Here is a 576,716-nt window from a genome sequence, read left to right as displayed (position 1 = left end):
TCAATCGGCTTCACCATGTCTCTGCAATGCAAACTGGTCTAAGTATTGTTTCTCAGGTTAATCCTTTTGTTGTGGAATTTGCTTTTAAATGCATTTCTTTGTTGTTGCAGTATAAGTTCTTATTAACAGAAACACGAACACATACTGTAAACTATCCACACACATCTAATATAATACACATGTAGGTAAACAAATACCAGTATAATTATTATCAATAAATGTGCCTGTTCTCTATTTTCATTTATGATCTAAAGCCCTATCTCTCCACAGATCTAAAGCAAATACACTCTCCACACAAACAAACACATGCACACAAACACCCACACACACTAACACTTACACACAACTCAAAAGGGCCCTTCGTCCCCTCCTCTCCCTCACTATGGGGTTCACCTTCAGAGAGTCTCTCTCTGCTGGCTGCAGCTGGGTAGACTAAGCCCTCTACTGCTGCTTTGGCTTACACTGAAATAAATGGGTGTGTCTCGGTGTGTGTGTTTGTGTGTGTGGGTTTGTGTGTGTGTGGGTGTGTGTGTGTGTGTGTGTGTGTGTGTGTGTGTGTGTGTGTGTGTGTGTGTGTGTGTGTGTGTGTGTGTGTGTGTGTGTGTGTGTGTGTGTGTGTGTGTGTGTGTGTGTGTGTGTGTGTGTGTGTGTGTGTGTGCTCGTGTACACTCAGTGTGTGTCTGACTGTGACAGAGAGAAGGAGATGTAGAGAGTGATTGAGAAGGAGGAGTGGGGGTGGTGCTTTATCAGGAGGAAAAGCCAAATTAAAAATGTGGAATGATCCCCCCTCCTGGGAGGGGTTCAATTAGCAGGCTAGAAGGCTGGGAGAGAGGCTGGGAGACTGGGAGGCTGGGCTAAAAGCCACAGACTGGCCACATCCATTTTGAACCAGCATCACCCTATACACACGCACGCATGCATGCACATACACACATGCATTTCGCACTCATACACACGAACACACACTAGGGCCGGGACGATACCAGTATCGTTCAATTTTTTCCATGTCAACAATGAAAACACCAAGGAGACCAAACTCTTTGGGTCTTTAAAAACCTGCAGTATGTAAAATATTTTGTGCTATAGGTTGGAAAATAAATAAATGTGACTCTGGATGACAACATAATGATGTTTGTTTCCAACATTAGGGCTGTTTTCTTAAAGAAGTTAAATCCACTTTGTGTTTTGTTTACTTGCCACGATACTAACAAGTATCGCAATACTGGTATTGTCCCGGTCCTAACACACACATACACATACACAAGCGTGCGCGCACACACACCCACACATAACATCACAGATCACACCCCATACTGCATGGTTGCAGTTTCATTAGGTCTGGCTAATAACTTAAGAACCAGAAAGTGCGTAGGCAAGGAAGGGCGAATAGGGGAGTGAGAGAGTGGGGTGCGGGGAGAGGGAGGGAGGAGGATTAAGTGACAAAGGGGTAAAAAGGGAGGGAGAGAGGGAGGGAGGGAGGGAGGGAGGGAGGGAGGGAGTGCATGGGCTCTGATCCAGAGCATCTGGAGAACAGAGGTGAGTGAGAACACAGGTGGTGAGAGGAAAGGAGGAGAGGAATAGATGGAGGGGAGGAGGGAGGAACATTAATGGAAGAGATTTGCTCCTCTCCTCTCTACCCCCCCATTAATTTCTTCTATTCCCCCTCCTCTAACCTGCTGTATTCTCTTCTCATAATCTCAGCTCTTCTCTCCCTCTCTCTTTCCCTCTTTATCCTCCTCTCTTGTTCCTACATCACCCTCTCCTCATCTTTCCCCTTATCCTCTCCCCTCCACTCCTCTCTCTTAATGGCCTTCGTTCTGTTATGATGGTTAGGTGCAGCTGAGGGCTTTGACTTCCCCTGAATCTGAATCTTGAATCCCAACAGCTGTAACTTTGACTGGCACTGCCACAACAGGATGAGAATGAGATGGAAGAGGACTGGGGGGAATAACATGCTGTATACAATATATCCATCCTGTGGCCTGAATGAGGGTGAATGGGCTTTTCCTATCCTAAACTAGCCTGACAGGGAGGTGTGAGTATAGTGAGTGGAAAATATTTAACTGCATAGTGTGAGGCTCACTGAATGAAATACCAGACGTGCCGCAAGAGCCTGGATTCACTTCCTCTCTACGTGGACTGAGAGGTTTACTGTGAGTTGTCACACACCAAACTGTAGAAATGCTGCAGTTGCACACGAAAACACTCCTGCAGCTCCATGGTTGGCCCTGTGTGTGTGTGTCTGTGTGTGTGTGTGTGTGTGCCATCTCGGCCGGTGGCACCAGAGTGTGACAGGTGAGGAGTGACAGGTAAGGGACGCTTTACTGCACGCACTCAGCAGCGTACCAGCAGGCCTGGCTGTCTCGTTATCAGACAGGCACCCGGCAGAACAGCCAAATCCCCTCTCTAAGCCCCCGAGGCGGGGGAACGCTCCCTTTACCTCAGCTCTGAGGGGCCGATGGGGGGAGGAGAGGGAGGAGAAGAGGGGGAGGAGAGGACGGGGAGGAGGAGGGGGAGGAGGAGGGAGAGGAGAAGAAGGTGAGGAGGAGGGAGAGGAGAAGAGGGGTAGGAGGAGGGGGTGATGGATTCTCGCCTGCAGCCTGAACCCCAAGCGCACACGCACGTCACACACACATCGCACACACACTGCCACATAAATCTATGCATACGCGATGCACACACAAATGCTGCCACATACTGTATATGCAGACACATATGCCAGGGTCCAAACACACACACACAGTATACACACACACAGCACAATTACAGGCAGGTCCTGGCTGAGGCTGTTTGGCTGCGATGACAGACGGCTCTGCACATTAAGGCAAATATAAGGAGAAGCAGAGGTAGAGAGAGGAGGAGAGGAGGAAGCATGAGTGTGTCCAAGACAAGCAGGGAATGAGGCTTCAGCCTGCCAAAGAGCTCCTGATCCACCCACTCCTACTCTCCACACTGTTCAGTCCATGTCAGAGTCACTCCCCTCCCTCTCGCACTGAGCCCACAGCACGGGGATCGGCTACAATGGCTGATATACATCTAAAGGAGAGAGAAAGGTCAGATGGACTTCCTTGTTGTGTGGTACACTGCTAGTACACTGTTCTGAACTGCTTTTCCCCTAAAGCTTCTGATGCTGAACTGAGATTGGCCCTTCTAGCCTGTGTTTCACCCCTGGTTCAGTGTATCGTTGTCATATTATCTGTACCTGATGATGCTAACTGAGCTAGTCAGACTATTCAATCCCACATGGTTGCACTGTGATCTTATATAACTAGAGGATCAGGAGTTGTTCCTGTTCAGATCACACCTGACCATACTGTACCCATGAGGCTCTGTGTTTATACAAACAGTCTCCATGTGCCAAGTTGTTTCTAAAACCGTTTCTCTCAAACCGTTCTTCCTCCTTTACAGATGAATTCAAGGGAAAACATAAGGGGCAAGTGATCATTACCAGTGTAAATCAAATGATGAAGCTTATGTAAATAGTCATTTGATTTAGTTCTGCAGTCAACAGTGACATAGTAAGTCTATAGGAGAAAGCATCTCCACACACACACACACACACACACAGAGAGAGAGAGCGAGAGAGCGAGAGAGCGAGAGGAATACCTTACTCTCATCAGGAGTGAATATCATATCAAATGCCTGTACTGTTATATTTATTCAGCTGGATTGAAAATAAAAATACATCTGATGAAATGTTGATGATCACAGCATTTAGCTTTTTATGTGTATGAGAGAACAACTTGTCTCCTCTTTAGTCCCCTCCAGCAACAGCAAAAAAGTCAATATTTCAAGAGATCAGCAGCATTCATTAAATATTTCAAACAAAGAAAACTGACATTGCTACTGTATATATTTCTTCCTCTCTGTCTGTTTCTCATTCTCTCTCTATTTTTCTCCCTCTCTCTCTCTCTTTTTTCTCCCTCTTCCTCTCTCTCTTTTTCTCCCTCCCTCCATGTCTGTGATGTGTAACATTCCCGTCCAGCCCAAAGCACACAGACACAGAGTCTCACCACACCGCCAAAGTCACTGCCGCTTTGTAGCCCAGCCACTGGCCCGCACTCACCACAAGGAGTGTGAGAGAGAGAGCGAGAGAGACAGAGAAACCGAGAAATAGACTGACTAGAACCACATAGATCTACAGTAGAGCTCTCCATAGAGAAACAAACACAGATACATACCTTTTAGCTCAGGTGCTCAGGAGTGTTCAATCAAGTATCCAGGGGGAGATGTGGTCTTTGAGTAACACACTGGGTTAAAAGGCTGAAGGTACCAAGGATTATTGGAGATGACAGACACAGACAAACAGATATGAGGGAGACTCTCTCAAAGTAATCTGCACTACTTTAGAGTAAGGAGAGAGAGAGACAGAGAAAGAGAGGAATAAACTCCCTTCGTTAAAATGAGCCCTTTACAAAACATGCAGAAAGGAGAGAAAAGCCAGAGCTAAATTAGATTCAAGTGCAGAAGTGACAGAGTGTGGAAAGATGGGTAGGGATGGAGGGATGGGGGAGGAAGAGAGAGAGATGGGCTGTACGGGATTTCAGGTGTAAAGAGACAGTATCCTCTTTTGTTCCGCTGGTCACTATTAGGAAAAATCCTCTGAACAGGCAACTGGAAATGTGAACTAAATATGATTACTTTTACTTAAAATTGACACTCTAGCACAAGCACACAACTGGCTTTTCAGATAACTGTAGTGAGAAAGGTTGGGAATCTCCAACTGAAAAAGGACCACTTTCTCACACTTTCCAACTGAAAAACACCACTAGGCAAACATTTATCTATAACTCCACTACAGCAACACTGACCAGTTCACTCACACAAACACAACCACACTGACAAACACTCTTCTTCCAAACTACTGTTCAAATAACAGACACATGATAAACACACCCCAATAACAACCACTATAGCACTGGGAAATAAAGGAAAGGAATGTCATACCTTTGTACTCTCTCTGTCTGTGTGTTCCTGGTACTGTAGCACTCCTAGGTCCGTGTCTCTCTGTCTGTGACAGGTGCCATGGTGGAGCAGTAGAGTCCAGAGTAAGGAAAGGTAGTCTATCTTGCTCTCTCTCTCTCTCTCTCTGGGCTATAGGGAAGGGGAGGACAGTCAGGGAGTAGGACAGCACATAGAGGTTCTCTCACACTCTTTTTTTCTCCCTCTCCCTCTCTCCCTCTCAGCCTTTTCGTTCTTTCTTTGACTGATATACTCTTTCACTCTCCCACTACTCAACGGCTCTCTCTCTCTTTCTCTCTTTCTCTCACACACACACCCTCCTCCTTCTTTCGAAGCCACGCCCTCTGCAACGGTCCAAAGGTAAAGTCCTTCCCTCCCTCTCCTCTCTCTCTCATTCCATCTCTCTGCCTCCCTCTCTCTCCTTTCCTCCCTCTTTCACCCTCCCCGAGTCCCACATGTTTTGTTATTACATATGGCACTTTGACATCTCTCTGTGTCTGCTCAGTCATGTGTGTGACTGAATGCTGTGATCTCTACGTGGTTCTATGTCTGTTGTATCTTCACTTTGATTTGACTGGTTCCGGGTGTTCAAGAGTGGTAACAATTTTGGCTAGCTATGGCTCTTGGGTTGGGCTGATGCTGAGGGTCAGGGTAAGGGTTAGGTAAGTGGCTGGCACTGGGTTGGAGTCTACAGTAGGTTGAGAGTCTGGATCTGGGTCTCTGTCTCACTTAAAGTATTTAAAGAGGTTAATCATTAACCCTGTTGTTCACAAAAGACTTGGAGCCACAGCGACATATTAACTACACACACACACACACACACACACACACACACACACACACACACACACACACACACACACACACACACACACACACACACACACACACACACACAGAGAGAGAGAGAGAAAATAACATGCACACATATCAAATGCAAATAGCTCAAAACAAACAGTGATACCATATTGTTTAGAACACTTGCACACACACACACACTATACTCTCATTTACCATATCCTAGACATAGGGGTGTGGCACAGCATCAATTGCAAGCCAATCCGACACATACACACACATCTGCTGCAAGGACGTACACACACTGTGGACAGGCTGGCATCTCGCTGGCACCGTGCAGAAGTCCATCTCTAGAGGGTGTGGAAGGGAACTAGTCAGAAATGCCAGTCAGCAGCACTCATTATCAAATCAAATCAAATCAAATGTTATTTGTCACATACACATGTTTAGCAGATGTTATGGCGGGTGTAGCGAAATGCTTGTGCTTCTAGCTCCGACAGTGCAGTAATATCTAACAAGTAATATCTAACAATTTCACAACATATACCTAATACACACACAACTAGTAAGGAATGGAATTTAAGAAAATACACATATATGGAAGAGCGGCATGGACTAAGATACAGTAGAATATTATAGAATAGAATGCAGTACATACATATGAGATGAGTAGTGCAAGATATGTACACATTATTAAAGTGACTGTAAACATTATTAAAGTGACTAGTGTTCTATTTCTTAAAGTGGCCAGTGATTTCAATAGGCAGCAGCAGCCTCTAATGTGCTAGTGATGGCTATTTAACAGTCTGATGGCCTTGAGATAGAAGCTGTTTTTAATTCTCTCTGTCCCACCTGTACTGACCTCGCCTTCTGGATGATAGCGGGGTGAACAGGCAGTGGCTCGGGTGGTTGATGTCCTTGATGATCTTGTTGGCCTTCCTGTGACATCGGGTGCTGTATGTGTCTTGGAGGGTGGGTAGTTTGCCCCCGATAATGTGTTCGGCAGACCGCACCACCCTCTGAAGAGCCCTGCGGTTGCGGGCGGTGCAGTTGCTGTACCAGGTGGTGATACAGCCTCACAGAGCCTTCTTCACCACACTGTCTGCGTGGGTGGACGACACACACACACACGCACAAATACAGGGTCCTTGGAACATTTACGTTTACATCATTTAGCAGACGCTCTTATCCAGAGCGACTTACAAATTGGTGCATTCAACTTATGATAGCCAGTGGGACAACCACCTTTTTTTTATGGGGGGTGGGGGAAGAAGGATGACTTTATACTATTCCAGGTATTCCTTAAAGAGGTAGGGTTTCAAGTGTCTCCGGAAGGTGGTCAGTGACTCCGCTGTCCTGGCGTCGTGGGGGAGCTTGTTCCACCATTGGGGTGCCAGAGCAGCGAATAGCTTTGACTGGGCTGAGCGGGAACTGTGCTTCCGTAGAGGTAGGGGAGCTAGCAGGCCAGAGGTGAATGAACGTAGTGCCCTCGTTTGTAGGATCAGAGCCTGGGGCGTAGTGCCCTCGGGTGTAGGATCAGAGCCTGAAGGTAAGGAGGTGCCGTTCCCCTCACAGCTCCGTAGGCAAGCACCATGGTCTTGTAGTAGATGCGAGCCTCAACTGGAAGCCAGTGGAGTGTGCGGAGGAGCGGGGTGACATGAGAGAACTGAAGGTTGAACACCAGGCTACACTGATGCTGATGACCTAAACTTGAGTCCCGCAGCTCTGGATCTCTTATAGTCATATAGCTGCTCTTGCCCATAAGCAGAGTTACAGTAACCAAGCTTCATTACCACATTAAGAATGCTGTGCCAAGGATCTATTTTCAAACACAATATCTAATGTTAATTATAGAATGTTGAACAAGGAAAAACAGTGGCCTTGAACATGAGACACAATCAATGATCACACTCATGTATTGACGTCAGTCTCTCTGCCATCTAGCAGATGCTTGGCCCAGCAGGTGTTTGTGTGTGTGTGTGTGTGTGTTTGTGTGTGTGTGTGTTTGTGTGTGCCTGCGTGCCTGCGTGTGTGTTCAAATTAGGTCTATGATATCTGACACCAAACTCGGGGCAGATAAACTGTCAGGATTACTCTGATGTCATAACCCGGACGTATGCGTGTGAAAAGGTCATGGTACTGTTGTCATCAACACAATCACAGCTATAACATAAGCACAACCACAGCAGCTGCCCCACATTTTCCATTGTGACCACACACACAAACACAGCCATCATTGCCTACATTGTTCTTTAGTACAGCTAATTGTAGTGTGGGATTCATATTCTACTTTTTGGATTTGAATGCTTTTCCACACAGATTTAGTCGATTATCCTTAATTTATCTGAATTGATTTGTGAGGTATTTTGTGTATGCCATGCCGTGACTGTTAATTGTTGTTAATTGTTGATTTAGTCCTAATATGGTCTGTGTTCCAGATGCAGACATGGCTCCCCACACCATGGCTCCCCACACCAGAAACAAGCCGTATGTCTTTACCCAGTCCGACCACACCCCCATGCCCCCTCACTACTCCATCACACTATGACCTTTGAACAAAGGAGCCAGTCTCAACCGACTCCCTCCCTCCTTCTATCTCACTTAACCACCTTTCTCTCCCTCTCTCCCTCCCTCTCTCCCTCCCTCTCTCTCTCCCTCCCTACCTCTCTATTTGCACATGGCCTCTATAACCAGAAACTCTCCACCCAGCATGCCATTGTCAACTCTAACGTCTGTCTGCCTGCCTGCCTGTCTGACACACTGCTACTCCTAGAAAGACATTAGCTTTCTGTCCTCAATTCTGCATCTCAATGGCTTACCCTACCCTCTCTCTATGCCTCTTACACACACTATACATGGACACGTACAGACAGATTTGCGTGCATGAGTGTGTGCACACACACACACACACACACACACACACACACACACACACAAAGACAGTGGTTCATTCAAGAACACCACATTTTCACACACTGGTACATTAGACAAATATACAGTGCCTTCGGAAAATATTCAGACCCCTTGACTTTATCCACATTTTGTTACGTTACAGCCTTATTCTAAAATTGATTACATAAATAAAAATCCTCAGCAATCTACACACAATACCCCATAATGTGCAAATATATTAAACATTAAAATACCTTATTTACATAAGTATTCAGACCCTTTGCTATGAGACTAGAAATTGAGCTCAGGTGCATCCTGTTTCCATTGATCATCCTTAAGATGTTTCTACATCTTGATTGAAGTCCACCTGTGGTAAATTCAATTGATTGGACATGATTTGGAAAGGCACACACCTGTCTATATAAGGTCCCACAGTTGACAGTGCATGTCAGAGCAAAAAGCAAGCCATGAGCTCAAAGGAATTGTCTGTAGAGCTCCGAGACAGGGTTGAGTCATTCTTAAATGGAAGAACTTTGGAACCACCAAGACTCTTCCTAGAGCTGGCCGCCTGGCCAAACTGAGCAATCGGGTGAGAAGGACCTTGGTCAGGGAGGTGACCAAGAACCCGATGGTCACTCTGACAGAGCTCTAGAGTTCCTCTGTGGAGATGGGAGAACCTTCCAGAAGGACAACCATCTCTGCAGCACTCCACCAATCAGGCCTTTATGGTAGAGTGGCCAGACGGAAGCCACTCCTCAGTAAAAGGCACATGACAGCCCGCTTCGAGTTTGCCAAAAGGCACCTAAAGACTCTCAGACCATGAGAAACAAGATTCTCTGGTCTGATGAAACCAAGATTAAACTATGTGGCCTGAATGTCAAGCGTCACGTCTGGAGGCACCATCCCTATGGTTCTCCTGAGTGGCGCAGTGGTCTAAGGCACTGCATCGCAGTGCTAGCTGTGCCACTAGAGATCCTGGTTCGAATCCAGGCTCTGTCGTAGCCGGCCGCGACCGGGAGACCCATGGGTCACAATTGGCCCAGCGTCGTCCAGGGTAGGGGAGGGAATGGCCGGCAGGGATGTAGCTCAGTTGGTAGAGCATGGCGTTTGCAACGCCAGGGTTGTGGGTTCGATTCCCACGGGGGGTATGAAAAAAATAATAATAATGTATGCACTAAATGTAAGTCGCTCTGGATAAGAGCGTCTGCTAAATGACTTAAATGTAAAAAATGTGAAGCATGGTGCATCATGCTGTGGGGATGTTTTTCAGTGGCAGGGACTGGGAGATTAGTCAGGATCGAGGCAAACATGAACGGAGCAAAGTAGAGAAATCCTTGATGAAAACCTGCTCCAGAGCGCTCAGGACCTCCGACTGGGGCAACGACAACGCAGGACAACGCAGGAGTGGCTTCGGGACAAGTCTCTGAATGTTCTTGAGTGGCCCAGCCAGAGCCCAGACTTAAACCCGATCTAACATCTCTGGAGAGACCTGAAAATAGCTGTGCAGCAACGCTCCCCATCCAACCTGACATCGCTTGAGTAGATCTGCAGAGAAGAATGGGAGAAACTCCCCAAGTACAGGTGTGCCAAGCTAGTAGTGTCATACCCATGAGGACTCAATGCTGTAATCGCTGCCAAAGGTGCTTCAACAAAGTACTGAGTAAAGGGTCTGAATACTTATGTAAATGTAATATTTCATGGATTTTGTATTTATAAATTAGCAAACATTTCTAAAAACCAGTTTTTGCTTTGTCATTATGGTGTATTGTGTGTAGATTGATGAGGGTAAAAAACAATTTAATCAATTTTAGAATAAGGCTGTAACCTAACAAAATGTGGAAAAAGTCAAGGGGTCTGAATACTTTCCAAAGGCACTGTATGCATACAGATTAAATACACAAATGTCCCAGATAAACTTGCCCTCTTTCTGCCACTGAATTCATTTAGTGAGGGTGTATTGAAAGAGGTACAGAGAGGAAAGTCTCACGCTGGATATCTGCCCCATACCATCCCACTTCCCAAGCAGTTTAGGAAAATTACATAGCTATTATCCCTATTCAATTCTGTTTACATGTTTATGCCTAACATCTACCCTCTTTCCCCCCACACATACTACCAAGGGCGCATCTATCCAAAGTACCTTTCTCTAAACTAAAGGAACACACTCTCCTCATCTCCAGGACCCATGTTTTCCTCCTATATATGAATATTTAACATCTGAACATAAAAAGGCTTGTATTTTACACTTCAAAGACTACCCTGGGTGTGTCTCCCCGTCTCTCCCTTACAGGCCTAGGACTGGCCAGTGAGAAGCAGAGAGAGGAGCTGCATAAGAATCTCAGATACAACTCTGCATTAAAGATTAATGTGGTGACCATGGAGAGGATAGGCAGATGTACTCTCTACAACTCACCTTTGGGCTCTGTTTCCCTCCAAAACATTCACAGTGATAATATCGCTATTACACCAACAGAATGCTACAGAACTAACAATAACCTTGTAGCTATAGTATAAACGTTTTGGGAGACATGTCTGCGGTTGCTGTGAGAAGAAAGTTGTGTCCTAAATGGCACCAAAAAAATCACAGGAAAAACTTGTGTGAGGTTGTCCAGCTGTGACCTTGTGGTCCAGGCTGACGTGTGATCGTAGTATCCCAGACGCAGCACTATGTTACAGGTTCATATTCCCACCTTAAGCCCCTTTGTAGCCAGATTGTGTTTACCGGGTTAGTAGTGTGTTAGTGCCATCAAAGACCCTCCAGGCTTTTAAAGCTTTGGCCCTACAGCTTTTGAAACCATGCAGGCGGTCAACAGCTTCCTCCTGAACTGAATGTGTGTGTCCTCACTGTGTATGTGTGTGTGTGTGTGTGAGACAGGTGGCAGCATACACAGAGTGTATAAACGGGTGGCTGGGAAACCCTTGACATTCCGACATTTGAGACCACCACGGACCAAGCCAGGCAGTCCAGATCACTCTCTGGGAGATGGAAAACACAATGTTCTGGGAAGGGGGGGGGGGGGGGGGGACGAGGCTGGGGGGCTGTCCAAGAGGCGGATCCAGGTATGACAGGCAGGCACCCAGACCAGGAATCAGCCAGATCAGGGTTTATCACTCCAACTCCCTCCATCCCTCCCTCCCTTGCCCTGTGGAGCTGCTATACTGATATACTCCTCCTCTCCACTCCTCCGATCTGTTTACGATCTTATCTTCCTCCACGTATTGCTACCATCTCACCATACACCTCTACTCACCCTGTGCACTGCCAGTTACAGTTCTCTACTCAACTTACATAGTTCCCCCCTCCCACCACCACCACCACCACCACCACCACCACCCTGACTCACAGCCCTCTTCATAAGCTTCTGACAGTAGCTTCCAGTTGGGTAAGCCCACACTCCTCTCTCAAACATCTATCTTTCCTCTCCTCTAATCAGACCTGTCCAGTTTATCTCTAACTATGTCTACTCCTACACTGATGTTGACCTGTCACTGGGAGTGGAGGATGGAGAGAGGACTGACTACCCATCTCTCTGCACTTATATATTTCACTACCTCTCTCATCTTCATACCTCCCTCTACCTTTTCCCATCTCTCTCTCTCTCGCTCTCTCTCTCCCTCCCTCCCTCCCTCCCTCCCTGTAGTGCTGAGCGATTAGTTCTTTTTGACCATTAAAATAATAATCAAATCTAATTTTATTTGTCACTTGCTTCGTAAACAACAGGTGTAGACTAACAGTGAAATGCTTACTTACGGGCCCTTCCCAACAATGCAGAGAGAAAATAAAATAGAGAAATCATAGAAAAGTAAACAAAGAATAATAAAAGTTATAATAAATATGCAATGAGTAACGATAACTTGGCTATATACACTGGGTACCAGTACCGAGTCGATGTGCAGGGGTACGAATTAATTGAGGTAGAAATGTACATATAACTAGGAATAAAGTGACAGATAAACAGTAGCAGCAGCGTATGTGATGAGTCAAAAAAGTTAGTGCAAAAAGGGTCAATGCGGGTAACAATTTAATTTACTATTTAGCAGTCTTATGGCTTGGGGGTGGAAGCTGATCAAGGCCCTGTTGGTTCCAGACTTGGTGCATCGGTACCTCTTGCTGTGCGGTAGCAGAGAGAACAGTCTATGACTTGGGTGGCTGGAGTCTTTTACCATTTTTAGGGCCTTCCTCTGACACCAACTGGTATAGAGGTCCTGGATAGCAGGGGGCTCGGCCACTGTGATGTACTGGGCCGTACGCATTACCCTCTGTAGCGCTTTGTGGTCGGATGCCAAGCAGTTGCCATACCAAGTGGTGATGCAGCCAGTCAAGATTTTCTCAATGGTGCAGTTGTAGAACTTTTTGAGGATCTGAGGGCCCATGCCAAATATTTTCAGCCTCCTGAGGGGGAAGAGGAGTTATTGTGCCTTCTTCACGACTGTGTTGGTGTGGCCCATGATAGATCTTTAGTGATGTGGACACCCGTAGCGCACGACTCGCTCCACTACAGTCCCGTCGATGTGAATGGGGGCGTGCTCGGCCCACCGTTTCCTGTAGTCCACGATCAGCTCCTTTGTCTTGCTGATGTTGAGGGAGAGGTTGTTGTTCTGGCACCACATTGCCAGGTCTCTGACCTCCTCCCAATAGGCTGTATCATCGTCGTCGGTGATCAGGCCTACCACCGTCATGTCATTGGCAAATGTAATGATGGTGTTGGAGTTGTGCACGGCCACACAGTCGTGGGTGAACAGGGAGTAAAGGAGGGGACTAAGCACGCAACCCTGAGGGGCCCCCGTGTTGAAGGTCAGTGTGGCGGATGTGTTGTTGCATACTCTCACCACCTGGAGGCAACCCTTCAGGAAGTACAGGATCCAGTTGCAAAGGGAGATGTTCTGTCCCAGGGTCCTTTGCTTAGTGATGAGCTTGGAGGGCACTATGGTGTTGAACGCTGAGCTGTAGTCAATGAACAGCATTCTCACGTAGGTGTTCCTTTAGTCCAGGTGGGAAAGGGCAGTGTGGAGTGCAATAGAGATTGCGTAATCTGTGGATCTGTTGGGGCGGTATGCGAATTGGAGTGGGTCCAGGGTGTCTGGGATGATGGTGTTGATGTAAACCATGACCAGCCTTCCAAAGCATTTTATGGCTACAGATGTTATTGCTACGGGGCGTCATTTAGACAGGTTACCTTGGCATTCTTGGGCACAGGGACTATGTTGGTCTGCTTAAAACATGTATGTATTACAGACTGGGTCAGGGAGAGCTTGAAAATGTCAGTGAAGACACTTGCCAGCTGGTCAGTGCATGCTCCGAGTACGCGCCTGGTAATCGGTCTGAATGTTAACCTGTTTAAAAGTCTTCCTCACATCAGCATGATCCCACATTAGTCCGGAACAGCTGATGCTCTCATGCATGGTTCAGTGTTGCTTGCCTTGAAGCGAGCATAGAAGGCATTTAGCTCATCTGGTAGGCTCGCGTCACTGGGCAGCTCGCGGCTGGGTTTCCCTTTGTAATCTGTGAAAGTTTGCAAGCCCTGCCACATCCGACGAGCGTCAGAGCCGGTATAGTAGGATTCAATCTTAGTCCTCTATTGACGCTTTGCCTGTTTAATGGTTCATCGGAGGGCGTAGCGGGATTTCTTACAAGCGTCCGGATTAATGTCCCACTCCTTGAAAGCAGCAGCTCTAGCCTTTAGCTCAGTGTGGATGTTGCCTGTAATCCATGGTTTCTGGTTGGGATATGTGCGTACGGTCACTGTGGGGACGAAGTCGTCGATGCACTTATTAATGAAGCCTGTGACTGATGTGGTAAACTCTCAAGGACATCGGATGATTCCCGGAACATATTCAAGTCTGCACTAGCGACACAGTCCTGTAGCTTAGCATCCACTTCATCTGACCATTTCCGTATTGAGCGCGTCACTGGTACTTCCTGTTTGAGTTTTTGCTTGTAAGCAGGAATCAGGAGGATAGAGTTATAGTCAGATTTGCCAAATGGAGGGCAAGGGAGGGCTTTGTATGTGTTTCTGTGTGTGGAGTGAAGGTGATCTAGAGTTTTTTTGCCTCAAGTTGCACATTGAATTAGGTAAAACGTATTTCAGTTTTCCTGCATTAAAGTCAACGGCCACCAGGAGCGACACCTCTGGATGAGCATTTTCTTGTTAGCTTATGGTCCTATACAGCTTGTTGAGTGCGGTAGTGCTGAGTGATTAACCAACATTTTTGTTATTTTAATTCCATTCTGTTTTTTTTTCTTTCTGTGAGCTCAATGCTCACATTGCACAGTTTCTCTAGACAAAGTTTCGTCCAGGTTCCCTCACGTCAGCCTTTCTTACGTCGCATTTTTCTTTTCCGTGTCTCTGGGATTAGGGTCTGGTCTGGGGTCAGCAGTATGTCCTGCGCTTCAGACTCGTTGAAGTAGAAATCTTCCTCCAAATCGAGGTTAGTGATCACTGTTCTGATGTCCAGAAGCTCTTTTTGGTCATAGGAAACAATGGGGGAATCATTATGTAGCAGACTTGGTCAGGAGCCTGTAAAATGGCTGCTATCCAATGCAGCAGCATTTCTATCATCACGTTTTTGATTTCGGTTTCGTTTTATATATATATTAAATGCACTATGCATTTTATGGGTTGAATGCTGTAACAACACAGAATATTTTTTTTTATAAAAGCCCCATGACGGTAGTGACTGCCTCGCTTATTAACCATCATTTATTCACATTACTTTACTTTAATAAAATATTTCAGTTGTTGTGTGTATTACATTTGTTTTATTTGATGACTTTATTATTTCATTCCAAGTCAACATTTCATCTCTATAGAGCTGCTGCCTCTGCTGTCTGACAAAATCACTATTTTAGTAGTTCTTCAAAGTAAATAAGGCATACTTTTATGACTGCTGAATACCAACAATCAATCACTTAGATCATGATACCTCACCAAGCAACTGCTCTCTTTCCCTCTCGAACGCGCATTCGGACAAGTAGGCGCACAATGGATTATGGTCACTGTAGTTAATTACCAATTTTCCTGTGCTAAACTATGTAGAATATTGGCCTGTTGGAAAATACAACTCCCTACTACATCGCACAGTTCGGGCTTGATCTGATTTATCTCTAGAGAAACTGTGCAATGGGCACATTGAGCTCACAGAAAAAAAAACTGAATGAAATGGAATTCAAATAATGGAACTGTCATTGGTCAATTAGTTGTTTAAAAAACAAGAAATAACCAACATTTTGGTTAATCACTCAGCGCTACCGAAATGGCACCCTAATCCCTACATAGTACATTACTTTTGACCAGAGCCCTATACCCCCTGGTCAAAAGTGGTGCACTATATAGGGAATAGGGTGCCATTTCAGACGTAGCCTCAAAGAAACACTACACACTACCATTGTGTTCTGTCAGACTGCTATCTGAATAATGCCTCAAAAGGCAGCGGAAGTGACTCCTACCCCTGATCTCCAGGGAAGAGATGAAGAGATAGGAGCACTATTACTGTAACAGCACCATTGCCTTTATGGTTTGCACGTAGAAGTGTGTGTGGCATCTCTTCTGCATATTCTCTCTCTGACATTGTTGCCTGTGGTGTGGCTGTATTGTGTGAGTGCTGCAGTGTTGACCTTTGCTCCCGTGGCCCCCTGGCCCTTGCCCTGCCTGGCCCTGCCCCAGTGGCAAAGTGGCCATGTTGCCCTACAGGCTGCAAATCCCCTCCAACACAAACGGGGCTGTTGTGACACGACAGAGATAAGCCCTGCCGCTCCCAGACCAAACACACTCACAGGGCTGTGGGAAAAGAGAGGCCAGCTGCAATGTAGGAGAGTGTGTGGGTATAACATTGTGTGTGTAGGCTCTGTGTCTGTGAGTGTGTGTGTAGGCTCTGTGTCTGTGAGTGTGTGTGTGTGTGTGTGTGTGTGTGTGTGTGTGTGTGTGTGTGTGTGTGTGTGTGTGTGTGTGTGTGTGTGTGTGTGCGTCTGTGTGTGCATGCGTGTGTTTTTTTCTGACTGCGTTCAAGGTTCCTCTGGGCGTGGGCACTGTAAGGTTGTTTTGTCCCGTCACTTATCAGTGTTTGAGTGTCCTTGACCAACACTTTTACACACTGACTACTTCCTATCAATCAGAGGACCACTTCTACAAACTGACTACTCCCTATCCATCAGAGCTGGCCTTCATACGGTGACAGTGACTGGGCTGGATATGAAGACGGAGGAGAAAATAGACTAGAACAGGAACAGGAAAAGAGGATCAGAAATAGAGGAATGTGGAACATTGACAAAGAGGAAAGGAAGATATATATACTGCATCATACCTGGGGGCAAAGGAATACAGACACATCTCAATGCACAGAGATTCATTGAATCCTAGGGAAGAGGGATTAATGTATTGGGGATGAATGGGTGTGTTGAAGGGAGGGAGGGAGACAGGGAGGAAAAAGTGTGTTATGAGGACAAGGAACCCTCCTAAGGGGGATAGGGAGGTGTGCCAGAGGGACAGAACAGAGCAGCCAGTCACGGAGGGTTACATCTGTTGAAATGAGCACAGAGACAGCAGTGATGCTGACCAACATCCCCGACAAGTCCCCTGAGTCTACACACACACACACTAATACACATACACATTCAGAGACACCGACACACACAGACACACTCAGAGACACAAATACACACACAGTTGAATACTTCATTTGGATCCACAATGAAACACACAAATAAAGAAACAAACTTCCATGCCCCAGAACCACTTTCTCATCCTTCACACAGGTCCCTCAGATCCTGACCAGACCAGAGGAGAGGAGAGTTAGTGATACACCCTCACACACACCTCATCTGTCATAAAACACAAACACCTGGTGAAGCAGCACATGAGGAGAGGGGAACAGGTGCACTCATAAGAGCAGCTTTAACAAGAGGAAAACCCCCTCATCACATGATGAGGTTCTCTTACCCAGATAGGTTCACTCACAGGAATACATTCTGAGAGCCTCAAGAAACCATTCACTTCATTTACTTTTCCCTCACCATAAGCCATAGCAGATCCAATCAGATCAGAAAGCACAGCCCTCACTCCTCCCCCCGTTAAAACCCAATATTACCCCAATCATATCCCAACCCAACTACCTCTAAACTACACCCCACCATCATACCCCAGTCCTGAAGATCAGTGCTCTATCATGATTATTAATGTTGTCTAAATCCAAAACACACACACCACGCACGCACACACACACACACACACTCCCATACTGCCCCCCAAACACACTTGGATTGCTGCACTCACACAGAGTGGCCACAAAAGCCAGAACGGGAGTGGATGACATCATTCCATTCATGTAGAGGGGGAGAGGAGAGAAGAGAAGGACTGGGAATGATTAGAGAAGGTAAAGACTACCATGTGCTGTGTATGAGAAGGCAGTACGGTGCAAGTTGCCAGTCACACAGCTATTCACATCAGCCCTGATACAGATGCAACAAAGACACAGAGAGGAGATGGACCATCAGATACCCACAGAGGCATCATCCTGGGTGCGTGAGGGGGAGAATGGGTATTTTGTCCACATGTTTGTGTGTAATGGTGTCATGCCATGAGAGAGAAAGAGAGAGAGAGAGAGAGAGAGAGAGAGAGAGAGAGAGAGAGAGAGAGAGAGAGAGAGAGAGAGAGAGAGAGAGAGAGAGAGAGAGAGAGAGAGAGAGAGAGAGAGAGAGAGAGAGTGAGTGAGTGAGTGAGTGAGTGTATGTGTGCATGTGTGCAGGGACATCATCATCCCGATCTTTATTTTACACACTCAGTCTTCTACAGCTAACCTTGTGGGGACACACAATTCAGTCCCATTCAAAATCCTATTTTCCCTAACCCCTAACCCGTACTCTTACCCTAACCCTAACCAAAAAACCTTAACCCTATCCCTAAACCTAACCCTAGCTCCTAAACCTAACCCTAAAACTAACCCTAGCTCCTAACCCTAAACATAATTCTAACCCTAACACTATTTCTAACCTTAACCCTAAACCCCCTAGAAATAATCCAGATTCTGTCGTAGCCGGCCGCGACCGGGAGACCCATGGGGCGGCGCACAATTAGCCAGCGTCGTCCAGGGTAGGGGAGGGAATGGCCGGCAGGGATGTAGCTCAGTTGGTAGAGCATGGCGTTTGCAACACCAGGGTTGTGGGTTCGATTCCCACGGGGGGCCAGTATGAAAATGTATGCACTCACTTAACTGTAAGTAGCTCTGGATAAGAGCGTCTGCTAAATGACTAAAATGTAAATAGCATTTGACCTTGTGGGGACCAACAAAATGTCCCCAGTTGGTCAAATGTTTGTTTGTTTACTGTTCCTGTGGGGACTTCTGGTCCCCACAAGAATAGTTAAACACGTCCACACATGCACACACACACACACACACACACACACACACAGGTGGTCTGTCTGTTCTGTGGACTCTTTGTGACAGTGTCCATCCTGAGTCACCCAGTAGTATGGCCTTCTCCCTTGAGGAACACTACTGTCACCTCCTCCTACTGTCCTATCACCCCTCAGAGAACACAGCGTCTGTCTGCATGGCTTCAACCATGGACCGTAACACCCACTCAACTGGACCACAACTAGACCACACTGTAACTTGCCCTGTGGTTTATAGTACACACACACACACACACACACATACACACAAACACACACACACACACGCACACTGGTGAGCTCATCGCTTATTAAATGAAACCCAACGTGTTTAACGAGTGACTCTGATGTAAGAGGGTGACACATTGTGAAACCACCAATAGCAAGACAAAACAAAAGAGTCAGACAAGGAACAGCGAAAGACACATGATGCTTTAATGTGGTTTCAACCACAATCAATGAAAACTCACTTCATTGATAATATCTGAGCAATCAGCGCCAACCATATAGTACATGTACCGTATTCACCACATTACTGTTAAATAAACAATGATTCATTTAACTACATTATATTCCTCTCTTTTTTTGGACCTGTTTCCCCTGCTTCTACGCTTAATCTCTTATACCAATGTTTCCCAACACCAGTCCTCCAGTACCCTGAACAGTACACATTTTTATTGTAGACCCAGACAAGCACACCTGATTCAACTTGTCAACTAATCATCAGGCCCTCAAAGAGTTGAATAAGGTGTGCTTGTCTGGGGCTACAACAAAAATGTGTGCTGTTGGGGGTACTGGAGGACTGGAGTTGGGAAACACTGTCTTATAAGATCTTCTCTCATTACTTCAAGGTTTCTTTTACCCTCTGAACCCCTCTGAACCAGTGCTGGTGTGTGTTTTAATGTGCTGCATTTAAAGATTAAAGCTGCTTTTATTTCTCAACCTCAAATCCAGACTTCAGACATTGGAATGCCTAGAAAGCATATCCCTGACCCCTCTCCCCTTTACTCTCCCCTCCCCTCCCCTCCCCTCCTCTCTCCTCCCATCCCCATGGTTACCTCCCTCCCTTCCTTCCTTATTTGAAGTGGCGCCAGAGAAGATGGCTGCCGTTTTACAGCCTTTTAACCAATTGTACTATTATGTGTGTTCTTTCGCGTTATTTGTAATTTATTCTGTACATAATGTTTCTGCCACCGGCTCTTATGACCAAAAAGAGCTTCTGGATATCAGGACAGCGATTACTCACCTCGTATTGGACAAAGATTTTTTCTTCAACGAGCCGGACGCGAAGGATATCCTACAGATACCCGACAAGGCCCAAATCCCCGTCATTCGCATGAGAAAGAGACAGAGATATCGTGGACGTAGGTCGGGGTGCCTTGTAAGGATCCGATGGTGAGCGAGTAAACTGCCTCTTCCATCAAACCTATTAGCCAATGTTCAATCATTTGAGAACAAATTGGACGACCTAAGATTACGTTTTTCCTACCAACGGGACATTAAAAACGGTAATATCTTATGTTTCACAGAGTCGTGGCTGAACGACGACATGGACAACATACAGCTGACGGGATATACGCTACATCAGCAGGATAGAACGGCTGACTCCGGTGAGACAAGGGGTGGTGGTCTGTGTATATTTGTAAACAACAGCTGGTGCACAAAATCTAATACTAATGAAGTCTCTAGGTTTTGCTCGCCTGAGGTAGAGTATTTCATGAAAGCTGTAGACCATACTATTTACCAAGAGACTTTTCATCTATATTTTTCGTAGCTGTCTATTTACCATCACAAACCAATGCTGGCATTAAGATTGCACTGAATGAGCTGTATAAGGCCATAAATCAACAGGAAAAGGCTCATCCAGATGCAGCGCTCCTAGTGGCCGGGGACTTTAATGCAGGGAAACTTAAATCCGTTCTACCTAATTTCTACCAGCATGTTAAATGTGCAACCAGAGGAAAAAAAACTCTAGACCACTTTTACTCCACACACAGAGACGCATACAAAGCTCTCCCTCGCCCTCCATTTGGCAAATCTGACCATAACTCTATCCTCCTGATTCCTGCTTATAAGCAAAAACTAAAGCAGGAAGCATCAGTGACTCGATTAATAAAAAAGTGGTCAGATGATGCAGATGCTAAGCTACAGGACTGTTTTACTAGCACAGACTGGAATATGTTCCGGGATTCTTCAGAAAGCATTGAGGAGTGCGCCACATCAGTCAATGGCTTCATCAATAAGTGCATCGATGAAGTCGTCCCCACAGTGACCGTACGTACATACCCCAACCAGAAGCCATGGATTACAGGCAACATCCGCACTGAGCTAAAGGGTAGAGGTGCCGCTTCCAAGGAGCGGGACACTAACCCGGATGCTTATAAGAAACACCACTATGCCCTCCGACGAACCATCAAACAGGCATAGAGTCAATAGCGGACTCAGAATGAATCGCACTACACCGGCTCTGACACTCGTCGGAAGTGGCAGGGCTTGAAAACTATTACAGACTACAAAAGGAAGCACAGCCGCGAGCTGCCCAGTGACACAAGCCTACCAGATGAGCTAAATCACTTCAATGCTCGCTTCGAGGCAAGCAACACTGAAGCATGCATGAGAGCACCAGCTGTTCCGGATGACTATGTGATCACGCTCTCCGTAGCCGATGTGAGAAAGACTTTTAAGCAGGTCAACATTCACAAGGCCACAGGGCCATACGGATTACCATGACGTGTACACCGAGCATGTGCTGACCAACTGGCAAGTGTCTTCACTGACATTTTCAACATGTCCCTGACTGAGTCTGTAATACCAACATGTTTCAAGCAGACCACCATAGTCCCTGTGCCCAAGGACACTAAGATAACCTGCCTAAATGACTACCAACCCGTAGCACTCACGTCTGTAGCCATGAAGGGCTTTGAAAGGCTGGTCATGGCTCACATTAAAACCATTATCCCAGAAACCCTAGACCCACTCCAATTTGCATACTGCCCCAACAGATCCACAGATTATGCAATCTCTATTGCACTCCACACTGCCCTTTCCCACCTGGACAAGAGGAACACCTACATGAGAATGCTGTTCATTGACTACAGTTCAGCGTTCAACACCATAGTGCCCTCAAAGCTCATCACTAAGCTAACGATCCTGGGACTAAACACCTCCCTCTGCAACTGGATCCTGTACTTCCTGACGGGCCGCCCCCAGGTGGTAAGGGTAGGTAACAACACATCTGCCATGCTGATCCTCAACATGGGAGCCCCACAGGGGTGCATGCTCAGTCCCCTCCTGTACTCCCTGTTCACCCATGACTGCATGGCCAGGCATGACCCCAACACCATCATTACGTTTTCTGACGACACAACAGTGGTAGGCCTGATCACCGACAACGATGAGACAGCCTATAGGGAGGAGGTCCCTCAATGTGATCAAGACAAAGGAGATGATTGTGGACTACAGGAAAAAAAAGAGGACTGAGCACGCCCCCAGTCTCATCGACGGGGCTGTAGTGGAACAGGTTGAGAGGGAAACTTAAATCACCAACGAACTATCATGGTCCAAACACACCAAGGCAGTTGTGAAGAGGGCACGACAAAGCCTATTCCCCCTCAGGAAACTGAAAAGATTTGGCATGTGTCCTCAGATCCTCAAAAAGTTATACAGCTGCACCATCAAGAGCATCCTGACTGGTTGCATCACCGCCTGGTATGGCAACTGCTCGGCCTCCGACTGCAAGGCACTACAGAGGGTAGTGTGTACGGCCCAGTACATCACTGTGGCCAAGCTTCCTGCCATCCAGGACCTCTATACCAGGCGGTGTCAGAGGAAGGCCCTCAAAGTTGTCAAAGACTCCAGTCACCCTAGTCATAGACTGTTCTCTCTGCTACCACATGGCAAGCGGTACCGGAGCACCAAGTCTAGGTCCAAAAGGCTTCTCAACAGCTTCTACCCTCAAGCCATAAGACTCCTGAACAGCTAATCATTGCTACCCAGACTATTTGCACTGCCCCCCCACCACCCCCACCCCCCTCTTTTACGCTGCTGCTACTCTGTTTATTATTTATGCCCCAGTCACTTTAACTCTACCCACATGTACATATTACCTCAATTACCTCGACTAGCCGGTGCCCCCGCACATTGTCTCTGCACCGGTACCCCCCTGTATATAGCCTCCCTACTGTTATTTTATTTTACTGCTGCTCTTTAGTTATTTGCTTTTATTTTTTATACTTAACACTTTTTTTAAAAAGTGCATTGTTGGTTAAGGGCTTGTAAGTAAGCATTTTACTGTAATGTCTACACCTGTTGTATTCGGCGCATGTGGCAAATACAATTTGATTTGATTTGAATTGACTTACTTACACATTACCTGCATCATGACAGCAGGGGGAAAGGGCCAATGATATCAAACGCCTCAAATCCATTCCTCTATCTATTTGTCCCCATCCCCATTTTCTCTCACTTCATCCCCTCTCCCCACCCGCTTTCCTTTCCTCATCATTCTCTTTCTTTCTCTCCCTCCCTCCCATCTTTTTCCATCACAATGTATGATCTTTTCTTCACTGCTCTTTGATCTGTTTTCCTGACCTGTTCCTGTTCCTCATCCTAACCTGGTGCTGTTTCTCTACTAACACACACCACTCAGCACCTTCTGCCTCACACAAACAACCTCACACAATGCCTAAGCATCAGCCTTACTCTCAGTCCAAGCCCCAGCCTCAGTCTCAGCCCCAACCCCAGCCTTAGCCCTTAGCCCCAGTCCCAGCTTTATCCCCAACCCCAACCCCAAACGTATCCCCAGCCCCAGCCTTAGCCCCAGCCTAATCCCCAGCCTTATCCCCAGCCCCAGCCTTATCCACAGCCTTAGCCCCAGCCTTAGTCCCAGCCTTATCCCCAGCCCCAGCCCCAGCCTTAGCCCCAGCCTTAGCCCCAGACCCTAGCCCCAGCCCCAGGCTTAGCCCCAGCCTTAGCCTCAACCCCTGCCTTAGCCCCAGCCTTATCCCCAGTCTTAGCCCAGTCTTAGCCCCACATATCCCCAGCCTTAGCCCCACATAGCCCCAGCCCAGCCCTAGGCTTTTCCCCAGCCACAGTCTTATCCCCAGCCTTAGCCCCAGCCCCAGCCTTATCCCCAGCCTTAGCCCCAGCCCCAGAGTTAGCCCCAGCCTAATCCCCAGCCCCAGCCTTATCCCCAGCCTTAGCCCCAGCCCCAGCCTTATCCCCAGCTCCAGCCCCAGCCTTATCCCCAGCCTTATCCCCAGCCCCAGCCTTAGCCCCAGGCCCAGCCTTATCCCCAGCCTTAGCCCCAGCCCCAGTCTTAGCCCCAGCCCCAGCCTTAGACCCAGCCACAGCCTTATCCCAGCCTTAGCCCCTGTCCCAGCCTTAGCCCAGTCTTATCCCCAGCCCCAGCCTTAGCCCCAGCCCCAGCCTTATCCCCAGCCTTATCCCCAGCCTTAGCCCTAGCCCCAGCCTTATTCCCAGCCTTAGCCCCAGCCTCAGCCCCAGCCTTATCCCCTAGCCCCAGCCTAAGCCCCAGCCCCAGCCTTAGCCCCAGCACCCAACCATCACCTTACCACCACTCTACCCCCCTGATCTCCTTTAGATTACTGGGGAGCCTCCTGTTTATGGGTCCATCTGGACCTGTCAGCACTCCAAACACTCTAACACAAACCACATCAACACATCCCCACCTGACACACACACACACGCACAAAAAGCCACACACACAGTAAACACACACCTGGGAAGGCTCACTGAGCTTCATCCACAGTTTATGCCTAGTGCTTCCTGGCAGACCAGCCTCCATTACTCCATAATAATAACTCAATAACTGTAGCACTGAACACTGAGCACCTGGTCTCCATCCTCCAACCAGACACATTCCTCTGCTACACTGCCTGCCTGTCAACCAATCAGAGGCCAGGGATACATGTCTGCTCCTATCAGGAGGAAGACCATGCCCCTGTCTGGCTAATACTGCCCACCAGATGGCCAGCAAGGTGAAACCAATGATTCACAAATGACTAGAGCATCACATGTCCTCCACATTGTTAGGAATTTGCATCATAGCTTGAACATTTGGTGTATTTCATATTCTTTCTTTGTTTTTATTATTGATTTTTTTGGACCGTTCCATAACCTTAGTCCTTTCCCTCATCTTGGCCACTTTTTCTTTGTTTTTTTGCAATCGTACTCCACTTCTCCTCCCTTCCCATCTCTCTCCGGCTCCACCTCCTTCCCTTCTCTCCCTCTTTCATTTTAGTCATTTAGCAGACGCTCTTATCCAGAGCGACTTACAGTTAGTGAGTGCATACATTATTTCATACTGGCCCCCCATGGGAAATCGAACCCACAACCCTGGCATTGCAAGCGCCATGCACTGAGCTAAACGGGACCCTTCCTCTTCCTCCTTCCCCTCCCTCCTTCCCTCCCATTTCCCTTCCCCTCTCTCCTCTCCTTCCCTCCGTAGTTAGCTGTGATGGGTGTGTATGGTGTCTCTCTGTGTTGAAGCAGTTCAACTCTTTCTCTGTCTGACCCTCATTGGAAAAGCAGATGTGTGCCTGGACCCTCCATTAACAGCAGGGACCAGTCTTAACACTCTCCATATTTCTCTCCTTCCTTCCCTGTGTGTGTGTGTGTGTGTGTGTGTGTGTGTGTGTGTGTGTGTGTGTGTGTGTGTATGTGTGAAGACTCTCTGTGTGTGTGTGTGTGTGTGTGTGTGTGTGTGTGTGAAGACTGTGTGTGTGTGTGTGTGTAATTGAAAATGGAGGGTTATTGGCCTGTGTTGAGAGAGTGGAATTGGCAGACACAGGAGCGAGAGATGGATGTAAGCGCAGTCCTGTCACAGATCATTCTGAAATATTTGAAGTGCCTTCAGAAAGTATTCACACCCCTTGACTTGTTCCACATTTTGTTGTGTTACAGCCTGAATTTAAAATGTATTAAATTGAGACTGTGTGTCACTGGCCTACACACAATACCCCATAAAGTCAAAGTGGAATTATGTTTGTAGACATTTTTACAAATTAATAAAAAATGGAAAGCTGAAATGTCTTGATTCAATAAGTAAATAAATAAGTTCAGGAGTATAAATGTGCTTGACAAGTCACATAATGAGTTGCATGGACTCTATGTGCAATAATATTGTTTACCATGATTTTTGAATGACTATCTCATCTCTGTACCCCACACATACAATTATCTTTAAGGTCCCTCAGTTGAGCAGTGAATTTCAAACACATACAGTGGCTTGCGAAAGTATTTATCCCCCTTTGTCATTTTTCCCTTAAACCACTTGAGTGTTGCTTTAGCAGTATGCTTAGGGTCATTGTCCTGCTGGAAGGTGAAGCTCCGTCCCAGTCTCAAATCTCTGGAAGACTGAAACAGGTTTCCCTCAAGAATTTCCCTGTATTTAGCGCCATCCATCATTCCTTCAATTCTGACCAGTTTCCCAGTCCCTGCCAATGAAAATCATCCCCACAGCATAATGCTGCCACCACCATGCTTCACTGTGGGGATGGTGTTCTCGGGGTGATGAGAGGTGTTGGGTTTGCGCCAGACATAGCGTTTTCCTTGATGGCCAAAAAGCTCAATTTTAGTCTCATCTGACCAGAGTACTTTCTTCCATATGTTTGGGGAGACTCTCACATGCCTTTTGGCGAACACCAAACGCATATGCCAATTTTTTTCTTCAAGCAATGGCTTTTTTCTGGCCACTGTTCCGTAAAACCCAGCTCTGTGGAGTGTACGGCTTAAAGTGGTCCTATGGACAGATACTCCAATCTCCACTGTGGAGCTTTGCAGCTCCTTCAGGGTTATCTTTGGTTTCTTTGTTGCCTTTCTGATTAATGCCCCTCTTGCCTGGTCCGTGAGTTTTGGTGGGCGGCCCTCTCTTGGCAGGTTTGTTGTGGTGCCATAATTTTCCAATTTTTAATAATGGATTTAATGGTGCTCCATGGTATGTTCAAAGTTTCAGATATTTTTTTATAACCCAACCCTGATCTGTACTTCTCCACAATGTTACGCCCTGACTCTGGGGACTCGTATTTGTTGAGTCAGGGTGTGTATTTTCTGTGTGATTTTCTATGTTGCTTTTTCTATGTTTAGTTCTAGTATTTCTAGATCTATGTTGGCCGGTGTGGTTCCCAATCAGAGGCAGCTGTCGCTCGTTGTCTCTGATTGGGGATCATACTTAGGCAGCCTATTGGCACTAGTTAGTTGTGGGATCTTGTTCCGTGTTAAGGTATGTTGTGTTGTGCTGCCTTGGACTTCACGTATTGTTTGTTTATTGTTTTGTCGTTGTGTTTATTCCTTAATAAACATGTGTGCTTATCACGCTGCGCCTTGGTCCGTCCCGTTCGTAAACGATCGTGACAGAAGATCCCACCTTACGAGGACCAAGCAGCGTGTCCAGGAGCAGACAGCCTGGACCTGGGAGGAGATCCTGGACGGGAAGGGATCCTGGACTTGGGAGGAGATTCAGGCCGGGAAGGATCGCCGTCCTTGGGAGGAGACAGTGGAGGCGTGATATAGAGAGGAGCAGCAGTAACGCGGAAGGCGCCGGCCGAGGAAGAAGCCCGAGAGACAGCCCCAATAAAATGTTGGGGGGAGGCTAAAAGGGTGGTTGGCGGAGCCTAGAGGTAGAGCAGAGCCACCTCCCCGTACTCACGCGAAGAGGAGTGTGACTGGGCAGGCTCCGTGTTATGCGGAGCTACGTACTGTGTCGCCAGTGTTCCGGCACAGTCCTGTACGTCCTGTGCTAGCACCACGCACGTGTCGTGCGAAGATGGGCATTCAGCCAGGACGGGGTGTGCCGGCTCAACGCTCCTGGTCTCCAGTACGCCTCCTCGGTCCCGCATATCCTGCGCCTGTTCTACGAGCTGTATCGCCAGTGCGCGTGCACAGCCCAGTGCGTCCTGTGCCAGCGCCCCGCATGTGTAGTAGCGCAAAAGTGGGAAGCCAGCCAGGACGGGTTGTGCCAGCTCTCCGCTCCAGACCTCCAGTCCGCCTTCGCAGTCCAGTCTGGCCCGTTCCTGCTCCTCGCATCAAGCCAGTGGTGCGCGTCGCCAGCCCGGCCCGGCCTGTTCCTGTCCCTCGCACCAAGCCAGTGGTGCGCGTCGCCAGCCCGGCCCGGCCAGTTCCTGCCCCTCGCACCAAGCCAGTGGTGCGTGTGTCCAGTCCGGCACGGCCCGTGCCTGCTCCACTCCGGAGCCAGAGCAGTCCGCTCCACCGGTGCCCAGTTCAGCTCCGGTCAGCTGCTCCACTCCGGAGCCAGAGCAATCCGCTTCACCGGGGTCCAGTCCAGCTCCGGTCAGCGGCTCCACTCCGGAGCCAGAGCAGTCCGCTCCGCCGGTGCCTGATCCAGCTCCGGTCAGCTGCTCCACTCCGGAGCCAGAGCAATCCGCTCCACCAGGGTCCAGTCCAGCTCCGGTCAGCGGCTCCACTCCGGAGCCAGAGCAGTTCGATCCACCGTCGTCGGGTCCAGCTCCAGTCAGCGGTTCCAGTCCAGACCCAGACGTCAGCCCCTCTCCAGGTTCGGGGTCTCCCACACCAGGGTCCAGACAGGGCTTGGTACTTCGTGGGAGGAAGGAGAGGGGAAGCAGCGCGCCGAGGTCCAGACCAGACCAGGGGCGCAACAGGGAGGTGGAGAGTAAGTGGTGGTCACGCCCGGAGCCGGATCCGCCTCCGAGGTGGAATGCCCACCCGGCCCCTACCCTGTTATGTTTATGTGGCGCGGTCGGAGTCTGCACCTTTAGGGGGGGGGTACTGTCACGCCCTGACTCTGGGGACTCGTATTTGTTGAGTCAGGGTGTGTATTTTCTGTGTGATTTTCTATGTTGCTTTTTCTATGTTTAGTTCTAGTATTTCTAGATCTATGTTGGCCAGTGTGGTTCCCAATCAGAGGCAGCTGTCGCTCGTTGTCTCTGATTGGGGATCATACTTAGGCAGCCTATTGGCACTAGTTAGTTGTGGGATCTTGTTCCGTGTTAAGGTATGTTGTGTTGTGCTGCCTTGGACTTCACGTATCGTTTGTTTATTGTTTTGTTGTTGTGTTTATTCGTAAATAAACATGTATGCATATCACGCTGCGCCTTGGTCCGTCCCGTCTATAAACGATCGTGACACACAACTTTGTCTCTGACCTGTTTGGAGAGCTCCTTGGTCTTCATGGTGCCGTTTGCTTGGTGGTGCCCCTTGCTTAGTGGTGTTGCAAACTCTGGGGCCTTTCAGAACAGGTGTATATATACTGAGATCATGTGACACTTAGATTGCACACAGGTGGACTTTATTTAACTAATTATGTGACTTCTGAAGGTAATTGGTTGCACCAGATCTTATTTAGGTGCTTCATAGCAAAGGGGGTGAATACATATGCACGCACCACTTTTCCATTATTTATTTTTTAGAATTCTTTGAAATAAGTTATTTTTTAAATTTCACTTCACCAATTTAGACTATTTTGTGTATGTCCATTACATGAAATCCAAATAAAAATCCATTTAAATTAAAAACGCCAAGGGGGATGAATACTTTTGCAAGGCACTGTATATATTCATACATTCTCGATTTGAAGTGGACGTCAATGCAGCATTGCAGCATATGGCAGCAACATTTTCATCTCATTTGGCATAGTGTCATTAAACACACATACACTGATTTGCCTTTCCTTATAGTCAATTTGTCCTTAAACAGACGCAGTCCTGTCACTGCTACAGTCTGGGTTCTGAGAGTCTGAGGCCCAGATACGAGGTGACACCTCGCTGAAGCACTATGTTCTGCTGAAGCACTATATTTTGCTGGATGTGCTCTGATGGTAAATGCATCTTTTAGGGGGAGCAGAGTGAATCACTTCCGTGCTGTAGCCTCTGTGCTAACCCCATTTCAATTCCTCTCTGCCCCTCTTGACTACACAGTAAACGGGAGCATAGTGACTGCCACCACAGCAGAACTATAGTACACTGGCTAAAAGGCCACCCTGTCCCTGTCCCCAGTGTCCTCTCATCAGAGTGATGACTGACTGTATGTCCCTATAGCTCTGTCTCTGTATGTCCCTAGCTGTGTCTGTGGGCCCCATCTGTTGAGTATTAGAAGGGTGGCTCATCTGTGACCAATCAGGCCAAACAAACAGCAGGATATTACATTTCCGTGGGCCTCGCGTGGCCGGAATAAAGAGCCTGCCATCTAACCCCAAGGCTATACACTACAGTCACACAGTCACAAACACACACATATTTTCTCTCCACAAGAGTGTGTTGTTCAGCCCGAAGGTATGAAGCCAAGTATAAGGTACATTACAAATATACACTCACTCAAATCCACACACTGTCACGATCGTCTATGAAGTAGGACCAAAGCGCAGCGTTGGTAGCGAACATATTGACTTTAATGCAATACACGAGAATACAAAACAAAACACGATCATGAAGTCCTCAGTGACAACGACTGAACATAGAACAAAAACCCACAACCCCAAGGTGAACAATGACAGTTTAAATATGGCTCCCAATCAGAGATAACGAGCCGACAGCTGACACTCGTTACCACTGATTGGGAGTCACTGGACCAAACAATGAAACAACCAATAACAACCCAACTAATCCCCAAACACAACAAAAATGAACACACCCTGGCTCAATAATACAAAGTCCCGGAGCCAGAGCGTGACAGTACCCCCCCCTAAAGGCGCGGACTGCGACCGCGCCTCAAAGAACCCAAATAGGGGAGGGCTGGGTGGGTGTTGCTCCTCGGAGGCGGCTCCGGCTCTGGCTCCGGGCTTGACCACCATCCTACATCCATCCCCCCGTAATGGCCCCGGTCCGATCCCACCCAGCTGGCTGGATCCGGACTGATGACGCGCACCCCTAGCTTGGCGCGTGAGGCAGGGACGGACCGGACCTGGCTGACGATACGCATCCTCGGCTTGGTGCGTGGAGCCGGAACGGACCTCCTCAGGCTGACGACTCGCCTCCCTGGCTTGGTGCGCGTAGCAGGAATAGGCTGAACCAGGTTGACGACTCGCCCCCTTGGTTTGGTGCGAGTAGCCGGAACGAGCTGACCCAGGTTGACGACTCGCACCCTTAGCCTGGTGCGAGTGGCAGGAACAGTCCGGGTTGGGCCGGCGACGCACACCGTAGTTTTGATGCGTGGAGCAGGAACCGGCCGGGCTGGGCTGGCGACGCACCCCTTTGGCTTGGTGCGTAGAGCAGGGACAGGCCGGGCTGGGCTGGCGACGCGCACCATTGGCTTGGTGCGGGGAGCAGGGACGGGCCGGACAGGGCTGACGAAACGCACCACAGACTTGGTGCGGGGAGCAGGAACAGGTCGAGCTGGCCTAGCGACGCACACCGTTGGCTTGGTGTGGGGAGCAGGCACGGGCCGGACAGGGCCGACGAAACGCACCACAGACTTGGTGCAGGGAGCAGGAACAGACCGAGTCGGGCTGGCGGCGCGCACCACAGGCTCCATGCGAGGAACAGGAACAGACAGGACCGCACTGAGGACACACACCCCTGGCCCTACACGGGGATCAGGAACGGGCCGGACCGGACTGGTAACACACCCCAGTACCCTTCGCCGTGCCTCCACACCTTCCTTCCCCTTCGTGACCAGTGGCCCCCTTAACCTGGCGGCCTTTTCTGCCAACCTACTGCACTCCTCTAACCCGTACTCCTGCTGCCCCGACGTCGTGAGCCCCCCCCTAAAAATTTTCTGGGGGTCTCTCCTCTCCGTGGACCAGGCCTCTATAGTCCTCTCCCAACCTTCGCTCTTCTGTCTCCACCACTCATCATCCAACTCCTGGAAACGCTGCTTGGTCTCGTTGTGGTGGGTTTTTCTGTCACGATCGTCTATGAAGTAGGACCAAAGCGCAGCGTTGGTAGCGAACATATTGACTTTAATGCAATACACGAGAATACAAAACAAAACACGATCATGAAGTCCTCAGTGACAACGACTGAACATAGAACAAAAACCCACAACCCCAAGGTGAACAATGACAGTTTAAATATGGCTCCCAATCAGAGATAACGAGCCGACAGCTGACACTCGTTACCACTGATTGGGAGTCACTGGACCAAACAATGAAACAACCAATAACAACCCAACTAATCCCCAAACACAACAAAAATGAACACACCCTGGCTCAATAATACAAAGTCCCGGAGCCAGAGCGTGACACACACATACACACACAGAGAGAGCCTGGACAAACTATGATTCTTATCACTGTGTCATGGACCATGAGTAATTGTCTGAACTGACTGGCTGCGGTGCCCAGTGGAGGTGGTGAATCAGGAATATGAGCTCCACATGTTCTACTACACACATCACACGCATGGTAAACGATCCCAAAGTCAGACATACAGTGCCTTCCGAAAGTATTCAGAACCCTTAACTTCTTCCACATTTTGTTAAGTTACAGCCTTATTCTAAAATGGATTAAATAAATACAAATCCTCAGAAATCTACACACAATACCCCATAATGACAAAGTGAAAACAGGTTTTTTAATTTTATTGCAAATGTATTAAATATAAAAAAACAGAAATACCTTATTTACATAAGTATTCAGACCCTTTGCTATGAGATTCGAAAATTGAGCTCAGGTGCATCCTGTTTCCATTGATCACCCTTGAGATGTTTCTACAACTTGATTGGAGTCCACCTGTGGTAAATTCAATTGATTGGACATGATTTGGAAAGGCAAACACCTGTCTATATAAGGTCCCACAGTTGACAGTGCATGTCAGAGCAAAAACCAAGCCATGAGGAATTGTCCGTAGAGCTCCGAGACAGCGTTGTGTCGAGGCACAGATCTGGGGAAGGGTACCAAAAAATCTCTGCAGCATTGAAGGTCCCCAAGAACACAGTAGCCTCCATCAGGCTTCGAGACAAGTCTCTGAATATCCTTGAGTGGCCCAGCCAGAGCCCGGACTTGAACCTGATCAAACATCTCTGGAGAGACCTGAAAATAGCTGTGCAGCAACGCTCCCCATCCAACCTGACAGAGCTTGAGAGGATCTGCAGAGCAGAATGGGAGAAACTCCCATTGTGTGCCAAGCTTGTAGTGTCATACACAAGAAGAATCGAGTCTGTAATTGCTGCCAAAGGTTCTTCAACAAAGTACTGAGTAAAGGGTCTGAATACTTATGTAAATGTAATATTTCTAAAAACCTGTTTTTGCTTTGTCATTATGGGGTATTGTGTGTAGATTGATGAGGGAAAAAAACAATTTAATCAATTTTAGAATAAGGCAGCTACGTAACAAAATGTGGGAAAAGTCAAGGAGTCTGAATACTTTAAGAAGGCACTGTAATACAGTCCCTCTGCATGATCATAGCTATTTTAAATAATAGCTATCTTGATAGCTAATATTTATCTTATTATTATTCATCATCTGTTTATGTCAAAACCATCATTGCAGTTAGTCAAGCTAAAGCAGAGCAGGTAAACTGGGGAGGGAGTAGGGAGTGCTGGTCTAGGCTTGAGAATAAACGATGTGAACCTCCATTGAAGCCCCCCCCCCTCCCCCCATCCTCCCCATGCTCATTTATAATCCATATAGTGTATGTGCATTTGACACATGCTCCATCTGACTGGCCTTGATATGTGCATCAGCTCCACAGTGTTTGGGTTCATGGCCCTTTGGGGCAAACCCTTGATGAACCGAAACAGGCAATCTAACAAGTAAATAAATAAAGGCATCTAGACCTTAGAGAGAGAAAATAACAAGCTACTGTTGTCTAGTCATTTAGCAGACGCTCTTATCCAGAGCGACTTACAGTTAGTGAGTGCATACATTTTTTTTTTTTCTTTCATACTGGCCCCCCGTGGGAATCGAACCCACAACCCTGGCGTTGCAAGCACCATGCTCTACCAACTGAGCTACACGGGAAAGGGGGGTATGGCAGGAGGGTGTGTGCGCACGAATGTGTGTGTGTTTGGGTAATCATAAGAAGATTCAGACCAAATCTCTCATACAGCCATCTCTTATTTCTCTTTGATCCTTTATTCAATCCACACCTCTCGACTTTGTTCACTACCATTCACCATTCTTTCCTTCACTATGTACTCCTCTTTCACTATGTACTTCTCTTTCACTATGTACTCCTCTTTCACTAAGTACTTCTCTTTCACACATTTCATCTATCTCTGCATCGCCTGGATTAAGAAGGCAAGGGCCTTGAACCAGTCCAGTAGAAACATGTAGAACACACATAAATAAATTATGGTTTTTACATGAATACATGAGGCATGACTACATGTCTCTTAATCCTTAATACATTAATGAGTTAATCACCATACTCTCTCTCGCATTCTCTCTACATTTCATCACGCAACCATTGAACGTGAACACACACACATCCAATGTTAACTGGCCATTAAGTGTATAAGTAACATGTGCAGGTGTAGAGATATGGCTAACCTGACCACACACACCTGACCACACACACCTGACCACACACACACTCACACACCTGACCACACACACCTGACCACACACACCTGACCGCACACACACTCACACACCTGACCACACACACTCACACACCTGACCACACACACCTGACCACACACACACACTCACACACCTGACCACACACACACACTCACACACCTGACCACACACACCTGACCACACACACACACTCACACACCTGACCACACACACACACTCACACACCTGACCACACACACGCACACACCTGACCACACACACCTGACCACACACACACACGCACACACCTGACAACACACACCTGACCACACACACACACTCACACACCTGACCACACACACTCACACACCTGACCAAACACACTCACACACACGTGGTGTGTCTGGAGCTAGGCAGGAATCCAATAGACAGTTGATTGATGCTCCTTTTCCATCCAACAGAAGTTCAGGCCCAGTTCAGTGTGACAGCGCAATGATCCTTAGTAGTGAGAGCTACATGGCATTCAGCTACTGTTCAGATACAGGTGAGGTCTTGCCATCACTCACTTCTATGGAGAAGACTATATAGAGGCTGAAATGCAACTGAAATTGAATGGACATTTTGCTGACCTAAACAAGTCTATGTTTCCCTTATGCGTAACGGAAGTGTCTCTGGTGTGTCAATAGATATACTGTCTATATGTGCACGCATGTCTACGGCATTAGTGTAAACCTAGTGGACTGTGTCTCTGTATCCAGTTGGATTCCAGGCCAACACATTCCGACAGCATTCCCATAGCCAATCCCATTTCAGGCATTTCGAGCCTTTCAGTGGCCCGGAATAGACTGGAGTGAATGAGCTGGGTCTAAACCCCTTCCCCCTCCTGTCTCGCCCCTCTCACCCCTAAAGCACACATCTCAAACCCCACCTTTGTCACAACCTGTTTTACTTTCTTTTCCATTCCATCCCTCCTTTCTCCCCTACACTCTTTTCTTGTCCTCTTTCTCCTGGGGTTCTGTCCTGATTCTCTGCCTTTCCAAACAAACACGGTGGGTCTCCTTTCTCCTTTTCAGACATTTTGTTGAGGATAACCTTTTTCTCAGGGGTCCATGGCCTTACTGACTGTGTATGTGCACTGAACCGCAGACGGCTCACAATATCTCAAATTAGCAAAGGCAGTAGCACGGCAGCCATCACACCTGCCCAGGGAAGGGAAGAGAAGAGAAGAGAAGGGAAGGGGTGGGGTTGGGTCTTTCCATGTGGCCCCTGATTGTGACATGTGAAAGGGATAGTGAGTGGGTACTGGGGGGCCAAACACAGGGGCCCTTTGTGTCCCTCACTGCCTGTATGTTTACCGGTTACCCTGCGCGCCCCCTACCAGAGACCAAGTTTATTAAGCAAGGCCCACAGGAGTGCCTGTGTGTGTGTGTTTGGGGCAGAGATGACAACTGTCTGAAACGTGCATTCGCTGGCTGATTAAAGGGAGAGGGAGTGTGTGTGTGTGTGTGTGTATGTGTGTCACTGTCCTACTGAGCTGTTCCTCCACAGCCCTCCCTCTACTAAGTGCACCTATCTGCAGCCTGCCTTGCTGGATGAGCTGTTTAAGATATAGAACTCTATGGATCTACAAATAGGTCAGACTTTTCCAGCAGCGTCAGCTATAAGCAGCTAGTGACATCGCTGGAGTGCCCGAGGAAACTTTTGTCTGATGAAGATGAAGGATTGCACCAGATGAATAGACTACTGTCAAAAATACAGGCAGAGATGATTCAGAGCTGATTTCACAATTTCTCTCTCTCTCTCTCTCTCTCTCTCTCTCTCTCTCTCTCTCTCTCTCTCTCTCTCTCTCTCTCTCTCTCTCTCTCTCTCTCTCTCTCTCTCTCTCTCTCTCTCTCTCTCTCTCTCTCTCTCTCTCTCTCTCTCTCTCTCTCTCTCTCTCTCTCTCTCTCTCTCTCTCTCTCTCTCTCTCGCAATATAATGCGGCACATGCAGTAAGTTCTGACTCTGTTTGGATATGGTGACCTTCCAGCCCACATCAGTCGCTCTGTAAGCAGTTCTTTAAATGGGCACTGCGAGGAGTCACAGCAGGCACGGAAACTGGAAGGCTGGCAAAGGACTCGGCAGAGGAGAGAAAGTACTGCCACTACAGACCAAGGGCATCTTAGGTCAGGACCTAAGAAAAGATGAGCATCAGTGGTGTGTGTGTGTGTGTGTTTGTGTGTGTGTGTGTGTGTGTGTGCAGGCATACTTACAGTTCTCCCACTTAAAAAGATGAGAGAGGCCTGTAATTTTCATCATAGGTACACGTCAACTATGACAGACAAATTGAGAAAAGAAAATCCAGAAAATCACATTGTAGGATTTTTAATGAATTTATTTGCAAATTATGGTGGAAAATAAGTATTTGGTCACCTACAAACAAGCAAGATTTCTGGCTCTCACAGACCTGTAACTTCTTCTTTAAGAGGCTCCTCTGTCCTCCACTCGTTACCTGTATTAATGGCACCTGTTTGAACTTGTTATCAGTATAAAAGACACCTGTCCACAACCTCAAACGGTCACACTCCAAACTCCACTATGGCCAAGACCAAAGAGCTGTCAAAGGACACCAGAAACAAAATTGTAGACCTGCACCAGGCTGGGAAGACTGAATCTGCAATAGGTAAGCAGCTTGGTTTGAAGAAATCAACTGTGGGAGCAATTATTAGGAAATGGAAGACATAGAAGACCACTGATAATCTCCCTCGATCTGGGGCTCCACGCAAGATCTCACCCCGTGGGGTCAAAATGATCACAAGAACGGTGAGCAAAAATCCCAGAACCACACGGGGGGACCTAGTGAATGACCTGAAGAGAGCTGGGACCAAAGTAACAAAGCCTACCATCAGTAACACACTACGCCGCCAGGGACTCAAATCCTGCAGTGACAGACGTGTCCCCCTGCTTAAGCCAGTACATGTCCAGGCCCGTCTGAAGTTTGCTAGAGTGCATTTGGATGATCCAGAAGAGGATTGGGAGAATGTCATATGGTCAGATTAAACCAAAATATAACTTTTTGGTAAAAACTCAACTCGTCGTGTTTGGAGGACAAAGAATGCTGAGTTGCATCCAAAGAACACCATACCTACTGTGAAGCATGGGGGTGGAAACATCATGCTTTGGGGCTGTTTTTCTGCAAAGGGACCAGGACGACTGATCCGTGTAAAGGAAAGAATGAATGGGGCCATGTATCGTGAGATTTTGAGTGAAAACCTCCTTCCATCAGCAAGGGCATTGAAGATGAAACATGGCTGTGTCTTTCAGCATGACAATGATCCCAAACACACCGCCCGGGCAACGAAGGAGTGGCTTCGTAAGAAGCATTTCAAGGTCCTGGAGTGGCCTAGACAGTCTCCAGATCTCAACCCCATAGAAAATCTTTGGAGGGAGTTGAAAGTCCGTGTTGCCCAGCGACAGCCCCAAAACATCACTGCTCTAGAGGAGATCTGCATGGAGGAATGGGCCAAAATACCAGCAACAGTGTGTGAAAACCTTGTGAAGACTTACAGAAAACGTTTTACCTGTGTCATTGCCAACAAAGGGTATATAACAAAGTATTGAGAAACTTTTGTTATTGACCAAATACTTATTTTCCACCATAATTTGCAAATAAATTCATTAAAAATCCTACAATGTGATTTTCTGGAGAAAAAAAATCTCATTTTGTCTGTCATAGTTGACGTGTACCTATGATGAAAATTACAGGCCTCTCTCATCTTTTTAAGTGGGAGAACTTGCACAATTGGTGGCTGACTAAATACTTTTTTCCCCCACTGTATGTGGAAGAATTAGGATGAGGAGTGTTCACTGTGTTTCTTGGCAGAGAGATAGGAAGAGAAACAAATATGTATTCTACAAGGGAAAAGAGAAAGAGAGAGAGATGGACAAAGGACAAGAGAGAGGGGAGACTGAGACAGATGGATATGACAAGGATAAGGAGAGACAGAGACAGAGAGAGAGAGTGAGTATCTGGCTGTCTCCACTCCCTCCTGTTAGTAAATCCTGGGCCTTCCCACCTCCCTCACTCCTCACTCCCTCTCTCCTTCTTTCCCTCCCTCCCTCAATCTCTCCTTCCCTCCCTCCCTGCGGCCCGGGGCAGATTACAGGCAGTCTTGGCAGCTTCCGCAGGCTCAGAAATGTAGAGTATTCCCTGTCTCCTCTGGCCCCAGGCTAGCAGCCCATACCACGCAATGAGATAGAGAGAGAGACGAGCGGGAAGAGGGGAGGAAGAGAAGGAGAGTTAGAGATACAGAGGGGGATGGAGAACGAGGATTGAGATGAAGAGTGAGAGAGGGTGAAAGGAGGCGAGAGAAAAAGAGTGAGAGAGATGGTAGAGTGTGAGAGTAGAAAAGAGGTGGGGTAGGGATAGAGCTTGAGAGAGCTTCAGTTTGTGTATCTGTTTAAGTTGGCCTTAACATGGTTGACAGTTCTTTATTCACCCTGGTAGCCCATTATGCCAGTTCCAGCATGCACGGCTTGTCAGACCTCTCTAATATATACAGTAAACAGGCTGCCAGGATTGATGGATGAGACACTCACTGCACCACTCTCACAGTTATGTTCCTCCTCTGCCGCTGTCCTTCTCCCAACCTCAACCCAATGCCCTGCCCCAGCAGCTCAAAGGCCAATGTGCAAGCTTAGCAGTCACACACACACACACGTACATGGGCAAGCATACACACTCACACCAATTACTGAATATCAATGTGGACAGAGTCTTAACGCTCTCTCAAGTCTTAGGCATCATAATCATATTGCCATAAGCATTACACAGGTTTAAGTGTGTAGTACCATGGTACAGCAGCAATACATTAAAGAGATTATCCGGTACTTTTGTATACCTTTTAGCCACTAGTTCTGAAAGTAGCGCTCATGAGCCAAAAGTGGTCGCCGGAAATTGCGCAATACGTCACATATGTGCAGATACTGTATGTGCACCACGCCATTGCTCTCTCTCGCTCTGCTGTGTTTGCATGATGTGCCACTTGTTAGCTGTCAATCATATGGGGAGGGGCTGAGGCTCATTGGTTGAACTCGATTGCTAGGGGGCTGGTCCACGTGGGGGGAAATGTAGGGAAAATGGCGCAGCACAGCTTCCAAGAAAACAGTTGCTTTCAAACTTTCTTAGTTACATTATTTTACTTTTAGATTTGTGTGCATTGTTGTGTAGTGTTAGATATTACTGCACTGTTGGAGCTAGGAACACAAGCATTTCGCTACACCCGCAATAACATCCACTAAATACTGTATGTATATGCGACCAATAACATTTTATTATATTTCATTTGATTTTAGGGATTTTGTGGCTAATTGAGGTAAGACAGTAATTCTGCTCATAGATTATGCATGTATGAACTACACATTGACACATCCAGCCCAAAGCAGGACATTTTAAAAATACTTTGTAGTCACCAAAGTTCCGGAGCATGTCTTTAAGCCATGGAGGCTCAGTAACATGATATCCTACTGGTATGTAACCTATGTATGCTCCTTTGCCTACAGTCCCTTCACCACTCTGTGTTTTCCCTCTGTTTCTCTGCAGCCCATATATTAAACCACTCCTGTTATTCAACTAGCTCACTTCATCAGGGGGAAGAGGATACCAACCTGTCCTCCTTTACGACCAGTCCCACGTGGCCCTATCCATCAGTACTGACAGGGCTATCAATCTCAGTGTGGAGGAAAATACTGATAGATAACCACCACCTCCACCCCATCCCTCCGCCTCAATTTTCCCCTCCCCTGAGGCTTTTGCTGGGGGAAGAGCAGCAGGCTCACCTGGGCAGGTATGGGCTTGTTGTTTGACGGACAGGCACTGGGGAGGGTGGTGTTTACGTGAGCTTATCCAGCTTGGGGCGGCCCGGCTGCACCTTTTTTCCTGCGGACCTGCAGAGGGGGATGGAGTGGAGTAGGGGGTGAAGAGAGAGAATGGGTAAGAGGGGGGTGAAGGGAGAGAATGGGTAAGAGGAGGGTGGGGGAATGGTGGCTGGTGCTGACCTGGTTGTAGTAAGTTATTGTACTGTCCGACTCCTTTTGCATCATGTAGGCTAACTTAAGCATTGTATCACATAAAAACACCAGTGGACAAACACGATTGTATCCCAGCTAGCATATAACGTTCTGAGAACCATATGTTTCTTATAGCTTGGTGAGAGCGAGGTTGTTCTATAGTTATTTTGCACACAACCTTTCCACAACTTTCTGGGAATGGTGCAGGATAGTTGCTTGGCTTTGGAACATTCACAGCACATTTAAGGAACTTGACAATATAAATGTTAATTTCTTGGTATTTCATTACTTTAACAGAACATTTCCTAAAAGTTCAAACATGGTAACATTTTATTTAAATTTTGGTAATGTTCTAGGAACGTTCTCCAACTGGTTTGGCATTGGGAATGTTCTCAAATAGTTCAGAGAACGTTAAGAAACAACATTCTTCTGTGGGAATTTCAGTACTTCAGCATAACGTTTCCTACAAGCTTCCTTATGGTTCTATTTAAAGTCATGCTCTCAAATTGTTCCAAGAACGAGGGAAATATTCACTTCTGTTCTCAGAATGTTTAAAAAACTATGTGAAACCAAAAACATAAGTTCCCACAACTTCCAAGGAACCAAATGTTCTAGATATGTCAGAGTTACATAGAAAATCTCCATACAAAAGATTCCATACAGAAATAAACAAATAAATAAATAAATATGCATTCACTGTATACATGAACAAATACGCACACAGACAATTTTCTATGTATTTTTATTTTTACGGCGCTTAACCTAGCGGCGCTTAACCTAGCGCCTAACTGGCGTCCATACTCTAAGAGGGGAGGGGTCAGGGGTGAGAGGTCAGAGTGTGCTCAGCTTGCACTAAACATGGACAGATCCATGCAGGCCTGTAGTATGCCTCGGGGTGTGTTCAGAAGGTTTGTTTTCTTAACACACACACTCAGCTCTGACTAGAACACACTACTCTCCAATACAGTAATCTAAATTACACCATTGAGAGGTGGGAGGAATTATCTCTCTCTCTCCTTCTCTCTTTCATCACACTCATCCCTCATTACACCTTCTTCCGCTCCCTGGCTTCTTCATCCTTTACCCTCCGTATCTTTCAACCCACCTTGGTTTTATGACTCACCTGAGGTCTAGGGAAGAGGGGGGGAGAGCTGGCGAGAGAGAGAGGAGAGAGGAGAGGGGAGAGGGAGAGAGCGGGAGAGAGAGGAGAGAGAGAGAGAGAGAGAGAGAGAGAGAGAGAGAGAGAGAGAGAGAGAGAGAGAGAGAGAGAGAGAGAGAGAGAGAGAGAGAGAGAGAGAGAGAGAGAGAGATGAACGGTGGCCTGGGAGTGTGCCTGCGGCTTCATGTTATTAGGACCTACCTGCAAGTAGTCATGGCCAAGCTATGCCCTGAATATCTGACTGACACATGAATAAACATGCTAACAAAAACCTGCTGACACATGCAGTATATTAAACACATTTGTCACACAGAACACACACTCAGGTACACTAAGAAAGACATGTACAGCTGCTACAATATACGCATATGTACCATATCTCTGTAAAACCTAGACGGACAGATGGGCAGACGGACGGACAGACAGATACACGTGCACACGCACACGCACGTAAGTCTTTTGGAGAGTGTCAGAACGCATGAGAGGTGGTTGACCTTGTGCCTAGTGGTGGGTCTAAAAACACTTAGAAAGAGATCATCATATCTAAATAAACAGAGCTGAGTGACAGACAGGTGAAGGTGTCGCTGGGAAACTGACAGGCAATGACAGACACACAATGGGGAATGTGTGAACGGACTGAACCATGGAAAGAGCAGAGAGGGGGAGATGAACATGATTAACAGAGTCAGATTCAACACTTAAACCACAATCACCCCTTCTGCCTTATAGCTGTTGCATTTGTAGGTCAGAGACTTCTAGTGAACTTCTGCACAACCTGGCACTGCTCCTTTTTTGACACCTGGCGGCAGTGTGTGTGCGTGCTAAAACAGGTGAGCCTGTTTTCAAAGGGTGTGACTGAAATCCCAAGTCCCACTCTATGATAAGGACCACCCCAAAAACACACAAGCTATAACCTGGCTCATCTACACAATACCGATGCTCCTGACAAAACTAACCTGACACACCGAACTTAAGCATGTCTGACACACTCTGCTATCCTTCCTCTGACTCCACTCTCCCTCTCTCCCCCTCACCCTCCTTCCCTCTTTCCCTCTCTAATTCCGTCTTTCCTTTCTGCTGAGGGAGAGGAATAATGTCCACAGAAAATAAAGCATTATTTGTTGGTGAAAATCCTTCACGTCTAAACTAATCCAGAGCATTTAAGTTGTACTAAACCCCCCAAAAGACTGGAGAGAATGAGAGGAATGGCTTCGGGGAAGGGTGGTTGCCACAACAGGCCACTCAGTGGAGCGCCAGTAGTGGCTTCATACCTTGTGGCTGGAGCTGACCAATGGGACGAAAGGTCATGACCTTTTTCTGTGTATGCCCACCTTTGGTCCACAGGGAAGGGGTGGGACTGCAGAGTATGGGCTGATCCAATGAGCAGGAGGGGTGAGAGGGTGAAGGAGGGTGAGGACGGGGGCATAAAAACCTAGACAAACTGTATGACGGAGAAGTAAGCGGATTCAGTGGAGCTTAGGGGAATTTGCTCAGCGAAATTGTCTTATTATATTATTATTATGTCTTTGTTAAACAGATGCCCTTATCCCCAGCGATTTAGGGGGATTACTCCACATTCATTTCGTAGGGGTGGAAACTTCTCTAGGGTAATTTAGGTTAAATGGCCTTTTCCATGCTATGGCTACATCCAAAATGGCACCATATTCGATATACAAATCAAATCAAAGATTACTGGTCGTGTTTACAGATTTTCAGTTGTTATAGCAGGTGCAGCTAAATGCTTATGTTTCTAGCTCCAACAGAGCAGTAATATCTAGCAATTCAATAACAATACACACATAATCCACAAAAAAAATTACAAAAATTAGCTGAAATATCAGAACGAGCAATATCAGAGTCCGGAATATAAATATATATATTTAAATCAACTAGCTCTCACAGTCTCACGTCAGTTCATCCATGTTTCTCCAATGTAAAATTTTGAAGTTCTTCCTAACGTCACATCTCGAAGTGTTTAAGGTTAAGTTTAGGCATTAACTCCAAATGTTTAAGCTTAGGGATAAGTTTAGACATTAACTATGAAATCCTAAGGTTAGGCATTAACTCTGAATGGTTAAGGTAAGGGTTAAGGTTTGGGATAGGCTTAAAACAAATATCTCTGGATTCGAACATGCAACTTTTGATGCCATCCCCGTCCACAACGCCCTAGCAAAACCGAAGCCTACTTGAAGGTAACAGCGCTCACTGTTGCCTCTAATGGCTGGTTTCCATGTTATCTCCTGACAACCTCAGACATGGATGGACGTCGAATACTGACTTGTATCATGGGTGACCTGGCTGATATAAATGGTGTGTATAGACAGTAACAGAGGTGGGACCAAATCACTATGATTCGAGTCACAAGCAACTCTCAAGTCACAAGGTCCAAGTCTCAAGTCGAGTCCCAAGTAGAACGGGTCAAGACTTGAGTCAAGTCCAAGTCGTGCATTCTAAGAGCAAGTCAAGTCGAGTCCCTAGTTTTCAAGTCGTCTCAAGTCAAGTCAAAATATACAGTATCTATACATGGTACGACTTGTTCAACTACAAATCTTGGTCTATTTATTGAGGAACCAGACAGCCCTTTTCATTATTTTGTATACAACACATTTTGATTAGCCTATGTAATTGTAAAATATGGACCTTGTGGCAGTGGTAAGTGCATGATATCAGCAGAAGGCAAGGCAGATTGATGTGCTCAGAGTGTAGATGTATTTACAGGTCTTCTGGTCCAATGGTGAAAGCGCCATATCATACAAAATATACAAGTAGATTTACCAAATATACACAGGCAATAGCCCAAAAGAAATAGCCTCGCTATAAGGCTTAACCTGTCGTATCTGAACAGACACCGGTAGAGGGCAAGACTGTACACCCTCCCCTTGAGAAACCAAATCGAATCTGTCTAACAGGAGCTCAAACAGGTAGGCCTACATAATATAAGCACTTGGCCCCCAGGACCATACAATTACCTAATTGGCAATTACAACCAATAAACTGGTTCTACAATGTAAAAGGCAATTTCTACATCCATTGTTACATCGTCTTAATCAGACACCATGCATACATGGAACAATAATTGTATCTTATTCAACATTCTGACTCCAAAGCGTGGAGTGCAGGCCTATGCGTTCTGAGGAGCGCGCTCCTATTAGGCACAACCAGAATGACAGACACACAGGACACAGACACACGGAACTCCGACATACCCCGGGAAATATGAACAAAGGAAATCATACATTTAATTAAATAAACAGAACTTCTACCTCATGAGTCTTGTGAACGTTCATTTGCACAATAAATATCGCGGCCACTCAGAGGGTAAAACATGGTTGGCTATATTAAAATGTATCATAGGCCTATCAAACATGAAACAGAAATGTCTACTTGTTGCAATAAATGGATAGGGGGATGGAATTCTGAAACGCTAGCAATTACTGTAGTATTAGATGGAATATAGATTTACCACATAGGGCCTATGCATTTAAATGTGTGAAAGCAAGAGCCAACATTTCAACAAGAGAAAAAAAGCACCCTCCACTGGCGGGAGTTTGGAGAGCACAAGTGAAGAGCCGCGCCTATGGTGCGTCTTCGCCACAGTAATAATTCATTTAAAACTAATTCCAAATGCAAGCTTCATAAGTAAATGATTAATTTCAAACAATTGTTACATACCAAAATACCAGTAGGCCTATGCTAGTAATTGTTGCCCCATTGGTAGAATTTGATGTTTGTGCTGCACCCGATCCTTTAGCTGTACAGCAAATCAGCAATCTGTTGGCTAGCTCACCACCCAACCTGTATTGATTGACAGTTTTCTAGTCCAATCAGAGTGCAGAGTGTGCGTTTCACTAACCAATCTGTTGCAGGTATTTTTGCAAGGGCAATGCTGCGGCTACTGTCTCTGGCTGCCTGTAGAGTAATCCACGTAGACTCTGTGCCACAAAATGAGTGACAAAACATTACAAAACCTGGCCAGATAAGCTCAAGTCATCAGTCTCAAGTCAAAGTCGAGTTCCGAGTCTTGAGGCTCCAAGTCCAAGTCAAGTCTCAAGTTATTTTATTTTCTATCAAGTCGAGTCTCAAGTCATCAAATGTGACTTGTCAGACTTGAGTCCAAGTCATGTGATTCGAGTCCACTACTCTAGACAGTATGGACAGTATATGAATAGAAAGGGTGTGTTCAGCAGTAGTTATATTGGATGAGCCATGACTAGAATACAGTATATACCTATAAAGTGGGTAAAACAGTATGTAAACATTATTAAAGTGACCAGTGTTCAATTATTCTATGCACATAGGGTAGCAGTCTCTAAGGTGCAGGGCAGAGTACCGGGTGGTAGCCGGCTAGTGACAGTGTCTAAGGTTCAGGGCAGGGTACCGGGCGGAAGCCAGCTAGTGATGACAGTGTACCAGTCTGATGGCCTGGAGATAGAAGTTGTTTTTCAGTCTCTCAGTCCCAGCATTGATGCACCTGATCGTCTTGGCCTTCCTGTGACACCGGGTGCTGTAGATGTCCTGGAGGGCAGGTAGTGTGCCCCCACTGATGCGTTGGGCTGACTGCACCACCCTCTGGAGAACCCTGGAGTTGCGGGCATTGCTGTTGCCATACCAGGCGGTGATACAGCCATACAGATTGCTCTCAATGGTGCATCTGTAGAAGTACCTGAGGGTCTTAGGGTCCAAACCGAATTTCTTCAGCTTCCTGAGGTTGAAGAGGTGCTGTTGCACCTTCTTCACCATGCTGTCCGTGTGGAAGGACCATTTCAGGTCCTTAGTGTTGTGCACTCGAGGACCTTGAAGCTTTTGATCCTCTCCACTACAGCCCCATCGATGTGGATGGGGCCGTGCTCTCTCTGCTGTCTCCTGTAGTCCACGATCAGCTCCTTTGTTTTGTTGATGTTGAGTGAGATGTTATTTTCCTGGAACCACTCTGCCAGGGCTCTCACCTCCTCCCTTTCATCGTTGTTGGTAATCAGGCCTACCACTGTTGTGCCGTCAGCAAACATGATGACTGATTTGGAGACGTGCATAGCCACGCAGTCATGGGTGAACAGGAAGTATAGAAGAGGGCTGAGCACGCACCCCTGTGGGGCCCCTGTGGGGCCCCTGTGTTGAGGATCAGCGTGGCGGAGGTGTTGTTACCTACCTTCACCACCTGGGGTCGGCCCGTCAGGAAGTCTAGGACCCAGTTGCACAGGGAGGGGTTCAGACCCAGTGCCCTGAGCTTAGTGATGAGCTGGAGGGCACTATGGTGTTGAAGGCTGAGCTGTAGTCGATGAACAGCATTCTTACATAGGTATTCCTCTTGTCCAGGTGGGATAGGGCAGTGTGCAGTGTAACTGCAATTGCATCATCCATGGATCTGTTGGAACGGTATGCAAATTATAGTGGGTCTAGGGTGTCGGGTAATGCGGAGGTAATATGATCTTTAACTAGCCTCTCAAAGCACTTCATGATGACAGAAGTGATTGCTACGGGGCAATAGTAATTTAGATCAGTTACCTTCGCTTTCTTGGGTACAGGAACAATGGTAGACATCTTGACAGACTGGGATAGGGAGAGATTGAATATATACGTAAACACTCCAGCTAGCTGGTCTGCACATGCTCTGAGGACGAGGCTTGGGATGCCATCTGGGCAGGCAGCCTTGCGAGGGTTAATGCGCTTGAATGTCTTACTCACGATGGCCACAGAGATTGGGAGCACACAGTCCTCGTGAGTGGCAGCTCGGTGTTGTTTTCCTCTAAGCGGGCTAAGAATGTTTTAACTTGTTCTGGAGTGAGGCATCAGTGTCCACGACATGGCTGGCTTTCCCTTTATAATTTGAGATGTTCTGGAGTCCCTGCAACATGCGATTCGTGTCTGAGCCGTTGAATTGCGACTCCACTTTGTCCCTGTACATTTACATTTACATCATTTAGCAGACACTCTTATCCCGAGCGACTTACAAATTGGTGCATTCAACTTATGATAGCCAGTGGGACAACCATCTTTTTTTTTATGGGGGGTGGGGGAAGAAGGATTACTTTATACTATTCCAGGTATTCCTTAAAGAGGTAGGGTTTCAAGTGTCTCCGGAAGGTGGTCAGTGACTCCGCTGTCCTGGCGTCGTCGGGGAACTTGTTCCACCATTGGGGTGCCAGAGCAGCGAATAGCTTTGACTGGGCTGAGCGGGAACTGTGCTTCCGTAGAGGTAGGGGAGCTAGCAGGCCAGAGGTGGATGAACGTAGTACCCTCGTTTGGGTGTAGGGTCCGATCAGAGCCTGAAGGTAAGGAGGTGCCGTTCCCCTCACAGCTCCGTAGGCAAGCACCATGGTCTTGTAGTAGATGCGAGCCTCAACTGGAAGCCAGTGGAGTGTGCGAAGGAGCGAGGTGACATGAGAGAACTTGGGAAGGTTGAACACCAGACGGGCTGCAGCGATCTGGATAAGTTGAAGGGGTTTAATGGCACAGGCAGGGAGCCCAGCCAACAGCGAGTTGCAGTAATCCAGACGGGATATGACAAGTGCCTGGATTAGGACCTGTGCCGCTTTCTGTGTAAGGTAGTACTGTCATTTTGTCTCTTTGATTGCCTTACGGAGGTCATAGCTGGTCTGTTTGTACACGTCCAGGTTCCCAGTCACCTTGTCGTGGTTAAATGCGGTGGTTCGCGCTTTCAGTTTTGCGCGAATGCTGCCATCTATCCACGATTTTTGGTTTGGATAAGTTCTAATCGTCAGAGTAGGAACAACATCCTCTATGCACTTCCTGATGAGTCAGTGTATACATCGATACTATACTATTCCTAGAGACGACCCGGAACATTTCCCAGTCCGTGTGATCAAACAGTCTTAATGCATAAATTCCGACTGGTCAGACCAATGTTGAACAGTCCTTACCACGGGTGCTTCCTGTTTAAGTTTCTGTCTATCGGCAGGGAGGAGCAGGATGGAGGTGTGATCTGATTTGCCGAGGGGAGGGCCTTGTAGCCATCCTGGAAGGGAGAGTAAGAATGGTAAAGCGTGTTCTCTCTGCGGTCCCTAGGGCTTGGGTCAGAAGTAGTGTACTATACAGTGCCTTGCAAAAGTATTCATCCCCCTTGGTGTTTTTCCTATTTTGTTGCATTACAATCTGTAATTTAAATGGATTTTTATTTGGATTTCATGTAATGGACATACACAAAATAGTGAAATGAAAAAAATAACTTATTTCAAAAAATTCAAAAATATTAATAATGGAAAAGTGGTGCGTGCATATGTATTAACCCCCTTTGCTATGAAGCCCCTAAATAAGATCTGGTGCAACCAATTACCTTCAGAAGCCACATAATTAGTTAAATAAAGTCCACCTGTGTGTCACATGATCTGTCACATGATCTCAGTATATATACACCTGTTCTGAAAGGCCCAAGAGTCTGCAACACCACTAAGCAAGGGGCACCACCAAGCAAGCGGCACCATGAAGACCAAGGAGCTCTCCAAACAGGTCAGGGACAAAGTTGTGGAAAAGTACAGATCAGGGTTGGGTTATAAAAAAATATCAGAAACTTTGAACATCCCACGGAGCACCATTAAATCCATTATTAAAAAATGGAAAGAATATGGCACCACAACAAACCTGCCAAGAGAGGGCCGCCTACCAAAACTCACGGACCAGGCAAGGAGGGCATTAATCAGAGAGGCAACAAAGAGACCAAAGATGACCCTGAAGGAGCTGCAAAGCTGCACAGCGGAGATTGGAGTATCTGTCCATAGGACCACTTTAAGCCGTACACTCCACAGAGCTGGGCTTTACGGAAGAGTGGCCAGAAAAAAGCAATTTCTTGAAGAAAAAATAAGCAAACACGTTTGGTGTTCGCCAAAAGGTATGTGGGAGACACCCCAAGCATATGGAAGAAGGTACTCTGGTCAGAGGAGACTAAAATTGAGCTTTTTGGCCATCAAGGAAAACGCTATGTCTAGCGCAGACCCAACACCTCTCATCACCCTGAGAACACCAACCCCACAGTGAAGCATGGTGGTGGCAGCATCATGCTGTGGGGATGTTTTTCATCGGCAGGGACTGGGAAACTGGTCAGAATTGAAGGAATGATGGATGGCGCTAAATACAGGGAAATTCTCTTCCAGAGATTTGAGACTGGGACGAAGGTTCACCTTCCAGCAGGACAATGACCCTAAGCATACTGCTAAAGCAACACTTGAGTGGTTTAAGGGGAAACATTGAAATGTCTTGGAATGGCCTAGTCAAAGCCCAGACCTCAATCCAATTGAGAATATGTGGTATGACTTAAAGATTGCTGTACACCAGCGGAACTCATCCAACTTGAAGGAGCTGGAGCAGTTTTACGTTGAAGAATGGGCAAAAATCCCAGTGGCTAGATGTGCCAAGCTTATAGAGACATACCCCAAGAGACTTGAGTGGCTCTACAAAGTATTGACTTTAGGGTGGTGAATAGTTATGCACGCTCAAATTCTGTTTTTTTGTCTTATTTGTTTCACAATAACAAATATTTTGCATCTTTAAAGTGGTAGGCATGTTGTGTAAATCAAATGATACAAACCCCCATTTTAATTTCAGGTTGTACGGCAACAAAATAGGGAAAATGCCAAGGGGGTGAATACTTTCGCAAGCCAGGGTGCATGGGGTCTGGATAAAAGTAGTGCACTACATAGGGAATAGGATGCCATTTAGGATACATGGTCACAAAGAACTGGTATAACTGAAACACAGACCTGATAGACCCAGGAGCGTTGTGCTCATGCATCCACCCTACTAACACTGACACCACATACAGAGTCCATGCCTCCTCTTATGTTTCAAAAAGGCATTAAGTAGATTTAGAGTAGCATAGCTTTTCAAAGTTAGTTTCCTCTATGGTTTGATCCTCCACCACCATGAGGAAGTGGTATCTGTCTGCCACCCTGCTGCGGGCACAGAGCCCCCAGACACACACACACACACCACAGGAGGTTGGTGGCACCTTAATTGGGGAGGACGGGCTTGTGGTAAAGGTTGGAGCGGAGTCAGTGGCATGGTATCAAATACATCAAACACATGGTTTCCAAACACATGTGTTTGATGCCATTCCATTCGCTCCGTTCTGGCCATTATTATGAGCTGTCCTCCCCTTAGCAGCCTCCTGTGACACACACACACAAACCCACACACAAAGACACAGCCCCCAGGCAACACATACAGACATGAGGCACTAACACTCTACTGCATAGGTACTGACTACTGAGTAATATGGGAACTATACTATGAGCTACGCAGGAAGAGCACAGTCATACATATAGGCAGCTGTGAGGCTCAAGTACACAAACACACATACTCAAACCTCACATTCCATCAGATATTAGATCCAGAGATAATAATTAAAAAATTTAACCACAAGGAAGAAATCCCATTATCCACTGGGGGATAATAGAGAGACAATGAGGCCCAGCCAACCAATAGCAGGAGCTCTGGGTGGTAAACAAGACAAGGGCAGTCATAAGCTCCTCAAGGACATTGTCATTTAGGATGAAAACAGATGCTGTCATAGACCCAGTCTGCCCCATTCACCTTCACCACTTAACAACCTGCATATCCATTTGTCTTCAGATGGGTTTCAGGACAAATCTGTCCAGGCTAGTAGAACAGATCCAGGCCAGGTAAACACGTATTTAAACAGCTGTTCCTCCCTCCTTCTCACACACTCTCTCCATCTATCCATGTGTCATTGTAACTCATATCTCAAGTATTTTATTCTTTCTTGGTCGCTTGTTTCACTGAATGCCTGGCCGGACTTGTAGTGTGCACACACGGACGCACACACACACACACACACACACACACACACACACACACACACACACACACACACACACACACACACACACACACACACACACACACACACACACACACACACACACACACACACACACACACACACACACACACACACACACACACACAACACACACACACACAGAAAACCAAGCACAACATAAACACAGTCCATGATATGCAACAAATACTGAACATAAAGTAGGGGAACTGATGATGGCAAATCCTTTCCATCCACTGCAGGTACACAGCCTTTGAACAAAGGTAATATTTTATTTAGTCCGGATAGGAAACTCATTCAAAATGACTCTATACATTTCCCTGCTGTGGCACCTTACGCAACACATACACACATGCATGCACACACACACACACACACACACACACATAGAATGTAATGAGACGCATGCCTCTTTAATCAACCCTAGTGCATCTGTCACCAGTGCTGTGAACACAAGGCTCCCCAAACACAGAGGCCTCTATGGCGGTCTGTGAACATGACCAAGCAGCACCGCCATCCATCACTTAGATAGGACAAATAAAGTGGAACCTTTTAAAGATGCTATTTAACTAGAGGACGCCTCCATCGGCTCGCAGCAGCACCTGGCTGGGAGAGCCTGCACTACAAGGTACTACAATAATGACCCTACAGGACTGAGTGGAAATTAGGACAACGCAGAGACAGGATACTATACACTGTTACATACGGACACACACAGACTGTACATGCAGGTATTGTATATGTAAAAGTAAGCACAGAGGTGCGAACACACACACACAATTATTTGGCAAACACATACACATACCAACAGACCTGCAGACAAGCTTTGATGTTCGAGTTCGAAACTAAATATTATGAAAACTTGTACACGGCAATGAAAGGATAAAGTACCATGTTATGTTTGAGACATAATTCATTAGTTTTGCTCTGAGCAGAGGAATGAGTTGGCTAACAGAAAGAGAGGGAATAAAGAGAGGGAGGAAAGAAGGAAGGATAGGTTGAAGGAGGAGAAGCTGCCATGCTGAAGACAGGCTTTGTTATTTGTGATCAGTAACTGGGTCAAAGTCTTGATTTCAGTCCAGGAACACTCTCCGTAACAGTGAGATTTGAGCTGTGATTATATGGGCAAGTTAGCTTGAGGTGTGTGTGTGTTTTGACACGTGCATGTCTGTGTGTGCAGCAGGTCTGTATCCCCCTCTGAGGTAAGTAATGATGTGGGACTTGTAGATGCTAGATGTGGGATAGAGGATTACCTGCATTACCTGTGACAGATCCCTATCAGCATATGTTGCTGTGGAGGTCTTGGCTACACTACCATCTCACTCTCCCTACATACATCTCCTCTGCATTGCAGTAAGCCACCAGGACTTAACTCACACAGATACACACAGAAACAAGTGTTGTGTCTCAAATGGAACCCTAGCTATTCCCTATATACTTCACTACTTTTGATCAGGGCTCATAGGGTATAGGGTGCCATTTGGGAAGCGTCCAAGGTGATTTAACAACAGCCAATTCGATCTCTACATGAGTCAAGTGTTCCTATGGGGTCACCCTGGCTCAGTCTACTGATGATAAGTCTAGCTCTGCCCATAATGGGGGTGATATCTCAGTGTTATTATGGTGTTATGGTTCACAGCAATCTCATGTTGCTGGTCTACTGGTCTGCTGTCATTGCAAGACCACAGGGGAAGAGAGAGATAGGGATGGGATAGAGAGGTAGAGGGAGAGAGAAAAGCAGTGGGTTGAGAGAGAGAGAAAATATTTTCATTAAATACATGCACCGGTACTTTGGTGACTAGTAAGTACTTTTCAAACCTACCGCATTGGGCTGGATGTGTCAATGTGTAGTTTATACATGCATAATCCATGAGCAGAATTACTGTCTTACCTCAATAAGCCACGAAATCCCTAGTTTGAAAGCGACTGTTTTCTGTAAGCTGTGCGGTGCCATTTTCCCTACATATACCCCCACGTGGGCCAGCCCCCTAGCAATTCAAGTTTCAGCCAATGAGCTTCAGCGCCTCACCATTTGAGTGACAATAGAGCGAGAGAGAGCAATGACGTGGTGCACATATCTGCACATTTGTGAACTAGTATGCAATTTTCAGGGACCACTTTTGCCTCGTGGGCACTACTTTCAGAACTACTGGCTAAAAAGTATAAAAAAGTACCAGAGAATATCTTTAATCTGTCCTCACATTTAATCTGTCCTCACATGGAATGGGCTACTTCCTGTCCTCTCTCTCTCTCTCTCTCTCTCTCTCTCTCTCTCTCTCTCTCTCTCTCTCTCTCTCTCTCTCTCTCTCTCTCTCTCTCTCTCTCTCTCTCTCTCTCTCTCTCTCTCTCTCTCTCTCTCTCTCTCTCTCTCTCTCTCTCTCTCTCTCTCTGTCTCTCTCTCTCTCTCAGCCTGTGTGTATTTATTTATTTTCTGTGATTTGTGATGGATAGTGAGAAGTAGGAATGGGGAGGTAAAACTCCTCACAAACACCAGAGGAGAGGAGCTGACTGCAGGCATGGAAAAACATGGGATTCCTGAGATTTTGTTGCTAGGAAAAGACAGACAGTTTTGAAAAACGCCTGGAATTTAAACGTCACTAAAGAATTGCTCAGTATGGTTGATATTGCTCGATAGAGGGTTGGTATAAACAGTTTGTAAGGATGTCGAGTGCTTTAAGTTCAAAATCCTCTAGTACATAGGTTGGGGTATATGAGTATGTTTGTATGCGTTACACATAGCCACATAGCCAGCCGGTCGGTCGGTCGGTCGGTCGGTCGGTCGGTCGGTCGGTCTGTCTGTCTGTCTGTCTGTCTGTCTGTCTGTCTGTCTGTCTGTCTGTCTGTCTGTCTGTCTGTCTGTCTGTCTGTCTGTCTGTCTGTCTGTCTGTCTGTCTGTCTGTCTGTCTGTCTGTCTGTCTGTCTGTCTGTCTGTCTGTCTGTCTGTCTGTCTGTCTGTCTGTCTCTGTGTGTGTGTGTGTGTGTGTGTGTGTGTGTGTGTGTGTGTGTGTGTGTGTGTGTGTGTGAAGCTTACACATTCTCAAGACACCTCAGCACCTCATCAGTGCTGACTGTGCACTGGCAGAGGCACAGATCCATGGCAGGCACACAATCCTCATACTACTCTCTCAGGGGTAGAGGGGAGGGGACTGGGAGAGGACGGGACTAGGAGAGGAGAGGAAGGAAGGGAGGAGAGGGGAGAGGAGAGGAGAGGATGAGGTGGGGGAGGAGAGTAGAGGAAGAGAGCAGAGATGGATGACAAAAGGATGGAGTTCTGTAATTTCCCAGTAACTTCTGGGGGTTTGACCACCTCCATTTGTTGTGGTTCTTCTGACTGTAATCAGACCCTCTACTGGTTGACTGGCTTGGCTAGCCATGAGTGCTGGAAGGTCCCTAAAAGCACGCAAGCACACACACTCAACCGTTTAGCCTCTCAGGGCCGGCAACTGCACTTAGTCTTACACATGCAAACTTATAGAAAACCGTCACACACAAAAAAACTGTCACAGACAGACACACACACACACACACACTCCTCAGACACATATTCTCCCTCTCTGCTCCATCTTGTGACCACAAAAAAGCATCCCAGTCTAGCACAGTTAATTCAAAACACTTCCCCCATTATCATGAACTCAGAGGATGCTCTGCAATTTACAATTTACAATCATTACTCCTAACGCATAGCAGAAAGAGAGAGCTGTGTGTGGTGTGTGTGGCTGCTGTGTCTTTTGTATATTGGCTTACTCAGAACTGTACAGTGCATGTGTTTGCAATTGAAAATGACTATCGGTGTCCATAAATATGTGAACCCATCTTGATTTGAATAATACTAGTGTGTGTTTAGCACATACAGCATCACTGAGGAGATCATAGCAAAATAACACAATGGAGACCGTTTAGATCTCAGATAGCTGGCAGATGACTGGAACATCCACTGGTTGACCCACATCTGACAACTGAGGAGGTTTTGTCTGACAACCGACTTCCTAATATGGATGCCGTATCACTCTCTGTATCCAGTTCCTGAATCACAGAGCACATTTGAAAGCAGACAGGAGCAGCAAGCCAGTCAGGCAGCCAGGACAGCCAGGGCTCTGGGCCTGAGGAATGTACCAGAACATGGGCCACTGGTCCTGATAGGATAGGAAGTAGAACTCATCATCTCAGTTTATAAATGCCAATGAGTACGAGGAGGAACACAGCTCACCACAGGCCACTGTTCTAATGGTAAGTAAAACTATTGGTCTGGTCAGAGCTAGTGGGGTTTATACCCATAGAAATATAATTCCTAGAAGGGCATCCCCATTCAGGTTAATGGGTGGGTGATGGGTAAACCGTTCTAGAAATACTATTTATATGATTTTAGCATTTCACAGACTACAGAGCTGAAGGTGTTAGAGAAAGGGAGGAGAGATGAAGGGATACTCTGTAACCAAGAGGAGGAGAGGAGAGAAACATAGGATTGGGAAAACAATTAAATGTAATTTGGTTAATGGAGAAAGGAAGAGAGCAGAAGGGTAATTTGAAGTTCTAGAGAGTGAAAAAGACGAAAGTGATACAAACAGACGAGATTAAAATGTCAGTCCCAATGAGAAATTCTGTATTTCATATAAACTGGGGGGGGGGGGGGAATATTGCTTTACTGTAATTGGAAACATCTAAACATCTAACGTCTTGCAGGGGAAGTGGGAAAAAGGAGCATGCATCTGGAAATAAATCAAATGATCATAAAATCGGACCATATGGTGACTTTAGCCATACCAGTTATCCTGACGCCTGAATGGAGGGTAATGGTGTGTGTGTGTGCGTGCGTGCGTGCATGTCAGTGTGTATATGTTTGTATGTGTGTACATGCTTATGTGCATGTGTGCCTGTGTGTGTGAATCTATGGTACGTGTCTTTGTCAGCGTTTGTGTGCTTGCTCACCATGACGGCACCTTTATGAAATGTCTGCTGACTGATGATACAGGTCCTCCCTCCACAGATGCCAGAGTCTGGCTGTGACCTCTGGGGCTTCAAGGGCCATCTATCAGAACTACAACATCCAGCAACCTGCAGGTAGAGTCTCACCCTTAGGAGAAACGAGGGCAGGTGGAGGGAAGGGGACGTGGGAAGTGGGGAGGGCAGATAGCAGGGAAGTACTAGGCACGAATCAGAGACCTTCTCATACACCAAGATCATTCTGTCTTCATTGAGGTTACTTCAGAATCTCTTCCTGAAATATCTGCGACATCTGAAATCGTTCATCCTCTGCCACTAATTTCCTTCTCTGTGAAAAAAATTGTATAATGCCATTTGCTTATAAACTTGAATATACACTGTACTTCTAGGTTGTTTTTCCTAATATGAAAATAATGAACACTTGGATTGGATTAAATAATGATAGTAGTAGAGCCGCTTGGCACAGCGTGTGTTATGGTACAAATCGTCCCTGCCAACCAGAAGTACATATAAGTAGCGAAGCCAAATGAACATTGTGGACATGGTTTGTTTTCATTCAGGATTTTGCCTTGTGGGGTAAAGACTCATGAAATGTGAGATAGTGAGATCCTTATTACAACCTTTCAGCCTAGCTGACACACACCACGCACACACACACACACACACACACACACACACACACACACACACACACACACACACACACACAGACACACACACACACAGACACACACACAGACACACAGACACATTCACACACACACACACACACACACACAGAGACACACAGACAGACACACACACATACACAGCTGCTCTCCAATCCCAACATCAACAGTGTGTCTGAGGCAGTTGCAGAAACACAACCCAGAGTGTGCCTGAAACAGAAGCCGTGAGTGAGCCTCCATTTCCCCAAGCAGGGAAAACCAAACAAAAAGAGAACCCAAAATCCACAGGAGCCCTGCAAGTTCAGACACACAGTGGGGAGGGTGAGCCCCACAGAGAGAGGTTTGGTTTAGTCCCCTAATTCTGTTGCTCTGGCCTGTTGAACTGCTCTGCTAGTGTTGTCAGCTTTTTAATGAAGCGCCCACACGTGCTCGCATGCTAGCATGCACACACATCAGGGTTGTGTCTGAGAGAGCAAGAGAGAGAGAGAGAGAGCAGCTCTGAGGTCAGATCTATTAGGATGACCTTGCAGACAGACGCTGAGGCATCCTCCACAGGAGCTCACCCTGGACCAGGTCTGCCTACCTCGCTGACACCTGTCTGGCTTCCTCTGTCTGGGTGTCAAACAGAGAGAGAGAGAGAGAGCAAGAGAGTGAGAGAAAGAGAGAGAGAAGTGTCTGGAGGTGAGTGGTAGACGACTCGTGTAGCAGGCAGATCAAGTGGTGGGAGACGCTATATGTATTGTAGGGTTCCTTGATAATGTCAGGGGTTGTGGTTAGAGGCCTGGGCATGTTGTTGTGCTGTGGGACCCCAGGACTATGCCTATACTCAGTGGAAGCAGGAATGTTCAGTGGAGGAGCCACTCTAGGGTGGAGAGTAAAGGAGGTCTCACGCGCGCACGCACGCACACAAACATATGCGCGCACACACACACACTGACTCGCACAAACACACACACATACATTGACGCATAAATGTTTTTATGAATTCAGAACATACCCCATTAGCTGAGGGCAGCAGCTCAGAGGATGCTTCGAGTGCAGAAAAGTATCCGCTGGGCTGCCTGCCTGCCTGGGTATCAGAACTCTCTTCTGACTGCAGCTTCCTCCAAGTCTCTGGGGCTCAGTGATGAGATGCATCCCAACTAAAGACAGCACACACAGGGTACTGATTAGGAGAGGGAGATAGATGGATCATGGATGATGATACAGCATGACAACAAATTGGTATAACACTGTTTTACAATCTTATTCCAGTCCTTCTCCAGTTTATATTTACCTGGTATTTACTTGGAATTTACTTTGTAACAATGTAGTTATACTATAATATCAGTGCCTTGGTATGACTTGTGTACATTTAGGAAAATTACAATGATATCCAATCAAAAAGCAGTGGAGGTCCGTTTGGGGATGTGATTGGCTGAGCCAGGAATGAGCTGGGGCAGGTGAGGTTGACTGGTACAGGTGAGGTGTGGCTTGACTGAGGAGAAAGTTGAATGGTTCTGGGGCATTGCTTGGGCATTCCCTGGACTGGTGTGACCCCTTCATGGTAATGTGAGTACAGTGTGTGCCTCTGTCCCTGCCCCCTATCACAGCCCACTAAAGAGAAGCAGGACAGCAGGGAACCAGCGAAGGAGAAATACAGAGGAAGGAAGAGAAAGATGTCCTCCTCTTTACAGTTGCATAATGCAGATAAGATGAGGAGGTTACTAAAGGCGGAGGTGTGTTGAGCGGAGAGCTTTTCATTGCTCAACAGTTCTGACTGATGTGGAGATCTGAGAGCACAGAGGGGACACAAAGTAACGCGGCGCAGTTTCAAGAGCTCATGAATAAACAGAGATAGGTATGCATATAGGCATCCGACGCATCGGATAAACTGTCCCCCAAAATACCTATGACACGCATACTGAATCGACTTATTTAAGATACACTTTGAAGAGGTAGGGCTTCAGACGTTTTTGAAAGATGGGCAGGGACTTTACATTTACATTTACATTTTAGTCATTTAGCAGACGCTCTTATCCAGAGCGACTCACAAATTGGTGCATTCACCCTATAGCCAGTGGGATAACCACTTTACAATTGTTTGGGGGGGGGGGGGGGGGGTAGAAGGATTACTTTGCTGTCCTAGCTTCAGGGGGAAGCTAGTTTCAGCATTGGGGTGCCAGGACAGAGAATATCTTTGACACACACACAGTTATGGTGTTTCCTGCAGCTCAGCTCCTGTGTGTTTGTCTTTGGGCTGAGAAGGGCACTGGGGTAATCCTGCATTTATTTATTTTAACCTTTATTTAACTAGGCAAGTCAGTTAAGAAGAAATTCTTATTAACAATGACGGCCTACCCAGGCCAAACCCGGACGACGCTGGGCCAATTGTGCACCGCCCTATGGGACTCCCAATCACGGCCGGATTGTGATACAGCCTGGAATCAAACCAGGGTCTGTAATGACGCCTCTAGCACTGAGATGCAGTGCCTTAGACCGCTGCTCCACTCGGGAGCCCTACATTTATGAAAGGCACACAGGGCCATCCTCACACACCCTCGTTGTCCAAACACCCCCTAGTCCACACACACACTCCCCGCTCAATCCCAACAGGGTGGGAATGAATGGGGGCCATTTACAAACAGTACAGCTAAAGAGTCAGAGAGAGAGTCAGTAGAGAGAGAGACAGATAGATAGAGAGAGAGAGAGAGAGAGAGAGAGAGAGAGAGAGAGAGAGAGAGAGAGAGAGAGAGAGAGAGAGAGAGAGAGAGAGAGAGAGAGAGAGAGAGAGGGCATCTTCCCCAATATTTGGAACCAAGGACTGATCACCCCAATCCACAAAAGTGGAGACAAATTTGACTCCAATAACTACCGTGGGATATGCGTCAACAGCAACTTTGGGAAAAAATCCTCTGCATTATCATTAACAGCAGACTAGTTCATTTCCTCAGTGAAAACAATGTACTGAGCAAATGTGAAATTGGCTTTTTACCAAATTTCCGTACGACAGACCACGTATTCACCCTGCACACCCTAATTGACAAACAAACAAACCAAAACAAAGGCAAAGTCTTCTCATGCTTTGTTGATTTCAAAAAAGCTTTTGACTCAATTTGGCATGAGGATCTGCTATACAAATTGATGGAAAGTGGGGTTGGGGGAAAAACATACGACATTATAAAATCCATGTACACAAACAACAAGTGTGCGGTTAAAATTGGCAAAAAACACACACATTTCGTTCCACAGGGCCGTGGGGTGAGACAGGGATGCAGTTTAAGCCCCACCCGCTTCAACATATATATCAACGAATTGGCGAGGGCACTATAACAGTCTGCAGCACCCGGCCTCACCCTACTAGAATCTGAAGTCAAATGTCTACTGTTTGCTGATGATCTGGTGCTTCTGTCACCAACCAAGGAGGGCCTACAGCAGCACCTAGATCTTCTGCACTGATTCTGTCAGACCTGGGCCCTGACAGTAAATCTCAGTAAGACTAAAATAATGGTGTTCCAAAAAGGTCCAGTTGCCAGGACCACACATACAAATTCCATCTAGACACCGTTGCCCTAGAGCACACAAAAAACTATACATACATCGGCCTAAACATCAGCGCCACAGGTAACTTCCACAAAGCTGTGAACGATCTGAGAGACAAGGCAAGAAGGGCCTTCTATGCCATCAAAAGGAACATAAAATTTGACATACCAATTAGGATCTGGCTAAAAATACTTGAATCAGTTATAGAACCCCATTGCCCTTTATGGTTGTGAGGTCTGGGGTCCGCTCACCAACCAAGAATTCACAAAATGGGACAAACACCAAATTGAGACTCTGCATGCAGAATTCTGCAAAGACATCCTCCGTGTACAACGTAAAACACCAAATAATGCATGCAGAGCAGAATTAGGCCAATACCCGCTAATTATCAAAATCCAGAAAAGAGCCGTTAAATTCTATAACCACTTAAAAGGAAGCGATTCCCAAACCTTCCATAACAAAGCCATCACCTACAGAGAGATGAACTTGGAGAAGAGTCCCCTAAGTAAGCTGGTCCTGGGGCTCTGTTCACAAACACAAACAGACCCCACAGAGCCCCAGGACAACAACAACAACAACAACACAATTAGACCCAACCAAATCATGAGAAAACTAAAAGAGAATTACTTGACACATTGGAAAGAACAAACAAAAAAACAGAGCAAACTAGAATGCTATTTGGCCCTAAACAGAGAGTACACAGTGGCAGAATACCTGACCACTGTGACTGACCCAAACTTAAGGAAAGCTTTGACTATGTACAGACTCAGTGAGCATAGCCTTGCTATTGAGAAAGGCCGCCGTAGGCAGACCTGGCTCTCAAGAGAAGACAGGCTATGTGCACACTGCCCGCTGCACTTCCTAACCTCCTGCCAAATGTATGACCATATTAGAGACACATATTTCCCTCAGATTACAGCGATCCACAAAGAATTAGAAAACAAACCCAATTTTGATAAACTCCCTTATCTACCGGGTGAAACACCACAGTGTGTCATCACAGCTGCAAGATTTGTGACCTGTTGCCACAAGAAAAGGGCAACCAGTGAAGAACAAACACCATTGTAAATACAACCCATATTTATGTTTATTTATTTTCCCATTTGTACTTTAACTATTTGCACATTGTTACAACACTGTATATATACATAATATGACATTTGAAATGTCTTTATTCTTTTGAAACTTCTGAGTGTAATGTTTACTGTTACAGTTTTTCTCGATTGCTAAGACACATTTCTTGAAAGCTGCTCTCCTTTTCTCTTAACTGTGAACACAAAACCCAATTTTCAAGCTACATTCACAAAACCTCAGACTCTTCTTGCAAAACCAAACTTTCACCTCAAAACAGTTCAATCTGTGCTCAAAACTGAACTATGTTGTCAAATCGTGCCCCGAGTCAATCAAAATAAAAAACACTACTGAACAGTCACTAAACACTACGTAGAAAAATAGAAAACACAATGCTCAGGACATGAAGCTGGAGAAATAAATGTTTATTGTTCACTGTAGGCTAAATGCATGTTGCAAAACAAAAAAAAACTGTGCATTTAGCACTTGTACAAAAAGACAAAACAGAAATATTGTGCATTTACATGTAGCACTTGTAAAAACAAACAGAAATCTTATGCGTTTGCCACTTGTGTACAGTAAGCCCATGTAAAAATAAAGTACAAAAATATACAAATAAGTGCATTACTCAGCCACAGCATCATGTCTCCGTACTGGGTCAGGCCACAGGACTTCATCCACATCACAGGCCACATTTTGTCTGGCCAGGCAACGGGGGAAAAAACCCCTGGCATGCCGTATCCAGGCTTGGCATGCCTCCACACCTATGTCACCACAGGCAAGTCCCATGGCTTGCAGGAGATTTACCCTGGTGTAAGGTTGGCGTTCATATACCTTCCACCGCCATGAGGAGAAGAATTCCTCAATGGGGTTTAGGAAAGGGGAGTACGGTGGAAGGCAAAGATTGATAAAACTCTGTGAAAACTCACATTGTCCCAAACAACAACATAGATGGGATGCTCATCCTGCTGCCCTAACAAAGCATCTCGCATGTGATTGAGGAAAATGAGGAGCTGGTGAGTGTTGTAGGGCCCCAGGTTGGCATGATGGTGGACAACCCCATGATTGCTGATGGCAGCACATAATGTGACATTGCCACCACGCTGCCCAGGAACACCAACAATGGCCCGATGGCCAATCACATTACGGCCTCTCCTTCTCCTTTTGGTGAGATTAAACCCAGCTTCATCCATGTAGATGTATTGATGGGGTCTTTCCATTGCATCCAGTTGAAAAACCCTCTGTAGAAATAGATATAGTTTTGTAAGTGATACGGAAAAAGTGATTTAGGCCACTACAGTAAATCACTACTTAGAGCAATCAACATTGAATGTGTCTGGATATATGCCAACCTGTACATACTGGAATCTTTGCTCTTTGACTCTGTCTGAGTTGCGATCAAAGGGCACTCTGTATAGCTGTTTCATGCGCAGTCTGTTGCGCTTGAGGACACGATCAACAGTAGAGAGGCTGACACTGTTGATACCCTCAAAATGTAAATGGTCCTCAATGATCTTCTGCTGAATTTCGCTCAGTTTAATGGCATTTTTCTTACGGACCATATCAACAATTAGGGTCTCTTGGTGTGGGGAGAACATACCTGTCCTCCCACCCCCATGTGGCAGTCTTTCAATTCTACAAAAAGAGAACATGGAGTTACAAAAAATATACATGGAATACTAGGCCTACAAACAGTTAGACCAACCCTCCATTACAATACTACAGTACATTGGTACAGTGATGTACTGAAACATATATTCACTTACAGTATACTGTGGTACAGTATATAGTATGTCATACAGTAATTGCTGTCAACATTTACATACTGTACTATAATGTCAAAAAAAGGTAATTACCTGTTCTCTTCTCTAAATCTTCGGATTATGGTGGACACAGTGAATCTACTGATGTTTGGTTGTACCCTTTGTCCAGCCTCCCTCATGCTCATACCATGGACAAGAACATGGTCAATCACAGTAGCTCTGATTTCATCAGATATTACTGTTCTTTGTCTTCGCTGACCACCTCGACCACCTCGACCTCCTCTCACACGAACTCTTCCTCTCAGATTTCTATCCATTGTAGGGCCTCACAAACCAGTGCTCTCTGAACTGGCTTACTGTATATGTTCCCTCACATCATTAGCCACAAGTGTGATCAATTTTGAGTTGTTGTGTTCAAGTGGTGATACCTGTGCTCTAATTGTGTTTGACTTTTGTCACATGTGCTCACCATTATGCAGCACGGGTGCATCACAATGAAAATGTGTTGGCAAGTTGTGTCTAAACAGGTGAAAAGTGCTTATGGTTTTGCCAAAAGAGTGATTGATTCAATCAGTGGGTTCAGGCAACTGAGCATTTGGTTCAGACAATAGGGTTTAGTGTTTTAGCAATTGAGAAAAACTGTAATATTTATTGTTTATTTCACTTTTGTTTACTATCTACTTCACTTGCTTTGGCAATGTTAACATACGTTTCCCATGCCAATAAAGACCTTAAATTGAAATTGAATTGAATTGAGAGAGAGAGAGAGAGAGAGAGAGAGAGAGAGAGAGAGAGAGAGAGAGAGAGAGAGAGAGAGAGAGAGAGAGAGAGAGAGAGAGAGAGAGAGAGAGAGAGAGAGAGAGTGTGACAGAGATAAAGAGAGAGAGAGAGTGACAGAGATAAGAGAGAGAGAGAGAGAGAGAGAGAGAGAGAGAGAGAGAGAGAGAGAGAGAGAGAGACAGAGACAGAGACAGAGACAGAGACAGAGACAGAGACAGAGACAGAGACAGAGACAGAGACAGAGACAGAGATTAGACTGATGTATATGTTAAAGAACAGAAAGATGTGCCCTCTGGGACAAAGTCATTAACTGTTCTATGCACTTTCTATATATAACATAAATTAGATACAGATTATAAAAAAGTGTCTTTAAAAACATGCTTTTTAATCAGAGTGAGAGTGTTCAGGCCAAGGACACCATATGGTACCTAACCATAACAGTACTGTACATCAATCACATTTGAGAAGGGGGTGGGAAACAGGGGATGGGCATGGATGCCATCACTCTTCAGATTGGTTGACTAATCTCTTAGCAATTAATTATGTATTTATGAAATGCCCCATCATATGTTATACTGTAATGCACACACATGCATGATGCATGCAGTCTTGCACACCTGCTTCAGTAGGGACCCGTTTCTCTCTGTCTTACACACCTGCACACACTCGCACAGGTATGCACACACACACACGCACGGATGCAGGTACACGCACGCACAAACATAGACACACATGCAAGCATGCGCACACACAGGAAGTAAGATAGGCAGCAGAGATGAAAGGTGCCTGTAGTGATTGATAACTCTGTTCTTTCCTCTCACTCCTTCAATCACACAGATAGGTACTCTGTAGTGTGTACCATACAGAGGGGCACAGTGCTGTCCCATGGGAACAACAGAGCCAATTCTACCTCCTATATTTATCCTCTGACAGAAGCGCCTTCAGACTCTCTTCTCCCTCCTCTCCTCTCCTCCCCCTCCCTCTCCTCTCCCTCCTCTCCTCCCCTCCTCTCCTCCTCAACAGAAACTCCTTGCCTGTTTCAAGTGGTTGAAGTGTTTACATCCGGTATGTTTAGAGCAGGCAGATTTGAGGACACTCTGCATACCTTGGTACCACACAAACGTCAAGTACATTTTCTTACTGGGTAGAGGCAGAGCTGTCCCCTTACCTAATCGTTAACACTAAACTTGACTGTTCCCAGGACCAGATGCCTATCAGACATCTCCATGTCAGGTTTCACAGTAGCTTAACTGCTCTTTACTTACCAAATCTGTTCACTCTATTTTCCATGGCCAACAAAATCCTAAATAAAACCTCTCCACCGAGCTATGCCCTTCCTCCATCCCTATTACAGCACAGATCAATGCATCACCTGCCACTGTGCAAACGGCCGGCGGTAACCCTGGCAACCGGAAATGTGGCTGCTCAATTATTCATTTGATCAGAGAAGTGGAAGTCATAAGAGCCCTGGTCTGTAGACAGACAGACAGACAGACAGACAGACAGACAGACAGACAGACAGACACGCCAGGCATGGTCAGTGATAGCCCTGTAGCATGCCGTTTACACACTAACACACTCAACACCCTCACAGAGCTCAACACAGTTGAACGCAGTTCAAAGCCCTGAACCCTCAGGCCCTATGGCCGACATGGGAGTGCTATATGAATATCTGTCTTCCAGACTCACAGAGTTCACATTTTACAGCCCAGTACCACAACAGACTGACACCAGTAGGGTGAAGGGCATGGCGGGGCATTGTGGCGGTGGTGGCGGCATTCCCTCAGAGGACTTTGAACCTGCTGTACAAAAGACTGCCTCCCTGACCTGTACGGCACAGGACATCCATTATGCCATAACACCGTAACACCATAACACAGGTATGACACCTGGAGCTGACACACAGGGAAAGGCTCTATGTCTCAGAGATACCTGAGGTTATGGATGGTGAGAGGTTATGGATGGTGAGAGGTTATGGCAGATGAGTTATGTTAGAGCCATTGTGTCACAAACAGACTGAGAGTGAGAGGAGGTGACTTCATCCATGTGATTTTTAAGGGAGGGTGAAGAGGTTTCAAGTTTTAATGTCACATGCACAAGTATGGTAAAATGTATTTCTTGCTAGCTCTACATGTTGTTGACCTCCAGTAACTACCTAATCTCTGAAGACAGACAGACAGCCTCTGGTTGTAACATACCTCTTCAATACCATGCCCACTGACCCTAAATATTCCCCCTTATCAACAACCCATTAGCACCCTTAACATGAAGTAACCCAGGGGATGTCATGCCCTCATGTACAATCAGCACAGGTCAATTCAACAGCAGGAATGCAGTGTAAACACTGTAACCATTGATGATCTCTGGAACACCTCCAATCAACAGGTGTGTGATACTTAACTACAGAGGTGCATAATGGCAACCGGGACAAACATAAATTGTAAATTGTCAACACAGGACGTTTTACAGCTAGGCAGAAAGAGACCCAAAAGGGGCCAAGACATACCAACCCAATATGGCACTGGTACAACTGGAACCCAAGCCACAGCTTGGGAGAGGGGTAATCAACATGACAAAACAAAGATGCCTTGCCAATTGGACTGAGAAAGGGGAACAACATGTGTGAAAGATGAAACCGTAGTACTATGCAGGGTTGAACTGTGACGTGGGACAGGGTTCAGAACGCTCTCACAGGGAGTGAGAGAACAAAGACGTTTCAGATCATTCCCATGGTCTTCTGCTGAATCTTCAGTACAAGATGCTCTTCTGAAGAATGCCCCCACAACTCCTCTTGTCTTGTCTAATAAATGGATAATACACACACCCCCACACACATACAAAAACACAATCCCAACCCATCCCTACGTTCCTTCCTTCCTCCTTCTTTTCTTCTCCCCACCCACCGTTTCTAGGAAGTATTAAATTATTCATCCATTCTTTTACAGTACTGTATTATTCCACTGACGACAACAGATCCACCTGTTTTCAGCCACAAAGACGTAAGCAGTCCCCCTGGAATCTATTGGTACTCATTCATAGAATGGACTACAGAGACAATCCCACTGTCCTGATGTTGTAATGCATCATCCCAGGACAAAAAGGTGGGGGCAGAGAGAGCAGCACTGTGAAAGGTCATACTACAGAGAGCTTTCTTTACACAAACAAAGTTTGTTCAAACAACCTTTAAAAGTGAAAGAATTAATCAAAAGAGAGCTGGTAAAAATTGTCTGTGTTGTTAGCTTTTTGTTCATAGGCTCATGAACAGCACTGTGCACACACATAATGTTATCTCTGGGGGAAGACAAAGACAACTATAAATGGGATAGAATAAAAGACAGGAAGAGCACAGGGGGACGGGACAGAATGAGCAGGATGCTGTAGTTTAAGCCTCGGCTTTATAGAAATGCCCACAATAACTCCACCCCCCTCCCCACCATAGGCCATTCACCATACCCTCCCCCTCCACATGCCATTCACCATCTCTGAAAGAATCACCATACACCCCCCCCCCCCCCCCCCCCCCCCCTCCACACACACACACACACACACACACACACACACACACACACACACACACATACACACAAACACTCTTCCTCTGTCCACCCCTCCCATTCTCATCCACTGTCTTTAAGAGTTCTGGCACTGGAACAGTGGCGGGGGGTAGGAGGAGAGGGCTGCCAAGCAGGCAGGGGTCCAGGGGTGGAAGAAACTCAACAGCTCAGAGGCTGCTGCTTTTCTGGGTATAAAAGCAGTTAAAGGCCTCTAAATTCCTCACAAGTATTACCCAATGTTTTCCACCCAAGTCCTAAGTAACCCAATGGGAGCTCTGCGCACAATATAAGGGCCTCCGATGAGCTGCATGGGCTCCAATGGGCTACATTGGTAAAGGTTTGATATTGATGGTGTAAGTATCACGGTATTGACCACGGCACATTACCACAATCACTGGGGGCCTACTTGAGATGCACAAGTCACACTACACAGCCAGGGCTGTAGCCCAGCGGATACTCTGTGTAGATCTACAGTACCAGTCAAAAGTTTGGACGCACCTACTCATTCAAGGGTTTTTCTTTATTTTTACTGTTTTCTACATTGTAGAATAATAGTGAAGACATCAAAACAATGGAATAACACATATGGAATCATGTAGTAATAAAAAAAGTGTTAAACAAATCAAAATATATTTTATATTTGAGATTCTTCAAATAGCCACCCTTTGCCTTGATGACAGCTTTGCACACTCTTGGCATTCTCTCAACCAGCTTCACCTGGAATGCTTTTCCAACAGTCTTGAAGAAGTTCCCACATATGCTTAGCACTTGTTGGCTGCTTTTCCTTCACTCTGCGGTCCGACTCATTCCAAACCATCTCAATTGGGTTGAGGTCGGCGGATTGTGGAGGCCAGGTCATCTGATGCAGCACTCCATCACTCTCCTTCTTGGTAAAATAGCACTTACACAGCCTGGAGGTGTGTTGGGTCATTGTCCTGTTGATAAACCAATGATAGTCCCACTAAGCCCAAACCAGATGGGATGGTGTATCGCTGCAGAATGCTGTGGTAGCCATGCTGGTTAAGTGTGCCTTGAATTCTAAATAAATTACAGACAGTGTCACCAGCAAAGCACCCCCAAACCATAACGCCTCCTCCTCCATGCTTTACGGTAGGAACTACACATGCAGAGATCATCCGTTCACCCACACCGCGTCTCACAAAGACACGGCGGTTAGAACCAAAAATCTCAAATTTGGACTCCAGACCAAAGGACAAATTTCCATCGGTCTAATGTCCATTGCTCGTGTTTCTTGGCCCAAGCAGGTCTCTTATTATTATTTGTGTCCTTTAGTAGTGCTTTCTTTGCAGCAATTTAACCATGAAGAACTGATTCACACAGTCTCCTCTGAACAGTTGATGTTGAGATGTGTCTGTTACTTGAACTCTGTGAAGCATTTATTTGGGCTGCAATTTCTGAGGCTGGTAACTCTAATGAACTTATCCTCTGCAGCAGAGGTAACTCTGGGTCTTCATGAGAGGCAGTTTCATCATAGCGCTTGATGGTTTTTGCGACTGCACTTGAAGAAACTTTCAAAGTTCTTGAAATGTTCCGCATTGACTGACCTTCATGTCTTAAAGGAATGATGGACTGTCGTTTTTCTTTGCTTATTTGAGCTGTTCTTGCCATAATATGGACTTGGTCTTTTACCAAATAGGGCTATCTTCTGTATACCACTCCTACCTTGTCACAACACAACTGTTTGGCTCAAACGCATTAAGAAGGAAAGAAATTCCACAAATTAACTTTTAAGAAGGCACGCCTGTTAATTGATATACATTCCAGGTGACTACCTCATGAAGCTGGTTGAGAGAATGCCAAGAGTGTGTAAAGCTGTCATCAAGGCAAAGGGTGGCTATTTGAAGAATCTCAAATATAACATATATTTGTTTAACACTTTTTTGGTTATTACATGATTCCATATGTGTTATTTCATAGTTTTGATGTCTTCACTATTATTCTACAATGAAGGAAATAGTAAAAAGAAAGAAAAATCTTTGAATGAGTAGGTGTGTCCAAACTTTTGATTGGTAGTGTATGTGGACAGAGAGGAGCAGGCCTAGGCTCCATATAATAGAGGAGGGCCCAGCCCTGTGTGAGGCCAGAGAGGGGAAGTAGAAGAACAAACCCACTTCAATGGCTCTTTGTGCGCCTGATAGAAAACACCCAGTGTCCCCCTGCTCACGTACAACATTACTAGGACAGAGAAGATCAATCAATCAAATGTATTTATAAAGCCCTTTTTACATGAGCAGATGTCACAAAGTGCTATACAGAAACCCAGCATAAAACCCCAAACAGCAAGCAACGCAGATGTAGAAGCACGGTGGCTAGGAAAAACTCCCTAGAAAGGCTGAAACCTAGGAAGAAACCTAGAGAGGAACCAGGCTCTGAGGGGTGGCCAGTCCTCTTCTGGCTGTGCCAGGTGGCGATTATAAGCGTACATGGCCATTAAGGCCAGATTGTTCATCAAGATGTTCAAACGTTCATAGATGACCAGCAGGGTTGTAGAGGGTGCAACAGGTCAGTACCTCAGGAGTAAATGTCTGTTGGCTTTTCATAGCCGAGCATTCAGAGGTCGAGACAGCAGGTGCAGTAGAGAGAGCGAGAGAGAGAGTCGAAATCAGCAGGTCCGAGACAACGTAGTATGTCCGGTGAACAAGTCAGGGTTCCATAGCCGCAGGCATAACAGTTGAAACTGGAGCAGTAGCACGACCAGGTGGACTGGGGACAGCCAGGAGTCATCAGGCCAGGTAGTCCTGAGGCATGGTCCTAGGGCTCAGGTCCTCCGGGAGGGGAGGGAGAGAGAGAGAGAGAATTAGAGGGAGCATAATTAAATTCACACAGGACAACAGATAAGACAAGAGAACTACACCAGATATAACAGACTGACCCTAGCCCCCCGGCACATAGACTATTGCAGCATAGATACTGGTTTCCCCCACACTTGGCTCTTCCATTGTCTCTGACACCCTGCGCTCTGTGATGACCTCACACGACACCCACTTCACCAGTCAGTAGCTGCACTGGCCCGAATGTGTTTCATGGGGGCTTATCATAGTGGGGAAAAACTGTATTTTCTACCCTGCTGGTGCCTAAATGGAAGTGTGTCATTCTATCGCTTTCTTTGGCCTTCTCATTCCCTGAATTCCCTCACTTTCTTTTTCTACAAATGAGTCCCAAACAGAATTGCACAATTAGCCGAGCACAATGATGGTGTCTGTTTGTGGAAATAAGAAGACATCAACTCATAGAGATAGCGTGGGTTGACTTTTGTGTGAGAGGAGGAAGAGAATGAGAAAGTGTGTAATGATGTGAATCTCTTGGAAGATTGAACAGGCACCAAAGTTCAATAGAATGGTAATAATGATAATACTAATATCACCTATATCTAAGTAAAACATGGATTTATATAGTGGCTGTCTACCTGCAGAAGAGACATTTTTCCATCGCTAAGCAGCCACTTGACTCTACAGTGGGTAACATAGGGAGGACCATTGATAGTTTAAAAAAAACTATAGGCATGGACTGCCATCTGCTGGGCATTGACTGCTTTCAATACATTCATAGGATACTTCACCAAATGGGTATAGGAATGTGAGAAACATTCAACCCTTTTTAAATTATAATAAGAAAGCCTTTGTTGACATTGTTTTAAAAAGCCTATTTTAACATCCACAACCTTTTGTGCAAATACAAATGTCTCACCTGTAAGTAGGTGAATTGTAACAACAGTGTAACAAGCAATGACGGGAATATGGTAACAAGTAACTTCAAACGTGAGTTAGAAGGTAGGCCTATTCAGATTCAGAAAAAGTATCATATATTCAGAAAACGTATCTATGATGTATAGATCATGCCTAATCATTGCCTGACAATCAGACTGTGATACCTCTGGTTCAAAGTCTGAGATCAATGCTATACATACAGTACCAGTCAAAAGTTTGGACACACCTACTCATTCAAGGGTTTTTCTTTATGTTTTACTATTTCCTTCATTGTAGAATAATAGTGAAGACATCAAAACTATAAAATAACACATATGGAATCATGTAATAACCAAATGAGTGTTAAACAAATCAAAATATATTTTATACTTGAGATTCTTCAAATAGCCACCCTTTGCCTTGATGACAGCTTTGCACACTCTTGGCATTTTCAGAACCAGCTTCATGAGGTAGTCACCTGGAATGCATTTAAATTAACAGGTGTGCCTTCTTAAAAGTTCATTTGTGGAATTTATGTCCTACTTAATACGTTTGAGCCCATCAGTTGTGTTGTGACAAGGTAGGGAGGGTATACAGAAGATAGCCCTATTTGGTCAAAGACCAAGTCCATATTATGGCAAGAACAGCTCAAATAAGCAAAGAGAAATGACAGTCCATCATTACTTTAAGACATAAAGGTCAGTCAATACGGAACATTTCAAGAACTTTGAACGTTTCTTCAAGTGCAGTCGCAAAAACCATCAAGCGCTATGATGAAACTGGCTCTCATGAGGACCGCCACAGGAATGGAAGACCCAGAGTTACCTCTACTGCAGAGGATAAGTTCATTAGAGTTACCAGCCTCAGAAATTGCAGCCCAAATAAATGCTTCACAGAGTTCAAGTCACAGACACATCTCAACATCAACTGTTCAGAGGGGACTGTGTGAACCACTACTAAGAGAACTGTTTGGGCCAAGAAACACGAGCAATGGACATTAGACCGATGGAAATGTGTCCTTTGGTCTGGAGTCCAAATTGGAGATTTTTGGTTCCAACTGCCGTGTCTTTGTGAGACGCGGTGTGGGTGAACAGATGATCTCCGCATGTGTAGTTCCCACCGTAAAGCATGGAGGAGGAGGTGTTATGGTGTAGGGGTGCTTTGCTGGTGACACTGTCTGTGATTTATTTAGAATTCAAGGCACACTTAACCAGCATGGCCACCACAGCATTCTGCAGCGATATGCCATCCCATCAGGTTTGGGCTTAATGGGACTATCATTTGTTTGTTAACAGGACAATGACCCAACACACCTCCAGGCTGTTTAAGGGCTATTTTACCAATAAGGAGAGTGATGGAGTGCTGCATCAGATGACCTGGCCTCCACAATCCCCCGACCTCAACTCAATTGAGATGGTTTGGGATGAGTCGGATGGCAGAGTGAGGGAAAAGCAGCCAACAAGTGCTCAGCATATGTGGGAACTCCTTCAAGACTGTTGGAAAAGCATTCCAGGTGAAGCTAGTTGAGAGAATGCCAAGAGTGTGAATAGCTGTCATCAAGGCAATGGGTGGCTATTTGAAGAATCTCAAATATAAAATATATTTTGATTTGTTTAAAACTTTTTTGGTTAGTACATGATTCCATATGTGTTATTTCATAGTTTTGATGTCTTCACTATTATTCTACAATGTAGAAAATAGTAAAAAATTAAGAAAAACCCTTGAATGAGTAGGTGTGTCCAAACTTTTGATTGGTGCTGTATATTTGGAAAAATTCCTCTCACAAGCTATAGAAGCCAAAATGTTGAACAAAATAATATTTTAACTTACTTTACCGGGTGTCCGTGTGGTTAGTCCTTTTGCAGGTAGGAATATGAGACAATATATCCACAGGAAAGTATAATTACATAAACTTTCCAAAGTGCTGGTAGTGCTTTCAGATTTCTATCACCTGAAGCATGAGCAGACAGCTACCTGGTGGGTAATGGTACACCGCAGGAGAGCGTGATTAGTTCTCTGTTGTTCTCAATCGTGATCAATGATGTTTACTCTCAGGTACGGCCGGATATTGGGAGGTCGTTATTTGCAGATGATGGGGCCTTATGGAAGAGGGGAAGAAATGTGCCTTACATAGTCAGGAAGGTACAGGAAGCAATTGAGGTAGAGCGGTGGGCATTCATGTGGGGATTCAGGATCTCTGTAGAGAAAACTCAGACAGTGTTCTTTACCAGGAGGAAGGTGGGAGAGGAGGTACGCTTGAGGTTATATGGATAAAACCTGGAGAGGGTGGGGGCCTTCAGGTTCCTTGGGGTATACTTTGACACTAGGCTGACCTGGGCAGAACACATTGAGAGAGTGGTGGGAAAGTTGGTAGAGCATGGCGTTTGCAACGTCAGGGTTGTGGGTTCGATTCCCACGGGGGGGGGCAGTATGAAAAAAAAAAAATATATATATATAAATATAATGTATGCACTCACTAACTGTAAGTCGCTCTGGATAAGAGCGTCTGCTAAATGACTGAAATGTAAATGAAATGTAAAGTGTAAGAAGGTGCTGCACTGTGATACGCTGTCTGACGTGGAAGGAGTGGGGGACTGGGCGTTCCTCATTGAGGACCATGTATGTTGCATTGATCCAATCTGCAATAGACTATGGCAGTATAGCGTATGGTTTCCGCAGCCCGGACCTCATTGGAAAGGCTAGATGTCATACAGGGGCAAGGACTCAGAATATGTAGTGGGCTTTTTGGACCTCCCCAGTGGCTGCACTACAGGTGGAGATGGGGGATATGCCATTGCAGATTAGGAGACAGCAGCTGGCAATTAATTATTGGGTCAACCTACAGGGACATGGGGTGTCTCTTCCTGCAAAAGGGATTTTACAGGCATGCTGGGAACATGAGCGAGGACAGAACACAAGCTTTGGGTGGGTGGGTGGGTGGGTAATAGCCAGGCGAGGGAGATGGGATTGTATGGAAGGGAGTTTAGTCCAACGGTAGCTATTCCTGTAAACCCACCATGGCTACTCCCACCTCCAGTAGTTGATCTAGAAGTGTTGGAGAGACTATGGAAAGACAGGGAGGGTGTTGATCCATCTGATTTGTTTATTAGACATTTGGATACTGTGTATGTCATGCTGGAGAAGACACACTAACAGTGATGAAGGTGGAATGCGTTGTGTTTATAGTGCAAGTGATCAATTGCACTACTCAAACTAATAAAACAATCAAAGAAGCTAGATATAATTGTGAAGGCGGCAAATATATTTCTGGATCTCCAGGACTTTACAGCCGAAATATTACAGGGAGTACTGAATTAAGAGGTTCTCCCCTCCCAGGTTCCTGAGCATGTGTAGGGATCTGAATAGACATTTAAATCCGACTGAAGGAATACCGTTTTTTAAATTTTATTATTCTTGGTAGTAGAGTTAATTTTGGTTAGTGTTTTTTGTTTTTGGTAGTTAGTATGATTTTGTTAATCCAAAAACGTTATGAGAATTACTACCTTTTACAGCTGGTGGCGGCAATAAACCTCAAAGAAGAAGAAGTGCACCGGATGCGGCACTGCATCAGTAAACAAAGCAGTGGAAGCTGCAAAAATGGTGTACGTGTCGAATGGTAAGTGGTGTATTTATCTAACTGTTAATCTTTTACAACTGTATGTGTTTGTATTCGTTTATTGTTTAATTACAGTCGCTAATTGCCATACAAATCGTAGCAATTCATCGCTGCGGTCTCACTATGTCTTCACCTTTCGCCAGAAATGCGAAATGATGCTAGCTAGTTACGATAGACAGCAATGACTGTTATTAAATATTAGGGTGGTTGGAAGTTATTTTAGTCTGTGTTGGTTCTCTATGTGCTGTAGAGTGGATAATTCAATTGAGCCTGACTATGTAGCTAGCTATGTTTATTGTGTGTGTTTGTCTCTCCAGTCGATATTTGGGAGGTAACTAATGTAATGCAAGTGAAACAGCCTCTGTGTTCCTCAATGCAAGGCTTGAAATTAGCACCTGTCAAATGCTGTTTAGAAAAAGTGGGAGGGTTCATGCACCAGTTAGTCACACTGGCTGATGGACCAAGATGTTAGTTCCAGGCGCTGTAGTGTGGGTGAAATCATCACTAACAAGTGTTCCCACTCTTTCAGGTCAGGTTCTGGACAACAGGACCCAGTCTCCATGGCGATTGTCATTCTTCACTCATCTCTTCTGGGGTACTGTGGCGTTCATTGGCTTGTTGTAAGTCAGCAGTCAGAGGCCTCGGTGCATTCTGCTTTGGCATGGTACTAGCATTGCTTGTTGCTGTGAGGTATATAATTAGAAAGTCCATTTTAAGCCTTGTATAGAAATCTAATACTCTTCCTTGATTTTTTCAGTTTCCAAACCCTGGTCCAGCCAGATCTGACAGAGGGTTAACTCTGGCTCATCCTCTGCAGGCCCCAGTGATGGCAGAGGATAAGTCCCTACCTAGCCCAAGATGTACTGTTAAGGAGCCTACCATTACTCCTTAAGGTCCAAGGAGGTATCTTCAGAGGTAGACTGACTCTGGCAGCCAAAACAGCCAAATACTCCATCTAAACGTGAATCAATTCTAAATTGCGATATGGTTCTAGAAACACTTTCATATCACATCAAAATGACTTCAAATGCAAAATATACACTCACTGTTTTAACCGTCTTTATCACAGTTGCAGCCGACAGTATTTTTCAGTAACAACATGTTTCTGGCGGCCTTCCGTTACACACAGGTGTTCGGCGCATGCTGGATGGCTAATTAGCACAGGTGGTCCCTCAGTCTTCCATAAACACGTGGGGTAACATGGAGATATGGCTGTGTGGGATCACTAACCCTATAAAAGGTGTGTATCAATTTAACCTAGAGTTCCTTGAAAATAATGTATCACTGTCCTTATGCTTCCAAAACCGTACCGCAAGTGATGGGAGTTAATGTTCAGACCGAGCGTCGGGGCTGTTAACAAAACTCCCCCATACAGAAAATGCCTTCATCCAATGACTTATGTGTAATTTAATGGAACTGAGTCATGATAAAGGGCTAGTCCCTACCTAGTCCCTTGGGTCGAAACAGAGAGTTAGCTTACTTCCCCTCATGTCAGGATGACGTGGCAGTCTCAAAACACTCCTAGTGCAAGCCCAGAGTGGTATCCTACGAAGCAGGGTTGAAGAGTTAGCAAGGTAACTTTGGTAAACGGAGTTCAACTCAGGATAATCGGTCATACGATAGTGGCTCACCTTTTAGCCAGGTACATTTCTATGGCAACAAATCCTTCAGAACTAACCTGCTCTGGGGCAGGCTAACTCACGGGCAACTCCCCTTCCCTGAATGAAATGACTGAGCCGCAAGTTGAGGATCAATCAGATTCCCTCCCTCTTGCAAAGATTGTGTCATCCCCTTCATTTGAGGAAGATGATTAATTAAATATTTTAATCAATTGTTTGTTAAACGTTAAAATATCACATTACACATTTAGTAATGACAGAATGCATTTTAAACTTCACACAATAACACTTTAATGACAAAAAGGAGTGGGTAAAACGGTGCTTGTGCATTTAAAAAGGTGCTTGTGCATTGACAAGCTCAAAGACAGCATTAACGATAAGTAATGAAAAAAGACGGCACTTCTAAAAGCCTATTTCACACCATAACCTGCTGAATTTGTTGATGTTTCAGCATTGTCTCAATGAAGCGTTCCACTAGCCACGTGCGACATGCACACGCAGTTACAAGCCTGCTAGAGTTAGTGGCAGGCGGACGAGCAATATCCATGGTTGTAGTACAGCCTGAGCTGGAATGTGAAGCTAACCGAAGCTGGTTAGCTTTAGAAAACCCTGAGTATATCTAGCTTGCTTCATAGGATACCCTAGTCCTCTGTAGCTCAATTGGTAGAGCATGGCGCTTGTAACGCCAGGGTAGTGTGTTCGATCCCTGGGACCACCCATACGTAAAAATGTATGCACACATGACTGTAAGTCGCTTTGGATAAAAGCATCTGCTAAATGGCATATTATGTTATATTATTATACCCCTCAGGGCTTTGTAGTGGTTAAGATTAATGACTTTATAAAGAAGGGTGGCCAGACTTGTCATGTTGATGCAGAGCAAGGTTTGACTGACTTCATGACAGTGGACAACTGTTCCAATGTTCTAACACTCCCATGGCTGTCTGTCTCCCATCAGCCCCCCTGGACCCCCTGGTAGCCGGAGGCAGATGGGGAGGATAAACCACGGTGGGGGCCCCTCCCATGGGGGGAGGATGAGGAAGGTGAGGTGCATCAGACTTCCGATTCCATGCCACAGTTAGATCTTATAATTCTACTGTGACTCATGTTAATCTGTGGTGGTGTAGAACATAACTACATTGTCTCGTCTTCTGTTCCTCTCCATAGGTAAACGACTACACCTTTTGTGTAGGCATGGGGTGTGGCAAACTGGCTGCAGATGTTTAGCCTAATTTAGGCTGCAATGATATCCATGTGTGCCAGCCCCCTCCTTTTCGGCTGCCTCTGCTCACCAGACTCCTGACGCTGCTCTGGGAATTCCTACACGTAGGGGCCAGGGCGGCCGATACAGCAGCTTCCCGTTTCTGACCCCTCTTCCTTTCCCATTGTTATAATTTCACATCACTCTCCTGCCTCCTCTCAAAATCTGTAATTTTTTGTATCCCATTGTTCAATAAACTCCTGTGCTGTATACATGCCCTTTTTAAAGAGTGTTCAGTGCAATGATACACTGTATATACAAAATTATGTGGACACCTTCAAATTACTGGATTCGGCTATTTCAGCCACACCCGTTGCTGACAGGTGTATCAAATTGAGCACAGCCATGCAATCTCCACAGACAAACATTGGCAGTAGAATGTCCATTATAAAGAGCTCAGTGACTTAATGTGGCACCGTCATATGATGCCACCTTTCCAACAAGTCAGTCCATCACATTTCTGCCCTGCTAGAGCTGCCCCAGTCAACTGTAAGTGCTGTTATTGTGAAGTGGAAACGTCTAGGAGCAACAACTGCTCAGCCGCAAAGTGGTAGGCCACACAAGCTCACAGAACGGGACTGCTGAAGCGCGTAAAAATCGTCTGTCCTCGGTTGCAACACTCCCTACCAAGTTCCAAACTGCCTCGGGAAGAAACATCAGCACAATAACTGTTCTTCGGGAGCTTCATGAAATGGGTTTCCATGGCCGAGCAGCCACACACAAGGCTCAGATCACCATGCGCAATACCAAGTGTCGGCTGGAGTGGTGTAAAGCTCGCCGCCATTGGACTCTGGAGCAGTGGAAACGCGTTCTCTGGACTGATGAATCACGCTTCACCACCTGGCAGTCCGACGGACGAATCTGGGTTTACGGAAGCCAGGAGAACGCTACCTGCCCCAATGCATAGTGCTAACTGTAAAGTTGGGTGGAGGAGGAATAATGGTCTGGGGCTGATTTTCATAATAATATGCCATTTAGCAGACGCTTTTATCCAAAGCGACTTACAGCCATGTGTGCATACATTTTTACATATGGGTGGTCCCGGGGATCGAACCCACTACCCTGGCGTTACAAGCGCCATGCTCTACCAATTGAGCTACAGAGGTTCATGGTTCGGACTAGGCCCCTTTAGTTCCAGTGAAGGGAAATCTTAACGCTACAGCATACAATTACATTCTAGACGATTCTGTGCTTCCAATTTTGTGGCAACAGTTTAGGGAAGGCCCTTTCCTGTTTCAGCATGACAATGCCCTAGTGCACAAAGCGAGGTCCATACAGAAATGGTTTGTCGAGATCGGTGGGATGAATTGGAACGCAGACTGCGAGCCAGGCCTAATCACCCAACATCAGTGCCCAACCTCACTAATGCTCTTGTGGCTGAATGGAAGCAAGTCCCCGCTGCAATGTTCCAACATCTAGTGGAAATTCTTCCTAGAAGAGAGGGGACCAACTCCATATTAATGCCCATGATTTTGGAATGAGATGTTCGACGAGCAGGTGTCCACATAATTTTGGTCATGTAGTGTATGTTGAAATTAAAATTGATTTACTAGGGGTATGATGAATGACACGACAGGAGTTAGTCATATCATTTTACTGTGACAGGCGTCAATGATCGTTTAAGTATTAGAGTCCTTACTGGTACTCGATCTCAGATCCTCTGCTTAGCACACACAACCACAAACTTGACGTCTTTGCGAATTGTGCTGTAGGAAAGGTACCAGTTCATAACATTTTACCCCGTTAAATATGCCTCGTATCAAATTTCTTCCCACCTACAGTGGGGAAAAAAAGTATTTAGTCAGCCACCAATTGTGCAAGTTCTCCCACTTAAAAAGATGAGAGAGGCCTGTAATTTTCATCATAGGTACACGTCAACTATGACAGACCAATTGAGAAAAATAAATCCAGAAAATCACATTGTAGGATTTTTAATGAATTTATTTGCAAATTATGGTGGAAAATAAGTATTTGGTCACCTACAAACAAGCAAGATTTCTGGCTCTCACAGACCTGTAACTTCTTCTTTAAGAGGCTCCTCTGTCCTCCACTCGTTACCTGTATTAATGGCACCTGTTTGAACTTGTTATCAGTATAAAAGACACCTGTCCACAACCTCAAACAGTCACACTCCAAACTCCACTATGGCCAAGACCAAAGAGCTGTCAAAGGACACTAGAAACAAAATTGTAGACCTGCACCAGGCTGGGAAGACTGAATCTGCAATAGGTAAGCAGCTTGGTTTGAAGAAATCAACTGTGGGAGCAATTATTAGGAAATGGAAGACATACAAGACCACTGATAATCTCCCTCGATCTGGGGCTCCACGCAAGATCTCACCCCGTGGGGTCAAAATGATCACAAGAACGGTGAGCAAAAATCCCAGAACCACACGGGGGGACCTAGTGAATGACCTGCAGAGAGCTGGGACCAAAGTAACGAAGCCTACCATCAGTAACACACTACGCCGCCAGGGACTCAAATCCTGCAGTGCCAGACGTGTCCCCCTGCTTAAGCCAGTACATGTCCAGGCCCGTCTGAAGTTTGCTAGAGTGCATTTGGATGATCCAGAAGAGGATTGGGAGAATGTCATATGGTCAGATGAAACCAAAACAGAACTTTTTGGTAAAAACTCAACTCGTCATGTTTGGAGGACAAAGAATGCTGAGTTGCATCCAAAGAACACCATACCTACTGTGAAGCATGGGGGTGGAAACATCATGCTTTGGGGCTGTTTTTCTGCAAAGGGACCAGGACGACTGATCCATGTAAAGGAAATAATGAATGGGGCCATGTATCGTGAGATTTTGAGTGAAAACCTCCTTCCATCAGCAAGGGCATTGAAGATGAAACGTGGTTGGGTCTTTCAGCATGACAATGATCCCAAACACACCACCCGGGCAACGAAGGAGTGGCTTCGTAAGAAGCATTTCAAGGTCCTGGAGTGGCCTAGCCAGTCTCCAGATCTCAACCCCATAGAAAATCTTTGGAGGGAGTTGAAAGTCCGTGTTGCCCAGCGACAGACCCAAAACATCACTGCTCTAGAGGAGATCTGCATGGAGGAATGGGCCAAAATACCAGCAACAGTGTGTGAAAACCTTGTGAAGACATACAGAAAACGTTTGACCTGTGTCATTGCCAACAAAGGGTATATAACAAAGTATTGAGAAACTTTTGTTATTGACCAAATACTTATTTTCCACCATAATTTGCAAATAAATTCATTAAAAATCCTACAAAAAATTCTCATTTTGTCTGTCATAGTTGACGTGTACCTATGATGAAAATTACAGGCCTCTCTCATCTTTTTAAGTGGGAGAACTTGCACAATTGGTGGCTGACTAAATACTTTTTTTCCCCACTGTATATATGGTTTATAAGAAATGTCAAAACAATAAGTAATTTTTTCAAGAAATATGTAGGGCTTTAATAAAAATAAAAATCCACAATGCCAGAAGAAACTGGGAACAAAACAACAGATTTAATCCTTCTCTACCACATAGGCACCAGTTAAACTGTCAAAAAGACATGCTGTACACTTTACACTACACAATATAAGGTACCAAGGGAGAGATGTTTGAAGCCTACGAGGGTCATTTCCCAGGTTAAGTATTTGCCTTATCTTGTGTGTCTGGCAATGTCTTTCTCTGTGAGTGTTACATGTGCCAGTGTTCTACTGTCTAAGATAATGGGCTTCTCCCTCTGTGCTCCCTTGGTTCCAGTGGGGTGTAGTCTCTGGGGTGGTTCACCAGACAAACGCAGCCCTCTCCCTCAGCATGCGCACCCCAAAGCGCTGCCACTCCCTCTGGTGGATCCACATCTCCTGGGTGGTGTCCAGGCAGGCAAGCACCGCTCCCCCCTTCCACGAGATCAGGCGAGGGTCCATGTCCTGGAAAACACAGCCATTAAACACCTCTGCTTAGAGCGACACACAAACTCCTGCAAGATGCATTTTATACCCACTGTGTTAGACTAGATATAAAACCTGGCTCTTCTGCATGCCTCAAGACCATGTTAGTCCACTGTGCTAAAACCAGTATACGTAGAAGCCAGTGTACCTTGGGTCGTGTGATGACCTCCACGCTCTCCACCACCCTGCGGAAGGAGGGGGGCATCTTGTTGAGGATGCGGTGCTGCAGGAACTCCTGGGCCCTGTGGAACAGCAGGCCTCCCCCCACCACCAGGATGGAGCTGTACATCTTCCTCTTGGTCTCGTCAGATGCTGGGCACAAACAAATACACACAAAACCTAACACATTCCCCTATCAAAACGTCCAACATTTGGAATCCACTGCTTAAGAATTCACCATTTACCCTCACTTCATAACAAAATAATGAATATCATGACCAATAATGTTGTCTATATCTTATGTTTATTATTTAGTGTATGTTACCTCATGTTTATGGCAGAATAAAACAAGATCCTGTATTATAGTACAGAGTTTTGAAGCAGGGTGTTTTGCTTACCACAGCAGTCGATGCTGTGCAGGATGGCTTTATCCAAGCCCAGCGCTTTGCCCTCAAACTGGGTCATGGCAGTCTTCCTGGAGAGGAGTGCTGAGGGAGGCTCCTCCATCTCTGCTCCTCCCATCAGGCAGTCGTTCTGAGAGTGTCCCAGCTCCACATCCTGGCCATGGGCACCACCTCCACGTTCTGAGGGGTCCCCACCCTGGCTGCTAAACTCCCCCTCGAACCCAGGCGGCTTGGGAAGGGACTTACGCTCTGCTGAGGCTTTAGAGGACTGAGCACAATAAGGGAGAGAGGAGGATGAGATGGAGGGAGGGAGGGAGGGAGGGAGGGAGAGAGGAGGATGGGAGGGAGGGAGGGAGAGAGAGGAGGATGGGAGGGAGGGAGGGAGAGAGAGGAGGATGAGATGGAGGGAGGGAGAAAGAGGAGGATGAGATGGAGGGAGGCAGAGAGAGGAGGATGAGAGGGAGGGAGGGAGAGAGAGGAGGATGGGAGGGAGGGAGGGAGAGAGGAGGATGGGAGGGAGGGAGAGAGAGGAGGATGGGAGGGAGGGAGGCAGAGAGAGGAGGATGAGATGGAGGGAGGGAGAGAGAGGAGGATGAGATGGAGGGAGGGAGAGAGAGGAGGATGAGATGGAGGGAGGGAGAGAGAGGAGGATGAGATGGAGGGAGGGAGAGAGAGGAGGATGAGATGGAGGGAGGGAGAGAGAGGAGGATGAGATGGAGGGAGGGAGAGAGAGGAGGATGAGATGGAGGGAGGGAGAGAGAGGAGGATGAGATGGAGGGAGGGAGAGAGAGGAGGATGAGATGGAGGGAGGGAGAGAGAGGAGGATGAGATGGAGGGAGGGAGAGAGGAGGATGAGATGGAGGGAGCGAGGAGGAAAATAAAGGGAGAGGTGGAAACAGAGAGGGGGAGTATCAGCCAATCAGATAGTAGTACCAATCAGATAGTTCTAGTATGATGGAGTTAGGTGTTCTTATCTTACCTGGTCCTGCTTGCTCTGGGTTCCCAGTAGGTAGTGTTCATCGTGTGGGTCCTCTGGGTCACCCTGAGATCTGTGCTGCAAGGTCGTCATCTTCTGGCCCACTATCCCAAACGTGGTGGGGTAGAACAGGGCCATAGGAGCCTGGCGTACACAAACAACACATTGTGACAGCATTTATAATGTCATCTTTATTATAGTCATCTTCAATATCAAAATTGGGCTTCATAACCACCATCATCATCCGCTTTCCCACTGACAGCCCTTCCCTGACTAGGTGTGTATGCATACCTGCAGTTTCTCATCACCAAGTCGAATCTGGTAAAGAAGTGCAGGGGACTCTGGGAAACGGGTGCGGAACTCGTGGTCTTGTAGCCCAGAGATGTCCTGGAGAAAAAGGTGAATGAAAAATCCATCCAAATGAGCTGAGCATGTAGAAAAGGGGTATCCATCTCCTTTCATTCCTACGTTCCCCTTCCTCAGTAACACACCTTATTCAGCTACAGCCTTACAGCCCAGATGGAAGATAATGATTAATTAGTTGGCTATTTGAAACTGGCATGTTAATGATGGGCTGAAATAAAAGCCTGGACCATACAGTTAGCACTTCAAGACCAGGGTTGGAGACTGCTTACGTTGAAGAGTGCACCAGGGTCTTAGTTATTAGGGCACACCATAGCAGAAACTAAAATAACGGTTTCTTATTGGAAAAGTTACGGAAGCTCCTCCCTATTTCAGGCTGTTTTCTTCCGTTTGATGCCTTATAAATATGACCCAGATGTCAGGTGCTGTTTCAGTACCTGGTCCAGATGGCAGAAGGTCTCTTTGAGCTGCTGCAGCAGGATGCAGTCCACCCTGTTGGAGAGCTGACACTCCCTGTAGGGGAAGCCCGCCCTCTGCAGGAGCCAGAAGAAACAGCGGGTGACATCAGCGCCCCCGTATGCCAGACACAGCCTGCAGGAGGACAGACACACGTACACAGAGCATCTTTATTACCACACTAATAAAGTTACCGATACATTTTTATTTCCGGATAAGCCCCTACTGTGCACCGTTCAATTCCTCAGTGGGAAGTTCAAACCTAGTGTGTACACTTCAGTTCAAAACCTTCACAGACAACCAGGGAGGGGTTGCACACTTCTACACACCTGGAGTTGCGGTGAGACACTCCGTCCTCCACACAGCATAGACTGGTCTTCTGGTCGCCCACATCCACCACACAGGCACTGCTCAAGCCACTGCCGAAGGTAGCACACACAGACTCCTGGTGGACTACGATCGCTGCAGACCAAGGAGAGAGAATCAGTTTGTGTTTCAAGTTTCAATGTCACATGCACAAATACAGCTAAATGCATTTCTTGCTAGCTCTAAGCCCAACAATGCAGTAATCAATAACAATGTAATACAAAAAATAACAAGGTAGAACTAAAACAAGAAATATAAATAAAAAGAACACGAAAAAGTAAGCAAGCATACTATATACAGGGTCAGTTCCAGTACCATATTTACTAGGGGTGTGCCAAATAGTCAGAGGAAATGAGTATCGTAACGGATATGGGCAATTTTCTGGATAAAATTAAGGTCCAAGTATTTGTGTAATTATCCGTGATGGGGAAAAAAGTTATTTTCCGGTGCCAGCACGCAGCTTTCTCATGTCAGTCAGTCATGTTCGAGGTTCTACATGGTCTAAATAACTCCACTGGCTGTCTTTAAAGAGAAGGGCGGGCTGTACGTTGATCCTGCTGCTCTGATTGGATAGAGTGAAGCCGTATTCCTCCGTCCACTCGCTTCATAATTTCACCCTCTATGATTTCACCCGATCAGTTTTCGGTCTGATCATTTAGACTGCTGCTGCCTGGCTGCTACTATGATAAATCACATGGTGAGGACGTTTGCTATAAAGCTATCAATGTGCATAATATCTAACAAGCGGGCAAGAGTACGGAAAGAAGAAGAAACGCTGATGAGCATTCTGACTGAGTGACAGCAAACGTGGCTGCCTGCTGCAAGTTGAGGACACACAGACATCTCCTCCCGCTGCTCCTAATCTGCAGCTTTTTTTTGCAGTGAGAACATGAAGGGAGGTATATTGCCAACATCTACTTAGGCATATTAAAGCACCTTTTTTCAGATCACGAGTATCATCCAATCCGACTATTAAAAATGTCAACTTACGGATACGAGTATGTGCTAGATATGTATAGGGGTAAGGTGACTAGGCATCAGGATATATGATAAAGAGAGTAACAGCAGCGTATATGATGATTGTATTTGAGTGTGTGTGCGTGTGTAGAGTCAGTATAAATGTACAGTGGGGAGAACAAGTATTTGATACACTGCCGATTTTGCAGGTTTTTCTACTTACAAAGCATGTAGAGGTCTGTAATTTTTATCATAGGTACACTTCAACTGTGAGAGATGGAATCTAAAACAAAAATCCAGAAAATCACATTGTATGATTTTTAAGTAATTAATTTGCATTTTATTGCATGACATAAGTATTTGATCACCTACCAACCAGTAACAATTCCGGCTCTCACAGACCTGTTAGTTTTTCTTTAAGAAGCCCTCCTGTTCTCCACTCATTACCTGTATTAACTGCACCTGTTTGAACTCGTTACCTGTATAAAAGACACCTGTCCACACACTCAATCAAACAGACTCCAACCTCTCCACAATGGCCAAGACCAGAGAGCTGTGTAAGGACATCAGGGATAAAATTGTAGACCTGCACAAGGCTGGGATGGCCTACAGGACAATAGGCAAGCAGCTTGGTGAGAGGGCAACAACTGTTGGCGCAATTATTAGAAAATGGAAGAAGTTCAAGATGACGGTCAATCACCCTCGGTCTGGGGCTCCATGCAAGATCTCACCTCGTGGGGCATCAATGATCATGAGGAAGGTGAGGGATCAGCCCAGAACTACACGGCAGGACCTGGTCAATGACCTGAAGAGAGCTGGGACCACAGTCTCAAAGAAAACCATTAGTAACACACTACGCCGTCATGGATTAAAATCCTGCAGTGCACGCAAGGTCCCCCTGCTCAAGCCAGCGCATGTCCAGGCCCGTCTGAAGTTTGCCAATGACCATCTGGATGATCCAGAGGAGGAATGGGAGATGGTCATGTGGTCTGATGAGACAAAAATAGAGCTTTTTGGTCTAAACTCCACTCGCCGTGTTTGGAGGTTGAAGAAGGATGAGTACAACCCCAAGAACACCATCCCAACCGTGTAGCATGGAGGTGGAAACATCATTATTTGGGGATGCTTTTCTGCAAAGGGGACAGGACGACTGCACCGTATTGAGGGGAGGATGTATGGGGCCATGTATCGCGAGATCTTGGCCAACAACCTCATTCCCTCAGTAAGAGCATTGAAGATGGGTCGTGGCTGGGTCTTCCAGCATGACAACGACCCGAAACACACAGCCAGGGCAACTAAGGAGTGGCTCCGTAAGAAGCATCTCAAGGTCCTGGAGTGGCCTAGCCAGTCTCCAGACCTGAACCCAATAGAAAATCTTTGGAGGGAGCTGAAAGTCCGTATTGCCCAGCGACAGCCCCGAAACCTGAAGGATCTGGAGAAGGTCTGTATGGAGGAGTGGGCCAAAATCCCTGCTGCAGTGTGTGCAAACCTGGTCAAGACCTACAGGAAACGTATGATCTCTGTAATTGCAAACAAAGGTTTCTGTACCAAATATTAAGTTCTGCTTTTCTGATGTATCAAATACTTATGTCATGCAATAAAATGCAAATTCATTACTTAAAAATCATACAATGTGATTTTCTGGATTTTTGTTTTAGATTCCGTCTCTTACAGTTGAAGTGTACCTATGATAAAAATTACAGACCTCTACATGCTTTGTAAGTAGGAAAACCTGCAAAATCGGCAGTGTATCAAATACTTGTTCTCCCCACTGTATGTGCATATTATGTGTGTGAGCAAATGATGAAGTGAGTGTTTGTGTGTGTTGGAATGTGAAGGGCCCTGTGAGTGTGTAAAGAGACAGTTCAAAAAATGTAATACAAAAGGTCAACTCAGGTAGTCCATGTAGCCATTTAGTTAGCTATTTAGTGTGTATTGTACCTGAAAAGCCCATGTCGAGCAGCAGCATGTTGACTAGTTCCTTGACGTGATGCCTGTTATAGATGTCAGGGACTAAAAGGATACACCTGTAATACTGCCAAACAAACAAAGAAACAAAGAAACAAGAGGAGATAAGATCAGAGTACAAAATAAAACTGACAGCTTACCACAAAATATTTCCGCTAAAAAAAAATCAGGCACTGTGAAGTGAGCCCATTGTCTGTCCTGTACCTTGAGGTCTTTTAGGGGTATTTCCAGTTGTTTCTGGATAACGTGGCTCCAGATGGCCTCCAGATCGGCCAGGACAGCAGTCAGAGAACCCCCTGCACCGCCGTGCACGTTGAGCTGCCCCCTGCTGATGGGCCAGTGCACGTTGTAACAGTCAGTGGGGTTTACATACAATGCCTGCCATTAGGACAGAGGGGAGAGAAAACAGAGCAGGAGAGGAGGGAGAAATTAACAATTGACAAATCCACAAAGGATTAATATACTAAAAACGTAATTTCTGAAAGTAACCTGCTCTTTAACATGCATGCATTGTGTCCAGGTGTGCTGTAGTCCCTCACCTCCTCTCCCACCAGGTGCTCTGGATGGTGTGCTGTGTTGGTCCACTTCATCCTGGAGCTAGTGTCCAGACCTGCTGGTCGAATCAGTCTGTTATAAGACCTGGCCTGCAAGACAACACCCAAACAGACAATCAAACCACTGTTTAGGGTGGTCAATCATGAGTTGCAGATAGGGTGACCACTTTTAAAATACCCAAACGCGGGACATTCGTGGGCCAGTGTAGCCTACATGAATACAAAAAGGTTGTCATAAATTCTAAAAATTTGTACTGACAGATGTAGCTTATTGAATATCATTACAGAATATGCATCCTCCAATTGCAATGTTTGCCCACACATATTGTCTCAAGAAAATGTTATATTTTAAATACCCGTCAAACACCAAGTTAGGCATACATACTTTCAAAATAGGCCATCACTACTGTCAATCGTGAATGATGATAATTCTTCAGGTTTTTCCTGTGAAACGTCCAAACTGCATCTGCATGCAAATCATTTGATCTCAATCAGTTTCATGGGAATATGCATTTAGAGCTTCTTCCATTACTTTTCCGTGAGTAAATTAGAGCACATAGTGTTAAACTATTTAGCCTTCCTGTATTTTGTTTCAATCCAAGCAAATTCTGCCTAGTGGCACGCACTGTTAAGTTTTGGCCGTATAAGAAAAACTATGTGAATATTCAGCTAACCATCCTAAAAAGAAATGACTACGGTGGTTTTTTGATGTAACAGTAATGTTACACCAACATATTTTGTTATGTCATGTAGAATACTAATGAATCATTATGTGATCTTCCAAGGCATTGATTTAGCTTTGGTCTAACTTTGCTAAACAAGTACCATTGTGAGAAGTGGCGGAGCGATACTCTGGCACCACTACACCCCTGCACCGAACGAGCTAATTGAAGCACACTTATGCTACTTTTTTGCCTTGAGCAAAATTTGGTGACGCAGAAACAGCGCAATGTGACTGTAAGAGACAGGTTGGAATGTCTGGCTGAAATACGGGACAAATCTACCTCTTTTTGTAAATTTGTGGTGTTTTAATTTGTTGATAATATGCGGGACATGATTGTTTCGTTGCGGGACAAATGGCCAAAATCTGGCACTGTCCCGCACAATCAGGGACATGGGATCACCTTACCTGCAGAACAGACATACACACAGGCTACATAGGTAAATATATGTAGAGCCCTGCACATACAACTACACACCTACCTGTTCAGCAGACACTGGCGTCCTTCGTACTCCATTGGACATCTTCTTTGACCAGATCGCCTGGTCAACCATTTTGAGACCATTCTGCCTCTGTTCATTACTCTCTGGTTTCTTTGTTGAGTGAACAAGTACAGAGAGATAGAGTAGACATTTGAGGATTATAAGGGTTACAGTGTGTGTGTATGTGTGTGTTCGGGTCATTTTTGACTCACATTCAGGCCTTCTCTCACCAGCCATGCATCCTCATATCGGGGCTGGCATGTTTGTTTATGTCTGCGGGCTATGACGTGTGGGACAGTCGCAGGAAGAGTGTCCGTTGCTCTACCAATTCTCAACGTTTTCGATCCAGGGTGTAACACAACGATAAAGTTGCTCTGAATTTGCTGTGAAGGGAGTTGTTTGTTTAGACATAATGACCTTACAAGGAAGCAAACAGTACGGGGACTTAAGACAGCGTAACCTTAACGACATAGTGTGTAATTGTGGGCTATTCTTTGGGTGCTGAAATCAGTAGTTTTTGATAAAAATTATAATAATTTTATGTGACGTTGGAATTCCAGTCCGCCAACACTAGTAGTGTCCACTCAACTCCTTCTAAATCGTTGTCGGCTAGCTGCTAGCTAGCTAACGTTAGCCAACGTGTAGCTGCCATAGCAGTCTATGTGCAAACTAAACAACATTATTCCCATATAATTATTTAATAGGATCGTATTCCAATCTCAAATATCAATCCTTGGCCCTTTGAACGTAGCTTTGCAACTTACTTCTTGAAGAGGCTCTGGGATAACCGGTGGAGCGATTGGTCTTTTGACACCACGCTGTTCCTTTTCCTTCTCCTTCTCTCTCTCCTTTTCCTTCTCTTTGCCGTTTTCTTGTTCTCTCTCCGCTTGTGTCATTGTGGAAGTGTTGTGGGCAACAAAACTAAGACCAAATCTGTAGCACAGTATCTACATTAGTAGCTACTAAAATAACATCAGCTTGCTAGCAGCAACTAAACACACAGAGCTGCTGAATGCTGGACAACCATGACTATTCCCATGGTTATTGGGTGGCCGACCATAAACCGTAAAAGGAAAATATACAGGGCAATATCCACACTTAGCACACCACAGAATGAAGCAATGTATTCTAAATGGTATATTAATACAAGTGTGGGTATTTGCCTATGAGTTCCAGGCCCCCAGTGTCCGGTCTGGAGCTTGAAGTTACTAGCTACTCTGCTAGGCAGCTACTGCACAATGCGCAGCAACCTACCGGTGCCTAAAGCTCTGTGGTCTGCTGTAGAAAGCCTATGTAAATTAAGATCGGCAGAACGGCCAAACAAACTTAATTGATGGCCGTTTTGGGCTGTAAAATTAGTTTATTATGATCAAGTTCGATCCCCAGAGTGAATCGAAATATTTAGTGTGCGTTCGTAAATTCACTATCTACACCGATTTCAGGGCATTCTTGCCTGTGTGCCATAGTGCAAGTTAACAAACATGCTACACAAGCTGAAAATGACCGGTGTCAGTAAATCTCGGCAAAAAGTAATCAAATTGTTGTTCTCAGTGTGTCTTCCCTGTTAAAATAACCTATAGCTTAAATAAAAAATAAAATAAAAAAATGGATATAGTAACTTCTTATGGACCCTTTAATGCAACAATACTTATTATATTACCAAATAAATGTTCCTCTTCTGCTAATGATAAGAATTCACACAGTAGCTCATCCTTCTCAGTATTAAAGTCCAGAATATCTAACCTAGAATATACTGTAAATAGTTCAGACTCTGCAAGTACAATGCAATGCTCTTTTCATTGAACATTGGGATCGATGTTGTTGGTTGGTAGTCCAGAGAGGGCTTTTTTCCCTACAAGTTACAGTGGGGAGAACAAGTATTTGATACACTGCCGATTTTGCAGGTTTTCCTACTTACAAAGCATGTAGAGGTCTGTAATTTTTATCATAGGTACACTTCAACTGTGAGAGACGGAATCTAAAACAAAAATCCAGAAAATCACATTGTATGATTTTTAAGTAATTAATTTGCATTTTATTGCATGACATAAGTATTTGATAAATCAGAAAAGCAAAATGTAATATTTGGTACATAAACCTTTGTTTGCAATTACAGAGATCATACGTTTCCTGTAGGTCTTGACCAGGTTTGCACACACTGCAGCAATGATTTTGGCCCACTCCTCCATACAGACCTTCTCCAGATCCTTCAGGTTTCGGGGCTGTCGCTGGGCAATACGGACTTTCAGCTCCTTCCAAAGATTTTTTATTGGGTTCAGGTCTGGAGACTGGCTAGGCCACTCCAGGACCTTGAGATGCTTCTTACGGAGCCACTCCTTAGTTGCCCTGGCTGTGTGTTTCGGGTCGTTGTCATGCTGGAAGACCCAGCCACGACCCATCTTCAATGCTCTTACTGAGGGAAGGAGGTTGTTGGCCAAGATCTCGCGATACATGGCCCCATACATCCTCCCCTCAATACGGTGCAGTCGTCCTGTCCCCTTTGCAGAAAAGCATCCCCAAAGAATGATGTTTCCACCTCCATGCTTCACGGTTGGGATGGTGTTCTTGGGGTTGTACTCATCCTTCTTCATCCTCCAAACACGGTGAGTGGAGTTTAGACCAAAAACCTCTATTTTTGTCTCATCAGACCACATGACCATCTCCCATCCTCCTCTGGATCATCCAGATGGTCATTGGCAAACTTCAGACGGGCCTGGACATGCGCTGGCTTGAGCAGGGGGACCTTGCGTGCACTGCAGGATTTTAATCCATGACGATGTAGTGTGTTACTAATGGTTTTCTTTGAGACTGTGGTCCCAGCTCTCTTCAGGTCATTGACCAGGTCCTGCCGTGTAGTTCTGGGCTGATCCCTCACCTTCCTCATGATCATTGATGCCCCACGAGGTGAGATCTTGCATGGAGCCCCAGACAGAGGGTGATTTACCGTCATCTTGAACTTCTTCCATTTTCTAATAATTGCGCCAACAGTTGTTGCCCTCTCACCAAGCTGCTTGCCTATTGTCCTGTAGGCCATCCCAGCCTTGTGCAGGTCTACAATTTTATCCCTGATGTCCTTACACAGCTCTCTGGTCTTGGCCATTGTGGAGAGGTTGGAGTCTGTTTGATTGAGTGTGTGGACAGGTGTCTTTTATACAGGTAACGAATTCAAACAGGTGCAGTTAATACAGGTAATGAGTGGAGAACAGGAGGGCTTCTTAAAGAAAAACTAACAGGTCTGTGAGAGCCGGAATTGTTACTGGTTGGTAGGTGATCAAATACTTATGTCATGCAATAAAATGCAAATTAATTACTTAAAAATCATACAATGTGATTTTCTGGATTTTAGTTTTAGATTCCGTCTCTCACAGTTGAAGTGTACCTATGATAAAAATTACAGACCTCTACATGCTTTGTAAGTAGGAAAACCTGCAAAATCAGCAGTGTATCAAATACTTGTTCTCCCCACTGTATGATCCTCCTCTTCATTCCCACCTTGGGTCACTTTGGGTCCACTATTTAACAGTTATGCTCAGTTCTGACACTCTCCCTACATATTAATCACAATATTTGCCACTACTTTATCATTAATGTACAGTTGAAGTCGGAAGTTTACATACACTTACGTTGGAGTCATTAAAACTCGTTTTTCAACCACTCCACATATTTCTTGTTATCAAACTATAGTTTTGGCAAGTCGGTTAGGACATCTACTTTGTGCGTGACACAAGTAATTTTTCCAACAATTGTTTACAGACAGATTATTTCACTTATAATTCACTGTATCACAATTCCAGTGGGTCAAAAGTTTACATACACTAAGTTGACTGTGCCTTTAAACAGCTTGGAAAATTCCAGAAAATGATATAATGGCTTTAGAAGCTTCTGATAGGCTAATTGACATAATTTGAGTCAATTGGAGGTGTACCTGTGGATGTATTTCAAGGCCTACCTTCAAACTCTGTGCTTCTTTGCTTGACATCATGGGAAAATCAAAATAAATCAGCCAAGACCTCAGAATTTTTTTTGTAGACCTCCACAAGTCTGGTTCATCCTTGGGAGCTATTTCCAAACGCCTGAAGGTACCACGTTCATCTGTACAAACAATAGTACGCAAGTATAAACACCATGGGACAACGCAGCCGTCATACCGCTCAGGAAGGAGACGCGTTCTGTCTCCTAGAGATGAACGTGCTTTGGTGCGAAAAGTGCAAATCAATCCCAGAACAACAGCAAAGGACCTTGTGAAGATGCTGGAGGAAACAGGTACAAAAGCATCTATATCCACAGTAAAACAAGTCCTATATCGACATAACCTGAAAGGCCGCTCAGCTCAGGAAGAAGCCACTGCTCCAAAACCACCATAAAAAAGCCAGACTACGGTTTGCAACTGCACATGGGGACAAAGATCGTATTTTTTTTAAATGTGGATATATTGAAGCAACATCTCAAGACATCAGTCAGGAAGTTAAAGCTTGGTCGCAAATGGGTCTTCCAAATGGACAATGACCCCAAGCATACTTCCAAAGTTGTGGAAAAATGGCTTAAGGAAAACAAAGTCAAGGTATTGGAGTGGCCATCACAAAGCCCTGACCTCAATCCTATAGAAAATGTGTGGGCAGAACTGAAAAAGCGTGTGTGAGCAAGGAGGCCTACAAACCTGACTCAGTTACACCAGTTCTGTCAGGAGGATTGGGCCAGAATTCACCCAACTTATTGTGGGAAGCTTGTGGAAGGCTACCCGAAACGTTTGACCCAAGTTAAACAATTGAAAGGCAATGCTACCAAATATTAATTGAGTGTATGTAAACTTCTGACACACTGGGAATGTGATGAAATAAATAAAAGCTGAAATAAATCATTCTCTCTACTATTATTCTGACATTTCACATTCTTAAAATAAAGTGGTGATCCTAACTGACCTAAGACAGGGAATTTTTACTAGGACTAAATGTCAGGAATTGTGAAAAACTGAGTTTAAATGTATTTGGCTAAGGTGTATGTAAACTTCCGACTTCAACTGTACTTTTTATATTATGTGTATCCTAATATGCACTTTTATCTTATCGTATCTGAAGATTATGCCTTTGTTAAATGTTTTTCATGACGAAATGGAATGTTGGTTATGTTAGTATAATGTAACATATAATAGACAGGAAGTGTATTGTAAACTGGCCAGAAGAGGGAGCCCATCTTGTTGCATTGGTTATAAATAGGGGTACACGAAGAAGATAGGACAGAGCAGACATTAGAATTGGAGGACACTGCTCTCCGGACCACGCGTGTCTGTAAACTCATGCTGAAGCTTGTGGTCTGAATAAACCTTATGATCAATGTTCAGTATGAGCAGACTCCTTTTGTTGACAGCAATAATGACCACCATTCATCATATACGACAGAATGGCGAGCTTGCCAGGAGGGATGATGCAATCCTTCTTTGCTGCATTTGGAGTCGACAAGCTAACTCAAGCTGACTTTGATTTGGAGTCATGACCCGACTAAACACAGCTAAGTTGTTGGTTTGTTACTGCTTATGTACACTGGAGGAGTGTACCCTTACGACCGTGTTTCGGGTGGCGTTATGGCTGTTAACTGGGAGTCTGAACGAAAATATTTTAAATTTGGTTGATGTGTAAACGCTGTTTACAACAATGGATTGTACAAATGGATTGGTAGAGAATAATGTTGGGAAGATATCTGCATAGTTAGAGCACCGTGAATCTGGACAAGACCTCTTGATCGAGGCGATTCTTTAGGAATGGGCTACAAATCCGGACTTAGTTAGATGGGTCAGGTTGATTCCTTAAGCGGGAATTATGAAGTGAATGGTTGTATTTATGTTATACTCCTCCTCTGGCCGACGGGAAATTGGCTGGGGATAACCGCTTGATATGAGATTCATCTTTCAAGGCAGCATAAAGTTAGACGGGGAGATATTATTGATAATCATGGACAATGATTGGGCCGCGGTGCGGGGTGTTCATTTGTATAGCTGGTAGGCCGCAGTTAGCTAGAGGCTAAAGCTCATTCTTGATTGGTTCAGGTCACGTGGTACTTCAGGCTAAGGCTAACGGCTAATTGTGTTTTGTGCCACGGTGTACCTTAGGCTAAGCTAAATGCTAAGGTTGAAGGCTAATTGTGTTGCGTGCTACATGCTAACGGATATCCTTAGAGATTCCATTGCGATGGATTAAAGTCTCTTAAACTTGTCACTGTCTGTAAGTCAGGTTGTATGTTTTGTGAGCGCTGTTAAATGTTGTTTGACTATAAGGGGGAAATGGGAAATTACAGCTGGCTGTTATTCTTTCTGGTTGGGGAGAGAGAGTAGAGAATCATTCTTTCACGGTGAAAAGGTATTTTTGAATGGATGTGCGCATGCGTTTAATTTTGCGACACTACACTACAGAAAGGGGAGTTTATGGCACGAGATTAGGGAACGTTTTGTTTTACGGCACTAAACGACACCACGAGGGGATGCTAAAACTCAAGCATGAGGTTAAAATGATATTTGCGCATGCGTGGAATTCTGTAAAACAACACATTGGTTAAACTGCAGGGGGAGACAGAGGAACACAGACGACGGAACAAATACGCATAAAGAGATTTTAACACGAATCTTATAAGTTTAAACGGCGGTGGGTTAAGATGAAACTTGTTTTGGGACCTATTGAATTTATAAATTAGATATATGGTAGCGGATTATAATACATTTAATTAAATAATTAAATAACGGATTAAAATAAAAATAAAGGTTTTTGAGCGATCTATTTAGTTCTGAGTTTAGTCTTAGAGTGAATAATGTAGAACGAATGAATATTGAATGGTTGGAAATACTCAGTGATGGCATTAACTACTAATAGCTGTTCTTGTGTCTTTGTCCCTTGTCATGAGAGACAGGAGAGAGGGGGAGCGAGGAGATACAGGAAGTGATCACGTGACGTGGCAGAGGATCAAGTCAAAAAGGTTTTGGTACTGATTATGGTTACAAAATCTTTCCCTAACAGGATATGTGATGTTATGACAATTTTACATGGGCTTGGCAAATACTATTTCATTAAAAATTGCATTTTGGAAGCTGTGTATCACGGGGGTTTAATTACAGTTGGGTTGGGAATCAAGGACTGACATTATTCTTTAAATTTAAGATAAATTAGGTGCTTATAGTGCAAGGGCCTATAGAGCAAGGGGGTTTATGGGGATTGTAGTATTGAAGGGTTAGAGGCTTTGTTTTTGGGATTGCTTGGGAGTTGACTAATTTACTTGCATTTGATGGGTTGTGGTAAGATAGCCAACACTAATGGATAAATTGGGGACATAGGATATAGGAATAAAAATTGGTTTTAATTATTCATGATTTTTTAATGGACTTATCTGGATTTATTTGGAGTTGTTAGGTTTATATTAATAATTTAAGGGGGGGAAGCCTACATAGGCTATATAGTTTAAAATAAGATAGTTCACAATAAAGGAATATAAAAGGGTGTTACAATGGGGAAAAAGATATCAGGACTATGAAAGTCATTACACAGGTTGAAATAGGGGTAATCCTTTAATTAAAGTGTTGCTAGGTTATCCGGCAAGTGAAACAAAAGTTGCCCTTCATTCTCAAACAGAAATTGATCAAATATGTCAGCGATAAGATAGGTTTAAAAAGTAGAGCTTAGGGATGTTTATTCTCAGCGTACAATGATCATCCAGGAGTGATTATTGCATCAGAAATATAGATAATAGATAGGGTACCCGCAGAAACAACGATGAAGATGAATCCAGAAGACGGAAGAAAATGAGATGTCTGGAACGTGAAGGAGAAGAGGATGATGTTGATGAGAGGTCATGGGTGGAGGTGACTCTGTGATTAAAGGTGCTTTATTTTCAAGAGGAGTTTGTCCTACAAGGACTGGCACAGAAGAAAAGTAAGAAGATGATAGAAGATGATATTTCGAGGACAGAACTTAGAACTAAGGTTGAAGAATACTGATATGTCAACGACGAGAAGGAACAGGACTAAGAAAACTGCTGAGAGGATCCCAAGAATTGGAGAAGAAGAAACTCTGAAAACTCAATCATACAATGGGTGGAGAAGATAAGTTTTGGTTATGAAGAATCAGAGTGAACCAAATCAACAATCACTGTTACAGCTTTAACTGAACAATATCCAATGCAATTGTACCAGCCAAGGGGGTATCAGTTGATTCATATCCAAAGCCAGTTTTTGGACAGACACATAATGGCACCTGTTAGTGTCTAGAGGAGATCCGGAAGGGGGGTGCATTGCTGAGAGCATCGATTAGAGAAGAAGAGGAAATAGCTAACAGTTGAAACAACTGACAATTAGAAGGGATAGTGAATAGGGGAAAACTTATCTGGGTTCAGCCTAAAGAGGTTAAACATCTCACTAATTGATAACGAATTAGGATAGGGATTTGAGGTAGTAAAATAGTTAATTACTCTTAAGATACTAATATTAGAAGAAACTGTTATGGCAGTGTTGGGAAGAGATGCATTGTTTAAAGTGAATTGTACAATAAGATGTACACTAGACGACTGACTGTCTGGTAGAATATTTTAAGAAGTAGGGTTTTTTGGGAATCATTTGCTTAAAAGATAATATCATAGGAAGGATGATAATGTATTAGATTACCTGTTAGACAATCTGTCTGGGAAAATAAACTTAATAGAGTGACTGTTATTCTGGGTTACATCCTGACACAAAGAGATTTGAGGTTAGGCTAAAGGTGTTTAGTCGGTTTTGCCAAGTCTGTGTGTAATGAGTCAGAAGCAGGTGGGGAACTTTCCCAATCACATATTCCAAAAATTTGGTGGTAAGAGATTTTGTCAATAAATCAGGGGAAAAGGTTTTAAATGTTATGAGAGAAAAGATTAGATTAAAATAAGTTAGGAGTAGATTAGGGTTGGAAGAACTCTGAGACAGTAAGCTAAGTTTCAAAGTTAGTAGTAAGACAGAGAGAGAACAGTGAGGAAGGACATTTTAAAGTTTAGTGGGAAGATATGGTAAGAGTTTAAATCGGTTAGGGGCAGATGCATTGAGAAAGTATGTGTTGCTGAATAATTTGAGGGTGATTGAGTATCTATATTTACAGTTTCCAGCAGGGAGATCAAGGTCATTATAGGTGTATTTTGTGTAATCAAAAGTTTGAAAGTCAGGGATTTAGAGATAGGACTGAGATTTGGGGAAAAAGTGACACTAGTGGTGATGGATGGAAGTACAAGGAAAGAGTTCAAAGTCTTAGGGGAAAACTGGGGGAAAACTAGGAGTAAATAAGGACATTAACACTTCAGTCTATTAGAACAACAGGGAGAAGCAATTTAACTCTTTCAATATTGATAGGTATTAAAGTCATAAATATATTGCATTTGATTATAAGGGAACCAATACAGCACCAATTTTAGGGGGAAAAATACTTATTAGGGTTTAGGATGGGGACGTTTCTCCCATATGGAGAGATAATTATGGAGAATAAGTATTGTTATCAGGACCAGGAGTAAAAGGAGGTATAGTTTAGAAGAGGGTTAGGAGGGACTGTTCACTTATGTTGCGTAATGTTACAGAGAAAGGTCAGGGAGAATATGTGTACTTATCTAGTGCAAGCATTAGAATTTGTTCCGGTTCAGAATTATTGGGTAAAGGGCTATGTAATTCATAAAGTAATGCTTATAATGGAAGAGTTGAGGTCTGTTCAAGCTTCCGCAGTCACCGAAGGAGTTCAGGAAGAGTAGATTACAGTCACTCCAACAGTAGATAAGACACAGAGGATAATGGGAATGGGAACTTTTGCACTAGAAGTAATTAGGGTTGATACAGCAGCTAAATCAACTACTTTAAGGGTAACTTTGGAAGGGATTAATGATACGATGTAGGGAGTATGACATCGACAACAACTTTTCTGAAATTAAGGACTCAGGAGTTTATGTTACGGATGGAGAGGGCTGTCAATGATAGTACGAATAGGATTAAAATAGGAGAGCAGATAGAAACAATATAGATTAATCTGAAATGGAGAATAGAGATTCATCATGGAAGCTGCAGGATGGGGTCTTTTGATTTTGATGACAGAGGGGGGGGGCATCTGATCAGTGCTGCTCGTTCCTCTGTTGTGAAAATTAGAGATAGATTAACTCATTCTGTAAGAATCAGTGAGGAATCTTGAGGGTTGATGTCTGTTGGGGATGCCAGCCCAGGACGTGTTAGACGGTCGCGCGGCCTCTGGCAGGTGTGGGTCAGGGTTATGCTTTGTCATGGCTGTGGTATCGGCAACAGTCATTGACAGATAAAATAATGTAGTTGTCAGAACAGTAGGGTTTAAGGGTTCTTGGGTAAATGGATTACCCTATGGGAATTGTTAGATGGAAAGTAAAGTCAGGTAACAGTGGAAACCTGAAGTATTCAGGTGAAATATTGAGGGATAAAAGTTGTTTTTGTTCTAATAAAACATATGAGGTAAGGGGTATGTTTATGGGAATATCAGAGTGTGATGAGTATAGGATAACCTTGGATAAGTATGACCTTAAGGGTAGTAATGACAAATAATAGGTTACTTTTTATATATCAGGTAGTAAGAAGAGCAGGACTTTGATGGTTAAAAGATTAGCTTTTGACTGACAATGTGACTATGGGAATTTTAGAGATATTTGGTGGGTTTGTGATGATAGAGTATATTCTTACCCTATGGGGGATAGGATGTTGTTACAGGTCAACGTTTAAGCTTCCATATGAGGTTTTTACCATTAAAAGAGGAGTGGTACCAACACAGAAATCTGACTCTAGGGTTAAAAGGGTGACATGGCGACATGTCATAGTCTTCAAGCCTATCATTGAAGAATAAGTCTAAGGGAGAAGGGGGACTTTATTCATGGTATGGTGTAACATTTGGGAAGATAATATTGATAAATATTAGTTATACTTTGAGTCCAGATAGTTCAGATAATATCACTAGGGTTATAGATGCATTATAAGGGATGTGTTTGGGAGATCTGAGAGGATGCAAGATCAATTAGGCCAGTAGGGGCAGTGATGGGTCAGATTTTAGTTTAAGCTTGGATAACACTGTGTGATGTTTGTACTGACTTTTGAGAAAGTTATGAGATTGAGATAGGTTGGAGAAGTGGTGCCTGGAGACAACACTCAGATGCCGGTGTTGACTGTTCCGGATCTGGACGAAGACGGACGAGGGGGTCTAGATGGACTACTGAATGGATAAATATCCTTTTTGATTATTTGATCATTTTATTTTTATTGTTTCAAGGAAAACATTTTTTTAGTATGATTTTAGTATGATTTATGAATCAAGGGGGGATAGGTTAATGTGATTCATACATCATTTATAGGTCATTTTTATATTCTTAAATTGATGTTGAGGTTTAATTTGAAAATGTTGTTTTGCAAAAGATACTGTTTGGTCGTTTATTTTCTTGTCATTTCAGAAGCATTTGGGAGAACATGTGGAGATTGGAATACTCAAACAAAGACAATATGAAGGGACAATATGACTGGAGGAGATGAAACAAGGAGGGTGTGGCTGATTCCATCATCAACAAGTCCATTGGAAGAGGACACTACAGGGAGAGGAAGTGTAGTGGACTACATTCCAGTGTTGGCAATGAAATATAGACATATTTGATGTGTAATACATAATTGTGTCATATTCTTAGGTATTGATTTTAGTAGAATGATGTTTGATGTTATTGAATGCAGATGAGGATCTTAGATGCTTTTGTTTATTTCGGTGAATGTTTAGGGACAGAGAGGCTAGGAAGGGAGAGATTCATTGTACGATTCGATGGGTTGACCAGCCGTACAATGGATATTTATGGATAGGATTTTGTTTACATGTGTATTTAATTACATCATACTTTCAAATGCATTTACATGAGTTATGAGGTTATCTGGAGTACCGACGGTGGTTGCCTGGGGCAGAGGGACCGTGAGAGAATTTTACTGTCTTGATTGATATGGATGGATGGCTGCCGGACAGTTTTTCGCTCTTACACTCCATAGAGATTTCTTCATATGTCATAGTAATGGATTCACACTTCATAAACAGGTATTTCATAGGAAGGTATTTACACTCTAGAGGAGAATGTGTTTGGTTTAATGTTAAAGATACTCAAGGAGATAAATGGTTAATAGTCATAATCTTATTCTGTTTGTTTTCGAGACGTTTATTTCGTCTCGAAAGGGGGGAATATCGTATCTGAAGATTATGCCTTTGTTAAATGTTTTTCATGACGAAATGGAATGTTGGTTATGTTAGTATAATGTAACATATAATAGACAGGAAGTGTATTGTAAACTGGCCAGAAGAGGGAGCCCATCTTGTTGCATTGGTTATAAATAGGGGTACACGAAGAAGATAGGACAGAGCAGACATTAGAATTGGAGGACACTGCTCTCCGGACCACGCGTGTCTGTAAACTCATGCTGAAGCTTGTGGTCTGAATAAACCTTATGATCAATGTTCAGTATGAGCAGACTCCTTTTGTTGACAGCAATAATGACCACCATTCATCATATACGACAATCTCCCTTCCAGAAAACACAAACCTTCCTACCTACCACAACCATCCTACAGGACTTGAAACTCCAACTACTAAGCTTACATTCAAACCCCTCATGTGCCTCTGTGTTCCTGTTTTATCAGTGTAATAAATATCCAATACTGGAACCCTTTTGACTTCATTGCATTCTCACCGATGTGCCATGGTTGCAGTACTAACCTGAACCAATTAAATAAAACGAACTGTACTGAAGTTGTTGCTATACTGCTAAAACGGTTTAGTCATAATTACCAGTGCTACTTTGTTTGCTGCCACTAGTCATAGGTGAATAATGTATTCCGTCAAAAATAATTACAATACAGTAATGCACTTGCTCTTCAGTAAAGTTCTGGCAATCTTATGTTGGAAACCATATTCAAGGACACCTAGCTGCACATTACTTATGTACATTTTAACCTGTTTCTTGAACACCAGTAATTTTTTAGGACAAGAATGATTGTGTAAGCTTTAGACAATGTCTCTGTCACAGGTCCCCGGGTTACAATATCACCTGTGATGGTTAAATGTTCAGAATAATTGGTATGGTATGGGCATGACAAATCAATGAACTAATGATATCAACATTGTTATTTACTTTATACCTCACATAACCTTTTCCTGTTGATGGTGGCAAGGAAAAACTCAATACAGATTGAATGTAGGATTTTCACCCTTGTGAAGTAAGGTGTATCTTTAAACGTATTGAGTCAAGCAAATATGGTGTACATAGTGTAACAGTACTGGAGGGGCAGAGCAAGCAGGTTGACTTCATCCATCTGTGGAGATCACTGCGTGGACATACTCTGATTGGTGCAAACTGTGTGGAAGAGATGATGACTAATTGTAAGCAAGAAGACTTTAGTGGACAAGCTATATACTCAACTCCTTTTGACAAAGATACATCACTTGTTGATCAAGCTAAATTATACAGTAAAACGGGTTGCTAGCCAGTTAGCAGAACAAACTGTTCACCTTACTAGCTAGCTACATATCATATTGCTAGCTTTCGATTCAGCACCGTGCTTGCCCGATCTGTCTCCCCTTTTCCCGGGAACGAAGGTTACGTATGTAACCACGGTTTTGTGAGCTATTGGATCACTCAAATATGGTATCCTTCCGCTCAGCAAGATACTTTCAGAGGAAGAATTTCAGATTAGTCCCATGTACCGGGAAACATTGAGCGCTCACTGAAAGAGCATGAAGTTCACTAACCCTCTTAGTAGAGGTAATAGCCAACAGGAATGCCACCTTCATGGATAGGTGCTTCAAAGACGCTAACCCCAGGGGCTCCAAGGGTGGCCTAGCAAGTGCTGACAGCACCACGTCAAGATCCCAGTTTGGCACCGAATGGGTCTTCGCTGGACGCAGACGTCTAACTCCCTTCATAAACTTGGAGAGCAATGGGTGGCCACCCATGGGTCCCTCCGGGCCATCGTCATGGCCCGAAATTGCGGCTAAATACACTCACAAAGTAGATGCCGCTCGGCCCGCATCAAGCAGTGATTGTAAAAAGTGTAATTGTTTTGTACATTACACAACTCTGATGCTACATTATGACCCTCACACCAAGTACAGAATATGCCCCACCGCATTTGATATGACACGTTGGTGGAGGAAGCCCTGGCGTTCTGCCACGTGTTCACCACATTGTCCTGAATGCCTAGACTTGCCCATTTACGCATCTCAGGGACCAAGCCCAAAGCTGGAGGCGGCGTGGGTCCGGATGCCACAGCATCCCCCGAGCCTGAGAGAGCCGGTCGGGTCTCAGCGGCAGCTGCCATGGGGTCCCAGAGAGGAGGGACAACAGGAGGCTGAACCATGGTCATCTCGGCCAGTATGGGGCTATCAGGAGCAGCCAGTGGCCCTTCAAACTGACCCTGTCTAGCGTAGCTGCCCAGCAGAGCTCGTAACTTCAAGCTCCAGACCGGACACTGGGGGCCTGGAACTCATAGGCAAATATCCACACTTGTATTAATCAGGGGAAATGGTGGGAACGCATAAAGTGCTGGCCAATCGTGAGCAAGGGCGTCCAAATCCAGAGGGCCTGGAGGGTCCAACTTCGAGAACCAGCTGGGACAATGAGTGTTCTCCTGAGATGCAAACAGGTCCACCTGCGCTCTCCAGAACCTTTCACACAGCTGTAACAACACCTGAGGGTGTAGACTCCAGTCCCCCTCTGGCGGGCCATTTCTCAAAAGCATGTCCGCTGCCCGGTTCAAGACCCCGGGGTTGTGCGCTGCCTGCAGTGACGCCAAGCGGGTCTGAGCCCACAGTAAGAGCTCCCGAGCCATTTCGTGGCAGTGCCGTGATCTCAGTCCCCCCTGGTGATTGATATACGCCACTACCCTGGTGTTGTCTGATTTGACCAGGACATGCTTCCCCTCCAAGTAGGGCAGGAACTGTTGGAGTGCCAGGTGAACCACCCTGAGCTCCAGCACATTGATGTGCTTGCCACTCCATGGGGGGCTCCAGTGTCCACTCGCTGCCATGCCTCTGAACACTGCCCCCCAACCCGCTAGCGAGACATCGGTGCACACTAGCTCCCTGCGGTGGACTCCCTCCAACAGAAAGGAGTGAGAGTGCCATTTCAACGGAGTCCTCACACATGCATTTTTACCGATAGCTGACGATGTCTGTGTCATCTCTGGTGTAGATGGTGAGAGTTGAACCATCGCTGGAGTGGCCTGAGGTGAAGAAGGCCCAGCGGAATCAACAGAGAAGCCGACGTTAGTAGGCTGTGTAACTTCTGACACTCTAATACGGACACGGCTCGTCCAAGCCGGAAACGGTCTAGCTAGGCCTGTATCTTCTCCAATCTCACCTGAGGGAGACGTGCTCTCATAAGAGTTGAGTCAATCAACATCCCCAGGAAGATCACCGTCTGTGAGGGAGTCAGGTTGCTCTTCTCCCTGTTTAGGGTGAGGGCAAGGTCTTAAATGTGCTTCAAGATTATCCTTGTGTCTGCTGTAGCTTGCTCTCTTGATTGAGCACACACCAGCCAGTCATCCAGATAGTTCAGCACTAGAATGCCCTGGGACATGATAGGCTCTAGGACAGCGTCCATGCACTTTGTGAATGTACGCAGCACCAGTGAGAGGCCGAACTGGAGGACTTTGAATTCGTAAGCCACTCCTTCGAAGGCAAACCGGAGGTACTTCCATTGATCTCGATGAACAGGAACGTGGAAGTACGCATCCTTCAGGTCGAGCGTGGTGAACCATTGGCCGCTTGAGACTGCTTGCAACACCCGTGCTGGCGAGAGCATCTTGAACTTGAGCTCCGAAAGCTGCCGTCCTTTTTCGGAATTATGAAATTCGTGGTGTAGAATCCACTTAGCAGTTCTAGCGGATCTACCTTCCTGATTACGTCCTTGCTCAGGAGTGAGGCTATCTCCAACCGGATCGCCTCCTTCCTCACCCCATCTGCCATCTGCCACCGAGGTGACCCAGATGCCCCTGTAGGACGATGGTCGGCATCGGAACTGGAGTTTGCATCCCTCCAGGACTGTGCCCTGTACCCCCGGAGACTCCACCTGCCTCTCCCAGTTTTCCCTTTGAGCCTGGGAGAGACGGCCGAGGCCGACCACCAGTACCTCAAGAGGACTGCCGGGGCCCATCCTTCTTAACCGCGTGCCGCTGCTTGTAAGGGTGGTCATGATGCCTGTCCCTGTGTTGTCGGGGTGCAAAAATGCTGGTTCCCATTTCCCTGCCTCTGCTGTCTCGGAGGGGGAGGAGGGGGGCCAAGATGTTGCTGGAGCACTCTCGAGACATCCTGCCCTGTCTTCCAGCTCCTCCGAGGGGTGGCGGTAGGCCGCGCAGTTGCCAAGAACTCCTGAAAAGTCTCTCTGTGTTTGTGCAGTTTTGTAGTCTGCTGTATGATATTGTCGACCCCTGGCCCAAAGGTGGAACCTGGCGTAAAGGGGAGCTCCAATAATGTTTTCTGAACTAGCGTTGGTAGTTTAGACTTTGCCAGCCAAAGATTGCGGCGTGAAGTCACCACTGAAGCCAAAGCCTTGCCGTTGGCATGTACCATGTTCGTCTGGAGCATAGTGAGCAACCTTGACACCTCTGTGGCCTCCTTAAGAAGCTCGTCACCACCCCCTGTGAGGCGAGGGATCAGCAGGGCGAGGTAGGATTGCAGCATCGTAGCTGCGTTTACGAAGCGCGCCATGATGGAGAGGGTTACGAAAGTGCTTTGCAGCCGTTCATCGCTTACTCTTTCAGGTCCTGGTTTGAGGCGAGGCACCTTGCCAATGATCTCCTTGTCAGGGAGGATCATGGCAGCCACCATGTCATCCATCACCGAATAGTGGTCTAGCCCCAAGGACTCTGCATCCATTAGGAGAGTCCACTGCCTGGTCTGGTTGTCGCAATGGAAGCGCCCTTCCATCTTGCGCCAGTATTCGCGGAGAGCCAAAGCGAACTTGTGGCAGATGGGGATAAGGAGCTGCTCAGATGGTGCTTCTTCCAGCTTGATATCAAGGGTGGTAGCCACTCTTGCTAAAAGCTCCCGTGTTGCTTCCATCACCACAGGGGGTGCCTCCGTAGCGGTGCTCCCAGCTACAGATTGTGCTGTGGATCGATTCCTGATGTGCTCGGAACATTGAAGCACTGTCACCCAACTCCAACTCGTCTCCAGTGTGGAGAGGGCGTAGTTGCCGTCATCATCCCCCTGTAAAGTGTACACTTCCTCCCGTAGGCTTTCCGCCTGACGTTTGAGGCAGATCAACTCCTTAGCCATACTGAGTTTGGAGGGGGGGCCCCCAAAGCGGCCGAAGGGGTGCTGCCGCGACGACGCATTATCCCAGAAGGGGGAATACGGTCATCAGATGGGGAGGACTGTACTGTGGCCCTCATCCCCTCCAGGTGTGCTAAGAGCATGCATTATCCAAAGGTGTCGCAGGCCAAACAACTATTGGGTTCTCTAAACGCTGTCCATGCGTGATCTAACCCAATACAGGTCATGCAGGCAGAGTGTGCATCCCCCGTAGGCAGGGGTACCCCGCATCTCTCACAATGAAACACCATAATAGTTATGTAGTTTCTCTGTGAAGCCAACAGTGTGATATTACTATGTCTATAGTATACACTGCGCAATACCGTAATAATCAGATACTACAGACCTACAGTACCAGCCTTAGTCTCATACACTATCTGAAGGAGAGGAGACGTGAACGGGGTGTGAACTGTCTGATCGTGGGGGTAGGGGCAGAGCACACAAACTCAAAATTTTACTATACGTGTTGGCAGGATGTAAGGAGTGTGCTTAGTCCTGCAGTGGTCTGCTCTTGTTAAGCTAGCTACTGCATAGCTCGTTCACCGTGGAACACACAAGAGTCTAGGCAAGATGGCTGCGCCCTGTGAGAGATAAGCGTGGTGCGCCTAGCGACACGTCACTCACTCCGCGCGGAGAACTGCAAGCCCACCAGAGCGAAACATACACAGACTCTCGATCTTGCTGGGTTAGGCGCGGTCCCTGAGCCCGAAGGCTAACCGGGAGGGTTCCGATGGACAGACAAGACACAGACAACTAGGACAAACTTTCGCAATACTGGTCGACCAGGTTGGTACACTGTCACAAGTAATTAAATACAAGGACAAAACCCAAACGTGATGGCACAAGCTAAACCAAGTGGGGGGACAGCAGAGCACCCTGGTAGAGAGGCTAGCTAGCTGCTCCAAGCTATTGAATAGCTGTGGGTATACTTCTGCGCTTATACATTCTAAGATAGAGCTCTTACCAAGCGAATCCTCTCTGGAATGATCCAAGAAAAGGAAGAGGTGGGAGTAGTGCAGCAGCAGCTATTTAAGGGGGTCAGCCGCAGCACTACGCGGTACACAGGACTAATCTGAAATTCTTACTTGGAATGTATCCTGCCGTCTTATGCAACATGTCAGGAACCCTCTGTTGACAAGGAACATCATCTTGTGTCTCTCTACTCCAACTACCATTGCTTCCTCAACTTCACTCCTTTCTTCCACTCTTCTCAATGCCTCCAGATAGGCGACATTCTGGACAGTCCTTATTCTTGCCACCTCCGTCTCCTTTACCCTAATGTTCACTACCACAATTGCAGCATTTAGGCTCAGCTGGCATATAATACTCCTCCTGTCTACATACACTTGACACATTACCAAATAATTTACATTTATCACACTACATGGGTGTGGGCACGAAGTTTCTCACAGGGAATCTCATATAACCCAAATACACGTGAAAAGGGAGAGACTCTTCATGGGCTTCCGCACTCCATCTACGATGCGGGTCAGTCGTTGTGCACCATCCAGTTGATCCAATTCTTAATGTGTATCCTTTGCATTTCAATCAATCAATCAATTTTATTTTATATAGCCCTTCTTACATCAGCTAATATCTCGAAGTGCTGTACAGAAACCCAGCCTAAAACCCCAAACAGCTAGTAATGCAGGTGTAGAAGCACGGTGGCTAGGAAAAACTCCCTAGAAAGGCGAAAACCTAGGAAGAAACCTAGAGAGGAACCAGGCTATGAGGGGTGGCCAGTCCTCTTCTGGCTGTGCCGGGTGGAGATTATAACAGAACCATGCCAAGATGTTCAAAAATGTTCATAAGTGACAAGCATGGTCAAATAATAATCAGGAATAAATCTCAGTTGGCTTTTCATAGCCGATCATTAAGAGTTTGAAAACAGCAGGTCTGGGACAGGTAGGGGTTCCATAACCGCAGGCAGAACAGTTTAAACTGGAATAGCAGCAAGGCCAGGCGGACTGGGGACAGCAAGGAGTCACCACGGCCGGTAGTCCCGACGTATGGTCCTAGGGCTCAGGTCTCTCAGTTGGCTTTTCATAGCCGATCATTAAGAGTTGAAAACAGCAGGTCTGGGACAGGTAGGGGTTTCGTAGCCGCAGGCAGAACAGTTGAAACTGGAATAGCAGCAAGGCCAGGCGGACTGGGGACAGCAAGGTGTCATCATGCCCGGTAGTCCTGACGTATGGTCCTAGGGCTCAGGTTCTCAGAGAGAAAGAGAGAACGAGAGAATTAGAGAGAGCATACTTAAATTCACACAGGACACTGGATAAGACAGGAGAAGTACTCCAGGTATAACCAACTAACCCCAGCCCCCCGACACATAAACTACTGCAGCATAAATACTGGAGGCTGAGACAGGAGCGGTCCGGAGACACTGTGGCCCCATCCGAAGAAACCCCCGGACAGGGCCAAACAGGAAGGATATAACCCCACCCACTCCGCCAAAGCACAGCCCCCGCACCACTAGAGGGATATCCCCAACCACCAACTTACAATCCTGAGACAAGGCCGAGTATAGCCCACAGAGGTCTCCACCACAGCACAAACCAAGGGGGGGGCGCCAACCCAGACAGGAAGATCACGTCAGTAACTCAACCCACTCAAGTGACGCACCCCTCCCAGGGACGGCATGAAAGAGCACCAGCAAGCCAGTGACTCAGCCCCTGCAACAGGGTTAGAGGCAGAGAACCCCAGTGGAGAGGGGAACCGGCCTGGCAGAGACAGCAAGGGCTGTTCGTTGCTCCAGCCTTTCCGTTCACCTTCACACTCCTGGGCCAGACTACACTCAATCATATGACCTACTGAAGAGATAAGTCTTCAGTATAGACTTAAAGGTTGAGACTGAGTCTGCGTCTCTCACATGGGTAGGCAGACTGTTCCATAAAAATGGAGATCTATAGGAGAAAGCCCTGCCTCCCGCTGTTTGCTTAGAAATTCTAGGGACAATTAGGAGGCCTGCGTCTTGTGACCGTAGCGTACGTATTGGTATGTACGGCAGGACCAACTCGGAAAGATAGGTAGGAGCAAGCCCATGTAACGCTTTATAGGTTAACAGTAAAACCTTGAAATCAGCCCTTGCCTTAACAGGAAGCCAGTGTAGGGAAGCTAGCACTGGAGTAATATGATCAAATTTCTTGGTTCTAGTCAGGATTCTAGCAGCCGTATTTAGCACTAACTGAAGTTTATTTAGTGCTTTATCCGGGTAGCCGGAAAATAGAGCATTGCAGTAGTCTAACCTAGAAGTAACAAATGCATGGATTAATTTTTCTGCATCATTTTTGGACAGAAAATTTCTGATTTTTGCAATGTTACGTAGATGGAAAAAAGCTGTCCTTGAAACAGTCTTGATATGTTCGTCAAAAGAGAGATCAGGGTCAAGAGTAACGCCTAGGTCCTTCACAGTTTTATTTGAGACGACTTTACAACCATCAAGATGAATTGTCAGATTTAACAGAAGATCTCTTTGTTTCTTGGGACCTAGAACAAGCATCTCTGTTTTGTCCGAGTTTAAAAGTAAAAAGTTTTCAGCCATCCACTTCCTTATGTCTGAAACACAGGCTTCTAGCGAGGGCAATTTTGGGGCTTCACCATGCTTCATTGAAATGTACAGCTGTGTGTCATCCGCATAGCAGTGAAAGTTAACATTATGTTTTCGAATAACATCCCCAAGAGGTAAAATATATAGTGAAAACAATAGTGGTCCTAAAACGGAACCTTGAGGAACACCGAAATGTACAGTTGATTTGTCGGAGGACAGACCATTCACAGAGACAAACTGATATCTTTCCGACAGGTAGGATCTAAACCAGGCCAGAACTTGTCCGTGTAGACCAATTTGGGTTTCCAGTCTCTCCAAAAGAATGTGGTGATCGATGGTGTCAAAGGCAGCACTAAGGTCTAGTAGCACGAGGACAGATGCAGAGCCTCGGTCTGACGCCATTAAAAGGTCATTTACCACCTTCACAAGTGCAGTCTCAGTGCTATGATGGGGTCTAAAACCAGACTGAAGCATTTCGTATACATTGTTTGTCTTCAGAAAGGCAGTGAGTTGCTGCGCAACAGCTTTTTCTAAAATTTTTGAGAGGAATGGAAGATTCGATATAGGCCGATAGTTTTTTATATTTTCCGGGTCAAGGTTTGGCTTTTTCAAGAGAGGCTTTATCACTGCCACTTTTAGTGAGTTTGGTACACATCCGGTGGATAGAGAGCTGTTTATTATGTTCAACATAGGAGGGCCAAGCACAGGAAGCAGCTCCTTCAGCAGTTTAGTAGGAATAGGATCCAGTATGCAGCTTGAAGGTTTAGAGGCCATGATTATTTTCATCATTGTGTCAAGAGATATAGTACTAAAACACTTAAGTGTCTCTCCCGATCCCAGGCCCTCGCAGAGCTGTGCAGATCCAGGACAGCTAAGCCCTGGAGGAATACGCAGATTCAAAGAGGAGTCCGTAATTTGCTTTCTAATGGTCATGATCTTTTCCTCAAAGAAGTTCATGAATTTATCACTGCTGAAGTGAAAGCCATCCTCTCTTGGGGAATGCTGCTTTTTAGTTAGCTTTGCAACAGTATCAAAAAGAAATTTTGGATTGTTCTTATTTTCCTCGATTAAGTTGGAAAAGTAGGATGATCGAGCAGCAGTGAGGGCTCTTCGGTACTGCACGGTACTGTCTTTCCAAGCTAGTCGGAAGACTTCCAGTTTGGTGTGGCGCCATTTCCGTTCCAATTTCCTGGAAGCTTGCTTCAAAGCTCGGGTATTTTCTGTATACCAGGGAGCTAGTTTCTTATGACAAATGTTTTTCGTTTTTAGGGGTGCAACTGCATCTAGGGTATTGCGCAAGGTTAAATTGAGTTCCTCAGTTAAGTGGATAACTGATTTTTGTCCTCTGACGTCCTTGGGTAGGCAGAAGGAGTCTGGAAGGGCATCAATGAATTTTTGTGTTGTCTGAGAATTTATAGCACGACTTTTGATGCTCCTTGGTTGGGGTCTGAGCAGATTATTTGTTGCGATTGCAAACGTAATAAAATGGTGGTCCGATAGTCCAGGATTTTGTGGAAAAACATTAAGATCTACAACATTTATTCCATGGGACAAAACTAGGTCCAGAGTATGACTGTGGCAGTGAGTAGGTCCAGAGACATGTTGGACAAAACCCACTGAGTCGATAATGGCTCCGAAAGACTTTTGGAGTGGGTCTGTGGACTTCTCCATGTGAATATTAAAATCACCAAAAATTAGAATATGATCTGCTATGACTACAAGGTCTGATAGGAATTCAGGAAACTCAGAGAGGAACGCTGTATATGGCCCAGGAGGCCTGTAAACAGTAGCTATAAAAAGTGATTGAGTAGGCTGCATAGATTTCATGACTAGAAGCTCAAAAGATGAAAACGCCATTTTTTTTTTTGTAAATTGAAATTTGCTATCGTAAATGTTAGCAACACCTCCGCCTTTGCGGGATGCACGGGGAATATGGTCACTAGTGTAACCAGGAGGTGAGGCCTCATTTAACACAGCAAATTCATCAGGCTTAAGCCATGTTTCAGTCAGGCCAATCACATCAAGATTATGATCAGTGATTAGTTCATTGACTATGACTGCCTTTGAAGTGAGGGATCTAACATTAAGTAACCCTATTTTGAGATGTGAGGTATCACAATCTCTTTCAATAATGGCAGGAATGGAGGAGGTCTTTATCCTAATAAGATTGCTAGGGTGAACACCGCCATGTTTAGTTTTGCCCAACCTAGGTCGAGGCACAGATACAGTCTCAATGGGTATGGCTGAGCTGACTACACTGACTGTGCTATTGGCAGACTCCACTAAGCTGGCAGGTTGGCTAACAGCCTGCTGCCTGGCCTGCACCCTATTTCACTGTGGGGCTAGAGGAGTTAGAGCCCTATCTATGTTGGTAGATAAGAGGAGAGCACCCCTCCAGCTAGGATGGAGTCCGTCACTCCTCAGCAGGTCAGGCTTGATCCTGTTTGTGGGTGAGTCCCAGAAAGAGGGCCAATTATCCACAAATGTTATCTTTTGGGAGGGGCAGAAAACAGTTTTCAACCAGCGATTAAGTGCTGAGACTCTGCTGTAGAGCTCGTCACTTCCCCTAACTGGGAGGGGGCCAGAGACAATTACTCGATGCCGACACATCTTTCTAGCTGATTTACACGCTGAAGCTATGTTGCACTTGGTGACCTCTGACTGTTTCATCCTAACATCGTTGGTGCCGACGTGGATAACAATATCTCTATACTCTCTACACTCGCCAGTTTTAGCTTTAGCCAGCACCATCTTTAGATTAGCCTTAACGTCGGTAGCCCTGCCCCCTGGTAAACAGTGTATGATCGCATTTACTTCTAGCACCACCCCAGAGATAACACCCTTGATAGGCTCCCTGCTTTGAAAATCCACACACGACACATTCCAATCCAACATCTTCTTGAGGCGCAAAGCATGCTCCTTCTGTTCCATAGAAACACCAAAAAACACTCCCCAGTGGTGTATTGGTCTAAGGCACTGCATCTCAGTGTTGCGGCGTCACTACAGCCTTGGGTTTGATCCCAGGCTACGTCACAACCGGCTGTGACCGGGAGTCCCATAGGGCGGCGCACAATTGGCCCAGCGTCGTCCGGGTTAGGGGAGGGTTTGGCCGGAGGGGCTTTACTTGGCTCATCATGCTCTAGCGACTCCTTGTGGCGGGCCAGGCGCCTGCAGGCTGACTTCGGTCGTCAGTTGAACGGTGTTTCCTTCGACATATTGGTGCGGCTGGCTTCCGGGTTAAGCGAGTGGGTGTTAAGAAGCGCTGTTTGGCGGGTCATGTTTCGGAGGACGCATGACTCGACCTTCGCCTCTCCCGAGCCCGTTGAGGAGTTACAGCGATGAGACAATATCGGAATTGGATTGCAATTGGATATCACGAAATTGGGGAGAAAAGGGGTAAAAATTACATTTTAATAAATAAGAAACACAAAAAAACAAAATAAGCTCACTTCTCGTTATTCTCATCGACGCCACCTCATCCAACGCATCCACAATTTTAATAGACTTCAAACGGATCTCCCAGGTAACAACATCGATCCAAAACCCTAATTCCAACCAAAAAAAGACTCAGAACTAGGTTTGGATTTACTAGTTTCCATTACCACTTTACTTCTCTTATTTCCTTTTGCATTCGCCACTGTAATCCAATTCTTCTCACTCTTATCTCCACCTGACACGCCATCTGATTCAAACAGAGCATCCGCTTCCGCCATTTCCTCTGGATATTGAACTCACCTCTCCCTCCGCCATTGTGGTCTGGTCAGTTCTTTCAGTTTTGCCCAAAGGATTATAAAGTATTGTTAGTGTCTGTCTACCTTTCAAAAAAGCCCGCCTTGGGGATGGGACGCGGCCAGAGCACGAAGCAACGCCCCACATGAGTTGTTAATCTTTCAGAGACTGGAAAAAATTTGTCAGCTTGTATATTTAGCAATGAATCCGCTGATATGAACATTGCTGAAAGATGTCCAATGGCTCTATCGATCAAGGACAACCATATCTACACGTACAAAAACGTATAGTGCGATCAGTATCACATAGAGCCTTTGCGAAATGCCACAAAGCAGAACTACATTTATTTTCAGATCTCTAGCAACAACTGGGACCAAAAAGATACCCACCATTCTCATGAACAGTACATACTGGTAATTTGGTCTACTTAACGATCCCGCCCCTTTTTGGGGGAAAACAAACGCAAGATGTCATATGTCAATGTAATTACACATATTTTACACACTGTTATTTTAGTAGCCCAAACACATAAATATATTATTGTATGTGCAACAGACATGTCGAGCAAATACTTTGCAATGCTGCCTGCCCTCGAACGTTCACGTTACATAGAAAAGTTAAGATTGACCCATCTTCCCTCATGCCCCTTCAGTCTCCCTCACTCAAACTGGAGCAAAGACCCTAAACAGTGGCCAGACATTTCCTATCCAGACATCTATTCCTACTTGATAGAATCTCCAGTCAAGTTATGAGCTATAAATGCCCATTCCTGGCTCTATATTAAAAAAAACTTCCCTTTTTCCACATTTTGTTACAGCCTTATTCTAAAATTGATTTAATTTTTTTTTTCCTCATCAATCTACACACAATATCCCATAATGACAAAGCAAAAAAAGTTTTTAAAAAATGTTAGCAAATTGATTAAAAATAAAAAACTGAAATACCTTATTTACATACGAATTCAGACCCTTTGCTATGAGACTCGAAATTGAGCTCAGGTGCATACTGTTTCTATTGATCATCCTTGAGATGTTTCTACAACTTGATTGGAGTCCACCTGTGGTAAATTCAATTGATTGGAAATGATTTGGAAATGCACACACCTGTCTATATAAGTGTCACGACTTCCTCCGAAGTTGACTCCTCTCCTTGTTCGGACAGGCTTCGGCGTTCGTCGTCACCGGCCTTCTAGCCACTGCCGCTCCTCATCTCCTCATTCCATTTGTTTTGTCTTGTTTATTACACACGCCTGGTTCATATCCCCTCATCAGTACCTGTATAAGTGTTCCCTCTGCCCCCTTGTCTTTGTGTGTGATTGTTTATTGTGGAGGATAGTGAAGCTCGGTGGAGCTCCTTGTATTTTGTATCACTGGGATATTTCCCAGTGTGCCTTGTATTTTTCCAGTGCGCCTGTTTTGCGCACTGGATTGTTTTGACGTGTTACTGCATAACTCTGTGGTTGCGGAATAAAGCATGATATTCTGTGATTATCCTCCTGCGCCTGACTCCTTCGACATCAAGGGCACAGCTGTATGGAGATATGAAAAGAACAGAGGCTAGCTTGAGCAACAGCATCAATTCTATCAGCAGAAAGGAGTAACAAAACTGGCATTAGCACTTGTTTGTACAATATGTTCCCATCATTATCTCACACACCTGCTAAGCTGCCACGTAGACAAAGGTTACAAAAGCTGAGACCCAACTCTTGTTCGTTGGGCTCTTAACTTTGCACTTTTTGAGTGATTTTTTCCAGATTTGCAAATCTTATAATAAAAAGTTGTTTGTTTCTGGTTAGAATTTCCACAAGAGTAGATCCGGACGGCCGGCCAGATAGGTAGGTCCAGCCAGGTAGGTAGGTCAGGCTGTCCCGATAGGCAGGTCCGGCCGACTGGATAGGTAGGTCCGGCAGACCGAACAGCCAGCTAGATAGATCTGGCCGGCCAGCCAGGTAGGTAGATAGGTCCGGCCAGCCAGGTAGGTAGATATTTTGGTCTGGCCAGCCGGCCGGCCAGGTAGCTTGGTCCAGCCAGACAGATCGGTAGGTCATGACGGCCGTCCAGGCAGGTAGATAATTCCGGCCATCTAGGTAGGTAGATAGGTCCGGTCGGCCAGGTAGGAAGGTCCGGCCAGCCTGCTGGCCAGATAGGTAGGTTCTACCATGTAGGTATGTCGGTCCGGCCGTCCAGGTAGGTAGGTAGGTCCGACCAGCCGGCCGGCCAGGTAGCTTGGTCCCAGCCGGCGGGCCAGATAGGTCCGGCTGGCAAGCCAGATAGGTAGGTCCGGCTGGACGGCCAGATAGGTAGGTGGTACGTCTTGCCATCTGGCCAGATCTGTCTGGCCGGTTGGTAGGTAGGTAGATCATTCTGGCCAACCAGGTAGGTAGATATGTCCGGCAGGTCGGCCAGGTAGGCCCAGCCAGATAGGTAGGTCAGGCTTTCCCGATAGGCAGGTCCGGCCGGCTGGGTAGGTAGGTCCGGCCGGATAGGTAGGTACAGGTAGGTAGGTCTGGCCGGCCAGGTAGGTAGATAGGTCCGGTCGGCCAGGTAGGTCCGGCCGGCCGGCCAGGTAGGTAGGTCCTGCCGGCCAGGTAGGTAGGTCCGGCCAGCCAGGTAGGTAGGTCCAGCCGGATAGGTAGGTACAGGTAGGTAGGTAGGTTTGGCCGGCCAGGTAGGTAGATGTCCGGCCTGCCAGGTACAGTGGGGAGAACAAGTATTTGATACACTGCTGATTTTGCAGGTTTTCCTACTTACAAAGCATGTAGAGGTCTGTAATTTTTATCATAGGTACACTTCAACTGTGAGAGACGGAATCTAAAACAAAAATCCAGAAAATCACATTGTATGATTTTTAAGTAATTCATTTGCATTTTATTGCATGACATAAGTATTTGATACATCAGAAAAGCAGAACTTAATATTTGGTACAGAAACCTTTTTTTGCAATTACAGAGGTCATACGTTTCCTGTAGGTCTTGACCAGGTTTGCACACACTGCAGCAGGGATTTTGGCCCACTCCTCCATACAGATCTTCTCCAGATCCTTCAGGTTTCGGGGCTGTCGCTGGGCAATACGGACTTTCAGTTCCCTCCAAAGATTTTCTATTGGGTTCAGGTCTGGAGACTGGCTAGGCCACGCCAGGACCTTGAGATGCTTCTTATGGAGCCACTCCTTAGTTGCCCTGGCTGTGTGTTTCGGGTCGTTGTCATGCTGGAAGACCCAGCCACGACCCATCTTCAATGCTCTTACTGAGGGAAGGAGGTTGTTGGCCAAGATCTCGCGATACATGGCCCCATCCATCCTCCCCTCAATACGGTGCAGTCGTCCTGTCCCCTTTGCAGAAAAGCATCCCCAAAGAATGATGTTTCCACCTCCATGCTTCACGGTTGGGATGGTGTTCTTGGGGTTGTACTCATCCTTCTTCTTCCTCCAAACACGGCGAGTGGAGTTTAGACCAAAAAGCTCTATTTTTGTCTCATCAGACCACATGACCTTCTCCCATTCCTCCTCTGGATCATCCAGATGGTCATTGGCAAACTTCAGACGGGCTTGGACATGCGCTGGCTTGAGCAGGGGGACCTTGCGTGCGCTGCAGGATTTTAATCCATGACGGCGTAGTGTGTTACTAATGGATTTCTTTGAGACTGTGGTCCCAGCTCTCTTCAGGTCATTGACCAGGTCCTGCCACGTATGATCTCTGTAATTGCAAACAAAGGTTTCTGTACCAAATATTAAGTTCTGCTTTTATGATGTATCAAATACTTATGTCATGCAATAAAATGCAAATTAATTACTTAGAAATCATACAATGTGATTTTCTGGATTTTTGTTTTAGATTCCGTCTCTCACAGTTGAAGTGTACCTATGATAAAAATTACAGACCTCTACATGCTTTGTAAGTAGGAAAACCTGCAAAATCGGCAGTGTATCAAATACTTGTTCTCCCCACTGTAGGTAGATAGTTAGGTCCGGCCGGCTGGGTAGGTAGGTAGGTCCGGCCGTCCAGGTAGGTAGATAGGTCCGGTCGGCCAGATAGGTAGGTCCGACCAGGTAGGTAGCGTGGTCCCGGCCGGCCAGGTACGTAGGCATTGAGGGGCCTATTTGATATCACTAGAAGATGCATCTAAATCAAATAAAATTTTATTTGTCACTTACACACTTTGCAGCATGAATAAAGTGTGCATCGAAATGCTTGTGTTCAACCACGCTAATAGGTTGTCCATTCTGTTCATCTGTAACTCTGTGTCAACTTGAGATACTGTGAAATTAGGCTTGTGATAATTGGTAATTCCCACATTGGGTCAAAAATATTGTTAGCGGCACAAGTATAGAAAACCGTCAGAGAGGAGACGTGTGAGAAGCGATCATGTCTTGGCAGGCATCTCAACATGGCGGATTTTGCTCTTGGTATCCTTCCCTCTTTTGTCTTTACTAATCTGAATACAGGCAAGGTGATCTAATGTGGTGGAATTTACTTTCAACGGTCTCCTTCGGTCAGTTCAGATGAACCATTTTGGACCATTGAGACGCAGCCGTAGCTTGGTAACATCAGGTGTACTCTGGGAACTCTATTCCTCTTATTTCAGAAAAGCAGAAATGTATCAGATCTGATCACACCAAATAAAAAAGACAATGGTTTATCAGACTTTGGAGTGCCAGTGCATCAGTAGATACATGTATGAAATGTTGCTTTTCATTTGCACTAAAATGGTTTGAGATGTGTCCTCTGCCTTCCAATAAATGAACATTTTGTCTTTCTGCCATTTTAAATATATTTTATACATTTATTCTTAAAAAATGTATGGGTTGATCACATCAGAGCCAAAGCAAAGTAGCAGTTACTGGAATTCCCACTAGAGGATAAAGTGACAGAAATTAAGCATGGGAAATGTACAAGACATGAAATAATATACTATTTTCATTCAAACCAACTGACATAACTGTAACTCTTCCGATTGCCATATCAACGGAGCTGATTGGAGTTTGTTTCAGTGCACCTCATACAAACAAGACAGTAAAAACAGTTTCACAAAATAAAATACAAAACATCCACAAAAGCATTCATATTTTATCAATACTCTAGATCTTGAGGGTCTCTGTACATACTAGTGACAAGTGTTAACCAGAATAGTATTGTCCTCTCTAAAATGTATGTGAAAGGAAGCTACTAGACTATTGAGACACAGACGCAGCCACAGTGTGTGTCCTTAAGGTGAGGAAGTGTTGAAGGTGCCCCCCGGGGGTCGGCGGGAGGCAAAGAAGTCCTCCTGTCTGAACATGATGACGTCGCTTGGTTTTCATAGTAACAGGAACTGCAAGTCGCCCATCATGGCGTAGAGCTCTGGGTGCTGCCGCTGGTACGAGGCATGCTCCATCTTCAACTCCTCCTGTAACACACACACGCACACACGTCAGGTCATGTTGGAAACTTAGTGGTTTGTGTGGGTGTACCTGTGTATGTGTGTACCTGTCAGAGGAAGGCCCTCAAAATTGTCAAAGACTCCAGCCACCCTAGTCATAGACTGTTCTCTCTGCTACCGCACGGCAAGCGGTACCGGAGTGCCAAGTCTAGGTCCAAAAGACTTCTCAACAGCTTCTACCCCCAAGCCATAAGACTCCTGAACAGCTAATCATGGCTATCCGGACTATTTGCACTGCCCCCCCACCCCATCCTTTTTACGCAGCTGCTACTCTGTTAATTATTTATGCATAGTCACTTTAACTCTACCCACATGTACATATTACTTCAACTACCTCAACTAGCCGGTGCCCCCGCACATTGACTCTGCACCGGTACCCCCCTGTATATATAGCCTCCCTACTGTTATTTTATTTTACTTCTGCTCTTTTTTTCTCAACACTTTTTTTGTTGTTGTTTTATTTTTACTTTTTTTGTTAAAAATAAATGCACTGTTGGTTAAGGGCTGTAAGTAAGCTTTTCACTGTAATGTCTGCACCTGTTGTATTCGGCGCATGTGACCAATACAATTTGATTTGATTTGATTTGACTTGGGGTGGGACCAGCAAGAGCCTCATGTTGACGGAGAGCCCACCTGCACTCAACTGGCCTGGTGCCTAAACAGGAACACCATATGACATCACAAAGGGAGAAAGAGATGACTGGAGCAGTGGTGTCCTGTATGTATACTGAACAAAAATATAAACGCAACATGTAAAGTGTTGGTCCCATTTTTCATGAGCTGAAATAAAAGATCCCAGAAATTTTCCATACACACAAAAAGCTTATTTCTCTCAAATTTTGTGCACAAATTTGTTTACATCCCTGTTAGTGAGCATTTCTCATTTTCTAAGATAATCCATCCACCTGACAGGCGTGGCATATCAATAAGCTGATTAAACACCATGATCATTACACAGGTGCATCTTGTGCTGGGGACAATAAAAGGCCACTCTAAAATGTGCAGTTTTGTCACACAACATAATGCCACAGATGTCTCAAGTTTTGAGGGAGCGTGCAATTGGCATGCTGACTGCAGGAATATACACCAGAGCTGTTGCCAGAGAATTGAATGTTCATTTCTCTACCATAAGCTGCCTCCAATATTGTTTTAGAGAATTTGACAGTACGTCCAACTGGCCTCACAACCGCAGACCATGTGTATGGCGTCGTGTGGGCGAGCAGTTTTCTGATGTCAACGTTGTGAACAGAGTGCCCCATGGTGGCGGTGGGGTTATGGTATGGGCAGGCATAAGCTACGGACAATGAACACAATTGCATTTTATCGATGGCAATTTGAATGCACAAAAATACCGTGAGAAAATCCTGAGGCCCATTTTTTTAAAGGTATCTGTGACCAACAGATGCATATCTGTATTCCCAGTCATGAAATCCATAGATTATAGTCTAATTAATTTATTTCAATTGACTGATTTCCTCATATGAACTGTAACTCTTTGAAATCGTTGAATGTTGTGTTTATATTTTTGTTCAGTAGAAATCAGGGGAAAAGTAATTCCATAGTAAGCAAGTATAGACACATATTTATAAGCATGTGAAACCCATATGTTGTTTTTGTAGAACCATGATAACCATGGTCTTTGATCTGATTTTCTATTTAATTCAGTGTGTGAAAATGTGCATCTTATACAATATATGGTACTGCAAAGCTTTATAAAGAAAAAATACATAGTGTAATATTGTATACTCATTAAAGTTAGTCAATAATCCAATAATATTGGAACAATCAAATATTTGTTTCAACAATCAAATATTTGTTTCATTTCCAAAACAGAAACATTTGATGAAAAATAACATATTGAACTACAGTGGGGAGAACAAGTATTTGATACACTGCCGATTTTGCAGGTTTTCCTACTTACAAAGCATGTAGAGGTCTGTCATTTTTATCATAGGTACACTTCAAATGTGAGAGACGGAATCTAAAACAAAAATCCAGAAAATCCCATTGTATGATATTTAAGTAATTAATTTGCATTTTATTGCATGACATAAGTATTTGATCACCTACCAACCAGTAAGAATTCCGGCTCTCACAGACCTGTTAGTTTTTCTTTAAGAAGCCCTCCTGTTCTCCACTCATTACCTGTATTAACTGCACCTGTTTGAACTCGTTACCTGTATAAAAGACACCTGTCCACACACTCAATCAAACAGACTCCAACCTCTCCACAATGACCAAGACCAGAGAGCTGTGTAAGGACATCAGGGATAAAATTGTAGACCTGCACAAGGCTGGGATGGGCTACAGTGTACCTATGATATGCACTGGCTTGAGCAGGGGGACCTTGCGAGCGCTGCAGGATTTTAATCCATGACGGCGTAGTGTGTTACTAATGGTTTTCTTTGAGACTGTGGTCCCAGCTCTCTTCAGGTCATTGACCAGGTCCTGCCGTGTAGTTCTGGGCTGATCCCTCACCTTCCTCATGATCATTGATGCCCCACAAGGTGAGATCTTGCATGGAGCCCCAGACCGAGGGTGATTGACCGTCATCTTGAACTTCTTCCATTTTCTAATAATTGCGCCAACAGTTCTTGCCTTCTCAACAAGCTGCTTGCCTATTGTCCTGTAGCCCATCCCAGCCTTGTGCAGGTCTACAATTTTATCCCTGATGTCCTTACACAGCTCTCTGGTCTTGGTCATTGTGGAGAGGTTGGAGTCTGTTTGATTGAGTGTGTGGACAGGTGTCTTTTATACAGGTAACGAGTTCAAACAGGTGCAGTTAATACAGGTAATGAGTGGAGAACAGGAGGGCTTCTTAAAGAAAAACTAACAGGTCTGTGAGAGCCGGAATTCTTACTGGTTGGTAGGTGATCAAATACTTATGTCATGCAATAAAATGCAAATTAATTACTTAAATATCATACAATGTGATTTTCTGGATTTATGTTTTAGATTCCGTCTCTCACAGTTGAAGTGTACCTATGATAAAAATTACAGACCTCTACATGCTTTGTAAGTAGGAAAACCTGCAAAATCGGCAGTGTATCAAATACTTGATCTCCCCACTGTATTTAAAAAGTAATCTTAAAGCTATGTGAGAAAAGTTAGCTTGCCCTCATTTTTGCAGACCCATTGTTCTATGAGTGGTCAAAGAGAGTTTTTACTTAGATTATTTTAATATTACTATCTAAGCTATGGGTTTGTCATCACACCAGCATCATCAGGTTCTTAAAGTCTAGCCATCAATTTGGTCAAAAGAGCTGCCTCTACTGCAACTCCGGGCTGAGAGCATTACCATGCCTCTAACTGCTGCACAGCCTCCATCAGCTTCCCTGTCGCCTTCTCCCCATAGGCCAACCCTGGTCTTTTGGTGCCCTGCTGATGCAAGTGTCTGCAGAGTTTCTCCAAGTCCCTCATCAGACTAAATTCCCTACAGGACGTCAATTCCACAGGTAGGCCGCTCCTCTCCGGGGCCTTGCCCAGGTGCACCAACCAGAACTTGGCCAGCTCGTTGGGGCTCGGAGCGTGGCCTGCCACCATGTTGAGCACCAGAGGGAACAGGTCGTGAGCTGCGGCTGGTACGGCGTGTTCCCCTGGGCCAGTGTGGCAGTGGTTGGGCTGCGGGCTTATTACCATCACCCTGGCTGCGGATTTGGCCTGTTCTGCTAGCCAACGCATCGGGCCCTGCTCTGCCAGCCTGCCACGCTGCCACATGTCGATAGCCACCTGGCAGCCACCATGCCACTGGAGGAACTCAGCAAAAGCTAGCACAGCTCTCTGGAAGACAGGGTTTTCTGCAGGGTACACCACCAGCACTGACACAGGGACCTCAGGGGCCTTCAGCAGCTCAGTGAAGTGGGAGTTTGAGTGCATTCCATAAATTTGATCTGGAAAGGAAATGAGAGAGGTGATAGGTTAGTTACTTAAAAACAACGAGTTTGTTCAATGTTGATTCCTGAACTTGAAGAGATCCTGTTTAGCTTACACAGAATGAGAGAGCAGGCCACCAGTGCCACGAGCCCAGTTAGGCATCCAAGATAGACTATTAGAAGGCTTGCTGGTTTCCCCTCATCATCATTACGGGTGGTAACTGTAATGCAAGAAATTCCAGGAGACCCATACATTTTACCCCAGGAGACCCATTATGGGTGGTAACTGTAATAAGACTATATTTTACCCCAGGAGACCCATTATGGGTGGTACGTGTAAATGACAAGGTAGCTTTATTCACGTCAGGGGAATTTAGCGAGAGCAAAGGACTTTCAGTGAAGCTCTATATGCCGTATGATATGTAGCTACTGTATGTTCATGTCAGGGGAACTTAGCCTATGATTCGTGCTCTGTTCAGATAGCATATGAACATGTCATAAGCCATGAACACACTGGCAGTCTTACCATTAGGTAGAAGAACTTACCATTAATGTGGCTATGTTCACGTCAGGGGAACTCCACATGATTCATGAGACAATGCTATGTTCATGTCATGAGAACTGAGTAGTGAAAGTGTATGTCTTATTTTACATTTATTTAGTTCTGTCCTTGAGCTGTTCTTGACTACTAATGTTCTGTATTCTTTTATGTTTTGTGTGGACCCCAGGAAGAATGGCTACTGCTTTAGCAGCAGCTAATGGAGATCCTAATAAAATACTAATCAATCTCATGGACATACTCTCCCTATGTATCCACTTGGAAAGGCACATTAAAAGGGAACACAGTTCATGTCAAATAAATTATGATAAATCATAGAAATTGTATTTGTATAGACATAGCCATTTTGCTAATACATTTGTCACAAAGTGTTAACAGAAACCCAGGCCTAAAGGTGCAAAGAGCAAGCAGAAGCAGTAGCAAGGAAAAGCTTCCAAGGTAGGCCTGGGAGGAACCTGACTGTCTGGCAGGGAGTACATTCTAATGACAATCTAAGCAGTTGGTCAAGGGCAGACCCTCAAAGCTGGTCCAACCAGGCATATTGTGGCCATCACAGAGTGGTGGGAGGCACCAGCATGTCGAACAGATCACAGATGTTTAGACACTCAAAAGACTAAAATAACTTACCAGAGTTGGGTATCACAGTGGGGATTGAAGTAGGCCTACTCAACTCAGCTTAAAAGAAAAATAAACAAATACCACTTGTCAAATACATGGGAATCCCTGCACTTGAAATCAGATGTGTCAAATGAATCAGATTGCTGTCAAGAGTTGCTGTAGGTAGGTGTGGTGTGGAATCAGGCGCAGGACGCAGAAGTAAAGTCCAACAAAATACTTTAGTAGATCACACAAAATAATCCAAAACCAGCCCGGAGGCGAGAAAAGCGCGCACAGGCGTACACAAACGGGCGCACTAAACAAGTGCGTAATCTTCTCCTAAATACAAACAAGGAGGTAAGCTACAAAATAGCGCACCAAATACAGGTAGCGCAGCAACACGACAAGGAACAATTACACACAACACCTAACTAACAACAAGGAACTAAATAGGGTGCTTAATGAGACATAACACAAAACAGGTGTGACAAACAGACAAAACCAATCAAACAAGAAACATAGAACGGTGGCAGCTAGTACTCCGGAGACGACGACCGCCGAAACCTGCCTGAACAAGGAGGAGGGGCCGCCTCGGCCGAAACCGTGACAATTGCTCACCTGTGTGGTTATTTGATGTCGCTGGCATAAAATAGAATGGAAATGGTTAAACAAAGCCCAGCCACTTTAATAAAAAAATATAGAAATGATTGAACATGAGTAGATAACTATAAAGAAAAAAAAACTCAGCACCAATATCTCTGTTTAAACTAGAGATGTATTTTTGTTTTTGTTTGTTTGTTGTCATTCCACCGCATCCGTCGTCACTAGTTACTACAGCCACAAGGTTATAATTATGTCTAAATCCCGTCTATTTCTACAATTTATCTACTTAAAATCTGATTTTAAACCTAACCCTAACCATAACCCTAACCACACTGCTAACTTTATTCATAACCCTAACCAAAAAGACCAAAAAGCTCATTTTTGTTTTCATGACTTTTTATGATAGACAATTTGGACTTTGTGGCTGTGGTAACTAGTGACAACGGTGGAAGGTGGCAACAGCTGTGTTTGTCAGACCAGCCGACATCCTGAAAATCTGTGTTCTCACGAAAACGGCTGTAGCGTCCGAACGGTTTCTGCTACACACTAATATGACCCCTCTATGGATTGATTAGACTCATGAACACGTTGGTGTTCTCCGTTTTGCTCTAGGACCCCCCACAAGTTTCACTTGACTCGTCTGAATGTAACCTGATAGGGGCCGAAAAATATATTGATGTGAATAGGGCATTTCCACATAAAAGGTATATGGGTAATTCCATGACCATTTAAATTTATTCAGACCCCTTTCCTTTTTCCACATTTTGTTCCGTGACAGCCTTATTCGAAAATTTATTAAATTATTTATTTTTCTCACACAATACCCCATAATGACAAATCGAAAAAGTCCACCTGTGGTAAATTCAATTGATTGGACATGATTTGGAAAGGCACACACACCTGTCTATATAAAGGTCCCACAGTTGACAGTGTATGTCAGAGCAAAAACCAAGCCATGAGGTCGAAGGAATTGTCCATAGAGCTCAGAGACAAGATTGTCCATTCTTAAATGGAAAAAGTTTGGAACCACCAAGACTCTTCCTAGAGCTGGCCGCCCGGCAAAACTGAGCAATCGGGGGAGAAGGGCCTTGGTCAGGGAGGTGACCAAGAACCCATTGGTCACTCTGACAGAGCTCCAGAGCTCCTCTGTGGAGATTAGAGAACCTTCCAGAAGGACAACCATCTCTGCAGCACTCCACCAATCAGGCCTTTATGGTAGAGTGGCCAGATGGAAGCCACTCCTCAGTAAAAAGCACATGACAGCCCGCTTGGAGTTTGCCAAAAGGCCCCTAAAGGACTCTCAGACCATGAGAAACAAGATTTTCTGGTCTGATGAAACCAAGATTGAACTCTTTGGCCTGAATGCCAAGCGTGACGTCCGGAGGAAACCTGGCACCATCCCTACGGTGAAGCATGGTGGTGGCAGCATCATGCTATGGGGATGTTTTTCAGCGGCAGGGACTTAGATTCTAGTCAGGATCTAGGGAAAGATGAACAGAGCACAGTACAGAGAGATCCTTGATGAAAACCTGCTCCAGAGCACTCAGGACATCAGACTGGGGCGAAGGTTCACCTTCCAACAGGACAAAGATCCTAAACATACAGCCAAGACAACGTGGCTTCGGGACAAGTGGCTTCGGGACAAGTCTCTGAATGTCCTTGAGTGGCCCAGCCAGAGCCCAGAATTGGACCCGATCTAACATCTCTGGAGATACCTGAAAATAGCTGTCACGCGTGCTGTAGGTGGGTGTAGTGGTGGAATCAAACGCAGAACACCGAAGGATAGTCCAAACAACTTTAGTAAATCTCCAAACAGGAAAAATGACAACACTTGCCCGAAGGCAAAAATACGCACAAAGGCGAAATAGCAAAAAGCGCACTAACAGGTGCGTAACGCTCCAACGCAGTGGAGGAAAGCTCAACCGAGCGAAAGGGCGAAAATAAGCCCTACACACGACAGACCAAAATCAATAACACACAACACTAGACAAACACAACGAGAAACTTATAGGACACTAATTACGCTAAACGAGAACAGGTGTGACAACAAACAGACAAAAGCAAACGAACATGAAACATACAACGGTGGCAGCTAGTATTCCGGAGACAACGAACGCCGAAGCCTGCCCGAACAAGGGAGAGAGGCAGCCTCGGCCGAAACCGTGACAGTACCCCCCCCTTGACGCGCGGCTCCAGACGTGCGCCGACTCCGGCCTCGGGGACGACCCGGAGGACGCGGAGCAGGGTGCGTCGGGTGCCCACGATGGAATTCCGTCAGGAGAGACGGGTCCAGAATGTCTCTCCTCGGCACCCAGCACCGCTCCTCCGGACCGTACCCCTCCCACTCCACTAGATACTGGAGACCCCCCATCCGACGTCTCGAATCCAAGATGGACCTCACGGAGTACGCCGGTGCCCCCTCGATGTCCAATGGGGGCGGAGGAGTCTCCCTGATCTCACTTTCTTGGAGTGGGCCAGCTACCACCGGCCTGAGAAGGGACACATGGAACGAGGGGTTAATACTTTTATATTCAACAGGTAGTTGTAATTTATAACACACCTCGTTCAACCTTCCCAGGACTTTAAATGGCCCTACAAACCGCCGACCCAGTTTCCGACAGGGCAGGCGGAGGGGCAGGTTTCTGGTAGAGAGCCAGACTCGATCACCAGGTGCGTACACCGGTCCCTCACTGCGGTGGAGATCGGCGCTCGCCTTATGACGTCGGAGGGCCCGCTGCAGGTGGACGTGTGCAGCGTTCCATGTCTCCTCCGAGCGCCGCGCCCACTCATCCACCGCAGGAGCCTCGATCTGGCTCTGCTGCCAAGGTGCCAGAACCGGCTGGTACCCTAACACACATTGGAAAGGGGTTAGGTTAGTGGAGGAATGGCGTAGGGAATTCTGGGCCATTTCGGCCCAGGGAACGTACCTTGCCCACTCCTCCGGCCGGTCCTGGCAGTATGTTCTAAGAAACCTACCCACATCCTGGTTCACACGTTCCACCTGCCCATTACTCTCCGGGTGGTAACCCGAGGTGAGGCTCACCGAGACCCCCAACCGCTCCATAAAAGCTTTCCAGACTCTGGAGGTAAATTGGGGACCTCGATCAGACACAATATCCTCGGGTACCCCGTAGTGCCGGAACACATGGGTGAATAGGGCTTCGGCAGTTTGCAGGGCAGTAGGAAGGCCCGGCATGGGGAGCAAACGACAGGCCTTAGAAAACCGGTCCACAACGACCAGTATAGTGGTATTCCCCTGTGAAGGAGGAAGGTCAGTAAGGAAATCCACCGAGAGGTGGGACCATGGTCGCTGTGGAACGGGCAGGGGTAGTAACTTACCCCTAGGCAGATGTCTAGGTGCCTTACACTGGGCGCACACCGAGCAGGAGGAAACATAAACCCTCACATCCCTTGCCAACGTGGGCCACCAGTACTTGGCACTAAGACAGTGCACTGTCCGGCCGATACCCGGGTGTCCAGAGGAGGGTGACGTGTGAGCCCAATAGATCAATCGATCCCGAACCTCGAGCGGAACATACCTCCGACCCTCCGGGCATTGTGGTGGACTAGGGTCGGTGCGTAACGCCCGCTCGAGCTCAGCATCGACCTCCCACACTACCGGTGCCACCAGACACGACTCCGGCAGTATGGGAGTGGGCTCCACGGACCTCTCCTCCGTGTCATACCGCCGAGACAGCGCATCTGCCTTACCGTTCTGTGACCCAGGGATGTACGTGATCTTAAATGTAAACCGGGTCAAGAACATATTCCATCTAGCCTGCCGAGGGTTTAGCCTCCTCGCTGCCCGGATGTACTCCAGGTTACGGTGGTCCGTCAAAATGAGGAAAGGGTGTTGAGCCCCCTCAAGCCAGTGCCTCCACACCTTTAGGGCCTGTACCACGGCTAACAGCTCCCTGTCCCCTACGTCATAGTTTCGCTCCGCCGGACTGAGCTTCTTGGAATAGAAGGCACAGGGGCGGAGTTTAGGTGGCGCGCCTGACCGTTGTGAAAGCACGGCTCCAATACCGGCCTCAGACGCGTCCACCTCTACCTGAAATGGTAAAGAGGGATCCGGATGCGCCAGCACTGGAGCCGAGGTAAACAGGTCCTTCAGCCTCCCAAATGCCCTGTCCGCCTCGGCAGACCACTGCAGACGCACCGGGCCCCCCTTCAAGAGAGACGTGATGGGAGCTGCCACCTGTCCAAAACCCCGGATAAACCTCCGGTAGTAATTCGCAAACCCCAAAAACTGCTGCACCTCCTTCACAGTGGTTGGTGTTTGCCAATTACGCACGGCTGACACCCGGTCTACCTCCATCTTCACCCCTGACGCAGACAACTTATACCCCAAAAAGGAGACCGACTCCTGGAAAAACAGACACTTCTCTGCCTTAACATACAGGTCGTGCTCCACCAGCCTCCGCAACACTCTGCGCACCAGGGCCACATGCTCGACACGGGTAGGCGAGTACACGAGAATGTCATCTATGTACACCACGACCCCCTGCCCCTGCATGTCCCTGAAGATCTCATCCACGAATGATTGGAAAACTGACGGAGCGTTCATCAACCCGTATGGCATGACAAGATACTCGTAATGGCCCGAGGTGGTACTAAAGGCTGTCTTCCATTCATCGCCCTCCCTGATGCGCACCAAGTTGTACGCGCTCCTGAGATCTAATTTAGTGAAGAAACGCGCCCCATGCAAGGACTCAGTCATGGTCGCAATCAGCGGGAGTGGATAACTGTACTTCACCGTGATCTGATTGAGACCACGGTAATCGATGCACGGGCGCAAACCACCATCCTTCTTCTTCACAAAAAAGAAACTCGAGGACGCAGGGGAAGTGGAAGGCCGTATGTATCCTTGTCTCAGAGATTCGTCTATGTAAGTCTCCATAGCTTTCTTCTCCTCCTGAGACAGAGGATACACATGGCTCCGTGGGAGCGCAGCTCCTGCCTGGAGGTCTATCGCACAATCTCCCTGCCTATGGGGCGGCAACTGCGTCACCCTCGACTTACTAAACGCAATAGCCAAATTCCCATACTCAGGGGGAACGTGCAATGCGGGCACCTGGTTTGGACTCTCCACCGAGGTAGCCCCTACGGAAACGCCTAAACATCTACCCACACACTGGGCAGACCACTCCATCAGAGCCCTCTCCTGCCACGAAATAGATGGGTTATGGGTACTCAACCAGGGCATGCCCAGCACCACCGGATACGCAGGAGAGTCAATCAGAAATAGCTGAATCATCTCCTGATGACCCCCCTGCGCACACATCCTAAGTGGCGCAGTGACCTCCCTGATCAAGCCCGCACCCAACGGACGGCTATCTAGGGCATGAACGGGGAAAGGGACATCAACAGGAAGAAGGGGAATCCCTAAAGCTAAACAAAACTTCTTATCAATAAAATTCCCAGCCGCGCCTGAATCTACCAGCGCCTTATGCTGGGAATGAGGTGCTACCTGTGGAAAACTCACAGGCATACAGAAATGTGCAACAGAGAGCTCTGGGTGAGTGGGGCGCCTACTCACCTGGAAGGAATCCCCAGTGCGGGACCTGTCGTCCTCTCCCCTAGGAGGCCATCCCCAGCACCTAGCCGCGGTGTGTCCTCCCCGACCACAGTTGGTGCAGGGGATGGACCCCCTAGTAAGCCGACCCCTCCTCTCTCTAGCGCCAGCGCCCCCAAGCTCCATGGGACACGGCTCGGAGGCGCTGGAGGGTGAAATGGACGGACCCTCCTCGGGACGTCCGCGGGTAGCTAGTAGGTTATCCAGCCTGATGGACATGTCGACCAACTGGTCGAACGAGAGGCTGGTGTCCCTACAAGCCAGCTCCCGACGGACGTCCTCTCGTAGACTACATCTGTAGTGATCGACGAGAGCCCGATCATTCCACCCTGCATCTGCCGCTAGAGTACGGAATTCGAGGGCGAACTCTTGGGCACTCCTCCTCCCCTGCCGGAGGAAGACCAGACGCTCCCCCACCGCTTTCCCCTCCGGGGGATGGTCAAACACCGCCCTGAAGCGGCGGGAGAACTCGTCGTACGTGATGGTGTCCGCGTCGATCCTCCTCCACTCCGCGTTGGCCCATTCCAATGCCTTCCCGGAAAGGCAGGAGATCAGGGCGGACACGCTCTCATGTCCCGAGGGCGCCGGGTGCACGGTGGCCAGGCACAGCTCCACCTGGAGAAGGAATCCCTGACACCCGGCCGCGGTTCCATCGTAGGCCCTCGGGAGCGAGAGTCGGACTCCTCGAGGTTCCGGTGCGGGAATGGGCGGACTGGCCGATGGAGCTGGCAGGGAGGGTGGCGGTGGAGGCGTTCCCCAGCCTCGGATGGTGGTGATCACCTCCTGCAGTGCGGTCCCCATCTGCAGGATCTGGTCCCGTTGTTCCCGGACCTGGTCCTCCAGCGTCGTCTGGGCTGCTGCGGCTCCTGCTGATTCCATTATTGGTGTGTTATTCTGTCACGCGTGCTGTAGGTGGGTGTAGTGGTGGAATCAAACGCAGAACACCGAAGGATAGTCCAAACAACTTTAGTAAATCTCCAAACAGGAAAAATGACAACACTTGCCCGAATGCAAAAATACGCACAAAGGCGAAATAGCAAAAAGCGCACTAACAGGTGCGTAACGCTCCAACGCAGTGGAGGAAAGCTCAACCGAGCGAAAGGGCGAAAATAAGCCCTACACACGACAGATCAAAATCAATAACACACAACACTAGACAAACACAACGAGAAACTTATAGGACACTAATTACGCTAAACGAGAACAGGTGTGACAACAAACAGACAAAAGCAAACGAACATGAAACATACAACGGTGGCAGCTAGTATTCCGGTGACAACGAACGCCGAAGCCTGCCCGAACAAGGGAGAGAGGCAGCCTCGGCCGAAACCGTGACAATAGCTGTGCAGCGACACTCCCCATCCAACCTGACATAGCTTGAGAGGATCTGCAGAGAAGAATGGGAGAAACTCCCCAAATACAGGTGTGACAAGCTTGTAGTGTCATACCCAAGAAGACTTGAGGCTGCAATCGCTGCCAAAGGTGCTTCAACAAAGTACTGAGTAAAGGGTCTGAATACTTATGTACATGTGACATTTCAGTTTTTTATTTTTAATACATTAGCCAAAATTTCTAGAAACCTGTTGTTTTTGTTGCCTGTTTTGCATGTTATTTTGGCATTAATACGTGTCACATATCAGTTTGCAATGTAAAAAAAAAATCCTTAAGTTAATAAAGCCGTATACAAACATGTTCTCTTTTTTGCTTTCTTGAGTAAGGCAGCTACAAAATTCCGGTGTTTCAGCCTAGCTCAGTGCTTTCTGTGGTGGTGGGGCAGCCAGCGGAAAATACGGAGCGTAGGGGTTGGTAATGTTCTCTAGTTGCGCCGTGATTGGCTCAGTGTTCTGCCACTCATCGGGACACTACGTCACCACAACATCTACGGGAGAGCTCAAAAATTCAAGCCCCTTGGGTGCTGCCATAGAGTTACATTAGAAGTGCCCATCCAAGAAGGCTCAAGGTCATTGGCCACAGATAAAATGACGTCAAATCACATTATATCTACCGTAGCTTTGATTGGACTGATCATGTCAACATCATACTTTCAAAATCTTAGCTAGCAAGCTAGACAAGCAGTCATCATCATGAATCAAGTCGACAATCTACTGGCAAATCCTTTTCAATCCTTGTCATATGAAGAGAAATTATAGATAAAAAGTATCGGTAAAATAAGTTTTGAACGGTCATCTAACTTGGAATTCTAAATCGGGAACTCAAGCCTCTTTCTAGAGCTCCGACCTGAAGATCACTGACGTCATGATTCGACCTTGTTTTTTTCTGAGTTCCCAGTTGTCTTGAAAGCAGAATAAATCCAGAGAATGCCAGACTTTGATGACAAAGTTTGATGACAAAATCCTGTTCAAGTGAGCACAGCACAACAAGGTGAGTCCAAAAATGTATTGTATGCTGCTGCATAAATGATGTAATATGCCAGGGAGATATGTATACTGTAGCTAAGAAAGTAATACTAAGTTGTGTAGTAAGCTGTTAGTAGCCCATGTGCCTCACCCTAATAATTTGGTCCCTTTCCCCCTCATAACTTAGCCTACTGTTCTGACTTGGAGGTGCACATGTAGCCTATGGCCTGTTTTAGAGAAATATTGTAAAAGCTTTAATTGTCTGCTTATATGCCCCCTTTATTTATCCTACGGTTCTGACTTGGTGTACAGGGAGAATACTGTAAGAACGGCCCATGTTCTGAATTCTGTCACTGTACAAATAGTTATATTGACTACGTAAATCCTAGCTCGCTCATTAATATCTTAATCGAAATTATGGATTGCCTCTAATCCAGTCGTCGTCCCCTTATGCCATAATTTGTACATCTCAATTGTCAGTAGAAACCGCATTTGTTTAAGCAAGTCAGTCATATCAGCTATGTTTTTTTAAAAGACAGTAAATGAGGGTGACTTAACTGTTTCGCTGCCAGACAAGGCTCCGCTGATAGCCAGGTGTAGCTGTGGTAAGGATTCACTCCATGGTGCTGAAAAGAAAGCTCTGCTGTTGGGACAGCTTTATGTAGGCCCTTGTTACAGGAGTGGCTCACAGTCCTAATCAGTGTCTGATCACGGGACGTACAGTGGGGAGAACAAGTATTTGATACACTGCCGATTTAGTAGGTTTTCCTACTTACAAAGCATGTAGAGGTCTGTCATTTTTATCATAGGTACACTTCAACTGTGAGAGGCGGAATCTAAAACAAAAATCCATAAAATCACATTGTATGATTTTTAAGTAATTAATTTGCATTTTATTGCATGACATAAGTATTTGATCACCTACCAACCAGTAAGAATTCCGGCTCTCACAGACCTGTTAGTTTTTCTTTAAGAAGCCCTCCTGTTCTCCACTCATTACCTGTATTAACTGCACCTGTTTGAACTCGTTACCTGTATAAAAGACACCTGTCCACACACTCAATCAAACAGACTCCAACCTCTCCACAATGGCCAAGACCAGAGAGCTGTGTAAGGACATCAGGGATAAAATTGTAGACCTGCACAAGGCTGGGATGGGCTACAGGACAATAGGCAAGCAGCTTGGTGAGAAGGCAACAACTGTTGGCGCAATTATTAGAAAATGGAAGAAGTTCAAGATGACGGTCAATCACCCTCGGTCTGGGGCTCCATGCAAGATCTCACCTCGTGGGGCATCAATGATCATGAGGAAGGTGAGGGATCAGCCCAGAACTACACAGCAGTACCTGGTCAATGACCTGAAGAGAGCTGGGACCACAGTCTCAAAGAAAACCATTAGTAACACAGTACGCCGTCATGGATTAAAATCCTGCAGCGCACGCAAGGTCCCCCTGCTCAAGCCAGCGCATGTCCAGGCCCGTCTGAAGTTTGCCAGTGACCATCTGGATGATCCAGAGGAGGAATGGGAGAAGGTCATGTGGTCTGATGTGACAAAAATAGAGCTTTTTGGTCTAAACTCCACTCACTGTGTTTGGAGGAAGAAGAAGGATGAGTACAACCCCAAGAACACCATCCCAACCGTGAAGCATGGAGGTGGAAACATCATTCTTTGGGGATGCTTTTCTGCAAAGGGGACAGGACGACTGCTCCGTATTGAGGGGAGGATGGATGGGGCCATGTATCGCGAGATCTTGGCCAACAACCTCCTTCCCTCAGTAAGAGCATTGAAGATGGGTCGTGGCTGGGTCTTCCAGCATGACAACGACCCGAAACACACAGCCAGGGCAACTAAGGAGTGGCTCCATAAGAAGCATCTCAAGGTCCTGGAGTGGCCTAGCCAGTCTCCAGACCTGAACCCAATAGAACATCTTTGGAGGGAGCTGAAAGTCCGTATTGCCCAGCGACAGCCCCGAAACCTGAAGGATCTGGAGAAGGTCTGTATGTAGGAGTGGGCCAAAATCCCTGCTGCAGTGTGTGCAAACCTGGTCAAGACCTACAGGAAACGTATGATCTCTGTAATTGCAAACAAAGGTTTCTGTACCAAATATTAAGTTCTGCTTTTCTGATGTATCAAATACTTATGTCATGCAATAAAATGCAAATTAATTACTTAGAAATCATACAATGTGATTTTCTGGATTTTTGTTTTAGATTCCGTCTCTCACAGTTGAAGTGTACCTATGATAAAAATTACAGACCTCTACATGCTTTGTAAGTAGGAAAACCTGCAAAATCGGCAGTGTATCAAATACTTGTTCTCCCCACTGTATGGACAGGTACGTGAGAAGTGTTCTCCCTGTTTATTTATTATTTCAGTCATAGTTAGTATTTCGTATTTTTGGTTGTCTGCCTGTTTTTTGGAGTCTTATTTGCTCCGCATTTTCTTTTTCGTGTAAAGTCCGTTATTTTGTATCCTGGCTTCGGAACCATCAGTAAAGTTCCTTGTTTCACCATCTCTGCCTACTGACTACTGTCTAACCAGCACCGCAACTTGGTCACACCTCACACCAACCCTTACAGGCCCTACATTGACATTTACATTTTAGTCATTTAGCAGACGCTCTTATCCAGAGCGACTTAACTGTTTGTGGGCACTGTTTGTCACTGTTATATTGCAATTAATGTATTGTTTAGTGTTGTGTTTTGTTGTGTAGTGGCTTTGCTGGCATGCATCTAAAAGAAATTGGGGGAGTTTGCGCCAACAAGATTTACATGCTAAAATCAACACTGGTCCTGAGATTTGGTCAACTGGTCTGTCAAAAATATATATTATAATTTTTTAAAAATATTAAGACAAATATTTGTGGAAAATCAGTTGAGATTGCTCTGTCTTTCAAGAATCCCTGAGCTCTAAAACAGTAAAATTTTCTCTCAGCTTAACGTCAAAATGTGTAAATTAGCATGAGATTAGCTATAAAACTGTCTCTGCCCCATGGGTTGGGGGGTCCTTGCTCTGACCTTGCGGGGGCCTCGCAAAACTGCGCTACGCCACTGCAGGTATAGTCTTATATACTAGAGTATAAATTCCTGCAAAATATGCTAATTATTAATATTATTCTTATTTTTTATATAACTAATATCACTATAAAAAAATACATCAATTCATTTATTTATTTTTTACTTACGGTTCGGTACATTATATGTCGTAAACTCTGAATATTGACCAATTGGCGGACTCGGAAGATTGAAAGCAGTGATGATCTGATGGAGCCCTGGCTTTGCAGGTGCAAGGTAATAGAACCACAGCTGTATGAAAAATAGATATTATATCAATGAGCCTTACCTGAATAACACAAAGAGTTAGACATTAGCAAATATACCTTTTTTAACTATGGCGATTATCAGCAATATAGCCACTGATTGTGATATGAAGTTTGTTGTAAACGAATAGAGTACATTAGGCCCACCTGTTCGAGACCACTGAGGTCAACTTCTCCCAAAGGTGGTTCATACCGACAGCGGTATGTATCACCCCCTATATCGATCCAAGTTCCTTTGAGATTGTGAAAGCTTTCTGCAAAATATATGATGTGTTGGTATTATAGGCATCACTGTTACTTTTCCAAATCTATGGATATTAACATGCAATTCATTCAGATAAAGCTTCCCCTACTGTCGATGTTGATGGCCCAACTTATGTTCAGCCAAATAGCCCCCATGTCTTCAGGCAGAACATTCACTTTGAGTGCACGCAGACGAGAAGGACTGGCCTGAGGAATCTCTGTCCATTCCGGTGGTATCCCTTGGGGAAAAAAATACCCCATCGTTAATTGACAGTATCCCACTCCTGACACCAATGTAGCGAACAGCGGCAGGTCTAGAAAATGCAAACTCACTAACCACTGCTTTAATAGGAATAAGGTAACCTTCTCAAGGAAGATTGCAATGAGCATACCTTGGCTCAGGTCGTTAAAATATTATTTCCTTACCCTGAAAGCAGTCTATGGACTAGGAGACTGATTTGACAGATTGTGGATTACAGTCTATCCTTGTCCACCATAATTCAAGGTAAGAAAACGAATAAATCATTTTGTAATCTGAGTGAACCATCCCTGGGCTAACTCACCATCTTCTGATTTCTCACAGGTAACACTCTGTGGATGACATAATGAACAATTAAAATGATTAATCTCGCATCAAAACTATTTTTATAGGATAAATAAAAACTTACAATTGAGGGTGATGGCTGAGCAGTAAGCCATTTAAAGAATATAATCAATATCAAGGTCCTCATGATTGAAAAAAAATGATAACGTAGTCATCTGTAGTTGCAAAATATCCCGTGAAAGAGTTTGCCCTATAATAAACTGTTGAGAACACCAAATCCGTCCGCCTATTGACGATCACTCTGTGAACACGTTGGTTATATAGGTAGGAATGCAGGGTGCCATGGTAGGACAGATCATTGTAGGACTGCTCACACAAGCTAAATCCAGTGGCATGCGGACCATAAACTCCGCCCTCCTTGTCTGCACGAGTGTGTGACAGTGTTCAAAGATTGGTCTATGCGATCAAGAATAACCGTGAGTAAAGCCGTTTTTTTCTCCATTTAAAACCACATCATCTGACCGAAGTTTAATGTTTCGAAATGTGCACTGTGTGTCAACCACAGTTCGCAGACTTCTTCGCCATTTTCTGCATTGTATGCTGTGACCCCACTCCAAAGTTGTGTATCGTATTATTGCCTGCATTAAAAAATAATAATCGTCAAACACATTATCTGTGTTTTCATAGACACATGTAAACTTAAAAGTAAAAAAAAATATATCACAAAAAATATAGATGATGTTGCAAACATTTCTCTCTTTTTTAAAAGGTTGAAGTTGTTTGATATGTTTAAACTGAAACTCGAGAAAGAAAGCGTTGACAGTTGACTCCCCCTATAGCCGCCTCCCAGTATAGTGCATAAAGTCCATATAGGCCACATGATTCTCCTAGACTAGAAATGCATGATAGGCTACTATATTTATTTACCTTTATTTCAACAGGGAAGTCATATTGAGACTAGTCTCTTTTGCAAATGAGCCCTGCACAATACAAAAACGAAAACATCAATATATAGTATAGATAAACATAAATATACACATGAAATACACATTAAGATACAAAACACTATCAATTAAAACAAACACATTCTTCATTATAAAAATCCTCTGTCAGCTGTCTGAATTGCCCTAGGGACACCAAAGCATCCAATAGAAACGTATTTTGGAGATTATTCCAAACATAGGGTGCAAGGAAGTTAAAACCTCTTAAATGTAAAGTCCCCATAGATGGGCACCCTATTATTTTTTTATTCTTCAATTCAGTCTGGTATGAGAAACGTGGCCCCTATCTGCAAAAGCTGGGTGTCTGCAGAAAGCTGAGTATCTTGGCTATTGATCGGTGCCTTCAAAATCTTTGGTGTGACTTACTACCATATATGGGCATACGGATATATAAGGGCAGGCCGAGCCGATGACCTCGTTTCAAGGTCGTCAGATTTTGGAACTATGGTGCAAACTTAGACACTGGCATGGTTGGAACGTTTGCCAAACAAGGAAGCAATCCCACAGCTAGCTAGCTATGAAGCCCCTAAATAATATCTGGTGCAACCAATTACCTTCAGAAGTCACATAATTAGTTAAATAAAGTCCACCTATGTGCAATCTAAGTGTCACATGATCTGTCACATGATCTCAGTATATATACACCTGTTCTGAAAGGCCCCAGTCTTCAACACCACTAAGCAAGGGGCACCACCAAGCAAGCGACACCATGAAGACCAAAGAGCTCTCCAAACAGGTCAAGGACAAAGTTGTGGAGAAGTACAGATCAGGGTTGGGTTATAAAAAAATATCAGAAACTTTGAACATCCCACGGAGCACCATTAAATCCATTATTAAAAAATGGAAAGAATATGGCACCACAAAATCTAATCAAATTGTATTTGTCACATGCGCCAAATACAACAGTGAAATGCTTACTTACAAGCCCTTAACCAACAATGCAGTTTTAAGAAAGAATACCCCCCAAAAATCACAAAAAAATACAATATAAAATAATACAAAATAAAAGTTACAAATAATTAAAGAGCAGCAGTAAAAATAACAATAGTGAGGCTATATACAGGGGGTACCGGTACCGAGTCAATGTGCGGGGACACCGGTTAGTCGAGGTAATTGGGGTAATATGTACATGTAGGTAGAGTTATTAAAGTGACTATGTATACATAATAAACAGAGAGTAGCAGCAGCGTAAAAGAGGGGTGAATAGTCTGGGTAGCCATTTGACAACAAACCTGCCAAGAGAGGGCCGCCCACCAAAACTCACGGACCAGGCAAGGAGGGCATTAATCAGAGAGGCAACAAAGAGACCAAAGATAACCCTGAAGGAGCTGCAAAGCTCCACAGCGGAGATTGGAGTATCTGTCCATAGGACCACTTTAAGCCGTACACTCCACAGAGCTGGGCTTTACGGAAGAGTGGCCAGAAAAAAGCCATTGCTTATAGAAAAAAATAAGCAAACACGTTTGGTGTTCGCCAAAAGGCATGTGGGAGACTCCCCAAACATATGGAAAAAGGTACTCTGGTCAGATGAGACTAAAATTGAGCTTTTTGGCCATCAAGGAAAACGCTATGTCTGGCGCAAACCCAACACCTCTCATCACCCCGAGAACACCATCCCCACAGTGAAGCATGGTGGTGGCAGCATCATGCTGTGAGGATGTTTATCATCAGCAGGGACTGGGAAACTGGTCAGAATTGAAGGAATGATGGATGGCGCTAAATACAGGGAGATTCTTGAGGGAAACCTGTTTCAGTCTTCCAGAGATTTGAGACTGGGACGAAGGTTCACCTTCCAGCAGAACAATGACCCTAAGCATACTGCTAAAGCAAAACTCAAGTGGTTTAAGGGGAAACATTTAAATGTCTTGGAATGGCCTAGTCAAAGCCCAGACCTCAATCCAATTGAGAATCTGTAGTATGACTTAAAGATTGCTGTACACCAGTGGAACCCATCCAACTTGAAGGAGCTGGAGCAGTTTTGCCTTGAAGAATGGGCAAAAATCCCAGTGGCTAGATGTGCCAAGCTTATAGAGACAAACTCCAAGAGACTTGCAGCTGTAATTGCTGCAAAAGGTGGCTCTTTGTGGGGGTGAATAGTTATGCACGCTCAAGTTTTCTGTTTTTTTGTCTTATTTCTTGTTTATTTCACAATAAAAAATATTTTGCATCTTCAAAGTGGTAGGCATGTTGTGTAAATCAAATGATACAAACCCCCCAAAAATCAAATTGAATTACAGGTTGTAAGGCAACAAAATGCCTGAATGATGGCAGAGGGACCAGGATTGATGTAGCCACAGGGAAAGAGTCTGCCTTGGACCTCACTCTGGTATCTAGTGCGATGGCAGGAATCTGTGAGTGGGAGGTATGGGAGGAGTCGACAGTAGGGAGTGATCATTACCCCATTCTATGCACAGTAGGCCGGAGGGAGGAGGAGGTGTTAGTGGATGGAGTAGGCAGGTGGGTGTTTGGAAGGGCAAAGTGGGATCAGTTTCAGGAGCTGAGTGAGCAGGTGATGGCTCGGGTGGATATGAGAGGGGATGTGGATAGTATGAATAACTGGGTGAGAACAGCGTTAGTGGGGGCAGCTACTGAGGCTATACCTAAGAGTTCAGGGAGGAGGAGGAGGAAAGCAGTCCCATGGTGGATGGAGGAGTGTGGGGCAATGGTGAGGAGTAAGAACAGGGCATTTTAGAGTACTGAAAAGGACGCATAATTTCCAACATCTGATTCAGTATAAGCAGGCCCAGGCCCTGGTGAGGAGAACTATCCGTCAGGCAAAGAGGTCATGTTGGCATCGGTTCTGTGACACCATTGGAAGGGCGACACCTGTGGGAGAAGTGTGGGGGATGATTAAGAGGATGAGTGGGGTCAGAAGGGAGTGGGATTATCCAGTGTTGACGAGTGGGGACGATATGGCAGTAACAGATGAGAAGAAGGCAGAGATGATGGCCAAAGCATTTGTCCAAGTGCATAGCTCAGCAAATCTGTCAGAGGATGGGCAGAGGGGGAGAGAGAGCACGAGGGAGGAGCATCCTGGAGTGCTGGATAGGAGGGAGTATGTAAATGATGCGTTGAATGCACCATTTACTAGGGCAGAGGTGAAAAGAGCAATAGGTAAGGGTGGGTTAACTTCACCTGGGAAAGATGAGGTGTGCTACAGTGGGGGAAAAAAAGTATTTAGTCAGCCACCAATTGTGCAAGTTCTCCCACTTAAAAAGATGAGAGAGGCCTGTAATTTTCATCATAGGTACACGTCAACTATGACAGACAAAATGAGAAAAGAAAATCCAGAAAATCACATTGTAGAATTTATTTGCAAATTATGGTGGAAAATAAGTATTTGGTCAATAACAAAAGTTTCTCAATACTACGTTATATACCCTTTGTTGGCAATGACACAGGTCAAACGTTTTCTGTAAGTCTTCACAAGGTTTTCACACACTGTTGCTGGTATTTTGGCCCATTCCTCCATGCAGATCTCCTCTAGAGCAGTGATGTTTTGGGGCTGTTGCTGGGCAACACGGACTTTCAACTCCCTCCAAAGATTTTCTATGGGGTTGAGATCTGGAGACTGGCTAGGCCACTCCAGGACCTTGAAATGCTTCTTACGAAGTCAGTCCTTCGTTGCCCGGGCGGTGTGTTTGGGATCATTGTCATGCTAAAAGACCCAGCCACGTTTAATCTTCAATGCCCTTGCTGATGGAAGGAAGTTTTCACTCAAAATCTCACGATACATGGCCCCATTCATTCTTTCCTTTACACGGATCAGTCGTCCTGGTCCCTTTGCAGAAAAACAGCCCCAAAGCATGATGTTTCCATCCCCATGCTTCACAGTAGGTATGGTGTTCTTTGGTTGCAACTCAGCATTCTTTGTCCTCCAAACACGACGAGTTGAGTTTTTACCAAAAAGTTCTATTTTGGTTTCATCTGACCATATGACATTCTCCCAATCCTCTTCTGGATCATCCCAAATGCACTCTAGCAAACTTCAGACGGGCCTGGACATGTACTGGCTTAAGCAGGGGGACACGTCTGGCACTGCAGGATTTGAGTGCCATACATAGTCAGGAAGGTACAGGAAGCAATTGATGAGGTAGAGCGGTGGGCATTAACCTCTACTGGATGGGTGTCCCGAAATTGGGACAGTTGTTGCTCAATACGGATAATGTGACTATTTTCACGGACATATACATGTCTTATATGGGCAGAAAGCTTAAATTATTGTTAATATAAATGCAGTGTCTAATTTACAGTAGGTATTACAGTGAAAAAATACCATGCTATTGTTTGAAGGTAGTGCACAACAACAAAACACTTTTATCACGGTGGCAGGTTTGATACATTCACATCTGAAGGTAAATAATGCACTTACATTAAGTCATCTTGCTCTGATTTGTCATCCTGAGGGTCCCAGAGATAAAATCCAGCGTAGTTTTGTTTGATAAAATCAATTGTTGTATCCTAACACGATCCCATGTTGTATACAGCGTTCCGTCTGAATTCCGACTCGTTCGACTTGCAACAAAGCATTTCAACGTAATATAAACCCTACACCTTGTTTCACCCGGTCAAGTTTTTCTGCGATCCTCAGATACTCAAGAAGGCAACCAAACATTTTTCAGCATTCTGCATGACGTACAGTGAGGGAAAAAAGTATTTGATCCCCTGCTGATTTTGTACGTTTGCCCACTGACAAAGAAATGATCAGTCTATAATTTTAATGGTAGGTTTATTTGAACAATGAGAGACAGAATAACAACAAAAAAATCCAGAAAAACGCATGTCAAAAATGTTATAAATTGATTTGCATTTTAATGAGGGAAATAAGTATTTGATCCCCTCTCAATCAGAAAGATTTCTGGCTCCCTGGTGTCTTTTTATATATGCTGAAATAGAAATAAGGCCATACTCATAAGAAAAATAAATCACCCTCCCTAATCTTAAACGCCATGCTCTGATTCTTCCAATGGTCTTCATATCTACCATCTTGTTGTGAAAGACGTTTCCCACTCACACCTGCACACACCTGTCCATTCTCAGTTATGCATTCACTCACTGACTCACTATTTTACCTAGAACATGTTAACACTTGTGGTAGCAGTTGAAGCGTGTGCACTTACATTTTACCTAACCTTTTCTATGTGCCTTTTTACCTAATCCAATCCATTGTTTTGAATGGGGGTAACAACACGTTGTTTGCATATCTCAATTCCTTCTAAATCTGTATCCATTGTTCCTATTACGATTTCTATGGAAATGTTGGTTCTTTATCAACAGCTGCCAGCTAGCCAACCGTCATAATGGGCAATGTTCCAGTCACATTTATGACGTTTCTAGAGAAATTCACTGTAGCTGTACATCTAAGCCTAGATAAGACATAATGATCCCACAAAAATGTACCATCTAGTTTCTACACGTTCACATGTACAGTGCATTCGGAAAGTATTCAGACCCCTTGACCTTTTCCACATTTTGTTACGTTACAGCCTTATTCTAAAATGTATTAAATTGTTTTTTTCCCTCATCAATCTACACACAATACCCCATAATGACAAAGCAAAAACAGATATATAGAAGTTGTTGCAAATTTATAAAAAGAAAAAAACTGAAATATCACATTTACATAAGTATTCAGACCCTTTACTCAGTACTTTGTTGAAGCACCTTTGGTAGCAATTACAGCCTCGAGTCTTCTTGGGTGTGATGCTACAAGCTTGGTACACCTGTATTTGAGGAGCTTCTCCCATTCTTCTCTTCAGATCCTCTCAAGCTCTGTCAGGTTGGATGGGGAGTGTCGCAGCACAGCTATTTCCAGGTCTCTCCAGAGATGTTTGATCGGGTTCATGTTCGGGCTCTGGCTGGGCCACTCAAGGACATTCAGAGACTTGTCCCGAAGCCACTCCTGCGTTGTCTTGGCTGTGTACTTAGGGTCAATTTCCTGTTGGAAGGTGAACCTTCGCCCCAGTCTGAGGTCCTGAGCGCTCTGGAGCAGGTTTTCATCAAGGATCTCTCTGTACTTTGCTCCGTTCATCTTTCCCTCGATCCTGACTTGTCTCCCAGACCCTACCGCTGAAAAACATCCCCACAGCATGATGCTGCCACCACCATGCTTCACCGTAGGGATGGTGCCAGGTTTCCTCCAGACGTGACGCTTGGCATTCAGGGCAAAGAGTTCAATCTTGGTTTCATCAGACCAGAGAATCTTGTTTGTCATGGTCTGAGAGTCCTTTAGGTGCCTTTTGGCAAACTCCAAGCGGGCTGCCATGTGCCTTTTACTGAGGAGTGGCTTCCGTCTGGCTACTCTACCATAAAGGCCTGAATGGTGGAGTGCTGCAGAGATGGTTGTCCTTCTGGAATGTCCTCCCATCTCCACAGGCAAACTCTGGAGCTCTGTCAGAGTGACCATCGGGTGCTTGGTCACCTCCCTGACCAATGCCCTTCTCCCCCGATTGCTCAGTTTGGCCGGGGGGCCAGCTCTAGTCTTGGTGGTTCCAAACTTCTTCCATTTGAGAATGATGAAGGCCACTGTGTTCTTGGGGACCTTCAATGCTGCAGAAATGTTTTCAAATAAAATACAATTAAATATTATTTGCCACATGCGCCGAATACAACAGGTGTAGACCTTACAGTGAAATGCTTACTTACAAGCCCTTAACCAACAATGCAGTTTTAAGAAAAAAAGTGTTAAGTAAAAAATAGATAAGTAAAAAAATTATAATAACAGATCTGTGCCTCGACACAATCCTTTCTCGGAGCTCTAGGGACAATTCCTTCGACCTCATGGCTTGGTTTTTGCTCTGACATGCACTGTGGGACCATATATAGACAGGTGTGCCTTTCCAAATCATGCCCAACCAATTTAATTCACCACAGGTGGACTCCAATCAAGTTGCTGAAACATCTCAAGGATGATCAATGGAAACAGGATGCACCTAAGCTCAATTTCGAGTCTCATAGCAAAGGGTCTGAATACTTACGTAAATAAGGTATTTTTGTTTTTAATACATTTGCAAAAATTTCTAAAAATCTGTTTTCGCTTTGTCGTTATAGGGTATTGTGTATAGATTGATGAGGACATTTTATTTATTTAATCAAATTTAGAATAAGGCTGTAACGTAACAAAATGTGCCAAAAGTGAAGGGGTCTGAATACTTTCTGAGTGCACTTTAGGATTTCCCCACGAAGTAGCAATGAACCATCATAATTTGTTAGCAGATCAGCTTGTGACTTTATCAAAGTCATAATGTTCGTTTTCATGGCTAACCTGTCACGTCTCTAAAATATTAATTATTGTTGATACTGAAACTGATTGTTCCGTTTTGATGTTTGACAGGTTAACGTGGGACCAATGAGAAGGACTAGTATTGGATGGTTAAAGCTGAAGAGCACCAGCCCTCTAGATCACCCAATCCTCTAGCCCAACCACCTATTAACAGGTAAGCTCTGCCTCTGCCGAGACCACTGGCTCCAGGTCATACCTAACACAATTCTCTGAATGGCGGGATTTCCCGGACCCAGATTAGGCCTACAGTACACCTAAACTAATAATCATGCTCACTCAAGAATCTCAATTGAAAATACCTCTGCTTTTTAGTCTAGGTGTTTGCTTAATCTGGGTCTGGGAAACTGGCCCTGTGTGGTTGTTGACTTGTCTCTCCTCTTTGCCTCAGACATAGATGTATGGGAGTTCAGGGAGAGTGTCAAGCTCCTTCGGGAGATCTTCGCCCAGAAGGCCTTCGACCCATTCCGGGGGCCCGAGGTACAGCCGGGACCTGAGTTTTAGTCAGACGCAGAGATCGATGTGTTTGTGCGTCGCAAGGCTGACAGCGCATACCATCCATCTTACACGTGTAAGATGGGCTCGCCATCTGACCCCATGGCAGTGGTGGACCCAGAGACACACGTGCTAGGCCTCGAGGGGCTCCGTGTGGTTGACGCTTCCATCATGCCCAGTGTCGTCAGCGGCAACCTCAACGTCCCCACCATTATGATCACCGAAAAGCCTGCTGACATCATCAGAGAGCGACCGGCACTCAGAGACCCCGGGGGTGCCTGTGTACCAGCCTGCATCTCTAGAAACCTGGCGATGAGCCTCAGACCTGTGGACCTGCATTGTTACCATCCCCTAAGGGCCTGTACAGACAGAAGCGATGCTAATTATTCATGTACACATGGGTCCGTCTCACCCCATCTTAAATTAATCCCAAAACACACAACTTCAAAAAAAACATTAAAGTCTTCAGGGACCACGGTGTCAGCTGGTTTTCATCCATACTTAATGATGAGCATCTGATTAGACCGCGGGAAAAAACCGTGTAGTAGACTCTGTTGGAAGTCAGTGACTATAACTTATATTATTGAAGTACCAATACAAGCTAACTGGCAGAAACTGAAACACTGAGACCCTGAGTTCCTCTGTTTTAAAACATCCCTGTTGATTCGTTTTCCCTAGTCTTGGTTACCGTCCTGATAATGCTGGTATTCTATCTAATCCGTATGTTCATTTACAATGAGAGAGACAACTAAGAGCTAGAGATGGTAAGTCCATTTACAGCACTATTACATTATCTCTTCAGTTGACAACCAGAGGTTGGATAAGGGGCACTAGTACAAAACAATTATTAATAATTAAATAAGTAATAAATATCACTAAATAATTTGATATGATTTGATCAACTCCTCTGGGTTTTTCTTTTTACATAAATGTTTACAATTATAAGAGATTGATTTTATATGAAGGATTTAGCTTTTGAATCGCCTTGCCAGTCATGAAAGTGTCTTGATGAAGTATGATGTCTTGATTGAAGTTTGCCATTGAACCTGGCATACACTGCCTTAAATTAAGTATGTTTTGTATGAAGCTTTAATCTATTGATTATTTCAGCAGAGCTGCAGTATTGTGGTATAGTAGTATTAACCCCCATGTTAGTGTTAGCTTTTGACTACTTTTTAAATGAAGAATATTACCGAAGTCGTACGTCATCGCTTTGCACCCTGTGTTTTACACACTCACTAACAGCTGTGATGGTAATTTTTTAAATAATATGTAGAGTCCATATTTTTGGTTTGCAAATTCCTGCCGCTGAGTACATATAGCACAGATATTGTCATCTGGAGCCATTGAGTGACTCGGAGAGAGTTTATTCAGTTGTGATCATTACAAAATCATCAGCATTCCAGGCAAATATTCAAGAGAATAAAGGAAATGTAAAAAAAAAAAAAAAAAGGTTACAACAGTATAAAATCTGAAGGTAAAACTAATCTGCTACAAAGTGGAATCAGCTGTAACGTTAGCGGGTAGAAAGCAGGACTCTTCAAGTACAGTGAATCACTTTAACCTTCACATTCTGTACAGGATTTTACACAACAGAAGTAGTACAAAAAATTAAGCTGTGAATTGCAGTTGTATAACAAACCTTTTGTGTTTCAATGTAGTTTTAGTTTTTCTCACTTGCAAACAGTATAAATAAAGATGATTTAATTTAGTGGAATATACCGTCACATATCACTTGGCAGATCTGACTCAAAGATCTCTGTAACCACATACACATTTGAAATGTTCTTGAACCAGTGAAATAACCTCTAGTGCAGTAGGTATTATTACGGGTCCTGGAAGGCATGCATGCATACCGTTATGTCAGGATTTGAACCCCACTGAGTCTAAACACTCACTGAGTGGTCATTTCTAGATGGGATACAGCTTTTGTCAAATTGATGTCAAAAGTTTTTTGGGGGGGCATTTTAGCTAACCCTAATGCTTTTCCTAACCTTAACCTAATTCTCCTAACCTGCTACATTACATCTCATAACCTGCTGCGTAAGTTCTAACCTGCTATACGAAAAGTAAATTTTGACTAAAGCTGTATTATCCCTTCTAGATAAAACCCCACTGAGTGACCGTCACTATTGGCGGCCATCTTTCATGCCTTCCATCATTCATGTTTTGAACTGAGAGCATTGTTCTGTATCGAGAGAAAGCTGGTAGTTATGCCGAGGAAACCCTAGTAGTTGTAAACACTATATTCCATTAGTAAGGAATTTACATTTCGTGACACAAAGAGACATGACATGGGTTTATGTTGAACTTGACTTAACACGTTTGGAAAATGCATATTAATCATATAGCTTTATTGGCCACAGCTATGTGTCTTCAAAGCATATATTTTCCCTTTCAGTGTTTTTTGAAGGAGCCCTTTCATTGCACATAATGTAAAGGTTGACAGGACATGAACACATTTCCATGACAGTACCCAGTTGAAGAAGGACAGTAACACAGTAAACAGTTAAAATGCTCTCGTGCTGTACAATACACAATGAAACACAGTTGTCCTCAATGTAACCTGAAACTATTTTTTTCTGTTGGCAGTGAGCTAAGCTGGTAAATGGTAAATGGCAAACCCTACTTCTGTAGAACCATACTGTACGTACACTTCAGAGAAATAAGCTCTTTTTGACATCATAGTCATTCTAAATCAACATTATCCTCCTCAAACTGCTATGCTTAAACAATGCATTCTAGCGGAAAAAAGGCGACAACATTATAAAATATAATTTCATATTAATTCACAAATAAAACCAATACATATCTATTTCATAGGCATAGGGACGATATTGCTATACCTGTAACAATTCATAATTAACCAAATATAAAGCATCTCTTTCATATAGTTTCTTTTTCTTACAGGGTTAAAAAATATCTACAACTTAATAGCTTTTTCCTTTCACTAAAACAACATGGCTGCTAGTGTCTTTACCTGTACATGTGTCTATCTATCGGAACCCTGTCATCCCTGAAGATTGATTGGTTGGGCAGGAGTGAGTGTGTGATATTAGAGTACACTGTTTTCTTGTGTGTTGGTTCACAGTTTCAAAAAGTGGTCTGTAAAATGGCCACCACTACACCTATGACTCACTATTCTCAGTATCTCTGTGCAGAGGGTAAGGCAAATGGAAGGCAGGGGGGATATGCCTGAGGATTGGAACGTGATGTCACTGATATGTGATTCTGTATGAAGTCGTTGAGGGGGTGACACTACTCCTACTCATCCTGAGTTCACTGCAAACCCAGCATTACTGCATCCCCTACGGGACAACCCTTTACTTATATCTCACTCTCTGTTTCACTGTTGCCAGACAGAGAGAAAGGAAGGGGTGGAACTCCTCTGTAGTTGGATCCTTAGCGTGTCCCTCCATGCCTCTACTCCTCTGTAGTTGGATCCTTAGCGTGTCCTTCCATCCCTCCACTCCTCTGTAGTTGGATCCTTAGCGTGTCCCTCCATCCCTCCCCTCCTCTGTAGTTGGATCCTTAGCGTGTCCCTCCATCCCTCCCCTCCTCTGTTGTTGGATCCTTAGCGTATCCCTCCACTCCTCTGTAGTTGGATCCTTAGCGTGTCCCTCCATCCCTCCCCTCCTCTGTAGTTGGATCCTTAGCATGTCCCTCCATCCCTCCACTCCTCTGTAGTTGGATCCTTAGCGTGTCCCTCCATCCCTCCCCTCCTCTGTAGTTGGATCCTTAGCATGTCCCTCCATCCCTCCACTCCTCTGTAGTTGGATCCTTAGCGTGTCCCTCCATCCCTCCCCTCCTCTGTAGTTGGATCCTTAGCGTGTCCCTCCATCCCTCCCCTCCTCTGTTGTTGGATCCTTAGCGTATCCCTCCACTCCTCTGTAGTTGGATCCTTAGCGTGTCCCTCCATCCCTCCCCTCCTCTGTTGTTGGATCCTTAGCGTATCCCTCCACTCCTCTGTAGTTGGATCCTTAGCGTATCCCTCCACTCCTCTGTAGTTGGATCCTTAGCGTGTCCCTCCATCCCTCCACTCCTCTGTAGTTGGATCCTTAGCGTGTTCCTCCATCCTTCCACTCCTCTGTAGTTGGATCCTTAGCGTGTCCCTCCACTCCTCTGTAGTTGGATCCTTAGTGTGTCTCTCCATCACTCCACTCCTCTGTAGTTGGATACTTAGCATGTCCTCCATTCTTCCATTCCTCTGTAGTTGGATCCTTAGTGTGTCCCTCCATCCCTCTGTAGCTGGATCCTTAGCGTGTCCCTCCATCCCTCTACTCCTCTGTAGCTGGATCCTTAGCGTGTCCCTCCATCCCTCCACTCCTCTGTAGTTGGATCCTTAGCGTGTCCCTCCATCCCTCCACTCCTCTGTAGTTGGATCCTTAGCATGTCCCTCCATCCCTCCACTCCTCTGTAGTTGGATCCTTAGCGTGTCCCTCCATCCCTCCACTCCTCTGTAGTTGGATCCTTAGCATGTCCCTCCATCCCTCCACTCCTCTGTAGTTGGATCCTTAGCGTGTCCCTCCATCACTCCACTCCTCTGTAGCTGGATCCTTAGCGTGTCCCTCCATCCCTCTACTCCTCTGTAGCTGGATCCTTAGCGTGTCCCTCCATCCCTCTACTCCTCTGTAGCTGGATCCTTAGCGTGTCCCTCCATCACTCCACTCCTCTCCAGCTGGCAGTGTTTCCATCCATTCATTCCACAGAAAGGCACTTTGTTCTCTTGCTTGTTTGTTTGTTGGATTGCCGTGGCTGCATCCAAAAAGGCACATCTCTCCCTATATAGTGCACAAGTGCATTTCATCAGGTATAGGGTGCCATGTCAGACGCAGCCTGTGTCTAGTGTGAGTGACTGCTATAGGGTGCTGATGCACATCATCTCATCAGTCAGATCCTCTTCACATTTCACACTCGTGTCCGGCTCCTCATCACTGTAGTCATGGAGATTACGGTCCCCGAGGCTCGTGGCCGTCACTGTGTCCGTGGCCCCGGTTGCTCCCGCCCCATTACCCATACTGCCATTCAGCAGGTTACTGGCGGCACTCTCCATCTCGTCGATGGTCATCTCGCAGGCGTCCGCGATCTCATGCTTCGTCACAGCCACAAATTTGGGGTCCTTGGCGTATTTCCCCAGTCCTTCTGAAATCAACACCTGAAACAGGAAAGAGGGGGAAATCATTAAATCAATCAATCTAAGTGTGTGTGTGTGTGTGTGTGTCAGGGCTACTCACGGCCTCCACTAGGCTGTTGGCGCTGCCTATCTTCTGGTGGTTCTGCCTGCGGTACTCTGGGGGGATCTGGAGCTGTGAGGGGGAGTAGGTGCGGCTCAAAGGGGCTTCAGGAGCGTCAGTGTACCAGGAGCTTCTTCTCACAGAGCCAGGGGTGCTGCTCACACTGCCCAGACCACGCCAGTCCACCTGGATACACACAAATACATTTACATTTGACATTTTAGTCATTTAGCAGACGCTCTTATCCAGAGCGACTTACAGTTAGTGAGTGCACACAATTATTTTTTTCATACTGGTCCCCCGTGGTAAACGAACCCACAACCCTGGCGTTGCAAACGCCATGCTCTACCAACTGAGCTACATGGGACTACGTGGAACTACACACACAAAAATGTATCCACACATTTACATTCCTAAATGTACACACACACATACCTGGATGAGGGGTGTGTAGTAGGGGGAGTGGTCCCTGCTGATGGGGGAGGTGGGGGGTGTGGCCCAGGAACGTAGAGAGCGTGACGGAGAGAGACGCTGGACTCTGCTGGAGTCCAGGCCTGCCACTGCCATCACCTAGGCAACAGAAGAAGAGGGGTCAAGGAGGTCAAACCACATACACATACCTTTAATTCATTGCCTAAATTAAGACTCACACATCGTTTGTGTGTATGTGCAGTGAGTTGTGTCAATCTTTTGTAAGCTAATTGTGTGAGAGTAAGTCTTTCAGTGCATATGGGTAGCCATCAGTTTGGTTCAGTGGTCCCCACCTGTTGCTGCATCAGATGCAGAGGTAGAGCTGTTCGATGGGGAATGGAAGGGGTCAAGGGGATGTCATCATCCTGACTGCTTTGTCTCCGCAGACACTCAAAGTTGAACGAGGGTCTGTGGGGTGCTGGAGGTTTAAACAAAGGAGAGACAACTATCATTTACATCTATGGATCTCATTACAATGTAAAGCCCTTTGAGTGTTCCATCATCATCTTTATCAGCCAGTCAGTGACACCCCTGATTTAATCACTACGGTAACCAAGGGACCTCACCCTGGGGTGTAGAGGGGAACAACCGTCGCTTCGGCGACCGCCCACCATCCTGGTAAATGGGTTGCTGGTCGTCGTCATAGAGACTATCTGGTTGATGGTAACCCCTCGATGCATTTGTGTCAAAGTCAGTTTGAGGGTCTTGAAACTCGTTATGGGGCATCCTGAACAACAACCAGACAACAACAGTAAACAACCACCTTGTCAACAGCAGCCACATCTGGACAGGTACTGATAGAGTAGAGTTCAGTAGAGAACACAGTAGAGGAGAGGAGAATAGAGGAGAGTATAGTAGAGGAGAATAAAGGACAGGAGAGTAGAGTATAGTAGAGGAGAATAGAGGACAGGAGAGTATAGTAGAGGACAGGAGAATAGAGGAGAGTACAGTAGAATACAGTAGAGGAGAGGAGAAGTGCTTTCCAGGTGATACCTGTCTTTGTGCAACATGATGTCATCCTCCTGGTACTCCTCCCCGCTGAAGTATTCTCCTGAGCCCTTGTCATCATCACTGTCAGCCCCCCCTGGCTCCTCTCTACAGATGGTGGGGTACAGAACACCCCCTGATTCTGACCTGAGGTCAAAAGGTCAAAGTTCAGCCAGAAGCATTTTTAAGGGGTGATTGAGGAAATGGATTGAACACGTGATGTAACTGTACAGCAAATACTGGACATACAGATCATAGACAAAAGCCATGCATTTGAAAGAAGATGCATATTAATTCATCAAATGGTTTACAACTGTAAACAATAGTATATCAGTAAAGCAGATCATATAAACCAATGCGAGTCATTAAAGGGTGATACAGTAGTTTCACACACATACCTAATGTAGGTCTCATAGTAGAGCCTCCTGTCCAAGCAAGCACGTGGTGGTGAAGGGAATTTGTATTTGGGACAGGGGAGGGGAAGGGCATGCAATGACAAAGACAAGACATCTGTTATGTGAGACAAACAGAAATAATAATCCTGGTCATAAAATGAATGGGTCTGGAGTGTGTGTGTGTTGCTGATAGATGCACACAATTCCAGGATTTCAACATAAAGAGCTCTTAGTGGTGCAAGAATGAATGGTGCTGAAAATATCAATTCTATGAAAGGCCAGGATATGTGAAGGACATAGCTGTGGTAAGGATGTGATGGGGGCAACAACTTCAAAACCCAAACGCCCTATTCAGATCCACATCTGTTGTCATAGGGTTCATCTCATAGAGCTCCACAGCTCCTAGGCATTACGCAAGCAGGTAACCATTGTTCTCATCACACATTAATTAAAATCTACAATAATCCCTAGTTCATTACCACACTGTATAAAAAAATATGTTGATTCAACTTACAATTGTAAGGCAACCAGCTGCAATAGGACTGCCAGTTTGCTCAACAAAAATTTGGTTGAGAAAACAACAGAAAATATGTGTGAAAATGTTGTTGAGCAAACTCCCTATCGTATTGCTCCTTGTTGCCTTACAATTGTACGTTGAATCAAATTTTGTTTTTTACAGTGCATACATTCATTGACTACTGCATAAAAAAATTGAGAGAACCATAATATTATGTAACCTTTAACCAGAAAGTCCCTTTTTACGAGGGAGACCTAGCCAAGAAAGCAGCATCCTAAGTTACCTTGCAGACTGGACCGTGGTGAGGGTGTCGAAGTCAACACTCTTGCGGTGCGAGCTGCAGGAGGGTGCCCCATTAGCGGACGAGTGCTTGCGGCGGAGGCAGCGGCGCTGCCCCCCTTTGGACAGGGAGGGCACAGTGGGCACGTTAGCATTGTTGAGGTTGGCGTTGGAGGACATGGGGGATTTGGGGTAGTAGTGGTTGTAGGGGTCGCCTGCCCCTTCCTCAGAGCCGACCTGGGAGGGCTCCACGGAGGCGTAGCAGGAAGGAGGCAGGACCTGGAGGGGACGCTGGGTAACGGAACCCCGGTGGTCCCCATTAACGTGATTGGTGTGGTTGGTGAACAGCACGCCGTTCCTCTGTAGAGACAGCACTCGGGTCAGTACAAGCGACCATAAAAACAAAGTGACTAAACTTAACCACTGGCTTTGGGTCTGTCCTGGTAAGTCACTGAGGTTTTAATTACAATCTTCATTAAATTATGTTCAACAGATAATGAAGGTATTAAATTAACAGTCCATTTAGTGAAGGTTTGTGTGGAAAACATTTTATGTAAGAGGAGTGACTTTAAAACCACTGGGTTGAATAAGTATCATCTTCTGTGTGTTCTGGGTTATCAGAAAATATGAGTGTTATCATCTTTAAACTGGTCTCAACAAGACTTGATTCCTCTCTGCAAATCATACACTGAAATTACAGAGAAATCCCCATTGAAAAACTAATAATATTACATTTACTGTCAACATCTCAGAGTGAAATACCTGTTGTCAGTGAGTCAATAGGCAAGCAAGCTCTTCCCACGGCCAAACAGTGGACCAACAAAGTAACTGTTTTATTTGGGGCACTTGATTTAGCTCAGCCAGCAACCACGTGAACTGAGTTTGAGACCATTCCATTGGCTGTAAAAAGCGAACTCTACTCTCCGAATGTGTCGGGTGAGTTAAAGGTGAGTTAAATCAAGCGCATCTATTGAATGAACTGGGACAGTGAATTACCCTATAAATATTGTGGTCTTCTTCTGCATTAATGTCTACAAGGCCCTCATCTTGCAGGTCACATGATATGACTCGGCGGATTTCGGGCCCAATATCATGCAGTGTGCGGAGTCCGGCCTGCAACGACGACAAGAGAGAAGCTGAGAGCCGGCAGGAACACACGCACACACACAAAGACACACACATGAACTGAAGCATAAGGTCAGACAGACAGTATAGTAAACACAGACACTCAGACAAATCAGACTGAGGAGGTGCTTTGTTATTCAGGGTGAGTGTGCACAGCACTGCTAATCCAGAGTTGATACGAAACAAACTCATTTCTGAGGAACAACATTCTCTGTATCTCTAATTTTCTCTAGAAGCAGATAAGAAAGGGGATAGTCTGCAGCTGTAAGCATGGCCAGAGGTGATATAGCAACGTGCAGGCCAGGGAAGCAGCATTGTGTTCTGGTGCAGTGGCCTGCTGCTTTGCAGATGTCATATGCCCAGTGGTGATTGGACAAAGCACTACTAGTGTGATTCAACCAATCGCTAACTAGCAGTTACATAGTGTTTACACTTATTAATGTATTATTATCTTACTAAAATAGCAACATATTTTGGTTTGTAAGTCCTATCATCAGTTAGTTTCAAAGTTATTATCTTTTAAATTGTACAGTATCTGCAGTTAAAATAGACTTGTTGTGTTACATACGGTGTACACAGATTGGCCATAATAGTGGGAGTTTGGTTAGTATTGACAACTCTAGAGAAGGTAGAATGGTACAGTCCAGTACAGAACAGTACAGCAGTTGAGACTCACCTGGAGGGCGATGGTGGAGTTCAGGCTGGAGAATGAGTGTCTTCCCACCAGGCCTTGCTCTTTGCGTTTCTTGAATTTCCTGAAGTAGTCCTGTATCAGGAAGGTGGCATAGAACTTCCCCACGGTTACCTCGTCATCTGAGTGAACAGACCACACAAACGCCTCCACTGTCAGCACCGCACCACGCCGCACAGCATCCTGGGAAATAACACTTGGCCCGAAGACACACAACTGTACGCTACCTCTCCTATACTAACTCTTCAGAGCACTCCTACAATCGGCTGAAAATCATATACATGTATGCTGTCTTTATCATGAGTCTGTTTTGAATAACTGATATACCCCCCCCCCCTCTTTTGTAGGCTCGCGGATCCCTCCCCCAAATTGTTTTTATATATACAGTGGCTTGCGAAAGTATTCACCCCCCTTGGCATTTTTCCTATTTTGTTGCCTTACAACCTGGAATTAAAATTGATTTTTTGGGGGGTTGTATCATTTGATTTACACAACATGCCTACCACTTTGAAGATACAAAATATTATTTATTGTGAAACAAACAAGAAATAAGACAGAAAAACTGAAAACTTGAGCGTGCATAACTATTCACCCCACTATTTTCTGTATGTCCATTACATGAAATCCAAATAAAAATCCATTGAAATTACAGGTTGTAATGCAACAAAATAGGAAAAACGCCAAGGGGGATGAATACTTTTGCAAGGCACTGTATACACTACCGTTCAAAGGTTTGGGGTCACTTAGAAATGTCATTGTTTTCGAAAGAAAAGCATTTTTTTTGTCCATTAAATTAACATTAAATTGATCAGAAATACAGTGTAGACATTGTTAATGTTGTAAATGGCTATTGTAGCTGGAAACGGCTGATTTTTAATGGAATATCTACATAGGCGTACAGAGGCCCATTATCAGCAACCATCAGTCCTGTGTTCCAATGGCACGTTGTGTTTGCTAATCCAAGTTTATCATTTTAAAAGGCTAATTGATCATTAGAAAACCCTTTTGCAATTGTTAGCACAGCTGAAAACTGTTGTGCTGATTAAAGAAGCAATAAAACTGGCCTTCTTGAGACTAGTTGAGTATCTGGAGCATCAGCAATTGTGGGTTCGATTACAGGCTCAAAATGGCCAGAAACAAATAACTTTCTTCTGAAACTCATCAGTCTATTCTTGTTCTGAGAAATGAAGGCTATTCCATGCGAGAAATTGCCAAGAAACTGAAGATCTCGTACAATGCTGACCTTCTAGGCAGAGTTGCAAAGAAAAAGCCATATCTCAGACTGGCCAATAAAAAGAAAAGATTAAGATGGGCAGTCTGAGATATGGCTTTTTCTTTGCAACTCTGCCTAGAAGGTCAGAGTCGCCTCTTCACTGTTGACGTTGAGACTGGTGTTTTGCAGGTACTATTTAATGAAGCTGCCAGTTGAGGACCTGTGAGGCGCCTGTTTCTCAAACTAGACACTAATGTATTTGTCCTCTTGCTCAGTTGTGCACCGGGGCCTCCCACTCCACTTTCTATTCTGGTTAGAGCCAGATTGCACTGTTCTGTGAAGGGAGTAGTACACAGCGTTGTACGAGATCTTCAGTTTCTTGGCAATTTCTCGCATGGAATAGCCTTCAAAATGAATACTTATGTAAATGTGATATTTTTCAATTTTTTAGCAAAAATGTCTAAAAACCTGTTTTTGCTTTGTCATTATGGGGTATTGTGTGTAGATTGATGAGGAATATTTTAGAATAAGGCTGTAACGTAACAAAATGTGGAAGAAGTCAAGGGGTCTGAATACTTTCCAAATGCATATATATAATATATATATCTGACTGCATGTGTGGGTATGGATGTGGGTACGCAGATCCGCTAGCCTCTGCGGCCCCTCATGGTGAGTTCAGATTTTTTGTAGCCCCCACCCCCATCAAAGTTGCCCATCCCTGCACTAGAGTATCTGGCATTATCAAAATATGAACAGTTCTGAAACGTAGAATTGTAAACAGCCAAACAGACACTAGCCTCAACTCAATACAGTCATCATACCATAAAATCAAGATACGAAGCGGTGCAACGTTTGTTTTCTATCAAACCAACACAACCACATCTTACTAAACATACGAGTCTACCACACAGCTACACATCCACCTACAGTACCTAAGGCTTAGCTACAGTACAGGGACACCGCTACAGTTAGAAGCATCTAACAAGAAGACTACAGCAGAGAGAGAAGTATATCAATCAATCAATCAAATCAGCAGATGTCACAAAGTGCTATACAGAAACCCAGCCTAAAACCCCAAACAGCAAGCAATGCAGATGTAGAAGCACGGTGGCTACGAAAAACTCCCTAGAAAGGCAGGAACCTAGGAAGAAACCTAGAGAGGAACCAGGCTCTGACGGGTGGCCAGTCCTCTTCTGGCTTTGCCGGGTGGAGATTATAAGAGTACATGGACATTTAAGGCCAGATTGTTCTTCAAGATGATAAAATGTTCATAGATGACCAGCAGGGTCAAATAATAATCCCAGGGGTTGTAGAGAGTGCAACAGGTCAGTACCTCAGGAGTAAATGTCAGTTGGCTTATATCTAAGCTGTTAAGCGATGTGCAGGCCAGGGAAGCAGTACAGAACAGGGAAGCAACGATCTGTGTCACTCAGCTAGTTAGTAAGCAGACTGGGGACAGCTAGGGTACAGGAGAAAGAGGCAACTCTAGTTCCATGCCACCGGCCAAAAACAGAACTGCTGCAAGAAATTCCGGACGGCAGAGAGAGGGAGAGAGCAGAAGAGACTATGGAAGAGGGGGAAGAGGAGGAGGGAAAGCTGTGGAGGAGAGACGCTTGGCCAGAAAGAGAGAGAGAGAGATCAAGAGGAGTTAGTAAACTATAGCAGAGCATGCAATGCTAGAACAAGCCAAGCATCAGAGCTAAAGCAGAAAGCATAGTGCAGCAAAGGATAACAATGAAAATAAAATACCACAAATAATGGTTTCAGCAAACTATGGCACAGCGAAGAACACTACAGGTTGGTCATCATCAGCATAGTTCAACACAGCACAACACTACAGACTGTATAGGACAGTATGGCTCAGGTCAATCAAGCAGTATACAGAACAACAGTTCAGCATGGCATTTCACAGAAACACATGGGTGCTGCGAGTCTGCGTCCTATGGCACCATATTCCCTTCCTATACAGTACACTGCTTAGTGCACAATAAAGTGAATAGGGAGCCATATAAGATTGACCCTGGCCTGAGTATCAATAGGAAGCCCCAGAGTCAGGCTGCAATGAGCATGTGAGCACACTGTGGACGGAAAGAGTGATTGAGATAAGGTGAGTTTCTCAGAACTTAAGTGACGGTCTGCAGTTTCTCCCTGCTCACCTATCTGATCTTGCTCTTATCTGTGATCTACCAACTGGGACTTTTACAGCTATTCACACACAAAACAGGAAGTGAAGACTCAACTGTCTGTCAATCATGAGTCTATGCAAACTGTTTCACTAGATCAGTAAGGCCATGGATCACTAATGTCAATGAATTTGTTTATTTTCAAGGTGTGACTGCTGAGTATATGCTGTTAGTTCCATGAATTGATCATGTGTAATACCACTGCTGAGGGAAAGCTTTGTTACAGGTCAGCCTGGAGCATTGTCACGCCCTGACCTTGAAAGGCTGTTATTCTTTAGTTAGGTTGGTCAGGGTGTGAATGCTAGAATTTATCATGTGAATATCTAGGTATCTATGTGTAGATCTAGATTGTATATTTCTCTGTTGGCCGGGAGTGGTTCCCAATCAGAGGCAGCTGTCGATCGTTGTCTCTGATTGGGGATCATACTTAGGTTGCCATTTTGCCTACCTATGTTGTGGGATCTTGACTCTTGTTTGGCTTGTTTGTGTGTAGCCATTGTGAGCTTCACGTTACGTTACTTTTGTTGTTTTGTCGTGTGTTAACTTCGCTAATAATAATATAAATAATAATATGCCATTTAGCAGACGCTTTTATCCAAGGCGACTTACAGTCATGCGTGCATACATTTTTACGTAATAATAATAAACATGTATGCATTCCACGCTGCACCTTGGTCCAATCCTGTACTCAACGAATGTGACAAGCGCAGGATCGCCACCCTGATCACACACAGTACATAAGTAATAACACTGCTTATGCATGTAGTTTTGCACAGCGCATTTGTATGTTTAAAGTGTACATAACAAATGAGCATGTGTGGGTATACAGGGAAGTCTGACATGAGGAAGTCTTTCTTTAGCCATGCTAGCCATGAGGCTGGAGTCATTCTACTGACCGCCTGCGGGGGGCACCACTTGGTCCAGCAGCTTCATGCTGGTCCTCTTCCAGATCTTCTTGATGACCGCTCGCAACTCCTCATTGCCCTGTTCCAGGTTGCCTAGGAAACAAACACTTGGTGAATGATTTGGACCAATCAAGACAGCTATTGAGCAGGCCACTGTATAAGAGTATTTTGAGTACATTCATTGATTCCATTACCACACCAGTGTGTCGACAGTGATTATGGTAATGTTGGCTCTAATGTTATTTTTGGGGAACTGTGTTTCCATATAGCTAGGGCTGACACTGAGGACTTGTGAACATTGGCTCTAAATCAGAGCAGGTCCACTGAGGCCATGGCCCAGTGAGAAACTGGAGCTAGGCCATGGCGGTGGAAACACAAAAGTCTGAGCATTTTGGGTAAAACACTGGGGTAATTCCTTAGTGGAAATATGCCATCAGAGAAACTGTGTGATGATTCTGTCCTATAGACTTCATAGTATGTCCTCATTCAGACATCATTACTGTGTTAGCTCCCAGGAGCGCTCTTTTGCTACAGGCAGTACTAAATTAGTGCAAAATGCCAAGCTGCCCTATTCTCACATTAAGGTGAATGTCCACAGCAGCTGCTGCTGTGTTGAACGCACTGCTCACCTTCAGTTTTGATCTTCAGAGCGGTCCTCACCAAGGCAAACAGAGTGGCATTGAACATGACCGTGCCATCACTGTTCAGGGGCATATTCATTGCAACCAGTCTCTGAAAGGAGTTATGGTCATGCAACATATGAGTTAACCAGGGCAAGATTGAGCTCACAATATGAACACCTCATGTAATACTTGTGCTGTTTGGGTGTTCAGACACACCTTGCAGGCCACCCTATGTGGACACAGCTTGCCAAAGCCTAGAGGAGGCTGGATGCGTCTTAGCAAGGTCACCACATCCAGATGCTTTATCCTGCCCCTGAAAGAGACACAGAGACACAGACACTGAAACCGACACACCCCTGAAAGCAACACCAAATACAGAAACAACACACAGTGGGAACCAATGTAAATGAATGACTGCAGGGGTGTGTGTGTGTGAGTTTGTGTGTGTGAGTTTGTGTACTCTATTTCCAGATGGTAATGCAGACTCACTTGGCCTCAGGGTCGTACTCAGACCAGATCCTTTTAAACTCATCCAGGTGGTGAGGGCCCAGAATGGACCAATCACGCGTCAGATAGTCAAAGTTATCCATGATGACAGCAACAAACAGGTTGATGATCTGAAACAGAGGTATACATAGTATCAGTAAGGGACCACCTTTCTGTTTTCTCAATGACATTCAATTCAGCCAGTCCATAGCATCAATGCCTTCCTCTTGCAGGAACTGCTGACACACTCCAGCCATATGAGGTCTAGCATTGTCTTGCATTAGGAGGAACCCAGGGCCAACTGCACCAGCATATGGTCTCACAAGGGGTCTGAGGATCTCATCTCGGTACCTAATGGCAGTCAGGCTACCTCTGGCGAGCACATGGAGGGCTGTGCGGCCCCCCAAAGAAATGCCACCCAACACCATGACTGACCCACCGCCAAACTGGTCATGCTGGAGGATGTTGCAGGCAGCAGAACGTTCTCCACGGCGTCTCCAGACTCTGTCACGTCTGTCACATGTGCTCAGTGTGAACCTGCTTTCATCTGTGAAGAGCACAGGGCGCCAGTGGCGAATTTGCCATTCTTGGTGTTCTCTGGCAAATGCCAAACGTCCTGCACAGTGTTGGGCTGTAAGCACAACCCCCACCTGTGGACGTCGGGCCCTCATACCACCCTCATGGAGTCTGTTTCTGACCGTTTGAGCAGACACATGCACATTTGTGGCCTGCTGGAGGTCATTTTGCAGGGCTCTGGCAGTGCTCCTCCTGCTCCTCCTTGCACAAAGGCGGAGGTAGCAGTCCTGCTGCTGGGTTGTTGCCCTCCTACGGCCTCCTCCACGTCTCCTGATGTACTGGCCTGTCTCCTGGTAGCGCCTCCATGCTCTGGACACTACGCTGACAGACACAGCAAACCTTCTTGCCACAGCTCGCATTGATGTGCCATCCTGGATGAGCTGCACTACCTGAGCCACTTGTGTGAGTTGTAGACTCAGTCTCATGCTACCACTAGAGTGAAAGCACCGCCAGCATTCAAAAGTGACCAAAACATCAGCCAGGAAGCATAGGAACTGAGAAGTGGTCTGTGGTCACCACCTGCAAAACCAGTCCTTTATTGGGGGTGTCTTGCTAATTGCCTATAATTTCCACCTGTTGTCTATTCCATTTGCACAACAGCATGTGAAATGTATTGTCAATCAGTGTTGCTTCCTAAGTGGACAGTTTGATTTCACAGAAGTGTGATTGACTTGGAGTTACATTGTGTTGTTTAAGTGTTCCCTTTATTTTTTTGAGCAGTGTACAAACTTTGTTATACACATGCGCTGTATGAGCCTTAAACCTGTACATTTCCACTCTCTGTTTCTCTCAGGTAAGAAGAAGCCAGTGTTTTTCCTCTCTTGTTTCTGAGTAACTTAGTCACGCGGCCAAAGACAAAGGGCCGTCTGCGAGTGACCAGTTTCTGGTGCATCCTGTTCTTTTCATATCTTTCAAGGGATTCAGCTGTGTGGAGATATGAAGAGAACAGAGGCTAGCTTGAGCAGCAAAGACAATTCGATCAGCAGAAAGGAGTAACAAAACTGGCGTTAGCACTTGTTTGTACGCTATGTTCCCATCATGATCTCACACACCTGCTAAACTGCCACGTAGACAAAGGTTATAAAAGCTGAGACCCAACTCTTGTTCATTGGGCTCTTGACTGTTGCACCTGTTGTGCGATTGCTAACTGCTCCAGAATGCAATTCTTATAATAAAATAAGTTGTTTGAAGAATCTACAGTCTCACTCTCCTTTTCTGGTTAGAATTTCCATCACAGTGTACATGCTGTGATTATGTGTGTGTACCAGGAAGGCGCAGAGCATGTAGAAGCTGATGAAGTAGATGATAGCGAATCCGCTGCCACAGGTTTTCTCCTCTCCAGGGTTGTAGTCTGACTCTGAGTCACACAGCTTCCCTGGCAGACATGCCAGCATGATCTCCTGCCACACCTCGCCTGTAGCACACCTGAGAAGCATCAACAACAGTAATATTATGACGACAACGACCACAACTATTCACCATCCATAATAATAAATAAACTAGTCACACACAGACATACCTGAAGAGCATCAGGACAGCTTGAGGAAAGGTCTGGAAGTTGTTGTTACGGTTAATCTGTGTGTGGTCTACCAAGGCGATCTTGCCAAACACCTGAAACACAGCACAGTGTGTTATTGAAGAAATAAATGCTATTGGTAAGGTAATCATATTGTAATTTCAACATTTCCTAAATAAATGTCTGTCAGTTACCTGCATTCCAATAACAGCATAGATGAAGAATAACATGGCTATCAGAAGGGCAACATAGGGAAGAGCCTAGGAATGCCAGAGAGAGAAAGATAGTTTTAGTAGTTTGACTCAGCAAGGGAAGGTGCACCTTCACCTGTACGGTTACAGTCTGACCTGTATGACTCCACTGTTACCTGAGTAGGGTTGCAAAGGGAGGGTATTACTTGAAACTTTCAAAGTTTACCAGTAAACTGCCAGAATTTTGGTAACATTCAAGTTTCTTTTGGAATTTTATGTATTTCTTTTGGAACTGATGTCTGTACCCAGGCGGATGGAATAAAAGTTTGAGGGAGTTCCTCCCTTCTAAACTCCTCTGTGGAATTGTGCTACACATACTGTCAAAAACAAGTTTAATTTAAGAAGACCACAAGTGGGGCTTGTTATTGCTAAATCTAATTTGTGCTGATAAAAAAAAATCCATTGGCCTAAAGGACATATGTTCAAACTCGTACACTTTTGACAGACTGCAAATTATCGAGATATCAAAGTGTCACCAACAAAAATGTAAACAATAGGCCTATAGCAAATGCAACATGTGGCATTCATTTTTTAAATGCAAATAATGCTTTTCAGTAGTGCTCAAAGCATGCCATTCTATGAGAGCAGCATTTAACAACAGAGTAGGCTAATAAGTCCTTGCTCAGGTAAAACAATTTGGCTAATCTATATTTCCATATTTCCTATTCTTGAAGATCAAGGAGTATTAAATGAATTGAAATGACAGGAAATCTGACAGAATGTAAAGATGTAGCCTAATCATATTACTATCTGTATTGAAGTAGAAAGAACTGGGTTAGAAGAAGCCTACGGTTAGAGCGTTGGGCCTGTAATCAAAAGATTGCTGGTTCGAATCCCCAAGCCGACTAGGTGAATAATCTGCTGATGTGCCCTTGAGCAAGGCACTTAACCCTAATTGCTCCTGTAAGTCGCTCTGGATAAGAGCGTCTGCTAAATGACTAAAATGTAAATGTAATAAGTATATAGGTTGAGAGCTTTTGTGAAAGAGCACAGTTAGAAAGATATGGCATATAGAAGCAAACCGGATGGACATCATGAAAATGATCGGAGGTTGAGGGTAGATGAAGTTCAGGAGTAAAAACAAACAAAATTGAATTATTGTAAAATTGACTGTGTCCATAAAATGTATATAGTATGTATAAGCTGGAAGTAGAGGCCTAAGCATTGTTGTTCACTAGTTCACTCCAATTAGGGAAGGGGTGGTGGGGTTGGAAAGTAATTAAGGGAAATATATTTTAAAAAAGGAAATGTATATGTATGTGTATATATGTAGTGGGGAGAACAAGTATTTGATACACTGCCGATTTTGCAGGTTTTCCTACTTACAAAGCATGTAGAGGTCTGTAATTTTTATCATAGGTACACTTCAACATTGTATGATTTTTAAGTAATTAATTTGCGTTGTATTGCATGACATAAGTATTTGATACATCAGAAAAGCATAACTTAATATTTGGTACAGAAACCTTTGTTTGCAATTACAGAGATCATACGTTTCCTGTAGGTCTTGACCAGGTTTGCACACACTGCAGCAGGGATTTTGCCCACTCCTCCATACAGACCTTCTCCAGATCCTTCAGGTTTCGGGGCTGTCGCTGGGTAATACGGACTTTCAGCTCCCTCCAAAGATTTTCTATTGGGTTCAGGTCTGGAGACTGGCTAGGCCACTCCTTAGTTGCCCTGGCTGTGTGTTTCGGGTCGTTGTCATGCTGGAAGACCCAGCCACGACCCATCTTCAATGCTCTTACTGAGGGAAGGAGGTTGTTGGCCAAGATCTCGCGATACATGGCCCCATCCATCCTCCCCTCAATACGGTGCAGTCGTCCTGTCCCTTTTGCAGAAAAGCATCCCCAAAGAATGATGTTTCCACCTCCATGCTTCACGGTTGGGATGGTGTTCTTGAGGTTGTACTCATCCTTCTTCTTCCTCCAAACACGGCGAGTGGAGTTTAGACCAAAAAGCTCTATTTTTGTCTCATCAGACCACATGACCTTCTCCCATTCCTCCTCTGGATCATCCAGATGGTCATTGGCAAACTTCAGACGGGCCTGGACATGCGCTGGCTTGAGCAGGGGGACCTTGCGTGCGCAGCAGGATTTTAATCCATGACGGTGTAGTGTGTTACTAATGGTTTTCTTTGAGACTGTGGTCCCAGCTCTCTTCAGGTCATTGACCAGGTCCTGCCGTGTAGTTCTGGGCTGATCCCTCACCTTCCTCATGATCATTGATGCCCCACGAGGTGAGATCTTGCATGGAGCCCCAGACCGAGGGTGATTGACCGTCATCTTAAACTTCTTCCATTTCCTAATAATTGCGCCAACAGTTGTTACATTCTCACCAAGCTGCTTGCCTATTGTCCTGTAGCCCATCCCAGCCTTGTGCAGGTCTACAATTTTATCCCTGATGTCCTTACACAGCTCTCTGGTCTTGGCCATTGTGGAGAGGTTGGAGTCTGTTTGATTGAGTGTGTGGACAGGTGTCTTCTATACAGGTAACGAGTTCAAACAGGTGCAGTTAATACAGGTAATGAGTGGAGAACAGGAGGGCATCTTAAAGAAAAACGAACATGTCTGTGAGAGCCGGAATTCTTACTGGTTGGTAGGTGATCAAATACTTATGTCATGCTTTGTAAGTAGGAAAACCTGCAAAATCGGCAGTGTATCAAATACTTGTTCTCCCCACTGTATGTATGTATGTATATATATATATATATATCTATATATGCGAGAAAAAATTACATATGGGGGATTGGAAGTAATGCAGACAATTACATTGATGGAAGTTACAATCTATCTGCAATATTAAAGCTGATCTACCCCCTAAAAAATATATATATAAAAAAAAATTTTTTACCCATAAAGTAAAGTGCAACATCCATTATGGCCAGCTATGTACATTCAAACATTGATTTATCTTGTATTAGATGTCGTTCAATTGGTAATATACATTTTTGTCTTCGTCTAATGCCTCTTAAGGGGAAAGTAATCTAAAGATAACTGAAAGTAATCCGATTACGTTACTGAATTTGGGTAATCCAAAAGTTACGTTACTGATTACAATTTTGGACGGGAAACTATACTGAACAAAAATATAAATGCAACATGCAACAATTTCTAAGATTTTACTGAGTTACAGTTCATATGAGGAAATTCATTAATTAATTAGGCCATAATCTACATATTTCACATGACTGGGAATACAGATATGCATCTGTTGGTCACAGATACCTTGGGCGTCACAATGGGCCTCAGGATTTCGTCACAGTATTTTTGTGTATTGAAATTGACATTGATAAAATGGAATTGTGTTCGTTGTCTGTAGCTTATACCTGCCCATACCATAACCCCACCGTGGCGGTGGGCACTCTGTTCACAACTTTGACATTAGCAAACCGCTCGCCCACACGATACCATACAAGCTGTCTGCCATCTGCCCAGTACAGTTGAAACCAGGATTAATCTGTGAAGAACACACTTCTCCAGCATGCCAGTGGCCATCGAAGGTGAGCATTTGCCCACTGAAGTCGGTTACGACGCTGAACTGCAGTCAGGTCAAGACCCTGGTGAGGACGACGAGCACCCAGATGAGCTTCCCTGAGACGGTTTCTAACAGTTTGTGCAGAAATTCTTTGGTTGTGCAGTCCCACTGTTTCATCAGCTGTCCGGGTGGCTGGTCTCAGACGATCCCGCAGGTGAAGAAGCCAGATGTGGAGGTCCTGGGCTGGCGTGGTTACACATGGTCTGCAGTTGTGAGGCCGGTTGGACGTACTGCCAAATTCTCTAAAACGACGTTTGAGGCGGCTTATGGTAGAGAAATTAACATTAAATTCTCTGGCAACAGCTCTGGTGGACATTCCTACAGTCAGCATGCCAATTGCATGCTCCCTCAAAACTTGAGACATCTGTGGCATTTTGTTGTGTGACAAAACTGCACATTTTAGAGTGGCCTTTTCTTGTCCCCAGCACAAGGTGCATATGTTTAATGATCATGCTGTTTAATCAGCTTCTTGATATGCAACACCTGTCAGGTGGATGGATTATCTTGGCAAAGGAGAAATGCTCGTAAATAAATTTGTGCCCAAAATTTGAGAGAAATAAGCTTTTTGTGTGTATGGAAATTTCTGGCCTCTTTTATTTCAGCTCATGAATCAAAACATTATCCTAGATATAAACCATCAACTTAGTGAATACCATTGGTATTTAATATGTGGGTTTCAACATGAAATATCCTTTATATATATTTATTTACATACTGATGGATTCTGACTTCTAAACTTGAAATATCGTTAATCATCAGTTATCCTATAGCCATGAGGAGTGACATAGTCTGGTTTATACACCAGAAGTTAATGGTTTTCTGTAGGAGGAATGTATATGGTGGAGGCAATTAAGCTTGGAATGTACTGAGTAAAGGAAAGGTTGCAGTCACTGATAAGGGTGGAGAGCTGTGGATTAGTGAGGAATAGGGTCGAGGTCAGGTCAGGTCACATTAAGGGAGAAGGAACAGTTTATTGCCTGCATCACTTAACTTCCTGCCTAGCAATGAAGATGTAATGTTTAGAGGGAAGGAGGAGGTCACCTAAATTGGAGTATATATATATATATATATATATATTTGTGCTGGTTGGAACATGTATTTTGTCTAATGCAGCTGTGTGACCCAGTGGGCGAATAAACTTGGTTTGAGCTTTACTAGTCGTCAGTCGGTTTTTACCTTGTTATTTAGAACCTAACAATACTTAAATGTATTTGACTATGTCAATATGTCTCTGTTGTAAATGTTTTGGCGTCAAACTGGTGGCAGTTGTGAAAAAAGTTCATATTTGGCAGAGTTAATTTAAAATAATGCCATTGTTGATTAGATGTTTTTTTCATTAATTAGGCAATTTTCTCTTCAACCATATGGTCTACCTACTAGAAACACATGGACAAAATGGACACAGATCTAAAAAAAATAATAAGGTATATGAATACGTTTAAAAAAAACTTTATTCAAGTATAAATTACCAAAGTTACCACAAATGACGTATTCATTACCAAAATTAGCGAAGATTCTGGTAACTTTGGTAAATTACTGGTAGCTTCGCAACCCTATACCTGAGCATTTATTCTCTCACCTGGAAGGACTTAATGAAGGTCCACAGGAGCGTTCGGATGCCCTCCCCTCTGCTGAGCAGCTTGACCAATCGCATTACTCGAAACAGACGGAAGAATGTGATGGAGATGCGAGCGCTGTCCTCAGTGTTCTGAGAGAAAGAGAGAGAGAAAGAGAGAGAGAGAGAGAGAGAGAGAGAGAGAGAGAGAGAGAGAGAGAGAGAGAGAGAGAGAGAGAGAGAGAGGAGGTTGAACACCCACAGGACTGATAGTGCTACTTTAACACACAGCTAGGAGCATGCCAGAGATCAACACGCAGTGTGTGCGTGTGCATGTGTACGTACGTGCACGTGTGTTCAAGCACCTCTGTGCATGCGTGTACACATTCAGGTAGAGGAACATGCAACAGTCCTTAACTTGTGTGAATGCAATGCAAACACGTCCCACACACATTCAGTAGCCACCCAAGTCAAGTGTCCCCACTCCTAGGAGTCATACAGAAGCACTCCACTCCCATCTCCACAATGTCCAGACGCATGCTTCATTGGATGACTGCTTTGGACACAAGCAAACCTGAACAAACCCACAACATCTACAGTATGATCCAGGTCAAACATGAACAAAACAACACAAAAAAAGACTGATAATGAGATGATGCTCGACACACACAAGATCCCAAACCAGAACTGATCTTGTCCATGGTACCAGCCCACAAAACAGGCAAGACAAAACCTCAACAAAGAATATGGTTTCAGAACATGATATTTCATGCGAACGAACGTGACGACTGACAACAGAAACAGCTCTGTGCTTAGACGACGATGACGATGAGGAAGAGTGAGGTACTGGGAGGGGCTTCTTACCCCTGGGTCCACAATCACCTTCACCACTGGGATGGCCTTGAAACCAAAGGTCTGGGTTAACCACTAACAACTTCACTTCTTCATCACTCATATCATTGAGGTCATCAATTAGTCATTGACATAGTTATTGACATAATTACTTATCTAACAACTGCTTCAGAATGTCATTACATTTCTTTATTGTTGATTCAATCAACCATCCATAACATTATTGAAACGTCTTCAACTAAAGGAATCAGAGAACATCCATAACAGACATGTTACATAAGCAACCGTTTTGACACTGCAAAGCACAACCACAGTAGCTTAGTACTGATTACCACACACAGTAGTACATTCAGTACATCAAACATGTCATACAATTCTACACAGGTGAAGAAAGAAAACACTAATATAATGCAGTACAACTTTGATCAGCACTAGAAAATACGGAGATCCCAGAAAGACAAACTTGATTTAATTGATATCAAATAACTATGTATATTGTTTCACTAGTAAACTTGAAACATACCATATAGTGAGACAATCTCTGCATATGTATGTGTGTAAGTCTATATGTGTGTTTAGATTTGTAATTCCAAAAAAGGGAAGAAACAGAGGCACACAAACTTCATGATGTCACAAAGTCACAGAACAGCATCAAGCATGGGATCGACTAATCTAGACAACATATTGGAGGGAGGCCTTGCAGTAACCCTGGGAGTGTTTTGAAACTGTCCTATCATTAGAAAATCGTACTAAGCTGGTAAAGATCTGACTCAGTTGTCATGATATTTATATAGATGTGACATGAAATTTGATCTCCAGGCTCATAGGGTTGCATTCAAGATTACAACATTACTCCAACACGGTGGACGCAACTTAACAAATAGATAGCTCCTTGGAAAGCTATTGCTCTAGCGAGCATAGTTAATGAACATGTCTGGGACATGAAAACATGTTGGGATCTTGAATGTAACCCTGATGTTATTGTAATGCATTCCCTCCAATAGTGCTACAGAACAAGGAGCATGAAGATGGCTACTTACATTGATCTCTGTGATTGCAATGTCAACGACGCTACCAACAACAATTAAGGCATCAAACGTGTTCCATGCATCGGCGAAATAGTGCTGTAAGCGCCAGCCCAAGGACACAAAGAGACGGGGAGAGAACAGAGAGAGAACAGAGGCAGAAAAAGAGAAAGAGAAGGATAGAGAGAGATGTGAAAATACAGACAAAACATGAAAATATACAGCAGAAAGTAGAAAAAAAAGAGTCTGAGTGGCACTGTGTCTGGGAGAATACAAAATGTATGCATGCTTCTAAGTAGTCCAAGTTTACATGTGAAACAGTTAATGAAGTTCTGACTATGATCTGTTATGAACCCTCTACAACCCTCTACTGTATAAGGTGTTGTAAGTCTCTCGCTGATACAGTGCCTACACAGTGCTGAGTAACTGGCCACCATAGACCTAGACCCAATACCAGTCCAGCACCAGTCCAGCATTGGTAATGCATCGTACCTATGGTGGCCAGTCCTGACAGAGGTCCCACAGTAGGACAAGGAGCCAACAGGGGGGGGAGTGAGTCTAGAAAAAGGTGGGGAAGGAACAAAGGAAGGAAGAGTGGAGGCAGGGATGAGGGCAGCTCTATTATAATACTCACATCTACCTGACTGAGAATGATGTCTACTACGCTGCCGATCACCACCAGGGCATCGAAGACGTTCCAGGCATCCCCAAAATACCCCTACAGGCCAAGGTACGGAGCCCAGCATGGGTGTGTGCGGGAGGGGGGGGGGTCAGTGGAGGGTAAGAAGTAGGAAGGGAAAGGGTGAGGGGGGAGTGTTAAGGTAATATTACAGGGGAAGATACTTGGTAGAGGGAGAGTGGGGTGAGATAACTGGTCTATGGTGCGAGTTGAGAGGCAGGCAGACAGACTGACTCACCCTGGGTTTGAAGGCGATGAGTTTAAAGATCATCTCCACAGTGAAGACGCCAGTGAAGACCATGTTGAGGATGTCCATGGCATAGTTGAACAGGTGGGACTGGCCATAGTGCTGAGGAAATGGAGAGAAAGGGAGAGAGATGGAGAGAGAAGAGGGAGAGAGAGGGTCAGAGAAAGAGAGAGAAAGGGGGAAGATAAGGGGCATTAGAAGAACAGAAAGAAGGATGAGGAGACAGTTAATGAGTCTTACAAAAATGTCACAGAGACACAGAGAGACACAGAGACACAGAGAGACCCAGAGACAGAGAAAGAGACAGAGAGAGAGGACTATAGATGCATGGCAGTTTAGGGACTCACCTGGATGGCCAGACACAGTGTGTTGAGGATGATGAGGACGAACATGACGTACTCAAAGCCTGTGGAGTTGACCACATACCAGAACTTATACTGGTAGGGGTTCTTAGGGATGTACCTTCTCAGTGGACGAGCCTTCAAAGCATACTCCACACACTGACGCTAGACAGGGGAGAGAAAACACACAGTAATACACACACATATTCATGTGCACATACACACACACACACACTAACTAATTAGGTTGTTACCTGGTTCTTGTCCAGCTCACAGTTCTTGTACTCTTTCTCTCCCTGCTCCTGGAAGGTGACGATGACAAAACCGACGAAGATGTTCATCATGAAGAAGGCGATGATGATGATGTAGATGATGAAGAAGATGGAGATCTCCACGCGGTAGTTGTAGATGGGACCCATATTCTCTCTGTTGGAGTCGATGGCCTTGTACAGCAGACTGAGCCACAGAATAAAACACACACTAATCAGTGAGCTGCTTCGTCAAAATGTACAGTTGAAGTCGGAAGTGTACATACACCTTAGCCAAATACATTTAAACTCAGTTTTTCACAATTCCTGACATTTAATCCTAGTAAAAATTCCCTGTCTTAGGTCAGTTAGGATCACCACTTTATTTTAAGAATGTGAAATGTCAGAATAATAGTAGACAGAATTATTTATTTAAGCTTTTATTTATTTCATCACATTCCCAGTGTGTCAGAAGTTTACATACACTCAATTAGTATTTGGTAGCATTGCCTTTAAATTGTTTAACTTGGGTCAAACGTTTCCGGTAGCCTTCCAAAAGCTTCCCACAATAAGTTGGGTGAATTTTGACCCATTCCTCCTGACAGAGCTGGTGTAACTGAGTCAGGTTTGTAAGCCTCCTTGCTCGGACATGCTTTTTCAGTTCTGCCCACACATTTTCTATAGGATTGAGGTCAGGGCTTTGTGATGGCCACTCCAATACCTTGACTTTGTTGTCCTTAAGCCATTTTGCCACAACTTTGGAAGTATGCTTGGGGTCATTGTCCATTTGGAAGACCCATTTGCGACCAAGCTTTAACTTCCTGACTGATGTCTTGAGATGTTGCTTCAATATATCCACATAATTTTCCTTCCTCATGATGCCATCTATTTTGTGAAGTGCACCAGTCCCTCCTGCAGCAAAGCACCCCCACAGCATGATGCTGCCACCCCCGTGCTTCACGGTTGGGATGGTGTTCTTCGGCTTGCAAGCAGCCCCTTTCTCCTCCAAACATAACGATGGTCATTATGGCCAAACAGTTCTATTTTTGTTTAATCAGAACAGAGGACATTTCTCCAAAAAGTATGATCTTTGTCCCCATGTGCAGTTGCAACCCGTAGTCTGGCCTTTATATGGCGGTTTTGGAGCAGTGGCTTCTTCCTTGCTGAGTGGCCTTTCAGGTTATGTCGATATAGGACCCGTTTTACTGTGGATGTAGATACTTTTGTACCTGTTTCCTCCAGCATCTTCACAAGGTCCTTTGCTGTTGTTCTGGGATTGATTTGCACTTTTCGCACCAAAGTACGTTCATCTCTATGAGACAGAACGCGTCTCCTTCCTGAGCGGTATGACGGCTGCGTGGTCCCATGGTGTTTATACTTGCGTACTATTGTTTGTACAGATGAACGTGGTACCTTCAGGCGTTTGGAAATTGCTCCCAAGGATGAACCAGACTTGTGGAGGTCTACAATTTTTTTTCTGAGGTCTTGGCTGATTTATTTTGATTTTCCCATGATGTCAAGGAAAGAGGCACTGAGTTTGAAGGTAGGCCTTGAAATACATCCACAGGTACACCTCCAATTGACTCAAATTATGTCAATTAGCCTATCAGAAGCTTCTAAAGCCATGACATCATTTTCTGGAATTTTCCAAGCTGTTTAAAGGCACAGTCAACTTAGTGTATGTAAACTTCTGACCCACTTGAATTGTGATACAGTGAATTATAAGTGAAATAATCAGTCTGTAAACAATTGTTGGAAAAATTACTTGTGTCATGCACAAAGTAGATGTCCTAACCGACTTGCCAAAACTATAGTTTGTTAACAAGAAATTTGTGGAGTGGTTGAAAAACAAGTTTTAATGACTCCAACCTAAGTGAATGTAAACTTCCGACTTCAACTGTTTGTCTGTCTGGATATGCAAACGTGGGAGTGTGCATATTCACATGTGCATTTGCTGTGTGTGTGTGTGTGTGTGTGTGTGTGTGTGCATGCGTGCATCTGTGAGAGGCTCTTACGCAGGCCAGCCTTCAAACGTAGAGACGGTGAACAGAGCCATCATGGCCATGAGGACGTTGTCAAAGTTGAAGTCACTGTTGTACCAGATCCTCTCTCTGACTGCAGGCAACGCTGTGTCTCCATCCTTATACAGAATGTATGTGCCTCTAGAGGAGAGAGAGGAGGAGTTACATCTAAATCCATGTATCTACATAATCATCCGTATTTCCAGATAGACACATACAGTACCAGTCAAAAGGTTTTACTATTTTTTACATTGTAGAATAATAGTGAAGACATCAAAACTATGAAATAACACATATAGAATCATGTAGTCACCAAACAAGTGTTAAACAAATCATAATGTATTTTATATCAAATAGCCACCCTTTGCCTTGATGACAGCTTTGCACACTCTTGGCATTCTCTCAACCAGCTTCATGAGGTAGTCACCTGGAATGCATTTCAATAAAAAGGTGTGCCTTCTTAAAAGTTAATTTGTGGAATTTCTTTCCTTAATGCGTTTGAGCCAATCAGTTGTGTTGTGACAAGTTAGGGGGGGGGGGGGGGGTATACAGAAGATAGCCCTATTTGGTAAAAGACCAAGTCCATATTATGGCAAGAACAGCTCAAATAAGCAAAGAGAAACAACAGTCCATCATTACTTTAAGACATGAAGGTCAGTCAATCCGGAAAATTTCAAGAACTTTGAACGTTTCTTCAAGTGCAGTCGCAAAAACCATCAAGTGCTATGATGAAACTGGCTCTCATGAGGACCGCCACAGGAATGGAAGACCCAGAGTTATCTCTGCTGCAGAGGATACGTTCATTAGAGTTACCAGCCTCAGAAATTGCAGCCCAAATAAATTCTTTACAGAGATAAAGTAACAGACACATCTCAACATCAACTGTTCAGAGGAGACTGTGTGAAATCAGGCCTTCATGGTTGAATTTCTGCAAAGAAACCACTACTAAATGACACCAATAAGAAGAAGAGTACTGCTTGGGCCAAGAAACACTAGCAATGGACATTAGACCTGTGGAAATGTGTCCTTTGGTCTGGAGTCCAAATTGGAGATTTTTTGTTCAAACCGCAGTGTCTTTGTGAGATGCGGTGTGGGTGAACGGATGATCTCTGCATGTGTAGTTCCCACCGTAAACCATGGAGGAGGAAGTGTTATGGTGTGGGGGTGCTTTTCTGGTGACACTGTCTGTGATTTATTTAGAATTCAAGGCACACTTAACCAGCATGGCTACCACAGCATTCTGCAGCGATACGCCATCCCATCTGGTTTGGGCTTTGTGGGACTATCATTTGTTTTTCAACAGGTCAATGACCCAACACACCTCCAGGCTGTGTAAGGGCTATTTGACCAAGAAGGAGAGTGATGGAGCGCTGCATCAGATGACCTGGCCTCCACAATCCCCCGACCTTAACCCAATTGAGATGGTTTGGGATGAGTCGGACGGCAGAGTGAAGGAAAAGCAGCCAACAAGTGCTCAGCATATGTGGGAACTCCTTCAAGACTGTTGGAAAAGCATTCCAGGTGAAGCTGGTTGAGAGAATGCCAAGAGTGTGCAAAGCTGTCATCAAGTCAAAGGGTGGCTACTTTGAAGAATCTCAAATATAAAATATATTTTGATTTGTTTAACACTTTTTTGGTTACTACATGATTACATATGTGTTATTTCATAGTTTTGATGTCTTCACTATTATTGTACAATGTTAAAAATAGTAAAAATAAAGAAAAACCCTTGAATGAGTAGGTGTGTCCAAACTTTTGACTGGTAGTGTACAAATAGGCTGGGTCTCAGCACTCCAGCCCTTATGTTTGAATGAAGAGCAGTCAAACTCACTTGCATTCCCCTGGGCTGGACTTAGCCTCGTCTGTGCAGCGATAGAACTTGCCCTGAGAGAACAGAACATTTAACAGCTGCCATTCTGCCACACATATTACACACACATAACCACACGTATAACTACTGCATCATGCATCAACTACAGACAATACTGTATGAGTGTTATCACTGTAATGGCAGTAGGTACCTTGAATAGCTGCACTCCTATGCAGGCAAACATGAACTGTAACAGCGTGGTGACGATCATGATGTTGCCGATGGTCCTGATGGCCACAAATACACACTGGACCACATGCTGCAGGTTCAGGGGTCAAAAACAGAGGAGAGATAGAGAAAAGGTCAGGGATGAATTACATTATTGAACCCTGTACCCTTAGCATGATGATTTACAAACAGGCGACTTCAGTAGTCAGTTCTCTTGAGGAAGTGTACTAGTTAGAAGAGGTTTTCTCTGGGTGTGTTGTTAAACAGTTGTTACACTGTGGCCCACTGGCCCCCCGTCTCACCTTGAGGCCCTTGGCTCTGTTGATGGCCCTCAGGGGCCGCAACACCCTCAACACACGCAAGATCTTCACCACAGAGATGGCAGATGACCTGAACACAAAACACAGACAGTTATGGCCACATCCCTGACTGATTGAATTATTGATTGATTTATTGCATGATGGATCGATCAATCGATCAATCAACCAATTTATTCATTTTTACGTACTGAATGCCGAAGGACACCAGAGAGACTCCCACCACCAGTAGGTCCAGCAGGTTGAAGTAGTTCCTGCAGAAGGCTCCTTTATGGAGGAAAGCCCCAAATGCTGTCATCTGGAGAGCACAGGGAGACCGGCATCAGATATACTGACCTATACACTGGGCCATCTCATACTGGACACACAACAGGTTCAGCTACAACTGTAGATGAGCTCGACATGTAGGATCTTAATTTGAGCCAGTTTGCTACAGCAGGAAAATAATCCTGCAGCAACAGGAAATGTGAATTATTTAGTGGATTATAATTCATGGTCATTTTTGTGGGGGTTGATCCATTTTTCGAAATGGAAAATCAAGTCTGAAATTTCAAACTGTAAATTACAAACTTCATAAGCCTTTTTAAACCTCAAATACACTACAAGTTTTACATTTCCTGGAATGTTATCATGCAACATGGTGATCTTCTCAGAATAGGCAGACCAACACACTTACACACACTGATACAGATCTAGCTCCTTCCATTCTTACTCAAACTCCTACACATTCTGCTCAATAAGACATGAAGGGTATTTTAATGGAACAAAAACTGGTTTCTACAGAAACCAATAGACACAACAACAAATAAAACATTGAATTGCATGTCAGACAATAGAGAAATAATCACCCGTACATCTTTTCACATGCACACACACACACACACACTAATACACAAACATGAGAGCACAGAGGCATTGACATTTAAAACATTGACAAATGAGAACTGTTTCGGACATTGGACACATTATTTCAGAGATATGCTATTCATTTCCTGTAAAGATTAGAGCAAAGATAGCTCAACCCGTTTTCCATTCATCTACAGGTAATCTATTGGTTCTGACATTTGCATCTTTAAGCCCAGGCATAAAACATGAAACATGAGATTTGTATCAGTGGAGAGATACAGAAGTGTATGAAAGCCTCCCAAACCAGAGAGGGGGAGGGGGGAGGTTGCATTCAAAAGAGTAGAGTCTAATTGCTTCAGAGTCATTCATGTGTGTCATGGTTTCATGCACATTTTGTGGAAGTACTCAAAACAATCATATCAAAAACAAACGTATGACCGATAGAAATGGATGCGGACGTGAGCCCTCACATGAAGCAAAGAGAACACACAGATGGGGGCCTGGGCTGAACAGCAGAAGAGAATTGGGTCTGGGAAGCATGTCAAGGATCTCCTATCCTGGTTGCCAGTTCTGTTTATGCTTTAGCTCAAGCCAAACTGACAATGACAAAGGAGTTGTTGGCTAAAGTAGAAACATACCAGGGTAAAAATCTCTATGGTGGAGGTTCACAAAGAGGTGACCTACTATAATAATATGCCATTTAGCAGACGCTTTTATCTAAAGCGACTTACAGTCATGTGTACATACATTTTTACGTATGAGTGGTCCCGGGGATCGAACCCACTACCCTGGCGTTACAAGCGCCATGCTCTACCAATTGAGCTACAGAGGACCACATGAACCCTTATCTTTACAGGGTGCAGTTAAAACTGGACAGAATAACAAGGCAGTGATCCATGCTACTGGAGTGATCCATGCTACTGGAGTGATCCATTCTACTGGAGTGATCCATGCTACTGGAGTGATCCATGCTACTGCAGTGATCCATGCTACTGGAGTGATCCATGCTACTGGAGTGATCCATGCTACTGCAGTGATCTATGCTACTGCAGTGATCCATTCTACTGGAGTGATCCATGCTACTGCAGTGATCCATTCTACTGCAGTGATCCATGCTACTGGAGTGATCCATGCTACTGCAGTGATCCATGCTACTGGAGTGATCCATGCTACTGCAGTGATCCATGCTACTGGAGTGATCCATGCTACTGCAGTGATCCATGCTACTGCAGTGATCCATGCTACTGCAGTGATCCATACTACTGCAGTGATCCATGCTACTGCAGTGATCCATGCTACTGGAGTGATCCATGCTACTGGAGTGATCCATGCTACACTAAAAAATTTACAAAAATACATGCCGTGATGGTTGCTGACAGACAAACAGAAAAAACGTGCTCCATTTATAAACAGGCGACATACAGTTGAAGGGGGAGTGCAGCAAGACTATGGTTGTCATAGAAACCTGGTTACCTTCAACAGGATCTCAAAGGTAAATATACTAGTGAAGACATAATCTGCATAGCCTAGGATCTGGAAAGCAACGAGAAGGTCAGAGCATTACTACACAAGCACTAGAGCACAGCACACACACACAGGGGGGGAGCATTTACCTTCAATAGGATCTCAACAGTAAAGATTGCCGTGAAAGCATAGTCAAAATAACCAAGTATCTGAAAAAGGCAATGTGAAAGTTTAACAGGAGTTCAAGGCATCAACACATGACATGATATCAACAACTTCAGAATGCATCAACAGTCCTAAATTGATAACAAAGTATCTAAACATTAACTACTGCTACTAAGTATAGGTTTGAGGTTTTTAGTTATTTTTAACACAGATATTCCATACCACTATTAGACATGATCGTGACAGTGTCATTACTGTAAAATTACAGTCAAATCACTTTCGTGGAAGTAACAATTATCTTGATGCTATCAAATGTTATTTTTACAGTGCATTCGGAAAGTATTCAGACCCTTTGAATGTATCCATATTTTGTTACGTTACAGCCTTATTCTAAAATTGATTCAATTGCTTTTTTCCCTCATCAATCTACACACAATACCCCATAATGACGTGAAGTAAAAACAGGTTTTTAGAAATTTTTGCAAATGTATTACAAATAAAAAATTGAAAAATCACATATACTTAAGTATTAAGACCCTTTACTCAGTACTTTGTTGAAGCAACTTTGGCAATGATTACTGCCTCGAGTCTTCTTGGGTATGACGCTACAAGCTTGGCACACCTGTACTTGGGGAGTTTCTCCCATTCTTCTCTGCAGATCCTCTCAAGCTCTGTCAGGTTGGATGGGGAGTGTCGCTGCACAGCTATTTTCAGGTCTCTCCAGAGATGTTAGATCGGGTTCAAGTCCGGGCTCTGGCTGGGCCACTCAAGGACATTCAGAGACTTGTCCCGAAGCCACTCCTGCATTGTCTTGGCTGTGTGCTTAGGCTCTGGAGCAGGTTTTCATCAAGGATCTCAATTTTACTCCATTCATCTTTCCCTCGATCCTGACTAGTCTCTCAGTCCCTGCCGCTGAAAAACATCCCCACAGCATGATGCTGCCACCACCATGCTTCACCGTAGGGATGGTGCCAGGTTTCCTCCAGACGTGATGCTTGGTATTAAGGCCAAAGAGTTCAATCTTGGTTTCATCAGACCAGAGAATCTTGTTTCTCATGGTCTGAGAGTCTTTTAGGTGCCTTTTGGCAAACTCCAAGCAGGCTGTCATGTGCCTTTTACTGAGGAGTGGCTTCCGTCTGGCCGCTCTATCATAAGGCTCTGACTTGTGGAGTGCTGCAGAGATGGTTGTCCTTCTGGAAGGTTCTCCCATCTCCACAGAGGAACTCTGGAGCTCTGTCAGAGTGACCATCGGGTTCTTGGTCACCTCCCTGACCTAGGCCCTTCTAACCAGATTGCTCAGTTTGGCCGGACGGCCAGCTCTAGGAAGAGTCTTGGTGGTTCAAACGTCTTCCATTTAAGAAGGATGGAGGCCACTGTGTTCTTGGGGACCTTCAATGCTGCAATGCTACACAATCCTGTCTCGGAGCTCTATGGACAATTCCTTCAACCTCATGGCTTGTTTTTTGCTGACATGCACTGTAAACTGTGGGACCTTTTATAGACAGGTGTGTGCCTTTCCAAATCATGTCCAATCAATTGAATTTACCACAGGTGGACTCCAATCAAGTTGTAGATACATCTCAAGGATGTTCAATGGAAACAGGATGCACCTGAGCTCAATTTTGAGTCTCATAGCAAAAGGGTCTGAATACTTATGTAAATAAGGAATTTCTGTTTTAGTTTTTTATAAATGTGCAAAAATTTATAGAAACCTGTTTCGCTTTGTCATTATGGGGTATTGTATGTAGATTGATGAGGAAAACATTTAATGTAATCAATTTTAGAATAAGGCTGTAACGTAACAAAATGTGGAAAAAGGGAAGGGGTCTGAATACTTTCCGAATGCACTATATGTAAGAGAAAAGGCTGCTGCTGCAGTATACATACGATGTTACGTGCGGAGAAGTTACGTATGGGGTCCTCAGCAGCCAGAGACACAGAGCTCAGCATGATGAAGACCAGGATGAGGTTGGTGAAGATGTGATGGTTGGTCAGCTTGTGGCAGGCCACCCGGACCCTGAGAAAAAAAGCCATGAAATTACACATTATTTTTGAGTGTGTGTGCGTGTGCGTCCGTGCGTGTGTTTAGTACTGAGGCCTACTTACGGGTTAGTGTTGCTGAAGATGAAGAAAGCGCTGCCCTCAGGGATGGGCGGAGTCTTCTCCTTGATGCTGAGGTCTGACAGCCTTTGAGGGCGTGGGCCAACCGGAACCTCTGGCAGATTATCATCATCATTGTCATCATCACCAACTGGGGAGACCCAGGATCAGAGATAAGGTAATGTCAGGCCACGGAAGCTATGGCAACAAAGCTAGGACACTGACCTCAGAACAGATTAGGTTACCTGGAGTGTCTGGAGTGGGATACGGCTCCTTCCCCTCTTCCTCCTCCAGTGGAACCTACATTTATGAAGACACAAATTACATACCAGCAGTGTATCAGTACTGTTATGAATGCCATATGGTTTTAACTCACTGTATCATTCTAAGTGGGACACCATTCCACATTTTTTATCTAATGGCGCCTCTGTGTGGTTATGGATTGCTCTCCTCTGACTTTCTAAAACCCCAATCTAAAAACCACTCGGATTACCTTGAGATCTCCATCCTGGCCCTCAGGTTTCAGCTCCTCCATCTTGTCAGTGTCATCTCTGAAGATAATGACCCCAAACACAAGACAACATCCACGACAGGTCAGGAGGAACAACAGAAAAAGACAGACCATCCTCTCTTTTCAGTAAGACAGCGCTGACATTACCTGGCACTCTTCTTCCTCTCCTTCTCCTCCTCTTCCTCCTTCTGGGCTGTGTTCAGGCTCTCTGCGTCTGCCAGGTTGTCAACGGCGATGGCCAAGAAGACGTTCAGCAGGATGTCTGTTTACAAACTGGACTTAAGGGCAACGGAGATACAACAATGACCTAACGTTTGAGTGTAATACACTGTTCTTCACTCCTAGTCCTGTGGGCTAGCAATGTGTTCCAGCTCAGAACTAACATATTTGGTTCAACAAAACAAGCAAACTACTCATCAAAAGCTGGGGTGGTGCTGGGGTGGAACAAAAGCCTGCACATATTGCAGCTCTCTTGAACCAGTGGATAATACTGATCTAAATTCCATATGACTAGAGGCAATTGAAGCCATGTGTTATACATGTTTTAGAAACAGGATACAGTTTCCACAGACGAAGAGGATGATGAAGTAGATGCAGACGACCATGCCTGACGAGAAGGGTCCACCGTACGCCATGATGCCATCATACATCACAGCGTTCCAATCCTCGCCTGTAAGGATCTGAGTCACACAACACAGGGTAACGCAACGTCATCACAACGTCATCCCAAAGTTAGTACAATGTCATCACGACATTATTACAATGTTATTATTACATTATTACAAGTAATCACAATGTTATCGCAACGTCATATCACAACATTATTACAACGCTATTACGACGTCATCACAATGTCATTATGTCAATAATCATTGTGAGAGAAGCCAGGAACAGGTAGAGTAGGCCTACCTGAAACACTGTGAGTAGTGCCTGTGGGAAGTTGTCGAAGGTGCTCCTCTTGGTTATCGTCTCGTCGAAGTTGAACTTGCCTCCGAAGAGCTGCATGCCCAACAGGGAGAAGATGATGATGAACAGGAAGAGCAGGAGCAGGAGGGAGGCGATGGACTTCATGGAGTTGAGCAGCGACGCTACCAGGTTACTGAGAGATGCCCAGTGGCTACAGGAAAGAGAGAGAGAGAGAAAGAGAAGGTCAAGATGAATGCACAAACAACTCATATTCAAGCATGCAAGCACACATACCGAGAGACTGATATACATTCTTCCAACAGTATATGATACATCAAACCAGTGAGCAAAGAAAGAGATGCAACGTGAACGTATCACAGAGGTAAACATTTTGCCAATATTACACCTCCACCACATCAGTCTATGTCCAGCCCCTCCTGAAGTCTCCCAGTCTCACCGTGTGACCTTGAAGATGCGTAGCAGGCGGACACAACGGAACACAGAGATGCCCAGGGGAGACATGATGGCCAGCTCCACCAGGATGGTCTCCACGATGCCGCCACACACCACGAAGCAGTCGAAGCGGTTGAACAGAGACACGAAGTAGGCCTGCAGGCCCAGACTATACATCTTCACCAGCATCTCACACGTAAACAGAGCCAGCAGAACCTTGTTGGCCACATCTGGAGAGCAGAGGACATCAGCATGTAGACATTACAGTACAACATGTTCCAGTTATAAAGATCACTGCTATGGGGATCTGGTAGGAAGGGTTACTGTATGCTGCAGATACAGTATCTGGGTATGTCATAGGTATTGTCTGATTATCAAGGACAATACTGTAGTACAATGACATTGTAGATTGTAAGATTCAAGGAGAACATGGTATGTATGCTGTGAGTTCCTGAGGAGGACACTGTAAAGTACACATTATGCTGAAGCTATGTGATTGGAAAATGTTGATCCTCTACCCTCTACCCACCCTGTACTTCAGTGAGCCAGTCAGGCTGGTTGTAGTGCTCTGAGGAGATGGTGAGCGTGTTGAGAAACACCAGGATGATCACCAGCCAATAGAAAGACACCGACTTCACTGCAACACGACACTTCCTGCGGCAGAACCGGTTCCAGCGACGCCATCGCCGACTTCAAGAGAGAGGAAATTATGTCACAATCTGACTCGAACCCGGAAGTGGTCTTACATACTGGTTGATTAACACAGGATTTAATGCACAGGTTAATTGTGAACTGTAATGAAATCATGCTTGTTAGACAGAAGATCTCAAACAATGTCAGGGTCACAGACTAAACAAAAGGCAGACATTGTGAGGATGATGAAGATTTGGTGATGATGAAGAGGACATGGGCAGGAGTGCAGTGACTGATCAGGAGGGACAGAGTGTGTGTGGGGGAAAAACACAAGCGAGTGACGATGAATCTCCACAATGTGCATCAGGACCATGCAAAAAATCGAATGACATTGTACTGACAGAGGACTGACCTGTACTTAGATTTTATAATTTTTTGACTGAGGAAATGAAGAATCATATTGTTAATGTCCATTTGCATGAATGACGTATTACAGTAGCTTTTTAAGCCACTTGTCTATTCAGGTAGAAAGGAACCTTGAACCTTGACAGACACAGACACAGACACAGACACAGACACAGACACAGAGACAGAGACAGAGACAGAGACAGACACAGAGACAAACACAGAGACAGAGACAGAGACAGAGACAGAGAGAGAGAGACAGAGACAGAGACAGAGACAGAGACAGAGACAGACAGAGACAGAGAGACAGAGACAGAGAGAGAGAGAGAGACAGAGACAGAGACAGAGACAGAGACAGAGAGAGAGAGAGAGAGAGAGAGAGAGAGAGAGAGAGAGAGAGAGAGAGAGAGAGAGACAGAGACAGAGACAGAGACAGAGACAGAGACAGAGACAGACAGACACAGACACAGACAGACAGACTCACCAGAGTGGGCCACAGCAGTTAGTCTTATCGTCCTCTCCGTTGGGGTTGTCAGTGTTCACAGACTCTGTCTCGCTGGCGGGCATGCTTGCTGTTACATCACACAAACACAGGAAGTAAGGTGAGATCCAGTCGAACGATGGCTCTGACTTTCCGACCTAAAGAACCCTTATGGTCAGGTTTGGGGAGTAACTGTAACTGTAATCGGTTACTTTACCAGCTAAAATATTGTAATCAGATTACAGATACTTTTGAAAAACAAGATGATTACTTCTTGGATTACTTCTAAATTCAGAAAGCATGTTTGCGAAAAAGAAAAAAAATTATGACACCTTTCTGTTTTCTCAATGACATTCAATTCAGCATTGAATTTTTTTTTGACCACAAGTCAGAGACCATTTGATGGATCCTTTTTGTCTCTTTTTAATGCCTTTTAAGGGGAACGTAATCCAAAAGTAACTGAAAGTTATCAGATTACGTTACTGAGTTTGGGCAATCCAAAAGTTACATTACTGATTACAATTTTGGACAGGTAACTAGTAACTGTAACGGATTACATTTAGAAAGTAACCAACCCAATCCTGTTTATGGTTGAGTGTTTTGGGTAATATACTTTAAATCTAGTAATGATGGCATGATTGAATATCCTCATCATTCAGTATAGGGCTCTTTGAGGACCATCATTGACAGTCAGAATACAGAGGGCTGATTGCAGCACCTGCACAGATCATCCATGCTGTTTAGTATGCGAATGGGATAACAATATTGTGGTTTCTGATGGGGCTTGAAAAGTTATACTAGTAGTGGATCTGTGCAGATGCTGTACAAACCTTATGACCAGGTAAGTACAAGGTCAAAAATACTCCACAAAATATCTAAAGGAAAAATGAATCAAATAAAGAAATGGCAATGAATGACTCAAAATCACCCCACAATGCATGTCTACAGTTCAATCTATCTATTTTGATTGTTTACAATGCATACCCTTTCCTATTTTGATTGTTTACAATGCATACCCTTTCCATAGTCAACATATCAATGTGTTCACATCTGCAGACAATATATCCCTTATTCACCTTTGGTCCAGTTCTGGAGAATTCTAGGCTACAGTACAACAATCACATGACCAACAATCGCATCTACTACAAAACCATGGTGCTTGCCTATGGAGCTGTGAGGGGAACGGCACCTCCTTACCTTCAGGCTCTGATCAGACCTTACACCCAAACGAGAGCACTACGTTCATCCACCTCTGGCCTGCTAGCCCCCCTACCTCTACGGAAGCACAGTTCCCACTCAGCCCAGTCAAAGCTATTCGCTGCTCTGGCACCCCAATGGTGGAACAAGCTCCCCCACGACGCCAGGACAGCGGAGTCACTGACCACCTTCCGGAGACACTTGAAACCCTACCTCTTTAAGGAATACCTGGAATAGTATAACAGTAATCCTTCTACCCACCGACCTCTCGTAACCTCTAGAAGACTTAAACATGCTGGTTGTGTCTCATAATACTGATGTTTGATTCACAAATCCACCCACTCACTACTTGTCCTACTTTACCAAAGAATCAAGACAAAATGAGGACACAGATCTAATGAAGAGGCTGATTGAGTGAAATGAAGAGTAGTAGTAGAGATGATTGAACACAACAATTGGGACAAGCACACATCAAACTAGTAGCAAAGCACAAGCAAGCAAAGGAGGGAGGGAAAAAAAACACACACACACACACACACACACACACACACACACACACACACACACACACAGCCCAATTTACCATGTGTCTCTGTGGACTGGCTGAACCAGCCAAACTTCCCTTTCTTCTTCTCCGTTAGGTCAGCCAGTGTGACGCCTTGGTGTTATAAAGGCATGCAGTACATGCATTTAGACAGCAGAGGGAGCAGTGAATCAGTAGAGAACAAGAGAGAATAGACATCTACTACTATACAAGCAGTTAGGAAGAGACTAGAGAAGCACTGAACAAAACATTAGAGACGAAAGAGAGGAGGAGCCAAGAACTAGAAGGCATGAAAGAAGGAGAGAAGAAGAAGCAGTTGTAGAGCAGATGAGAGGAGAAGAAGGACATCTATTAGTAGAAGCTAGTGGGCCACACAGAGTTGAACTCTACGCAGAACAAAACATGTACATTAAGGAAAGAGAGTTAGTACATTATGCTATCTAGTCAACACACATAGACAACTGACATAGAGGGAGCTAATAGTCTAACACAGTGAAAGCTTACACACCACACAAATATGCACTAATAAAGCTTTCTATGGAGACCTAAAACTCACAGATAGATAGTTACAGTAGGTAGATATATCGATAGAGCTAGGGCTGCGGCAGCGCCAGGCAGAGCAGTGGGAGAGGCTTTTCCAGAAACAATCATCTCTTTTTAAACAGACTCACACAGACACCTCAAGGCCTCAAGGGATTCTACCACAGAGTCATGTTTGCCAAGAAAACCCATTCACAATCACATCATTACTTTCACTGGGTGTACGCCAAAGCATTTGCTACACTGCTACTGACCATGTATAAATACACTATCTGAAATAAAATGTTCTAATATAAACCTAACATTATTGAGGATTGAGTTTGTTTGGCTTATCCTGATCATGATAAGACACTGTAGTAGTATTTACTGCTTTTTGTTTACAATAGCAACCAGCTCAACTAATGTCCCATACACACTCAAAAAGAAACAGTACATCAGTACATAGTTACCATGTACAGCCCAATAGTGAGAGTGAGAGTATTGCTGATACAGTAGATGAGGCACTCAAACCTACAGGCATGCATTAGTCTAACTCTCTAGATCTCCCAGGCATTATAGTTAATGACGGGGGGAGACAAAGATAGAACAATAGCATCATTGACGTGCCTATTATGTCTGCTAAAAATGGCCCAGATCAGATGGATATTACAGCCAATCTCTCTCTCTCTCTCTCTCTCTCTCTCTCTCTCTCTCTCTCTCTCTCTCTCTCTCTCTCTCTCTCTCTCTCTCTCTCTCTCTCTCTCTCTCTCTATTTCTCTCTCTCTCTCTCTCGCTCTCTCTCTCTCTGTACAATAAAACGCACATGCATGCACACACACACAGTCTGTCAGTCAGTCTGTCTGTCAGTCTGTCAGTCTACATACACTACATGACCAGAAGTATGTGGACACCTACTCGTCGAACATCTCATTCCAAAATCGTGGGCATTAATATGGAGTTGGTCCCCCCTTTGCTGCTATAACAGCCTCCACTCTTCTGCGAACGCTTTCCACTAGACGTTGGAAAACATTGCTGCGGGGACTTGCTTCCATTCAGCCACAAGAGCATTACTGAGGTCGGTCATTGATGTTGAGCGATTAGGCCTGGCTCGCAGTCGGCGTTCCAATTCATCCCAAAGGTGTTCGATGGGGTTGAGGTCAGGGCTCTGTACAAGCCAGTCAAGTTCTTCCACACCGATCTCGACAAACCATTTTTGTGTGGACCTCGCTTTGTGCACGGGGGCATTGTCATGCTGAAACAGGAAAGGGCCTTTCCCAAACTGTTGCCACAAAGTTGGAAGCACCGAATCGTCTAGAATGTCATTGTATGCTATAGCGTTAAGATTTCCCTTCACTGGAACTAAGAGGCCTATCCCGAACCATGAAAAACAGCCCCAGACCATTATTCCTTCTCCACCAAACCTTACAGTTGGTACTATGCATTGGGGCAGGAAGCGTTCACCAGGCAGCCGCCAAACCCAGATTCATCCGTCGGACTGCCAGATGGTGAAGAGTGATTAATCACTCCAGAGAACACGTTTCCTCTGCTCCAGAGTCCAATGGCGGCAAGCTTTACACCACTCCAGCATTGGCATTGTGCATGATGATCTTAGGCTTGTGTGCGGATGCTCGGCCATGGAAACCCATTTCATGAAGCTCCCGACGAACAGTTATTGTGCTGAAGTTGCTTCCAGAGGCAGTTTGGAACTCGATATTGAGTGTTGCAACTGAGGACAGACGATTTTTACGAGCTACGCGCTTCAGCACTCGGTGGTCCCATTCTGTGAGCTTGTGTGGCCTATCACTTCGCGGCTGAGCCGTTGTTGCTCCTAGATGTTTCCACAATAGCAGCACTTACAGTTGACCGGGGCAGCTCTACAGGGCAGAAATTTGACGAACTGACTTGTTGGAATGGTGGCATCCTATGACGGTGCCACGTTGAAAGTCACTGAGCTCTTCAGTAAGGCAATTCTACTGCCATTGTTTGTCTATGGAGATTGCATGGCTGTGTGCTAAATTGTATACACCTGTCAGCAACAGGTGTGGCTGAAATAGCCGAATCCACTCATTTGAAGCGATGTCCACATAATTCTGTATATATAGTGTATCTATCAACAGCATCTATGCCCAGCAAGTGTCTCATCCCAACAGGAAGCGCTATGTCGTCATGTATCATGCTGCATACGCTTACATAAAGAGGATTTGGATTACTGTCTCTTTCTTCCACATAAGTCATATCATCATCATTCCTGTGTGTGTGTGTGTGTGTGTGTGTGTGTGTGTGTGTGTGTGTGTGTGTGTGTGTGTGTGTGTGTGTGTGTGTGTGTGTGTGTGACGGCTGAAGCAGCAGACATGACATTCACTTTCATTTGATTTAACCAGAATGATAACAATTTCTCAGGAAGTCCTGGGATCAATAGCAATATGATCCAGTGACATAACATCACAGGAACAGGTGGTAGAACCAACAGGGAACAAACACCCATTATTGCATTCCAAAAACAGATTTATTTAAACCCTGTTTAAAACCTAGACCTCTGTCCCTGTCTCTGAACCACACAGCTGGCCAGGTGCTCCTAAAAGGGTAGAATAGATTTTCAGCATGACTTTCAGCATGCTTATAGAGAAGAGCACTCAACATGTACTGCACTGACACAATTGACTGACGATTGGTTGAACATATAAAAAGGTTGTGGGAGCTGTACTGTTAGATTTCAGTGCAGCCTTTGATATTATTGACCATAACCTGTTGTTGAAAAAACGTATGTGTTATAGCTTTTCAACCTCCGACAAATTGAGGATTCAGAGCAATCTATTTAATAGAACACATAGGTTATTCTTTAATGGAATTTCTCTGATGATAAACATGTAAAGTGTGGTGTACCGCAGGGCAGCTCTCTTGGCCCTCTACTCTTTTTTATTTTTACCAATGACCTGTCACTGGCATTAAACCAAGCCTGTGTGGCCATGTACGCTGATGATTCAACCCTATACGCATTAGCAACCACAGCTAGTGAAGTCACTGCAACCCTAAACAAAGAGTTGCAGTCAGTTTTTGAATGGGTGACCAGTAGTGCTGTCCCCGACTAACAAAAAATCTTGGTAAACCGAGAGTCGTCCTGTTCTTTCGACCAATCGATTGGTCAAAATGTTTCAACTTATTTTTACATATATAGACAGACTGAATAAAATCAACTACATATGCACTGAGTTTGCCTGATGTATTAAGCGCACTGTTTGATTAAATAATAAAGACACACAAATGGCTCAAGAAAGAGCCCGATGGTCCCGAAAAAAAATGACAGCGAGTGCCTGACTGGCGCACCTTGTCTCGCTCTCCTCCATACTGCAGCAAAAAGGCACCACAGCACAGCAAGTGTTTATTGCGCTGTCCGTGCTGAAGCTGCAACATAATTTCAATTTAGTTTATTACTTGTTTCTGACTGAAAGGTTATTTTACCGAAATCCCTAATTTGTTTATTCCCTCAACCCTTGCTCTCTTTTATGTGAAACATGTAAGCATCGCATGCATGTGACCAATAGGGCCTGACCTATAGCCTATCATAATCACATCAATAAATTGGTTATAACAAACCCCGAACACAATAACACATGTCAGCAAAATGGATGCAGAGGATGTGAAAAAGAAACTAAAAATGGTCTAATGTTTACTGGTTGTTCAGGGGGGAAAGGGGAAGTCAGATCTGCGGAAGATTTGCTACACTGCTACTGACCATGTATAAATATTCCAGTGGGTCAGAAGTTTACATACCCTCAATTATATTTGGTAGCATTGCCTTTCAATTGTTTAACTTGGGTCAAACGTTTCGGCTAGCCTTCCACAAGCTTCCCACAATAAGTTGGGTGAGTTTTGGCCCATTCCTCCTGACAGAGGTGGTGTAACTGAGTAAGGTTTGTAGGCCTCCTTGCTCGCACACGCTTTTTCAGCTCTGCCCACAAATGTTCTATAGGATTGAGGTCAGGGCTTTGTGATGGCCACTCCAATAACTTGACTTTGTTGTCCTTAAGCCATTTTGGCACAACATTGGAAGTATGCTTGGGGTCATTGTCCATTTGGAAGACCCATTTGCGACCAAGCTTTAACTTCCTGACTGATGTCTTGAGATGTTGCTTCAATATATCCACATAATTTTCCTTCCTCATGATGCCATCTATTTTGTGAAGTGCACCAGTCCCTCCTGCAGCAAAGCACCCCCACAGCATGATGCTGCCACCACCCTGCTTCACAGTTGGGATGGTGTTCTTCGGCTTGCAAGCCTTCCCCTTTTTCCTCCAAACATAACGATGGTCATTATGGCCAAACAGTTCCATTTTTGTTTCATCAGACCAGAGGACATTTCTCCAAAAAGTACGATCTTTGTCCCCATGTGCAGTTGCAAACCGTAGTCTGGCTTTTATATGGCGGTTTTGGAGCATTGGCTTCTTCCTTGCTGAGCGGCCTTTCAGGTTATGTCGATATAGAACTCGTTTTACTGTGGATATAGATACTTTTGTACCTGTTTCCTCCAGCATCTTCACAAGGTCCTTTGCTGTTGTTCTGGGATTGATTTGCATTTTTCGCACCAAAGTACGTTCATCTCTAGGAGACAGAACGCGTCTCCTTCCTGAGTGGTATGATGGCTGCGTGGTCCCATGGTGTTTATACTTGCATACTATTGTTTGTACAGATGAACGTGGTACCTTCAGGCGTTTGGAAATTGCTCCCAAGGATGAACCAGACTTGTGGAGGTCTACAATTTTTTTTCTGAGGTCTTGGCTGATTTCTTTTGATTTTCCCATGATGTCAAGCAAAGAGGCACTGAGTTCGAAGGTAGGCCTTGAAATACATCCACAGGTACACCTCCAATTGACTCAAATTATGTCAATTAGCCTATCAGAAGCTTCTAAAGCCATGACATCATTTTCTGGAATTTTCCAAGGTGTTTAAAGGCACAGTCAACTTAGTGTAGGTAAACTTCTGACCCACTGGAATTGTGATACAGTGAATTATAAGCGAAATAATCTGTCTGTAAACAATTGTTGGAAAAATTACTTGTGTTATGCACAAAGTAGATGTCCTAACCGACTTGCCAAAACTATGGTTTGTTAACAAGAAATTTGTGAAGTGGTTGAAAAACAAGTTTTAATGACTCCAACCTAAGTGTATGTAAATTTCCGACTTCAACTGTACAGTATATATGGATGATTTATAAAGCCAGGCACATTTAACAGTTAGGCTATTGATTATAGACCTAATTAAGTTGGGGTTTCCTCTCTCCTCAATTTTCTTAGACAATTAGGCTAAGGCAAGGGCAGTTTCCTGGTCTCTGCTACTGCTGCCTCCGCCGCATTGTTCGCCAATCCCAATATGCTGGTTAACTTTGCTATTATGCACATAGCAACATAGGGAAAGGCGGCAGTTCTCTGTTTGGCTGTTGCCAGTTCATTTTGTTCATCAAGCCTACCTGCGTTTTTCCCCTTGCTCCTGTCTTTTCTAAAGTTCCTGTTTTCTAGTTTTCCTGGATTTGACCATTCTGCCTGCCCTGACCCTGAGCCTGCTTGCCGTTCTGTACCTTTTGGACTCTGATCTGGATTACTGACCTCTGCCTGCCCTTGACCTGTCGTTTTGCCTGCCCCCTGTTCTAGTAATAAACTTTTGTTACTTCGACACTGTCTGCATCTGGGTCTTCCCTAAAACGTTATAAAAATAATCTAAGATGTATTAGTGTTGCACCATTATTCTTACATAATATAGCCATATACAATTTCAGTATCACGTCTTAGAGTGATGGACTGTGCCATTCCTGTGGCCTCCGCAATGGATTAGTCCACTGAGACAGGTGTGAATCAGACAGGTATCTTGTGCACCATGAACAAAAACAAAAAAAACGACTTCACGACTAAAGAAATCTCGGTCGACCAACAGCCTATCAACCAAACAATCGACCAGTTGACTAAATGGGGTAAGCCCTAGTGGCCAGTAATAAACTGGTCCCTGAACATCTCTAAAACTAAATAATTCCCTAAGTTTTAGAGCTCAGCTGAATCTGGTAATGAATGGTGTGGCTGTTGAGCAAGTTGAAGAGACTAAATTACTTGGTTTGACCTTAGATTGTAAACTGTCATGGTCAAAACATATAGATTCAATGGTTGTTAAGATGGGGAGAGGTCTGTCCGTGATAAAGAGATGCTCTGCTTTTTTGACACCACACTCCACAAAGCAAGTCCTGCAGGCTCTAGTTTTATCTTATCTTGATTATTGTCCAGTCATATGGTCAAGTGCTGCAAAGAAGGACCTAGTTAAGCTGCAGCTGGCCCAGAACAGAGAGGCACATTTTGTTCTTCATTGTAATCAGAGGCTAATATCAATACTATGCATGCCAGTCTCTCTTGGCTAAGAGTTGAGAAAAGACTTACTGCATCACTTGTTGTTTTTACAAGAAACATTAATGTGTTGGAAATTCCAAATTGTTTGCATAGTCAACTTACACACAGCACTGACACATACACTTATCCCACCAGACATGCCACCAGGGGTCTTTTCACAGTCCCCAGGTCCAGAACAAATTCAAGGAAACATACAGTATTATACAGAGCCATGATTGCATGGAACTCCCTTCCATCTCATATAGCGCAAGTGAACAGAAAACCTGGTTTAAAAAAACTAATAAAGCAACACCTCACGGCACAACGCCTCTCCCTCATTTGACCTACTTTTTGTGTGTATGTACTGACATGTATGTGTAAGTGATAGACGCACACACACACACTACATGTTAATGTTTTAAATGTATGTAAATTGTAAAGTATTTTGTTTGCAATGTCTTTTTCGTTATGTGTCAGACCCCAGTAAGACTAGCTGTCGCCATTGGAGTCGGCTAATGGGGATCCTAATAAAATCAAAATCTAAGTAGAACAGAGGGGAATGTGATGTGAAGGGGGTGGTGAGGTAGGAGGACTCACGGTTGCGTTTGCCCCCCTCCTCATCCCCCTCCTCGTCATTCTCAGGGTCGATGTCCTCAGCCTGAGTGATCCAGTCCAGGTAGCCCTTCAGATCCTCCTCCAGCTGCTGCTTCTCTCTCAGCTTCTGGAAGTCTCCACGAGCCTTGGCCTTCTCTCTCTCCTTGGAAAACTCTCTGTGGATGGACACACACAGACACACACACACACACACACACACACACACACACACACACACACACAAAGACAAAAACTCAGAAACCTGTTCCCTCTATGTGTGTATTTCTGTGTGTGCACTCTCATGCGTTTGTACGTGCATATGTATATAGTACATTGATGAGTCTAATGTCTTACCCGCTTAACACTCCCAGAACCAGGTTGAGAACAAAGAAGGAGCCGAAGATGACCAGACTGACGAAGTAGACCCAGGGCAGCTCAGAACCCATGGCATCATTCATCTGAAACAACAACAACAGTCACAGTCACAGTTAGCTTTAGAGGACAATCCAGAAGTTCCTGGTAAAACTATATCAACCTGACCTATTTATTTTGATCATTTAGCGCCGTATTAGAAGTACAGATTACAGTCTGACATAAAATCCCTGAAACTATTCTACCGGTAAGTACAATTTATCCCTGATGTTATTTCCTCTTTTCAGTGACGCTCTCTCTTTAAGACTAGTGTGGGTGCAGGCTTTTGTTTCAGCCAAAACAGTAACACAGCTCATTTGTTGATGAAGACTATGAATCAGGTTGTGTTACAGTTGGCTGGAGCAAAATCCTGCACCCACACCGCAGAAAAGGGGGTGGAGTATGTTTGTGTATGTCTGACAGAGAGGTCTTCACCGATCCACCTGTACCCGAATACCCGAGACCCGTTCCAGGACCAGAGCGGATCCAGAATTCTAAATACTATTGGATCTGATATGATTGTAACAGGTCTCGAGCATGTGTCATTTTAATTGACTTGTTCGGATGGACCCATACAGATCCAAACGTGACTGCTGCAGTAGAGAGAGAGAGAGAGAGAGAGAGAGAGAGAGAGAGAGAGAGAGAGAGAGAGAGAGAGAGAGAGAGAGAGAGAGAGAGAGAGAGAGAGAGAGAGAGAGAGAGAGAGAGAGAGAGAGAGAGAGAGAGAGAGAGAGAGAGAGAGAGAGAGAGAGAGAGAGAGAGAGAGAGAGAGAGAGAGAGAGAGAGAGAGAGAGAGAGAGAGAGAGAGAGAGAGAGAGACAGAGAGAGAGAGAAGGAGAGAAGGAGAGAAGGAGAGGCTACAACGACCAAGAACAGGTAGGCTGCTACTTTATATTCTGAATGGAGTTGTTGTTGGTTTAAGTGTGTAGGATGAGCGCATGCAGCCTCAATTAGCCTAGCTACTTAGCTAGCTAGCTAGCTTAACTAGCTTCTCCCGGTTTGATACAGTCAAGACAGATACTACGTAATCATATTGAATGATAAATAACCTAGATATGGCAGCTATTAGTGTACTATAGCACAAGCCGGCTTGGTTGGTTGCTGTCTCTCATCTCTCCCTCCCTCCTCCCTGTTCCCCGTGTCACTCACTCACACTCACAGTAGCCTACACACACCACGGCCCCTGCTAGAGCGTCACCTCTCTCTACCTCCTCTCCCTCGCACTTTATCAACTCCGGTTAATAAAGTAGCTTAAAAATTGGACTTTTCTGCTGCTTCCCTCACTCGGATTTGACCGTGTCTGGATCCAACTAGGTCTATACAGGTCTAGTTGTCCTCGGGTCCGTTCGGAACGGGTTTCTATATTTATAAAAATGTATTTATGCATATCGGGTCTGGATGGGAAAGCCCCAGGTTCATTTTGGAAAGGGTCCAACTTTTTGGACCCGTGAAGACCTCTAGTCTGACATTTTATAGAAGTTCTATAGGTTGGATTTGAGTGGAGCTCATCCAGTAATAGCAATGAAGCTAAGCTAACCCTGTTGAAACCTCTGTGTTAATGTGAGTAGAGATGGCTAACTAGTTGCTAGCTGGGTGTCGTTCATAAAGCAGCAGCCTCACCCAGTAGAGAACATCAGTCCAGCCCTCCATGGTGATACACTGGAAAACAGTGAGCATGGCAAACAGGAAGTTGTCAAAGTTGGTGATGCCACCGTTGGGGCCATGCCATCCCTCTCTACATACAGTCCCATTAATCATGCACTGGCGCCCATGGCCTGACATTGCACACGGAACAGGCTCCTCCTCTGCCAGAATGCCTATAAGGCATATAGAGAGAGAGGGGGAGGGAAAGGAGAGATATGGGAGAAAGAGGGAAGGAGAGTAGTTAGAAGTTACTAAATATGCACAACAATGATGCACAGCATGGAATGCCTTACAACAGCTTAGTAAACAATGATGACATCAGAGTGCAACGAGAATATCAAATACATCCAGTGATGTGAAAAGACACTCGGACGCACAGAAAAGTGTGGCCCTTATAAATCACACCATGTTGTGCAGTTTTGCTTACAGATACACATTCTATATGTATAATAATAATAATAATAATAATAATAATAATAATATGCCATTTAGCAGACGCTTTTATCCAAAGCGACTTACAGTCATGTGCGCATAAATTTTTACGTATGGGTGGTCCCCGGGATCGAACCCACTACCCTGGCGTTACAAGCGCCATGCTCTACCAATTGAGCTACAGAGGACCACATGTATAGTGTATAGTATAGTGTTTACACATAATTCTTATAGCACACAAGCTCATCAGAGGCTCTCTCACACACACACAATCACACACATTTAAGTCATTTAGCAGACGCTCTTATCCAGAGCGAATTACAGTTAGTGCATACATTATTTATTTATTTTCATACTGGCCCCCCGTGGGAATCGAACCCACAAACCTGGCGTTGCAAACACCATGCTCTACCAACTGAGCTACATCCCTGCTGGCCATTCCCTCCCCTACCCTGGACGACGCTGGGCCAATTGTGCGCCGCCCCATGGGTCTCCCGGTCGCGGCCGGCTACGACAGAGCCTGGATTCGAACCAGGATCTCTAGTGGAACAGCTAGCACTGCGATGCAGTGCCTTAGACCACTGCGCCATTCGCCATTCACCACTGTCCCTAACTCCCTGCTATGTTGCATGTAAATTACATTCATTATCTCACATACATTCCATTCATAAATTCACCCCCTGCAGTTCCACTTAATCAGCTCAACTGACATGGCTTACATCTCCCTTCATCCATAATCTCTTCCTATAGCATGATGATGAGAAGTGGTCTGAGCCCCAGGTAAGTGCCTTTCTCAAGGGCAAACATCAGCATAGAGCCCCGGATTATAGCTAGCAGAGATCTGGTTCTACTCTGCCCTGAACTGCCCTGCATGGCTGCTTCTCAACTACCACAGGGATGTAAACAAACAAGTAAACAAAGAGAGAGGGCCATACATACACACGTCATACCGTCCATAAGCTCCCCATTATAAGACTAGCTTATTGTAGCTGAGTAATGAAACAATGTCATCTAGCTTTCATATACAGTACATGTTTCATACATATCCCTATGATTGACTGTAAGTGATATTCATTGTATATTCATTCATATTCAGGGACTGAGTACTAAAATAAGGGTAATGATTGTCAGCCGATTAAATATTGAATCAAAGTTGATTCCAACCAGTGACTGACTGAAGTCTTAGGGTTTGTACAGACAGATAATTCATATCAGTCAAAAAAGGACTAAGCCTAGTGTTTTTCTACAGTATGGGGGTCTCATACGTTGATGTACCACAGAGACAGAAAACAATGGGTTATCAGTAATACTGCGTTTAGATGGCATGAGGTAGACGGCAAACCGGATGTCATTGTTTTCAATGAGAGAACGACGGTAAATGCCGCTGAGGCTAGCGGTGAATGCCTACAGCCGCCACGGTAGATGGGACTTGTCGCCAGAGTTAAAATATTTTAACTTTTGCCGTCTGCCATAGCATTGTTTTCTACCGGATGTTGATTTGCATTGATTGTTTATTGAAATCCCCATAGCATCGCATACCATCGTGCAGGCTTGCTTTTTCTGTCACTGTCTTTCTTGCTTTCTTGTCCCGCTATTCTGACTGGTATGACGTTTTTTGCGTCCCTCGTCTAAATGCAGCATAACTTTTGTATAGCTGACATGCATCAAAAGCTGGAAAGACTAACATTTGACAGACTGAGGAGGACTGAGATGGAGAGATTACGGACGCAGGTTCTTACCGGTGCCCACCAGGTAGCAGGTAGTGTGCATCTTGCCGATGAAGAGTTCCAGGCCGATGATGGCATAGATGATGATGACGAAGAGGACGAGCAGAGCGATGTGGAGCAGAGGAACCATGGCTTTAATGATGGAGTTCAACACTACCTGTAAACCTGACAGAGACAGAGAGAGAGGGATCAGATACAGACAGACACACAAACACGCACACAGGCACACAGTATAATGCTATGAGGACATAGATAACCTAATTCTAAACTATTTATTGATGTTTATGCCTAAGGATTTCAGACTGTACACGGGTATCAATGAAAACGTCATATTGAACTAAAGACATATGAAGATTTTCATTCCAAAATACTATATATTCATTTTCAGAAATGTAGGTAAATTAGCTTTTATTGTTTACCGAAATTATGAAAGAGATTGGTGTGTTTTTTCACTATCTAATTATGGCATGGGGTTATTGTCATAGAGACAAATAATCATGTTTTTTCCTAAATGCTATATATCCACCTCACTCTCAGTGAAATAGTAGTACTGCTAGGTTTTACACAGTCAAATGTAACAAATAACTACATTTTAATAAAGCAATGTACAAATAATACATTTGTGACATCAATATATACAGTACCAGTCAAAAGTTTGGACACACCTACTCATTCAAGGATTTTTCTATATTTTTACAATTTTTTACATGTAGAATAATAGTGAAGACATCAAAACCATGAAATAACACATATGGAATCATGTAGTAACCAAAAAAGTGTTAAGCAAATCAAAATATATTTTATGTTTGAGATTCTTCAAATAGCCACCCTTGATGACAGCTTTGCACACTCTTGTCATTCTCTCAACCAGCTTCACCTGGAATGCTTTCCCAACAGTCTTGAAGGAGTTCCCACATATGCTGAGCACTTGTTGGCTGCTTTTCCTTCACTCTGCCGTCCGACTCATCCCAAACCATCTCAATTGGGTTGAGGTCGGGGGATTGTGGAGGCCAGGTCATCTGATGCAGCACTCCATCACTCTCCTTCTTGGTCAAATAGCCCTTACACAGCCTGGAGGTGTGTTTTGGGTCATTGTCCTGTTGAAAAACAAATGATAGTCCCACTAAGTGCAAACCAGATGGGATGGCGCATCGCTGCAGAATGCTGTGGTAGCCATGCTGGTTAAGTGTGCCTTGAGTTCTAAATAAATCACAGACAGTGTCACCAGCAAAGCACCCCCACACCATAACAGCTCCTCCTCCATGCTTAACGGTGGGAACTTCACATGCGGAGATCATTCGTTCACCCACACCGCATCTCACAAAGACACGGCGGTTGGAACCAAAGGACAAATTTCCGCTGGTATTGGTGTCCTTTAGTAGTGCTTTCTTTGCAGCAATTTGACCATGAAGGCCTGATTCACACAGTCCCCTCTGAACAGTTGATGTTGAGATGTGTCTGTGACTTAATTTATTTGGGCTGCAATTTCTGAGGCTGGTATCTCTAATGAACATATCCTCTGCAGCAGAGGTAACTCTGGGTCTTCCATTCCTGTGGTGGTCCTCATGAGAGCCAGTTTCATCATAGCGCTTGATGGTTTTTGCAACTGCACTTGAAGAAACTTTCAAAGTTCTTGAAATGTTCCGTATTGACTGACCTTCATGTCTTAAAGGAATGATGGACTGTCATTTCTCTTTGCTTATTTGAGCTGTTCTTGCCATAATATGGACTTGGTCTTTTACCAAATAGGGCTATCTTCTGTATACCCCCCTACCTTGTCACAACACAACTGATTGGCTCAAACGCATTAAGAAGGAAAGAAATTCCACAAATTAACTTTTAACAAGGCACACCTGTTAATTGAAATGCATTCCAGGTGACTGCTGGTTGAGAGAATGCCAAGAGTGTGCAAAGCTGTCATCAAGGTTGGCTATTTGAAGAATCTCAAATAGAAAATATATTTTGATTTGTTTAACACTTCTTTGGTTACTACATGATTCCATATGTGTTATTTCATAGTTTTGATGTCTTCACTATTATTCTACAATGTAAAAAATAGTAAAAAATAAAGAAAAACCCTTGAATGAGTAGGTGTGTCCAAACTTTTGACTGGTAGTGTATGTATTTTATTTAACAAATTATAATTCAATACAGTAATATGAGATCTGTATGTAAAACATTTACATTTGACATTTTAGTAATTTAGCAGATGCTCTTATGCAGAGCAATTTACAGTAAGTGTATTCATCTTAAGATAGCTAGGTGAGGCAACCACATATCACAGTCAAATATTCAAATTTAGCTAAACAATGGATATATAGCATTTTGCCAAAAAACATATTTTCATACACATCTAAAATCTATGAATTACATATCTGAGAACAGTAATATTTTACACACACATGAAGGTACCCATAAGCAATATTTTCTGATGAAAAAACACAAATGTGAAAAATGGGTGGATATAGCGTTTTGGAAATAAACTCTTCATATGGTATAAACATGGTAACATATCTCTATAGTGAAGACATGTTCTGGCGCCATGTCGACTCACTGGGTACTCCTGAGACAAGACGGAGGGGGCGGAGCACACGGAACGCTCGGAGGGCCTTGACGTCAAAGCCTCCTGGTTTACCCCCCTGACCCCCCGCATCGCCCTCTTTGGTTATCACCTCCAGAACTACACTGAATAACCTGGGGGGAGGAGAGAGGGGGAGGGGGAAGAGAGAGAAAGAGAAAGGGAGCGAGAGAGACAGAGAAATAAAGAGAGAGAGATCGAGAGAAAGATAGATAGAGAGATAGAGAGATAGAGATAAAGAGAGAGATCAATGACATCATTGTAACATACATCCCTGAGTCATAAGGCTTTCTGAGTATAAGGTGACAGAGCTTTGATTTATGGTCTTTAATGGTCTTTTCTGGTGTGTGTGTGTGTGTGTGTGTGTGTGTGTGTGTGTGTATATGTCTGTCACAGTGATAGTAATCCAATAAATAAATAAATAAATAATAAAATGTTTTATTATCACATACATCGAACAGGTGCAGTGAAATGTGTTGTTTAATCCGCCTTTATCTCTCTGTGTTTACATTCAGTGTTTCACACCTCGTCCTCAGTTTACACTGGAGCCCCACAGGGGCAGGAGATAAACGTCACCCTGACCACCACAAAAGGTCTCTCTCTAAATACAAGTGTGTGTGTGTGTGTATGTGTGTGTATGTGTGTGTGTGTTTCCCTTGATTAACACACTGCACTGTATGAGTGTCTGTCTGTGTGTCAACAAACCCCTCAATATAATAATATATTTCTGTCAATGTTGAGTGTATCAGAATATAATTAAAATGACATCAACTACCATTACAGATAGCCACCAAAACGAGAGGAAAGAGTGAGAAGAATGCCCTTCAAGGAAGGCTCAGCTCTTCCAGATGTGACATGGACACAGCATTATGGGTAAGTGTTTTCATCCCCTTTCCTTTTTTTATCAGAAGCGGGTGTGTGACTTCCTCCTGACCCTAACCCAAATCCTAAAACCATGTGACAGACGACAGGATCTCTATCGGGTAATTCACAGAGGTACTACTGTGCGTGTGTGTGCGTGTGTGTGTGTGTGTGTGTGTGTGTGTGTGTGTGTGTGTGTGTGTGTGCGTGTGTGTGCGCGTGTGTGTGCCAGAGCCTCTTGTTGTTACTGGATGTGGTGAAGAGTCTTAAGCCGATAATCCTTCTTGATCAAATAGAGACTGATACACAGGGAGGGTGAATTGTTGCATGTGTGTTGTCCCTCTGAATATGTTGCTGTGTTTGTGTGTTCTACAGCGTTTTTCATTACATAACGTCTTACAACATACTTGTGTTTCTGTTAACCTATCTGTGACCTTTTTGCCATCCTTACAGTAGATTTTGTTCTTGAGGGCACATTCAGTGCTCCAGACTGTGCTTTAATTATGTGCCTTGGGCATCAGCAGGATCTGACATAGTCGTGTGTGTACATGCATGCATGCATGCGTGTGTGTGTGTGTGTGAGTACATGCATGTGTGTATGACTCTGTCTAGGAGGAACGTGGTACTTACCCTACTATGACAATGACAAAATCCAGCATATTCCAGCCGTTCCTCACGTAGGAGTTCTGGTGCATGACTAAACCATACGCTATGATCTTCAGAAAGGTCTCTATAGTAAAGATGATCAGGAAGGCATATTCTACTGTTTCCTGTGGGGAGGGAGGGAAAGAGAGGGTGAGAAAGAAAGAAAGAAAGAAAGAAAGAAAGAAAGAAAGAAAGAAAGAAAGAAAGAAAGAAAGAAAGAAAGAAAGAAAGAAAGAAAGAAAGAAAGAAAGAAAGAAAGAAAGAGGGCCATTAGACATCACAATGTGAATAATAACAGTGTTTCCCCTAGGATTGTTTTTCAGCAGCGGTGGCAGAATTAGCGAAAGTGGGGGTGGGGAGCAGCGGATGGGGTCTTCCTGGGGCATACACCTATACATCTACATTATAATAAAAAAATATATACTACCGTTCAAAGTTTTGGGGTCACACATTTCCTGGTTTTCGAAAGAAAAGCAATTTTTTTGTCCATTAAAATAACATAAAATTGATCAGAAATACAGTGTAGACATTGTTAATGTTGTAAATGGCTATTGTAGCTGGAAAGCCAAATCTCAGACTGCCCATCTTAATATTTTCTTTTTATTGGCCAGTCTGAGATATGGCTTTTTCTTTGCAACTCTGCCTAGAAGGTCAGCATCCCAGAGTCGCCTCTTCACTCTTGACGTTGAGACTGGTGTTTTGCGGTTACTATTTAATGAAGCTGCCAGTTGAGAACCTGTGAGGCGCCTGTTTCTCAAACTAGACACTCTAATGTATTTGTCTTCTTGCTCAGTTGTGCACCGGGGCCTCCCACTCCTCTTTCTATTCTGGTTAGAGACAGTTTGCGCTGTTCTGTGAAGGGAGTAGTACACAGCATTGTACGAGATCTTCAGTTTCTTGGCAATTTCTCGCATGGAATAGCCTTAATTTCTCAGAACAAGAATAGACTGGCGAGTTTCAGAAGAAAGTTATTTGTTTCTGGCCATTTTGTGCCTGTAATCGAACCCACAATTGCTGATGCTCCAGATACTCAACTAGTCTCAAGAAGGCCAGTTTTATTGCTTCTTTAATCAGCACAACAGTTTTCAGCTGTGCTAACATAATTGCAAAAGGGTTTTCTAATGATCAATTAGCTTTTTAAAATGATAAACTTGAATTAGCAAACACAACGTGCCATTGGAACACAGGACTGATGGTTGCTGATAATGGGCCTCTGTATGCCTATGTAGATATTCCATTACAAATCAGCTGTTTCCAGCTACAATAGCCATTTACAACATTAACAATGTCTACACTCTATTTCTGGTCAATTTGATGTTATTTTAATGGCTAAAAAAATTGCTTTTCTTTCGAAAAAAATGACATTTCTAAGTGACCCCAAACGTTTGAACGGTAGTGTATATTTGCAATGGCGGCCACAATATACAACATAGGGGAAACACTGAATAAATAAAAACAACAAACACTCTTTAAAAGGAAGAAGTCTGATTGGTTCATTGTGCAGTAAGTAATGGTTGAGCCAACAGGTTTAAACTGTACAGGGGAAGAGAGAGCGAGAGAGAGAGAGAGAGAGAGAGAGAGAGAGAGAGAGAGAGAGAGAGAGAGAGAGAGAGAGAGAGAGAGAGAGAGAGAGAGCGAGAGAACAGGTTGTTAATCCAGTTAGACAGATAAAAGGTCTGTGAAAACAACATTCATGTAATTTATCCGATGATCGATGATGATGGTGCAGAGCCAACCAGACAGATGATTGGCGGGTGACAGTACGTGAGGTCTGGATTAGTGCTGCGGTAACAATATACTCAACAAAGCAGGATGGCTTGCACAAGACACCGGACAGAAATGACACTAAACCCTGATTCTGTGACTTCTCAACACTATCGGCATAGCAACGCATTTCTCTACCACCAACTCACAACTCAGTGAAATCATCTAAGAGCACAGTCAACATCAGGAAAATGTCATCTCCCGTCCGTTGCGTAATCCAAATGTTACCAGGGTAACAGCATGAGTTTTACACTTACACTGTAATACTGGTCAGAGAGCATATCTCTTTATCTGGTAGAGATTTCCACATCATTCAAACCCTATGCTCTATAATTCAACAGCAGGTTTTAAAGAGACATAAAGCCAGCCAGGCAGCCTCTGCCTCTGCTTCTCTGCCTCAATGTTGATTCAGTACAGTACAGGACGTAAAGCTACTGACATTCACAGAGCAATAAAAGGCAGGCAGCCAGACAGCAGACATTTTCACACAGGGATTAGCTAATGCAGAGTAATAAAGAGATAAAACAACTTCACCTGTGAGGATGATAGGATGACAACAATGTAGGGAAATCATGTATTCATACAACTGTCTAATGAATGGATGAAGGGATAAAGGAAGCTGCTTTATAAGAGGAATGACAAAAGAGGTGGAGAAAATGAGAGAATACACGAACAGCAACATAAGTGTTATCCTCCTCCCCAAGAGAGAGCTGGCTGGTGGGCGAGATTACATAAGTGTGGAAGAGGTGAGAAACCTAAGCAGTGCTTAGAAATAAACCTCAGCCACCACACATCCAGTACATAGGTATACAACAGACACACACAGTAGTCTCCAGTAGTCTTTGAAGTGGGCAGCTGATGCATCTCCAAGTGAAGACCTTGTGGGGTCAGAGACTGAGTCAGCACTAGCTGCTTCACACTCATAAGAGCTCTGTCATTGTGCATTCATTTCAATTGTAAACATCTCTCATCACACAACCATTGATTTAATATATACGTTTATTGTGAAATGTAATGAGAACATTGGTTTAATCACCAAAACACGACATAATGATATATTTTAAATTTAGTTGTTTTAACTACCAGTTAATCGAATAGCAAACAATGCAAGATACGTGTTTCAAATTGCCCTTAAAAGTGCTGAAAGTAATATGCTACACTACTGTAAATTACAGTAGATTACAGTTTTCACATTAGGCAATGCACTTACATTACCCAACAAAATTGACAGAAAATCTATAATTTCCATAATATCTATCCAATGTGTAATCAAAGACATCCTCTACAATTATCCATGCAAAAAAAACATTTTCTTTTTCAGATATAATTGCAACATAGGTGTACTGTCTGTAATCAAATGTAACAAATTAAATTAATGAAAATAAAACATATTTTCGCACGCATTAATTTGCATCATGCCTATCTTGAGCCATAAATTCTCATCCACATCCCAGTGAATGTCCTCATTGTTCATGCACCGCAGGAAAAACCTTTTGGCATGACGAATCCAAGCTTGGCATCGGTCTGCATTGATGTCGTCACATGCCTCATCCATGGACAAAAGGAGGGTGGAACGCTCATGGGGATGGCGATCGTACACCTTCCACCTCCATGCTGAAAAAAAATCCTCAATAGGGTTGAGGAAAGGAGAGTATGAGGGCAGGTATAGGGTCACAAATCGGGGATGGGACCGAAACCATGCCTGAACCACCTCTGCATGGTGGAACCTGACATTGTCCCACACAATGACATTGGTGACCCCTTCACCTTGATAGGCCTGCTCAATTTAATTGAGAAACACAATAAGGTGTGCAGTGTTGTAGGATCCAAGTAATGGCCTACATCCATCCACACCATCTTCAGAGATAGCTGCGGACATGGAGAAGCCCATGCCCACCTCTTTGACCTCTTTGATGGGGCCCATGCCCACCTCTCTGAAGGGCCCCTTGCCCACGAGCTCTTTGATTTCTTCCTCTTCCTTGCTGTCTATCCTGCTCCATGTTGAAAGAAATTGCAAGCGTTCACACACACCCTTTTATATGGTGACAAATTGTGGTTACCACTATGTGAAATCAATTAGCAATAACGAGTAGTCATTATGTATTGTTATCATGTATCATACATTACATTTAGATGTTTATACTTTACAAACACACATTTTATTTCTGTAGTTCTCATAATCCATATACAGTATAGTAGACAAACCAGTTTCAAATCTATAGGTTTACCAAACGGTTTAGTGATTAACCATTAAGCGCAGTTGGATTAAGTGATGGTCAAATGTATTTAAACAAATGAGAAGAGAATCATATGAAAAGTATTGTGAGCATTGCATTGTGAAAGGCAATTACTTTATATGAAAGGTATTTCTAGATAAAACACTGATTAGGTTTGGTGAAAAAGTTACTGTGTGATTTTGTGTGTTGTACTTAGTAAATTGAAAACTTGCTTAAAGTTGTGAAAAAACAAACTTTTTGTTATCTGTTTTGAGTTTTGTACTAAGAGTTGTGAAATTGTACCACATACTTGTGAAAATAGTACCAGAGCAATTTCAAAAATCTGTAACTGCTTGAATGTGTGTCCCCTCCATCACCCCTCTCTCCTATGTTTATTTTGGTCTGAAATGGCCCCTTTTGTGCTCTGTCAACAGCTGACAAAGCAGACCTGCCGACTACCTCTTTAATAATCACGTCTGAATGAAGGCACTTAGCAGAGCTCTGACGCTGTGGCAACCACGTAGGCCAAATCCACCCTGCTGCTGCCTTTGTGGCCTTAAGTCACTGTGTGTGTGTGTGTGTGTTTGTGTGAGGTTGCCTCCCTCCTACAACCACCTGCTTTGTAACAGAACAGACATGGAAGGGAAGGGGCCTAAAGAGAAGATATTACAGGTGACAAAAGAGACAGAAGGTGTAATCAGGAGAGGGAGGAGGGGAGCAGCATCTCTCATTAGACAGCCGACAGATGGAACATCAGTTAATAGTACTGCTGAGATTTATGGAACATCAGTTAATAGTACCACTGAGATTTATGGAACATCAGTTAATAGTACCGCTGAGATTTATGGAACATCAGTTAATAGTACCACTGAGATTTATGGAACATCAGTTAATAGTATCGCTGAGATTTATGGAACATCAGTTAATAGTACCGCTGAAATCAATGAAACATCAGTTAATAGTACCGCTGAGATTTATGGAACATTAGTTAATTGTACCGCTGAGATTTGTGGCACATCAGTTAACAGTACCGGTGAAATCTATGAAACATCAGTTAATAGTACCGCTGAGATTTATGGAACATCAGTTAATAGTACCGCTGAAATTTAGTGTGAGAACAGATCCAGTGTGAGAACAGATCCAGTGTGAGAACAGCTCCAGTGTGAGAACAGATCCAGTGTGAGAACAGCTCCAGTGTGAGAACAGCTCCAGTGTGAGAATAGATCCAGTGTGAGAACAGATCCATTGTGAGAACAGATCCAGTGTGAGAACAGATCCAGTGTGAGAACAGCTCCATTGTGAGAACAGCTCCAGTGTGAGAACAGCTCCAGTGTGAGAATAGATCCAGTGTGAGAACAGATCCAGTGTGAGAACAGCTCCAGTGTGAGAACAGCTCCAGTGTGAGAACAGCTCCAGTGTGAGAACAGATCCAGTGTGAGAACAGCTCCAGTGTGAGAACAGCTCCAGTGTGAGAACAGCTCCAGTGTGAGAATAGATCCAGTGTGAGAACAGATCCAGTGTGAGAACAGCTCCAGTGTGAGAACAGATCCAGTATGAGAACAGCTCCATTGTGAGAACAGCTCCAGTGTGAGAACAGCTCCAGTGTGAGAACAGATCCAGTGTGAGAACAGCTCCAGTGTGAGAACAGCTCCAGTGTGAGAACAGCTCCAGTGTGAGAATAGATCCAGTGTGAGAACAGATCCAGTGTGAGAACAGCTCCAGTGTGAGAACAGATCCAGTATGAGAACAGCTCCAGTATGAGAACAGCTCCAGTGTGAGAACAGCTCCAGTGTGAGAGAGCCAAGTGATGATGAGGGGGTGCCAAGAGGTTGAACTGTTCATCTGTTGGTAGTGGATGAGGTGTTTCCCCTAATGTAAAGCACTTTAAGCACTTGGAAAGGTGCTAGCTACATACTGTAAATCCAATCCATCATTGGGTAGAGTGGAATTGTATCCTACAATCCTTCAGAAACAGGTCCCTAGTAGCCAATGTGACTGGCCAAATCACAGGATGAGAGTGAGGCATGACCCAAACCACTGCCAAATGATTGCTTCATTGACTTTGGATTACTAGACCATAAGATTAAATCCCCACATTTGGGTCCAACCCTAAACTGAAGTTTTTGGATCCAGTCCACTAATCAACATCTCTGTGGTTCTTTTGAATAGTCTGAGACCGGCCGTCATCTGTCTTAATACATGGTAGGCTACGTTCTCCTCAGTAAGGAATATACTACACTCACTGAGGGTTGGTATTATGGGTTCGCATGAGGAAGACTCTATATGCACTTATAATTCAGATTTGTCTCACAATGTAAACATTATTTTATTGAGTACATACAGTTGAAGTCGGAAGTTTACATACACTTAGGTTGGAGTCATTAAAACTCGTTTTTCAACCACTGTTCATGACACAAGTAATTTTTCCAACAATTGTTTACAGACAGATTATTTCACTTATAATTCACTGAATCAAAATTCCAGTGGGTCAGAAGTTTACATACACTAAGTTCACTGTGCCTTTAAACAGCTTGAAAAATTCCAGAAAATGATGTCATGGCTTTAGAAGCTTCTGATAGGCTAATTGACATAATTTGAGTCAATTGGAGGTGTACCTGTGGATGTATTTCAAGGCCTACCTTCAAACTCAGTGCCTCTTTGCTTGACATCATGGGAAAATCAAAAGAAATCAGCCAAGACCTCAGAAAAAACTTTGTAGACCTCCACAAGTCTGGTTCATCCTTGGAAGCAATTTCCAAATGCCTGAAGGTACCACGTTCATCTGTACAAACAATAGTACGCAAGTATAAACACCATGGGACCATGCAGCCATCATACCGCTCAGGAAGGAGACGCGTTCTGTCTCCTAGAGATTAACGTACTTTGGTGCGAAAAGTGCAAATCAATCCCAGAACAACAGCAAAGGACCTTGTGAAGATGCTGGAGGAAACAGGTACAAAAGTATCTATATCCACAGTAAAACTAGTCCTATATCGACATAACCTGAAAGGCCGCTCAGCAAGGAAGAAGCCACTGCTCCAAAACCGCCATAAAAAAGCCAGACTACGGTTTGCAACTGCACATGGGGACAAAGATCGTACTTTTTGGAGAAATGTCCTCTGGTCTGATGCAAGCCGAAGAACACCATCCCAACCGTGAAGCACGGGGGTTGCAGCGTCATGCTGTGGGGGTGCTTTGCTGCAGGAGGGACTGGTGCACTTCACAAAATAGATGGCATCATGAGGAAGGAAAATTATGTGGATATATTGAAGCAACATCTCAAGACATCAGTCAGGAAGTTAAAGCTTGGGTGCAAATGGGTCTTCCAAATGGACAATGACGCCAAGCATACTTCCAAAGTTGTGGCAAAATGGCTTAAGGACAACAAAGTCAAGGTATTGGAGTGGCCATCACAAAGCCCTGACCTCAATTCTATAGACAATTTGTGGGCAGAACTGAAAAAGCGTGTCCGAGCAAGGAGGCCTACAAACCTGATTCAGTTACACCAGCTCTGTCTGTTACAAGACCATCGCCAAGCAGCTTGGTGAGAATGTGACAACAGTTGGTGCGATTATTCGCAAATGGAAGAAACACAAAAGACCTGTCAATCTCCCTCGGCCTGGGGCTCCATGCAAGATCTCACCTCGTGGAGTTGCAATGATCATGAGAACGGTGAGGAATCAGCCCAGAACTACACGGGAGGATCTTGTCAATGATCTCAAGGCAGCTGGGACCATAGTCACCAAGAAAACAATTGGTAACACACTACGTCATGAAGGACTGAAATCCTGCAGCGCCCTCAAGGTCCCCCTGCTCAAGAAAGCACATATACAGGCCCGTCTGAAGTTTGCCAATGAACATTTGAATGATTCAGAGGAGAACTGGGTGAAAGTGTTGTGGTCAGATGAGACCAAAATCGAGCTCTTTGGCATCAACTCAACTCGCCGTGTTTGGAGGAGGAGGAATGCTGCCTATGACCCCAAGAACACCATCCCCACCGTCAAACATGGAGGTGGAAACATTACGCTTTGGGGGTGTTTTTCTGCTAAGGGGACAGGACAACTTCACCGCATCAAAGGGACGATGGACGGGGCCATGTACTGTCAAATCTTGGGTGAGAACCTCCTTCCCTCAGCCAGGGCATTGAAAATGGGTCGTGGATGGGTATTCCAGCATGACAATGACCCAAAACACACGGCCAAGGCAACAAAGGAGTGGCTCAAGAAGAAGCACATTAAGGTCCTGGAGTGGCCTAGCCAGCCAGTCTACAGACCTTAATCCCATAGAAAATCTGTGGAGGGAGCTGAAGGTTTGAGTTGCCAAACGTCAGCCTTGAAACCTTAATGGGACAAAATCCCTCCTGAGATGTGTGCAAACCTGGTGGCCAACTACAAGAAACGTCTGACCTCTGTGATTGCCAACAAGGGTTTTGCCACCAAGTACTAAGTCATACTTATTTCCCTCATTAAAATGCAAATCAATTTATAACATTTTTGACATGCGTTTTTCTGGATTTTTTTGTTGTTATTCTATCTCTCACTGTTCAAATAAACCTACCATTACAATTATAGGCTGATCATGTCTTTGTCAGTGGGCAAACGTACAAAATCAGCAGGGGATCAAATACTTTTTTCCCTCACTGTATGTAAACTTCCGACTTCAACTGTACATGTAAACATGCAAACATGCAACACACCATTTTTTTACTTTATTTTTTATTTGTTAATGAAACCTGGTGTTTGAGTTAGATTGAGTTAGATTGAATAGTGCCTGTAGTCTTGATCTGACAGGTAGAGTCCTGAGGGTTGTACCCATGGGACATGGAAAGGGAACCCAGAGCATGACTCTCTCAGTGAACACTTTCTGAACCCAAACTACTTTTCTGCGGCATCCAAATGAACCAATCTAAATTGAATTGAGGACTCAAATAAAACATCCAGTCCTTGCCACAACAACTGAATGATTGATGCTGTAACCAATTTATTTTCTGAAAGCCTACTGCACAACAAACTAATGAAAAGGGACTGTTAATATACTTTCAATGGAGGATAACAGAGCCATTGGATAAGTATGTGTGCGTGTCTGTGTGTGTGTACACACATCCGCCAGGACAGTGTTCTTTATCTCTTTAGACTTGTTTGTTATCAGTGTAGAGTGTTTGTCTTTTGACAGGAAAGGAGAGGGAGCTCTCCTGACATACAGTCCATAGCCCAGTGACCAGTACAGGAGAGCTCCCTCTCCTGACGTACAGTCCATAGCCCAGTGACCAGTACAGGAGAGCTCCCTCTCCTGACGTACAGTCCATAGCCCAGTGACCAGTACAGGAGAGCTCCCTCTCCTGACATACAGTCCATAGCCCAGTGACCAGTTCAGGAGAGCTCCCTCTCCTGACGTACAGTCCATAGCCCAGTGACCAGTACAGGAGAGCTCCCTCTCCTGACGTACATTCCATAGCCCAGTGACCAGTACAGGAGAGCTCCCTCTCCTGACGTACAGTCCATAGCCCAGTGACCAGTACAGGAGAACTCCCTCTCCTGACGTACAGTCCATAGCCCAGTGACCAGTATAGGAGAAGGAGCTCTCCTGACGTACAGTCCATAGCCCAGTGACCAGTACAGGAGAGGGAGCTCTCCTGACGTACAGTCCATAGCCCAGTGACCAGTACAGGAGAGGGAGCTCTCCTGACGTACAGTCCATAGCCCAGTGACCAGTACAGGAGAGGGAGCTCTCCTGACGTACAGTCCATAGCCCAGTGACCAGTACAGGAGAGGGAGCTCTCCTAACTTACAGTCCATAGCCCAAATGAAAGTGAATAAGAGACGGAGGAGAAAGACTGGAGGAGAGAGAGCAGCCATGTGAGAGAGTTTGCTCCTGTCTTCACTGTAATCCTGTCTGTCACCCACTTCCCATGCCCCAGGCCCCCCAGGCCTGAGCTGCTCAGATCACTCATCATGGTCTAGCCATGTACTCAGAATAATCAACCATCCCACTAAATAAACCAATAACTCAACATGGCGTTGACAGATTGATGCCTGTATTAATAATTTGGTGGGTGCGTATATTTGTCCTATTTCACCCATGTACACGCCTAATTGCACATCAACAGATGTTTCACCTTGTCGGCTCAGGGATTCGAACTAGCGACCTCTCGGTTACTGGCCCAACACTCTAACCACTAGGCTACCTGCCGCCCTGTCTGTCTATACAGGTGGACAGAGGTGGAGCCCCCTACTGGGTGATCCCGGAATCAATCCAGGAAGTGAATTGAAATTCGACTCAAGAATGGATTGAATTGAAAACTGAATTCACCCAAATCCTGACAGGTCTGGATTGGAAAGATTTCAGTGTGACCTCAAAGTATCTGAGGTATCCTCTGTTAAACTTTGGATGTGTGGGCTAGAGGCAGGCAAATGTCTGTGCAATCTTTTATTCATATCTTCGTAGCCGGCCGCGACCGGGAGACCCATGGGGCGGCGCACAATTGGGTAGGGGAGGGAATGGCTGGCAGGGATGTAGCTCAGTTGGTAGAGCATGGCATTTGCAACGCCAGGGTTGTGGGTTCGATTCCCACGGGGGGCCAGTATGAAAAATAAAAAAATGATGTATGCACTCACTAACTGTAAGTCGCTCAGGATAAGAGCGTCTGCTAAATGACTAAAATGTTTCAGCCATATGTGGGATGAAGTAACTCCCATTAGTCTTTGTTCATTTTAAGAAGCTGTGAATAGAGGCGAATCTGTTCATCAAGGCATTCATATGGGATGAAGCCAATCAATTAGACAGTCTTTATTTCAGACGTCTGCTGCCTCCCCGCCCCTGGGCTCCTTCTCTCCTCGGTGCTTGGGCTGAGACGCTAGCTAGCTACGCTCGTGTTAGCATTAGCCTGAGGTATAGACCATGAGTCAGCAAGGCTTAGCCACGGCTTCACAGGTTTAGAAGGACCACATACGTATGCCCACAAATGCATACACACACACTTATATGTAAGACACATAAACACATACACACACAAGTGTGCATGCTCTGTAGGGGCATGGTGCTTAGTGAGATGGCATGAGGAAGGAGTGAGGACATTACTGCTGGCTTAAGGCCTGACTCCATACAGCACACCACTCCTGCTGCTGCTCACTGGCCCAACCAACCACTTCAAATCTAACAGATCTAACCCATTCATGTTGTATTCTCACTATACAGAGAGATAGGGGCGGTAGAGAAAGCGGTAGAAGAGAGAAAGAGAAATAGAGAGGAGGGAGCAGACAGAGCGAGAGGGAGCATGGGGGAGATCTCACTGTTTACACCAACTACACAGGGGTGGGCCAATCAAATTGACTAATGTTAATCGGACATAGAGAGATACTGTGTACAGTATAATCAGTTGTATGTGCTTTGCTGCTACTTTTGCTGTGCAGCCTACACGTACCTATCGCTGGGGGGGACAGGTCGCTGTGCTTTCTACTCAGTCTGTCTCTCTCTCTTTCCCTCCCTCTCTCTCTCCTTTTCTGTGTGTTAGGGATCGATCGGTTGGCAGGATTGGCAGGGTTGGGTGGGCAGCCTCACGGATGACCTGCTCGATGGATCAGCTGGGAACAGCAATGGAGTGGTTGGTGTACCAGAGAGGTTCATGACATGCCACCAGAGCAGCTGACGCTGATCAGAGTGGACAGACTCAATGCCGTTTGGATGAACACAAACCACAACAACCCCCAACTTGGGTCACATGGTCCCTACCTCCCGAGTTCCTATCCTCCCAGCATGCACTCTGTGTGACCAGGGCCAGGTGATGTCACACTGGCAGAGAGACAATGTCACATGATGACAACATGATATTAGTAGAAACCGGGAACATGTTCTCCTAACATTCACTAAAATGTTCCCAGCAAACCAAAATTGGTTCTGTGAAAGTTCCCAGAACGTTCGTTAAGTTGCGGCACATTGTCTCATAACACAAAAACTGTCCAGTCATGCTGATAATTACACAATATTTGTATAAAACATTTGCCTGATGTTGCAAGAACATTCCCAGAATACTTTTAGTCTGTTCTTTAAAGGTTACCAGAATGTTTCATTGGGTTGTGGGAACAGTCTGGTGGTGAACTGTCCAGTTGTGCAGATGATTATACAATGTTTCTTGTAGGGTGCAAAAAACATTCACCTGGTGTTACAAGAACGTTCCCAGAACACATTTTTCTGTTCTTTAAAAGTTCCTAAAACATTCCTTTAGGTTGTGGGAACATTGTGGAGATATGACAAGAGATAGGTTCCCAAAACACTAAAACTGTCCAGTTGTGCTGACATTCAGATCATGTTTGAATCAGGGTGCACAAAACTTCCTTTAAATAACTTGTATTGTTGTGTATTCATATGCTTCTTAAATACAGGCTCAGAACCTTCAAACTAAATGCAAACATTTTATCTTGTAATAAACTGCCTCCAATTAAGATCCTACATCTGTAGCATATTTATTTTAGGTTTAACATAATATTCCATTGATGTTCACATAATATACTGTACATTTTACCTTGTCTTGGAGGTCCTCAGAACGTTTCAAGAACATTTTAAAAATGTTATATTTAGGTTTTACTTAATATTACCACAACATTCTCAGCATGCAAATGTCTAGTTCCTTAAAGCATAAGAAAGCAGATTGGAATACATCCCCATTATGTTTCTCTCCATATTTAATGGCATTTCGCATTTAAGGATTGTATTGTAGGCCCACTACAAGGTGATATAGACACATGAATTTCATTCATAGGATATTTGAACAGCATTTAATCATACAAAAACAACCAGAATATTTAATTAAGTTGTGGGAACAGTGTGGGTACATTACAAAGGGGGTGATTACATATGCACGCACCACTTTTCCGTTATTTATTGTTTTAGAATTTTTTTGAAACAATTTTTTTCATTTCACTTCACCGATTTGGACTATTTTGTGTATGTCCATTACATGAAATCCAAATGAAAATCAATTTAAATTACAGTTTGTAACGCAACAAAATAGGATGCCAAGGGGGATGAATAATTTTGCAAGGCACTGTACATGTTAGAATCACCTTTGGCAGCGATTACAGCTGTGAGTCTTTATGGGTAAGTCTCTAAGAGCTTTGCAAACCTGGATTGTACAATATTTTCCCATTATTCTTTAAAAAAATATTAAAGCTCTGTCAAGTTGGTTGTTGATCAGCCATTTTCAAGCCATCAATGTTTAAGCCGAATTAAGTCAAAACTGTATCTAGGCCACTCAGGAACATTCAATGTCGTCTTGATAAGTACACTACATGACCAAAAGTATATGGACACCTGCTCGTCGAACATCTCATTCCAAAATCATAGGCATTAATATGGAGTTAGTCCCCCCTTTGCTGCTATAACAGCCTCCACTCTTCTGGAAAGGCTTTCCACTAGATGTTTGAACATTGCTGCGTGGACTTGCTTCCATTCTGCCACAAGAGCATTAGTGAGGTCGGGCACTGATGTTGGGCGATTAGGCATGGCTCGCAGTCAGCATTCCTATTCATCCCAAAGGTGTTCGATGGGGTTGAGGTCAGGGCTCTGTACAAGCCAGCCAAATTCTTCCACACCAATCTCAACAAACCATTTCTGTATGGACCTCACTTTGTGCACGGGGGCATTGTCATGCTGAAACAGGAAAGGGCCTTCCCCAAACTGCTGCCACAAAGTTGGAAGCACAGAATCGTCTAGAATGTCATTGTATGCTTTAGCATTAAGATTTCCCTTCACTGGAACTAAGGGGCCTAGCTCGAACCATGAAAAACAGCCCCAGACCATTATTCAGCCTCCATCACACTTTACAGTTGGCACTATGCACTTCACAATAACAGCACTTACAGTTGACCGGGGCAGCTCTAACAGGGCAGAAATTGGACAAACTGATTTGTTGGAAAGGTGGCATCCTATGACGGTGCCACGTTGAAAGTCACTGAGCTCTTCAGTAAGGTCATTCTACTGCCAATGTTTGTCTATGGAGATTGCATGGCTGTGTGCTCGATTCTATACACATGTCAGCAACCGGTGTGGCTGAAATAGCCGAATCCACTAATTTGAAGGGGTGTCCACATACTTTTGTATATATAGTGTAACTCCAGTGTATATTTGGCTCTGCATTTTAAGTTATTGCGCAGCTGAAAGGTGGATTTGTCTCCTAGTGTCTGTTGGAAAGCAGACTGAACCAGGTTTTCCTCTAGGACTTTGCCTGTATATAGCTCTATTCCTTTCCTTTTTATCAACAAAAAAAACTCCCTAGTCCTTGCCGATGACAAGCCATCATAACATGATGCAGCCACCACCATACTTGAAAATATGAAGAGTGATACAGTGATGTGTTGTGTTGGATTTGTCGCAAACATAATGCTTTGTATTCAGGACATAAAGTTAATTGCTTTGCCACATTTTTTGCAGTATTACTTTAGTGCCTTATTGCAAACAGGATGCATGTTTTGGAATATTTGTATTATGTACAGGCTTCCTTCTTTTCACTCTGTCATTTAGGTTAGTATTGTGGAGTAACTACAATGTTGTTGATCTATCCTCAGTTTTCTCCTATTACAACCATGTAACTGGTTTAAAATCACCATCGGCCTCATGGTGAAATCCCTGAGCAGTTTCCTTCCAGGAAGGACGCCTGTATCTTTGTAGTGACTGGGTGTATTGATGCACCAGATCACTATGAGGCATGGGAATTGTTTATGTTAATTGTAGCTTTTGGTCTGATACCTGCCAGGGGGAGGATGCATAGTTTTCTTTCAGATAGCCTGTAATGTCTCTTCCTCATAACCTGAAATAATATCTGGTCACCCAAATATTTCACTGTTCATTTCTGTTGTCATCAACCTACTAATTAAGCATATGGCCATGGACTGACAAAGGACAGCAAGGAAGGTATTGTTTTCTCCTTGGCATTATCGAGAAAAACCTGGAAGAAACACAACTAAGTTGAGTCTTCAGATCCACATTACGCCAGTAGAGGTCATCTGTCACATAAATGACAGCAATTTAACAGATGAATTTGGTGAAATTGTACTACCATGGCAATCATAGTAGTGTTGATACATAGCAAGCTATATACCTCAGTGGTTGATAGTTGATTACTTGGCTTTACCACAAATTAATATCGAATTTATTTGCATTTACTTTCCACTCCGGGATTGGTCCAGCAGAGAGGCAACCACGGTAGGCTACTGTTGACTCTGAAAGATGGTGGGTTGTGGTCACAAGCTCTTGACTGCATAAGAAAAGTTGGGGCTAGTTGTGGTCATGTAGCTAGCTAGCTAGTGTATCATGTGATGCACGGAATGGCAGCTAGCTAGCTCAATATATTTCTTCTCAAAATAACATATTTGAACAATGTCAAATCAAATTAACTGTAGTGGAGATCTGGGAGAGAGGAGAGAGATCCGCACGAGCGCAGTGGCGCAGCCACAAGCTCAGCCATCTACACAGCGTTCACAACTAGCTGCGTTATGAAAGAACTAGACACGGACACGAATTATCTGTTTAGTGTGTTCACACACTATTGGTAGTTTGTTGTAACCAAGTATTGGTGCTAAACTGTGTGTTATTGGATGCTAGCATGCTAGTTAGCTATGGCGTCATAGTTAGCTAGCTGAATAAAGTAAGTCGAGTCTATTCATTGAAACATTGAACCGCTGTAGTTTACAACAATTCTAATTTCTAAAGTGGAAGTTGGGAGAGTTTTATTCGGGTGGTTCAGTGAAACAATTATAGTTTCTGAGGTGGAAGTTGGGAGAGTTATATTTTTTTGGTGAGGGAGGCCCTGCTCTCTCCTTTCCCAGATGTTTAGTTCATTTCATTCCGATCTCCTCTGCATTATTGTAGCCATCTGCTACAGCCTGTCAACTATGCCTCTGCCTATCCCTGTTCTCTCCTCTCCGCACAGGCTACACAACCGCCTCACACCGCGTGGCTGCTGCCTCTCTAACCTGGTGGTCCCTGCATGCACCACACACCTGGAGTTCCAGGTCTCAGGCAGCCTCTGGAACTGCCGTTCTGCCGCCAACAAGGCTGACTTCATCCCAGCCTATGCTACCCTCCAGTCCCTCGACTTCCTGGCGCTGACGGAAACATGGATTACCACTGAAAACACTGCTACTCCTACTGCTCTCTCCTCGTCTGACCATGTGTTCTCGCATACCCCGAGAGCATCTGGTCAGAGGGGTGGTGGCACAGGAATCCTCATCTCTCCCAAGTGGTCATTCTCAATTTTTCCCCTAACCCATCTGTCTATCTCCTCATTTGAATTCCACGCTGTCACAGTCACTAGCCCATTTAAGCTTAATATCCTTGTCATCTATCGCCCTCCAGGTTCCCTTGGAGAGTTCATCAATGAGCTTGACGCCTTGATAAGTTCCTTTCCTGAGGATGGCTCACCCTTCACAGTTTTGGGGGATTTCAACCTCCCTACGTCTACATTTGACTCATTTCTCTCTGCCTCCTTCTTTCCACTCCTCTCCTCATTTGACCTCACCCTCTCACCGTCCCCCCCTACTCACAAGGCAGGCAATACGCTTGACTTCATCTTTACTAGATGTTGCTCTTCTACTAATCTCACTGCAACTCCCCTCCATGTCTCCGACCACTACTTTGTATCCTTTTCTCTCTCGCTCTCCTCCAACACTACTCACTCTGCCCCTACACAGATGGTAACGCGCCGCCGCAACCTTCGCTCTCTCTCTCCCACTACTCTCTCCTCTTCCATCCTATCATCTCTTCCCTCTGCTCAATCCTTCTCCCTCCAATCTCCTGATTCTGCCTCCTCAACCCTCCTCTCCTCCCTTTCTGCATCCTTTGACTCCCTGTGTCCCCTATCCTCCCGGCCGGCTCGGTCCTCCCCTCCAGCTCCGTGGCTTGATGACTCATTGCGAGCTCACAGAACAGAGCTCCGGGCAGCTGAGCGGAAATGGAAGAAAACTAAACTCCCTGCCGACCTGGCATCTTTTCACTCCCTCCTCTCTACTTTTTCTTCATCTGTTTCTGCTGCTAAGGCCACTTTCTACCACTCTAAATTCCAAGAATCTGCCTCTAACCCTAGGAAGCTCTTTGCCACATTCTCCTCACTGCTGAATCCTCCCCCCCCCCCTCCTCCCTCTCTGTGGATGACTTCGTCAACCACTTTGAAAAGAAGGTTGACGACATCCGATCCTCGTTTGTTAAGTCTAATGACACTGCTGGTCCTGCTCACACTGCCCTACCCTATGCTTTGACTTCTTTCTCCCCTCTCTCTCCAGATAAAATCTTGCGACTAGTGACTGCAGGCCGCCCAACAACCTGCCCGCTTGACCCCATCCCCTCCTCTCTTCTCCAGACCATCTCCGGTGACCTTCTCCCCTACCTCACCTCGCTGATCAACTCATCCTTGACCGCTGGCTATGTCCCTTCCGTCTTCAAGAGAGCGAGAGTTGCACCCCTTCTCAAAAAACCAACACTCGATCCCACTGATGTCAACAACTACAGACCAGTATCCCTTCTTTCTTTTCTTTCCAAAACTATTGAGCGTGCCGTCTTTAGCCAACTCTCTTGCTATCTCTCTCAGAATGACCTTCTTGATCCAAACCAGTCAGGTTTCAGGACTGGTCATTCAACTGAGACTGCTCTTCTCTGTGTCACGGAGGCTCTCCGCACTGCTAAAGCTAACTCTCTCTCCTCTGCTCTTGTCCTTCTAGACCTGTCTGCTGCCTTTGATACTGTGAACCATCAGATCCTCCTCTCCACCCTCTCCGAGCTGGGCATCTCCGGCGCGGCTCACTCCTGGATTGCGTCCTACCTGACCGGTCGCTCCTACCAAGTGGCGTGGCGAGAAGCTGTCTCCGCACCACGTGCTCTCACCACTGGTGTCCCCCAGGGCTCAGTTCTAGGCCCTCTCCTTTTCTCCCTATACACCAAGTCACTTGGCTCTGTCATATCCTCACATGGCCTCTCCTATCATTGCTACGCTGACGATACACAACTAATCTTCTCCTTTCCCCCTTCTGATAACCAGGTGGCGAATCGCATCTCTGCATGTCTGGCCGACATATCAGTATGGATGACGGATCACCACCTCAAGCTGAACCCTGGCAAGATGGAGCTGCTCTTCCTCCCGGGGAAGGACTGCCCGTTCCATGATCTCGCCATCACGGTTGACAACTCCGTTGTGTCCTCCTCCCAGAGTGCGAAGAGCCTTGGCGTGACCCTGGACAACACCCTGTCGTTCTCCGCCAACATCAAGGCGGTGACCCGATCCTGCAGGTTCATGCTCTACAACATTCGGAGAGTACGACCCTGCCTTACACAGGAAGCGGCACAGGTCCTAATCCAGGCACTTGTCATCTCCCGTCTGGATTACTGCAACTCGCTGTTGGCTGGGCTCCCTGCCTGTGCCATTAAACCCCTACAACTCATCCAGAATGCCGCAGCCCGTCTGGTGTTCAACCTTCCCAAGTTCTCTCACGTCACCCCCCTCCTCCGCACACTCCACTGGCTTCCAGTTGAAGCTCGCATCCGTTACAAGACCATGGTGCTTGCCTATGGAGCAGTGAGGGGAACGGCACCTCCGTACCTTCAGGCTCTGATCAGTCCCTACACCCAAACGAGGGCATTGCGTTCATCCACCTCTGGCCTGCTGGCTCCCCTTCCTCTGCGGAAGCATAGTTCCCGCTCAGCCCAGTCAAAACTGTTCGCTGCTCTGGCACCCCAATGGTGGAACAAGCTCCCTCACGACGCCAGGACAGCGGAGTCACTCACCACCTTCCGGAGACATTTGAAACCCCACCTCTTTAAGGAATACCTGGGATAGGATAAAGTAATCCTTCTACCCCCACCCCCCCAAAAAAAAAAAAAAATAATAATAATAATAATAATTATAAAATAAAAGAAATAAAAAATATTTAAGTAAAAAAAATAAAAAAAAATAATTGATTGTAAAGTGGTTATGCACCAATTTGTAAGTCGCTCTGGATAAGAGCGTCTGCTAAATGACGTAAATGTAAATGTAAATGTAATAGGCTCACGGCTAAATCGCTATGCTAACTCATAAACAGCTAACTCGCCATTAAATCAAGTTGCTAAAGTTAGCCGATGCTAGCTAGCCAGCCCCGACAGAAGCACAAAACAAACAATAATATATTTTAAAAGTGATCATTACTTATTTATTCACGTTAACAGTGTCAATTTCAATCAGGCACTGACGTTATCCACCTAAGCAACACCGATAACCCAGAAGCAGAATTGAAGCAGAAGCGCAAGCAATTGACCAGTGAGAATTCTCAATCTGTGAGCTTTTTCATGCTTTGACGTCACAATCACAGCCAATCATAAGCGTAAAAATGCTCACAATAATAATCGATTATTAGCTATTTCACGCTGTGAGCTTTTTACATGACAAACAGCAGGTGGGTTGATTTTAGAATTCATAATGACCACAATGGTGCTCATCTGAAGAATATACCATTTTGCACAGTAAACCAAATTCGGTTAAATTTTGTGCTAAATCACCAGAGTCTTTTCATATTGAATAATTAACTGTTTTTGTAGCCTTGAAGGTGCTAAATTAAGATCTTGTTGAAGAGGACAGCTCAGAGAATTCAATCAATTAAATAGTATTGCACTGAATCTGAATTTGTTTTTGTATATTTATTATATATAATTTTTCAGAATGGGTATTGCATGCATTTGTATGTATTTTGATTTAAATGGAGAAAAGGTCAAATGTTTGTATTTAGTTTGAAGGTTCTGAGCCTGTATTTAAGAAGCATATGAATACACAAGAATACTGAAGTGTTATAAATATATATCCAACTAAAATCACATTTCATAAGGATCTCAACACGTGATGAAGAAAAAAATTAATTTAATAACTCAGAAACTGTGTTCGGTGTCCTGGTTGACCATTTTACCATGTCTACAGCAGGAATTGTTTTATATTTTTCTTGTTACAGCAAATCAAGTCTAAAATGTTAAAGTGGAAATTACAAACTTTAGAAGCCCTTTTATATCTCGAATACACTACAGTTTGCATTTCCTACTGTGCAGGAAAATTCTCAGCAACAAAATAGTGATCAAATTAAGATCCTACATCTGGATGAACGTCATATAAACTGACTTATTTGGAAATGTTTGAACATTGTACAACATTGTGGGAATGTTCTGTGCAACCTCTTACGTACAATATGTGAATATCACAAGAATACTCTTGCAATATCCCAGACAACTCCCATAACTTAATTAAATATTCTGGGAACCTTTAAAGAACGTAGACTAGGTGTTCTGTCAACATTCTTACAACATTAAGGGAATGTCCTGTGCAACCAAACTTAAACTTTGTATGAATGTCATCACAACTGAGCATATTTTGTGCTTTGGGAACCTATATATTGTAATGTACCCACCCTGTTCCCACAACCTAATTACATGATCTGGGAACCTTTAAATAACTCAGAAGGGCTGTTCTGTCAACATTCTTGCAACATCAAAGGAATATTTTGTGCACCCTGATACAAACATGATCTGAATGTCAGCATAACTGGACAGTTTTAGTGTTTTAAGAACCTACAGTTGAAGTCAGAAGTTTACATACACTATGTTGACGGTGCCTTTAAACAGCTTGGAAAATTCCAGAAAATGATGTCATGGCTTTAGAAGCTTCTGATAGGCTAATTGACATAATTTGAGTCAATTGGAGTTGTACCTGTGGATGTATTTCAAGGCCTACCTTTAAACTCAGTGCCTCTTTGCTTGACATCATGGGAAAATCAAAAGAAATCAGCCAAGATCTCAGAAAAAAAATTGTAGACCTCCACAAGTCTGGTTCATCCTTGGGAGCAATTTCCAAATGCCTGAAGGTACCACAATCATCTGTACAAACAATAGTACGCAAGTATAAACTCCATGGGACCACGCAGCCGTCATACCGCTTAGGAAGGAGACGCGTTCTGTCTCCTAGAGATGAACGTACTTTGGTGCGAAAAGTGCAAATCAATCCCAGAACAACAGCAAAGGACCTTGTGAAGATGCTGGAGGAAACAGGTACAAAAGTATCTATATCCACAGTAAAACGAGTCCTATATATATATATTTTTTTTTGTCATTTAGCAGACACTCTTATCCAGAGCTACTTACAGGAGCAATTAGGGTTAAGTGCCTTGCTCAAGGGCACATCGACAGATTTTTCACCTAGTCGGCTCGGGGATTAGAACCAGCGACTGTTCGGTTACTGGCACAACGCTCTTAACCATTAAGCTACCACTATATCGACATAACCTGAAAGGCCGCTCAGCAAGGAAGAAGCCACTGCTCCAATACCGCCATAAAAAAGCCAGACTACGGTTTGCAACTGCACATGGGGACAAAGATCATACTTTTTGGAGAAATGTCCTCTGGTCTGATGAAACAAAAATAGAACTGTTTGGCCATAATGACCATCGTTATGTTTGGAGGAAAATGAGGAAGGCTTGCAAGCCGAAGAACACCATCCCAACCGTGTCCAAATGGACAATGACCCCAAGCATACTTCCAAAGTTGTGGCAAAATGGCTTAAGGACAACAAAGTCAAGGTATTGGAGTGGCCATCACAAAGCCCTGACCTCAATCCTATAGAAAATGTGTGGGCAGAACTGAAAAAGCGTGTGCGAGCAAGGAGGCCTACAAACCTGACTCAGTTACACCAGCTCTGTCAGGAGGAATGGGCCAAAATTCACCCAACTTATTGTGGGAAGCTTGCGGAAGGCTACCTGACACATTTGACCCAAGTTAAACAATTTAAAGGAAATGCTACCAAATACTAATTGAGTGTATGTAAACTTCTGACCCACTGGGAATGTGATGAAAGAAATAAAAGCTGAAAGAAATCATTCTCTCTACTATTATTCTGACATTTCACATTCTTAAAATAAAGTGTTGATCCTAACTGACCTAAAACAGGGAATTTTTACTAGGATTAAATATCAGGAATTGTGAAAAACTGAGTTTAAATGTATTTGGCTAAGATGTATGTAAACTTCCGACTTCAACTGTATCTCTTGTCATATCCCCACAATGTTCCCACAACCTAAATAAATGTTTTAAGGATATTTTAAAGAACATAACAAATTTGTTCTGGGAACGTTCTTGTACCATCAAGTGAATATTTTTTGCACCCCAAAAGTAGCATTTTATAATCATCTGCACAACTGGACAGTTTATATTTTGTAGCATTTTATAATCATCTGCACAACTGGACAGTTTATCTTTTGTGATGTCCCCACAATGTTCCCACCAGACTGTTCCCACAACCTAATGAAACATTCTGGGAACCAGGGGTTGGAACCTAAATTATTTTCCAATCGTTTCGCTCTGAACATAACCATTATTTTTTTTGTTCCATTCCACTGTTCCGACCAGCAAAATAAAGATTTGAACCGGTTCGAACCCCAAAAAAGTAACGGTTTATATTGTTACTTAGTAATCCTTTTTGAAACTCTGAATTATTATAATTGTTTTACATTTAGCTGGACATTAAATTACTTCACCAATCAGTGCAGATAGAGCAGCATGCTATGGAGCGTGCAAGCTATAGATGGTTACATGCATTGGACAGACAAATGTAGGACACGAGATGCGACTGAAATTTTGCGGGTGGGGAGAGAGCGAGAGAGGGTGGAGGAGGAGGCTTTGCTTGAAGCGCTGGACATCTTGTTATGACATGCATTATCTGAATTAGGCCAACAGAATTATACAGTACCTACGGAGGAACGGGCAGGTAGCTTACACATGCACATCGCACACACACTGGCAATGATTTTCAGCTGGCAGGAAGACTCTGGAATAAGTTTCTGAATGACAGAGTGTGTGCGCTTTGTTATATTTTTTTGTGGGACAGGAAAAAAATGTGCGGAACATAAAATAACGTTATTAACCGGTTCCCCATGAGTTTAAAATAACGGTTCTGTTCTGGAACTGTATAGATCACTTGAATATTTTATACAAACATTGTATAATCATCAGCATGACTGGACAGTTTTTGTGTTATGAGAACATTTGCTGCAACCTAACGAATGTTCTGGGAATGTTCACAGAACCAATGTCGATTTACTGGGGAGACTCTCACTATTAGATCAAGTAGCCAATAGGCTTATGGTGATAGCATCTCGTTTATGGGTCATTGTGGACATTTGATCTGAGGATGATGAATGATGAATAATGAGAGAGGGAGAGAGAGAGAGAGCGAGAGAGAGAAAGAGAGAGAGAGTGTGTGTGTGTGTGTGAGACCCTGAGGCCCTGATGTAGTCCAGTAGCAGGCGTGGGGGTAATCAGGCCTTATTAGCCATCCACTGATTGACCTAATGAAATTAATAAGAGCCAGAATGGTGGACAGTGTGCAGAACACAGTAGGAAGAGAGCGACCGCTGAACAGAGAAGCCCCACAGCTCCACCATTAGCACCACTCCAATAGCCATTTACATCCTACTTGCTATAAAAACGGCAAATCAAGAGAGTTATCTAAACCTCAATACAGGCAGTTATGACACTAAACCACAGTTACAACACTCCCACATGAATGTTCTATGGAAGCTCAGACAATAAGCAAAGGATCTTTTCTGAAAAGAAGGTTCAGGCTTTCTGTCACCTCCCAAGCAGACTTATTGTTTTTTATCAACAATGTTCCGGTCCTTGGGAAAGACTGAGATGGAGTAGACAAGCATTAGATACAAATCTGACATAGTCAAGGACTGCTTTCCTCCCCCTCATTGGCTAAGTAGTCTGTACAGTAAACCTCTTAACATATTCTCTACCAGCTACAATACTGTACATCAGCCCAGCCCTATATCTTCCCATACAGAGAGATGGAGAGTGCTAAGGAGAGAGAGAGAGAGAGAGAGAGAGAGTGAAAGTAAGAGACAGAGAAAGAGCATGCTGTGGGACTAAATTGGGTCTTATCTATAAATTATATCATAAAAGAGGCAGGGTTGATGGGATTTTGTGTCCCTCTGTTGGGAGTACAGTAGGGTACAGTAGGGTACAGTAGAGCTCACGTCGAGGAGAACGACGCTGAGGTCAGTTCTGCTGATCTATGGGCACATCTTCAACTAGCAGCAACATCACTGAAAACAGACTTCATCAAGTCCATCCTAAAGGCAGACAGACATCTTCACAACTGTCAGGTGTGAGTAAGCTCATCTACCCAGACACATTTTTGTACCCAATCCTCAAAACAAAGAAAACAGAATGAGTACAAAGTCAGCACCCAATGTCTGAATGAGCTTGCCCTTTGAGCACGCGCACACACACACACACACACATACACACACCAAATACATTTTGACAGGCACTCTGTCAGTCACGTGCACGCACACACACACGCGCATGCACAGTCAAACACATTACCACCCCATAGAACACACACACCCTACTCCCTTGACTTTTTCCACATTTTGTTACGTTACAGCCTTTTTCTAAAATGGATTAAATAGTTATTTTCAGGTCTCTCCAGATATGTTCGATTGGGTTCAAGTCCGGGCTCTGGCTGGGCCACTCAAGGACAATCAGAGACTTGTCCCGAAGCCACTCCTGCGTTGTCTTGGCTGTGTGCTTAGGGTCGTTGTCCTGTTGGAAGGTGAACCTTCGCCTCAGTCTGAGGTCCTGGGAGCTCTGGAGCAGGTTTTCATCAAGGATCTCTCTGTACTTTGCTCCGTTCATCTTTCCCTTGATCCTGACTAGTCTCCCAGTCCCTGCCGTTGAAAAACATCCCCACAGCATGATGCTGCCACCACCATGCTTCACCGTAGGGATGGTGCCAGGTTTCCTCCAGATGTGACGCTTGGCATTCAGGCCAAAGAGTCCAATCTTGGTTTCATCAGACCAGAGAATCTTGTTTCTCATGGTCTGAGAGTCCTTTAGGTGCCTTTTGGCAAACTCCAAGCGGGCTGTCATGTGCCTTTTACTGAGGAGTGGCTTCCGTCTGGCCACTCTACCATAAAGGCCTGTTTGGTGGAGTGCTGCAGAGATGGTTGTCCTTCTGGAAGGTTCTCCCATCTCCACAGAGGAACTCTAGAGCGCTGTCAGTGACCATCAGGTTCTTTGTCACCTACCTGACCAAAGCCCTTCTCCCCCGACTCCTTAGTTTGGCCAGGAGGCCAGCTTTAGGAAGAGTCTTGTTGGTTCCAAACTTTTTCCATTTAAGAATGATGGAGGCCACTGTGTTCTTGGGGACCTTCAATGCTGCAGAATTTTTTTGGTACCCTTCCCCAGATCTGTGCCTCGACACAATCCTGTCTCGGAGCTCTGCGGACAATTCCTTCGACCTCATGCCTTGTTTTTTTCTCTGACATGCACTGTCAACTTTGGGACCTTATATAGACAGATGTGTGCCTTTCCAAATCATGTCCAATCAATTTAATTTATCACAGGTGGACTCCAATCAAGTTGTAGAAACATCTCAAGGATGATCAATGGAAACAGGATACACCTGAGCTCAATTTCGAGTCTCATAGCAAAGGTTCTGAATACTTACGTAAATAAGGTATTTCTGTTTTTTATTTCTAAAAACCTGTTTTCGCTTTGTCATTATGTCATTAGTGTGTAGATTGCTGAGGATTTTTGTTTATTTAATCCATTTTAGAATAAGAATGTAATGTAACAAAATGTGGAAAAAGTCAAGGGGTCTGAATACTTTCCGAAGGCACTGTATGTAGTCCTTTCTGTGAGACCAGATGTTTTCCACAGCATCAGTCAGTTGACTGCCCTGCCCAACAGGAGAAATATGCCCTAAGACTCCATCCTGCCGGCCGTTCCATCCACTACAACTAGAGATAAACCAAACAGGATTTACTATCTACTTGTGGCAAGGAAACAAAACACGAAGCAGATTTAACTTCTTCAGGAAAACAGCCCTAATGTTGGAAACAAACATAATTATGTTGTCATCCAGAGTCACATGTATTTATTTTCCAAGCTATAGCACACTATTTAACATACAGCAGGTTTTTAAAGGCCCAAAGAGTTTGGTCTCCTTCGTGTTTAACATACAGCATGTAACGGTTTGTATTGTTTTCATTTTTGGCATGAATAAAATATTGCGATACTGGTATTGTCCCAGCCCTACTATCTACCGCATTAGCAAAATATTCATTTGACCTTAGGTTACACACAGACCAGCCAGGGTCACCATCAGGATAAGTCACCCATGCCTGCTCTGACTCATTGGCTCACACAGCCAATGGCGCAGTGGTCTAAGGCACTGCATCGCAGTGCTAGCTGTGCCACTAGAGATCCTGGTTCGAATCCAGGCTCTGTCGTAGCCGGCCGTGACCGGGAGACCCATGGGGTGGCGCACAATTGGCCCAGGTTAGGGGAGGGAATGGCTGGCAGGGATGTTGGTAGAGCATGGTGTTTGCAACGCCAGGGTTGTGGGTTCGATTCCCGCGGGGGGCCAGTATGAAAAAGAAATACAAATATGTATGTACTCACTAACTGTAAGTCGCTCTGGATAAGAGCGTCTGCTAAATGACTAAAATGTAATGTAAATGTTTAAAGAGACTACCATTATGATCAACAACAACAACTCAGAACAACACAATAGAAAGCAGAGTGGGATCATCTCAGCATCTTACTACAGTACCAGTCAAAGGTTTGGACACACCTACTCATTCAAAGGTTTTTCTTTATTTTTACTATTTTCTACATTGTAGAATAATAGTGAAGACATCAAAACTATGAAATAACACATATGGAATCATGTAGTAAACAAAAAAGTGATTATTCAAAGAAGCCACCCTTTGCCTTGATGACAGCTTTGCACACTCTTGGCATTCTCTCAACCAGCTTCATGAGGTAGTCACCTGGAATGCATTTTAATTAACAGGTGTGCCTTGTTAAAAGTTAATTTGTGGAATTTCTTTCCTTCTTAATGCGTTTGAGCCAATCAGTTGTGTTGTGACAAGGTAGGGTTGGTATACAGAAGAAAGCCCTATTTGGTAAAAGACCAAGTCCATATTATGGCAAGAACAGCTCAAATAAGCAAAGAGAAACGACAGTCTATCATTACTTTAAGACATGAAGGTCAGTCAAATCCGTTTCTTCAAGTGCAGTCACAAAAACCATAAAGCGCTATGATGAAACTGGCTCTCATGAGGACCGCCACAGGAAAGGAAGACCCAGTTACCTCTGCTGCAGAGGATAAGTTCATTAGAGTTAACTGCACCTGAGATTGCAGCCAAAATAAATGCTTCACAGAGTTCAAGTAACAGACACATCTCAACATCAACTGTTCAGAGGAGACTGTGAATCAGGCCTTCATGGTCGATCTGCTGCAAAGAAACCACTACTAAAGGACACCAATAACAAGAAGAGACTTGCTTGGGCCAAGAAACACAAGCAATGGACATTAGACCGGTGGAAATTTGTTTGAGGTTTTTGGTTCCAACCGCCGAGTCTTTACAGATGCATAGTAGGTGAACGGATGATCTCTGCATGTGTGGTTCCCACTGTGAAGCATGGAGGAGGAGGTGTGATGGTAAGGGGCGCTTTGCCGGTGACACTGCCGGTGATTTATTTAGAATTCAAGGCCCACTTAACCAGCATGGCTACCACAGCATTCTGCAGCGATGCGCCATCCCATCTGGTTTGCACTTAGTGGGACTATCATTTGTTTTTCAACAGGACAATGACCCAAAACACACCTCCAGGCTGTGTAAGGGCTATTTGACCAAGAAGGAGAGTGATGGTGCTGCATCAGATGACCTGGCCTCCACAATCACCTGACCTCAACCCAATTGAGATGGTTTGGGATGAGTTGGACCGAAGAGTGAAGGAAAAGCAGCCAACAAGTGCTCAGCATATGTGGGAACTCCTTCAAGATTGTTGGTAATTCCTCATGAAGCTGGTTGAGAGAATGCCAAGAGTGTGCAAAGCTGTCATCAAGGCAAAGGGTGGCTTCTTTGAATAATCACTTTTTTGGTTACTACATGATTCCATATGTGTTATTTCATAGTTTTGATGTCTTCACTATTATTCTACAATGTAGAAAATAGTAAAAATAAAGAAAAACCTTTGAATGAGTAGGTGTGTCCAAACCTTTGACTGGTACTGTAGTAAGATGCTGAGTTGATCCCACTCTGCTTTCTATTGTGTTGTTCAAGAATCTAAAATCTAAAATATATTTTGATTTGTTTAACACTTTTTTGGTTACTACATGATTCCATATGTGTTATTTCATAGTTTTGATGTCTTCACTATTATTTTACAATGTAAACAATAGTCCAAATAAAGAAAAAAACTTGAATGAGTAGGTGTGTCCAAACTTTTGACTGGTACTGTATGTCTTTAGCCACAAAGTGAAATTGGGACATGTCTGTTACACACAGATGTGATGAGAGGATATGGTTTGGTTTGAGTCTCTTCTCTGTGGTTCAGCTACAGTGAGCCACACCAGGGTTCAAATACTATTTTAAATCTTTGAAATACTTTGAGCGTTCGCTCTGTCCTCCCTAGAGTGCCAGATTTGTGACTATTCAATTGATTGATTAAGCCAGCCAAGCTCAATCAAGCACAGATAAAGTATTTTAAATGATTTCAAATAGTATTTTAATCCAGGTGTGCAGTGAGCTGACTAGTGATATCAGCTGAGAGGGGTTCTAGCAGAGCCCTGAGATGAGGAGAATAACCAGTATTATGACTGAACATCATCCAGCTCAGATCTGTGTGATTGTATTAATTAACTGGGCTATTCGATCCATTCAATCAAATGGATCAAGACTAATAGTACAATAATTTGTTAACTTGGATGAAACTAAATTATTAAGCACGGTGAAAAAAGAGAAATCAGATAATGAAATAAAATAGATAAGAAAGATTAAATAAAGGTGTTTTTCTGCTAATACACACCCTTTCAGTGATTGTGAACACTGTGGTCCTTTATTGTAAATAACAGGCTTGGTTATATCATGATTACTAATAATAGATAGCTTGATTATATCATTTCATGAAAGAGAACAGGCAGAGAGATGAGTCGGTCAGAGTTATGGTGATGTGCTGTGAAGTACAGTCACTAAGGGTTAACCAACCCTGAGGCAGAACTGAACAGCCATCTATTGTCACGTGTGTGTGTGTGTGTGTGTGTGTGTGTGTGTGTGTGTGTGTGTGAGAGAGAGAGTGTGAGTGTGAGAGTGAGAGTTAGAGAGAGAGAAAGAGAGAGAGAGAAATAGAGAAACAGAGAAACAGAGATATAGGAAGAGAGAGGGAGGTTGACCCAATTCAAAGGACCCAAAAACGTTATTTAAAAATAATATTGTAACAGAAACGGTATAGCTGAATCTCCTCAATAAATCCCTAAGGATTTGCTGGTCATTTATCAAAACAACTATTGTGTAGGGCAGGGTTTCCCAAACTCAGTCCTGTGTAGTGCTAGGGCAAAAACCAAAACGTGCACCCAGGGCGGGGCCCCAGGACCGAGTTTGGGAAACCCTGGTGTGGTGAGTACTGATAGTGAACACGCTTTACTCCACAGACTCCTCCCACCCATCATCATCATATCCTCAGGCTTCACAATTAAGCCCATTTGATTACCTCTTGTTTCTACACTGTACAAAAATATAAATGCAACATGTAAATTGTTGGTCCCATGTTTCATGAGCTGAAATAAAAGATCCCAGAATTTTTCCATATGCACAAAAAGCTTATTTCTCTCAAATGTTGTGCACAAATTTGTTTACATCCCTGTTAGTGACCATTTCTCCTTTGCCAAGATAATCCAACCACCAGACAGGTGTGGCATATCAAGAAGCTGATTAAACGGAATGATCATTACAAAGGTGCACCAATAAAAGGCCACTCTAAAATGTGCAGTTTTGTCACACAACACAATGCCACAGATGTCTCAAGTTTTGAGGGAGTGTGCAATTGGCATGCTGACTGCAGGAATGTCCACCAGAGCTGTTGCCAGGGAATTTAATGTTCATTTCTCTACCGTAAGCCACCTCCAACGTTGTTTTAGAGAATTTGGCAGTACGTCCAACCGGCCTCACAACCGCAGACCACGTGTAACCACACCAGCCCAGGACCTTCCCATCCGGCTTCTTCAACTGCAGTTCTGCACAAACTGTCAGAAACCATCTCAGGGAAGCTCATCTGCGTGCTCGTCATCCTCACCAGGTTCTTGACCTGACTGCAGTTCGGAGTCGTAACCGACTTCAGTGGGCAAATGCTCCCCTTCGATGGCCACTGGCACGCTGGAGAAGTGTGCTCTTCACGGATGAATCCCGGTTTCAACTGTACCGGGCAGATGTCAGACAGCGTGTATGGCGTTGTGTGGGCGAGCAGTTTGCTGATGTCAACGTTGTGAACAGAGTGCCCCATGGTGGAGGTGGGGTTATGGTATGGGCAGGCATAAGCTCCGGACAATGAACACATTAGCATTTTATCAATGGCAATTTGAATGCACAGAGATACCGTGACGAGATAATGCAAGTCCCCATGTCTCATGGATCTGTACACAATTCCTGGAAGCTGAAAATGTCCCAGTTCTTCCATGGCCTGCATACTCACCAGACATGTCATCCATTGAGCATGTTTGGGATGCTCTGGATCGACGTGTACGACAGCGTGTTCCAGTTCCCGACAATATCCAGCAACTTCGCACAGCCATTGAAGAGGAGTGGGACAACATTCCACAGGACACAATCAACAGCCTGATCAACTCTATGTGAAGAAGATGTGTCGCGCTGCATGAGGCAAATGGTGGTCACACCAGATACTGACTGGTTTTCTGATCCACGCCCCTACCTTTTTGTAAAGTAACTGTATTCCCAGTCATGTGAAATCCATAGATTTGGGCCTAATGAATTTATTTAAATTGACTGATTTCCTGTAACTCAATAAAATATTTGGAATTGTTGCATGTTGCGTCTATATTTTTTAAAGTGTATTTTTAGTGCTGGATTCATAATCCCGCACAATGTCAACAGAGTACATGAATAAAATGATCTAAAAACATATTTGATCTCGGTCAAGCACCATAAGCCAAGCCATTATGAACAGCATGAATAGAGACAGATTAACATATTGTTTACCAGCAAACGTCACGTTCAAGTGATGCACACGCATCCTCGCATCAAAAAGCTCTGTAGCAGAATAGCTAAAGCTCATGTCGGGACATGAGTGAGTGATTACCATGAAAACACGCAAGACTGATGGCTATACAGTGAAGGAAAAAAGTATTTGATCCCCTGCTGATTTTGTACGTTTGCCCACTGACAAAGAAATGATCAGTCTATAATTTTAATGGTAGGTTTATTTGAACAGTGAGAGACAGAACAACAAAACAAAAATCCAGAAAAACGCATGTCAAAAATGTTATAAATTGATTTGCATTTTAATGAGGGAAATAAGTATTTGACACCCTCTCAATCAGAAAGAGTTCTGGCTCCCAGGTGTCTTTTATACAGGTAACGAGCTGAGATTAGGAGCACACTCTTAAAGGGAGTGCTCCTAATCTCAGTTTGTTACCTGTATAAAAGACACCTGTCCACAGAAGCAATCAATCAGATTACAAATTCTCCACCATGGCCAAGACCAAAGAGCTCTCCAAGGATGTCAGGGACAAGATTGTAGACCTACACAAGGCTGGAATGGGCTACAAGACCATCGCCAAGCAGCTTGGTGAGAAGGTGACAACAGTTGGTGCGATTATTCGCAAATGGAAGAAACACAAAAGAACTGTCAATCTCCCTCGGCCTGGGGCTCCATGCAATTTCTCACCTTGTGGAGTTGCAATGATCATGAGAACGGTGAGGAATCAGCCCAGAACTACACGGGAGGATCTTGTCAATGATCTCAAGGCAGCTGGGACCATAGTCACCAAGAAAACAATTGGTAACACACTACGCCGTGAAGGACTGAAATCCTGCAGCGCCTGCAATGTCCCCCTGCTCAAGAAAGCACATATACAGGCCCGTCTGAAGTTTGCCAATGAACATTTGAATGATTCAGAGGAGAACTGGGTGAAAGTGTTGTGGTCAGATGAGACCAAAATCGAGCTCTTTGGCGTCAACTCAACTCGCCGTGTTTGGAGGAGGAGGAATGCTGCCTATGACCCCAAGAACACCATCCCCACCGTCAAACATGGAGGTGGAAACATTATGCTTTCGGGGTGTTTTTCTGCTAAGGGGACAGGACTGCTTCACTGCATCAAAGGGACGATGGACGGGGCCATGTACCGTCAAATCTTGGGTGAGAACCTCCTTCCTTCAGCCAAGGCATTGAAAATGGGTCGTGGATGGGTATTCCAGCATGACAATGACCCAAAACACACAGCCAAGGCAACAAAGGAGTGGCTCAAGAAGAAGCACATTAAGGTTCTGGAGTGGCCTAGCCAGTTTCCAGACCTTAATCCCATAGAAAATCTGTGGAGGGAGCTGAAGGTTCGAGTTGCCAAACGTCAGCCTCGAAACCTTAATGACTTGGAGAAGATCTGCAAAGAGGTGTGGGACAAAATCCCTCCTGAGATGTGTGCAAACCTGGTGGCCAACTACAAGAAACGTCTGACCTCTGTAATTGCCAACAAGGGTTTTGCCACCAAGTACTAAGTCATGTTTTGCAGAGGGGTCAAATACTTATTTCCCTCATTAAAATGCAAATCAATTTATAACATTTTTTACATGCGTTTTTCTGGATGTTTTTGTTGTTGTTATTCTGTCTCTCACTGTTCAAATAAATCTACCATTAAAATTATAGACTGATCATTTCTTTGTCAGTGGGCTAACATACAAAATAAGCAGGGGATCAAATACCTTTTCCCTCACTGTAGCTATGTTCAACAAGTACAGTGCATTCAGATCGTATTCAGACCCCTTGACTTTTTCCACATTTTGTTACGTTACAGTTTTATTCTAAAATGGATTCAATTGTTTTTTTCCCTCATCAATCTACACACAATACCCCATAATGACAAGCAAAAAACGTTTTTTTTAAATATTTATTAGTAAATGTATTAAAAATACAAAACTGAAATATCACATTTACATAAGTATTCAGACCCTTTACTCAGTACTTTGTTGAAGCACCTTTGGCAACGATTACAGCCTTGAGTCTTCTTGGGTATGAAGCTACAAGCTTGGCACACCTGTGTTTTGGGAGTTTCTCCCATTCTTCTCTGCAGATCCTCTCAAGCTCTGTCAGGTTGGATGGGGAGCGTCACTGCACAGCTATTTTCAGGTCTCTCCAGAGATGTTCGATCGGGTTCAAGTCTCTGGCTGGGCCACTCAAGGACATTCAGAGACTTGTCCCGAAACCACTCCTGCGTTGTCTTGACTGTGTGCTTAAGGTCGTTGTCCTGTTGGAAGGTGAACCTTCGCCCCAGTCTGAGGTCCTGAATGCTCTGAAGCAGGTTTTCATCAAGGATCTCTCTGTAATTTGCTCTGTTGATCTATCCCTCGATCCTGACTACATTTACATTTACATTTACGTCATTTAGCTGACGCTCTTATCCAGAGCGACTTACAGTTAGTGCATACATTATTATTTTCATACTGGCCCCCCGTGGGAAACGAACCCACAACCCTGGCGTTGCAAACGCCATGCTCTATCAACTGAGCTACCTCCCTGCCTGCCATTCCCTCCCCTACCCTGGACGACGCTGGGCCAATTGTGCGCCGCCCCATTGGTCTCCCGGTTGCGGCCGGCTACAGCAGAGCCTGGATACGAACCAGGATCTCTAGTGGCACAGCTAGCACTGCGATGCAGTGCCTTAGACCACTAGTCTCCCAGTCCCTGCCTCTGAAAAAAATCCCCAGAGCATGATGCTGCCACCACCATGCTTCACCGTAGGGATGGTGCCAGGTTTCCTCCAGATGTGACACTTAGCATTCAGGCCAAAGAGTTCAATCTTGGTTTCATCAGACCAGAGAATCTTGTTTCTCATGGTCTGAGAGTCCTTTAGGTGCCTTTTGGCAAACTCCAAACGGGCTGTCATGTGCCTTTTACTGAGGAGTGGCTTCCGTCTGGCCACTCTACCATAAAGGCCTGATTGGTGGGGTGCTGCAGAGATGGTTGTCCTTCTGGAAGGTTCTCCCATCTCCAAAGAGGAACTCTGGAGCTCTGTCAGAGTGACCATCGGGTTCTTGGTCACCGGGTGGCCAGCTCTAGGAAGAGTCTTGGTGGTTCCAAACTTCTTCCATTTAAGAATGATCGAGGCCACTGTGTTCTTGGGGACCTTCAATGCTGCAGACATTTTTGGGTACCCTTCCCCAGATCTGTGCCTCGAAAGTATCCTGTCTTGGAGCTCTACGGACAATTCCTTCGACCTCATGGCTTGGTTTTTTCTCTGACATGCACTGTCAATTGTGGGACCTTGTATAGACAGGTGTGTGCCTTTCCAAATCATGTCCAATCATTTGAATTTACCACAGGTGGACTCCAATCAAGTTATATAAACATCTCAAGGATGATCAATGGAAACAGGATGCACTTGAGCTCAATTTTGAGTCTCATAGCAAAGGGTTTGAATACTTATGTAAATAAGATATTTCTGTTTTTTAGCAAAACATTCTAAAAACCTGTTTTCGCTTAGTCATTATTGGGTACTGTGTGTTAATTGATGAGGGGAAAAAATAATTTAATTCATTTTAGAATAATAATAATAATAATAATATGCCATTTAGCAGACACTTTTATCCAAAGCGACTTACAGTCATGCGTGCATAATTTTTTTTTTGTGTATGGGTGGTCCTGGGGATCGAACCCACTACCTTGGCGTTACAAGCGCCGTGCTCTACCAGCTGAGCTACAGAGGACCACATAATAAGGCTGTAACGTAACACAATGTGGAAAAAGGGAAGGGGTCTGAATACTTTCTGGATGCACTGTACATCACACATAATTTGTTCAGTGGCGCATTTTGATATTGTCCTAAATATAGTACAAGGACGTGAATGGGTTTTAAATCTCTATCTGGTATAGTCAGAAGAGGACTGGCCACCCCTCGGAGCCTGGTTGCTCTCTAGTTTCTTTCCTAGGTTCCTTCCTTTTAGGGAGTTTTTCCTAGCCACTGTGCTTCTGCATCTGTATTGCTTACTCTTTTGGGTTTTAGGCTGGGTATCTGTAAAGCACCTTGTGACAACTGCTTATGTAAAAAGGGATTTATAAAATACATTTGATTGATTAATTGATTGATATATTTATGCACCGGCACAGCCAGGTTATGTTTTGGAGTGGACAGAGTGGAGTGGGTGGGCGGGCAGGCAAGCAGTAGATAGAGCAGCTGCAGCTCATCTCTCTTTCTGGTTAAAGAGAGTCTCCGAGGCAAGCACTTCCTCCCAGACACCCTCAAGTCTCCATGGACACAGTTGTCACGGTAGCAGGGCGCTTTATGTAAAATGAGAAGGAGCTACAGATGAATAAACACACAGTACACACACTTACATAAACACAGACACACACAAACACATACACACCACACACAGACCACACAGACACACACAGACACATTCACAGAAGCTCAAAACCCACACACATGTATATTGAGGAATAAGCACAGACATACTGTAGGTCTTAGGACACAAGCCTAAACATCTGGCTCACTTCCAGTCCCAGTATGATCCTCTGACATTGAGCCCTTCATCACAGAGCTAAAATACTACAAGCAAGGGCAGATATCAACCAACCCAAGCACCCACTACAAAACGCCATTATGATCCTTAACCACAGCATTTACTTGAATCACATCGGCGTAAATATTTATTTGGAAGACTCTGATATTATGTTTTATTTATTACATTTGTATTTAATTTGTAATTAATTTTTATGTTATTAGTGTTAATATTTATTTGGAAGACTCTGATATGGACCCCGATTTAATTTTCACTGTTAAGTTTTTTTTTTTCTTGGAAAATAATTTATTCATAAGAGGAATTGGGTGGAGAACAAACCCCTCTTTAAATTGTTTAAGATAGAGCTGAAACATTATTTTCGAAATTATCAGTAAATGTAAAAACAAAAAAGCAGTACATACCATCAAAATGTTTGACAAATGTCAATTTTCTTTTGACATAATACCCCTGTCTACATAAAGTTGATGTACTATTTTCCTTTTCTTTTCTTTTTTTGAAGTTATGGGAAAAACACAGGTTACGAAACACCTCTGAGAAATGTGCCAGCCAGTACCCAAAAAATGCCCACTGACTTGCTGTTGCAGTTTATGGCCCCTCAAACTCTAACCCTCTATTGCTCGGGTGTCTGTGTGCCAACAGGGCGTGCCAACATGACAGGCTGAGCAACCTGGTCCAGGCATCTGCTTCCTGGCCAGCCTGCAAGGACAGGGGTTAAGCCCCGCTCTTTTTAAAGTCACATTCTGGTGTTTTACTCCCAGACCCAATGCCACCTAATGTCACAACATTACATCAGTTTGGCTGGTCACTGGGTGCGTTTGGTGATAGGATCAGTAACACAGGGGATTGGGGAGCTGGTTTTAGACTGAAGGAGAGGAGCATGTAACTGTGACTGACCCTGTGTGTGTGGCCTTATGTGGTTAAAGACCAGAGAGGGGGGAAAACAAAAGCTATCTTCAGAAAGACAAATTCAACTCCATCTTTCATTGAATTAGATGGCTTATTCATCACAAAACCATTTGATGTTGCCAATTATTTCAATGATTACTTAATTGGCAAAGTGGGCAAACTTAGGCAGGAAATGCCAACAACGTGAGCCATCGTACTCATGTATAAAAAAACAAATAATGAAAGAAAAGCATTGCAAGTTAGAATTTTGTAAAGTTAGTGTGTCAGAGGTGGAAAAATTATTGTTATCCATCAATAGTGACAAACCTCCTGGCATTGACAACTTAGATGGAAAGCTACTGAGGACGGTAGCTGACTCTATAGCCACTCCTATCTGTCATATCTTTAATCTGAGCCTAGAGGAAAGTCTTTGTCCTCGGGCCTGGAGGGAAGCCAAATTCATTCTGCTACCCAAGAGTGGTAAAGCGGCCTTTACTGGTTCTAACAGCAGACCTATCAGCTTGCTGCAAGCTCTTAGCAAACTGTTGGGAAAAAATGTGTTTGACCAAATACATTGCTACTCTCTGTAAACAAATTAAACAACAGACTTTCGGCATGCTTATAGAGAAGGGCACTCAACATGTACTGCACTGACACAAATGACTGATGATTGGTTGAAATAAATTGATAATAAGAAGATTGTGGGAGCTGTACTGTTAGATTTCAGTGCAGCCTTTGAAATTATTGACCATAACCTGTTGTTGAGAAAACATATGTGTTATGGCTTTTCAACCTCTGCCATATCGTAGATTCAGAGGTATCTATCTAATAGAACTCAGATGGTGTTCTTTAATGGAAGCTTCTCTAATGTCAAACATGTAAAGTGTGGTGTACCGCAGGGCAGCTCTCTAGGCCCTCTACTCTTTTCTATTTTTACCAACAACCTGTCACTGGAATTAAACAAAGCATGTGTGTCCATGTATGCTGATGATTCAACCATATACACATCAGCAACCACAGCTAATGAAGTCACTGAAACCTTTAACAAAGAGTTGCAGTCTGTTTTGGAATGGGTGGCCAGTAATAAACTGGTCCTGAACATCTCTAAAACTAAGAGCATTGTATTTCGTACAAATCATTCCCTAAGTTCTAAAACTCAGCTGAATCTGGTAATGAATTGTGTGGCTGTTGAACAAGTTGAGGAGACTAAATTACTTGTTGTTACCTTAGATTGTAAACTGTCATGGTCAAAACATATAGATTCAATGGTTGGGGAGATGGGGGGAGGTCTGTCTGTAATAAAGAGATGCTCTGCTTTTTTGACACCATACTCCACAAAACAAGTCCTGCAGGCTCTACTTTTATCTTATCTTGATTATTGTTGTCATATGGTCAAGTGCTGCAAAGAAAGACCTAGTTAAGCTGCAGCTGGTCCAGAACAGAGCGGCACATCTTGCTCTTCATTGTAATCAGAGGGCTAATATTAATACTATGCATGCCAGTCTCTCTTGGCTAAGAGTTGAGGAAAGACTGACCGTGTCACTTCTTGTTTTTAAAAGAAACATTAATGTGTTGGAAATTCCAAATTGCTTACACACAGCACTGACACACACACTTACCCCACCAGACATGCCACCAGGGGTATTTTCACAGTCCCCAGGTCCAGAACAAATTCAAGGAAACGTACAGTATTATACAGAGCCATGAGACATGGAACTCCCTTCCATCTCATATAGCGCAAGTGAACAGCAAACCTGGTTTCAAAAAACAAATAATGCAACACATCACGGTACAACGCCTCTCCCACGTGACCTACTTGTTGTGTGTATGTACTGACATGTATGTGTAACTGAGATGCACACACACACTACATGTTAATGTTTTTAAATGTATGTAAATTGTATATCGGACCCCAGTAAGACTAGCTGTCGCCATTGGCGTCGACTAATGGGGATCCTAATAAATCAAATCAAACCAAACCCTCCAAATCCCCATATCAAACCCATTCCAACCTAATCACTGCTCCCACCATCCCACCATCTCTCTACCCCCATAACCCATCATCATGGATCCAGAAAAGTTACTTGGTGATTGAGTGAGTGAACGAGGAAACAGCTGACAACGGAAACGAGAGGATGACTCTCTGACAACAGAGAGAGATTGATGACAGAGGACCTTTGATGACAAAATGTTGTAACAGGCATCAGGCTGCAGGCAGCCAGGCACGTTCCAGCTGCACAAGCCTGGCTGCAGTAATCTGCCCTCACTGGGCTTTAGAAGGCAGGATTAAAACAGAGCAGCTCCCTCACAGCCAGCACACATTTTACAATCCTTCATCTCCATCATAATCATCATCATCATCAGTGGCAGCATTCTCATCCACATCATCATCATCATCATCATCCCCTTATCCATCCAACATCTCTGTCTTCATCATCATCATCATCATCCCCTTCTCCATCCAACATCTCTGTCTTCATCATCATCATCCCTATCATTATCCCCATCCCCATCTCACAGAGAGATAAAATGACCCAACCAGGGCCACTACATCCCCATCTCACAGAGAGATAAAATGACCCAACCAGGGCCACTACATCCCCATCTCACAGAGAGATAAAATGACCCAACCAGGGCCACTACATCCCCATCTCACAGAGAGATAAAATGACCCAACCAGGGCCACTACATCCCCATCTCACAGAGCGATAAAATGACCCAACCAGGGCCACTACATCCCCATCTCACAGAGCGATAAAATGACCCAACCAGGGCCACTACATCCCCATCTCACAGAGCGATAAAATGACCCAACCAGGGCCACTACATCCCCATCTCACAGAGCGATAAAATGACCCAACCAGGGCCACTACATCCCCATCTCACAGAGAGATAAAATGACCCAACCAGGGCCACTACATCCCCATCTCACAGAGAGATAAAATGACCCAACCAGGGCCACTACATCCCCATCTCACAGAGCGATAAAATGACCCAACCAGGGCCACTACATCCCCATCTCACAGAGCGATAAAATGACCCAACCAGGGCCACTACATCCCCATCTCACAGAGCGATAAAATGACCCAACCAGGGCCACTACATCCCCATCTCACAGAGCATGACTAATGTCAGAGGGACTAAAGCCATGAGGGCAGCTTGACCACATGGTCATGTGATGGATCTGACAAGTATATCAAAAAAACTCTCATGCTACAATAGGATAGGATAAAATAGAACACACCCATGTATGTGTGTGACAATAAAACATCTAAAACACACACACACACACACCACTTCAGGGCCTGGACATACAGTGACTGCTACAGATCCTCCGTTGACATTTCACAAGACTAAATAAGTTCATGAGGCTAACATGTGTGAAGCCAACTGCTGTTGACATTTCACAAGACCTAAACGCACCCATGACGAAAAGCTGTTGACACCTCACCAAAGACACACTGTGCAAGGCAAAATACTGTTGAGATTCCACACACACACACACACACACACACACACACACACACACACACACTGCATGCGTGATCACAGTGTGAGGGTAATACTGTGGAAAACAGGAGGGAATAGAACAGTAAGTGCTGGTCCTCCCCTCTCCTCTCCCTCTCTTCCAAATACACACAAGGATATGTAATTACTTAATGTCAAAAGCCACACTGGAAAAAGGAGAACATTCTCACACCATTAAGTTTAAATGAATGATAATGTAAACAAGTTCTGCATGCAAACATTTGCTTCTGTTCTCCACAGCCCTGGGCAAGAGAGAGGCTGTCTTTGTGTTGTGTTGTGTTGTTTTGTACAGTGTGTTGTTTTCATTTTGTTGTTGCCGTTTATGTCTCTGACTGACAATGAGACCTGACCAGGCTGCTGTAAGACGCCTCCCCACACCCCATGCCCACACACTCTGCTGTGGTAACATTTAAGTTATCTTGTGAGGGGCCTGAGAACAGTGTTTTCCTCTGGCGTGAGGGTAAGTTTATAGCATTCCCTAAACTATTAATATAGTGTCAAAGTGTATGTACGTGCATGTGTGCTTAAGATTTAGGATTTGCACGTACGTGTGTGTGTCCGCATGGTGCACGTGTACTACGTGTGTGTATCTAATTTGACAGCCCAGTATCCAGGCTCAGTCTGTTGGTCTCGAAGTGGCCAGCTCCCCCCGAGGACAGCAGAGCACTTCCTGTTTGTAATGAGGCGCGAGCTGAAATGAAGCTATAATAATGCTGCCTGGGGCGCAGCGCCTCGCTCGGCCTCATACCCTGCCACGCACCACACAGCTCTGCGAGCCCGATACGATCAATGGATATCTGCTCTCAGCACTGCCGCCCTCCCCAGCCCCGGTTGAAACTGTACTGTGCTGTTATAGTGAACATGGACTCTACAAGGTGTCGAAAGCGTTCCTCAGGGATGCTGGCCCATGTTGACTCCAATGCTTGACACACTCAAACCGGTGCGCCTGGCACCCACTACCATACCCTGTTCAAAGGCATTTAAATATTTTGTCTTGCCTATTCACCCTCTGAATGGCACACATACTCAATCCATGTTTCAATTATCTCAAGGCTTAAAAATCCTTCTTTAACCTGTCTCCTCCCCTTCATCTACACTGATTGAAGTGGATGTAACAGGTGACATCAATAAGGGATCATAGCTTTCACACCTGTGTTCTTAAACCCACAGAGTAGCATTATAACCATGCACTCAACTGTACTGTACGTTTTTTGTAACTGTTGCACTGTTGAGAGGAGCATTTCATTGTACTGAGTATACTATTCTGTAACCTGTGCATTTGACAAATAAACTTTGATTTGATTTGAGTAACACAACCCAAACAGTGGAAAGTGGGAACTACACCAAAATAATAGAACTCACCATCCTGGAGAAGTACTGTTCGTACACAAGCTGGCCACTGTATCTCAGCCAACATTTCAATTTTTCAAATTAGATCGATTTTACAACCTAGTACTAAATTGTTTAGTAGGTAGTAAAAATGTCAGACTTCAAGAGAAAGAAATCAACAGTGAGACAGGGATAGAGTCTTACAGTGGAATAAAGAAATAAAGAAATCCTCTTAACACATTCACCAAAGGTCTGCCTCTATCTCTATCTCACTCTCTCTCACAAACACACACACGGCCTGCATGCTGTTTAGCCTGAGTCTAATTTCCTCTCCTTTCTGGAAAACCTTTCATCCCTAACAGAGAGTAAGACGCAACCTGACATTTTCTTTGGGAATAAGACACACAAAACACACACACATACACACATATACATGACATATTCACCAAACATCATTCTGTGTTGACAAAATGTATTGTGTGTGTGTGTGTGTGTGTGTAACACACACATATTATACGCAAACACACATATTGTAGGCAGCATAAACACACACATACACACACACACATACACACACACACATACACACACACATATACACACATAAAACATGGTCTTGATCCTCAAGCCGCTGAATATGTTCTAAATACAGTGAGGGCACATTCACCCACTAAGACAGGACAATATTAAAAACACTAGCATGACTTTATGCCTTTTTCTCCAAGAAAATGTATGTTAGGCTCAGAATGGGAATTCAGCTGAAAACCTCTTAAAACTCATTTAGCAACAATATCATTAAAAAAAGCTCTATCTTAGATCCCAACTATTTTACTGTCTGAATATTTGGTGATTGGACAGATTAAAACAATTCAGCCATCCTATTCCATGCAAACTGAGACCTTGATGACACAGAATCAAATAAACCACCCATAAACAATGTCTCTCTACAACAGATACATGAAAGTTTATCTGGGGAATAAAATCACCAAACACAGAGTAACACAAAGGACAGTAAACATCAGCCCTTAATGTTTTTATTTGGATTGTCTATCCAGTGTTATTGAACTGTTTGTTTATGCTGTAACTGTTGGCTCCTGTTGCCAATGGAGACCAATGTGACGGCTCGCTCATTGGATTATGAATTAGATGAATTGGCCATGCAGTATGGTAGTGGTCAAAGGAGATGTCATAAGTATAAGTACCCACCAAATCATAGCCAAGCTCAATATGATCCTAATCATCATCCCAGCCACAGCCAGAGCCACAGCATGGGTCAGACCCAAACAGAGACAGTCACATTATCCACTGTTAAACACTCCTTCATTCCATAGACCCACCTCCCACACGTGGCCTAGACCCTGCCCCCTCTCCCTCCCTCCTCTCCCTCTCCCTCTCATTCTCTCCTTCCCCCTCTCTCCCTCTCCCCTCTCCTTCTCCCTCCATCTCCTTCCCCCCCTCTCTCGCTCTCTCTCCTTCCCCCTCTCTCTCGCCCTCTCCCCTCTCCTTCTCTCTCTACCTCCCTCTCTCTCTCTCTCTCTCCCTTTTCTCTTTTCTCTCTCTCCCTCTCCCCTCTCCCTCTCCCCTCTCCCCTCTCCCCTCTCCCTCTCCCTCTCCCTCTCTCTCTCTCTCTCTCCCTCCCTCTCTCCCTTTCCCTCTCTCTCTCTCTCTCTCTCTCTCTCTCCCTCCCTCTCTCCCTGCACAACCTCCACTCATCTACTGGCCACTAATCCACAGCACAGCTTAATCCTCCAAACCTGGCCACACACACACTCACAGAGACACACGCGTGTGCACGCACACACACACACACACACACTCAAACTAGGATATTCCTAGTTACTTGCACACTCAAACTAGGATATTCCCACAGATACTGACACACCAGATAAAGAGCCACACTGGCGTGAGTAGCCATGCTCAATGATACACACTGAGAGGGAGAAGGTCTCAAGCCCTAAGTGACCATCACACAGCAGGACACTCAATCCTCCTTAAGACACACACACTCATTCATGCTCCAGATCTGAACTTCTACTGATCCACTGCAGTGTTCAAATGTCTATTACCCCTTAAGAGAGGGAGTGTTTTCAAGGTTTCTATTCATTAGGACCTTTCACAGACACACACACCTGTTGGTTTAGGTTTAATTCATGCTAGCATATCAAGCACACACAGACACGCCCCTCCCTCTTCAGGAATGCTATTGTGAGAGCAGACACATAGAGGTCAGATGACGCAGGCTCCTCTGTCTTGATGCAACTGTCTGTGTGTGTGTGCGCGTGCGCCTGTTTGTTGTTTGTGCAAAGACACTGGAAAGTAGTTAACTCATGCCAACTCACACAACAGGAGTTCAAAGAAATCTAAAACCACATTTCCCAGAAAGACTTTAGATACTATCAACTATCTGCTTTAATGAAGACAGGAAGTTAACATGTCCCAATCACCTGAATCTCTACGGTTTCACAGTAGGAATCCTCAGATGTTGATAGGTCAAATGCTCCTCAAATAATACAAACTACTGTCCTAAAGGAAAACCAATCAGTGACTCAGTTCACTCTAGCTTTCACTTCAATAATAACCATGATGGAGGAATCAGTGACCTTGGCCAGTAGACAACAAAACAGGAAACAGCAGCATTCCTATAATGTCTTCCACTGTCGACACAATACTGCCTACTGCTTCTATACAAGTCATACACAAGAAACAAGAGGGGGTGGATGGGGAAAATGACGCTGTAGATTTCTCTCTTAAAATGTGTTCAAAACAAACTTATACCACCAGCAATTTACAACATAAATAAATGATATGATTTCCTTCCTGCTATTGTAAAATGTGTTTATTCTGACAAGAACTTTCTGAATAGTGAAAACCTCCATCAAATAAAGTTTGGACATGAGATGCTGCTGACCAGAGACTTGGGGAGCGTTAATACTCTGTTTCCTCCATCTGTTTAGGGATCATAGGCATGTGTCTTCCAGTATAAATAATCTAAAGAGGACGGACAACTTTTCACATTCTAACAGTTAGAGGCCTGACGTTCAAATTGATTTGTAGTTTATTTCTAGAGACTGGCATGCCATTGAATATGCATGCTGGGAGATGGAATAGAACTGAGATAGATGGTCAATCTATCACACAAGTATACAGCTCTGTGTGTCAAAATGGAATTGAATTGAAAATCTTTGACAAGCACCTGTTACATATAGTTAATTATCATCTGTTTTCTGGTCACTGTTAAAGATTGCTGATTGACATATAACTGGTCATAGAACTATATTTTTTATTCTAACTATAACTGCTCATTGTAAATGATTCTATTTCATCATTTTAAATTACTCATTGCTGTTATGCTGCAGCTGCACTGCACATACGGTCTGTGTGTATGATTATATCAGCCCCATAAACAAACTACCAGGGTTTTGTCATCTCCAAGCCCTCACTACTGTGTGTGGAAGAGACTGTGTGTGACACACAGGACAGATGACCTCCAGAACAGACTAGCGTAGCATTCTGTTTATGTCAACAAAAAAACATGATACATCACCAAATAATGACGGGAAACCCGACGCCATAGAGTGTACAAAGGTAGAGAAGAGATTCAGCAACTCTTGGAGGACAATGGAATTAAATGAAAAAGCTTATTTATTGTTAAAAGTAGAACCAACACGTTTCAGCCACAAAACAGTGCAATTCCTGAATGTACCCTGATTCTGCAGAAGTACTCTGATGAATGTGTAACATAATCCATCCATGCCATGGTCAATTCAGTATTCAATAGAAATATCCTCACAGAAATACAATAGACAATTTTCACTTCCTGAAGCCCAGCTATACTGTAGAATAGAATAGACTACTCACCAGGTCATGGTTGGTGGAGTTGGAGTCGTCCTCGGGGAAGGGGATATAAACAGCTAAGGCCACACAGTTGGCAAAAATAGAGAGCAATATAAAGATATCAAAGGGTCTGAGGCACACAGTTAAGGAACAATGTTCAAAGCACACAGTCAATACATGAGCATAAACAGAGAGAGCACATTGCAGTCATTTAAAGGTAGGATCTTATGAAGTAAAATGAACAATGATCAAAGCAAACATTTTAAAATACAGCAACATTTCCATTTTGATATATGCTAGAGGAATTATTCCTTATCTAGGGTTGTATTAATGCATCATCTTTAGAAACACACTGGATACTTTCTGTGATGGATGCATTCAGAACTAAACTCAAATGAACGCTTTAGACTGTTTCCAACTGGGGTCTGGTCTGATAGAGGGTTTTCAGCTGAAGAAGAGAAAAAACTCAATATGGAGACTGCAAGATAAATTATTTTGTTACTGAATGTTTGATTGTTTGTTGCTTGGAAGGGGGCGGGACACTTGCCCTAATGACTGTTTTGAACTGCTTTCGCCTGTAAACTAATAGACCAACATCAAACAGGTGTTTTCCATGTTGGGACACAGAGAGTCCCTGTATATCTCCACTGAGAGCCCCAGAAAGGATACTTCCACTCCACCAGGCTGATGCAGGCTCTGCGGATGGGGTTGTTGAGGGTGAGGCAGAACAGGGCCCTGGGCGGCCTGCTGTTGGTGGAGCCGCCCTGCTTCTTGCTCTTGGCGTACTGTTGCCTCTTCCTCTGTGACAACGAGCCTACCGGTGCAGGCGTGGCCCCAGGGACAGAGGTGCGGGCGCTCATGCTCTGGGAGACGTTGCCCTGGGAGTTACGAGCAGCATGGATCGCGGCCTGCCAGGAGATAGTGCCGGTCTGGGGGCGGGGCTCAGGCTGGGAGGGGTTTTCTGACCAGAGGGCCGGCGTATCACCAGAGGGAGGGGCTCTGGTGCTGCTGGCATACTGTGCCCCTGAGGAGAGAAAAATAAGGGGGAGAGTGAGAGAGTGAGGGGGGGGGGGGGTGAGCAGAGAAAGGTGCAAGCCAGAGAGTAAGGGAGAGGGTAACGGGAAGGGGAGGGGAAAGAATGGTGAGAGAACCATGGGAAAGAGAGGGGAAGGGAGAGAGAGGCATCAATACAAACTGTGTGACATTCAGTGACAGTGACCTCACCAGTCTATCTGTCTATGCAGTGCATTTCAGAGCTCCAAACCTGCAGAACCCTCCTCTAACCATGCAATTTACCAACAAGTCGCCATGCGACACATAAATATTGAAATAAACCATTTAACGCCATTTGTTTTCATGCAGATCAAAGTTAGACATTACAATGCCCACAAGTGTAGCGAACGTGCTTAATTTAGTATGTATGCCTAGTTAGTGGTGTATCTAATTCTTCATAAAATATCATTTTTATATCGGCAAACATGAATTTTGAGGTGAGCTGATCAGAATGGCAAGCTGTAATCAAAGCAATTACATCCTAGGCTCTTCAGAGGGGAGGGGGGGGGGAAGCTGAGGATAAAAGGGAAGGCTGCTCAGTACACCATGTGGATGCTACATAAATAAGAAAAGGATAGAAAAAAATTGAAAATAATGTGGGGAAAAAACTATTATTTCTGTTGTCACATACTGTTAAATGTAATGCATACTCCTAACAACAAAATTAATTGATCCCACATCTTTCGCGGATTCATGTGCACAAACTGTTGATGAAAAACTGAGTCAGTCTCGATTATTTTTAAATCAAATCAAAACAACAGCTGTAGACTAAACAGTGAAATGCTTACTTACGGGTCCCTTTCCAACAATGCAGAGTAAAGATAAAGATTAAAATAACAAAATAACAAAATATTAAATGTACTGACAAATACAACTTAATTACTTAAATCTGCAGAATTCCACTGCTTCCACTCAACTAGACTAGAATGCATATGATCATAGTCCAAACTTCCATCAAATGAATCCACAAATAAACCTACCTTTTCTTACGACTACGTTTAGGCTACAGCTGATTTTTCAAATATATTACCGGGACATCAGTGAAGTCTACTGCTAATAAAAAACAAGAACATTTGAGATGCTCTCAGCACAAAACAAATGGAAAGCATAGGACTCCAGGTCACACACATGCGATAACACCGAATCCAAATCACACGAGACACATGCGATAACACCGACTCCAAATCACACGAGACACATGCGATAACACCGACACATTGAAGAGCGCACAAGCTTCTTCCCAACAGAGCAGCGCTCTAGAGACAAATTAGTCAAAAGCATCATATGGATTTATTTACCTTCGGGCTGTTCCTCTGCTTTTTGCATCCTCTTATCCACATTGAAACTACGTTTTAAACCCAACACAATCGAAAAAAATTCGAAGTGTAACAATACCCTAAACGTAAAAACAAAAATATTTTACTACATTTAATAAAGTACACAGAACCCCAGAGATTTTGCCTACCACAAACATCCTTGAAATGGAACATCCGGGTGTTGCACATGATGGATCGTAGCTGGCTAAAGTACAGACGCCTTCATTCTTTCCTGGATCAGTGGTCCATACAAATCCCTTGTATTTAAGTTTTTTGTTTAGCCTACTGAAGCAACATGAAAACAGCTGTGACCATCCTCTCAAGAACGAAGCGAAGATGTGATTTTGGACCCTGTGTCCAAGTTGTGCAAAGTGGCGCTGTTCACTCTCATGGGCACGATTGGCATCCCATGCTAATCGGTTTAAAGACAGCATTTATACTATATAATAGCCTTCTACTATAGTCTGCCAGGGATGGGTGCTGTAAATAAGTCGGCTTCTGAGTTCGGCCAATGCCAATTAATTAAAATGGCATAGTCACCACTGACCAACCTGACTTTCATTTCCAACTAGTGCGACTGTCTCGAAACGAACAAACCAATATAGGCCATCCATAGCCTAATAACCATACAATTAACCCTAATAAATCAAACTAATAAGTCTAACTAATAAATCATGGGACTAACATTACTGTGACAACGATGTAATAACTATGTTAAACATGTGTAGGGTTAAGGGTAATCAATTTGTGGCTCAATAACTTCCCAGAGCAATCACAGAGGCCTGTGGTAAAGTAAATTATGCACACGCACAGGTGGTCGCACCACACACACAGACACGCACACATACACAGACACATACACACGATTATGAAATATGCATGATTTTGGATAAATAAATCACTAATTGACAATAAATGTGATTATGAGCTTGATACAAATGTTTTACTATAACCCCAAAACGAATCACCTATTGCTCGTGTTTAGGCTATAGCCTAAGGTGAAAAAGCTGTCGATGTGCCCTTAAGCAAGGCACTTAACCCTAATTGCTCCTGTAAGTCGCTCTGGATAAGAGCGTCTGCTAAATGACTAAAATGTAAATGTAAAATAAAAGTATTATTTCTCTCTATCACACAATTCAAATCCCTGCATGGTTATTTCAGACATGAAGACCTTCATCACACCTTTCAAAGTTCACATTTAACAGGTTACATTTCACCATTCTGTCACTCTCGTTCTATCACTTGGTTTTCTAAAGGCTATAGCATTGTAAAACTTCAAAGTAATATAAACTCAATACTTTTTAATTTAAAAAAAACGAAAAAGTATTACTATACACAGCTGGCGCTTAAAAATTACTATACACAGCTGGCGCTCCAAATAGGCCTTGGGCGACATAAATCTTACACATCTATGCCATTTCTCAAATAGAGTTAATATAGTAACGCACGCTCGTGGAGAGAACATCAGGTTTACGCATAGCCCTATATGCCTATAACATAGGCTAGCTCGTGCGTTAGACCTACACTTTACATATGTATTGTTGGCTGTTTTCTCTAATGGTGCCGGAGGTCCGCATGAGGTCGTTCGGCAACATTAATTGCGTAAACACTATCCCCATGTGGGCCACACTCTTAACCTCCTAACTTGATCCGTTAATTTTCCTAACCTGCTGCGTAAATTCTCCTAACCTGCTACGAAAAAGTCACTTCGTTATCGAAGTGACGTGAAAATATTGTTTCCCATCTCCATGACTTACCCCGGTGTCTTCGAACCCCGACAGTGAACGCCATATCATCTCCCTCTTCTTTGAGGCCACTTGACGCCGTTTAGTGCCCACATTCTGCAACGAATCTACCGGAAATTAATGCTCGGTGAGTTGGAAGTACGGTAGTAAGAAAGTAAGTAGTAAGTAAGTAGCCTTGCACGGGCCTTGGCTTGTGTGAGCCGGAATGGCTCGTAGGAGCAAGAGCCTATCTCCTGTTTCAATTTCTGTAGCGTGAGGCAGCTTGATGTACAAGTACACTCCCTGGACAGGACGCTAGCCTTTGGCAGGGCCTGTGTTAGAATGTGTTGGAAGGTTACCGGTTATTGGATTAGCCTACATCTACCTGCAGCCGGATAACTGTTTCACAGCAGCTATAATCCCTCAATTATAATCCCTATGTTCTTCACTGAAGCAAATTATGTTGTTGGCCTACCTGGCTTTATAGACTACTTCAGCAAATAACTAATGAAAGAGTTTCGATATCAATTTGATATGTTGGCCTAGCCTATGGTTTTGGAGGCCAAATGTCACTCACATCACTAATAACGGTATACCTATTTACAGAACAGGTAGGCCTATCTATTTTACTGGGAGTAGCCCAACCTCGCATTGAGGTGTTTAGTTCAAAAACTTCTGTCTTCCCCTGTGCTAAAAGTGGCGTTAGATTTCACATGGTTGAGGGTCACCTGTAGCTCCAAATTACAAAAGTGTCGCCACACTGATTATGGGTGTCATCGAAATATATTGCAGCAATGCCACCGTGTGGTGATTAGTAAATAATGCAGTCTTCATTGGAATTGGCCCTGAGGGAAAAATAACATCTTACCCAGTCCGAAATAAATTCATAGACCCTAACACTTTTCCCAGATCTGAAATACATTTATGAATTTGGTGGGTGTAGTCATTATTTTTTTATCATTGTTTGTGAAAAAGGATTGCAGTATGATGGAAGCCTCCACACTCACTCTATATCCGTCAATGTTGCTTTGATTTGTTATTTTTGTTATTTCATGTATTATTTTGAACCATGTATGTTTATTTAATTTGATCCCTTAGGTCCTCGGGTGGGGTTGGATTGGGATTGGGGAGGAGGGTGTAACTTCATTTTGTATGTATTTATGTTTGCTGACGATTATTATTACTAATTAAAACACATTTGATCACCTATTTTTTGTGCTTTTAGATCTAGGCTCAGTCTGAATGTCCGCCAGATGGCGCTATATATTATTAATTGCGTCGGTTGTCATGAATAATGGCGCCATCTGTCGGACATTTGGGCTGGGTCTAGGCTATGAGAATCAAGGGCTATTATGTTTTTTTTTAAATTGTCAATTGATAGCCTACATCAGGGATGGGCAACTTTGATGGTGGTGGGGGCCACAAAAAAACGGAACTCATCATGAGGTGTACCCACATACCCACCCCACACCTTGCGAGCAAAACATTTTAACGGACCCCCCTCATGAAGGCAAATATAATATATTTCAGTTTTAACGTTCATTTCCTGCAATTCTACACATTTTGCCATGGGGCGGAGAGAATATTTTGTAATTGTATAACTAATTTCCTGCGATTCTACACATTCTGCCATAGGGTGGAGGCAAATGTTGGCAGTTTTTAATATGATAACTGATGATCAATGGGCCCCACCCCGGTTGGTAATTCGACCATGCTTACTACAAGTTTAGATAGCTGGCTGCTAGACTAATTTACCAATGTAAACGAAAAATGGAGCTGACATGGGCTGATGCACAACCAAATTTCGAAATTGCACCTTGTGTATTCTATGACTCTAACTCAACAGTACGTTGAGACCCCGACTGAAAGTGGGCCGCGGGGCCGCCAGTTGCCCATCCGTGGCCTACATGGATAGACAGGCCATAGCAAAATAGCAACCTCTCAAATTCATTGTAACCTACACGTGAGCAAGCAATAATTATTCACTCCAAATAATTGAGGAACAAAAAGTGGGGCGGAACTTTAAGGCATTCGAACCATGTCTTCCGAGGTGCACCACCCGCGGACACTGGAAATTGAGTGTTCATAGAAATTGTTCCGTGCGGTAAGCATTGTATTCAAGATGGAGACCGCCAGTAAAATGAGCCTAGCAGCTCTACAACAACAAGATCCGTATATCAACAAACTTCTCGATGTTACCGGACAGGTAGCACTGTACACCTTTAATTCCAAAGCAAATGAATGGGTAAGCTCGCTAAAGGAGTCGCTGGTTTCTTCTGTTTACTGAAGGTAACTAGTTAGTTAACGCGATATCAGCTACGTAACGCGTTAACTAGCGAGCTAACTTTACCCTAGTTACCATATCTGCGTTAGTTTATCATTAGCATACTAGTTAGCTAGCTATATCAAGCCAACAAGCGTGTCTCTGCGGGATTGTGTAGCAAAGATAGTTTGCGAGTCTTTGGTTGTAGTTGGGTAACTAGCTAACTTAGCTACTTAACTAGCTAACTAGGCTAGTTCGTTACGTCGTTAGCATGCAACTTCAACTAGCCATGTTGTGCTAGCTACACTTAACAAAAATATAAACGTGTAAAATGTTGGTCCCATGTTTCATGAGCTGAAATAAAAGAAAGCAGAAATGTTCCATACGCACAAAAAGCTTATTTATCTCAATTTGTGCACATTTGTTTGCGTCCCTGTTAACATTTATAATAATAATATAATAATATGCCATTTAGCAGACGCTATTATCCAAAGCGACTTAGTCTCTTTTGCCAAGATAATCCATCCACCTGACAGGTATGACATGTCAAGAAGCTTATTAAACAGCATGATCATTACACATGTGCACCTTAATTGTGCAGTTTTGTCACACAACACAATACCACAGATGTCACTTACATTTACATTTTCGTCATTTAGCAGACGCTCTTATCCAGAGCGACTTACAAATTGGTGCATTCACCTTATGATAGCCAGTGGGACAACCACTTTACAATATTTTATTTAATATTTTTTGGGGGGTGGGGTAAGGGGGGGTAGAAGGATTACTTTATCCTATCCCAGGTATTCCTTAAAGAGGTGAGTTTTAAGTGTCTCTGGAAGGTGGTGAGTGACTCCACTGTCCTGGCGTCGTGAGGGAGCTTGTTCCACCATTGGGGTGCCAGAGCAGCGAACAGTTTTGACTGGGCTGAGCGGGAACTGTGCTTCAGCAGAGGTAGGGGGCCAGCAGGCCAGAGGTGGATGAACGCAATGCCCTTGTTTGGGTGTAGGGACTGATCAGAGCCTGAAGGTACGGAGGTGCCGTTCCCCTCACAGCTCCGTAGGCAAGCACCATGGTTTGTAGCAGATGCGAGCTTCAACTGGAAGCCAGTGAAGTGTGCAGAGGAGCGGGGTGACATGAGAGAACTTGGGAAGGTTGAACACGGGCTGCAGCGTTCTGGATGAGTTGTAGGGGTTTAATGGCACAGGCAGGGAGCCCAGCCAACAGCGAGTTGCAGTAATCCAGACGGGAGATGACAAGTGCCTGGATTAGGACCTGTGCCACTTCCTGTGTAAGGCAGGGTCGTACTCTGCGAATGTTGTAGAGCATGAACCTACAGGATCGGGTCACCGCCTTGATGTTAGCGGAGAACGACAGGGTGTTGTCCAGGGTCACGCCAAGGCTCTTTGCACTCTGGGAGGAGCACACAACGGAGTTGTCAACCGTGATGGCGAGATCATGGAACGGGCAGTCCTTCCCCGGGAGGAAGAGCAGCTCCGTCTTGCCGAAGTTCAGCTTGAGGTGGTGATCCGTCATCCACATTGAGGAAGCGCGCACTTGGCATGCTGACTGCAGAAATGTCCATCAGAGCTGTTGCCAGAGAATTGAATGTTCGTTTCTCTACCATAAGCCGCCTCCAACGTTGTTTTAGAGAATTTGGCAGTACGTCCAACTGGCCTCAAAACAGCAGACCACGAGTATGGCCTCGTGTGGGTGAGTGGTTTGCTGATGTCAGTGTTGTGAACAGAGTGCGCCATGGTGGCGATGGGGGTATGGGCAGGCATAAGCTACGTACAACGAACACAATTGCATTTTATTTATGGCAATTTGAACGCACAGAGATACAATGACGAGATCCTGTGGCCCATTGTCGTGCCATTCATCCGCCGCCATCACCTCATGTTTCAGCATGATAATGTTGCAACAATCTGTAGACAATTCCTGGAAGCTGAAAATGTCCCAGTTCTCCCATGGCTTGCATGCTCACCAGACATGTCACCCATTGAACATGTTTGGGATGCTCTGGATCAATGTGTACGACAGCATGTTCCAGTTCCCGCCAATATCCAGCAACTTCGCACAGCCATTAAAGAGGAGTGGGACAACATTCCACAGGACACAATCAACAACCTGATCAACTCTATGCGAAGGAGATGTGTCGCGCTGCATGAGGCAAATGGTGGTCACACCAGATACTGACTGGTTTTCTGATCCACGCCCATACCTTTTTTTAAAGGTACAGTTAAAGTCGGAAGTTTACATACACTTAGGTTGGAGTCATTAAAACTTGTTTTTCAACCACTACACACATTTCTTGTTAACAAACTATAGTTTTGGCAAGTCGGTTAGGACATCTACTTTGTGCATGACACAAGTAATTTTTCCAACAATTGTTTACAGACAGATTATTTCACTTATAATTCACTGTATCACAATTCCGGTGGGTCAGAAGTTTACTGTGCCATTAAACAGCTTGGAAAATTCCAGAAAATTATGTCATGGCTTTAGAAGCTTCTGATAGGCTAATTGACATAATTTGCGTCAATTTGAGGTGTACCTGTGGATGTATTTCAAGGCCTACCATCAAACTCAGTGCCTCTTTGCTTGACATCATGGGAAAATCAAAATAAAACAGCCAAGACCTCAGATTGATTTGCACCAAAGTCGCACCAAAGTATGTTCATCTCTAGGAGACAGAACGAGTCTCCTTCCTGAGCGGTATGACGGCTGCGTGGTCCCATGGTATTTATACTTGCGTACTATTGTTTGTACAGATGAATGTGGTACCTTCAGGCGTTTGAAAATTGCTCCCAAGGATGAACCAGACTTGTGGAGGTCTACAATTTTTTTTCTGAGGTCTTGGCTGATTTCTTTTGATTTTCCCATGATGTCAAGCAAAGAGGCACTGAGTTTGATGGTAGGCCTTGAAATACATCCACAGGTACACCTCCAATTGCCTCAAATTATGTCAATTAGCCTATCAGAAGCTTCTAAAGCCAAGACATCATTTTCTGGAATTTTCCAAGCTGTTTAAAGGTACAGTCAACATAGTGTATGTAAACTTCTGACCCACTGGAATTGTGATACAGTGAATTATAAGTGAAATAATCTGTCTGTAAACAATTGTTGGAAAAATTACTTGTGTCATGCACAAAGTAGATGTCCTAACCGACTTGCCAAAACTCTAGTTTGTTAACAAGAAATTTGTGGAGTGGTTGAAAAACGAGTTTTAATGACTCCAACCTAAGTGTATGTAAACTTCCGACTTCAACTGTATGACCAACAGATGCATATCTGTATTCCCAGTCATGTGAAATCCATAGATTAAGGCCTAATTCATTTATTTCAATTGACTGATTTCCATATATGAACTGTAACTCAGTAAAATGTTTGAAATTGTAGCATGCTACATTTTATATAAGTATAGAGAAAGGAATTACAAACACACACACACAGTAATTTAATAGGATCTACATGTTGCTAAGTACCAAAAACGGTAGGTTTATGAGGATGACATGCAAGAGATCTGTCATTCATTCATTGCTATTGCCTCATTAAAAAACAACAGGGAAATTGGAAATCTGACTTCAGTTCGTTTAACTGTGAACTCCAAAAATAAATTGTCTCCGACTGGGAGAAATAGTTTTGAACGGTCATTCAACTCAGAATTCCAAGTCTGGAACTCAGGCCTTTTTCTAGAGCTCCGACCAGAAGATAACTGACATCATGATTTTACCTAATATTTTTCAGAGTTACCAGTTGTCCTGAAAGCACCATGTGATCATTGATCTCCTGAAGAAGCTATCCCTTTCCCTTTCTTTCTGTGCCCCCAAATGTTTGGATATACTGGTAAAGTTACCAGCTTGTTAGCTAGCTAGGCAATGAGGTACTGTGACCGCCCCAGACATGTTTTAGGAATGTAAAATGCAGTCACAGTGATCTGTTATAGGAAGAACAAAAATTACGCCGGTAATATGGGTCAGATCTTTTGACCTGTGTAAAAACTGCTAGCTGGAGCTCGTCTGAGCGGTCGGCTGTGAATGCCCTCACCCGCTAGTACTTAATGCTGATTCACTAAGATCTGCCCACTATCGTGTTACAAACTTTGGTGGCCACGATTTAAAAGGAGCTATTTCTATTTCTCAATCTCAACTCGTAATTAAAGCGTGCCTCCCATTCGCCATTCGGCTGCATAGGGTTGCACCCTTAGCCTGCCTACTGTTGATGATCAGCACGTCACCCACCACTTGACCACTTTGCAATGTGAGTTTGAGGCAGTAGAATTGTTTGAAACCTGAACGTTTTACTTTACTTCAAATAATGAGGCATGCCTTACCTTGCTTCAAAGTAGCCTTGTGAAAATCCATCCATAAAAACATGGAGGCAATTATTTTATAAAGACTTCTTTCATGCCAATAACCAGCATTTCTCTCCTGTTCTATTGGTTTTCATATCAACTTACTCTCATTGTCCAGAATCCAAAGGCACAATTCTAGTCATATTAGCAACCCATCATAGTTGTTGCTATTAGATTCCCCCTCTTTCTGAGTTTCTAACTGAGATTTTCATCTTTGTCACATATGGAACTGCTCGTATTAGGTGCGCTGTTTAGAACAGTGTTTTCCGCTAATTGCATTTTGGCAAATGTTTGAAAATTCTGTTTTATTAGCTGCTTCATTACAGGAGTTGCATGTTCAATAATAGGCTGTAGCCTTTTGACTGTAAGACGATAGGCTTGCTATTGTTGCATGTTTCCATTAAGGACTTAATGAAAAATGTCCGGTCCATGTACAGTGGGGGAAAAAAGTATATAGTCAGCCACCAATTGTGCAAGTTCTCCCACTTAAAAAGATGAGAGAGGCCTGTAATGTTCATGATAGGTACACGTCAACTATGACAGACAAATTGAGGGAAAAAAATCCAGAAAATCACATTGTAGGATTTTTAATGAATTTATTTGCAGATTATGGTGGAAAATAAGTATTTGTTCACCTACAAACAAGCAAGATTTCTGGCTCTCACAGACCTGTAACTTCTTCTTTAAGAGGCTCCTCTGTCCTCCACTCGTTACCTGTATTAATGGCACCTGTTTGAAGTTGTTATCAGTATAAAAGACACCTGTCCACAACCTCAAACAGTCACACTCCAAACTCCACTATGGCCAAGACCAAAGAACTGTCAAAGGACATCAGAAACAAAATTGTAGACTTGCACCAGGCTGGGAAGACTGAATCTGCAATAGGTAAGCAGCTTGGTTTGAAGAAATCAACTGTGGGAGCAATTATTAGGAAATGGAAGACATACAAGACCACTGATAATCTCCCTCGATCTGGGGCTCCACGCAAGATCTCACCCCGTGGGGTCAAAATGATCACAAGAACGGTGTGCAAAAATCCCAGAACCACACGGGGGGACCTAGTGAATGACCTGCAGAGAGCTGGGACCAAAGTAACAAAGCCTACCATCAGTAACACACTACGCCGCCAGGGACTCAAATCCTGCAGTGCCAGACGTGTCCCCCTGCTTAAGCCAGTACATGTCCAGGCCCGTCTGAAGTTTGCTAGAGTGCATTTGGATGATCCAGAAGAGGATTGGGAGAATGTCATATGGTCAGATGAAACCAAAATAGAACTTTTTGGTAAAAACTCAACTCGTCGTGTTTGGAGGACAAAGAATGCTGAGTTGCATCCAAAGAACACCATACCTACTGTGAAGCATGGGGTTGGAAACATCATGCTTTGGGGCTGTTTTTCTGCAAAGGGACCAGGACGACTGATCCGTGTAAAGGAAAGAATGAATGGGGCCATGTATCGTGAGATTTTGAGTGAAAACCTCCTTCCATCAGCAAGGGCATTGAAGATGAAACGTGGCTGGGTCTTTCAGCATGACAATGATCCCAAACACACCGCCCGGGCAACGAAGGAGTGGCTTCGTAAGAAGCATTTCAAGGTCCTGGAGTGGCCTAGCCAGTCTCCAGATCTCAACCCCATAGAAAATCTTTGGAGGGAGTTGAAAGTCTGTGTTGCCCAGCGACAGCCCCAAAACATCCTTGTGAAGACTTACAGAAAACGTTTGACCTGTGTCATTGCCAACAAAGGGTATATAACAAAGTATTGAGAAACTTTGTTATTGACCATACTTATTTTACACCATAATTTACAAATAAATTCATTAATTTCTGGATTTTTTTTCTCATTTTGTCTGTCATAGTTGACGTGTACCTATGATGAAAATTACAGGCCTCTCTCATCTTTTTAAGTGGGAGAACTTGCACAATTGGTGGCTGACTAAATACTTTTTTCCCCCCACTGTATGCATGCATAGTATCAGAGAGGAAGAGGTGAAGCGAGATGTTTCACTCTCACCAAAATCTGTCCAAAATAAGCCCAATGTGCTTCTATAGGCTGATTTTCAAATCAAATTTTATTTGGCACATACACATGTTTAGCAGATGTTATTGCGGGTGTAGCAAAATGCTTATGAGAGCTAGTTGCGAGGCCACCATTTTCGTTTGGGCCTAAGCTTGTCGCCTGCCTTCCCGCCTTGGGACGACTCCCATTGTTAGGGTGGAAACATAAGCATCTCGTCATTATATACAGATCCCTGATAATATTTTCTGTTGGTCACGTCATTTTACTGATTGGAAAAAAATGAATAGACTGGACCTTCCAGAAAGGCAGGGAACCTACTTGAGGGGCAGGACATTCAAAGCCTGGACACTTTACACCTGCCAGGTAGGCAGGAAACTGAGACTCTGGCCAATAAAATTGGATTTGATTTGATTTGAAGGAAGGGAACTCTGACCCTAGCGGGAAGGAAGGGAACTCTGACCCTACTGGGAAGGAAGGGAACTCTGACCCTACCGGGAAGGAAGGGAGCTCTGACCCTACCGGGAAGGAAGGGAGCTCTGACCCTACCGGGAAGGAAGGGAGCTCTGACCCTACCGGGAAGGAAGGGAGCTCTGACCCTACCGGGAAGGAAGGGAGCTCTGACCCTACCGGGAAGGAAGGGAGCTCTGACCGTACCGGGAAGGAAGGGAGCTCTGACCGTACCGGGAAGGAAAGAGTTCCCTTCCTTCCCGGTAGGGTCAGAGTGTGAGCCATGACCTGCCTAAATGACTACCGACCCGTAGCACTGACGTCTGTAGCCATGAAGTGCTTTGAAAAGCTGGTCATGGCTCACATCAACACCATTATCCCAGAAACCCTAGACCCACTCCAATTTGCATACTGCCCCAACAGATCTACAGATGATGCAATCTCTATTGTACTCCACACTGCCCTTTCCCACCTGGACAAGAGGAACACCTACGTGAGAATGCTATTCATTGACTACAGCTCAGCATTCAACACCATAGTGCCCTCAAAGCTCATCACTAAGCTAAGGATCCTGGGACTCAACACCTCCCTCTGCAACTGGATCCTGGACTTCCTGACGGGCCGCCCCCAGGTGGTAAGGGTAGGTAACAACACATCTGCCACACTGATCCTCAACACGGGGGCCTCTCAGGGGTGCGTGCTCAGTCCCCTCCTGTACTCCCTGTTCACCCATGACTGCATGGCCAGGCACAACTCCAACACCATCATTAAGTTTGCAGACGACACAACAGTGGTAGGCCTGATCACCGACAACGATGAGACAGCCTATAGGGAGGAGGTCAGAGACCTGGCCCTGTGGTGCCAGGATAACAACCTCTCCCTCAACGTGACCAAGACAAAGGAGATGATTGTGGACTACAGCAAAAAAAAGAGGACTGAGCACGCCCCCATTCTCATCTATGGGGCTGTAGTGGAACAGGTTGAGAGCTTCAAGTTCCTTGGTGTCCACATCACCAACGAACTATCATGGTCCAAACACACCAAGACAGTCGTGAAGAGGGCACGACAAAGCCTATTCCCCCTCAGGAGACTGAAAAGATTTGGCATGGGTTCTCAGATCCTCAAAAAATTATACAGCTGCACCATCGAGAGCATCCTGACTGGTTGCATCACTGCCTGGTATGGCAACTGCTTCCTGCCATCCAGGACCTCTATACCAGGCGGTGTCAGAGGAAGGCCCTCAAAATTGTCAGACTCTAGCCACCCTAGTCATAGACTGTTCTCTCTGCTACCGCACGGCAAGCGGTACTGGAGTGCCAAGTCTAGGTCCAAAAGACTTCTCAACAGCTTCTACCCCCAAGCCATAAGACTCCTGAACAGCTAATCATGGCTACCCGGACTATTTGCACGGCTGTAAGTAAGCATTTCACTGTAATGTCTGCACCTGTTGTATTCGGCGAATGTGGCCAATAAAATTGGATTTGATTTGATTTGAAGGAAGGGAACTCTGACCCTACCGGGAAGGAAGGGAACGCTGACCCTACCGGGAAGGAAGGGGACGCTGACCCTACCGGGAAGGAAGGGGACGCTGACCCTACCGGGAAGGAAGGGGACGCTGACCCTACCGGGAAGGAAGGGGACGCTGACCCTACCGGGAAGGAAGGGGACGCTGACCCTACCGGGAAGGAAGGGGACGCTGACCCTACCGGGAAGGAAGGGGACGCTGACCCTACCGGGAAGGAAGGGGACGCTGACCCTACCGGGAAGGAAGGGGACGCTGACCCTACCGGGAAGGAAGGGGACGCTGACCCTACCGGGTAGGAAGGGGACGGGAGGACGCTGACCCTACCGGGAAGGGGACGCAGGGACGCTGACCCTACAGGGTAGGAAGGGTACTATAACCCTGGAACTAGCACGGTGCTGGCAGGCGTGGCTGGAGAATCCCCAATGTCCTGGCTGCACTTGACATCTGCAGTAGCTGCAGGCTGTGGCTCCATCCTAGGAGCGGTCAAAGAATCCACTGCTGGCTTGGGCTCCGTTCCAGGAGGGGGAGAGGCAGGTGGAGACTTTGTTCCAGGGCAGCAGACAGTCGAGGATCCCCACTGGGAGGAGAGGACGACTCCGCAACGGCAACCAGAACAGGCCCCATGGCAGCGGCTGGCTTGGAGCGGGAGTCTCCTTAACAATGGCTAGTCAAAGCTCTGGCTGAGGGGGGTGCAGACCTTGGTGTGCTGGACTGTGCACTCTGGAGTTGTCTTCATCTGTGGAGAGCAGAAGCGGACCTGGCGCTCCTGTGCCTCTCCTAGAGTACACCCTCCTGATCTCTTCCCTCTCACTTGGCTCTGTCATATCCTCACATGGCCTCTCCTATCATTGCTACGCAGACGACACACAACTAATCTTCTCCTTTCCCCCTTCTGATAACCAGGTGGCGAATCGCATCTCTGCATGTCTGGCAGACATATCAGTATGGATGACGGATCACCACCTCAAGCTGAACCTCGGCAAGACGGAGCTGCTCTTCCTCCCGGGGAAGGACTGCCCGTTCCATGATCTCGCCATCACGGTTGACAACTCCGTTGTGTCCTCCTCCCAGAGTGCGAAGAGCCTTGGCGTGACCCTGGACAACACCCTGTCGTTCTCCGCTAACATCAAGGCGGTGACCCGATCCTGTAGGTTCATGCTCTACAACATTCGGAGAGTACGACCCTGCCTTACACAGGAAGCGGCACAGGTCCTAATCCAGGCACTTGTCATCTCCCGTCTGGATTACTGCAACTCGCTGTTGGCTGGGCTCCCTGCCTGTGCCATTAAACCCCTACAACTCATCCAGAATGCCGCAGCCCGTCTGGTCTTCAACCTTCCCAAGTTCTCTCACATCACCCCGCTCCTCCGCACACTACACTGGCTTCCAGTTGAAGCTCGCATCTGCTACAAGACCATGGTGCTTGCCTACGGAGCTGTGAGGGGAACGGCACCTCCGTACCTTCAGGCTCTGATCAGTCCCTACACCCAAACGAGGGCATTGCGTTCATCCACCTCTGGCCTGCTGGCTCCCCTACCTCTGCTGAAGCACAGTTCCCGCTCAGCCCAGTCAAAACTGTTCGCTGCTCTGGCACCCCAATGGTGGAACAAGCTCCCTCACGACGCCAGGACAGCGGAGTCACTCACCACCTTCCGGAGACATTTGAAACCCCACCTCTTTAAGGAACACCTGGGATAGGATAAAGTAATCCTTCTAAATTGTAAAGTGGTTATCCCACTGGCTATAAGGTGAATGCACCAATTTGTAAGTCGCTCTGGATAAGAGCATCTGCTAAATGACGTAAATGTAATAGAGCAGCTCCTCGTAGTCCCTCTGCAGCTCCCAACTTGAGAGGGTGTGGTTACTCCATTACCACTGAGGAAGCCTGGAGCAGGGCTTGAAGAATCTTGGATGGGAGAGGGGTGTAAGGCCTCACAGCTCATCCTCGGGTGCGTGGCTACTTTGTGTGGGCTGAGGTGGGATACCTAAACATCTCAACTATAGCAGGCCAGAATCCGGCGATACGAAGGACCATGTTAAAAAATATATATATAAAAACATTAGTCGCTAAATTCGGCTCAAAGGACCATGTAAAAACGGCTATCCGGAACTCGTCTGAGCGGTCAGCTTTGAATGCCCTCACCCGCTAGTACCTAATGCTGATTCACTCAGATCTGCCCACTATAGTGTTGTCCTGTCAGAACTTCATGTTGAGGCCCATTACTATACACTTTGTCACCACCACACACACAAACACTCGTGGACACATCTGCTTCCATATGAAGATGTTTATATAATTGTGTGGTTCTGGAAAGGCAGAATAATACAATCATTAAGATTCAGTTAGAGTAGACTAAATAAATATACATGTAATACAACAATAAGCAGATAAGAAAACTGACATAATATAAACATATCAAGGAATACAATAGTATAGCATCTACATCAAGAATATACAGCCAGAGAGGGAGAAATAAATAGGAGCTTTATGTCTCTCCCTATGGACTGGCTGAGATCTTATCTTAGGGCCTCTGAACATGCGCTAGAGACTATACATATTGCAGCAGGAGTATGCAAGTAATACAAACATTGCTAATACAATACTAATGAGGAGGCTAGTCACACTCAATGAACACACTTATTGCCATGAATTACAAAACTAGATGAAGTAGCATGCACAAGGTACATTCAAACAAACAGTAGAGCTAGCATTAGCCGAGCGCTAACAAACAACACTAACTTCTTACTTGGTTGGGGTACATTCAAACAAACAGTAGAGCTAGCATTAGCCAAGCGCTAGCAAACAACACTAACTTCTTATTGGTTGGGGTACATTCAAACAAACAGTAGAGCTAGCATTAGCTGAGCGCTAGCAAATAATACTAAGTTCTTACTTGCAAACTTATCTACACAGTTACGCTGCACAATAATGTAACCATAACTCACTACTATTGCACCCCCTATTAGCACAATAACATTCCCAACACTCACTTGTCAATGGACGAACAGCACTTCAGTAGAAAGGCAGCATGTGAAAAGTCTGTCAGCATCAAACTGTTCTTCTTTCTAAAGACTGCAAAGCACGCCTTAACATAAGGTGCCCTGGAGCATGTCCAAGCGCCCTGATTGGTTGGAACAAATGAATGAGTGATTGATAGGTCTGAAAGCCAGTCCGATTGAAAGGGCCAGAGTTTTTTACAACCTGGTTGGGCTACAATCAAGCCTTTTTCGCTGTAGTAATGGTGCAACTATGACACTATCGAATCTGCGCTCGCTTTTTTCTCTAGGGCACTTTGAAACAACAGTACAGCAAAGCCTTTTCAACATTACAACAATTATTATCTGGGAGATTGTTTTCCTAGTTGCACAGTGCTCCCAAAATATAACTCCTGGGTGCATAGCAAAATATTTTAGAGCCCTCGGCCTCGTTCAGCAGAACACAACGGTGTGCAATGTTTGATTCAACGGAAACTGCTGTTCTGAACGACCAGTTTTTTTATATATTTTTCAAATACAAATGGTTACATCCCAAGAGCAGGGGCGCGTTCCTCTGCATGTAACATCTGAGCAGGGGGGACACGACCAATGATAGTGCCCAAAAGCCTGTTTTAGCATGGGCAGCGCCAATAAGGACTTTCACCTTTTTGAAGTAGTCAACTGGTTGGGACTTCCTATGGGTTAAGGAAGGATCACATAATTCCATCCAGGTCATCTGGCGGGATCAGCCAATAAATTATACTCCTGAGCAAACATTCCATAATTGCATGTGGCAGTAAATCGCCAACCTTGGCTTTATACCTGTTCAAACAACAAATTCCTGGTGGCAGTGTACGCACCCTTTCAGTTTGTACCAACTCATGGAACTCATAGAACGTTTAATGAACTGAACGCACCCAGACCAAATATCAGCTAACTTTTGCATGTTGTGATTCTTCTTCTTTTACTTGATGATCGATTCGTGTTCAGGAAGTTCAAGTTGTAATTTTTCTGCATATTTCCATTTCAGGAAAAGACCGAAATTGAAGGCACCTTATTTGTTTATGCCAGGTAATTGCTTTTTATGGTGACCTTTTTTGAAGGGGGCACTGTTATTGTAAAGATACTTAGCTAGCTAACTAGGGCCTAACCCCCTTTTATCTGTGGTTGTCTCACCACCTGTCCTCATGTCTATGCCTCCCTAATTGATCTCTTCCTCTCTCCCCTCACCTCCACCCTCCCTGTTGCTCTCTTCAATTTCACCACTCTCTTTGCTTTTATCTTTGAGACATGAACACATTTAGCCTAATAGTCTTTCTCCATTGCTCTCCAATAACCTGTCCACAGGTCTGCATCCCCTCATCATGGCTTCACCATCATGAATCGCCTGAGCACAGAGAATCTGGTGGAGCCCATCAACAAAGACCTTGAGTTTCAGCTCCAAGACCCCTTCCTGCTGTACAGAAATGCTAACTGTGAGTAGGCTATTTCATAATAGTCCACTAGTCAGTCTGAGATTTCAACCCCAATGGCTGCTTTGCAATAACTTAAAGATGGAGCTATTTAAAAAAAAATTGTTACTGTCCATACCATGTAGCCTGCACTAGTGATTCGTGGGTTGACTCATAACCCGCAGTCCCCGTGGGCGGATGGGTTTAGGGTCATTAAATATTGTGTGGCTGAAGGGCGGGTGGGTGGCGGGCGGGTTGAATAACGATAAACAATATCTCAAAAAATCCATAAATGTATAATTATTGTGCAATATATATATAGGGCACATTGAGTTTAAATTTTTTTGTTTTAGGCTATCTGGTATTACTGCATAAACCTAAACTTTAGGGTTTAACTGTATGCGTGCCAAATAGCCTACACAGCCAATCGCCAAATAATGCTTTTGGGAAGGGCAGAAAATGTTAACATCAAGCCACAAAGGCAAAAATAACATTGTGGAACTTTAATTCAATAAGACAAAAGCTGTGAAAGGAGAGTTGAAAATAAAGAGAAGGGAGGGCCAGAAAAGTAATGTTTGTGGTAAAAGAGGATGATAGCAGTGCCGGCTATGTTATGTGTGATGATTGTGAGGCTGTATACAAATTTGACAGTCACAAGACAGGACTTCAAATAGGCCTATGGCATCTCAAGGGAACTGTAGCCTACTGTTTAGATGGGTTAAATGGAAACTGAAATCTGGACATTGACTAACCAGAATAACCTACTGTTTTTTGGCAAACTCCAAAGTCCTCTGTCAATACTAGTCCCGTGCAAATTGACATCCCTGTGTTTTGAGAGAAATGTCTGAGTTTGACAGGTGTTGCTCCCGGTTTGAGCAAGAAAACAATAACTAATTCGATAAATTGAACGAAGTGCATAACCTACAGTGCATTCGGAAAGTATTCAGACCCCTTGACTTTTTCCACATTTTGTTACATTACAGCCTTATTCTAAAATGGATTCAATTGGTTTTTTTCTTCATCAATCTACACACAATACTCTATAATGACAAGTTTGGACACACCTACTCATTCAAGGGTTTTTCTTTAATAGTGAAGACATCAAAACTATGAAATAACACATATGGAATCATGTAGTAACCAAAACAGTGTTAAACAAATCAAAATATATTTTATATTTGAGATTATTCAAAGTAGCCACCCTTTGCCTTGATGACAGCTTTGCACACTCTTGACATTCTCTCCACCAGCTTCATGAGGTAGTTAAAAGTTAATTTGTGGAATTTCTTTCCTTCTTAATGCGTTTGAGCCAATCAGTTGTGTTGTGACAAGGTAGTGGTGGTATACAGAAGATAACCCTATTTGGTAAAAGACCAAGTCCATATTATGGCAAGAACCGCTCAAATAAGCAAAGAGAAACGACAATCCATCATTACTTTAAGACATGAAGGTCAGTCAATCCGGAAAATTTCAAGAACTTTAAAAAGTTTCTTCAAGTGCAGTCGCAAAAACCATAGAGCACTATGATGAAACTGGCTATCATGAGGACCGCCACAGGAAAGGAAGACCCAGAGTTACCACTGCTGCAGAGGATAAGGTCATTAGAGTTACCAGCCTCAGAAATTACAGCCCAAATAAATGCTTCACAGAGTTCAAGTCACAGACACATCTCTACATCAGCTGTTCAGATGAGACTGCGTGAATCAGGCATTCATGGTTGAAATGCTGCAAAGAAACCACTACTAAAGGACACCAATAAGAAGAGACTTGTTTGGGCCAAGAAACACGAGCAATGGACATTCGACCGGTGGAAATCTGTCCTTTGGTCTGATGAGTCCAAATTTGAGATTTTTGGTTCCAACCGCCGTGTCTTTGTGAGACGCAGAGTAGGTGAACGGATGATCTCCGCATGTGTGGTTCCCACCTTGAAGCATGGAGGAGGAGGTGTGATGGTGACACTGTCAGTGATTTATTTCTGCAGCGATACACCATCCCATCTGGTTTGGGCTTAGTGGGACTATTATTTGCTTTTCAACAGGACAATGACCCAACCCACATCCAGGCTGTGTAAGGGCTATTTGACCAAGAAGGAGAGTGATGGAGTGCTGCATCATGTGACCTGGCCTCCACAATCACCCGACCTCAACCCAATTGAGATGGTTTGGGATGAGTTGGACCGCAGAGTGAAGGAAAAGCAGCCAACAAGTGCTCAGCATATGTGGGAACTCCTTCAAGACTGTTGGAAAAGCATTCCAGGTGAAGCTGGATGAGAGAATGCCAAGAGTGTGCAAAGCTGTCATCAAGGCAAAGGGTGGCTCCTTTGAAGAATCTAAAATATATTTAGATTTGTTTTAACACGTTTTTGGTTACTACATGATTCCATGTGTTATTTCATAATTTTGATGTCTTCACTATTATTCTACAATGTAGAAAATAGTCAAAAATAAAGATAAACCCTTGAATGAGTAGGTGTGTCCAAACTTTTGACTGGTACTATATATAAAAAATTAATAAATCAATATCACATTTACGTAAGTATTCAGACCCTTTACTCAATCCTTTCTTGAAGCGATTACAGCCTTGAGTCTTCTTGGGTATGGCGCTACAAGCTTGACACACCTGTATTTGGGGAGTTTCTCTCGTTGTTCTCTGCAGATCCTCTCAAGCTCTGTCAGGTTGGATGGGGAGCGTTGCTGCACAGCTATTTTCAGGTCTCTCCAGAGATGTTCGATCGGGTTCATGTTCGGGCTCTGGCTGGGCCACTCAAGGACATTCAGAGACTTGTCCTGAAGCCATTCCTGCGTTGTCTTGGCTGTTTGCTTAGGGTCATTGTCCTGGTGGAAGGTGAACCTTCGCCTCAGTCTGAGGTCCTGAGTGCTCTGGAGCAGGTTTTCATCAAGGGTCTCTCTGTACTTTGCTCCGTTCATCTTTCCCTCGATCCTGACTAGTTTCCCAGTCCCTGCCACTGAAAAACATCCCCACAGCAAGATGCTGCCACCACCATGCTTCACCGTAGGTATGGTGCCAGGTTTCCTCCAGACGTGACGCTTGGCATTCAGGCCAAAGAGTTCAATCTTGGTTTCATCAGACCAGAGAATCTTGTTTCTCATGGTCTGAAAGTCTTTAGGTGCCTTTTGGCAAACTCCAAGCAGGTTGTCATGTGCCTTTTACTGAGGAGTGGCTTCCATCTGGCCACTCTACCATAAACGCCTGATTGGTGGAGTGCTGCAGAGATGGTTGTCCTTCTGGAAGGTTCTCACATCTCCACAGAGGAACTCTCATTGGGTTCTTGGTCACCTCCCTGACCAAGGCCTTCTCCCCCGATTGCTCAGTTTGGCCGGGCGGCCAGCTCTAGGAAGAGTCTTGGTTGTTCCAAACTTCTTCCATTTAAGAATGATGTAGGCCACTGTGTTCTTGAGGACCTTCAATGCTGCAGAAATGTTTTGGTACCCTTCCCCAGATCTGTGCCTTGACACAATCCTGTCTCGGAGCTCTACGGACAATTCCTTCGACCTCATGGCTTGGTTTTCTCTATGACATGCACTGTCAACTGTGGGACCTTATATAGACAGGTGTGTGCCTTTCAAATGATATCCAATCAATTGAATTTACCACAGGTGGACTCCAATCAATCTAGAAACATCTCAAGGATGATCAATGGAAACAGGATGCACCTGAGCTCAATTTTGAGTCTCATAGGGAAGGGTCTGAATGCCTTTGTAAATAAGGTATTTCTGTTTTTTATTTTTAATACATTAGCAAACATTTCTAAACCTGTTTTTGCTTTGTCATCATGGGTTATTGTGTGTAGATTGATTTCTATTGCATCCATTTTAGAATAAGGCTTGTTGTGGAATATTCTAATCAAGTGAGAGAGACTTTGTCATTTCTTCAAACAATCATCTTAATTCAATTTCGATTTAATTATTGCAATAATGAAGCTGGTAGACCGCACACTCTGAAGTGTGTGTTGCAGAGAGCTTAAAATCATACAGAGAATACAGGGTCTTAAATAGCAGACCTAAAAATGCTTGGCTGGTTCCACCCCTCCCATGCAGATCGGGGGCATCATAAGCCACCTTGGGTTCATCTGGTGGTTATCTGCATGAGTGTTATTTTAGTCCTCCAGGCTAAGTTTCCCAAATGCAAGGATCTCCTCCAGGCTATCTGTATCTCGGTTACACACACCACATCTTGTCTATGGAATGCAGGCTGTAGCCATCATAAATCAATTGTCAGCTCAAGCGATCTCTAGTGACCATACGTCCAGATTAGCTGCAGGGAGCTAGAGTGGAAACCATCCCTTTACCAAATCACAGCATTAGTAGAACAGAAATGTCTTACTATTTGTTAAGTATATCATTTAACTATTCATATCAAACAAATCAGGTAAATACGTAATTTTTCTCTCACAGGCTGTAACGTAACAAAGTGGAAAAAGTAAAGGGGTCTGAATACTTTCCAAAGGCACTGTATATATGAAGGGCCTACATGTGTCGACTTTCACAGTGAATGCTTTTGTTTATACGTTTTGTGCCAAGAATTGAACATCGCCAAATGCATAATTTAAAAAATATTGCACATCTGGAATAACGGATGTTCTGGGGTAATAAATACATAACCAATGTTCTCTAGTAATGCTAGTCCCTTGCGAATAGGGCTATAGCCTTAATAATAACTCCTGCAGAATTAAGCATTTCTTGCAGTAAAATTATACACCAAATGTAGGCACCAAATGTAGGACTTGGGAACAGGAGTGGAGAAATATGATTTATTTATTTCTGCATCTTGAGAGAATGTAAAGCTCAGTTAGATACCATCTGTAGAGGTGCTGTCTTCATCATAAATGTGTCATAAAAGCTGATAGTATTTCAACCACATCAAATATGCATCGAAGCCGAACTGAAATCTTATCAGAAACACGTTGGGTCGTTTTCACAGCTTTCTTTTTCCTTACAACCGGTCAAACTGATGGAAGTTTTCCACAGAAAATAGTTTTTGTTGTTGTTGCTTTATTGTATTTTCTCCCCAGTTCCTAAATGTCTTTGCTCCGCGAAAGATGACAGAGAGAACTTCACCGACGTCAACTATATTGAAGCATTCATTCTATCGATCTATTACATTATTCTGTTGAGTAAGGGTTTATTTAGTCTTCTGGGGCAACATATAATGACAGAAGAGAAGCTACATGTATCTAATTATAGACAAGTTGACTAACAAATAGCCTACCAAAATGTCGGAAATTAGAAGCAGAAATCCCAGCACCCCCTGTCCAAAAATTATTCTGCAGTCTGAATGTAGCCTATAATGTATTTTCTATATTTGCGGGCTAGGGTTGGGTACGAGCCTCAGATTTTCACTTTATCACTTATAGTCTGGAGGTTGCGGATGGGTTATTAGCAATTGTGGGCGGGTGTGGGTGAACAAACAGCTGACCCGCGCACCACTAGCTTGCACATCTAGAAGATTAAATTCTATATCCAGAATTTAGTCTACAGGAAAGGTGAGAAGAAAGTGTGGGGATAACAAGGGTCATGTTAAAATTCCTTTTTAGATTAGTAGTTAACCAACATTTTATGTTTTTATGGATTATCTAAACATAAGGGTAATTCCATTGGAACAGAATAACACTGAGACTCAGATTTTTCACTTTAAAATGTACACCAAACAAAAACCATTGATTTCAACTCTATGCACAAGGACTACTTTTTAAGAATTTCCACTGAAACTTTTACAAAAACACATTTACAGGAAGAAATGTGCAGATACAAAGTTTGATAACAGAATAAAACTAAGAGAGATTTTACCGTAATTCTGTTACCAAACTTCACATCTACGCAGTTTTTCCAGTAATTTGTTTTTGTTTTTACTGTGTCAATTGTTCAAAGTAGTCATTGTATGGTTTGTTTAAACTTACAAATCAATGTTTTTTGTTTGGCATACATTTAAAGTGAAAAATCTGATATTCCGTTTCCGTGGATTTGCCCATAACTATATTTCCATTAAAAGAGCTGCGGGTGTACATCTTATGTATTACTAGGCTACATTTAGCATTGAATGTGCTATTTATGTAATGTGCCCCCAGATAAATAAGGAAGATCGTCAATGTTTTATAAACACATTTTGGGAATTAAGTTGCAAAGCACTGCTTGCACACAGGCATTACAGATCTGTCAAACTGTGTGGAATTCAAAAGAGAACTTGAAAGATTTCAGACCCTTTGATGACTAGGGGGTTACGTCTTTTACTGCAATCCCTTCATACGATCTACTATTTAATTTTCCTGTTTAGTCCAATGGGAAAATAACATTACCCTGTCTGTGCAGCAGACAGACACACATCAAACCCAGGCAGACATACAGGAATATAACACACATTTACACATGCTCCCTCTGACATAATTCCACCACTTCAATCCCCTTCCATGCTGACCACTGCATAGATATACATGCACACAAATTCACCAGACAGACATTGACACACTAAACACACTACCCCTCCAGTCAGACTTGCCTCTGAATGCACTCAGCAGACAACGTCCCAGGGTTCTCTGGAAGATGACCTTCCCCTTGTGCCGGAGGTCACGCTGAGGCTGATGGTGCGCAGTGAGCAGGAACATCTCCTCTGATAGGTCTCCTCCGCCAATGGCTTCACACTAACAGGGGTCAACCCAGCCCAGGAGCTCAGTCTGAGGAAAAGTATGTCTGTCAGGCCCAAGGGCCTCTATGGCCCGGAGCCGCCTGGAAACCACCTCATGGATGGGATGGATACAGCACGTCTGCTCTCAGCGGTAGTTCTGTAGGCGTCTGATCCAGTCATCCAGAGGGGCAGCGTTATCTGGAACCCTGTGACTCCTCCTCAGTCATCTAGTGCCTGCAGGCCCCTGGGGAGGGAATGCAAGACTATCCTGGAAAAGTGGGGTTCTTGGCTGTCTTTGAGACTCGTAAAGGGATGGTGACTTATTCTGTTTACCATGATTCCAAGGTTTATCTCCTGCCTTCCCTCGTATTCCACACATCTGTTAGTGGAGGGTTGTATCAGTGCTTCAACCGGTTAGAGAATGTGAATGTGGCCTGTTTAGAGAAACACACACCTGTTTATGCATCCCAGGGTTCCCCAGGCACCAAACACTACTGTTGCTAGGTTACCAGCCTCGGAGGGAAACACTCCTGTCACACACTGTTTCCTCAGAAAGTCCCGTGTGGCTCAGTTGGTAGAGCATTGCGCTTGTAGTGCCAGGGTTGTGGGTTCGATTCCCACAGCGGACCAGTATGAAAAAACTATGAGTGTATGCATTCACTACTGTAAGTCGCTCTGGATAAGAGCGTCTGCTAAATGACAAAACATTTTTTTTAAATAAAGTTGCTGAACTCAACTAAAATATCCCTCTTCCTAAGGGATGCGGCTCTAGTGAACCCTTCTCCCTCCCATTATCTCTTCTAGTCAGTCATATTTCACTCTTGTCTCTGTGTCCCTCCTACAGTGGGTATATACAGCATCTGGTTTTACGATAAGAAGGACTGCCAGCGCATCGCTCAGCTCATGGTGAAGTGAGTATGGCCCGGTGAAACACACCACCACTAACCCACATATGAATACCATCATCACCCATACCACTGGGGGAGCCATTTAGCACTTTACAGACATGAGATTGTATTGTGTGTTTGTTTCTCTTGTTGTGTCTCTGTCCTCCAGGATTGTGAAGCAGGAAGCCTTGCAGGCTCACCGGGGATCCCCAGAGATGGCCGACGTCCCTGGGAGGACCAATGGCTGCTCGGAACCCCGCCCCATCGACATTCTGGAGCTCCTCAGCAAGGCCAAAGATGAATACCACAGGGTGAGAGACGGGAGCAGTCTTCACAATCAAGTCATCACCCGGGCCACACACACACACACACACACACACACACACACACACACACGTGACCACAGTCCAGAAAATAGTATTTTTGGACAGACTTTACTGCCCTCTCTTCTTATACACACACACAGAAGGGATACAAATGTGAATAAATATTATTCCAACAGTGTGCACCCAGCTGTGGATGGGGTAGCAATGTCCCCCTGCTGTTTCTCTCTCTTACTCAGTTAAGAACTCACTGTCTTGTCTGTCTGTCTTAGTTACTCTTTATTGATGTCACTCTCTTTCCTTAGATCTTAGTCCTGCTGCCCAGTGTTTTTCTTCGTTTTAATTGCTGAGATTGCACACACCCATCCCAATTTACATTCATCTGAACACACTAGTAGGAATGTCAAAATAATAAATATGTCTGTGTGTTAACTAGACTCAGGCGGGGGAAACGGAAATGTCCGTTACTACTGAGCAGAGTGTGAACACAGAGACGCTGAAATCAGCCGGTGACACTACAGAGCGCGCTCACAGCGCCTCACAGCCAGAACAGGTACGTACCACTCTAGTTGAAATGACTGTACTATGTCTGATGACACGCTACCTGTACCAAGTGTTCTCTCACATGACTGAAATGACTGTTACTTGTCAGTCATTGAATGTTTACTGTATAAGTATGTTTCATATTGACTGTTGTAACTGTATTTGCAGAGCTCCCACTCTGGCCAGAGGCAGATCACCGTGGAGGAGCTGTTTGGCAGTTCTCTACCCAAGGAGGCCAGCCTGCTGCCAGCCATGCCCATCCAGAGTTCCACAGACCCTGCTGCCCCGGGCCCCGTCAGCTTCCTCAAGACCCAGAGTTACGCCCCACCCATCCCTTTCCATCCCTTACTGGCCCCCCACCTCACAGCTGACCCAGGGGGCAACAACCGGCACCTCACCCCTGGTCTGATCCCCCTGATGGAGGCCAGAGGGGGCCCTGGCCCAAGCTACACCTTTTACCCCGTGTTCCCCGGTGGACCTTCAGGAGACCCCCAACCCCAGCACTCTGTGTCCCCACTGTTGGTTACTCCATCTGGGGCTGAGGCTTGCGGTCCTCCCCCTGGCCCTCTGTCGGCCTACCTGGGGCAGGATCTCCTGGGCTCGCTGAAACCCAGCCCCTCTGACCTCCACAAACCCGCCCTCGCACCTAGCGTCTTGCCCAGCCCGCTGGCCACGCCCCAGAGCTTCAGAGAGCCAATCCCCAAGCCCGCTGCCCTCGGCAGCATGCCCACAGGCCATGTGCAGGTAACCAGCTGCTTTTGCCCCTGTTCTTTTTTTGTGATGCGTACTTAGTGTAATCTGTCATGTCTGAAGGACTCCCTTATTTACTCAGCCGCAGATTAAAGAAATTGATGTGTTCGCTCAATCTCAGAAACTGTCGAAAACCATGCCAGTAAGTATGATTGTGTTATCATGATGTAGATGGCTTTGATTGTACAAGTCTCTGTGTTCACATGATGTAGATGGCATCCTCTTCCTGCCCTCTCTCTTTCTCTTGTCCATCCAAGGCTGTCCCTATGAAGGCGGATCTTGTGGTACCGGGGGCAGAGCACTCCGTTCTGCTCTCACCGAGCGCCTTTCAGCATTCTGTTGCCAAGACAACGGAAGTGCAGAGGCAAGCTGCCCCTCCCTCCCCTCCGCCCGCAGCCACAGGGGTCATGGAGCTCCCCCAACCCCCCTACAACAGGACCCAGCTACAGGACACACTCATCCACCTCATCAAGGTAGAGCGAGAGATGAAGCCTTTTTCACCCCAGACCCTGGCCTTGTGTTTCAAGTCTTTTGTCAAGTTCAGGGTTTTATACTGCAGATTTCAACTTGCCGTTGTTGACATTTATGAAATGCTCATGAACTGCTTATAAATGGGTTATGAAGTCCTTCTGTATATGCCCTTCAAATTAAGTGTTACCCAAACGTATTACTTAAAAGCGATATGCAATGAACTGAAGCAGTTGTGTGAAGTCTGGAAACTTGTTTGTTACTGTTATACAAAATGACTGGAAGATAACTCTTCTCCCTCTTGTGTTTATGCCTGTGCAGAATGACCCAGCGTTTCTCAGTGCCATCCACGAGGCCTATCTCCACAGTCTCTCCCAGGACCTGAGCCACGTCAAGCTATAGTCTCAGTCCAAACCTGGGGCTGGGCCCGGACACGTCTGGACAGGGGCACCAGCCAACCAAACCTACAGGTACTGGACCACTGGGTGCTACTGCTGGCCATGTGCAGAGACACAGACTGGCTCTGTACCTCTGGAGCAGCAATGGGACTGCAGGAGGAGGACAGGACTCGAACCTAGGAGGCTCACATCATGGCTCTCCTACCCTGTGTGGAGGAGAAGGTGAAGGGGAGATGTCACACGTGACGGTAGTGTCAAATCAAGTACGCACTCTAGTAGGAAATATTGTTCCTCTCTTCTGTTGATGAGAAATAAACCCCTGGGGAAGGAGGATGATGATGAGGTGGATGACCATAAACCCTCATATCTCTTGGGAAAGAGCCTTCGGCCCACTGTGGTGGGGTCAGTGCTTAGGGACTTGCTGTGCAAGCCAAACTTCATTCAACTCCAGGTCCACTTCCTTGTTCTGCCTCAGTACAGCTGGGATTTTACACACACTCTCTATCGTACCCCCTCTCTCCTCTTTCTCAATCTCTCGTGTTCCTTCTTTCTGTCATTCGCTCACCCCATTCACCACCACCAGCCTCTATCACTATGCCTGTTAAGGGACGTGTGCAATAGATTGCAATGCCTTTTGGGAGATTATAGTTTTTTATATAACCAGGCTTCTTAAGTGTGTTTTTTCCCAAGGGTTTAGACATAGAATTGTTGTATTAATTTAGGCCCTATTCTGTGGGGTTTTGCAGTAAAAGCTACTGCATCACTGAACCTGAGCTAACTGCATTCATCGAAAGGATTATCTTGTTTAATAAGGTCGATGTCCGCGCACCCGAGGAAATATAATTGGACTAATAAAAAAATCCCCATAAGAATCTGTCAGTTTAAGCTAGAGATATCTGTATGTCGCACTTACGCATCTGCGGTGAAAGGTGACAGAGCTAGAGCGCTGTTTGTCAGACCATGAGACATCCTGAAAATCGGTCTTCTCATAAAATCATCTGTAGCGTCCAAACGGTGACCCCTCTATAGAAGGATGAGACTCATAAACACGATGGTGTTCTCCGTTTTGCCTACACCCTCCATAAGTGTCAGGTTCCAACTTCTGTCTGTAGCATCCGAAACGTTTGGGCTACACACTAATATGACCCCTCTGTGCAAAGGTGAGACTCTCACGAACATATACGTAACTGTTTTGCTCCTCTAAAGGTCCCCAGGTACCAGTTGAAAGAATTAATGGGAGTATACAGTTGAAGTCGGAAGTTTACATACACCGTAGCCAAATACATTTAAACTCGTTTTTTCACAATTCCTAACATTTAATCCTAGTAAAAATTCCCTGTCTTAGGTCAGTTAGGATCACCACTTTATTTTAAGAATGTGAAATGTCAGAATAATAGTAGAGAGAATGATTTCGATATAGGACTCGTTTTACTGTGGATATAGATACTTTTGTACCCGTTTCCTCCAGCATCTTCACAAGGTCCTTTGCTGTTGTTCTGGGATTGATTTGCACTTTTCGCACCAAAGTACGTTCATCTCTAGGAGACAGAACGCGTCTCCTTCCTGAGCGTTATGACGGCTGCGTTGTCCCATGGTGTTTATACTTGCGTGCTATTGTTTGTACAGATGAACGTGGTACCTTCAGGCGTTTGGAAATTGCTCCCAAGGTTGAACCAGACTTGTGGAGGTCTACAATTTTTTTTCTGAGGTCTTTGCTGATTTCTTTTCATTTTCCCAGGATGTCAAACAGAGGCACTGAGTTTGAAGGTAGGCCTTGAAATATATCCACAGGTACACCTCCAAACTATAGTTTGTTAACAATACATTTGTGGAGTGGTTGAAAACCTCCGACTTCAACTGTATATGGAGACTGTTTAATGCCAAAATATATTTTGTATATATATACAGTGAGGGGAAAAAAGTATTTGATCCCCTGCTGATTTTGTATGTTTGCCCACTGACAAAGACATGATCAGTCTATAATTTTAATGGTAGGTTTATTTGAACAGTGAGAGACAGAATAACATTTTACATTTACATTTTAGTCATTTAGCAGACGCTCTTATCCAGAGCGACTTACAGTTAGTGAATACATATTTTTTTATACTGGCCCCCCGTGGGAATTGAACCCACAACCCTGGTGTTGCAAACGCCATGCTCTATCAACTGAGCTACATCCCTGCCGGCCATCGTCCCTTTGATGCAGTGAAGTTGTCCTGTCCCCTTAGCAGAAAAACACCCCCAAAACATAATGTTTCCACCTCCATGTTTGACGGTGGGGATGGTGTTCTTAGGGTCATTGGCAGCATTCCTCCTCCTCCAAACACGGCGAGTTGCGTTGCTGCCAAAGAGCTCGATTTTGGTCTCATCTGACCACAACACTTTCACCCAGTTCTCCTCTGAATCATTCAGATGTTAATTGGCAAACTTCAGACGGGCCTGTATATGTGCTTTCTTGAGCAGGGGGACCTTGCGGGCGCTGCAGGATTTCAGTCCTTCACGGCGTAGTGTGTTACCAATTGTTTTCTTGGTGACTATGGTCCCAGCTGCCTTGAGATCATTGACAAGATCCTCTCGTGTAGTTCCTCACCGTTCTCATGATCATTGCAACTCCACGAGGTGAGATCTTCTATGGAGCGCCAGGCCGAGGGAGATTGACAGTTATTTTGTGTTTCTTCCATTTGTGAATAATCGCACCAACTGTTGTCACCTTCTCACCAAGCTGCTTGGCGATGGTCTTGTTGCCCATTCTAGCCTTGTGTAGGTCTACAATCTTGTCCCTGACATCCTTGGAGAGCTCTTTGGTCTTGGCCATGGTGGAGAGTTTGGAATCTGATTGATTGATTGCTTCTGTGGACAGGTGTCTTTTATACAGGTAACAAGCTGAGATTAGGAGCACTCCCTTTAAGAGTGTGCTCCTAATCTCACCTCGTTACCTGTATAAAAGACACCTGGGAGCCAGAAATCTTTCTGATTGAGAGGGGGTCAAATACTTATTAAAAGCAAATCAATTGATACAGTTTTTGACATGCGTTTTTCTGGATTTTTGTTTTGTTTTTCTGTCTCTCACTGTTCAAATAAACCTACCATTAAAATTATAGACTGATCATTTCTTTGTCAGTGGTCAAACGTACAAAATCAGCAGGGGATCAAATACTTTTTTCCCTCACTGTATGTATATATATATATCTCATACTACCAGTCAAAAGTTTTGACACACCTACTCATTCAAGGGTTTTTATTTATTTTTACTATTTTCTACATTGTAGAATAATAGTGAAGACATCAAAACTCTGAAATAACACATATGGAATCATGTAGCGGGCGGCAGGTAGCTTAGTGGGTAAGATCGTTGTGCCAGTAACCGAAAGGTAGCTGGTTCTAATCCCCGAGCCGACTAGGTGAAAAATCTGCCGATGTGCCCTTAAGCAAGGCACTTAACCCTAATTGCTCCTGTAAGTTGCTCTGGATAAGAGCGTCTGCTAAATGACTAAAATGTAAATGTAAATGTAGTAACCAAAAAAGTGTTAAACAAATCAAAATATTTTTTATATTTGAGATTCTTCAAATAGCCACCTTTTGCCTTGATGACAGTTTAGCATACTCTTGGCATTCTCTCAACCAGCTTCACCTGGAATGATATTCCAACGGTCTTGATGGAGTTCCCACATATGCTGAGCACTTGTTGGCTGCTTTTCCTTCACTCTGCAGTCCAACTCATCCCAAACCATCCCAATTGGGGTCAGGTCGGGGGATTGTGGAGGCCAGGTCATCTGATGCAGCACTCCATCACTCTCCTTCTTGGTCTTGAAAAACAAATGTCCCACAAAGCCCAAACCAGATGGGATGACGTATCACTGCAGAATGCTGTGGTAGCCATGCTGGTTAAGTGTGCCTTGAATTCTAAATAAATCACAGACAGTGTCACCAGCAAAGCACTCCCACACCCTAACACCTGCTCCTCCATGCTTTACGGTGGGAACTACACATGTGGAGATCATCCGTTCACTCACACGGCAGTTGGAACCAAAAATCTCAAATTTGGACTCCAGACCAAACCGTTTCCACCGTTCTAATGTCCATTGCTCGTGTTTCTTGGCCCAAGCAAGTCTCTTCTTATTTTTGGTGTCCTTTAGTAGTGGTTTCTTTGCAGCATTTCAACCATGAAGGACTGATTCACACAGTCCCCTCTGAACAGTTGATGTTTATATGTGTCTGTGACTTGAACTCTGTGAAGCATTTATTTGGGCTGCAATTTCTGAGGCTGGTAACTCTCTAATGAACTTATCCTCTGCAGCAGTGGTTTCTCTGGGTCTTCCATTCCTGTGGCGGTCCTCATGAGAGCCAGTTTCATTATAGCGCTTGATGGTTTTTGCGACAGCACTTGAAGAAACGTTCAAAGTTCTTGAAATTTTCCGGATAGGCTGACCTTCATGTCTTCAAGTAATGATGGCCTGTCGTTTCTCTTTGCTTATTTGAGCTGTTCTTGCCATAATATGGACTTGCTATTTTACCAAATAGGGCTATCTTCTGTATACCCCCTCTACCTTGTCACAACACAACTGATTGGCTCAAACGCATTAAGAAGGAAAGAAATTCCACAAATTAAGTTTTAAGAAGGCACACCTGTTAATTGAAATGCATTCCAGGTGACTACCTCATTAAGCTGGTTGAGAGAATGCCAAGAGTGTGCAAAGCTGTCATCAAGGCAAAGGGTGGCTATTTGAAGAATCTCAAATATAAAATATATGTTTTGATTTGTTTAACATTTGATTTTGTTTACAACATGATTCCATGTGTGTTATTTAATAGTTTTGATGTCTTCACTATTATTCTACAACGTAAAAAATAGTAAAAATAAAGAAAACCCCTTTGAATGAGAACGTGTGTCCAAACTTTTGACAGGTAGGGAAGCATATACGTATATACACTATCTTTCTTATATCTCTCAGATATAGGAGAGACACTTTAGAACAAACTTCCTTTTGAAATTTTTTGGGGACTATCTGTTGTTCCATGTAGGGAATCTGTTATTCAATGTGTTTGTATGGGCTAATAGCATTAAAGCCCCCAAAACATTTTCGTCAAACAAATGTTTTATATATTTTTTTGGATACTTCAGGGGGTCTTAAAATTCATAATCAAATAGCTAAATGATCCTTGGTATGACCTTAAAACGTGGTCCTCTGTAGCTCAGCTGGTAGAGCGCGGCGCTTGTAACGCCAAGGTAGTGGGTTCGATCCCCGGGACCACCCATACACAAAAAAAAATGTATGCACGCATGACTGTAAGTCGCTTTGGATAAAAGCGTCTGCTAAATGGCATATTATTATTATTATTAAAACAATTCCATATAGCTTAGTAGAACCCCCTCCCCCGGCTTAGACTCTGATGGGTTAACGCACAGTATATTCTCTATCTTTCCCTGTTCTCCACTCTGCAACCAACAGCTGAAAGTACTAGTATGTCATGACAGGTTGAGTCAATGTGTATTTTACATTTTAGTCATTTAGCAGACGCTCTTATCCAGAGCGACTTACAGTTATTGAGTGCATACATTATTTTTTTATTTTTCATACTGGCCCCCCTTGGGAATCGAACCCACAACCAACTGAGCTACATCCCTGCCGGCCATTCCCTCCCCTACCCTGGACGACGCTGGGCCAATTGTGCGCCGCCCCATTGGTCTCCAGGTCGCGGCCGGCTACGACAGAGCCTGGATTCGAACCAGGATCTCTAGTGGCACAGCTAGCACTGCGATGCAGTGCCTTAGACCACTGTGCCACTTGGGAGGTGTATGTCTTTGATCTTGTAGGTCAGCCAGTTTGAATGTATTTGATAACGTCACCCTCCCCCCGTACACATATCTGACCATGTGCCACACTGCCACTGAGTGTACAAAACATTTAGGACATCTTCCTAATATTGAGTTGCACCCCCCCCATTTTGCCCTCAGAACAGCCTCAATTAGTCGGGGCATGGACTCTATAAGGTGTCGAAAGCGTTCCACAGGGATGCTGGCCCATGTTGACTCCAATGCTTCCTACAGTTGTCAAGTTGGCTTGATGTCCTTTGGGTGGTGGACCATTCTTGATACACATGGGAAATTGTTGTGTGTGAAAAACCCAGCAGCATTGCAGTTCTTAACACAAACCGGTATGCCTAGCACCTACTACCATACCCGGTTCAAAGGCACTTAAATATTTTGTCTTGTACATTCACACATACACAATCCATGTCTCAAGGCTTAAAAATCCTTATTTGACCTGTCTCCTCCCCTTCAGCTACACTGATTTGAAGTGGATTTAACAAGTGACATCAATAAGGGATCATAGCTTTCACCTGGATTCACCTGTTCAGTGTATGTCATGGAAAGATTGGGTGTCCTTAATGTTTTGTGCACTCAATGTATGTTCACATTATTTGATCACGCACGGTATGTATTTCAGTTTGTCTGCACTCAATCACACATTTCATTCCGATTGAAAGACTTAAAGAATGGTGGTGTTCAGCTATAGACAAGGGAGGCAATTAAGAACATTATCTAAACAAATAACTGATCAACACATTATGTTGTCAAAGGAATTTTAGTTTTTAACCTCGTCTCTTGATTACTTTCAGCCAGAAAGTACAAGTAAGTTTATTTGTAATGTAAGAAGAGAAAACCTCTTACCTCATGCATATTGTTTTCACGTCAAAACACAGTTAGTAAAAAGCAGTTAATGAGTAGTTTGTGACTCCTATGGTTCCTCAATAATATATATAAAATGTTCTATAACACAGTTTTATTGGCTCAATGATTCATGTTGATTGATAGGTGTGTTTTCAGACAGGATATCAAAGTTTACTCCCCTGTGTACATATTATTTAGTCACAGGCTCAATACTGGAGGAGAAAATAGATGAGGCCCAGAGATAAAAAAAAAAAAAAAAAGTATTTTAAATTATTTTACACTGTTAAAGTATGCCTCTTATTTGCCAGTGTCAGTTTAATTATGAGTTAACTTGTTGTATGGGGTCTTATGAACCACATCAATTTTTTTTATCGTTTTTTCTGTCACTGTGTACTTTTGTTTATTATAAATATTTTGTGATATTAAAGATTAAGTGAAGTTTTTTCTCAAACGATTTCAATTTCTTGCTGAAATGAAGTACTTTTCTTAAATTATTCTCTGTTTTGACTATTGCAGTCATTACATCCGTTAATGTAAAAAACTGAAAGGCAAACGCTATTACACCAGGGGTGCATCTCAATAGTTTAAGGTGGTTTCTTCTCCTTGTTTTGTCGTTCATCTGCTTTAATCTAACCACCATGGTTTTTCATGTCTGTGAGAATGAAGGAAAGTAAACGAGAAGAAACCACCTATGACTATTGAGATGTACCCCTGGTGTCATAGCATTTGGAGAGGTGGAGACAAGGAGTGGTTGCCATTTAGGATGATTGAGATGCGGCTCAAGGCATATCTGGAATAAGTCACTAGAGGGCAGCAAGGTTACGTTTTTTGACAGGAAATTACATTTCTAATGCAAAGTCTGTCCAAGTCGCCAGATGCCAGTGTTCTTTACTGCACTACACATAGTACGCCCCATTCTTCCTGCCTTTGTTTTATACTGTATAGTAGTGGCTATTATTTTCAATCTGCACATGGTGCCACTTTTGTTCACAGGTTCTTCCCCATTTCGCATAGCAAAAAGACTGAAGCGAGTGAGCATGGATATCTGGGGTGCCAGTTGGCATATTTTGGTTATGGCAGGTGCAGTGTAGTGTATTTGAATGAGTCAGGTCAACGCATTCGGAGTATAGATTATCATTAATTTAGATTAGTACAGTGTAATTTGTGAACCCTCTATCCATCCTTAACAGTCTCAGCACTGCAGTTCTTTATTTATTTAACTACAATCCCAATGGTCATGAATAGACATAATGTACTTTATGTACCATACAGCCCTGGGGAGAAAAAAAAGAAAAGAAAGTCCCCTTCTCCCCAGATAGCATATGAACATGTCATAAACCATGACAAAAAAAATAGAATGACAGGAAATTAGCTGTAAAACTGCTGATTTTTTATCTCTGCCTCCCTGCAAAATGTGTAGAATAGCATGAGATTAGCTATAAAATTGCAAATTTTTCTCTCTGCCCCATTGCAATATGTATAGAATTGCAGTAAATTAGCTTTAAATCTGGAACATTTTCTCTCAGCCTCATGGCAAAATGTATAAAAGCATGAGATGATCTATAAAACTGCAAATGTTTCTCTTTACCCCATGTCAAAATGTGTAGAATTGTAGGAAGTTGGCTGTTTCCCCAACAACAAGAACAACAACAAATATTTCTGACTTTGCAAGGCCTCACGAAACTGCGGTGTGCCACTGTTTTCTACTGTACCAATGGAGACCAAATTATAGCTAATTACTTACAGTAGGCCTATTTGCAATCATCCACTTTCCACTGGTCTTTGACAGCACTAGCAGAGAGTAGCCTACTACATCTCAACATGGCCGGCCCCCTGCTGTGTCCCTGGCCCTGCTGTAGGAGCGACCGTGTGGGGAGGACTGTGACGCGGAGTGGCGACGGGGGCGTGGCAGTTAAAGTCCACTTTGCCTTGGCAACTCCGCCTCCCCCATTTCGTCCATGCGTGACTGTTTGGGATGTAGCATACTTTGTGCACTGCTACATACACACCCTCCCACTCTGCGTTCGTTGAGCCAGTGTACTGTTTTATCTCCTTTTTTGCTCTAGATTATCCATATTCAATCATAGGCTTACTAATACGCCCACTCTCACTCATTCTCTCTGCCTCTATCCCCCGCACAGATTGAAGGCGATTTTCCTAGTCTTAACCCTGACATTGTTCGGACAGTATTTTATTTTTGAAGTGTATTTTTGACAGAATTGCGCACAGATGGAGGACTATCACAAACCCGACCAGCAGACCCTGCAGGCACTTAGGAACGTCGCCAACCGGCTCAGGATCAACTCTATCAAGGCTACAACTGCTGCAGGCAGCGGGTAAGCGCCATGCTTTAATGCTTTAAATTAAAAAGAAAATGAAATGTGTTATATGAGGTGTCCATCCATGCAGGCTATGTGATGGGTTTACATGCGTAATAGCCATGGCTCGGACATTGTGTGGCCATTTTATGCGCATATTACGCATTGTCCCAGAACAGGCTACTATTCTTAATTCTACCCTTTCAATGCCATCCATTTCCAAATGGATGGCATTAATCATTGACATGTCTTAAATGTGGGATTTAAACCATGCAGATACCATATAGATATAATATGCAGAGAGAACATTGTGAACTTTTGTTTTTAATGTTGTAGCCTATTACATTGTAATAGACTAGGCTACTAGTTGCAGGTGCATTCTTTTCGATTGTGCAGCATCTTAATGCCTATTTATTTTTGAATGAATTTTTTTGATAGCGTAAACTCATTCAATATGATTCCGTAAAGAATGGGTCCTTACGCGTGATGGCGACGTGGGCCTTTGAGTATATGGAATGGATCCGGGTCCGCCGCATCTAAAGGGACCGCGCTCGTTCCTGGCGCTCCTGCGTAAATTCAGCCTCCACTGCCCATCCTCTTCGCAGAGCGAAACGATTTGCGACGGGCTGATGATATGTCAGGCGACAAGGACGATCACTCCCCTTTCTATTAATCTTTTTCAGGCTTGTCCTTGATATAGGGGTAGAATAAATATTATTTATATTACTGAGAGATTAATTCATTTGTTTTTCTTATTTCCTTATTTATAACAGTATAGTCAACAGCTCAAAGAAAATATGCTATTGAGGCATAATAACCATAATTTCTGAGGATACAACCTTTTAATAAATGTTTATACTTCCACCTCAACGAATAAGTCCAAGGCACAATTAAACTATATATTTTTTGTGTTCATTCTTTCATCTGTTCATTGTTTATTTCATCCAGTAAATATTTAATTTCTAAAACGTTTTGTCTGTTTTGACCACCTTTCCGTTTCAGGTTGATTAAACGTTTCCGTTTCTGGTGGGTACCTGGCACCTGTGTTATGGTGACATATTATAACAGGCATGCTCTGTTTGGAATCTCATATGTTATAGATTCTTTAAAAAAAACTGTTTTAATTTGGATGTCTTTTGCATTTAACCTCAAGCATGGAGTTTTGGCAGTAAAGGAGAAAGGAGTGTACTTGTGGTCTGCTATAATAAAACTAAAGTGCAATGGAATGATCACAATGGTTTCCTCTGGCTCATTGCATGAGAAACTGTCTAACCCTGACTGAATGTATGGAAGACGGTCTGCCTTATGTAACAGACAGCAGATTGATTGTTGTGAATTAATTCACTAATATGAAGTCAAAGTCAAAAGAGAGAAAATAACACGTTTCACAGGCATTGAGTGTTAAAACTTTATTACAAGATGAAGGTTACAGTTGGCAGACAGACTAATGTAGGCTAGGCCCTGCACTCAATGAATGAATATCAGAGTTCAAGTCTGGGTGATCAACTTCCATTGAAGATGGATTTGTTTCCTATGATGACATCACAGGACAGTGACTGTGCACTGCTTTATCAGTGTGTGTGTGAAGTCTGGGCTCTGTCTGTCTGACTGTCAATGTGTCTGTCTACTGGAAATATGGGAGGGCAATGAAATAGTCTATAGAATACTGATTGTAGGTCATTTATGGTGAGTGTGTGTGTTATACTTTCTAGCTCTAGACTGCGGTGTCCTGAGCGCGTGGAGGTGTGTGTGTGTGTGTGTCTTGATTTGTGTGTGCTTGTTAGTCAGAGTCCTGGTCTGACTCCCTGTCCTGTCCTCTCTGTCCCCCAGACACCCCACATCATGCTGCAGTGTGGCAGAGATCATGTCTGTGCTCTTCTTCAACACCATGAAGTACCGCCCTGAGGACCCCCGCAACATCAACAATGACCGCTTCGTCCTCTCCAAGGTACCACTCTAACACTGTCTAGAAATATAATTCTCATTGACTTGAATGGGGATTATATTTCTATGGTCTAGAGACCAGGGATATTCAACTCTTACCCTACGGGGTCCAGAGCCTGCTGGTTTTCTGGTCTACCTGATAATGAATTGCACCCACCTGGTGTCCCACGTCTAAATCAGACCCTGATTAGAGGGGAACAATAAAAAAAATACAGTGGAACTGGCTTTGAGGTCCAAAGTTGAATTTGAGGTGTCTAGATGTACCAGTCTCAGTCCCGTGCCTTAATCAGTCTTGTCAGCCAAATCCATTCTAAAGCAGAGCCTCCATGTTCACCTCTAAGGTCAGACCTACTATAGCAGCCTCATTAGCCTCAGATACAGTTTAGTCAAGTTTGTCAATCAATCAAATGCATTTATAAAGCCCTTTTTACATCAGCAGTTATCACAAAGTGCTTATACAGAAACCGAGACTAAAACCCCAGAGAGCAAGCAATGCAGATGCAGAAGCAAAGTGGCTAGGAAAAACTCCCTAGAAAGGCTGGAACCTAGGAAGAAACCTAGAGAGGAACCAGGCTCTGAGGGGTAGCCTCTTCTGGCTGTGCTGGGTGGAGATTATAAGAGTACATGGCCATTAAGGCCAGATCGTTCAGTAGATTGAGAGTGTGGTTAGGGCCCTCAGCCAGCACCAGGGCATTGTATCAAAATAATCCCACTTCCAAAAAACAACCTGATGAATGGATGGACAGTTGTATATTCATAGGATTTTAACCAGTCAGATTGCATTGGCCAGTACTGGGAAGAGCCAGCCGTATGATTATAGTTCTTAAAGGCCCAATGTAGAGTAAGCATGTAATCTGGCCCTGGGACCTGGGACCCTTTAGGACAGTGCTTCCCAAACTTTTTCACTCATGCCCCACTTTCATCATTGGGGAACATCCCGCGTCAATGTTAGCTGACATGGGCTAGTTGGTCAACTGGACATTTCTGACAAGTTATAAATAGCGCTCTATGATTGACATAACAAGAGGAAAACTGCTGTTGCACTAACCAATTTTGAAATTGCACCTTGTGCGTTATATTATTACAACTTTTAAAGAGTAAGTTGAAAGCCTGACTGAGTTCCACAGTTTGGGAACCACTGCTTTAGGAGACTGACCGAGAGGCGTGAATGTAATCCTATTGAGACTACTGGAGTTTAATTAATTTGGAGATGTGGAAGGAATAACATTTGGGATCATGTTCCCAATCCCAGAACTGAAAGTGGTCCAGGCACAGAGTGTGATACTGTATTTGAGAGTCTAACATAGGGAATAACAGCTCTGCTATGAAAGGTGGTTGTAGTAAATTATTGAAGTGTGCTTGCATTAGCTAAGGCCCCGTTGTGTATGTTCTGTCTGAATGAGGTCATGTCTGTGTGTGATGGTAACAAAGTCTCTTTCTACTACTCAATGAAGTCTAAGAGTAACTTGTATCTGTGAGACCGTTCTCTCTCTCTCTGTGTCCCTCTCGCTCGTTCTCCCTCTTCCAGGGTCATGCAGCCCCGGTGCTGTATGCGGTGTGGGCCGAGGCAGGCTACCTGAAGGACAGCGAGCTGCTCAACCTCCGTAAGGTCGACTCCATCCTGGAGGGACATCCTGTGCCGGTGAGAACAGGAACAGGAAGTGACCTATCAATCCACAAGACACGACCCTGTTTGGTCCACAAATAACCTCTTAACTCCATTAACCCAAAGAGAGTCATCCTTTCACAAGCCTGGTTTATCTTTAGCCCTTTATTCCTCACAAACCCGTTCATCCACGACCGCTTGTTACCTGTGGTCTTTTATGAACTACAACTAACATGTCCTCCTCATCTCCAAAGCCAGACTTGTCTGGTATTCCCTTGTTGGAGAGAGAAAGTCTGAGCACACAACACCCACTATGTACTGTAGTGTAGACTTTATGTCACAAAGATGTGCTTGTGTGACAGTGACAGGCGGTCCCAGGCCCTGTGTCTGCACGCATAGTAATTTCACAGTAATGCAATGCTCTGTTCACACACACATGAGTAGCCCACTGATTCCCTTAACTAAGATTCAGTGCCTCTTCACCTAATACTTATAATAATAATATGCCATTTAGCAGACGCTTTTATCCAAAGCGACTTACAGTCATGCGTGCATACATTTTTGTGTATGGGTGGTCCCGGGGATCGAACCCACTACCTTGGCGTTACAAGCGCCGTGCTCTACCAGCTGAGCTACAGAGGACCACGTTGATTTACCCTGTTGATACAGTTACCATGAGCACTGAATGAATGTGTATATTTAGGAAGTGTGTTTGAGAGGAAGAAGTGTGTGTGTTTTGTGAACAGTATCTACCTCAAACACCTTGCATCTCGTCACATTGATCTGGTACTGGTACTCCCTGTATATAGCTCCACATTATAGTATGCCATTTAGCAGACGCTTTTATCCAAAGCGACTTACAGTCATGCGTGCATACATTTTTTTTGTGTATGGGTGGTCCCGGAGATCGAACCCACTACCTTGGCGTTACAAGCGCCGTGCTCTACCAGCTGAGCTACAGAGGACCACAGCCCTGGGCTGTACTGTGATCTGGTACTGGTACTCCCTGTATATAGCTCCACATTGATCTGGTACTGGTACTCCCTGTATATAGCTCCACATTGATTTGATACTGGTACTCCCTGTATATAGCTCCATTCTTGTGTATTTTATTTTATTCCTCTTTTGTTACTATTTGGTTTTTATTTTTTAACTCTGCATTGTTGGGAAAGGGCTCGTAAGTAAGCATTTCACAGTAAAGTCTTCACCAGTTGTATTCGGCGCATGTGAAAAATAAAATTGGATTTGTATATGATTGTGATGGTAATGTGCATGCCACAGACTGAATGTGGGTGTGTTATGACTGAGTAGTTAGTCTTTGTGTGCAAATAGATGTCTGTGCAATGTTTAACTGCATAATTTGTGTAATGTTTGATTACTTTATTTAAGGTGTAATGTGTGTTTGTTGGTGTAATTCATGTTTATGCATGTTGTATGTGCTACGACGTGTTTTTGTAATGTCTTAACATTTGTGTGTATTTATGTGTGTTAACAGAAGCAGCAATTTGTGGATGTGGCCACCGGCTCTCTTGGACAGGGTCTGGGGGCTGCCTGCGGGATGGCCTACACTGGGAAATACTTTGACAAGGCCAGGTGATAGAACATTCCCCCACACACACGCACACCTCGGCACATAATATGGAGTTTAGCACATAACTCAGTGAGATGCTCGACACCCCTCTAAGGTCATGGTTTATTTGCATGATCATACGTTGTCTGGCTACACCAGAACACAGACAGATAGACCAACACACAAACACAAATAATTACAATACATAGCATTGGGAATCGACAAAGGGGAGCATGTACAAGGAAATATGTGCAATTAGATAAATCAGACACACCTACTATGAACATACACAGTGATACTTTGCAACGCATAGGCATAGAGAGACCCATTCATAGACAAAAGCTTGCATGCACACAATACACACACCTATACTCATGTTGCACACTGCAAACAGTAAGTACATCTGACATTTCACCTCCTCTCAGGAGAGTAGACACTGGCTGACAGCCATAGCTGATGTTGTATGTGGTGTTGTGGAGACAGGTTGGCCGTTTCACCACTCAATATGGTTTGGAAGCCAGCGTCTTTGTTGTGAGAGACGAGGTCTGTTCTAGAACGGCCACGTGGCAACACTGGCAAACAATGGAGCCTAGAATGCTGTCTATGGCAATCTGCATATGACAAAGCAGATTCACCTTCATATCTGAATCCCTATACAAAGCTATAACAGTAGGATAGCTGAGCTGTACTTTGGGGTTACAGATAGACTTTGAAATGTTTTATTAGAGATATTGTGATTTTTTTTGTTTGTTGCTATTCTCTGGTTTCATTTTTGATCCGTATAACAGAGCAGTCTGCCGTAGAATGTATACGTGTGATGGGTTGGCCACGCCTTCTCTGCATTTTGTGTTCAGTCAATTTTTCTGCTCTAATAATCAGGGCTGCGAGAGAGCCGCCCTCTTCTCCCTCTTGCGCTTAACCACTCCTCTCTTCTTTTCTCTCACTACTACCCCTTGCTCTCTCCCTCGCTTTCCCTCACACCCTCTCTTTTGCACCCTCTTTCCATACTGCCTCTCTCTCTCTCTCTCTCTCTCTCTCTCTCTCGCTCTCTCTCAAAAAGTAGTTAGTGAGTGTGTGTCTCTCTCTGGGAAGAAGTAGTTAGTTAGTGTGTGTCTCTCTCTGGGAAAAATTAGGTAGTGTGTGTCTCTCTCTGGGAAAAAGTAGTTAGTGTGTGTCTCTCTCTGGGAAAAAGTAGTTAGTGTGTGCGTGTGCTCCAGTGCTCAGAACAGCTCGTCAAAGTGAGCTACTGTAGCATCCAGCCCCAACTGTGACTTGTCTGTATGTATGACTGCTTTAATTACACAATCTTCCTATTACAGTCTGTGACCCCAAAATACACAGCCCTACATGCATAGGCCAGGGTCCCGGATAAAGAGAGTGTTCTATGAATCAAATGAGTGAATGTGTCAGATACACAGCAGGAGGATTAGCAAGTCAAAATGCCACATCATTACAGCTTTAAAGCCTCACGCTTACAGTACCCTGTTTCATTCACTGTGTTTATTTGATTTAGTAAATGGAGAGTTTGAATATGATTATCCATGCTTTAGCTAAACAAAATCAAAGCAGAACGTAAAACAATTTGGCGCAGGTTCAGGAGGGCGTGCATTAAGACAACATTTCCCTTTCTTTGGTTCTATGTAAGCCAGACCAGCCTGAGGGCTCAGTGTGAGGTGTCTGTATGATTTGTTCTCTTCTCACCTCTATAATATTCTCACCCGGGGAGAGAGTGAGTGAATGAATATTGGTTATTCTCAATTATGTACCTGTTTAAATAGAAGGTTCAGTTAAAGGTTAAACTGCAAGGTTATCCTGGCACGTTTAGAGGTGTGTAACGAGGGGCACCCAAACCCCGGCCTTATCCGGGCAGTGCTTTAGTGCTTTAGCAGCCCAGTAATCCCTCAGAATGTGTAGGATACGTTCCCCAGTGTGTTGTTTTAAGCCACACACTCACCGGTATGCACATTTGAAGGGTTGCCTCAGATCCCCCCTCCATTGTGTGTGTGTGTTGTCTTAAGAGTAGGGCTTTTGCCCAGACCTTATGCCCTATTGGCATAGCCTTTGACAGCCAGCAATTGATTTGGCATGGCAAGACTTAATACTGTGAAAATGAGGAATTTTTCACCGTTTTTGACAGTGTGTTGGTGCAGGGAAGTCTGTCTGTGGGTAGTAAGTGGTGCTGCTGCTCCCCTGAGGCGAAAGTAAACGAGAGTAACCGGGAGAGGGGATGTTAAGCGGGATCTGGACCAGGTGTTTTGTGGATCCCTCTCTGGGCTCTGGAATGCTTTTCTTCCCCGGGCGGTCCGGCTCGGAATGCGTGCCTTAATTTGCCATGTCTCAGTCTATCTTCTCGCTTTAATGACAATGTGTCTATTTGAGTGGAAAGCTGTCAGGCCCTGTTACCATGCAGGGTGATCGGAGCTCCAAGCCGAGGAGGGTGGGGTCAACTGTTCCTGTTCGCACTGTGTGGGGGAGGGAGGCTCATTCGAAGATGAAGGGAGGGGGTTGTGTGGAAAATGTTACGCCGCGAGGGGAGGCAATGATGAGGGAGAGATTGTTATTGTTCTGCTCTTTTGTGTTGCATTTCATCCCCTTAGCCATTAGGTGGCAATTTATTGAAAATTGTGGATTAGTCATTTATGTTAGTCGTATAACTTTACTTGTTTATTACTTTTTATAAAAGCTTGGCTGCTGTGATGTTTTAAGCCTCTAATTGCCCCTGTCCGTCTGTCTGTCTTTCTGTTTTTCCCTCTGTCTGTTTGTCCCTCTGTAGCTACAATGTGTACTGCCTGCTGGGTGATGGGGAGATGTCTGAGGGCTCTGTGTGGGAGGCCATGTCCTTCGCCTCCTACTACCAGTTGGACAACCTAGTGGCTATCCTGGACATCAACCGTTTGGGTCAGAGTGACCCAGCTCCCCTGCAGCACCATGTGGAGAAGTACCAGAAACGCTGCGAGGCCTTCGGGTGAGGATTTGGAGAAGGCCTAGAAAATGCGTGTCCTAGAGACCATGAAAGTGGGTAAATTACTCCCACCAGGTATTGGCACCAATAAATGAATAGTATGTTTGTAGGTGGAATGCCATCATTGTGGACGGGCACAGTGTGGAGGAGTTGACCAAGGTTCTGAGCCAACCCCGTCACCAGCCCACTGCCATCATTGCCAAAACCATCAAGGGCAAAGGAATCCCAGGTACCTACAGTAACACACACACATTTCTACAGGTACCCAATCCCATGCTCCTCTATAGGTACATGTACTGATACACTCGTACAGACAGGTACACCCAGAGACTAACCAAACCCTAATACTATACCAGCAGCAACGCCTTTCATGCAATACACCAATGTACCAACACAGCTTCATTGTGATACTGACAGACTCCACTCTACCCTTCACATTCAAACATATCTGTGGTACTCGGGTGCTGCTTTGTCATGAATACCTACTACCAGACCACGCTAATCCTAAAATCACAAAGGTTTAGTCTGTGCCTGTCCCTTAAAATGGGTAAAGTCTGATAGACCCAACTCAGCCCTCCCTGTCTTCTCTATGAGGGGCACCTAAACCTGTGGTAATCCAGGCAGTGCTTTAAAGCTTCTGCTGCAGCAGCCTAGTAATCCCTCAGAATGTGTAGGATATACTCAGATCACTGGCCTTTGTCTGCCTGTTGTCATAAGCATATGTCTTTTGAAGTGGAACCCTGACCTATAGAATGGTCTTTGACGGCTACTCGTGTGTAAGGCTTTGTGATGCGAGAATGGAGTGTTGAGGAATATGTAATTTATGACATCTTGATACTGATATCATGTCAAACAGATAACACATAAAACATAAGCAGATTTACACCCATTTTTGCATTGCTGATATACTAAAGGCGTATTTGCTATGCGTGAGGTAGTGTGACATCTCTGATGATAAGTGTGTCTGTGTGTGTCTCTGTCTGTGTATGTATTTCATCATGTTCTCTGTGTGTGTTGTAGCTGCGGAGGACAAGATGGGCTGGCATGGGAAGCCCCTGCCCAAGGAGATGGCTGAGGGGGTGATGAAGGACATCCAGGCGCGCATCATGAACAGCACCAAGCGCCTGTACCCCGCTACGCCCACCGAGGACTCCCCACCCGTCAGCCTGCGCAACGTCCGCATGCCCAGCGCACCCAGCTACAAACTCGGAGAAAAGGTGTGTGCGTGCGTGCGTGCATGCATGTGTGTACTTGACAGAAAGAGCAAGAGCGTTTGAGAGAGAGAGATGCTCTAAGACAGAGAGAATGAATGGTGGTGGACTACTACATTGAACTGTGTTTTAGTTAACTAACCCATTGGTTGTGTTTGGCTGCAGATTGCCACGCGGAAGGCCTATGGCATGGCTCTGGCTAAGCTGGGCCGCTACAACGAGCATGTGGTGGCTCTGGATGGAGACACCAAGAACTCCACCTTCTCTGAGCTCTTTAAGAACGAGCACCCCGACCGCTACGTTGAGTGCTACATCGCTGAGCAGAACATGGTAAGCTCAGCTGACACCCAGTGCCACATATCTGACCTGATTCTAGGTCTAGTAGGGTGAACTAAAGTGTACTGATCACAAAATCTTCATAAAAGGTAGTTAACGTCTCTTCAAAAAAAGTACCAACAAACAACAATGATAAGCTGTTGTTGACGTCAACCCAAAATGACCATCAAAGTTCCATCCAAACCATTCATACTGTAGGCCTACGTCTTTGTATTTGAACGACTGTAGAATGACGCAATTCCACTTTATCCGTCACTATAGTCTAAAAGCGGCTTTTTCTTTCCACCCTCATATCTGAATTATTCACCTCTGGCACACACAGTGCTACCCCCTCCTTCTACTCCTCCTGCCTGGTTGGCTAAGAGACCAGGGCCCGTATCCACAAAGTGTCAGAGTAGGAGTGCTGATCTAGGATCAGTTTAGCCTTTTAGATCATAATGAATAAGATGATATGGACAGATCCTAGATCAGCATCTAGTAATGTCTCTGCAGGGTTCCAGTAGCAGTTCTTTGAGGCATCATTAGCAGGTTTAATGAAGCTGTATTGTGGCGTGTGTCTCGTTGACTCCCACACACACGATAGAGGAGTCAAATATAGTTCCGATGTTATTTAGATTCATTAATTACCCTCGTCATGCTGTCACATCAGATATTAATATTATTAAGGGATTGGAGCATTTAATGCTCTGTTGGCTTTTTAAATGTCTTGTTTGTCAGTGACAACAATGATGCTCTATGCTAGCTAACGACACACTGTGCTTTGCTGTACTTAATGTACATGGCATTGTTTAAACCACCAACATAGTGTATTTTATTGAGTAAAAACTCTCACTGACAATGATTGCTTTAAACTACTGTCTCACACAGGCCCCATCCCCTTAGCAAGGCATCATGGGGAACAGGGGAAAGGGCTTTCTCAGGGCTAACAGGAAATGAAATGGCACAAACATCACATTTCTCCCATATGAATTGAAAGATGATGGCTCCCTCCTTATGCGTCTAAGGAATGTGAGATACTTTGGGCAGAATTTGAGAACACAAGTTGCTCAGGCTTTTACTCTCCTTTCCCTATCCTCTCTTTCCTCTTCTGTCAGGTGAGCATTGCGGTGGGCTGTGCCACGCGGGATCGTAACGTGGTGTTCGCCAGCACCTTCGCCACATTCTTCACACGTGCCTACGACCAGCTCCGCATGGCTGCCATCTCCGAGAGCAACATCAATCTGTGTGGCTCCCACTGCGGCGTGTCCATCGGTCAGTCCTCCCACTGACCTTTGACCCCACCCCCCTAATGACCTGTCTGTGTAGTGACCCCTGTGACTTCCACACTGTGATCCTAACCTGACGTAGCTCTCAGCGCTTGTTCCTCTGGGACCGATACAGCCCACTGCAGAAGACTTGGCTTACTGTCACACAGTGTTAACACAGTGCTTCCCCTAACACTGTTTAGTCGAGGAAGGTCTTTGTCTTCAGTTGGTTTCAATTGCAAATTTTGGTAACACTCTTGCATTGGGTTGAATCGTTCCCTTGTAGTAATCCTGTATTATTTCCTGAATCCTGAATTTTGATTTTGTTTCTTCACATCTTCCGTCCATCTACTACTGTATCAGTGTGGCTCCGGCCAGCACTCGTTTCCTCCCTCCCCCTCTCTCTCTCTGTGTCATGGAAGTGGTTGTGGCGGGGCGGCCAGGTTCCCTTTTGGTTCCTCAGGTACATTGCATGCCCACGCCGACTCGCCCCACTGAACGCATGCCAGTCCTGTAACTTTAACTTTTAGCCGCCCCAAACACCCCAAATGCTATTGTGTGTGACTTGCGTGCGTGTTTGTGTATCTACGTGTGTATGTGTGCATTTGTGTGTGTTCTAGGAGAGGATGGTCCTTCTCAGATGGGCCTTGAAGACATTGCCATGTTCAGAGCCATTCCCACGGCAACTGTTTTCTACCCTAGCGACGGTGTCTCCACTGAGAAAGCTGTGGAGCTGGCCGCCAACACAAAGGTACCCAGTATGCAGGTTGACGTTTATTGTCTTGTCCTGGAGGCAGAACTTAGCGATTTTCCCCTTAGATAGGCCAGCTGCAAAATCAAAACTGGCTATATTGTAAAAATCCATGAAAACAAAAATGTAAGGTTAGGGTTAGCACTGTGGTTATGGTTAGGTTTAAAATCTGATTTGATCAAATACAATTTTATTTGTCACATGCGAGCCCTTAACCAACAATGCAGAGTTTTAAAAAAAAGTAAGAAACATTTGCTAAATAAACTAAAGGAAATATAGTAACACAATAAAACAACAATAACGAGGCTATATACAGGGAGTACCGGTACCGAGTCAATGTGCAGGGGTACGGGTTAGTTGAGGTAATATGTACATGTAGGAAGGGATAAAGTGACTATGCATAGATAATAAACAGAGAGTAGCAGCATATGTGAGTGTGTTGGAATGTCAGTGTAGTATGTGTGAGTGTGTGGGTAGAGTCCGGTGAGTGTACATCGAGTCTGTGCAAGAGAGTCAGTGCAAAAAATTATAATAAAGAATAATCAATTAAGGGGGTCAATGCAAATAGTCCGGGTAGCCATTTGATTAACTGTTCAGCAGTCTTATGTCAGCAGTCTTTTTGGCTTGGAGGTAGAAGCTGTCAAGGAGCCTTTTGGTCCCAGATTTGGCACGCCGGTACTGCTTGCCGTGCGGTAGCAGAGAGAAGAGTCTATGACTTGGGTGGCTGGAGTCTTTGAAAATTGTTAGGGCCTTCCTCTGACACAGCCTGGTATAGAGGTCCTGGGTGGCAAGAAGCTTGGCCTCAGTTATGTTCAGGGCCGTACGCACTACCCTCTGTAGCGTCTTGCAGTCGGATGCCAAGCAGTTGCCATTCCAAGCAGTGATGCAACCAGTCAGGATGCCTTCGATGGTGCAGCTGTATAACTTTTTGAGGGGGAATAGGCGTTGTCGTGCCCTCTTCACAACTGTGTTGGTGTGTTTGGACCATGATAATTCCTTAATTATGTGGACACCAAGGAACTTGAAGCTCTCGACCCGCTCCACTACAGCCCCGTCGATGTGAATGGGGGCGTGCTCTGCCCTCCGTTTCCTGTAGTCCACGATCAGCTCGTTTGTCTTGCTGACGTTGAAGGAGAGGTTGTTGTCCTGGCACCACACTGCCAAGTCTCTGACCTCCTCCCTATACGTTGCCTCATCATCGTCGGTGATCAGGCCTACCACCGTTGTGTCATCGGCAAACTTAATGATGGTGTTGGAGTCGTGCGTGGCCACGCAATCGTGGGTGAACAGGGAGCGCAGGAGGGGACTAAGAACACAGCTGGTCAGCGCATGCTCTGAGTATGCATCCTGGTAATCTGTCTGGCCCTCCGGCCTTGTGGATGTTAACCTACTTGAAGGTCTTACTCACATCGGCTACACACAGTCATGATCACACAGTCTTCCGGAACAGCTGGTGCTCTCATGCATGGTTCAGTGTTGCTTGCCTCGAAGCGAGCATAGAAGGGATTTAGCTCGCCTGGTAGCCTCGCGTCACTAGGCAGCTCGCGGCTGTGTTTCCCTTTATAATCCGTGAAGTTTGCAAGCCCTTCCACATCCAACAAGCGTCAGAGCCGGTGTAGTAGGATTCGATCTTAGTCCTGTATTGATGCTTTGCCTGTTTGATGATTTGTCGGAGGGCGTAGCGGGATTTCTTATAAGCATCCGGATTAGTGTCCCACTCCTTCAAAGCGGCAGCTCTAGCCTTTAGCTCAGTGCAGATGTTGCCTGTAATCCATGGCTTCTGGTTGGGATATGTACTGTACGTACGGTCACTGTGGGGACGACGTCATCCATGCACTTATTAATGAAGCCGGTGACTGATGTGGTATACTCCTCAATGCCATCGGATGAATCCCGGAACATATTCCAGTCTGTGCTAGCGAAACAGTCCTGTAGCTGTGACTTTGTGGCTGTGCCAGCTAGTAACCACTCTGCAGAGCTGCCTCCAGAAAAATATTCATGACAAAAAATGCTAACCTGCACCCAGAACCCCCTCTATCACATCTGCCTCATGCTATGCGCTAACTCTACAATATATTTGGTTCACACAGCTGCTGAGTATGGCTGAGTCTCTGTTTAATAAACCTGTCTGACAAATGACAAGGTAATGAAAGTCCAGAGGCTGATTGACATGTTTAATCTCTGTTTCAGGGTGTGTGTTTCATCAGAACCAGTCGCCCAGAGAACACCATTCTTTACAACAGCAATGAAGACTTCCATGTGGGACAGGCAAAGGTATGGAGACAATTATATCTGAGATGTACTATACACAATGACTAATATAAGGCTTACAGTATAACACTTTCTTATAGTACTAACATGCTTGCTAAATTATTTAAAATAGAAATATGCCTAGATAATAGAAACCTCCATCCCATGTCCGTCAGGTTGTGTACAAGACCAACGATGATCATGTGACAGTGATCGGAGCGGGCGTGACCCTACATGAGGCACTGGCAGCTGCTGAAATGCTAAAGAAAGGTACAGAACCATAATTTCGGAAAGTTACATAGATCCATCACTGGAACTCAATGTTCTATAGTCTACATTCGCTGTCAGGAAATGTGCTCGTCACCCAGGGACTGATGGGCATCAACATAATCCGAATAACACACGCATGCATGCACACACACACACACGCATACTGAGACTTTGTTGTGAGACTTGTCCCACTAAGGCATTGGACCATTCATCATGATCTGGGGTTATATGCCAACAGTAGTGGCTGATGGTGACACTCTAATAAGCATTTGCACCCCAACAACAGAGCCAGAGTACTCCTTGCATCTGTCTCTAGCACTGTAGAAGTCTGTTGATTCATCTCTACTGTTTACCTGGTGTTGGCTGAATAGATGATACACCATGGTTTGAACTGAATACATTTTGATTAATATTGAGCAACGAGTATTGTATGTCCTCTTCTGTAGTTCATTATATGATCAAATGCTCTGTTTCTCTCTCAGAGAGGATCAACATTCGAGTTATTGACCCTTTCACCATCAAGCCTCTGGACTCCAAGACCATCATCGAACACGCCAAGGCCACCAGGGGCCGCATAGTCACAGTAGAGGACCACTACTATGAGGGTGGGTACTCTGCACACACAGTCTGCTTTCTGAACTCAGGTTATCTTATTCCAGTGGAATAAAATATATGGCAATGGGCACTGAGCTATGAAGTTTTAGATAGAACATTATGCAGTTGTGAGGCATTCCCATGATTTGTATCAGTTCTTAAATCTCTAAGCCTGCGGACAAACTCTTTCTCTGAAATTGCAAAGTGTCAAGACTGCAGTATTTGAGCATGTGCAGGAGGAGGAGGAGAAGAGAGTATCATCCCTCAGTGTTTTTGAATTTCAGCTCTGCTCTGGCCTTTGGGTTTTCACTGACCTAGATAACAGGAAGGGGGAAGAACACAAGTCGAAGAATGTGTGGGTGTTTATTTTGGCACAGTTGCCTTATTTGTCCGTTGGGATTTATACAGTCCGTTGACGGAACTAAACAAAGAAAGGAGTAAACACAGCCGTGCAGAAGCCATGCCCTGACAACCTCCAACCCCCACTTCCATTCCCCGTCTACACATGAGCATGAATAGTGCATTATGACAGGTGTGCATGCATGGGCGACGTGGGGGTTGGGGCATCCACTCAGAGCCATAGGGGGTGGGAAGACAGTGTGTGAGGGAGAGGAAGGGGGGAGGCTGTGGTAAGGGGGTTAGAGGGGGCTATATGGAGAGGCCCAGACCTCAAGGACCCCCATAGTGCAGATGGCTACTAAAGTAGAGTGGGGGAACGCCCTCTCTCGCCCCTGGCCCCCCTTCGCCAACCCCGGCCTGATGGTCAGTCAATGAGAAGGTGGTGGCAGGCCTGTCAGGGAGGATCAAGACTCAGTGGGCTGTGGAGGTGACAATGTTACAGTGTCAGTGGAGTGGAAGACAAAGCCGATGTAAAGATTGGACTGACTGGCCAGCTACTGTACATTCTGTACAGCACAGTGGAGCTAAACTGCACAAACAAAGACAGCTCAGCAAGACAGGCTCAAAAGATTTATGGAGTCTTAGGACAAACTTGTGCGCAAATGCTAAGAAGACCCAGAAAATAGCACTATGTACTCTTGCATTTTAGGTTTTATTTAGTTGTAAAAAGGCTATATAAATGTGATTGACTGACATGTGGTCATAATTCTTTAGGTGGCCTGGGGGAGGCGGTGTGTTCTGCCGTGGTGAATGAGACCGGCTTCAATGTGCACCGAATGGCCGTGGCCCACGTCCCCCGCAGCGGCAAACCCACCGAGCTCCTCAAGATCTTCGGCATCGACCGCGACGCCATCGCGCAGGCTGTCCGCAAGATGCTCAGCAGCTCCGTCAACGCCAAGTAGACCACTACCAGTGCCACTGCAACATGCTATTGTCATGGAAACGTCATCAGGAAAGCACTTCTGGCCACACCCGCTCTCCGGGAATAAGAAGTATAAATCAAAGAATCGGCGAATATGGTATTTCTGTTAACTGTCATTGATGTGGTTTTGACCCGTGACCTGGCCCCTTGTAAGTTCAGTACCCCACTCCCCTACACTCGACCCCATCCCAGAGAAAGTCATGAGTACTGCTGTAGTCTGAGTGAGGTGAAAGTTTTTTTGAAAGAAAAAAAAGTCTGATTCTCTCACATTTTGATGCGACACACCCTGTACCCCACGTGAGCGAGTGTGTGAGTGGACATGGGTCTGGTATAGAGCACTGTTTTTAGCCCCTCATCCTGACTGGGACTTCACACCAATAAAGGAATGGTTTCTTCACAACCCTCCAGTCTGATAGTTGTTTCATACGTATTGACTTGTTCTTTCATGATTTCATGTCCATAATCAAATACCATCATACACATTCATTCACACACACACCTACAGAGCATAGCCTACATAGCAACACACAGACATAGAATGGAGACAGAATGCGATCGGACCATTATCTATTTGGCCTTCACATAACTCTTACAGAATTTTCACACAGTTTCTGTCTAAAGAGAGAAGACTAACGTGGGAAATACAGGAACTAATAGTACAGGTAGATAGCCATAAAAACGGTACTACAGAGATACAAAACAAGTTAGAGGAAAAACAAAAAGAACTGGAGGAACTTATTCAAGAATGAGCTAATGAAATCTATTACAAAAACAATGCAAACTGGATGGAATATGGAGAAAAATGCACCAAATTCTTCCTGAATCTCCAACACAGGAACGCTACCAAAAATAATTTGCAGAAGCTTGTTACTAAAGACGGAGTCATCCATGATTCTCCTAATTATATTTTAAAAGAGGAAGCTAAATATTTTAAGCAGATGTTTTCTTTTCGGTCTCATTCTCACCCTCTGAATGACAAATACTTTAAGGAAATAATTTCCCCAAAAATAAAAATGCACAAAAGGATCAGTGTGAAGGCCAAATTACAGAGGAATAACTTTTTGAGGTTATTATATCCTTTCAGTCTGGAAAAACCCAGGGCTTGATGGCATACCGGTAGAGGTATATCAAGCCTTTTTTTATATACTCAAAGCTCAATTATTAGCTTGTTTTACTACTCCTATAGAAATGGTAGTCTGTCAGGTACTCAGCAGGAAGGTCTGGTTGTTGGCTGGTTCGTGGCCTGGCGGTTGGGAGCTTGGGCCGGTGGCCGATAGGTCGCTGGTTCGGGTCCCCGATCTGACTTGGTGGGAGATCTGTCGACGTGCCCTTGGGCGGGGCGCTTGACCCTGGTTTCTCCTGTGGGTCGCTCTGCATGGGAGTCTGCTAGATGACTGAATGTAATGTAAATGTTGATCGGCTTCACTGCAGGTACATTGTATGTTTTAGTATGTGGTCCTCTGTAGCTCAGCTGGTAGAGCACGGCGCTTGTAACGCCAAGGTAGTGGGTTCGATCCCCGGGACCACCCATACACATAAAAAATGTATGCACGCATGACTTTAAGTAGCTTAGGATAAAAGCGTCTGCTAAATGGCATATTATTATTCAATACAAATAAATAAAAAACACAGACACACATTGGCTTGTGCCACACCTGATCAAATCTGGTGCAGTGTGTCTGCTAACAGTCTGGACTATGGGCCCTGTATGTACGCTGCATTGAGAGATGAACATACAAGCACATATCCACCATCCACAACGTGCTGTGCATATTTCATGTGTTTTAATAATTAAAAAGCCTATTGAACGATTCAAGGGCACTTCAGCATGTGTGTGTGCATGAAACTTCAGACAGAGATGCTCTTTATACATATGGGTCATCCATCAAGATAAGAGAGAGTAAGGCTGATAGATACACAGTAGCCCACCACACATGGCTGCTGTCACATTAACCTGAAGACCGCTGAGCTGGGGAAAATAAGGTGTTTAGGGCCTAGATTCAGCAATAGCAGACACCCGCATAGCGTATGTTTGGCGGTGTAGGAGGTGGAACTGCGTTGAAGCCGTCAAATCGGTGAGCAGCTGCTCTTGCGGTCATTGTCACTAAGCCACACCCGCCTCACTCGTGTTAGAAGTTCAGAATGGGATAATTACACTCAAATTGAAAAATCATTCAACTAAATAATGAGGATTTCTATCATCCTAATCTAGATGTAGATTACATCTCACATTCTAGTGTTCGAACTTGTAAACAAGGATGCATGGGATTTCTGTTAATGCAACCCTCTGCAGGCAATGTCTGCTTTACTGTATGTGCAATTCCGGGAGACACTTGTGGATTTGACAGCTCTAACACAGGTCAACCTCCGACACTGCCAAAACAACTGCTATGCGGATGTTGGTTAATGCGGATCTGATTGAATCGAGCCCTTAGTCTGAGGCACGCTGAAGCAGGCTAATCTCAGTCCCTTGGTGAGAGACTGTAGTTTTACTGGACGTCTTAGTCCATGGTACTCACTGTACTCTAGCATAGTGTGGGTTTCCCCATAGGGGAGTACATGTGATCTTGTAGCTGACCTTTAACCCCAGGCAGTGGGTACCCTCACTGTGAGTTGCAGCAGCTGCGATAGTGGCAGTCTGGGGGCATCCTCGTGGTCATTAGAGCGTCTGTCTGTTGTACAGTTTCAATGCCTCCCCGTCATTACCACGGCTACAAGAGATGGAGACTGACCCCCCAAAAAATACCCCTGCTCCTGCCCCCCAGCTGGCACCCACCCCCAATCTTCCAGCCTGCCATCTAATTGCCCCTCAGTGCTACCCCCAACCCAAATCTGCCTCTGACCCCTCCTGTTTGCGTATATCCACACCCTTGAATGAACAGCCGGTCATCTAGCTCTGTCAAGGAACATCAGAAGGCTCCACCATGGTCTCCTTCCCTAGTGGAATTGTTCCCCAGATAGGCCTGCCCACATCTTCCACCCTAGTAACCCTCAAACACACACACACACACACACAAAACCAGCATACTGCAAACAAAGGTCCACCACAGACCACCTCAAACACAGGGACATTTCCATCTTTTGAGTAATGTAACAGAAATAAATACTTTCTCCTTGTCTGAAGGGATGTCATGAAAAAGAACACAGGAAGAGGACATTTTTAAAAACAAAAATATCAATATCTATTGTTCGTATTGTAAATTAAGCAAGCTGCTTTAGGTCAATCTCTTATTTTACTTAAAAGCCCTTTCCATACACATATAGAGACATAATGGCGCTATATACATTACATTCTTTATTATACTGCATGGGTACAGGGTAACATTTATCACACGTTGACATTATTTTACAAAATAAAAGTGAAAGGCTGTATATCTGTGTGCTCTGTCATAGTTCATGCTATTCACTCTCCCTCATGCCTCTCCCATCTGCCATTTCTAGTTCCAGCCCCCCACGCCTTCTCTTCCCGCCACATTTCCTTCTACTCCTGCCATCCTCTAACTTCCCACCATCTATACACACACATATATTCACACATTTACATGTTCTTCCTCCAGTACCCTATCTCTACTTCCCTCCAACCCAGATGCTCTGGTCCATCTTTTCTATTCTGCTCTAGTTCCTGTACTCGTCTCCACAATCTCCGATGAGGCTCATGAGGTCACGCGAGCGCTGCAGCACGCTGTCGATGGTGCGCAGGTCTTGCGCTGTGAGCTCCAACTCTGGGCTGCAGCTGCGCAGGCTGTCCTTGATGTGTTCCGCCCCGGCAACACCGAGACGACAGCCCACGATGACTCCGCCCACCGCTGGCCGGTCCAGAACATAGCGGGTAGCCACGTTGGCGATGGAGCAGCTGTGGCCCTGGGCAACCGTGTCCAAGGCAACCAGCAGCTCCTGGAACAGCCCCCATCCTCCCCAGCCGTCAATCACCTTCTTGTACTTACTGAGGGAGGCGGTGTTGAGCTCCGCCCTGCTTGTAGGCTCCGCCTTCCCCAGATAGCGCTCTGAGAGTAGACCACCGGCTAGAGGGGGGACAGAGCGATGGAGGTTCAAAAAGATGGATGAGGGAGGGGGTGGATACAGAAAGAGAGAGAGACAGGGTAAAGATGAGGAAACAGGAAGAGGGAAATACATAGAATGTGAGGGAATAGGGTGAAGAGGGGGGCAGAGAAACAGCAGAGATGCATCGTCAGTTTGGTCTCCATCTTAGATCACCACCATTTTATATCACTACACCCCACATGGCAAGAGTCAATATGGAAAGGATTTCTAAAATCGCTAACACTATATTAAATAACGTATTAATTTCAATAATACTAATTACCATAATGCATCAAAAAGTATAAAAGCAAAGCATGCAGTATCTCACAGAATATTTTTCTCTACAATATATCTGCCGAGAGTACGTTATGTTTTTCATTACGGACATATGCGAGAGCGTCAGTCATTTCCGGGCAATATCAGATCAGAATATCAAGTGGTCCTTGATTAGAAGGAGCACTAATTGGTCTGTCTAAAGTTATGTGATTTACGATATAATATTGTAAATCACATAACTTGCAAAAAATAGACCATAACTGGTCACTGAGGTTGCAACAGTAACTGTGAGCTAGCCTGGTCTAGATCTATAGGTCAGATAGGTTGGCTAAACCCCATACAGACCTGGGCCAGGCTAACTGGGACCTAACCCAACCTTTCACCACTGACTCTCTCAGGGCAGTGACATGAATGCTTGTGCTTCTTCATCCTCTTAAATGGCTCAACCCTAGAGCAGCCAAGTAGCACCAGTAGGAGTAGAGCAGTGGCTGTGATGACCTCAGACCGGTCCTCACCCAGAGTTCCATAGGTAAGGAGCTGGATGCCGTGAGACAGGCAGACAGCCTCCATCTTAGCAGCAGGCCGCTGGTCGATCAGAGAGTACTGCACCTGGAAGGAAACATCACTGGACATTAATACTGGACATACTGAACGTTGATGCAGACTAATGTACTGAACATGCACAGAGATTTCACAATACTCTATAAGGCATAAGGAAATTGCCTCCCATTAAGCTAGTGAGAAAGCGAGAGAAAGAAGGGGCAAACGCATGAGGGAGCAGGCACTGTACCTGGTTACTGGAGATTCCGATCCCTTTGTCTGTGATCTCCTCAAGCCTCTGAGTGTCAAAGTTGGTGAGGGCCAGCTCTCCTGAAGAGTAAGACGACAGAAAACAAGGAGTACATCTAAATTTGACAAACAGGCACAGCTCATCAACAAGTACATAAGGTGCATGGCTGAATGGTGAATCTTAACAATCTTATCACACTAAAAAGTGATGATGTTAGAGCTTGTGTGCATGGGAATAGTAAATGGTTGTATAAGATGACCTACGTATGAGGCCATCCTGCTGCAGATCAGACAGGTGCCCCAGGGCGTGCAGGTATCTATTATCGCTGTAGTCCCACCAGTGGAACTGCACACAGTCCAGAGAATCCACCTGCATACGGGACATGGAACGCTGCAACGCCTTCTCCACAACCTAGTGACAAGACATATTAAAGTTATCTTACCCTGTTATGGCTGGTGAGGGTGCAGGCTTTTGTTTCAGCCAAGTGACATATCTGATTCTATTTTGAGGTGTCTGTTCTGGTTCAGTTAAGGGAGTCTCTCACAGAGCTGAATGTTGTCCTGAGACACTGCCCTATTGTTAACTGGTGGGTGTGATATACAGTATTTAGCTTTCAGATTTGACTGGATGGTGGAGAACTTGTAGGATGATTTTTCCCACACTAGTCTGTATTAAAGACTCACCTTGCGGTCCATTGGTCCAGGTCGTGGCACCCATTTGGTCAAACCCTGCAGGGGTGGTGCAGCATCACACTGAAATGTATTCACAAAATGTACTCAGTCTGGTGGTGTACCACACTTTGTATAATAACATCCTCAGTCCACATAATCCCCTCAAAGATCTCAGACACTTTTCAGTCAGACGTGAGAGACCATATAAATCTCTCCGTTTCACATGTGAGAGCAGAGCAGATGTGTCCAGTTACAGACAGTGTCATGATGAAGGTGATTCAATCCTCAGAGAGGTTGTGTTGGGAAGCATTCTCAGAGGACATTATTCTAGGTGTCAAAACACATCAAGTCAAAACTGTGTGAGATGCATCGTGCCTGGGCACCGACAAGGTCTGAAATCCAATGGAATCAATAAATGAAGATGCAAATAAAATCTTCATATTAAAACCAATGTTAATGGTGAAAATAAAGAGTGTGTGTGTGTGTAAGAGTGCATCTGTCCATGTGTGTATGACTAAGGCTTGATGTGTAAGGGCTTTTCATGTGTGTGTATGAGTGAGAGAGAATTTACTGATCTTCCATACGCCATCTCTCCCCTGATTCTTGAGCGCGAGACTGAGCAGCCCAAAGGCCGAATATCAACTGTGCTACATTAGCTCCCTCCTGTGCCAATTCAAGGGTGCTGCTCCACTTGCACACACAGATCTGAAATCAATGTTCATATAATCTACAAAAAAACATTTACTTACACTTTTAATCCAATAGGTTCATAATCTGGAGTTTGTGTGGTGTAAATTACAACAACAACTCATACCTGGCTGTTGAAGTGTCCAAAAATCTCCTCTGCTGGTCCATAGATATCTGCCATGTCAAAAGTTGTTAGGCCAGCATCAATATAGGCTTGCATCGCCTGCACTGGAATAGGAAAAGGGGGTTTGATAATAACTGTTAGGGAAATACAAATTGTGCGTAAAAAATGCTATAACAGGCAGCATCATCTAAAAAAATGTTATTATATAGTACCCATTATTCCATTGATACTGTATGGAACTGATGGGCTATAGCTAGAACTGGACAAAAGATGGTGTGGGACACTCACTCATGTAAGACATTAGCTAGACACTTAAGGTCTAAAAACGTGTCAACAAATTTGAATTTGGAGTGAACTATTACCCTACTTTAAGTTTACCTGCTTTGGGATGATCCACCGGACCATGAGCACCTGATACCTGCCACATGCCGTTCAGGATGCGGCAGATCTCCAAGCCCCCTGCCAGCCTAATTTTGGGCACTTGAGCCATCCTAAAAAATGCAGGATAGTAAACACACTGCATTCCATACTAAAATAAACCACTTTCTTGATCAAATGCATTTCAACATTTCGGGGTGTACTTATCTGTTGAACTGACATCATAACTAATCCAGAAAGTAGCTGGTTCATTTCAACTCGACATTCATCATACGGTTGTTGATACGTCCAGCAGCTTAGCTGTTATCAAACTTAACTCCCACGACAAAATATATAACTGGGGTGTGCAACATTTTGGACTAAAATATTATTTACCTTTCTTTGCGATGTAGTTGCTGTGTAGATGGTTTACACAACACAGCCTCTGAGTATGTTTAGCTAACTACTGCCAACTGTAATAAAAAAAACATTACAAAACATGTTACGCAGTTTACGCAAGGCTCTGTTGTTCTCAACCAATGGTTGGTTTATCAGCGTCTCGTCAGCAACACTAAAAAAGTACTTCGGAAATTTTCGAAATAAAGGTCCCTCACGTAATAGTAGAAATGTGTCAATAACCATTATTTATTCATACTATATGAAAAATAGTTGTCTAAAAATTAACAATGATTCATTTTTGTTCATATTTAAGTGGCATTTGCATTAAATGTGGGTTCTACAATATGTTCCATGGTCAAATAAATGGCCACAATGCGAATCACTGTATATGGAATAGCCTACATCTCAGCGGTGCAGGCCTACCAATGAGAACTTTTTAAAATACCTACCACTTCTTCATGAATGGAACGTCTCCCATTCGTCAAGAGTCAACATAAACACACTATTATTTCTAGTGGTAAACCTGAACCCTCCAAAATTTGCCTAATCTGACAAAATACACTTCAGTGTATCCTCGCTTATTTCGATGTCAACCTCTCCAGTTACATGTTGCTCATCTGATTCAGTTTTCATAGAGCTTATGATTTCCTCATCTGATAAACCTCTACCACATCTTTCTGTCTCTAAGTGGTAGTATTCATTCCCAATATCTTGGGTGTCTGAGATTTGATTGAGCTGCGCTACTGACACTCCATCATATGAACTCTTAGCTACATCAGGATGAAGATAATATGCATCACCAAGAGCAGGGCAGGGCTCATGATTGGGATATCCGTTGCAGTGTGTAATGTAGTGTAGCCTAGTTTTATTTACACCATCCCAGCAGCTCAAAAAAACTTTGCCCTGTGCTTCTCCGAGCACGCACTTCGTATAGCCTAGGCCTACAGCCTAGTATAAACTATGGATCATTTGATTGAGACCACACTAAATATAGGGGCACTAGATATTGCGCGCCCAGCAGTGAATCAGGTATGAGGGGCAGCACATACATTGGCATAAATACATTTCGCTTCGGCACCTAGAATATGTTTCTCTCTATAATCCAATATGTAATTTATAGGCAGGCCTGTAGTGTATTGCATTGGGGCCAACGGAGTGGGTGCACACTTAATGTTGCTGCGGAGCACTGTTGCTGCCATGACACTAAGGATTGGCTTTAACGTACCTCCTAGGAATGTTCACAGACCGCGCGACTGCCCTCTGGAGGTTGATTCTCACCTAATCTCTCTTGGATTGACTACGTAAACATAAATGGTAATCAAGCATTACACGAGACTTTAGTTCTGGGTTAACCGAGATTAATAGTAACCTACTGTCAATAATTGTGTACTCTACTATGCTGTACACAACTTTCAGATGTGCATTCGTCAATAGGCCTATATGTACATAATTCTTATGCAGACAAAAATGAGAACCTGAAAAATACAGAAACATTGAGTGTCTTTATTTTCCATACATTTCTATCAACTAAAGATAGTTGTTCATGAGAGGTTGGCAGTTGACACAGCACTATATGAAGGTCCAGAAAGCAATACCAGTAGCTCATGTGAACTCCAGAGATTTGCATTTGTTCAACACAATCCCCCTCAAATTAAGACCAAAAACTCTCAAATCCATTACATGATTGGAGTAAATTGATAGTTTCAAGTGAGTAGAATAAATACATGGAAAATGAGTTGTGTGGATATCCTGATCAGTTCATCTTAAAATTATTTTACACAAAATTCATAAGAAGAAAGTATGTAATAGTGAAATTTACAGGAATAATGTCAGGAAAAAAACCTTACTACTACTAGATATAGGCTAGGGCAACAAAAACACTAACTGCTCGACCCAGTTGCATACAGTATAGGCATTTTACTCTTTCATCATTCATCACTAGTTAACAGAAACTGTCCCCATAGGTTATCTGTACTGCACATTCAAATTCAATTCTTAGGCAATTTATTTAAGTACACTTACAACTGACAGAAATGAGCACTCATTCCAAGCTGATCCAAATTAACCTATTTGTGCAACTTCCATAGAAAAGCAGTTTATCTACTATTCCAACACTACTTGCTATGAGATTTGTCCCCAAGTAAGAGTTCACAGTGACAAGCAACTGAAACCTAAAAGTATTAAAAGAGATAAGAGGTAGAGAAGTGCATATTTCTATCGGTGAAATGTCAACATGTATAAGACCCATTTACAGTAATATATGCAAACAATGTCCATTTGATTGAAAGTTGTTTTTGACCAAACAAACCAGAAGAAGAAAAAAAAACCTCACCATTCAATATGAACTAATTTGTCACTTTATAACACAGGGTCCCTGTATGCTAGTTGATCCTTGAAGAAAACGGACAAATAAGCAGCAGTAACTACAGCAGGTAATGACAAAAAAATTGCTTGTGTAGAAAATTACATTTATGTTGTTATCTGTTTACAGATTCAAACCCCAAACAGAAAAATGTAAAGAATAGTTGCCAGGATACACTCAAATATATTTGTCTATCTTGCCATATTGTCCATTACAAGGTGTACCAAACATGTTCTTTCCAAAATGTTCCATGACAACTAATATTAATTTACTTCTTAATTACAAAAAGAACACGTTATTATTCAAGAATTAGAAGTATTATTTCTGTTGTGTTACATTTCACGACATGACATCACTCAGCCCTCAAAGCTCAACCCTTGGTGTGCAGGTTTCTGTTCCGGCTCATTGTTCAATCATGTTACTTGGATGACAATCGCGTAACAGATTACGGTAAGAGACCCTGCACAAACAGGACTGATAATGAGATGTATAGGGCAGTAGAAGGCACTGTTGTTCTGCATGTCTATGACGGTTTAGTGGAGCCATTGTAATTGGATGTCCTCCCATCTTTCCCCCTCAGTGACTTCCTGTAGAGCAGCAGCCTCTCGGTGGTGTGAGGGGGCAGCCGGCTCCTCTTGGCCCTGACGATGCAGGACGCCATGGGGAAGAGCCGGTCAAAGCCCCCTGATGTGGCTGGCACAGCCAGCAGCTTCCTGGCTGCCATCTGGAGCTGGGGAAACCGCAAGACATCTCTCCAGAAAACCTGGGTGGAGCCGTCCCCATGCAGCACAGGCTCTGATAAGTACTGGTCCAGCTCAGACAGCTTCATGGTCTTGGCCACAGGCTGGAGGAAACTGAAGATGGACTTGCGCTTGAGGTTACTGCTGCCACTGCTATAGCTGGAGGCCTCAGAGTCATCCTGGCTCTCTTCACACTCTTTCTGCTTCACCAACGGGTTCCAGGAATCCATGTCGCTGACCGATGACTCAACCAGCGTTCGGACCTGGAACTTGGAGGGGGCGGCCAGTGTGGAGGTGTCCCCCTCCTGCTTGGCGTTGTCGAAGGGCTGGAGCTTAATGCGGGGGTCCAGCACCGTGACCTGGATCAGGTCCCTCTGCAGGATAAGGGTCTGGAAGTGTGTGTGCAGGCCAGATCGGAGCCCCTTGGAGAAGTGGCTGTAGTTGGTGGGGCGGGTCTCCAAGGTCCTGTCCAGGCCAATCAGAGAGGGGATGATGAGGGAGAAGGTGACGGCGTCGCTCTGCAGCACCTGGATGGCCTCCTCGAAGGGCTCCAGCAGGCCGATGATGTCCACCACCTGCTCGCGCTTGGCCCTCACCATGGGCGGGGAGCTGGACGAGTCCTTGGCCTCAATGCGGGCCTGGGCAAGCAGGGTCATGACCGAGCCCCACACCGCCTCCAGCACCATCCGCCGCATCGACACAAAGGTGGAATTCCAGTGGTGGCTGCCGGGTGAGGGGGCCAGTGACAGGCCACACTCCTTCAGCAGCACCTCGTTCCAGTAGGCGCTACGGTGAAAGAAGGCCACCACGTTGTGCACCTGGGACAGCAGGGTTTCTACGACGCGAGAGTTCTTCAGAGCCTCCTTGAACACCAGCTGCAGCATGTTGGCGATGCAGCCCACGCGCGTGCCAAACTGGATCTCTGAGAAGTCCTCGGTGGGCATCTGGTCACCCAGGAAGGCCAGCATCTCCTCCTCGTCCGGGTCGCCCCGCTGAGACTAGCACATTATCCTATAGTCGCAGAAGAGGTCGTAAGCAGCGATGGTGTGCTTGGCCTTGTTGGTGATGATGTAACCCAGGTTGTTGGGGAACAGGCCGTAACTCAGCAGCACGGCCTCCAGTTCCCGGGCCACGGCCACGTTCATGTTCTTGTGACCGATGTGGCGGAAGGCCACGGTGGGCCGGTGGATGTGCCAGTCGTCATCCAAGAAGTGCAGCTGCACGGCGACAATGGGGTCGGCATAGGCGCTGGCCCAGAGGTCCAGGGTGGCGTGGACCACAGCATCGCCAGCGCTGGCCGCCAGGCAGGTCTTCAGGTTGCGGATCAGATGGGGCTTGATGGCCTTCTCCACATCATCGTACAGCCGGAGGCCCACGGCACGCTGGGACGGCCTCTGATACTGGGGGCCGATCACAGACATGAACCTCCTGAAGCCTGAGCCCTCCACGAAGCTGAGGGGAAGCATGTCCTCCGATATCATCCGCAGTACGGCCTCTGTGATGCTCTTCTGGCGCGACTGGTGGGTTGTGGGGACACCGCTAGAGCCGGAGCAGGGGCTGTTGGAGTCCCTCTTGGCTGAGACAGGCGGAGACACTACCATCTTCGGCCTGGCTGGGTGAGAGTCCTTTTTTGGCCTAATTTTTTGCGTGGGGGCCACAGCCTCTCTATATTGCCTCATCTACAGAGATCAAAGAAAATGGGTGAAACGGGTTGAATGTTTCAAGAATATACAGTGAAAAAAAATGCTCAACAGTCTCCATTTGGTTATAGTAATACATTATGCCTGATAGGAGGATAAAATAACACGGGACATATCACTTCTGTTTGGTCTCCCACAGACATACACTGAGTGTACAAAACATTAAGGACACCTGGTCTTTCCATGACAGACTGATCAAGTGAATCCAGAGCTGTGTTAAAATACCCATACTGTATACTACATACTTAATGAGTATATACACTACATACTAAACTCAGCAAAAAAAAAAAGAAATGTCCCTTTTTCAGGACACTGTCTTTCAAAGATAATTAGTGAAAATCCAAATAACTTCACAGATCTTCATTGTAAAGGGTTTAAACACTGTTTCCCATGCTTGTTCAATGAACCATAAACAATGAATGAACATGCACCTGTGGAACGGTCGTTAAGACACTAACAGCTTATAGACGGTAGGCAATTTAGGACACTAAAGAGGCCTTTCTACTGACTCTGAAAAACACCAAAAGAAAGATGCCCAGGGTCCCTGCTCATCTGCGTGAACATGCCTTAGGCATGCTGCAAGGAGGCACGAGGACTACAGATGTGGCCAGGGCAATAAATTGTAATGTCCATACTGTGAGACGCCTAAGACAGCACTACAGGGAGACAGGACGGACAGCTGATCGTCCTCGCAGTGGCAGACCACGTGTAACAACACCTGCACAGGATCGGTACATCCGAACATCACACCTGCGGGACAGGTACAGGATGGCAACAACAACTGCCTGAGTTACACCAGGAACGCACAATCCCTCCATCAGTGCTCAGACTGTCCGCAATAGGCCGAGAGAGGCTGGTCCTCACCAGACATCACCGGCAATAACATCGCCTATGGGCACAAACCCACCGTCGCTGGACCAGACAGGACTGGCAAAAAGTGCTCTTGACTGACGAGTTACGGTTTTGTCTCACCAGGGGTGATGGTCGGATTTGCGTTTATCGTTGAAGGAATTAGCGTTACACCGAGGCCTGTACTCTAGAGCGGGATCGATTTGGAGGTGGAGGGTCCGTCATGGTCTGGGGCGGTGTGTCACAGCATCATCGGACTGAGCTTGTTGTCATTGCAGGCAATCTCAATGCTGTTCGTTACAGGGAAGACATCCTCCTCCCTCATGTGGTACACTTCCTTTCCTTGCAGGTGCCTTGGTGGAAGAGTGGGGTAACATCTCACAGCAAGAACTGGCAAATCTGGTGCAGTCCATGAGGAGGAGATGCACTGCAGTAAATCCAGAGCGTTGTCAGATTGTCCGTTCGTAAATTCAGAGCGTTTCGCTCTCGGAGCGTTCAGAGCACACACTGGACGCTCTGGCCGAGGAGTAGGGTTGATCCGAGCGTTCCACGGCAGTCAAGCACCCAAGCTGACTGGCTAACGTTGGCTAGCTACTTCCAGACACAAATGAGAGAACATCTCACGTTTACTGACACCGGCATATTCAACAGGTGTTGAGCGTTCGTAAATTCATCAGTTATTCTGCGCGAGAGTGCTCTGAAATCGGAGTAGATAGCCAGAATGAACAATGTCCATTGAAACACACAACGACTATACCACTTAGCTAAGAATGATGTGAATAATCAAGTCAAACGTTTGGTAGTTAGTTAGATAGCAGATAGTTAATACACTGCCTGGCAAGTTCGATGTATTAGTAGCCAACTAACGTTAGGTAACTAGCTAACTGGTACATACTGCTGTAATGCTATGCGGTTCGTAAGGATAGCGTAGCTAACAAATTGTCAGCCAACATGTAATGTAACTTATTTGAAAAGTCATTACGTCGCTCGACATTTTCTTAACATTTGTCATAATTAGTTAAAGCAATGAATCCGCTCTCGTCGGACTTCAGCTGCATATTTTCTGCAATTTTCTTTAAAACTCAATATTAGGAAGTTCTCCTAATGTTTTGTACACGCAGTGTTGGTGAGGTTGTGCAAATAGAGTAACAGTCAAGGACATGGCATTCTTACCACCTCTGGAGGTTCAGGCTCTGCGTCTAAAACAACATCACAACGGAAATCCACCTGCAAGCAAAGATAACCTAGGTTATCAAACAAGAACCACTATATTCAAACCGCCACAATTTACCTTGAGTACACAAAGCATATACAGGTACCGCTGTTTTTTGTTCAAGTAAATCAAATTAGTTAAACGTGAGAAATACAAATGGCTAACCTTGCCCTGCTCCAAAGTAATGGGTGATGGGTTAGTTGAACCATGGTGCTTGTTAGTATGTGAAGAATACACAGGGCTGACCTCGCCCTGCTCCAGAGTAGTGGGTAGTAGTGGGCTCCCGTCATTGTCCATAATATATGCTCCCATCTCTACTTTACGTTTGATGGTTGAGTTCCAGTGGTTTTTCACAGCATTGTCAGTCCTGTCAGAGGTAGAAATGTACAAATCCTGCTAGGTCAACATACAGTGAGGGAAAAAAGTATTTGATCCCCTGCTGATTTTGTACGTTTGCCCACTAACAAAGATATGATCAGTTTATAATTTTAATGGTAGGTGTTGTGATTGCTCAAGTAGTGCAAGGAGACAAGGTTCAAACAAAACAAGGATTTTATTAAAGGTCTTGGGAAATTAACGAAAATATAACAAAATTCTGTTCTCTTGTGGCTCTTTAAGGGTTAACAGTTCAGGGATGTCTCTTCCACATCCAAAATCATAATTCTCACTCGCTCAGATAACTTTTCCCCAGCCTTACTGTAGTCCACGTTGCAGCTAGTGGCCAACCCAGCAAAAAGTCCTTCCAAATGTCTCTCCCGTATTTCCACAGGCGAATATATCCAAAGGTGAGTATTTCCCAAAGGTAAGTATCTCCAAATCCTTATATTCCTCATGGAAGTGGACGTGCAGCACTCTTGTCCTCCAGAGAGCCCAGGTTGGAGACTGTGTTTCTTCACAACCCACACACTCCCTCTCAGTGTGTCTCTTCCCTTCAAAACCCTTCAGCTCATCAGCTCCTGATTTGTTTCAGCTGCGTGGGAAGATTGGCCATAGAGGGGTGGAGTTCCCGACCATACCAGCAGATGGAGCCATAGCTGTCTGGGTTTGCAGCCATCTCAGGGGGATGTAACGTCCCTCCAGGACACAGCCTCTCGTGACATCACACATCCCCCTCCTCGGGACCGACGTCCTCGTCGGGGTAAAGGCAGCGAAGAAGGCATCACGCCGGGAGAGGGCGTCCGCATTGCCGTGGTGCTTGCCAGCCCATACTGGCCTGTGAGAGGGGGAAGCTCTTGGGTGCCTGGGACGTCTTCTTCCCTGGAGAACGGAGCACATTCCTGGGCTGCGTTCTCTTCTCCCGTATCCGGACCAGTCTCTGTGTCGGTCTGGGCACCTGCCATCCCTATCAGAGCCTCTCCGTTTCCGAGGTACTCGGGTTATCCTCTCCTGAGACTCTCTCCAGAGTGGGTAAAAGGCTGGGCAGTCTCGTCCAATTAGGACAGGGACGGGGAGGGAATCAACCACCCCCGCCGTCGTGTGTATGGTTCCCCGTGTGCTGGTCATTGTAAGTTCAGTAATGGGGTATTCTCTGGTGTCTCCATGGACACAGGAAACTGGGAGGACTTTCCCCGGGGTCAGACACGTTGGGCCCACCAAATCCTTACGCACCAGGGTGGCCCGGCTACCAGAATCTAGTAAGGCCTCCACATCATGGTGATTCACAGTTACCGGGCAGGTGGGGGGTCGATCTGGGCCGCCATCTACGACTCCCAAGAGCGAGGCAAAACGGTGTGTGGGTGCTGAGCTGGAGGACTCCGCAGTGGGCATAGGTTCATCGGCTGGTTTCCCACACTGCCAGGAGATATGTCCCATCTCCCCACACCGGTAACACTGTCGAGTTTCCCCCTCCTGGTGTACTCTTCTTGGACCCGCCTGGTTTCTGGCTCCCCCTGGAGCCGGGATAAGTCCTGACGTGGCTGGGTTCGAGACCTTGGGGTCCTTTGGACGGGTTCTTCCCATTTGTGGTGGGGCCGCACTCCTGGGGTCTTTTCGGGAAGCATTCAGCATCTCCGCTGTGGCCTGGTACTTTTCCACAGCTTCCACGGTCAGATCAGCCGTGGTCAAGGCCTGTTGACTGATGAACCGTTTTGCCTCATAAGGCAGGGCGCGTAGGTAACGATCCACCACAACGGCCTCCACCACCGCCGCTGCTGTATTCCTCTGCGGATCCAGCCATTTCCTTGCGATTCGGACAAGTTCATGCATCTGCGCCCGAGGGGGTTGGTCTGGTTGGAAGGTCCAGCTGTGAAAGCGCTGGGCCATACCAAACTTTGTGAGTCCATATCTGCTGAGGATCTCAGACTTCAGGGCATCATAGTCAGTAACCTGGTCAGGGCCCAGGTCCCGGACAGCATTCAGCGATTCCCCGGTTAGGAAGGGGGCTAACAGACCAACCCACTGTTGCTTGGGCCAGGCTTCCCTAGTGGCCGTGGCCTCAAATGCATGCAGGTATGCCTCAATGTCATCGGTAGCTCCCATCTTAGATATAAAGTCACTTGCCTTTATGGGGCGGGTATTTTGGACAACCATCTGTCTCTGCAACTGCAATTCCTCTGCCTTCAGAAGGTTGGCTTTCTTTTGCTCCTCCAAGAGAGCCACGTTTGCTTGCATCTGGGCTTGCTGGCCAGCAACAAGGGCTTTCAATATGTCCTCCATTTCAGTCGGCGGGGAGCCTACGGCCAACTTGGAAAACTGGGTGATCAAACCTTCGGTATCCTCCTCTGACATGCACTATTAACGCTTGAGCTTGCCTGTATTCTCCACCATCTGTGACGTCACGAGAGGCTACACAGCTTTCAGCGGGATTGCTCAAGTAGTGCAAGGAGACAAGGTTCAAACAAAACAAGGATTTTATTAAAGGTCTTGGGAAATTAACGAAAATATAACAAAATTCTGTTGTCTTGTGGCTCTTTAAGGGTTAACAGTTCAGGGATGTCTCTTCCACATCCAAAATCATAATTCTCACTCGCTCAGATAACTTTTCCCCAGCCTTACTGTAGTCCACGTTGCAGCTAGTGGCCAACCCAGCAAAAAGTCCTTCCAAATGTCTCTCCCGTATTTCCACAGGCGAATATATCCAAAGGTGAGTATTTCCCAAAGGTAAGTATCTCCAAATCCTTATATTCCTCATGGAAGTGGACGTGCAGCACTCTTGTCCTCCAGAGAGCCCAGGTTGGAGACTGTGTTTCTTCACAACCCACACACTCCCTCTCAGTGTGTCTCTTCCCTTCAAAACCCTTCAGCTCATCAGCTCCTGATTTGTTTCAGCTGCGTGGGAAGATTGGCCATAGAGGGGTGGAGTTCCCGACCATACCAGCAGATGGAGCCATAGCTGTCTGGGTTTGCAGCCATCTCAGGGGGATGTAACGTCCCTCCAGGACACAGCCTCTCGTGACATCACAGTGTATTTGAACAGTGAGAGACAGAATAACAACAAAAAAATCCAGAAAGACGCATGTCAAAAATGTCCTATATTGATTTGCATTTTAAATGAGGGAAATAAGTATTTGACCCCCTCTCAATCAGAAACATTTCTGGCTCCCAGGTGTCTTTTATACAGGTAACGAGCTGAGATTAGGAGCACACTCTTAAAGGGAGTGCTCCTAATCTCAGCTTGTTACCTGTATAAAAGACACCTGTCCACAGAAGCAATCAATCAGATTCCAAACTCTCCACCATGGCCAAGACCAAAGAGCTCTCCAAGGATGTCAGGGACAAGATTGTAGCTCTCAAGGCTGGAATGGGCTACAAGACCATCGCCAAGCAGCTTGGTGAGAAGATGACAACAGTTGGTGCGATTATTCGCAAATGGAAGAAACACAAAAGAACTGTCAATCTCCCTCAGCCTGGGGCTCCATGCAAGATCTCACCTCGTGGAGTTGCAATGATCATAAGAACGGTGAGGAATCAGCCCAGAACTACACAGGAGGATCTTGTCAATGATCTCAAGGCAGCTGGGACCATAGTCACCAAGAAAACAATTGGTAACACACTACGCCGTGAAGGACTGAAATCCTGCAGTGCCCGCAAGGTCCCCCTGCTCAAGAAAGCACAAATACATGCCCATCTGAAGTTTGCCAATTAACATCTGAATGAATCAGAGGAGAACTGGGTGAAAGTGTTGTGGTCAGATGAGACCAAAATGGAGCTCTTTGGCATCAACTCAACGTGTTTTGAGGAGGAGGAATGCCGTCTATGACCCCAAGAACACCATCCCCACCGTCAAACATGGAGGTGGAAACATTATGCTTTGGGGGTGTTTTTCTGCTAAGGGGACAGGACAACTTCACCGCATCAAAGGGACGATGGACGGGGCCATGTACCGTCAAATCTTGGGTGAGAACCTCCTTCCCTCAGCCAGGGCATTGAAAATTGGTATTCCAGCATGACAATGACCCAAAACACACGGCCAAGGCAACAAAGGAGTGGCTCAAGAAGAAGCACATTAAGGTCCTGGAGTGGCCTAGCCAGTCTCCAGACCTTAATCCCATAAAAAATCTGTGGAGGGAGCTGAAGGTTCGAGTTGCCAAACGTCAGCCACAAAATCTTAATGACTTGGAGAAGATCTAAAAAGAGGAGTGGGACAAAATCCCTCCAGAGATGTGTGCAAACCTGGTGGCCAACTACAAGAAACGTCTGACCTCTGTGATTGCCAACAAGGGTTTTGCCACCAAGTACTAAGTCATGTTTTGCAGAGGGGTCAAATACTTATTTCCCTCATTAAAATGCAAATCAATTTATAACATTTTTAACATGCGTTTTTCTGGATTGTTTTGTTGTTATTCTGTCTCTCACTGTTCAAATAAACCTACCATTACAATTATAGACTGATCATTTCTTTGTCAGTGGGCAAACGTACAAAATCAGCAGGGGATCAAATACTTTTTTCCCCTCACTGTAGGATCTGAATGCGACCCATTTCATTGCATGTGGCAGGATTTGACATTATAATGATTAATGATGACCCGCGGGCCAATAAAAACATGTCTGGCCCAGTTGATCTCGACAGCCACTGGCTCGATCAACATTTTACGCGCATTTTGGCTGTTCAGTTTGAGATCTCTGTGCACTGCTGCGATCTTCCATTGAAAACTACTGGGGCAGCATCGGATTCCGCACCACATTATTGAAAACACATGCGTAAAAGTCTGGCTATTTGAGCAATATGATTGGCTGTTCATTCAAGCACCACCAAGAGTCATAACTTCTTGAAATCAGAGCACAGCATAACTAGTTAAATATTACTAGACTTAGCTAAAATTATTTCGTTTTATTCATTTATATTATGCAGCTTTTAATACATACCATATTAAAATGTTGCCTATGCGTAGTTGAATAATAGACACAGCACCCTAACGTATGAGCCCTGCATGACCCCAATGCATTTAAACTGTAGATTTTGGGTCAACTGACGTGACCGGGTCAACTAGCCTAATGGGCCAGTGATGAAAAACGTTAATGTTACACCCTGCTGTGGCAAATTACCTTCCAGGTAGCAGCTTGGCGATCTCAGCCCAGCGGTTCCCCAGGACGCAGTGGGCTTTGTAGATGATCAGGTCTTCCTCTGGGGTCCATGAGGACTTCTTAACGTCCGGGTTGAGGTGGTTGTGCCAGCGCTCCCTGCACTGCTTCCCAAGGCGGCCCTTCAGGTGCTTGGCCACCATCGCCCACTGTTTGGTCCCATATTTACTCACCAGCTCAATGACCCACAGAGAGACAAGGATGAAAGAAGGGGAAGGATAACTATTGGGCTGTGGAAATAATTTTCCTCTAAGGACAGTAAAACATCTGTCTGTCTGTCTGTATAATGACATTGGCTTGTTGATGCTCACCTTGTCATCCTCCTTCTTGGTCCAAGTACCCTTGATTATATCTGGATCCAGAGCCTTCATATAGCGGTGCATACATTGGTACTCTGTGCGTCCCTAGAGGAAAGAAACTTTTGTAAGGTTTTACACAGATAAGGCTCTTATTCATAGTATCAATCCTAATAGGAAAAAATAGGACTAGAATTATCTTCTACAATTCAGCCATATAGCCTGTACTATATCTGTCCCCAATACTCACTGGTAGGAAGCTGGCAATAGTTTTCCAGTCACTTTTTCCAAAGTTGTGCACCAGGATCTTTAGATTATCATCCTACAAGTACAAGAGAAAACAACTTAGAGAAAATACCACTGCACCTGCTAACTACAGAGCAGCTGCTACTATTCTCCTCACTCTTTATAGCACTTTTATATTAGTCAGAGCTGAGAGCCTCTGGTTAGTGTTTAGGTTACAGAGGACTGTATACAAGTATAGGAGGCCATTTTAGAGTTATGGGACAAGAGCTCAAGTTAAGTCCAGATCAATCACTCACCTCCTCATGTGTCCACTTCACTTTAACTTTACAACTCTCCCTCTGTTCCGCCACATCAGAGTCTGTGTCAACACACAGCATCTCGTCTCCATCGTCACTCTGCATGCTGCAAATAAACAGGTAGAAAAAGACAAGAAGGAGAGACCAGAGGAAGGCATAAAACTCTAGCACACCTGGATTCAATCTAATTTGATGTTTAAGTGAGACATGGATGTGCCTATCAATTATAAAGTTTCTTCACAGCTGCTATCACTTACCAGTCATACCAGCTGCTTTATTGAGCTGAACCTATTTCATGTGAGCTGCCTTGTTTAAACTGCAGGCCTTAATGCTCAAATCAGTTTTGCTTTTCAAATCCATTTTGGGATACTGACTGTCCAAACAACAAGTTACAAGTGACCAAATTGGATTTGTGTGTGTTCAGACAGCAGTAATTTGCTGACATGGCAACGGTAGTTGTCATTGTAAAGACCAGTGTGTGTGCAGGGTTATTTTTGTATTTATTAGGGATCCCCATTAGCTAATTTTTTTTAAACACTTGAGGGCAAATCAATCAGATTTGACCAGACAAGTTGCATGGCCAGAAATCAGATTTGTATCTGACTTCAAACCACCTACGATGGTGGTTTGAAATGTGGCTTGAAATATCCAATTCCATGTGGCTTTTGGCTGTTCAGACTGCCGGAAAACGAACAGATTCTAATCGGATATGCAATTGCTATTTTTTTGAGTCACTTCAAACTGCCAATGTGAACAAGGCTTTATTAAGAGATGTCTTGACTTAATATGACAGTATCGTCTCTCTACCACAAGGTTTGGACATGTAGAACGCGTGGTAATTTAGAACGATAGACCGATTACGTCTCTCACAGATGGTATGATGTCCCTAATGACGGTCGGTACAGCGCCGACATTCAGCCTGAGCCTGTCCAAGAAACCAGCCTTCCACATGTGGGGCGGCAGGTAGCTTAGTGGTTAAGAGCGTTTTGCCAGTAACCGAAAGGTCGCTGGTTCTAATCCCCGAGCCGACTAGGTGAAAAATATGTCGATGTGCCTTTGAGCAACGCACTTAACCCTAACTGCTCCTGTAAGTCTCTGGATAAGAGCGTCTGCTAAATGACTAAAATGTAAATGTATCACTCAGTCGTTCGGGACAAAGTGATCACTACACATGGTTGTTGTAACGCTTCGTTTCCCCACAACAAAGTTAGGCCGGTTGATTCTGACAAAGTTGTCCCACTATTTACAAAGTTCAAGGTCATTCGGCCAAAAGTAACCCTCTCCTTAAAAAATACACCCTTTACCAATGCAATGACAATACATCTTTACCTTTTAAAAAGCTATTTGGACTACATAAAAATAAAATACTGCAGTTGGCCTACCTCGTGCATCTAACTATGTATGTTGAAACATGAATTACTGTCAAAGTTGCTCAATTCAAATCTGGCATTAGGAACAAAAGAGGTCAACACGACTTCTAAGATATACTAGTTATTTTAATTAATGCAAAAACCTTCAATGGTAAATATGATGTTTCGTATATAGGGGCTCTCTGAAATACCTCGCAGGGCACCCCAGAGAACTAATCTATTGTTCTAGGATCTTGCTCAAATACTCTGACAGAGAGAGTTTCCCACCTCTCTGCTGGCCAATTAGAGTAAAGACTTGAGCGTGGTTTAGACTTACTCAGCCAATCTGTTGATGCACCCCTGTTGCCAGCCTCTTCTGTTACCAGGCATACGTTTATCATAACAACCTGTCATAGTGAGAAGAGCCAGCTCCCTTAGACACCATTCCTACGTCCAAGGAAGGTTCACAGATCACAAAGAACCAGTATAGTCTAGCATTTGGAGACACAAATCCTAATCTCATTTTACCCCCTAAAACAGCTCTTCACATCAATCACAGCTTGCCAGGTGTCACAACCTACATTAGCCCAGTCAAGAATGCATTCTTTCTAAATTAGTCATCCCATCAATTTAGGAGAATAATAAATCCCCAATAATCCCCCTTTTCACACCTACTAAGGTGTGATTCAAAAAATAAGAAAACACAGGGTGTCATTCATTATAATACAATACAAACAAAAATAATCACACTTTTATTAATAGGCCATAATGATACTAAAAAATTAAAACCCTCAGTCCATCTACACCCAACTTGCAAATTGTTACCAGTCATCAAAGAACTTCAAACCATCACATAAGGAAAGACAAACATTCACATGGTTAACTTGATTGATAAAGCATAAAACACAAACAGAGAAGTACATTTTGGCCCCCTTTAGACACCCTCTAGTGTCACTCCACCAAGCCTGGTAGGTCATATCCTCCATTCCTAGGTTGGAGTCCAGGATTGGGCCGTATCTCACCATCTGTTGGGAAACCACCTTCTCCATCTCCTTTCTCACCAAACCTCAGACACAGGAAATAAGACAACATCCACAAAGAACAAGTATACCCATAGAAGCTATAACTTCACCCAGAATAGTTACAACAATAGTTTTCCATTTACCAAATATGTTATCAAACCAACCGTTTATGGAGCTATCAATACCAGAGTTCTCAGCCAGTTCGTTCGTCAGCATAGTTACTCCCTGAAGCTCTTTTGTTACGGACCCGTCCGGTGCTATATTGTTTGAGGATAAAATACAGCACATATATCCAAACAGAACACAAACTCCGCCCCGCTCAGCCAAAAGCATATCTAAAGCTATTCTATTCTGCCATGTCATTAAGCTAGTTGCCGCTGTCTGCTCAGCTAATCCCTTTAATGCATCACGAGTGTGGTTTATAAATCTTTGCTGGTTATAGTAAATATAATTCATCCAATCTACGTTTTTATTAATTGTTGACCACCAAAAAAACTTGATTCAAACTCAGCTGTGATCTGATTCCTAGCTTTGAATTGTTCTGGTACCCCTAGAGGTACTCCTATCCCATCAAAGGATCCTTTCATCAAAGGATCCCGGGAGGAGGTCCTACTTTCTACGTGACAACTCACCAGTCTCTGACAGGTTTGATTATTTGCGTATGTAGGTGAATTCACAATCAGTTATCACCACACAACCATCAGATGTCAGCACGGGCCTGGTTTTGGTTCCTAAAATCCTCTGGCTGCAACAAAGAGGAGAGATTAGTCATGGTCTCTTTTAGTTGTGATATTCTCTGTGTAGGAGCAGGAGCTAAGATGCCCTACTCTGTATCCTATTTTACTAGTCCTAGAAAAACAATTAGAATCCCCTGAGACTTCAAACATAGGCAACCTAGGTCGGAATGACTTTGTTATCGGGGGATACAGATAGTTCAAGTTACTACAAGACTCTTTCACCACATTCCCAGGTGGCTTGCATGGAGGATAAACCTGTTTTTGCGTACTTCAGACTTTCAGACAGTACCTACCCTTCTATGGGTCGCACTGCCATTTCTGGTAATTCCCTACTTTCACAATACTACACCTGTCCCTAAACTGTGTATGGAGATTTACATATCCCCCCCCTCGGTATGAGCAACTACATAATCCCAGGATGTACATGGTGACATACATATGGTGATGTCCTCCCCTAAAGTCCCTAGTACTTCCCCTTTCCCTACGTCTAGCTGTCTCCTATGCCTTCGTAGACTGTGCTCAGGTATTATTTTATCAACTTGTGTTAGGTTAACTACTACCTTTGGCTGATCAGAAGGGTTTGAGTGTGTTAGGAATATGGCCCCCACAATCAGACAGCTACCTACCGTCAGGAGACCTGTGAATCCCCACCCTCACCCTGAGAACATGTCAGACGCCAACCCATTGCTTCACCTTCTACCGAACTCACACAGGGATGATCAGACAGGGTAAGGGAATCTTCGTTAAGGAGCCAACCCCCGAGCCCTAATGGTGATCGGTTCTTTCTCCTAACTCTGTGTTTGTTCATCAGGTGTAACTGGGTTTACCTTTTTGCAGTGTGTGACATGCACCCAGGTGGATCTAATAGGACTTGATAGGGCCCTTCCCAACAGGCCTGCTTCCAGTTTTTCTTCTTTTAGGGACTGGATCCACACCCAGTCTCCTGGTGAGATAGAGTGGGTCACCTTCTCCTTTAGTTCACCTGTGGGGCACAAAACCTCTGACATACAGGTGTGGTTAATAAACTTTCTTCACACATACATGTTGAGCTCTCAATTTTTTTTAAAAAGTATTTTATTTATTTAATCCTATCATTATTATTTAATCCTATCACTCCCCCTTTTTGACACATGATTTGCCCATGTGTCAATATTACCACCTTTCTAAACCATCCCTTAGGTAATTTATCATCCAATTGCCATGCCTTTCATTTTTGAGATTGTCTATTGCTTCTTTATTGCTCCTCCCACTTCCTTTGTCTTTTATGGCAGCTAAATTCACCTTTCATCCAGTTCAGAATCAATTAGTACTCCAATCTTCAATCTCTTATCTTGTAAAAACACTTATGTTTAGTTCAAACTCTGTTCTACCCAGGCTCTCCCGGGCTTGACCTGAAGACTAATTGTTGGACATGACAAGTCTATATTTAGGTCACCTAAGTCTTCTGTCTAGCAACAAAGAATAAAAATCTCTATGTTCATGATTAACACAGTTATATCTAATAGCCCACCAAAAAACCTCATCATCTTTAAATCACGACCAATGTCATATCCCTCTTTACTCTCTACCATTTGGATAACATCCCTGATGTATGTATGCCTCCTTAGAGTTCCAAATTACTTTACCATGGGCTGCCATTGCCTTCCCATAGATAAGATCACTTAATTTACCCGTATGCAGTACATAATGGAGTACCCAAGCTTTACAGCAGTTTATCATTACCAAAAAGCTCATCATTTGTTTTTTGTTTTAACGGTTTTGGCGCTTCAAGTATAGCAGTTTTCCTGGATGAGTTTAACATTCGCCCCTCCTGAGTTATAGTGTGTCCTAGGTAAATGACCTCGCTCTGCCAAAGTTGAAGTTTCTTTTTGCTCACTTTGTGTCCCTGTTCTGCCAGGAAGGTTAACAATTGGATTGTATCCCTCTTACATCCCTCCTGAGTGGGATTAGCCAATAGAATATCATCTACATAAACTAACATTTGGCTTCCTTCCCTAGGTTCAAACTTTCCCAAATTCTTAGTTATAGCCTGGACAAAGATTGTAAGACTTTCTGAGTAGCCTTGAGGCCTCCTAGCGTAAGTCCATTTCCTTCCCTGAAAAGTAAAGCCAAACCACCCCTGACTATCCGGATGAACTGGGATACTAAAGAAAGCATTAGCTAAATCTATCACTGTAAAATATGAGTTCTCTAGTTTCAATTGGTTCAGCAATGTATGTGGATCTGGTACACATGGAACTCTGGGAATTATATTTCTATTAACCCCCTGCAAGTCCATGACCATCCTCCAGTCGGCGCTAGGTGCCGCCTTTTTAACAGGAAATACTGGAGAGTTGCATTGTGCCTCATCTCCAGGAATTATCACCCCTCCCTTAAGTAAATGCTGAAATGTAGGTGTTATCCCTTTTATTGCTTCTGGTTTCATAGGGTATTGCTTTTGTTATGGTCTATTATCGGATCGAGGAATCACTTGTACTGGAGCTACCCCCTTAATTAGTCTTACATCGGCTGGTCCTTGTGACCATAATTTGAACGGAGTTGCTGCTAACTCAGCCTCCTGTTCCTGAGTTAAGAAAATCTCTTCCTGTCATCCGTTAAAACTTGTCTCCAAGTGGACCCCGGGCAGGGTTTTTGCTCTCCAATTTAACTTTCTTCTATATCTCCCAGTGGAGTGGCCATACTGATCCCCATTTGGTGTATTCTGCTAATCAGTAATGTTTTTCCCCTGTTTTATCCATTTACCTAGTGATAACCATTCCTCTGAATGTTCTTTCACTAGGGCAACATGGGGGCTCCACCTTTCTCTGTACAGCCTCTGGCTCTGTGAATCCATTTTAACCCAATTTGAAAAAACAACAATCACAAATAGCCAGGCCTCACTCAATTTGATAGCTCACTTTTATGACCTAAATACTGCCTAACTGAGATGAGCTAATCTCTTTCTCCTGGTTATAATCTAAAGATGGTAGTATACACAAAACATGATACAGATATCCCCAGTCTTAACCCATCAATAATTGTTTGTATCAATCTAATTCCTCATAACTAATCCATTAAACCACTAAAAATTCCTCGAGTATACAATGATTATTTAATTGATTACCCTATCTCTGCTACATGTGATCTCATCTCAAATGATCCACTATCAATTATTTGTTCAACCCCCTAGGAAAATCTGTCCCCCCTTCTATTGTTCCTGTCCCCACCGTTTCACCAATCCAGAACCCACCACAGGCTGGCGCTATTTCCCCAGCACAACAGCCAATGCATACTTTCATCCTAACCAAAATAAATTATCGTTCTAAAATTGTCCAACTATTTTGTATTTTCCCGCTAACCCATTTCAGTTCGCTATTCAATTTATTTAACTGTTCTCTCTGATTAGGCCCTAATTAATAAAACAAATACTTGCTATCGTTTATCAGCATACGCTTAATGACATTCCTACCATCTGAACTATGTCCTGTCTCTTACATCTCCTCCCCCTCTCCTGCTCCTTCCTGCATTATGGGGGAGGCACGGGAAACTTCCCTACAATCTTCCTTCTTAGGAAATAATGTCATTCGTACTTGTAACATATTTTCATAGATCTATCTAGAATACTACTAAAGCTATCTTATGCAACTTTTAATACACGTAAAAACTCTCTCTCTCTCTACCCATTCCCTGTTGAATAAGTGAGTCTTTCTATGTAACCCCAAAACACGCTACAAATAGTCCATTCAACATTACCAAACCAACTACTCCATCGTACCCATTCGATCAACACATCAGCAGTGGAATTTACACTCATAAATGCAGATTGTTACTCCATGCCTTGAAATGATAAATAGATTTCCACCAATAGCATATTACTGATTTCTCATTTTACCCTCTGACACAAAACGAAGTTCCCTCACTGTACTACGTTAGCTCTACCATGATAATTAGTTCAATTTAACCCTCTATTTGCTTTGTACTATATTATACATTATGTCTAAAACAACATTACTTATGGTCAGTTTATTCCACCATCACATGATCCAACAACGCCACAATCTTAAACTCATATGGGGCGGTAGGCAGTTTAGTTACCAATAGCGCCGCGCCAACAACCGAGAGGTCGCCGGTTCCAATCCCCGAGCCGACCAGGCGAAAAATCTGCCGATGTGCCCTCGAGCAAGGCACTCAACCCCAATTGCTCCCATAAATCGCTCTGGACAAGAGCGTCTGCCAAATTACCAAAATTGCAAATGTAAATGTGCTTCTACACCTGCATTACTAGCTGTTTGGGGTTTTAGGCTGGGTTTCTGTACAGCACTTCGAGATATTAGCTGATGTAAGAAGGGCTATATAAAATAAAAATTGATTGATTGATTGATTGATTAAATGTTCTCTACTCTCTCACCCATGACGCACGTCTACGCTCGGGTGAGCAAGTTTAGAACATTCTCTCGTCAGATACCCACATGCGTTCCCAGCCAACTCCCAGTCTTTTCCTGGCTCCAAAAGCCACACTTTCGCTCTCTCCAGCCCCTCCCCTCGCAACTCTACTTCTTTCCCGTTCAGGGGGAACAGGCTTTTTGAGGAGCTGTGAGGAGCTGTTTCTCGTTTTAGCGCGTTTCCAATATTCTGCCGTTATTCAAAGTACTTTAGTCTATTTATTTAAATCAAATAATTCCCACCTAATTAGTTAAAGTTGGCGCACGTTTATTTCAGCCTTAATTATTTGAAAGCAGTATTCTTACAGTGCCACACATCAAATGGTATATTGAACGAATAAACCCAAGTGTTTTAATTAATTAACCAATGGTTGTTATATCAAATCAAGCGCCACACCATATCACTTCAATTTACTTATTTAAAACCAGTACTATGCTATGTCAAACATCAAATGTTATATTTCAAATATATCAGTTCAAACGTTTTAGTTCAGTCACACTCATTCATCACTTTTCATTTCATGTTTTCGATTGTCACTGACGGGTTAAATGGTTTGAGTAACCACAAATCCAACATATATTCCCAAATTATACCGTTTGAACAGCCACAAACGTCTTTTGATTCCCAATTTGTTTTCTATCAAGGTATACAGGTTTATCATTCACACTTTCATGCATACGACAACACTCGCACTGTCTAACTTTTTATAGTACCTCCTATGGGTGTCTTTTGTTAACGTTTGCACAATTTAAACCTTATTTCCTAATTGTAATTCTCATTATTTACTGTTTTAAAATATTCTTTGTATTCACAGCCAAAAATGGTACACAGTTAAACGTAGTATACAGTTATCACACAGCAAAAATAGTACACAGTTATCGCACTCACTCACATTATACAGTCATAACCCTATCACACAGTCAAATATGTCACACAGTCATAAATGACACACCTACACTCCACACACAATCTATTTGGGCACACAGCCTCTTCTATTTGGGCACACAGTCTCCTCTACTATCTTTAAAAAATACTCAGCTGAACCTAGCCATATCCTCGAAGTTATGGACCTTGCCAGTCGCTAGTATTTATCTAAAATTTCCCGAACCTAGCCGTATCCTCGTAGTTACGGACCTTGCCGGTGTAATTCTTCTAACCTTAGTCGTACTGTCGTAGTTACGAACCTTGCCGATAGCAATTACTTAAATCAATTATTCCCTATATCTAAAATTTCCCGAACCTAGCCGTATCCTCGTAGTTACGGACCTTGCCGGTGTAATTCTTCGAACCTTAGTCGTACTGTCGTAGTTACGAACCTTGCCGATAGCAATTACTTAAATCAATTATTCCCTATATCTCCGAACCTTAGCCGTATTGTCGCAATTACGGACCTTGCCGGTAGATGTCAGTATTGTCTCCTGAACCTAGCCGTATCTCAGTTACGGACCTTGCCGGTAGAACCAATACTCTCTGTGATACCATGGTTTAACATCACATTTACCACAGGTTTGCATATCACAATATTGTGCTTATCTACTCATAATAGTTTCATAATTTAGTTCACTTACATCAACCAGTTGTTTCACAAAATTAATTTGAATAAAGCCAATGTGCAGATCTTTAGTTATTTAACAATAGGTATCTGCTTACCTTCTTTAAGTGGTCCGGACTTTTTGTGAAACACACTGTCCAATGAAAGAGGTGACCAAATGGGCCGGACATTACCCAGCGAAGTCCCTTCTACCAGATCACGTCGAGTGTCACCAATTGTTAAAGTTGCGTCAATTCAAATCTGGCATTAGGAACAAAAGAGGTCAACACGACTTCTAAGATATACTAGTTATTTTAATTAATGCAAAAACCTTCAATGGTAAATATTATGTTTCGTATATACGGGCTCTCTGAAATACCTCGCAGGGCACCCCAGAGAACTAATCCATTGTTCTAGGATCTTGCTCAAATACTCTGACAGAGAGAGTTTCCCACCTCTCTGCTGGCCAATTAGAGTAAAGACTTGAGCGTGGTTTAGACTTACTCAGCCAATCCGTTGATGCACCCCTGTTGCCAGCCTCTTCTGTTACCAGGCATACGTTTATCATAACAACCTGTCATAGTGAGAAGAGCCAGCTCCCTTAGACACCATTCCTACGTCCAAGGAAGGTTCACAGATCACAAAGAACCAGTATAGTCTAGCATTTGGAGACACAAATCCTAATCTCATTTTACCCCCTAAAACAGCTCTTCACATCAATCACAGCTTGCCAGGTGTCACAACCTACATTAGCCCAGTCAAGAATGCATTATTTCTAAGTTAGTCATCCCATCAATTTAGGAGAATAATAAATCCCCAATATTACAAAATTCCAATACATGTCCTTCAAACTGCGCAACATTGTAACAAGTTAGTGTTCACAGACACAATGTAACGAATTCCATCCTTAAGCCCACCTACCCGTCTTGGAAATAATGTAGTTAACGTTAGCTCGCTAGCTAATCAACAAACTACTACTGCTGCGAGCAATAAAGCCAACCTTCAATTTAGGCTTATCAATGACATATGCACCATGCTAAGTGGATAACTACAATTGTGATTAGTAAATTGTTGCATACATGACAGAGAAACTTCAAATTGACTGCAACTGGTGGTGAAGAAGAAGCCGGTAACGTTAGCTTACTTGGCCAGCAAGCAAACAACTACTAGCCGGCAGCTACGTTCTTTATTTTACTCTTATTATTATCTAGCCAAGCGGATGCCTTGTCACCCTGCTTTCATGTACATATCTACCTCAAGTACCTCTGCACATTGATCTGGTACTGGTCCTCCCTGTATATAGCTCCATTCTTGTGTATTTTATTTTATTCCTCGTGTTAGTTACTATTATTTATTTATTTTTAACTCTGCGTCGTTGGGAAAGGTTCGTAAGCAAGCATTTCACTGTAAAGTCTACACCAGTTGTATTCAGTGCATGTGATAAATACAATTTGATTTGCTGGCCACAATAACAACGGCTTCTAAACGAGCAATTGACTGTTACTGAACAGTTAGCTAGCTGCGGAGCTAGCTTCCGGATCACAACCAAAATGCACACGAAGTCCCCTGAAAATACAACGAGTGTACAAAAGCCTTTATGCTTTCTGGAATGCTGTGCCAGGTTTTCGTGGAATAAATTGATGCGCTTGGCTCCTTTTTACAACTGTATACAATGCAATAATATGTCCGATTGGCTTACCCGCGCGGCCACCAGGACATTACCCCTCGCTTCTCCGTGGGACCAGCAAACCTCCAAAACCCAACTGTCGCGGCCTTGCCTCACATACAGTCCCGTCTGTTCAATCGACACTGAACTCACCGCAACAAACGACTTTAAGTTACAAGACTGTGCAAGTAAAGTTGCTAGACTATAGAAAACGAATCCACAAGACTCATGTGCTTCAGTTTCTATTTCGCGTCTAGCGCATTTTTGTTGCAGATTTTCCCGGGAAAGCGGGTATGAAGAACTGTATGTTCAAGACCATCAACGCTGCTTCTTCTTTTTCCTTTTCTATGATATCATGGCGGTCCGCAAACAAACGTTTAAAGTGCATGCCACCAACTACCGTGCTGGAATGTACTATCAATCATGATCTGCCCAATTCTGTACTACCATGAAAATAAAATTCACAAATAAATCCCTAAATTCTACCACAACCTCTCCCCTCCCCAAAAACCCTCCCCAACCCCATTAAGCTTTATCTATATCATGCGGAAATACTCCACCCGTAGGATTGTTCAGCATGTCAACAATTTCAACATTAACATCTGTTACCCCCAATATCTATTTTGCCATCTCCACAATAACCTTCAACCTGGCATTTATGCTTTCCACAACCCGAGTCGTATTGATAACCTTACCAATAAAAGCTATGAAGTCAACTTTATTCATTATCAAAGTGTCCTTTGACACCACACATTCATGAGCACAAGATTTCTGAACAGGCCTCGAAACCATGTAAGGACCATCAGAAGCATCAGCCCCGACAGTAGGTCCACTTACTACACGTATATCCATGTAAGCTCCATCAGTCCGTACTGTAGTTCTACCAATCTGTTTTATGGCCTCTGCATATGATACATCATGACTGATCCAATATCTCTGAGCCTCTCTAGCCTCTCTCTGTACCTGGCATCCACCAAATGCTGCACTGTGTTCTCCCCACAATTACAACACTTCACCTTCACATTGCTTCCACATTTACCGTAATCATGTTCCCCTCCACACTTGGCACATATTTTCTTTCCTTTACACTGAGCAGTTACATGTCCCATTCTTTGGCATTTAAAACACTGCAGTGCATATGGGACAAATTCTCCACCCATTCTCCATACCATCAGAACTGACACCCATATTGTTCGCATTCCAGCACAGCTGTTGCTTCACCAACTTTTTTCTCAATTTCGTCTGCACTACTCGCCGCCATTTCCGACCGCCTCCCGGTGCGCATCCTATCCGGAAACAACGCATTTGTTGGACTTGGAGATTGCAATAACGGCTAACGTTACATAACACCAAAAAGCATGTCAGACTGTCACTCTCTCCTGTGTTTTTTCTATACCTTTAGACAAAGTATAAACCAAACAAAACAGTGTCCCTTGCTTATGTTCAATGAACTCAAGTTGACCGTAGGCTAGTAGGCTAATTAATTTTGACAGACCCTTGCACCTTTCTCCCTCAGCTCTCTCAGGGTGAACGACCGAAAAGGGTCTCGTCAAAATCTGAACGTTAACACACGCACGGACACACACACACACACACATCCTCTACCTTGGGATTGGAAGTGATGCAGACAATTACATTGATGGAAGTTACAATCTATCTGCAATATTAAAACTTGATCTACCACCTAAAAAAAAAAGAAGAAAAAAAAATATATGATTTTTATAGCTAACCAAGATAATTAATCTGCGTCGTTTACAGTGGGAGCAAATGAACCACAGTGGACAGATCAAGCAAGCAGGTGGGCAAAGCCAAGCACGAGCTAGCGAGTCCTATTTGCACGTTGTAGCATGTATTTGCATATTTCCGTTAGGGAATGCCTCCTCTGTGAAGTGCACATGTGCACAAACTCAATTAGACCTTGCACTCCTTAAAAACAAAGCAATTTTTAAAAACTTTGGCAAAGCCTCAAGTCTATAAAACTTAGTGCACTGTGTTCGTAACAGATTCCAGTTTTGGGAACAGAAACATGTATTGAGATCAGATGTTTCATTGATGAGAAAATTTGCAGAATGTCAGCCCAGTTTCACCTAGTTCCATCCTCTCAGCCCAGTTTCACCTAGTTCCATCCTCTCCCACTACCCGCAACTGGACTTCCTCTCACTACCATATCTGGTGGTGAGAAAACGTTATAACGGATGCTTCAGCTTTATAGCCCCTGTGAAGTGTCTGGGTTCCCCCTTCTGTCTCTGCGGTTTAGCTAACCCTTGCCCTAACCTTAACCCTTTAACCTAACTCCTAGCCTAGCTAACGTTAGCCAGCTAGCTAACGATAGCGTTAGCCACCTGCTAACGTTAGCAACAACAAATTGTAATTCGTAACATATCATACTATTGGGGATTTATTATTCTCCTAAACTGATGGGATGACTAACTTAGAAATAATGCATTCTTGACTGGGCTAATGTAGGCTGTGACACCTGGCAAGGCTGTGATTGATGTGAAGAGCTGTTTTAGGGGGTAAAATTAGATAAGGATGTGTCTTCAAATTCTAGACTATACTGGTTCTTTGTGATCTATGAGTCTTCCTTTGACTAGGAATGATGTCTAAGGGAGCTGGCTCTTCTCAATATGATAGGTTGTTATGATAATCTTGTGCCTGGCTGAAGTGTGTAACAAATGGCGCCGAAGAGATGAGAACAACCCCTGAAACAACGGATTGGCTGAGAAAGTTTAAAACACGCTCAAGTCTTTACTCTAATTGGCCAGCAGAGAAGTGGGAAGTTCCCTCTGTCAGAGTATTTGGGTATTGTTTCTGGAACAATGTGTTAGTTCTCTGGAGTGTCCTGCGAGACATCACAGAGAGCCCGTATATACGAAACATCATATTTACCATTGAAGGTTTTTGCATTAATTAAAATAACTAGTATACCTTAGAAGTCGTGTTGACCTCTTTTGTTCCTAATACCAGATTTGAATTGACGCAATTTCTAACAATACGTTTTTCAAATTCTTAACATATTGAACATTTTGCAAAATCGTAACATATTGTACAAATTGAAATTCGTAACATATTGCACGAATTGAAATGAGTAACATATCATATGAATTGTAATTAGTAACATACCCTCTTAAGGATCAAACCCTTTTTTTCAATTTTCGCCTAAAATGACATATCCAAATCTAACTGCCTGTAGCTCAGGACCTGAAGCAAGGATATGCATATTCTTGATACCATTTGAAAGGAAACACTTTGAAGTTTGTGGAAATGTGAACTTAATGTAGGAGAATATAACACATTAGATCTGGTAAAAGATAACATATTTATTTTTTTGTTCCATCATCTTTGAAATGCAAGAAAAGGCCATAATATAATATTGCAATTTAGGCGCAATTTAGATTTTGGCCAGTAGATGTCAGCAGTGTGTGTTTAAAGTTTCAGATTGATCCAGTGAAGCGTTGCAATACTGGACTATTTTGTAACAAGTCTGCCCAAATATGCCGAATTGGTCAATTGATACATTTTCAAGTACATTTTTTTATTTCACCTTTATTAAACCAGGTAAGCCATTTGAGAACAAGTTCTCATTTACAACTGCGACCTGGCCAAGATAATGCAAAGCAGTGCGATAAAAACAACAACAACACAGAGTTACATATGGAATAAACAAAACGTACAGTCAATAACACAATAGAAAATCTATATACATTGTGTGCAAATGTAGTAAGTTATGGAGGTAAGGCAATAAATAGGCCATAGTTCAAAATAATTACAATTTAGTATTAACACTGGAGTGATAGATGTGCAGAAGATGATGTGCAAATAGAGATACTGGGGTGCAAATGAGCAAAATAAATAACAATGTAAATAACAATATGGGGATGAGGTAGTTGGGTGGGCTAATTACAGATGGGCTGTGTACAGGTGCAGTGATCAGTAAGCTGCTCTGACAACTGATGCTTAAAGTTAGTGAGGGAGATAAGTGTCTCCAGCTTCAGAGATTTTTGCAGTTCGTTCCAGTCATTTGCAGCAGAGAACTGGAAGGAATGGCGGCCAAAGGAGGTGTTGGCTTTGGGGATGACCAGTGAGATATACCTGCTGGAACGCATACCAAGGGTGGGTGTTGCTATGGTGACCAATGATCTAAGATAAGGCAGGGATTTGCCTAGAAGTGATTTATAGATGACCTGGAGCCAGTGGGTTTGGCGACAAATATGTAGTGAGGGCCAGCCAACGAGAGCGTACAGGTCACAATGGTGGGTAGTATATGGGGCTTTGGTGACAAAACGGATGGCACTGTGATAGACTACATCCAATTTGCTGAGTAGAGTGTTGGAAGCTATTTTGTAAATGACATCGCCGAAGTCAAGGATCGGTAGGATAGTCAGTTTTACGAGGGCATGTTTAGCAGCATGAGTGAAGGAGGCTTTGTTGCGAAATAGGAAGCCGATTCTAGATTTAACTTTGGATTGGAGATGCTTAATGTGAGTCTAGAAGGAGAGTTTACAGTCTAACACGACATCTAGGTATTTGTAGTTGTCCACATATTCTAAGTCAGACCCGCCGTGAGTAGTGATTCTAGTAAGGTGGGCGGGTGCAAGCAGCGTTCGATTGAAGAGCATGCATTTAGTTTTACTAGCGTTTAAAAGCAGTTGGAGGCCACGGAAGGAGTGTTGAATGGCATTGAAGCTCGTTTGGAGGTTTGTTAACACAGTGTCCAATGAAGGGCCAGATGTATACAAAATGGTGTTGTCTGTGTAGAGGTGGATCTGAGAGTCACCAGCAGCAAGAGCGACATCATTGATATACAGTGAATAGAGTCGGCCCGAGAATTGAACCCTGTGGCACCCCAATAGAGACTGCCAGAGGTCCAGACAACAGGCCCTCCGATTTGACACATTGAACGCTATCTGAGAAGTAGTTGGTGAACTAGGCAAGGCAGTCATTTGAGAAACACAGGCATAACTATAGAGAACATACAAGAATGATATGGTAATACAAAATGTAAGTTTACACACTCCCAGGAATGTCATACATGATGGATCATTAGCTTATTCACTAACTTTCACACATCTAGATGGCCGGGCGGGGTGGGTGTGGCGCCAGAGACAGCAGGGGTTCAAACTGTAGAACCGAGTTCCTACATTTGAATATAAAATTGATTTTATCAAACAAAACTATGCTACATTTTATCTCTGGGACCCTTAGGATGACAAATCAGAGCAAGATTACTGAATGTAAGTACATGATTTACCTTCAGAGGTGAATGTATCAAACCAGTTGCCGTGATACGTTTTTTGTTGTTGTGCACTCTCCTCAAACAATAGCATGGTATTTTTTCACTGTAATAGCTACTGTAAATTGGACAGTGCAGTTAGATTAACAATAATGTAAGCTTTCTGCCCATATAAGACATGTCTATGTCCTGGAAAGTTTGCTGTTACTTACAACAGACATGCTAATCACATTAGCACATGTTAGCTCAACCATCCCATATACTGGACACCGATCCTGTAAAGGTTAATATACGAAATGGGAGTGTAGGAGGATTTACATACAGAATAATAGGAAATGCTCTGAGACCAGGTTGCAGCCTGCTCTCATAGGCTAGACATAACATAGTAAATGTAAATCTGGAACACTGAAATTAGTATGATATATTACGTTTGGTATGGTTACATTAGACAGAAGGTTACTTAAGGCAAAAACGAAAGGAGGGTGGTTGGTCAGGGTGGGTGGGTGGGTGGGTGGGTGGGTGGGTGGGTGGATGGATGGATGGATGGATGGATGGATGGATGGATGGATGGATGGATGGATGGATGGATGGATGGATGGATGGATGGATGGATGGATGGATGGATGGATGGATGGATGGATGGATGGATGGATGGATGGATGGATGGATGGATGGATGGATGGATGGATGGATGGATGGATGGATGGATGGATGGATGGATGGATGGATGGATGGATGGATGGATGGATGGATGGATGGATGGATGGGAGTATAACGCGAATGTCTAGCAACTCAAAGGTTGCGAGTTCAAATCTTATCATGGACCACTTTACCATTTTAGCTCATTAGCAACTATACTGAACATAAACACAACATGTAAAGTGTTGGACCCATGTTTCATGAGATGAAATAAAAGATCCCAGAAAGGTTCCATTTACACAAAAAGCTTATTGCTCTCAAATGTTGTGCACAAATGTGTTTACATCCCTGTTACAGAGCATTTCTCATTTGCCAAGATAATCCATCCACCTGACAGGTGTGGCATATCAAGAAGCTGATTAAACAACATGATCATTACACAGGTGCACCCTGTGCTGGGGACAACAAAAGTTTTGTCACACAACACAATGCCACAGATGTCTCACGTTTTGAGGGAGCATGCAGTTGGCGTGCTGACTGCAGGATTGTCCACCAGAGCTGTTGCCAGAGAATTGAATGTTAATTTCTCTACCATAAGCCGCCTCCAACTTTGTTTTAGAGAATTTGGCTGTATGTCCAACCGGCCTAACAACCGCAGACCACGTGTAACCACGCCAGCCCAGGACCTCCACATCCGGCTTCTTCACCTGCGGGATTGTCTGAGACCAGCCACCCAGACAGCTGATGAAACTGAGGAGTATTTCTGTCTGTAATAAAGCCCTTTTGTGGGGAAAAAATCATTCTGACTGGCAGGGTCTGGCTCTGCAGTGGGTGGACCTGGCTCCCAAGTGGATGGGCCTATGCCCTCCCAAGTCACCCATGGCTGCACCCCTGCCCAGTCATGTGAAATCCATAGATTAGGGCCTAATTCATTTATTTCAATTGACTGATTTCCTTATATGAACTGTAACTCAGGAAAATCTTTGAAATTGTTGCATGTTGCATTTATATTTTTGTTCAGTATACTTTGCAATTACTTAGCATGTTAGCTAACTCTTCCCCTAACCCCTTTAGCTAACCCTAACCTTAGCCCTTTAACCTAACTCCTAATCTTAACCCTAACCCCTAGCCTAGCTAATTTTAGAGATAGCCGCCTAGCTAACATTAGCAACAACAAATTGGAATTGGTAACATATAATACGTTTTGGAAAATGTGTAACATATTGTACGAAACGCAATTCGTCACATATCATACACATTTTTATTCGGAACATATACGAAACCGCATTTCTCGGGTTTACGTACATAATAATACAAAATCCTCTGAGATCAGGTTGAAGCATCGCCTCTTCCTCTCCCACTAGGCAGTTAACGCTAGATCGTTACCCGCGCAGTCCAGCGCATTCTCAGTCACTAAAAACAGCAATACTTAGCAACCTAATATACGTGAACAATTTTATTCAACAATGTGGCGGACGCATGCTAAACCTATTTTTATAATTATAATAATGTCCGTTTTGCCATTTTCTACCAATGAAGAAGTCAGGTAACCACCTAGCTAGCTAGCTAGCCAAGTTCAAGCCTCATATCGCTAGGCAAGACTAATGTTTCTTTTAAAATGTATTTTAATTAGGAAAATACGACCTGTCATTATTATTGATAGACAAAATGAAATTTTATCTCTCTCGTTTTGCACTACATAGTTTATTGTTGTACCTTATAACTTTGTTATTCAAAGTCCAGGTTTTCTATGGTCTTCCACAACCAAACAAGATGTCGAAAGGCAGGATCGATCGAGTCCAGCGCCACCTGCGGTGAATTTTGACCCAGTTTCTATGCACAGGGAATGTCTTCCATTGTTCAACCTCTAGCTAGCTAGCTAACATAAAGTTAACCATCTCAATGTTTCTCATCAGACATTCTTGTATTCTGCGGAGAAACGACCAGCTCTGGTTCGAAGTCACTGCGACAATCAAATGGCCTTGTACATGGGGTGAAACATTTTGCTATTACTAGGCTAGCTAGCAACTTCTTCCAATCTTGTTTAGCACAGTGGTTTTCTTGAAAATGTTCTCGCCTCATTTCTCATTCCAATAACAGGAAGTGGATCCTCATTACAATGACATTATTTGAGGAATCAGCCATTCCACTCCAATATAAAGGGGCTGATGTGAGTCTCTGTACAAATTCCCCTCAACCCACCAATGTGTAATTTATCTCTATAATTTGTTCACGTCGTGAATATATAGCAAGATTGTGCTCCCACTTTCCAATACACTATCTTTAGCTACCTCCAACAAATTAAATGTAAGATACCACATTATTTGAAGAATAATGCCAAGTGGGATTGATATGACATAGATAACTTGTATATTTACTCCAGATGCCTATTACTGATGTCATGCGTTACTAATGTTTATTGAAGTTCATAACCATTTCTCATATTTGTAGAAGCTTCAGGGGTCAGTGAGTTCTGCAGTTTTTGTGTTGGACAACCTTGCAATTGTGATCGACGGAAAGTTGTACTTATACTCTCTAACTAAAGGGACATGGACTCCTGCTCAAGGTTTGGAGCATATAACCATGTCCATGCACCTAAAATATCAAGTGTTAGTAGAAAATAATGTGCAATGGTTTCCTAATGTCCTCCTATCATTTACTTTCTGCTCATTAAAACCATTGTCCTGCAGTGATCATCACAGACCTCTTGTTTCAGGAGTGAAATCCACAGTGTCTACTGTATCTGCACTACAGTGCTGCTTCAGCAAAGACAAGGCCTGCATGGTAAACTCCTCAGCTAAATCTTTGCTCTCATCAAACACGTGTGTCACTGTAGTATGTTCAACATTTGTTTTAGACTGCTGTGAATGGCTGTGTGATGTGATGTGTTGTGTCTTATTTTTTTTTTGTCAACAGGATGTGAGCTCTTTTGTTCTTCTGTACAATCTGGGGAGTGCTCTTGAGGACCAACAGGTCTACATGTCCTCGAATGGAGGCAGCTCCTTTTTTAACCTCCCTATGGCCCCCAAGGCAACGGTGAGCTTGGATACTCTGTCAGTCAGTGTCATCTCAAAGTTATTTTACATTTATTTGAAGTTAACCGTAGCAATCAAACTTATGCAAAATCATTCAAGTTCATAGTCCTCAGGTCTAAGCTTAAAAAAGTCAGCAGCACCCCAAAAGCCAACTTTCACTCTCATTTCACAGGAATTTATAATAGGGGTATTCAACATGCCCACTGTGTCAAGCATTGTGGCTATGTTAGCAGACAATCAAAGAAAGGTGAGAGATTGACCACGGCCCTTTCTGAAGTCACCAAATAATCACAGACATGATCAGTGTACCAGCTGTAAAATGTGTGGTAGTTTTCTTTCCGGCATATTTCCGAAAGTCGTTCGCTGCAGACAGACGATCACCCCATGCGAGACCCGCTGTCCAGCATCCACGTGATCCAGCCAGCAGGCATGAGAGGCCACCTTATCATCTGGTCTCCACACATGCTGCTCTACTCACCCAACCATGGTACTACACAATCACCATCTAAAGCAGGGGTGTCAAACGTACGGCCCGCGGGCCGAATCAGGCCCGCAAACGGGTTTAATCCGGCCCGCGAGAAGATTTAGAAAAAACAAAATATATATATATATTTTTTTTTAAGTATAAAAATGCGCTGCAATTTTTCAATAAAATAAACTGCTGTTCCAATTGCGTCCACTGGATGGCGCAATAGCAATTGTGTTAAGCAAGCAAACTGTTTATACCGGGGCAGAGCAAGTAGGTCAAGCACGTGCAGCCAATGAGCTACTTTGTTTTGCCCGCGATATTTATTACGGCTTCTACTTTTAACATTATGTGCTTTGGCACCCTCATTGCCCCAATATGTCTCTGTCAAAAAAGAGAAAAGTGGATGCAGAGTGCAGAGTGTTCCAAGAAAAATGGTCATCCTATTTAATCACGGAATTGAATGGGAAAGCTGTATGTTTGGTGTGTTCAGAGCATGTTGCAGTGCTGAAAGAATATAACCTTCGTCGCCACTATGTGAGTCTTCATGCCGACAAATATGACAACTTTCAAGGACAGCGGAGATGAGAGAAGGTGAATGAACTGTTGGCGGGTCTGAAGAAACAGCAGTCTGTGTTTACTCACAGCCGAGACATCAGTGACGCTGCAGTGAAAGCTAGCTACCTCATTGCTAATGAAATCGCAGTGGCTTCAAAACCATTTAGTGAGGGTGAATTTGTAAAAACATGCATGATGAAGGCAGCGGAGATTGTGTGCCCTGAAAAGCGGCAGGCTTTTGCAAATATCAGCCTGACAAGAAACACAGTTGCAGACAGGATTTCCGATCTTTCAGTGGATTTGGACAGCCAGTTGAAGCAAAAAGTAAAGTCATTTATTGCGTTTTCGGTTGCAATTGATGAAAGCACGGACATTACAGATGTTGCACAACTGGCCATTTTTTCATCCGCGGAGTTGATGACACATTGACCGTCACCGAGGAGTTCGTGGAGTTGGTGCCGATGACAGATACAACGACAGCAGCTGATATTTTTACCGCACTCGTCGGCGCGCTGGACAGGGTCGGAGTGGACTGGTCCCGCGCTGTCAGCCTGGCTACAGATGGTGCGCCCTCAATGATCGGGAAAAAAGCAGGCGTTGTGACAAAGTTCAGAGAGAAAGTGCAATCTGCAAATGGAGGACGTGATTTTTTGACTTTTCACTGTATTTTGCACCAGGAGGCTTTGTGTTGCAAGTCATTAAAGATGGATAACGTCATGAAGGTGGTCATCCAAACTGTTAATTTCATCCGATCCAGAAGCCTGAATCACCGTCAGTTTGACAGCCTTCTCAGAGAGAAAGACCACATCTATGGCCTGCCATACCACACTGAGGTAAGATGGTTAAGCCGAGGTGCTGTGCTGAGGCGTTTCTTTGATTTACGAGAAGAAATTGAACAGTTCATGGAAGAAAAGGGCAAACCAGTGTTAGAATTTCATTCCGCAGAATGGATGCCGGACCTTGCATTTATGGTGGATGTTACAGAGCACCTGAAAAAATTGAACAAACAGCTGCAAGGGCGCAACAAAGTTGTCACGCAGTATTATGACAGCATACGTTCTTTCAAGTTGAAGCTGTCATTGTGGGAGATGCAACTTGCCGGTGGTGATGCAGCTCACTTCCCCTGTCTGAAAAATGTGTGCGCGACCCAACATGTGGCAGACATGAAGCGGTTCAAAGATAAAATAACTGGACTGTTACGGGAGTTTGAGCAACGCTTTCAGATTTATGTTTATATGTTTTTATGTTGATGTGCTATTGTTTTTAATTGATTTTATTTTATTTGTATATTTAACCTATTCTTGACTCTGTGGTTCTTGCACTTGTTTGGGGAACAGGATTTCATTATTTTTATCTACATTTCTGCCTGAGAAATGACACCCTGATATAGTTATGTGATCTGTGATATACTTCTGTGAATCACTGAGGCATTGTGTGTTTGTGTGTTCTTTGTCCTCAGAACTTTCAAATAACTTGAGGTGTTTTATGATTAATAGTGATGTTGTGCTTTTGGACACTGTCCTCAGGCTCCAGCTTTATGTTTATATGTTTTTATGTTGATGTGCTATTGTTTTTAATTGTTTTTATTTTATTTGTATATTTAACCTATTCTTGACTCTGTGGTTCTTGCACTTGTTTGGGGAACAGGATTTCATTATTTTTATCTACATTTCTGCCTGAGAAATGACACCCTGATATAGTTCTGTGATCTGTGAAACAGTTCTGTTAATCACTGAGGCATTGTGTGTTTGTGTGTTCTTTTTCTTTCGAATTTTCAAATAAACTTGACGTGTTTTATGATTAATAGTGATGTTGTGCTTGTACTATTTTGGACACACTGTCCTCAGGCTCCAGCTTTATGTTGTATGTTGATCGTATTAAAACAAAGAAAACAATCTGAAGTTGTTGTTTTTAAGTTATATATACCATGATTTTTCCGGTCCGGCCCACTTGGGAATAGATTTTCCTCCATGTGGCCCCTGAGCTAAAATGAGTTTGACACCCCTGATCTAAAGGGTCCCCATGCATGAGGCTGCTCAGCTGGATGCTGGATTCTTCTTGTGATATTAGTCCATTTAAAGAATACCAGTGGGTGACCAAAGAATATCCTTTCGGCTCACTGTTCTGACATATCTTAATGCCGATTTTGGTTTTCAGGCGTTGTGATTGTGCCAGTGTACATTATGGGAGAAGAGAATGCCACCCTCCCGCCTCCTAAAGTCACCATTTTACAGGTGGAAACAGGTAATCTCTACTTGACAACTCTGTGTGTGAGTGTGTGTGCTCACTTGTTCATGTGTCATAAATTAGACTAAAACAATGTCACGACTAAATCACACAGATGTGTGTGTTATGTAAATTATACTAAACCAACATGGTACCACTGAATCCTCCCTCTTGTGTGTGGTTAGATGACAACGGTGCAATGGCTGTTCTCACCAGCAACGGGGTACTGTATTATGGCAGGGCTGGACTGGAGGCAACTACAGTAAGGGTAAGTATTCAGGATGTACATACGTACTGTACATACAGTATGTGATTAACATGTCATGTTCATATTAAAGGTGCTAGGTGAATTGCAACAACTAGACTGCTTTCCAAACAACTCCCCCTCCCCCTCCCCCGCATCCCATTTCTCTGTAACATGGCTATTTTACTTTCTGTTTTGTCCACATTGAAAATATATTTCGCAGCTATTTTGATGGTACAATGATTCCCTACACTATTCGGTTGTCAAATAGAAAGTCTGCATTTTAGAATGCGATGTTGTATTGGCCCAAAATAAAAATAAAATGTGAAATTGTGAAACACTATAATTCCACTATTACTGCAGATATGTTATAGACCTTTTCTGAAATTACAATTCAAAAATTCTACATGTAGCTTTTTTCAGATAAGATGTACTTTGTCCATTAACTTGCAGAGAATGTAAATGTTCTTTATGCTTACAACCCAACCCCCCAAGACACATTGAAACAATGGGTCAGCCGCTGTGCAGCCCCCCGGAGCAATTATAGCAGGTTAAGTGCCTTGCTCAAGGGCACAACAGCAGGCGATGGTATCTAGGTGACCCTAGCAACCCTCCGGTTGCACAGCGGCTGACCCATTGTTTCAATGCTAACTCCGCACCAGATTTTACCTAGCTGGGATTCAAACTGGCATTTCTCCAGTTGCTGGCCCGCTTCTCTAACTGCTAGGCTATCTGCCACCCCCACAGGCTACCTGCCACCCTCACAATGTTGTGGAACTGCTTTCATATAGTGTAACTCAATTGCAACTGCTTCAACTGCAAGTTCTGAAATCCCTTAAGTGGTAGTGAGATATTCTGAGTCCTGACCAGTGTTGTCATACATACTGTATACACTGTAGGCCTGTATATTTTACACATGTATTATAGGGTGTCCAATCCAAAACGCATCTTTTGATCAATGGGTAAAATAATGCTAAATATGCTGATTGTGTAGATACTCCTCTGAGAAAACCAATGCTCCAAACCTCATGTCTCTATCATAATCCGTTTAAAAGTTATTGGAATTTTTAGCCTTGTAGGATGGCCAAAATTAAGATGACTAAATCAATGGAGGCCAGAGAAAAAAAGTGGGCAGAAATCAGGAAAAGAGCATTTAGTCAGCTAGACTGGATGCTGTGCTAGAATTACGGATAAATGAGAGGCTCACAGTTTAACTCGTCATCTTTCTTCTGGAATCCGGAGGACATAAAACAATATAGAGGAAAGATAGATATCGATTTTGAGACATGACGTGTAGTATTGTCATATTTTAATATACGCTTTTCATATTAATGTGAAATGTCTGTAATTTTTTCAATAAATCTCACAAAAACAAGCGTATCTCTGTGAAATGTCAACGGAGCACTGAGCGTACCGCAATATTTTTTATTTTCAAAGCCTTTTACATTTAATTCAGCTTGTGTCATGCTAATTTAGATTTTTGCGACCCGCGGAAACAACTTTGCAGACGACCACCGCAACATGTAAAATCCTCAAAAGTTCCTGTGAGAAAGCGGCATCGCTCTGTCAACAGAGCTCAGTGCTTATTATCAGATGTATTAGGTTACGAAATCCGACTTTTTGGATATAATGTTAATGATATGTTAGAGAAAGACCCCACTGAAAGACCCCACTGACCCCACTGTTCACCCACTCTGGGCAGAGTGGGTGAACACCTTATGTATTATTATACAAAATGACGTCTATGGTCCTGACTGGATAGATAAATCCACTGTCAGTAACAGAGAGCTGTCCTGTATTATAATGTATTGTACTGTCCTGTGTCTGCCTGCCTGTTTCAGTTTGCGTCTGTCATTGACATGTCCAAGGACAACCTGATGCTGTTCAGTGACTATGGGGACCTGATGCTGATCGAAGCCCGGGAGGACCTGCTGCTCACAGGGGTGGACTTTAACCATAAGGTTATCATTGTCCAGCAGGAGCTAACACGTACCACACCACCCGTTCAGTCCTGCCCAGTGAGTGAAGATAAACTACATGACAAATGACGCATCACATTCTCTATGTAGAGAGACAAAACAAATGTAAAACCAGCAAATTACATCCTATTCCCCAACATACAGTACCAGACATTTTCTGCCATAGAAACCCCTGGGTGGGCTGCCTAAGCATTTTTTCGGGAGGCCTAAGTCCAAACTGAAAAATAAGTAAAACATTTATTGAAATAGATTTTCGGGATGGAAAAACGCTTTCAGTGTAAATGTAAACGAATAAAACCAAATATAAAGTATGTAGAAAAGATAATGGACCTATATATTTTTAAATAATATAATCTTTGAGAACTAACAATCACCAAAGCTAAACAGTCAGAGGAATTGAGAATTCCAAAAACAATTAATTTAACAGTATTGATTTTGTTATTAAGTTTGAGCAAAAGAACACAGCATTAGCCATGTGAAAATGCATAGAATTGCAGGAAATTATCTTTAAAACTGCAACATTTTCTCTCGGCTCCATGGCAAAAGGTGTACAATTGCAGGAAATTAACTTTAAAACGGAAAAAATTTATCACAGATCCATGGAGAAATTCTGAGAATTGCAGGAAATTGGCAAAAAAAAAGCAACAATTGTAATAAGAAAACCCCACCAAAAATGTGGATCTGTAACATTTTCTCCACGCCCTTTGCCAAAATGTGCTTTAAAACCGAAAAAAATAATCTCAGCTCCATGGATAAACATTGGCTTTGGAAATTGGCTTAAATTCAGCACCTGATGGGCCGACTGCGCCCATAGCCACGCCCCCTGCCACGCCCACCAACTAAACCCCTTTTTGATCCAGAAAAAAACACGAGTACATAGAGAATAAGGTGTCGTCTGAGACGTAGCCATGTTTCTCTTCCCACTCCAGGTGGAGCAGTTCCACAGCACGTTTGCAGGGGAGCTCTTCTACATCGACATGGGCAGCACCGTCCACCTGTCTGCTGTCTACATCCCCTCACCTCTTTGCAAATTCTTCCCCCTGGTAAGAAGTTCATAAACTTCACCGTGGCCTTCACAGTAGCCTGGTCCCAGATCTGTGCTACTGTTGTCATGCAAATACAATGAATGAATCTGAACTGTGTCCTTGTTCTCCTCCTCTTGTGTGTGACCAGGTGACAGTTACAGAGTCTAAGCTTCTGTCCGTAGATGAGAAGTGTGTGGAGGATGGCATTACTACAGAGGGCACCAAGAAATACCGCCTGGTACAACTGAATCCCTAGACCAGGGGTGTCACACTCATTTTGCCCTGGGGGCCGCATTCTGTCTTCAATGAGGTCCGGAGGGCCGCACTGAAAATGTGTTATATTTCCTTGCCATCAAAATGAGCAAAAGATAGTCCTCTATCCATCGTTTTTGGAATTTTCTATGCTCCTTGACTGTCTAGCTTTAATTTAGGTGCTGGACACAGTCACGAAAATGTATGAATCGAGGTCCATTATCATTTCGACACAGTTTAGATGGGGGGGTTCGGTCTCTTAACATGCTGTATTTTGAATGGCAGGACATTGAACTGAAGCAGTTGTCATTTATGGAGGCGGCAGACGGAACCCTCAAGCCGAGGTAAGAATGCATTCTCAACTTTTCAATAGATGGCAAATTGGCAATAGGAGTTTTAGCTGGTAGAAGGACAGTGGTCTCTCCAGCAGAGGGTGCTGTATGTTCTTGTTGCTGATGTGTTGTGTTTTCTCTGGGTCAGTTCCAGTCTACGTAAAGGCAGTCTCTCCACAGTCGCAGTAGACCTGATGGGAAGGAACGTGTCCTGCAAAGACTTCAACCCCCTGGTCAGAAACACAGCCCTCTAACAGTCACGACAATGTGTATGAGTTAACGTCGAAAGGACATGTTAGTTTGTCCTCACAGTGTACAGAAAAGTCTATGGCCCTCCAGTGTGGAATTTCGTACATACTAATATCTTAACATTGTTTGTTGTTCTTTTTCCCGTTTTAGAAAGCTCACATTCTCGTTGGATGCCCTCCTGGAAAGCATACCCGAATTCTTAAGTGAGGGATAAATCTTCATGCCGTATTCCCTATTTTCAAAACATTCAAAACATTTCTGAACTATTCTACTGTAACATCTGAGTGTCCAAACTCATTTGTTCTTTCTGTCATTGTTGTTTTTGCCACAGGGACATAACCACTTGCACTAAAGGCACATTCACTCAAGAGCAGCTTCAGGACAACTTCTCTTACGTCATCCCCAAGTAGGTTGTGCGAACGGGGCTGTGACACACAGAGCACTGATGGATCTAGATTCTAGACTATCATGGTTGATAGAAATGTTTAATCAACATATGATCTGTTCTATAAAAAGATGCTTGTAATGCCAAAGTAGAGTATTTTACTTTTTCATTCGTGGAACATTAAAGGTAGATTCAGCTAAATGACGTTGCCACGAGCAGCAGCGCAGATATTGCGATGAGCGAGATAGATGCAAGTCTTCGCTCCCACACAGTCACACACAGTATCTGCGCATGTGCATGCGTTCGTGTCACGCTGTTAGAGCGTAGTAGGTATGGGACCAAAACAGTGGGGGAGTTTAGCCTTGCGCTTCAACGCTCTTGTTGTGGTGGAAATTGACCCACTATGCTGTTTACTTTGTGCACCTACGTCATATCGCTGAGTCTACCTTTAAGCCTTGCGCAAAATAAGGTATCACAGCGTTGTAAGAAGGGTATTATTATATATTATATATATTTGTGTCATGTCAGTTATAACGACTAGTATTCCTCTCATTATCCTCTTCCTCCTTCACCTCTACCTCCTCCTCCTCCTCCTCCTCCTCCCAGAGCTGTGTATGACCCTCAGCACCTGTTCCGGCCTGGCTCTGCCTCCAGTGACCTGCACATCTCCTACAGCATCACAGACTACTTCTGCCCCCTACTGGTCTATCACGACACCCCCTGGATACCCTCCCTGGAGCTGTGAGTAAACCTCAAACCCCTCAAAATACACACATGGGCAACCCCTTAACAGCTGTTACTGTAGAACGTTCAGTGTAAGAAACCTGTCATCTCTGTGAAGTGGAGTTCAGACCTTTGATAGAACTAGTTGACACACACACAAAGACCATAGAACATCATGGCACTCCATCACAGAGTAACAATGCCAGTGCCAACCCACCACACAGCCTTTTCTAGAGCAGGTGAACATGGCATGTACCTCCAAACCCGCCCTGTCCCTTTGCAGCTGGAACGGTAATGAGTTTGTGGAGCAGGTGAGCGCTGACTTCGTGATGTTCGAAGTTAACGGCATGTATAACTACCAGTACCTCCAGTCGGTCCAGGATGCCAAGTGCGTCTCCCAGCCCCAGAACTGGACCTCTCTGCTGAGCCAGCAGCAATATGAACCTAACCCCAACACCGCCTGGACCAGGAGTGTATGTACACATTCTATAACAATTCAATTTAATTCATACTTAATCACCAGTCAATAATGGTTGATAGGAATTTGTTCACACAGCACTGTAGACTAGAGGCTCCTTGCACTGTAACCATAATCATATAGCCTGTATCCTGAGGGATGATCTTATCTAGCTCTATTTACCACATTTTAATTGAATATTCATCCAACATATTCATCAACTTATCAAATGCCGATACATTGTCCTCGTCCTCTCATTAAGATGGCATACATTCATCCCTCTGCTTGCTTTGTACCTGGCTACCGAGCATCATTTCTCTGGGGTTTATCTTTCTCCTCTTCCTGGTTAAGAATTATAAGAGCTGCAAGGATTCTGATGGCCCGCCCATCACTGACCCAGAAGCCCAGTATCAGGTCCTCAACATGGGCACAAGAAACAGAATCTTGTTTCCCAACTACAACGGGATGTACGTGTTCAAAGTCATAGTGGTGGATCCTAGCTACAGGTCAGTGTGGACCAGGAGGGTAAACAACCTCTTTCAGGAGGGCATTTAGTTACTAGGCTGCATAGCACATCAACTGAAGGTTGAATACAGTAGTTGAATACTTTCATACCAAGTGGAGTATAATTTTGGAAAAGACCCATAATACATAGCCAGTATACTATTTGTATGCCATACATCAGGGTTCTTCAATTCCGGTCCTGGAGGGCCGAAACACTTCTGTTTTTTATTTCTACCTGGTAGTTAATTGCACCCTCCTGGTGTCCCAGGTCTGAATTAGCCCCTGATTAGAAGGAGAGGATGAAAAACAGAGGTGTTTCGGCCCTCCAGGACCGGAATTGAAGAACCCTGCCATACATATTCTATAGTACACATTAAAACTGGATTGTCATTGATCTTGTAATATTTATGATGATATTGACTGTCTCTGTGTTTCTGCAGCTACTGCATGCTGACCACTACGTTCAGTGTGTATGTGTATGGGGCGTTCCCTCCTCACCCTCTGCCCTCTGGTCTTGCACTGGGCATCTTCCTGGCCATCTTTGTGGTCCTGCTGCTCATCGGCTTTTTCTTTAGCAAGCGCAATTACAAAAAATAGGATGGACACACTTTACACACAAGTGTTTTTGGTCAAACACACACTCACAATACATCCCAAAACAGGAAATGCACGGGTTGACAGTGCAATCCTGGTTCTATGAAATCACAAGGTTGAACACCTGTCTCTGTTTAGTTGTTTGTTGTCAGGCATCAGGGTCCCACTTAAATGTCTTGTTGTCATTGTTCATGGATGAACACCTCTGTGTGATGACACTTAGGGAAAACACACGCATGTCCTCTGTGCAGCGTGAAATAAATGCGATGAGCTGTTCAGCATGTTCTCTGCCAGTCAGTGATCCCTGTCTTGCCTTTTGTCATGTTTTTGATTGATTTTGTATGTGTTGCTTGTTTTGTTTTATGAAAATAAAATGAAACGTTTTGAGAAATAAAGAAAAATGTTTTAAGTCATTCTTTCTTCATAGTGTTGGTTTTCATTTCACAGTTGAATCAATGGAAAATCTGTCAACGCAAGACACGGTAAACATATGGGTAGGGTAGTGATTTATTGTAAAGTTATGTACACATACTTGTAACTGTGCTTCATTGAGCATCAGTCATCTTTAACATGGTGCTGGCATGTCAACAGTCTTTAATGTCACCTGTTGTGTTGACACAATCACATGTTTTGTTCCACAAGGTTAATAGCACCATGGCACGCACCTTTACAGCTGTAAGAAGAATCTGGCATAGGTTTATGTTGCTGTTAAGCATTCCTGGACGCAATATTCCAGTCAAGCCTCTATGTACTCTAATCTACAAAAACTCAGTGATAATATCAATATATATACTCAATATAATATGTTTCATTAAAAACAAGAAATGTTTGGAAAGTCCACAGTGTTTGTATTAAAAACAGCACTTAAAGAGCAGAAATATGGTTTCGACTAGAGTTTCACACACATTATTTGTGTCTGCCTGTTCTAGTGATGTCTAGATAATCAGACCATCTTAATCCACACACCACAACTTTCCATAGAACCTGATGCTTTACCTTCTACACATAGCATCTAGGGATGTGTACTGTATTTACATGTCCTTTATGTAGTCACACTGTTGACTTTACATTGTAGTGAAAGGAGAATTAAATCAACATCTAATGTCTGCTAGCAAATAAAAAGTCCAGCACGATTGGATGTGCCAAAAGACTTTGTCCTGAAATGAGAATTCAAGCAGAGACGAGGACATATAAATAGAATGCATAGTGCAGTCACCTACAGCAAAAGCAACAATTGGGTGATGCATTTAAATGTTTTCTTACAACATCTCTTTCTTGCGTCACCTACACAAAAATGCATGATGTTCAATGTGCTAAATTTCTATGGCTGCGGCCAATGAAGTTGATAGAGGTTGCCACTAACTGCTGAATCCAGGGTAAAATATATTTTTTATCCTCCTGACTTAAAGGTTAAGGTTAGGATTTGGGGTTAAGGAATGGAATTGTAGATATGTGGTTACGGGTAACTTCTACCTCGACCTCGGCAGTGGTGGTGCTGTGAGGGACCTTCCTCCCTGTCTCAGAGGAAGCTGTCTTCACCAGAGATGTAGGAGAAGCCATTGAATGCATTGGAGCTGCTGGTGCCGGTGTTGAGCTCAGGAGTGCGGCCCACTGAGTTAGGCACCATCTCTCTGGTGAACTCTGGGTCTATGTGCTGTGTGTCCGCTGGCCCTTTCTAAAGGAGAAGAGAGAGGGGACTTGTTAGGAAATAGAGGGGATTGCTAGAGAAAAAATAGGTAAGAGTGAAGGTTACAAAGATAAGGTAGTGAGAGAAAGTTTTAGAGAAAAAGCAGTGAAGATCGAAGTTAGAGAAGATGGTAAGAAACAACTGGCAGCACAAACAACTCACCACATTGGGGTTGTATGGAGGAGTGATTCTCTTGTGGTACAGGTCATCCCAGTTAATCGGGGAGAAGAACACATGGTTCTTGATTTGTAGCTGTAAAGCAAAACAAGAACCTTTCAGGATGATATGAGATTTGACCAGTGTATAACACACTCAAAATGTGTGAAACACTGTAAACGGCAATGGCATGGTATGTGTCAGAAATGCAGTGGTGGAAAAAGTACCCAATTGTCATACTTGAGTAAAAATAAAGATACCTTAATAAAATGACTCAAGTAAAAGTGAAAGTCACCCAGTAAAATACTACTTCAGTAAAAGTCTAAAAGTATTTGGTTTTAAAAAAAAAGTTGAAGTCGGAAGTTTACATACACTTAGGTTGGAGTCATTAAAACTCATTTTTCAACCAATCCACACATTTCTTGTTAACAAACTATCGTTTTGGCAGGTCGGTTAGGACATCTACTTTGTGCATGACACAAGTAATTTTTCCAACAATGGTTTACAGACAGATTATTTCACTTATAATTCACTGTATCACAATTCCAGTGGTTCAGAAGTTTACATACACTAAGTTGACTGTGCCTTTAAAAATTCCAGAAAATGATGTCATGGCTTTAGAAGCTTCTGATAGGCTAATTGACATCATTTGAATCAATTGGAGGTGTACCTGTGGATGTATTTCAAGGCCTACCCTCAAACTCAGTGCCTCTTTGCTTGACATCATGGGAAATTCAAAATAAATCAGCCAAGACCTCAGAAAATAATGTGTAGACCTCCACAAGTCTGGTTCATCCGTGGGAGCAATTTCCAAACGCCTGAAGGTACCACGTTCATCTGTACAAACAATAGTACGCAAGTATAAACACCATGGGACCACGCAGCAGTCATACCGCTCAGGAAGGAGACGCGTTCTGTCTCCTAGAGATGAACGTACTTTGGTGCGAAAAGTGCAAATCAATCACAGAACAACAGCAAATGACCTTATGAAGATGCTGGAGGAAACAGGTACAAAAGTATCTATATCCACAGTAAAACGAGTCCTATATCGACATAACCTGAAAGGCCGCTCAGCAAGGAAGAAGCCACTGCTCCAAAACCGCCATAAAAAAGCCAGACTACGGTTTGCAACTGCACATGGGGACAAAGATCGTACTTTTTGGAGAAATGTCCTCTGGTCTGATGAAACAAAAATAGAACTGTTTGGCCATAATGACCATCGTTATGTTTGGAGGAAAAAGGGGAATGCTTGCAAGCCAAAGAACACCATCCCAACCGTGAAGCATGGGGGTGGCAGCATCATGCTGTGGGGGTGCTTTGCTGCAGGAGGGACTGGTGCACTTCACAAAATAGATGGCATCATGAGGAAGGAAAATTATGTGGATATATTGAAGCAACATCTCAAGACATCAGTCAGGAAGTTAAAGCTTGGTCGCAAATGAGTCTTCCAAATGGACAATGACCCCAAGCATACTTCCAAAGTTGTGGCAAAATGGCTTAAGGACAACAAAGTCAAGGTTTTGGAGTGGCCATCACAAAGCCCTGACCTCAACCCTATAGAACATTCGTGAGCATAACTGAAAAAGCGTGTCCGAGCAAGGAGGCCTACAAACCTGACTCAGTTACACTAGCTCTGTCAGGAGGAATGGGCCAAAATTCACCCAACTTATTGTGGGAAGCTTGTGGAAGGCTACCCAAAACGTTTGACCCAAGTTAAACAATTTAAAGGCAATGCTACCAAATACTAATTGAGTGTATGTAAACTTCTGACCCACTGAGAATGTGATGAAAGTATAAAACCTGAAATAAATCATTCTCTCTACTATTATTCTGACATTTCACATTCTTAAAATAGAGTGGTGATCCTAACTGACCTAAGACAGGGAATTTTTACTAGGATTAAATGTCAGGAATTGCGAAAAACTGAGTTTAAATGTATTTGGCTAAGGTGTATGTAAACTTCCGACTTCAACTGTACTTAAGTATCAAAAGTAAGTGTAATTGCTAAAATTTACTAAGTATCAAAAGTAAAAGTATAAATCTTTTCACATTCATTTTATTAAGTAAACCAGACAGCACCATTTTCTTATTTTTTAAATGTACGGCTAGCCAGGGGAACACACCAGTTGTCAAAAATATGAATAGTAAACTAAAGTACAGATACCCCAAAAAACTACTTATGTAGTGCTTTAAAGTATTTTTACTTAAGTACTTTAAACCACTGCAGAAATGGCATATAGTGGACTATTGATCAGAGCCCACATAGGGCTATAAAGGGAATAGGGTGTCGTGGAGACGGTCCAGTCAGTGACTCACAAAGTCAGCGATGGCTCCCAACCTGCGGTGCTGATCTTTCTGCAGGAGGCCCTGGAGCAGACTACAGACAGCGCCTGACTTCCCTGGGGGCAGCGGCAGAGGCTTGTGTAGGATGCCATCGTACATCTCAGACACGTCCCGGCTGTAGAACGGGGGCTAGAAAAACAGAAACAGGGTGAGTAGAGCAGAGAAGAGACACAGTACTGTAGCAGCCAGCTACACCAGAAGCATTTCCTGAAGTTGGTAACATAATTGTCTTGGATATTTGCTGCACGTGTAAACAATATTTGGGTTGGCCTTAGTTTGCGCTAAGTACAGTAGCTATATAAGATTGAAAAACGTACAAGACTGTAGATCATCTCATAGAGCACAGCTCCCAGACACCACCAGTCCACTGTGCGGTCATAGGGCTCCTTACGCAGAACCTCAGGGGCCAAATACTACAGAGACAGAGAGAGTTAAATAAACAGATAGATACTGTGCCTTCAGAAAGTATTCACACCCCTTGAGATTTTGTGTCACTGATCTACACACAATACTCCATAATGTCAAAGTGGAATTATGTTTTTAGAAATGTTTACAAATTAATAAAAAATGTAAAGCTGAAATGTCTTCAGTCAATAAGTATTCAACCCTTTTGTTATGGCAAGCCTAAATAAGTTCAGGAGTAAAAATGTGCTTAACAAGCCACATAATAAGTTGCATGGACTCACTCTGAGTGCAGTAATAGTGTTTAACATGATTTTTAAATGAACATCCAATCTCTGTACCCCACACATCCAATTATCTGTAAGGTCCCTCAGTCGAGCAATGAATTTCAAGCACTGATTCAACCACAAAGACCAGGGAGATTTTCCAATGGTTCTCAAAGAAGGGCACACTTTGGATGGTGTATCAACATACCCAGTCACTGCAAAGATACAAGCACCCTTCCTAACTCAGTTGCCGGAGAGAAAGGAAACCGCTGAGAGATTTCACTGTGAGGCCAATGGTGATTTTAAAACAGTTAAAACAGAGTTTAATGGCTGTGATAGGAGATAACTGAGGATGGATCAACAACATTGTAGATACTCCACAATACTAACATAAATTACAGAGTGAAAAGAAGGAAGCCTGTACAGAATACAAATATTCCAAAACATTTGTCCTGTTTGCAATAAGCCTCTAAAGTAATACTGCCAAAAATGTGGCAAAGAAATTAACTTTCCGTCCTGAATACAAAGCGTTATGTTTGGTACAAATCCAACACAACACATGACTGAGTACCACCCTTCATATTTTAGCATGGTGGTGGCTGCATCATGTTATGGGTATGCTTGCTATCGGCAAGGACTAGAGAGTTTTTTTGGATACAAATAAATGGAATAGAGCTATTCACAGGGAAATCCTACAGGAAAACTTGGTTCAGTCTGCTTTCCAACAAACACGGGAAGAAAATTCACCTTTCAGCAGAACAGCTACCTAAAACACAAGGCCAAATATACACTGGAGTTGCTTACCAAATCGACATTGAATGTTCCTGAGTGGCCTAGTTACAGCTTTGACAAATCGGCTTGAAAATCTATGGCAAGAGTTGAAAATGTCTGTCTAGCAATGAACAACAACCAACTTGACAGAGCTTGAACATTTTTTTATAGAATAATGTGCAAATATTGTACAATCCATGCTCTTAGAGACTTAGCCAGAAAGACTCACAGCTGTAATCGCTGCCAAAGGTGATTCTAACGTGTACTGACTCAGGGGGTTGAATACTTATCTAGTCAAGATATATTAGTATTTTATTTTCCATGAATTGAAAACAAATGTTAGAATTTTTATTCCACTTTGACATTACAGAGTATTTTGTGTAGATCGTTGACAAAAAATGACAATTAAATACATTTTTATCCCACTTTGTAACACAACAAAATGTGGAAAAAGTCAAGCGGTGTGACTATTAGACATGCATTATCGTTAACATATCATTGAGCACAGACACTATCTCAGGGCTATCCCTCACCTCAGGGGTTCCACAGAAAGTGGACGTGGTGGTCTCCGGCTCCACTCCCTCTTTACACAGCCCAAAGTCTGTAAGTACCACATGGCCCTGGAACACACATTTTAAACACCATCCCAATATTACAGGAACTTACAGACTGCATATGATACTGTATTGTGAACTCTTGAACCGTCTTCTCTAAGATGAGAAGGAAGTGAGTTGAGATATTGAAAACAATCCAATAACATTACATCCACTTATGAGTCAACACTTACCTGAAAGTCTAAGAGAATATTCTCTGGCTTTAGATCTCTACATAAGAACAAACAAACAAAGATATTTTGTTTCACTGAACCTCAATACTGTACATAATAATGTGTTGTTTCTACGTGAATATGTCCTTATGGCTGACCTGTAAACGATGTTGAGGGAGTGAAGGTAGCCGATGGCACTGGCTACCTCAGCAGCATAGAACCGAGCCCTCGGCTCCAAGAAGCACCGCTCCCTCTGCAGGTGGAAGAAGAGCTATGAGAGAGAGAGAGAAAGAGAGAGGTTAGATATAGAGGGAGAAAGGAGAGAGAAAACATGTTGTTTTAACTGTCATTCAGCTTGACTCTGACGAAGCATGTAATATTACTACTGTTACATTATTAACTCATAATAACGCTGTGATAAAGACACTGTGGACTGAGCCAATGATTAAAGGGGAGTCATGTGCACTACACTGATTGAGCCAAGGGCTTGGGGCTATGCCACACTGCTCTGCTGCTTATGTGCTGTCAATAGCTTGGTAGCTTTAATATAAATAAAGGATTACTTATTGGGAACATTGCTACAGTCCACTCCTTTTATCATTTGCCATACCCAAACAGTCATATGAAACCTTCTGAGACACAAGACCCAGGGCCGTTAGCTAGCTACCTCTCCCCCGTTGACATAGTCGAGGACAAAGTAGAGCTTCTCTGGGGTCTGGAAGGAGTAGTGGAGGCCCACCAGGAAAGGGTGCTTCAGGCTCTTCAGCAGCACGTTCCTCTCTGCCATGATGTTCTTTTGCTAGAGGACACAAAGCAGCATTGAACCAGCGGACACGAGGCAGAAGGCAGGACACAGCAGAATACAGGCCCCTGTCACCACCACTGCTTCGGCCCCTAGCACAAGATGAGAGATGAGAGAGAGAGAGAGAGAGAGAGAGAGAGAGAGAGAGAGAGAGAGAGAGAGAGAGAGAGAGAGAGAGAGAGAGAGAGAGAGAGAGAGAGAGAGAGAGAGAGAGAGAGAGAGAGAGAGAGAGAGAGAGAGAGAGAGAGAGAGAGAGAGAGAGAGAGAGAGAGAGAGAGAGAGAGAGAGAACCTCTTTCCTACAAGGTCCTCAGTGTTATTTATGCTGCTGAAAGTGCAGCCGCCTACACACTTCTGACTAGTGTTCTCCACTGTAGCTATGGCACTGGTTTCCAAGGCAGACAACAGGCTCTCAGTATATAAAGTAAGTTGGCTTCATTGAGGTAACACTTCACTTGAGGAGGGAGTCATTCTTGTTACAGGACTGAGTAGGTATGTCAGACAGCTATAGCGTGTGTCTGTAAGTAGCTCAGAAAGTCCAAGATTAATTTGCTGATTGTTATAACTATCAAGTGATACAAAAACCAGGGAATATAACAGTACTGATTATGGGAATGTACAGTATGTAGGAAACACAAAACAGAGACTGGGGGCTGTAAAATCAGTCTGTCGGAGTACAAAGGACAAAACACACTTCAGATTAGATTAGATGTTATCTTTCTTAGAAACACACAACACAGATTTAGGCTAAACCAGTTCTGCTACACAATGAAAATCATACACACATTGAATATATACTGACATGAAGGGATTTGCTAGTGTAATTGAGTTGACCTTTAAAACAGAAAATAAATCAACTATATGCGAGTTTGTTGTGATAATGAATAACAAAATGAAAAGTTTATAGACCAACCTCCTTTTTCTTCAGGATGACTTTCTTCTGTAGAACTTTGACAGCATAGAATTTATTGTCAGCTTTGAGCTTGGCGAGCAGGACCTGGATGCAGGGTGGTTGTCAGTACATTTCTGATTGTTTCCTCAAAACGTCACCTACTAATATGACACTCTCTCATCATAACCCTATCTTAAAAATAGAAGGGCAATGAGTACACACAAATAACATATTTTATTATCGGTCACACAAAATATAGAAAAAAGTAATTGACACAATGAAAAAGGACTGCGACTGAACTGGAATAATTAAAAATGGCTGCTCATCCTGAGTACAATTTGTGAAAAACTATCCTCATTCATTGTTTCATTGTTTGTTTTTTGCCTTTTCATCAAGGTAACCATAACAGTCCGGCATAGACTGAGTTAATAATTGATGAAAGCATGCAGCCTTTTATCAGGCAAACAGCAGTCTTACCTTCCCAAAGGTCCCTTTTCCAATAACAGCCAAGAAGTCAAAGTCAGTGGGCTTGGCACTGAAACAAGACAGGAATGATGATACAGATATCTGTGTCATATGGATGGAGATAACACCTATCATAACAGGTTATGGCAGAGACAACCGTCTCGCATCATGACTCTAGTATGATGCATGAAATAACATTTTCAATCAAGCCTCAAAAGCACATGTACAGCAATGTACACTGAGTGTACAAAACATTAAGAACACCTTCCTAATATTTAGTCAAGTTGGCTGGGTGTCCTTTGGGTAGTGGACCATTCTTGATACATACAGGAAACTGTTGAGCGTAAAAAAAAACAGCAGTGTTGCAGTTCTTGATACAAACCGGTGCGCCTGGCACCTACTACCATACCCGGTTGAAAGGCACTTAAATATTTTGTCTTGCCCATTCACCCTCTGGCATACACAAACAATCCATGTCTCAATTATCTCAAGGCTTAAAAATCTTTCTTTAACCTGTCTCCTCCCCTTCATTTACACTGATTGAAGTAGATTTAACAAGTGACGTCAATAAGGGATCATAGCTTTCAGCTGGATTCACCTGGTCAGTCTATGTCACGGAAAGAGCAAGTGTTCTTAATGTTTTTTACACTCAGTGTATGTTGTGGTTGCAATTGATGTATGGCATCAAATCGAGATAAAAATAGTTTTGTCAATTAATTAATATGACATCAGGACCACAATTCCATTGGTAAAGGGTTGCCAGATGTCAGTTCTACATGGCATTGTGGATTATTGAAACCCATGACTCTTAATACTGTACATACTGTGGGTTTGCTGAAGGTCCCAGGTTGACCTCACTGAGGGTGGAGGACGGTGATCTAAGCTAGATGATACATAGAAAATAGATGAATGATGGAGCAAAGCGGTGTAAACAACCAGTAACCAAAACTAGGATTAAATCCTTCATTGACTGTATTTGCACAAAGGCCTGGTTGTCCGTGGTTGGACACCACACTACAGACAGAAACACTCACTGGATTACAATTCGCCATGGTCTTGGTCCATTCCGTACCCACCGGGAGCCTACATCAGTGCTTCATAGACCTGTCATTGCACAAAGGACACAGTAAGAACATCATGACATGATAGCACCCCCATCTGTGTGTGACTCTGCTGCTGGTCCCCCTATGCCAGTCTGACCCTGAGAAACTGGTAGTTCTGGTTTGAAACCCAACGCAGGCACAACGAAGGACATTTGGTGTTTTGGAGAGTTCATATCAGTGGACACGTTTCCATGGTAAATATTATTTTGCCATTCCCATGTCCACAAATGTGCATGGGATGGCTTAGGTCAGGATTCAAACCTCCCCCACACAGTCACTTGCCAAGACTGGATGAATGTTTTGAAATGTTCCTTCCTTGATCTTGGGAAATGTTTAACCTTTAGGCCTACTGAATAAATACAGTAACCTCTACTTTAACTAAATACAATCTTGTGGATCAGCCATATGTCCTCAAGAGTAATTTTGTATTTTGCTACAGTAGAGGTTTGAAAAGTTAGTTAGAAACCCATTTGAAGGCTGATAACTATTTACAGTCAAGTGTATTACCCATCTAATCAGCAGTTTGTAATTATTACAGGCCTTACATTCTCAAATTAAACCATTGTGTGAAATACATGCAAATGGGGTGCAAACAAACTATTCAAAATTCAGCAGACCTTTTATGACAGCATAAAACATGCATACATATATCAAAGAGGGTCTAATATAGACTACTAGCCTATTACTGTTTACCGTTGTATTCCTCGAGTGTTTACAAAGGCTATTTTGAGTATTTCGAAAGGCTTCGAGGACATTTTCCAACTTGTTATAGAACATGATACAACTGTATTTCAAACATTCACCAGTAACCATAAAGACATAAAAAGATCTATAGACTATTGTAACATTATCTAGTCCATTCTGTACATTCTCAACCTACCTTTTGTGAATGTTAAAACGGAGTTTATGCCACCTGTCGCAGGTGCGTGCAGCCGGAGCGATGTCTTGTCGACTGACTGTCCGAAGCCCCGCAGATCGAGTCAAGTGTCCCAGCTAAAGCACAGCACTGTTGTTGTCCTGCATCATTAGGCTACAGATAGCAGCGACTGGTTGGGGTCACGTCATGAATGGGTGGTTCCACTGTGCCAGTGAATCATTAAATACATTTAGGGGCAGGGAACACTGCTGTGTGTGTGTGTGTGTGCGCTCGTGCTTTGGCAATGTAAACATATGTTTGCCATGCCAATAAAGCCCATTGAATTGAATTGAGAGAGAGAGAGAGAGAGAGAGAGAGAGAGAGAGAGAGAGAGAGAGAGACATAACATTGTCACTAATGTCACTAGTAGATACAGTGCCTTCAGAAAGTATTCAAACCCCTTTACTTTTTCCACATTTTGTTGTGTTAGAGCATGAATTTAAAAATAATTAAATTTAGATTTTGTTGGTCACTGGCTTACACACAATAGGCCTACCCCGTAATGTCAAAGTGGAACTATGTTTTTCGAAATTCTTACTAATTAATTAAAAATACAAAGCTGAAATGTCTTGAGTCAATAAGTAACCCCTTTGTTATGGCAAGTTCAGGAGTAAAAATGTGCTTAGCAAGTCACATAATAAGTTGCATGGACTCACTCTGTGTGCAATAATAGTGTTTAAAATTATTTTTGAATTATTACCTCATCTCTGTACCCCACACAAACAATTATCTGCAAGGTCCTCAGTTGAGCAGTGAATTTCAAACAAAGATTCAACCACAAAGACCAGGGAGGTTTTCCAATGCCTCGCAAAGGGCACCTACTGGTAAAAAAAAAAAAACAACTGACATTGAATATCCCTTTGAGCATGGTGAAGTTATTAATTACACTTTGGATGGTGTATCAATACACAGAGTCACTACAAAGATATAGGCGTCCTTCCTAACTCAGTTGCCGGAGAGGAAGGAAACCACTCAGGGATTTCACCATGAGGCCAATGTTGACTTTAAAACAGTTACAGAGTTGAATGGCTGTGATAGGAGAAAACTGAGGATGGATCAAAAACATTGTAGTCTCCCGAGTGGCGCAGTGGTCTAAGGCACTGCATCGCAGTGCTAGCTGTGCCACTAGAGATCCTGGTTTGAATCCAGGCTCTGTCGTAGCCGGCCGTGACCTGCGTTGTCCAGGGTAGGGGAGGGAATGGCCGGCTGGGATGTAGCTCAGTTGGTAGAGCATGGCGTTTGCAACGCCAGGGTTGTGGGTTCAATTCCCATGGGGGGCCAGTATGAAAAATAATGTATGCACTGTATAAGAGCGTCTGCTAAATGACTAAAATGTAAATGTAGTTACTCCACAATACTAACCTAATTGACAGAGTGGAAAGAACGAAGCCTGTACAGAATAAAACATATTCTCAAACATGCCTCCTGTTTGCAACAAGGCACTAAAGTAATACTGCAAAAAATGTGGCAAAGCAATTAACTTTTTGTCCTGAATACAAAGTGTTATGTTTGGGGCAAATCCAACACAACACATTACTGAGTACCACTCTCCATATTTTCAAGCATGGCGGTGGCTGCATCATGTTATGGGTACGCTTGTAATCGTTAAGGACTGGGGAGTTCTTCAGGATAAAAAATTAACTGCAAAATCTAAGCACAGGCAAAATCCTAGAGGAAAACCTGGTTCGGTCTGCTTTCCAACATACTGGGAGATGAAGTCACCTTTCAGCAGGACAATAAACACAAGGCCAAATCTACACTGGAGTTGCTTACCGAGAAGACAGTGAATGTTCCTGAGTGGCCGAGTTAAAGTTTTGACTTAAATCGGCTTGAAAATCTATGGCAAGACTTAAAATGGTTGTCTAGCAATGACAGAGCTTGAAGAATTTGAAAAGAATAATGGGTAAATATTGTACAATCCAGGTGTTAGACTTACCCAGATAAACTCACAGCTGTAATCGCTGCCAAAGGTGATGTATTGACTCAGGGGTGTGAATACTTATGTAAATGACATATTTGTGTATTACATTTTCAATAAATTAGCAAACATATCTAAAAACATTCACTTTGTCATTATGGGGTATTGTGTGTAGATGGGTGAGAATTTGTATTTATTTAATCCATTTTGAATTCAGGCTGTAACACAACAAAACGTAGAATAAGTCAAGGTGTATGAATACTTTCTGAAGGCACAGTACGTACATATAACTAGGAATAAAATGATGAAGAAACAGGATTGACAATAAACAGTAGCAGCAGCGTATGTGATGAGTCAAAAAATTAGTTAAAAAAGGGTCATTGTCGATAGTTAACCAAATAGCTACCCAAACTAACTATTTAGCAGTCTTATGGCTTGGGGGTGGAAGCTGTCACTACCCTCTGCGCACACATGACTTGGTGCATCGGTACTGCTTGCCATATGCACGACCCTCTGCGCACAAATACACGCTTTAATAGGGATAAAGTATTTTGAATTGAACTTACTTCATCATCACCAGTCAACTGAAGTCAAGACAAGTAAGAGATTGAATTGGACATTTATTTGTACATATGGAATGAATGATTTTGACCCAAGAATATCGTGACAGTTTGCCCACCAGAGAGAAATATAGTTCTAAGAATCCTGGAGCCCTTGTAAGATTCTATTTAAATACAGTGCATAAGCCTACATAAAATATAAAAATTATACAAAACAATAAATCCCCCAGATATCTTAATATTTCTGACTGAAAATGTAAACCTTTTCAAATGCATATTTTGAAACATGATTTTGAATTTATCTCACGTAAGATCAGTACTTGAGAAAATTGAAACCTTTTCTGGTATTAAAAACTGTCCATATGCTCTATCTAGTGACCAAGTATAGGAACAGCAGCATACAACCACCCTCGATTTCAAATCTGTGACACAAAATTGCAGTAAAACATCATCCCACATAAATAATTCCATATATTTTTTGCATAAATGAAAAAAGTATATCTTTCGAAGCTGCTTACACTTTCAGGTAAGATTTTACTCCTTTTATTGCACGAGCAGTGAAGCAACATTATAAAAACATTTGCTTACACTTTTTCCCTGTTTTCTTCATTCACTTTCTCAGTTCTGTCCCCATCTCTTTTCCACTCTCACCCCACTTACTTTCTTCTCTCAGCCCCCTCTCATGTTCTCTCTCTCTCTCTGATGGGTACTGAACACCAAACACATAACAGGGGTAGGGTTCTGGATGAATTTGGCACATGATGATTGGTCACGGAGTCTCTGGCGGAGTGGGGACGGGATCACTTGAGGCCTTCGTCAGTACTCTTGAACATTAAAATGGCGTTGGAGATCTTGAGGGCGGGACCGAGCTTGATGTTCATGATTTTGACGATGTCAGTCTGTGTCAGTAATAGGAAGGCCTCTCCGTCAATCATCTGAGGAGAAATAGACAAGAAACTCTCAATCGCAGGAATATAAAAAAGTGAATCATACAAACAAAACAACAATAGAGGACAACAGAATGTAACTTAAATTACTTAATTTAACTGTTTTAAATGGGCTCCTGTTTGTTTCATTACTTCATACTTACCGGTAATTATCAATTAACATTGTACTCACTTCCTCTTTGAAGACACAGGCTTGTTCTTCACAACCAGTCAGTTTCTGGACAAATCCAAAGACCTGATACACAGAACACAAAGAGTTACCAATGTACTCTGCTCCACCCGTTTGTTGAAGCCAAAGATAAATAGGGGTTAAAGCAACAACAACAAAGGCCGCACAGATTTTTTTTACGACCGATGTGTTTGTCAAGGGCAGTTATTTACATTTTAGTCATTTAGCAGATGCTGTTATCCAGAGCAACTTACAGTAGTGAGTGCATCCATTTTATTTGAAAATGTTCATTATAGGTCCATTATCATTTCTACATACTTTATATCTAGTTTGAGATGTTCTGGAGTGTTTTTATTTATTTTTAACCCAAAATCATAATCCCCCCTCAAACTGGAAATCCGTTGCAGTGACGGAGAACTTGGGTGAGTATTACAGCTCCCACCTCCTCCACGGTCCATGCTGCCACCTGTGTAGCATGGATGCCCTGGACGCCAGGCAGCAGTTTGCAGTGTTGCTCCCAGCACAGAGACAGGGTTCGGTCCGGGTGGGCCGACAGGGCAGACATGAACAGAGACGGGCACATACCCTCTGTGGCTATCGCTGCAACACAGGAAACCACACACACATACACGTCGGCACACACAAAATCACACATAGTAACGCATGTAACACATACACATAGAATACTGTATATAGGATGCAGTAAACTCATAATGAGGCCATAGATAATCAGAGTGCGGCCATAGACATAAATAGATACAGTAAGTATGTGTACTGTGTACAGAGCATAAAGCTGTGATACTCACTCTGGTACGCTCTATGCTGGCTTTTTCTATACTTGGGGGGACGGCCAATCCTGACAATAGAAAAAGAGAGAAACTGGTGAGAAGGGGGGCTACAGTAGCAGAGGTTATATCAATATACCACTATGACTATAACAGCCTTAGCCACTGTTAACATGAGGCTTACCTGCCATGGTACCGGGACTTTTTGGTCCTTTGGCCAAAGACTAAGATGTTCCGCTTGGCTCCACTCCCCTCTGTATCTGATAGGTCGGTCTTGAGTCTGCCCTGGTTTCGCTCAGCCAATGGGCAGCCTGACAGACAGTGATGCGCTGTGAACCGCCCAGTCACGTGACCCGAGCCATCACATCCAGGTGTCGGACACTTCCTGTTTCAAACAGTAGAGTTGACTTCATTATAACATCATGATAACATAATCATAAGGTTGGTATGGAACACATCCACTTACATTTACTGCTTCATAGGCATTTCAGAGACCTGTTTCTGGCGACTACTGACCTGTGATGGAAGCTGTACTTGGTGGATCTGGAGTGGCTGATTACTTTGCAAGGCATGGAGGAGAAACTGGACTGGCCTGTGGTTGCAGGTTCCCTGGGGCCTTATTAAAACACACACAAAAACATACACAGAGCCCAACATCATCAAACAGAACATTTAAGCACTCATTTCAAGGTGAAGTAGAGTTAGAGAAGTATGGTAGCTGTTACCAAGTTGTTGGGTTTTGTTGGACTCAGGGGGTGGGACTTTTAGCGGGTGACCCGTACTCTCACACCAGCCGACCGGGTGGGTGTCAGGGTGGTCCGAGTCCATCCACTCATCATACATATGACTCCAGCCATCAAAATGGATCTGTGGAAGTATGGTATAATATGGTATAATATGATATAGTTATGGGAGTGTAGTAGTGGCACTGGCACATACAACCGCAAGACACGCACACTAGTGATGCGCGGGTTGACTCATAACCTGCAGTCCCCACGTTGTATCCACGGGCGGGTGGGTTTAGGGTCATGAAATATTGTGGATGAAGGGCGAAAAAAAAAAACACTGTATAAAAAATGTATTATCTTGTGCAATTCATATCTATAGGTTACATTGAGGTTTTTCTTTCATAATTTTTTATTTGGCATTAGTGCATAAGCCTAAGCTTTAGGGACTAACGTGCGCCAAATAGACAGCAATCCCCACATGCTTTTGGGAACTTGGGCATAAAAACCATGCGCAAGGTGTCAATTTAGGCAATTGTTTGACATTTTTTGTTTCAGAAAAACATTAGGCTACTGTTCAATAGACCTAAATATTTAATAAATAAATGAAGAAATGTTCAAGAAAAATGTCATTGTTCAATAAATGTTCAAGAGAAAAAAAGGGAACTGTACAGCGCATTTTCTATATATGCGGGTTAGGGTCGAGTGCGGGCCTCAAATTTTCACTTTATCACATACACTGAGTATACCAAAAATTAGGAACACCTTCCTAATATATGAGTTCCCCCCCTCAGAACAGCCTCAATTCGTCGGGGCATGGACTCTACAAGGTGTCGAAAGTGTTCCACAGGGATGCTGGCCCATGTTGACTCCAATGCTTCCAACAGTTGTGTCAAGTTGGCTGGATGTCCTTTGGGTGGTGGACCATTCTTGATACACACGGGAAACTGTTGAGCGTGAAAAACCCAGCAGCGTTGCAGTTCTTCAGACAAACCGGTGCACCTGGCACCTACTACCATACCCCATTCAAAGGCACTTAAATCGTTTTGTCTTGCCCATTCACCCTCTGAATGGCACACATACACAATCCATGACTCAATTGTCTCAAGGCTTCAAAAATCCTTCTTTAACCTGTCTCCTCCCCTTCATCTACACTGATTTGAAGTGGATTTAACAAGTGACATCAAAAAGGGACCATATCTTTCACACCTGGTCAGTCTATATCATGGAAAGAGCAGGTGTTCTTAATGTTTTGTACACTCAGTGTATAGTCGGGCGGTTGCGGATGGGTTATTTGCAATTGCGGGTGGGTGAACAAACAGCTGACCTGCGCATCACTAACACACACACACTGTTGGTTGACCTTAATGCGGTGGGTGTCGACCTCCTCCACTGTGGCCACCCGGATCAGGCCGGGGCTCCTTTTGTCCACCACCTCCAGCTTCATCTGAGCCTGGAAGCCATGGGCAGGACGCTGCGGAGGGTCACATCATCATCACACAACGCCACTTAACCTCAAATCAGTCCCTATAGTTAATCTAATTTCAACTCCTTACCTCATAACAGTAATTATGTTCACAACTGCACTTTACCCCACCAAAAAGGATTCAAGTCAAGTAAAATGTATTCATCCATGTCCATGTCATTGCAACAAGTTTTCAGTACTCACCACTTTAAAAGCCTCAGCAGACACGGCGGTAGAGCCAGTCTCGTCGAGGTACCTTGGCCAGGAGAACCTGCCTGGGTCTGGGTAATCTGACAGGACAGACAGGGCACATGGGATCTAGTTCATAGGTGTGTGTGAAATGCCACTGCATTCCCTATAGTTCACTTATTCGATCTATATACATATCTTAGAACTTTGTCAGTCACCTTGAGGTGGCGTGAGGGGGAGGCTCCTCTCTTGGCACCAGCCAATAGGATGGATGTATGGACTGCTGGCGTCACACCTGGATGGGGTAATGCAACATCGACTAATCAGTTTAGAATATAAATCATGGTATCATGGCTACTAAAACTGCACAGTAATTATTTTAGAGAAGCCATGAAAAATGGCCTCACCAGTAATCGTACGTGTCGTCCCAGTTATCAAAGTGAACCAGGAAGCGGTCGTCCACCACGTCGGTCACGGTCGCCACGCAGATGAGAGAGGGGTTCATGCGGTCGACCGCCTCCAGCTTCATGCCCACCTCAAAGCCACACTCCGTATCCGTCTGACCAGGGGGCCACCAACACAAACACACCACATTAGCCGCTTACAGTTACTTACTTCAGGCAGATGCATGCCACTGAATGAGGATAAGAGTCGTGCTTATACTTACTCTTCCAGGGCTGGCAAACACCTCTTTAGGGGCAACTTGTGCTTTACTCATTCTCAGGTAGCTGGCCCAGGAGAACTCCTCCTCTTTGCAGCCTGTGGCACAAACAGACACAAACATATGATGTGGACATTTTCCTGGACCAATACTCCAATAAGGACATTCTCATTAATTACTTTATGAATTAGATACTTTGGATGCTTGGGCGAATGTTCTGCGCCACAATCAAAATGTGAACATTAAACAAATCAGTGTCCAAAGCGCAGCCCAACCCCAAACCAAAGCCCAGTGTATTCTTATCTTTGGGGGTGTACAGTTTGTGTCCAGTGCTCTCACACCATCCCGCCGGGTGGATGTCGGGGCAGTTGGCGTTTACCCAGAAGTCATGACAGTCTGAGTAGCCGTCAAAATGGAGACGCAGCCTGTAGCCACAAACCTACAGACAGGACAAGACAGACAGGAGTCAAACCATGTCTCCCCAAATCTCTCTCCGTGTCTTTCCCCAGTTATGTGGATTCCTCTCTTCCTGTCTCTTGCCTTATATCGCTCTCGCTCTCTCTCTGTTATTCTTCAATGTGTTCAGTCAGAGTGTGTAGTGTGTATGAAGAAAAACAGTCAGGACAGGGAGAGAGGTAGAAGCAAACCTCAAAGAACATGTGACTGTAGGTTGAGCAGCGCTGCACACAGTACCTCAGCCACAGACAGAACAAAGTACATGGAGGGGTGCTGGGGGTCGATGCCCTCTAACTTCATGCCCTGGCGGAAGCTGCTTTTGCACTGCGGGACCCTCTGAGACTGGAAATACAGGGGGTCATAGTGAGAAAAGCACAGCCTTACACACATGCCCACTCACACACACTTTAATATGCAAAGAATATCAACTTTTGTTCTCTCATTTAGTATGTATCGAAAGAGAATAAAACCCACCTCTTGAAAGAGTTTGGCCGGAGCTGCCACTGCTTTGGTCTCCTCCAGATACTGTCCCCATGTCCACAGCTCCATATTGACTTCACCAGCACCTGTTGTACACAGACAGAAAACACAACATAAAGCTTATGGGAGTTCTGACACAACGGAAATATGACTTGAATATAGGGTTTTTTATATAACATTTTGCTGATTCTTACCCGCTTTGTTGTGTCTGCTTTCTGTCTTCAAGTAATCCTAGAACCACAAATACAAGACATACATTTACTACAACAAAGACAGTGCCTCCACTATGAATAGTTGTACTGAACAAAATTGTTTATTGATGCATACGGCCATCACATACATGTGAGGTAATTTACTTATTACAACAACAAAATATACTACTACATTGTGCATGATTTATGTGGGATAGAGTGACACTCGAGCATTTCCCACCATGCCATCCAACTCAAACTCTTCCTCTGACGGACTCAGGTAGTCCTTCCTCTTCCTCTTCTTCATGGGTTTGAGCAGCTCAGGGTCCAGAGATGCTACCCTGCCCCCAGGAATCTTCTCTGCACCTCCCCCCCTCCTAAGGGCCAGATAAGAGAATAGTTGAGTCCACTACACAAAGTTTTGCCTTAGGCTACCTATGACCTATGTTACATCTTCTGCATGGTGGTTAATATCTTCCTGCAGTTTGTTTGTTTTGTGTCTGAGCAACCACGGTATGCTTATCATGCTTCCTTGATTTTAATTGAGCATAAATTGCACTTTCAATGGTAAAAGGATGTTATCACAAAACATTATTTTCTAAAGTGTGGATAGGCTTCAGCCTTCAGTACTTACTTGTCAGTCATGGGCTCCCTGCGTAGCTGCTCTGGGTAGGTTCTCTGTGCCATAAGATCACAGCTCTCCTGTTGGCCTGGCCCTCCATGGGTCTTAGGCTCAGTCTTGATGGGCCTCTCCTGTTCCACGGCCACACCACCCACAGAGCTGAGAGGAGACACCACATCTACAATGGAATCAAATCAAATGTTATTTGTCACATGCGCCGAATACAACAGGTGTAGACCTTACTGTGAAATGCTTACTTACAAGCCCTTAACCAACAATGCAGAATTTGTTTTAAAGTTTTTTAAAAAATTGCTAAAACAATAAATACAAAATCAAATTAACAAAAGTTAGAAAAAAGTAACAATAAAATAGAACGCGGCTATATAGTGCATTCGGAAAGTATTCAGACCCCTTGACTTTTCCCACATTCTGTTAAGTTACAGCCTTATTCTAAAATTGATGAAATTGTTTTTTTCCCTCATTAATCTACACACAATAACCCATAACGACAAAGCAAAACAGGTTTTTAGACATTTCTGCAAATGTATTACAATTTAAAAAACGGAATTATCAGATTTACATAAGTATACAGACCCTTTACTCAGTACTTTGTTGAAGCACCTTTGGCAGCGATTACAGCCTCAAGTCTTCTTGGGTATGACGCTACAAGCTTGGCACCCCTGTATTTGGGGAGTTTCACCCATTCTTCTCTGCAGATCATCTCAAGCTCTGTCAGGTTGGATGGGGAGCGACGCTGCACAGCTATTTTCAGGTCTCGCCAGAGATGTTTGAGCGGGTTCAAGTCCGGGCTCTGGCTGGGCCACACAACAACATTCAGAGACTTGTCCCGAAGCCACTCCTGCATTATCTTGGATGTGTTCTTAGGGTCGTTGTCCTGTTGGAAGGTGAACCTTGGCCCCAGTCTGAGGTCCTGAACAGGTTTTCATCGAGGATCTTTTGGTACTTTGCTCCGTTCATCTTTCCCTCGATCCTGACTAGTCTCCCAATCCCTGCCGCTGAAAAACATCCCCACAGCATGATGCTGCCACCACCATGCTTCACCGTAGGGATGGTGCCAGGTTTCCTCCAGACATGACACTTGGCATTCAGGCCAAAGATTTCAAGCTTGGTTTCATCAGACCAGAGAATCTTGTCCTTTAGGTGCCCTTTGGCAAACTCCAAGTGGGCTGTCATGTGCCTTTTACTGAGGAGTGGCTTCCGTCTGGCCACTCTACCATAAAGGCCTGATTGGTGGAGTGCTGCAGAGATGGTTGTCCTTCTGGAATGTTCTCCCATCTCCACAGAGGAACTCTGGAGCTCTGTCAGATTGACCATCGGGTTCTTGGTCACCTCCCTGACCAAGGCCCTTCTCCCCCGATTGCTCAGATTGGCCAGGCGACCAGCTCTAGTAAGAGTCTTGGTGGTTCCAAACTTCTTCCATTTAAGAATGATGGAGGCCACTGTGTTCTTGGGGACCTTCAATGCTGCAGACATTTTTTGTTACCCTTTCCCAGATCTGTGCCTCGACATAATCCTGTCTCGGAGCTCGACGGACAATTACTTCAACCTCATGGCTTGGTATTTACTCTGACATGCACTGTCAACTGTGGAACCTTATATAGACAGGTGTGTGCCTTTCCAAATCATGTCCAATCAATTGAATTTACCACAGGTGGACTCCAATAAAGTTGTAGAAATATCTCAAGGAGGATCAATGGAAACAGGATGCATCTGAGCTCAATTTTGAGTCTCATAGCAAAGGGTCTGAATTCTGTTTTTTTATTTACGTAACAAAATGTGGAAAAAGTCAAGAGGTCTGAAAACTTTCAGAATGCACTGTATACAGGGGGTATCGGTACCGAATCAATGTGCAGTGGCACAGGTTAGTCGAGGTAATTGAGGTAATATGTACATGTACAGCACCGGTCAAAAGTTTTAGAACACCTACTCATTCAAGGGTTTTTCTGTATTTTTACTATTTTCTACATTGTAGAATAATAAGTGAAGACATCAAAACTATGAAATAACACATATGGAATCATGTAGTAACCAAAAAACTGTTAAACAAATAGCCACCCTTTGCCTTGATGACAGCTTTGCACACTCTTGGCATTCTCTCAACCAGCTTCACCTGGAATGCTTTTCCAACAGCCTTGAAGGAGTTCCTACATATGCTGAGCACTTGTTGGCTGCTTTTCGTTCACTCCGCGGTCCGACTCATCCCAATCCATCTCAATTTGGTTGAGGTCGGGGGATTGTGGAGGCCAGGTCATCTGATGCAGCACACCATCACTCTCCTTCTTGGTCAAATAGCCCTTACACAGCCTGGAGGTGTGTTGGGTCATTGTCCTGTTGAAAAACAAATGATAGTCCCACTAAGCCCAAACCAGATGGGATGGCGTATCGCTGCAGAATGCTGTGGTAGCCATGCTGGTTAAGTGTGCCTTGAATTCTAAATAAATCACAGACAGTGTCACCAGAAAACCCACCACACCCTAACACCTCCTCCTCCATGCTTTACGGTGGGAAATACACATGCGGAGATCATCCGTTCACCCACACCGTGTCTCACAAAGACATGGCAGTTGGAACCAAAAATCTCCAATTTGGACTCCAGACCAAAGGACACATTTCCACGGTCTAATGTCCATTGCTCGTGTTTCTTGGCCCAAGCAAGTCTCTTCTTCCTATTGGTGTCCTTTAGTAGTGGTTTCTTTGCAGCAATTCGACCATGAAGGCCTGATTCACACAGTCCCCTCTGAACAGTTGATGTTGAGATGTGTCTGTGACTTGAACTCTGTGAAGCATTTAGGCTGCAATTTCTGAGGCTGATAACTATAATGAACTTATCCTCAGCAGCAGAGGTAACTCTGGGTCTTCCATTCCTGTGAAGGACCTCATGAGAGCCAGTTTCATCATAGCGCTTGATGGTTTTTGCGACTGCACTTGAAGAAATGTTCAAAGTTCTTGAAATTTTCCGCATTGACTGACCTTCTTGTCTTAAAGTAATGATGGACGGTCGTTTCTCTTTGCTTATTTGAGCTGTTCTTGCCATAATATGGACTTGGTCTTTTACTAAATAGGGCTATCTTCTGTATACCCCCCCTACCTTGTCACAACACCACTGATTGGCTCAAACGCATTAAGGAAAGAAATTCCACAAATTAACTTTTAAGAGGGCACACCTGATTATTGAAATGCATTGCAGGTGACTACGTCATGAAGCTGGTTGAGAGAATGCCAAGAGTGTGCAAAGCTGTCATCAAGGCAAAGGGTGGCTATTTGAAGAATCTCAAATATAAAATATATTTGATTTGTTTAACACTTTTTTGGTTACTACATGATTCCATATGTCTCCTGAGTGGCACAGTGGTCTAAGGCGCCGCATCGCAGTGCTAACTGTGCCACTAGAGATCCTGGTTCGAATCCAGGCTCTGTCGCAGCCGGCCGCGACCGGGAGACTCATGGGCGGCGCACAATTGGCCCAGCGTCGTCCAGGGTAGGGGAGGGAATGGCCGGCAGGGATGTAGCTCAGTTGATAGAGCATGGCGTTTGCAATGCCAGGGTTGTGGGTTCGATTCCCACGGGGGGCCAGTATAAAATATATATATATATGTATTCACTAACTGTAAGTCGCTCTGGATAAGAGCGTCTGCTAAAATGACAAAAAAAATAAAAATGGGTTATTTCATAGTTTTGTTCTCTTCACCATTATTCTACAATGTAGAAAATATTAAAAATACAGAAAAACCCTTGAATGAGTAGGTGTTCTAAAACTTTTGAACGGTAGTGTAGGTAGGGGTAAAGTGACTATGCATAGATAATAAACAGCGAGTAGCAGCAGCTTAAAAAAGGGGGGCAATGCAAATATTCTGGGTAGCCATTTGATTCACTGTTTAGCAGTCTTATGGCTTGGGGGTAGAAGCTGTTAAGGAGCCTTTTGGAGGACTATAACTTTTTGAGGATCTGAGGACCCCCCCCCCCCCGTGGGGGAATAGACGTTGTCGTGCCATCTTCAAGACTGTCTTGGTGTGTTTGGACCATGATAGTTTGTTAGTGATGTGGACGCCAAGGAACTTGAAGCTCTCGACCCACTCCACTACAGCCCCGTCGATGTGAATGGAGTCGTGGGTGAACAGGGAGTACAGGAGGGGACTAAGCACTTCCCCTGAGGGGCCCCCGTGTTGAGGGTCAGCGTGGCAGATGTGTTGTTGCCTACCCTTACCACCTGGGGGCGGCCCGTCAGGAAGTCCAGGATCCAGTTGCAGAGGGAGGTGTTTAGTCCCAGGGTCCTTAGCTTAGTGATAGTTTTGAGGGCACTATGGTGTTTAACGCTGAGCTGTAGTCAACGGACAGCATTCTCACGTAGGTGTTCCTTTTGTCCAGGTGGGTAAGGGCATTGTGGAGTGCAATGGAGATTGCGTCATCTGTGGATCTGTTGGGGCTGTATGCGAATTGTAGTGGGTCTAGGGTTTCTGGGATGATGGGGTTGATGTGAGCCATGACCAGCCTTTCAAAGCACTTCATGGCTACAGACATGAGTGCTACGGGGCGGTAGTCATTTAGGCAGGTTACCTTGGCGTTCTTGGGCACAGGGACTATGGTGGTCTGCTTGAAACATGCAGGTATTACAGACTCGGTCAGGAGAGGTTGAAAATGTCAGTGAAGACATCCCTCTGGTCCTGCGGCCTTGTGAATGTTGACCTGTTTAAAGCTCTTAATAGTTTTTGAGGATATTTCTGGAATGAAATATGATGTGTGAACTTGCTAGTTCACTAGCTAGATTATTTTCATTAGGGTTTAGTTAAGAGACTGTTAAGCTGCAGAAAACACACAATATTACTAATTTCCAGTGGCCTACCTGTTTTTCTAGTTGGCCTGTTTTTGGAGTCAGGTATTTTCCCAGACACCATTACTGCTGGTTCAGCACTGCTGATTTTCCCTTGGCTGATCATCTCCAGTGTTCCACAGTCACTCACACAGAACTGAAAAATACACATACTGAATTTCAACCATGTGCATACACAACCTGGATTCAGGGGTAAATCCGGGACACTCCAATTAGTGTGACATGTTACGTTTCGTATGCATTCATTTGTGGATGTCCATTTCGTATGATATGTTACGAATTACAATTTGTATGAAATGTTACAAATTGCAATTCGTACAATATGTTACGAATTTGCAAAACGTATGATGTTACGAATTCCAATTTGTTGTGGCTAACGTTAGCTAGGTGGCTAACATTAGTTTAGCAAGGGGTTAAAGTTATAAGGTTAGCTAACATGCTAAGTAGTTGCAAAGGAGCAACAAGTAGTAAGTAGTTGCAAAGTTGCTAATTAGCTAAAATGCTAAAGTTGTCCGTTTTGAGATTCGAACACGCAACCTTTGGGCAACCTTCTGTCTTGTCTTATGTAACCATACCAAACATATCATACTAATTTGAGTGTTCCAGATTTACATTTACTATGTTTTTACATTTACTATGTTATGTCTAGTCTATGAGACCAGGCTGGCATACATGGTGCCTCTTTACTCCAACAATGCCTAATACTAGAGAACCCTATGCTTATAATAACATAAAATGGCCATGAGATGTCATTCACCTTAAGGTTGTTGCTGGGTAAGATGGCCATCCCTTCTTTCCACTCCAGCACATGGACGATGCTACAGGCCCCGCCAACCTGGGGGGCTAGAGTGGGGGTTTCCACCTCTCCAGCTGTGGCTCCATTACCTGCCTCAGCAGCACCTGTAGAGACCTCCAACTTCTGTGTACTGGGAACAGGGGCTGGGGAGAGAGGGGCCAGTCTTCTAAGTTCTGAGCAAATGTGACATGTAGCTGCGTGAAACTAGTAGGAGGGTAGTATGTACCCTCTCTGGTTTGTCGAAATTTAGGACAGTGTGCAGCATATCTCTGAGTTGAAGAATGTTCAGGGTGCAATACATTACGGAACACTATTGAGTGTCATAGTTCAAGGAGTGTTATGGTGGCCTTATCTCACCAGGCAGGATGAGTGCTGTGGTGGTCTGTGGGTGTGTCTTCTTTGACAGGCTGTCATTGGAGGAGAGGGCATCACTGGAGTCAGTGGGAGGATTGGGATCTGCTTCACTGGCTGAAACATCCAGCTCTACTTTGGCACTCATGGCAGACTTCACTTACTGCCTCTGAAAAAAAGATCATACTGATGTCAGTTTAACCATCACAATTTCACATATTTATTAGGATTAGAATGCCAGGTGAAGTGACATTGGAATACAGAGTGCTATGGGTCCTGAACGCCAGAAAGGTTAGAGGATTCCGATTTCTTCCCCATATTATGCATCCCCTGCATCCACAGTCTTGTTCTCTATTACCACTAAACAGCAAAATATGTGGGACAATTCCCTGTACAGATGTGCTGCCATTCTTCTCATTTTAGCAATAAAAATGCTGTTTTCTGCAGTGTTGTGAGGAAACCATGAAAATGGAATGATTTACTTTTAGTCTCACTTGACAGCATCGGAGATAAAGTACATTCGGGGAATGATTTATTTTAAAAGAAACCATTTAATTTAACTATTATGACCTCTCTGTAATGTCAAATGCTTTATTTGACAACGCTCCTCTACTAATAACAAGGGAAAGTAGAGCCACAAAGCAAAATATAATTATATTATTAATTTAACAAAACACAGCAATTCTGCTGTAAAATGGCGGAGGATCAGAAATCCTTGAAGCTATTTGAGAAGAAAAAAAAAGACACTAATTTGTGAAAATGTACAAAGCAACAAATCCTGGCAAGATTTCGAATGAATGACATCGTTTCATGAAATGCAGGCGAGAAAAAATAAATAAAATCCATATTATGTTGCGGACCGTTAAGCCTATTATATCACGTTTCCAGAGAACTATCGAATTACAGAATATATTGAATTCTTAAATGATTTGCGATACCAAAAACAGCTTTATGACTAATTGTCGATGCATGCTGGATGTCAACCGCAAGAAAATGACAAATTCTCTTACCATCTGCAAGCGTTATAATTTCAGGATTCTGTAGCGCTTATTGCAGGCAAGTCAAAGCAATATACATGCATATTAGCTGATCAATTTGGGACTAAATTTAGCTTACCAGCGGTATCTTCTTGCGGGTCAGAATCTTAAAATCACGCATGCGCAGCTCACCCCACAGCGGATTCATTCATTTTATTCAAATGCATCGCTCCAATTCCATGAAATAAATAGCATCCAAAATTGTTTCAACCACAACCTCTACCCACCGCTTTTCACGTCAAGAATACAATCTATTATGTTAACATGAACACAATTTCACTGTCAATCATCATGTTCACGGATTTTGTTTCTGTAGTTTTGGGCCCAAATATGTTAAAGCAAAGCTGTGTCATCATTGGAGAAATAACAAATCACAACCCAAACATTTTCATATGAACTTTTAATTAAATGTACAATACAAAAAATGGGCATGTTACATGTAATCAGAACTGATTCTTATGTGGAGAGGGTGTAATCTGTACCACCGTCGATGGTAAATCTGTTCATACAATGCCAAAACTCTGCCTGTCTACAAATTGTTTGCACACATACAGTACATCTTGAGAGGGGGTCAAAAAACACACTTAGGCTCAATAGGTGAAATGACATATCATAAAAATGAAAAATCAACTCAAAACACCACTCTGAGGTAAGCAAAAGCAGATAGGGAGGAAGACTAACAAGAACTAAAAGGATATTAATGAAAAGGCCTGGCTTGTTTTAAACACAAAGCCCTTCAGACAAGCTCCTCTATGTACAATGAACACAAAACGGATCAATAGCTGTAATCTACGACGTGCACTCCCCCACAATAAACATGACTAAATCGTTCTCATGCCATGTATAATACAAAATCAAGCTAGTAGTTTTGATTTTTAAGTGTCAAGGATAGCACTGATTAAGACTGAGCAAGCCTTGATGCACCTGGTGCTGCGATTGATCTGTCAAATTAAATAGGAGCTGGTCCTATATCACCAGTTGCGCAAATGGGGAACATGTGGATGAAGCCTTTAATCTCGGGACGCTGATCTTGACCTGGAGCGGGATTTGGAGTGGGAGACCGAACGCTTGTCCGGAGACTTGGAGGGACGGTCAGCTGCTGGGGAAGGGGAGCGAGAGGAACGCTCCTCCTTCCCATTTTCCATGGGAGACGCTGAGCGGCTACGGGACTTCTTGCTGGCAGACTTCTCCTTGGAGTGGCTGCGGGAATCCCGCTCGGATTTCACCTTTGAGCAGCTCTTGGAACGGGACTTGCTTTTGTTGGAACGGGATCTGGATTTGCGGGTGCGAGAGTGGGAACGAGACTTCCTTGCAGACTTGGAGTGGCGTCTCTTGTTGCGAGAATGGGATCTGCATGGGGTTGACAGAATTGTTTACAATCTTTGTTGTACCCATATTGACTAATCTAAACCATAATTCTCTAAGACAGGAGGGCCATTTTACCGGGAGCGGGATCTGGAGTTACTCCTGGAGCGACTGCTCCTGCGGCTCCTGCTACGAGAGCGACGTCTGCTGCGAGACCTGCAGGGGGGTAACAAGAATACAAATGTCTCATTAAAGGGATGGCTATGTGTGAGGACACACTGGATTCAACTACTCATAAAGAGCAGAGCGGTGTGTAGAACCTCACCTGGACCGACTGCCGGAGTAGGAGCGTCGGCGGCGGGACTTTTCCTCCACCAGGCGGATCTTCCTCCCGTTGATGTCTGTGCCGTCCAGCTTGTCTAGGGCCCTTCTCATGTCCGAACGCGAGCCGAACTCGATGACACCCTCATTGGTACGCTCCTTATGGGCGTCGGCATACGTGACCTCTCCAGCCTGGCGCATGAAATCCTGTAGGGGACAAGGCAAAGTCACTGCTGAATATTACCCTCATTTTTCTGAACCAAATGGCCTACCATGGATAGCAACTGGCAGTTCATCTTCAGTACCTGTCCCTGACCTATAATTATAAACCAGGTAGTTTGGGTCCTGAATGCTGATTGTCTCAAACAACATTTCAGCTCTGTGTACATCAGACAATATACCACGGTTGACGCAAAACTACTTGTTTACAGTTATATTTATGTTGGTAACCGGTTTATAATAGCATTAAGGCCCCTTGCGGGTCTGTGGGTTATGGACAATATACCACTGCTAAAGGACTGTATCCAGGCAATATGCTTTGCGTCGTGCCTAAGAACAGCCCTTAGGTGTGGCATATTGGCAATACTGCCACGGGCCTTACTGCTTAAACATAGTTGTCCCCTCAACTCACCTTCAGATCCTGCCAGCTGCAGCGGCTGGACAGATTCTCAACAATCAGTCGGTACTCCGTACGGACGGGTGGCCCGTACTTATCCCTGCCAGTGCGGCTTCTGCTGCTGCTGTAACCACTACTACCTTTCAAATGACAAGACACAAATAGTCAGCAAAACAGAGTGGCATATAGGCATTTCACTTAGTGGATCAGACCATAAACAAAGAATGCAACTACCAGGATAAAAGGTGTGGTAATGTTTAATATAGGTCCTGTGAGATGTCCATCTGGACCCAATCTCAAGACAAACCTAATAAAGTGACTGAGGTATTAAAGCCGTGGCATTTGTTGGCTTAGTGGCTGTCAGTTTTTATTCTCTTCACTGTACAGCCTCTGAAGTAGTTCACTGCTGTGCAAAGAACACCACTGCATCTGTTATCAGCAACATACAGCCAGTCTTACTAACTGCAAATCTTTAGCAGTACAAACAAATGGACAGTGATGTTCTTCTTACAAACCCTTGAATCCTGAAAGACAAATGGAGGCTTCCACAAAGTCTCTGTCAAAAACTTGTATCACATTTTGCAAGAGTGCCAACTGACATAACTCTACAAAAGTTTTTCCCCATGACTTAGCCTAACCGGTTGTCAAACTGGGGACAATGCAGTTGCTTTGCCTGCTTACAGCGAGCGGTAACATGTTGACTTAAAGCCGTCCCACTTATTCTTTCAACATAGAAACCAATGGGAATCCTCACCATCACCCCTGGTCTATTGGAAAAAGGATGATGTCGTCAAGGCTTCCGGTTAGGTCAGCCAAGGGTCAAGGGGCATAGGTCACACACACATTGTAAGGTGAAAGCCAAGGCCAAACGGGACAGGCAGTCATCTTAGCCTCAATGGACTCAGCCCGCAGCTGGACTCTTTCAAATTGAAACATCAAGGACTTTGTTAATGTTTAAATCAAAACGCAAAATACAATTCACATGTAATGGTATTTAACGGTACAGCTGGGCTATATGGTGACAAAGTCGTGATTTCTTATTAAGTAAATACAGTTGTTTATTGGGGTTTACAATTCCACCAGGAAGAAAACACTGGAAACATGGTTTCACTACACCTAAACAATCAGTAGCAGTAATCTGATGTCTGCTCTGAGTTGGGTCAAACTTGTACCATACTCAATGGTGACACAATGGCAATTGTGACATCATTGAGTATTGGCGAGCTATGTCAAACTCCACTTCAGGATCACAGGTCTGTGTGTGTACGGTCCACATTCACATCTCCTTGACCCATTGGGAAAAGGGCATAGGGAAAATTTTAAAACATTGCACTTACTGCGACCACCACCCCCGCCACCACCACCATATCCATCTCGGTCACGCCGCGGTCCTCGGGCATGTTCCACGGTCACGCGCTCCCCGCACAACTCCTTGCCATTCAGTTCATACACTGCGTCGTCCGCATCGCGATTGTCCTCAAACTCTACAAAGCCATATCTAAAAGATAAAAAAGTTAAATAAGCTGGCAATAAATAAAAATGCCAAACCAATGAGTTTGAAGGCACTTATCAGCTACTAGCTAGCTAATAAGCTAACTAATTTTAAGGTAGCTACCAATGATTTATATACACACTAGAGATGTCACAAGGGCCGCTGTTTTGAAGCCACCACGCCTCCATCTTGGCACTCCCCCACCATTGTAAAAAGGCAACATTTATTCTATTAGAGACACCTTAATGCATACTTTTAAATTATATTATGTGATATATCAAAACTTTTTCCTTAAAGTACAGGAGTTGCGTTAACGCAGAACTATCTTGGTGCGTTTTGTAAATGCAGATCTATAATGCTTCCTATTGTAATTTCTGCTCTGCATCAGACTGATTTTGTGCTTCAGTTGCACTTCTCCACTCGGATGAGAATTCACCAACGGGCATTTCTCGGTATATCCTACTTTTCTACGGTAAAATTTGAGATTAACTTGAAGCAAAACATTAGGAAATGTCGCTGGCTGCATTCTTTTTATGATAAACAGAAATATGATGGCCATGCATCGATTTTGCAAAAATGACTGCCTTTTCATTGTACGCTCATTTACTCGTGGCTGCTAGCCAAATAGCGTTGCACTTCTGTAGTCATCTGATGAAAATGAAGCTATTATCTGCCGAATTTGTTGCACTAACGTTTTCTGTGAAGGATAACTAAAGTTGCACGTCCCTGATCACTATTGAAGCACATTTTTTGATGGTCTGCGTTTAGAAAATGCATATTTCTCAACTAACGCAACCCCTGCAGTATAGGGTGTCCAATCAAAAATGCCTCTTGACCAATGGGTAAAATAATGTGTTAATTATGTAGATATTCCTCTAAGAAAACCAATGGTCCAAACCTCAATCTGTTCAAAAGTCATTGGGCCAAAATAAAATAAAAAACAGTGGTAAAAAATCTGAAAAATTGCATTGCAACAGCTAGGCTGAATTCTGTGCAAGAATTAAGGCTACTGGCTACCTGACAGGCTCACTTCCCCGTTGAACTTGCATCTTTCTTCTTCGAATCCGCAGGACATAAAACAATATATAGTAAGGCTGTATTTTACTATATACACCGGTATCGATGCAGGTACCGGTTTGAGTTTTTACTTTACCTTCTATGTTATAAATGGTATTTGAATGTTTTTGTTTTTTTAAATGTGATATGCCATGTATAACGTCCATTTTATAGTTTACACCTCTACTCGAGTCATCCCTCTCCTTCTCTCCATGCCGCTTTCCACATAGGTCTAGCCCTGCCCCGGTCACTCTAGGAGCGCATTTGTTGTTGCTTGACCACGAAAAACTTGTGTTCAGTCTGCATGGTCAATGCATCACATGCAACAATGTTGATGACAACGATGTTGTTTCCACTTTGCTTCTTAATATAAAGCGTTCCATAATTACAGTTTGTTTCTTACGTCTACAAACAGCTAGTTTATTTTCTATGCAAGTTTTAGCAGGCCTTAATCAGCATGTTGTTTGTGCAACAGTATCTTCTAAATCAAAGAGGAATAGGCGAAGCATAAATATGTTGGCTACATGAAGAAACATTTAATGTAGCCAAAGATTATAGGGTCCCCCTAGGAAACACTGCCCAACATTTTGGTTCCTACCCTGTCACAATAACTACTCAATGGCATTTTCATTCGTTGTCGTTCAAAGTGGCCACTATTATTTATATTCTAACTATAGAATTAGAATAAACATTCTATTTCCATGATTCCAACAGTTCACCCAAGTGTTTTGATCTAAATCGCAATTGCAACATTTAGTTAAAAATAAGGCCTTGATTTTTTTGCCCATATTGTGCAACCCAATGTGGCAGTGTGGAAATGATCTCAAATGAGTGCAGGAAACGCAGAAATTGATGAAAATGCAGGAAATAATTTTTGGTTGAAGATGAATTGAACAGAATGGAGAAAGACAGAATTAATTTACTTGGAATGTATGTGTTGCCGCCCTAGGGTCACGCACTACTCAAAGCAAATTTTGAACTTTTATTATTTAAAAACATAAAATATTGTCATAAATTGTAAAAATACTGTGATATGCCATTTGGCCCATATCGCCCAGCCCTAACATAAGAGGTAAGATGGATATCGATTTTGAGACTTCATGTAGTATTTTCACATTTTAGTATACACTTTTCATACTAATTCAAATTTCCTTTTATTTTTCTAAGATTTCACAAAAACAAGTGCATCTCTGAAATGTCAAGGAGCACTGAGTGTATACCAAGCTTTTCATTCTCAATGCCTTTTACATTTAATTCAGCGCATGCTAATTTTTGTGACTCGCGGAAACAACTTCTAAGATGACGATCACAAAATGTAAAATCTGAGAAACCTGCACCGCTGTCAGAGCTCAGTACTTTTTATTGGATGTATTAGGTTACAAAATCAGACTGAATATAATGTTAATGGTGTGTTAGAGAAAGACCCCGCAGAACGAGTCAGAACATGAATAATCATATTTGTCTTAGTAAAATGTATTTTATAACATAAGGAAGTGATATTTCACCCTGTGGGGAGGACACCCTATAAAAGTATACATTATTTAAAAAGTGCTAATGTTAGTCTCTCCTACAAAAACAAAAAATACTTTAATACATGTAATACTGTAGGAATTACATTCATTCACATGGAGGACTGTTTCTTGTGGGAAGTGCCAATATGGCCGACCGGTGACTTCAGAGCCTCATTTGCCAATACCTAGCATCAGCAATACAGGGTTTATATACATCAGAGGGCACGACAAAACCTATTCCCCCTAAGGAAACTGAAAAGATTTGGCATGGGTCCTCAGATCCTCAAAAGGTTCTACAGCTGCACCATCGAGAGCATCCTGACTGGGTGCCTCACAGCCTGGTATGGCAACTGCTTGGCCTCAGACCGCAAGGCACTACAGAGGGTAATGCGTACGGCCCAGTACATCACTGGGGCCAAGCTTCCTGCCATCCAGGACCTCTATACCAGGCGGTGTTAGAGGAAGGCCCTAAAAATTGTCAAGACTCCAGCCACCCTAGTCATAGACTGTTCTCTCTGGTACGGCACTGCAAGCAGTACTGGAGCGCCAAGTCTAGGACCAAGAGGCTTCTAAACAGCTTCTACCCCCAAGCCATAAGATTCCTGAACATCTAATCAAATGGCTACCCAGACTATTTGCATCCCCCCCCCCCCCTTTACGCTGCTGCTACTCTGTTTATCTATGCATAGTCACTTTAATAACTCTACCTACATGTACATATTAACTCGACTAACCGGTGCCCCCGCACATTGACTTGGTACCCTCTGTATATAGCCTCGCTATGTTTTTTTTTACTGCTGCCCTTTCATTATTTGTTCCTTTTATTTAGTATTATTTTATATTGTATTTTTTGGGTGATTTTATTTGGTATTCTTTCGTAAAACTGAATTGTTGGTTAAGGGCTTGTAAATAAGCATTTCACTGTAAGGTCTACACCTGATGTATTCGGCGCATGTGACAAATAACATTTGGTAGCTACATGGCTGCACAAAAAATGGGTTTCCACTAGATAGCACAGCAACAAAGTCCAAATTGGCTATATTGTAAAAATGCATGAAAACAATTCGCTTTTTGGTCTTCGTTTAAGGTTAGGCATAAGGTTAGCAGTGTGGTTAGGTTTAAAAATCACATTTTAAGAAGATCAATTGTAGAAATAGGCGGGATTCATGACTTTGGCTGTAATAACTAGTAACGACCAAAAAACTGCCTGCAGCCAAACAAGCAGCCATTTTGAACACGATGTGTAGTAGCTAGCAGCTAAATACGTTAGCTAGCTAGGGGCCTTCTTTACAAAACATGTTAAATGCTTTAGTAAAGCAAATGTGTGCATGTAATAACCACTAACTTTAGCTAATTGCTATTACATGCGCAATCAACACAATTGAAAGGCAAATGTGAATGTATTTCGCTTATGTTTTGGGGAAGCTAGCTAGCCGAAAGCAAGTAGGTAGCTAACTGGATATGAAGTTACCATTAGCTAGCTTGCCAGCTATTTTTTGTTCAACTGATTCTCTTGATACGATAAACTTACCCATTTTTCAGATCAATTTCCATAAGCTTTCCGTAGCCACTGAAAAATCTTTGAATGTCTTTTTCTCGAGCGTTATAATTAAGTTTTCCAACATATATGCGAGGCATGATTATTGATTCTCGCACAAAATACCGTTATCAAAAGAGAAGTAGCCGAGGAGATCGAATGTTTTATGTAGACTGTGACGTAAAGGACCATCGCGAGAATACACGAATTCACGCTCCGGTGTCTGTAGCTGGTCATAGTTTCATTGTAGCCCTTGACAAACACCTCATTCAACTATAAATTCAATCAGGTGTGCTTGTCCAGGGTTACAATAAAAATTTGTACTGTTGGGAAACACTGATCTAAACCAAACCCGTCTGTCTCTCTAAATTCTGCGTGTAGTCTTCAAGCATATAGAACTAAACTGAATTTCCTGCAGCATTTTTCAGTCTATCATACAGAGTAGTTTAGTTATATATTATAGTAGCCTACTGTAGACAAGGGAAATTTAGAGATACTGGGACCTGCACATATTGATGCCAAATGCAGTGTCCCTTTTATAGAAATCTATTTTTATAGAAATCCAAATGGATGAAAAATTGTAAAAATGCAACATGTTCAATTATGCCCGTCTGGTGTTCAACCTTCCCAAGTTCTCTCACGTCACCCCTCTCCTCCGCACACTCCACTGGCTTCCAGTTGAAGCTCGCATCCGTTACAAGACCATGGTGCTTGCCTATGGAGCAGTGAGGGGAACGGCACCTCTGTACCTTCGGGCTCTGATCAGTCCCTACACCCAAACGAGGGCATTGCGTTCATCCACCTCTGGCCTGCTGGCTCCCCTTCCTCTGCGGAAGCATAGTTCCCGCTCAGCCCAGTCAAAACTGTTCGCTGCTCTGGCACCCCAATGGTGGAACAAGCTCCCTCACGACGCCAGGACAGCGGAGTCACTCACCACCTTCCGGAGACATTTGAAACCCCACCTCTTTAAGGAATACCTGGGATAGGATAAAGTAATCCTTCTACCCCCCCCCCCCCCCCCAAAAAAAAAAAATTTGTAAAGTGGTTATCCCACTGGCTATAGGGTGAATGCACCAATTTGTGAGTCGCTCTGGATAAGAGCGTCTGCTAAATGACGTAAATGTGCCCTTGAGCAAGGCACTTAACCCTAATTGCTCCTGTAAGTCGCTCTGGATAAGAGCGTCTGCTAAATGACCAAAATGTAAATGTAAATTATAATGACTATCCTTAGTTTAGTTACAGAAGCCCATGTATGTAATGTCATCACGCCTGCGTATTACACACACACACACACACACACACACGCCAACAAATGTATTTTTTTTAGTGATCCAATTGACATTTTAGTCATTTAGCAGACGCTCTTATCCAGAGCGACTTACAATTAGTGAGTGCATACATTTTTCATACTGGCCCTCTGTGCACACATGACTATAAAGTTGCTTTGGGTAAAAGCGTCTGCTAAATCGCACATAATACAATATAATCATATTACATGTATGAAAATGTATGCACTCACTAACTGTAAGTCGCTCTGGATAAGAGCGTCTGCTAAATGACTAAAATGTAAATGTATGTTCTATGCATTCTTGTTTGTTTACTGTTCTAAACATTGTGCATCACTGCACTGGATATGAGCAAGAGTAGAAGAGGAGAATGAAAAAAGGTGTTGCAAAAACCAGACGTATAGTGTAACTTGTCTTTATCTACTCATTTATTTCATTCTCCAATGTCATTAAATTGTACAACAATGTAACAGAGAAAAAAAACATTACTTTAAATGCAATCATGGTATCGTGACAATAGAAAATAAAATATCAGATATTACAAAACAATATAATCTTGTCACTCTCCAACCCCTATTGGAATGCCCGTGGCTGGGAAAGAGTAGCCAGGCCAATGCAAAGTAGATGAAAGACCTCTGGTGATTGGTTTTTTTGCAAGCAGCAGCTCCACCATTGGTGTTGGCACAGGATAGGAACAGGGTCGTGCAGGCATGACGTGTGCGTTTGACAACCCTCCATTTTGCAAACAACAGGCGAGACACTGGACAAATCTAGAGACATGAGAGAAATGTACAAGCCATTAAGTCTATTGCTTTCAAGTATTTTCCTGTCCACCATTATACATGTGGTTTTACATTTCTTAATGAGCATAGAAAATCATGTCTTGTAAAGGTCACCATAGAGGTGACCAAACGTGATTGATGAAATGACAATCACAGGCAGTCTGACTCACCATTTCTTGTTCCGTGGTTTCAGCTCCTCAGTAGCATTACGCAGGAAGATGTAGTTCTTTTTCTGAGGGTTGTAGTACTCATGTCCCTGAGATTTAACACAAAGATGTATCAATTTAGCTTATTTAAAATATTGCCTGGCCATTTTGAAGGAATAGAATGAGTCTTAAATCAACCTATCATAACATGAGGTACGAGACTAAATGTTACCTTTGACCAATCATAGCTGGAGGCGTAGGCAAAGATGTTGCCGTTGTTGTTGAAGGAGCATGCTGTGATTGGCTGGTCCAGCTGCTCCGAGGTCTTCAGCTTGGTGCGGGCATCTTTATCCCAGAAGCTAAAGCGACCGTCCGACCCAACAGTCGCCAGTGTCCCGTGGACAGGGTGGAAGGAGATGGCATTTACCTGTTTGATCAGAAACAGCAAGGTGTTTGCATGAAAAACACCCCAATATCTTATTCTACCTACTGACTGTAGCCAAACTAATATGGAAGCAGGGTGGAGAGAGCACAAGCTGGACTCACAGCATAGATATCTTGTGGTGTGGCTGTGTTGGTTCCATTCGACCTGTGGCACTTAAAGGTGAAGTTATCCTTGGCTCTACAACACAAAAACACAGAGTGTGGTGAGTAGGGTGCAGTGGGTGGTAGCCAAGGTCTTTCTCACAGTTGGTAAAGAAAAGCCTGGTTTGTGGCACTCACGGGTTAGGGGGGTTGATGTAGTGAATGGCGACCCGCCCTTCAATGCTCCCGAGAGCAAATCCAGCAGGCTTGTTCTGTTTGTCCTTAAAAATGGCTATGCAGCGGTGCTGATACAGGGAGATGGAAGAGGTGGTGTTAGGTTGTACACCACAGGCATGAACTATTCATGAATAATTGATAATCAATGGAATCTACACTCTGAAAAGGTGTGTGTAATATGTGTGAGGAAGAAAAGTGTGTGTATGCACAGTAGTAGACAGTCTAGTAAATGTATATATATTTTTTTTTAATGTAACCTTTATTTATCCAGGAAGTCCCATTGAGGTCAAAATAACTATTTTAGGGAGACCTGTAAGTCACCTGGTATGTGAGACCAGTCACCTGGTGTTTGAGTGGTGAGTCTATCCTCCTGAACTCAGACGGCTGGTTTTCAAGCTGATATACAATCAAACCTCGGTCTGCAGAAGCTACCACTGCCATGGGGTACACCTGGAAACAACAACAGGGAACCAATCAGCTGAGATGACAACACATGGCTTATAAAACCAGAGGCCTCATTTATAACCGTTGCGTAAATTTCACACTAAATATCTGCGTGCGCCATTTCTGAAAAGAATGCGTAAGTCTAAAAATATGGAGATTTATAAACTTGGTGCACGCCATACATACGCATGATTCCCGTTATAAATCAGACCTGTCGTAAAACTGTGCACACGTGAACGAGTATTAAAACTCAGCCCGGAAAACAGCCTCCATTCACCTTTTAGGGTGACAACAACGCCCTTTATTTGCTGTATCATTCATCACTATTGGAATTAGGCCACGGCAGTTTGTAAAAGAAAGAGCAATGGCATATTTGATCACATTTCTGTAGAGGTGTGGGCAGAAAGTTTTGCTATTTTGCAATCACTTTTTCAAACTAAACATGCTGCTTATAGCGAGTGCCCGTCTGCGCATTCTGCAAGATTGATTGTATATTGGAAACAATTTAAAAGTAGGCTTCAGCCCACACTTCAATATTTTGTTTATCAATAGATTATTGTGTTTCTATGTCCTGCCTTGATATAGGCTCTGAGGTTAAATAGGAGCATGACATCATAAGCCTATCACACAGCAATACTGTAGCTTACCCATACTGTCAAATATTTTACTTAAACTACTTGTCTATTTACTGTGTTGGCAGAAAGTTTTAAAAAATTGCAGTAATTTATGCTGTATTTGGCAAAGGACTGTGACCGTTTCTGAAAGAGAAAACTAAGGCATAAGGTAGTAGCATACATACTTCAAAGTAAAAGATCAACTGTCTCGATGTTCACCTGTTACATTCGTTTGTAGGCTATAAACCACGCTGCATATGGGATCACATACAGCAAAACTTTGAAATACATAGCCTATCTATTTACATAGACCCAATTAAATGAGATATGCGCATGGTCATTTGTTGTATGGCTACTTCAGGAATATGAACCCATCACAGCCAGAAAAGTTGAGTAACTTATTCTGAATTGGTTATGAAAATAAAATAATTATGTAATTATTTTAGAATCCAAAAATAAAACACACTTGATATTCAATCTTCTCACTAACAGAAAATGGCAGCATCTTGTTATTATGTTTTTATGAATAAGCGTGTCACCATATCCCCCATTTGCACAGGCCTACTTTCCTGCTTGCAATACTTAAACCACTAGAAGATGTGTGTATGCATAGTCTAATTTGCGTGGAGGAAAGGACATTCTCACGTTCAGTTCAGTTTTTATAAATACCAACTTTTGTGGTAAAACTGGCGCATGCACATTTTGGGGTATATTTTGTGCGTACGCACGGTTTATAAATGAGGCCCCAGGACAGCAAACTTTAAGCAATTTTTTGGGAAACATTTAACTCTGCTGAACGCTATTCAGTCCTCGCTATTCAGAGCTATTATAGAAAAACACTTAAAGAATATGAACCACTGGAGCTTTAGCACTAGGTCCTCACCACGTCTGCACAGTAGCACCTCTCCGGCAACTGCAGAGACAAGATTGGGTTGGGCGAGCGGGTGTCCCAGAACTACAGCAGAGGAAATCAAACAAGGGAGTAAATTAACTATTAAAGTATAACTAAGATAATGACTTTATGATCACAATAGGAACATTTTGTTTACATTAAACATATCATCAAGCATACAATGGACAAATACAGACAATACACACAACGATAATAGAAACAGTGCAATTCATGGGGGATTCATGATTCAACTGTACACAATATACACTTTTCACATCAGTACACTGCCAACAACAATGTCAACTGTAAGCCAGCCCGCTGGACCTACTAGTGATTGTCATTCAGGAGCCTTACTGCCGCTGGGATAAAGGACTGTTTGGCTCTATTCCTTTAATATGCTATATAACTACATAATAACTATTATATAAAATAGTTCATCATTTTGGAACAAGGATTGTTCCCAATCCCAATCATTTTTCTTACCTTCAGAGTTTTGTCCCAGCTACCTGTCATGATGCAGTTGTAGTTGGGGGCTTTGATCCAGTGGACTGTTCTAATAGGAGCATCATGCTAAGTGGAAACACAAATCAAAGACCATTTCTAATATGATCTAGTGTCAACAGAACTTGTCATAATGTATTCAAGGGAAGCACAAAGAGGTGATGAAACTAACAATTGAAAATTAACCCTGAAAACAGTGTTCATAGCCTGAAATATTTACCTGTGCGATCTGTATTGCCTGGTTGCTGTTGAGGTCCCACATTTTGGCAGTCTTGTCACAAGACGCAGTGAAAACCTTGCTACCGTCCTAAAAGAGCAAGGTAACGAATAAGTCAAGTTTCATTCAAACACCTAATTTGGTTGGTAAAGATGTGTGATGTGAGGGGGCAATACTTCGCTCCAGCAGACATCAAGGACTGGACCCGTGTGCATCTGCTGGGCTTTGGGGACTGTCTGCCCGTTGTCCTGTACCTCCCAACACCTCACCTGGAAAAATGTAAGAAAACAGTCACATGTGTTGTTACAAAGTGAATGGGTTTTAGACTCATAGCAACAAAAAAGGCATATGTCTGAAGTGGGCACTTTAAGTGGAACATGACGACTTGACTCACATCATTGGCCCAGGACCCCCCTATCAAGAAGTTCCCTGGCATGGCAGGGGGACTGAACGCCAAGCAACTGATGCTGTCATCTGGGGGTGAGGTTACTTCCACATCCTATATGAGATAACACATCATTTAAAATCAAATACATTTGAATTACACCTCTCAGAACAAGTTCTAATAGTAAAAAAATATTGATAATTAAGCAGGTTACAGATAGGGAATGTTATTAGCTAGCTAGCTACCTTCATTGGGTTGTGGGTGTCCGTAGTTGCCGCTCCGAATCCCCCCGCGCCAAAGCCAGTGCTGGCCCCGAACAAGCTCATGATGTCGGATTGACTTGAGCCAACACGCGGTTAGTAACCTTAAATGGTACAGAATGGACAGCACTACAATAACGTGGTTATTCAATTAACCTTTACATGCATTAGTGATAGTATACATAAACTATAATAACATAAGACAGCTAGCGGTTGTCAAATTGTGGCAATAGATTTAGCTATTGTTGGGCTTTAGTGATATAGCTAAATGAATGGAGGTTACTCATAAACCATTATCATGTTGCTCACTTAGCAAGCAATACATCTGCACCCAATCCTCATATCAACCGATGCTGTGACACTAAATAGCTTACTTTTGTCCCAGTGAAATGCAGTAGCTTCAAATGTGTACATACCAATTTTGTTTACCTTTTTTTAACGTTGAGAAGAAGCTTAGTCGAAGAAGAAAACGCAGCGCGGTGAGCGGAAAAGGAAGTGCATTCACTGCACATGTCGGCAATTTAGGGTCCGTTCCAGGTAGTCTTTATTGCAGACGCGCTGCGCAGATAATCTCATCTCACAATGAAATACGTGTTTGACATGTAAAAAGTAGTTCGATCTGAATCGCAGGTGATATCTGGTTACTTAGAATTACGTTAAAAATTACTCCCGTTTTGATATAAAACGATTTTGACACACTTTCAAGGATTAGTTGCACGATAAACATTTATTTTGGTGTTACCTATTCAATATAATCAATAAGGCAAACCAAACAACACATTCTCTTAAAAATGAAACAGTGATGCAAGAAAGTTGAATATTTGTGTTGTTATTGTAAAAATCAGGTTTAAAATAATTTGAAATAGACTTTGTATATGCTTTTTTGAACAAATCAGGAGTTGCTTTGATACCCTGTGAATAGCTTGTAAGTTCTGGTTTATTATTTGAAATCAACAACCTCTTACATCCCAGGTGCCTGCTCAGAATAATATTTTTCCTCAAATTGAGTTGCACCCCCCTCCTTTTTGCCCTCAGAACAGCCTCAGTTCGTTGGGGCATGGACTCTACAAAGGTGTCGAAAGCATTCCACAGGGATGCTGGCCCATGTTGACTCCAATGCTTCCCACGGTTGTCAATTTGTCTGGGTGTCCTTTGGGTGGTGGACCATTCTTGATACACACAGGAAACTGTTGAGCGTGAAAATCCCAGCAGCTTTGCAGTTCTTCACACAAACCGGTGCACCTGGAACCTACTACCATACCAGTTCAAAGGCACTTAAATATTTTGTCTTGCCCATTCACCCTCTGAATGGCACACATACACAATCCATGTCTCAAGGCTTAAACATCCTTCTGACAGTCTGCTATGATGAAGTATAAAGATCTCAGATAAGCCTGTAAAAGCAGTAGAGGGTAGACAAGCTAAAAAATAAACCGACGCTCCATTAACCTTTTTACACTATCCTGCCGAAAATGTACTGCTTTTAACATTTTATTTTCGCAGTTCTTTTCAACACAGTTACAGCAGCTATGGTGGATGTGTAACCATTAGAGTACAGCTTGGCCGTTTGAAAAGGGTACATGTGTTAGATTAATTTGGATTTTAAGAATAATGACTAAAGGATTTCACCCCAAATACAGTATAAATGTTAGAATTATCATGTAGTGTCAACCCACTAACAGAGGGGGCGGTACTAAACATTCAAGGGTGAAGGGGAAGGCGGAAACTGTTTAAGAAAGCCACCTAAAGGTGGGAGGAGCATAGTGCCTTTGTTTGTCAAGAGGTATAAAAACAGTATGTATGTGTTTTTGGCGCCAGAGCTCTCCATGAATAAATATACAGATAATACTTGTGGGTTGTGGACCTTGAATCATTGATGATTAAAACCAGAGCCTTACAACCTCTGGTAATGATTCAAGCTTAGGTTGAATTAGAGATAGAAATTCACATGACAACATGTGATACTGAAACCTAGCTCCCTGAATGCATCTTTCAATGTTTGTTTACACACCCCTATGCTTCAACCTGAGGGAAGCCAATATCAATTACTTTGTCATAACAGAGTTGTCTTGATGATTCAATATGTGGGCTATATACGATGGAAGAAAAACATGTAGGAAGAATGCTCACTTGGAGGGAATAGAGAGAGGCTCTGAAGGAATCTATCACAGCTGAGAAAACTGAAAATTGGGGATTTGCCTGCAAGACAAATGCATCCGTGCACAGCTCCTTTTGACATGCAAGACCTTTGAGCCTCAAAGCATGTAGCTTTTTTTCCCCTCACACCCTGGGCATAATGCAGCAACAACAACAAACCCTCTCACAGTCCAAACCAAAGTCCAGTTATCAAGGGTATCCAAATCTCCGGCCCAGGGGAGGGTCAGAGGATGGTGTCAGGGGAGCGAAAGGTGTGACACGTCACATTTCCTCTGCAAGCCAAACACAAACCAAGATGAGGCACGCAAACATGACATACCGAGTGTCTAAATATTAACCACAAGTGAAGGATAACCAGATAATTTGCATCTATAACCATTCTTCAGGGATAGGCAACTAGATTCAGCCGCAGGACGATTTTTGTCGGAGCGGATGGTCGGGAGGCCGGCATAATTCTAACAATTTGTGTACTTCAAATTTACCACAACTAAGCCCAAAAATAGATTGTTATTTTCAAATAACAATAACTTGATTACATTGAGATGATCACATATGTCTATTCCTTTATTCGTGGGAATACTTGGGAACAGATGTACTAAATTAAACTCTTTTTTTGTGGAATTCCTGGTGACTTTACAGTCTTTTTTGTGGGCCGGTTTTGGCCCGTGGGCCACCTGTTGCCAACCCCTGCTTTACATATTTTGCTCTGGTCACCAATACACCAATGTAATATGATTCCCTGTATAAATTGTACTTAATAATATACACAAAAGTTTGTGGACACCCCTTCAAATGAGTGGATTTGTCTATTTCAGCCACACCTGTTGCTGACAGGTGTATAAAAATCATGCACACCGCCATGCAATCTCCATAGGTCAACATTGGCAGTAGAATGACCTTACTGAAGAGCTCAGTGACTTTCAACATGGCACCGTCATAGGATGCCACCTTTCCAACAAGTCAGTTCATAACATTTCTGCCCTGCTAGATCTGCCCTGGTCAACTGTACTATAAGTGCTGTTATCGTGAAGTGGTGGCATGTCATCGGCAAGGACTAGGGAGTTTTTTATGATAAAAAGAAACGGAATAGAGCTAAGCACAGGAAAAATACTAGAGAAAAAAATGGTTCAGTCTGCTTTCCAACAGACACTGGGAGACAAATTCACCTTTCAGCAGGACAATAACTTAAAACACAAGGCCCCTGGAGTTGCTTACCAAGACCAAATTGATGACCAAGAGTTGCTTACCAAGACAACATTGAATGTTTCTGAGTGGCCTAGTTACAGTTTAGACTTAAATTGTGCAAATTGTGTAGAATCCAGGTGGGCAAAACTCTTAAGAGACTAACCCGGAAAGATTCACTGCTGAAATCAGTACCAAAGGTGATTCTAACATGTATTGACTCAGGGTGTTGAATACTTATCTAATCAAGATATATTAGTCATCAAAAAGAAAGGAGGACCAAGGCACTCTTCATATAATTAATTAAAATGCCTTTATTAGTATGGCATGTTCAATAGAAACAAGTTTTTTTTTTTTATCTGACGCGTTTCGGCTGCATGGCCTTCGTCAGGGAGTACAAAGAAATAATACAATGTCCTCTTTTGAACAGCTTTTCCGATTAGCCCTAATTTGAAGAGGGCTCTTTTAAATGTAACCAGTGCAACCATTGCAGAAATATTGCACAGAAAAAGTATTTTGTTGACACAGCTTCCAAAATGGAGTATTACGTCAAGCATTTCATTAACTGCAAAACCACTCATGTCATCTATAGATTGGAACGTCCACAGTGCAAGGTGTTCTACATTCGACGGACAAAGAGACGCCTTCAAGACCGCTTAGCGGAACACAAGTACGCCATAGGGGTAGGCAATGAAGACTACCCCATGGCAAGGCACTACAAGTCCTTACACCATGGTAACCCTGCCTCCCTACAAGCTATGGGTATTGATCATATTCCGGCCTCTATTAGAAAAGGGGACCGTCTTAAACAGTTAAACCAAAGGGAACGTTTTTGGATTTACAAACTACAGGCCACTAAATACCCTGATTTAAATAAAGATATGGATTTCTCACCCTTCCTGTAGGGTTGTGATAGGTCCATTTGCTGTCATCTAGTGGACATTTTGCTCAATTGCCCTCAGCTATGTTTAGACTGTTGTTGTTCATGTTTTGCTGGTTTCTAGTGTACTATGGAATATATTGCTTTCTTATTTTTGACACTTTTCCCAGTCATATTTAAAGGTTAGAACTACCTTTCTAAGTGTTCTGATACTTCTAACTTGGAGTTGTATGATAACATAGTTACAGTATTTCACTTTTTAATGTGTATAGTATTGCTTACTAGGTGTGTCCAATCAACTTTGTAACCACTCCCTCTTCAAATTAGGGCTAATTGGAAAAGCTGTTCAAAAGAGGACATTGTATTATTTCTTTATACTCCCTGACGAAGGCCTTGCAGCCGAAACGTGTCGGATTTGTAAAAAACCTTGTTTCTATTGAACATGCCATACTAATAAAGGCATTTTAATTAATTATATGAAGAGTGCCTCGGTCCTCCTTTCTTTTTGATGACCAATTCACCCCTTTGACCAAAGAGCACCTTCTGTCTACCAACATTTACTATTGTGTACCTTAGTAGCGCTTCCCTTCCTCCTCTTTCTACAAGATATATTAGTGTTTTATTTTTCATGAAGTTGACAAACAAGGTCTTCCTTGTGCCCACTTAGACCACCTGTGGGGGCTTCATAACAAACTTCCTCTTCTCATCGGCCACCATGTTAGGGTTCTTCTCCCGCATAATGTTGATGACATGGTTCAGCAGCTGAGGAGGACATCACATATGAACATCAGACTCTCTCAAACTGGTGCAACTAGAATTACAGGAACCAACAGCCTGAAGTCAGGGCGTGCCTTGAATCAATATAACCAAATGCCCTTTGCAATATTATTTAAAATAATCTTAACTGAATTGAAATAAGTCGCCCTACCTCGTCATATGTGTAGTGTCTGTCTATACTTACCCATGCCGGACCAGACTGGGAGCTGAATGAGATACCATCATTGTTTTCCCCCTCATCATCCTGAAGAGCTAAAGCAAAAACACCACATGGTCATATTTTAACACAATTGTACTAATTGAAAGGAATGTATAAGACAGACATCAGCATTCAAGACACTGCCCCTCACTAAAGTGAATAATTACTATAAGGTGAAATGCCATTCCATACAATCGTCCTTCTCCAGTATCTCTCCTTCCTCATGGAAATCGACCTTCGTGAACTGAAGATTCCAGGTCGTCGTCTTCCACTGCCTTGTTCTGCTCTCCTTCAATTTTCAGCCCGTTTTTAACAGATTGAGAGAACCTGTCAGCAAAACATGTTACAATGGCAAATTAGATGTGACAAGACTCAAAGGAAAGATTCACAAAGGAACGTGGTGCCCCAAAGCCTTGGAAACAAACACTAGGCTGTTAACTTCAATTTCACGTCGATATGGTTCCACTCCAGGTACACATACAACGTATACTTTTATTCTATCATATAAATCAAGTCCTATAACATACCTTTATCCACTCCTCAATGTCATTATCAAACACTTTCTTGGGCTTCTTTTTCTTCTGGTTGAAAAAGTTCAAGCCATCAAGATCGTCGGATTGCACTAAGGATTTGAACAAAATGACAATATTGTCAATTCAAGATGGTCTGCTGCATCACGTTTCAGAGCGCTACTGATATTGGTCTTATTGTATTACTCCCCACTTTCCAATCATGACAGATCAGTGGTCTAAAAGAGCGGGAAGTCACTAATGGGACATTTCGCGTTTCCTCTGTTCCTAGGCCTTTTCTCAATTGGTTTGCTCAACTCCTGCATCCTCTCTCCTCCATCCTGGCTTCCTTTTGAAAAAGGTCAAAGGTAATGAAGGAGAAGCGATGAGGAGAGAGAAAGTGGCCGAAAATGCACTTATATGAAATGAGACTCCTTCTCCAATCACGCGTCATCAGGCAAATTACTTTTACAGGGTGGAATCCTAAAATAAATGTATAAAGTGATAAAAACAAAATGTAGCTAGTTGTGCAAGACATTGTATAGATAAAAGGATAAGTAGCATATCGTTTAAAAATATTTACATGCTTTTTCTATTTCGAGAAAACAATTGCAGATTTCAAAACTCTTCCACGAAGGACTCAGGGAGGTGAGGATTGTCTTCCGTTTGCCTCCTAACGAGGACACTCTCCTCAATTATTTATCGGTTTCCGGGTCACGGAGGAGAGTGGAAAGAGGACAGAGGACAGACTTTTGGCCAAATTAGAAAAGGCCCTTGTTTCCACGTTTCCTTTCCTCTCAAAAAAACAAGCGATTTGAACGGTCATCCAACTCCGAATTCCAACTTGGGGACTCTGGCCTTCTAGAGCTCCGACTTTCTGACCTGAAGATCACTGACGTCATGATTTGACCTCATATTTTTCAGAGTTCCCAGTTGTTTCGAACGCGGCATCTGTCGTCCTCACCGTCAGGTTCCACCTCCTTGGCCTCCACCTGCTCTGTGTCCTCTCCCATCTGTCTCCACAGTCTTCTTCCAGCACGAAAGGCTTCTTCTTCTTCTTGGTCATGTTGGGGTCGAATATCATCTGATGGGAGAATTAAATAAAGATGATTAGCTTATACCCAGTGTGATTTAAGACAAATAGCAGTGGTGGAAAAAGTACCCAATTGTCATACTTGATTAAAGTAAAGATACCTTAATAGAAAATGACTCAAGTAAAAGTGAAAGTCACCCAGTAAAATACTACCTGAGGAAAAGTCTAAAAGTATTTTGTTTTAAATATACTTAAGTATCAAAAGTAAATGTAATTGCTAAAATATACTTAAGTATCAAAAGTAAAAGTAAAAGCATAAATAATTTCAAATTCCTTATATTAAGCAAACCAGACGGCACCATTTTCATGTTATTTTAATGTAGGGATAGACAGTGGCACACTCCAACATAATTTACAAACGAAGGATGTGTGTTTAGTGAGTCCGCCAGATCAGAGGCAGTAGGATGACCAGGGATGTTTTCTTGATAAGTGAGTGAATTGGACAATTTTTTCCAAAATGTAACGAGTACTTTTGGGTGTCAGGGAAAATGTATGGAGTAAAAAGTACATTATTTTCTTTAGGAATGTAGTGAAGTAAAAGTAAAAGTAGTCAAAAATATAAATAGTAAAGTAAAGTTCTGATACCCGAAAAACGACTTAAGTATTTTTACTTAAGTAATTTACACCACTGACAAATAGCTATGTTAATTGAGAAACATATTTGCAGTCCTCTAAGACTAGTTACTGCTGGTACAATGTTTACATAGAGAAAACATTGACATACACCCTGCTAAAATATGTTTCACAATTCTACATAATGGTTTAATTTAGCTGACATTTGGTCACTATATTGAAAACATTATTAATCTTTTCATTAGCTAGCCCACTAGCCAAGCTCTTGGTACTGGGCGGCAGTTAGCCTAGTGGTTAAGAGCGTTGGGCCAGTAACTCAAATGTAAATGGTACGGAAAGCCTTGTCGGCTGAGGCCGAAAGTCATTCCACCACAAAGATTGCCACTGGGGTGTATTTATTAAGTCTTGCAACGAAAATCGTTTACCGTTTAAGAACCAAACGTTAGAAAACGGAGCGAAAGTTTTGAAGTTGTCCAAGAGAAACACTAATTTTCGTTGCAAAACTTTCCGTTTTGAGTGAAAGTTTTCCAACAGAATCGGCGTAATGAATACACACCTAGGGTGTAATCATTAGTCCAAACAGTTCAGGTTTGCAATTTAAATTTAAAGTTTCTATTGGACATATTCAGGTAAATACTTTCCTATTTCGTTTGATTCCGTTTAAAAAACGTTTTGCAACAGAATCTGCGGAATGAATATACCCCTGGTTTATATTCTTCCTCCGACTAATAGAGAAGAGTATATACAGCAGGATAAGAAGTGACATCTTACCTCGTCTCCTGACATGTTTGTGGAAAGAACAAGAACGATCTAGAAAGTTTTTTATCCCCCGATCATACTTTACTATTGGCCTCCTGTAGCCCAGTTGGTAGAGCATGGCGCTTGCAACGCCAGGGTTGTGGGTTCGATTCCCACGGGGGGCCAGTATGAAAAATGTATGCACTCTCTAACTGTAAATCGCTCTGGATAAGAGCGTCTGCTAAATGACTAAAATGTAAACGTGAACGTCTCACTAAACAGAAATGTCTTCCATCAGTTTAGGGGTAGATTACTAATGCTCAAGCGTGAACTAACGTCAAGACGGGCGCATTCAAAATGTGTGCGAAAACGTCTGTAGCGTCCGAACGGGTTGGCCTACAAACTAATATGACACACTAGCAGGGGTTAAAGTAGTTTTAATGTCTTACGGGTAGGGACACCCAAGTGCTTGCACGCATTTTTAAAAATACTAAAAACATTACAGTGTAGCCTAATCTGCTGACACGGACAAACAGATCAATAAAAACTATGTTGTCTGATCCATAAAATTGGCCTACGAAAAGGGAAAACACAAATACAAGGTGAAGTCCATCTAACCTGGAGGATGAGATTATTGTCAAAAAACAAACAGCCTGGCTGGGTCTCTGCTTTTCACTGACAGTCGGAACTCAACAGTCATCAATTTGGTATTTGCAGCGCGCGCTGCCCAAAGTGCGGGCCCTTCTGACTGTAGGCTGTGCGATTTAAAACAACCACCAGCTTCTTATATATATATATATATATATACAGTGGGGGAAAAAAGTATTTAGTCAGCCACCAATTGTGCAAGTTCTCCACTTAAAAAGATGAGAGAGGCCTGTAATTTTCATCATAGGTACACGTCAACTATGACAGACAAATTGAGAAAAGAAAATCCAGAAAATCACATTGTGGGATTTTTAATGAATTTATTTGCAAATTATGATGGAAAATAAGTATTTGGTCACCTACAAACAAGCAAGATTTCTGGCTCTCACAGACCTGTAACTTCTTCTTTAAGAGGCTCCTCTGTCCTCCACTCGTTACCTGTATTAATGGCACCTGTTTGAACTTGTTATCAGTATAAAAGACACCTGTCCACAACCTCAAACAGTCACACTCCAAACTCCACTATGGCCAAGACCAAAGAGCTGTCAAAGGACACCAGAAACAAAATTGTAGACCTGCACCAGGCTGGGAAGACTGAATCTGCAATAGGTAAGCAGCTTGGTTTGAAGAAATCAACTGTGGGAGCAATTATTAGGAAATGGAAGACATACAAGACCACTTATAATCTCCCTCGATCTGGGGAGATCTCACCCCGTAGGGTCAAAATGATCAAAGAACGGTGAGCAAAAATCCCAGAACCACACGGGGGACCTAGTGAATGACCTGCAGAGAGCTGGGACCAAAGTAACGAAGCCTACCATCAGTAACACACTACGCCGCCAGGGACTCAAATCCTGCAGTGCCAGACGTGTCCCCCTGCTTAAGCCAGTACATGTCCAGGCCCGTCTGAAGTTTGCTAGAGTGCATTTGGATGATCCAGAAGAGGATTGGGAGAATGTCATATGGTCAGATGAAACCAAAATAGAACTTTTTGGTAAAAACTCAACTCGTCGTGTTTGGAGGACAAAGAATGCTGAGTTTCATCCAAAGAACACCATACCTACTGTGAAGCATGGGGGTGGAAACATCATGCTTTGGGGCTGTTTTTCTGCAAAGGGACCAGGACGACTGATCTGTGTAAAGGAAAGAATGAATGGGGCCATGTATCGTGAGATTTTGAGTGAAAATCTCCTTCCATCAGCAAGGGCATTGAAGATGAAACGTGGCTGGGTCTTTCAGCATGACAATGATCCCAAACACACCACCCGGGCAACGAAGGAGTGGCTTCGTAAGAAGCATTTCAAGGTCCTGGAGTGGCCTAGCCAGTCTACAGATCTCAACCCCATAGAAAATCTTTGGAGGGAGTTGAAAGTCCGTGTTGCCCAGTGACAGCCCCAAAACATCACTGCTCTAGAGGAGATCTGCATGGAGGAATGGGCCAAAATACCAGCAACAGTGTGTGAAAACCTTGTGAAGACTTACAGAAAACGTTTGACCTGTGTCATTGCCAACAAAGGGTATATAACAAAGTATTGAGAAACTTTTGTTATTGACCAAATACTTATTTCCACCATAATTTGCAAATAAATTCATTAAAAATCCTACAATGTGATTTTCTGGAATTTTTTTCTCATTTTGTCTGTCATAGTTGACGTGTACCTATGATGAAAATTACAGGCCTCTCTCATCTTCTTAAGTGGGAGAACTTGCACAATTGGTGGCTGACTAAATACCTTTTTTCCCCACTGTATATAAATATATATATATATATCTAATGATCCTCTGTGGCCAAATCCTGCTTTCTGGTGTAGTAGCCTATTTTGAAATGTTGTATTTATTTCTGTATAGACAGGAGTAAACTGATTAGGTTATAGGCGTATAATTTTGGCATTTTAATTCAATTTACTTTAGGGAAGCTTAGCTTCCCCTAGCCTTATGGACACGCCGCCTATGCCTTTTAATGTAGCATAAAACCAGGCATGATGTTTTCATCTGATTGTCAAACAATCACATAACAAAGGCGCTCCGATAGGCTACCCTCGCACATTCGTCCACTCACAAAATAATTTCAGCATCCAAACCCCAATAGTGCACTGCGCACCTGCAATTTGATGAATGGGAAAGAGACATCTGTTACAAAACATTGTAATTGTAATGTCATTCTGCGATTGTCATTATGCTTACACTTGTAGCGTGAATTGATGCATCCATTATGGAAAGCCAAAAAGTTCAAATCGTCTTACCTGGACCACCTCTTAACACTTGTAATTATAATTTTCCACTTGCTTTTTTCAAGTGTCAAATGTAATTTTTTGTTCCGGGTAAAACTATTTGATAATCCACTGTTGTCCACGCGCTCCTGAGTCTCGGACACTCATCTCCACCTTGTCCAGGAGCGTCTCGGCCACTCGTCTCCGCCTTGACAAAATGTTGTGTTCTCCTCAAAACACAACGCAGTTTGGAGCTTATACCAACTGGTTTCCAGTCAATTCGCAAATTTTTTATGCGGCTGACATGCAGTAATGTTAAAATAAAGGTGTAATGGCCTATAGTTTTTTGGGCATGTTGTATTAATTTTGATAGGCTCACGTTTTACCGATACTGCGTACCCCCACTATTTATTTTGCCGGGATGCCATACCAGACCATACCGCCTTACTTTCAAGAACTTGATGGTGGTCTCTGTTTTGTTCTATGAAGTGTTACAGGACTCATCTAAAGGTAACCTGAATGGAAGTATGGAAGTAGTTTTGTGTCGCAAAAAATGGGGTTAAATGTGTAAAAAGAAAAGTAAAAATAATTCCTGAGCTTTCTTACATCTCCTAGATATAGATAGGACAGACACATCGAAACCTATTATATATAGTGATTTCTTATGAGTAGTCACCCTTTTCCTTGATGACAGCTTTGCACACGCTTGGCATTCTCTCAACCAGCTTCATGAGGTAGTCACCTAGAATTCGTTTCAATTAACAAGTGTGCCTTGTTAAAAGTTATTTTGTGAAATTTCTTTCAATCAGTTGTGTTGTGACAAGGTAGGGGTGGTATACAGAAGATAGCCCTATTTGGTAATAGACCAAGTCCATATTATGGCAAGAACAGCTCAAATAAGCAAAGAGAAACAACAGTCCATCAAATCAAATCAAATCACATTTTATTTGCCACATGCGCCGAATACAACAAGTGTAGACCTTACAGTGAAATGCTTACTTACAAGCCTTTAACCAACAATGCAGTTTTAAGAAAAATAAGTGTTAAGTAATAAATAGATAAGTAAAAAATAACAAATAATTAAAGAGCAGCAGTAAAATAAAATAACAGTAAGGAGGCTATATACAGGGGGTACCGGTACAGAGTCAATGTGCACAGTAAAAACAGAAGTGTTAATTTAACTCCTATCGAGTTGAATTTAACTCTGTTTCAGATAACATTTGGTCCCACTCAAAATCAGTGTAAAATGTACTCTTTGGTCAGTGTAAAACTTTTAGAGTTAATTCTACTCCATATTGTGTAAAAAATAACAATGAAATGTGTCAAAATATTTAACACTGTAGTTTAATCACACTGTTGAGAGTAATATGATTACACTGTATAGAGTTAAGTCAACTACAATTTTACTTTAAAAAATGACACTTTAAAGTGTAATGATATTTACTTTTCATTTCTCTACAGTGTTTTTTTTTTTTTAATTTAAATCATATGATGTAGTGTTACTGAATTATAGAAATATCAATACTATCAAATAAAACAAAGCACAATAATACAAGATGAGAGCACCCACATTTATTGAAAAAAAAAAGTATAATTTCAATGTCCGTGAATTTACATTGTACACCCATTGCCTTGTCTATGACAGAAGTATAACATCATAAAAATGTTCACCAGAGAAAGCAATATGGCACAACAAGGAGAGCTGTGTCATTTCCTCCATATGACCTTTGTATGTCAAAAGGTCTAGGGTAGTGCAGGTTGTCGACATGAAAAAAAACTAAATCATGCTTTGATCTGATCACCTCATATGCATGGAAATGTTCTTGAAAAGTTACTGTAACTAAAGGCACTGTGAGTAGTAACAGTTTTTCACACATTATCAGAACTGACTCAATCTGATAAAACAAGGGCACTTCAGAGTCAACTTCGCCACAGATAACCAAGTGTGGGCGATAAACATACCCATTATGTTTAGCCCAATTAACCTTCATAACCTGAATGCTACTGGGCACTTGCATTGCCAAAGCAATTTCAGAACCTCCTTTTACCATATTTAAAGCCACCATTTTTCCTGGACCAATATCTAACCGACTAAAAGTTGTTGATCTTCGCCAACTATATGCCATATGATTCTGATGCTTTTTTGCCAGCGTTTTGGTAATATTTTTAAACGATTTAAGCTGTTTTTTGAAAAAATTATGTTTGCCTTCATACCTCATACACCAACTATGAAGTACAGGCCCTATTTTCTGGATGCAGCGGGGATAGTGGATAAGAAAATGGTGCTTTGGTAAAAGTTTTTTCTGAGGATACAACTTCTTAAACAGTGTATGGTGATCAACAATCAAATGTTTTAAATATACACATAGACCTTGAGATAACATGGGCGAGAATATAATGTTAATTATTTGCAATAATAAAAGAAGCAGGCCCCAGTGTTGGTCAGTAGAAGTTACCAAATCTCCAAAGATAAGAGGAACATTCCTAAGTAAGCACCAGGACTGAATTGCATTCAGTCCCAGATCATTAGATCCTTCACTTAAATTAACAGTCACAGGCCTGTTATTTCTCTCTGTGAAACCATAATCAAAACTTTGTATTCTTGAATGTATTTCTCCTGATGTAACATGTTTTTCATTCAAATACAGAAATAATAACTTCAATTCGTACTGGCCAACCCCTTCTAACACATCATGCATCACATCAACTGAGAAGTTCTCAGTTGTGTGAAAATACCTCAATGAATTTAATATGCATGACCTTTTCACACCAAAAACATACGGAAGGGATGGATTACAAGCCATTTCTTGACAGTGAGCAGTATGCATATCTTTGGTGCGTAAAACTATTTTTGAAGAATCTTCAGAGAATTCTGTTTGAAAGTCCTCCTTTTCTGATAAACAGAACCTGCAACAGTACCTTGCACTGAAAGACTCCACCAGACCAAACAAACTATGCAAACCCAAATTATCACCTGTTACCTGTACTACAGTGCCACGTACATAACCACTGTATAATGGAATCTCAATACCATCGCTCTCTAACACTTTAATGTCTCGAACAATGGGAGCAAAAATTTCACTAAAACCATATCGTTTAACATCTTGAGTATGAAATAAGGCGCACAGGTGTATGTTAGCCAAAAAAGAATTCCATTTTGGAGAGAAGTTTCTTAAAGTAAAATATACTCCACCCAATTTATGAATACCTCGCTTGGAACCCAATGGGTTGGCGACCTCAAAATCATCATAGAACATCTGGACCTGTATTGTCTGCTTCTCAGTTGAGAACAGGGGGTGACTTTAAAAAAAAGATCCATCACAAATATCTCTCAGTCTAGAGTTGCTGGTAGCTGAGCTTTGCAACATTTCTGCAAAATACTGACTTTTAAATATTGACTGCAGTGTAGATAAAATTGGAATATACATGAATTTATCTTGAACTACTACCTGATCATATGTTCCAGTCTTTTTATTTCGTCTTGTGTCAAATCTTGAACCAATCACACATTCAACTGGTTCTACTATTTCCCACTTGGCAGTCATAAATTTTGATCGCTTGTATTCCGAATTTAGAACTGTGAAAGGATTCTCTAACCCCTCAAAACACGCCTCAACTTTCTTGCACATTTCTGTTTCTCTTTCATTACTAAATACATGCTTTATCACTGTTTCTTTAGCATGCTGATGAATATCTTGAACAATCTCTTCCATGGAAATCACTACAGTATTTACTGTACTTTGACCAACACCTGCTGCCTTTAGATCAGAAATAACAGCTGCACAACTATTTACAATGTATGGCGAAGATAACTCTGACTCAGCCTCTAAACATTCAGTCGACACTTCAACATGAGAAATATTACTGGTGTTGACGGTACTTTGAGGGTCTGAAAGATCATCTTCTATAGAATCTACTAAACTTTCTCCGTGGCACTTGTTAAGATGTTTTCTAAAACCAGAAAAGCTACCAAAAGAACGTGAGCATCCTTCTTGACCACCATTTCAGAAAAAGAGTCCTGCCTGTACATAGCCCATGAATTATCTTAAGGTGCTTAACAAGGTTGTTTGGACTTCCATGGTCACTTTTGCAAAGAAAACACTTCATAGTTTTATCTCAACTAACGCACCATTCTTGCTCGCAACTCAGCAACTCTAGGAGTCTCCTTTGTTTCCCCCATGTCGATGTTATAGATGGTTGTTTGCACAAAAGTGAAAAAGCTGCTCAAGGAAGAACTGTATGACGTACCAAATACGTAATGGGCTTTAAAGACTTCGTCAAAAGCTCCTACTGAACCTGTTGCCTTGCATGGAAGAGCATGCTTGTCAACCACAATGAAGTAGGAGTGAATGCTGCTCTGTGTGGATCCCTGGGCGAGAAGGTAGGGCTGACTGCTTTGGGTGATGTTGTCAAGATGCTGCTGCACACTGGTTCCAACCTACAAAAAAAACACATTCAACAGAATTGTTTTGGTGACTAACCTCTGACAATAGATAAGATCACCTCAAACTGTGCACAAGATTGAGATGATGGAATATATATTTTAAACAACTGTTAAGCATACCTTTTGAAATCTGATGAGCTGATCTACAGCTTGATATGCAGACATCTTTCCCGGCCTCTTTCTACCTTGTGCAGATGGTGGTAGCAAATGTAGCAGCAGCAAGATGGCAGACATGTCACTGTCCCAGCCTACAAATAAGTAAATAAAAACCTGGTTAACATTGTGCCGTAGCATAACATTCTTATTCACAACTTGCACCATTATGGACATATAATGCACACCTACATTATCCACATAAAAAGTAAAACAGTTCATTCATACCATTCTCAACTTCAGCAGCTGACTCAGCATTGCGCATCAAATCCAAGAGTTCTGTGGTGGATACAAGTCCATGGCTTTCCTTTATTACTTTTGCTTTGAAAGTGGTTGGCCACTTCTCCAAGAATTTGTTGGCTGTGGCCTCACCAAACAGAAGTCTGAAATCTTGTTCTATCTGCAATGTAACACACAAAGACAGAAATAATGAGTGTTACCTTATTCTTCATTGGATATTTTTGGTGATGCAGTGAATTAAGTTGTCATACCAGTCCTGGTGTGTCCAGAAATCTTGGGAAGACCGAGAAGACATCTGATGATTTGGCTTCATCGTTGACCATTGCTTGCCGATATATGAAGGTCATTTTCATCTTCTCACGGACAGTGTTTTCATCAGCAGAGTGTCTCAAAACAGCAATAGCTGCTTCCACATCCTCATCAGATGGCTCTCTGTCATAGGTGAAGGGCTGACGATCACGGCCTGGCCCACCAACTTAAGACAAAATACAGTGTTAAGAAATCCTTTCTGTACAATTCACAGGTCACCATTATAATTACATGTCACTGATCAGAAAACATACCTTTAGGAGATTTGCTGACTGAGGCACCTCTTTCCTCTGCTGTTTTTCTTATGGTCTTCAATCGCCATGCAAGGTATCCGGAACCACTCTCCGGATCGTAGTAATGATCCTATATTATTATAAATAAATTATAAAGGAGTACTATTCCCATTTCATAGAGTGAATATGTGCATAATGTTGCAATAACCCATTTACTTACATATCCATGTTGTGAGTATGGGTCTTCTAGATAGGGAAACAAAGCTACTATCCCCTGTGCATACATCACTCTGACACTTTTGGGGGGGGATGTCCTAGCATATGAATTCAAAGTTAACATCACACTGAATTGATATTGCACAACACATTTTACATAATTAATAACCGGAAAATAATAACAATGTTTCTTTACAGCCCATCTATATGCTTAATGCTTACCCATGTGTTTCTGTCATCTCAGCAGCAAGTATGTTGATTATCTGTCTTCTGGTGGCATCTGTCAGAGATTTGGTTTTTCCATACTCTTGCATAATGCGTTCACCACCAGGCTTTGATGTTAGGATTTTTTCAATCAGCTATAGGTGGAAAGAAATGTGCTTTCCGTAATTGTAAAACAATATGTAATGCTGTCACATGATGAAACAACATTCAGATTGGACTTAACAGCAATGTTCACCACTTACTGCTTTTGCCTCATAGTTTATGTGGCATGGCCTTTTAGGCTGGCTTCCTTCGCCAGCCGCTACTTCTTCAACATCGTCACACACAGTGAAATTCAGAATGATGGTGTCATCAGATGTACCCGAGCATGATGATGAATGAGAGGTATCTGTTCATTATGAAATTTGTGCAAAACATAGAAACATATTACAATAAACTGTTATTTTTAAGACAATAAAGGTTCTCATTCTGGCCTTTAAACTAAAAAACTAATTGAATGAATGAATACCAAGTCCATTGCCCAGCATGATTCTGAAAGTTCCAGGTGACTCCTTTACTAATTCTTCAAAAACATCTGAGTCAACTTCTGTGTCAGACTGGTCATACACCTTAATGTCTGGCTTTCTGCTTTCTGGTATGTTGAATTTTAGACACACTGTTAAAAAAAGAAGAAAAAAAAGAAAAACATGCATTCCCTTCTCACAAGAATCCAAGTTCATACTTAAGGTTGCCTCATGTGTTCACAAAATGATGAAAGACAAGGATCTGCACCTGATTTTATGTTACTGAAAATATAAAGCACAGCAGAAATGACTATAGACCTAAATAGATATCATAAGATAATAGCTTAATGCTGTATTATTTTGTCATTAGTGTGATATGTATTGCTTTAACCTATTATACCTACCTTCTTTCAAGAAAGCATTGAATGTCAGCTCAGACAGCTTGACGTATTTCTGCTCTTCCCCGAGCTGAACACGCAACAGCATTTTGCCTCTGTTAACAAAGAAAATATATATTCAAAATCATCATTTAGTGCTGGTTCAACTAAGCGTTAGCTAACTATCCATTTATCTCAGTAGTACTAGCTACGCAATGCACTATGCATTACTTAGACGTTACACTGCAATTACAAAGGCTGAAGTAGACAAAGTTGTGCTGGTTGAATATAACGTTAAGCTGCCATTTTCTGCAGCAAATGGGTGTAGGCTAGTTCAAGTTTAGAGGCACATTGTCCCATTAGCTACCAAATAACTAGCTATGTGTCAAAGTTAGCTAGCTCATTAGCCATTTTAGTTCGAACAGTAGCTAACCATTAAAATGGTTAAGCAATGTTAAACAAACCCGTCATGCAAATCAGTGATCTAAGTTATCGTTTTATAACACCAACATTAGCTGGCTAACTATCAGAAGCATGCTAACATTACCGTTATATATAGCTTTATAAAAAACAGTTAACGTTAGTGTAAGGAAGCCTGGGAAGCTATACAATAACGTTAGCTAACAATACTATCTGTATAAAGTTTTGTTGTTAGCGAACGTTATTTTACGTATTTACCATTCTGACAAACTTCATTCGTGAAAATATTGCAACACAAAGAAAGACAGTTACCGATACTGATTGCAAGCTAGCTAACCGCATGACAAGCACAATCTGCGCTCATGCCAAACGGTGGTGTCCTTCAAACGAACTGATTAGCTAAGTTAACGTTACCTATTTTTAGCCATATGAAACAGCAAGCCATTCACAAAAATATCAAACATATTCCATGGGTATATCATATAACAGTTATTACTGTCAACCATCTGAACTTACAAGCTAATTTAGCTGGCTGATGACGAGGTCACTGCAAGGGGGACCGCCGCATGGAACTCGTAACTTAAAATATGACCTTGACATCAGCACAACTCTAAAATTATGTAAAGTTAAAAAATACCGGTTTGGTGTTGAAAAAACGGGGATGTAACTTACCTAGCAATATCTGTGGCCTAGCTACTCCTTCGCAATCTTCCTCCACCAACGTACGTGCCAAACTTCAGCAAAGCAGAGTGGCGGGTATTCATCACTGCTGTAGAGTTGAAATTGTCACTGCGTATCTGCAGATTTTTACACTCACTTTTAACTCCACTGATAGAGCAACTTTACTCTCAAAAATGTTGAAAATACTCTATCTGGGTTAAAATAACTTTACTCTGAAATATTAACACCCCATTTTTTACTGTGTGCGGGGGCACCGGTTAGTCATCATTACTTTAAGACATGAAGGTCAGTCAATCCAGAAAATGTCAAGAACCTTCTTCAAGTGTAGTTGCAAAAACCATCAAGCTCTATGATGAAACTGGCTCTCATGAGGACCGTCACAGGAAAGGAAGACCCAGAGTTACCTCTGCTGCAGAGGATAAGTTCATTAGAGTTACCAGCCTCAGAAATTGCAGCCCAAATAAATGCTTCACAGAGTTCAAGTAACAGACACATCTCAACATCAACTGTTCAGAGGAGACTGCGTGAATCAGGCCTTCATGGTTGAATTGCTGCAAAGAAACCACCACTAAAGGACACCAATAATAAGAAGACTTGCTTTGGCCAAGAAACATGAGCAATGGACATTAGACCGGTGGAAATCTGTCCTTTGGTCTGATGAGTCCAAATTTGAGATTTTTGGTTCCAACCGCCATGTCTTAGTGAGACACAGAGTAGGTGAATGGATGATCTCTACATGTGTGGTTCCCACCGTGAAGCATGGAGGAGGAGGTGTGAGGGTGTGGGGGTGCTTTGCTGGTGACACTGTCTGTGATTTATTTAGAATTCAAGGCACACTTAACCAGCATGGCTACCACAGCATTCTACAGCGATACGCCATCCCATCTGGTTTGCGCTTAGTGGGACTATCATTTATTTTTCAACAGGACAATGACCCAACACACCTCCAGGGTGTGTAAGGGCTATTTGACCAAGAAGGAGAGTGATGGAGTGCTGCATCAGATGACCTGGCCTCCACAATCACCCAACCTCAACCCAATTGAGATGGTTTGGGATGAGTTGGACTGCAGAGTGAAGGAAAAGCAGCCAACAAGTGCTCAGCATATGTGGGAACTCCTTCAAGACTGTTGGAAAAGCATTCCAGGTGAAGCTGGTTGAGAGAATGCCAAGAGTGTGCAAAGCTGTCATCAAGGCAAAGGGTGGCTACTTTGAAGAATCTAAAATCTAAAATATATTTTGATTTGTTTAACACTTTTTTGGTTACTACATGATTCCATATGTGTTATTTCATAGTTTAGATGTCTTCACTATTATTCTACAATGTAGAAAATTTTAAAAATAAAGAAAAACCCTTGAATGAGTAGGTGTGTGCAAACTTTTGACTGGTACTGTTTATATACCTACAGGGGTCCTACAATTCTATATCAAATAGCTAAATGAACAATTCCATGTTAGCTTAGTAGAATAATGTAGAATCATGCCAATTACATTGTGTGGGTTTACTGTATTGCAAACAGTGGAGGCTCCTCAGAGGAGGACCATCCTCAGTGAATTTAATAAAAATAAAAATAGTGAAACATTAAAGTTATCCTTTTTAGATAAAACTATGCCAAATATATTCAAGTCACCAAATAATTGATTAAAACACACTGATTTGCAATGAGGGTCTACAAGTAGTCTCAACAGCACTCTGGAGGGTAGCGTCATGGTGTAGCCAGAGGACAGCTACTTTCTGTCCTCCTCTGGGTACATTGACTTCAATACAAAACCTAGGAGGCTCGTGGTTCTCACCCACTACCATAGACTTTCACAGTAATTATGACAACTTCCGGAGGAAGTCCTCCAACCTATCAAGAGCTCTTGCAGCATGAATTGACATATTATCCACCCAATCAAAGGATCAAAGAATGAATCTAGTACTGAAAGCGTAAGCTACAGCTAGCTAGCACTGCAGTGCATAAAATGTAGTGAGTAGTTGACTCAAAGAGAGACAAAGACAATAGTTGAACAGTTTTTAACAAATTCAATTATTCAAAAATGAAGAAGCAAGAGAGCGAGAGCTATGTATATATATATATATTTTTTTTTTTACTTTCACTTCCTTAGCCTACTCAAACACCCAGCTCAAACAGAGGTTTGCTATGTTACCTAGCCGGCTATCCAACACTGGAACTCTTCCAAGTCAAGGTAAGCTTTTGGTTGTATTAATTTATTGCCACCGGGCCCCGCCGGTGTAACTACTAAATTGTTTGCTAACTGTACACTGTACTGCATGATTGTAGTGGGTTTACTAACACGTTAGTAGTTCTGGTAGCTATGTTGACTTGACATTAGCTAACATGGTGACAACAATGTAGGCTGTGTGTAGCGGTTATGAGATGAAGGTTTGGCTTGGAAAGTTATTTTTTTGCCTGGTCACAGACTGCGGTTGTGTTCTGCACTGAGGTCCACAAGTGAAGGGAAAAGGTGAGAGGAGGAGGGCGCGTAGATGTGAGAAGGAATTATCCAACCATCAAAGGGATCATGCTGTTTATATGTAGCTGCTATGAAAGTGAACTGTGTTTGCATGTGATCAGGGGTGTATTCATTCCGCTGATTCTGTTGAAAAATGTGTCCAATAGAAACTCTCGTTTGCAACTGTTGGACTAATGATTACACCCTAGATCAGCTAGATGCAGGCAAGATTGTGCAAGGCGGTATTGAATGTGTCAATGTCTGTCACCTTGATTACTTAAATTTCTCTCGACCTGTGCACCAAGTTGTAAACTTTCATTCATAGGCTAGGTTGTAGCAACCTCTATGAGTATCATGTAGTAGCCTAAACGTATCGATGTTACATTGAGCTGGGTGAATGGAATATGAATGACAGTCATCCAATATGCTGTAATATAAATGAGGTCATGCTCATAAAAATGTTTTATCATCCTCCACCTCCTTAAACGGCACCAACTGGTGGTCCTCTGTAGCTCAGCTGGTAGAGCACGGCGCTTGTAACGCCAAGGTAGTGGGTTCGATCCCCGGGACCACCCATACACAAAAAAATGTATGCACGCATGACTGTAAGTCGCTTTGGATAAAAGCGTCTGCTAAATGGCATATTATTATGATTGCAAATCACACGTTGCCCAACATTATACCAAACAAAGTAAAACACCTGAAAATGATTTCAAACACTGATGCCTAACCAAGAAAAACAACCTCCACCACAATAAAATAATCAAAAACTTTAATGATTTTCCAAATAATATTCTCATCTGGATAAATATACCATAGAAATGCAAACATGCTTATCCTTGTGTATATTTTTCCTATGTAAAAAATGTACATCGCGTAAATAAAAAAACCCCACAACTAATCCTCAAACCCAAAATGTTGATACTGTATCCACTACTCTAATCATTACAACCCATTATCCTAGTTTTTTCCTGCAGTTAATATGGTGATTTCTTCCCCCTACCTTATACAATTCAAAATGAACCCTTTCAGAAATGACACAGACAACAGAACTGGGTGGGGGTAATAATTTTTCTCTGAAGCCGTGCGGTGTATTACATTTTTCCCTCATTGAATGCTTAGCACAACATGAAGAAAACCTTCTGTGACAGCAAAAATATAAATTATTTAGATATTTACATCAAATAATAAGGGTCACATGGTGAGGATGCTTTGGAGATGGGGATCACTAAAATGTTGATAGGGGGGGGGAAAGCATGTAAAGCAAAAGTTTCAGAATAACAATCGCGAAAATCGACCGTTCTAAACGTTACCATGGGAGCATGCTCATTTTTCCATCCTATTTTAAGAGCAATTACAAACAAAACGTAAAGGTGAATAAAAACATCCAGACCACACCAAATGGTAAATATGTTTAAGTCGGAAAAAGAGACATTGCAACGCCCATGTATTAAAAACATAATTTTTTGCCTTTCAGTGAAGTTCATAGCATCACAAAGACAAGAACAGTTCAGTGATATTACAATAACTGCCCAAATGCAAGGGCGGGGGCTGATTATGTTAACTTTTTGGTAGAAATTGCCAAAGACATTTTCTGATTCAAACATCCTGTTTATAGCTTTTATACAGCTTCTGAACTTCCTCTTTTCATGGAAGGCCATGGTACTCTTTCTCTGGTTTTGGGCTGGAAACAGAACCTACAGCATTGCCCTTTTAGTGTTAGTTTTAGATGGTGGTTGGCTCTCGGACACAAAACAACCATACTCAATATTCCATTAGTCCTTTTTTTCCCCTCTACAGCAGTTGGTGTCAGTAATGCAACTAGTTAGCCTCCATCGCCCAGCGCTGTAAGTCCTCCATGTCATCCTCATCTTCATCCTCCTTCTTTTTGGCTAAAATAAAAAAGGAATGCAAAAATTGTGACTTACTTGTGTATATAGATGTTTTATAGCAATAAAGGTGTAAAATGACAATAGATCAATTAGTTATTTAATGTACTGTTGGGATAGTAACCATGGCATAAAATGTTCCCATGGAGAAATCACGTGTTTTATTGCATATTATTGTATATTACAAAGGACTCACCAGGTCTTGAGGGTAATGAAGTAGAAGGCACATTGGGAAGAGGAACATTTTCTGTCCCGCCGATCTCCAGCAAGTTTTTGTCCAATTCCTCTTGTTCCAGCTCATCCAACTCTGCTAGGAGTTCATCCTATGATGCAAGACATTCAGAACATCCAGGCTCTGTGATATCTGGTCAACTATTAAACTAACAGCACTGATAAAAGCCAAATCAAGAACAATGTTCAGACAAGTTCATGTCACATACCTCATCAAACTCATCTCCAAAGCCTACAGGTTTTGAGATGGCATCTGAGATCTCTTGTGCTAGCTCCTGCTGCTCAGTGATGTCTTGCATCAAGTCATCTACTTTGTCTATGTCCCTAAACCACAAAGATAGCGGGAACATAAATATTTGAATTAATACAAGAGCTGTATGAGTGCCTGACCAAAGCTAATAAACCAGTAGTGTGCCACTGCTTACATGTTTTCATGGGCAGACTTCATTGCCTTAGCAGCAAAGCCCATGTTCTTGAGCACTTCAGTGTTGGTGTTGGCATTTTCCAGCGCCTCTCTCTGGAACTCGATGGTGGACAATGTGCCATCAATCTGGGTAAGCTGCTTCTCATACCGCTTCTTCCTTTTCAAGGCCTGCAGGGCCGCTTTGCGTAGTGAAAACAAAATAGAAGAGGTTAGTGTGTTCTATTCGCGGGACCACCTGTACATAAAATGTATGCACGCATTACTAAGTTGTTTGAATAAAAGCATCGGCTAAATGTCATTTAAGAGGTTGTGATGGAAACATAGCATTTGTTGTAAAGAACATGGGAAATCAAGACTAGCACAGATTGAGTCACTGTGTAGGTTGCAGTGAAATAAGTTTATAGCAGTGAAATAGGTTTACAGCATTAAAACAGTCCATGAGAACACCATGATCATGAGCAAAGTTGACTTTTATGGGGGCGTGGTTAGTATGTGAAGACAGTGGCAGTGAGTCATGCTCACAGTGTTTCTGAATGCCCAGGACTTTCCTGTGAGTAAATGTGTAACCACTCACTATTACATCATAGGCCTGTGTCATGAACACCACTGTCTGTGAAGAATGACAGAAGTCACTTGGAGCCTCTCTGTCAGCCCTCGGTATTAGGTAACTAATCATCACTACAGGCCCTGTAACAGGGTGTGTTGGGGTCCCTATGATTTAAATGTCCCAAAAGTAAAACTGCTAAATTGATACTGACTGAATGGATGGGTGCCCCCCTTTCCTTCTCTTGACAGCAGGCATTAATTGCAAATTCATGACTCACACAAAATCCCCACATCACACGATGCCAATTGACAAATGTTGGTTCACTAACTGTTGGTGTAGTCTGGTGTAGTCTGACATAGACCTTTGATACCAGTCACACAAAACGCTCCTTTAAAACGGGTATAATGCATATTAGCTGTTCTAACACAGTTGGTGCAACGAGGTAGGGCGAGCCTGGCAACCTGACTATGCGGTGACAGGTGTGGTTGCTCGGAAAGTTAGCTAGCTAGCAACTAACGTTAGCTAGCCAATGCAGCTAGCTAACAAATCAGGCGAACCTTAGTTAACTAGCTAGCTTAATTAGCTAGCCAAGTTAGACAACAATCGTGAAGATTCATATGTGATGTTGGTTGGCTACTCACCTCGTTTGTTTTTAGTGCCGTTTTTCTTTGCAGTAATGAGTTCCTGGTCAATCTTTTTCTCTAGAAAATCCTGTTTCTTCGTTAACATTTCCTCGGTCTCTCGGAGTTTCTGAATCGCCTCTTGTGCACTCGGCCCTTTACCTCCTTTGCCCCCACCGCCGAACAGCTTCCCAAACACGGACATTCTGCGATTCTAAACTATATAGCAATAAAGGTCCTTTTAAAACGTTAAACGCCAACAGGCGACCGTGTCACTCTTCTCGCTCTGGCCTGATTGTTGATATTTCTTACTTCCTGGTTTAGGCCGTTTGACGTAATATTCTTCCCTAGAGTGGGTGGTGTTCCATGGTGCTCTACTGCCACCCTCAGGATGCACGAGGCAGCAACACACCAAATCAGGGTCTGCAGACCTTTTGACTGACATTCAAAAAGGTCATTATTATTTATTAAGGGAAATACTCCATAAATAATAAGCACCCACCTTTTAAAAAAACAAATACATACATATCACTCGTAATAGTAAGATTTCTTAGCATCGATTACATGCCTTTCTGAACAGCACCCAGTATCTCAATTAATAAGGATATCTGCTTGAAACAGCCTCTAAATGAAACGGACTTTACATTATCAAATAGCTGCCAGATCAGAGGAGGGGTTTTTCGGATTGCCCTGCAAAAATGTAACAACTTTACAGAAGAGGTCCCCTGTAGCTCAGTTGGTAGAGCATGGCGCTTGCAACGCCAGGGTTGTGGGTTCGTTTCCCACGGGGGGACAGTATGAAAATGTATGCACTCACTAACTGTAAGTCGCTCTGGATAAGAGCGTCTGCTAAATGACTAAAATGTAAAAGATCTCTTTGCTGACATTCCACAGACTTGCCCCCTCCCATGACGTCACACGGAGCCCTTCCTTCCTACTCTCTGCTTGCTAGCTTAGCTTCAGCTGTTGTTGGCACTTGGCTGTGCAGTTGTGATTCTCCAGCTATCCCTTACCGAAATCGGGTCGTATTTAGTAGCTTTTACAATAGTCATAGTAACAAAAGCTTCGACATATAGACCAGGTACTTATATCAGAAAGGCTTTCGAACCTCTGGGACATGGCCAGACAAGAGCAAGTCCTCCAGCTTGAGCCACCACACGAACTGAAATTTAGAGGTAAGACGGCAGGGCCGGACAGTTTGGTCTGCAAGTATTTGACCATCGTTCCAAGCTAGCTAATGCATTAACAGTAGTGTTGTTGATAACTAAACAATGGGTCTGCACACGGTGTATCATATTTCATATTTGGTTTCTAGAGTAGTGACAAGCGAAGCGACATTGTATACCGACGTCTTCTACCTACCGATGCTAACAGGCTAATGGCTAGCTATTTTAGCCTGCAATGTAAAGCCAGGCCCTGGTAATTTTCTCAATCAATTTTAGTTGCATGTTATTCAGTCATAATCACGATCTCTCTTACTTGCGAGTCAGCTTTTGGCACCATAAATTAAGATATTTCTGATATAGCTACTACTAGCTAGCTAAATGAAGTATAATTAATTAATTAATTTATAGTACTTTCTGAGGTTAGGGCGACACTAGGGATATTTCCATTTCACAATTACCTTTATGGATACATATAAGTGTTTTCTCAATCCGTTCGTGGGACACATTTGTTTCAGCCCTGACCACACACATGAACAAGCCCTTGATTAGTTGAATCAGGAGTGTTATTGTTAGGCAGAAACTGTGCACCTCCCAGAGGAATTGATTGAGAAATACTGCAGAGAAAAGTGACTGTTGACAATTGTCAGGCACAGGATCAATGAGTTTGAGCCGAATTGTAAGGTTCTGAGTAGGACCATTTTACCGCTTGTAATGGAATGATTGAACAGGCTATAATTGATGAATGGATTTGAGAATTATATTAGGGCTGTCCCCGACTAAAAATAATCTTGGTCAACCGAGAGTCATCTGTTCTTTCGACCAATCGATTGGTCGAAATTTTAAAACGTTTATTTTTCCATATATATAGACACATCCTATGTGTTTTAATCAAATAAACTATATGCACTGAGCTTGTCTGATGCTTTAAGTGCTGTGTTTGATGAAATAATTAAGACACACAAATGACTAGAGGGAGTCAGACCGCAATTGATTTGATTGTGCCAGGCCGGGCTCAGACTTGCTGCGCTGTATATATATATATATATATATTTTAAAGAGAGTGACTGTGTGACTAGCACCGGTTGTCTCTCCCTCCTCCCTGCTGCAGCGACCACCACAGAACACCAACAGTGTTTATCACGCTGTCAGTCTTGCTGAAGCTGCAACATAATTACAGCCATTTCTGACTGAAGAGTTTTGTTACCGAAATCCCTCATTTGTTTAGGAAAAACATTCCCTCAACCCTTGGCCTTGCTCTCTTTACGTGACACGTTTGCATCGCATGGACATGACCAATCGGGCCTGACCTATAGCATATCATAATCACATCAATAAATTGGTTATAACAAACTCTGAACACCGTAACACATTTGACAGCAAAATGGATGCAGAGGATGTGACAAATAATCTTGAAACTGGGGAATGTTCACTGGTTGCTCAGGAGGTAAAGGGGAAGTCAGATGTGTGGAATACATTTGACTAGTAGTGGAAAATACTGGAGATTAAGAAAAATAAGGAGCAAGCGCTGTGTTCATATTATGTGTGCCAGACAGGTGCAGTTAGATTACTATATAATTTTTCTGACCGTTTGGAACAATGTAAACAACACTAAATAAAAAGCATACCAGAGAGTCTGTTGTAAGTTTTTCATTTTTTTGTAAAGTCTTTATTACAGTAAAGACTCAAAACGGTCACATGCATTTGTGAATGCAATTGCCGAAGTGGAACGGTTTATTTATTGTTTACGCTAATTATTCAAGGATCGCTTTGTTATTTTATTTAAAAACTAAAATGCTTGATTGCATTTCAAATCATGAATGACTCATATGCTGTGTGATGACATGAACGCATGAATGATTGATTGATGCAGTAGCCAAAATACAGTGCATTCGGAAAGTATTCAGACCCCTTGACTGTTTCCACATTTTGTTACGTTACAGCCTTATTCTAAAATGGATTAAATACTTCCCCTCCCTCATCAATCTACACACAATACCCCATAATGACGAAGCAAAAACAGGTTTTTAGATTTTTGTTGCAAAAATATGAAAAATAAAAAACATATCACATTTACATAAGTATTCAGACCCTTTACTCAGTACTTTGTCGAAGGACCTTTGGCAGCGATTACAGCCTTGAGTCTTCTTGGGTATGACGCTACAAGCTTGGTACACCTGTATTTGTGGAGTTTCTCCCATTCTTCTCTGCAGATCTGCTCAAGCTCTGTCTAGGGCCACGTTAAATTGATAGCACTGCTGTCGCTGTTACATTAGCACGGCTACAGATTTGATAGCTGGCTAGGTTTTTATAAGGTTGGATGGGGAGTGTCGCTGCACAGCTATTTTCAGGTCTCTTCAGAGATGTTCGATTGGATTCAAGTCCGGGCTCTGGCTGGGCCACTCAAGGACATTCAGAGACTTGTCCCGAAGCCACTCATGCATTGTCTTGGCTGTGTGCTTAGGCTCTGGAGCAGGTTTTCATCAAGGATCTCTATTTTACTCCATTCATCTTTCCCTCGATCCTGACTAGTCTCCCAGTCCCTGCAGCTGAAAAACATCCCCACAGCATGATGCTGCCACCACCATGCTTCACCGTAGGGATGGTAACAGGATTCGTCCAGACGTGACGCTTGGCATTCAGGCTAAAGAGTTCAATCTTGGTTTCATCAGACCAGAGAATCTTGTTTCTAATGATCTAAGAGTCTTTAGGTGCCTTTTGGCAAACGTCTAGCTGTCTCACGTGCCGTTTACTGAGGAGTGGCTTCCGTCTGGTCACTCTACCATAAAGGCCTGATTGGTGGAGAGCTGCAGAGATGGTTTCCTTCTGGAATGATCTCCCATCTCCACAGAGGAACTCTGGAGCTCTGTCAGATTGACCATCGGGTTCTTGGTCACCTCCCTGACCAAGGCCCTTTTCTCCAGATTTCTCAGTTTGGCTGGGCGGCCAGCTCTAGGAAGAGTCTTGGTGGTCCAAACTTCTTCCATTTAAGAATGATGGAGGACACTGTGTTCTTGGGGACCTTCAATGCTGCAGACATTTTTTGGTACCATAGCAAAGGGTCTGAATACTTATGTAAATATGGTATTTCTGTTTTTAATTTTTAATAAATTAGCAAACATTTCTAAAAACCTGTTTTCACTTTGTCATTATGAGGTATTGTGTGTAGATTGATGAGGATTTTTATTTAATCCATTTTAGAATAAGGCTGTAACGTAACAAAATGTGGAAAAAGTCAAGGGGTCTGAATACTTTCTGAATCCACTGTAAGTATTGAATATAGGCCTAAGCAAGTTACAGTATTTAGACTAAACAGGATGCGCTGTTAGGCCTACAGCTCGATGGTAGTTATACAAGGCTGCTATAAACTACTAAGCCTACTAATGATAATGACATTACTTATTATAATGATGATGATCATAATAGTAATAATAACAATAAGGAGATCAATAAAAAGTTGACAATTTGGAACAGTGTAGACAACACTAAATACATTAAGTAATACCAGAGAGGCTGTTCTAACAAGAAAAAAAGTGTACAACTTTTATTACAACATGGCAAAGATTAAAAACAGCCGAATTTGTGAAATTGTTTATCCGACATGTTGTAGTGCATGAGGCTTGGTGCTCACAGAATCAGTAGGCTATTAAACAAACACTCAAACAGGCAACACAAGCAGGATCTATCTTATTTCTGTACATACACTACATGACCAAAAGTATGTGGACACCTGCTCGTCGAACATCTCATTCCAAAATCATGGGCATTAATGTCCCCCCTTTGCTGCTATAACAGCCTCCACTCTTCTGGGAAGGCTGTCCACTAGATGTTAGAACATTGCTGCGGGGACTTGCTTCCATTCAGCCACGAGTATTAGTGAGGTCGGGCACTGATGTTGGGTGATCAGGCCTGACTCGCAGTCAGTGTTCCAATTCATCCCAAAGGCGTTCAATGGACAAACCATTTCTGTATGGACCTCGCTTTGTGCACAGGGGCATTGTCATGCTGAAACAGGAAAAGGCCTTCCCCAAACTGTTGCCACAAAGTTGGAAGCACAGAATATTCTAGAATGTCGTTGTATGCTGTAGTGTTATTTCCCTTCAATAGAACTAAGGGGCCTAGCCCGAACCATGAAAAACAGCCCCAGACCATTATTCCTCCTCCACCAAACTTTACAGTTGGCACTATGCATTGGGGCAGGTAGCGTTCTCCTGGCATCCACCAAACCCAGATTCGTCCATCGGACTGCCAGATAGTGATGTGTGATTCATCACTCCAGAGAACGCATTTCCACTGCTCCAGAGTCCAATGGCAGCGAGCTTTACGCCACTCCAGCCGACGTTTGGCATTGAACATGGGGATCTTAGGCTTGTGTGCGGATGCTCGGCCATGGAAACCCATTTCATGAAGCTCCCGACGAACAGTTATTGTGCTGATGTTGCTTCCAGAGGCAGTTTGGAACTCGGTAGTGAGTGTTGCAACCAAGGACAGACGATTTTTACGCGCTACGTGCTTCAGCACTTGGCAGTCCCGTTCTGTGAGCTTGTGTGGCCTACCACTTCTCGGCTGAGCCGTTGTTGCTCCTAGATGTTTCCACTTCACAATAACAGCACTTACAGTTGACCGGGGCAGTTCTAGCAGGGCAGAAATTTGAAGGACTTACTTGTTGGAAAGGTGGCATCCTATGACAGTGCCATGTTGAAAGTCACTGAGCTCTTCAGTAAGGCTATTCTACTGCCAATGTTTGTCTATGGAGATTGCATGGCTGTGTGCTCGATTTTATACATCTGTCAGAAATGGGTGTGGCTGAAATAGCCAAATCCACTAATTTGAAGGGGTGTCAAGATACTTTTTTATTCCAGTGAAGGGAAATCTTAACGCTACGCTACAGCATACAATGACATTCTAGACGATTCTGTGCTTCCAACTTTGTGGCAACAGTTTGGGGAAGGCCCTTTCCTGTTTCAGCATGACAATGACCCCATGCACAAAGCGAGGTCCATACAGAAATGGTTTATCGAGTTCAGTGTGGAAGAACTTGTCTGGCCTGCACAGAGCCCTGACCTCAACCCCATCGAACACCTTTGGGATGAATTGGAACGCTGACTGCGATCCAGGCCGAATCGCCCAACATCAGTTCCGACCTCACTAATGCTCTTGTGGCTGAATGGAAGCAAGTCACCTCAGCAATGTTCCAACATCTAGAGGAAAGCCTTCCCAGAAGAGTGGAGGCTGTTATAGCAGCAAAGGGGGGACCAACTCCATATTAATGCCCATGATTTTGGAATGAGATGTTCGACGAGCATGTGTCCAGATACTTTTGGTCATGTCGGTTATCTGTTGTCTATTCTCTCCATCTTTTCCAGGTCCATTTACAGATGTCGTCACAGCCACCCTGAAGCTTGGCAACCCAACAGATAGAAATGTGTGTTTTAAAGTGAAGACGACAGCGCCTCGTCGATACTGTGTCCGTCCAAACAGTGGCATCATTGACGCAGGCACCTCCATCAATGTATCTGGTTGGTATCTTTTTGTTTGATTATAGGTGATTGTAGCTGAATAATCTCAGGAACTAATAGTATGTTGAGCTGGTCAACGGAAGGTAACACGTTGCTAAGAGTTTGCTCGATGCCATTTGTCTGCTTTGTTTTGCAGTTATGCTACAGCCTTTCGACTATGATCCCAATGAAAAGAGCAAACACAAATTCATGGTGCAGTCCATGCTTGCTCCATACGACATGACTGACATGGAAGGGGTGGTAAGTGTCCAAATGGAATGTGGTAAATCATGATCTGATGATCACAGTAAGTCTATTCAATCTTCTAGTTCAGACTTACTGTCTCAAGCCTCTACTTGTTTAGGCGTTGCAAGTGGGACAAATGTGCTGACAGGATATGCTTCTCTTATGAGTGTCATAGAGTCCCTATTTGGGTGTGGTCATCTTGGTGTTCCTTTATTATTCCGTTTTCTGTCTGCACTCCCCCTCTTCTTCTCTTTCTCTCTGTCATTCTTTCTATCGTTCTGTCCTCCTTCTGGCTGACAGTGGAAAGAGGCAAAGCCAGAGGAGCTGATGGACTCCAAGTTGAGATGTGCATTTGAGCTGCCGCTAGAGAATGACAAAACTGTAAGTATCTCCTACATCACATCATTGCATGTTTTTGTTTTTTTCTCGATATTCCTTCCCTCATAGATTTCATCGTACAGTGTAAGATTAATTCAGAGCACCTTCATTCCATTCACAAATAGATCCTGAATGATTCGATCATCTCCACTCTATTGCATCTTTGAAACAGCCGTTGCCATGTTTTGTTTTTTATTTTGTGCTTCTCATCCCCATTCTGTTATTCATCTGCATGTTTCTGTCTCCTCCACTCCTCTCCACAGCATGACAGTGAAAGCAACAAATATGTGTCCACTACCCCCATAAAGTCAGAGCTCTCCTCACTCCCTAAGTCGGCCAGCTCCTCCCTGGATGACGGCGAGGTGAAGAAGATCATGGAGGAGTGCAAGAGGCTGCAGATGGAGGTCCAGAGGCTACGGGAAGAGAACAAACAGATCAGGGTGAGTCTCAAATGTCCCTAGAACCCACAACAATCAGATCTGTTCTACACAGTGCATTTGATTTGCTCCATCTGTAACAATGCAGACTTACTTAACAGGCCTCTTATTTGAGATGGGTAATTGACTGATTTGAGATCAGTAACTGCTTTTCACTGTTATTGCTCAAAAACAGCTGTTCTATATTCAACATGGTTTGACTGACATTTGGCCTGTGACTCCTTCCCTCTACCCAGGAGGATGATGGTCTGCGGAAGAGGAAGGTCACGTCTATGGCATCCTCCCCCCACTCCTCTTCCTCACAGGCCATGATAAGGGAAGAGGGCCTGAGTACCCGCGTGCTGGCGCTCTGCGTGCTGTTCTTTGTCATCGGAGTCATCATCGGGAAATTGGCCCTGTAGAGATAGCCAGCGGCAGCATGCTCGAAGGACCGAAAAAAACCAACAACAATGGGATGTGTACTTTTTTTTGCAAAATGCAATATCACATGGGTTTATTTGAGTTGTGAAATTATTTAACATAAAAAAGCGAAGAAGGTAATCTAGTGAAATAATGAAAAGAACCGGTCACGAGTCGTCTTGCCTTTTAATCACTCTGTATTTTCCATCCCTACTTGCACAGATACAATACAAATCATTGTGTGGGGATTGGGGAAATTGCAGCGTTGTGTTCTATAAGTATCAATGATAGCAATGTGTTCCAGTAAGGCCAAGGCTTTTCCTACAGCAGAACTAATGTGACTGAGTTCTATGACGTTGTGTGAATGTTTTAATCATTGCTTTTTTAAGGTAAGGAGACCGTACATTGTGTGTGAGTCGAGAGGCTGCCAGTGAATTTTAGCATGAAGGGGGGTAATTATGTAAATCCTGTCATCCAACTGATTCCTGTATGAAACATAACATGGATTTGGGGGGGGGGGGGTAACTGAAAATAAAATGTTAACCATCATTATGTCCACGACAGACCCCTTTCCAATGCAGTAGTTTTTTGTATAATCAATTAGCAATTTGTTTTTAATCTATCACAGAATTTGTACCGTCTTATAGAGCTGCAGTGAGTTAGTTCTACACATTTTAGTGTGTAATTTAGTGACAGTCTCTGAGGTGAAGGCACAGAATTGGTGACTTGTCATTTGGTCAAAGGCCCAGGCTGTGAAGGATCTCTTCCAGATCAGTATGTGGGTCTTGCCTTTTGTATCTCTTTGATATTTTAAGTAGCAATTTTGCACCAATATTGAATTTTAAAAGCCTGTTATATTAAATGAAGTGTCCTTTAACATAGACCACATGGAGAATTCAATAAATCAGATTTTTTTGTATGAATAAAGGCTTGCTAAATTGCCAAAATTCGGAATTTTGACATATCCCTCCGTCAACCCTGTCACTTTTAGGAAGATTTTAACCCACTTAGGCCTAGATTCGAATCAAGTGTTAACCGGCGATAGCCTACACCCATATTTCTGATGTTTTGGCGGTGACCGAGGTGTAACTTGCGTTGGAGCTGTCAAATCGGTGAGCAGCTGCTCTTGTGATCGTCTCGAAGCCACACCCGTCCCACTCGCATTAGAAGTTCAGAACGAGAATGTGTAGGCTATAGGGTGAATAAGTGGGACACTTTTTGCATATCCGTCTTCTGTAACCTCTTTCAACATCTAGCCAACATATTAGCCCAACACATCCTCAAGATGTTCCCTAATCACACAAAAAAAAGTTGATATCATATTCACAGGAGGCATGACACACCCATTTGTGTACACTGAGTCAAAACCATATTTTCAGATTGGGGCACCATTATTATAGTCATAATTGTACCCCAATGACAATTCAATTCAATTTTGTGTGATTAGGAAACATCTGAGGATTTCAGAAATGTATCATGTTTTGGGCTAACGGATGTCTGAAGAGGTTACAGAAGACGGAAATGCAAAAAGTGTCCCACTATTTCTGAAATTACTCAAATAACAGGACAATACATTTTTTTTACAGGATATAGTACTATAAGAACCAGAGCCCTGCCTAACCTAAGGACAGGGGTTCCCTAATGTAAACTGGATCTCTTTCCTCCATTGGAAGGACCAATAAGACTCCCACTTTAGCTACTCCATGCTGTTCTACTTTAGCTAGCTATGGTTGGTAAAGCAGGACAACTAAAAACATGACAATTACAAAATTGAAACATAATATTGGCAACTTTTTGATGTATTTTGATGCACCAGTACATAGTATGCACATTTACATCATAATTTGGCACTGTGCATTTTTTATGACAGTTTTAGAACCTTAACATCAAAACAGAAAAAAAATATCACAACAACAGGAAGTGAAGTGCCACACAGGAAGTGGGATGAGAGAGTTTCTCCCACACAAAGAGAGAGGGAAAGAGAGAGAGCTGTCTCAGATGACATCATGTAGCTGATCTTACCATGTGCTTTGCGGGGTGATCTTCCTCCCTCTATGATGTAAAAATAATAATATGCCATTTAGCAGACGCTTTTATCCAAAGCGATTTACAGTCATGTGTGCATAAATTTTTACGTATGGGTGGTCCCGGGGATCAAACCCACTACCCTGGCGTTACAAGTGCCATGCTCTACCAATTGAGCTACAGAGGACCACAAAATCACATCAATGAAGTGATGTGATTTTGATAATGTGGTTTCTCTGCAAGGGCTTAGTAACAATAGTTTTGTTTTTCTCTTGTCAGACCAAGAAATAAACGTGTCAGGATTATGCTGTCCCAGTTTATATGACGTCCTACTCTTTTTGAATTCACCCTATAGAAATAATGATGCTCAAATTGAAAATCATTAAATGAAATAATGAGGATTTCTATCAGCCTAATGGAGGTGTAGATTACATCTCACATTCCAGTGTTTGAACTTGTAAACAAGGAAGGCTGCATGGGATTTCTCTTAATGCTACTCTAAGCAGCCAATGGCAATATCCACTTTAGATAATGCCAGGAGCTGCTTGTTGATTTGAGAGCTCTAACGGGACTTCCTAAAAACAGACCATTTCGATACATCTATGACCGGAAGTAACTTTTCGTAGCAGGTTAGGAGAGCATTTTCGCTTACCTTAACCAAATTCTCCTAATCTGCTACGCTAATTATAATATAATATAATATGCCATTTAGCAGACGCTTTTATCCAAAGCGACTTACAGTCATGTGTGCATAATTCTCCTAACTTGTTGCGTAAATTCTAACCTGCTATGAAAAAGTCACTTCCGGTCATAGATGTATCGAAGTGGCGTGTTTTAGGGAATATCCAGTTCCACCTCCGACATGCCAAAACAACCGCTATGCGGATGTCGGCTGATCTGATTGAATCGAGCCCTTAATCCCAAAATGTCTCCAAATTTCAACATAATTGTAAAGGCTAGTTATTTTGTTGCTTTGACAGTCATTTCTGAAGATTATTTATTTCATGTGATTAGTGATTTATTTACGACTGTCCCGCATTCAAGGTCAACCCTGTTATGTGAACTGAACTCTCGTATTAATATGGTGGCCATTACTTTTATTATTTTTATTTTTCAAAAGAAACATTGAACATCTAATAGTCAAATCCTAGAGTAAAAGCAGGTGAGGTGGTTCTATTATCTTTGGCCATTTTCTGGTGTTTTGTGGTAATTTTTTTAGAATGCACTTAATGTTTCAAAAAATAATCGAATCTGAAATTGAAAACCATTATTTTTTATGATCGAACCAAAACCGAACCCACTTCAAAAAGCACATGTTCAGCACTATGGACAACTGAGCGGGTCGAACATAACACGTCAACCCTGTTAAAGGATCTGCATGGTCAATCTGACTTCTGCAGTGGCCATACAGCATCTACTGCAATACGGCCTCCGCAGAAGACAGAGCAAACATGCTTTTTGCGCTTCGCCGAGCAGAGCAGAGTTGTTGTCAAGGAAGTGAGCTTGTGTTTATACAGGACCTCCCGCCCTGACCTACCGTCAACCAATAATGTCAATGCTATGCGGAGCTATACGAAGCCCTCCGCTTTGTTACAAAATCTGAGAGGCACACGGCGATGCGGTACGGAGCGAATAGCCTTACTGAAGAGCCCAGTGACCTTCAACTTGCACTGTCATAGGATGCCACCTTTCCAACAAGTCAGTTCGTCAAATTTCTGCCCTGCTAGAGCTGCCCCGGTCAACTGTAAGTGCTGTTATTGTGAAGTGGAAATGTCTAGGAGCAATAACAGCTCAGCTGCTAAGTGGTAGGCCACACAAACTCACAGAAAGGGACCGCCGAGTGTTGAAGCGCGTAGCACGTAAAAAATTGTCTGTCCTCAGTTGAACACTCACTACTGAGTTCCAAACTGCCTCTGAAAGCAACTGTCGTGACGTGACTTACATTAATGTGATGACTTATTTCTCGAATCAACTAACTATGTTTAATTGTCACTTGATTAAATTAATCAGTAACAATTAATCAAGTAACAATTAACTCATTAGGAATTTGGGGCACCACAGAAGAAGTTGTTTAAGGAGTTACCATCTCCCGAATTAAACTCTTAGAATATGTATATATGTATATATATGTGTGTGTATATATATATATGTGTGTGTATATATGTATATATATGTATATATGTGTATATATGTATATATGTATGTATGTATATATTAAATATCAATAAGTCACATTAAATCATTACCTCATCAGTCTCATTCTCAACGTCGCATAATTCTTGAACCTGCAAGAACCCTAACCTTATTGATGAATCAGCAATACACAAATTGGCTTAATTATTTATTTACTAACTAAATAATAACACAGAATACAAACACACACACGGTATAGATTACTGATTACTAACGTAATACAATGAAAACAGGTCCCTAGTGGACTGGACTAACAATAGCATGACTGCTTGGTTAGGGGAAGGAGGGGACAATAGAAAGAGAGTGAAAGGGAGAAACAGATATTCAATTTATCCTTGTTACATTTGGAATCCACCGCTCATTCGGATAAGAAATGCAATGCATATTTACGCATAGCTGTCCTTGATCGTCGTCTCTCTGTTGAACCACTTTCTCAAAAAGGGTTTGAGTGTCCTATCCCACTTCGGTGAGACTCGGCTTGTCTTCGAATGGAGTGTTCGTTAGAATAGATCATTCAGATGTACCAACGGTTGTCTGAGAGGGATTGTCCTTCCCACCTCGTGTCTTTAGTCAAATGTTCTAGACTACTTTACATGTACAGCTGCAGACTGATATGATAAGGTCTAGTGTGTGGTCTTTTTTAAAGTCATTTTCTCGTGTAGAGATTGAGAGTTTCAGGGTTTCACCATTTCAAACATATGGACTACCGTCTCACGTTTCCTGGTCTTAGAGTGTCAACCATTTGTAACGTTCAGCTCCCGCTGCACGTCGGCTGGTCTTTCTGGTCTAACCATTTTAAGCCATGTAGCCACAGCTCCATGCTTCCTGGTCTTTCTCATTCAAAGTTCTAACCATTCTAAACGTGCAGTCGCCACTCTCACGTTTTCTGGTCTAAAAGTTGATTTGTTTTTCAAGGCTTTTTATGCCCTCTGGGTAAAAAGGGCATTCCATCATGATGACACAATCTCTGATGTCACTCGGGGCGTGGCTAGTGACTGTGCATAGTTTATCTGAAAAATTATTATCTCATTTAGAAGGCTAAAATCAAATTGCTATCTTCACAAACATTAAGTATTCTCATACTTAATCATATTTTATACAACATTTAGATGCAAACCTGACAACTGAAATGTGTACACTTTCAGAGATACAGTTATTTAGTAATACCATCCTTAATGACATCACAAAACAATAAACAATATGACATGATTATTCTTTAGATCCCCACCGACCATTCCAAACATTTGGGTCTCAACAACAATGTTCCAATGTCCAATCTTTTGATGTTAGAGTTTTTAGGCGGGCCACACTCTCTGTAACAAAGATCTTTCTTTCCCAATACTGCAGGGCAGAGAGGGAAAGTTAGAAACTATTTATGACCGGGCGTTAAAATGTCAAGACCGGCACAGCCCCCCTTCCCCTCTTCTGTGGGAGAGAGAGGGGGTCTGGCTATCTTCAAAAATTTGCCTAGCTGATGTGTCCTTTGATCCACTGTCAGGAGAGTCATGACAACGTCAGCACAATAACTGTTAATCGAGAGCTTCATGAAATGGGTTTCCATGGCCGAGCAGCCGCACACAAGCCTAAGAGCAACATGCGCAATGCCAAGCGTCAGCTGGAGTGTTGTAAAGCTTGCCGCCATTGGACTCTGGAGCAGTGGAAACGCGTTCTCTGGAGTGATGAATCACGCTTCACCATCTGGCAGGGAGATGGAAGAAACTGGGTTTGGCGGATGCCAGGAGATCGCTACCTGCCCGAATGCATAGTGCCAACTGTAAAGTTTGGTGGAGGAGGAATAATGGTCTGGGGCTGTTTTTCATGGTTCGGGCTACATCCCTTAGCTCCAGTGAAGAGAAATCTTAAAGCTACAGTATAAAATGATTTTTTAGACGATTCTGTGCTTCCAACTTTGTGGTAACAGTTTGGGGAAGGCCCTTTCCTGTTTCAGCATGACAATGCCCCGTGCACAAAGCGAGGTCCATACAGAAATGGTTTGTCAAGATCAGTGTGGAAGAACTTGACTGGCCTGCACAGAGCCCAGACCTCAACCCCATCGAACACCTTTGGGATGAATTGGAACACCGACTGCGAGCCAGGTCTAATCGCCCAACATCAGTGCCGACCTCACTAATGCTCTTGTGGCTGAATGGAAGCAAGTCCCCACAGCAATGATCCAACACCTAGTGGAATGCCTTCCCAGAAGAGTGGAGGCTGTTTTAGCATATTAATGCCTATGATTTTGGAATGAGATGTTTGACGAGCAGGTGTCCACATACCTTTGGTCATGTAGTGTATATAGCCTATTATAAGGATGTGGTACTGGTGATGTTAAACACTCCTCCAATCGTTGTTTGAGATCTGATATTATGCGCAGCGCAATAACCCAATGTCATAGGCCTATCATCAACCAATAAAATTTCACCAATCCTTTCGGGCTAAATTCCAACTAAACTTGGAGAGGATAGTTCGGCCTGACTACAAAAAGCGTGCTTCTGACTACAAAAGTAAGTAAATAGCCGTATTAGACTGAACGATATAAGGTAATTTAGCCAAACTTGTGAGGCTCTCCATGCACATTAGTTGCTCATTCATCATATTATTTGCTGCTACTTCACTCTATCCCATTTTAAAAGTCACCCTTCTTAACTGTTTTACATTCCCTGAGACCAGCCAGAAAGGTTTCCTTTTGTGCAAGAAAAAATAATATGCTAGGTGTGCTTAAAGGAAATTCATGCTTCATCCGAAAATTTGGTTGGAGCCGCTGTATGGATGGTGTGATGCAATTGCGGATGTCACACCCTGATCTGTTTCACCTGTCTTTGTGATTGTCTCCACCCCCCTCCAGGTGTCGCCCATCTTCCCCATTATCCCCAGTGTATTTATACCGGTGTTCTCTGTTTGTCTGTTGCCAGTTTGTTTTGTTTTGTCAAGCCTACCAGCGGTTTTCCCCTTGCTGAAGTGCCTGGTTTTGACCGTTCTGCCTGCCCTGACCCTGAGCCTGCCTGCCGTTCTGTACCTTGTCACACCATCTTGGATTATTGACCTCTGCCTGCCCTGACCCTGAGACTGCCTGCCGTTCTGTACCTTTTGGACTCTGATCTGGATTACTGACCTCTGCCTGCCCTTGACCTGTTGTTTGCCTGCCCCGTTTTTGTAATAAACGTTTGTTACTTCGACACTGTCTTCTCCTGAAACGTGATAGGGGAGACTCCGGAGGCCCGCAGAGGACAAATTGAGCTCTGTACCACATCGCTGTGCGCTTCTCAAAATGTTTAACAATGTGGAGGGCTCTGTATAGATCCGCATTGACATGATTGGTCGAGAGTAGGTGAGGGTCGGAGGTCCTGTATAAACACAAACTCACTTCCTTGACAATTTCCTTCACAACAGCTCTAAGCTGCTTGGCAAAGCACAAGAAGTATGAATGCCCTTACTTCTGCAGAGGCCATATCACCGTAAATGCTGCACAGCCAATGCAGACAGCGGCTTGACCATGCAGTGCCTTTAAGTTAGAAGCTTATTATGCATAACCCATCATTAATTAGCTAAATATAAGGCTAATGCTACATTGGATGTAATACCTGAAGAGGTAGGCTAGGACATCTATATATATATATATATATACAGTGGGGAAAAAAAGTATTTAGTCAGCCACCAATTGTGCAAGTTCTCCCACTTAAAAAGATGAGAGGCCTGTAATTTTCATCATAGGTACACGTCAACTATGACAGACAAAATTAGAAAAAAATATCCAGAAAATCACATTGTAGGATTTTTAATGAATTTATTTGCAAATTATGGTGGAAAATAAGTATTTGGTCAATAACAAAAGTTTCTCAATACTTTGTTATATACCCTTTGTTGGCAATGACACAGGTCAAACGTTTTCTGTAAGTCTTCACAAGGTTTTCACACACTGTTGCTGGTATTTTGGCCCATTCCTCCATGCAGATCTCCTCTAGAGCAGTGATGTTTTGGGGCTGTCGCTGGGCAACACAGACTTTCAACTCCATCCAAAGATTTTCTATGGGGTTGAGATCTGGAGACTGGCTAGGCCACTCCAGGACCTTGAAATGCTTCTTACGAAGCCACTCCTTCGTTGCCCGGGCAGTGTGTTTGGGATCATTGTCATGCTGAAAGACCCAGCCACGTTTCATCTTCAATGCCCTTGCTGATGGAAGGAGGTTTTCACTCAAAATCTCACGATACATGGCCCCATTCATTCTTTCCTTTACACGGATCAGTCGTCCTGGTCCCTTTGCAGAAAAACAGCCCCAAAGCATGATGTTTCCACCCCCATGCTTCACAGTAGGTATGGTGTTCTTTGGATGCAACTCAGCATTCTTTGTCCTCCAAACACGACGAGTTGAGTTTTTACCAAAAAGTTCTGTTTTGGTTTCATCTGACCATATGACATTCTCCCAATCCTCTTCTGGATCATCCAAATGCACTCTAGCAAACTTCAGACGGGCCTGGACATGTACTGTCTTAAGCAGGGGGACACGTCTGGCACTGCAGGATTTGAGTCCCTGGCGGCGTAGTGTGTTACTGATGGTAGGCTTTGTTACTTTGGTCCCAGCTCTCTGCAGGTCATTCACTAGGTCCCCCCGTGTGGTTCTGGGATTTTTGCTCACCGTTCTTTGATCATTTTGACCCCACGGGGTGAGATCTCCCCAGATCGAGGGAGATTATAAGTGGTCTTGTATGTCTTCCATTTCCTAATAATTGCTCCCACAGTTGATTTCTTCAAACCAAGCTGCTTACCTATTGCAGATTCAGTCTTCCCAGCCTGGTGCAGGTCTACAATTTTGTTTCTGGTGTCCTTTGACAGCTCTTTGGTCTTGGCCATAGTGGAGTTTGGAGTGTGACTGTTTGAGGTTGTGGACAGGTGTCTTTTATACTGATAACAAGTTCAAACAGGTGCCATTAATACAGGTAACGAGTGGAGGACAGAGGAGCCTCTTAAAGAAGAAGTTACAGGTCTGTGAGAGCCAGAAATCTTGCTTGTTTGTAGGTGACCAAATACTTATTTTCCACCATAATTTGCAAATCAATTCATAAAAATGTTTTTCCCTCAATTTGTCTGTCATAGTTGACGTGTACCTATGATGAAAATTACAGGCCTCTCTCATCTTTTTAAGTGGGAGAACTTGCACAATTGGTGGCTGACTAAATACTTTTTTCCCCCACTGTCAGGTTCTCCCATATATTGTCTACTCTGCATGGAAATACCTGAATCGTTTTTTTTCTTCCTTCATGTGTTTTAAATGCAGCAGCAAATACTACGGTCTTCTCAAAAGACTATCTCGGGACTAGTTGGTGAAGTGTTTTCTCTCGTCTTGGTTTCTACTGTCTGTATTTAAAGCCATGTATTTGTGTAGCCTGAGGGGCTTGGATTGTGGGCAGCTGGATGGAGAATTGAGCTGTGAACACTACGTAAAAAAACTGCATTGGCGCTTCAGACCATCACAACATGTAGGCTAACCACAATAATTGGATACAGTTTTAAACAAGTAAATAATTAAAATAGCAATGAGCATAATAATTATAGATGGAAAAAGCACATATAGCATCATAATCAAAATAATGCATGAAATGCATTATCCCACAAACATATGTTTTTTTTGTGTGGAAAGTTGCTGATTTGCCCACTCTTATATTCATTGTGTAAGGAGAACTAAGCTGAGTAAAGTAAAGTACAGCCTTTGGGTGTTTAGAATGGCCCCTGTCAGTGTTTTGCATTATTGTTGATGGATTTTGTGTATGAGTGTGTGTGTGTGGGCCTGTATCAGTGAAGGCTGGCTCATAATAATGGCTGGAACAGAGCGAATGGAATGGCATCAAACACATGGAAACCATGTGTTTGATATATTTGATACCATTCCACTAATTCCGCTCCAGCCATTACCACGAGCCCCTCCTCCCCAATTAAGGTGCCACCAACCTCCTGTGGCCTGTATCCACAAAAATAGTATTTTGCGAATGCTAGATTTAGTTTTAGTTAGTTTATCTAAAGATTTATGGGTTTATTTATAAAGATTGTATGTGTAATCCTTGAACAATACCTCATATGCCTGCTAACACAGGTGCGTTCTACAGGACCAGGACTGAACGTTGGACCCTCCCTCTATATACAGTACCAGTCAAAAGTTTGCACACACCTACTCATTCAAGGGTTTTTCTTTATTTTTGTACTATTTTCTACATTGTAGAATAATAGTGAAGACATCAAAACTATGAAATAACACATATGGAATCATGTAGAAACCAAAAAAGTGTTAAACAAATCAAAATATATTTTAGATTCTTCAAAGTAGCCACCCTTTGCCTTGATGACAGCTTTGCACACCCTTGGCATTCTCTCAACCAGCTTCACCTGGAATGCTTTTCCAAAAGTCTTCAAGGAGTTCCCACGTATGCTGAGCACTTGTTGGCTGCTTTTCCTTCACTCTGCGGTCCAACTCATCCCAAACTATCTCAATTGGGTTGAGGTCGGGTGATTGTGGAGGCCAGGTCATCTGATGCAGCACTCCATCACTCTCCTTCTTGGTCAAATAGCCCTTACACAGGCTGGAGGTGTGTTGGGTCATTGTCCTGTTGAAAAACAAATGATAGTCCCACTAAGCGCAAACCAGATGGGATGGCGTATCGCTGCAGAATGCTGTGGTAGCCATGCTGGTTAAGTGTGCCTTGAATTCTAAATAAATCACTGACGGTGTCACCAGCAAAGCACCCCCACACCATCACACCTCCATGCTTCACAGTGGGAACCACACATGTGGAGATCATCCGTTCAACTACTCTGCGTCTCACAAAGACACAGTGGTTGGAACCAAAAATCTCAAATTTGGACTCATCAGACCAAAGGACAGATTACCACCGGTCTAATGTCCATTGCTCGTGTTTAATTGGCCCAAGCAAGTCTCTTCTTCTTATTGGTGTCCTTTAGTAGTGGGGTCTTTGCAGCAATTCGTCCATGAAGGCCTGAATCACGCAGTCTCCTCTGAACAGTTGATGTTGAGATGTGTCTGTTACTTAAACTCTGTGAAGCATTTATTTGGGCTGCAATCTGAGGTGCAGTTCATTCTAATGAACTTATCCTCTGCAGCAGAGGTAACTGTGGGTCTTCCTTTCCTATGGCGGTCCTCATGAGAGACAGTTTCATCATAGCACTTGATGGTGTTTGTGATTGCACTTGTAGAAACATTCAAAGTTCTTGACATTTTCTGGATTGACCAACCTTCATGTCTTAAAGTAATGATGGATGTCATTTTGCTTTGCTTATTTGTGTTGGTCTTGCCATAATATGGACTTGGTCTTTCACCAAATAGGGCTATCTTCTATATACCCCCCCCCCCCCCCCACCTTGTCACAACACAACTGATGGGCTCAAATGCATTAAGAAGGAAATAAATTCCACAAATTAACTTTTAAGAATTTCACACCTGTTCATTGAAATGCATTCCAGGTGACTACCTCATGAAGCTGGCTGAGAGAATGTCAAGAGTGTGCAAAGCTGCCATCAAGGCAAAGGGTGGCTACTTTGAAGAATCTCAAATATAAAATACATTTTGATTTGTTTAACACTTTTGGTTACTACACGATTCCATATGTGTTATTTCATAGTTTTGATGTCTTCACTATTATTCTACAATGTAGAAAATAGTTTAAAAAAAAAAAAAAAAAACCTGGAATGAGTAGGAGTGTCCAAACATTTGACTAGTACTGTTTGACCGGTTTATTTCCAGTCAGAATAGGTCAGACAGAAAATATGATATTGATAATAATCCTTATTACTTAACAGATGTAATCTGGTTCAACTATGAATGTTTGCTTGAACAACTGTAAATTATCATTCTTATGGAGACAGGGATGTATTATTCTGACATTAATGGGTTTGTCACCACTAGGTGGTAGAGCATTCAGCTGTCACCACTAGGTGGTACAGCATTCAGCTGTATACGAGGAACAAGAACATGGGGAGGGAAATTACATCTGTCATTTCAATCAAACCTTAAATTATGGAGGCCTCGATGTTCAATACCCATAAAACAGTGACACATGATAAGCTATTCTGATGTCACAGAGCATCACAGACTATGAACCCAGCCCTCACACAGTCACCAGGAATAGCAAGCAATGCCAATCATTCAGGCCATAGATAACAAATAATTATAGTTCTTGGGCCAACCAACCTGTAGATCTTGCTCAATATCATTGAGAATACTCTTATCCATCAAGTTACATAAGACACATACATTCTGCTCAGTTGTGTCATTGGCAGTTCTCTCCTCGTGTTCAGGAGCATGGCACTGAACAGTGTAATCATATCAAGGGACATTCATGTTGGGCTGAAGAAACCCTGTTTCCAGCAGCACTCCGCCCCTTTCATCACAATCCTACCTCCCCTTTCCTCTTACTTCCTTTGACCTTGGAACTGTTGACTCATACTTGAAGTCTTTTGCATCCCCATCTACATTCAATTACTGCAGTTTTTTATTCTCTTGTACTTCCCTAAGCTACACTCCTGACAAGAGAAAGACATTCATCAACAATTGTCATGGTGTAGGTCAAGATCACAATGTAAAGGGAAATACCCCAAAGATTCATGCTCTATTAACATTTACATAAACCACAACTGTTTGTATGTATACAAACAAGCTATGTGGTGAAGTAGAATGCCTGTGTCTGGATGAAATTAGAAAAGACATCGACTTGGATGGAAAACAGACTGACTGAATTGAATACAATCAAGATGCATGTTATAGATGAAATAAAAAGTAGAATTGAACTGATGGTAAAAGGTTATCTGTGAAAAGCAGTGAAGTAACAGTACAGGGCACTGGATGAGGAGATCAAGAGCTGTCTAAGTAAGTACAGTGGACATGACTCAAGACTGGCTAAAGACAGATGAATGAGATGTGGTTGTATCTGGTGTAGGTTTGTCCTTGTGGTTGTGATTGTGTGTAAGGACAGGCCTCTTGCTGTCTGCACCAAAAACCTTTATTTTGCAGAGCTCCTCTTCTGAAAGTAGAAACCCATGTATTTGATGTACATAGTAAATGAAAACTAGGGCACCGAAGTGAAAATGTAATACTGTACAGTCTGCCTCTGTTGTGCAACACTAGGAAGGACCCCAAAACAATACAACTTTTTGATTGTTGTTTTCTTTAGCAAAAGAAAAGATTCATGTAGAAACAAGCAATGTTTTGCATTTTGATATTTTTCATCACCCTTTACCTTAAAGCTAAAAATGAAATAGAAAATAGTAAATAAACACTCACCCTTCAAAATGTTGTTTACAGATGTCACTAATGAAACAAAACCTAATTGAAAAGGATTTAAGTTCTAGCAATACGCACACTATATCAAGTGTACAATTTGTGTCTTTGATTCTAATAAAATACTTTTAAAAATCCATATATATTTATCTTTCTTTTGGTATATGGATCCAAAAATAAACATTTAAATCATAAAGGGGAGTTGGGAGAGAGAAATAAAAATCCAAAGGAAACTGGTTAAGCTATACAGCACAGTATAACACCCACTTTAGCTCATTATACACGTACAGTCGTGATCAAGGCACAGGGATCTTCTATTTTTTCAATAAAAGTTGTACAAAATAATACATTTGACAGTCTGTACAAGAATAATAGTTCAGCAGTAAAGTAAAGACAGACATACAAATAGCCTTGGCAGGGAGGGGAGTGAAGGGTGGTGACCACATGAGTAAAGAATAGTGTCCCATTTAACATTATCTTCTTCCTCTTTTTTACATTTCAGGATTACCTTTTTCTTTAAAAACCAAACAAAGAGCATTGCCAGTAAAGTAACAGTGCAGGGTATGAGGTGAGGTTAAGAGAGTGGACAGGGAGGAGGGGTGATGAGCGAGAGAGCGAGAGAGCGAGAGAGAGAGAGGGGGGCACAATGGCACAACAGTCTACACAGACAAAACAACTGGAGACAGAAACAGGGCTGATCGGACTTCTCTTAACTTATATGGTATTGTATATGTTTTATGCACTCCGTTGAGTTCTGTGAATGTTGGCCTTTTTCCTCCCGCTGCTGTACCAACAAGGCAAAGTCATGTGACAATCCTGTGGGCGTCATGGTGTCCAAGCGCCACCAAATTGACATAGATATTCCCCTCCCCCCAAGCCCTGCCCACCACAATGATTCTCTGGTTAATTGTCAGTCATCAACGTTGCTCCTAGTAGGTATCTTGGCTGTGAAGTCATTGAAAGCACTGAGCCAGTCAATCTGTGGCTGCAGACAGTAAGCAGCTAAGACTGAGCTCGCCCAGTTCAGGACCATGCAGTCGAGTAAAAGCGTGTGTGTTCTTTTTCTGTATGCAAACAGTTATCGGAGGTTAAATTTGAGAGCAAGTGTGTCTAAGTGTGTTTCAACTGAGGGTGTGAAAGAAAGAGGGTCCGGTGTTATGTCAGCATGTACACGCTTGTGTGTGTGGTGAAATGGGTTCGAGTCCTGAGCACAGTGCTAAAGTGCAGTGGAGTTCAGCTGATCTTGCTTGGATGTATTCTGTGTTTTGCAGTATTTCAATACTCTTTCCAGGTTACGCTGTAGCTCTTTTGTCTAGTTTGACTTCAGGAGTCCCCAAGAGTACACCGAGTTAGGAGCAGGTCGACAGGGGTGGGTTTTAGGGGGGTCAGGGAGAGACCGGAAGGTGGAGGTTCAGAGTCTGTGTTGCAGCCCCCTCTCATCACAAGAGCTCGTACTGCCGAAGGTGCATCCGCTGAATGATGTCCCGACAGTCGTTGAAGACCCGGCGGATGTTTTCCGTGTCGACGGCACAGGTAAAATGGGGGTAACAATAGTGCCTGCCGTCTCCGCTGGCTGTGCTGATCCTCTGAAATCACACAGTGAAACACAATGAGACAAAGGAGTACTACCACCATCAGGACATCCTCCACTTGACTCAATAACAAATCTAACATTAAGACAATGCTAACTTATCCAATATGAGCAAGTCATCTCATTTGGCATATTTGGTTTTGATTGGATCCTATTTTGTAATCAACACCATAAGATTCTACATAACGGGAGACATTGTATTTTTCTGCACTTACTAGGAACTCATCTCGTATGAAGTACTTTGCCCTTGTGACGCGTGGATCCTCCCCTGGTTCTGGTGTTGCTATAGAATAGTGAGAGACTGATGATGAGTGTTATGATTGGATTCTAGTACACCATCACACATTGTCAGTGTCACTGATCGCTATGATGATTACTTATTAGCCACAGGATAGAACATTCAAGAGCCATCTACCGTGGCTAAAAGCAGAAGCACTGTGTGTGTGTGTCCCGCCATGTGTGTGTGTGCGCGCCGTGTGTGTGTACAGTAAAAATCCAGTCAAGTGTAACAACTTCTCACCATCATCCGGTGTGGTGTAGCGTGCAAACTCTGGGAAGTACTCTTCAATTTTTGATTTCCCAGCCAACACCTTCTCTGCTAGCAGGTCCTGTTTGTTGAGGAATAGGATGACAGAAATGGTCCGCAGCCACCTAAAGCGAAACACACACAGAGATGCTGGGTAAATACACTGTTAAAAAGCAGTCAGTGGTAATTTAGGGCTAGCAAATTGTAAATTATTATGATGAGAGCATTTCAATAAAACAAAGGAATAGAATAAAACTTCATTGATTCCATAAATGTTTGTGGGGAGGGTGTGTCATGGGGAGGGTGTGTCATGGGGAGGGGGTGTCATGGGTTGTGTTTGTGTCACCTGTTGTTCCAGATGTTCTTGAATAGATTCAGAGCCTCCTGCAAACGGTTGGTCTGATTATCCTCCCGGATCACCATGTTGTAGCTGCTACTGGCCACCACGAAAATAATGGCAGTTACATCTGTGGGGAAGACAGAGGGAGGAGGGACTCAGACGAACTGGTTTTGTAAAGCGCAATCAATGACACAGTCAAATGGCACTTATCTTTAGGGCTAAGGCCGAAACACACAGTAATGGCAGAAAAAGCAAAGGTGATAAAATACAGGAAACCTTTAGTGGAATGAGGCTATAGACTATGGAGGACCCATCCAGAACCCCAAAAAGGTATCTATAAATGAGATCTGAATTGTGTTTGTGAGTGATTCTCTATTGGGTTGGCCAGATCAAATGGAAAAACAAATGTTACCGTTAAAGCACTGGATCCATTTCCGACGTTCATCCCTTTGACCACCAACGTCAAACATGCTGTGGAAGAGATGTCAGTGAGACAAATATACCACACACTACGACCTTGTGGCAAAGTAATGAATCACATGTAAGCTGCACTGTATGGACTCATACACGTCTGAAGGGCTGAGTTGGAGGTTGCTCTTCAGGTATTGTACTAATAACCAAATGGGACGATAACCCTGGGTTATACTCACTGGAAATTGACTTTGTCCACCTGAAATCTGGTCTCGAAGATCCCAGAGGTGAGCACTCGGCATCTCAGTAGGTCCTGAGAGACGAGAGAGAAAGACGGGAGTCATTCATCTGTGTTATATTTCATCAATATTATGAAAGGAAGTTGATGATGGAGGACAGTAGGGGTGTGTCTCAAATGGAGGTCTTCGGCCAAAAGTAGTGCATTGTAGAGGGAATAGGGTGCCATTTGAGACGTATCCCTGGGCCTCTGATGATGGTGGCGTTGAGACCACGGAAACTCACCTGATCAGTAGGAGTGTAGTCACTTTGTTTCACAATGTCAATCTTGTCTAGAAAGCTGAGGAGAGAAAAAAAAAACATATTTAGAAGGATGACCAGGACAGGACAAAATGGCTGAATTCAGTCAGCAGGGGCAGTGAATGAGCATGATGGGGAGCTTGTCTGTGTGTGGACAGGAAAAGACCACTGAGCTCAATAAAATTATATACACCTGTGTTTCGCCAACTTTTTTGTAGCAGGGAGAGAGGGACTGACCTGCGGTAAGCCATCGCACCTTCCTCTTTGGAGGACCACTTAGTTTCTATCTAAGACTTGAGAACTGACTAAATCAGTGTCAGCTAACTAACTGAGCAGCCAGTTAGTAACATCCCAGGGACCAGTGTCGGTCCAGGAACCATAGGGTTGAGAGAAAGACCAACATAGACGTCATTGGTACAGGCACTTACAGCTGAGAGGAATGGCAACGGTTCTGGAGTCATACTGACTTTGAGACTAATGTCTAATTCCATGACATATACTGAGTATACCAAACATTAGGAACACCTTTCATAATATTGAGTTGCACCCATGCTGACTCCAATACTTCCCACAGTTGTGGGAAGCATTTGGCTGGATATCCTTTGCGTTGTGGACCATTCTTGATACACACAGGAAACTGTTGAGGGTGGGAAAACTCAGCAGCGTTGCAGTTCTTGACACAAACCAGTGCGCCTGGCACCTACCACCATACCCCTTTCAAAGGCACTTAAATCTTTTGTCTTGCCCATTCACCCTCTGAATGGCACACACACAATCCATGTCTCAATTGTCTCAAGGCTTAAAAATCCTTCTTTAACCTGTCTCCTCCCCTTCATCTACACTGATTGAAGTGGATTGAACAAGTGACATCAATAAGAGATCATAGCTTTCACCTGGATAGTCTGTCATGGGAAGAGCAGGAGTTCCTAATGTCTTACTCAGTGTAGTTTACAACTGTTTGACTTGGGTTTAAACAGTACCTACAGTATCTAATACAACTGAACGCCACAAACTGTACCAACAGTGCGTGACAGCTGAATGCCGGTCTCCCAAGCATACTGAACACAGAGGAATGCAGAGCCTCTGGATAACCAGGAATGTGACACGGAGGGGTGAAATGTGACAGGTCTAAGTACAGGTAAGACATGGCAGGAATGAGTCGGCACTCACTGGGAGAGACAAAGGGACTAGGAGAAACACACAGAGAGATTATGTGTGTGTGTGTGTGTATGCGCATTTACCATTCTTTGTTATGGCAACAAAAATGTCCATAGATAACTATGCAGACTCCAGAAGAACACAGGTGGGGAGATTAACTCTTACTCTTTCCTTTCCTACATGTTACTGAAGAATGTTGTAAAAGTTATAACTGTAAGCTCTAATTCCACAAGGGTTCACACTCACAAACCTGACCTAGCCCATCAGCCTGAACCCAAACAGACATCTCTAAATTAGACTCTGGCACTGGGAGATTGAATGAGTGAATTAGAGTGAGTGGGAAGGGGAGAGAGAGAGTGGGAGGGTGATAGAGCTTGAGGTAGGAAAGGCGTAGAGAGAGATGGAAGAAGGAGGGAGGGGGATTGGTAGGAAGGAAAGGGCGAGAAAGACAGAAAGTATGTGCATATGTGTGTGAAAGAGAGTGAGAGAGGGGGAAAGAGAAAGAGTAGTCTGACATTACAGAGCAGATTCAAAAATAGCTCCCTAGTGCCCTGGCCTCCAGCATGGTTGCCATGGAGACAAAACCACAGGCTCTATAAATAGACTATCAGCTCAAAATGTTGTGTGACTGGAGTAGGGCCTGAGAAGGAGAGGAAGAAAAACAGAGAGGGAAAACGAGAGAAGAAATGAGAGGGAGCAAGAGATTGAGAAAGATGGACTGGGAGAGAGGAAGTGGGAGAGAGAGAGAGAGAGAGAGAGAGAGAGAGAGAGAGAGCAGGAGCGGGAGAGAGGTATTGAGAGAGGGAGTGGGAAAGAGTGAGAGAGAGGGAGGGAACAAAAGACTGGACTGGCCCATCTCAACCACCTGAAGGGGTTGTCCTAGACTTAAGTAACACAATCAAATACACAGCACTCTTCAAACATTAGCACAAAATTAATTTTTGATACAATCAGCTCAAATCAAACACCACGATAACAAATTTAACTCTGAGGCGCCAGTCACTGTGGTTTAGCGGTGTACTTCCCCCTCCTCCCCTGTTCCCCTCCAACCGCTGGTGAAATCTCCCTCTCTCTCTTTTTATGACTCAGGACCTGCCATTTTTGGTCCCTGTCGCTGCAAATATCCTACATCACAGATGCGGAGCCACACAACAGCTGGAAAAGAAAGCAGAGGACGAGGACGAGAAGGAGAGGAAGAGAACACGTGTGAGAGAGTACGAGGGAGAGCGTGCCAGAGCGAGAAAGAGAGCGAGAGAAAGAGAGAGGGGCAGAGAGAGACACATAGCCAGAGGTGGCAGTGTTGATGCAGAAAGCTCTGGTGATGTCATACTGTGGTGTGTGCGCACTGAGACATGATGAGGAGCTGTGGAGTAAGAGTATGAGCTCAAGATGACTTCCATGACACAGAGCTCAGCTACCACACATCATTTTTCAGGCAGAATACTTGCCTGTTGTCATTGAAAATCAGAATGGTCTCTCAAGGAAATAGCTTTTTACAATAAAGTTTTGATGAAATTAAATACATTTTAGATTTGGGGTTTACAAACTTTAGTTGGCATTTTATCAGCCTGCTAAATCTGAGCATGCCAGCCTTGAACTACGGTCCCATACTGTCCTATACGTGCCCCTAGTCATTGGCTTAGTGTGTTTGTTTTCAACAATGCAGGCCTGTACAAGGGCATTGTAGCTACTCAAGACGGTTGGTCCCCTCTCGGCGGTGCAGTGCAGTGCATACTTACTACTGTGCACAGTCGATCAGCTGGTACTCATTGGATCTCTCAAAACACACCCTCACGCCCTCATCCTGCCAGAGAGTCTTTGCATTTTCATAAAACTCCTGAGAGAGTGAGCGATATAGGGAGAGAGGAAGAGAGAGTGAGCGATATAGGGAGAGAGGAAGAGAGAGTGAGCGATATAGGGAGAGAGGAAGAGAGAGTGAGCGATATAGGGAGAGAGGAAGAGAGAGTGAGCGATATAGGGAGAGAGGAAGAGAGAGTGAGCGATATAGGGAGAGAGGAAGAGAGAGTGAGCGATATAGGGAGAGAGGAAGAGAGAGTGAGCGATATAGGGAGAGAGGAAGAGAGAGTGAGCGATATAGGGAGAGAGGAAGAGAGAGTGAGCGATATAGGGAGAGAGGAAGAGAGAGTGAGCGAAAGAAAGAGGGGAAGTGGAAGAGAGAAAGATGAAGTGATTAATTCACATGGCACAATAGTACAATAACAATACATAGACTAAATGAAAGCAAGTAGAAAAGGAGGACACTGTCCATCATCCATGTTCTGCTTGAGGGCACTGCGATGTGTGGCATCTTTTTTACATTCCAATGGGGCAGCACACCTATTAGGGATCTGGCATTTATTGACAGGAGAACAGGTTTTGTGGCCAGTGAGGGTAACTGCCAAGGGGAGTTTCAATATAGGAAAAACAAAGTGGCATGGTCAGGCTGTTGAAATGACAGATTATTTAAGGCACAAAGTAAAAACATAGTGGCAGGTCAGGCCATTGAAATAACAAGGCATGTTTTTACAACCCTTTCAACATTTCCTTTAATGAGGAGAAATAAAGATGACATATGGTCGACAGGCTAGGGAGGGTCAGTTGACTCATAATCATGTCAAAATCCCATTTAATATTGAATTAATCATATTTCATTAAATTGATTTAGCAAACAAAAGCTGTGCAGGTGTAAACATTCGAGTCAACTGTTATATCTAAAGGCCAATCTGTTACTTCCTTGTTTGATAGCTGTTGCATAAGGTGGGAATGTCCACATAGCTTATTAAGGACCAGAGTGACCACCCCATGGACAACATTCAGAGGGCTAAAAGGCACATAGAAAGGTAGATAGTCTCATCATCTCCCTCCATTGTCTTCCATTTGGACCATGGAACAAGAAACCCTGTTATGTATAAAACAACATCTTCTGGACAACTGGACCTTTGTGGAACAATGCGTCTGCATACACTTGCATAACATTTAGGTTCGCTGCCCGATATATTTGTCCCACCGTTTGGCTGGCTTGGGTTACTTGAAGAGTTATAAAAAATCCCTGCATCCACTCCATAAAAGAGCACTCATCATGTGTCTTAGTAACAGAGTCCTCCTTTATCATCAGTCATGTGCTTAAGAAAAAAAGAAAAACTCCTCTCTAGGAACTGCTTATTGCATTACAGCAGCCGACCCAGAATCCTTTGGGGCTACAACTCAATGCTATATTGTTTCTCTCTGCTCACTGGCTTGTCTGTATTGCTGATCTTAGTTTTTTCCATAATCATTTCCATTTCATTGGTATGGCCTTTTTTCAAATACACAAAGGTTTGTGTTGTTTTGCTAAGAATACCACAGGGAGTTTGATCTTGCTTTAAGTATTTTTTTTTTTAAAGCAACTGGTTGTTTTTTCCTGGTTAATAAACAACCATCTATAACGTTCTGCACAAAATGCGTCTGAATGGGAATGTCCCCTTTAGCGTTCGAACTCTATGGTCAACACTACTACAAAAGCGTAATGTAGCCAGAGACGGGATAAGGAAGTGAGGTCCCTAGTAACTTTGAATTTGAGAACATTTACATTTTAGTGGCGTTAGAAAAACAACCTATAAAGCAGAGGTCAGCAACAGGGCAAAACCATTCTAAATCAGTCGATTAATCAACAGTCTGAAAATAAGACCCATACCACAACAAAACAACACATTTAAACATGAAATGAACTGGAAGTGAACAGCCCAGACAGTAGATACCCATACAAACTTCCCCCACCTCTAGCCACCCTCATCCTTTTCCTCACCCTCTCTTTTTTCTATCTGTACTCTGAGATTAGGTGACCAGTAGAACCGGTTCCCTCTCAGCCCTGGGGGGTGCCAGAGAGGAAGGAGGGAGGGAGAGAGGCTTTGCCAACAGTGTTACACTGTCTGACCTTAGAGTCATTCAACTCTCCTCCATCAGGAACGAAATCACAGACATTCAAACACCACAGAGCAAGGCAGCAGTCAATCACATCCCTTTCACACGTAGGCCTACACACCCAAACTAAGAGAGAGATATGTTATGGCAGGTGTTCTAGGCCCAGAAGAAGGACTTCAATGACAGTCTATGGCGCAATGGTAGGGACGCAACCATTCAACTGTAATAGGTCATTTTCTAATCAGCCAAAGACTCATAAAGGGGATCTAAATTAAAGCGTAATAACAGCTAAATAGATGCAAAGCATTAACCTATCGGTTGTTTTCATTTTGTTGAGTGACAACATGTTGTCTGTCCTAGAGATAAGTCAAACTCACTATGGTGCACACTATGGGCCCTATTCAATCAAAACCGTTAACAAGGTTTCTGTGATCAATATAAAACAAAGTTCTCAAATGCACTTATAAACCCATTATAAAATTCAATGGATTATGTTTATCCAGAAACCTGGTACCTGCTTAGCTTGAATAGAGTCCTATGTCCCTCCCAGCCAAGTCCTAACAGCCTGACGACTACCAGCAAGCACTCTGTTGTTCAGGTGGGCATCCCAGTGTGACACTGACACAGACACATGTGGGTCCCAGAGAGAGGTATTTAGGGGTGTTATAGGCACAATCAGTGTCAACCAGTGGTACTCAGAGACCTCCAGGCCTTCCCTCAGGGCAGTCAATTAGCTAACAGGCATCGCATCAAGGCCCTACCCGCTAATTACTATAGTACCATGAGGCTGGCACCTGCAACAGGGACTACTGGATGGGCATTCCTATGGGAACATACACATACAGTGCCTTTGGAAAGTATTCAGACCCCTTGACTTATTCCTTATTCTAAAATGGATTAAATATTGTATTTTTCTCAGCAGTCTACACACAATACCCCATAAAGACAAAGTGAAAACTGGTTTTTAGATTTTTATGCAGATTTATAAAAAATAGAAAACAGAAATACCTTATTTACATAAGTATTCAGACCCTTTGCTAGAGACTCAAAATTGAGCTCAGGTGCATCCTGTTTCCATTGATCATCCTTGAGATGTTTCTACAACTTCATTGGAGTCCACCTGTGGTAAATTCAATTGATTGGACATGATTTGGAAAGGTACACACCTGTCTATATAAGGTCCCACAGTTGACAGTGCATGTCAGAGCAAAAACCAAGCCATGAGGTCGAAGGAATTGTCCGTAGAGCTCCAAGACAAGATTGTGTCGAGGCACAGATCTGGGGAAGGGTACCATTTCTGCAGCATTGAAGGTCTCCAAGAACACAATGGCCTCCATCCTTCTTAAGTGGAAGACGTTTGGAACCGCCAAGACTCTTCCTAGAGCTGGCCGCCCGGCCAAACTGAGCAATCGGGGGAGAAGGGCCTTGGTCAGGGAGGTGACCAAGAACCCGATAGTCACTCTGATAGAGCTCTAGAGTTACTCTGTGGAGATGGGAGAACCTTCCAGAAGGACAACCATCTCTGCAGCACTCCACCAATCAGGCCTTTATGGTAGAGTGGCCGAATGGAAGCCACTCCTCAGTAAAAGGCACATGACAGCCCGCTTGGAGTTTGCCAAAAGGCACCAAGCTTGTAGCGTCATACCCAAGAAGACTTGAGGCTGTAATTGCTGCCAAAGGTGCTTCAACAAAGTACTGAGTAAAGGGTCTGAATACTTGTTTTTTTTTTATATACATTAGCAAAAATTTATAAAAACCTGTTTTTGCTTTGTCATTATGGGGTATTGTGTGTAGATTGATGAGGAAGAAAAACAATTTAATCAATTTTAGAATAAGGCTGTAATGTAACAAAATGTGGAAAAAGTCAAGGGGTCTGAATACTTTCCGAATGCACTGTATGCTCACTCACACAGGCGTGTACATACATTAGAGCCCGACAGATATATTGGTTCACTGATATTATCGGCCGATATTGGCACAGCTAGCACTGTGATGCAGTGCCTTAGACCACTGCGCCACTCAGGAGAGATCAGTATCGCTAGATCAGTATCGGCCGATAATTCAACCGATAACCGATATTCAATAAATACGATGAAAAAAAGGGAATCTCGTGCTTATTTGAACACTTGCGGCCATTCTCAAGATGTATCATTAATTTCACAATGTAAGAAATCAACATTTGAAGCATATTTTTCTTGGTCAATTGCTGTTTTGGATGGCAATTTCTGAAAATTCAGTGTGTAAAAATTTAACTTGTTCATTTCCTCTGCGTAAAACAGTATATTGGCAGATATAGTTATCGGTAAGTTTTGTCCCCCCAAAAATCATATTGATCGGGCTCCAACATACGTTCATGCAAAAACAATATCTATCTATAATGATCTGTGTGTTTGGTAGAAACATTGTCATACTCACAGACGTGAATTCAAAGTCCTTCTGATTGACTAGGTTGAGGACGTATTCGATTCGGTGTTGGTTGTGTTGACTGGCGAGCTGAACGGGAGGCGTCAGTGTACTCATAGCTGCTACTACGGTCTAAAGAGTGACACAAACACACACAATCAATACAGATCAAGTGACAACACAGGATTGTCTTGGGGTCTCTTATATTCAATAATCAATGCTAAAATATTCATGATTCATGCTTAGCTGTTTAGATTTTTTTATTCTACCTAGTACCCACCCACAGAGATATGAACTACAAAGATTCAAACCGAAAACTTACCTCAATAGCTTCTTTAATATTATTCTTGATATCGTGAATTTTCTGCTTCTTCTCTCTGCAAAAACATAAAAGCTCAATCATCCATGTTGGAAAAAATTTGAAATATCATTGTCATACACTACAGATATGCTGATGAAACAGCAAACAAAAAACAAACATGTATGTAGATAAGTCCATCAACAGCTGGCATACCTGCACAATATCATTCCTTCTGACACACACATCCTCAACTATGTGAAACTCATATCTTGAACAGGTCCCAGTCTCCCAGTGCCTACATTGGACTCTAATGAAAATGCTATACCTGCTACTATAACTACAAATGATCAGATGTCAAACATCACCCCACTTTTAAGAGCAGTAACTGAGCTGCAACAACCCATCAGTAGACTGTTACTACTACAGTATCAGCTATCAAGTCAAGTGCAATGAAGTTTAACAAGCAAAGGTGTGGTGCATCAAACTGTAGGCTACGGGAAGCAACAGTGAGGGTCCTCCAACTGTCTTAGAATCTTTTTTCTGATTCAGATGATGCAAAGAGGGATGTATTTTGTAGCGGGAAACATTTCATTATACGACTAAGTTGGGCACTGCCACTGATGTTTAGTTTATCCCAAGAACACAAACTGCATTCAAGTAGAGTAAGAGAGAGAATATGTGACAGAGAATGAGGTACATCAACAGAAAGAGAGAGAGAGAGAAGGAGAAAGAAAGAGAGAAAAGGGGAGAAAGAGAGAATAGACAACAGCCAGCAGGAGGGCCTGTATCCCACACTGACACACCCTCTTGTTTATTGACCCTGGGGGGTAGATTGAGAAGGCCCGTTTACATTTTCAACATGATAGTCATTTTTAAAAATCACATGGTTCTTACAAAGTAGTGTGTGTGCGCACTTGTATGTGACTGTGTGTGTGTATATTATGTGTGTGTGTGGAGAGAGAGAAAATAGGCAATTACTAGATAGAAGGAGAAAGCATGTGTGTGTATATACACATCCTTGTCTATCTTTATCTAAGAACACACTAAAAAATATAAAATATAAACAAAATATACTTGGTCCAGTGTTTCACAAAGGCCTGGAACATTATCAATGGAAGTTACTGAATGCAAAAACATCATAGGGAATCTACCAAACACCTCCAACAATTCCTTATATTCATTTTCCTTGTACAGTATCTGTTCCTCCAGGACTGACTACAAAACATTGGAGAGAAGTCACAGACACACTGCCCTGCACTGTATCCATTTGCAAATGCCATAGAAATACAATCCATAAGTTTAAGTGATATACAGTACAGCTACGTTTTCACACAGACACAACCAACTAATCAATGAATGTCTGAAATGTCTAGGATGTGACCAAGTGATGAACTGAGCATATTCACACATACAAGATAGAGAGCTGCAGTTGTAAATGTTGTGGAGTCACGAGATAAGGCACCCAGCAGCGTGTGACCTAGGTGCTGATTTGCTCATCTAACCCAAGCCACTCACACCACACCAGTGCCTTAACCTCCAAACCTAACCCCACAAACTTGGGATTAAACCCCAACCCACCAATGCACAGATTCCTGGACCCACAACAGTTTCGGGTCTAAACCTGCAACCAACCTACTCACCTGGACCTAAACCTCCACCAACCAACGCACCAGGGCCTTGGAGCACCCGTCACCAACCAACGCACCAGGGCCTTGAAGCACCCGTCACCAACCAACGCACAGGGCCTTGAAGCACCAGTCACCAACCAACGCACTAGGGCCTTGGAGCACCCGTCACCAACCAACGCACCAGGGCCTTGGAGCACCTGTCACCAACCAACGCACCAGGGCCTTGAAGCACCAGTCACCAACCAACGCACTAGGGCCTTGGAGCACCCGTCACCAACCAACGTACCAGGGCCTTGAAGCACCAGTCACCAACCAACGCACCAGGGCGAATGAAGAAAAATGAAGAATGGCGCCGGAGAAGATGGCTGCCGTTTTACAGCCCTCTTACCAATTGTACTATTATGTGTGTTTTTCCGCGTTATTTGTTATTTATTTTGTACATAATGTTTCTGCCATCGTCTCTTATAACCAAAAAGAGCTTCTGGATATCAGGACAGCGATTACTCACCTCGTATTGGACGAATCATTTTTCTTCAACGAGGCGGCCGCGAAGGATATCCTACAGACACCCGACAAGGCCCAAATCCCCGTCATTCGCATGAGGAAGAGACGGAGATATCGTGGACGTAGGTCGGGGTGCCTTGTAAGGATTCGACGGCGAGCGAGTAAACTGCCGCTCCCATCAATCCTATTAGCCAATCTTCAATCATTGGAAAATAAATTGGATGACCTAAGATTACGTTTATCCTACCAACGGGACATTAAAAACTGTAATATCTTATGTTTCACCGAGTCATGGCTGAACGACGACATGGATAACATACAGCTAGCGGGCTATACGCTACATCGGCAGGATAGAACGGCTGACTCCGGTAAGACAAGGGGTGGCGGTCTGTGTATATTTGTAAACAACAGCTGGTGCACAAAATCAAATACTAAGGAAGTCTCAAGGTTTTGCTCGCCTGAGGTAGAGTATCTTATGATAAGCTGTAGACCACACTATTTACCAAGAGAGTTTTCATCTATATTTTTCATAGCTGTCTATTTACCACCACAAACCAATGCTGGCATTAAGATTGCACTGAATGAGCTGTATAAGGCCATAAGTCAACAGGAAAACGCTCATCCAGAGGCAGCGCTCCTAGTGGCCGGGGATTTAATGCAGGGAAACGTACATCCGTTCGACCTCATTTCTACCAGCATGTTAAATGTGCAACCAGAGGAAAAAAAACTCTAGACCACCTTTACTCCACACACAGAGACGCATACAAAGCTCTCCCTCGCCCTCCATTTGGCAAATCTGACCATAACTCTATCCTCCTGATTCATGCTTATAAGCAAAAACTAAAGCAGGAAGCACCAGTGACTCGGTTAATAAAAAAGTGGTCAGATGACGCAGATGCTAAGCTACAGGACTGTTTAGCTAGCACAGACTGGAACATGTTCCGGGATTCTTCAGATAGCATTGAGGAGTACACCACATCAGTCACTGGCTTCATCAATAAGTGCATCGATGATGTCGTCCCCACAGTGACCGTACGTACATACCCCAACCAGAAGCCATGGATTACAGGAAATATCCACACTGAGCTAAAGGGTAGAGCTGCCGCTTTCAAGGAGCGGGACTCTAACCCGGATGCTTATAATAAATCCCGCTATGCCCTCCGACGAACCATCAAACAGGCAAAGAGTCAATACAGGACTAAGATTGAATCGTACTACACCGGCTCTGACGCTCGTCGGATGTGGCAGGGCTTGAAAACTATTACAGACTACAAAGGGAAGCACAGCCGCGAGCTTCCCAGTGACACAAGCCTACCAGACGAGCTAAACCACTTCTATGCTCGCTTCGAGGCAAGCAACACTGAAGCATGCATGAGAGCACCAGCTGTTCTGGATGACTATGTGATCACGCTCTCCGTAGCCGATGTGAGTAAGACTTTTAAGCAGGTCAACATTCACAAGGCCGCAGGGCCAGACGGATTACCAGGACGTGTACTCCGAGCATGTGCTGACCAACTGGCAAGTGTCTTCACTGACATTTTCAACATGTCCCTGACTGAGTCTGTAATACCAACATGTTTCAAGCAGACCACCATAGTCCCTGTGCCCAAGGACACTAAGATAACCTGCCTAAATGACTACCGACCCGTAGCACTGACGTCTGTAGCCATGAAGTGCTTTGAAAGGCTGGTCATGGCTCACATCAACACCATTATCCCAGAAACCCTAGACCCACTCCAATTTGCATACCGCCCCAACAGATCCACAGATGACACAATCTCTATTGCACTCCACACTGCCCTTTCCCACCTGGACAAGAGGAACACCTACGTGAGAATGCTATTCATTGACTACAGCTCAGCATTCAAAACCATAGTGCCCTCAAAGCTCATCACTAAGCTAAGGATCCTGGGACTAAACACCTCCCTCTGCAACTGGATCCTGGACTTCCTGACGGGCCGCCCCCAGGTGGTAAGGGTAGGTAACAACACATCTGCCACACTGATCCTCAACACGGGGGCCCCTCAGGGGTGCGTGCTCAGTCCCCTCCTGTACTCCCTGTTCACCAATGACTGCATGGCCAGGCACGACTCCAACACCATCATTAAGTTTGCCGACGACACAACAGTGGTAGGCCTGATCACAGACAACGATGAGACAGCCTATAGGGAGGTCAGAGACCTGGCCGTGTGGTGCCAGGATAACAACCTCTCCCTCAACGTGACCAAGACAAAGGAGATGATTGTGGACTACAGGAAAAAAACGAGGATTGAGCACGCCTCCATTCTCATCGACGGGGCTGTAGTGGAACAGGTTGAGAGCTTCAAGTTCCTTGGTGTCCACATCACCAACGAACTATCATGGTCCAAACACACCACGACAGTCGTGAAGAGGGCACGACAAAGCCTATTCCCCCTCAGGAGATTGAAAAGATTCGGCATGGGTACTCAGATCCTCAAAAAATTCTACAGCTGCACCCTCGAGAGCATCCTGACTGGTTGCATCACCGCCTGGTATGGCAACTGCTTGGCCTCCGACCGCAAGGCACTACAGAGGGTAGTGCGTATGGCCCAGTACATCACTGGGGCAAAGCTTCCTGCCATCCAGGACCTCTATACCAGGCGGTGTCAGAGGAAGGCCCTCAAAATTGTCAAAGACTCCAGCCACCCTAGTCATAGACTGTTCTCTCTGCTACCGCACGGCAAGCGGTACCGGAGTGCCAAGTCTAGGTCCAAAAGACTTCTCAACAGCTTCTACCCCCAAGCCATAAGACTCCTGAACAGCTAATCATGGCTACCCGGACTATTTGCACTGCCCCCCCACCCCATCTTTTTACGCTGCTGCTACTCTGTTAATTATTTATGCATAGTCACTTTAACTCTACCCACATGTACATATTACTTCAACTACCTCAACTAGCCGGTGCCCCCGCACATTGACTCTGCACCGGTACCCCCCCTGTATATATAGCCTCCCTACTGTTATTTTATTTTACTTCTGCTCTTTCTTCTCAACACTTTTTTGTTGTTGTTTTATTTTACTTTTTTATTAAAAATAAATGCACTGTTGGTTAAGGGCTGTAAGTAAGCATTTCACTGTAATGTATGCACCTGTTGTATTCGGCACATGTGGCCAATAAAATGTGATTTGATTTGAACCAACGCACCTGGGCCTTGGAGCACCCGCCACCAACCAATGCACCAGGGCCTTGGAGCACCCGCCACCAACCAACGCACCAGGGCCTTGAAGCACCCGTCACCAACCAACACACCAGGGCCTTGAAGCACCCGTCACCAACCAACGCACCAGGGCCTTGAAGCACCAGTCACCAACCAACGTACCTGGGCCTTGAAGCACCAGTCACCAACCAACGTACCAGGGCCTTGAAGCACCAGTCACCAACCAATGCACCAGGGCCTTGAAGCACCCGTCACCAACCAATGCACCAGGGCCTTGGACTACCCATCACCAACCAATGCACCAGGGCATTGAAGCACCCATCACCAACCAATGCACCAGGGCCTTGAAGCACCAGTCACCAACCAATGAACTAGGGCCTTGAAGCACCAGGGTTTGAAGCCCACAAATGTCTTTACGTCAGTCCATGCAATCAGACTGATAATTCTTAAACCACAATCTAAGACTTCACAGTCAAAACTAGGCGAGACACCTAGACAGTACATTATAGTGGCTATTGAACTGAGGGATACCATCAACTGTAACTAGTCTCTCATGTGCTGTAGCACAGGTTAATCTAATGTGTGTGTTCTTCAATTCAGGTATTTCGAGACCAATACATTTTGGTTCCTTTGGCATTTTCCCCTATCACTCTGCTTGTAAAGTCTCAAACCCTGATCTATATTCGCAGTTGAAGAGCATAGTCTGGAGAAGGAAACGAGACTTACTCTGCATTGAAGCCATTCACATGGAGGATCCGCATCTGTTTCACTATGGTGCTCTTCCCTGACTCACCAGCCCCTGTGGGCGGGGGGAGGAGAGAGAGAGAGAGAGAGAGAGAGAGAGAGAGATGGTTAGAAATATTTCAGAGAGTACAGAGAAATGCGCTACCCTGACAGCCAACAGTTATGGCCATTTGGAATGTGATGCTCAGAAGTCATCTACAAAAAAGTAATTGTAAAGAGAGACACGTTCAAAGTGATAGTTCAGCACTTCAAACCTGTGAAATAAACATTAGGAAATATTCTAATTGAAATGAGTTATTATGCCACCTGACCGAGGTCTCATTCAGCACCAATAGAGGCCAGGATTTGGAGGAAGTTGCTGTTAACCTCTGATCTAGGGGGTCAGATCATAGTGAATGATAAGAGGCCTCTAGTGGCCAAAAGGCCGTTTTAGCATGGGCAGCGCCATTGAGGGCTTCCACCATTTTAATATGGTCAGCTGGGTGGGACTTCCAACTTCATTGGCTGATTCCTCCTGGTGTTCCTGTTGGAGTCATGTGCAACCAGGTCATCAAGAGGGATCAGCCAATACTGAAGAAGAAAATTGACTACTTCAAAATGGATATTGCCTCAATGGCCCTGCCCATGCCGTCAACGACGCCATAATGGCACGGATCCAATGGGTCAGATATAGTTTTATTTCCCAGTTGGTTAAGGTCAGGATTTAGGTTTGATAAACTGATGTGGTAAGGGGCATCTTCTACCTTGAGCTTGAGACCACCTGTGTCTGAGGCAAACAACTTACAATAGTGGGAGTTTGGGTGAATCCACACATACAGTAAGATGTAAATAAATGGGTGCAATATTAACCTGTTGAAATCTAATAATGCAATAGTATTACCAGCTTCACTTGACTGTGTTGGCTCTGATATTGTCTTTTCACACCGTTCTTTCCAGCACGGTTCTCGTGGTGGATGCATAACTAGGCTAGCCCAGTACAGCTTGGTTTGAACCTATAGTGTGAATAATGCATAAAGGTGTCAACTATACTCAATCTCATTTGTCAAATCAAATAGAGTCATGACTGTAATGATGAAAGTGAAAATCTTCTTTCCCATAGCAGTGATCTCAAATGTTATGAGCTTTATCATGGTTGGTTCATGGTCTGATGTCTCTCCATAAACACTGTCCAACAAAATTCTTACTCACAAATAGGCCAACATCTGAAAACTTGCCAATGGCACACACACAAAAAACGTGTCATATCATATAAAAGTGCAAAGAGCATAGTGCTATATCTAAAGCAGCATGTTTTTGTTATGGTTAAATGTGAATTCTGTTCCGCTTTCTTTAGTTACCACAACTTCCTCTTCAACAGAAATACCGGTATGTCATTCAATACAGTAGGCGTCAGGCAAATTCTAATAAAATATTATAATTTAGAGAGGACATTTTGACTGCTTTTACATGATAACCGTACCATGAGAGTACAGAAGTTTCAGTGGTAGAAATGTTCAACGTTCATTAACTCACACATAGGCCCACCTTGAAATACACAGGCCTATGAATTTTAAAGTTGTCAAGCAGCTAGTAGTTCTGAAAACAAACCCACAACACAAATGTTGAGCCTCAACACCCATGTTTGATATAGATTAGGCACCGAGCTGTTACAATAACAATGTAGCAATAAGTAGGCTTCAATTATGTTAGAGAATCAAGTCTAACTGATGCCCAACGTAAACATCATAGCAGCAACCATGTCACATATGAAAAAGTTAAATGAGACTAGAGTGTAACAGGAAGGCCTACAGAGACAACAATATCCTATATCACAACATCAAATAGCATGCAATGTACAAATAGAAACAATGTTGCCAATGAGGCCTTGTCTACAACACATCAGATTGCCTTCTACAAACTTACCCAAAAGTAGTAGCCTGTGAGTTGCTCTATATATCTGTTTGTCCTTCTGAAGTTGTTTCTCTATCTTTTTGTTTGCTTCTCTTTGTGACTTCTCCTCATTTCGCTGATCTTCAGTCTTGCTGTTGCCCAAACAACCCATCTTCCCGCAAGAAATAGGGTCCAGGGGAGGGGAATGTGAAAAAATAAATAAACAAACTATTCTAAATCCCTCGGTTGACCCACGGAATTGAGAATAATATTAACGACATGTATACGGTCTGTTGTTTAGTGTTACGTCGAACTAATGTGTTTTAAAACGTTGTCCTACTGCGTTTGTAATTATGTGTACATAATGCGTATTTTCAGTAGATCTTGCTGTCAGAGGGTAGGAGACCGTTGATGACGACACCCAGGCCGCCCTCTCACTTGGTCAATTATGTTAGGCTTTTCCTTCTTCACATATAGTTTTTATATACCGATATTGATGACCATCCACAGTTTTAAAGGTTGATTGAGGCTTTTACCTCTTTCACATTCAATTGAGGAGTGGATAAATAGCCTATTTTCATCTCACGAACAGCCCGGATCTCACGTCTCACTGTTGCCTGTGACAGAGACCCAAACTCGGCATGACACAAAAACTCGGCTGTAAAATGACATGGATCTTTTTGACAAAAGTTATAATAAACATCTCTTTGGAAAATAGTGTATTTCCTTAAAACGGCCTTTCTCTACGCGTAGCCTTTTGAGATACTGGAGAAATAAAACAATATTATGGCTACACTTAACGAACTACATGTGTAATATTTTCATTGCTTCCGTATTCATTTAACTCCTTTTATATCCATAAGATGATCCTCGATCTAAACTGTGAGTCCGATTTTCATTTTAGATCCCCGAAATAATTGAATTTTCCTGATTGTCCCCCGTTTCTGTGATGGCTGTTCCTTGCTGTTTTTTCTCAATCCAAAGGGCCTTCTCTGTCTTTTCTTTTGTTGCTGAAATGTGTACCCCTACTCACATCAACAAGGCTCCTAATAGCGCTTTGATAGTCCCCAACACATTCTTAAATGGGTTCTGATTCTTCTAAACATGAAGAAAATACGAAAATCCTTCGAATGTTTCCAGTTTCTTGCAGGTATAGCCCGCTTGTCAGTCTCAGTTTTATATTCCTTTTGAATTCGAATGGTAGGTAGAGCTTACATGTGCATATACATTCATAAATATAACGCGGATTGTAATAACACATTCCACTATGACGGCAGTTCCCTCCTGGGCTGGTCGTGGAAGATTAAACACGGGAATAACCAATTCTTGAAGGTATTATTTTTCCCTTTTTCTCCGGGAATAGTACATTGAGACAGACAGCGCTGAAGAGATGGGGTGGGGCAAACAGCGCTCATTGAACTCTGGGAAGGACCAGAGCTTCATCACATGATTGTACAGAACGTCAGCATGGCGAAATTCTGCGGAGAAAACGGCGCCCTCTTCAATGAAACGACAGATTGGGACCCTCAACACCGGGGCCCTTTCCATTTTCCGATGTTTTGACGCGCAGTGGCACTATATTACCCAATTGATTATAGAATATATGTTCCCAATCGTTATTATTATTATTATTTTATGTTTTCTCATCTCATGGGCAAACAGGTTTGTTTATGCTCCAAAGACATAGGACTAGGTTGGTAGTCATTTTTGGTACTGAGTTGACAGGGGTGTTTTTTCAATTGGGAATTATAATGTATAATTTATTTCTGGACTGGAAATTAAAAGGAATGCTCTGAGCCCTGATAAATCCCTTACAGTCTACATATGTAAATCCAGGGGTTACATAGGCTGAGTTCTGCCACTTCAGAGTGGAACTCTATAATTATAATTCTGAATTATAATCCCAATTTTATTCTAATCCCAACTGTATGCTGTGATGGAATACAGCGTAGTCTACATTTGGGATAGAACATTTGTCCAATTTGGGTGACATTCTTACCCACATGACAAAGCCTTTCACTGACACCCCTCTGCCACAATGTAAATCTTTATCATGTCAGATCTCCAAATCTGAATGTGAATCATGATTTCTATTATGAACAAATTTAATGGGCTGTATTTGGATATCCAAAGGGACTCTTGTGTGTGTCACTGTCATTGTTTGGATTGCTTTATTTAATATCTTCCTGGAATTCCATTTGGACAGTTCTCTGTATATAGACTGTCATCAAATATTTCCCTGTCCATATTCTCAGTTTTGACTCAAAATCTCAGCATATTTAGTTTCATCATCCCCAGTGGTTTCAAAGGTATTTGAATGTGATGCTCTAGTATGTTTTATGCTCTAGAGATGTATTGGTGTTCACATTCATGAACAGCTCATGACTTCTATGCCATGGTCTCCCTGCATTGTGATAATGTGTAGCCTAGAGATCTGTGATGGGTTTAGCCTCTATTGCTGTCACATCTTCTGGGCACTAGATGGCAGTAAACACGTGGTTATAAACTAGGTATACTACCATACACTTTACTAGTTTTCAGGCTTTATTGTACAAATACAGTTTCAGCATATGGTAAAAGTCCATAAACACACCTTATTCTATCCTTACTCCAGTGATTCATGATGTAATGTACAAATTCATTTGTCAGAGAGTTTATGGAAGATTTGACTATTCTATCTTAAATATGGTTGAGAAACACTCAATTTATGTCTGAACATTGTAGACTTGGTTATATTAAATTCACCACATTTAGCTGTATTTTTAAAGGAATTTTATCCCTCAAAAGCGTATGCCTTGTAGGAGAGGTTTTGGCCTACTTATGTGGTTATTGTGTTGTGTTGTCAACAGTTTGTCTGTGTAAAAATACTTTAAAGGACAACTTAAGTCATTTTTTGGGGTACCTGTAATTTACTTTACTATTTATATTTTTGACAACTTTTACTTTTACTTCACTACATTCCTAAAGAAAATATTGTACTTTTTACTCCATACATTTTCCTGGTTTGCTTAATATAAGGAATATGAAATGATTTGTACTTTTAATTTTTGTACTTTTGATACTTCAGTATATTTTAGCAATTACATTTAATTTTGATACTTAAGTATATTTCAAATCAAATAGTTTTAGACTTTTACTCAAGTAGGACTCACTTTTACTTGAGTCATTTGCTATTAAGGTATCTTTACTTTTACTCAAGTATGACAATTGGGTACTTTTTCCACCACTGACTAGAGGTCACACTATGTTGGGTCATTGGTCACTGGTCACTTGTATAGGCACACATGTGATCAGGAAGTAGGGCTACACAGTCTTTACCATACTCACCGGTAACAAGTTTGGAATGATATGCGCCTACGGTAACGACATCTGCCAGTATGGAATTATTGCTGTATTTTGCTGCTAATAAATTGGTAAAAAACCCAACCAAAGATCTATGTTTGGAAAACGGTTTGTTTTGCAAGCATTTATGAACATCTGCAACCCCACCTGTGCCAAAGTGTAGAATTAGTCCTCATGTGATACCTCCATTGGCTCCCCATTGCAAATGGCAAATCTTCCTAACCTTCCCCCATGTAATGGCTAACCTTCCTGATAGCCACTACATGCCTAAGTAACCCTACAAACATGAGCAAGTGTGGATGGACTTCTCTGGTGGTGAGTGCATGATAAGCTCCTGAGTGGACCTACACTTACTGAAAGGCCCTAAAAGCCCAGTAAGATATGATCTGTATCCCCAATCCTCTGGGCATTAAGGTGGGCTCTGGGGCATGCTGGTGCTGCTGATCTTCTCGACTTTAGGACGTTGGGGTCAATTAGAGAAACTCTCCTAGGAACTGTGGTCCATCAGCAGAACAGATGGGAGTCCCTTTCCGTAACACTGTACCGAAAGCATTCATATTGCTGTTTTATGGTCCATATGGATGACATTGGATTTATGAACAGGCATAAGTAGTCTATGTAAGTAGTGGTGTAAGTGAAATTATCCAGTTAATGTCATGTTACATTCAGCTAACGATCCCACTGGGCACAGAAGTCAGTTCAACGTCTAGTTTTGATTGACATTTGGTTGAGTTGTCAACTAACATGAATTCACTTTGTCACCTTGTCATTGGATTTAGGTTAAAACTTGGGTGAAAAAAATAAGAAATTCCCTTACATTGATTACTTTTTGCAAATCCAATCAGTTTTCCACGTTGATTCAACTTCATCACTTTGAATTTGTTGGTTGAAATGGTGTGGAAACAACATTGATTTAACCAGTTTTTGCCCAGTGGGATTAGTGCTAACCTAAATCACACTGTGTCCTGTGAACTAACTTTGAAGTTTTACTTACTACTACTATTTTCCCCTCAGACATACAGTACCAGTCAAAAGTTTGGCCACACCTACTAATTCAATGGTTTTCTTTATTTTTATTATTCATTCAATGGTTTTTCTTTATTTTTTATATTTTTTATATTGTAGAATAATAGTGAAGACATCAAAACTATGAAATAACACATATGGAATCATGTAGTAACCAGAAAAATGTTAAACAAATGAAAATATATGATATATTTGAGATTCTTCAAATAGCCACCCTTTGCCTTGATGACAGCTTTGCACACCCTTGCCATTCTCTCAATCAGCTTCACCTGAATGCCTTTCCAACAGTTCCCACATATGCTGAGCACTTGTTGGCTGCTTTTCCTTCACTCTGCGGTCCGACTCATCCCAAACCATCTCAATTGGGTTGAGGTCGGGGGATTGTGGAGGCCAGGTCATCTGATGCAGCACTCCATTGCTCTCCTTCTTGGTAAACTAGCCCGTACACAGCCTGGAGGTGTGTTGGGTCATTGTCCTGTTGAAAAACTAATGATAGTCCCACTAAGCCCAAACCAGATGGGATGGCTACACATATATAAAATATATTTTCATTTGTTTAACACTTTTTTGGTTACTACATGATTCCATATGTGTTATTTCATAGTTTTGATGTCTTCACTATTATTCTACAATGTAGAAAATAGTACAAAAACAGAAAAACCCTTGAATGAGTAGGTGTGTCCAAACTTTTGACTGGTAGTGTAGATACACCTTCATGTCTTCACCCGAGAACCTTTGCAATGTGTAGCCAATGGAGATATCAAATGGGGACCAAACCATTAACAAAGGTAAAAATGCAATATCACTTTCTCCAGGGTTGTAGTTGAAAGTCAAAGTATTCTTCCATTATAACACTTAATTTCTTTAACAGGGAAAGTAAAGATGCAGTGCATTCGGAAAGTATTCAGACCCCTTCCCTTTTTCCACATTTTGTTACGTTATGTTATTCTAAAATTGATAAAATAAAAAACAATCCAGGTCAATCTATATACAATACCCCATAATGACAAAGCGAAAACAGGTTTTTAGAAATTGTAGCAAATGTATTAAAAATAAAAAACAGAAATACCTTATTTACATAAGTATTCAGACCCTTTGCTATGAGACTCAAAATTGAGCTCAGGTGCATCCTGTTTCCATTGATCATCCTTGAGATGTTTCTACAACTTTATTGGAGTCCACCTGTGGTAAATTCAATTGATTGGACATGATTTGGAAAGGCACACACCTGTCTATATAAGGTCCCACAGTTGACAGTGCATGTCATAGCAAAAACCAAGCCATGAGGTCGAAGGAATTGTCCGTAGAGCTCCGAGACAGGATTTCTTAGAGGCACAGATCTGGGCAAGGGTACCAAAACATTTCTGCAGCATTGAAGGTCCCCAAGAACACAGTGGCCTCCATCATTCTTAAATGGAAGAAGTTTGGAACCACCAAGACTCTTCCTAGAACTGTCCGCCCGGCCAAACGGAGGAGAAGGGCCTTGGTCAGGGAGGTGACCATGAACTCGATGGTCACTTTGACAGAGCTCTAGAGTTCATCTGTGGAGTTGGGAGAACCTTCCAGAAGGACAACCATCTCTGCAGCACTCCACCAATCAGGCCTTTATGGTAGAGTGGCCAGACAGAAGCCACTCCTCAGTAAAAGGCACATGACAGCCCGCTTGGAGTTTGCCAAAAGGCACCTAAAGGACTCTCAGACCATGAGAAACAAGATTCTCTGGTCTGATGAAAAGATTTAACACTTTGGCTTGAATGCCAAGCGTCACGTCTGGAGGAAACCAGTTAGTCCAGTTAGTCATCACCTGGCTATACCATCCCTATGGTGAAGCATGGTGGTGGCAGCATCATACTGTGGGGATGTTTTTCAGCGGCAGGGACTGGGAGACCAGTCAGGATTAAGGGAAAGATGAATGGAGCAAAGTACAGAGAGATCCTTGATGAAAACCTGCTCCGGAGCGCTCAGGACATCAGACTGGGGCGAAGGTTCACCTTCCAACAGTACAACGACCCTAAGCATACATCCAAGACAACGCAGCAGTGGCTTCCGGACAAGTCTCTGAATGTCCTTGAGTGGCCCAGCCAGAGCCCGGACTTGAACCCGATCGAACATCTCTGGAGAGACCTGAAAAGCTGTGCAGCGACGCTCTCCATCCAACCTGACAGAACTTTGCTTTGTTCATTTCACTTTCCAATTAAATAATTGTTTAATGATACGATTCTGTCTAAGAGGCAAGGCTACTTATTCTAACTTGCACAAGGCTACTTATGCTTACTTGGACAAGGCTACTTACTCTTACTTTTTACTTACGTCTAAGAGTGACTATTGTGTCCAGGGGACAGTTCCCAACAGTCCTATAGTAACCCAGGCATCTGTATGGCCCATTGGCCTCCTGCTTCCTTCTACATACACTAATAGTTATCTCAGTCTACTCACAGCACTTTTAACTGCACTGTCAATGAAATATTAGTTGCGTGCTCAGCACTCATTGGCATAATCAATTTAAATCTTCCTTGGAGAGTAATTTAGTGGATTTCTCCTGGGTTAAAGACTTTACCTCCGGGCCTTGTTCTGATCCGGAGCAGCCACTCAAACACAGTTGATTATGTTACCCCGTAGTTTGGTTTATAACATGATTACTATTTCAGCATGTAGTTAAGTTCACGGTAAGTGAATAACTCTAACTCATAAGGTACAGTATCTCTTGACTGAATAATTGATAAATATGCTACAGTTTGCTTACTGTATAGCAAAACGCATGTAAGTGATAAATAAAAACCTTACTTTAAATGGGAGACTTCCTGAAATAGTAGGATTCCATGGGAGATGAAAGCAGGCTATGAAGCAATAACGAAATTTCAGTGTCGATATTGGGGGGGATGAATAGTAGATGAGGTGTCCGAGGGGTCCTTCCCCAGATTAAAAAAACAAACATTTTAAAACACATTTCCAGCAATTCACAGTTTGACATGACTTATTATGCTTCTCTTGAGAGGTAGTGTTTAGGGATATGTGAAGGGGTATTTTGAAAAAACAATAAGTGGAAGGATAAGTGGAAGGCCTCCCACCCCCATTTTGCCATGGGGCAGAGAGAAAAATGTGCTGCTTTAGAGCTCATCTCATGCTATTCTTCACATTTTGCCATGAGAATGAGAGAACATTTTGCAGTTTTAAAGCTCATTTCCTGCTACTCTACACAGTTTGCCATGAGGCTGAGAGAACATTTTGCTGTTTTAAAGTAACTATCCAGTATGAAAAAAAAAATGTATGCACTCACTAACTGTAAGTCGCTCTGGATAAGAGTGTCTGCTAAATGACAAAAAATTGAATTTTATTTTTTATTTTTTATGTAAATATTCTGTTAACTCATACCCAAATAATATTGTTGACTCATCCTATATTCGTATTTGTGGCCAAAGCATAAATTCGAGAGAAAACACTTAAAAAACCCGACCTCAAACTTGTAACTCAAACAGACAGTTTAAAAAATGCTTGCTATGTCCTCATAGAGGACCAAAATCACATAGAAATGTGAGTTATAGATCTGACATTCTCATTGAAAGCAAGTCTAAGAAGTGGTAGATCTGTTCTATGTGCACTATTTCTATGCTTGCAGTGCTTAAGTTTCATTTTTGCATCTTTTACTTTCGGTTTTCTATGCCAGCTTCAAACAGCTGAAAATACAATAGTTTTGGTTATGGAAAATATATTTCACAGTGGTTTAAGATGGTATAATGATTTTCTACACTATACTTGCTTGTTTTGTCACATAAACTGAAATTAAGGCGAACTATTAGAATTTTTGCAACCAGGAAATGGCAGAGTGATTTCTGCCATAGTGCATCTTTAAAGGTCGAATTTGGGCAAAAATAAACAAATAACGGCATTAAACTGTATAACTGATCAATGCACCATCATACCAGGTAGTTTAATGCTTAAAACAAAATAAAATAGATGAACAAGATATTTGGCTACAGAAGTGCCATTTCTTACCGATCTGTACAGCTTCCATCCAAAAACAAATAGTCCAAAAACTAATCATGTGAAATGACGCCAACACGTAGTGGAGGAGTTACTGGCTAGCTACGAGAACGAACTAGCTACATTGGTCGTGGTGCGCATGACCAGAATGACACATCGATGAACCACCAAAGGCACACCCAATTTCTGTTTAAAAATGTAGAAATAGGGGGAGTTGGACCGTTTTTGGTGCCCAAAGTTGACCGTTAAATCTCATTTCATGCAATTCTACACATTTCGCCATTGCTAATGAATAGTTAATATGCTAGCTGAGGGGCCCCCGACCCCCGCAAATCTATTTTATTTTATTTTAAAGAAATTGTTGGGAGGGATGAATCGACTTGTTCTGATTATTGGGGGGGGGGGGGGGGGGGGGGCTCGACATGTCCCCCCATACATGTTAGAGGCAGACCCACTAATGCATGCAGGTTTACAGTAAGCATTGTGTCTAGTCAGCTGATGGATCCATGAATAACATTAACCAATCTTGCAACTAGAGGTGAAAAAAACTCTAGATCACCTTTACTCAACACACAGAGACGCATACAAAGCTCTCCCGCTCTCCATTTGGCAAATCTGAACATAACTCTTTCCTCCTGATTCATCCTGCTTACAAGCAAAAACTCAAACAGAAAGTACCAGTGACGCGCTCAATATGGAAGTGGTCTGATGAAGCGGATGCTAAACTACAGGACTGTTTTGCTAGCACAGACCGGAATATGTTCGATGGCATTGAGGAGTTTACCACATCAGTCACCGGCTTCATTAATAAGTGCATTGACGACGTTGGATTACAGGCAACATCTGCACTGAGCTAAAGGCTAGAGCTGCCGCTTTCTAAAGGCTAGAGCTGCCGCGGGACACTAATCCGGACGCTTATAAGAAATCCCACTACGCCCTCCGTCGAACCATCAAACAGGCAAAGCGTCAATACAGGACTAAGATCGAATCCTACTACACCGGCAGGGCTTGCAAACTATCACGGATTACAAAGGGAAACCCAGTCGTGAGCTGCCCAGTGATGTGAGCCTACTAGACGAGCTAAATGCCTTCTATGCTCGCTTCCAGGCAAGCAACACTGAACCATGCATGAGAGCACCAGCTGTTCCGGACGACTGTGTGATCACGCTCTCTGTAGCTGATATGAGTAAGACCTTTAAACAGGTTAACATTCAAAAGGCTGCAGACGGATTACCAGGACGCATACTCAGAGCATGCGCTGACCAGCTGGCAAGTGTCTTCACTGACATTTTCAAACTCTCCCTGACCCAGTCTGTAATACCTACATGTTTCAAGCAGACCACCATTGTCCCTGTGCCCAAGAACCCCAAGGTAACCTGTCTAAATGACTATTGCCCCGTAGCACGCACATCTGTAGCCATGAAATGCTATGAAAGGCTGGTTATGGCTCACATCAACACCATTGTCCAAGACACCTTGGACCCACTCCAATTCACATACCGCCCGAACAGATCCACAGATGACGCAATCTCTATTCCACTCCACACTGCCCTTTCCCACCTGGACAAAAGGAACACCTATAGATGTAGGATCTTAATTTGATCACTCTTTTGTTGCTGATAATTTTTGCTGCACAGCAGGAAATGCAAACTTGTGGTGTATTTGAGTTTTAAACAGGCTTATAAAGTTTGTAATTTCTACTTTGAAAATTCAGACTTGATTTGCCCTAATTCAAAATGTATCAACCTCTACAAAAATGTCCATTAATTATAATCAACATAATAATTCACATTTCCTGTCTGTATACGCCCTGCTATAGCTTGATGACTATCCCTGCGATAACTGCAATTATTGCTTATTGCTCCGATCATTGACTAACAATGAAATGTTTCCCCTCAGAGCTTCACATGTGCTTACAGTATCAACACCATGCTTGATTTACTCGGAAGGGCCTCTAGACCTGCTATACTATTGATCAGGGACAGACTAGGCCTACTGGGCATTTGCCAGAATTTCCCAATGGCCAGTCTGCCCCTGCAGTGAGTTCTCTTCATATTCAATAACATATTCCATGATCTCAGTGTTGATCCTTTGTCCAGTACACTTTTATTTATTTTTGAACTTCAGACACTGGCACCAAATTGATCAGATTATTTGAAGGTGCATGTTAATTGAATTGAATGACCTGACTAATAAACGACTCTAGTAAAAAAGATTTTACACTGGATGTGTAGCCTAGTTTCTCCACTCCAGCCCGACAGACAATTTGTTGTGTTCACCATGCGCTGCTGCTGCAGTCACTGGCTCTTAATGGCCTTACAGCCATGAATATTAGATACACTTCCCCTCGCTAGCAGAAAATGATGATGAGACCTAATAAAATACATGGGCTGGCCAAGAGCTTAAAAGACAATGTGTGAAAAACACATCAATGTCCCATATTTTGTTTGTATTGTATAGCTTGGTCTCTGTAACATTAATTGACAATACAAACAAATGGCCACAAAGTGAAATAGTCTAACCACATCCATGACTAAGTGTATGATTTTGCTCTGCCTAATGAATACTCAGAGAGAGAGAGAGAGATGGAGAAAGAGGGGGTGGAAATTAGACAGAGAAAGGGAGTCACACATCTGCATCTAAAACCAAGGAAACACCATTTGGTTCTTGATCCTCTTGTCTTGGAACTTCCTTTCATATTAACTGAAGGTCCTCTAATTCAGGACCGCTGAGTGGGATCATTCTTCCAGTGTATCACTGTGCCTGGTCTCTCCAGTCCTGTCTGTCTGTGTGCTGGGGTCTGGGATGCTACTGGTCAAGCCAGTGTGTCTGCAGTAGGGAAATGTGTCAGAGGATGGGAGTTACCTGCAGCCACAGGCAGCCCAGAGAGTAGACTGTTCAGAGAGCTGGGTGTCTCTCACACGCAAAGGAGACATGGCGGGGGATATTGTGGTGGGGATACTCTATAATTTAGTACTACCTCTTCTTCTGCTTGCAGGTAAGTTGGGTTTGGAAGAATGTAAGGTAACAATTCAAGTGTCAGGTATCAATACAGCAGGACGGTGGACGTGTTAGTTATTGAGGTCATAGTAGTGGTTTTTACAGTTCTATTGAGAGATTCTGCTTTTATAAAGTGCTCAAAGAATATTGCTAGAAACACCATTTTGGATGGTTTACAGAAAGCACAAATAATGTATGTGAGACATGTTGTTTGGGGGAATGCACAGATTAATCCATTATTTCTTGTTTCCCCTGATGGTAATTATTTGAGTGGATGAAGGATTGCAATATTTACCTGGAGCTAACCCTGCAGATAGCACTACTGGGTGATCTGAAAAGTCATAGTCAATCGATCAATAATATAATAATACTTTAAGCAAAAATGTTTATTTTCAATTTACAATCTGTAGAAACAATGAGAATAGAAGGGTTCAGAATTTTTGTGAAACATCACAGTACAGTTTTAAAATATATGGCAAATAGAAATCCAATATGGATGGTGTTAAGAGATAGATGGGAGGTGTTGAATGGAGTTGAAGGATGGGACTAATAACAACTAACAACAACTAATAATGGGCTCCCGAGTGGCGCAGCGGTCTAAGACACTGCATCTCAGTGCTTGAGGTGTCACTACAGACCCCCTGGTTTGATTCCAGGCTGTATCACAATCGGCCGTGATTGGGAGTCCCATAGGGCGGCGCACAATTGGCCCAGCGTCGTCCGGGTTTGGCCGGTGTAGGCCGTCATTGTAAATAAGAATTTGTTCTTAACTGACTTGCCTAGTTAAAAATATATAAAAATAACAACAAGATAACTAATGTAAAGCATACTGTGTCCATTATAGGTTGAGAGCTTTTGTGAAAGAGCACAGTTAGAAAGATTATGCATCTAGAAGCAAACCGGATGGACGTCATGAAAATGATCGGAGAGGTTGAGGGTAGAGGAAGTTCAGGAGTAAAAACAAACAAAATATAATTATTGTAAAATTGACTGTGTCCATAAAATGTATATAGTATGTATAAGCTGGAAGTAGAGGCCTAAGCATTGTTGTTCACTAGTTTACTCCAATTAGGGAAGGGGTGGTGGAGTTGGAAAGTAATAAAGGGAAATATATATTTTTTAAAGGATATGTATGTATATGTATTTATATGTATGTGTGTGTATATGTATGTGTATGTATGTATATGTGTGTATATATATATATATATATATATATATATATATATATATATAATATATATATATATATATATTTATTTGCAAGAAAAAACCCATATGGGGGATTAGAAGTGATGCAGACAATTACATTGATGGAAGTTACAATGTATCTGCAACATTAAAGCTGATCTACCCCCTAAAAAAATATATATATATATATTTGAGTGGACACATTGTAATAATGTGATCATGTAGTAATTGAGTAAAGTGTGCCGTAAAACTGTACTGGGAAATAAAAATGTTTTGTTGTTGAATAGTATGTTTATTGCATTGTTGTGTTCTCAACAGTACAATATTGAGCATGTGAGTTCAGAGATGTGTGTAATTGTGCACTAAAATCAGATACTTTGAACTTTTCAGATTATGGAATTTTCACAATGCCCTCAAATGACATCATTTCCAAGCGTTCCAAATGAGCATGTTGACAGCTGGCCATGCCTCTCTTAGTGTTAAATCAAGGATACAAAATCTACTCTGACCAAAATATTATTGCAGATCATTTATGATGTATTTAGCTGTTGTATAAAGAAAGGAAAAATAAACAAGCAGAAAACCTTTGCCTGTCACCTTTAAGACACATTTTCCATTTTAAGTGTATTTTCATTCAGTAAGTATTATACTTTTTTACCTCACAATTAAGTATAGAAAATCAAGATTCCAAGTAATTTCAAAAAGAAACAAATATAATACTGATTAAATTATACTTTCCTTCATTTGAGTGTTTTGTATTATTAAAAGTTTAAAGTTAAAACTATGATCCGTGATTTTGATGTCAGTTTCATTGCCATTGTTGGTCGAAGAAGACCAAGAATAAAATGTGGTGTGACCAGTAAGCCGCATTGTTTTTTAGCTAGCTACTTGTTTACTGTGTGATGGGGCTTTGTTCAGTCTAACACTTGTGCATTTTGTATTAGTAGGTGCAATGGATCATAGCATTTTATTACCAAAGCCTTTTCTCTTTGATGAATAATACAGTAGGCTGTTTGTTTCTAGCAGCTGTTGATGAATTATTGCTTTCTGTTTCAACTGTGTTTATTTGGATTTTCCGTAGGATGGACTCAACATAATGAGCAATCACATAAAATACAGCACCGAAGACAAATTAAAATTACAGTATGTACCTAGATATTATATTATACATACAAATAAACATCCATGTAAAATCTTTGTTATCTCTCCATAGCGTCATCCTTCCGGTACAATGGTCTGTCTGTGGTGTATTTCCTTTTCCTGCTCACCCTTCCTCTGCTGCCAAACCCCTCTCTCACCTCCATGCAAGGTAAGACCTCAGAGTAACACCACTAGGTCTGAAATGGCACCCCAAGTTGTAGACTATAAAGAATAAGGTGCATTTTATTCCAAGTTACACTGACTTTTATCCTATGCTACAGGGTCCTCTATACGTTTTTAATGTTTGCTAATAAACACCATGTTTGATCAATGTGGCCCTTGGGAGACAAATCGTTTTAATGTTAATGTTTATTGGGCTGCCTGTCTATTATTTGCAGAATAGTGTTAAAGTACACTCATATAGGGTTCTTCGATTTGTCCCCATTGGGGAACCCCTTTTGGTGCTAGGTAGAACCCTTTGCAAAGGTTCCTACCTAGGACCCTCTATGTAGGGTTCTTCATAGTACCCCCTATATAGGGTTCTGCCTAGAACCCTCTATGAAGGGTTCTACCAATAACCATTTTATCATCTAAAGCTTCTTGCTAGAACCATCTATGAAGGGTTCTACTGATAACCGTTTTATCTTTGTAGGGTTCTTCCTAGAACCGTCTATTAAATGGTTCCATCAGCCTCATTAGCCTTCTAAAATAAAATAATTTATAACAATAATTACAAATATCAAAGGCCTTTCTTTTAGGGCCTAGTTATACCCTAACACATCAGGCTTGCAAGTCACATTATGCTGGCTTGCAAATTGATGTGTAATTCCTATTGGAATCTAGCCAGAGTTAGAATATCCAACAAGTGGAATTTTTTTATCACTCGCAACCTGCATTCAGAATGACTGCTAGGGTAGGGAAGATTGAATACTGAGACTACCTCAATCATGTGAACTGGAACATCCATCCCAGTAACTAGTGTAATAAGTTGTGTGTAATAACTACTAACAGATTGGATTAGTTTAGAAAAATGTATGTTATTTATCTTTGTGTAGCATAAAACTAATCAACCAATCAATGTACATGCAAAAACACAGATATTAAAACAAACAGTTCTGTAAATAACCCACAATAGAGCATGCTGGGAAATGTGGCTCTATGTAGAACCCTTCTTGCCTTTCAAAAAATCCATCTTGCCTTCCAAACAATCATTAAACAACCCTTTCTTCCAAAAACGATTCATAGAATGTTAAAGGTTCTAGGTAGAACCCTTTACCTTACAAAGAACCCTTGTCTTCCAAAAAGGGTTCTTCAGATCAAAATAGTTATAGGTAGAACCCTATCCCTCCACAAAGAACCCTTTTGGAACCCTTTTTTCGAAGAGTGTTGCAGTGTGTGTGTGTGTGTGTGTGTGTGTGTGTGCGAGCGTGTGTGATTCCTCAACTCATATTGACCAACATACAACATGTGTGTGCATTCTATTGTATGTTTATCAATAAAGTTGATGAATTAAAAGATTGGCCATTTACTTTGTAAAGGGATGTTGCTAGTATGGTCTGATCTATTATGTATAACCTAGTAATTACATAGTGGAATTAAATGTTGTGGTGTCAGCATTTGCGAGATGGTTTTCTTGCATGCTGGACTATTAGCCCTTTTCTCTTTAAAAGCTTTGTGTATCATTTTTCAGTCTTTGTCTCGCTAATATGACATCACCCCTGGGTTGAGTGGTCAGGGGTGGGGTGCAGAGATTAAACACATCATACAGAAGCAGAATTGACCGGCCTTCACTTAGTAGAGCAGAAATGAAACAAAGCTTTTAGTAAAAACCTGGGCATCGGAAGCCCATTTGCTGGCTCCGCTAATGCTGCACCATTCCACCAGGCCTTGTTTTCACTCTTCTCTCTTAATTATAGGGGTCAGCCTCTGTTAATATGCCACTGCTGTCTAACTGCTCTGTTCTGTTCGGTTATTGCCTACAGAGGAAATTGTTGGCTTTTGTTGGAGTTGAACATTTGAAAATGTCAAGACATACACATTTCACAGAGCATTAGAAATCTTTGTCTTCATAGATACGGTATCTATTCAATGTACACACACAATTAAACTGAAACCAAATGTCTTTGTTAAGTACAAGTGTTATCTTTTTTTATTTAATTTGTTCTGCTGTTCAGGCAAATCCAGTTCCATGTTGCCTACTTTATTAAACTATCGATCACAGAAACTTCTCACAAGACACAGAATGACTCTGTGGTTTTAATACTGTCGTTAGGCATCCTTTGGGAAGGCAGAATGTGATAATCCTCGTTTAGTAAGCACAGCTCACTACGTATCTGTAAGTACAGAGACCTATATTATCTGCATTTCCACAGTAGACACTACCACTATCCTCAGCCGTTAAGATAGGGGAAAATTGAGTTAAAAAAGGCCATTAAAAGTAACAGCCTAATTACATGCAGTGATCCCTGTACGGATGATAACAGAATACCGACTGGCTGATCTGAATACTTGTATGTGTCTCAGAGGGGTTGGGAAAGGAATAAAGACATGTACTGTTTCTCACAAAAATGGAAAATAACGTTTCTATTCTATTCTCCCCCCAGTAATCTGTGTCTCTGGTCTTGTATTTCTAAAGGAAAAACAGGGACGTTCCTGCTGCTCATCTGTTCTACCAGCGTGACGTTTCTGGCTCTCCAGTGTTTCATGCAGATCACTTTTGCCTACGTACCTCAGTATGGTAAGATAACACCAGCCTCTATCAGCTCACTGAGCTATTAACAACAAATACTCAGAGATGCTGCTGGACAGCAACCAAAAGAGAGACAGATGTTTGTTTTAGCATTTTAATACATGGAGAGCATAATGAACTTACTCATTCAAGAAAACATTTATGAGGGTGGATGTTGCTTTGGCATTTTGCTGATAAGACAAGACTTGATTTCTATCTGAAATATTTGTGTTGTTCAACAGAGAACGAATATTGGGAGAATATTCTCTACCATCTGGGCATTGTACGGTAGGGCCACATTTTCTTTACTTTTTTAAAACAGACTTTGGTGTTGTTTCTAATGCGGGTGTTGTTAATCACTTGTTGTGTGTTATGTCCCCAGGTTCAGTTTGGTGGATGCAGGGAACATTGTGCGTCTCTTAGCCCCTGATCTGGGGCTCTTCCTGTCAGGGCTCTTCATACTGCGCCTGGTCAGGAAGCTGCTGCGCCCCATGCCCCAACTTAACCAGAACTGTATCGCACCCTCTGACCCTGAGGTATGCACATGGCCAATTTCATCTGCCACTTTTGTTCAATTCACAGTACACAGTAGTTTAACCATTATTGTTTTAAATGAGAGCGTTAGAAATGTACATCATACATGCCGATATGTTCTAAATAATTTGAAGGTGAGGCGCATCACCTTCTCATGCAGTATTTCAGCACTTCTACTCTAGTGGTTTGAACATGGAACTCCTTTAGATTGAATCTGTTATAAAGTAAAATGGTGTTATGTCCGTCAAACTAGTGCTCTTCTGACAAAGCAGGATGTGGACATGTCCGACTCAGAGTCTGAGGTTGGCAGTGAGGTCACAGGCGGCTCGTCCTATGACAGTTCAGATGAAAGCATAGCGGTGCCGGCAGCCCTTCCTCAGTTTGTCCAGAAGTTCATTGCATTTGCCCTTGGACTGCGCCTCTTGCTGTCCGCCATCATGAACACAGCAGGGAAAGTAGTGGTCACCATACTACTAGGGCTGGCAGGTACATCTCAAAAGGCTGTCCTTTCCTTGCTGTACATTCTAATCTAATTCATTGCATTCAAAGAAGTCACTTTGGACTCTTATGTACTATTCTTGCGAGCCAGACTCAAAGTCTTGCATTGGCTCAGCCTTCTCTGCTGTATAGCTCAGCCAAATGAAGACAACTAATTTACTATCTGCTCCCCCACACTACTATAATCTTCTCCTTTCTCCTCTTGACTGGTCCTCCTCCCCATGTACCAGGCATCACTCTGCCCTCCCTGACCTCAGTGGTGTATTTCGGGACGTTCCTGGGCCTGGTGTGGTGGTGGGTGTTACTCCGCTCCCTCAGCATGCTGTTCTTCAGTACCCTCTGTGTGATGATGGCTATATTCAGCACCGGTCACCTGTTGAGCCTCTACCTGTACCAGCTGCCCCTGGCCCAACAGATCGTACCCCCACAGGACATCTATGCCAGGTAGGGCCATGGGACCAGGATGTAGCATCACAGGATACTGGCTGGACACTGACTGTACAGATACAAAACTAATTGTATTTATTCATATTGTCGAAATAGAAAATATTAACACACTCTACTACACTGGACACAGACATACACAATCACTGTTAAATGTCATAAACTGATACATGCCCGTCTTCAGATTTCAGTATCTACTTGATCTATCCACTGTGAATTTTGTTTGTTAACCGATCTGGTGTATCTCTCTCTGGTTTTGTTCAGGCTGTTTGGTATAACAGCGGTCATCCAAACCAATGAGACTGAGCCATACAGTCTGGGTCTGCAGCCAGACGTCAGCTGGCCTGTCTTCACCAACCCCATTGTGCTGCTGCTCCTCTATTACACACTGGTGGCTCTGCTGCACAAGTGGGTCAACATCACTGAGGAGGAGGAGGTACTTTAACTAAGACTGAGGCGCCAATGCAACTAAGAGGCCTAAGTTAATGACTGTGTCCGAAATGGCACCCTATTCCCTATATAGTGCACCACTATATGGGTAGGGCTCTATATAATGAATAGGGTGACATTTCACATGCAGTCAATGACTTGTGGATGAAAGAAAACTGGGTTTATGCTGCTGGTTTATGCTTTATTGGAGGTGTTAATTGTGTGTGTGTGTCATTTCATGGTGCTGTCTGTGTATTTCTGCTAGGATACTCTGGAGAAGTCTGAGAGTCCAGTAGAAACCCATGAGGATCCCCCCAGCTTCTCCAAGATCTTATTCATCTCAGGAGACAGACTGGAGGTGTTGAAATCTAATACAGTTCTATTTCACAATCTAGCCTCTTGTAGTGTTGCCAACATGATTTTCTACAGATTTCTTGAACAGTTGTCTTTCTTTGTCTATCACAGCTACTGACCAGTACGGATGATGAAGCGTACATGCCAGAGGAGGTACATGAGGTACATTCTGCTCTCCCAATGTACCCCAAAGTGTTGTTGTTATAACTACTTTAAAGGGACTTTAAATGTCTGGTTAGACACTATATATATTTGGTATGCATCACTTTTCTTCAAAGACAAAATTCATAGTAAACTGTTTTTCCTCTGCAGCCAATGGTTTTACTGATGAGCAGCTCATGGCATGATCTGAGAGGACAGGAGGTGGGGTCACTGCTGGTAGGGCCAGCGGCAGGATATTCAAATTGCTACCCTCCACCACAATATGAAGGAATAGACTTGTCACTCTCACAAGGTAGGTGACGTATGGGAAGTATTATTGGTCACACTTAATTTGGATAGTCTGGATTTCCCATCTGTAGATGCAAAAGTATCTGTTGATAAGCAACTGCTTGCTAAGGTTAGGGTTAGGGTTACGTTAGGTTTAGAATAAGGGTAAGGGTTAAGGTAGGGGATAGGGTTAGGGTAAGGGTTAAGTTTAGGATTAAGGGTTAAGGTTAGGGTTAGAGCTAGGGTTAGGATAAGTAGATAGTTAGTTGAAATGTTACTGTAGAGATCTACAGATGGACTATCCAAATAAAGTGTTGCCGTATTATTTATATCCACCTGGATATTTTGATCGTACCCAGTCATGAATAAATGGTAGTAATTTGATATTTAATAAATATTCCTCACTAGTGTAGAATCTGACACAGCACAGTCTTAAAATCTGACAATTATATGCAATAGAAACTCTTCTAAACTACATCCTCTGCTGTTTTTCCTCTCTCAGAGTCAGAGGAGGTGAAAGAGATGAGTGAGGAAGAGAAGGAGAGGAGTGAGGAAGAGAAGGAGAGGAGTGAGGTGTCTATACAGGATACAGAGACCATTCCCACCCCTCCTGGCCCCAGTGGACTGGTTGTGTTCGGCCTGTTCATCATGAAGCACAGCTATGTCAGCGCACTCATCATCATGATGGTAAACCACTTTATTTCTATGATGGTATTATAGTTTTGGTGTAGACATTAGTCATTGAACAATTCACTTTATGAAAACAGTTCCTTTAAAAATCAAACTGAATAGAGATCAATTACCTTCACATTACCTTACATCTCTTTAACATAAACATGGCTATATAACTACACTCTTAGAAAAATAATTGCTATCTTGAACCTAAAAGGGTTCTTCAGAAGTCCCCATAGCAAAACCCTTTGAATGATCCTTTTTGGTTCCAGGTAGAACCCTTTCGGGTTCCACGTAGAACCCATTCCTCAGAGGGTTCTACATGCAACCCAAAAGGGTTCTCCTGTGGGGACAGCTGAAGAACCCCTTTGGAACCCTTTTTTCTAAGAGTGTATTTAAGATGTGTGGCGTGCCTCCTGTGTTCCTTCAACCCCTCAGGTGTGGAGCATCACCTATAACAGCTGGCTGACGTTCGCCCTGCTGGTGTGGTCGTGTCTGATCTGGATGATGCGTGACCGTCGGCGCTATGCCATGATGAGCGCTCCCTTCCTGGCGGTGTACGGCACCGTGCTGCTGCTGCTCGCCTTCCTGAGCGGCCTGAGGCTGCGGCAGGACGAGCTTTACCCTGGCCTACCTCACGCCGTGCTGGTAGACTTTGACATGGTCACTTACCCAGTACCCTGTGTCCACCTGGGAGCCAAGATGTTCTACGCCTTTAGCTTCTTGCTTCTGTTCCGTCAACAACTGAAGGAGAAACAGGAAGAGCAGGATCTGAAGGAGTCAGAAGAGTCTCTGGATGAAGTCAAAGTGCTACCATGTATGGACTCTTCTCCTTTTATGCATACTTTATGGATTCACATTGATAAAGTCACATTCTCTAATACAGTATTGATCAAATGCATTAGAAATGCATATGATATTGTACCCAGGTGTCTGTAACATTCTTCACTTAACAGTGCTCTAACCCATAGAGGTGTTTGACCCTTTGAACCAGTTCTATGTTGTGTTTGACCCTTTGAACCAGTTCTATGTTGTGTTTGACCCTTTGAACTAGTTCTACGTTGTGTTCCTCCTCTCCCTTAGCGGATGAAGGTGACACCTCCTCCATAATGGAGATGCTGGGTTCAGCGGTCAAAGGAACCCTGGTGAAGTACTGGATCCTGTTCTGCTGCTCTACGTTCTTTGTGGTCAGCTTCTCTGGGAAGGTGATGGTCTACAAGATCCTCTACATCGTGCTGTTCCTCTTCTGTGTTGTCCTCTATCAGGTGGGCCTCATACTTACTTCTAGATAATGTTATACCAATGTTGTTGTGTGTACTGCACAGGAAATACCATATATATTGTGCTCTATAAATAAAGTGTATATTACATAAGCTTCTATATACAATGTTATTCAAAAGAGAAGGGAATTAACAAACTGAGTGAAAGATAAGATTGTGTCAAATGAAAAGGAAAATGGCTGTGAAATTGTTTGATTTAAGAGCCATATTAGCTAGTTAACCAAGAATTTCTAGTGATGCTAATGATACGGTAATTAACTAACTAACTAATAGTCATCATTAGCTGTTTACGGCACTTAAGAAGCAAAGAGGGTCAACAAAACATTATGACACATTTACCTTCCCTTTGCATCCAATACCTCAACGACAGCCCGAGACTCTCATCAATACAGATCCGGTTATGAATATTGATCCTACTTCGTAAACACAGACACAAAACATTTCTGCTGCCGTTTTCCTGGTTTCCCTCCTCATCTTGTATTTCTGCTGACCTTTTAGCTCTGAGCACTTACAGCAACTTATTGGCTTAACTACTACCTCACACCACACATACTGTAAGGAAGCCAAGATGACCCTCTTGTTTATCATTGCCAGCAGCACTGTTGTTTCACAAACAGTCTGACTGAGGGGAAATATATATTGCGTATATTGCTGCATTATATTTAATAATGTAGGTATTATTATGTAAAACATTGTGAATGTGGAAATAACATATGAATACAGGGGACACACTCTTTTCACGCCACTTTGATACAGCTACGACCAGAAGTGATTTTCGTAGCAGGTTAGGAGAGCATTTTCGCTATCTAGAACCCTCTATGCAGGATTCTTCAAAGAACCCCCTGTATATGATTCTACCTAGAAACCTCTATGAAGGGTTCTGCCTAGAACCCTTTATAAAGCGGTTATCATCTAAAGGTTCTTCCTAGAACTGTCTGTGAAGGGTTCTACTGAGAACCCTTTTATCTTTGGAGGGTTCTTCCTAGAACCGTCTATGAACGGTTCCACCAGCCTTATTAGCCTTTAAAATTGTATTATTTATGACAATACATTACATATATCATAAGGCCTTTCTTTGAGGACCTAGTTATACTCTAACACAGTGGTGTTAGGAATCTCCTGGTTTACAGGCCACATCAGGCTTGCAAGTCACATTATGCTGGCTTGCAAAGTGATGTGTAATTCCTATTGGAATCCAGCCAGAGTTAGGATAGCCAACAAGTGGAATTGTTAATCACCTGCAACCTGCATTCAGAATGACTGCCATGGTAGGGAAGATTGAATACTGAGACTACCTCAATCATCTAAACTGGAACAACCATCTCAGTAATGGGTGCAATAAATTCAATTACTAACAGATTGGATTAGTTTAGAAAACAATGTTATTTATCTTTGTGTAGCATAAAATTAATCGACCAAGCAATGCATTCGGGAAAGTATTCAGACCCCTTGACAAAATTACACATTTTGTTATGTTACAGCCTTATTCTAAAATTGATTAAATTGTATTTTCCCCTCATCAATCTACACACAATACCCCATAATGACAAATAATTTTTTTTTTTTTTTTTTTGCAAATGTATAAAAAAAAAAAAAACGGAAATACTGTAAGTATTCAGACCCTTTACTCTGTATTTTGTTGAAGCACCTTTGGCAGCGATTACAGCCTCGAGTCGTCTTGGGTATGACGCTACAAGCTTGGCACACCTGTATTTGGGGAGTTTCTCCCATTCTTCTCTGCAGATCCTCTCAAGCTCTGTCAGGTTGGATGGGGAGTGTCGCTGCACAGCTATTTTCAGGTCTCGCCAGAGATGTTCGATCGGGTTCAAGTCCGGGCTCTGGTTGGGCCACTAAGGACATTCAGAGACTTGTCCCAAAGCCACTCCTGCGTTGTCTTGGCAGTGTGCTTAGGGTCGTTGTCCTGACCAAGGCCCTTCTCCTCCCATTGCTCAGTTTGGCCAGGCGGCCAGCTCTAGGAAGAGTCTTGGTGGTTCCAAACTTCTTCAATTTAAGAATGATGGAGGCCACTGTGTTTTTGGGGACCTTCAATGCTGCAGACATTTTTTGGTACCCTTCCCAGATTTGTGCCTCGACACAATCCTGTCTCGGAGCTCTACGGACAATTCCTTCGACCTCATGGCTTGGTTTTTGCTCTGACATGCACTGTCAACTGTGGGACCTTATATAGACAGGTGTGTCCAATCAATTGAATTTACCACAGCTGGACTCCAATAAAGTTGTATAAACATCTCAAGGATGATCAATGGAAACAGGATGCACCTGAGCATAATTTAGAGTCTCATAGCAAAGGGTCTGAATAATTATGTAAATAAGGTCTTTCTGTTTTGTATGTTTTATACATTTGCAAAAATGTCTGAAAACCTGTTTTTCGCTTTGTCATTATGGGGTGTTGTGTGTAGATTGATGAGTTAAACATTTAATTTAATCAATTTTAGAATAAGGCTGTAACGTCACAAAATGTGGAAAAAGGGAAGGGGTCTGAATACTTTCCGAATGCACTGTACATGCAAAAAAAAAAAAGATATTAGAGTAAAACATACAATTCTGAAAATCTCCCTGCAACAGAGCATGCTGGGAAATATTGTATATTGTTCTATGTAGAACTAAATAATCTTTCTTGCCTTTCAAAGAATAATCAAATAACCCTTTCTTCCAAAAACGATTCTTAGGATGTTAAAGGTTCTAGGTAGAACCCTTTTGGAACCCTTTTTTCTAAGAGTGTAGCTGTATCGAAGTGGAGTGAAAAGAGTGTTTCTCTTGAAGACAGCGATGATAGATTGGTTTGAAAAGGCAAATTGTTTTGTGGACGCCTGTTGTCATGAAATGTGGGTAGTAATTGAGGGAAATCAGAGTGCTTGAATGATCTTTATAAAATAACGTATTTTACTGTTTTTGCTCCTTATGATTAGTATTTGTAGAGTGATTTGACCTTGATTATCATGGTATCAATGTTACCGTTCCTCAGATCTGTTATGACATGTGGAGGCGAGTGCTAAAGTACTTCTGGGCGGTGGTGGTGGGCTACTCCATGGTCGTCCTGATAGCCATCTACATGTACCAGTTTAAGACGGTGTCTGGCCTGTTCAGACAGATCATGGGCATGTCTGAGGAAGGGTGAGTGTGCATGGTGGCACTGTGGTCAACCCTGTACATTCAAAATGTTGCTTATGCCTCCATATTGTTGTTGTCACCCCAAGACTTTAAAGTGCTACAGTGTTAATTCATTCATTGACTCATTCATTGCCCAGGAATTCCTCATATATTGTACCCTGTGTCTGAAACTCTCCCTGATGATCCATGGCTAATAGCATACTGTAGACATCACAGGTTGGTGGCACCTTAATTGGGGAGCACGGGCTCGTGGTAATGGCTGGAGCGGAATCAGTGGAATGATATCCAATACATCAAACACATGGTTTCCATGTGTTTGATGCCATTCCATTCGCTCCATTCCAGCCATTATTATGAGCCATCCTCCCCTCAGCAGCCTCCACTGGTAGACGTTATATGCTCAGTGCTGTCCCTGTCCTCTGTCCTCTAGTCTGCGTGATCTGGGGTTGGAGCAGTACGACACTGTGGAGCTGTTTGCTCGGATCCTCCTCCCTGCAGCCTTCCTATTGGCCTGTATCCTGCAGCTGCACTATTTCAACCAGGACTTCCTGGATCTCACCGACCTGGACAACATACCTGTCCGCCAGGGACAAACCAGGTGGGACAGCTAACCTGATCACAACCCCTGGGATAATTAAGCAATAAGGCCCGAGAGGGTGTGGTATATGGCCAACATACCACAGCTAAGGGCTGTTCTTATACAACGCAGAGTGCCTTGATACAGGCCTTAGCTCTGGTATATTGACCATATTCTACAAACCCCCGAGGTGCCTCTTATTGCTATTATAAACTGGTTACCAACGTAATTAGAAGAGTAAAAATAAATGTTTGATACCCGTGATATACCACGGCTTTCAGCCAATTAGCATTCAGGGCTTCGAACCACCTAGTTTATAATGTGCTTTATATCAAATCAAATCAAATTTTATTGGTCACATGCGCCGAATACAACAGGTGCAGACATTACAGTGAAATGCTTACTTACAGCCCTTAACCAACAGTGCATTTATTTTAAACAAAAAAGTAAGAATAAAACAACAACAAAAACGTGTTGAGAAAAAAAAGAGCAGAAGTAAAATAAAGTGACAGTAGGGAGGCTATATATACAGTAAAATAAAGTGACAGTAGGGAGGCTATATATACAGGGGGGTACCGTTGCATAGTCAATGTGCGGGGGCACCGGCTAGTTGAGGTAGTTGAGGTAATATGTACATGTGGGTAGAGTTAAAGTGACTATGCATAAATACTTAACAGAGTAGCAGCAGCGTAAAAAGGATGGGGTGGGGGGGCAGTGCAAATAGTCCGGGTAGCCATGATTAGCTGTTCAGGAGTCTTATGGCTTGGGGGTAGAAGCTGTTGAGAAGTCTTTTGGACCTAGACTTGGCACTCCGGTACCGCTTGCCGTGCGGTAGCAGAGAGAACAGTCTATGACTAGGGTGGCTGGAGTCTTTGACAATTTTGAGGGCCTTCCTCTGACACCGCCTGGTATAGAGGTCCTGGATGGCAGGGAGCTTTGCCCCAGTGATGTACTGGGCCGTACGCACTACCCTCTGTAGTGCCTTGCGGTCAGAGGCCAAGCAGTTGCCATACCAGGCGGTGATGCAACCAGTCAGGATGCTCTCGATGGTGCAGCTGTAGAATTTTTTGAGGATCTGAGGACCCATGCCAAATCTTTTTAGTCTCCTGAGGGGGAATAGGCTTTGTCGTGCCCTCTTCACGACTGTCTTGGTGTGTTTGGACCATGATAGTTCGTTGGTGATGTGGACACCAAGGAACTTGAAGCTCTCAACCTGTTCCACTACAGCCCCGTCGATGAGAATGGGGGCGTGCTCAGTCCTCTTTTTTTTCCTGTAGTCCACAATCATCTCCTTTGTCTTGGTCACGTTGAGGGAGAGGTTGTTGTCCTGGCACCACACGGCCAGATCTCTGACCTCCTCCCTATAGGCTGTCTCATCGTTGTCGGTGATCAGGCCTACCACTGTTGTGTCGTCGGCAAACTTAATGATGGTGTTGGAGCCGTGCCTGGCCATGCAGTCATGGGTGAACAGAGAGTACAGGAGGGGACTGAGCACGCACCCCTGAGGGGCCCCTGTGTTGAGGATCAGTGTGGCAGATGTGTTGTTACCTACCCTTACCACCTGGGGGCGGCCCGTCAGGAAGTCCAGGATCCAGTTGCAGAGGGAGGTGTTTAGTCCCAGGATCCTTAGCTTAGTGATGAGCTTAGAGGGCACTATGGTGTTGAATGCTGAGCTGTAGTCAATGAATAGCATTCTCACATAGGTGTTCCTCTTGTCCAGGTGGGAAAGGGCAGTGTGGAGTGCGATAGAGATTGCATCATCTGTGGATCTGTTGGGGCGGTATGCAAATTGGAGTGGGTCTAGGGTTTCTGGGATTATGCTGTTGATGTGAGCCATGACCAGTCTTTCAAGGCACTTCATGGCTACAGACGTCAGTGCTACGGGTCGGTAGTCATTTAGGCAGGTTATCTTAGAGTTCTTGGGCACTGGGACTATGGTGGTCTGCTTGAAACATGTTGGTATTACAGACTCAGTCAGGGACATGTTGAAAATGTCAGTGAAGACACTTGCCAGTTGGTCAGCACATGCTCGGAGTACACGTCCTGGTAATCCGTCTGGCCCTGCGGCCTTGTGAATGTTGACCTGCTTAAAAGTCTTACTCACATCGGCTACGGAGAGCGTGATCACATAGTCGTCCGGAACAGCTGGTGCTCTCGTGCATGCTTCAGTGTTGCTTGCCTCGAAGCGAGCATAGAAGTGGTTTAGCTCGTCTGGTAGGCTTGTGTCACTGGGCAGCTCGCGGCTGTGCTTCCCTTTGTAGTCTGTAATAGTTTTCAAGCCCTGCCACATCCGACGAGCGTCAGAGCCAGTGTAGTATGATTCAATCTTAGACCTGTATTGACTCTTTGCCTGTTTGATGGTTCGTCGGAGGTCATAGCGGGATTTCTTATAAGCGTCCGGGTTAGAGTCCCGTTCCTTGAAAGCGGCAGCTCTACCCTTTAGCTCAGTGCGGATGTTTCCTGTAATCCATGGCTTCTGGTTGGGGTATGTACGTACGGTCAATGTGGGGACGACATCATCGATGCACTTATTGATGAAGCCAGTGACTGATGTGGTGTACTCCTCAATGCTGTCTGAAGAATCCCGGAACATGTTCCAGTCTGTGCTAGCAAAACAGTCCTGTAGCTTAGCATCTGCGTCATCTGACCACTTTTTTATTAGCCGAATCACTGGTGCTTCCTGCTTCAGTTTTTGCTTATAAGCAGGAATCAGGAGGATAGGCTCCGTGAAACATAAGATATTACAGTTTACAGGGAGAAGGGAACTGTTACTAGTCCATCAAAGTGGTCCTCTCATGTCATTTTCATGTCAACTGTTCTTTTTAGAGGCATTTAAAGGTCCAATGCTGCTGTTTTTATCTCAATATCAAATCATTTCTGGGAAACAATTGAGTACCTTAGTGTGATTTTTTTCAATTTAAATGGTCAACAAGAAACAAAAAAAGCTTCTTAGCAAAGAGCAATTTCTCAATCAATAATTTTGCTAGGACTGTCTGGGAGTGGTCTGAGTGGTGAGGTGAAAACAGAAAACGAGCTGTTATTGGCAGAGAGGTTTGGAACTCTCTTTCTTATTGGTCTATTAACTAATTTACCGCCTGGTGATGTCTTCCCACCAAAACAGGCTGACATTTCGGGTGTTCTCAAACAGCTCTTACACTAAAAGAGCATTATCAACATTTTCACAATTTCAATGTATTATTCCAACCTCACAGTGTGGAAATATATATAAAACACAGGAAAATTATGTTTTTGACTGCACTGGGCCTTTAATAAAACAAATATGTACAATGGCATAATCAGTATAATCTCCATTTACTGTAGAGAAATATTGAAAATGGAGTAAATTAATGTAATGATGTGATTGCTCCAATCATGTTTAATCCTCGCTGGAGTTGTTCTTTCCTTTCTTTGGAAAACATGCTGTCATTCTCCACTCATCTCTATGTTGTGTCTCATCCATTCTGTCCATCTCTCTTCATCCAGAGAGGAAGAGCTGAGGAACTCAATCAATGTGATAGCTGACATGTAAGAGCTGCATTTGTGTCTCCATGAATGGCATGCTTCACACACGGTGGTTTGCCCAGTGTTTCAGAAATCTTAAACACCCTTAGTTGGGCAAACTTACAGTATAAAAAAGGAGTTGAGCTGTTTTGATAATGTGTTGCATTAATATACAGAGAAGGCCCATTTTAATGGGCAAAAATATATTTGGGTGATATAATTTCATTCCATCAGTCCATTATGAATTCTTAAAAATGTTAATGCAGTCTTTTTCAGATAATTTAAAATAATGTTAGCACTCTAAGTACAATGTTTAACTGATGTTTATTTTTCCTCAGAATTAAAGAAAACATTGAAAAGTTACAGAAACGGTACATTTTTCCATACATTTTCTTCCATTACATGTATTGTATCATTATTCTACAGTGTGTTCTGTATATAGTGTATTACTTCTTCCATGACTTGCCTACCGTCTCCCTGCTAGGATGGCGAAGGAGCACAGTAAGCAGATGAGTGGGGAGTCAGGACGTGTGGGGAGACAGCACACATTGGACAGTGATGGACTGTCTGCCTCATCAGAGAAGAAACCAGAGGAGGAGCAGGAGGGAACAGGTGTGTGCCACTGAGATTCAGATTCTAATTTACTGTACCAAAAGTAAGCTTATTTTAACAGCACATATACAATACAAAACAAATATGCCACATAAACAGCACAGCATATCACATATTTTATCTGACCCTGAGTTTGGTGTCCTTGTTGTGTCCGCTAGGCCCCCCAGAGGAGCGTCTGACCCAGTGGGGGTTGATAGTGGACCGGGCCGGCCTGCTGCTGCTCCAGGCTCTGGCTGTCTTCCAGCGGGCTCAAGAGATAGGCTGGAGGCTGCTGGAGCTCCACAGCCTCAAGATCGTCTCTACCGGCATCATCTGGGTGTCCCTGCAAGAGGTCAGATGTCTTTACGTGACTGACCCTGAAACACCATGATTTCACCACATATGCTGTGTAGGGGGTCTGCAGTAAACATGAGTTTTCATTCTTTGTGTTCCTTTACCCAAGGTGTCTCTGATGAACTTCCTGTTTCTGGTACTGTGGGCCTTTGCCCTGCCCTTCCCCCGGCTCCGCCCCATCGCCTCCAGTGTGTCGTCAGTCTGGACCTGTGTCATGGTGGTGTGTAAGATGCTGTACCAGCTCAAGGTCATCAAACCTCTGGAGTACTCCTCCAACTGTACCACTGTGAGTTCACTTACCACTAGAATGCCCAACAATGACCAAATACTGACTAATTCATTATTCTGTAGCATCAATATCTACTCGGTAATGGTTGGCTCCCAAGGGCATTATGTGATGTTTTAGACACAATGGACTGTGTGTGTGTGTGACTATCTACATTTACAGTAGTATGTGTCTCTGTGTGTCTGCAGAGCCTGGTGTCAGCTAACGGGACGGGGCTGGAGCTGGAGGGGAACATGGCAGAGCTGCTGAAGAGGTCTGTGCTGTATGTGAAGCCTGTTGACCCAGCCATATGGTGTGGAGAGCTGCGCAAGTGTGAAGACAGGATACTGCCCTGTCTCAGGGTAAGACAAGCTTCTCACTCAGTGTCTGTGGTTATTTAGTAATATTGATGTCGTTTGTCAGTCATGCCATGCACTGTATGGCCATGAAAGCCATTGAAAGAGAGATATTGAGATGTATGCATTTTAATAACAGATTAATACATAATGGTAAGTACGGTACATAGAAATGAATATCCTATTGTTAGTGTGGTAGCTTCATTAATATGTGGTTCTATCGTCTGAGTGTTCTTTGGTTGTGTTTTTCTTTGATGTCAGAACCACCTGATGGTGCTGGGGCTGCTGATGTTTGAGGTGACGGTCCATAGACACCAGCTCTACTATCGCCTCCGCAACGACCTCAAGGTTCCCACCTTCAGCATCATCTTCCAGGGCATCACACGCCAGCACCTGGACCACGGCATCCTGCCCTGCATCAAATACTTCATCAACTACTTCTTCTACAAGTTTGGCCTGGAGGTACAGTAGCTATAACCGATATAACTATTTTACTGTAGCTTCCATTTGAGATTTGTATGAGATTTGTAGTGACTGTGCTGTTAATCTATATGTTTTCATTTTGGAGGATCATCATGTCACAGTGGTTGCATAGCTCTTTGAGATGGTCTTCCTGTCCCTCAGGTGTGCTTTGTGGTGGCGGTGAATGTGATTGGCCAACGGATGGATTTCTACGCGCTGCTGCACTCCTGTGCTCTGATAGCTGTTCTGTCACGACGACGCAGGAAGGCCATGGGGGAGGTGTGGCCTAAGTACTGCTGCTTCACTGCAGGACTCATGGTGCTGCAGTACCTGCTCTGTATCGGCATCCCTCCCGCTCTCTGTGTCGGTAAGGAGAGATATCTGGAGATTACAATGTACTACAGTAGTAAATACACCATAGTTGAGGTGTGATTAGGATTTGAGTCACACGATTGCATATTACGTAGGCCTCATACTAAAGTTACTGCCAGTGTAATAACATGTAGTTACCCTGTGATGGAATAGTAAGTAGGCTACACAGAGTGATGGAATTGTTTCCATCACTGCTTTCTTAATCTTCTCCTCTATCTGTCAGATTATCCATGGAGAACCTCCAGTCAGGCCTTGACCTCCAACCTCATCAAGTGGCTTTATCTGCCTGACTTTGCCATGCGTCCTGCCCCTTCTTTCATTTTCTGTGAGTCTCTCTGTCTTCATCCCAGCCATTTCCAATTTCAGAAATTTTGGGGAAATCTCCCATTTACATTCTTTCTTGATTTACATGAAAGTATGAATGCATATCTCAAGGATTCAGGCCATTGTCTACTATATGTAGTGTGTAATGAAATCCCTTCATACACCATCAATCTGGAGCTCCGACATACACTATATGTACAAAAGTATGTGGACACCCTTTAAATTAGTGGATTAAGCTATTTCAGCCAGACCCGTTGCTAACACGTGTATAAAATCGAGCATACCGCCATGCAATCTCCATAGACAAACATTGGCAGTAGAATGGCCTTACTGAAGAGCCCAGTGACTTTCAACGTGGCACCGTCATAGGATGCCACCTTTCCAACAAGTCAGTTCGTCACGTCTGCCCTGTTAGAGCTGCCTCGGTCAACTGTAAGTACTGTTATTGTGAAGTGGAAATGTCTAGAAGCAACAACGGCTCAGCTGCGAAGGGGTAGGCCACACAAGCTCACAGAACGGGACCGCCAAGTGCTACAGCATACAATGACATTCTAGACAATTCTGTGCTTCCAACTTTGTGGCAACAGTTTGGGGAAGGCCCTTTCCTGTTTCAGCATGACAATACCCCTGTGCACAAAGTGAGGTCCATATAGAAATAGTTTGTCGAGATCGGTGTGGAAGAACTTTTGGTCATGTAGTGTAAGTGATCAAGGCAGCAATTTTGTTTTTCTGTGTGTCCAGATGACCACCTCCTGCTCCTGTGCTCCTCGCTGCAGTGGAACATGTTTGAGGAGGAGAACCGTGCCGCGGTGCGCCTTATGGCGGGGGAGAACGTGGAGATCAGCCGCAGCTTGGACCCGCGCTCCTTCAACCAGTACATCCCTGTCAACAACTTCCTCCACTGCAGGTCAGAGGACTCTCTAAGCTAGCGTGGTCGCAGACCTGTGAGTGCTTTAGACAACTCTTTGGACAACTCCTTTATCGTTTTCCTACAGCCTACAACTAGGGCCCAGAGCTTTTTCCAGTCAGGTCAAATGATATGGACAAACTCCTGCACCTACTCAGATGGTAATATGGATGTAAATGTGTCTCTCCTTACCTCAGGTCCTACCTGGACATGGTCAAGGTGTTTGTTTTCAGCTACTTCTTCTGGCTGGTGCTGTGCCTCATCTTCATCACAGGCACCACCCGCATCAACATCTTCTGCCTGGGCTACCTGCTAGCCTGCTTCTACTTCATGCTGTTCGGGGGCAGCCTGCTCATGCAGCCCGTACGATACATCCTCAGGCTCTGGGACTGGCTCATCGGATACACCTGCTTCGTCATCGGCATGAAGAACCTGCTATCTGTATGTTAGCTAGCAAATCACTCACTGTCTCAGCTAGCCGTTCCTCAAACCTAGCCTATCCTTGTTGCTGAAAGTGTTTTTTCATTCATATACTGTGTGTACCACATTGTATTATGCTAAAAACACAGTCGGTTTTAATCACTCGTCAATGCTAACTGCCTTTTCTGTGTTGGTGCAATAATCTAGTCTTCATTCTTTGATGCTAATGTAACAGCTTCACTTACTACTCTCACTGTCTCATGTCAAGTCTTCTGTCTCCTCTGAGCTATCTGTCTTGCTGTATGTGTGTGTCCACAGCTTGGCTCATGCGCTTATCTGGACAGCCTGTTGAAGAATGGCTGCTGGCTCATTCAGGCCTTCAGCATGGTCTGTACAATCAAAGGCTATGATCTCCGTAAGTCTGACTGATAATACCCATTAACACACTGTGTGTGTATGTGTGTGTGTGTGTGTGTTGTTGTGCATTTGTGTAGCCTGTCCTATCTGTGTCTGTGTGTTTAGCTACGTGCACACCTGCGTGTGTGCTTACATATGTGTGTATATGTGTGTGTGTTCCCAGCTGCTCCTGATGATGAGTGTGAGCTGCCGGAGGGGGAGGCTGGCATCGTGTGGGATGCGATCTGCTTCACCGTGCTCCTAGCTCAGAGGAGGGTTTTCCTCAGCTACTACTTCCTGTATGTGGTGTCTGACCTCAGGGCCTCCAAGATCCTGGCCTCCAGGTTAGAATCATTTAGTTACTGACCTGACCACTTCCTTACCAATGATTTAAGATGATTTTAGAATGCTTTGGTACTATTGGAAATAGTAATGTTTTGAGACAACAGCTTGTTAATCTATTGAATGGAACCAGCTGAATGTAAGTCCTTATAGGTTGTTTGTCTTTCATATTTCAAGGGGTGCTGAGCTCTTTGAAGCCAAAGTGAAGAAACTGGTTGCTGCAAGACTGGAGATGGAGAGGAAGTCTGTGGAGACGCTGAAGAAGCAGTAAGACTTATGCCACAGCAGTTTGTTTGTTCTCATCTAGTTTTCAGTCAAAGGGGTTTGCTATTGTTGCATTGTTTTAATTCACTGTGTTGAACCCTTCCTCTAGGATGGAGAAGATCAAATCCAAACAGAAGAGTAAGCCTGGCCAAGGAGACGCAGCAGCGCCCCCTACTGATATAGTGCCAAAGGGTGAGCGTCATGGAGCTAGTAGAAGTTGTCCATAACCACTGATGAAGGGTCAGTTCTTATATGTATACTCTTTGATCTGATATTTGTATTTCCCCCTACTAGAATTGGGGGGTAAGATAGTCTGATCCTAGCTCTGTGGTTAGGGGCAACGTCTACCTCCAGCTTTAATATTAGATTCAATAACACTAACTACTAAAACTGCTCAAATCGCTTTACATTCTAAGGTGGTGGGAGACTCAACTCATCATGGTCATTATTCTTCTTATTCTCACTGAATGAAAGGATACATTTATGATGGAGGGATGGGATGAATGGGTGAATATGTTTTCCAGGTGAAATTGAGAAGTCAGAGAATGATCAGGAGAAATGGTGGAAACCATGGGTCTCACGGCCTGGTGGTAAGTGTTCCATAAACCTAAGTAATAAGATTCAGATTTGTTCAGTTAAAGACAGAACCTTCAATAGGGGGATATGGTTTGATCATTTTCATTTCATCTCATTATGAATAGTCTGTTTTTAATTCAAATTCAAGTAATTTTAAGTGATCAAAACAGTTCACATGCTGCAATAGTATAAGGTAGAATGAGCAGGAGTTCATGTCTTTGTTGTTTTACACTTCTGTCTTTCCTTCAGTTGGGAACGACTGTGGCTACCATCTATTTGAGAGTGACAGTGAAGAGGAAGAGGAGGAAGTCCAGGAAAAGAAAGAGGAAGAGGCACCACCAAAGAAGAAATCTGCTTTTCAGGTGAGGGACATAGAAGACTAACTACAAGAGTAGTAAAATAATATTTGGGTACGTTGTTGAATGTGATGTCAAGCTGTGTGCCTCCTTTCTCCACAGTTAGCCTATGAGGCATGGGTCACAAGCTCCAAAGCAGCCCTGAATTTGCACGAAAAAGAGGAGAAGAGGAGGGCAAAGAAACAGCTGCAGAGACAGCAAGGTAAGAGGGGCTGGTCTGTATGGGACTGTTTGCATAATGTTGTCATAGAGACAGAATAACTAATGTATTATTTTGTGTCGTCATGATTTTCATTGTCTGATCCAAGGCATTGAGAGGGCGGAGTCTAGTGAGGATGAGTTGGAGGTGGAAGAGGAAGAGGAAGCGGAGGAGAAAGGTAAACATTCCACCTCAACAGACCCTTTATGGATATACAGTAGAAGAACTCTAGAAGTCTGTGTACTGCCACTAACTTGATACAATGTTTCTGTCCTCTCACAGAAAATATATTTCAGAGGATCATCGACTCGCTCAAGTTTTTATGGGTGTTTATCCTGTCCCTTCTGGATGACCTCACTGAGGGCCTGAACTCCTTCTGCAAAGATGGTCTGGACATCTCCAAAGTGCTACGCTTTGAAAGGGCTCTTCTAGGCCAGCAACAGAAGAAGGTGAAGTAACATTCATCTACAGGGGATACGTCATTTGACTTGTAAACCTCTGTTTTAAGTTATGTCCTGCCTGCAGTGTTGACAAAAATAAAAGGTATAATCTTTTCCCGGTTCCTTTTACAGGGGAAAGAGGTGTCACAGGAGAGCGTGAAGCGCTTCTATGAGAATTGGATGTCCAGACAGAACACCCTGGCCTCCCTGGAAGACCAGGAAGACATAGTTCCCCCCGTCTCCTCCCCTCCACCTGTACCATCATCACCACGAGGTTACTCCAAGCTGAAACACGGCCACTCCAAAATCTCCTGGGGTAGCAGCTTGTCCAGGTCAGCATTGATGTAACACCTATAGAGTCATGATTCGTTCATTCATTAAATTAATTCCTATTCCATTAGCAGGCTGCATGTATTATACAGAACCGATCACTCTTTTATTTATTATTGAGTATTTCTACTATTATGCTATTCTGCATTATAACCTCTTTATGGAGGCTTTATGAATGGCTTCATAGGACCAGGATGGTCAACATGTTTCCCTGTCATCATGTCTTAGCTGCATGACGGATGAGACCCTGCTGGGGTCTCGTCAGCCCACTCTGGATGAGCTGGATGACCCTCCTATACTCCAGCCCGCTGCCGACCAACTCAGACGGAAACTACTGAAGACTGCCAACCTGGACCTTGGCTCATTTGACACCGAAGACCCTCCACCAAGGTGATGGTGACATGTATGCACTTATGGTTTCCTCTGCTCTGTATATCGTACACCATTATTCAAGATGGCACCGATGGAGAAGGTGGCCGTTTTGCCAGCTCCTCCTCAACAAATAAACTCTGATTTTATTTGACTTACTGTATATTTGGTTTCATATCTACTAACTCTCTATACCCCTTTATAAACTCATAGTGTGTTTGACTCCATCTTATATCCATCTTTCTTTCTGAATTACATTTTCCATCAGCCATGACGATACTGTTCCCAATAAGGAGGACAGTAAAGAAGGAGAGGATGCATATGAAGAAGAGGAGGGGGAGTATAAAGAGGAGGAGGAGTATAGAATGGAGGAGGAGGAATGGAGGGAGGAAGAAGAGGAGGAGAGGGAAAAAGCTGTGATGCTTTCAGGATCCATCTCCCTGGACTATCTGGAGTGTGATGAGAATAGCGAAGATTTCCCAGACTCCCCCAGGCCTCTGAGTGAGACCAGGAACCTCACGGCCAGCGAGCTACTGCTCAACAAGTCAGTCAATGGAGATTGGGACTTTGTGGTTTTTCTTGTTACAGTCGTGGTATAGTCAAGTGTACCCATTCAGTTGTATCACAGTACCTCATAGTAAAGTAAAGTTGAGTATCACAAAAATCTTTTAAATCTTTCTCACGTACTGTGATTCTCCTCTATTGCAGCATGTTTGGTAACGATGAAATCGAAGCGTCTGATCAGTTCTTCCAGTCTCTTCCAAGACACCTGAGACTGGTGTTTGCCTTGTACAACACCATGGTGTCTAAGTCAGAGATGCTGTGCTACTTTGTGATCATCCTGAACCACATGGTGTCAGCCTCGCTGCTCAGTCTGATCCTGCCCATCCTTATCTTCCTCTGGGCCATGCTGTCTGTGCCACGCCCAACCAAGCGCTTCTGGATGACTGCCATCATCTACACAGAGGTACGCACAGCAGGCACACCCAACGGAGTGATATGTTGATTAGTTGGTTGGCTGGTTGGTTGACTATTTAGATCGATGGTTGATTATATATAATATACACTATAAATACAAAAGTATGTGGACACCTCTTCAAATTAGTGGATTCGGCTATTTCAGCCGTACTGTTGCTGACAGGTGTATAAAATCGAGGACACAGCCATGCAATCTCCATAGACAAACATTGGAAGTAGAATGGCCTTACTGAAGAGCTCAGTGACTTTCAACATTATTTCAACAGTAACTGTCATAGGATGCCACCTTTCCAACAAGTCAGATCGTCACATTTCTGCCGTGCTAGAGCTGCCCCGGTCAACTGTAAGTGCTGTTATTGTAAAGTGGAAATGTCTAGGAGCAACAACGGCTCAACGGTGAAGTGGTAGGCCACACAAGCTCACAGAATGGGACCGCCAAGTGCTGAAGCGCATAGCGCATAAAAATCGTCTGTCCTCGAATGCAACACTCACTACCGAGTTCCAAACTGCCTCTGGAAGCAACATCAGCACAATAACTGTTCGTTGGGAGCTTCATGCCTAAGATCACCATGCGCAATGCCAAGCGTCGGCTGGAGTGGTGTAAAGCTCACCGCCATTGGACTCTGGAGCAGTGGAAACGCATTCTCTGGGGTGATGAATCACGCTTCACCATCTGGCAGTCTGACAGACGAATCTGGGTTTGGCGGCTGCCAGGAGAATGCTACCTGCCCGAATGCATAGTGCCAACTGTAAAGTTTGGTAGAGGAGGAAAAATGGTCTGGGACTGTTTTTCATGGTTCGGGCTAGGCCCCTTAGTTCCAGTGAAGGGAAATCTAAACCCAAACCATACAATGACATTCTAGACGATTCTGTGCTTCCAACTTTGTGGCAACAGTTTGGGGAAGGCCCTTTCCTGTTTCAGCATGACAATGCCCCCATGCACAAAGCGAGGTCCATACAGAAATGGTTTGTTGAGATCAGTGTGAAAGAACTTGACTGGCCTGCACAGAGCCCTGACCTCAACCCCATCGAACACCTTAGGGATGAATTGCAACGCCGAGTGCGAGCCAGGCCTAATTGCCCAACATCAGTGCCCGACCTCACTAATACTCGTGGCTGAATGGAAGCAAGTCCCCGTGGCAATGTTCCAGCATCTAGTGGAAAGCCTTCCCAGAAGAGTGGAGGCTGTTATAGTAGCAAAGGGGGGACCAACTCCATATTAATGCCCATGATTTTGGAATGAGATGTTCGACGAGCAGGTGTCCACATACTTTTGGTCATGTTAGTGTATATATATAATATATAATAATATAATATAATAATATATGGCATGTAGCAGACGCTTTTATCCAAAGCAACTTACAGTCATACGTGCATACATTTTATGTAAGGGTGAATGATGATTCCTATCTCTTCCAGCTGATTGTGGTGGTGAAGTATTTTTTCCAGTTTGGCTTTTTCCCCTGGACCACCTGGGCCTACCGAGGCATCAACGCAGACCGGCCCTTTGCTCTGCCCAACATCATTGGGGTGGAGAAGAAAGATGGCTATGTTGTCTTTGACTTGATACAACTCCTGGCTCTGTTCTTCCATCGCTCTATTCTAAAGGTACTGACATGAATGCTGGTTTCTGTGTTACATCATATAAAAGATACTAAAGCACAACTTTTTTTACATTTAAATGTTTAGTCATTTAGCAGACGCTCTTATCCAGAGCGACTTACAGTTAGTGAGTGCATACTTTTTTTTTTTCATACTGGCACCCCGTGGGAATCAAACCCACAACCCTGGCGTTGCAAGCGCCATGCTCTACCAACTGAGCTACACAACTTCTTCTGTCCGTAGTGCCACGGTCTTTGGGATAACAAAGAGGTTGAGATGCCGGACTTCTTCAAGAAGTTAAAGAAGAAGACGGAGAAGAAGAAGATGAGTGGAGGAGACAAAGCAGGGGATCAGCCGAAGCGAAGACTGCCCTTCCTTCCTCTACAGGCCTCAACTGCATCCTTGTTTCGCAGACGGGGAAAAGCCAACTCCACTGAGTCAAACGGTACATACATTCAGTAGCCTAAACATAGTGCTGAACTAATCCGTTTGTTTGAGAGTGTATTGAAGTTGAAATGGGGTGTTGCCTGGCCAGATGGGAAATGTTACCCAATATACTAATGTATCTAGATGTAAATGGTATATTCTTGCAGATGATATGCAGCACAAAAAGCGCCACTCGAAGAAGAAGAGGCACCACAATAAAGTGCCCCTGACCAGGAAGGAGAGGATCAAGAAGCTGATCCGAGAAAGGATGCTGGAGACTAAAGCTGCTATCATAGAAGTGTGAGCATTTAGCACTCTATACTTACGGATATGTCTTGTAGGTGTATTCTGTTACTTTCATTCCATATCCCCGGTGATAACTGGCAGTTTACAAACAAATCCTGGAGGCAGGACTTTTGACTGGACATGAATGCATCTTTAAGAACTGGTTTCAAAATGAATGGATATTTTCAGCCATGGTCCTCTTTTGTCTTCGCAGTGCCCTGCACATATACCTACCTATCAGGCAGTTCTTCTATGACATCATTCACCCAGAGTACAGCCCAGTGTGTGATGTCTACGCTCTCATGTTTCTGATTGACGTAATCAACTTCATTGTCATCATATTTGGATACTGGGCTTTTGGGGTAAGAAAAGAGAGAAAAGAGAATACCTGTCTGAGTCAGAATTGAATTTGGAAAGCTATTTGGCCTACTTGTTTCAAGTGGATTTCTTTCACTGTTTTCTTTTTGTGTCGGAACAGAAACACAGTGCTGCTGCTGACATCACAGATGCTATTGGGGAGGACCAGGTCCCATCGGCCTTCCTGGTCATGCTGCTCATCCAGTTTGGGACCATGATAGTGGACCGTGCTCTCTACCTCCGCAAAACCCTCATGGGAAAATGTGTCTTCCAAGTGGTGCTGGTGTTTGGTATCCACTTCTGGATGTTTTTCATACTCCCCGGGGTGACTGAGAGGTCAGAGTGAATGTTAATTAATTTACCGTTTAATTACAGTGTGAATAAACGTGTAATAATCAAAAAAGGAGCTGCTTATTGACCTTTTTCATGGTCATTCTCTTGTGTTCTAGGAGGTTCAACATGAACCAGGTGGCACAGTTGTGGTACTTTGTGAAGTGCATCTACTTTGGCCTCTCTGCCTACCAGATCAAGTGTGGCTACCCAAATCGTGTGCTGGGAAACTTCCTGACCAAGAACTATAACTACCTCAACCTATTCCTCTTTCAAGGGTACAGTCAATGCTCTATGATAGATAAACAAAGGCAGACCAGAACATCCCATAATACCAGAGTTGTCACACAGAGATAGATAGAGGACTCTAGGGTCCAAAAGCCTGTTTTAACATGGGCAGCGCCATTAAGGACTTTCACCATTTTGAAGTAGTCAACTGGGTGGGACTTTCTATGGGAAATGATCACATCAGTCCTGATAGATGTACACACACACACACACACACACACACACACACACACACACGAACACTACATGTTCATGTTTTAAATGTATGTAAATTGTAAAGTATTTTGTTTGTAATGTCTTTTTCGTTATGTGTCATACGCCAGTAAGACTAGCTGTCGCCATTGGCGTCGGCTAATGGGGATCCTAATAAATAAAAAAATCCAGGTCATCAGGAGGGATCAGCCAATTAATTATACTTGTGAGAAAACATTCCATAACTGCAGGTGGCAGTAAATCACCAACCTTGGCTTTATAACTCATGTGGCAGTATGCAACCTTTCAGTTTGTTTGCCAACTCATAGTAGTAGAACAATAAAATGGACTAAAACCAAGATGGCCTCAATGGCCCTGCCCATGCTCTCACAGACGCCATAATGGGACATACTCAATGGCCCTGCCCATGCTCTCACAGACGCCATAATGGGACATATTCAATGGCCCTGCCCATGCTCTCACAGACGCCATAATGGGACATATTCAATGGCCCTGCCCATGCTCTCACAGACGCCATAATGGGACATATTCAATGGCCCTGCCCATGCTCTCACAGACGCCATAATGGGACATATTCAATGGCCCTGCCCATGCTCTCACAGACGCCGTAATGGGACATATTCAATGGCCCTGCCCATGCTCTCACAGACGCCATAATGGGACATATTCAATGGCCCTGCCCATGCTCTCACAGACGCCATAATGGGACATATTCAATGTTGTGTCCTCTAACTATCTCTATGGGTTGTCCCTGTCTCCTCCTCAGGTTCCGCCTGGTTCCGTTCCTCATAGAGCTGCGTGCCGTGATGGACTGGGTCTGGACTGACACCACCCTCAGCCTGGGCAGCTGGATCTGTGTCGAGGACATTTATGCCAACATCTTCATACTCAAGTGCTGGAGGGAGTCGGAGAAGGTAACTGGGATGCCGATAGGCTGGTAGCAGTTGTCAGTCTCAAACTCATCTCCATAGAGAGTAGATCTGACTGATAGTTGATGGTGAATCACTGTAGAATTAAAGGGGTTTTATCTGTCTTCATGTTTGTTTGATATCTATGTACACTAGACTAAGTATCAAGAACAATTGTGGGCAAATAATTACAACTTGAACTAACTGAAATTGTGTTGAACTATGAATCATTTGTCTCTTTCATTTGTACAGAAATACCCACACACCCCAGGGCAGAAGAAGAAAATGGTGGTGAAGTATGGAATGGGCGGCTTCATCATATTCTTAATCATCAGCGTCATCTGGTTCCCCCTCCTCTTCATGTCATTGGTCAAGTCAGTGGCTGGGGTGACCAATCAGCCTCTTGATGTCTCCATTCAGCTCAGCATAGCAGGATATGAGGTATAGATGATCCCATCAGCTCACAATCTTTCTATTTTTGTAAAATGTTCTCCTTCTGTGAGACTGTTAGTTCTGATGTTGTTTTCTGTGTGTGTTTTATACAGCCACTGTTCACAATGAGTGCCCAGGAGCAGAACCTGGTGCCATACTCACAGGCCGGCCTCAACCGGCTCACCAACCTCTATGCCACTCACCCGGTAAGAGGATCTCGTTACAACAAGTTGCAAGTTTGAGGGGCTGTGGAATTGACCCTAAGGACCTCTGACATACTCTTCTCTCTAACTCTCTCTCAGTCAGCCATGCAGTTCCTTGTGAACTACATGGCCGAGGACATTGTCATTGCAAAGATCAAGAGTGATGCCAGTCTGCTGTGGAGCATCAGCCCTGCCAGCCGTGATGCTATGATCCATGAACTCAGCAACTCCACCCACATCTACATCACCCTGCGATGGGTACTACTCAGGTACAGTGTAGCAGGGTTGGATAGGGGTCTGGGTTGGTTATATGTGAATGGGGTATATAACACCGTTAAGGCTTGAGGTCCGACTTTTTGACCTTGTGTTAAAGCTAAGATCGTATTATTTGTGCTATAAACATATGCCATATGATACAGCCATAATAAACAACTTAACTAGTTAGTGATAGTGGTAGTGATTTCACTCTGTGTATGTGTGTGTATGTGTGCCCCTCCACCCCAGGAATGCGTCTCTGTCGATGAACGTGGAGACCGCGGGGGAACACACTGTCAAGTATGAGGACCGGGCCTTGAGGGACCAGATAGTTCAGATGCTCAAAGGGACACACAATGACTCTGTGTGAGTCTGATCATCACAGCACTCTCACCACATCATCAACTGTTACATGTGTTTACAGCCACAGTCAACATGACATTTACATTTTACATTTTAGTCATTTAGCAGACGCTCTTATCCAGAGCGGCTTACAGTTAGTGAGTGCATACATTTTCATACTGGCCCCCCGTGGGAAACGAACCCACAACCCTGGCGTTGCAAGCGCCATGCTCTACCAACTGAGCTACATAACTGTCAATAAAATAACCTACAATCTGAAAGCTAGTTGTAGAAGAACCTATTACACACAAAAGAACTCCAACTACAAAAGATATGATCACAATGGTAATAGAATGTTGGTGCTGATATGCGGTCATTCATTCTCTCTGCTAGGGTCATTGAGTCTCTCCTGCCCAAGTTCATCAGAGGTCCCGGAGGACTGGAGTCCAAGATGGCCACCCGTCTGGATGTAGGTAAGGGACCCTCTATCCAACCATCATACTGTACAGAAAATAAATTCAACAAATGCAGATGCTTGTATAACCATGGATCTTAACTAGTCAACTGAAGGTCATCGTCTCTGCTTCCCATTTATTCAAATCTTCCCTGTCCCATCTGTAACACCCCAGAACACTCAGATAGGCCTGAGGACCTCCAGATGTTGGCCTTCTACCGGCCCCTGTCCATCAAACTACAGCGGGCAGAAGACAATGGAAGTGCAGAGGGGGGTCAGTGGTGGATGGTGGAGGAATGCACTCCTGGACAGGGGCACGTCCAGAGCAGCTGCCACAGCATTGAGATAGTAGTGTTCAACGATAAAGTCAGCCCCTCCAGCCTGGGTGCTCTAGCAGGACAGGGGTAGGTAAAGAAAAAAACTCAATGCTGCCCCAGGCTGGAGGGGACTATCCCTTCAAAGTGGCAATCAGCAGTTGATACAGTGGGGAAAAAAAGTATTTAGTCAGCCACCAATTGTGCAAGTTCTCCCACTTAAAAAGATGAGAGAGGCCTGTGATTTTTATCATAGGTACACGTCAACTATGACAGACAAATTGAAGAAAAAGATTCCAGAAAATCACATTGTAGGATTTTTTATGAATTTATTTGCAAATTATGGTGGAAAATTAGTATTTGGTCACCTACAAACAAGCAAGATTTCTGGCTCTCACAGACCTGTAACTTCTTCTTTAAGAGGCTCCTCTGTCCTCCACTCGTTACCTGTATTAATGGCACCTGTTTGAACTTGTTATCAGTATAAAAGACACCTGTCCACAACCTCAAACAGTCACACTCCAAACTCCACTATGGCCAAAACCAAAGAGCTGTCAAAGGACACCAGAAACAAAATTGTAGACCTGCACCAGGCTGGGAAGACTGAATCTGCAATAGGTAAGCAGCTTGGTTTGAAGAAATCAACTGTGGGAGCAATTATTAGGAAATGGAAGACATACAAGACCACTGATAATCTCCCTCGATCTGGGGCTCCATGCAAGATCTCACCCCGTGGGGTCAAAATGATCACAAGAACGTTGAGCAAAAATCCCAGAACCACACGGGGGGACCTAGTGAATGACCTGCAGAGAGCTGGGACCAAAGTAACAAAGCCTACCATCAGTAACACACTAGGCCGCCAGGGACTCAAATCCTGCAGTGCTAGACGTGTCCCCCTGCTTAAGCCAGTACATGTCCAGGCCCGTCTGAAGTTTGCTAGATTGCATTTGGATGATCCAGAAGAGGATTGGGAGAATGTCATATGGTCAGATGAAACCAAAATATAACTTTTCGGTAAAAACTCAACTCGTCGTGTTTGGAGGACAAAGAATGCTGAGTTGCATCCACAAAGAACACCATACCTACTGTGAAGCATGGGGGTGGAAACATCATGTTTTGGGGCAGTTTTTCTGCAAAGGGACCAGGACGACTGATCCGTGTAAAGGAAAGAATGAATGGGGCCATGTATCGTGAGATTTTGAGTGAAAACCTCCTTCCATCAGCAAGGGCATTGAAGATGAAACGTGGCTGGGTCTTTCAGCATGACAATGATCCCAAACACACCGCCCGGGCAACAAAGGAGTGGCTTCGTAAGAAGCATTTCAAGGTCCTGGAGTGGCCTAGCCAGTCTCCAGATCTCAACCCCATAGAAAATCTTTGGAGGGAGTTGAAAGTCCGTGTTGCCCAGCGACAGCCCCAAAACATCACTGCTCTAGAGGAGATCTGCATGGAGGAATGGCCCAAAATACCAGCAACAGTGTGTGAAAACCTTGTGAAGACTTACAGAAAACGTTTGACCTGTGTCATTGCCAACAAAGGGTATATAACAAAGTATTGAGAAACTTTTGTTATTGACCAAATACTTATTTTCCACCATAATTTGCAAATAAATTCATTAAAAATCCTACAATGTGATTTTCTGGATGTTTTTTCCTCATTTAGTCTGTCATAGTTGACGTGTACCTATGATGAAAATTACAGGCCTCTCTCATCTTTTTAAGTGGGAGAACTTGCACAATTGGTGGCTGACTAAATACTTTTTTTCCCCACTGTACATCCAGTTTTGGACTTGTAAATTAATACTGTATGTACCTATTGATTCTTGAAGAATATAACTTATAAATGCCTCATGAGCTTAGTTCAACTGTCGTTCCCCATCAGAACCCAAAATATAAGCTTGTTGTACTCCATTGTCTGTAAACAAAATGTAAACAAACACTACATAGCCTCAAAACATGGTTAAAACTATAATTTTGATATCATGGATGATCACTCCTTGCATCCATAGCTGACAATGAATTTCAGTGGTTACATTTCTCCAGTTCCATCCCTCAGCTTTTTATCGAACCAGGGGCGGGGCGATTGCTTTGTTATTGTTTCTACTCCTGATTGACGCTTTGACTTGTTGATTTGTTCTCACTGCTAAATAAACTCTTTGTCCTCTTTTCCATGGAATCCCATATGCTAATGTTGCTTGTCTGGCCTCGACCTTCAACCTGATACCACCTCCTGCGCCATTCCACCTTGCTACGGTAGAATTGTGGGCCTGTACATGTCTGTGGTGCTGGTCGTTGGAAAGTTTGTCAGGGAATTCTTCAACGGTATATCCCGCTCCATCATGTTTGAGGAGCTGCCATGTGTGGACCGGGTGTTGAAGCTCTGCACGGACATCTTTGTGGTGCGAGAGACTGGTGAGATGGAGCTGGAGGAAACACTGTTTGAGAAGCTAATTTTCCTGTATCGCTCGCCGGAGACCATGATCAAGATGACCAGAGAGAAGAGACTAGAGAGCACAATTACATTTTAGTTACGAAAATGACCATTTGTTTTGTTTGTATTCCTACTGCATGCATTTTGAATCACTGACTACTTTTAATGATTCAAATTTTTACAAAGGAAGACCGTAGGCCATAATCATAGAAATGTGTTCCTAATGTGAAACTATTTAATTGAAGTCGAGATGCAACATTATGCAGTTTTAGATACAAATGTCTTGTATAGAGCTTACAGATGCACGTCTGCTCTACAGAATGTATTTATCTCAACATTCTGTAACTTTACACACCCCACTGAACACCACCCTGTTGCATTTCACTGAAAAGCTCATCTAGAAGTATTCACTCTCATTTCACACTGTACTCCATGTCCAGTATTTAATTCAATTAATAAAATAAAATAAAATAACATTCTGAGATTATGTCCTACTTTTACATATGACTCCTGAAGTGAAAATCCACTCACGGTCCATGTTGCCAGGTAAAGTATGCCTTTACAAAACAGGGGCAAACAAGAGTCATGGATGCAAGTTTAAGTAATCCAGCAGACATCTTTTAGATAGTAATTTTAATTCATTTTCTTAATTACAAATTAACGGAAAAACAACATGTCCATTCTGTTAGGTCCCCCATCTATCCACAAATCTAGATTTAACCCTTGCATGTTGGCCGGGACAGTGAAAAATCCTCTTGGTCCCGAAGAACATCCACTACATGTTGTATTCAGATCCTGCAAGATAAAGAGAGGAGAGGAAAACGTGTCAAGTTAGACTGATCTTAGAAACTATGGACTATTGATGTTATCTAGCTATTTGTGCTAGTTGCTTGAGAACTGCAGATTATGAAAAGAGAGTAATGACCATATACAATCAGATAAATTATATATTGTCTATGGTGATTACTGTCTGTTGATAATCTGCAGTTCTGTAATGTTCTACAGTGAGGGAAAAAAGTATTTGATCCCCTGCTGATTTTGTACGTTTGCCCACTGACAAAGAAATGATCAGTCTATAATTGTAATGGTAGTTTTATTTGAACAGTGAGAGACAGAATAACAACAAAGAAATCCAGAAAAACCCATGTCAAAAATGTTATAAATTGATTTGCATTTTAAATGAGGGAAATAAGTATTTGACCCCCTCTCAATCAGAAAGATTTCTGGCTCCCATGTGTCTTTTATACAGGTAACGAGCTGAGATTAGGAGCACACTCTTAAAGGGAGTGCTCCTAATCTCAGCTTGTTACCTGTATAAAAGACACCTGTCCACAGAAGCAATCAATCAGATTCCAAACTCTCCACCATGGCCAAGACCAAAGAGCTCTCTAAGGGTGTCAGGGACAAGATTGTAGACCTACACAAGGCTGGAATGGGCTACAAGACCATCTCCAAGCAGCTTGGTGAGAAGGTGACAACAGTTGGTGCGATTATTCGCAAATGGTAGAAACACAAAAGAACTGTCAATCTCCCTCGGCCTGGGGCTCCATGCAAGATCTCACCTTGTGGAGTTGCAATGATCATGGAGAACGGTGAGGAATCAGCCCAGAACTACACAGGAGGATCTTGTCAATGATCTCAAGGCAGCTGGGACCATAGTCACCAAGAAAACAATTGGTAACACACTACGCCGTGAAGGACTGAAATCCTGCAGCGCCCGCAAAGCACATATACAGGCCCGTCTGAATTTTTCCAATGAACATCTGAATGATTCAGAGGAGAACTGGGTGAAAGTGTTGTGGTCAGATGAGACCAAAATCGAGCTCTTTGGCATCAACTCAACTCGCCGTGTTTGGAGGAGGAGGAATGCTGCCTATGACCCCAAGAACACCATCCCCACCGTCAAACATGGAGGTGGAAACATTATGCTTTGGGGGTGTTTTTCTGCTAAGGGGACAGGACAACTTCACCGCATCAAAGGGACGATTGACGGCGCCATGTACCGTCAAATCTTGGGTGAGAACCTCCTTCCCTCAGCCAGGGCATTGAAAATGGGTCGTGGATGGGTACTCCAACATGACAATGACCCAAAACACACGGCCAAGGCAACAAAGGAGTGGCTCAAGAAGAAGCACATTAAGGTCCTGGAGTGGCCTAGCCAGTCTCCAGATCTTAATCCCATAGAAAATATGTAGAGGGAGCTGAAGGTTCGAGTTGCCAAACGTCAGCCTCGAAACCTTAATGACTTGGAGAAGATCTGCAAAGAGGAGTGGGACAAAATCCCTCCTGAGATGTGTGCAAACCTGGTGGCCAACTACAAGAAACGTCTGACCGCTGTGATTGCCAACAAGGGTTTTGCCACCAAGTACTAAGTCATGTTTTGCAGAGGGGTCAAATACTTATTTCCCTCATTAAAATGCAAATCAATTTATAACATTTTTGACATGCGTTTTTCTGGATTTTTTTGTTGTTATTCTGTCTCTCACTGTTCAAATAAACCTACCATTAAAATTATAGACTGATCATGTCTTTGTCAGTGGGCAAACGTACAAAATCAGCAGGGGATCAAATACTTTTTTCCCTCACTGTACATCTATGATAATGACAAATACTTGACATGCTTAATAAATCAGACTGATTTAGTAGGCAAATACTTTATATGCTTACTTGGCAGCTGCAGTAAGTAGAACCAATATAAAATCAGGTGTGATAGCCCAAGCACACAAGGCAATATTGTGTGATGGTTAGGAGGTGGTAGATGAATTCAATTATTATTTTCAAATATTGTAGTGATTTGTCCTTTCAATACTCACATGCTATAGCCTTTGGGACGTAGACTTTGACGCTGGACTCTGCAACTTTCATTGCCTCAACTTTGAACTGTGGTTTCAGTGCCGCGCGTACTGCACTCGCGCAGATCGCAGAGAAGCGAATGTAGCTGCAGCGGACACAGAGAGAAACACACTTTAGCCAGGGCTGCAAACTTTTGAAGAAAGCTTGGAGTGAGATCTACTATGTGAATTTCCTTGTCATCCCTGGCACAATATCTAGACTGGGCGATTGCGATCCTCCCCCAGGAAGATTGTACTGTTTTAAAGCTAATTACCTGCAATTCTACGTATTTTCACATGGCTTACGCCTATGACCAGGGTGGAAAAATAATACAAAAAATGCACAAAAAAACACAGGTCAGGTGTATTCAGGATACTTTGAGCATTAAATTAACACTCAATTCTATGACTTTGTTACTTTTAGATTTTGGGGGGATGAAATGAAAGTTTTTAGGTGGTTTGACACTTTATTCAGACAGTAATTAAATACGATAGAGACAGGGAAATGGGAGAAACAGTGGGAAGGTTGGAAGCAGGGATTGATCCCTGTTCTCAGGTGGAAAGTTGTATGCGACACGTGCCGGGGAGTGTTAACACTACTTCAAGGCTCTGCACAGGAAATACTCATATTAATGCTTGATGGCAGTGGTAACCAAATCATAGATTACAGTATCCTTGTCGATAGACTGCTTTTAAGGTAAGGACACAAACATTTTGTATTTTGTAATTTGGGTGAACAATCCCTTTTAAATAGGACTGAAAGAAAATCCTGCTTGCGCTCCAGGAAGGTTGGCCACCCCTGATCTGTTTCCCGAGTGCTGGGTATTTGAAAATGTTCTTGCTATAACAATTACTTTCTCAAAATCACCCAACCTTTAAGAAAATCGAATGAATATCAATATTCAGGTAGTTTATGCCTACTAGTGGAAGATCCTTGCCATCATCTTACTCTACATAGGATGTTTATGAGTTGTGAGTTCCCCTTGATCGCTTACAAAACTAGACCAATCATATGCTTCAATGTGCCGCGGTTCTCATGGGAAACACGCTACTTTAGCTAGCTCTTCAAGTTCGTTGAACGTCTTATCATTTCGGCTAGCTAGCTGGATATCAATCGCACCAGAGCTCTCAAGCAAATATGCAATTTAGTAGCTACATCATTTAAGTGCCTTACCTTACAATCAGAATACACACAAAATGTGACATTGTTAAATATAGAATACATTTACCTAAGGCCCGCTTGTCTCCAGTATGCAACCATTTTGCCAGTGATGTTCCGCTCAAGGACAACTCGGATATGTGTACTGTATAATGACAGAGAGGAAGAGGCGAGAAATGACGTCGCTAGGGTTGACACGCTTCCTGGGGCGGGACTTTCAGTCTGCGCTTTGTGATCGACAGAATCTGAAATCTGGTACAAACAGCTTTTTCACATTATGTAGCTAAGCGGATTTGAGTTCTTATTTATGCTACATTTGGCTCTGTTCGAAATAAGGTGCACTCTCCTCTGAAATACGCGTCCGGAAAATTACAGACATTTCAATGCATGTTATTCGGTCATTTTTTACTATGAAGGACCAGGGAGGGTCGGATGACATACTTCTGGTCGCCACCAGATGGAGCACCACTAGTAGGGCAAGTTGGCAACATCGTTTCCTCTATAGCTGCTGTCACGCTTTCTTAAGTCACCGGCGCCCAAGCTCCGACAAAACGGTCTAAAACATGAAGATCTGGACCTCAGAACACATATTCAAGTGAGTAATTTATTAATTTTCACAATGTTGAATTTTTTTAAAAATTGAAATACCTTGAAATTAGCTATCTTATTGAAGTTTGTAGCTAGGTTAGCAACCAGCCAGTTAGTGCGCGTTAGCTCTTTGACTTTAGCCAACTAGCTTCTGGTACAAGTTAATGGGTTTTAGGTAGCAAACAGCTAACGTTAGCCATCTATTTTGGCTAGCCAACACATAAAACTTCCTATTTACCATTACTAAACCAGACAAATAATTATAGCTAGCTAGCTAACGATGCAACAAAGACGGTACAGTATGTGACTGCAAGCTAGCTAGCCACATTACAGTATCTTTGACATTACATTAGTTGGCCACATTACTGATATTACATTAGTTAGCCACATTACAAGTAGCTAACTGTTAGCCCGAAGTTTCCAGCAGAATGTCACGGGATTCCGGTGCTTTGATTTTAGCTAACAGTTACTTGTTTAAGGTCATGTGAATTCATGTATTAATCGAATTTGAGCTCAATGTCCTTTTGATGATGTCCCGTGCCGCACCAGGCATGCACTCTCTGAGACTGGAATACATGTATTTCTATTCCAACTAGCTATGCTGGAGGCTCAGTCAATGGTGGAAACATGGTTGTTATGTCACTATATATTCAGGGCTTAATGCTCTTTGGGGAATTAATTGAGTGAGGAAATGCCTCCGTTTACAACACACATCATGAATATGGATTGTAAACAACTTTATTGTAAAGTAAAAAAAGAAACATTGTCAAGGTCAAATCAAGAACTCTTACTTGTCTTACTGAACCCATAATGCATGTTTCTTAACCCAATCCACATCACACAGTACAATAATGTCAGGACAGGTTTTCAAATGTATTCATTTGGATGCATACATGGTAACATTATGAAATGCACACATTATGATACTGTATTATTACAGTAATATTGATTTCCTGTGTTGTCCCCCCACAGCCACCCGTGGGAGACAGTGACCAAGGCGGCAATGCAGAAGTACCCCAACCCCATGAACCCAGGCGTGGTAGGGGTGGACGTGTTGAACAGACACGTGGACACACAGGGTCGGCTATGCAGCAACAGACTGCTCAGCACAGAGTGGGGACTGCCCTCCTTGGCCAAGACTGTAAGTCCCCAGCACAGTGGATCCCTGTCTCCAATGTTGCCACTAATATGATTCTCCTGATGAGTAAATTTCAGGTCACCAGTCCCAATGCAGATACATTGTCTTTTAACTGCTGTAGATATCGATGTAATTTGGGTTGCTGCACCCACAATAATCCAAAGCCATTGCATTAATCAGAAGTTGACTGTACAAATGTTGACATATTCAATCACAGCAGCTGTTTAGTTCAGAGGCCAAGTTAGTATGTGTAGGCTTGCGGTTAGACTAGGCTACATTTTGAATGATGCTTGTTCTAGTGAAGTGGGTAATGCTCAGAACAGTTGGCTATCTACAGCTCTGTGGTAGTTAAATGATTGAGCGCTGCCATGACCTCGGCTCTGCTAGACCTTTACTGAAGGCTGTCTCAGCTAGAAGGTTCAGACTGGTGTTGTGTAATCAAGACTGCATGAAGTTGTTTGGTAAATATTTCTCAAACCTTGAAGCTTTTATGAGTCAACAGATCTGAGGATGTATTATTTTGTCAGTGATGTCAAACATATATCACTGACAGTGATGATGTCATTGTCTTTTCTCCCAGCTCATTGGTATAACACGAACAAACACATACATCCAGGAACATTCGGTGGTAGACCCCAAGGAAAAGATCTTTGAGCTACAATCTACAAATGTGAGTTCACCCCTGTTGTCGGATGTGCATTTGTGGATACTATAGATAACTCCACCTTTTAGCCCTGTTGGCTAACGTTGATGCACTTTCCTCTGCTTTCAGATTTCATGTACTAATATAGTATCTGTGGACGAGAAGTTAACATACAGGCCGCATCCGCAGGATCCCGAAAAGTATGTGATTTGTTGATGGTTTGAGTTAAAGATTATATACAGGAAAATTGATAAATAGGTTTGAGTTTCACAGCTAAACTGTTTGTTTTTCTGTTTATCCTTATGTTTAGGACCATACTGACACAAGAGGCACTGATCTCTGTAAAAGGAATTAGTCTGAGCAGTTACCTGGAGGGGCTCATGGCCAAAACCATCTCAGCAAATGCAGGCAAAGTAAGACCTCTCCCTTCACACCTGCAGCCTGGATTAAATATTTATGAGTGGAAATGTTCAGCCCCTAACTTTCCCCTGTGTGTTTTGTTGTGTTCAGGGACGAGAGGCGATGGAGTGGGTCATCAGGCGGTTAAACACAGAGATCGAGGAGCTGGCAGCGACTGCACAGGCCACAATCCGCATCCCCATGGCAGCAGCAGTCACAGAGAAATGATCATCCCCCATCTCAGTGGACCTCAGACATTTCCCCTGAAAGGGGAGACCCACCTTATCTGCCAGCACAGCCACCTCCTGTATTGGCCCACTCATCTTCTGTCACAAGAACGCACGCTTCCCACAGCGGACTGTCCGTACAAGCAGGGTACAAGCTGTTGGGTACACAGAGTGAAGCTGATGACATTAAACAGGGTGGAGCCGAGTTGCATTTGGGGCTCATGGGATTTGTAGTCTAACGTTTTCAATCACACCGTGCCTATAGGTCATCAGGTTTCTATTTATTCTCCTCCTGCTGTCATTTTCTATTGTTACTCTATAGTCAGCTGTCTAACACGTTTACTCTGGCACTTGAAGATTCCATTTACAGCATTCTATGTTGCCTATCCAAGCCATGTACTTACCAACCTTAAACAGGCTATCATCATTTTCATGGAACAGTTCACTTACTGAGAAGATAAAAGAATATATTTTTATGCTTGTTTGTGGGTCTGTTTTATTTGTGAAGTGATGTAAGAATGCAAACTTGATTTTTAAAGTGGCAATCAGCAGTAGAAACAATAACAGTGTTTTCCCCACCCCTGTTTCGGTAAAAAGCTGAAGGATGGCGGCAGGTAGCTTAGTGGGTAAGAGCGTTGTGCCAGTAACCGAAAGGTCGCTGATTCTAATCCCCGAGCCGACTAGGTGAAAAATCTGTCGACATGCCCTTAAGCAAGGCACTTAACCCTAATTGCTCCTGTAAGTCGCTCTGGATAAGAGCGTCTGCTAAATGACTAAAATGTAAATGCTGGAGAATTGTAAACACTCTCAAATTCATAGACAAAGCTATGGATGCAAGGACTGACCATCCATGATATCAACATTATAGTTTTGAGGCTATATAGTGTTTGTTTACATTTATTTTGTTGACAAACGATTAAAACGTGTTTATTTTTGGTTATGATGCGGTATGACAGTTTAACTAAGCTCATGAGGCATTTATAAGTTATATCCTTAAACAATCAATGGGTACATAATTAATTTATAAGCCCTGTCATGGAAATTCTACACTAAGGACTCACACTTTTTTTATATGGCAGAGGCAGAGGATGTTACTGTACATTCCCACACTTTTGCTAGATAGGTTAATCCCTCCAGTCGTTTCTAGACCCAAGCTCCCTATCTTTTTGCATGTTGTACAGCCCAGCTGTGAATTCTGCATGAAAAGCCAGGGGTTATACGTTTGCTTGTTCTTGAACTGCAAATTGCACCTGCTCTGAGCACTTCATCGGTGGATGCACTGCCCCTTCCCGTCTCTCTCCCGCTGAGTCTGACTCGCTAGTAGGCCTACTAGTGGGATTAGCAGCGCTGCTAGCTAAGGCATAGCCATCAGGAACAGTTTGCCCCTCACTCTTCTCCTCCGGCACTCACAGTTCTCTGGCTCATTCTGGGTTCGATTCACCAGCTTTCTCTGGATTCTTGTCATCAAACTCGATTACTTTTTCTTATCCATTTTTTATTTGTCTTTCCCACATTTCAAATTCAGTAGCGGGACAACTAGCCTAGGCTACATGAGATGATTACGTAGGGACCACTTCACTAGTTGACCACCACTACCAAGACCTGTGTCAAGATCAGTTGCCACACCGGCCCTCCCAATAACCTCTGTACAAATAAGAGCAGGTCTGGAATCAGTGTGGCAGGATAGGATGACCACAGAAGGAGTACTGCGCTTTTACATTATGGTCTTTCTGGGGGGTGGGAGAAATAACGAGGAGGCAACTTGATTTAACGCTCATAGCTTTTATTAGAATGTTTACAGTGCGAACAATTAAACAATTAATAAATCATGCCGCGAGAGGTACTGGATCCGGGTAAATAGGTGCTGGAACGAACAAAGTCAAATCTAAGAGGTTCCGGATCCTGTTCCGGCTCAAATTAAGCACTGTGTGGGGGACTACATGTTTACTGTAGCCTTGTTTTAACCTTGCCATAGCCATAGCTAACACTTTTCAAGAAAACAGAAATAAACTTTTTGTAAAACAATTTATTGGTGTATTCATGTGGTGTTTCATTTTATTGCATCACACAGCTTTATCAGGTTTATTGTGAGCTGCAATCAGTTGTTTTTAGCGGTGTTACAGTACAAGCGGTCTTGTTTCTTTAATCAGTGAGTTATCCATTGCCAAAATGGGGCAATGCTCAAATTAAATTTCAGTAGAAGCAGTACATTTCATCTGATACCTATGATAATTGGTTCACTGAAAACAAGGCAAAGCTGAAAATTCTCTCTTGAATAATATGTTTCTAAATCTTAACACATCTATATGAATCGGCTGGTGTTTTCAGTGCTAAAATTTAACCATGGATTAGGCAGTGGTTAATGTGTAGCTACTTGCAGTTCTACATTAAGAAATTAGTAATGTATAATTTTTTTCTGGGATAGTAATGAATGATATTAGCAGCACCACCTAGAGTTGGTAAGGGTAAATCCCTTCAGAAATGCTCTCTCTCTCTGCAGATTTAACGTCAAGGTCTGATGCAATGGACACAAATCCCTGTGGGAGAAAGAAACATTTGAATGAACCCAAAATACTGCCAGTATCTGCCAGAACCACTTTGGTGAAAGTAAAGATACACATGCACACTGCTAAATAGTTCATTAATGGTACCCAAACTATCTGCACTGACCCTATCTGCACTGACCCTACGCACACTCACTAGACTATATATACATACTATACTGTATATACACTCACTCACACACACTACATTGACACTCCCACACAAAACCCACACACATTCACACACACACACATAACACACACACATACATACACATTACACAGACATACACACACACTTTTACACTCATAATTTGCTGCTGCTACTCTGTTCTTTATTTTACTCTTATTATTATCTATCCTGATGCCTAGTCATTTTACCATGCCTTCATGTACATATCTACCTCAAATACCTCGCACCTCTGCACATTGATCTGGTAGTGGTACTCTCTGTAATAGCTCCATTCTTGTGTATTTTATTTTATTCCTCTTGTGTTACTATTTTATTTGTATTATTATTTTTAAACTCTGCATCGTTGGGAAGGGCTCGTAAGCAAGCATTTTACGGTAAAGTCTACACAAGTTGTATTCAGCCCATGTGACAAATAACATTTGATTTGATTTGACACACACTCACATACTCAAAATAAAGTAGCCACAACTGGCAAATTAAATATATTTACAGATTTCCCAGCCTACACTAATTGAGGCTGGTTTAAAAGCTACACTAATAGATCAAATCAAATTTTATTTGTCACATGCGCCGAATACAACAGGTGCAGACTTTACCGTGAAATGCGTACTTACAAGCCAACAATGCAGTTTTAAGAAAAAAAAAGAGTTAAGAAAATATTTACTAAATAAACTAAAGCAAAAAAATAAATACAAGTAACACATTAAAATAATAGATGGTATCAGACCTGCTGGATCTTCAGCACAGGGTTAACCAGATGGATGTGGTGCATGGTGGGTAAAGCAATGCCCTCCTCCAGTTTGGCTGCAACAAACAAACGGCAGTAGTTTAGGGTAACTATTTCAGCAGGCCAGTCATTAGGCTTACACACAATGGTTTTGTAGGTTAAGGAAATGTCATGATGAAGTGTGGTTTGACAATGTGTATATGGTCAATTTGAATATGAATAGGCCTACTGTAGTACTACTCTAGGATTGTGTGCTCTTTTTCCTGCATACATTTCAGAACTTACCGTTCAGTTTAGCTAACACTGAAACCTCCACCCCCATTTTCACAATTTTTTCCAGGGCTGCAGTCTGCAAAATAGTGATCGTTGTCAACATTTGGTATCTCTTTATTTAGCCATACAGGGCCGGTTTCCCGGATACAGATTAAGCTTAGTCCTGGACTAACAAGCAGGCCTAATGGAGAAACTGGCCCACAGTGTACTGAGGTTAAGCAGTGCACCACATCATTATAAATGTAATGCAGTGTCTTTGCATCATACCTGGAATGTTCCCACTTCACTTGATGCCAGTGTCAGGGTAAAACTAGCAAATGGAGAGTTGTATTACTCAATTAATGTACAAATCAAATGTATTTATTTAATTCAAGTGGAACTGAAACTCATCTTACTTGTTTAGTTTCATCAAGCCTTGGAGTTTCTCTTCTGAAATGCGTATCATCCCACGAAAAATTGAGTCCTGGAAGAGAAGAAAAATGTATTGGAATTAATGGAAGATTAGTCCACTGCACAGAATGCGTTCTGAAAGTACATAATCACATTTAACTGAAAAGGATTTACATGAACCCTGAACCAAAAAAGCAAACTCACAACATTGAGATTGAACAGTGGAGTCCGTGAAGCATTTGGCTGGATGGCAAAGGCCTTAATGGCACCTGGAAATTCCTGTGTCACCTTATCAGCCTGGAAGGAAAACATTGGAACGTCCCTGGCATACACCTGCAGTTCCATCAGCATGTTGGGGAAGAGCTTGGGAAGCTGGGGGGAATTAAATGGTGCATTTAGAAAGCTTTTGTTCAAGGGCACTGCGTCCCAAACTACACAGTCCATGCACACTCAGTGGCCAGTTTATTAGGTTCACGAAAATGGATAGCTCCTACAGACAGTGATTCACGTGGCCGTGGCTTGCTATATAAAGCAGGCAGACAGGCATTGAGGCATTCAGTTACTGTTCGATTGAACTTTAGAATGGGCAAAACTAGTGACCTAAGCGACTTTGAGCGTGCTATGATCGTCGGTGCCAGGCGTGTCAGATCCAGTATTTTAGAAACTTTTTTAATGCACGACAGTGCGACAAACAAAAACCATCCAGTTAGCGGCAGTCCTGTGGGTGAAAACAGCTCATTGATGAGAGAGGTCGAAGGAGAATGGCAAGAATCGTGCAAGCTAACAGGTGGGCCACAAACAGACAAATAACGGTGCAATTCAACAGTGGTGTGCAGAGCGGCATCTCGGAACGCACAATTCGTCGATCCTTGTCACGGATGGGATATTGAATCAGATGACATTTACATTTACATTTTAGTCATTTAGCAGACACTCTTATCCAGAGCGACTTACTGGAGCAATTAGGGTTAGGTGCCTTGCTCAAGGGCACATCGACAGATATTTCACCTAGTCGGCTCAGGGATTAGAACCAGCGACCTTTCGGTTACTGGCACAACGCTCTTAACCACTAAGCTACCTGCCGCCTTATGACCACACAGGGTTCCACTCCTATCAGCTAAAAACAAGAAGAAGCGGCTCCAGTGGGCACGCGATCACCGACACTGGACAGTTGAAGAGTGGAAAAACATTGCCTGGTCCGACAAATCCCGGTTCCTGTTGCGTCATGCTGATGGCAGAGTCAGGATTTGGCATAAGTAGCATGAGTCCATTGACCCATCCTGCCTGGTGTCAACAGTACAGGCTGGTGACGGTAGTTACTGGTGTGGGGAATGTTTTTCTGGCACACGTTAGGTCCCTTGATACCAACTGAGCAACGATTGAACACCACAGCGTATCTGAACATTGTTGCTCGCCAAACCCAATAAAGCATCTTTGGGATGAGATGGAATGGGATGTTTGTAGCAGGAATGTATTGCCGTCCAATCTGCAGCAACTGTGTGATGCCATTGCGTCAGCATGGACCAACATCCCTGTGGAATGTTTCTGACACCTTGTAGAATCCATTCCCCAAAGAATTCAGGCTGTTCTGGAGGCAAAGGGGGGTCTGACCCGGTACTAAATGGCCACTGAATGTATGTTCCTGTTGGCTACGGCCAAGGATTTTCTCGGTGTTACCTGAGGGATGAGAGGCCCGAAGGAGGTTGTGTTGAGGCGGAAAGGAGAAGTCTTGGGGATCTGAGATTAATAGAGGAAGTAAGGAGAAGGGTTATTAACTACGGAGGTAACTCAACAGTTTGCATACTTAGATTAAAAGGAGTGAAATGACTGTAGTTGACAGAAAAACAGACAGACAGACAGACAGAGGCATGAACACACACACACACACATATTTGTTTTACTATCCTTGTGGGGACCAAACAATTGATTCCCATGAAAGATCCTATTTTCCCTAACCCCTAACCCTTAACCTAACCCTAACCCTAACCCTAACCCTAATTCTAAACCTAACCCTAATTGTAACCCTAACCCTAACCCTAAACCTAACTCCTAAACCTTTTCCTTGTTTTACTATCCTTGTGAGGACTTCTGGTCCCCACAAGGATAGTAAAACCAAAAACACACACACACCACACACACACACATGCCTAAACACACACCATGCTGTCGTTAATTTTGGCCTGCAGGAGTCCAGCGGAGAAGTAACCGTAGGAGGCAGAGTTGACAGTGAATTCAGACAGGCCCAGGGAGAGCATGTGGCCATCATCCTTTGGCAGATCAAAATGCTCGGCCTTAAAAGGAGGATCTGTGTGACTCTGAACACTGTAGAACTCACCCTGGAACACAGAAATCAGTAACTCTGAGCAAGGATCCTGAGTTCAAAGTATGATACCCCCAGTCCCCACCCTTTCTTCTTCATGAAACACAATAATATTGGGTTATGTTGTGTCTATTCACATCAGGTAAAGCTACCTTCAAATCCAGACCAAGGCCAATAGATTCAACGAGGGGTGGGTTAGTGAGGGGGATGTCCAAAACCAGAGCAGAATTGACCTTGAAGGACACTGTAGTGAAAAAAAAAATCCCATGAGCACCACAATACTGGTAGGAAGAATATTTGTGTAGCCTATTTTTTTTCTTTGTCCTCCCTACTGCAATACCTTGCATTTCTGCTAGATGTTGATCCAAATCTGTAACATGCTCTTCAACCATTGGGCAGATCTGGGTGCAGTGATATACAGCATATGGTCATGCAGTCAGTTTGAAAAGAAAACACATAATTTGAACATTTACTGATATAAGGAATACAAATCATGAGGTGAATCGATTTACTCACTTTTTCCTCAATTAGAGCAGTCATCTGATCTTTGAAAAGGGTCACAAATGGCTGGAAGATAAAACTGTTAACAAAATGGTTACCAAATTATAATGATCATACATCTCTTTCTCTCTCCCCCTCTCTCTAAATACATTTTTTGAAACATACCTGGCTCCTCCATGGAAAGTGATTGATGCTTTGCTTATCCTGGCATCACAGTTTTCACTGGAGATAGAAATGTGTCCACTGTAATCACTCCCTAACTGCACCACAGAGGTCACGTCCACATTGAACACTGCCAGGTCAAATGAGCCACCATCGCTTCTGCAAACACACAGGGAGTGGGACAAGACATCATATTATTAGAAATTCGATTAGTTTTGAACTCATTACAAAAGGCGCAGGCCTCAAAGCTCAAAGATTCTGATGTGAAAACAGGAAGAGCCGTTGAGAGAACTATTCATTCTTATCTGACTGGTCCCAGATAGAATATGTTTAACCTCGAAGGTTCTTCTCTGTACAGAGTTAGTGTATCAGTTCCTCTTATACTGTCATCAGTAGTTTTGTTACCAGTAGTTGTGTTACCTTGTGTTACCAGTAGTTGTGTTACCAGTAGTTGTGTTACCAGTACATTTAACAAAGATTCTCCCTTTTCAGGAGACAGACATCAATACTGTACCTGAGCCTCATAATCCAATAGCATGGAACGTTTACAAAAATGGGAAAATAGAAAAACAGGCACCAATCAGACAACAGAAACTGATCACTGTCACTCACATGATGCCAAAACGTGTGTGCCAATTGCCCTTCATTGAAATGCTGAAGCCACTGATCCCAGTCTTGAGTCCCACGCCCTCATAGAACTCCACTGAAGGCTCTGGAACATCACACCCAGACACTGAGATTCTAGAGAGAAGGATGATGGAGACAGAAAAATGTAAATGTTGTGCAGTGTGTCAATAGCACTGTTTTAAATGATAGAACATCTTCGGAGACTATGACAAAATATTAGACCCAAACTCATTCTTGGTACTTTGCCACCAAAGCACAAAGCACAAAATGTCTGTAGCAGGTTCTTTGACTAATGATGATTAAGTTAAACGTTATTCTGAGATTATAAACAGTAATGGTTTACTTTAATTTCATAAATGAAAACCACAACATGTACCCGTCAAGGACGTAGTGCACTGTTCCTATACCAATGTCAACACCACCGCTGATATCTGGTATGATCATACTCCATATCTTCTCCTGCATCCAATCAGCCCCAATGTGTGACCCTGGAGGATACAAGAATAAAGTAGTTGTTGTAATGCACTTTCTCTGGTTTGGTATTTTAACTCAAAATAATTGAGGAAATAGCATTTTCTTACCATATTGAAGTCCTTTATTTGTCAATATGGCCTTTATTGCAGGATTTTCTCCAAAGGCATGATTGGTAAGATTCAGCAGCAGTATTAGGAGTGATAACATGCTTAAAGCCCTTTTGGAGAGATATACAGTATTGTTCCTCTGAAATACTACTGCTTTCATAAAATACCATAAACAACTCTTTTTTTTAAACTATATCCAGCAAATCAGCAAATAAAGAGCATTTTGTTAACATTATTTGCATAAGAGATACATACATACAGAGACTATAGATTTATGCATGTAACATAAAATGAAGAATTTACCTAGGTTGATTGCTAGCTCTAGTGTAGATAGAATGGCTGTAGTTCTGATTTGGGACTGTGCTCAAATCATGTGATATTTATATATAGGCTATTAGCTTCCTGTTTCATTGTAAAGTGAAACTGCTGAACACCTATCCCCTTTGGTGAGTGGTAGTGAGATATACGGTTGCTAAGTAGAGTGTGAAAAACAGGAAACCAGTCTGATGACTGTTATATTTTTCTTTTGGTCTGCTTTATAATCTCCACTTTTCAATAGCAGTGCTTAGTAGAATCAGGATAAGGCTCATAGCAAATAAATGTACCATGAAATAAGGCCTCTGCTCTTTGTTTTCCTGCATCTTGGTGTGAGCTAGCACACTCCAGTCTAGATACAGTAGCAGATATTTATTCAAATAACAACTGAACAGAATAATAGTGCATCAACCCAGTGTCTAAATTGTAATATTTATTAGGCCTACAAAGAATAAAGAATACACTTTTATTTGTTTATTTTATTTTGTATTTTTTTTTAAACTCTTTTTCTCGACAGTCCCTGATGTCCAGAGGCTTCGACCAACATTTGGTCAAGAGGCCCATGGACGGGCTCCCGACCAACAAAACCTGAAATATGAGTGGTCTTTAACTTATTGTCGTTTTATTGTTTTTTTATGTATGCTGATGACTCCTTGGGATGACTCCTTGAGTATCCACTGCTGGCCCCTTATGAGAGCATCAGAAGTCCACTTTAACAAGCAACCTGTGGGATCCATATTCTTCATTCTGAGAAGGATTGTTATTTACTGTAACTTGGGAATCAGGAACTGAAAGAGGGGGTGCAGAATAATGTTATGGCGTAATTTAAAGAAGTATTAATTATGTTTGTGTTGTGATATTGTTAAGTTTGTATTGTTATATACACTGAGTAGCCAGGTCATCTGATGCAGCACTCCATCACTCTCCTTCTTGGTAAAATAGCCCTTACACAGCCTGGAGGTGTGTTGGGTCATTGTCCTGTTGAAAAACAAATGATAGTCCCACTAAGCCCAAAACAGATGGGATGGTGTATCACTGCAGAATGCTGTGGTAGCCATGCTGGTTAAGTGTGCCTTGAATAAAGAAAAACCCTTGAATGAGTAGGTGTGTCCAAACTTTTGACTGGTACTGTAAATATATACTGTATATTGTTTGTACCTTTATTTTGACAGTGCTCATATGTCTCTTGGGCTATAAAATAATTAAGTTCATTGGAAATTAGACCATGCAGTTGAAGTCGGAAGTTTACATACACCTTAGCCAAATACATTCAAACTCAGTTTTTCACAATTCCTGACATTTAATCCTGGTAAAAATTCCCTGTCTTAGGTCAGTTACGATCACCACCTTATTTTAAGAATGTGAAATGTCAGAATAATAGTAGAGAGAATGATTTATTTCAGCTTTTATTTATTTCATCACATTCCCAGTGGGTCAGAAGTTTACATACACTCAATTAGTATTTGGTAGCATTGCCTTTCAATTGTTTAACTTGGGTCAAACGTTTCGGGTAGCCTTCCACAAGCTTCCCACAATAAGTTGGGTGAATTTTGGCCCATTCCTCCTGACAGAGCTGGTGTAACTGAGTCAGGTTTGTAGGCCTCCTTGCTCGCACACGCTTTTTCAGTTCTGCCCACAAATGTTCTATAGGATTGAGGTCAGAGCTTTGTGATGGCCACTCCAATACCTTTACTTTGTTGTCCTTAAGCCATTTTGCCACAACTTTGGAAGTATGCTTGGGGTCATTGTTCATTTGGAAGACCCATTTGCGACCAAGCTTTAAGAAATAATGTCTGTAAACAATTGTTAGAAAAATTACTTGTGTTATGCACAAAGTAGATGTCCTAACCGACTTGCCAAAACTATAGTTTGTTAACAAGAAATGACTCCAACCTAAGTGTATGTAAACTTCCGACTTCAACTGTATGTGGAGTCTAAATGTATAGGCAGACAATGCGCATGTGCAGGTGAGGTGAGTAACTCTATGATAATTTGCATAATACTGCACACCAAATCCGCATTCCTAATCCAGATTTCTGCTTCCATTTTACTGAAAGACCCCCAAACAAACACTGACTATATTCATCCATAAAAACCTCGATTTTATTCACCCATATATTATTTTTTCGCACATACATGAGCATGCACAAATTCCAGATAGACATTTAATCCTTGTACAATGACATGAACATAATGCATAAAATATTCGATTTATTTATCTATTAATTCAACACATACTCGTTTCTTACAAGTCATGATTAATTCCATGAAAGCACAATTAACACGTTCAACAGGTAGGGAGACTATACAGAAGACAGATCGTTTCATATAAACACATAGGAGCCACTTGCTTGCACTGCAATAATTCACTTCATCCATAATTACACTTGAAACACCAAAAACCAAATGTGTCGACAAGGAGTACGGTTGAAAACGAATCGAAATGTTCTGATTAAACCACTATATATGATTTCCTTATATGTTTATCCTATAGCACCATCCAACGTGGGTGCCCTGAGCGTGTTTTCTCTGTTATGTCGACAGAACCTGCATGAGATTATCTAACTCTATAGCAGCTCGATAATAAAACACTCACTTCCGTAGTTAAAAAAAAAATCTTCATAAAGAAACCAATTCTCAATGCAGATATCAAGACACCCACACACTAAGTTAGGCCTTATACACAGCTAATTTTCACATGCCTGACATTGCCTGATCAGACCATGCATCATATTCAACGCTTCAGAGACGATCTATTTCCCAAGGACACTGAATTGCCCACTCCTAATTAACATAACATTTCATTACTAAATACTGTACACTATGACTGTAAAATCTGTTATTGCACATTATCACGAAGGCAAAAAACTAAGTACACAGTTACACAGTCTCCCTTTTGCGCTGTCAATCAGTCTGTCATTACGCGCCAATGATCGATGAGAGTATGACCTATGGGCTACAGAGGTTGAATTTATACTTTCTTATTCCTCGACTCCATATTTGAATGCCTCAATGAGCCCCTCTACTGAGTGAATAAACCCAGAAATGCTGCATATGCCCCCTATAACGAATATGGCGACGTCGAAGAACACGTGGTGCCATAAGAGTTTCCTCCACATCAGTTTTAGATGAAAGAGAGCCGGGAGAAGGAAGCACAACCCGGCGCCGGTAAGACTCCCGGTGAGGCCCATGAGGAGTGCGAAGTGCGGGACAAAGATGGCCATGATCAACGTGAACACCACAAGGAGGCACCGGAGGCCCAGTCCCCAGGACTTAATCCGTCCTCCCGGCGCGTAACAGTCAGGGAAAATAGCGCGCCCTCCATCCTGGAAAAAAGACTTCTCCAGGACCTCTACAGCAGCGAAGAATGGCAGCGGATACGAAAGCAAGGCCTTGGCCACCAGGAGCAGGTTGACCACCGCTCTGATGGTGGACGGAAGGTTGTCCGTGATTACCTCTTTGGTGGCATCTGCCCAAGTCAAGTAGGCCACCAGAGCGAACAGGCCCTTCAGAACGCAGGCTCCGATGTGGGTCCAGTCCATCATGCAGTGGAACTCCTTTGGCCTCTGCATGTTCCCCTCCAGCGACGGCAGGAAGATCTGGGACGTGTAGCTGAAGACGATGATGCCGATGGAGATGGGGAACTTCTTGACATCGATATAGAACTTGACTTTGTCCCAGGCCCAGTCGCGGGCTCTGGAGAGGCAGTAGGCTATCACCAGGATGTTGATGACAAAGTGCGCGATGGTGCAGAGCAAGCTGAACTTGGACACGGCCTTAAGGCTCTTGAGGAACGCGCAAGGCAGGAGGGCAGCCGTGGCGACTACAGACCAGGCCTTCTGCGAGACCGGCAGATTGGGGAAGCTGTTGACCATCAGGTTGCCGCTGACCACCACATACAGGATACAGGTCATGACCAACTCAATGATCTGAGCAACGTTAACGATATGTCCGCCCAGAGACGCGAACCGTGGCTGGCAGCACGCGTTGGCGATGTCCACGTAGGAGTCCCTCACGCGCACCAGAATTCCATCCTCATTCTCTTCATACAGACACGCAATAAGAATCTTTCCGGTGTAACAACATACAACGGCGGCAAATATGATGAGAAAGAGTCCGAGGTATCCTCCGTGAAGAATGGCGTATGGTAACCCAAGGACGAACATCCCCTGTGGATACACAAGCACAGTTGAGTCGTAATGGAAATGTTCTTATCGAAGTGCCCCCCCCCCCCACACACACACACACACACCACACACAACACATGCAATAAATGAATAATATTCAAAGTTGCATAATAATAGCAAACGACATTTACATTTGCATAATCATACACGTGTGAAAACCCAAATATAACGATTGGAGTTGAGAGAGAAAAGCATAGGCAGGCCTCTATTCATCTGTCAGCCGACTAGCGTCCAGGCTCAGAATCTAATATTTCTAAGATATTTCCTCATCAAGACTGTATTTATTTTGTATAATCCACTGTAATAATAACATTTACGATTTAGCAGACGCTTACATCCAAATCGACTTACAGTCATTCGTGCATACATTTTACGTATAGGTGGTCCCGGGAATCAAACCCACTACCCTGGGGTTACAAGCTCCATGCTCTACCAACTACAAAGGACCACTGTGAAATATTATCAAGAATAACGATGTAGGCCTAATGGTGCCTGAGGCTAATCCAAACCATTTTAGCCGTGATTCATTCCAGACGGAGAGGAAACCGGGGGTCTGTTTTTTGCTGATAAGAAATAGGCTATCTTGAATAAATCCCTATTTTCCTCTAAAACCTCAAATTATTATATACATGCTTACAATTAAATTGACATTCTCTTCTGATTAAATGAAAATATTTAGGACACATTTGTTCTAAATGAAGGATTGTGAAATATGAAACCATACAATATGCCTATTCAAAGTATATTTTTACATGTCAATTAAAATATTTCTAAAGTCGTTTTAAGGTCTGTTTCAGTTGTTTTGTAGGATGCAAATCGGTGTCCCCTGAATGGGCGTATATTCCAAGGCTATCTTGACAATAGGCCTACATTGACATAGTGACAATATGTTAATGTGTTTCTTAAAATTATTTCTACCTGAATGGCATTGGTGACGTTCCACCCCGCATCCCAAGAGGTAATTTTGGGTTTGTCCTCTAATGCCAACTCGTTACACGCCCCAGTGTTCTTGAGGGAGGAGGAGGATGGTGGGCCGGTTCCATCTCTCTGGTAGTGGCTGTCCCCCACCATCAACTCGTCTCCTCCGTCCATATCTCCCCCTTCCTCGTCACCCTGCATGATGTCCATCTGCATCCCCTGCCTGTACTCAAAATCCAAGTCATCGCAGTCCACGAACCCCAGACCCTCTTCATCCGTAGCGGCCTGGAAGCCCAGCCTGGCGAACACTCCGCTTACCTTGGCCTGAGACTTATTGGATACTGTGTTGGCCGCATTGGTCAGCTTGTTGCCGATCTTGTGTCGAATTAAGTGAGCCATTGTTGTGAAATAAATGTGAATCTTCAGATATCAATTGGATCAAATATGAAAATGTTTGAATAAATACATGCAAGGTGGTTATTAGCTATTTTGGCTGTTGCTGCTGCTGTGAGAGAAAGATAACCATTCCAGTTGCCAATACGTTTCGACTTTGCTCTTAACCGCTGTCCAACCGTTACATCCACACAGGCTCTCCTTAAAATCCCGTCTGTTGGTCTTGATTAAACATGGCACTTTCAAATCCCTCCTGCACTTTCTTGGCTTCAGAAGTAATGATGCAAAAAAAATCCTCCTAATTCAAATTGGTCAAGTTGGTTCTTCTAAACTGCTGAATATGATCGAATGTCTCTGTTTGTGACCTCTCCATTAAGTTGTCCGTTTTGATTCGGATGTTGCACTCAGCTGTTGCGCAGCTGTGCCAAGAGCAAACCACGAGCGATGGAATCTGTGTGTCACAGCGGGACTGGGCACGTGTCCTCGTAGACTGCCAATGCAATGACTTGCTTAGCAGGCAAAAACCCGTCATGATTTTGAAGCGGGTGTGTGTGTGTGTCTGTGTGAGAGAGAGAGAGAGAGAGAGAGAGAGAGAGAGAGCGAGAGAGAGAGAGAGAGAGAGAGAGAGAGAGAGAGAGAGAGAGAGAGAGAGAGAGAGAGAGACGCATCCTATGACACAATTATGACCCCCTCACTGGCGCAAATTCTCTGCAGTAGCCTAAGACCAAGGACAAAATGGTCATTTTATTACGTTTAGAATATTGCTTTGAGATTTTAGAGGGATAAAGGGGTGTAGTATTTCGTTACCAGAGGCATGGATGCTAGCTCTTACCCTTTATTTATACAAAATATTTGTGCTTTATTCGATTAAGCTCATTTTGCATATTTGATTAGACCTAATTCAATTTATTTTCTTTTCAAATTCGTTTTTGAATTTGATCGATCATTTGTTTCAATATTTTTCGTTATGATATAATGACACTAAGCATGTTCATATTATGTTGATCTGGCAGATGTATTATCAGTTTCATAAAGGTGTAGTTTATAATTGCAGACGCATATGTTCGTTGAAAAATTAGACAGTGAGTTAGACTGCGCAACATTCATAAGCCTATATCTCACACACACACTGTGTCTTTTTATTCCTAATGCAAAAAATACATAGAGGTGTAAATGGATAAATAAATCGTAGCTCTAACCTAGCTGTAACATCAATAGCATTATTAAAATTATTTCTGTTTGTCTTTTAGATTATTCGCTATAAGAATTTGGATCCAACGTTTTGTTTCATGCCCCTTTGAGTATAGCCAGCACTTACATTCTTTTTTATTTGGCAGAATTTATATAAAAACAATCTTTAAAAAATAAATAATCTTGTCTAATTTGTTTCCCGATTATTTTAATTGATTAGCTTATCTGTGTAGCCTAAATACATTTTTGTTCATGGGAGCAGATACTTTAAATTGAATAAACTCCATGTTTATTCAGCTGATAAATTAGAGACCACGACCCGCATGCATCTTCATGAGAAAATGCAACTAATTTCAGCATTGCAGAACCTTGGACAGCGCCTTGCATTTGCGCATATTGGCTATAACCGTCTGTAATTGCCTAGTCATTTTTTAAATGTCCCCTGTTGTTTGACAAGCTATTTCCAATGTAGATCTACACAGCGTTAGCAAATTCCTCATGGTTAGATCAACTACACATCTGGCCAGGAAACCAAATGTAGGCCTATATAGGATAATATCTCATGTCGGTTGTCTGGAAAAGGCATGGCATTCTATTCCTCATTAAACACATGCCGTGTCATGTGCGTCTACTTTAGAACTCCCAAATTACGATATGACATTAAAGAGCAGAAATATGTTAGAAAATGCAGAAGAAAAAATCACGGTAACATTTGATGCCTCCAACTGTAATCCCTCAGATGTTAAGAGGCACCTTATCCTTTCTCTTCTAATCGGTTCCGACATGTCACGACGCATTACATTATCACTGTCATCAGGTTTTGGTGCCTGCGTGTGCAAGGCATTTCTAATATTTCCTTCTGTTGGAATACATTATGAACAGTTTAGTCTTTGCACAGAGTGAGAATAGCAAGTGGACAGACTGATGGGAAATGCATTACATAATAATGTATGTTGAATTGTGCATTGGTCGAATACTATAAGAGACAAAAACGTGAAAGACGAGGAGAGCTCTACATATAGCATCAACGCAGAGGAGAGAGAAAGTTCCCATATTTTCATGCTAGGCTTAGGCTGCTTTGCCAGCTGCCATTTGTGTTCAGGCATGCACAGTGTGTGTGTGTGTGTTTGTGTATGTATGTGTGCTTGCATGCGTGTGTGTGTGAGGACAGTGAGGAAAGAATATTCCCGGGAGAGTCCTTGGGGCATCTCAGTGACTAAACCTCCCTCCCCCATCATGTGCAAAACCCTGGGCTGGGACAGAGGATAGGCTGCAAATGTCACACACACACACACACACACACACACACACACACACACACACACACACACACACACACACACACACACACACACACACACACACACACACACACACACACACTCAACTGGATTAACATTAACAGCACTGCACCTTCATAATGAAACAAGGTTTTGAATTCTAGTGAAATGTGCTTCTAATCTTCTGAACACAAAAACATTTTGTTCTCTATCTGTATTTGCACATTTGGAACTTCACAAGAAATAGATTTTCAGGCATATAATTATTGAGATGGCATCAAATTGCTTGCTGTGGTGACCAATTTAGCTTTGGGTTACAGAGGCAAAGTTTAATTCAGCAAAGATGAGAGAGGGATGTCTGAAGGGGGAGAGATACTGAAGGCTTACAACCTGCTAACATGTACCAACTGGGGGCAATAGTCTCAGATAGTTGCCATGGCCACAATAATTGGTTGGCAAGACTCAAAGGAACACAGGTTGTCTGTCTGAAAGCCCCACTGGGTGAAGAGGGAAGCCACTGGAGCCAATCTAGAGCCCTAACAATGGGAAGGGATCTAATAAAAATATAGCCTCCTGGATTGAGAAAAAATTGAGCATTTTTGTTTAGAATAGAGAAATGCAATCTGCTGCTTATACTAAATGGTCCACAAGGACATGCAATTTACATAGGAATAAATAAATAAACACACACACAGAGAATTTTGAAATCTTTGCTTGGATCCACTATGAAACATGAACACATTTTACGCATACACAGATACTACACACCCAGGGATACATGCAAAGTGACAGGTGCACAAACACATTAATCACTCTATGGCCCAAAAATATCTGTTATGCTTACAGGGCTTGAGACTGAAGAGAGTGGTAGTGACAGTCTCTGTGTGTGAGGGGGCAGGGGAGTGTTTAGGGGTTGCAGGGCGTTTGGTTTGCTGCTGTGGCTCTGATATCAGGTAACCTAGCGGTTAAGAGCATTGGGCCAGTAACTGAAAGGTCGCTGGTTTGAATCTCAGAGCCAACAAGATGAAAAATCTGTCGATGTGCCCTTGAGCAAAGCACTTAACCCTAGTTACTCTGGATAAGAGCAGCTTTTAAATTACTCAAATGTAAATATCAGAGGCAGCAGTAGGAATCTCCATGCAAGCCTCAGCCTATTATGTAAACTGTGTTCCCTTCCCCTCATTCATTTATGTCACAGATAGTTGGAGGTTCTCTTTTTATTTCACCAGTCCTGCATGCAAAGATTCAAATGGACATTTCACCATTTCATCTCATGATCAGCACAAAGAGAGTTGCAGCAGGAAAGAGGAGCCTTTTAGCTACTGACAATCATAACATTGCTATTCTACTTCCACAACTAAATTATAAGAATGATAATATTAACATAGTAGTAACATGACAATAACCCAATAAATGTCTTAAGAGTCTTGCAGAAACACTTGCATATGACAGCTGATGACAAGCTAATTAGGATCTCTCTACCCTGCTTCTACAAAATGGAGGAGCTGCATCATGGCAGTCCTAAAGCGCTTGTGGCCTAATTGTTTCTCTGCAGCTCATCACGATATGACATGCACAACAAGCAAAGATTCCCAGTGTTAGGGACAGAGGTACAATGTCACGTCTTGCCTTCTGGGAGCCTCTGTGGGAGATGACCTAAATCTGCTTATTAACATTAGAGGAATCCGACTGACTAGAGCTTTGTGCCTGAGCAGTGAACTATGCCTCTGATTCAATGACACAGCATCAAGCTACAGCATTCCCTGCTCCCAAATCTGTGCTAACCCGCCAATCAAGTCCCTGGCCTGAAATAAATATGGAATGTATCCACCATTTGTTTGATTACTGTCACGGATTCAGCCGAGGCTGCTCCTCCTCCTTGCTCGGGCAGGCTTCGGCGTTCGTCGTCCCCGGAGTACTAGCTGCTGCCGATCGTTGTTTCGGTGTTTGTCTTGTTTAGTCTTTATTGTTTACACCTGTTCCCCATTATGTTTGATTGTATTCCCTATATTTACCCCTGTCTCTCATTTGGTATTTTGTGTGTTATTGTTTGTTGTCATTCCGGCAGTTCGTGTATGTACGGGTCTTTGTGCTTTCCTCCCTGTTTTGGAGGTTTGTTGTTGTGTACGTTGATTTTACTGTGTTCAGTAAATAACGTTGCCAGCCGCTCTGTGTCCTGCTTTTGACTTCGCTACCGCATACACGTCGCATGACAGAATAACACACAACGACATGGAGTCAGCAGGAGCGGCGGTGCCAGCGGGATCACTGGAGGAGCGCGTTGGCACCGCCATGGAAGGGGTGATGAACACCTTGAGGCGATGGGAAAGAGGAGGTTTGCCCACACCTCCTCCAACGATACCACCACCATCAGCTATACCCATCGCTTCACCTCCGGAGTCCAGTGGGATTCGGCTCTCGCTCCCGAGGGCTTATGATGGCACCGCGGCCGGGTGTCAGGGTTTCCTGCTCCAAGTGGAACTCTACCTGGCAACCATCCACCCGGTGCCCTCGGGATACGAGAGCGTGTCCGCCCTCATCTCCTGTCTGTCCGGCAAGGCACTGGAGTGGGCCAACGCCGAGTGGGGGGGAATAGACGCCGCTACAGTCAACTATGCAGAGTTCACCCGCCGCTTCAGGGCGGTGTTCGATCATCCCCCAGAGGGGAAGGCGGCGGGTGAGCGTCTGTTCCACCTCAGACAGGGGAAGAGGAGCGCGCAGGAATTCGCACTGGACTTCCGGACTCTGGCTGCCAATGCGGGATGGAATGAGAGGGCCCTCATCGACCACTACAGGTGCAGCCTAAGGGAGGACGTTCGTCGGGAGTTGGCCTGCAGGGACACCAACCTAAGTTTCGATCAGCTGGTGGACATGTCGATTCGCCTAGATACCCTGTTGGCTACCCGCGGACGTCCGGAGTTGGGGCCGTCCATTCCATCCCCCAGCACTTCCGAGCCGAGCCCTATGGAGCTCGGGGGTGCTGGTGCTAGGGAGACGAGGAGAGAGACCAGGAGAGAGGCCGTCCCCTGCACCAACTGTGGCCGCAGAGGTCACACTGCGGTTGGGTGCTGGGGAGGGTCTCCTAGGAATCGAGGCAGTATGCAACACACTGATGAGTCATTCCAGGTGAGTAAGCACCCAACTCACCCAGAGCTCTCTGTTGTACATATGTGTATTAAAGTTGTGTTTCCCGAGGTTTCTTCTCACTCCCAGCATAAGGCGCTAGTAGATTCAGGCGCAGCTGGGAATTTTATCGATCGCAGGTTCACGTATAAGTTAGGGATTCCTATTGTACCAGTTGATGTGCCCTTCCCCATCCATGCCCTAGATAGCCGCCCTTTGGGGTCGGGATTGATTAGGGAGGTCACAGCGCCACTTAAGATGAAGACGCAGGAGGACCATGAGGAGATTATACAGTTGTATTTGATTGACTCTCCTGCGTTTCCCGTGGTGTTGGGGCTTCCCTGGTTAACATCTCATGACCCCAACATTTCATGGCAACAGAGGGCTCTCAAGGGATGGTCTGATCAGTGTGTCGGGCGGTGTGTAGGTGTTTCCGTAGGGGCAACGACGGTGGAAAGTCCGAACCAAATTCCCACAATGCACATTCCTCCTGAGTATGCCGATTTGGCACTCGCCTTCTGTAAAAAGAAGGCGACTCAATTACCACCTCATCGACAGGGGGATTGTGCGATAGACCTCCAGGTAGGCGCTGCGCTTCCTCGTAGTCATGTGTATCCTCTGTCTCAGGAGGAGACGGCAGCTATGGAGACATACAGTGGGGGAAAAAAGTATTTAGTCAGCCACCAATTGTGCAAGTTCTCCCACTTAAAAAGATGAGAGAGGCCTGTAATTTTCATCATAGGTACACGTCAACAATGACAGACAAATTGAGAAAAAAAATGCAGAAAATCACATTGTAGGATTTTTTATGAATTTATTTGCAAATTATGGTGGAAAATAAGTATTTGGTCACCTACAAATAAGCAAGATTTCTGGCTCTCACATGCCTGTAACTTCTTCTTTAAGAGGCTCCTCTGTCCTCCACTCGTTACCCGTATTAATGGCACCTGTTTGAACTTGTTATCAGTATAAAAGACACCTGTCAACAACCTCAAACAGTCACACTCCAAACTCCACTATGGCCAAGACCAAAGAGCTGTCAAAGGACACCAGAAACAAAATTGTAGACCTGCACCAGGCTGGGAAGACTGAATCTGCAATAGGTAAGCAGCTTGGTTTGAAGAAATCAACTGTGGGAGCAATTATTAGGAAATGGAAGACATACAAGACCACTGATAATCTCCCTCGATCTGAGGCTCCACGCAAGATCTCACCCTGTGGGGTCAAAATGATCACAAGAACGTTGAGCAAAAATCCCAGAACCACACGGGGGGACCTAGTGAATGACCTGCAGAGAGCTGGGACCAAAGTTACAAAGCCTACCATCAGTAACACACTACGCCGCCAGGGACTCAAATCCTGCAGTGCAGACGTGTCCCCCTGCTTAAGCCAGTACATGTCCAGGCCCGTCTGAAGTTTGCTAGATTGCATTTGGATGATCCAGAAGAGGATTGGGAGAATGTCATATGGTCAGATGAAACCAAAATAGAACCTTTTGGTAAAAACTCAACTCGTCGTGTTTGGAGGACAAAGAATGCTGAGTTGCATCCAAAGAACACCATACCTACTGTGAAGCATGGGGGTGGAAACATCATGCTTTGGGGCTGTTTTTCTGCAAAGGGACCAGGACGACTGATCCGTGTAAAGGAAAGAATGAATGGGGCCATGTATCGTGAGATTTTGAGTGAAAACCTCCTTCCATCAGCAAGGGCATTGAAGATGAAACGTGGCTGGGTCTTTCAGCATGACAATGATCCCAAACACACCGCCCGGGCAACGAAGGAGTGGCTTCGTAAGAAGCATTTCAAGGTCCTGGAGTGGCCTAGCCAGTCTCCAGATCTCAACCCCATAGAAAATCTTTGGAGGGAGTTGAAAGCCCGTGTTGCCCAGCGACAGCCCCAAAACATCACTGCTCTAGAGGAGATCTGCATGGAGGAATGGGCCAAAATACCAGCAACAGTGTGTGAAAACCTTGTGAAGACTTACAGAAAACGTTTGACCTGTGTCATTGCCAACAAAGGGTATATAACAAAGTATTGAGAAACTTTTGTTAATGACCAAATAATTATTTTCCACCATAATTTGCAAATAAATTCATTAAAAATCCTACAATGTGATTTTCTGGATTTTTTTTCCTCATTTTGTCTGTCATAGTTGACGTGTACCTATGATGAAAATTACAGGCCTCTCTCATCTTTTTAAGTGGGAGAACTTGCACAATTGGTGGCTGACTAAATACTTTTTTTCCCCACTGTATGTCACCGAATATCTGAGACAGGGATACATAAGGCCGTCCACTTCCCCTGCGTCCTCGAGTTTCTTTTTTGTGAAGAAGAAGGATGGGGGTTTGCGCCTGTGTATTGATTACCGTGGTCAATCAGATTACAATCAAATACAGCTATCCTCTCCCTCTGATTGCTAGTGTGACGGAGTCATTACACAGGGCGCGATTCTTCACAAAATTGGATCTCAGGAGCGCTTACAACCTGGTGCACGTTCTATTCCAAGAAGCTCAGTCCGGCGGAACGCAATTATGACGTGGGGGACAGGGAGCTGCTAGTGGTGGTTCAAGCCCTGAAGGTGTGGAGGCATTGGCTTGAGGGGGCTAAACACCCTTTTCTCATTCTGACTGACCATCGTAACCTGGAGTACATCCGGGCAGCGAGGAGACTGAACCCTCGTCAGGCTAGGTGGGCCATGTTTCTTGCCCGGTTTTTATTTAAGCTCACTTATATACCAGGGTCACAGAACGCTAAGGCAGACGCCCTGTCCCGACGATATGACACAGAGGAGAGGTCCATTGAGCCCACTCCCATACTGCCGGAGTCTTGTCTAGTGGCACCGGTGGTGTGGGAGGTCGATGCGGAAATCGAGCGGGCGTTACGTGCCGACCCTACTCCCCCAGAGTGTCCAGAGGGGCGGAGGTACGTGCCGCTCGAGGTCCGTGATCGACTGATATATTGGGCTCACATGTTACCCTCCTCTGGTCATCCTGGTATTGGTCGGACGGTGCACTGCCTTAGCGGGAAGTACTGGTGGCCCACCTTAGCTAGGGACGTGAGGGTTTACGTTTCTTCCTGCTCGGTGTGCGCCCAGTGTAAGGCGCCTAGACACTTGCCCAGAGGGAAGTTACAACCTCTACCCGTTCCACAACGGCCGTGGTCTCACCTATCGGTGGATTTTGTCACGGACCTTCCCCCCTCCCAGGGGAATACCACGATCTTGGTCGTTGTGGAACGGTTTTCTAAGGCCTGCCGTCTCATTCCTATGCCAGGTCTTCCTACAGCCCTACAGACGGCCGACGCCCTGTTTACTCACGTCTTCCGGCACTACGGGGTGCCTGAGGATATAGTGTCTGATCGGGGTCCCCAGTTCACCTCTAGAGTCTGGAGGGCGTTTATGGAACGTTTGGGGGTCTCGATTAGCCTTACCTCGGGTTTTCACCCTGAGAGTAATGGGCAGGTGGAGAGAGTAAACCAGGATGTGGGTAGGTTTCTGAGGTCCTATTGCCAGGACCGGCAGGAGGAGTGGTCGGGGTATATCCCCTGGGCAGAGATAGCCCAAAACTCACTCCGCCACTCCTCCACTAATCTTATGCCTTTTCAGTGTGTGTTGGGTTATCAGCCGGTTCTGGCACCCTGGCATCAGAGCCAGATCGAAGCTCCTGCGGTGGATGAGTGGTTTCGGCGTTCGGAGGAAACATGGAACGCTGCACATGTCCATCTGCAGCGGGCTATCAGACGGCAAAAGGCGAGCGCCGATCGCCACCGCAGTGAGGGTCCGGTTTATGCACCGGGAGATCGGGTCTGGCTCTCGACCCGAAACCTGCCCCTTCGCCTGCCCTGCCGGAAGCTGGGTCGGCGGTTTGTGGGGCCATTTAAAGTCCTGAGGAGATTGAACAAGGTATGTTATAGGTTACAACTGCCCATTAATTACCGCATTAACCCCTCATTCCATGTGTCTCTCCTCAGGCCGGTGGTAGCTGGTCCTGGAGTGGAATGAGATACGAGAGGCTCCTCCGCCCCCACTAGACATCGAGGGGGCTCCGGCGTACTCAGTCCGTTCCATCATGGATTCGAGGCGTCGGATGGGGGGTCTGCAGTATCTCATGGAGTGGGAGGGGTACGGTCCGGAGGAACGGTGCTGGGTCCCTAGGAGGGACATCCTAGATCCCTCCCTGTTGAGGGATTTCCACCGGAGTCATCCGACTCACCCTGCTCCGCATCCTTCTGGCCGTCCCCGAGGCCGGGGTCGGTGCACGGCTGGAGCCGCGCGTCAAAGGGGGGGTACTGTCACGGATTCAGCCGAGGCTGCTCCTCCTCCTTGCTCGGGCAGGCTTCGGCGTTCGTCGTTGTCACGCCCTGGCTCTGGGGACTGAAATGTTGATCCAGGGTGTGGATTTTCTATGTTTAGTTTTCACTGTGTAGCTTCTATGTTGTGTTTTCTATGTTTGGTTTCTGTTCTAGATCGTATAGATCTATGTTGGGCTGGGTGGTTCCCAATCAGAGGCAGCTGTTGCTCGTTGTCTCTGATTGGGAGCCATACTTAGGTAGGCTGTTTTCATATGTTCTTTGTGGGATCTTGTTCCAGTGTGGCTTGTGTTAGTACCGTTGGACTTCACGTATCGTTTGTTGTTTTTGTTCGTGTTATCTTTCTAATTAAATAATATGTTTGCAAAGAACGCTGCGCGTTGGTCCTCCTCCTTCGACGATCGTGACAGAAGATCCCACCATAACAGGACCAAGCAGCGTGCCCAGGAGGAAGCGCCGGGTAAGGAGCTGGAGAGGTTGGCGATGGCCCAGGTGGGCCAATGGTGGTCCTGGGAGGACATGCTCGCGGGAAAAGGGCCATGGGCTAAAGTTAAGGCCCTGGCGAGAGAGGAGCAACGGCGTCAACAGTGTCGTCGTCGGACGGACGAGAGGCAACCCCAAAAAATGTTTAGGGGGGGGCACACGGCATGGGCGACGGGGCAGCAGGAGGCAGCTACAGGGCGTATTGGGAGGATAGATGAGGAGGCCACCAGGTTAAGGGGGCTATTGGTCCAGAGGGAGCAGGAGTTAGTGGTTCAGAGGGAGGAGCTACTGGAGGCGATAAGGTAGCAGGAGAGAGTAGAGGCACGGCGAGAGGAACTGTGTAGGCAGCTGAGGGAGCGGAGGGTTATGAAGAAACCCAGTCCCGCTCCTCACACCAAGCAAGTGGTGTGTGTCACCAGTCCGGTCCGGCCCGTTCCTGCTCCCCGCACTAAGTTGATGGTGCGCGTCGCCAGCCCGGCCCGGCCTGTTCCTGCTCCCCGCACCAAGCCAATGGTGCGCGTTGCCAGCCCGGCCCGGCCTGTTCCTGCTCCCCGCACCAAGCCAGGGGTGCGCGTCGTCAGCCCGGTACGGCCCGTTCCTGCCCCTCGCACCAAGCCAGGGGTGCGCATCGTCAGCCCGGTCCGGCCCGTCCCTGCTCCACGCACCAAGCCAGGGGTGCGCGTCGTCAGCCCGGTCCGGCCCGTTCCTGCTCCACGCACCAAGCCAGGGGTGCGCGTCGTCAGCCTGGTCCGGCCCGTTCCTGCTCCACGCACCAAGTCAGGGGTGCGCGTCGTCAGCCCGGTCCGGCCCGTTCCTGCTTCCCGCACCAAGCCAGGGGTGCGCATCGTCAGCCCGGACCGGCCCATTCCTGTTCCACGCACCAAGCCAAGGGTGCGCGTCGTCAGCCCGGTCCGGCCCGTTCCTGCTCCACGCACCAAGCCAGGGGTGAGCGTCGTCAGTCCGGCACAACCCGTGCCTGGGTCACCGGTACCTGGTCAGGTACCGGTCAGCTGCTCCACATCGGAGCCTAAGCAATCCGCTCCTACGATGTCCAGTCCAGCTCCAGCCAGCGGGGCCAGACCGGACCAGGGGCGTTACGGGGGGATTGTTGGAGGGTGGTGGTCAAGCCCGGAGCCGGAACCGCCTCCGAGGAGGAATGCCCACCCAGCCCTCCCCTGTTCGGTTATGTTTAGGCGCGGTCGCAGTCCGCGCCTTTGGGGGGGGGGTACTGTCACGCCCTGGCTCTGGGGACTCTGAAATGTTGAGCCAGGGTGTGGATTTTCTATGTTTAGTTTTCACTGTGTAGCTTCTATGTTGTGTTTTCTATGTTTGGTTTCTGTTCTAGATCGTATAGATCTATGTTGGGCAGGGTGGTTCCCAATCAGAGGCAGCTGTTGCTCGTTGTCTCTGATTGGGAGCCATACTTAGGTAGGCTGTTTTCATATGTTCTTTGTGGGATCTTGTTCCAGTGTGGCTTGTGTTAGTACCGTTGGACTTCACGTATCGTTTGTTGTTTTTGTTCGTGTTATCTTTCTAATTAAATAATATGTTTGCAAAGAACGCTGCGCGTTGGTCCTCCTCCTTCGACGATCGTGACAGTCGTCCCCGGAGTACTAGCTGCTGCTGATCGATGTTTCGGTGTTTGTCTTGTTTAGTTTATATTGTTTTCACCTGTTCCCCATTATGTTTGATTGTATTCCCTATATTTACCCCTGTCTCTCATTTGGTATTTTGTGTGTTATTGTTTGTTGTCATTCCGGCAGTTCGTGTATGTACGGGTCTTTGTGCTTTCCTCCCTGTTTTGGAGGTTTGTTGTTGTGTACGTTGATTTTACTGTGTTCAGTAAATAACGTTGCCAGCCGCTCTGTGTCCTGCTTTTGACTTCGCTACCGCATACACGTCGCATGACAATTACACAGGGAATATGCCTGTTGTCTCTAAATTAAAGGATTTTATGATGCATGAATGATCTGATAGGTAAGACCCTTGAGCATAATTCTGTGGTTTTGTAACAATTGTGGCACGGAAAATGCATAGGTGAATGCCAAGTACTCCTCTTATTGACTTGCTCATGATACACTATTGCTGAAAGGAGGCAGCATGAAGGGACCTGTGTTTTGGACAATCATGTTACATGACCTGGATTTTAACCTTTATTTAAAGCTTTTTCATCAAACTGTCACTATTTATTTTTATGTCAGATGGTCCAGCACCATCCTCAGACAATTATTCCTTACATTTTTGGTGTAATTCTAATTTATGGAAAAGGCTTAAAATAAAGGTTAAAGGTACAATATGCAGAAATTGCTCCGCCATTTCCTGGTTGCAAAAATTATAATAGTTCGCCTAATTTCAGTTTATGTGACAAAAAAGCAATGCATAGTGTAGAGAATAATTGTACCATCTAAACCGCTGTGAAATAGGCACTTAACTACAAAAGTGCCTACAAAAGGAAAACCAGCCATGTCGCCGACACCGACGTCTTGCTTCCGTACAAGCTAAACACCTTCTTCGCCCACTTTGAGGATAACACAGTGCCACCGACGTGCGGCCCACTACCAAGGACTGTGGCTCTCCTTCTCCGTGGCCGACGTGAGTAAGACATTTAAGCATGTTAACCCTCGCAAGGCTGCCGGCCCAGACGGCATACCTAGCCGCGTCCTCAGAGCATGCGCAGACCAGCTGGCTGGTGTGTTTATGGACATATTCAATCTCTCTCTATCCCAGTCTGCTGTCCCCACATGCTTCAAGATGGCCACCATTGTTCCTGTACCCAAGAAAGAAAAGGTAACTGAACTAAATGACGATTGCCCTGTAGCACTCACCTCTGTCATCATGAAGTGCTTTGAGAGTCAAGGATCATATCACCTCTACCTTACCTGTCACCCTAGACCCACTTCAATTTGCTTACTGCCCCAATAGATCCACAGACGATGCAATCGCCATCACACTGCACACTGCCCTATCCCATCTCGACAAGAGGAATACCTTTGCAAGAATGCTGTTCATTGACTATATCTCAGCATTCAACACCATAGTACCATCCAAGCTCATCATTAAGCTCGAGGCCCTGAGTCTGAACCCCGCCTTGTGCAACTGGGTCATGAACTTCCTGACGGGCCGCCCCCAGGTGGTGAAGGTAGGAAACAACACCTCCACTTCGCTAATCCTCAACACTGGGGCCACACAAGGGTGCGTGCTCAGCCCACTCCTGTACTCCCTGTTCACCCATGACTGCGTGGCCAAGCAAGCCTCCAACTCAATCATCTAGTTTGCAGACGACACAACAGTAGTAGGCTTGATTACCAACAATGACGAGACAGCCTACAGGGAGGAGGTGAGGGCTCTGGGAGTGTGGTTCCAGGAAAATAACCTCACACTCAACGTCAACAAAACAAAGGAGATGATCGTGGACTTCAGGAAACAGCAGAGGGTGCACCCCCCAATCCACATCGACGGGACCGCAGTGGAGAAGGTGGAAAGCTTCAAGTTCCTTGGCGTACACATCACTGGCAAACTGAAATGGTCCACCCACACAGACAGTGTGGTGAAGAAGGCGCAACAGAGCCTCTTCAACCTCAGGAGGCTGAAGAAATGTGGCTTGGCACCTCACAAACTTTTACAGATGCACAATTGAGAGCATCCTGTCGGGCTGTATCACCGCCTGGTACGGCAACTGCAACGCCCGCAACCGCAGGGCTCTCCAGAGGGTGGTGCGGTCTGCCCAACGCATTACCGGGGGTAAACTACCCGCCTTCCAGGACACCTACAGCACCCGATGTCACAGGAAGGCCAAAAAGATCATCAAGGACATCAACCACACGAGCCACTGCCTGTTCAACCCACTATCATCCAGAAGGCTCTGTCATTGCTCGTCCATATAAACTCAGCAAAAAAAGAAATGTCCCTTTTTCAGGACCCTGTCTTTCAAAGATAATTCATAAAAAAACAAATAACTTCACAGATCTTCATTGTAAAGGGTTTAAACACTGTTTCCCATGCTTGTTCAATGAACCATAAACAATTAATGAACATGCACCTGTGGAACGGTCGTTAAGACACTAACAGCTTACAGACGGTAGGCAATTAAGGTCACAGTTATGAAAACTTAGGACACTAAAGAGGCCTTTTTACTTACTCTGAAAAACACCAAAAGAAAGATGCCCAGGGTCCCTGCTCATCTGCGTGAACGTGCCTTAGGCATGCTGCAAGGAGGCATGAGGACTGCAGATGTGGCCACAATCCCTCCATCAGTGCTCAGACTGTCCGCAATAGGCTGAGAGAGGCTGGACTGAGGGCTTGTAGGCCTGTTGTAAGGCAGGTCCTCACCAGACATCACCGGCAACAACGTCGCCTATGGGCACAAACCCACCGTCGCTGGACCAGACAGGACTGGCAAAAAGTGCTCTTCACTTATTAGTAGCGGTTTTGTCTCACCGGGGATGATGGTCGGATTCGCGTTTATCGTCGAAGGAATGAGCGTTACACCAAGGTCTGTACTCTGGAACGGGATCGATTTGGAGGTGGAGGGTCCGTCATGGTCTGGGGCGGTGTGTCACAGCATCATCGGACTGAGCTTGTTGTCATTGCAGGCAATCTCAACGCTGTGCGTTACAGGGAAGACATCCTCCTCCCTCATGTGGTACCCTTCCTGCAGGCTCATCCTGACATGACCCTCCAGCATGACAATGCTACCAGCCATACTGCTCGTTCTGTGTGTGATTTCCCGCAAGACAGGAATGTCAGTGTTCTGCCATGGCCAGCGAAGAGCCCGGATCTCAATCCCATTGAGCACGTCTGGGACCTGTTGGATCGGAGGGTGAGGGCTAGGGCCATTCCCCCCAGAAATGTCCGGGAACTTGCAGGTGCCTTGGTGGAAGAGTGGGGTAACATCTCACAGCAAGAACTGGCAAATCTGGTGCAGTCCATGAGGAGGAGATGCACTGCAGTACTTAATGCAGCTGGTGGCCACACCAGATACTGACTGTTACTTTTGATTTTGACACCCCCTTTGGTCAGGGACACATTATTCTATTTCTGTTAGTCACATGTCTGTGGAACCTGTTCAGTTTATGTCTCAGTTGTTGAATCTTGTTATGTTCATAAAAATATTTACAGATGTTAAGTTTGCTGAAAATAAATGCAGTTGACAGTGAGAGGACGTTTCTTTTTTTGCTGAGTTTATGTATATATTCTTAATTCCATTCCTTACTTAGATTTGTGTGTATTGGGTATATGTTGTGAAATTGTTAGATATTACTTGTTAGATATTACTGCACTGTCAGAGCTAGAAACACAAGCATTTCCCTACACCCGCAATAACTTCTGCTAAATACGTATATGTGACAAATAAAATTTGATTTGAATATATTTTCAATAAGCTGGTGTACAAAACCGAAAGTAAAAGACGCAAAAACAAAACTTAAGAGCAGGAAGCATAGAAATAGCGCACATCAGAGGAGGCTGGTGGGAGGAGCTATAGGAGGACGGGCTCATTGTAATGGCTGGAATGGAATTAATGGAATGGTATCAAACAAATCAAACATATGGAAACCACATGCTTGTCTCCGTTCCATTTATTCCATTCCAGCCATTACAATTAGCCCGTCCTCCTATAGATCCTCCCACCAGCCTCCACTGCCACACATAGAACAGATCTACCGCTTCTTAGACTTGCTTTCAATGAGAATGACAGATCTATAACTCAGATTTCTATGTGAATTTGGTCGGGGCGCCCAGAAAGTTACATATTGCAGCTTTAAAATCATGTGACATGGTAGCCCAAAACACAGGACCCTAAATGGTGTTTCTAGTTATGGGCTGATACTGATTCAGAAGGGAAGAACGATAGATAATCTTAATGTGACCCCTTACCGATGGAGTGATAGGGGCCAGACCGTTTGGTGGTGGAGTGTCTATTGTCAGTGCCAAAGGCACCCTATATATCACCAGCTGAGGCTCCACTTTGCCCAGACAATTGACAGTAATACTGTCAGTGCCAGACCAAAATAAATCAAGGCCTTTTCAGATATAGGGGTTGATAGGGATAGGATGTCATATAACCATAAAAATAGATTGATAGGAGTAGCTCATCATGTCTGCCTGGAATTAATTCAGAATGCCGAAAAGATTAATTCATGCTTTGTTTGATGCATATTCATCTCAAATGCAGCAGACCAGCTTTCATTGCCCCCTCTTGTGGCAAACACTCATTCATGGATGGGGTCTTTAATGCATTAGTCCTACTGTAAAAGGGTTCTGGGTCGTACAGTAGGTTATCACACCCAGTCTGTACTCACATTAACATGTTCATTGAGGAAACAAAAAATACTGTAGATAAAGCCATGCATCCATGTAAAAACAAAATAAAAACGCCAGTAAATGACACTGACAGATGCCAGTAAATAGGCTACAGAATTTATAAATACATAGTCCTAAAACAATAGTTGTTAGGGGATCTACTATAATAGAGGGTGTAATAAATACATATTTTAACATTGAACTGCCTTCACCTAAAGCCTCTTAAGGATCAGACCCTTTTTTCCCATTTTCCCTAAAATTACATACCCAAATCTAACTGCCTGTAGCTCAGGACCTGAAGCAAGGATATGCATATTCTTGATACCATTTGAAAGGAAACACTTTTAAATTAATTTAGGAGAATATAACACATTAGATCTGGTAAAAGATAGTACAAACAAAAAAACATGTGTTTTCTATTTATTTTTTTGTTCCATTATCTTTGAAATGCAAGAGAAAGCCACAATATAATATTGCAGTTTAGGCGCAATTTAGATTTTGGCCACTAGATGGCAGCAGTGTGTGTGCAAAGTTTCTGATTGATCCAGTGAAGCGTTGCAATACTGGACTATTTTGTATCAAGTCTGCCCAAATGTGCCGAATTGGTCAATTGATACATTTTCAAGTACATAACTATAGAGAACATACAAAAATTATATGGTAATACAAAATGTAAGTTTACACACTCCCAGGAATGTCATACATGATGGATCACTAGCTTATACACTAACTTTCACACATCTAGATGGCCGGGCGGGGTGGGTGTGGCGCCAGAGACAGCAGGGGTTCAAACTGTAGAACCCAGTTCCTACATTTGAAAATAAAAATTGATTTTATCAAACAAAACTATGCTACATTTTTATCTCTGGGACCCTTAGGATGACAAATTAGAGCAAGATTACTGAATGTAAGTACATTATTTACCTTCAGAGGTGAATGTATCAAACCAGTTGCCGTGACAAGTTTTTTGTTGTTGTGCACTCTTCTCAAACAATAGCCTGGTATTTTCTCACTGTAATAGTTACTGTAAAATGGACAGTGCAGTTAGATTACCAAGAATGTAAGCTTTCTGCCAATATAAGACATGTCTATGTCCTGGAAGGTTTGCTGTTACTTACAATAGTCATGCTAATCACATTAGCGCACGTTAGCTCAACCGTCCCGTATACGGGACACCGATCCCGTAGAGGTTGATAAAAGTATTGTTACCTTGTCAAAATGTTCTGAGCATCCCGGAAAGTTTGGATGCTGACACAAGCTTTCGAATCGGCCGTATTTTGTAGTAACACCCTTTCAAAATGACTTCCAAAACAGACACAACTTGCAAGATATTTTCATTTCAAGACTACAAATCATCTCCCGATACGATTTTCTAAATAACTGCCGAATGCTTACAAACAACACCGGTCCCGATGGTAATAGATAACGGCTATTTTCAATGGAGGGCCGGTTGAACATGCAAAGGGGACGAACTAGGCGCACCGCGGCTTCTGTTCAAATCCGTGGCGGCGAGATCAGAGCGCAGTGAAACCCAAATCGGCAATGACATCTCGAGCCTTTGCGATGGCTCCTGAAAAGCCAGTTCGACCGAAATGTGGTTGTAAACTTCGAGATGCAGGAGCTGATGTTCGATTCAGCCACCTCTGAGTTAGCGCTGATGTGAGGTGTTCAAGTTGTTTTCCACATTTTCTTTGTTGCTTGTCCTGTTGGCTGTTCTGCCTTCTCACTCTTGAATACAACTTACGCGGACAAAGGTAACGTTAGCTAACTAGATAGCTGCTCCTTCTGATGTGGTTTCTCTCCTTTCTCTCCACAGAGGCGCCCTGCAACCCGCTGCACAGTCGCCAGATGATGTCAGTGCTGCTCTTTGAGTGCTACAGAGTCCCTCATGTATCCTATGGGGTGGATAGCCTGTACAGCTTCTACTACAACAACACTCTCTGCAACGTCACCCCCCCACACACCAGCATTGTCCTGTCCTCCGGCTAACACTGCTCTCACATCCTACCTGTTATCAATGGAAGGTAAGACACAGTAACGTGGTTTTAGGTGACTCCCCTCATACTCAACCAGGTAGCCAGATCTGTCTATTCTTTAGCCGATTCCTCTATTGTTTGTTGTCATGCTACAGGAGTTGGGAAAATAACCAACAGATGTAGCTGCTATCTCATCAGATGCACCTAGTTTAACACATGCCACACACTTTGTTACATGCTTTCCTCTGGCGTTTCCTCAGGCTGGATGCGTGTGAACGTGGGCGGGAGCCAGTTGGCCTCCCAGCGTCTGCTCCAGCTGAAGTACCCTGGTTACCTGGCCGCCGTCACCCTCAGCCGCATGGAGGAGCTGCTCCACGAACACAGCTACACAGCCACAGACTACCACCAAGGTCTGCCTGCCATGGGGCCAGAGAGATGTATTGAGATTGTATGAAACAGTATGTGGTGCTTTGCTTTACAGTACCAGTCAAAAGTTTGGACACACCTACTCATTCAAGGGTTTTTCTTTATTTTTGACTATTTTCTACATTGTAGAATAATAGTGAAGACATAAAAACTATGAAATAACACATGAAATCATGTAGGAACCAAAAAAGTGTTAAACAAATCAAAATATATTTTATATTTTAGATTCTTCAAGGTAGCCACCCTTTGCCTTGATGACAGCTTTGCACACTCTTGGCATTCTTCTCAACCAACTTCACCTGGAATGCTTTTCCGACAGTCTTGAAGGAGTTCCCACATATGCTGAGCACTTGTTGGCTGCTTTTCCTTCACTCTGCGGTCCAACTCATCCCAAACCATCTCAATTGGGTTGAGATCGGATGATTGTGGAGGTCAGGTCATCTGATGCAGCACTCCATCACTCTCCTTCTTGGTCAAATAGCCCTTACACAGCCTGGAGGTGTGTTGGGTCATTGTCCTGTTGAAAAACAAATGATAGTCCCACTAAGCGCAAACCAGATGGGATGGCGTATCGCTGCAGAATGCTGTGGTAGCCATGCTGGTTAAGTGTGCCTTGAATTCGAAATAAATCATTTGACTGGTACTGCATATGTGATTCATTGCCTCTCTCTCTCGGTGTCCCTCAGCTGGAGAAGAGGTGCAGTGCAGAGTTCTATGAGCAGGAGGTGCACCGCATGCAGCTGCCCTACTCTGCCAAGGTTCTGGGCGGCGTGGTGAGTGTGGAGGAGAGGCAGGAGAGACGCGCCCAGCAGCTGCGCAGGCAGCAGGAGATAAACGCCCGGCGCAGGGAGGAGAAGCTGCAGCAGGACGAAGAGCATCTGGATAAACTTCTGGCCCTGCAGGCAAGAACTATAACTTTTTAACCACTTCGTCAACAATGAACCTTAACTACTGGGCAATTCCACGCTCTCGGCATTGCGCCGAGAGTCAGACTTCTCACTTAAAATGTATGCCAAACAAAAAACATTGATTTCAAAGTTTAACAAACCACCCAACCCTATGCACAAGGACTACGTTTAACAATTTACACTGAACATTTCACAAAACACATGTACTGGAAAAACTATGCAGATGCAAAGTTTGGTAACCTAATTTCTGTAAAATCTCCCTCAGTTTTTTTGTGTCCTTGTTTTCCAAAAACGCTTAAATATCTGCTCCAAATTAGGATTCAATAATGTCTGCAGAAAGAATGGGGTGTCAGCTATGACAGCTATGACATGACACAATGACAAAAAATCTCTGTTGGTTATTGAACTGAAGTAAGTGAAGTGGATTTACACCGGTAATGGAATTGCGGTATCATGGGTCCCTGATCTGTACTCCACAGAAATGCATAATGATGGATATGAAAGTCATTCTCTTCATGGTGATGTATCCTGAGTAGGTACACAAAGGTAGAAATATGCAATATCCTCCTTTGCATATTTGGGTATTATTGTACACACTGGCTATTTTTTAAATGAGCTATGTCCCTAAATAAGACCAAATTTGGTTGATACGGAACGGACAAAATCTGAACCAATCATAGCCGTCTATGTTTCACAAGTTTGAACATTAAAGTAGAGTACAGAACAGTAGAGTACAGAACAGTAGAATACAGTAGAGTTCAGTATAGTACAATACAGTACATTAACTCCTGTGCTCTACTGTGTAATAGAGCTCTTCGACCCGACATTATACAGTGCATTCGGAAAGTATTCAGACCCCTTGACTTTTTCCACATTTTGTTACGTTACAGCCTTATTCTAAAATGGATTAAATATATTTTTTCCCTCATCAATCTACACACAATACCCCATAATGACAAAGCAAAAACAGGTTATTAGAAATATTTGCACATTTATTACAAAAAAAAAAACAGACACCTTATTTACATAAGTATTCAGACCCTTTGCTATGAGACTCGAAATTGAGCTCAGGTGCATCCTGTTTCCATTGATCATCCTTGAGATGTTTCTACAACTTGATTGGAGTCCACCTGTGGTAAATTCAATTGATTGGACAGGATTTGGAAAGGCACACACCTGTCTATATAAGGCCCCACAGTTGACAGTGCATGTCAGAGCAAAAACCAAGCCATGAGGTCGAAGGAATTGTCCGTAGAGCTCCGAGACAGGATTGTGTCGAGGCACAGATCTGGGGAAGGGTACCAATTTTCTTTTGCAGCACAGTGGCCTCCATCATTCTTAAATGGAAGGAGTTTGGAACCACCAAGGCCGCCCGGCCAAACTGAGCAATCGAGGAGAAGGGCCTTGGTCAGAAAGGTGAGGGACCAAGAACCTGATGGTCACTCTGACAGAGCTCTAGACTTCCTCTGTGGAGATGGGAGAACCTTCCAGAAGGACAACCATCTCTGCAGCACTCCACCAATCAGGCCTTTATGGTAGAGTGGCCAGACAGAAGCCACTCCTCAGTAAAAGGCACATGACAGCCCACTTGTTTGCCTGAATGCCAAGCGGCACGTCTGGAGGAAACCTGGTACCATCCCTACGGTGAAGTATGGTGGTGGCAGCATCATGCTGAGGGGATGTTTTTCAGCGGCAGGGACTGGGAGACTAGTCAGGATCGAGGGAAAGATGAACGGAGCAAAGTACAGAGAGATCCTTGATGAAAATGCTCCCCATCCAACCTGACAGAGCTTGAGAGGATCTGCAGAGAAGAATGGGAGAAACTCCCCCAAATACAGGAGTGCCAAGCTTGTAGCGTCATACCCAAGAAGACTCGAGGCTGTAATCGCTGCCAAAGGTGCTTCAACAAAGTACTGAGTAAAGGGTCTGAATACTTATGTAAATGTGATATTTCCGTTTTTTATTTTTAATAAATTTGCCAACATCTCAAAAACTATTTTTGCTTTGTCATTATGGGGTATTGTGTGTAGATTGATGAGGGGGGGAAAAAACAATTTATTCAATTTTAGAATAAGGCTGTAAACTTAACAAAATGTGGAAAAAGTCAAGGGGTCTGAATACTTTCCGAATACTCTGTACATCGCGTTAGGGCCGGGTATGGCCTGTTTTTTCATCAATAATGTAGGTCCTGGTTTTTTTATCAATAACGTCATAATGTCAAAGTTACAGACGCTCAAATATCATAACCCCCCAGAAACGCTAACCTCCCCTGTTATTTTTTTATAAAAAAAATTTAGGGGGTAGATCAGCTTTAATATTGCAGATGGATTGTAACTTCCATCAATGTAATTGTCTGCATCACTTCCAATCCCCCGTATTCCCTGTGTTAGGTCAGTTAGGATCACCACTTCATTTTAAGAATTTGAAATGTCAGAATAATAGTAGAGAGAATGATTTATTTCAGCTTTTATTTATTTCATCACATTCCCAGTGGGTCAGAAGTGTACATACACTCAATTAGTATTTGGTAGCATTGCCTTTAAATTGTTTAACTTGGGTCAAACGTTTCGGGTAGCCTTCCACAAGCTTCCCACAATAAGTTGGGTGAATTTTGGCCCATTCCTCCTGACAGAGCTGGTGTAACTGAGTCAGGTTTGTAGGCCTCCTTGCTCGCACATGCGTTTTCAGTTCTGCCCACACATTTTCTATAGGATTAAGGTCAGGGCTTTGTGATGGCACTCTCAAATACCTTGACTTTGTTGTCCATAAGCCATTTTGCCACAACTTTGGAAGTATGCTTGGGGTCATTGTCCATTTGGAAGACCCATTTGCAACCAAGCTTTAGCTTCCTGACTGATGTCTTGAGATGTTGCTTCAATATACAGTGAGGGAAAAAAGTATTTGATCCCCTGCTGATTTTGTACGTTTGCCCACTGACAAAGACATGATCAGTCTATAATTTTAATGGTAGGTTTATTTGAACAGTGAGAGACAGAATAACAAAAAAATCCAGAAAAACGCATGTCAAAAATGTTATAAATTGATTTGCATTTTAATGAGGGAAATAAGTATTTGACCCCTCTGCAAAACATGACTTAGTACTTGGTGGCAAAACCCTCCACAGATTTTCTATGGGATTAAGGTCTGGAGACTGGCTAGGCTTGTGGCCATTTTTGACATGCGTTGTTCTGGATTTTGTTGTTGTTATTCTGTCTCTCACTGTTCAAATAAACCTACCATTAAAATTATAGACTGATAATTTCTTTGTCAGTGGGCAAACGTACAAAATCAGCAGGGGATCAAATACTTTTTTCCCTCACTGTATCCACATAATTTTCCTTCCCCATGATGCCATCTATTTTGTGAAGTGCACCAGTCCCTCCTGCAGCAAAGCACCCCCACAGCATGATGCTGCCACCCCCGTACTTCACGGTTGGGAGGTCTTGGCTGATTTCTTTTGATTTTCCCATGATGTCAAGCAAAGAGGCACTGAGTTTGAAGGTAAGCCTTGAAATACATCCACAGGTACACCTCCAATTGACTCAAATGATGTCAATTAGCCTATCAGAAGCTTCTAAAGCCATGACATCATTTTCTGGAATTTTCCAAGCTGTTTAAAGGCACAATCAACTTAGTGTATGTAAACATCTGACCCACTGGAATTGTGATACAGTGAATTATAAGTGAAATAATCTGTCTGTAAACAATTGTAGGAAAAATTACTTGTGTCAAGCACAAAGTAGATGTCCAAACCGACTTGCCAAAACTATAGTTTGTTAACAAGACATTTGTGGAGTGGTTGAAAAACAAGTTTTAATGACTCCAACCTAAGTGTACGTAAACTTCCGACTTCAACTGTATATATATATATATATATATATATATACAGTGGGGAGAACAAGTATTTGATACACTGCCGATTTTGCAGGTTTTCCTACTTACAAAGCATGTAGAGGTCTGTAATTTTTTATCATAGGTACACTTCAACTGTGAGAGACGGAATCTAAAACAAAAATCCAGAAAATCACATTGTATGATTTTTAAGTAATTCATTTGCATTTTATTGCATGACATAAGTATTTGATCTCCTACCAACCAGTAAGAATTCCGGCTCTCACAGACCTGTTAGTTTTTCTTTAAGAAGCCCTCCTGTTCTCCACTCATTACCTGTATTAACTGCACCTGTTTGAACTCGTTACCTGTGTAAAAGACACCTGTCCACACACTCAATCAAACAGACTCCAACCTCTCCACAATGACCAAGACCAGAGAGCTGTGTAAGGACATCAGGGATAAAATTGTAGACCTGCACAAGGCTGGGATGGGCTACAGGACAATAGGCAAGCAGCTTGGTGAGAAGGCAACAACTGTTGGCGCAATTATTAGAAAATGGAAGAAGTTCAAGATGACGGTCAATCACCCTCGGTCTGGGGCTCCATGCAAGATCTCACCTCGTGGGGCATCAATGATCATGAGGAAGGTGAGGGATCAGCCCAGAACTACATGGCAGGACTGGTCAATGACCTGAAGAGAGCTGGGACCACAGTCTCAAGGAAAACCATTAGTAACACACTACGCCGTCATGGATTAAAATCCTGCAGCGCACGCAAGGTCCCCCTGCTCAAGCCAGCGCATGTCCAGGCCCTTCTGAAGTTTGCCAATGACCATCTGGATGATCCAGAGGAGGAATGGGTGAAGGTCATGTGGTCTGATGAGACAAAAATAGAGCTTTTTGGTCTAAACTCCACTCGCCGTGTTTGGAGGAAGAAGAAGGATGAGTACAACCCCAAGAACACCATCCCAACCGTGAAGCATGGAGGTGGAAACATCATTTTTGGGGATGCTTTTCTGCAAAGGGGACAGGACGACTGCACCGTATTGAGGGCAGGATGGATGGGGCCATGTATCGCGAGATCTTGGCCAACATCCTCCTTCCCTCAGTAAGAGCATTGAAGATGGGTCGTGGCTGGGTCTTCCAGCATGACAACGACCCAAAACACACAGCCAGGGCAACTAAGGAGTGGCTCCGTAAGAAGCATCTCAAGGTCCTGGAGTGGCCTAGCTAGTCTCCAGACCTGAACCCAATAGAAAATATTTGGAGGGAGCTGAAAGTCTGTATTGCCCAGCGACAGCCCCGAAACCTGAAGGATCTGGAGAAGGTCTGTATGTAGGAGTGGGCCAAAATCCCTGCTGCAGTGTGTGCAAACCTGGTCAAGACTTACAGGAAACGTATGATCTCTGTAATTGCAAACAAAGGTTTCTGTACCAAATATTAAGTTCTGCTTTTCTGATGTATCAAATACTTATGTCATGCAATAAAATGCAAATTAATTACTTAAAAATCATACAATGTGATTTTCTGGATTTTTGTTTTAGATTCTGTCTCTCACAGTTGAAGTGTACCTATGATAAAAATTACAGACCTATACATGCTTTGTAAGTAGGAAAACCTGCAAAATCGGCAGTGGATCAAATACTTGTTCTCCCCACTGTGTATATATATATATATATATATACACACACATATACACACCCAACAATTCTGTGGGCAGAATTGAAAAAGCGTGTGCGAGCAAGGAGGCCTACAAACCTGACTCAGTTACACCAGCTATGTCAGGAGGAATGGGCCAAAAGTCACTCAACTTATTGTGGAAGGCTACCCGAAACGTTTGACCCAAGTTAAACAATTTAAAAGGCAATGCTACCAAATACTAATTGAGTGTATGTAAACTTCTGACCCACTGTGAATGTGATGAAAGAAATAAAAGCTGAAATAAATCACTCTACTATTATTCTGACATTTTAAATTCTTAAAATAAAGTGGTGATCCTAACTGACCTAAAACAGGGATTTTTTACTAGGATTAAATGTCAGGAATTGTGAAAAACTGTGTTTAAATGTATTTGGCTAAGATGTATGTAAACTTACGACTTCAACTGTATATACACTGCTCAAAAAAATAAAGGGAACACTAAAATAACACATCCTAGATCTGAATGAATGAAATAATCTTATTAAATACTTTTTTCTTTACATAGTTGAATGTGCTGACAACAAAATCACACAAAAATTATCAATGGAAATCAAATGTATCAACCCATGGAGGTCTGGATTTGGAGTCACCCTCAAAATTAAAGAGGAAAACCACACTACAGGCTGATCCAACTTTGATGTAATGTCCTTAAAACAAGTCAAAATGAGGCTCAGTAGTGTGTGTGGCCACGTGCCTGTATGACCTCCCTACAACGCCTGGGCATGCTCCTGATGAGGTGGCGGATGGTCTCCTGAGGGATCTCCTCCCAGACCTGGACTAAAGCATCCGCCAACTCCTGGACAGTCTGTGGGCGAGACATGATGTCCCATGATGTCCCAGATGTGCTCAATTGGATTCAGGTCTGGGGAACGGGCGGGCCAGTCCATAGCATCAATGCCTTCCTCTTGCAGGAACTGCTGACACACTCCAGCCACATGAGGTCTAGCATTGTCTTGCATTAGGAGGAACCCAGGGCCAACCGCACCAGCATATGGTCTCACAAGGGGTCTGAGGATCTCATCTCGGTACCTAATGGCAGTCAGGCTACCTCTGGCGAGCACATGGAGGGCTGTGCGGCCCCCCAAAGAAATGCCACCCCACACCATGATTGACCCACCGCCAAACCGGTCATGCTGGAGGATGTTGCAGGCAGCAGAACGTTCTCCACGGCGTCTCCAGACTCTGTCACGTCTGTCACGTGCTCAGTGTGAACCTGCTTTCATCTGTTAAAAAAAAAGAGAAAAAAGCAATAAATAAATAAAATAAAATAATAAATAATAAATAAAAAAAATTGTAAAGTGGTTAGCCCACTGGCTATAGGGTGAATGCACCAATTTGTAAGTCGCTCTGGATAAGAGCGTCTGCTAAATGACGTAAATGTAAATGTTTAGAGCACAGGGCGCCAGTGGCGAATTTGCCAATCTTGTTGTTCTCTGGCAAATGCCAAACGTCCTGCACAGTGTTGGGCTGTAAGCACAACCCCCACCTGTGGACGTCGGGCCCTCATACCACCCTCATGGAGTCTGTTTCTGACCGTTTGAGCAGACACATGCACATTTGTGGCCTGCTGGAGGTCATTTTGCAGGGCTCTGGCAGTGCTCCTCCTGCTCCTCCTTGCACAAAGGCGGAGGTAGCAGTCCTGCTGCTGGGTTGTTGCCCTCCTACGGCCTCCTCCACGTCTCCTGATGTACTGGCCTGTCTCCTGGTAGCGCCTCCATGCTCTGGACACTACGCTGACAGACACAGCAAACCTTCTTGCCACAGCTCGCATTGATGTGCCATCCTGGATGAGCTGCACTACCTGAGCCACTTGTGTGGGTTGTAGACTCCATCTCATGCTACCACTAGAGTGAAAGCACCGCCAGCATTCAAAAGTGACAAAAACATCAGCCAGGAAGCATTGGAACTGAGAAGTGGTCTGTGGTCACCACCTGCAAAACCAGTCCTTTATTGGGGGTGTCTTGCTAATTGCCTATAATTTCCACCTGTTGTCTATTCCATTTGCACAACAGCATGTGACATTTATTGTCAATCAGTGTTGCTTCCTAAGTGGACAGTTTGCTTTCACAGAAGTGTGATTGACTTGGAGTTACATTGTGTTGTTTAAGTGTTCCCTTTATTTTTTTGAGCAGTGTATATACTGTGGCAGATCAGGGGGTTGGGTCAAGACGTTTACACAGATCAGACATGGACAGAGTATGATTAGCTCGGTTTCAAGGGTGTTTATTAATAAAATAATCAAAAGAAAAGGTTAGTTCTCCCCATGAGACCCTCTCCAGGATACCGTCTCCAACTACACGGACGTTACCTTACTTCCCTCATGTGCTGCCCTTCTGGCAGCTTTATGGGCCTTGCACAGCTGGTGAGCAATCCGCCCTTAATTACTCACCAGCTCCCAATCATTCCCAATTAGTCCTGTCTGGGGAGCCCGTCGAGACCTGGCACGTCCAGCAGATGGAGCCACTGCCTCGACGAGTCTCCCCCTGGTGGCTGACCTGCTGTACGCCACAATACACATACATACATACACACTATATATATATATATATATATATATATATATACCCTTTAAAAATATATAAATATATTTGCATTACTTCCAACCCCACCACCCCTTCCCTAATTGGAGTAAACTAGTGAACAACAATGCTTAGGCCTCTACTTCCAGCTTATACATACATTTTATGGACACATTCAATTTAACAATAATTATATTTGGTTTGTTTTTACTCCTGAACTTCCTCTACCCTCAACCTCTCCGATCATTTTCATGATGTCCATCCGGTTTGCTTCTAGATTCCATATCTTTCTAACTGTGCTCTTTCACAAAAGCTCTCAACCTATACCTATTTACTTATTATGGACACAGTATACTTTACATTATTAGTTATCTTGTTGTTATGTGTTGTTGTTAGTTGTTATTAGTCCCATCCAACTTCATTCAACACCACCCATCTATCTCTTAACACCATCCATATTGGATTTCTATTTGCCATATATTTTTCAACTGTACTGTGATGTTTTACAAAAGTTCTGAACCTTTCTATTATCATTGTTTCTACAGATTTTAAATTGAAAATAAACATTTTTGCTAAAAGTATCATTATATTATTGATCGATTGACTATGACTTTTCAGATCACCTAGTAATGCTATCTGCAGGGTTAGCTCCAGGTAAATATTGCAATCCTTTAGCCATTCCTGGACCTGTGTCCAAAAACAAGCTACAAATGGACAGTACCAAAACAAATTATGTAATGATTGTCTCTTCACAGCAAAATCTGCAGAGCTGGGAAGATTATATCCCCCATATAAATATCATTTTATTGGTAGCAAGAATTTTATATAATAATTTAAATTTTAAAAAAGTAAGTTTTGAATCCGGTGTCGTTTTGCGTATCAGTTCATAAACACTATGCCATGGAATCGCCTGTTATTGTAATGGTGAGAGGTTAGCATGTCTTGCGGTATGATATTTGTTCGTCTAACTTTCTCACTCATCATTATTCAAATTTCATTCAGGACTATCCATAATCATGGTAGCATCCACATTCATGTAGAAGTGTTTAGAAACATATTCTATTTTTATTTAAATTAAAAGTGACTCCAAAATGACACTATATTATTTACCATTTAATTTCTATTGCGCACAAAATAATCTGAAACACAACCAAAACAAACAGCAAATGCATCCAACAAGTTTGTAGAGTCACAAGCTTGATGTAATCATTGCGTGCTAGGAATATGGGACCAAATATTACACTTTTGACTAATTTAATATACATAAGTGAATTTGTCCCAATACATTTGGTCTCCTAAAATGGGCGTATATGTACAAAAAGTGCTGTAATTTTTAAACGGTTCACCTAATATGGATGAAAATACCCTCAAATTATATTTCACAGTCTGTACTTTATTCTCAAAGTCATTGTATCATTTCAAATCCAATGTGCTGGAGTACAGAGCCAAAATAACAAACAAAAAAATCACTGTCCCAGTACTTTCGGAGCTCACCTTAAGTGTTGATATTAGTTGGCAGGGGACTTTACGTCAACATTATTGTGTTTTTATGTATTTCTAATACCTATTAAGACTTTCTGGCAGATGTTTTCTAAGACCATCTGTTTGACCAGAAATCAAAGCGTTTTCTTATTCCTAATTTTTAGGATGGAAAATGGTTCAAAAATGTATATATGCCTCCATTTCTAAAAAATATTCTCTTAGCTTTCATTTGACACCCAATTTGACATGCTCCTATGAACTTCACATGTTGGTGCTCATAGGTCCTTTTACATGGAAATGACCTGCTAGCCTTTTCTCCCCTAAACCGCAACTTTTCACTTATACACCTAAGCTTTAAAGCGGGCCTTAACATTTTAACCACCAGTCTTATCCATTGAGGTAACATGTCAGTATATGTTGTGCATGGTCGTGTGAGTAGGAGCTGTTGGAGGATGGCTACTTGGAGCAGTTCCATAAGCACCTGGTCCAGCTGAACATGGACTCTGCTGAGGAGCTGCAGTCCTACATCAACAAGCTGAGCCAGGTGGTGGAGCAGGTGATCATAGGGGCTAGCTAACAATAGCATTGAATTAGGATGACATCAATGTCCAACAAAACAGTTATTTCAAAACAGCCTTGACTATGGCAACATATCGCCTTGTTTATATTGGGAATAATGTTGGTGTTTGGTTGGTAACAACTGCCAAATACACAAATTGCCAAATAAGAAATCTCCCGCTGTCAGGCCTCAGAAATAAAGCAGCCAATGGACGAAGGGGATGGCGTGACAGAGATGGATCCATTCTACAGTGAATAAAACACAGAAACAGAAAAGCCTGTCAATGTTGTGCAGGTAAAGATATATTCTCTACCATTTTAATGGTATAAACCCAACACTCTGAACAACATTAATACAGAACGAAATACAGTGCCTTTAGAAAGTATTCACACCCCTTGACATTTTGTTGTGTTACAGCCTGAATTTAAAATGGATTAGATTGAAAGATGTTTGTCACTGGCCTACATACAATACCCCATAATGTCAAAGTGGAATTATGTTTTTCGAAATGTTAACAGATTAATTAAAAATGAAAAGCTGAAATGTTTCAAGTCAATAAGTATTCAACCCATTTGTTATGGTTAACCTAAATAAGTTCAGGAGTAAAAATGTGCTTAACATTTAATATGTAATATTTGCTTAACATGTCACATAATAAGTTGCAAGAAGCAAGTCCCCACAGCAATGTTCCAACATCTAGTGTAAAGCCTTCCCAGAAGAGTGGAGGCTGTTTTAGCAGCAAAGGGGAGACCAACTCCATATTAATGCCAATGATTTTGGAATGAGATGCTTGACAAACAGGTGTCCACATACTTTTGGACATGTAGTGTAACCTATATTGGTTGGGATGAAGGTAGGGCAATACTATTATATACCAGCAGTATAAATACTCAGTGACTTGTACAAGTTTTAATTTAAACAATATGGTGATGAGGAGAGGGCCATATTACTCTTACTTGAGCAGCACAGTAAACCCCTGTTCTGACTCTCTCCTCTCCAGGTGACGATGGCGTCGTGGCCTGCGGTGAATTCCTGGTACGGGGCTCGGGACTGGGCATTGGAGCACATTCCTGGCGGGGAGGGCTGGATCAGCCGGCAGGACTACGAGGAAAAGGGCGGTGAGTATCTGAGCGAGCACTGTGCCTCCAACGACTTCATCCTCATGAAGATTGCTAAACCTGTCCTATGCCCTGCTGAAACTCTGTTAGTACCTGTTACCATGACAACAGCACCTTCTCCAGCCAGTGTTTCAGCCCCTCCATCAACTGTTGTCACGGCAATGACCCAAAACTGAGCACCTCCGCTTTCTATCATGATCACATATGGGAAAGAACAAAACTAGGTGGGTCAATCTCACTGTATACACTGATTGTACCAAACATTAGGAACACCTTGTTAATATTGAGTTGCACCCCCTTTTGCCCTCAGAACAGACTCAATTCGTCGGGGCATGGACTCTACAAGGTGTCGAAAGCGTTCCACAGGGATGCTGGCCCATGTTGACTCCAATGCTTCCCACAGTTGTGTCAAGTTGGCTGGATGTCCTTTAAGGTGGTAGACCATTCTTGATACACACAGGAAACGGTTGAGCGTGAAAAACCCTGCAGCGTTGCAGATCTTGACACACTCAAACCAGTGCGCCTGGCACCTACTACCATACCCTGTTCAAAGGTACTTAAATATTTTGTCTTGCCCATTCGCCCTCTGAATGGCACTCATACACAATCCATGTCTCATGGCTTAAAAATCCTTCTTTAACCTGTCTCTGGAGCAGGTTTTCATCAAGGATCTCTCTGTACTTTGCTCCGTTCATCTTTCCCTCGATCCTGACTAGTCTCTTAGTCCCTGCCGCTGAAAAACATCCCCACAGCATGATACTGCCACCACCATGCTTCACCGTAGGGATGGTGCCAGGTTTCCTCCAGACGTGACGCTTGGCATGCAGGCCAAAGAGTTCAGTCTTGGTTTCATCAGACCAGAGAATCTTGTTTCTCATGGTCTGAGTGTCCTTTAGGTGCCTTTTGGCAAACTCCAGTCGGACTGTCATGTGGCTTCCGTCTGGCCACTCTACCATAAAGGCCTGATTGGTGGAGTGCTGCAGAGATGGTTGTCCTCCTGGAAGGTTCTCCCATCTCCACAGAGGAACTCTGGTGGTCTGTTAGAGTGACCATCGGGTTCTTGGTCACCTCCCTGACCAAGGCCCTTCTCCCCCATTGCTCAGTTTGGCCGGGCGGCCAGCTCTAGGAAGAGCCTTGGTTGTTCCAAACTTCTTCCATTAAAAATGATGGAGGCCACTGTGTTCTTGGGGACCTTCAATGCTGCAGAAATGTTTTGGTACCCTTCCCCAGATCTATCTCGACACAATCCGGTCTCGGAGCTCTACGGACAATTCCTTCAACCTCATGGCTTGGTTTTTGCTCTGACATGCACTGTCAACTGTGGGACCTTGTATAGAACGTTGTGTGCCTTTCCAAATCCTGTTCAATCAATTACATTTACCACATGTGGACTCCAATCAAGTTGTAGAAACATCTCAAGGATGATCAATGGAAACACGATGCACCTGGGCTCAATGTCGAGTCTCATAGCAAAGGGTCTGTTTTTTAAATCTTTAATACATTTGCAAACATATCTAATAACCTGTTTTCGCTTTGTCATTATGGGGTATTGTGTGTAGATTGATTAGGAAAAAAAGTAATTTAAATTCAAATTTAGAATAAGGCTGTAACGTAACAAAATGTGGAAAATGTCAAGGGGTCTGAATACTTTCTGAATGCACTGTATATCATGGTGCTGTGAATTTAGGGATTTCAAAGCAGCACAGATGATGATGATGGACCAATGGACCACTCTTATTGAATGATTACTACTATAGACCGTTCTAAAGGCATTGGGCTGTTTGATTGTGTTCTTTTTATACTTAATCACAAATGATTCGTTGTTTTACTTGTGGAGTTTTTATAATGCAATCAAGCTATGTTTAAGATTCATGCAAGGATATGCTGTCAACAAAACATCTAGCTGCCACAAGCAGGCATTTGCTGTCAAAAATTACAAATAAAAATACATACTGTATATAGGGTCGTTGGCAAAAAGACTGTCAAGTTCCTCTTTATTGAATGTGGTATATAGATTTTTAAAAAAGAAGATGCAGTACACCCTTATGTCACAAGGTGGTATTACTCCACAGCTTTTTTGTTAGGGTTGGAACCTGTCGAAGGAGGAGAATAACTGAAATATGATTGATTGAATGGTTGTGTAAACGTTTGTGGTTATGGTAATGCTGGCAGCATCAAAGGGCAACCCATTAGGAGTATCTCCATCTGTAAATACACTCACCACACAGGGCATTGGCAGGAGGGCACATCCAAGGCATACATCTGTCTCAGCACAGGATTCACGGGCATTTGCAGACACTGCGTCTGACTTGGATGAACCCAACCCAATAAAATGTGTAAATTATGATCAGATGCGTTAACAAGCCCTCGTAATTATCCCAGAGGACTGATCTATGGTGGAGAGGAACAAGTGCAATCACATGAATATCTTCTCAGAACACACCATGAACAACCTCAGAACCAAAGACGATGGTTAACTAGTTGTTCAACAGGAAGTATTATGACATTTGCAGCCGTAGAACAACAAGTAAAGTAATTGGTTATACAGCATGATAAACATCCAGTGATCCTTTACTGTACCAAGCTTTCAGCCAGCTCCAACGGGAACGATGGAGCATTTTTACCCCATAGAGACAGTGGAGCTGTTCCAAAGGCAAACAGGCCAATAATCACATCAACAGAGGAGTATGATGCAGCGCATCAAAACAAAACACTTGTTTCACTAAACTGCTTGATATGACACAAAAAAATAAAAAATAATCTGAAGTATAAAAGAGAGCCTTCATTCTATTTTCCAATCAAGTGGGGAACAACACCACAGGCTTTTAACCAAATACAATGATCACCTGACAAATGTGCCATCCTCACAATGGAGAGAAAACATGCTTTGTCCAACAACACCACTCCAGCATGTCCTGCTGTGACCTTCAGGTCTGTTTGGGATGATGGTGAAATTATGTTCTCATGATGATTTGTGAACAATAAAAGGAAGGAATGAGTTATTCAGTATGCTGTTATTCTTCATTTTTTATTTATGTGATTGGCAGGAGTAGTATTATGAGGGCACCTTCACCTTTTAAAGGGGAAGTTCACACAAAAACACTTCTGGGCCCTTTATAACACTTGCCTGGCTGTTTGTCAGTACCCCAGACAGTTTTTAGGTCCATTGTTTGAGTATTTAGATTTCTGTATTTTTATATCAAAATGCAGAATTTCCGGAATTACCTAAAATGCATTAAAAACGGTGTATTAATTATTACATAAACAACAATTGGTGTCTCGGCATTGAATTGCCAAATACATGTGTTGTTTAATGTAAAAAGTATTTAAAAAACAAACACCTATTTTGTGCTAGCGCAAAGGTATTCCATATAGTCTGTAATCTGGTAGATAGTCTTCTTCGGATTGTCGAGGAGCTGGACACCGTTAGGCAGGGGAAAGATGGCGGAAGCGGATGATGAAGTGGAATCTGAATACGATGGCGGTAGAATCAAGGAGAATTGGAGTATTGTTCAAAAGAATGGAAAACGGAGCAAAGTAGGGTACAGTAGTGAGAATGACCCTTCATATCTAGTAGGAGTAGAGCTTCAAGTTCCTTGGTGTCCACATCACCAACAAACTATCATGGTCCAAACAAACCAAGACAGTCGTGAAGAGGGCACGACAAAGCCTATTCCCCCTCAGGAGACTGAAAAGATTTGGCATGGGTCCTCAGATCCTCGAAAAATTCTACAGCTGCACCATCGAGAGCATCCTGACTGGTTGCATCACCGCCTGGTATGGCAACTGCTTGGCCTCCGACCGCAAGGCACTACAGAGGGTAGTGCGTACGGCCCAGTACATCACTGGGGCCAAGCTTCCTGCCATCCAGGACCTCTATACCAGGCGGTGTCAGAGGAAGGTCCTCAAAATTGTCAAAGACTCCAGCCACCCTAGTCATAGACTGTTCTCTCTGCTACCGCATGGCAAGCGGTACCGGAGTGCCAAGTCTAGGTCCAAAAGACTTCTCAACAGCTTCTACTCCTAAGCCATAAGACTCCTGAACAGCTAATCATGGCTACCCGGACTATTTGCACTGCCCCCCCACCCCCACCCCATCTTTTTAACTGCTGCTACTCTGTTAATTATTTATGCATAGTCACTTTAACTCTACCCACATGTACATATTACTTCAACTACCTCAACTAGCCGGTGCCCCCGCACATTGACTCTGCACTGGTACCCCCCTGTATATATAGCCTCCCTACTGTTATTTTATTTTACTTCTGCTCTTTTTTTCTCAACACTTTTTTGTTGTTGTTTTATTTTACTTTTTTATAAAAAATAAATGCACTGTTGGTTAAGGGCTGTAAGTAAGCATTTCACTGTAATGTCTGCACCTGTTGTATTCGGCACATGTGGCCAATAACATTTGATTTGATTTGAGTACGGTTTGTTAATAAGGAGCAGCTGAGCAGAGTACCAATCTTGAAGAAACCATTTGAGTTCACCAAACTGGTGGAGAGAGTGCTGGGTAAAGTGAAGGATGTGAGGATCACGAGAGGCGGGCTTGTTTTGATTTGTTGTGATTCTGCGGATCAGAAGGAACATGCGTTGTGTATTAATCGATTTGATAAGTTTGAAGTGTTGTGTGTGTCGCTTTGAAACAGGGCATCTCTTAAGGGGGTTATATCTGGTGTTTCGTGGGAAGTAGATTTGGAAGAGATGACAAATATTCCTGGAGTGATTGAAGCACATCCGATGAATCGAGTGGTGAATGAGGAAAAAGTGACGAGTTTCTGTTCTTTTGTTTTTTTAAATGGAGTCTCTCCCTAATGAAGTGCAGTTAGGGTATATTAACTACAGAGTTAGAGCATTTATCCCAAGAACAATGCGGTGTGAACATTGTAAAGCTTTTGGTCATGTAGAAAGTGTTTGCAGAAGGGAGAAGCCGAAATGTACAAGATGTGGAAAATATCATATTATATGTTATAAAAGTGAAGAAAATGTGACATGTTGTAATTGTCTTCTGAATGCCCCACAAGGGTGAAAGAGAATGAGGTAGCCAAGGTCAGGGTTGTACAGAGCATTTCATATGCAGAAGCTGTGAAAAGGGTTGAGGGTTTGAATGTTGCACCAGAAGAGTCCATGGTAGTGGATAGGCCTTCACTGCAGGCTGCATGGGGTTGTCTTACACCAAGAGGATCCTGACATTTTAAAGGTTAAAAAGATGGACTTTGTGGCCTTTATCGCAAAATAAATGGCACTGCCAAGGTGGAGAAAAGATCTAGGAAGATTGAAATCATTGTGATTGCGGCGGAGCGGTTCCTGGGGCTGAAAGATTTCACAGCAAAGGAGTTACATGGAATATTAGCAAAAGTGGTACTACCTTCTAAGGCCCTAGAGCCTGAGAAGGGAGATATGGAGAATTGAAAGAAGGAAGAAGTGGGAGTTTTGTTTGTTTTGTCAATGTATTATTTTTATTAGGGTGGATTGTTAGAATCACTATTAAGTATGGATTTATTATTTTTATTTTGGTTTCAAAACGTCCAGTTGGTGGCGGCAATACAACTTTTGGATGTAGTCCGCCATAAAACCAAAATGGTGGTTCTAAGGTGGATAATTACAGGAGGCGGGACGAAGGAGCGTCTTATATTATTGGGCTTCAAGAAAGGAAATCAAAACGAAAGGAAGTTAACAACGAGATGGTAGCGGTTAGTAATCTCTGAAGTAAAGTAAGGCAAATAACGTTAGTAGTTGAGTAGCTGAGTGACGTTGGCCAAAATGAAGTGCAGTAATGTTCGGGTCAGATACAAATACACTACACATTTCCACTCTTTTCATGACCTTGATGGAGCTTTGTGTCAGGTATGGCTGCAGGCCATCCGACATCCTGCTTATGGTTTCGATACGACGCCTGAAGTAATTTATCAGCTGCGGTTGACTGTGTCCAGTGATCACTTTATGGCCACTGACTACAATGGGGACCGGTTGAAATCGGGTTCTGTTCCCACCGTCTTTCCATCATGGACGGGAACGCTCCAACCATTCAAGGTACACTACATGAGTATGTGGACACCTGCTCGTCAAATATCTCATTCCAAAATCATGGGCATTAATTTGGAGTTGGTCCCTCCTTTGCTGCTACAACAGCCCCCACTCTTCTGGGAAGACTTTCCAGTAGATGTTGGGACATTGCTGCGGGGACTAGTGAGCATTAGTGAGGTTGGTCACTGATGTTGGGCGATTAGCAGTGGTGGAAAAAGTACCCAATTGTCATACTTGAGTAAAAGTAAAGATACCTTCATAGAAAATGATTGAGTAAAAGTGAAAGTGACCCAGTAAAATACCACTTGAATAAAAGTCTAAAAGTATTTAGTTTTAAATATACTTAAGTATCAAAAGTAAATGTAATTGCTAAAATATACTTACGTATCTCAAAGTAAAAGTGTAAATAATTTCAAATTCCATATATAAAGCAAACCAGACGGCATCATTTTCTTGTTTTTGTAATTTAATGATAGCCAGGGGCATGCTCCAACACTCAGACATAATTTACAAATGAAGCATGTGTTTAGTGAGTCTGCCACATCAGAGGCAGCAGGGATGACCAGGGATGTTCTCTTGATAAGTGTGTGAATTGGCAATTTTCCTGTCCTGCCAAGCATTCAAAATGTAACGAGTACTTTTGGGTGTCAGGGAAAATGTATGGAGTAAAAAGTACGTAATTTTATTTAGGAATGTAGTGAAGTAAAAGTAGTAAAAACATATAAATAGTCAAGTACAGATACCCCAGAAAACTACTTAAGTAGTACTTAAAAGTATTTTTACTTACGTACTTTACGCTACTGGCGATTAGGCCCGCAGTTGGTGTTCCAATTCATCCCAAAGGTGTTTGATGGGGTTGTGGTCAGGGCTCTGTGCAGGCCAGTCAAGTTCTTCCACACTGATCTCAACAAACCATTTCTGTATGGACCTTGCTTTGTGCAAGGGGGCATTGCCATGCTGAAACAGGAAAGGGCCTTCCCCAAACTGTTGCCACAAAGTTGGAAGCACAGAATCATCTAGAATGTCATTGAATGCTGTAGCGTTAGGATTTCCCTTCACTGGAACTAAGGAACCATGAAAAACAGCCCCAGATCATTATTCCTCCTCCACCACACTTTACAGTTGGCACTGCATTGGGGCAGGTAGCGTTCTCCTGGCATCGGCCAAACCCAGATTTTTCCGTTGGACTTCCAGATGGTAAAGCGTGATTCATCACTCCAGAGTACGCGTTTCCACTGCTCCACAGTCCAATGGCGGCAAGCTTTACACCACTCCAGCTGATGCTTGGCATTGCGCATGGTGATCTTAGGCTTGTGTGCAGCTGCTCGGACATGGAAACCCATTTCATAAAGCTCCCGACGAACAGTTCTTGTGCTGACGTTGCTTCCAGACGATTTTTACGCACTTCAGCACTCTGTGGTCCCATTCTGTGAGCTTGTGTGGCCTACCACTTCGCGGCTGAGCCGTTGTTGCTCCTAGACATTTCCACTTCACAATAACAGCACTTACAGTTGACCGGGGCAGCTCTAACAGGGCAGACATTTGACGAACTGACTTGTTGGAAAGGTGGCATCCTATGACGGTGCCACGTTGAAAGTCACTGAGCTCTTCAGTAAGGCCGTTCTACTGCCAGTATTTGTCTATGGAGATTGCATGGCTGTTTGCTCGATTTTTATACAGCTGTCAGCAACGGGTGTGGCTGAAATAGCCGAATCCACTAATTTGAATGGGTGTCCACATACTTTTGTATATATAGTGTATGTTGCAAGCTAGCTAAGTTGCTAACACCTGTAGCTAGTCACCACAAAGTAATTTATAACGTTATTTGTATGCCATTCCATGAACTAGTTTGTGGTGTTTTTAGCTTAGCTACTACTGTAACGGTAATGTTAGCCTGTCCTACTGGCTGTTTTGCTTATTTTGCTTTGTGATGCAATTCCGTTTTTCATTATAACGTTACTGATGAGAAATATTATATTATTTTCTATTAGGCATTTTTTTGTAGTGCTATTGATTGCATAAAATGACTTGCCCTAGTTAAGGTCCATAAGTTGGACACAGCCCTAGCCAGAGCGATATAGATACATATATGGCTCTGGCCCTAGCTGGTGCATGACTTGTAATGACAACAAACTAGCCCAGCCTTTACATTATTCAATTATAACATTTAGAATATCAGATCATGCCCTGAATTGACATGTAATGACTGACTCTGTTTTATACCAGCCAACTTCACCAATCACTCTTTCTGTTTATACAGTACCTGCCAGGGAAGGAATGGAAGAAGGAGAGGGGTGGTGGAACAGACATGAGGATAGAACAATGAACCATACTGTCTCGGATTTTATCGCCGTTCAATTTCGCACATCTTCTATCTTTGTATCCTTTTCACACCTTTTCAAAGAGGGGACCCAATGTTCCTCCACTCACGCCGCCTCCAATCATTTTTCAAGAGGATGCAAGGAAAGACTAATTAGGACTAACTTCTATTTTTTGTTTTGTTATTCTGTTACACATCTTTCAGGAGATCCCAAGGACTGGGTAGAGAATAGTGTCTAAACAGAAGACATTCAACTTTAGAACCCGATTGGTCCAGCAGACTATCAAGCGGCGGGAAGATAAACAGATCATATACAAAGACCCAGAATTCAAAGTTGACACACCAGACCTACCTCCCAACATCGCCCCGGTTGAAAAACCAACCAAGGAGGAGCTGGTGGCAAAGCTTTACAGCCTAACTTTGCAACTAACTTTAGCTAGCCTAATGATGGCAGTGTTATGTTGTGGAACGCCATCAATAACATGTTATGCGATCATGACTATTCTATTTCTATGGCGCACATCCACTCATTCTAGACACTGTTTACCTAGCCAGCAAGTCATCATTTTCAGACAAACTTGAATAAGGGCTGTGTTTCGTGTAGAAGTGACGTTTTGATAACCGTGTAAATCTCTCTAGGACAAGGTGACTTTTATCAATATATTAGCCTGTATTTACCCACCCAAAATGAAATGCTAATTAGCTGCTAATGTGGCGATCATAAAGAACTACAAATGCCATGATGATCTGGATGAGGCTGCCGACCCGGGGCGGCAGGTAGCTTAGTGGGTAAGAGCATTGTGCCAGTAACCGAAAGGTCGCTGGTTCTAATCCCCGAGCCGACTAGGTGAAAAATCTGTCGATGTGCCCTTAAGCAAGGCACTTAACCCTAACTGCTCCTGTAAGTCGCTCTGGATAAGGGCGTCTGCTAAAATAAAAAATAAAAAAATAAAAAAATCAGAATCTAAGTTAGCTAAATGTAGTAATGAATAAATTGGCTAAATATTTTTAAATGGACAATTCTGTGAACTGTCTTGTGCAAGTTTTAAATGGACACAATACCTGTTAGCGAAGGTGTCAGCTAGAGATGATGTGCAGGAGCTTGCAGGGATTTGTAGTTTTGCATGATGTCTACGTTGATGCAAATTAGCATTTTTGAATCTGAGATTAAATAGAGCCAAATAAATTGATAGCAGTCACCTTGTCCGAGAGAGATTTACATGGTTATCAAAACGTCACGCCAGGGTAAGCCTACACGAAACACAGCCCTTAATTTAAGTGTTTCTAAAATCCCCTATGGAAAATAGAATGGTGGAAAAACGATTGGAACCATTTCCCTGTTTGACCGCTAGGTTTTATGGGTATTATGACACCTACACTGTGGGATCTATTTATTTTCATCTTAGAGAATAATGTAAATATCCTGTGAGTAATATTAGCCAAAACGCTTCAGAGAGCTTCCCATTAGAGTCCTAGGAGGGAGGAGGAAATGGCGACTTTGCTTGAATCTGAAAGTGCGGCAAGTGAAGTGTGATAATGAACGGAACATAGTGAAATCAAAGAATGGAACAAAACGAGCAAAAGTTGTTGTAGAAGACAAGGACCGGTCCCATAATGCATTTCTTATTGCGTTTACTGGACAAGGAGATTCATTTGGGAAATCCATTTGTAATATCAAGGACTGTGACGAAAGCAGTGGGTAAGGTGGATTCAATCAAGGTGACTAGAAGCGGCCTTGTTTTGGTTAATTGTGTTGATGAAGAACAGAAGAAGCTTGCACTGGATCTGGCAAAATTGTCCACGTCAGAAGTAACATGTATTGATCTTCAGAGCAGGGCGCCTGCCAAAGGAATTATAGCTGGAGTCTCGTTGGATATACAGTGGGGGAAAAAGGTATTTAGTCAGCCACCAATTGTGCAAGTTCTCCCACTTAAAAAGATGAGAGAGGCCTGTAATTTTCATCATAGGTACACGTCAACTATGACAGACAAAATGAGAAAAAAAAATCCAGAAAATCACATTGTAGGATTTTTAATGAATTTATTTGCAAATTATGGTGGAAAATAAGTATTTGGTCAATAACAAAAGTTTCTCAATACTTTGTTATATACCCTTTGTTGGCAATGACACAGGTCAAACGTTTTCTGTAAGTCTTCACAAGGTTTTCACACACTGTTGCTGGTATTTTGGCCCATTCCTCCATGCAGATCTCCTCTAGAGCAGTGATGTTTTGGGGCTGTCGCTGGGCAACACGGACTTTCAACTCCCTCCAAAGATTTTCTATGGGGTTGAGATCTGGAGACTGGCTAGGCCACTCCAGGACCTTGAAATGCTTCTTACGAAGCCACTCCTTCGTTGCCCGGGCGGTGTGTTTGGGATCATTGTCATGCTGAAAGACCCAGCCACGTTTCATCTTCAATGTCCTTGCTGATGGAAGGAGGTTTTCACTCAAAATCTCACGATACATGGCCCCATTCATTCTTTCCTTTACACGGATCAGTCGTCCTGGTTTTGGAGTTTGGAGTGTGACTGTTTGAGGTTGTGGACAGGTGTCTTTTATACTGATAACAAGTTCAAACAGGTGCCATTAATACAGGTAACGAGTGGAGGACAGAGGAGCCTCTTAAAGAAGAAGTTACAGGTCTGTGAGAGCCAGAAATCTTGCTTGTTTGTAGGTGACCAAATACTTATTTTCCACCATAATTTGCAAATAAATTCATAAAAAATCCTACAATGTGATTTTCTGGAAAGAAAATTCTAAATTTTTCTGTCATAGTTGACGTGTACCTATGATGAAAATTACAGGCCTCTCTCATCTTTTTAAGTGGGAGAACTTGCACAATTGGTGGCTGACTAAATACTTTTTTCCTCCACTGTAGATGATAAGTACCTTAGTCAGAAAATCCCAGGAGTGGTCAGTGTACGTCGCCTGACCCGTATGGTAAATGGAAGGAAGGAGAAAAGCCTCTCGATATTAGTGTTGTTTGAGGAGACTACCTGAATATGTGAAGCTTGGATATGTGAGGTATGCGGTGAGAGCATTTGTGTCCAAACCACTACAGTGTGGAAATTGTAAAGGATATGGTCACGTGTCAAATGTTTGCAGATGGGAGAAGTATGATATTGAAGAATCTGTGAATGGAAAGTGTTGCAACTGTGGTGGGGATCATACTCCGGACTTCCTCAACTGCACCACCAGTCACAGTGCTGGGAAGAGCCTGTGTTTCCTCAACATCTGCTCGCTCCTGTATCTCTCTAGCTTTTTTCTCTCTGTCAGCCTGCAAATGGAACAACTAAGCCTCAGTATACTCCGGCTCAAACCAATATGGCACAACAGTACCATTCTGAAAATAAGGCAGGTCTCCAATTCCCTCTTCGTTCTTGATCTGACATTCTTTACTCTAGTTAAATTTGATGAGGGCAGCAAATACTGAGAGGGAGTGAGAACAGAAAATGATTGTTTACATCCTTCAACCACCTCGGATGTCCCGACTCGCTGCGCACATTAATCTACTTATTGGATTTCAATATGAAAAGAACAAAATACATTGGTAGAAATGTGCCTACTGAAATAAGTTAGCTGAAAAATTGTGCAGAGAAAGTCATTACAAGGACTATTGCGGTCATGGGAGGCCAGAGCGGTATGTTTGGGAGGTATTCATGATGGACTTTGACGTTGCATGGGGTTTCTATGGGGAAGGCACGGGTAGAATCAGCTGATTACCTACATCTAAATACTCAAGCAATGGACCTAAAAACAGTCTGGGGTACTGACAAATGACCAGGCAAGTGTTATAAAGGGCCCAGAATTGTTAAGGAAATTGTTATTCTTCAAAGCATGTAAACGTTTTTAAATGAACTATTATATTAATCTGACTATCCACAATAACCATATTATTGTGTGCATGTAACCATACTCATTGATAGCAGTACTATTACCACTGTAGGTTACATCTCCACTACTATTACTATCACTACTGCAGCTACTAAAACATCTACTATCTGTAGTACTAACAGAGATGGAGCCTCTCTGTATGTTAACATACCATGGCATCTACCAAGCAGTCTTTATAGCAAACTGAAGGGTTGCTGGTTCAAGCCCAATTCAGCTTTCCCTTCTCAATTTCTACAATACTTCTAATATCCTGCAAACAAAAATGTGTCTAGGATGGCCCCAGAACGTCAGGAAGTTGTCATGGTCCCCTGTTTGCTGGGTACTAACACACGTTTTAGATTGTTTTATTAAATTGAATTAAGAAGCACAATTTTAAATAGTTTAAGAAATTAAAAAAATTCCCTTCCAACATTTCCTCAGACCCCCACCCCTCACAAACCCTTAAGCTCTGAGGTTACAAGTTTATTATACACTGAGTGTACAAATCATTAGGAACACCTTAATATTGACACTCACCTTTTACCCTCAGAACAGCCTCAATTCGTCAGGGCATGGACTCTACAAGGTGTTGAAAGCGTTCCACAGGAATGCTGGCCCATGTTGACTCCAATGCTTCCCACAGTTGTGTCAAGTTGGCTGGATGTCCTTTGGGTGGTGGACCATTCTTGTGAAAGAATAGCATTACTGTGTCCAGAAGAATATGGTTAAAAACACATAAAAAACACATGAAATTAGATCATTGGGAGAAAAATATATTTTAAGATATATTAAAGCATACTTACAGAGGTGGAGAGGTCTCACTGGCAGTGCATGGAATGAAACGGCAAGGGAAAGAGTAGGCGTGGGGTCTGTGGTTATATTTATTACCAGTAAAGAAATAGACTAAACAACGGTGCAAAACTGACTCAACTTTGATGCGTTTATTTTTTTTTATCCACCAACCACCCTCATCAGAGCACTTATTTTTTAACATTTTGATTAATATTAAATGTAGTCTGCACATTTTCATTATTTAGAACATAGTTCATAAATGTCAGTTTTGATCATTATAGGTCATAGAGGCCCATATTGCTTGTCTCTCTAATCTGCTCCTCCAGGGGGTAAAGACAACCACCTTGTCCTGGTTGACCTTCGACCCCAGGGTATGGACGGTGCCCGGGCGGAGTGGGAACTGGAGCTTGTGTCCATAATCGGCAACAAGAACACCTGACCAGAAGACAAGAGTGCCCTCACCCCAGGAGGACTCTGGCTATGTACGCCATTACATGAGAACAACCTACTGTACTGTGTCATGTGTTAGTTTAGTGGTGGGTGGTCTTTGTATTCATTTACTAAAGGGACTAAGCAACTGATAACCTTATAACCTCACTAACATTTTTCGTAAGGGAAAATCAAGTCTGAAATTTCAAAGTGGAAATTACAAACTTGAGAAGCCTTTTTAAACCTCAAATACACTACAAGTTTTAAATGTCCTGCATTGCAGGAAAGTTATCCTGCAACAGCGTGATCAAATGAATATCCTACATCTGTAGGAGCCCCTGCCTTGACATCGAGGCAGTTCAAGGAATCTGACTAAGAAGGTAGTGGAGTTTATGGATGAGGGGATCCACATTGCCCTGGATGTGAGAAGAAGACTAATAAGGAGTGATATCACTGGGGCCAAGCTTCCTGCCATCCAGGACCTCTATACCAGGCGGTGTCAGAGGAAGGCCCTCAAAATTGTCAAAGACTCCAGCCACCCTAGTCATAGACTGTTCTCTCTGCTACCGCACGGCAAGCGGTACCGGAGTGCCAAGTCTAGGTCCAAAAGACTTCTCAACAGCTTCTACCCCCAAGCCATAAGACTCCTGAACAGCTAATCATGGCTACCCGGACTATTTGCACTGCCCCCCCACCCCATCCTTTTTACGCTGCTGCTACTCTGTTAATTATTTATGCATAGTCACTTTAACTCTACCCACATGTACATATTACCTCAACTACCTCAACTAGCCGGTGCCCCGCACATTGACTCTGCAACGGTACCCCCCTGTATATATAGCCTCCCTACTGTTATTTTATTTTACTTCTGCTCTTTTTTTTTCTCAACACTTTTTTTGTTGTTGTTTTATTTTTACTTTTTTTTGTTAAAAATAAATGCACTGTTGGTTAAGGGCTGTAAGTAAGCATTTCACTGTAATGTCTGCACCTGTTGTATTCGGCGCATGTGACCAATAAAATTTGATTTGATTTGATCAAGTTACTGTAAAAAGTGCAATTCTTGTTATACTCCTATTCACCTACACTACTAGTCAAACGTTTGGACACACCTACTCATTCAAGGGTTTTTCTTTATTTCTAACAAATGTACATTGTAGAATAATAGTGAAGACATCAAAACTATGAAATAACACATGGAATCATGTAGTAACCCAAAAAGTGTTTAAGAAATCAAAATATATTTGAGATTCTTCAAATAGCCACCCTTTGCCTTGATGACAGCTTTGCACACTCTTGGCATTCTCTCAACCAGCTTCATGAGGTAGTCACCTGGAATTCATTTCAATTAACAGGCGTGCCTTCTTAAAAGTTAATTTGTGGAATTTATTTCCTTCTTAATGCGTTTGAGCCAATCAGTTGTGTTGTGACAAGGTAGGGGGGGTATACAGAAGATAGCCCTATTTTGTAATAATAATATGCCATTTAGCAGACGCTTTTATCCAAAGCGACTTACAGTCATGCGTGCATACATTTTTGTGTATGGGTGGTCCCGGGGATCGAACCCACTACCTTGGCGTTACAAGCGCTGTGCTCTACCAGCTGAGCTACAGAAGACCAAGTCCATATTAATAACAGCTCAAATAAGCAAAGAAAAACGACAGTCCACCATTACTTTAAGACATGAAGGTCAGTCAATACGGAAATGTGTCCTTTGGTCTGGAGTCCAAATTTGAGATTTTTGGTTCAAACCACCGTGTCTTTGTGAGACGCGGTGTGGGTGAACGGATGATCTCTGCATGTGTATTTCCCACCGTAAAGCATAGAGGAGGAGGTGTTATTGTGTGGGGGTGCTTTGCTGGTGACACTGTCTTGAATTATTTAGAATTCAAGGCACACTTAACCAGCATGGCTACCACAGCATTCTGCAGCAATACGCAATCCCATCTGGTTTGGGCTTAGTTGGACTATCATTTGTTTTTCAACAGGACAATGACCCAACACACCTCCAGGCTGTGTAAGGGCTATTTTACCGAGAAGGACAGCGATGGCGTGCTGCATCAGATGACCTGGCCTCCAAACAATCCCCCGACCTCAACCCAATTGAGATGGTTTGGGATGAGTCGGACCGCAGAGTGAAGGAAAAGCAGCCAACAAGTGCTCAGCATATGTGGGAACTCCTTCAAGACTATTGGAAAAGCATTCCAGGTGAAGCTGGTAACGAGAATGCCAAGAGTGTGCAAAGCTGTCATCAAGGCAAAGGGTGGCTATTTGAAGAATATAAAATATAAAATATATTTAGATTTGTTTAACACTTTTTGGGTTACTACATGATTTCATATGTGTCATTTCATAGTTGTGATGTCTTCACTATTATTCTACAATATAGAAAATAGTAAAAATAAAGAAAAGCCCTGGAATGAGTGTGTCCAAACTTTTGACTGGTACTGTATGTCGTCATGTAATTATCATTATGTGTACAGAATTGACATAGAGATGTTTTCTCCTTCACATTTCTCTCTGTGTGATATGAGCATGTGTAGAGGTCTTGTTTAGAAGAGAGGGAGAAAGGGGCCTCTGACATTTCATAAACAGAGTAGCATTTCCTCTGAGTGTTTCCTCTCACTGTTGACTAGTGGTAACGGACAAGGGCTTGCTAGTGTTGGAGCAAACAGAGGATCTCTTAGAGCCCCTGTTATAGATCCCCACACACATGAACACAAAGTGAATATGAATATTAGTTTGTTGACCTAAATGTGTCAACCACTTTGTTTGTGGAATATTCTGGTGGTTGTGAGAATATTACATAACTTGAAGGGCTTAATGTGTCTCTCTTGTCTGTTTTTGAATATTCTCACTTTCTCACTTTCCCAGATTCTTCCATTATTCATCAGGGAAGTAGAGCATTTTCAGCTCCCTATTACTTCTTACTGCAATACTGTATCCCCAGTGCTGTTAAATGTCCCACAGGGCAGAATATAAGCCCTAGTGCAGGGTTCTTCAATTCCGGTCCTGGAGGGCCGAAACACCTCTGTTTTTCATCCTCTCCTTCTAATCAGGGGCTAATTCCGAGTGCAATTAACTACCAGGTAGAAATAAAAAACAGAAGAGTTTCGGCCCTCCAGGACCGGAATTGAAGAACCCTGCCCTAGTGGAAGGGTTTGCAAGTTTCCAGTCAGACTTGGCCTTTTATGTGTCACTCGTGTTGGATGGTCATTTGACACTATACGTGATATGTATAAGTGTGTTTGCCTGTTGTGTTTGCATGTTTTGGTGCACAACCGCACATACAGAACATCCATACAGTGTGTGTGTGTCCCTTCTCTCTATCGTTGTGCCAGAGGATTGTGCTTCCACAGTAACAGGCCACAGTCCAGCTGTCATAAAGGTCAGAGAAACGTCCATCTCTGCAGATAGAAAAACAAACATCTGCTCATCCTGCACTCAGCTCCATCTCTCTGCTGGTTTCTCACGACCTGACAGCTCTGACGCACTCTCCTCTGTTTGGTTGTGTGTGTTTGTTTAATTTGGGTCTTTTCCCCCCTTTTGTGGCTTTTAACCATCCAATGGGAACTCATTTATTCCCTTGTGTTCTTTGCTACGAGGGTCATCAGCCTGGCTTTTTTGTGGTTTTCCATCCATTCCAGTTATACAGATCAAAGTGTTTTATTTGTGGAAATTAACCCGTTGTAAGTATGCCTCTGGATCGTCTGAATGAGGGTGATGGAAAGAGTGCCTGCATGTGGAACAGTACAAGTGGGTACGTGTTGCCCAGTACGCTGTCATATGTCAAAGTGATGAAGGGTGTCTGTTTCTTGGCTAGCAGTGTCTGTTGTTGTGGAGATGAAAGGCACTGCACGCTCTAATTTCATTTTGTCAAGAAATCTATGCACACTCTTGGCTCTTATCATAACGTGCACATTCATTGTTACATTTAGTGACGGCCAAACTAACAATGAAGTGTTTATGATAAAACAAACAAGCAAATTGATTGATCCATAATATTGATGATCAAATTTAACTCCAAATATTCGTATAGAAGCATTGAGAGAAGAATATTTCACAGATTTGAATTCTTCAGTGACATTCTTCGGGTTGGACCTGGTGCCGTTAGGACAAGAGGGAAGATACTCAGAATTGAGGTCCCTCCTTCTTCAGGTTCTTGTAGTCAGTGTCAATGGCCACAAACTGGTGAAGAAGACAATATGGCAGGATTTACGTAATGCTCTTGGCTGCTTATATTGATACAAAATATTAACTGATACTATTGATAGGCTACATTACTATTACATTGTTGTCAAGTCAAACAAGAATCGAATAAGATGCAGTGATCCATACACTTTGTGGAGCTAATGTGTGTCTATTGCTGACTGTGTTGGCAGTACTGTACCTTGTACTGGTAGGTAGGGTCAAGCTGATTCCAGGGCTCAGGGTTGTTCTTCTTGTTCCAGCTGTACAGTGACACAGCAGTCAAAGCAGGCCGAAGTAGGACAGACAAATGGGATCAGAGGGAACTGTGTTAGTCTGCCTGCGATCAACTATTCATGGGCCAGACCTAGTTTCCAAAAACTCACAAAATGGACAATAAGGGTAAAGGTAAAGAGTCTTACGTGACATGGGGCCCCTTTGCAAGACGGACCAAATACAAGGAGGCTCCTCCCATTCCCAACAAGATGAAGAAGAACTGGGGGATGAGCTATGAGAGAGTAAGAAGAAAGAGGGAGATAACATGAGCAATGCATTCACTCTGAGGCATAGAATTCTGAGCATTTCTAGATACCCTTTGTCAATACAGTGTTCCAGTAACCAATGACCAGCTGATCAAGATGATTACACAGGGAGGGATCCATGATAGACCTTGCTCTTTCATGCTTTAGATCACATGACAGATGATGCTACTGTTGTGTGTGTGTGTGTGCGTTCATGAATATATTCATGCCTGTGTGTGTGCTTTTCAGGGAGGCTCCTCTTGTGGAACTTCCTCTTTCATACTATAGAACAGTGTTTCCCAACTACAGTCCTCAAGTACCCAAAACAGCACACGTTTTTGTTGTAGCCCAGGACAACTCCCCTGATTCAACTCATCCAGGGCATGAGGATTAGTTGACAAGTTGAATCAGTTTATCCATGGCTAGATACAATTAGATTTCAAACTTTGATCACCTAGTTGTACTAGTTCATTAACAAAGAGTGTGTCTATTGCTCTCTCAAAAAGTTGGTATAGCTTTAATAAACCTGTGTGAATGTAGCCAAATAAATTCACACCTAGTTAGTAAGTAGCCTACTCAGACGTGACTGGTAGCGAACGCTGTGGCGCTGTCCAAGTGCTGATCCTGCTACACAGGGCGGTTAGGCTAACTGGCATCCCTGGGGTGTAGAGCATGGCGCTTGCAACGCCAGGTATGTGGGTTCGATTCCCACGGGGGGGGGGTGTTTCTTAGCTCCCATTTAGACGGAAACCTGATCCTTGCTTGTAAATCCTTGCTGATCTGCTGTTGAGGACATCTGAGCTAATGTATGAGATGGTAATAGCTTTCTAACTACTTCGGTCATATCGCCAATCATCTTTTTCAATCGCACTGTCATTAAACAGATTAGCGAATCGCCCGTTTTCTGTGCCCCTCCTCTTTTAAACAAACCATTCACCAACAACTTCAAGACAGGACAAAATCACTTTTTCAATCCCACAAAAAAATAATATGTAAAAATTCATTAGTGAAGCCTATTCAGGGTTGTAACTTTTATTATACTTCAATTACCCTGAAGACACAGCCTATACTATAGGAGACAATTTGTTTTTCTTTGATAATTTCACGATTCAATTGAGCAACTGGTAGCATCTTACACACCGACAACAGAAATTATGAAACTTTCATGAAATATTATAGACTACTAACTCACTTGAGGCAATAAACCATAGAACAAAAATAAGTACTTACCCCTGGATGCTTCTTTACGTGTTCCATCGCTATTCTAATCATCTTTGCTTACAGTTTCTCTACTTTTTTATTATTATAGGCTATTAATTTCAAGATTATTATATTACTTTTAACAACAGTAATTTGAATTGAATTTAGTTTTTGCGGACGCGTCATGCAGACACCCCAAAGCTTGTTTGAGACTATCCAAGATTAGCGGTGAATCCCAAACCAGCCCTCGCACCTAACAACCACCGAGTTTATAAATTAACGCTACCAACTCGCTCCAAGGGTCCTCCGTTGTCACGTGTTGCTGACGAAACTCGGAGGGTGACTTCCAGAGAGTGCTAGGGGATCAATAAACCCATCAACGTCGGGACACACTCGTGACTTGAATGATGCAATTCCTGTTCTACATTTAAATAATAAAACAACATGAAATTAAAATGAACAAATTCCCTATGTTGTTTTACAAGATACATAGGCTAACCTCAGTAAAAGTTAAACATTTTATTTGGGAGGTATTTCATTTTTTATTGTGTCAAGCATTGAAAAGAGACAAACAAATATACTTGTCATAAAATTAGGCATTTGCAGCGTCTCATTAATTTCAAGATTATTATATTAATTTGAACAATGGTCATTTTAATTGTATTTTGTTTTTGCGGACATGTTGTTGGGTTATGCCGACTTGTTTGTTTGAGCTTGTTTGAGCAGAGGTGATGGTAACCAGATAAAACTCCAGAACCTAGTTGTAGCAAGGACCTTAAGGGTTGCCCTATTGCCTGGGCATGTAAACTGAGTCGTCGGGCAAGTTGAGCCCGCTCTAATGTTGCCCCAGGATATTTTTTAAAACTGAAAACAACAGAACTGTAGGGTATTCCAGTAGCCTAGCTAGCAGCTACACCTGGGCATCGCAAAGCAGTCGATTTTTTAAAACTGCTACACTGGAAGTGTAACTTGGTCAGGCTTCTAGCCATTACACAGGCACAGAGATAACTCCTATTAGACAATATAACTAACAGGGCTGAGCTTGCTTCATGCAGGGTTGTATCATGTGGACCTATATAGGCTACATCTGTAATAAAAAAAAGTTACAGGTGCATTAGCACAATCTAGCAGCCTATGTCATCACTATTTGTTGATTTGATGAATTCCAGTCATTAATTTTGGATTAAAAAAGGCATAGGTAGCCTAGCCAACTGAAGTTTGAATATAAACCAAATTTGATCATTCACATTTTCTCTTTAACATAAATCAATTGGCTTAGGCTATAAAAACATAACTTTACCGCTTCGTTTCCCCTGGCCAGATGGGACAGGGCGCATAGTAGGCTACAGTTGATCAGACTGATAGCCTACAGCTTACAAATAGGCCCTATAACACAATATATAAACATATCTTACAAAACATTATACCAAATAACACATGCAACCTTTATACACAGGGGTATATACATTTAGGCCTAAACAAAAATACAAAAGGCTTCAAAGTCATTTAGGGTTTGCTTTGCTGATACAGTATGTCAGATCGCTAATGTTTATATGTAGGCTGCTACAACATTTCTCGGAAGTGAGTTGTTTTTTCCACTTGCGAAAATAATGCCAGAGGAAAGTGGAGAGCCCACTCTGTTTTCTATAGATGTGCGCATAGCGGCAGGAATTAGGGGTGCTGAGTGCTGCAGCATCCACTGAAAAATCAGAATTCCAAAAATATGTTCAAAAATATATATATATTTAAACTATTTATTCACAAAAGTAGTGCAATGGGCCTTTACTAGTATTAGCAGACGGATATAGACATCTGTAGTGCAGGCAAAAACATTTTTTCAGCATCTCCGCTTTGGCCAAAAAAGTACTTGTATAATTAAGAGCCATACCTTGTAGGATTCAATAGTTGGAATTGTAAGAGTTGCTGCCCTGTCCCTTTCTCTGTGATTGTCATTCTAAGTTATGGGTAAAGACACAAAACATCCACATCAAATTAAATATTTTTCTT

General features: G+C 43.6%; 22 protein-coding genes, 1 long non-coding RNA gene and 2 pseudogenes across 36 annotated transcripts; 9 read left to right on the top strand and 16 right to left on the bottom strand.

Annotated features, from left to right (window-relative positions):
* Positions 1 to 75,097: 75,097 nt before the first annotated feature.
* selenok (selenoprotein K) lies at positions 75,098 to 77,962 on the top strand (the record flags this gene model as incomplete). Its single annotated transcript, XM_084186725.1, has 6 exons — positions 75,098 to 75,116; positions 75,646 to 75,736; positions 75,874 to 75,908; positions 76,186 to 76,207; positions 77,694 to 77,778; positions 77,903 to 77,962. 6 exons carry the CDS (start codon positions 75,098 to 75,100, stop codon positions 77,960 to 77,962), a joined length of 312 nt encoding a protein of 103 aa, XP_084042851.1.
* A 3,433-nt stretch (positions 77,963 to 81,395) lies between these two features.
* Positions 81,396 to 90,552, bottom strand: actr8 (actin related protein 8). The gene is made up of 13 exons (XM_084186800.1): positions 90,077 to 90,552; positions 89,525 to 89,695; positions 89,313 to 89,423; positions 88,095 to 88,199; positions 87,760 to 87,933; positions 87,529 to 87,622; positions 84,594 to 84,726; positions 84,246 to 84,399; positions 83,737 to 83,832; positions 83,449 to 83,589; positions 82,464 to 82,737; positions 82,055 to 82,218; positions 81,396 to 81,885 (listed from the first exon to the last, which is right to left on the bottom strand). Exons 1-13 carry the CDS (start codon positions 90,206 to 90,208, stop codon positions 81,742 to 81,744), a joined length of 1,893 nt encoding a protein of 630 aa, XP_084042926.1. The 5' UTR covers positions 90,209 to 90,552; the 3' UTR covers positions 81,396 to 81,741.
* Positions 90,553 to 118,689: 28,137 nt separating this feature from the next.
* il17rb (interleukin 17 receptor B) lies at positions 118,690 to 137,452 on the bottom strand. Its single transcript, XM_084186806.1, has 9 exons — positions 137,128 to 137,452; positions 137,023 to 137,050; positions 136,570 to 136,698; positions 136,364 to 136,470; positions 136,082 to 136,202; positions 124,392 to 124,439; positions 123,322 to 123,426; positions 122,632 to 123,223; positions 118,690 to 119,300 (listed from the first exon to the last, which is right to left on the bottom strand). The coding sequence occupies exons 1-9, from the start codon at positions 137,188 to 137,190 to the stop codon at positions 119,291 to 119,293; spliced, it is 1,203 nt and encodes a 400-aa protein (XP_084042932.1). The 5' UTR covers positions 137,191 to 137,452; the 3' UTR covers positions 118,690 to 119,290.
* Positions 137,449 to 147,230, top strand: chdh (choline dehydrogenase). Its single transcript, XM_084186807.1, is given in 7 exon segments — positions 137,449 to 137,479; positions 144,878 to 144,990; positions 145,338 to 145,418; positions 145,422 to 145,440; positions 145,675 to 145,784; positions 145,788 to 146,045; positions 146,047 to 147,230. Coding segments are annotated over 6 exon segments (594 nt in total). The 5' UTR covers positions 137,449 to 137,479; positions 144,878 to 144,912; the 3' UTR covers positions 146,095 to 147,230.
* Positions 147,231 to 150,636: 3,406 nt separating this feature from the next.
* Positions 150,637 to 249,104, bottom strand: cacna1db (calcium channel, voltage-dependent, L type, alpha 1D subunit, b; the record flags this gene model as incomplete). The annotated part of the gene is made up of 47 exons (XM_084186797.1): positions 150,637 to 150,933; positions 151,013 to 151,198; positions 151,448 to 151,582; positions 151,777 to 151,901; positions 152,050 to 152,210; positions 152,477 to 152,617; positions 153,666 to 154,021; positions 154,658 to 154,774; positions 155,463 to 155,599; positions 159,770 to 159,871; positions 160,408 to 160,510; positions 160,618 to 160,714; positions 160,891 to 161,018; positions 162,729 to 162,888; positions 162,983 to 163,074; positions 163,174 to 163,239; positions 168,347 to 168,475; positions 170,834 to 170,917; positions 171,117 to 171,227; positions 171,473 to 171,631; positions 171,721 to 171,922; positions 173,730 to 173,876; positions 175,567 to 175,619; positions 175,757 to 175,864; positions 176,076 to 176,163; positions 176,282 to 176,388; positions 178,410 to 178,469; positions 180,453 to 180,582; positions 180,672 to 180,816; positions 180,911 to 180,965; positions 181,159 to 181,216; positions 181,324 to 181,438; positions 181,736 to 181,856; positions 182,086 to 182,293; positions 182,540 to 182,765; positions 183,065 to 183,225; positions 183,581 to 183,607; positions 184,058 to 184,145; positions 193,277 to 193,449; positions 193,628 to 193,731; positions 195,305 to 195,501; positions 197,500 to 197,652; positions 200,042 to 200,181; positions 201,557 to 201,696; positions 246,750 to 246,855; positions 247,395 to 247,749; positions 249,077 to 249,104. The coding sequence occupies 47 exons, from the start codon at positions 249,102 to 249,104 to the stop codon at positions 150,637 to 150,639; spliced, it is 6,381 nt and encodes a 2,126-aa protein (XP_084042923.1).
* A 3,836-nt stretch (positions 249,105 to 252,940) lies between these two features.
* Positions 252,941 to 278,288, top strand: dcp1a (decapping mRNA 1A; the record flags this gene model as incomplete). Of its 2 annotated transcripts, XM_084186937.1 has the most annotated exons (10): positions 252,941 to 253,063; positions 265,431 to 265,471; positions 265,748 to 265,875; positions 273,335 to 273,401; positions 273,547 to 273,688; positions 274,137 to 274,253; positions 274,412 to 274,987; positions 275,076 to 275,135; positions 275,251 to 275,466; positions 275,783 to 278,288. In XM_084186937.1, 10 exons carry the CDS (start codon positions 252,941 to 252,943, stop codon positions 275,861 to 275,863), a joined length of 1,551 nt encoding a protein of 516 aa, XP_084043063.1. In that variant the 3' UTR covers positions 275,864 to 278,288. The 2 variants fall into 2 exon arrangements, with proteins under 2 accessions (XP_084043063.1, XP_084043064.1); XM_084186938.1 differs by lacking the exon at positions 275,076 to 275,135.
* A 6,283-nt stretch (positions 278,289 to 284,571) lies between these two features.
* LOC311149774 (transketolase-like) lies at positions 284,572 to 301,307 on the top strand. Its single transcript, XM_084187002.1, has 14 exons — positions 284,572 to 284,868; positions 286,681 to 286,798; positions 288,323 to 288,436; positions 289,896 to 289,993; positions 292,744 to 292,935; positions 293,043 to 293,161; positions 293,953 to 294,149; positions 294,309 to 294,473; positions 295,574 to 295,730; positions 296,344 to 296,474; positions 298,665 to 298,748; positions 298,901 to 298,994; positions 299,477 to 299,599; positions 300,702 to 301,307. The coding sequence occupies exons 1-14, from the start codon at positions 284,762 to 284,764 to the stop codon at positions 300,887 to 300,889; spliced, it is 1,887 nt and encodes a 628-aa protein (XP_084043128.1). The 5' UTR covers positions 284,572 to 284,761; the 3' UTR covers positions 300,890 to 301,307.
* Positions 301,308 to 304,181: 2,874 nt separating this feature from the next.
* Positions 304,182 to 308,377, bottom strand: LOC311149727 (uncharacterized protein). Its single transcript, XM_084186936.1, has 8 exons — positions 308,252 to 308,377; positions 307,877 to 307,989; positions 307,502 to 307,602; positions 306,700 to 306,768; positions 306,280 to 306,427; positions 306,017 to 306,096; positions 305,742 to 305,835; positions 304,182 to 304,931 (listed from the first exon to the last, which is right to left on the bottom strand). The coding sequence occupies exons 2-8, from the start codon at positions 307,986 to 307,988 to the stop codon at positions 304,525 to 304,527; spliced, it is 1,011 nt and encodes a 336-aa protein (XP_084043062.1). The 5' UTR covers position 307,989; positions 308,252 to 308,377; the 3' UTR covers positions 304,182 to 304,524.
* Positions 308,378 to 312,194: 3,817 nt separating this feature from the next.
* Positions 312,195 to 332,629, bottom strand: LOC311149548 (myb-related protein B-like). The gene is made up of 8 exons (XM_084186724.1): positions 332,237 to 332,629; positions 321,477 to 321,582; positions 321,185 to 321,256; positions 320,950 to 321,042; positions 320,603 to 320,868; positions 315,284 to 315,485; positions 315,079 to 315,132; positions 312,195 to 313,035 (listed from the first exon to the last, which is right to left on the bottom strand). Exons 1-8 carry the CDS (start codon positions 332,254 to 332,256, stop codon positions 312,355 to 312,357), a joined length of 1,494 nt encoding a protein of 497 aa, XP_084042850.1. The 5' UTR covers positions 332,257 to 332,629; the 3' UTR covers positions 312,195 to 312,354.
* A 7,219-nt stretch (positions 332,630 to 339,848) lies between these two features.
* LOC311149547 (cation channel sperm-associated auxiliary subunit delta-like) lies at positions 339,849 to 351,159 on the top strand (the record flags this gene model as incomplete). Its single annotated transcript, XM_084186723.1, has 20 exons — positions 339,849 to 339,889; positions 340,176 to 340,245; positions 340,527 to 340,641; positions 340,792 to 340,859; positions 340,992 to 341,111; positions 341,283 to 341,357; positions 341,441 to 341,597; positions 344,292 to 344,378; positions 344,546 to 344,628; positions 346,446 to 346,622; positions 347,513 to 347,626; positions 347,757 to 347,846; positions 348,146 to 348,204; positions 348,341 to 348,425; positions 348,592 to 348,644; positions 348,773 to 348,847; positions 349,433 to 349,567; positions 349,833 to 350,022; positions 350,358 to 350,512; positions 350,951 to 351,159. The coding sequence occupies 20 exons, from the start codon at positions 339,849 to 339,851 to the stop codon at positions 351,105 to 351,107; spliced, it is 2,106 nt and encodes a 701-aa protein (XP_084042849.1). The 3' UTR covers positions 351,108 to 351,159.
* Positions 351,160 to 351,593: 434 nt separating this feature from the next.
* On the bottom strand, positions 351,594 to 361,800 carry LOC311149862 (serine/threonine-protein kinase Sgk2-like). Its single transcript, XM_084187100.1, has 13 exons — positions 361,637 to 361,800; positions 360,688 to 360,757; positions 360,478 to 360,536; positions 359,666 to 359,723; positions 359,210 to 359,293; positions 358,163 to 358,294; positions 357,654 to 357,766; positions 357,517 to 357,553; positions 357,263 to 357,349; positions 355,608 to 355,703; positions 355,264 to 355,419; positions 352,954 to 353,043; positions 351,594 to 352,779 (listed from the first exon to the last, which is right to left on the bottom strand). The coding sequence occupies exons 2-13, from the start codon at positions 360,703 to 360,705 to the stop codon at positions 352,624 to 352,626; spliced, it is 1,086 nt and encodes a 361-aa protein (XP_084043226.1). The 5' UTR covers positions 360,706 to 360,757; positions 361,637 to 361,800; the 3' UTR covers positions 351,594 to 352,623.
* A 2,767-nt stretch (positions 361,801 to 364,567) lies between these two features.
* Positions 364,568 to 376,984, bottom strand: LOC311150321 (lethal(3)malignant brain tumor-like protein 1; the record flags this gene model as incomplete). The annotated part of the gene is made up of 21 exons (XM_084187726.1): positions 364,568 to 365,085; positions 365,270 to 365,332; positions 365,709 to 365,866; positions 366,073 to 366,122; positions 366,236 to 366,436; positions 366,568 to 366,667; positions 366,777 to 366,918; positions 368,140 to 368,250; positions 368,446 to 368,531; positions 368,649 to 368,725; positions 368,838 to 368,989; positions 369,098 to 369,189; positions 369,395 to 369,530; positions 369,785 to 369,889; positions 370,022 to 370,113; positions 370,222 to 370,258; positions 370,460 to 370,595; positions 370,853 to 371,018; positions 375,702 to 375,825; positions 376,447 to 376,628; positions 376,843 to 376,984. The coding sequence occupies 21 exons, from the start codon at positions 376,982 to 376,984 to the stop codon at positions 364,951 to 364,953; spliced, it is 2,487 nt and encodes an 828-aa protein (XP_084043852.1). The 3' UTR covers positions 364,568 to 364,950.
* A 1,272-nt stretch (positions 376,985 to 378,256) lies between these two features.
* LOC311149405 (serine/arginine-rich splicing factor 6-like) lies at positions 378,257 to 385,912 on the bottom strand. The gene is made up of 6 exons (XM_084186589.1): positions 385,706 to 385,912; positions 381,453 to 381,613; positions 380,131 to 380,255; positions 379,504 to 379,706; positions 379,317 to 379,394; positions 378,257 to 379,223 (listed from the first exon to the last, which is right to left on the bottom strand). Exons 1-6 carry the CDS (start codon positions 385,810 to 385,812, stop codon positions 378,884 to 378,886), a joined length of 1,014 nt encoding a protein of 337 aa, XP_084042715.1. The 5' UTR covers positions 385,813 to 385,912; the 3' UTR covers positions 378,257 to 378,883.
* Positions 385,913 to 387,407: 1,495 nt separating this feature from the next.
* On the bottom strand, positions 387,408 to 392,518 carry LOC311149374 (mRNA export factor-like; the record flags this gene model as incomplete). Of its 10 annotated transcripts, none has more annotated exons than XM_084186547.1 (13): positions 392,430 to 392,518; positions 391,986 to 392,104; positions 391,750 to 391,854; positions 391,532 to 391,624; positions 391,359 to 391,445; positions 391,121 to 391,207; positions 390,629 to 390,700; positions 389,009 to 389,137; positions 388,649 to 388,755; positions 388,472 to 388,547; positions 388,158 to 388,352; positions 387,950 to 388,035; positions 387,408 to 387,767 (listed from the first exon to the last, which is right to left on the bottom strand). In XM_084186547.1, coding segments are annotated over exons 2-13 (1,119 nt in total). In that variant the 5' UTR covers positions 392,067 to 392,104; positions 392,430 to 392,518. The 10 variants fall into 10 exon arrangements, with proteins under 10 accessions (XP_084042673.1, XP_084042678.1, XP_084042674.1 ...); XM_084186552.1 differs by having other exon boundaries at positions 389,030 to 389,137; XM_084186548.1 differs by having other exon boundaries at positions 391,986 to 392,129; positions 392,430 to 392,492.
* A 1,862-nt stretch (positions 392,519 to 394,380) lies between these two features.
* Positions 394,381 to 400,156, bottom strand: LOC311149546 (eukaryotic translation initiation factor 2 subunit 2-like; annotated as a pseudogene). The gene is made up of 7 exons: positions 400,142 to 400,156; positions 398,669 to 398,788; positions 397,723 to 397,817; positions 397,388 to 397,500; positions 397,148 to 397,248; positions 396,791 to 396,981; positions 394,381 to 394,429 (listed from the first exon to the last, which is right to left on the bottom strand). The product of its transcript is annotated as a eukaryotic translation initiation factor 2 subunit 2-like (transcript).
* Positions 400,157 to 406,972: 6,816 nt separating this feature from the next.
* LOC311149861 lies at positions 406,973 to 408,103 on the bottom strand. Its single transcript, XR_014615061.1, has 4 exons — positions 408,055 to 408,103; positions 407,792 to 407,963; positions 407,531 to 407,658; positions 406,973 to 407,404 (listed from the first exon to the last, which is right to left on the bottom strand). It is a non-coding gene; the product is annotated as an uncharacterized lncRNA (long non-coding RNA).
* Positions 408,104 to 413,978: 5,875 nt separating this feature from the next.
* LOC311149689 (charged multivesicular body protein 4b-like) lies at positions 413,979 to 417,254 on the bottom strand. Its single transcript, XM_084186897.1, has 5 exons — positions 416,954 to 417,254; positions 415,767 to 415,944; positions 415,551 to 415,665; positions 415,307 to 415,433; positions 413,979 to 415,113 (listed from the first exon to the last, which is right to left on the bottom strand). The coding sequence occupies exons 1-5, from the start codon at positions 417,135 to 417,137 to the stop codon at positions 415,043 to 415,045; spliced, it is 675 nt and encodes a 224-aa protein (XP_084043023.1). The 5' UTR covers positions 417,138 to 417,254; the 3' UTR covers positions 413,979 to 415,042.
* A 598-nt stretch (positions 417,255 to 417,852) lies between these two features.
* LOC311150026 (vesicle-associated membrane protein-associated protein B-like) lies at positions 417,853 to 426,005 on the top strand. Its single transcript, XM_084187270.1, has 6 exons — positions 417,853 to 418,107; positions 423,462 to 423,614; positions 423,751 to 423,854; positions 424,140 to 424,220; positions 424,481 to 424,657; positions 424,891 to 426,005. Exons 1-6 carry the CDS (start codon positions 418,050 to 418,052, stop codon positions 425,053 to 425,055), a joined length of 738 nt encoding a protein of 245 aa, XP_084043396.1. The 5' UTR covers positions 417,853 to 418,049; the 3' UTR covers positions 425,056 to 426,005.
* A 12,247-nt stretch (positions 426,006 to 438,252) lies between these two features.
* Positions 438,253 to 459,032, bottom strand: LOC311150121 (guanine nucleotide-binding protein G(s) subunit alpha-like). Of its 2 annotated transcripts, none has more exons than XM_084187413.1 (12): positions 457,677 to 459,032; positions 455,757 to 455,829; positions 449,741 to 449,795; positions 449,431 to 449,550; positions 444,855 to 444,952; positions 441,943 to 441,997; positions 441,660 to 441,733; positions 441,422 to 441,480; positions 441,016 to 441,136; positions 440,664 to 440,794; positions 440,359 to 440,426; positions 438,253 to 440,138 (listed from the first exon to the last, which is right to left on the bottom strand). In XM_084187413.1, exons 1-12 carry the CDS (start codon positions 457,813 to 457,815, stop codon positions 439,992 to 439,994), a joined length of 1,140 nt encoding a protein of 379 aa, XP_084043539.1. In that variant the 5' UTR covers positions 457,816 to 459,032; the 3' UTR covers positions 438,253 to 439,991. The 2 variants fall into 2 exon arrangements, with proteins under 2 accessions (XP_084043539.1, XP_084043538.1); XM_084187412.1 differs by having other exon boundaries at positions 440,359 to 440,444; positions 457,677 to 459,025.
* A 9,894-nt stretch (positions 459,033 to 468,926) lies between these two features.
* LOC311149545 (piezo-type mechanosensitive ion channel component 2-like) lies at positions 468,927 to 503,135 on the top strand (the record flags this gene model as incomplete). The annotated part of the gene is made up of 54 exons (XM_084186722.1): positions 468,927 to 468,990; positions 471,394 to 471,489; positions 473,956 to 474,057; positions 474,291 to 474,336; positions 474,431 to 474,584; positions 474,855 to 475,068; positions 475,311 to 475,524; positions 475,789 to 475,960; positions 476,219 to 476,311; positions 476,419 to 476,469; positions 476,620 to 476,761; positions 477,239 to 477,423; positions 477,847 to 478,225; positions 478,492 to 478,673; positions 481,675 to 481,823; positions 482,251 to 482,418; positions 485,881 to 485,922; positions 486,383 to 486,510; positions 486,669 to 486,841; positions 486,953 to 487,129; positions 487,318 to 487,470; positions 487,726 to 487,926; positions 488,089 to 488,293; positions 488,522 to 488,623; positions 489,364 to 489,529; positions 489,727 to 489,970; positions 490,268 to 490,364; positions 490,530 to 490,689; positions 490,865 to 490,954; positions 491,061 to 491,143; positions 491,246 to 491,254; positions 491,476 to 491,541; positions 491,777 to 491,889; positions 491,986 to 492,085; positions 492,192 to 492,260; positions 492,365 to 492,531; positions 492,655 to 492,854; positions 493,081 to 493,242; positions 493,715 to 493,765; positions 493,930 to 494,188; positions 495,619 to 495,807; positions 496,045 to 496,246; positions 496,395 to 496,527; positions 496,727 to 496,874; positions 496,991 to 497,205; positions 497,319 to 497,477; positions 498,467 to 498,614; positions 498,861 to 499,049; positions 499,154 to 499,246; positions 499,343 to 499,512; positions 499,748 to 499,864; positions 500,234 to 500,313; positions 500,470 to 500,698; positions 502,865 to 503,135. 54 exons carry the CDS (start codon positions 468,927 to 468,929, stop codon positions 503,133 to 503,135), a joined length of 7,971 nt encoding a protein of 2,656 aa, XP_084042848.1.
* Positions 503,136 to 507,238: 4,103 nt separating this feature from the next.
* On the top strand, positions 507,239 to 510,499 carry LOC311150131 (PRELI domain containing protein 3B-like). The gene is made up of 6 exons (XM_084187429.1): positions 507,239 to 507,623; positions 508,589 to 508,757; positions 509,335 to 509,424; positions 509,527 to 509,597; positions 509,708 to 509,810; positions 509,908 to 510,499. The coding sequence occupies exons 1-6, from the start codon at positions 507,592 to 507,594 to the stop codon at positions 510,022 to 510,024; spliced, it is 582 nt and encodes a 193-aa protein (XP_084043555.1). The 5' UTR covers positions 507,239 to 507,591; the 3' UTR covers positions 510,025 to 510,499.
* Positions 510,500 to 511,785: 1,286 nt separating this feature from the next.
* On the bottom strand, positions 511,786 to 518,693 carry bpifcl (BPI fold containing family C, like). The gene is made up of 16 exons (XM_084187408.1): positions 518,644 to 518,693; positions 518,341 to 518,450; positions 518,136 to 518,247; positions 517,745 to 517,873; positions 517,136 to 517,291; positions 516,986 to 517,049; positions 516,810 to 516,870; positions 516,622 to 516,713; positions 516,309 to 516,485; positions 515,827 to 515,886; positions 514,354 to 514,521; positions 514,155 to 514,222; positions 514,027 to 514,069; positions 513,772 to 513,835; positions 513,487 to 513,563; positions 511,786 to 512,560 (listed from the first exon to the last, which is right to left on the bottom strand). Exons 2-16 carry the CDS (start codon positions 518,438 to 518,440, stop codon positions 512,474 to 512,476), a joined length of 1,458 nt encoding a protein of 485 aa, XP_084043534.1. The 5' UTR covers positions 518,441 to 518,450; positions 518,644 to 518,693; the 3' UTR covers positions 511,786 to 512,473.
* A 2,943-nt stretch (positions 518,694 to 521,636) lies between these two features.
* LOC311150115 (vesicular inhibitory amino acid transporter-like) lies at positions 521,637 to 524,159 on the bottom strand (the record flags this gene model as incomplete). Its single annotated transcript, XM_084187405.1, has 2 exons — positions 521,637 to 522,824; positions 523,761 to 524,159. The coding sequence occupies 2 exons, from the start codon at positions 524,157 to 524,159 to the stop codon at positions 521,637 to 521,639; spliced, it is 1,587 nt and encodes a 528-aa protein (XP_084043531.1).
* A 12,342-nt stretch (positions 524,160 to 536,501) lies between these two features.
* Positions 536,502 to 568,813, top strand: LOC311149544 (actin-related protein 5-like; annotated as a pseudogene). The gene is made up of 8 exons: positions 536,502 to 536,517; positions 542,305 to 542,499; positions 542,617 to 542,864; positions 543,077 to 543,228; positions 543,929 to 544,144; positions 554,124 to 554,240; positions 555,244 to 555,361; positions 568,701 to 568,813. The product of its transcript is annotated as an actin-related protein 5-like (transcript).
* Positions 568,814 to 572,447: 3,634 nt separating this feature from the next.
* Positions 572,448 to 574,976, bottom strand: LOC311150135 (NADH dehydrogenase [ubiquinone] 1 alpha subcomplex subunit 4-like 2). The gene is made up of 4 exons (XM_084187432.1): positions 574,740 to 574,976; positions 573,411 to 573,496; positions 573,191 to 573,251; positions 572,448 to 572,988 (listed from the first exon to the last, which is right to left on the bottom strand). Exons 1-4 carry the CDS (start codon positions 574,779 to 574,781, stop codon positions 572,932 to 572,934), a joined length of 246 nt encoding a protein of 81 aa, XP_084043558.1. The 5' UTR covers positions 574,782 to 574,976; the 3' UTR covers positions 572,448 to 572,931.
* Positions 574,977 to 576,716: the final 1,740 nt, after the last annotated feature.

Source organism: Coregonus lavaretus (assembly GCF_964263955.1).
Source record: "Coregonus lavaretus genome assembly, chromosome: 22".
In the NCBI taxonomy this organism is placed as follows: Eukaryota; Metazoa; Chordata; class Actinopteri; order Salmoniformes; family Salmonidae; genus Coregonus; species Coregonus lavaretus.
This window is presented reverse-complemented; position numbering and strand designations above follow the sequence as displayed.

Excerpts from the sequence above, each read along its gene's own strand:
- il17rb (XM_084186806.1), bottom strand. The coding sequence starts at position 137,190 with ATGAGGACCTTGATATTGATTATATTCTTTAAATGGCTTACTGCTCAG. Across the intron at positions 123,427-124,391 it reads CACTGTGATACCCAACTCTG|TTACCACCCGTAATGATGAT; the intron begins GTAAGTTATTTT and ends CTTGCATTACAG. Across the intron at positions 123,224-123,321 it reads GGCCTGCTCTCTCATTCTGT|ATCAAATTTATGGAATGCAC; the intron begins GTAAGCTAAACA and ends TTTCCTTTCCAG.
- actr8 (XM_084186800.1), bottom strand. The coding sequence starts at position 90,208 with ATGACACAAGCGGAGAGAGAACAAGAAAACGGCAAAGAGAAGGAAAAG. Across the intron at positions 89,424-89,524 it reads TGGTGAGAGAAGGCCTGAAT|AAACCAGAGAGTAATGAACA; the intron begins GTGAGTCAAAAA and ends CACTCAACAAAG. Across the intron at positions 87,934-88,094 it reads AGCACCTGGTGGGAGAGGAG|GCATTGTATGTAAACCCCAC; the intron begins GTGAGGGACTAC and ends TCCTAATGGCAG.
- LOC311149689 (XM_084186897.1), bottom strand. The coding sequence starts at position 417,137 with ATGTCCGTGTTTGGGAAGCTGTTCGGCGGTGGGGGCAAAGGAGGTAAA. Across the intron at positions 415,666-415,766 it reads AAGTCTGCCCATGAAAACAT|GGACATAGACAAAGTAGATG; the intron begins GTAAGCAGTGGC and ends TTTGTGGTTTAG. Across the intron at positions 415,434-415,550 it reads TTGGAGATGAGTTTGATGAG|GATGAACTCCTAGCAGAGTT; the intron begins GTATGTGACATG and ends CTTGCATCATAG.
- LOC311150121 (XM_084187412.1), bottom strand. The coding sequence starts at position 457,815 with ATGGGTTGTTTGGGCAACAGCAAGACTGAAGATCAGCGAAATGAGGAG. Across the intron at positions 455,830-457,676 it reads TCACAGGCTACTACTTTTGG|GGGCTGGTGAGTCAGGGAAG; the intron begins GTAAGTTTGTAG and ends CCCCGCCCACAG. Across the intron at positions 440,795-441,015 it reads AAGAACATCTGGAACAACAG|GTGGCTGCGGACCATTTCTG; the intron begins GTGACACAAACA and ends GTTTCGCTTTAG.
- bpifcl (XM_084187408.1), bottom strand. The coding sequence starts at position 518,440 with ATGTTATCACTCCTAATACTGCTGCTGAATCTTACCAATCATGCCTTT. Across the intron at positions 517,050-517,135 it reads ACTTTCCATGGAGGAGCCAG|TTTTATCTTCCAGCCATTTG; the intron begins GTATGTTTCAAA and ends TTTTGTTAACAG. Across the intron at positions 516,486-516,621 it reads GCCTTGGTCTGGATTTGAAG|GGTGAGTTCTACAGTGTTCA; the intron begins GTAGCTTTACCT and ends TCTGTGTTCCAG.
- LOC311149727 (XM_084186936.1), bottom strand. The coding sequence starts at position 307,988 with ATGGCTCAAGTGCCCAAAATTAGGCTGGCAGGGGGCTTGGAGATCTGC. Across the intron at positions 306,428-306,699 it reads CTGGACCAATGGACCGCAAG|GTTGTGGAGAAGGCGTTGCA; the intron begins GTGAGTCTTTAA and ends TCTTGTCACTAG. Across the intron at positions 306,097-306,279 it reads GCAGCAGGATGGCCTCATAC|GAGAGCTGGCCCTCACCAAC; the intron begins GTAGGTCATCTT and ends CTTACTCTTCAG.
- LOC311149405 (XM_084186589.1), bottom strand. The coding sequence starts at position 385,812 with ATGCCTCGCATATATGTTGGAAAACTTAATTATAACGCTCGAGAAAAA. Across the intron at positions 380,256-381,452 it reads TGGCGGGGGTGGTGGTCGCA|GTAGTAGTGGTTACAGCAGC; the intron begins GTAAGTGCAATG and ends GTCATTTGAAAG. Across the intron at positions 379,224-379,316 it reads AACTCCAGATCCCGCTCCCG|ATCCCATTCTCGCAACAAGA; the intron begins GTAAAATGGCCC and ends AACCCCATGCAG.
- LOC311150131 (XM_084187429.1), top strand. The coding sequence starts at position 507,592 with ATGAAGATCTGGACCTCAGAACACATATTCAA. Across the intron at positions 507,624-508,588 it reads ACCTCAGAACACATATTCAA|CCACCCGTGGGAGACAGTGA; the intron begins GTGAGTAATTTA and ends GTCCCCCCACAG. Across the intron at positions 509,598-509,707 it reads CATCCGCAGGATCCCGAAAA|GACCATACTGACACAAGAGG; the intron begins GTATGTGATTTG and ends CCTTATGTTTAG.
- LOC311149548 (XM_084186724.1), bottom strand. The coding sequence starts at position 332,256 with ATGTCCTGGTGGCCGCGCGG. Across the intron at positions 321,257-321,476 it reads TGAAGTGGACACATGAGGAG|GATGATAATCTAAAGATCCT; the intron begins GTGAGTGATTGA and ends TTGTACTTGTAG. Across the intron at positions 320,869-320,949 it reads CCAAGAAGGAGGATGACAAG|CCCAATAGTTATCCTTCCCC; the intron begins GTGAGCATCAAC and ends TTATTTCCACAG.
- LOC311149862 (XM_084187100.1), bottom strand. Across the intron at positions 359,724-360,477 it reads GGACCTTCAGCAAACCCACA|TGCCAAGCCCACTGACTTTG; the intron begins GTATGTACAGTA and ends GTCTTGTTTCAG. Across the intron at positions 355,420-355,607 it reads ATGAGATGATCTACAGTCTT|CCCCCGTTCTACAGCCGGGA; the intron begins GTACGTTTTTCA and ends CTGTTTTTCTAG.
- LOC311150135 (XM_084187432.1), bottom strand. The coding sequence starts at position 574,781 with ATGATTAGAATAGCGATGGAACACGTAAAGAAGCATCCAGGG. Across the intron at positions 573,252-573,410 it reads GCAAAGGGGCCCCATGTCAC|CTGGAACAAGAAGAACAACC; the intron begins GTAAGACTCTTT and ends GTCACTGTACAG. Across the intron at positions 572,989-573,190 it reads ACCCTACCTACCAGTACAAG|TTTGTGGCCATTGACACTGA; the intron begins GTACAGTACTGC and ends CTTCTTCACCAG.
- LOC311149774 (XM_084187002.1), top strand. The coding sequence starts at position 284,762 with ATGGAGGACTATCACAAACCCGACCAGCAGACCCTGCAGGCACTTAGG. Across the intron at positions 289,994-292,743 it reads AAATACTTTGACAAGGCCAG|CTACAATGTGTACTGCCTGC; the intron begins GTGATAGAACAT and ends GTCCCTCTGTAG. Across the intron at positions 296,475-298,664 it reads AGCTGGCCGCCAACACAAAG|GGTGTGTGTTTCATCAGAAC; the intron begins GTACCCAGTATG and ends TCTCTGTTTCAG.
- LOC311150026 (XM_084187270.1), top strand. The coding sequence starts at position 418,050 with ATGGCCAGACAAGAGCAAGTCCTCCAGCTTGAGCCACCACACGAACTG. Across the intron at positions 424,221-424,480 it reads CGCTAGAGAATGACAAAACT|CATGACAGTGAAAGCAACAA; the intron begins GTAAGTATCTCC and ends TCCTCTCCACAG. Across the intron at positions 424,658-424,890 it reads AAGAGAACAAACAGATCAGG|GAGGATGATGGTCTGCGGAA; the intron begins GTGAGTCTCAAA and ends CCCTCTACCCAG.